General features: G+C 40.3%; 25 protein-coding genes and 1 long non-coding RNA gene across 50 annotated transcripts; 9 read left to right on the top strand and 17 right to left on the bottom strand.

Annotated features, from left to right (window-relative positions):
- Window positions 1–281: 281 nt before the first annotated feature.
- Window positions 282–101,396, bottom strand: LOC121195273 (mediator of RNA polymerase II transcription subunit 13-like). 4 transcript variants are annotated; one of them, XM_041058623.1, is made up of 32 exons: window positions 101,196–101,396; window positions 99,942–101,051; window positions 84,404–84,641; window positions 57,476–57,560; window positions 54,460–54,543; window positions 16,714–16,859; window positions 15,812–16,018; window positions 14,717–14,881; window positions 14,255–14,411; window positions 14,042–14,146; window positions 12,939–13,589; window positions 12,369–12,582; window positions 11,826–11,904; window positions 11,580–11,701; window positions 11,189–11,285; window positions 10,760–10,977; window positions 9,315–9,493; window positions 8,088–9,016; window positions 7,636–7,815; window positions 7,293–7,522; window positions 6,968–7,166; window positions 6,560–6,848; window positions 6,211–6,463; window positions 5,924–6,103; window positions 5,539–5,762; window positions 5,258–5,400; window positions 4,738–4,896; window positions 4,476–4,640; window positions 3,999–4,162; window positions 2,838–3,002; window positions 2,495–2,604; window positions 282–2,124 (listed from the first exon to the last, which is right to left on the bottom strand). In XM_041058623.1, exons 2-32 carry the CDS (start codon window positions 100,011–100,013, stop codon window positions 1,992–1,994), a joined length of 6,342 nt encoding a protein of 2,113 aa, XP_040914557.1. In that variant the 5' UTR covers window positions 100,014–101,051; window positions 101,196–101,396; the 3' UTR covers window positions 282–1,991. The 4 variants fall into 4 exon arrangements, with proteins under 4 accessions (XP_040914557.1, XP_040914559.1, XP_040914558.1 ...); XM_041058625.1 differs by having other exon boundaries at window positions 11,189–11,267; window positions 99,942–101,396; XM_041058624.1 differs by having other exon boundaries at window positions 10,760–10,974; window positions 99,942–101,396.
- A 14,374-nt stretch (window positions 101,397–115,770) lies between these two features.
- mtfp1 (mitochondrial fission process 1) lies at window positions 115,771–128,003 on the bottom strand. The gene is made up of 4 exons (XM_041059544.1): window positions 127,866–128,003; window positions 117,011–117,138; window positions 116,240–116,472; window positions 115,771–115,988 (listed from the first exon to the last, which is right to left on the bottom strand). Exons 1-4 carry the CDS (start codon window positions 127,945–127,947, stop codon window positions 115,922–115,924), a joined length of 510 nt encoding a protein of 169 aa, XP_040915478.1. The 5' UTR covers window positions 127,948–128,003; the 3' UTR covers window positions 115,771–115,921.
- Window positions 128,004–128,767: 764 nt separating this feature from the next.
- Window positions 128,768–134,673, top strand: lman2la (lectin, mannose-binding 2-like a). Its single transcript, XM_041058331.1, has 9 exons — window positions 128,768–128,969; window positions 129,335–129,453; window positions 129,797–129,914; window positions 130,010–130,092; window positions 130,239–130,271; window positions 130,679–130,840; window positions 131,726–131,840; window positions 132,407–132,529; window positions 132,643–134,673. The coding sequence occupies exons 1-9, from the start codon at window positions 128,768–128,770 to the stop codon at window positions 132,783–132,785; spliced, it is 1,098 nt and encodes a 365-aa protein (XP_040914265.1). The 3' UTR covers window positions 132,786–134,673.
- Window positions 134,674–134,739: 66 nt separating this feature from the next.
- Window positions 134,740–144,004, bottom strand: wbp1 (WW domain binding protein 1). The gene is made up of 4 exons (XM_041058332.1): window positions 143,764–144,004; window positions 142,643–142,745; window positions 141,934–142,101; window positions 134,740–140,788 (listed from the first exon to the last, which is right to left on the bottom strand). The coding sequence occupies exons 1-4, from the start codon at window positions 143,824–143,826 to the stop codon at window positions 140,253–140,255; spliced, it is 870 nt and encodes a 289-aa protein (XP_040914266.1). The 5' UTR covers window positions 143,827–144,004; the 3' UTR covers window positions 134,740–140,252.
- Window positions 144,005–145,539: 1,535 nt separating this feature from the next.
- LOC121195492 (ADP-ribosylation factor-like protein 3) lies at window positions 145,540–147,289 on the top strand. The gene is made up of 5 exons (XM_041058992.1): window positions 145,540–145,949; window positions 146,069–146,185; window positions 146,329–146,379; window positions 146,620–146,805; window positions 147,068–147,289. Exons 1-5 carry the CDS (start codon window positions 145,911–145,913, stop codon window positions 147,113–147,115), a joined length of 441 nt encoding a protein of 146 aa, XP_040914926.1. The 5' UTR covers window positions 145,540–145,910; the 3' UTR covers window positions 147,116–147,289.
- A 19,584-nt stretch (window positions 147,290–166,873) lies between these two features.
- pax8 (paired box 8) lies at window positions 166,874–175,364 on the top strand. 3 transcript variants are annotated; one of them, XM_041058958.1, is made up of 11 exons: window positions 166,874–166,901; window positions 169,657–169,822; window positions 170,016–170,213; window positions 170,427–170,503; window positions 170,740–170,865; window positions 171,250–171,425; window positions 171,668–171,788; window positions 172,040–172,279; window positions 172,800–172,901; window positions 174,105–174,194; window positions 175,294–175,364. In XM_041058958.1, the coding sequence occupies exons 1-11, from the start codon at window positions 166,880–166,882 to the stop codon at window positions 175,362–175,364; spliced, it is 1,389 nt and encodes a 462-aa protein (XP_040914892.1). In that variant the 5' UTR covers window positions 166,874–166,879. The 3 variants fall into 3 exon arrangements, with proteins under 3 accessions (XP_040914892.1, XP_040914890.1, XP_040914891.1); XM_041058956.1 differs by having other exon boundaries at window positions 166,880–166,901; window positions 171,644–171,788; XM_041058957.1 differs by having other exon boundaries at window positions 166,880–166,901; window positions 174,108–174,194.
- Window positions 175,365–184,611: 9,247 nt separating this feature from the next.
- LOC121195622 (PH and SEC7 domain-containing protein 2) lies at window positions 184,612–195,042 on the bottom strand. Of its 3 annotated transcripts, none has more exons than XM_041059204.1 (16): window positions 194,648–195,042; window positions 192,085–192,811; window positions 191,664–191,745; window positions 191,175–191,514; window positions 190,015–191,061; window positions 188,469–188,549; window positions 188,231–188,343; window positions 188,073–188,131; window positions 187,869–187,958; window positions 187,725–187,768; window positions 187,427–187,599; window positions 187,221–187,291; window positions 186,977–187,122; window positions 186,740–186,884; window positions 186,071–186,217; window positions 184,612–185,971 (listed from the first exon to the last, which is right to left on the bottom strand). In XM_041059204.1, the coding sequence occupies exons 2-16, from the start codon at window positions 192,610–192,612 to the stop codon at window positions 185,684–185,686; spliced, it is 3,354 nt and encodes a 1,117-aa protein (XP_040915138.1). In that variant the 5' UTR covers window positions 192,613–192,811; window positions 194,648–195,042; the 3' UTR covers window positions 184,612–185,683. The 3 variants fall into 3 exon arrangements, with proteins under 3 accessions (XP_040915138.1, XP_040915140.1, XP_040915139.1); XM_041059206.1 differs by having other exon boundaries at window positions 194,880–195,040; XM_041059205.1 differs by lacking the exon at window positions 194,648–195,042 and adding an exon at window positions 193,208–194,075.
- A 1,190-nt stretch (window positions 195,043–196,232) lies between these two features.
- LOC121195014 (zinc finger protein 436) lies at window positions 196,233–200,150 on the top strand. Its single transcript, XM_041058163.1, has 2 exons — window positions 196,233–196,517; window positions 197,231–200,150. Exons 1-2 carry the CDS (start codon window positions 196,235–196,237, stop codon window positions 198,892–198,894), a joined length of 1,947 nt encoding a protein of 648 aa, XP_040914097.1. The 5' UTR covers window positions 196,233–196,234; the 3' UTR covers window positions 198,895–200,150.
- A 636-nt stretch (window positions 200,151–200,786) lies between these two features.
- LOC121195129 (proteinase-activated receptor 3) lies at window positions 200,787–203,388 on the bottom strand. The gene is made up of 2 exons (XM_041058389.1): window positions 203,372–203,388; window positions 200,787–201,663 (listed from the first exon to the last, which is right to left on the bottom strand). Exons 1-2 carry the CDS (start codon window positions 203,386–203,388, stop codon window positions 200,787–200,789), a joined length of 894 nt encoding a protein of 297 aa, XP_040914323.1.
- Window positions 203,389–206,860: 3,472 nt separating this feature from the next.
- sapcd2 (suppressor APC domain containing 2) lies at window positions 206,861–217,834 on the bottom strand. 3 transcript variants are annotated; one of them, XM_041059753.1, is made up of 7 exons: window positions 217,798–217,828; window positions 216,827–217,640; window positions 212,892–213,025; window positions 209,416–209,562; window positions 208,958–209,059; window positions 208,649–208,768; window positions 206,861–208,554 (listed from the first exon to the last, which is right to left on the bottom strand). In XM_041059753.1, exons 2-7 carry the CDS (start codon window positions 217,614–217,616, stop codon window positions 208,426–208,428), a joined length of 1,422 nt encoding a protein of 473 aa, XP_040915687.1. In that variant the 5' UTR covers window positions 217,617–217,640; window positions 217,798–217,828; the 3' UTR covers window positions 206,861–208,425. The 3 variants fall into 3 exon arrangements, with proteins under 3 accessions (XP_040915687.1, XP_040915688.1, XP_040915686.1); XM_041059754.1 differs by having other exon boundaries at window positions 208,649–208,765; window positions 216,827–217,834; XM_041059752.1 differs by having other exon boundaries at window positions 216,827–217,834.
- Window positions 217,835–222,296: 4,462 nt separating this feature from the next.
- Window positions 222,297–224,129, bottom strand: tmem141 (transmembrane protein 141). Its single transcript, XM_041059117.1, has 5 exons — window positions 223,976–224,129; window positions 223,722–223,788; window positions 222,922–223,005; window positions 222,686–222,796; window positions 222,297–222,375 (listed from the first exon to the last, which is right to left on the bottom strand). Exons 1-5 carry the CDS (start codon window positions 224,027–224,029, stop codon window positions 222,314–222,316), a joined length of 378 nt encoding a protein of 125 aa, XP_040915051.1. The 5' UTR covers window positions 224,030–224,129; the 3' UTR covers window positions 222,297–222,313.
- A 3,445-nt stretch (window positions 224,130–227,574) lies between these two features.
- zmynd19 (zinc finger, MYND-type containing 19) lies at window positions 227,575–233,797 on the bottom strand. The gene is made up of 6 exons (XM_041059523.1): window positions 233,582–233,797; window positions 231,041–231,100; window positions 230,829–230,935; window positions 230,079–230,219; window positions 229,625–229,805; window positions 227,575–229,440 (listed from the first exon to the last, which is right to left on the bottom strand). Exons 1-6 carry the CDS (start codon window positions 233,630–233,632, stop codon window positions 229,297–229,299), a joined length of 684 nt encoding a protein of 227 aa, XP_040915457.1. The 5' UTR covers window positions 233,633–233,797; the 3' UTR covers window positions 227,575–229,296.
- Window positions 233,798–236,627: 2,830 nt separating this feature from the next.
- On the top strand, window positions 236,628–241,584 carry bspry (B-box and SPRY domain containing). The gene is made up of 6 exons (XM_041058637.1): window positions 236,628–237,079; window positions 237,671–237,769; window positions 239,664–239,894; window positions 240,076–240,101; window positions 240,198–240,322; window positions 240,602–241,584. The coding sequence occupies exons 1-6, from the start codon at window positions 236,702–236,704 to the stop codon at window positions 241,135–241,137; spliced, it is 1,395 nt and encodes a 464-aa protein (XP_040914571.1). The 5' UTR covers window positions 236,628–236,701; the 3' UTR covers window positions 241,138–241,584.
- Window positions 241,585–243,190: 1,606 nt separating this feature from the next.
- On the bottom strand, window positions 243,191–257,452 carry coq4 (coenzyme Q4 homolog (S. cerevisiae)). Of its 6 annotated transcripts, none has more exons than XM_041058642.1 (8): window positions 257,331–257,452; window positions 253,044–253,092; window positions 248,117–248,269; window positions 246,201–246,297; window positions 245,979–246,081; window positions 245,705–245,834; window positions 245,165–245,258; window positions 243,191–243,760 (listed from the first exon to the last, which is right to left on the bottom strand). In XM_041058642.1, exons 2-8 carry the CDS (start codon window positions 253,066–253,068, stop codon window positions 243,577–243,579), a joined length of 786 nt encoding a protein of 261 aa, XP_040914576.1. In that variant the 5' UTR covers window positions 253,069–253,092; window positions 257,331–257,452; the 3' UTR covers window positions 243,191–243,576. The 6 variants fall into 6 exon arrangements, with proteins under 6 accessions (XP_040914576.1, XP_040914572.1, XP_040914574.1 ...); XM_041058638.1 differs by lacking the exons at window positions 253,044–253,092; window positions 257,331–257,452 and adding exons at window positions 248,967–249,071; window positions 249,419–250,620 and having other exon boundaries at window positions 248,117–248,272; XM_041058640.1 differs by lacking the exons at window positions 253,044–253,092; window positions 257,331–257,452 and adding exons at window positions 248,967–249,071; window positions 249,419–250,617.
- traf2b (Tnf receptor-associated factor 2b) lies at window positions 247,727–262,349 on the top strand. Of its 3 annotated transcripts, none has more exons than XM_041058636.1 (11): window positions 247,727–247,750; window positions 254,493–254,695; window positions 255,711–255,789; window positions 256,013–256,111; window positions 258,132–258,293; window positions 258,381–258,455; window positions 258,870–258,944; window positions 259,919–260,134; window positions 260,229–260,532; window positions 260,761–260,909; window positions 261,014–262,349. In XM_041058636.1, exons 2-11 carry the CDS (start codon window positions 254,520–254,522, stop codon window positions 261,230–261,232), a joined length of 1,554 nt encoding a protein of 517 aa, XP_040914570.1. In that variant the 5' UTR covers window positions 247,727–247,750; window positions 254,493–254,519; the 3' UTR covers window positions 261,233–262,349. The 3 variants fall into 3 exon arrangements, with proteins under 3 accessions (XP_040914570.1, XP_040914567.1, XP_040914568.1); XM_041058633.1 differs by lacking the exon at window positions 247,727–247,750 and adding an exon at window positions 249,130–249,265; XM_041058634.1 differs by lacking the exon at window positions 247,727–247,750 and adding an exon at window positions 249,617–249,725.
- A 3,887-nt stretch (window positions 262,350–266,236) lies between these two features.
- On the bottom strand, window positions 266,237–273,676 carry fbxw5 (F-box and WD repeat domain containing 5). The gene is made up of 10 exons (XM_041058632.1): window positions 273,584–273,676; window positions 272,414–272,609; window positions 272,124–272,281; window positions 271,291–271,474; window positions 270,535–270,683; window positions 269,885–270,208; window positions 269,604–269,787; window positions 269,319–269,466; window positions 268,686–268,898; window positions 266,237–267,629 (listed from the first exon to the last, which is right to left on the bottom strand). Exons 2-10 carry the CDS (start codon window positions 272,598–272,600, stop codon window positions 267,344–267,346), a joined length of 1,833 nt encoding a protein of 610 aa, XP_040914566.1. The 5' UTR covers window positions 272,601–272,609; window positions 273,584–273,676; the 3' UTR covers window positions 266,237–267,343.
- On the top strand, window positions 273,378–275,409 carry LOC121195281. Its single transcript, XR_005895454.1, has 4 exons — window positions 273,378–273,442; window positions 274,006–274,255; window positions 274,595–274,684; window positions 274,786–275,409. It is a non-coding gene; the product is annotated as an uncharacterized LOC121195281 (long non-coding RNA).
- Window positions 275,410–277,059: 1,650 nt separating this feature from the next.
- On the bottom strand, window positions 277,060–280,324 carry LOC121195700 (PR domain zinc finger protein 12-like). The gene is made up of 5 exons (XM_041059330.1): window positions 280,093–280,324; window positions 278,377–278,567; window positions 278,011–278,166; window positions 277,651–277,765; window positions 277,060–277,493 (listed from the first exon to the last, which is right to left on the bottom strand). Exons 1-5 carry the CDS (start codon window positions 280,322–280,324, stop codon window positions 277,060–277,062), a joined length of 1,128 nt encoding a protein of 375 aa, XP_040915264.1.
- A 5,092-nt stretch (window positions 280,325–285,416) lies between these two features.
- fubp3 (far upstream element (FUSE) binding protein 3) lies at window positions 285,417–304,849 on the bottom strand. Of its 3 annotated transcripts, none has more exons than XM_041058921.1 (19): window positions 304,736–304,849; window positions 300,905–301,016; window positions 298,728–298,758; window positions 298,067–298,116; window positions 297,825–297,896; window positions 296,288–296,345; window positions 295,425–295,587; window positions 294,829–294,927; window positions 294,506–294,610; window positions 294,278–294,380; window positions 293,373–293,473; window positions 292,804–292,933; window positions 289,394–289,554; window positions 289,022–289,095; window positions 288,776–288,852; window positions 288,330–288,386; window positions 288,048–288,098; window positions 287,762–287,889; window positions 285,417–286,865 (listed from the first exon to the last, which is right to left on the bottom strand). In XM_041058921.1, exons 1-19 carry the CDS (start codon window positions 304,829–304,831, stop codon window positions 286,857–286,859), a joined length of 1,677 nt encoding a protein of 558 aa, XP_040914855.1. In that variant the 5' UTR covers window positions 304,832–304,849; the 3' UTR covers window positions 285,417–286,856. The 3 variants fall into 3 exon arrangements, with proteins under 3 accessions (XP_040914855.1, XP_040914854.1, XP_040914856.1); XM_041058920.1 differs by having other exon boundaries at window positions 298,728–298,761; XM_041058922.1 differs by lacking the exon at window positions 288,330–288,386 and having other exon boundaries at window positions 298,728–298,761.
- Window positions 304,850–315,377: 10,528 nt separating this feature from the next.
- ass1 (argininosuccinate synthase 1) lies at window positions 315,378–338,166 on the bottom strand. The gene is made up of 15 exons (XM_041059827.1): window positions 338,025–338,166; window positions 336,876–337,010; window positions 335,670–335,738; window positions 335,268–335,456; window positions 333,935–333,991; window positions 333,752–333,826; window positions 333,042–333,112; window positions 332,905–332,935; window positions 327,553–327,643; window positions 324,225–324,309; window positions 323,683–323,747; window positions 320,820–320,951; window positions 319,032–319,188; window positions 315,972–316,037; window positions 315,378–315,810 (listed from the first exon to the last, which is right to left on the bottom strand). Exons 2-15 carry the CDS (start codon window positions 336,975–336,977, stop codon window positions 315,762–315,764), a joined length of 1,239 nt encoding a protein of 412 aa, XP_040915761.1. The 5' UTR covers window positions 336,978–337,010; window positions 338,025–338,166; the 3' UTR covers window positions 315,378–315,761.
- Window positions 338,167–339,591: 1,425 nt separating this feature from the next.
- Window positions 339,592–346,124, bottom strand: surf4 (surfeit 4). The gene is made up of 6 exons (XM_041059566.1): window positions 345,913–346,124; window positions 343,240–343,426; window positions 342,506–342,582; window positions 342,369–342,412; window positions 341,338–341,524; window positions 339,592–340,915 (listed from the first exon to the last, which is right to left on the bottom strand). Exons 1-6 carry the CDS (start codon window positions 345,958–345,960, stop codon window positions 340,649–340,651), a joined length of 810 nt encoding a protein of 269 aa, XP_040915500.1. The 5' UTR covers window positions 345,961–346,124; the 3' UTR covers window positions 339,592–340,648.
- Window positions 346,125–348,601: 2,477 nt separating this feature from the next.
- On the bottom strand, window positions 348,602–350,978 carry surf2 (surfeit 2). Its single transcript, XM_041059110.1, has 6 exons — window positions 350,708–350,978; window positions 350,325–350,476; window positions 350,037–350,140; window positions 349,494–349,682; window positions 349,049–349,182; window positions 348,602–348,934 (listed from the first exon to the last, which is right to left on the bottom strand). The coding sequence occupies exons 1-6, from the start codon at window positions 350,780–350,782 to the stop codon at window positions 348,845–348,847; spliced, it is 744 nt and encodes a 247-aa protein (XP_040915044.1). The 5' UTR covers window positions 350,783–350,978; the 3' UTR covers window positions 348,602–348,844.
- A 608-nt stretch (window positions 350,979–351,586) lies between these two features.
- bbln (bublin coiled coil protein) lies at window positions 351,587–353,220 on the top strand. Its single transcript, XM_041059295.1, has 2 exons — window positions 351,587–351,918; window positions 352,472–353,220. The coding sequence occupies exons 1-2, from the start codon at window positions 351,840–351,842 to the stop codon at window positions 352,726–352,728; spliced, it is 336 nt and encodes a 111-aa protein (XP_040915229.1). The 5' UTR covers window positions 351,587–351,839; the 3' UTR covers window positions 352,729–353,220.
- A 174-nt stretch (window positions 353,221–353,394) lies between these two features.
- On the bottom strand, window positions 353,395–363,288 carry ciz1a (cdkn1a interacting zinc finger protein 1a). The gene is made up of 16 exons (XM_041059294.1): window positions 363,209–363,288; window positions 362,471–362,723; window positions 361,109–361,236; window positions 360,683–360,909; window positions 359,700–359,817; window positions 359,412–359,499; window positions 359,132–359,217; window positions 358,917–358,996; window positions 358,489–358,695; window positions 358,232–358,362; window positions 358,000–358,093; window positions 357,729–357,842; window positions 357,491–357,640; window positions 357,235–357,313; window positions 357,011–357,132; window positions 353,395–356,685 (listed from the first exon to the last, which is right to left on the bottom strand). Exons 2-16 carry the CDS (start codon window positions 362,629–362,631, stop codon window positions 356,137–356,139), a joined length of 2,334 nt encoding a protein of 777 aa, XP_040915228.1. The 5' UTR covers window positions 362,632–362,723; window positions 363,209–363,288; the 3' UTR covers window positions 353,395–356,136.
- Window positions 363,289–364,178: 890 nt separating this feature from the next.
- Window positions 364,179–412,229, top strand: dnm1a (dynamin 1a). Of its 4 annotated transcripts, none has more exons than XM_041058801.1 (23): window positions 364,179–364,514; window positions 374,667–374,740; window positions 375,315–375,464; window positions 375,704–375,907; window positions 376,085–376,183; window positions 377,275–377,435; window positions 377,569–377,711; window positions 377,793–377,928; window positions 378,951–379,018; window positions 379,724–379,862; window positions 384,810–384,896; window positions 385,162–385,232; window positions 385,365–385,416; window positions 386,520–386,531; window positions 389,098–389,127; window positions 389,474–389,587; window positions 403,838–403,947; window positions 404,181–404,292; window positions 404,576–404,590; window positions 404,978–405,148; window positions 405,276–405,517; window positions 405,757–405,960; window positions 409,030–412,229. In XM_041058801.1, the coding sequence occupies exons 1-23, from the start codon at window positions 364,354–364,356 to the stop codon at window positions 409,058–409,060; spliced, it is 2,586 nt and encodes an 861-aa protein (XP_040914735.1). In that variant the 5' UTR covers window positions 364,179–364,353; the 3' UTR covers window positions 409,061–412,229. The 4 variants fall into 4 exon arrangements, with proteins under 4 accessions (XP_040914735.1, XP_040914736.1, XP_040914737.1 ...); XM_041058802.1 differs by having other exon boundaries at window positions 411,297–412,229; XM_041058803.1 differs by lacking the exons at window positions 386,520–386,531; window positions 389,098–389,127.
- A 451-nt stretch (window positions 412,230–412,680) lies between these two features.
- Window positions 412,681–430,923, bottom strand: golga2 (golgin A2). 4 transcript variants are annotated; one of them, XM_041058731.1, is made up of 27 exons: window positions 430,808–430,923; window positions 429,310–429,462; window positions 426,041–426,190; window positions 425,617–425,663; window positions 425,276–425,339; window positions 424,651–424,710; window positions 423,435–423,515; window positions 422,875–422,913; window positions 422,683–422,745; window positions 422,278–422,371; window positions 422,042–422,148; window positions 421,810–421,868; window positions 421,424–421,565; window positions 421,127–421,216; window positions 420,614–420,721; window positions 420,392–420,479; window positions 419,833–419,975; window positions 419,433–419,651; window positions 419,046–419,159; window positions 418,611–418,835; window positions 418,284–418,383; window positions 417,673–417,764; window positions 417,191–417,419; window positions 416,861–417,019; window positions 416,605–416,711; window positions 416,243–416,435; window positions 412,681–416,088 (listed from the first exon to the last, which is right to left on the bottom strand). In XM_041058731.1, exons 1-27 carry the CDS (start codon window positions 430,853–430,855, stop codon window positions 415,820–415,822), a joined length of 3,243 nt encoding a protein of 1,080 aa, XP_040914665.1. In that variant the 5' UTR covers window positions 430,856–430,923; the 3' UTR covers window positions 412,681–415,819. The 4 variants fall into 4 exon arrangements, with proteins under 4 accessions (XP_040914665.1, XP_040914664.1, XP_040914666.1 ...); XM_041058730.1 differs by having other exon boundaries at window positions 416,861–417,022; XM_041058732.1 differs by lacking the exon at window positions 426,041–426,190 and adding an exon at window positions 427,153–427,221 and having other exon boundaries at window positions 416,861–417,022.
- Between the last annotated feature and the right edge of the window lie 1,153 nt (window positions 430,924–432,076).

Here is a 432,076-nt window from a genome sequence, read left to right on the forward strand (position 1 = left end):
CTCAAAGCAGTAGAAGGAAGAGAAGCATTGTCAGTAACTGAGCAAATTTTCTTATTTTATAGGATCATCACATGCTTTGAATAAAATCTTTAACCTAAGTTAAATCAAGCCTCAAGAACCTAAAAATTGTATTTAAGTGCATTACTTGAGCAAATAATATTTTGCCAATCACTGATAATCAGTATTGTACAACCTAAATAAACTGTGATAAAATAAAATAATATAGTACAGTCTGATGTTTATAGTCTTCCGGATTAAAAGAGGACACCAAACACAACATAATTTTCAAGAGTTTTAATAATTTACTAAAAAAGAGTGTAAAAGTAACAGATCTCTCACACTAAAGTGGATCTGTTTGATATTCAAAGTGATGAGAGATGTAACAATTTTTTTTTGCAAACTTGCCCTTGTCTGTACATTTGTGTACACTTACTTGGCAATTTAACCTCTTGGCTGTAATTAAATGAGTTTTGCGCTGTATACTATATATCAAAAAAGCTCACAGCAAAAAAATACTTTGATATGAATCACTTGAAAGTAAACCAACCACCATGAAATGTACAGCTTTAAGAAATTCCAAAGTGTATATACAAACATGCTAGGAATCTAACAAAGAGCAGACTGAGTGAAGCTGAAGAGACAGGCCTTTCTAATGGTTTGCTTGACATCATTTAGGAGAGCCAATGAAATAAAGCATCATTCTTAAATATTTCATTACCTTGCAATGTTCAAATAACATGGTCTTCTATTGCCTACTTCAAGTTTTTTAGCAGAAGAGGAACACTTTATAAATATACAGTATACTGTATCTCCTGCATCAATTAGTTTAATTTAAACATTTAAATAAAAAGCTAAAATGTTCAGTATCTGTAGAAAATAAAAAAAAGAACAGCTCAAATGCATTTTCTTTGATAAATGTTCATACTGTGTCCATTTCTAAAGAGGTGGTTGTGTCCATCACCCTTATCATTAAGTGCCTGCTTGGAAGAGGTAATATATATTTATGTATATACATATATATCAAATTCTATGACATGATATAATTTGTATAAATATGGCATCTTTACAATTGCATTAAAATGGCAAATTTTATTTCAGATCCCAAGACAATTAACTGTCAATTGGGAAAAAAGGCCTTGTTTAAGTTTCTCATTTTCTTATTTTAAATATTAAAAATAAGTCTCAATCCTTTGCAAATGTATGCATTACATTATAAACAACGCTTAACGTCTTAACTGGTCAAATATTTTCCATTGTGTTCTTATCTACAACACTTTGGAAGGTGAGGAAAAAGTGCCATTATCAAATGCTCCCTCTTTGGAGAAAATGAGGACATTTGCCCCCTTCAAAGTAAAGTTTCATCAATCGACTGCAAATCCCAAGAAGCTCAACAGTGCAGTTCTGTACAAAAATGTAAAAACGTCATTATAACACATGATTGATGTAACAAAGCCATGGGTTTGTGTTGTCATGCCATTTTGCTGGTCGTACAAGATGGAGTTATGTGGCCCTGCACAGACGTCCCTTTTCACAGGTGAGGATGTAATGAGAATCATACGGAGCTTCTGTTATCCACAGATGCTTCAAATGCCACTACGAGTGGGACATAATGCTGTTTTGATCAGGAGAAAGTTAATGTTGCGATATGTCAGTAAAATGGGCATAGTTGGATAGATCCATCTGTTTCTCCCTCATAAAAGCACCATAATGGGCACAGAGCCTGTTTTGAAGGTACAAACTGGATTTGCACGGAGTCGTTGTTGTTAATATTGTTACTGTTATTGTTCAGAGCATTTCACTCTTCTTATTCATTACATTCCAGGCCTGCGAGAGTCCGACTTTGCCCTGTCCTTTATTTGGCCATTAAATCCATGTCTACCCAAACAGAAGAGTTCTGGTGCTCCCTGGTGCCCAGAAGGAGGAAGTGTAGGCACGGAGGAAATGAAGGTAACTGTCAGTCCCCTAAGAGTTGTCCTTGAAGTCTCACATAGCTAAAGCATGTTCAGGATGGCATTGTACATTTGGGTCAGCACAGCCAGGTGGACAGGCAGGCAGGATTGGCGATCTTGGGTGGCAGGGGTACACGTCAGCCAGGAGAGGGCGTTGTACTGCTCCAAAACAAACCTGTGTTTGAGAGACCAAGAGTATACAATTTTATCAGGGACATTTTTCATGAAATTCTGACTTTTCAAAAACATTCAAATTATTTATAGTCTAAAGGTTAAATTCTAAATATTGCAAATGCATAGTACCGACTATTAGATTAGTAATGCTACTTAATGGAAATGAAACATCTTATTAAGAACATATATTTTAAATTTTAATATACATATCTCAGCTACTTGAATAAGTCATCGACTTTTTATACTTTTTTACACTTATATAATAATTTTATCCTCTGTTTTGTACTTACAATCCAGTATCCATTTTCACTGGCAGTCTTGTACAGAAGATGATAAAAGAAATCTTAAAGGAAAACGTGTTAAGTACTTACCTGAGCACATCAGAGGTGGTCTTTGAGTCTAAGGGGTGAGGGGTCCTCTTAGTCTTGTCTGACACCAGCTCATCTGACTGAGCTATGGAGATGTGGTGGTGGAGAGACGCCTGAAATGAAGAAGCAATGGGAGCAATGTTAAATGTTGAAGCATTTAACAAAGAGCAGTTGTGCCCCCTCTTAATGTTTAATAACATAATTAAGGCATTTCTTAGTGAATTCTTGATCTAATAAATATCAGCATCTCTTTTCATCTCTGTATTTTTTGCTCTCAAATCAAATGAACTTTACAGTCAGTTTCTTTCTCTCTCTCTTTCTCACACGCACACAGTTTCTGGAGTACCTTGAGGAACAGTGGACACTGGCTCTCAGCCTGTGGGCAGGAAGCCCAGAACCAGTGAGGAAGTCCATTTGCTTGTGCAGTGGAGACATAGTAACCCAAAGCCAGCGGCTGCTGCTTCAGCTCCTCTGGTGGATTGTCCCTGGACAGCAAGCGCTCTCCCTGGCTCTATACGCACAGGAGAAGGTCAGCAATTAATTACAACCTTTGTTGTGTCTAACAAATCCTGGGCTATGACCTTTTTCATTTATTTATTCATACATCCTTCAGTTCTTTCTTTCCTTCCTTAAACAAGAAATTGTGAATCATTGTAACGCATGAAAGCATGGAAAGACTGCTGCTGAAGCTGGTTATAAAATTGCAAAAATAAATCAAGTTATTTCATCTTAAGAGGAAAAATACTGGTTTTAACAAACAAACAAACAAACAACTTTTATTAGGTGAGAAATTATTCTTTTCCACTACGTAAAAATTTTCCTTTTCCAAGGTTTTTGGAAAAGAACAACATATGTATTTGCATATTCTCCCTGCAGGTCAACGAGGTAATGACACACAAAGTATACGCAGCTGACATATTCAACCTATAACTTGCGGCTGTACAGCTATACCTTGCCTGGGCTGTTCCCACAGTTTGTCAGTATTGCATGAAATGTGGTGCAATGTAGGTTGTCAACACGTCTATTCTCCTGTGCCTCCAAGACAAATTCCACTACATCTATTATACTTGGCAAAACACAAATTCTGATTCTCATTTGATAATATGAAGTGTTGAGTGTCAATACAGACAGCAGAAAAGTGGCTCCAGTGCTTCAAAGTCTAAAATCAAATCTGAACCTGAAGAGGTATGCATTTTTGTTCCACCAAAATACCCCTGTAATAAGCAACAAAAACGCAAAATTTCTATAGGTCATACCAGGAGTTCTGAGTTCCTGTAACAACAGTTTTCTTCAGTGTTATTTGGCTTTCAAGTCAGATCAAGCTGTTGAGTTAGATTAAGTAGATAGATCAATCAGTCCCTGTGATTTTTTTGATTAAATGTGATGTGTAAATACAGTTGCATTTTTTTTTTTCTTACGTAGGGTGTGAGACCATTTTGTTCCTTTGTTTCAGGGTGTCATTTGCTGCAACTGTAGGATGATTCCTTTCCAGTGATCCCTGACTCACCCTGGTGTGCTGGAAATGTGATCCCATTCCCATCCCGGACGGAGAGCCAGGTGAGGGCACAGGAGATGTGTTGGGGGAAGGGTGGAGGGTCCCTGTGATCAGCATCATGTCATGGCCAATGTCGTTCTCCAGTTCATCAGGAAAGGGCAGATCAAACATGTCATCTGAGGGACAAAACAGAGAGAGAACACAGTTCAGAATGTGAGCACAGCCCCAATTAGTTAAAACTTTGGTATTCCTCAAATACACCTATCTTGTCCAGGGTCACTTCTCAACTAAAACAATATTCCTGTCTTGAGTACATGGCAGAATGCAGTACAGAACTGGACATTTTTTGCACAAGCCATTTGTTACTGTGATGTTGGGGGATTTTTTAGTACAAAGATGCCCCCTGTTGGTAAAAAATAATATGGCTCTAAATTCTTTTAAAAACAAGGTTCTCAAATAATTTTGTAACTGTAGTACTGTAGTTGTTACCATTATTGTCCTCCGTAGGGTAGGAGCTGGGTGCCAGCTGGGTGGTGGCAGAAGTAGGGAAGACTAAGATGTGTGTACAGGAAGCGTCCTGAGGCGTGTTCAGCTGCGAGGTCTGCAGGTTCAGAGCAGTGCTGCGTCCAAACACTGAGCCCATGGTCACTGCATCTGGACGCACACGTGCAAAACCACAAACATAAAAACCATGAACATCACCACTGTCATAACCATCATTTATAACAGACGAAGTGGACAGGCTACTAACCAGGCATGATCACAAAGGAGCCCTGTGGCTCCATGGCTACCAGACAGGCACTGAGGATGGTGGGAGAGTCAGCAGCTGAGATCCCACACATACGACAAGCCTCCCTCAGCTGGCGTCCTATTGAATGGAGGGAATGCTCCCCAAGGAGCGAGCTCCAGTCTAGTTGAGGGAGAGGGTGGGCAGAGCATGTGTGAGAGAAGGAGAGAACAAGATAAAAGCAGAGGAATTTAGAGGCAGAGAAAGAGAGATATGAAAAGCCTTTTAGTGAATCGTTTCAAAGTTAATTTTATGCGCAGCTAAAATTCTTGAGGAAAAATAAAAGAGGCCAAAATACATAAAATGAGGATAAAAAAATGAGGATTGAACCTAAAAAGTGATTGAAAAGATTGAGAAGAAGTTTTGCCAAAATTATGTATTAGATTTGTAATGCAAAGGCCAATGATTTATACTTCGAGGTATAGAACTAGGGGAAACAAAGTGATTACACGAGCCTGGTTTCTTCTGAACTTGTGTCACTCACCTTTTAGCTCCCCGTGCCCCAGTCTGCCTAGCCGACCAATCACAATCCTCCATGGCAGTGAGGTCATCTGGATGATGCCAACACACCAGTCCCACAGCTTCTGTAGTCCCATCTTCCTGGCTGAAACCTTGGGACGTCGTGCTCTGAAGCAAAAAAAAAAAAACCATGAAATACATGAAGAGATTAGAGCATTCTATGTCTTGCTGTGAGAACGACAAAAGTGGAAAAGTTAAAAAGAACAGCTCTGCACAGAATTAAGACCATAAATGACCATTTCTCACCTATTGGGTACATCAATGTTGATGACACAGGTTTCCAGAAGCTCCCCCTGCTGGTCAGTGCAGGATACCAGGATCCAGCGCTGGTCATGCGATAGGCAGTATCCTACAAAGAGCACATTGTACTTGGGAGGGTGCTCTGCCCATATCTCTCCTGGTTCTGGTTGCTTGGGACGGGTTGGACCAAGGATGAATGGGGGAGAATACAGCTGCAGTGGGCTTGGATGCTGGGGGAGGAAATTCAGATTTCAAGAGTTAAAAAGTATATTAACTAAGGCACGAGCGGGTATACTACAGTAATGTTTAATGTATATGCATAAAAGAACATGATACAAGTTACAGCTGCAGCAATGTTTGATTTTTCATGCTTGCTTCTGGACATGCTTACCTCAAGTACAGAGCTGACAGTGGACACTGGTCCAAATCCAGTCAGGGACTTGATGTGTGTTTGCTGGGGTAGCAGACGTCTGCACTGGGAGTAACAAGAGAAGGCCAGGGAGCGCAGGTGCTGCAGGTACAAATGGCTCTCCCCACTGGCTGGCTGGAGAAGATACTGGCATGACACCACCTACATAAGATAAAGACAAAAGAAGAAATGAAAAGATGGTGATGATCACAAGAGCAGGACTGAATCCTGTTTAGTCCTACTCAGTGTGAATCTAAGTATCTTTGTACCTGTAGCACCAGAGCAGGTCTCATAGTCTCAGGCAAAGTCTCTAGCATCTCTGTGTAGCAGCGAAGAAGCCCAAGTAGCCAAATGCTACCTGACTCTACCTCGTCGCCCTCTTCTTCCTCTCCTCCTTCGTTTCTCGCTGCACTTGAGCTAAGAAAAGCATCCACTATGTAAATAACAATAGCTGGTGGATTGGTGTGGCTGTCCACTGAGTCAGCCACAGTGGGGATGCCAATTCTAGACTGCTCAGAAATCCTGAAAGAGAGGAAGAGAAGAAAGAAATTGTACTTATTCAAATGTGTGGAACAACATTTGAAATGAGGTTATTTCCCCTGATAAAACGTGTCTTACAGCTCCGGGTTTTCTGCTGGTGTGTTAGCTGGTGGTGTGGCACTAGAAGTCCCCTTAGAATCGTTGGTTCCTCCTTGAGATGTCTCCCCTGTCTGGCCTGAGGTTGCTCCAGTCGGGGTCGGAGCATTTGTTGAACTGACAGTACCTTGAGCTTGTTCTCCATCAGGAGCCCAAGCTTGAGTCTGCCCAGAAGAGGCAGGCTGGGCTGAAGATGTGTTGTTTGCAGGAGGCTGGGCTTTGGGAGGCAGCAGAAGACTGCTGTCCAAAGATAGGACTGACAGCTGGGGTCCTGAAAGATGGGGAAAAAAATGAATTTAAAACTAGACTACAGGGTAATAGAAGTGCCTGGGTGATATTATTTAAAATTATATTATACTAAATTAAATTAGTGTGTTTCGTTATGCTCACCTAGCTGCTGCTTGCATGCATAAGCATAGAGTTTAAGTTTGCTGAGGTTGTCAGTGTGCTGCTGTCCACCCCAGGGTCCCGTCATCCACTGGTCCACATCCAGCTCTTCCAGCTTTTCTGGCTCCACATCTTCACCCACACGCACAAGGCCATCCCTGGACACCTTGGCGAGAGGACGGTGCTTCCCAAGGCGGCTCGTCTGGAAATCAGGTCAGGGCTACTGTTCATTCTCTCTCATTAGAAATACCAATCCCATTTAGGATTCACCATGTTGAATATGTGTTGAAATTCAACTATTCTTCTGAACCAGAATCCAGTGTCCTACCTCGTAAACAGCGCTGAGTTCCTGGAAGAAGGCTCGGGCTGCTGCCAGCAGAGACGGGCTGTTGGGGCACAGTACCACATAGGCCACATCCCGCTGCCCCCCATAAGGCTCCAGTAGCAACTTCTCCCAGAAAGGTAATGCCAAAGGGGACAACGCCAAGAAGTCCCTCTCCCGGTCATAGCCCAGCAACACTGACGGGATGGGCAAAGGCTCTGGTGACTCCTCCGAACCTTGGACAAATACAAATAGAGACATTTTTAGTTTACCACAATCCAATGACAACATGAGTATTACAGGTAACATGCAGTAAAAAACAAAGACAGGAAAGAATGTATTGGCTCACCGTAGGAGCCTCTCCCAGCCATCTTATGGAACTGTTGCCAGGTGAGCGGACCCTGAACATGTTGGATGTTATCCCAGGTCCGTCCTGTCCTCTTCTTCTGGATGGCATCCTGCAGGAAAGGCTGCAGAGACAGCAGCATGCGAACCACATCCTGGGACGACAACATGCTCATGTCCAACACTGTGGAGATTGGCAGAGACACACACACAGGTACACACACACACACACAAAAGTTACATGAACAGATTCACACATGTTAACAGGATTCTATACACAAAAAGAAACAAATAAACACACATAAAACACATCAATACATAGTTTAGATAACACAAAAGCAGCTAAGCATACAATAAAATAATATCAAAGACCTTACAATCTGTAAAGCCGTGTTTATGTGGTTATAGCATGTATCGTTCAGATCCCTTCTTTAGCAGTAAATTTATGTTTCTTACCATTAGTGTGAGGCCAGGAGTGAAGAGCTGTACTTCTGACAACAGCTTGGTCTACTTTTCCTCCTGTGGGATTATCCACATACTGCATCCCCTGTTCCAAGGCATTGTAACACTCCATGCAGGCATCGCTCCCATCTGCCCACTGTTTTTCAGACATCCAGCTTTGGAGCAGTGCCCCCTTGCGGCCATGGCAGGAACAGCTGAGCGGGAGGTGCAGTGATGCAAGGGAAGAAATGGGCTGGGAGCACTGTTCCTGCAGAAGGATCATGACCGACATCGAGGCAGGGGCTGCGTCCTGAGGCCGCTTGGCCCTGGGGTCTCCCATAGTTGGGTCCCGCCGGCAAAGAGCCAGCCTCCTCTCGGCTGCCTGGCCTACCTCAGAAGTCCGACCATAAATATCAAGCTCATCTTCCAGGAAGAGGCCTGTGCCGTGGGCCAACCGCCTGTTCACAATGGCACTGAAGCCACACATACAGCGGTACTGATCCTCACAGGTAGAATCAGGGATATACACCCCAACATCTGCTCCTTTGACATTCATATTGCAGGCACAGATACAGCAGCTGTCAAAGTTGCGATCCTTGAAAATGTTGAGGACGGAGTCTGAGAGCAGGAGGACAGCGTACAGGCTGTGGGCCTCCGGCAGGGAGGGTCCTGGCCGAGCTAGGGGCTCTACAGAGCTGAGAGGCAGGCTAGTAGAGGGGGTGGAGGCTGGTGAGCTGAGCTCAGTACCATCCTGCTTCACTGAACCCTGCCCAGAGCTTGCAGCATTAATGCCCCTTGGTGTACGAGGGGTTCGTGGAGTGGGCACAGAAAAGCGGGGAGTGGCAGGAGATGGGAGGATGCCAGCAGTGGTGCTCACAGAAGCAGTGGTGTTGCTCATCTGGCCATACTCCTGGTCTGTGAGGGTGTTGACACTGGGGATGTTTCTGGAAACCAAAACAAATAGCCAGATAGACAAAAAAAGATTATTCTAACTCTCTGGAGAGCAGCTCTTGAAGGTCATGCTGCTTCTTATACCCAAACAGAACAAAATCCTTTGAACCAACTGGCATTAACATCCCTAGAGCACTGAACTCTTTCTAGTGAGACTAAAAAGTCAACGTCACACATTTATCCTTCAGGAACGACACACAACATTTTTAAAAGCTTTAATAAGCTTTAACAAAAGCTCTAAAAATAATGGCATTATAAAATTTCTAATGCTCATCATAGCTAACTACTCACGTGTATCCATCCCTGATGAGAGTGGGATTCTGGGGATGCATGACTGTAGGGAAATGCTCCATTTTGGGCATGAGGGCCCAAGAGGGACGGTAGTAACATTGCTCAGGAATCTTGAGTGGTAGTAGACTCTGGCTGGGAAGGCAGGACAGTGGAGCAAACATGGAGGAGCCTATTTGCGGCTGGATAGGGAAGAAAAACGTAATTTTGTCATTTAGTAACATAAAGACACATTTCATTGCATTGAGTGAGTGATAGCAGAGTATAGTAACAAGAACAACAACATTATTGGATAGATCTTCCCAGTATCAGGTATGAGTCCCTTTTGATACTAAAACTCTAAGTAAACTGTTGAATGAACTGTTTGTGAGATTTTTGTGAGAACTATTTTCAGCAGCAGATTAATATGCATTTGGTGCTCTAGTGAGTTTTTACAACAGCAGGGCAGTCTATGTGTAATTGTACTACAACAGACTACACTAAAATAAAGTACAGTGCACATGTTCATCGTTATAAAGGATCATATCCCCCAGTGCAACAGTGTGGCTCATTGATGCAATGGAGCTCTATGGCACAGAGCAATAAGCATTTCATGCTTTGGCTGCAATACTTGCTAGTAGGATAAAGTCATTGTTGTTTTTGTTCTTTTCTAGCGATAGTGCTCATCAGTGCTTATCACGTGTTCAGATTTATGTACTTTTAAAATTAAGAAGTCTAATATGCTCCACACACATTATCCAAAGGTGTAAATATTTTATACCAACCTTGCCACAAAAGAAAGCAAGATCTGTTGCACCAAACAAGCTTTATAGACTCATAAAGTGTCCAGTCTTGGTGTTTATGAGCCCACTGGCAACCCTCCTCTGACCACTCTCATTTACATCCTGATATTCCCCAAATCAATCACTGCTGAATTATTTACTGCATCATACTCAATAAATGATAGAGGCAGCAGTACAATACAGTGAAAGTCTTTTACATCTGTAGGCTCAGTTGCCATTAAGTTCCATAGATCCCATCAGCTTTAACGCTGAATTAAACCTTTCAATCCTGTTTGCATGTTCTACATATTGAGTTGCACTACAAATGCTTGTTGTTTGGAGGAGCTTGTTGTTTGTGTTAACAAGCAGATGCACCTAAAAGTGGAAAATAAGTGCATTCTACTATAATTAGCATTTACCCGCTCACAGAGCCCGCAGTCATTACAGATGTCTGACTCAAAACCCAGAGATAGTTAATTAGTGAGCTACAGGTATCAGGGAAACAATTCCAACATGATCTCTGAGACTGACCAGCTGCTCAGTAGCTAGCTGCCAGTCAGTCAACAAGTACTTGCATTGACTTCCCCTTGATGACAGTGTAATTTTCTCTATTCCCACTTTAACATTTGATGCACAAAGCTAAATATGCTGCTATATGTGTGTTGTTATTGGGCATTGATTCCTCACCTTGATATCCTCTTGCCTGGGACTGGCCATGCTCTCATCCATTTCCATTCTGTATTCAGTAAGCTGTGTGGAGGCTAACGACGGCAGGTGGTCAGCTGCTCCACTGGGTGCTGGCGGCTCTTGGCTTGGGGTGTCACGATACGTCATGATGGGAGAGAAGGCTGGGTGCTGCTCGAGGGAAGGTGGGGTGGGAAACATCCGCTGGAGGTCTGCTACTGCTGAAAGGAGACATAAATAGAGAAAGAGATGAAGAGATGGGGAGGAGAGACAAATAATTGCAGTTTACTGATGTATAATGGGATTAAAGAATTATAATTCCCCAAAGAATACTGCCATGCAGTGGCTATACATAAAAAAAACTGTCCTGAGATACCACTAAAATGTATTTAATCAAGATTTTTCAACTAAATACAAATCAAAGTGACTCACTTGATGGATAAGGTACCGCAACTCTCCCTTCTTTCCCAAGAGGGCGATCTTCTGTCGACAGTGGCGGCTTTGCTGAGTGCTGGTTGGGGTAAACAGTCTGCAAATTATTACACATAAGATTAGAGGATCAGTTTTATTCAATGCAATATTCTGTGCTTCCGAATATTGAAACATAAAACACACGGGATAATGGGAAAATTATAGGAGATCTAATATTTGTGCATGTGTTTCCATTAAGTCTTTTAACTGAAAAAAACTAAAAAAAAAGAAAGACAAGAAAAGAAAAAGAAAAAATACTTCTCCTGTGCCTATTACTAGAAATGCAATGTGTGTGTGTGTGTTTAAGAATATAGTACATAAACATTTATAAACATAAACCATGACATCTCACCCCCAATTCCTCCTCATCTTCATCAAATATATTGTCTAAATCAGAGATGTTGACCACAAGATCTTTTTCTCTGGTCAGGGAAGAATTGGCCTTGGCAGCTCCGTCATCCTGACCTGATTCATCTAAAACAGAACAAACTTTAGACCAGTTGCTGAAAAATCTTCATGAAACACTGCGCTCAGAAATATGGATTTCACTCAGTATACTGTATGTGATGTTGATGAAGTGGCAGTGGCTGCGTCCCACCTGATTTTGGAGCCGAGTTAAAGATGGACATAGCATCTTTCCCATCAGGCAGTGCTCCGTTGCTGGTGATTTCTTCTCCCTAGTGGATGAAAAAGAAAATAAGAGTATTCCCCTTTCAGCTCCAGTCTAATACTTCAAAGTAAAAAGTGCCATTTTTTAAAATGTTCTTGCTCTGTACGTGGGCTGCTATTGCCACAAACTTGTCACAAGTTACATTCTGTGCACACATGTGCAGTTTGTGAAATGTGTATTCGCCATAAGAGCATTTGTATTTAAATCTGCAATTTCTGATTTTTTGGCCACCTGAGAGCAACAGAAATCAGTCTGGTTTGTCATTAGAAAGAATCGTTAGAAAAATCAGTAGATTGGAGGAAAAATGCAGGTGTAATTCTCTGTGGATTGATCATTGTGACTATAATACACCACCCCTTCACATACAAGTACTCATGAGACCCACATTGGTATAAAAATTTTGATCACAATCACTTAAAAGTTTTTCAGAATGACTAGACTGCGTTTTCAAAACTGTATGTGTTGTCCTACCTTGACCTTCTTGCTGGGTTCTCGCCCTTGGCCCTTTAATCTCTTTGAAGTGGAAAATGTGTACTCAATGTCTCCTTCCTTAAAGTCGTAGGGATCATCCCCAGGCTCCCGCAGGGCCTCCACACCTGGCTGCTGGAACATTCCCAAAATGTGGATGTGGTCCCTCACCCTCTCCTCTGAGATTTTAAATCTCTTGTGAGTCTGTGTGTAAAGTCTGGGGAAGGAGAGACCAATATCATCAGTTGATCCGTGGCAGTAGTGGTAGGTCATTCACGCTGTCTTGTCTTTTGTGCCCTCATATCTTATCTCATATTTCCAAAATAACTCAGATGCTTTTATTGGATATGACATACATAGTATCTCCAGTGCTACCTGATAAATGTGCTAAATCCCCACAAATCCCCCAGTTTTTATTGTTGATGTTTTGTGTTTAGTATTATTCTGCCTCAGGTAGCACTACTGAATGTTTCCAGAGGCCTAGAATCATTATTTTCTTTGCTACTGCTTGCCGTTCCTCTCCCAACTGAAATTAACAGTTTGCAAAACACTGCTGTTGTGTCTCTCTCCTACCTCTTTAGTGGAGCTCCTTCAATGGCTGTCTCTGTCTTCACGTCCTCTAATTTATCAGTGGGGAGTTCAGGAGGTCTAAAGCCAGTCTTATCGGTTCTGGGAGTCCTGAAGCCTCTCCACCAGCCGGCGCCACTCTCCCTCTGCCTCAGCAGAGCTGTATACACAGCTGTCTCGCTGGTAATCACCCCCATCCCTAAAGCTCCATCTGGACAGACAGGCATATCCACAGGCCCATCCAGAACCTCTGGGTCCTGCACCCGGGGGTGCGGGCTGAGTGTGGGTGGAAGTGGAGACATCGGTGAATGGAGAAGGGACTCAGGGGCTTTCCTGGAGAGCGGTTTGGGATACTTGCAACTTGCCAGAGCAGCCAGAGGCTCCATGGGTGGCTCTAGTGCCACAAGACCCCCGAGTTGGGGCCCTCCTGGTGAGTCCTGTTCCAGAGTGGCTTCCTGTATGACAGATAGACGGTGGTGGAAGGGGATCATGGCTGGCCTCTTGGACTGTTTGTCAGCCTTTTCTGTCTTGTCACTGGTCTTGTGTTTGGTCAGGGAGGGCGGGTATAATGATGGGCCAGAGGACTGAGTAGGGTTGGCATTAGTCTGGGCATTGGCAGTGGATGTGGTGGTCAAATTTAGCTTTTGCTGCCTCAACCTGTAGCAAGTCAAGCAAGACAAAGTTAAAAAAAAAACCAAAAAAAAAAAAAAACGATAACCTAGATTAAAATAACAGCACAACGAAGAATCTTTTTTTCAAGCTTATATATTATTTGTAACAATTGTGTTCTTAAAGAGAGTTTGTTTACTTATTTTTCTCCCTAAGAAGCAAAATTTTTGCTTCATTTATTACAGAATTTTTGCTTCACTATCACAATAGGTGGAGGCCTTGAGTAGGTTATTAAAACTGTATTAATTATATTTCTGTCACAAATGTAACAAATCTTGACTGTATGGTATGTTGACTAAATTTTAAAAATAAAGTTTTAATTTGGCATCCAATTTGCAAGACTCTAAATATTTCTTTTGTGATAAACATGACAAGGCTCAGGTACTGTACATATAAGTACAATACTGACACTGAACAGCTTGGCTGCAGCTCTGTGGTACCTGGAGCAGCTGCAGGGCGCTCTCGCTCCCAGATCGTTGAAGTCCCATGTGATAACTCCATTTGGCACTTCCTTCTTAGGCGTCACATCAGATGGTGGGTTCAGTCTGCAGGGAACAAACAGATCCACGAGGGCACCAGCACTACTGCATCACTGCACTTCATTAATAATCACACCACACAGAGGAACCAAACTCAGTAATGGTTAAACTTACACATGCTGAGGCTGGTTTAGATAGCATTCCCTCCAGGCCTGGTGGACCACCTGACAGGTAAGCTTCTTCCCAGAATGCTTTGGGCTGATGCTTGTGACTCCCATGCTGTTGTCCGGTGTGGGAACACTGGAGACAGAGGTCACGAAGCCACTGTCCGCTGAAAAGATGAAAGGTGGAACAGATGTCATTATACAGCACTGAGCACAAGATTTTCAAGGACAATTAGATTTGGCTTATTTCAGCCATTTATCATCTCCTCCAAACACCAAGCGCCATCTTTATGTTTGTAAGTAAAGAAAATTAAGACAATGTACAAATATCATTTTCAAGTAAATGGATGGTCTCAGATTTTTTAAACCCGCTGTAGTTTTTCTGCAATGTTTCAACATGTATATATGTATATTGTGGTATCTAATGTCCTATGTGTACATGCAGAAAGGCATCTGTGTCCATATTTGCTACCTGAGCAGGGCTGCTCTGGTGACGTCGGCGGTGTGAGCGGCACGCTGCAGTGGTTTGGCTCCCGGTTGAGGCCCTGAGCTGCAGGAACAGGTGGAGGCTGCTCCACTGGAAGGTCCCCCTGGGCAATCAGCACAAAAGCAGCTGGGTAGGTCATTCTCACTCCACCTAGGAAGATAAAAGGAGGTACATTACTTACAATTAGGAAACAAGAGGATGGCTGCTGCTCACTTTTAACTACAAGGTTTATTGAAACTGTAAAAAACAGATACCATTTAAAACAACAGTTAAACAGCCAGTTATTTTTTTATGCAACAACCACATAAGAATGATTGTGCTTAAAGATAATGTTACCCTCACCCACCTCTCTATCCATTGATATTTTGCTGAAGTACATTGTATATGTTCCAGACATTCTCAATAATTGGCAAGTACAGTAGCTTTACGGTCTTTGCGATGCACTTGCTCCTTATCCACTGATGCAATCTCACAGTTTCTTTCACTGCTCATATAAAACATATCATCTTAAATCCCTTTACACTTGTGTATTGACTTTAATTTCAGGCAGCAAAGAATAGACAGGCTTTCCTCTTCAGATGTAAAAGTCACTGGTATCCACAGGAGTTTTGATTATAATCAGGTCAAACCAATGCTGTGGGATCAGACTGATTAGACAAAGCTGTTAGAGTAACTCCCTGCGGCTTTTACCACTACTTTCCTATCTTTCCACTCTGTCTCTTCTTTTCTTCTTCTCTCCTTCCTCCTAGTCACTCCCCCTTTCCACTCTGAGATGTACTAAAAGACTGTGAGGATCACTTCAATAGCACACCATCCACTAATACCTCAGCTCAAATCAATGTGATGTTGATCCTTTTACTTTTTCCTTTAGCAGAGCAACATCACTGTGGTCTAATGTGTTTTTATTGCTCCTCTCTTGCTGAAAGTATATCCAGCAATCTTTGTACAGCTGTGCAATTATATTAATATGCAGAACATATCTACATGCTAGATGAGATTAAAAAATGTCCATAAAGCTGTAAATTCTGCTACCAGAGATGCATTTTTTACCTTCCTTAAACACATTAATTTTTTCCATACCTACGATGACCTCCACTGCCACGTGACAGTTGCGATCATAGGAATGGCTTGCTTCTTCTTTTTCCTTCCCTCCACTTCCCTCTTTCTGTTGGAGTACCATAGGGTAGAAGTAGCTCCAGTCCTCCATCAGTTTCCGTACCGCTGGGTCACTCATCTTGTAAGCCTGACCTGTTAGAGTGCCACTCAGACCGTATGGACTCAGAATCACTACAGAAGGATAAAACAGACGGGAGGGAGAGAGGGTGTAAAGCACGCTGTAACCTTAAATCATTTATTTACTGTATTTTATTAAACTGCACAGTAAAAAGGTAAAAAAAGGTGAGTTTGCAGAGGGCTAGTTTGATTGGCAGTATTTTTTGTTTTAACCAGTTTTCAAGTATGAGAAGCTTATATATTATTTATAAACTCTACTACTGGGAATAGTAATAATAAGTAAGTATATTTACTCAAATACACTTTTGAGGTACTTGTACTCAGTCACAGTCTATTATATAGTTCTATTCCACTACAGCTCAAAAGGAAATATTGTACTTTTTACTTTACACATTAGATTTATCTGACAGCTATTCTCACAAGTTAGTTTGCAGAAAAAGATTTTACACATTAAACATAAAAGCGTATGAAATATCATGTGCAGCTATAGATTAAACAACAGTGTATTTTAACATGTTGATACATAAGTAATAAGGATGACAAGTAATAACGCTTTCAAGACTTTTACTTGTTATGGAGTATTTACATAATGTGGTAATGCTACTTTTACGACAGTAAATGATCTGAACCTGCCCTCCGCTATTGCTAATTCGATAACTGCGCTTTGCGTTTTGTTTTTGCTGAATATCATTTTTGTTTTGTTCAGTGTGCATATGTCACAGAACAAAACAAAGCGTTTATGACAGTACCTTGCACCGGTGTGGTGGAGGTCTGTGCGAGACGGATGTGGTGTTCTGTGATGTGGTATGCTGGCTGGTGCTGTGCGATCTCCACACTGGTGCACACGTTGCTCTCCCCGTGGAGGAAGAAGGAGAAGGAACATGATAGGTGTTCACTGGGGACAGAAGACAGTAAAGGCTTAAGTCATGAGACCACAGACAGAACAGAAACAGTACAGGGATGTGGTGGGGTTTATCTCCTGTGGGTTAGGAAGATGTGAACAGATGTCTGAGCCTCATCAGCTTGATCTCTTCAGCTTGTACACAACATAGAAACAAAACTTTAACGCCAAAATGATTCTGTACTGTAAAACAGACACTGCTCTCTTTATCCATTTTAACTGCATGTGAATTAACCTACACAACTGTTAACATAAGTAAACAGCAGTCTACACTGAACTGAAATTACAATTATTTATGTTCAACTTCAGATTAAATAAACCCATGAATCAAATCTATTGAGAAACAAATGTACAACACAAATATGCCAGTCTTTCAGGCAGCAGCATGACAGATGATGAGTGCTTTTCTCCAAATAGCAATTTAGAGAACATGCTCAGAATGCATCTTTGTAAAAGCCTTGCAGATCTCTACATACATCGATCATCTTCATCATTTCCCACATAGGCCCCTTATTGCAGGTATAAATCCTCATTTGCTTATGACTGATAGTGGTGACTACATGTTTACATATGCAGCGCTCTCTTTATTACACAGTCCAGGCATAGTTCATCATGCACTGCTCTTTCTTTTTTTTAATCACAGAGGAGTAATTGTCTGGGTCTTATTGCAATCTATATACCAGTGGGCGGGCCGGACATCATTAACTACCAAGACGGCTTCACTGATGTATATTTTTAATCTATAAAGCTCCTTACCACCTTGGTTTATATATATCAGACTGACAATAAAGTCAGCAGGTACTGTAATCTCCTTGTGATTACCCTGCTGCCTATGCAATATCTCCTTTGGCCTGAGGGAGCCGGACCTCCATTTGAGCCGTAATGGATCATCAAATTCAATAAAATGGCCAGTTCCACAGTCACTCATGGGCAGAACTAAACAGTCATCAGGGAGCCAAGTATCTTGTCGTTAACCGTGACGGCCTCCAGGTGGCGCCGAGTGCACCCAAAGAGAGCAGAGGCCAATTTTTCTGCTTCATAAACATTCCTGATGCTCCCGGAGAAAACATACCCTCATAACAGCAGGTGGTTTGAACACAGGTCTGTACAATCACAGGAGGAAGAGCAGAGCTGAAGCACATACATATGCATGCAACAAACAGGCACATGTCGCCTTCACACCTAGGTGCGCATCCACACACACACATGCACTGCACTAGTAGATCATTTCTACAGTTCACTTCTCTCCAAAACATGACCCAAAATGCTCTCAATGTCACTTCGCTCCAACCTTGTCCTCAGTGCATCATTACACCAAAAGAAGAGCTACATACAGTATAGCTGCATAGGGCAGATCAGGGGAACAGCTGAAAGTCAAGACGACCTGCCCAACTAATTGCCACTTATTTCACACATATGCAAACAACCACAATTTACATCTAAGGATCTTTAGGATCTCAGTTACTAAATGTTCCAATTATCTTCTCAGTGTAAAAGTCATAAACCTACATGTATAGATACAACTTAAGTAAGTTAGTCTTTAATGTTTTGCTTTGTTTTGTTTTTGCAATTTTCCATTGGCTGACTATTTGTTTGATTGACTCATTGATTTTCTGCATTTCACTATGTTACACTTTCTGTTCTTCCTGCACTTACAGTCCTTACAGCCCTGCGCATATTACATAAGGCTGTGAAATGAAGCATCCATTAGAATTTATTTCCCTCTCGTGTTGATAATTCTGTTTATATTGTTATTATACATTTTTATGAGATGTGTGTGTACTGTTTGGGACTGATGTGTCTACAAAAACACTGTACCCCTATGACCCCTCATAAAACCGCAGCCCTGGCAAAACAGCAGTGAATAGCTGTTGAAAATCATCTAGACTCTCTTTGTATCTTAATCTCTCATTCTCTGTTTTAAATTCAGACAGAGATCCAGCAGAATTAGGGGCTGGATCCTTCAGTATCTCAGCTGAAATGACTGTGCTGATAAAAAATTGTTCACCTTGGTGCTATTAATTTATTTTACATGACACATGTATGTTGTCACAAAACAAAGTCCAACAAAGGCAACTGATTAAAATGACTGAAGTCTTTTAATATGTGTGGAAAGGGAGAGTTCAGTTGGGTAAACAATTGCATTTGATAAACTATACAAGCAATAAGTCAAACCAATAACTAATGTGCAACAATTATGACCTCAGACATATTATGACTGCTATAAAGTGCAATTAAATGTGAGTCAGGGAAAAGCAGAACTAGAAAAAGAGCATCAAACTGTAGGCTGACGCAGCTGGGAGATTGATGCTCCCTGTCCTTTTACAAAGGGCATTTTCCTGCACACTAAGCGGGTGTGAGTGTGTGGACACACTGGGCTTCTTGCATCCTCTGGGACATTTGTGCAGTCGGCAAGCGTGCGAGTGTGTGTGTACGCGTGTGTGAGAACAGCGGACAGAGATGTGAGGCAGCTGTGTGTGCTGGGCTGTATGAGTACAGGTATTAATAAATGAAGAGGAGTGATGGCTGAGACTTGCCTCAGGGCTGACAGTCCTGTTGAGAGATAGAGAGAGGAGAGGAGAGGAGAGAAGGAAGGGGAGAGTGGGGGGTGGTTGAGAAAAAGACATGAGTGAGGGTGAGAGGAGGAAAAAATAGGAGGATGTGCAGAGTAGAAAGAAAGACAGCAATGGAGACAGAGTGAGCACTGGGGGTAGAAAAATGGAGGAAATGCTGGAATAAGACTGAGACAAAAAGGGAAAATAGGATAGAGAGGAAATTAGGAGGACAAGGAAAGAAAGATACAACATAAAATGAGGAGTGAGAGCAAAACGAGTGTGAGAAAAAGAGGAGGAGGTGAATAATTCAGTGCCACGCACTGCAATTGCTGCACACATATTGATGAGATCAGAGTTTTAATGGGTGGCTACTGAGCACAATTTTATGGTGAAATCAATCAGGGAATGTAGAGCCGGAGAACACACAGACACATCACATGTTGTCCTTGTGTGTGTGTGTGTGTGTGTGTGAGACTCTGTCTATTGCATTTGTGTGTTGTGTCTGTGTGTGTGTGAGACTCTGTCTATTGCATTTGGCTTCATATGTACAGTATGTGGCTACGCTCATGTGACACAGTTAAAAGCACAAATTCAGTTAAATTGATTGCATGGAAGTAAAGGGAGACACAATGCGTGCACATAAACCCATACTTTTATAGCAAGTAAACACACATATATACATCATATAAATGTCTGAATGTCACAGAAAAAAAGTGGAAAGTGGAATGTGCGCTGGATTCATGTGACAACATGTGTCTTTTCATCCCATCACAATGCTACCAGCCAACCAGCCAGCAGGGGAGCTGGTTTATGTCCAACTTGCACTATGGACTTGACACACACGCATGTGTCACACACTAACTAACAATGGTTATCTTGGTCATGGCTGCTCTCATGAGTAACCCAGTGAGAAAAAAAGATAAGAAAGATTAGATTAAAGGAGATTAGAAAGAATAAACAGTAAAACAACTGTGTGTAAGACACACAAAGCTTCTGTTTCCACTGTTGCAGACATCTAAAAGCCCATGATCTGACAACTGTGTTTAGAAATTATTAACTACAGTCATATGCACTAAGCAGGCATGATCACATTTTCTTAGTTTCTCTTAGATCTGAGGGATTAATCTGCTTCATTTGCACCTTAAATTCTATATCTGCCACCACAGCAGCACTACAATGAGTTATCTTCATCCTTCTAGCTGCCGAACCCTTCCTACACAATCTGAACACATCTCTTGGAAACACAAGAATGTAGACACTGCTCTGGTGTATGTGGGCCAATGTAGAGGATGTTTATCCTGTTGTAAGCTCTTGTGAGCAGCATGTATACACATGCTCCAAAAGTCCTTCCACTGGTACAATAAGTTTATTCCATACAAACAAATCCTACCAAAGATGCATAATGCGCTCAGGCTTATGCAGGTGTGTGCATATGCTTCTGCGTGCACACATAACACGCAGCCACACACCACTATTAACACGAGCATAAGGGGGATGCAGTCAGCTTGATGTATTATTCAGTGGCCCCCAGTGGGTGGCTTTAGCCAGTGTTGCTATCACAATGTTTGCACTCAAACACTGCTAAATCCAACTGTTTATATGTATTCACAATGAAAAGGTGCCATGCTCAAGGACGCGAACTGTGCACACTCGTTGCCCTTTCTAGGGACACAAGAAGCACAGAAAAATATCAGTCTACTGCAGTTGAAATTAGATTTATTGTTAGTCCTGAAAAATAGCAGAGAATAATTATGAATACTTTGTCACTGGGCTATTTCCACACCAATGCTGGAAAGAGGAAAAGCCGAAGCAGTAAGAGCATCAATGTGTGCTACCACGGGCTTTTACCTTCATATGTGTGGTTCTAATTAAAAAAGAGGAAAAGGATCTGTTGATAGGCTGTTGCTGTGATGTATCACCATCCTCTCTATTGATCTATGTGTTTTTTTTCCTCTTTCTTCTCTCTCTCTGTCTCCCTGCTCACTCTCAGTGTTTTTACCTGGTAATATTAGAAATCTGGGGGATAGCATATCACGTGTTCTCTGCTGTTTGTCTCTAGGGAGGCTTAATACACGTGTAGAACAACACATTTCAAATGCAAATATTTCAATAAACCAAATATTCAGTGAGGGTATTTTGAATGAAAGGGTGGCTGTCCTGAACTTTTATCTTTTTATCTCATTTTCCTGTAGTATGTTAATATTTTTATGACTCACAGTGCATGTAGTCTTATGCAGGCATAAAGTTTAAAACGATCCAAATTACTCAACTGCCCTTGTCTGGTGAGGGGTATTAAATATAAGCGACCATGCATTTAAACTGTGACATAAAAAGGATGAAGCTTAAAGTTGAAACCAAGGATGTCCTTAATGGAGGCGAGGAAGTACTTACTGACTGAAGTACTAAAAAAAAAAACTGAAAAACTCTTTAACTGTTGTTACAGTGTATTTCACAACTGCTCTTCAAGCCAGTCAAAAAGTATTTCAGTCAGTCCACCATTCATTCAGTCAGTAACTCATTTAACCTTCTCCATCTGGTCTGCCAGGTAGTCTGAAAATATCCATTTATCAAACCGCCACTCAAGGGGGGCATTTTTCTTGTCAGTCACTTTTATAATCAATCAAATAATCATCTGGCTCCTAAGTTAATAAGAAAATCTTTGCATCAAAGATGGATGGGACTTTACACCATTCATCCATTACCTACTTAGCGTATTCACTTTAATTTGATGATGTACATTGTATTTCAAGTGAAAGGTTTAAAAAATTTTCACATGATCTTTTTAAAATCTTTTAGCATTAGTGGCATGTTTCACACTGCATATCACATTGTTTTAACAGAAGATGAGAACAAATGCTGAGTTAGGTAGAAGCATGTTTGACTTTCTTTCTTTCACTCATTACAACTGGGAGTTATAGTTTTTCAAAAAATTAGGTCTGTGGGCAATTTTTTAATTAGACGTATTTTTCGCTTCTTACTTATTGGGGTCCAAGCAGCAAAGCTGTGAGGAACCCATAGTGTTTGTTATGATTCTCATTATTATTATTCCTCTTTCTTTTTTAAAAAACAAGTCACAGTTGCAATCCTTGGATAATACCGAGTTCAATGCACCCTTTTTGAACCTTCGCATGCTTCGTGACCACATACCAAGGGGACAGGACGAATTTGGTGTCATTCAGCCACTATTGGGGGCACTGCAATTAGCAAAATTCTACTGCAATTAGCAAAATTCCACATCACTTGATGTGCTTAGATTTAGAACTAAATGATTGATTGTCTGCAGATGCTCTAATGTAGGACTTCTCTTGGCTGATTTTGAAGCCTTACTATACAGTGACATATTTTATGACAGTTTGAGGCGAAACTGAAGCCTTACCATACAATGATGTTTTTTATGACATTTTCAGGTCATACTAAAATATGACTTTTTTTGGCCGATTTTGACGCCTTACCATACGATGATGTTTTTTTTATGACATTTTGAGGTCATACTAAAATATGACTTTTTTTGGACGAATTTGATGCCTTACTATACTATGATGTTTTTTTATGACATTTTGAGGCTAAAAAAATTTTGACTTTTTTTGGCCGCTTTTGACGGCTTACTATACTATGACGTTTTTTATGACATTTTGAGGTCAAAAAAAATTTTGACTTTCTTGGCCGATTTTGACGCCTTACTATGCTATGATGTTTTTATGACATTTTGAGGTCAAAAATTTTTTTGACTTTTTTTGACCGATTTTGACGCCTTACTGTAGTATGACGTTTTTTATGACATTTTGAGGTCAAAAAAATTTTTGACTTTTTTTGACCGATTTTGACGCCTTACTATACTATGACGTTTTTTATGACATTTTGAGGCAGAAATTTTTTTTTGACTTTTTTGGCCGAAAAAAACGCCATACTATACTATGACGTTTTTTATGACATTTTGAGGCCGAAAAAAATTTTGACTTTTTTTGGCCGAAAAAAAAAACGCCATACTATACTATGACGTTTTTTATGACATTCTGAGGTCAAAAAAATTTTTGACTTTTTTTGGCCGATTTATACGCCTTACTATACTATGACGTTTTTCATGACATTTTGAGGTCAAAAAAAATTTTGACTTTTCTTGGCCGATTTTGACGCCTTACTATACTATGCGTTTTTATGACATTTTGAGGCCGAAAAAAATTTTGACTTTTTTTGGCCGAAAAAAACGCCATACTATACTATGACGTTTTTTATGACATTCTGAGGTCAAAAAAATTTTTGACTTTTTTTGGCCGATTTATACGCCTTACTATACTATGACGTTTTTTATGACATTTTGAGGCCGAAAAAAATGTTGACTTTTTTTGGCCGAAAAAAACGGCATAGTATACTATGACGTTTTTCATGACATTTTGAGGTCAAAAAAAATTTTGACTTTTCTTGGCCGATTTTGACGCCTTACTATACTATGCGTTTTTATGACATTTTGAGGCCGAAAAAAATTTTGACTTTTTTTGGCCGAAAAAAACGCCATACTATACTATGACGTTTTTTATGACATTCTGAGGTCAAAAAAATTTTTGACTTTTTTTGGCCGATTTATACGCCTTACTATACTATGACGTTTTTTATGACATTTTGAGGCCGAAAAAAATGTTGACTTTTTTTGGCCGAAAAAAACGGCATAGTATACTATGACGTTTTTTATGACATTTTGAGGTCAAAACAATTTTTGACTTTTTTTGACCGATTTTGACGCCTTACTATACTATGACGTTTTTTATGACATTTTGAGGTCAAAAAAATTTTTGACTTTTCTTGGCCGATTTTGACGCCTTACTATACTATGTGTTTTTATGACATTTTGAAGTCAAAATTTTTTTTGACTTTTTTGACCGATTTTGACGCCTTACTATAGTATGACGTTTTTTATGACATTTTGAGGTCAAAAAAAATTTTGACTTTTTTTGACCGATTTTGACGCCTTACTATACTATGACGTTTTTTATGACATTTTGAGGCCGAAAAAATTTTTGACTTTTTTTGCCCGAAAAAAACGCCATACTATACTATGACGTTTTTTATGACATTTTGAGGTAAAAAAAAATGTTGACTTTTTTTGGCCGATTTTGATGCCTTACTATACTATGACGTTTTTTATGACATTTTGAGGCCGAAAAAAATGTTTACTTTTTTTGCCCGAAAAAAAAACGCCATACTATACTATGATGTTTTTTATGACATTTTGAGCCCGAAAAAATTTTTGACTTTTTTCCCGAAAAGAACACCATGTTATACTATGACGTTTTTTATGACATTCTGAGGTCAAAAAAAAATTTGACTTTTTTTGGCCGATTTATACGCCTTACTATACTATGACATTTTTTATGACATTTTGAGGCCGAAAAAAATGTTGACTTTTTTTGGCCGAAAAAAACGGCATACTATACTATGACGTTTTTTATGACATTTTGAGGTCAAAAAATTTTTTTACTTTTTTTGACCGATTTTGACGCCTTAATATACTATGACGTTTTTTATGACATTTTGAGGCCGAAAATTTTTTTTGACTTTTTTGCCGGAAAAAAACGCCATACTATACTATGACGTTTTTTATGACATTTTAAGGCTGAAAAAAAGTTTGACTTTTTTACCCGAAAAAAAAGCCATACTATATTATGACGTTTTTTATGACATTTTGAGGCCGAAAAATTTTTCGACTTTTTTTGCCCGAAAAAAACGCCATACTATACTATGACGTTTTTTTATGACATTTTGAGGTAAAAAAAAATGTTGACTTTTTTTGGCCGATTTTGATGCCTTACTATACTATGACGTTTTTTATGACATTTTGAGGTCAAAAAAATGTTTGACGTTTTTTGACCGATTTTGATGCCTTACTATACTATGACGTTTTTTATGACATTTTGAGGTCAAAAATTTTTTTTGACTTTCCTTGGCCGATTTTGACGCCTTACTATACTATGCGTTTTTATGACATTTAGAGGTCAAAATTTTTTTTGACTTTTTTTGACCGATTTTGACGCCTTACTATACTATGACGTTTTTTATGACATTTTGAGGCCGAAATTTTTTTTTGACTTTTTTGCCCGAAAAAAACGCCATACTATACTATGACGTTTTTTATGACATTTTGATGTAAAAAAAAATGTTGACTTTTTTTGGCTGATTTTGATGCCTTACTATACTATGATGTTTTTTATGACATTTTGAGGCCGAAAAAAATTTTGACTTTTTTTGCCCGAAAAGAACACCATACTATACTATGACGTTTTTTATGACATTTTGAGGCCGAAAATTTTTTTTGACTTTTTTTGGCCAAAAAAAACGGCATACTATACTATGACGTTTTTTATGACTTTTTGAGGTCAAAAAATTTTTTGACTTTTTTTGGCTGATTTTGATGCCTTACTATATTATGTCGTTTTTTATGACATTTTGAGGCTGAAAAAATTTTTGACTTTTTTTGCCTGAAAAAAACGCCATACTATACTATGACGTTTTTTATGACATTTTGAGGCCGAAAAATTTTTTGACTTTTTTTGCCCGAAAAGAACACCGTACTATACTATGACGTTTTTTTATGACATTTTGAGGTCAAAAAAAATTTTGACTTTTTTTGACCGATTTTGACGCCTTACTATACTATGACGTTTTTTATGACATTCTGAGGTCAAAAAAAATTTTGACTTTTTTTGGCCGATTTATACGCCTTACTATACTATGACGTTTTTCATGACATTTTGAGGTCAAAAAAAATTTTGACTTTTCTTGGCCGATTTTGACGCCTTACTATACTATGCGTTTTTATGACATTTTGAGGTCGAGAAAAATTTTGACTTTTTTTGTCCGAAAAAAACGCCATACTATACTATGACATTTTTTATGACATTTTGAGGTCAAAATTTTTTTTTACTTTTTTTTGGTCGATTTTGACGCCTTACTATACTATGACGTTTTTTATGACTTTTTGAGGTCGAAAAAATTTTTTGACTTTTTTACCCGAAAAAAACGCCATACTATACTATGACGTTTTTATGACATTTTGAGGTCGAAAAAATTTTTGACTTTTTTTGTCCGAAAAAAACGCCATACTATACTATGATGTTTTTTATGACTTTTTGAGGTCAAAAAAAATTTTGACTTTTTTTGGCCGAAAAAAAACGCCTTGCTATACTATGACTTTTTTTATGACTTTTTGAGGTCAAAAAAATTTTTGACTTTTTTTGGCCGAAAAAAACGCCATACTATACTATGATGTTTTTTATGACTTTTTGAGGTCAAAAAAAATTTTGACTTTTTTTGGCCGAAAAAAACGCCTTGCTATACTATGACTTTTTTTATGACTTTTTGAGGTCAAAAAAATTTTTGACTTTTTTTGGCCGAAAAAAACGCCATACTATACTATGACGTTTTTTATGACTTTTTGAGGTCAAAAAATTTTTTGACTTTTTTTGGTCGATTTTGACGCCATACTATACTATGACGTTTTTTATGACTTTTTGAGGTCAAAAATTTTTTTGACTTTTTTTGTCCCAAAAAACGCCATACTATACTATGACATTTTTTATGACTTTTTGAGGTCGAAAAATTTTTTGACTTTTTTTGCCCGAAAAAAAAACGCCATACTATACTATGACGTTTTTTATGACTTTTTGAGGTCGAAAAAATTTTTGACTTTTTTTGTCCGAAAAAAACGCCATACTATACTATGACGTTTTTTATGACTTTTTGAGGTCAAAAAATTTTTTGACTTTTTTTACCCGAAAAAAACGCCATACTATACTATGACGTTTTTTATGACTTTTTGAGGTCGAAAAATTTTTTGACTTTTTTTGTCCGAAAAAAACGCCATACTATACTATGACGTTTTTTATGACTTTTTGAGGTCGAAAAAAATTTTGACGTTTTTTGCCCGAAAAAGACGCCATACTATACTATGACGTTTTTTATGACTTTTTGAGGTCGAAAAATTTTTTGACTTTTTTTGTCCGAAAAAAACGCGATACTATACTATGACGTTTTTTATGACATTTTGAGGTTAAAATTTTTTTTGACTTTTTTTGGTCGATTTTGACGACTTGCTATACTATGACGTTTTTTATGACATTTTGAGGTCAAAAAATTTTTTGACTTTTTGGCCAATTTTGACGCCTTACTATACTATGACGTTTTTTATGACTTTTTGAGGTCGAAAAAATTTTTGACTTTTTTTGTCCGAAAAAAACGCCATACTATACTATGACGTTTTTTATGACTTTTTGAGGTCAAAAAAATTTTTGACTTTTTTTGGTCGATTTTGACGCCTTACTATAATATGACGTTTTTTATGACATTTTGAGGTCAAAATTTTTTTTTACTTTTTTTGGTCGATTTTGACGCCTTACTATACTATGACGTTTTTTATGACTTTTTGAGGTCGAAAAATTTTTTGACTTTTTTTGTCCGAAAAAAACGCCATACTATACTATGACGCTTTTTATGACATTTTGAGGTCAAATTTTTTTTTGACTTTTTTTGGTCGATTTTGACGCCTTACTATACTATGACGTTTTTTATGACATTTTGAGGTCAAAAAATTTTTTGACTTTTTGGCCAATTTTGACGCCTTACTATACTATGACGTTTTTTATGACATTTTGAGGTCGAAAAAAATTTTGACTTTTTTTGTCCGAAAAAAACACCATACTATACTATGACGTTTTTTATGACTTTTTGAGGTCAAAAATTTTTTTGACTTTTTTTACCCGAAAAAAACGCCATACTATACTATGACGTTTTTTATGACATTTTGAGGTCGAAAAAAATTTTGACTTTTTTTGTCCGATTTTGACGCCTTACTATACTATGACGTTTTTTATGACATTCTGAGGTCAAAAAAAATTTTGACTTTTTTTGGCCGATTTATACGCCTTACTATACTATGACGTTTTTCATGACATTTTGAGGTCAAAAAAAATTTTGACTTTTCTTGGCCGATTTTGACGCCTTACTATACTATGCGTTTTTATGACATTTTGAGGCCGAAAAAATTTTTGACTTTTTTTGGCCGAAAAAAACGCCATACTATACTATGACGTTTTTTATGACATTCTGAGGTCAAAAAAATTTTTGACTTTTTTTGGCCGATTTATACGCCTTACTATACTATGACGTTTTTTATGACATTTTGAGGCCGAAAAAAATTTTGACTTTTTTTGACCGAAAAAAACGCCATACTATACTATGACGTTTTTTTTATCACATTTTGAGGTCGAAAAAAATTTTGACTTTTTTTGCCCGAAAAAAACGCCATACTATACTATGACGTTTTTTATGACTTTTTGAGGTCAAAAATTTTTTTTACTTTTTTTGGTTGATTTTGACGCTTTACTATACTATGACGTATTTTATGACATTTTTAGGTCGAAAAAAATTTTGACTTTTTTTGTCCGAAAAAAACGTCATACTATACTATGACGTTTTTTATGACTTTTTGAGGTCAAAACATTTTTTGACTTTTTTTGGTCGATTTTGACGCCTTACTATACTATGACGTTTTTTATGACATTTTGAGGTCAAAATTTTTTTTGACTTTTTTTGGCCGATTTTGACGCCTTACTATACTATGACGTTTTTTATGACATTTTGAGGTCGAGAAAAATTTTGACTTTTTTTGTCCGAAAAAAACGCCATACTATACTATGACATTTTTTATGACATTTTGAGGTCAAAATTTTTTTTAACTTTTTTTTGGTCGATTTTGACGCCTTACTATACTATGACGTTTTTTATGACTTTTTGAGGTCGAAAAAATTTTTTGACTTTTTTACCCGAAAAAAACGCCATACTATACTATGACGTTTTTTATGACATTTTGAGGTCGAAAAAATTTTTGACTTTTTTTGTCCGAAAAAAACGCCATACTATACTATGATGTTTTTTATGACTTTTTGAGGTCAAAAAAAATTTTGACTTTTTTTGGCCGAAAAAAACGCCTTGCTATACTATGACTTTTTTTATGACTTTTTGAGGTCAAAAAAATTTTTGACTTTTTTTGGCCGAAAAAAACGCCATACTATACTATGACGTTTTTTATGACTTTTTGAGGTCAAAAAATTTTTTGACTTTTTTTGTCCCAAAAAACGCCATACTATACTATGATGTTTTTTATGACTTTTTGAGGTCAAAAAAAATTTTGACTTTTTTTGGCCGAAAAAAACGCCTTGCTATACTATGACTTTTTTTATGACTTTTTGAGGTCAAAAAAATTTTTGACTTTTTTTGGCCGAAAAAAACGCCATACTATACTATGACGTTTTTTATGACTTTTTGAGGTCAAAAAATTTTTTGACTTTTTTTGTCCCAAAAAACGCCATACTATACTATGACATTTTTTATGACTTTTGAGGTCAAAAAAAATTTTGACTTTTTTTGGCCGAAAAAAACGCCTTGCTATACTATGACGTTTTTTATGACATTTTGAGGTCGAAAAAAATTTTTTGACTTTTTTTGGTCGATTTTGACGTCTTACTATACTATGACGTTTTTTATGACATTTTGAAGTCAAAATTTTTTTTTACTTTTTTTGGTCGATTTTGACGCCTTACTATACTATGGCGTTTTTTATGACTTTTTGAGGTCGAAAAATTTTTTGACTTTTTTTGTCCCAAAAAACGCCATACTATACTATGACTTTTTTTATGACTTTTTGAGGTCAAAAAAATTTTTGACTTTTTTTGTCCGAAAAAAACGCCATACTATACTATGACGTTTTTTATGACTTTTTGAGGTCGAAAAAAATTTTGACGTTTTTTGCCCGAAAAAGACGCCATACTATACTATGATGTTTTTTATGACTTTTTGAGGTCGAAAAATTTTTTGACTTTTTTTGTCCGAAAAAAACGCGATACTATACTATGACGTTTTTTATGACATTTTGAGGTTAAAATTTTTTTTGACTTTTTTTGGTCGATTTTGACGACTTGCTATACTATGACGTTTTTTATGACATTTTGAGGTCAAAAAATTTTTTGACTTTTTGGCCGATTTTGACGCCTTACTATACTATGACGTTTTTTATGACTTTTTGAGGTCGAAAAAATTTTTGACTTTTTTTGTCCGAAAAAAACGCCATACTATACTATGACGTTTTTTATGACTTTTTGAGGTCAAAAAATTTTTTGACTTTTTTTACCCGAAAAAAACGCCATACTATACTATGACGTTTTTTATGACTTTTTGAGGTCGAAAAAATTTTTGACTTTTTTTGTCCGAAAAAAACGCCATACTATACTATGACGTTTTTTATGACTTTTTGAGGTCGAAAAAAATTTTGACGTTTTTTGCCCGAAAAAGACGCCATACTATACTATGACGTTTTTTATGACTTTTTGAGGTCAAAATTTTTTTTTACTTTTTTTGGTCGATTTTGACGCCTTACTATACTATGACTTTTTTATGACATTTTGAGGTCAAAATTTTTTTTTAACTTTTTTTGGTCGATTTTGACGCCTTACTATACTATGACGTTTTTTATGACTTTTTGAGGTCGAAAAAATTTTTGACTTTTTTTGTCCGAAAAAAACGCCATACTATACTATGACGTTTTTTATGACTTTTTGAGGTCAAAAAAATTTTTGACTTTTTTTGGTCGATTTTGACGCCTTACTATAATATGACGTTTTTTATGACATTTTGAGGTCAAAATTTTTTTTTACTTTTTTTGGTCGATTTTGACGCCTTACTATACTATGACGTTTTTTATGACTTTTTGAGGTCGAAAAATTTTTTGACTTTTTTTGTCCGAAAAAAACGCCATACTATACTATGACGCTTTTTATGACATTTTGAGGTCAAAATTTTTTTTGACTTTTTTTGGTCGATTTTGACGCCTTACTATACTATGACGTTTTTTATGACATTTTGAGGTCAAAATTTTTTTTGACTTTTTGGCCAATTTTGACGCCTTACTATACTATGACGTTTTTTATGACATTTTGAGGTCGAAAAAAATTTTGACTTTTTTTGTCCGAAAAAAACACCATACTATACTATGACGTTTTTTATGACTTTTTGAGGTCAAAAATTTTTTTGACTTTTTTTACCCGAAAAAAACGCCATACTATACTATGACGTTTTTTATGACATTTTGAGGTCGAAAAAAATTTTGACTTTTTTTGTCCGAAAAAAACGCCATACTATACTATGACGTTTTTTATGACTTTTTGAGGTCGAAAAAAATTTTGACTTTTTTTATCCGAAAAAAACGCCATACTATACTATGACGTTTTTTATGACTTTTTGAGGTCAAAAAATTTTTTGACTTTTTTTGGTCGATTTTGAGGCCTTACTATACTATGACGTTTTTTATGACTTGTTGAGGTCGAAAAAATTTTGACTTTTTTTGTCCGAAAAAAACGCCATACTATACTATGACGTTTTTTATGACTTTTTGAGGTCAAAAAATTTTTTGACTTTTTTTACCCGAAAAAAACGCCATACTATACTATGACGTTTTTTATGACTTTTTGAGGTCGAAAAAAATTTTGACTTTTTTTGCCCGAAAAAAACGCCATACTATACTATGACGTTTTTTATGACTTTTTGAGGTCAAAATTTTTTTTTACTTTTTTTGGTCGATTTTGACGCCTTACTATACTATGACTTTTTTATGACATTTTGAGGTCAAAATTTTTTTTTTACTTTTTTTGGTCGATTTTGACGCCTTACTATACTATGACGTTTTTTATGACTTTTTGAGGTCGAAAAAGTTTTTGACTTTTTTTGTCAGAAAAAAACGCCATACTATACTATGACGTTTTTTATGACTTTTTGAGGTCGAAAAAATTTTTGACTTTTTTTGTCCGAAAAAAACGCCATACTATACTATGACGTTTTTTATGACTTTTTGAGGTCAAAAAATTTTTTGACTTTTTTTACCCGAAAAAAACGCCATACTATACTATGACGTTTTCTATGACTTTTTGAGGTCGAAAAAATTTTTGACTTTTTTTGTCCGAAAAAAACGCCATACTATACTATGACGTTTTTTATGACTTTTTGAGGTCAAAAAATTTTTTGACTTTTTTTGGTCGATTTTGACGCCTTACTATACTATGACGTTTTTTGTGACATTTTGAGGTCGAAAAAATTTTTGACTTTTTTTGTCCGAAAAAAACGCCATACTATACTATGACGTTTTTTATGACTTTTTGAGGTCAAAAAATTTTTTGACTTTTTTTACCCGAAAAAAACGCCATACTATACTATGACGTTTTTTATGACATTTTGAGGTCAAAAAAAATTTTGACTTTTTTTGGTCGATTTTGACGCCTTACTATACTATGACGTTTTTTATGACATTTTGAGGTCAAAATTTTTTTTTACTTTTCTTGGTCGATTTTGACGCCTTACTATACTATGACGTTTTTTATGACTTTTTGAGGTCGAAAAATTTTTTGACTTTTTTTGTCCGAAAAAAACGCCATACTATACTATGACGTTTTTTATGACTTTTTGAGGTCAAAAAATTTTTTGACTTTTTTTGGTCGATTTTGACGCCTTACTATACTATGACGTTTTTTATGACATTTTGAGGTCGAAAAAATTTTTGACTTTTTTTGTCCGAAAAAAACACCATACTATACTATGACGTTTTTTATGACTTTTTGAGGTCAAAAAATTTTTTGACTTTTTTTGGTCGATTTTGACGCCTTACTATACTACGACGTTTTTTATGACTTTTTGAGGTCAAAAAATTTTTTGACTTTTTTTACCCGAAAAAAACGCCATACTATACTATGACGTTTTTTATGACTTTTTGAGGTCGAAAAAATTTTTGACTTTTTTTGTGCGAAAAAAACGCCATACTATACTATGACGTTTTTTTATGACATTTTGAGGTCAAAAAAAATTTTGACTTTTTTTGCCCGAAAAAAACGCCATACTATACTATGACGTTTTTTATGACTTTTTGAGGTCAAAAAATTTTTTGACTTTTTTTGGTCGATTTTGACGCCTTACTATACTATGACGTTTTTTATGACTTTTTGAGGTCGAAAAAATTTTTGACTTTTTTTGTCAGAAAAAAACGCCATACTATACTATGACGTTTTTTATGACTTTTTGAGGTCGAAAAAATTTTTGACTTTTTTTGTCCGAAAAAAACGCCATACTATACTATGACGTTTTTTATGACTTTTTGAGGTCAAAAATTTTTTTGACTTTTTTTACCCGAAAAAAACGCCATACTATACTATGACGTTTTTTATGACTTTTTGAGGTCGAAAAAATTTTTGACTTTTTTTGTCCGAAAAAAACGCCATACTATACTATGACGTTTTTTATGACTTTTTGAGGTCAAAAAATTTTTTGACTTTTTTTACCCGAAAAAAACGCCATACTATACTATGACGTTTTTTATGACTTTTTGAGGTCGAAAAAATTTTTGACTTTTTTTGTCCGAAAAAAACGCCATACTATACTATGACGTTTTTTATGACTTTTTGAGGTCAAAAAATTTTTTGACTTTTTTTACCCGAAAAAAACGCCATACTATACTATGACGTTTTTTATGACTTTTTGAGGTCGAAAAAATTTTTGACTTTTTTTGTCCGAAAAAAACGCCATACTATACTATGACGTTTTTTATGACTTTTTGAGGTCAAAAAATTTTTTGACTTTTTTTACCCGAAAAAAACGCCATACTATACTATGACGTTTTTTATGACTTTTTGAGGTCGAAAAAATTTTTGACTTTTTTTGTCCGAAAAAAACGCCATACTATACTATGACGTTTTTTATGACTTTTTGAGGTCAAAAAAATTTTTGACTTTTTTTGGTCGATTTTGACGCCTTACTATACTATGACGTTTTTTATGACTTTTTGAGGTCGAAAAAATTTTTGACTTTTTTTGTCCGAAAAAAACGCCATACTATACTATGACGTTTTTTATGACTTTTTGAGGTCGAAAAAATTTTTGACTTTTTTTGGTCGATTTTGATGCCTTACTATACTATGACGTTTTTTATGACATTTTGAGGTCAAAGAATTTTTTGACTTTTTTTGGTCGATTTTGACGCCTTACTATACTACGACGTTTTTTATGACTTTTTGAGGTCGAAAAAAATTTTGACTTTTTTTGTCCGAAAAAAACGCCATACTATACTATGACGTTTTTTATGACTTTTTGAGGTCGAAAAACTTTTTGACTTTTTTTGGCCGAAAAAAAACGCCATACTATACTATGACGTTTTTTATGAAATTTTGAGGTCGAAAAAAATTTTGACTTTTTTTGGCCGAAAAAAACGCCTTACTATACTATGACGTTTTTTATGACATTTTAAGGTCGAAAAAAATTTTGACTTTTTTTGGTCGATTTTGACGCCTTACTATACTATGACGTTTTTTATGACTTTTTGAGGTCGAAAAAGTTTTTGACTTTTTTTGGCCGAAAAAAACGCGATACTATACTATGACGTTTTTTATGACATTTTGAGGTTAAATTTTTTTTTGACTTTTTTTGGTCGATTTTGACGACTTGCTATACTATGACGTTTTTTATGACATTTTGAGGTCAAAAAATTTTTTGACTTTTTGGCCGATTTTGACGCCTTACTATACTATGACGTTTTTTATGACTTTTTGAGGTCGAAAAAATTTTTGACTTTTTTTGTCCGAAAAAAACGCCATACTATACTATGACGTTTTTTATGACTTTTTGAGGTCAAAAAATTTTTTGACTTTTTTTACCCGAAAAAAACGCCATACTATACTATGACGTTTTTTATGACTTTTTGAGGTCGAAAAAATTTTTGACTTTTTTTGTCCGAAAAAAACGCCATACTATACTATGACGTTTTTTATGACTTTTTGAGGTCGAAAAAAATTTTGACGTTTTTTGCCCGAAAAAGACGCCATACTATACTATGACGTTTTTTATGACTTTTTGAGGTCAAAATTTTTTTTTACTTTTTTTGGTCGATTTTGACGCCTTACTATACTATGACTTTTTTATGACATTTTGAGGTCAAAATTTTTTTTTACTTTTTTTGGTCGATTTTGACGCCTTACTATACTATGACGTTTTTTATGACTTTTTGAGGTCGAAAAATTTTTTGACTTTTTTTGTCCGAAAAAAACGCCATACTATACTATGACGCTTTTTATGACATTTTGAGGTCAAATTTTTTTTTGACTTTTTTTGGTCGATTTTGACGCCTTACTATACTATGACGTTTTTTATGACATTTTGAGGTCAAAAATTTTTTTGACTTTTTGGCCAATTTTGACGCCTTACTATACTATGACGTTTTTTATGACATTTTGAGGTCGAAAAAAATTTTGACTTTTTTTGTCCGAAAAAAACACCATACTATACTATGACGTTTTTTATGACTTTTTGAGGTCAAAAATTTTTTTGACTTTTTTTACCCGAAAAAAACGCCATACTATACTATGACGTTTTTTATGACATTTTGAGGTCGAAAAAAATTTTGACTTTTTTTGTCCGATTTTGACGCCTTACTATACTATGACGTTTTTTATGACATTCTGAGGTCAAAAAAAATTTTGACTTTTTTTGGCCGATTTATACGCCTTACTATACTATGACGTTTTTCATGACATTTTGAGGTCAAAAAAAATTTTGACTTTTCTTGGCCGATTTTGACGCCTTACTATACTATGCGTTTTTATGACATTTTGAGGCCGAAAAAATTTTTGACTTTTTTTGGCCGAAAAAAACGCCATACTATACTATGACGTTTTTTATGACATTCTGAGGTCAAAAAAATTTTTGACTTTTTTTGGCCGATTTATACGCCTTACTATACTATGACGTTTTTTATGACATTTTGAGGCCGAAAAAAATTTTGACTTTTTTTGACCGAAAAAAACGCCATACTATACTATGACGTTTTTTTTATCACATTTTGAGGTCGAAAAAAATTTTGACTTTTTTTGCCCGAAAAAAACGCCATACTATACTATGACGTTTTTTATGACTTTTTGAGGTCAAAAATTTTTTTTACTTTTTTTGGTTGATTTTGACGCTTTACTATACTATGACGTATTTTATGACATTTTTAGGTCGAAAAAAATTTTGACTTTTTTTGTCCGAAAAAAACGTCATACTATACTATGACGTTTTTTATGACTTTTTGAGGTCAAAACATTTTTTGACTTTTTTTGGTCGATTTTGACGCCTTACTATACTATGACGTTTTTTATGACATTTTGAGGTCAAAATTTTTTTTGACTTTTTTTGGCCGATTTTGACGCCTTACTATACTATGACGTTTTTTATGACATTTTGAGGTCGAGAAAAATTTTGACTTTTTTTGTCCGAAAAAAACGCCATACTATACTATGACGTTTTTTATGACATTTTGAGGTCAAAATTTTTTTTAACTTTTTTTTGGTCGATTTTGACGCCTTACTATACTATGACGTTTTTTATGACTTTTTGAGGTCGAAAAAATTTTTTGACTTTTTTACCCGAAAAAAACGCCATACTATACTATGACGTTTTTTATGACATTTTGAGGTCGAAAAAATTTTTGACTTTTTTTGTCCGAAAAAAACGCCATACTATACTATGATGTTTTTTATGACTTTTTGAGGTCAAAAAAAATTTTGACTTTTTTTGGCCGAAAAAAACGCCTTGCTATACTATGACTTTTTTTATGACTTTTTGAGGTCAAAAAAATTTTTGACTTTTTTTGGCCGAAAAAAACGCCATACTATACTATGACGTTTTTTATGACTTTTTGAGGTCAAAAAATTTTTTGACTTTTTTTGTCCCAAAAAACGCCATACTATACTATGATGTTTTTTATGACTTTTTGAGGTCAAAAAAAATTTTGACTTTTTTTGTCCGAAAAAAACGCCTTGCTATACTATGACTTTTTTTATGACTTTTTGAGGTCAAAAAAATTTTTGACTTTTTTTGGCCGAAAAAAACGCCATACTATACTATGACGTTTTTTATGACTTTTTGAGGTCAAAAAATTTTTTGACTTTTTTTGTCCCAAAAAACGCCATACTATACTATGACATTTTTTATGACTTTTGAGGTCAAAAAAAATTTTGACTTTTTTTGGCCGAAAAAAACGCCTTGCTATACTATGACGTTTTTTATGACATTTTGAGGTCGAAAAAAATTTTTTGACTTTTTTTGGTCGATTTTGACGTCTTACTATACTATGACGTTTTTTATGACATTTTGAAGTCAAAATTTTTTTTTACTTTTTTTGGTCGATTTTGACGCCTTACTATACTATGGCGTTTTTTATGACTTTTTGAGGTCGAAAAATTTTTTGACTTTTTTTGTCCCAAAAAACGCCATACTATACTATGACTTTTTTTATGACTTTTTGAGGTCAAAAAAATTTTTGACTTTTTTTGTCCGAAAAAAACGCCATACTATACTATGACGTTTTTTATGACTTTTTGAGGTCGAAAAAAATTTTGACGTTTTTTGCCCGAAAAAGACGCCATACTATACTATGATGTTTTTTATGACTTTTTGAGGTCGAAAAATTTTTTGACTTTTTTTGTCCGAAAAAAACGCGATACTATACTATGACGTTTTTTATGACATTTTGAGGTTAAAATTTTTTTTGACTTTTTTTGGTCGATTTTGACGACTTGCTATACTATGACGTTTTTTATGACATTTTGAGGTCAAAAAATTTTTTGACTTTTTGGCCGATTTTGACGCCTTACTATACTATGACGTTTTTTATGACTTTTTGAGGTCGAAAAATTTTTTGACTTTTTTTGTCCGAAAAAAACGCCATACTATACTATGACGCTTTTTATGACATTTTGAGGTCAAAATTTTTTTTGACTTTTTTTGGTCGATTTTGACGCCTTACTATACTATGACGTTTTTTATGACATTTTGAGGTCAAAATTTTTTTTGACTTTTTGGCCAATTTTGACGCCTTACTATACTATGACGTTTTTTATGACATTTTGAGGTCGAAAAAAATTTTGACTTTTTTTGTCCGAAAAAAACACCATACTATACTATGACGTTTTTTATGACTTTTTGAGGTCAAAAATTTTTTTGACTTTTTTTACCCGAAAAAAACGCCATACTATACTATGACGTTTTTTATGACATTTTGAGGTCGAAAAAAATTTTGACTTTTTTTGTCCGAAAAAAACGCCATACTATACTATGACGTTTTTTATGACTTTTTGAGGTCGAAAAAAATTTTGACTTTTTTTATCCGAAAAAAACGCCATACTATACTATGACGTTTTTTATGACTTTTTGAGGTCAAAAAATTTTTTGACTTTTTTTGGTCGATTTTGAGGCCTTACTATACTATGACGTTTTTTATGACTTGTTGAGGTCGAAAAAATTTTGACTTTTTTTGTCCGAAAAAAACGCCATACTATACTATGACGTTTTTTATGACTTTTTGAGGTCAAAAAATTTTTTGACTTTTTTTACCCGAAAAAAACGCCATACTATACTATGACGTTTTTTATGACTTTTTGAGGTCGAAAAAAATTTTGACTTTTTTTGCCCGAAAAAAACGCCATACTATACTATGACGTTTTTTATGACTTTTTGAGGTCAAAATTTTTTTTTACTTTTTTTGGTCGATTTTGACGCCTTACTATACTATGACTTTTTTATGACATTTTGAGGTCAAAATTTTTTTTTTACTTTTTTTGGTCGATTTTGACGCCTTACTATACTATGACGTTTTTTATGACTTTTTGAGGTCGAAAAAGTTTTTGACTTTTTTTGTCAGAAAAAAACGCCATACTATACTATGACGTTTTTTATGACTTTTTGAGGTCGAAAAAATTTTTGACTTTTTTTGTCCGAAAAAAACGCCATACTATACTATGACGTTTTTTATGACTTTTTGAGGTCAAAAAATTTTTTGACTTTTTTTACCCGAAAAAAACGCCATACTATACTATGACGTTTTCTATGACTTTTTGAGGTCGAAAAAATTTTTGACTTTTTTTGTCCGAAAAAAACGCCATACTATACTATGACGTTTTTTATGACTTTTTGAGGTCAAAAAATTTTTTGACTTTTTTTGGTCGATTTTGACGCCTTACTATACTATGACGTTTTTTGTGACATTTTGAGGTCGAAAAAATTTTTGACTTTTTTTGTCCGAAAAAAACGCCATACTATACTATGACGTTTTTTATGACTTTTTGAGGTCAAAAAATTTTTTGACTTTTTTTACCCGAAAAAAACGCCATACTATACTATGACGTTTTTTATGACATTTTGAGGTCAAAAAAAATTTTGACTTTTTTTGGTCGATTTTGACGCCTTACTATACTATGACGTTTTTTATGACATTTTGAGGTCAAAATTTTTTTTTACTTTTCTTGGTCGATTTTGACGCCTTACTATACTATGACGTTTTTTATGACTTTTTGAGGTCGAAAAATTTTTTGACTTTTTTTGTCCGAAAAAAACGCCATACTATACTATGACGTTTTTTATGACTTTTTGAGGTCAAAAAATTTTTTGACTTTTTTTGGTCGATTTTGACGCCTTACTATACTATGACGTTTTTTATGACATTTTGAGGTCGAAAAAATTTTTGACTTTTTTTGTCCGAAAAAAACACCATACTATACTATGACGTTTTTTATGACTTTTTGAGGTCAAAAAATTTTTTGACTTTTTTTGGTCGATTTTGACGCCTTACTATACTACGACGTTTTTTATGACTTTTTGAGGTCAAAAAATTTTTTGACTTTTTTTACCCGAAAAAAACGCCATACTATACTATGACGTTTTTTATGACTTTTTGAGGTCGAAAAAATTTTTGACTTTTTTTGTGCGAAAAAAACGCCATACTATACTATGACGTTTTTTTATGACATTTTGAGGTCAAAAAAAATTTTGACTTTTTTTGCCCGAAAAAAACGCCATACTATACTATGACGTTTTTTATGACTTTTTGAGGTCAAAAAATTTTTTGACTTTTTTTGGTCGATTTTGACGCCTTACTATACTATGACGTTTTTTATGACTTTTTGAGGTCGAAAAAATTTTTGACTTTTTTTGTCAGAAAAAAACGCCATACTATACTATGACGTTTTTTATGACTTTTTGAGGTCGAAAAAATTTTTGACTTTTTTTGTCCGAAAAAAACGCCATACTATACTATGACGTTTTTTATGACTTTTTGAGGTCAAAAATTTTTTGACTTTTTTTACCCGAAAAAAACGCCATACTATACTATGACGTTTTTTATGACTTTTTGAGGTCGAAAAAATTTTTGACTTTTTTTGTCCGAAAAAAACGCCATACTATACTATGACGTTTTTTATGACTTTTTGAGGTCAAAAAATTTTTTGACTTTTTTTGGTCGATTTTGACGCCTTACTATACTATGACGTTTTTTATGACATTTTGAGGTCGAAAAAATTTTTGACTTTTTTTGTCCGAAAAAAACACCATACTATACTATGACGTTTTTTATGACTTTTTGAGGTCAAAAAATTTTTTGACTTTTTTTGGTCGATTTTGACGCCTTACTATACTACGACGTTTTTTATGACTTTTTGAGGTCAAAAAATTTTTTGACTTTTTTTACCCGAAAAAAACGCCATACTATACTATGACGTTTTTTATGACTTTTTGAGGTCGAAAAAATTTTTGACTTTTTTTGTGCGAAAAAAACGCCATACTATACTATGACGTTTTTTTATGACATTTTGAGGTCAAAAAAAATTTTGACTTTTTTTGCCCGAAAAAAACGCCATACTATACTATGACGTTTTTTATGACTTTTTGAGGTCAAAAAATTTTTTGACTTTTTTTGGTCGATTTTGACGCCTTACTATACTATGACGTTTTTTATGACTTTTTGAGGTCGAAAAAATTTTTGACTTTTTTTGTCAGAAAAAAACGCCATACTATACTATGACGTTTTTTATGACTTTTTGAGGTCGAAAAAATTTTTGACTTTTTTTGTCCGAAAAAAAACGCCATACTATACTATGACGTTTTTTATGACTTTTTGAGGTCAAAAAATTTTTTGACTTTTTTTACCCGAAAAAAACGCCATACTATACTATGACGTTTTTTATGACTTTTTGAGGTCGAAAAAATTTTTGACTTTTTTTGTCCGAAAAAAACGCCATACTATACTATGACGTTTTTTATGACTTTTTGAGGTCAAAAAATTTTTTGACTTTTTTTACCCGAAAAAAACGCCATACTATACTATGACGTTTTTTATGACTTTTTGAGGTCGAAAAAATTTTTGACTTTTTTTGTCCGAAAAAAACGCCATACTATACTATGACGTTTTTTATGACTTTTTGAGGTCAAAAAAATTTTTGACTTTTTTTGGTCGATTTTGACGCCTTACTATACTATGACGTTTTTTATGACTTTTTGAGGTCGAAAAAATTTTTGACTTTTTTTGTCCGAAAAAAACGCCATACTATACTATGACGTTTTTTATGACTTTTTGAGGTCGAAAAAATTTTTGACTTTTTTTGGTCGATTTTGATGCCTTACTATACTATGACGTTTTTTATGACATTTTGAGGTCAAAGAATTTTTTGACTTTTTTTGGTCGATTTTGACGCCTTACTATACTACGACGTTTTTTATGACTTTTTGAGGTCGAAAAAAATTTTGACTTTTTTTGTCCGAAAAAAACGCCATACTATACTATGACGTTTTTTATGACTTTTTGAGGTCGAAAAACTTTTTGACTTTTTTTGGCCGAAAAAAACGCCATACTATACTATGACGTTTTTTATGAAATTTTGAGGTCGAAAAAAATTTTGACTTTTTTTGGCCGAAAAAAACGCCTTACTATACTATGACGTTTTTTATGACATTTTAAGGTCGAAAAAAATTTTGACTTTTTTTGGTCGATTTTGACGCCTTACTATACTATGACGTTTTTTATGACTTTTTGAGGTCGAAAAAGTTTTTGACTTTTTTTGTCCGAAAAAAACGCCATACTATACTATGACGTTTTTTATGACATTTTGAGGTCAAAATTTTTTTTTACTTTTTTTGGTCGATTTTGACGCCTTACTATACTATGACGTTTTTTATGACTTTTTGAGGTCGAAAATTTTTTTGACTTTTTTTGTCCGAAAAAAACGCCATACTATACTATGACGTTTTTTATGACTTTTTGAGGTCAAAAAATTTTTTGACTTTTTTTGTCCGAAAAAAACGCCATACTATACTATGACGTTTTTTATGACTTTTTGAGGTCAAAAAATTTTTTGACTTTTTTTGGTCGATTTTGACGCCTTACTATACTATGACGTTTTTTATGACTTTTTGAGGTCGAAAAAATTTTTGACTTTTTTTATCCGAAAAAAACGCCATACTATACTATGACGTTTTTTATTACATTTTGAGGTCGAAAAAAATTTTGACTTTTTTTGGCCGAAAAAAACGCCATACTATACTATGACGTTTTTTATGACTTTTTGAGGTCGAAAAAATTTTTGACTTTTTTTACCTGAAAAAAAAAACGCCATACTATACTATGACGTTTTTTATGACTTTTTGAGGTCAAAAAATTTTTTGACTTTTTTTGTCCGAAAAAAACGCCATACTATACTATGACGTTTTTTATGACTTTTTGAGGTCAAAAATTTTTTTGACTTTTTTTACCCGAAAAAAACGCCATACTATACTATGACGTTTTTTATGACATTTTGAGGTCGAAAAAATTTTTGACTTTTTTTGTCCGAAAAAAACACCATACTATACTATGACGTTTTTTATGACTTTTTGAGGTCGAAAAAAATTTTGACTTTTTTTGCCCGAAAAAAACGCCATACTATACTATGACGTTTTTTATGACTTTTTGAGGTCAAAAAATTTTTTGACTTTTTTTGGTCGATTTTGACGCCTTACTATACTATGACGTTTTTTATGACTTTTTGAGGTCGAAAAAATTTTTGACTTTTTTTGTCCGAAAAAAACGCCATACTATACTATGACGTTTTTTATGACTTTTTGAGGTCAAAAAATTTTTTGACTTTTTTTGGTCGATTTTGACGCCTTACTATACTATGACGTTTTTTATGACTTTTTGAGGTCGAAAAAATTTTTGACTTTTTTTGTCCGAAAAAAACGCCATACTATACTATGACGTTTTTTATGAGTTTTTGAGGTCAAAAAATTTTTTGACTTTTTTTACCCGAAAAAAACGCCATACTATACTATGACGTTTTTTATGACTTTTTGAGGTCGAAAAAATTTTTGACTTTTTTTGTCCGAAAAAAACGCCATACTATACTATGACGTTTTTTATGACTTTTTGAGGTCGAAAAAAATTTTGACTTTTTTTGCCCGAAAAAAACGCCATACTATACTATGACGTTTTTTATGACTTTTTGAGGTCAAAAAATTTTTTGACTTTTTTTGGTCGATTTTGACGCCTTACTATACTATGACGTTTTTTATGACTTTTTGAGGTCGAAAAAATTTTTGACTTTTTTTGTCCGAAAAAAACGCCATACTATACTATGACGTTTTTTATGACTTTTTGAGGTCAAAAAATTTTTTGACTTTTTTTGGTCGATTTTGACGCCTTACTATACTATGACGTTTTTTATGACTTTTTGAGGTCGAAAAAATTTTTGACTTTTTTTATCCGAAAAAAACGCCATACTATACTATGACGTTTTTTATTACATTTTGAGGTCGAAAAAAATTTTGACTTTTTTTGGCCGAAAAAAACGCCATACTATACTATGACGTTTTTTATGACTTTTTGAGGTCGAAAAAAAATTTGACTTTTTTTGTCCGAAAAAAACGTCATACTATACTATGACGTTTTTTATGACTTTTTGAGGTCGAAAAAAATTTTGACTTTTTTTGGCCGAAAAAAACGCCATACTATACTATGACGTTTTTTATGAAATTTTGAGGTCGAAAAAAATTTTGACTTTTTTTGTCCGAAAAAAACGCCTTACTATACTATGACGTTTTTTATGACATTTTAAGGTCGAAAAAAATTTTGACTTTTTTTGTCCGATTTTGACGCCTTACTATACTATGACGTTTTTTATGACATTTTGAGGTCGAAAAAATTTTTGACTTTTTTTACCCGAAAAAAACGCCATACTATACTATGACGTTTTTTATGACATTTTGAGGCCGAAAAAAATTTTGACTTTTTTTGTCCGAAAAAAACGCCATACTATACTATGACGTTTTTTATGACTTTTTGAGGTCGAAAAAATTTTTGACTTTTTTTGTCCGAAAAAAACGCCATACTATACTATGACTTTTTTATGACATTTTGAGGTCAAAATTTTTTTTTTACTTTTTTTGGTCGATTTTGACGCCTTACTATACTATGACGTTTTTTATGACTTTTTGAGGTCGAAAAAATTTTTGACTTTTTTTGTCCGAAAAAAACGCCATACTATACTATGACGTTTTTTATGACTTTTTGAGGTCAAAAAATTTTTTGACTTTTTTTGGTCGATTTTGACGCCTTATTATAATATGACGTTTTTTATGACATTTTGAGGTCAAAATTTTTTTTTACTTTTTTTGGTCGATTTTGACGCCTTACTATACTATGACGTTTTTTATGACTTTTTGAGGTCGAAAAATTTTTTGACTTTTTTTGTCCGAAAAAAACGCCATACTATACTATGACGTTTTTTATGACATTTTGAGGTCAAAATTTTTTTTGACTTTTTTTGGTCGATTTTGACGCCTTACTATACTATGACGTTTTTTATGACTTTTTGAGGTCAAAAAAATTTTTGACTTTTTTTGTCCGAAAAAAACGCCATACTATACTATGACGTTTGTTATGACTTTTTGAGGTCGAAAAAAATTTTGACTTTTTTTACCCGAAAAAAACGCCATACTATACTATGACGTTTTTTATGACTTTTTGAGGTCAAAATTTTTTTTTACTTTTTTTGGTCGATTTTGACGCCTTACTATACTATGACTTTTTTATGACATTTTGAGGTCAAAATTTTTTTTTTACTTTTTTTGGTCGATTTTGACGCCTTACTATACTATGACGTTTTTTATGACTTTTTGAGGTCGAAAAAATTTTGGACTTTTTTTGTCCGAAAAAAACGCCATACTATACTATGACGTTTTTTATGACTTTTTGAGGTCAAAAAAATTTTTGACTTTTTTTGGTCGATTTTGACGCCTTACTATAATATGACGTTTTTTATGACATTTTGAGGTCAAAATTTTTTTTTACTTTTTTTGGTCGATTTTGACGCCTTACTATACTATGACGTTTTTTATGACTTTTTGAGGTCGAAAAATTTTTTGACTTTTTTTGTCCGAAAAAAACGCCATACTATACTATGACGTTTTTTATGACATTTTGAGGTCAAAAATTTTTTTGACTTTTTGGCCAATTTTGACGCCTTACTATACTATGACGTTTTTTATGACATTTTGAGGTCGAAAAAAATTTTGACTTTTTTTGTCCGAAAAAAACACCATACTATACTATGACGTTTTTTATAACTTTTTGAGGTCAAAAATTTTTTTGACTTTTTTTACCCGAAAAAAACGCCATACTATACTATGACGTTTTTTATGACATTTTGAGGTCGAAAAAAATTTTGACTTTTTTTGTCCGAAAAAAACGCCATACTATACTATGACGTTTTTTATGACTTTTTGAGGTCGAAAAAAATTTTGACTTTTTTTGTCCGAAAAAAACGCCATACTATACTATGACGTTTTTTATGACTTTTTGAGGTCAAAAAATTTTTTGACTTTTTTTGGTCGATTTTGACGCCTTACTATAATATGACGTTTTTTATGACATTTTGAGGTCAAAATTTTTTTTTACTTTTTTTGGTCGATTTTGACGCCTTACTATACTATGACGTTTTTTATGACTTTTTGAGGTCGAAAAATTTTTTGACTTTTTTTGTCCGAAAAAAACGCCATACTATACTATGACGTTTTTTATGACATTTTGAGGTCAAAATTTTTTTTGACTTTTTTTGGTCGATTTTGACGCCTTACTATACTATGACGTTTTTTATGACATTTTGAGGTCAAAAATTTTTTTGACTTTTTGGCCAATTTTGACGCCTTACTATACTATGACGTTTTTTATGACATTTTGAGGTCGAAAAAAATTTTGACTTTTTTTGTCCGAAAAAAACACCATACTATACTATGACGTTTTTTATGACTTTTTGAGGTCAAAAATTTTTTTTGACTTTTTTTACCCGAAAAAAACGCCATACTATACTATGACGTTTTTTATGAAATTTTGAGGTCGAAAAAAATTTTGACTTTTTTTGTCCGAAAAAAACGCCTTACTATACTATGACGTTTTTTATGACATTTTAAGGTCGAAAAAAATTTTGACTTTTTTTGTCCGATTTTGACGCCTTACTATACTATGACGTTTTTTATGACATTTTGAGGTCGAAAAAATTTTTGACTTTTTTTGTCCGAAAAAAACGCCATACTATACTATGACTTTTTTATGACATTTTGAGGTCAAAATTTTTTTTTTACTTTTTTTGGTCGATTTTGACGCCTTACTATACTATGACGTTTTTTATGACTTTTTGAGGTCGAAAAAATTTTTGACTTTTTTTGTCCGAAAAAAACGCCATACTATACTATGACGTTTTTTATGACTTTTTGAGGTCAAAAAATTTTTTGACTTTTTTTGGTCGATTTTGACGCCTTATTATAATATGACGTTTTTTATGACATTTTGAGGTCAAAATTTTTTTTTACTTTTTTTGGTCGATTTTGACGCCTTACTATACTATGACGTTTTTTATGACTTTTTGAGGTCGAAAAATTTTTTGACTTTTTTTGTCCGAAAAAAACGCCATACTATACTATGACGTTTTTTATGACATTTTGAGGTCAAAATTTTTTTTGACTTTTTTTGGTCGATTTTGACGCCTTACTATACTATGACGTTTTTTATGACATTTTGAGGTCGAAAAAAATTTTGACTTTTTTTGTCCGAAAAAAACACCATACTATACTATGACGTTTTTTATGACTTTTTGAGGTCAAAAATTTTTTTGACTTTTTTTACCCGAAAAAAACGCCATACTATACTATGACGTTTTTTATGACATTTTGAGGTCGAAAAAAATTTTGACTTTTTTTGTCCGAAAAAAACGCCATACTATACTATGACGTTTTTTATGACTTTTTGAGGTCGAAAAAAATTTTGACTTTTTTTGTCCGAAAAAAAACGCCATACTATACTATGACGTTTTTTATGACTTTTTGAGGTCAAAAAATTTTTTGACTTGTTTTTGGTCGATTTTGAGGCCTTACTATACTATGACGTTTTTTATGACTTGTTGAGGTCGAAAAAATTTTGACTTTTTTTGTCCGAAAAAAACGCCATACTATACTATGATGTTTGTTATGACTTTTTGAGGTCGAAAAAAATTTTGACTTTTTTTGTCCGAAAAAAACGCCATACTATACTATGACGTTTTTTATGACTTTTTGAGGTCAAAAAATTTTTTGACTTTTTTTGGCCGATTTTGACGCCTTACTATACTATGACGTTTTTTATGACTTTTTGAGGTCGAAAAAATTTTTGACTTTTTTTGTCCGAAAAAAACGCCATACTATACTATGACGTTTTTTATGACTTTTTGAGGTCAAAAAATTTTTTGACTTTTTTTTGGTCGATTTTGACGCCTTACTATAATATGACGTTTTTTATGACATTTTGAGGTCAAAATTTTTTTTTACTTTTTTTGGTCGATTTTGACGCCTTACTATACTATGACGTTTTTTATGACTTTTTGAGGTCGAAAAATTTTTTGACTTTTTTTGTCCGAAAAAAACGCCATACTATACTATGACGTTTTTTATGACATTTTGAGGTCAAAATTTTTTTTGACTTTTTTTGGTCGATTTTGATGCCTTACTATACTATGACGTTTTTTATGACATTTTGAGGTCAAAAATTTTTTTGACTTTTTGGCCAATTTTGACGCCTTACTATACTATGACGTTTTTTATGACATTTTGAGGTCGAAAAAAATTTTGACTTTTTTTGTCCGAAAAAAACACCATACTATACTATGACGTTTTTTATGACTTTTTGAGGTCAAAAATTTTTTTTGACTTTTTTTACCCGAAAAAAACGCCATACTATACTATGACGTTTTTTATGAAATTTTGAGGTCGAAAAAAATTTTGACTTTTTTTGTCCGAAAAAAACGCCTTACTATACTATGACGTTTTTTATGACATTTTAAGGTCGAAAAAAATTTTGACTTTTTTTGTCCGATTTTGACGCCTTACTATACTATGACGTTTTTTATGACATTTTGAGGTCGAAAAAATTTTTGACTTTTTTTGTCCGAAAAAAACGCCATACTATACTATGACTTTTTTATGACATTTTGAGGTCAAAATTTTTTTTTTACTTTTTTTGGTCGATTTTGACGCCTTACTATACTATGACGTTTTTTATGACTTTTTGAGGTCGAAAAAATTTTTGACTTTTTTTGTCCGAAAAAAACGCCATACTATACTATGACGTTTTTTATGACTTTTTGAGGTCAAAAAATTTTTTGACTTTTTTTGGTCGATTTTGACGCCTTATTATAATATGACGTTTTTTATGACATTTTGAGGTCAAAATTTTTTTTTACTTTTTTTGGTCGATTTTGACGCCTTACTATACTATGACGTTTTTTATGACTTTTTGAGGTCGAAAAATTTTTTGACTTTTTTTGTCCGAAAAAAACGCCATACTATACTATGACGTTTTTTATGACATTTTGAGGTCAAAATTTTTTTTTACTTTTTTTGGTCGATTTTGACGCCTTACTATACTATGACGTTTTTTATGACTTTTTGAGGTCAAAAAAATTTTTGACTTTTTTTGTCCGAAAAAAACGCCATACTATACTATGACGTTTGTTATGACTTTTTGAGGTCGAAAAAAATTTTGACTTTTTTTACCCGAAAAAAACGCCATACTATACTATGACGTTTTGAGGTCGAAAAAATTTTTGACTTTTTTTGTCCGAAAAAAACGCCATACTATACTATGACGTTTTTTATGACTTTTTGAGGTCAAAAAAATTTTTGACTTTTTTTGGTCGATTTTGATGCCTTACTATACTATGACGTTTTTTATGACTTTTTGAGGTCGAAAAAATTTTTGACTTTTTTTGTCCGAAAAAAACGCCATACTATACTATGACGCTTTTTATGACTTTTTGAGGTCGAAAAAAATTTTGACGTTTTTTGCCCGAAAAAGACGCCATACTATACTATGACGTTTTTTATGACTTTTTGAGGTCAAAATTTTTTTTTACTTTTTTTGGTCGATTTTGACGCCTTACTATACTATGACTTTTTTATGACATTTTGAGGTCAAAATTTTTTTTTTACTTTTTTTGGTCGATTTTGACGCCTTACTATACTATGACGTTTTTTATGACTTTTTGAGGTCGAAAAAATTTTTGACTTTTTTTGTCCGAAAAAAACGCCATACTATACTATGACGTTTTTTATGACTTTTTGAGGTCGAAAAAAATTTTGACTTTTTTTGCCCGAAAAAAACGCCATACTATACTATGACGTTTTTTATGACATTTTGAGGTCAAAAAATTTTTTGACTTTTTTTTGCCGATTTTGACGCCTTACTATACTATGACGTTTTTTATGACATTTTGAGGTCAAAAAATTTTTTGACGTTTTTTGGCCGATTTTGACGCCTTATTATACTATGACCATTTTTATGACATTTTGATTTAAAAAATTTCTTTTGACTTTTTTTGGCCGATTTTGACGCCTTACTATAGTATGACATTTTTTATGACATTTTGAGGTCTTACTAAAATGACTTTTTTTGGCATATTTTGAAGCCTTACTATATTATGACGTTTTTTATGACATTTTGAGGTCTTTCTAAAACATGAATAAAACATGAAACAAACTTTGGTCACGTGCTTCGTGATCACGTCCCGAGGGGACAGGACAGATTTGGTGTCATTTCGGCCACTATGGTGGTGCTGCAATTAGCAAAATTCTTGTGTTGTCTCATATCACTTGATATATTTGGATTTAGAACTAAATGATTGATGAATTGATGTCTGCAGATACTGTGTGTTATTCCATCGATAGAACTTGCCAAATTTCCTTGACAGCCAATGGAAATCGACGGCGCCGCCGACAAACAAGTCAGCTCATTTTTCTACTAATCTCTCCCCAATTCAGACTTCAGATTTTGCTCATATCTCTGCAACGCAAACCAGTCTTTAAGTCATCCACGCTTTAAGACTTCTTCTGAAGTGTGCAATAAAAATTTGGTGTCATTCGCCCATTAGGAGGTGATGTAATTAGCAAAATTGCGTTTTTGCTTGTAACTTTTGACCCATATGCTCAATATTCAAAAATTACATGGGCTCACAAATCTGCTCAGACACCATATTGCTGATTGCAGCTATATTTGTTCTTGGTTTTAATTATTTTCCGTCTGATGTTTATGATTAAACATGGGTGAATTTTTTCATACTAGAGAGGACTTTGTACCTCTCTAGCTTCCCTCCTCCCCCACACTTATCCATTTAACATGACATTTTAATTGTGAAAACAAATAAAGATAAACAATCATTAGTAAATTTATCACACAGGTCTGATACAGAGGACAGAGGACCAGGGGTGAGAGGGGAGGGAATGCTTTTCATATTTTTTGTTGTTTGTATTTCTGGAGATTCTGTGACCTTGTTCATGTGGCCTAACACCAAATGTCTGTTGCCTAGGAGATGGCTAATATCTCAATGTCACTGGTCCCTGAGGAGAGGAGAGGCAAGGAGAGAACTTGTAGTGTATTAAAAAAGCTATTCTGTCAGGTCAAGTAAGGATTTCTGAGATTTTGAAGTAGTTGTTGTAGGCGGACTTGTTTTTGTTTCACGGTCAAGTACCGGAGGACATCTCTGTTACACTGCAATATATGAGCATTTCTTACGCATATGGCCACGAATGCAGATGAGAGCACGTAGATTAACAAATATACTGTGTGCTGTACTTGGCATGCATAGAATTGACCAAACTAATGAGAGAGACAGACTCTAATACATCCATTCACCCGTCTAAAGTAATGATTAATTTATGACCCCCCACTTTCTCTGATCCCCACCTCCCCACCACACACACCGAGCCTCCTGCCTGCTCTTCCTCTCTCTCATTCCTCCTCTCTCACACTCTCTCTGTATTCCTGTAACTCTCTCTCGCTCCCCCTCACTGTCTGACGCAATCCGTTACCAACCCAGAGTACTTTCCTCCCATTCAGACACAAAGAGAGCAGGGAGTGTTGGGCTGAGGAGGGTGGGGGGGGGGGGGGGGGGGGGGGGGGTGAGCAGAGGAAGAGGTTGGTTTGGGAATCTTCTCCTGGATGTGCCAATCCTCGCCATGCCCTGGGACACATACAAGATAAACACCAGATAAGCCTGACAAAGGCAGCAGCGCCAAGGAGCAGGAATTGGCACGGGTAAGGGGGCATGGCATGGATGAAGCGCCCCCTGTTGGGAATAAAAAGCACAGTGTGGGAGTGAAGAAGAGACAAAGGAGCTGGTTACAGCTGAGGCAGGAGGTCAGTGTATGCCTAACTGAGCAATGTTCCCTCATGGCATGAAAACACTGATGGCCAGGGATCTGCAGGGGTTCTTAGGTCTCACACTGTCAATTGTAGGGCAACACTGGAAACAAGGGATGGTGTGTGTGGGTATTTAGGTCTCTGTGTGTGTCTGCATGTGTGGTGGAAGCAAGCAGTGGAGATATGTCAAAAGAAAAAAATTGTCATGCTTCACTTGCACACTGTGATACATGCAACGGCTGCAGAGCATAACCATGAAAAAAATGGGACTAGTGCAGCCATCCACATAAGATTTATATTTGTTAGTGTCTGCTTGCTCAAGAACATTTCTCTCTGTTTCTCTTTCTCCTTCTGTGTCTTTCCTTCCAGGATGTTCAATAATTCACAGGCAGTACAAGTCGAGACTGGCTCAGCAGGGGGCGTACCAGCTGACAACATATTCATACAGAGTAGTCAAAATGATAAGGAATTACATGATGTATTAAAGAGATACACACGTAAATCACTGCACACACTCTGACACTGAGCGTAATTCCAGATCCGAAACCTTCATACTCAACAAAGGTTTGTATGCATACAGTATGCAAAAGCATACACATATACTCAGGGACTGGTGTCTTCATACAATCCTTCAACCAAACAAAACTTATTCAGTCTCTAATACATGAATTATTCTTCTTCTATGGCTCTCTCTCCTCATTTTAAATCAGCTCTGCCTGTGACTCTCCCATTTGGCAACTTGTGATGCTGTTATATTTGCTTATATTTGCATTTCATATTTTTCTTTATTTTTTTCTTTATAATGAGCAACTTCCACTCGTCAAACAGGACAATATGCCCGATGAAGGCACACAGACTATAGATACACAGAGAATCTGTAAAAGATGTCACAACCTCTGAAATACAAGACAAAAAGAAAATAAAAATATCCATGCTAACTAGAAACTGGGGTCACCTTGTGCGGCTAGTGAGGGTGTGAGATAAAATGTGAGAAGTTTGGTGTAGAATATGAAGTGTTAAGTGTTTATGAGATACAAACTTTATAATCATGTATACACTCACTTTTAGTTACTGTGAGCTAGAGTCCAAGATATTATAGTTTATATTGGATGTGCAGGCAGTTGATAGAGGAAAAAACAACAGCTTCAGTGCTTCTAGTTATAGATTCTACAAGTCTCTAGAACTGGATGAAAGCCTTTCTGCTATAAGATATTCAATCATTTGGTATTTTTATGATGGTGGTGGAGAGCGCTATCTAACACCTCAGTCCACAATCTCCTATAGTTATTTATCTGGGTTGTGATCTGGTGGCTGTTAAGATATGATTCACATCACATTAAATGCACCCTTTAAGAAAGCATCTGCATTTATTATGTTTCTCTACTCATTTATTTAGTTTTTTCCTTTAATTTATTACCTGTGTGCATAGTCTATTTCGCATCAGATTGTTTTTACATACAAAGAATTCAAGCTTCCACACAGAATTTCTCAGAGCGCTATAAGTATGCAATACAAGCGACACACGCTCTCAAAGTGTCACATAGTGTGCCTCACTTAGGGACTTCCACCTGCTCTGAACAGCTAAACCTGAGTTTGCTACAGCACATCACAGCAGACTGCACTTGTGTCAGCAACTTTCTAGAGCAAGCGTTTCCTGTGTGTCGCTTAATTTGCACCACGTTTGAATGACAATGCAATTTACAGCTTTCCAGTTCCGAAACTACAAAGCAAATATAAATACATGGATGACTTTTGTGGTTGCTGCCTCTAAGCAATATTCAAACAGATTTCTAAAATGAGCCATTTGACAGCTAAGTGGTTTCCTCAGAGCCATTTACTGGAATACTTAGCATCTGAGCCTTGCTATGTTATAGATGTAAGGAATGCTCCAACCAGCAGGAGAAGCTGAATTGGGCAGACTGAGCTGTGAGAGGCAACCATTATGGCTGAAGCAACAAGTTGAGCTGCTGTCATCACACCCACCCCTCTTTTTACTCTGTTTCAGTCTCTCTGTCTGTCTCCCACATTGCCTACACAGTTACACAGCATGACACCAACACACACACACACCACATACACACACACACACGCAACCATCCTCTCCTCACCCAGAGAGAGAGAGAGGGAGAGAGAGAGACATGAGAGCTCGACTCAGCTCAGCTCTCACCTCTCACCACCATTCACTGCCCTGCTTTTTAATAGTCTCACACCATGAGCCAGCCGCTGGAACATCAAGGAGTGGAGACACTGCAAATACTGAATCACATGAAAGCTGTTCACACTGCTGAGCCGTGTCACACTTTGGCACGCACCCACGTGGTCACACATTCTGACTACTGTGGTGTATATTTCTCACTGTCTAACATACATGACGCCTCACGGGCACAGAGACACAAAACATGCCGAAGAACCACTGTGGTAACAAGTCAGTGGCACGTGTGTGCTGTACGTTCACTTACCTGTTGCCCAAAGACTTTTCTTCCAGGTTGTGTGGCTTGAAGAACCACTTCCCAATCCGCACAAACCCCTTATCCATCAAACATCTGCAGCAGTAAAGAGAAGTAAAAAGAAAGAAAATCCTTCATTAGACAAAGAAAAAGCTAGAGAGAAATGGTTTAACATCTCTGTCTTCTTCTCTCTCTCATTATGTACAGGAGGATGACTGATTAAAAGCACCACCTGAACAACATCATGTACAAGTACAAGAATTGTGCAACAAGTAGTATTCTTGTGAAGCTCAGAGAGGTTTTGATTCAACTGGTGATTTTTGAAGCCGTAGCTTGTGGCAGAGTGTTGTATTTCATTACACTGCAAATTGTTTCTCAGCAACAGCTTCCATAATATTGTTTTCTGGCCTTGTTATGAATAATTTCAAAGCTTATAAGAAGCAGAAACAGTTTGATGTATTTTTATATTTACTTGACCTTGCACAAGTTGAATCATTTTCTTGTATCCTTTCTATCTAGGGCTAAATTGAGCAGCAAGAAATGAAAAACAGAATAATATTGACTCTAACGTTGGCTTTCTGGCTGTTAGAAGTGTTTTATGATTTCACTTATTACGCATAAACTGCAGCAGGGACTGTCCCTCAGCTGCATCTGGGCAAAGTCTGAAATGTGGAGTTTATGACAAGTGCACAGGAAAAGTAAAGGTAATCTTTTGCTTATCTGCCTGCCCCAAAGTGGAGTGCACGTTTACACATAGCTTCCCAAACCTCTGTTTCCTTTCATCGGGTCAAAATTTGATCACATCAAACAGTTCAGTCATCATGTTCCCTATTTGGCAGTTCCACTATCTGTGCACTTCTTCACCTCATTTCAGCCTCCTTTCACAGACAAAACTCAGTGCCCTCAGAAGTTTGACTTGTCTCTGTGTGCAGTTGCCAGAGAATTCCCGGCTAGATCCTCTGACCCAGGTCAAGGAATTACAAAATGATTTTATGAACCCCTCTCCATTCAACTAGACTCTGGCCAGCCATCCAAATCTTTCAGCCTCCAGCTCTACCATCTTTGGCACGCTTTCTTTTCTATCCACGGCTGCTCACTGCACATATCATCTCTCTCTCTCTCTCTCTCTCTCTCTCTCTCTGAAACAACTTTTTTTAAATGACATTTAAAAAAAAGCTGTATTTAATGTGGAGCAGTCACTTTGTATTTTATTAGTCCCACCCCAGCACTGGGGTGGCACCACCTTCAATTTTCTGGCCACAGTAACTGTCAAACATTGCATGGAGAAGCTGAACCAAACTCAAGCGTTCATCAAGCACTTTTTTATAAACTTGTTGGCGAAGAAGTGCTTCTGTTTTTTCTTTCATATAGTTATATACTATAGTATGGCGCTCTGCATGGTATGGATAATGTATATTATTCAGTGTCTTTTGACTAATGTACATTTTACTACCATTGTATATATCTTTTGTTTTGTCCCACTCTAAGGTTACACGCTGGAACATTACACTTTTAGATGCTAACTTCTGAATTGACTTTGAGGATAATTTATGTCCATTGATAAATCCTAATAAAATGAGGATTCCCTTTGTATTAAAAGCCTGCTGCAGTGGGCTTTTATAAATCTAGCCTTAGCACCAATGGCAGATGTCAGACTTTCTTACCTAAACAAATACCAGTCTGTCTCTGATTACTCTGAGATTTCAACCAACCACAAAACCCTTCACTTCCTTGCTATTATTCCAGTCTTATGCTGAAAAATTCAAAATAAGGAACCAAGACTTTCTAGGACTATGCCATCAGGAGCCTTTGTCTGTGGAGCTTTGACAAAGTCAGCAACACTCAATAAAATCCACACAGTTTATACATTAAATATTTTTCATAATATTTTGTAATTTAGTTTTTGTAACTATTGTCATTCTGTGTGTGTGTGTGTGTGTGTGTGTGTGTGTGTGTGTGTGTGTGTGTGTGTGTTACTGAAATATTCATAACTGCTTTATTTGTCATTAAAATCTACAGTTGTTCTAAATAATCATAACAATAATAAAAACAGCCCCCATGACAGAGGTCAATTTCACCTGTACGATATGAAAGAGAAAGTGGAAGTGATCCCTCCTGTGGTGAAATACTGAGCTATAAAAGGAGTTAGCTTCAAGGTAATAGGAAGGTTAATTCAGCCTGCCCCCTATGATGATCACTGATGCTTAACTTAATAGAGAGCAAATATGTGCTGCTTCATTTAACAGATGGCTCTGACTCAGAAAGGAGAGCTTTGGGTACTTGAGCAAGTGATTCAGCACTCAGGTTATAATTTCATTAAGGTGAAGCTTCTGGAAGAAAACTAAAGCTGTCTATCAATTAGACTTAAAGTTCTTTTGCTCTGTGATTTTTTTGTACAAAATCCAAAACATCATTCTCATTTACTTAGAAGAGACATATTAGATTAGTGATATTTTTAATGATTGTTATTTTTGTTATTAAGCTCTATATAATATATGTAAGGTTAAAACATCAAATACATCATTCTTTTTATTTTTTTTAAGAGTATACGGAAAAGTGCAATATAAATTATGCAGTATTAAATGCATGCAGTAGTAAATGCATGTGGGTGCACATTAACTGGAGCCTGTCTTGTCCAGTAAACCAGAAGATAAAATCTTCATCCATCACAGAAACTCAATTTCTACACACTATCTGCACGCTGTTTATAAACCCTGCTTTCAGCTATTGTAATTTTATTAAATTCATAGAAACAGATTTTTTCTGACTTTCAAGCAGAAGTGGGAGAAATATTCAAATAATTTACTTAGGTAAGAGTAGCAATACCATACTATAAAACTACTCCAGCAAAAGTAACGGTCCTGCACTCAAGATTTTACTTATATAAAAGTGTAGAAGCATTAACAACAAAATGTAGTTAAGTCAGTATTTTATTTTAAGTTAAAAGTTAATCTCAAATTATTATATAATTTCATCATAGGTGTCTTAGTATTTAAGAGGTACTTCTGGAAAATGGCAATGTTTTTACCTTTCCAGCAGGTTGTGTATGGCCTTGAACAGGAGAGTCCTGCACTCGTAGGACAGTCCACACTCCCAGAGTCCCTCCTCAGCCACTGAAAGATGGGGGAGAAAAAAGGACATTGATGAAATTATAAATATTAATATTTTATTATCTCGGTGATTAAAATTTAAATTATATTTTCAGTGATAGCAAAACATCTGCACACACCAGCTTGAGGATAATAAACAACACATGATTCAGCGTCATGTGTTCATAGCTCACTCTGTCAAAAAATGCTGCATGTGCAAATGAGAAAAACCTGCACACATTATATCGGAAATTACACTTAAACCTGTGTGTGCAAGTGCGTGTGTGTGCTTGGCTGTGCAGCTGTCAGGTTGGCTGCAGCGACAGCCCAGTCAAACCCCATGCAGTTGTCAAGCCCAGTTAGCTGGAGAGCGAGAGTGCGCCTGTATCTGCGCAGGCTGACACACATGCTTTGGTACTCAGGTCTGTACATGCACACAGAGTTTCAGCTCAACACTCCTTTCCCTTTGAAATCTACGAAATCAGCTGCACTTTGCCTGAGCCCCTGACATGTCAGCAGCCAGTTCACATGTGTGTCAAATGTGTTGTGAAACAATTTTGCACCCTCCTGATTTCTTTAACCCTCCGATCCTACACCCTGGCACCAACCCCCATTGCCCTCCTCCCAAAAAGACAGAACACACACACACACACACACACACACACACACACACACACACACACACACACACACACACACACACACACACACACACACACACACACACACACACAGCGGCCAGTTAACAGTGTTTCTCTTTGTTCTTTGCCATATACCTGCAGGGCTGCTGGAAGAACTGGAGGATTGTGGGTGGGTGTTGTGTTTGCTTATAGGGTGGTGGCAAACAAACCAAGCATCACAGAAATACACAAGAAAAAAAAAAAAGAAGAACGAGAGACAGAAGCAGAGGCAGATCGCCTGGGGGATGGGTGGCATAAACCCCAGTAGAGGTTTTCTCTTTCCTTCTCTTTCTCCTCCTCCTCTTATTTGTCTTCCTTGATTTTCTTTCTCTTTTTTTGGGGGGGGTATACCTTTCTCCTCCTTGGATTCTTTGTTGATATTTCCCTCCTGTTTTTTTTTTCTTCTTCTTCTTCTTCTTCTTCATACCACAGTGAATGAAATTTCCTTACTCGCCAGAATTACCCTGTAACCATGGAAACGCTGGCGGTGAGAACATGGCGCCCTGGCATTCAATTTCAACACTGGTCCCTCCCGCCCCTCACCCTCCTCCTTCTCCTCCTTCCTCTGTTCTATTGCTTCCAACACCCCTCCACCACCACCCCTTCCTCCCCCCACCCACCCCTCATTTACTCCTGCTTCAGGGCTCAGACAGGAAGCTCGCTCGAGCCAGCTCTTCTACAGAGGAGAGAGATAGAGCGAGCACCATGAGCAGAATGCCAAGTCTCCAGCAAATCCAGCTCATTAGCTCTCACTGTCTCTATATCTCCCTCTCTCTCCAGCTTTTAAAAATACCCCAACTTTTCTTCTTCCCCCACTCTGCCAATCCTCCACAACCCATCTTCATTTACTCCCCTCATGACCAGCTCCACAGTAGGCTCCTGACCCCTATTACACCAAAACTGTGTCACTGACTCACATCCTCCCAAGTCTTCCATCCAAAAGTTGACAAAACGGAACCACACACCCCTGAGAAGACTGAAAGGAAACTTTTCCACATTTCCTCTCCTAAGTCCTGCACATGACTTTGTAGCTCCTAAAAGAGCAGATACAATGTGTTTTACAAATCCCAACAGTGGTAACAGCACATACTTAGATGCCTGGAAACATGCAAACCACATTAGACGCTCCTGTTTATATTGTAGTTGTCAAAGAGCCAGCTCACTGCACCATATCAACACAAGGTGTGACAAATCACTGCTGCAAGCAAACAAGGTCAGGCATCCGCACAGGCATGCACACACAGCTACACACAAACATAATATAGAAAAGGGAGTGTGAAAAAAACAATGATCTCATATACTAAAGCAGTGATATCCCATAGGGATGTGAGAGGCTTATACTTGGAGGAAACACCATGAAACTGTCATTTCAACAACAGTCAGTCAGTAACCACCACGATCTGAGTTTTTACTGCCTGTTAATCAGAGGAAGAACACAGATGGCCCAAGGGAGAAGCGTGCTGGAGACACTAAATGCACAGCTAAGTGCAATAGGGCTTTAAAGCATCATGATCCATCATTCATCACAGGCTGAGCTACAGGGAACTGCATCATGCCTGAAAGATTTTAAAGGAACTGGATGTAATCAACCTCAGTCTCAATTAGATTAAACTGAAGGCTCATCATTTTTGGTTTCTACTGAGTTTCACTGATAAATAGCCAGATTTTTTTTTAAAGAAGCAGATCCATTTAAAATTTATTTTCACCAAGATTTTTTGTCCCATATAGACCCCAGAAGGTATGTTTGATTCCACTGAGAGTAGAAATAAGGAGAGAATGCAAATGGACTGACTGATTAAGCACCAGACTCCCTCTAAGTGAGTAAAAATATTTAGTTTTAGGGCTGCGGCTAATGATTAATCTTGTAGTCTTTAAAATGTTTAAAAGTAGTGGGAAAAAAATTCAATAAACAAATAAAAGTCATTTGCAAGCTCCCCATGCCCACAGTGATCTCTTCAGTTTGCTTGCTGTGTCCAACCAACAGTTCAAAACATACAGATGTTCAGTTTGCTCTCATCTATTTCAAAGAAAAACAGCAAACCCTTTGAGGAGCAGATTTGATTTGGTATTTTTATTGTGTACATTGAAACTGAAAACATCCTAAAATAAAATACCACAGACAAGAATGACCTGGGCTGATGTGGCAAAAATTATATTTGTTCTCCAAATGGTCCAATAAACAGTGTGTGTACAGATGTGCATGAACACAGTGTATTTGTGTATATGCAGTGTGCATGGATGTTTGCAACAGACCTAGCAACATATCAGCATGAGAGGAACATCAGGTATAAAAATTATCATTCACGTGTGTTCGTGTTCACGTATGTGTGAGTAAGTAGTGGTTCCCAAAGTGCCGTTGTGCCAGTGCAAGCCCTGTGCCTGACTTTGCACGTGTGTGCATACTGTGTGTTTCTGAGTGTGCACAGTGAGGTAATGCCCTTACAAATGCATGTTTATTTCACACAACCTTCCTTCCCCCATCCCCGTGCCACAATGCTCTTAACTGCTGCGCCACCCCAAACACAAACAAGCAGTGATGGAACTGGGTCGCCACTACCACTCTCTGCACTTCCACCTCTCCTTCCCATCCTCTGTATCTCACCCTGTCTTTCCATCTCTATCTGTTTCTCTCTGTCTCTTTTCTCTGAGCATTCCTCTTTCTCTGTCTCATTTTCTCATCTGTCTTTCAACTCTTCTCCCACCTCCTTCCCCGACTGTGTTGGTCTCACTCCACTAGGGGGAGTGACCCCTCACCACTACAATACTGTGCTAACAAACACAAAGATGGTATTGATCTGAGAGGGAGAGAAGGCGGGAGCTGAGGTGTGACAACACTCTGTCTCGCACACGATGACCCCTCTCCACACATTTCCTTCCTGCTCTCCCTCTCTCTCTCATTTGTTCATTTGTCCCGGATCAATAGCACCAGCAGACTTGGCGTCCAGTGGTTTCTCTGCAGTGTGCAGGCTATGAGCTCTCACTGGGTAATATGTGTGTATGTAACATTGTGTATATGTGTGTGTGATTTCGCACAGAACCCCAGTGCCACTTTACTAATTAGCTACCCTGCTGCATGTCTGAGCAGAGGTTGGTCTCTGTTTGCGGTATGCGTGTGTGTGTCTGCGCGCGTGTGTGTGTGTGTCTGCGCATGCACGTGTGTGTGTGTGCATGGAAACATGCCTTAGTATACTTAAGTGCTTTTACTAATAAGAGAGAGAGAATGATTACAAGGCTGGACAGATGGATAGAAAGGGTAAGAGACAGAGAGAGGGACACAGGGAAAGAAGAATAAGAATGAAAAGAATAATGATGATGATGAATGTATAATGCAGTGTAACTGCTGTGGGAAAAACTGCAGATGTGACACACATCTGTAAATATGTGAGGGTCATGTAAAGCTCACACTACATTTTTACGACACTACATGACAGCGAAACTGACAAGAAGGTTAGTGGTTTATAAACAGTCTGAAACGCCGAATGAGGTCTAAAGATGTCGCACAAGAAAACTGAAAGCCCATAAAAGCTGACTGTTTTAAAAACATAGAACAGGCCGGGCAGTGAACCTTAGATCAGCACAAAGAAAAGTGATCGTTGAGTCATTGATATTGATCAACAATGCTATCAAACCCCGCAGATATATTATTTTGATTTAGTGCTACAGTTCAGTAAAAATGTTACTCATCAAATATTAAATAAAGGTTCAATTCTTTTTTTAAATTTTATTCATTGATTGGTGCATTTAAACTGTGGTTTGGCACATCTGAAAGCAGGGATTCACACCCTCCACTGTTATTGATAATTCTGACTTTTTGTTTCTCCTGACTCAGTTGCAACCTCCTAACATAAAGAGGGAAATTCCGACCAGGAACAGTGTGATATGAAGCAGTTTGGTTGGATGTAATATGCAAACTTCTAATGGGGCCAATTTCACATTTAAAACTCACACGGACATTAGAATAACAAAAAGAATAGTGTGGAGGGAGACGCAGGAAGCCCAGAAGGGGCTACTTACAGCCTTTACTTATATAATATAGTGCTTCACTCTCTTTGTGCTGGCTGTTAATACGGCAATAATATGCTATATTACCCTGGCACTCAGCCAGAGTTGATGCAGCTAGGCCACAAAACAGGTACTGTATATCCTTAGTTCATTCACGGAAAGAAGGGGAAAAAAAAAACAACTTTACAGTTTGACCCATTTACTGTCAAGATGTTAGAGAAACTTTTATAAAGAGCTTATTATTCAGGAACGTTACTTCCATTTCCACTGGACAAACCTGCTTCCAATTTGGCCTTAGATCGAGTTTGAGGCGTGGCAGGTAAACATGAGCGTATCAGATCCTTTGCGGTTCCTGAACTTTGTCAATCATGAATTTTAAAGTTCATCAGTGATTGAATCTTTTTTGTCAAAGGGGTCTCATTTGTCCCAAGACGAAGCTTTAGAAAGTTTAGCGAGAAAGATCTCAGTACAGTTCCTGTCTTTCACTAATTCTTCCAACAACCACATCTGGGAAACAATGCTCTGTCCACATTCCATTAGCCAAGTGATTGTGGATTTTAGACCTACGATTACTCACTACACTAACACAGATGTCTACACGACGGAGGAGCCTATCTTCGTGAGCCTACTTTTGATGGCAACACTTATGGATGTCTAATTACAAAAGTCTTTCTCTGCTGCCTATTCCATGATCCTATTCCATTCCTAAAGTGGAACTGGATTAGCATCAAGTGCTAATGAAGGTGGAAACACATACCTGTAATGTTATAATAAGACAAAATTCAGGAGATGCCACACTTCGAGAGGCCACAATAATGAAAGACACCTTTAGCATCATCAAAATACAGCTAATCCTGGTTTGAGGGCATGGAAGGGAGAGCGCCCTGACCTGTGCTGATCTGTGCAGCTGATTAATTACATCCATCAGCCATGGCTGAACAAGTTAGGGACTTTTCCCAAGTTTTCCCCACATCTCAACTTCCATTGCTGATTAAATCCAAACTGTAACCACTCAGATTATTATCTTCTGGGGTGAAGTAAGGTTTCATTACTCAGTAATTGCTACCATCACTGAATATGAATGATTCCAACAACTTTGTCGAAAAATAAGCTTGTTTGTCATCAAACATACATTTCCATGGAACTTATTACAGCCTCTGTCTATTAGCCTCGCTAATTCATGAAAGATTAACAGATCAAAGTGGCTTTTTACGTATAGCCATCCCATTTGTTCAACTTTGTCCATTTCTCTAGAGCATCAATTTGAAACAGCATGACTGTCTTATGTAACAGTAGAGAGTTTTGTGCTCTGTAACAGCAGCTAATTCTTTGCCTGATCCCACTCTTTCTGGCTATAGAGGAAACACTGTGCAGCAGCAAGAAAAACTGTATACTATTTGGTCTCTATAGTACATGATGGAAAAGGACTGTTCTACAGGTCCAGGTGGTCTGTTATTACTCCAGAGTTTTTCAGTCATGTGAAAGATTACTTTCATACACAAGAACAAGTTACAGAATCAGTCAACGTCAATTAAACATTTGACACCTGCAGTATAAGGACATGGCATCTGACTTTGCCTTTTATGCAGCAATATGTAAATACTGTGTATTTATACAGCCACTGGCCATACAGTTTACATTGTGAATACTGATGTGTACGTTTGTAATACTCCGTTCAACAAAGTCAGTATTCAGAGTCTTTACTGTCTCACTGTATGCTTTAAACACACAGGGGTGATTAGAATACAATGCATGAGGTTCTGAGAGGGGAAGTAAGAATTATGGTTTACAATTTTCCAGAACAAAATCTCATTTTGCACCAAAGCAAAGAGAACGACGGACTTTCTCACTTTATTTTTATCTGCTCTTTGAATCATTAAACAGCAAACATCCTGCACCCCCTGCCCCTGCCCACGTTCTCATGCTCTAGTGACACCGTTTCCTAAATTTTTCAGCAACGCCTCTCAACTAAACACAACCATGCTTCTAAACACACCACCACCACTTTGCAAAATTCAGAGGGCAGTAAACAGGAAATTCTGTGGGCTTTTGGATTGAACAGATTACAAATTTTTATCACCTTTAAACTGGAAGCACAATGACTTTTGATGCTTTTATTTCAGCCCAGAACAGGTTAGATTTACAGCTTCTGGTTAAAGTCACAAATGCTTCTAGTGTTGCTTATCAAATCCCTCTAGTTCTCTTTCAGCCATAAAGACGGAAGGAATCCAAATGTGAACTTCAGCCTGCTCTACTATCAAGTCATCTCAGCTGATGATGTTAACCGTATTCCAATAAAGACTGAATTTTGTGAAAGGATTAAAGAAAAAACATGACGCTGGAGGAATTAAAATGAGAAAATAACTAAAAGGAACCACTGGACATTCATACTTTCACCTATAAATTCATTCGACAACATCACCAAGCATCCGTACGTATACACATTCTTGAGTACATATATATATAAATAATGGCAAGCAAGCTGAAGCTGAACAGAACGAGGGGCAGCAGTGACAGCAAGGAGGAGGAGGAGGAGGTGCAGAGAGAGTGAAGGGATGAGGGGAAATCTGGAATCAATTAGGTGACTGAGATGGAGTTGCTTGCATAGTTGTGGGAGTGAGTCAGGCAGAAAGGCAAGAGAAGGGTGTGAGTGTTGTGCCATGAGTGTATGTATTTATATAAACACAAGCTCACAAAAGCAACTTCACTATATCCCAGATAAGTATTTGTTAAGTAGCCGTCCACGTGCGTATTCTGTCTATCTACATGTTTTTGTTTGTCTCCTTCCCCTGACAGCACCACTTGGACCAGCGGAGTCGAGTTGCAGCCAGAAAAGCCCCACCTCTCCCGAGCTGAGGTCAAAGTGGAGGGTAAGAATGGGTGGCTGGCACCAACCCAGGCCATGTCCACACAGCAGCTCTCAATATTCCCTTACACAACTTCCCCTTGTTACTTCTTTGCACACTAAATTCACAGCACTTTTGTTTTCTATCGCTGGCTCAGACGATAGGGGAATTTTACTTAAAAGAAAAAAGAAATGAATAAAGCACAAACAGGAACTTTGACAGCGCAAGTTATAGAAAACTGGCTTACATCTTGCTGTGAGTGCAGCAGAGGTTTGCAGAAGAAACCTGAATTTGCAGACACATGCACTGAATATCATCATGTCACAAATTTAAGTCACACAGATTGTGGTTTATTCACATGGGTTCTGCTATTATTGTTCCACAGCATGTCACCCTGCTTCCAGCGGTGACCTGGTGTGAATACTTGGAGCCTGGAGAAGCTCTGCTGGCATGCATGAGGCATACTGAAGAAAAGAAGGAGAGGACAGAGAGGTGCGAATAAGAAGTGAAAACACTTCAGGTCTGAACGTTACTGTATGTGCATTTGTTTGTGTAAAACAGCAGGATTAACAGGGGACAGAGAAGAAAAAGAGCAGAAAGACAGAGGTATAAAGTGACCAGTAGGTGTAATTCTCTAAGGGGTCAGCTTCTCCATGTGCAAACAGGCATCTATTTCACAGACAAAGCTGCACACTTCACACACTCCAGAGGAAGGGGCGTCATCATGACCATGCAGGAAAAACGGAGGAAGATAAATAATTGAACAACAAAGAGGAATCACTACATGCACAATGCTGCACCACTATGTTATCACAAGAAAACACCCAGTCGCTTACAGCTCAAATTTTCTCCTCAAGTCAATCAAACAGGCAGCACATGTCACTCTAGGCCTACACTCAAATTCAATTTGTGGTGTTACACTTTTTAGAGATTAAAAGCATAGCATTTTTCTGTGCATTTCTACATAATATTTTTTTTAATTTATTTTTAATTAGAAAGAAGAAATAATGCATAAGCCCTTTATTTATCATCTCACCAGTCAGACCGGTGCAGATTTGGAGTGATACTCCGTGTGATTCCAGAGATTGTCATTAGTAAGAGCATGTTGACAGTGTAATTTAAAATTTACAGGATATTTACCGTATTAATGCAGAGTCAATGGTGTAATTAGTGACTGGAAAGGATATAGCTAGAGCTGTTATACCAACATCAAGAGCAAAATGAGGTTATTCTCTAATATAACCTGCTATTATGTGTGTGGATGTGTGTTTAGAGGTTTGGGTTGTGTGTTAGTGTAGCAGAAAGTCACAGAGAGCGGAATAAGAGGGGATAGTGTGAAGAAAAAAGAGGAAAAGAGACAGAAAGGTGGCATGAAAGTCATGACAGATAAGGCAGAGAGAAAATCTGTATGATGCTGAAAGTAAAAAAGGAGTGTGTCTATAGGAGTTGGTGTGTACATGTGTGTTCTGTTTTGGCCTCTCGCCAACCCTGACAATCAAAAAAGAGCCAACTGTGCAGAGAAAAGCCAACAGAATTATCCCACACCCTTACGTAATTTGACAGTCACTTAGCTCATTCAACCCAACACACACACACACACACACAAAACAACACCACACACAAATCTTTTGATGTTTGGCACGCTGCGGATGGATGGATGCTAAGTGCTAAGTGCCAAGTGTTTTCCCATAAGTCAGTGGGAAATAAATAAATGAATGGGACATGGTGTCTGAAATGTTTTGCGCACATTGTCATAAAAACACATTTTGTCTCTGTGGTCTCATATAATCACAATTAGCCTCTTGGATTTCAGCACAGAATTAAAAGTTAACAAAAATTAAACTAAAATCTGTCAGCATCCATTCCCCTGCTGAACAAGATTAAATAGATGAAAACTAAGACAAAACACTGAAATATTCCTTTAAATTCTAGTGCTGACTTCAACCTTGTCATCTTGCATTTGGAATTTTACAGCAGTGTTTTACATTAAAATGGGTATTACTATATGATTTTTGCTTTAGCATTTTAATATTATGTCTTTTGGATACCCTCTGTATAAAAAGAGAAACTTGGTGTGTATTTCTCAATGGACTGTGTAGGCACATCTCCATATTATACATTTGTTAGCTGACTATGTGACTTTTTAACCAATAATATAATCATCAGTCTGCTGCATTATTACAATAATTTGTATTCCCTTCACAGTTTGAGTTTTATGGGTCTCAAACTGCAGCTTGAATAAACTATCAAACTATCATCTTTTCCTGAATTTTCTTCAGCAGTCTCTGTCTACCGTTTCATCTTATAATTAATCCTGCTTGTTTAAATACACAGGAATTACCAGCATCTGTTTATTTCTGTTTACATAGCTGAATGTGGTGAGGATGACTTGTATTTATAGTTTGCTATTTATGCAAGCAGATGTTTCAGAGTAACTCCAGTGGGTGGTCTGCATGACGGCATCATCTATGCATCTTGGGAACTTTAATACCTGGATTTTATGCTTTTGTGCTTCATCTGAATAAAATCACGTGACCCTGGATGGTTGTTATTATCAGATATACTGTAAATGGGCCAACATCTAATACTAGCAAAAAAAAGTAGTGGATGGAAACGCATTTTAATTTGCATTTTCTTTTGCCAATTTTCTGCAATTCGTTTAAAATTTGCACTCAATTTGAGTGGAAACCTGGCCAATGAGAGAACAACAACCAGATGATTAAGGCATATAGCAGCAGTGGGAAATGCAGAACATCTTTCTTCATTTAGATGTTGACTAAATACATACTAAGTATCTGGAGATAAATATAGGGATGAATGCACACACATTTACTCAGGCTGTATAGCAGCAAGTATGTGGCACAAAAATCACAGTTAGAAAATATTAAATCACATCAAAAGGGAAATAGACCTTAAGCCTTCACCTCTTCAGAAAAAACACCTCCCCCTCTTTTCTTCTCGCTATTACCTCTTATAAGTTGTTGCTTCTCCTTCTCACCAACCATGACATTAACTTGACACTGAACTCTGCCCATGCCTGTTCACACTGAATCCATGTAATTAAAGGAAGGTGCACTCACTTTGGGCTCACATTATTTTCTCTGGCAGTGTAACTGCACAGCCTCTACTCAGTTCACACTAAAGCACCACATCAGGGAAGGTTATTGACAGACGATCAAAAACAGTGCGTTTGACTCATCGTTCCAGAGGAAGAAACATTTGTGAAGTGGGGGACTAGCGAGAGACTGCGACTAAAGTGGCTTTTGTTTGTTGTCTGCAACTCCGTCTCAAGTGCGTGAGCTCTGTTTTGGGACCTTGATATTTTGAGTGTTGTTCAGGTGGAGTGAAGTGATGCCTCCTTTGATGCCCATTCATTCAGTGTGTACCTGCAGCTGTCAAAATAATGTGTCAAGTGTCAAGCAGCTAGTAGTGCTGGGACATGCACAAAACCAAGTGACCAGAAAATTACAAGACTACATTAAAAGAAAATAGTTTACCTTTTGGATTTTAGAGTCCCCTGAGAATTTGATATATGGAAATATTCTGAATAATGTATATGTAATGTAATCATTGAAACATCATTATAAGCAAGCTACAGAGAAAGACAATTAATATTCATGATGACTTTGTCTGACAAGCATTTTAACTAATGTACAATCAAATGAAACACTAGCAGATTAAAATATAAGAGCATGATATCATTAATCACTTTAGCATTTGCGGGAGCGGCTGGAGCTAGCAGTGTAAAAGGGCCCATTGCTGTGGTGTTGACCCTCATGTTAAGCCACAGACACTTGAGCACCTCATTAGAAGTGAATGGGCCTCGAGGTGGGAGGCAAGGCAGCTATTGAGAGGCTTAGCGGGACTCCACAGGGCTTCCTAACTGCCACTAGAGGGGAGAGGAGAGAGAGTGAGAGAGAGAGATTGACAGTAAAGCTCCCTCTCTCAAGGATGAGGGAGCGATGGAGAGCTCTCCTCTCTTTCCAGGCAGTCCAAGCAGCAGTTCATTCATGGCAGTGCCTGGCGTGTCTGTGTGAGTCCCTATAGTCTGGTCCTTACACTATGAGGACATGTTTTTCAGTCAACTCTTGCATAGCACTGCAAAGATCAATAGTTTAGAAGCAATTTAAAAAAAGAAAAGAGCCAGTCAACAAAGAAAAAAGATCTCTCGCATTACCTATGAGTATATGGTGAATTTAATGTCTCAGAGCAGATTCAAATGATGAGGGAGCAGCAGAAATTTAAAAAGAATAGTTCAACAACAACACTGTAAACAGCAGTGATGCTCATGCATGTTGTGGTCACATTTCACACCAAATCTGCACCACAGTGGAGTCTGGTGTTACTGCACATTTGTTTACTGCTGCAGGAACAAAATGTTCAACTGGCAGCCACCAATCAAATGTAATGAGCACATCAGATAAAGTAGAACTCAATCACAATTCAATTCTCTTCATGTTTTTCTTTCTTATTCAACCACACTCAGATAGTTTGTATGTACACATAACATTTTGTAAATAATATCATTTTGTTTGTATGATTTAAATTTACCTTGAATTGTAGCTAAGGATGAAAATGTTTTCAATCCAAGAGGAGAAACAATCCAGAAGTATAGCTTTTGCAGGGCTGTGTGGGAATCTCTCAGAAACGATCACTTATGCTATTGGCTTCACAAGGTCTCATTATCCCAGTTTTTATGACAAAATCCTCCAGACCTCTGCCATTTGAGCCAGAACTGTGGTTTACAGAAGATTAAGGATAAAAAGATGCAGATGATGAAAGAACAGCCCATTGTAAAAAAGAGTGTGGGAATTTATTTCACTGGCATCACCAAGCAGTGATTTTAATTCCAACTGGTTACAACAGCAGACAGAAATGCAAAGGAAAAAACAGATTTGTGTTTTTTTTATTTTAAAGAAAAGTAAAACTGAATAAACCCAACAACTACAAGTTTATTCACTATTCTAGCCTGTTTTCATTCATTTACAGTCTTTTACTGCTTTAAGTGGAAAAATGTGACTGGACACTGATAGATAGCAGAGGTTACAAGTCAACAGGTGGACGCTTTCAGTATCCAAAAATGTAATTTTCATAATTGCTAATTGTTTTAACAAACAGCTGTAGCCCGTACAGGAGAATAGCTGGCTATTGTGTAGACATTGATTGTGTGGTTACTCCAACAAAATCAGCATTTCTATGCTGGTGATAAAAACGCCAGGGGAAAAAATCAATTTGGCCGTTGTAGTCACTTGATACAGGCTGAGAGGCCTCACAACCTGCAGAAATCAAAGGCTCCTGGCTCGTCTTCAAAAAGGAGGCTGGAAGGAGACAACAACAGTATTTGTTCCATTTAATCCTCCATCATTTATTTAAAAATATATGTGTATATATAGCTTCATTTTTGGCTTGGGTCTGTACATCATATTGCTTATGACCTGAAAATAAACCCACTGTAATAAGATGTAAAAGAGGAATATGTTTTTTTGTTTGTTTGCTTGTTTTTAAGCTTAAACTATTCTTTTGCTACTGGCATTTTTTGTTTCTATGTACTTTAACTGCAAGTCAATTTTATGTTTGTTGCCATAAATACAAAAAAATAAATAGATATAACCCTATATACATACTTAAGTCCTACCAATTTTCTTAGATTATTTCTCTATGATCGCAAAAGACTGTCAGGGTGCTTTGGTGCTCTGAAATCTTGAAATGGAAATGTAAGTTGTAAATGTATTGTAGGTGCCAAAGTGTCAGCCTTAGGCAACATTAACATCAGCCCACAATCACCTGTATTTGTCTATCTCTAACAATAATCCTATATGCATGTAGACCAAATACAGCGCTGAGCGATGTTTGTAAGCAGCACATTTCTGTTTATTGTGCTTCCAGATCATCTGATAAAGGGCTGTTACAGTTCAAGCCTGAGAAACATCCAACTTAAACATGAGAACAGCTGCAAAATACAAAAGAAAAATACATAAACAGAGTCTATCTGTAGTTAGGGAGTCCTGTAAAGCCTTATTCAATGTAAGCACAAGATCGTTAATCTTCTCATACTTTTTCTTTCATTTCCCTTCCCTCCATCTCACAGTTTGCTCCACCCCTCAACTGTGTTTCCCACATTTTCACAGTTGCACCCTTCCTTACTTACACAGATTTAATTCCCTAACAACCTCCCTTCTCTCTGTCCTCATCTTCTGCTCTCTTTCTCTCTCTGTTCCTCATTTCGTCTCTCCATCTCTATCTGTCTCTCCTAAGACACACACACGCACACACACACACACACACACACACACACACACACACACACACACACACACACACACACACACACACACACAAGCTCTCATTCTTTCAGTTTGTGGCTTTTCTTTCAAAACTGAAAGCTTGCGAAGGAAAAACGTACACCCCCACCCCTTCTCCTTGCAGCTGGGAAACTTCACCCCAACCATCTCATCTCTCTCTCTGCTACTAACACTCACACTCACACTCACACTCACACACACACACACACACACACACACACACACACAAACATGGTACAGGGTCAGGAGGTCACAGGCCACGCCCTGCCAGCCCACAAAGGGGTGGAGAGAAGAAGGAGGAGGGAAGGTAATCAGAGATTCTCCGTCCTTCCCCACAAATTTGCAGACAAGTAAACATGACTGAGGCAATTTTTTCCCTCACTTCTCTGTCTGTTTCCTTCATTCCTCGTTTCCTAGCTGACTTTTCCTCCTCCCTCAGTGTGTATCTGCCCCCGTCTGTCAAGGCAAAGTCAGAGGAAAGCCCCCCCCGCCCACCACAAGCAACTTTTTCAACTTTGCACTATGAATTTGACAGTGAATATGTGACAGCATACTCTACATTTGTCCATCCTGTCAGAAACAGTCATAGCTGAAGAACAGACGGATACTTTCTCACAGATATGAGATGAGAAAGATGTGAACAGGAGGTGTGAAGTGACCGATTTTCAAAATAAGTGTTGTTTTTGCTGGCAGGAAGGCAAATAAGAAAATAAAAGAAACATGTGCAGAACACCACACCAACTGAATATCTAAGTGCCCAAAGAGAAATCGCAGATGTTCTTCTTTCCCTCCAAACAAACCACTTCTTTTCTTCTTTTTGAAGCATGAATTCCCATCACACACACTCACACACACACACACACACACACACACACACACACACACACACACACACCCTCCCTCTCCTCCCCGTCTCCCTCTCTCTCTCACTACATGTGTCTCTCCCTTGTCCTTCCCCTCCCTCTTCTTCTTCCCACTCTTCCCGCCCCTCCTCCCATCTTTTTCTTGCTCATGTTTTCTTTCTTTCTTTTTTTTTTTTGCTATCATGGAATCGCCGCTTTCCACATGTGACTCACTTTTTCACCAGCCAAAGCCAGACAGAGAAAAAAAAGTCAAATGCTTGTGTCTTCTCTTTGCCTCTCTGACTCTGTGTCCCTCTCAGTGGGTGAAGCAGCATTCCTTCAGGGGGCTCTTATAACCTCCATAGGTCTCCCTCTTTCAGCGAGGTTGTTCCCTATTGAGACATGTGTCAGCCAGCGACCTAGTTCCAGATTCAAGCAAAAATTGGGAGGCTAATTATTCATTCTCTCTGTTTGAGTTTTGCTTCGGAGAGCTGTTCCTAAGACAAACCCCTGAAGGAATAAAGAGAAGGAGTAGGCCTTGATTGGCAACCGTACACCCCCCACCTTTTATTTGCCAAAGAACCGAGCGTGTTCGCAGGCATTCGCCACCCTAACATCACAGAGAGCAACCCCAAAAACAAGGGAGGAGAGAAAACATAAAGCACAACAAAGCCCGAAAAGAGGAGGAGTAGCAGGAGGAGGGGGAAGGAGAGGATGGAGAGAGGGCTGCAAGAGGCGAGCGTCAGAGGAAAGACTGAATGCCAAGTAAAACTTGTTGACACTGAAAAGGGGCTTGAGAGTCATTTTAGAATAGGGCTACATTTTTTTAAATCTGATTTTCAGAAAAAGCTCTTCTTCTGATTAAAAAAAAAATGCCATCAATGCTCACCTTATTCTATAAGCTCAAACCTCAGTCTTTGTCCTTTCACTTTTTATTTCCCTTTCAAAAAGTAAAGTAACTTATTTTGCTGCCCCTCACATTACAATGATATTATAGCATCTGAGGAGAAGACCAGCTTTGCACTCTATAAATTATCATTTTAAAAAATAGTACTAGGAGGTTGTTGTTCTTAGAGATGAATATTTCTCTTTGAAACGACCCCATGAAAAATACCTTTCTACATTCACAGAGATGCCTCTCACTTTCATCGACTCAATTTTATTCACTTCCTGCCTGCTTTATTTTACCCTAATTGACCTGTGTGGTCCTTGTCTTGTTAATCTTTAATGACTTTCATCTAGTTCCTATTCACCAATTTATGGCTGCATGTCATAACCTTAAAAAGGCTTTCTAACGAAACCCGTGCAGAAAGAAATTACCACTTTCACCCACATTATCAGGTCAGAAACACACTTTCCTGTCTGCGCACTGGCACCTGTTTTCTCTGACAGCATTCAACATGCTTCCTGGGAGGATTGGTTTAATGTATTTGCACACCCCTCATCGCTTCTGCTGTGCATGCAGGCGTCATATTGGCACAGTGCTGAGCAGGGAGAGAGAACTGCTGTGAGCTCTTATAACAGCCTGTGACAACTTCTCCTCTTCACTTGTTAATTTGCCACTGTATGGTATCACTACGATGATATCAGTAACAATGGCTTGGTAGGTGGGGTAGAGACAGAAGAAGAATCGGGTGAAAGAATAACAGAAAGAGAAGTGAAAGGGAGAGCCGAGGGGAAGGAAAGAATATAAAGCACACCCTAACACCCAACTAACTGACACATCTTCAAACTTTACAGATTGTGATGGACTTGAGAATGTGTCCCAATATACCTTTAAAGGTTGGATTTCACAGTACGCAGTATGTTCAGCTGCTCACTCTCATCATCAACATGATCAGGTGGTTACAGCTCACAGTAAATCATGAAGAGCCAGCACTTTAGGATCACCAGTTTGAATCCAGGCTGCCATAATCAGAGGTGAAATGGACACCGGTCTCCATTCACTTAACAACTGCTGCTAAGATGCACTTCACAGCAAAACACTTAATCCGTCACTGATTCAAGGAGGGCCATAAGTAGAAAATTGTGGCTGAGCTGAACAGGATATGATAGTGCTGTTGGGTGGATAGGTGTAAATATCAGTCGTTGCATGGGCGAGTTGCTATGAGTTGTACACCTACTCTGCAAATCTGCACGAGAAAAATAAAGTTTTGAAAAAAAATGGTACATTGAAGGGATAATTACATTATAATTGTAGCATTTTGGGGAAATTACACTTTGTTAAAAATGAAGTTGTAGCTAGCAGCAGGTTAGGTTAGCTTAGCATAAAGACCACAAACAGGGGGAAGCAGCTCACCTGGCTCTGTCCGAAGGTAACCAGTGCCTCTAAAGCTCATCCAGTAACATGTTATATCTATAGCCCTCCCAGTGCTGGATTTTAGAGGGTAATACTGATTTGATCCGAGAAATATTTGAGACTTTTAAAATTTTAATTATAATATACAGAACAATAGTATTTTTCTTTTCAAATAATGAATCCCTTACAATTTTTTAAAGAATTGTGACCAAGATTCATACTGAGCAGAACATTTTACACACTTCACTTGATTATTTTGTAACACAGAGGAGTAACAAGCACAGACATTTTGGCTGATGCCTTCCCCAGTGACTAACACAGTCCAGCCTCTTTTAAATTGTGAAGCAGCGTCAGGTGCGCATAATTTGCAATCAAGCCTCAGCACTTATCTGATGTAACCACAACACTTTCTCAATAAGGTATGTGAAACGCTCCTCATGTCAGGAATTAATACTGCTCTTGCACACAGAGGAAAGTGACCTCAATGACTCCAAGGCTCCAGGTGCCAAATGAAAATGTAAAAATAACACTGGTTTTGATCCTGTTTTAAATAATAAAGAGTCCAGTAGATGCCTAAAATAAACAGGAAATTATGTACAGCACATTAACATCGGTGCATCTTCGCCAGTGGATCCATAACAGTAATAACCTCAATCTAACCTGTATTTCTGAAGCAGGTGGCAAGTGGTGAAGAGGGTTTGTCTCCACAGGCCAGATTATGAGTTCACAGCCAGACGTGGACAGATGGAGGCAGAGGTTAGCCCTCCCTCCTACGCTCTGCTACACACACACACACACACACATTTGGCAACCATTTTTTCACAGGACAATTACCTTGTGCCCTCTGCCAGCTCACACACATACACACACACACACACACACACATACATACACTCTTGGCCAATTAAGGACACACACAAGAAATGATACCAGTCACAGTTGAGCCACACACGAACCTGTCATGGCGTGTACATACACACTCCACAACCCCTCCTAGTTCCACAAAATATGGCAACCAGCTCTGTTTCTGAAGGGCACAGCACCCAGCTGCAGCTTTCTAACACAGAAGACAGACAAACTAAGACTCTCCCTACACATTTGGCAGAGAGGGGTTTTTTTTTCGCCTTGTTTAAACCCAGTGCTTGAAGTCATGTCCAATTCACTCTGTCTCTCTGTTCTGTTAATTCCATTATCTCTGATTATTTTCTCATAAGCATTGCTGCTCTAATCCACTTGTTGGTCACATATCTTTGTTGCACCAGCCAACCAGTGAGCTGATAATGGATATGCACGACCCAGGTTTTTAATTCACTCCTATCTCACTTTGCTCTCAAATCCACTGGTAACTGTGATGACAGCACAAATACTGAATGATGCTGAAAATCGTTTTAAAATTAGATAATGGTAAAAAAAAAAAATTCTTTGCAGGTGAATTTGTTCTGGGAATGTAAAGCAATGCATTCAGGTTTATTTATCTCTCTGCTGCCTTGTTTCACTGCGCTATTTAGTTTGCAGTCTTTAAGATCATCTTCGAATTAAATATGCACATAATTTCTCAGAGACACTGTGGTTAAGACTCCCATCTCTGGAACAACATTCACCCCCAGCTAGGATTGATTCCAGTCAGAACCTTTTTCTGCTGGATTTCCCCTACTTTGTATTCCTCTCAGTTTTACTACAGTTTCAAGAAAGAGAAGGAAAACTCAGGGTGGTGGAAGGCTTGCTCTTAGCTGAAAAAAAAAACATACTGATATTTTGCTTATTAATTCCGATGAAGGCCTTAATATGAGGGTAACACAAATACCTAAAATACCTTAAAAACATTTATGTGGCATGAATCTGATGGGGATGCACAGGATAAATATTTCAGTAACCTGAGATGAAATTATTCTGATCATACAGCATAGATAAATACGCCAACACCTGCTACGCACTGTTAAGTGAATGGCCCTCTAACTCTTCCTCCTGCTCCTGCATTCACCTTGGCCACATGCTGTTTCGGTGGCACACAGGAGCACCGCCTATGGTGTTATCAAAGTCATCAGCCCTTAGTTTTCTGATGTAGAAACTCCTCCAAACTAGAAAACACTACACCCACACACTCATCAGGAAATCCATGATCATTCCTCTTACAGTGCTCTTGTGTCATTGTGAATTGAGAATATTTGTGGGCTGACAAAACAAACTGATGTTTCCATTTTAGTGATCTAGCTCACGCTTTTGTTCAGAATAATTTATGATGAGCGTTAGACCAGAATAACCTGAAATTCTTAAATCACCAACCCACAGTAAGGGCTGCCTTGTTCAGTGGCTGCACCGTATATGTAACACTTCTTACTGAGTCCTCATTTGTGATGAAGTGCATTTGCAAATTTAATGAAAGCTATGTTTGAGATTTTAACAAATTTTTCTGCTGTTGGAATAGAAAACAATATAAAAAGTGCATATTAAATAAACATAAATTGAAACAAATGTGCTTCAATGACAAAACCCCCTGAAAAATTACACACCAAGAAATAGGTCAAACCATTACAACTCCAGAAAGCCTGAAAGAAAGACCAAATGAATGAAGAGACCGAGATATGACTCAGATGTATGTTTTGGAGTTGTTACAGAGGAGTCATGGCTCATCTAACTCAGGTGGGAAAGTCATTCCTCCACAGGGAAGAAAGGAGACTGCAAGGCCAGTGTAGGAAAGGGATAAATAATTGTACAATTGTACCAGAACAGAGATAGCATGGACAGGAGTCTAGGTCATGACATGAAAGTATGAGTTTTGTTTTTAAAGTCGGTGTGTATAGCCATGCGGATAGTGAAGAAGCAGTGTTTAGGGACACTTAGGACAATTCTGGCGGCAGCTTCATGGATGAGATGCAGATGGAGATGTTGGCAGTAATATGTTTGTGGATATAGTCTGATGTCTACGGAAATGGCATATGAAAAGGTCTACAATGAAACAGCACAATGGACGAACACAGGGGGGCTCCCCTACTGGGCTCAACATCATGATGACTGTCAACCATCAGTACAGTATTACTGGTCTCAGAACAGCAGAAAGTAGTAGTGTGAAGACATGGCCAAGGACTAGAGTCTAGAAAGAAAAGAGGAGGAGCCCCGATAGTAAACCCTGGACAACCCCAATGGAGACAATGTGCAGTAAAAACAGAGAACCTCTCTGCCTCTCATCAGATTTTCCTCACTGATTTGTAAATAAACCTGAAGCATAACAGAAGAAAGATAGGAGAGACTGAATAAAATGTATTTTTCATTACAACTTTATCCAACAGTGATTTTTACGTGTTTGTACGTATACTGCTTAATTCTGTCTAAACAAAAATGAAGAAAATGAAGTTATATGAGATGGAAACCAAGCAAAGATAAACACTACAAAGCAAGACAGTAAACTTCAATATTTAAGCATTCATACAATTTTCAATTTACAAGTTTTAATAAAAAACAAAATGTCTCATTTCAACAAGTCCCCTGGGACACCCTCGTGCATCCCAGATGATGACTTATGTACTAGTCCATACTGAGGTATTTTGGGTACTTTCCAAAAGAGTTGTCAGATCTGGTTAAATGATCTGTTGGGAAATTTTCATCAACTCCTTCCTCATTTCAGACTCTCTCTATTATCCTGTGTGATCTGGCAGCAAAAGTGTTACCGCTGTGGCATCAAATTTCCTTTTGATTTAACAGGTCAACTACAAATTATAAACAAACCTAAACATTGTCCATTTGTCTCTGTCTGCACTCCACTATATTTGTTTTCAGAGGGGATAAATTATATCTTCTTACTTATATATCTATTTTGAAGGCTAAATGTGCCATCATTTGGACTTTTTGTGCCTGCCTTTGGTCAGTATGATGTGGCTGCTCACCGTGTCTGTTTGCAGCCAGCTGTGACTAAAGCCTTGTTTATACCGGACACGACTCAGACAAATTTTTTAGTCATTCATCTCTCAGAACAGAAACGCCTTAACTTTAACCAACACTGCCGTCTATAGCAGCCCCTCTCAAGTTCCTGCCGCATCGCCCTCACACATGCACCACACTGACCTGAAGCATCTGTTTACACTTCATGTTTAGATGGGGAGATGTAATAACATTAATAATGGCTGCAGCACCAGAGCTGTGGCATAAGAGTTTACTGGAACAGAGCCATCATTGAAGTTATTGCCTACACCTGTGCTTTTCCTGCTATGACAAGTCAAAATATCTGCCAGGAAAATGATTTACACACCTACTTTAGCAAGCCAATAAATAATTCACCTCCATCTTACATGACAGTTGTCACTGAAACCCGATAAATGAGAATTTGAGTAAAATGTTTTAGTTTCCGTATCAATAATTACATCGAGGCATAATTCTAAAAGGCAGTTACAATGTTAGTAGGTTCAATGACACTGAATACTCCTATTTAAAGTCCTCATGTGTACAGGTCTATCCATAGTTACAAAAATTATTACTGTTCATTTCATTCATTTGAGTTATAAAACTTGGAAACACTTTACTCATCTGTGCATTAACTTTACTCTGTGGGTAATATTTTATTCAATAAACTGAGAATATTGTAGCTATGAGGCTTTTTATAAGAAGTACATTGTGCTATTTAAACACTCAAATAATTGCTGCTATCTTTGAACGTACGCCTTCACAAATGTGACGACACTCATCTTTGTGATGAATCCTCTCATCATCACCCAGTCCCATGCTGTGTGTATACACGCTGTGATGACACTGCACTATGGATGACTACACAGCCTTTATATGTCTCTGTATGTATGTAAATCTGCTCAATGATATGTGGCGCTTCTGTTGGATAATCGCAAGGTTCAGATCCTATTTTCAGTCACACATTAGCCATTGTGTGTGCGCGCGTGCAAATGTGAATGTATTTTACGTGCGTGTGTGTGTCTGTACATGACAGCCTGCATACATGCTTGTTTGCTTTCATATTTATGAGTCATTTCCAAAATATGTCACTTTCTTTCCGACTGTGCTGGCAACATGCTGATGACTCAGCCCATTCACCACATTAATCCTGTTTCCTCGCAAACTGTACTCAACGCATACTCTTGATTTAATGTGCTGCATTATAGGCCAATGCCATTTGATTTTGAGAAAGCACAAGTACATGAACATGATGTTTCAACACTTGTCACTGAACCAAAGACAATATCAGAGAACGCTGGAGTACAGTGAGAGAACAGCACAGAGGTAACACTAGATCATAGCTGCTCATGCTGCTGGCACTATCTCAAAGGCATGATTTATTTAGACTTAACCTCTCGTGCAAAGATTCATCACCTTCAAGCAATATCAAGATATTCACATTCAACAGCTCTACCCTCCAAATCACACTGAAGGATTCACAGCTTCTTCATCACAATCACCATAGATTTTTTTGCACCAGCTTTGTTTTTGTTTTTTTTTTGTTCTTTGCTTGAAAAAGCTTTTGTGATCATTATAGAAAAACAAAGGCCCTTAAGGAAGTCAGCCAAATACGCCCCTTCACCTTAGATCAAATGGTTAACAAATGAGCCACTGGTGCCACTGAAAACTGAGTAGTGAGCGGGACAGTAAGAGCAGGAGAGACACTCCGGTTAAACACTTATCTTCCTCTCTTGTCTAACTGTGTAAGCACATTACTCTGTTTGAATGAATAATAACCAACAAAACATGTTACTGCATCTCATGTTTTCATTTTCTGGCACCACTGATAGCTAGTGCAGTGCTTAAGAGCTACAACACTGTGTACAGTATTATGTAACCTAAATGCAGCTACTTTAAATAATATCTCAAAATTTCAATGACATTCTAATGGGGAAGTTGTTAAAGGTGCTTTTCCAACACTTTGGTTGACTGGCTCTGTAAGTGTCCTGTAAGGTTGTGTGTCATTTCTGAGCAGCTTTTTGTGCAACCCAGGAAAAAAACGTGTAAGAGCACTTTATCGTCATCATTTCCACAGAGCAGCAGAACATAGGAATAAAAGGGTAAACACAGCTGGACTGAGTTTGGGTTTTGTTGACAATAATTCTGCATTAATCATTACTTTATTTAAAAGTTACACATAAGGCATTTGATCATGCAAAGGATCTACTTTTATGTCATTAAATCACTATTATGTTACAATTTCTAATCTATCATTTCTAAATAGCAGTCTCTATTGAGGTACCAATGTGACCCCTGGCACCTCTGCACCCTCCTCATGCAGCTGAACTGTATCTCACCTGTTGCAGTGTAGGCTCTGTGGGACCTGACTCAGTTTCACTGGTCACAACTGTTTTTTTTTTTTTATATATATTTCTAATAGCTGCCAGCGGGTACACTGAAAAATAAATAATGTATTGTAGAATGTATGTAAACATAATTAGGCATTTTTCTACACTGTTTTACTTAAAAAACTTAAACAGCAGTTTAATGAGGTGATTTCCTGAGTGCTTGTATTTATTTACTCCAACTCACCATCTTGATTCCAGTTTGACCTCATTGCCCCTTTTAACGTGCGCTTTTAAAAAAAAAAAAAAAAAAAAAAAAAACGTAACTTTGAAAACTCTGTAAAACTTGTATTGTCAGACTTTTTCTTATTGTTGTGTAAGGGATATTAAGCAACATCCTCTTCTTAACCATTACATTGCAAACGTAACTTTTCATCCATTTACTGCTCTGCCAGCAGACAACACTCTGGGCCAACTAGGCAGCTAATTTAACAACATGCCAATCCACACCACTTTCACATTTTCCATACGACTCCAAACATAATTAACCTGCTGATTATTCACACTTAATGTGGCCGACAAGCCGACAGCTTCAGCTGTTTAGTCAAATGTGTGTAAAGCAGCATTTCTGAACAGATGAGTCTGTCAAAATAAAAACATGTCTATTTATGATATGGATCTGCGATATACTGGCTACTTGGTTTATCAAACCCAAAAACCTTTCAATTCGTTAAACAGCCCAGCACAAAAAAAGCAACTGCTTGTTACAACTATTTATTGTGTAATAGGACCAAGACTCTGACTGTGCATAGTTTTTGTTTTTTAAACAGGAGGTCAGTGTGAAACCTGATGTGTTTAGTTGACTTTTTGAATATAAATGCTGGAAATTTTGAGCAATTTTTAGCCAAAACTGAAGTAAAACTCATTTGTTTCTTCTTCTGATTTATTTTCATGCATAGATCAGAACTGTATGAGCCAACTTTCCACTTATATGCAGTATCTAAGGTTAGGGTAGCTCTTGATGTATTATCACAAGTTCAAAGTCCAGCACATCATGAAACACATTAACAGATTTTTTTTTTTTTTTTTTTTTAATGTAATGACCAGTTCAACCAGAGAACAAGGAGAGACAAACAGGGAGGAACTGAGGGACAAATCTCATGGGGAACACACTGACACAGATGAGAGACAAAAGAGGAGAAGTCATGACAACATGAGGGAGAGAACTGCAGGGGAGAGAAATCTAACACGTAAAACATTCCCACAGAAATTCAGGTGAGAGGCTCTTTAACACTTGGTAAAAACATTGATATTCCCTGTGTTACAACTGATTCTAATTTGGAGTAAATCCACCCTCATTTTAATTAACAATTATCAACTCCTTCTCACACCCTAAGTGCTACTTTTAGTGCTTAATAGGAATTGTACGGGGAGACCTGTGAGATTTTGCAGAAGTAAAGACGCCTTATTATCATAATTGTATGCAGCATGCGTGTGTGAGTGTCTGTACATCTGCTGAGTTGGATAGTAATCCTCCTCAAGAGTCCTTTCACACTAAAACAGGCTCTCTATAACTGGCCAGTATGGCGTTAAATTTGCGATAATACTGATGGCAACAGACATACAGCAAGCAGCCTTTGAAGAAAGTGGACCAAAAATTGATCCCTTTAAGCCCAGTAATGTTTTACTTGTTAACTCAAATTAATTATCCTTCTTAAGCACAAAATATAAAGCCGGAATGAGAGTCCGCTGTTGCAGTAAGGCACTGTCAGTTTGTTTGTAACATGTATCTTGAGATCAAGATTAAATTTAAAAAGTTAAAAGTAAAAAATGTCAAACATTTGACGCTCCCAGCCACTGAAACATGAAAATTTGCTGCTTTTCCTCATCTGAATGTTATAGTAAACTTAATATTGAATAAAACAAGAGAAAAAGGAGAGCAAAGAATGAAAAGGAGACATCACCTTGGACTCAGAGAGAGAGAGAGAGTGTTAATGAGATACATCTCCATGATGTTCATGGACATATAGTGTCGACAAATAATGACAAAGTCTTTACACTGGTGACACAAGCAATCCTAAGTAATCAATAGCTATAATGTGCAATTAAATAGGCTAACATTATTATTAACTTTATTAGACCTCAATGTACTACTCTAAGTGAGTCATAATTGATGGTTTACGCTGCCGTTAGCTTGCAAATAGGTGAAGTAATGTTTAAGTGTCACACTGCTACATACTTGTCTTATCGTTTCAGGTAAGACATTTTTGCTGTGAATGCCACGACATACACACCACACTCACACCCTGTGTTTCTGTGATAGTATTCTAAGTTCATTGAGCACCACAAAATAAAAGCACAATAAATACAGCAAAAGGGCCACGTCATATCAGAGCTGAATCAGGTAAATAAAGCATATATATTTGTAAATTACCATCAGAACACAGACTGCAGAGGAATTTAAAAATGTATAAACTAGAAAAAAATGTGCTGGAGATGCAGTGAAAAAGGTTATCTTCTTCTATCAGCCCATGTTCGTGATGCAAACATGAATCAATTGAACTGTACAGTGGATTTTTCTCTATTACAAATGCTTGCGTAAAGGACTCTCCCCAGCAGCAGTAAGAACATCTGTCAAATATCTACTGCAAAGCCTGAAAGGCCTTTTCACATCAAGTCAGCTTTAATAGGTAACTGAAGACCGAAATTCTCACTATCACTTCAACCTCTCCATCCAATATTCCTGCTTATTTCCTCCTGACTGTTGTTCAGCTAAACCAAACCTGATATAATCCCGCTCCTGTTTCCTCCTCTCCCTGTCTTCCCGAGGCTTAGTCGATATGTTAGACTTCTACACACGTGCGCAGCGAGATAATGCAAATGTTTCTATAAATAGGGACAATAGTGCTGACAGTAGCACTCTCTCAAGTGAGATATCTCAGTGTAATTTTCACTAACAATCACACACACAAACGCGCACGCGCACACAAACACGCGCACGCGCACGCGCACACACACACACACACACACACACACACACACACACAGTAAATACTGGCAAGAAAAATCTACCCTATTGCTGTGTGCTTCATCATAGTGATAGTCCTGAAGCAGCATATAAACACTTGAGCTGCAAAGCAAACACATTTCAGATATGGGCTATATGAGGCTCAAATATAGGACTTCTCCGCACAAAACAAATCAATGTACCCTACACATCTTAAACAAATAGCACACAGCTTGAATCTGCAGCAGACTAAACAGCTTATATCTACATAATAATGAACTCTGCTCTATGTTAGACAATACAGCTTGTGTACAACACAAGCATTATACTTCACCATAAAACACACATTTATTTGCCACTTGTACAACTCAAATTCATGTTGTACATCTAGTTGTAACGCACAACACATATCTCACTACTACTAGTTTTACATAAAATGCACTGCAGCCATGAGAAAACTGTATTCCACATGATCATACCCGCAGTCTATATCATCCAATGCAACATAAAAAGCAGCCATAAAATTATAGTCTGTACAAGCCTCTAATCTGAACTTTCAACACTAGTGAAGTGAAGACAGATGAGATGGAAGAATAACTGCGATGAACAGTGCAGAGAAGCACAGCACTCATCCTTTATCTCTTTTGTTGCCTTTCTCTCTTTCTCACCTTCCAGCTCATGATGAATGACATCGGTGAGGTTGGGCTCTTCACCCCACCAGAAGATCCACAGCTCCTTGGCGTCGGGCTTGATTTTGCGTCGCCATACACACAGAAGGTTGGCCTGCACGCAGCGCATGAAGCTGCGCAGGACCGGGTCGTCCTGGGCCGGGGCCGAGATCACCGGCCCGTACTCCCCGCTGCTGCGGAAGCTGTAGCAACGCCATTTAATGCCTGTCAACTCCGCCTGGGAGAGAAGAGAACAATGATTAAAATGCTGCAGCTGCAAGTAGCCCATTAAGCAAACTAAAAATTAGTAATACAGCATTGTTATTATGTGCACTGACTAATAAACTAATTTCAATGTCTCCGGTTTCAAACATGATTAAATTTAACGTAAATGCTTAAACAATTAGTTGATTCACTGATAAGTCAATCAACAGATTAAGTCATTTATCAAGCAAAAAGCACAAAATATTTTTTAGTTGTAGCTTCTTCAATTTGAGGATTTGCTGCTTTTTTTCTGTTTTATAGCACTGTAAATTGAATATCTTTGTGTTTTGTACTGTTGGTCTGACAAAACAACATGTCTGAAGTCATCATCTTGGACTCTGAGAAACAGTGATGGGCATTTTTATCTGTTTCTGACATTTATAGACCAAACAAATAATCCATTAGTCTTGAAAATAATGGCACAATTATCCACAGTAAACAAATCAATCATCACCATAAAAACCATTTATCGTTGTACATTTCCTGACCAGGACTATTCAGGAAGCATTTGTAATTGTAATTCTGCAGATCATTTAAGTAATAGTTCCTATTGCAACATATCCTTTCTCATTTTCATACCTTTGGTGAAATTAAACAACTATTACACACAAAATCCATAATAAGACTGCAGTGAGCGTAGTGTTAACCATGAGGCACGAAGCTACAGTGTACATAGATATTGTGTTTCAGATGAAAGAGACCATCAGACAATGTTGATTCAATCAATAACTGCACAGACGCTGTCCAATTATGCTATATTTTCACCAGCTCCCTGCTTACTCTGCTTTGATCCTTGTGTAAACATTTAAGTACATTTAATGTCTCCCTGTTGTGTCCTTTTAACCTTATTTAACTGATAGCATCATTCGCTACTGCTGCAAAGATACAATAAAGTGTGTGTAATTATTGCGGAGAGAAGAAGTAGAGAGTGACAGCAAGACATAAAGGATGGTCTTGAATGAAATACTGGGAATGAACTACTACAGGAGAGACAGCATTGAAATATAGAGGGAGCTACAAAGAGCGAGAGAGACATGAGAAGAGGAAATAGTGTCAGGGTCGGTGTTTGGAGCCCGGCCCAGCAAGTGACATCTTCTCCATTTAATCTAATGGGATGATAGGTGTTTATGTTGCCTATACAGACTTGGGAGTGGAGGCTCGGTGCCATGATGCATTAAGTGATGAGCCAGAAAAAGAGGTAAACTTCTACTCCACCAGAGACGGTAAACATTTCAAACTTTGTAAATGAACATACACATGTAAACAAGCAAAAACATCAGTGACCCCATGATGCTCATATATGCTTTGGAAACTTTTTTTTTATGTTTGTTTGTGTCCTTGTGTTTGTATTTATGCATGACTGAGTTGAGTTAACAAAGGCATTGTTGAACAGGATGGAGATTTGGCAGGCAGGTGGGGGTGGGGGGGTCTCTCAGTGTGTCACGCTGCCCTCCTCTCCTGTGTTCACCCAGCTGTGAGGATCATGTTTGGCACAGTGGCCCAGGCACCAGGCCATCCAAGACCAGCTGAGAGAAGAAAAAATACTGACCCATTTTAACACAGAGACAGGTAGAGAGGAGCTGCTCACGGAAAATTAAAGCCTGCGGTGTCTTTGAAAGACGGTTTAACAGCTCTGATGACAGCAGAAAGAGGAGCCAGGGATGCTTGTGTGTTTTCAGCGCATGTATAGAAGCGTAGCAGGGATGTGTCCACATTCAAATCAAGCCAAATGCATTCATCTGAGGGAGTCTGCGTATGGACTAAAAAGATACGAGTGAAGCATAGAATACAGCATCTTATAAGTGAGTGCACACTGAGGTATGAACATGACCCCCAGGTACACCCTGACTTCAGAATGCACCCATAATTACAAGCATGTCCCTCCAGTAATGACAGTGTGTGTAATGGGAGATATAAACATCAGTGCTGTGATAAGCCAAGCCCTAAAATTAGCCATGACAAGGTCAAGGATGCTATTTCTCCCAAAGCAAAGAGGAAGACATCTGCTTGCACTGCCTCGTCACTCCCAGTCAATGTCAAAAGTTCCTTCACTGTCTGACACAGCTGTCTGCCGCTACTGAATCAGGAGCGCAGAGAAGCAGATGAGGAGAAGTAAAATGTCAGAAAATATATTCACAGTAAAAGCACACCAGTTGTTTGTTTTATTAGGCAACACATGCTCTCTGGTGAATTTATTGTCAGAGATCCCCTGCAGAGATGCTTTAAGACATATCATAATACTCTGCTAGGAATAATAATTTGTGTCTGATTTCCACACCAAAAAAAAAAAAGTTAATTACCAGTTAACATGTCTACTGCCATGCTAGTCGCTCTGTGAGGCTGTACTTAGGCACAGCAGCGCTTTAAGCTAACACCAGCATGTTACCATGTTCACAATGACAATGTTAACACCAAATCCCCAAAGTCAGTGGGCTTCATCCTTTGGAGACTATATACTGCATGTTCCAAAAAAAAATTCATAGTGAAATTGTGAAGTCTGGGCCAAAGGCTGAAAATTCTTAGCAATACATCCACACTTTCTCCTTCATTGAAAAATGCTAAATCTATTAATGTGCACAAAAAACACTGCTTGATCATTCTGTTTATTCCCATCTTAAATTCAGATTTAAGATGAGAATAGAGAAACATTTCCCCTTCAACAGATGCGTTTGAAAACAATTTGGGTGCAGGTAAGGTGTGTTGTATTTTCTGGTGAAATATCACACTAAATGACAGTGATGTTTTCCTTGAACCCAAACACAGGTCCGGTGAGTTTTTCGACTATATGAAAAGCACTGACCAAACCCCATGCTGAACTCCTGTGGAGGTTTAGCTGTGGCACAGCTGCAGGAAGAGGAACAGGAGCCACAGTCACATGCTCGCAGAAAGATCCAAGCACATGCCTAAACACAAACACTGACTGACACAAACACACACACATCACAAGTAGCAGTTGTGATGATGTGCAAACCAGAAGTGCTCTAAAACACTGACATGCATCAGCAGGCAGACATATTCTCAGGCTGATATCCAGTTATTTTTCAGTGATGACAGCTAAAATCTGCCTGTCTGGCTGTGTGTATTTTAGTGGTTGTTTCTGCCCTGTATGTGCACACGCATCCATACGTATGCATGTGTTTTACTGTGTGTGCGGGCCTGTATACTGGGGCTACATTGTTACTGATTGTGCCCTAGATGGCTTCAATTTCTTAGCACACTTCACCTTCGCTATCAGCCCTCTAAGGTCAAAGTAATACCAGGGCTAACAAACAGCCAATCCCCATAATCATATGAATAAGTTATCGCTTGTAACAGGTAAGGGGAAGCGAAAAAGAAAACCTGTCAAGCGTGTGAAGCAAGTACAACTTTGGTGACAAATCTTCTGTCACATGAATAAAACCAAGCTAATTATTTCAACTTTAACTCTATCAACGTTAGTCTTAAAAGAATTGAGGGGGACTTTAGACAGATCAGTGCTCAGGTATCAACCAGTCAGAGGATAAATTATTGAATGCACTGACTGTACAAATAGTATTTATTTATTTATATTTATATTTATATATAATTATTTTTTTTAATACAGGTTAGTAAATTGTCATCTTTGATCACTGATCCTAAAAATGTATTTGATAAAAATGTCCTTTTGTGCCATCAGCGGTGGCAACGATGGTGTGTTTGGTGGGATGTGTGTATTTGTCAAGATATCAGAGCAAATATGTATCCCAAGCAGCAAATTCCTCGTCAACCTTTCAGAGTACGAAAGAGCAATTCAGTGATTATTCTAGACAGCAGTCTCTGTCTACCACAGGGGTAAAAAGGCGAAGGGGTCAAGGAAAAGACGGCGGGGTCAATAAAGCCAGCACTCCTCCAAGCTCCTTGTTCTGTAGGTTGGCTGGTTCAATTTCTGATTGAGTGCAGGACCAAAAACAAGAGTTTTTCCTTCCATTGCTAAGACAGACCAAAGCTGTGACCTTACTCTCACCTCTATTATCTTTCTCGTCTCCACTCTCCCTCTCATCTCTCAGCACTCTCTCACTGTCACGGATGCCTATTGAATAGACCCAGGAGTATCTCACGCTCTCTCACTCACTTTTTTTTTTTTAATTCCTCTCTTTATGTCTTTTTGTCTAGTAAACAGAGAAAAGATAACAGCTAACCATATGTTTCCAGAATAGTTTTGTGTCAGCACAGAGGAGGTGGAAGATTGCGCTCTGTTCCTAGTATTCCATGAAAGCCCCTCTTTTCAGCTGGCATGAAAATCTGTGTTTCTCCCACTGGGATTGATTCGTTATTATTTTACATGCTTTTGTGTTTTTGAAAAATGATTTTAAAGAGCAACTTAAACTTAAAACCAAAGAGTTAAAAATCATTTCCTGAATATAAGGTCAACTGAGCCCATGCTTGGAAAACACAGTCTGTATCCCAACTAAAGGTCATGCTCAGTGCACAAAACATGTGCTTATAATCAAAAGAAAATATGGAAGTCAGAACTTTAATCTCTAGCATGCTTTGCTCAAAACAGAAAGTAGTGAATAAAGTCTGAACCATGTGACTTCCACACAAAAGAGGATCCTTTCCCCAGGGACTGAAAAGGTTTGTGATACTGTAAGGCTAACAGGCAGACGCTTACATACAGTATATGCTGTTTATTGTTAAAAGCCCAGGAGCTTTACAATGCAGAGGAAACCTTCATCACTTAGATAGCAGATCACACTTGACATGCACTTTGCAGGAATGCTTCTGCAGACTGAAAATATTTTGCCCCTCCTGTTCTTTCTTAAAAACATATGGGACCTTTTGAATGGACCTCTTGAACTTCCCAACATGCAGCTGAATGTATGTTTGTGTTGTACTTCCATGGAGGAAAACACACGCAGACACACACACTTGCACATATTTTTTCTAAACATAGAGTCAGACGAGGCTTGGCTGCTGCCTGAGACAGAGAATGTATGTATGAACAACATATTCAAACATAATTTAACAGAGTTATGTACTTGCAGAGCACTTCCTTTCACTTTCACGACAAATGAGCAGTCATTAAAAATGTATGCATTTACATAAGAAGAAAAAGAAAAAAACAACATTTAGTCCGGTTATATGCAGATGCTGGAGCTTTATTAAGGACACATTTCCATTAGAATTGCAGCTGATGTGAATGTTTGAGCTTGCATCTAAGTGGATAGGTGCCTGGTGCTCTATCAAAGCTGACAAAAAGCGTATGAAGAGAGTCATCTAAGAGAGATGCCACTTCTTTAGGAATCTCACAACAGCGTAAGAGCCTCGCAGTCTGATAGTCTGACAAAGGAGGCACTTTAGGCAATGGAGAGACAGCTTGTATCAGCAGTTTTACCTACTCTGGCACGAGTGAAACACTTATTCTGTCAGAGTGGCATAGCTTTCTCATCAACGTCAAATCTGTTTAGACACTTGACAAGCTGCCAATATTTGGGGTGTGTTCAGATCGCTTGTGATGCCTGTGAGTCTTTAGATAAGACTTTATCAGACACATGCAACACTATCTATCTTTCTTTGATTCAATGTCAAAGAAGGGGGAAACTTAATTATTTCTAACAGACACTGTGAAAGAATCGACTCTGTACAACTTATTTGAAGTTTCAGCAGAAACACTCTTTATGTACGTTTTAATCCCTAATATTTTCATGAAGTCAAACCCAATTTTTTGCACCATTTGTGGTCAGCATTTTCCACCAACAGCCATTTAATGTATCTATATGCTGTATTTAGAACTCTATATAGTAATTTTCATTGTTGCTGGCAGAGTACACCATTGCCGCATTTAATTGAAATTGCCTACCTACACAAAGGACACAATACACGTATGTCATCCCACATTTTTGAAATTATATCTCATTAATATCGCCTCATTGTTTACTGTTCAGTCTCTCACAGCCGCCTCAGAGCTAGTTCACATTAAAAGCATTCTACTGGCAAAGAACAGGGTGGCTTTGATCATGAAGCAGTGAGAAAAAAATGAAATGTATTTGTCACTGTGGTTGGAACTGACCCCAATAGTTCCTCAAAAACACATCTATAAAACAACAACAGTCATTTTAAACATTTGTAGGCAGCAGATCATTTTTAGATAACCAATTAACTCTTTGGAAACCTACTGCTATTCACAGTGCTCGCCGGTGTTTGTGGCATGATGGAAAAGGCAAAATAATGACTGACTTCTTTCATAAAAGAACATGAGTTTGTTTGGCTGCGCTGTAAACAGATATACCAGTTGCCCTTCTGTTGTATTTCTGACAAAGTAGCTGCTCAGCAAGTGTCTGTTGCAGCATTAAACCCCAACTGATGTTACCACAGTAACCGCAGTCTCACCAAATGAACCAGGACTGAAATCTTAGGACTTCAACTTTAATGACATTTTCCTCAAATGCGTCAGAGCTGCAACGTTGAAGCAACCCGATGAAAAATCAAGTATGAGAAATAAATATGGACAAAGACAATGTAGGTTAGGCGGCTGTGCTACTAAGTCAGCAGTAAAGAGTCACCAGTTAGAGGAGCCGGTGGCAGAAATCAGAAAACACAACGACTCCCCCTTCATCAATTAACCCACTGAAATCAAATTAACCCACAAGGAGTCGCGCTCCCCTCTGGCATTTTACACCACAAATGAAGAGCGATGCACATTACTGCACTTGTGAGGGAGCAAGAGCGACACAAAAGCACCAAACAGGTGTAGAACGAAGGCCTCTGGGGCCGCAGACACTAAACAGATGCTTTTCCTCTGCCTTCTGCCGCCACCTTTACAAGTCCCTGCAAAACAAGGGACCGTCATTTGATCTGTGTTCTGCTGTAGCATCCAGCCCTGGGAGGTGAGCAAGCCAAGCGACCTAATTAGAGCAGTGAGAGTCCCCAGGGCTGAGTGACGGATAGACCTGCCAATCACACTGCAGAAAGCCTCCATCAAGCCATGACTTCTCACCTGACACAAAGAGAGGCGGAAGGGTGGAGGCAACAGCAATGGAAGACAAATAAGGACAGCAAGACATTGTGTACAGTCGCACTGCCGCATCTAAAAGGGCTGACAAGATCCCCGGCCATTTGGCAAATAAAACAACACAAAGCTGCAACGTCAGGCTGCTTTTAAAGCGTTAAGGGACGGGCCGAAGCAGTGGCCCTGCTTAGCCTAAATTATTAACATGCAAATAAATAAACCAGTCTCTGCTTTATTAGTGTCTCTGGTGTAACTTAATTAAACTGTGACAAGCCACAGGGAGGGAGAAATGAGAAAGACAGAGACAAAGACAGAAAAACTGAGACTCACAAAGAAGGAAAAACAGAAAACAGACAGAGAAGTAAAAACAGTTGCTAGGCAACATACAACATCTGTAGGAATTCAGCAAGGTATTCAATTTTTGAGATTTCTGTCTCCAGGGTTACAGTGGAAATATAACATTTCAAGCACTTCTGTATCCCTTACTTTACTCTAAAAAATCACAAAGGAGTGCACTCCATGTCTGTGTAATGTTGTCTCTCCTGTGCAGAAGTACATCTCCATTTGTCCATTCAGCTGAGCTGAAATTTAGCTTAAGATATTATCAAGCATGTCATACATGCGTCACTAAAGTCCTGGGATTACCAAAAGCAAGACATTAACAATGCGGTATAGGATTACACACTGAGTTTCTTTAGTGAGAGAATGATTTGAATTTTATTAAAAAATTATTCAGTGCAGTAATTGTACAATTAGCACTGCATGGAGGCTTCTGAAATGCCTACAAGTAGTTAATAGTCTGATTGTTCCTGAAATTGGGCAAATGGAGCATAAGTGATATGAAAAATATCTCATTTGGCTTGTAATTTCCTGCATTGATTTTTTTTCCATGGGGATGCTATTTCAGATAAAATGACAGGCCCGCATAAGTCAGCATGACTTTTCCTTGTTTCATTACACACCAGATAAACAAAATACAAAGGAGAAAAACTGGAAAGCAGCAAAGCCTCTGTGTGCGTCTGTATATGTGTGTGAGAGTGTGTGCGCGTGCACAAGACGCCAGCAGGGCCGGACAATTATTTACCGTAGGTCACACCTGAACAGGTTTCAACTCGCAACTCACCTGGCTGCTGTCTCTAATCTGTTGTTTGCTTACTAAGTGGGAGTGGCAGCCAATCAGAGCTTCAACACTAGAAGTCCCCTGCACTTCTGCTAACACGTTCCACACATACACTCACACAAACACACACACAGACTTATGTAATCCCACTCAAGTCCTCCTCTCCTGTCTATTCACTCTTTGCAATAGTACCATGGCATGTTCATATCTCTCCTAACACCACCCTGCCTAAACACTTGCACACTCAGTCATGTCTGGTAAATTATCGAACCTTTTGCATCTCACTATTATATTGCAAAGGCCATTTATTCCATGAAGCAAGCCAGGACTGAAATTGAGCTGCACAAATTTTCATTAGCATCTGAAAAATCATGGGTGTCTGCCTAATTCAAGATGAGAGAGAGCGCCGTTTGGCAGCGCAGGGAGAATCAATGCACCGCAAATGGCTGTGAATCAACAGTCTGCACATAATGTGTTTGTTCTCATCAAGTACCCGTCTGATTGGTCACAGATAATCTCTCAATGGAACATGAACACATGATAATTAGAATTTGCAACAGCACAGCAGACAACATTAATGTTTTCCCTCTCTCCCCTTGTTTTGCAGCTCTAAAAGACACCCTTTAACCTAAGTGTGCTCTAACTGCAATTGAATTCCAGCCAACCATGATATTGGCACGACTGTCTGGCTTGCAGAAAATATTTCCCTGGTTACAAGCAGGGCCATATCTCTCTTTAAAGAAATTCTCTTTGTCAAGGTCTCTGCAGTCAGGTGAAGAGACTGCAAAAAGATCTCCCAGAGACAAAGCCGAGGACTCCCGTGTGACGGCACAAAGATCCACAGTAACACCGAACGCAAGTTTTATCTGTTTCTGGAATTTATCTACCAATCAGACAACAGGCCGGGGAATTCTTAATTTGAACCAGAGGATCTGTAGCAACACAGATCCAAAATCTAATAGTTTATAGGAAAGTGGTGTTAATCTGTAGGGGGGAAAAAAACACCAGCGTTTTGGCGGAGTGTCTGTTGAAGATAACAGGAATATCAGCAAAACAACTACACACAGCACATTTGGTTAAGTAATACATTTAGGCACAATTTCAAGACACTTGTACTTCAGCAATTTCACTTCATTTTTCTTGATCCTAGCAGTGATTTCTCTTATTGTGTATCCTTCCAAGATCCTCACAGATTTCTAGAAATTCCTGAAACAAGTTTATTTGTTTTTTTTTTAAGAAAGATTGAAACAGTTAAGTTTTTAATTATTTTGAGAAAAAAAGACTTTTAGGGCTCAATAACTAACAAATATATCCTGTTAAGATGATTTTTTTTTGCAGCAAAAACATTTAAATGATCAGCACTCAACTGTACATGTAGTTACAATTGGCTCCATCTCAACCAGCCAAAACATTAAAATCCTGCTTCCAGGTTAATGCATAGGTAACAATAACCCAAAAATGTGTCATATGTGAAACAAACTTAAAGGAACAATTCTGCATAATGAGTGCTTTAACTTTTGATGAACTTGTTAACTTTTATGTAGGTAGTCCATATGCCAGCTACCTAGCCAACTTTCCAGCTATCACAAGCACTTGATGGCACCAACTACTTGCCCATTCCTGCCAATCCTCCTCCTTTCCCACTCAGCCTTATGTCGCCCTGCACACATGCAGGAACACCAGCGGGCGCTAAGAATAGAACACAGCTGGCACTGCAGGGCTTACATATTTCACACTCAAGCCACCGTGCTCCAAAATACTCCTGCCCATCCCGTCCCATTTCCAGCTCCAGGACCAGCGGTGGTTCCCTCCCTCCTTCCCTCCCTCACTCCCCCCCCCCATCCCCTCCCTGACCGTCTTTGAACTGTTCTTCACCTCTGTGGCAGGGCCCTGACAAGCCTACTGCTCAGATAAGATACATGACTACACACGGGAGAATTTACCAGAAAAGAGATGTGTGGTAAAAACAGAAGCAAAAGTGAGGAGAGCCCTGTCTTCCTGTTCCCAACCAATACACCGCCCTATTTCTGTCAGTGGCTAACCCACGCTTATTCACAAGTCATTTTGTTTTGGCAGAAAACTATTTCAGAAACCTGTATGTGTGTCACTTACATACAGAATGTCGTGTTCACACAGGTGAGCCACTGCCTGGACGAGTCCTATTGCGATGACAAGGGATTCCCACAGCAGTGACAGGGGCAGATTAGAGGGAGGCGCCGCACACAGACTCAAGGTGAAGGCAGTGCTAGCTGTCAAAATTGCAAGCGAGCAGAGCCAAAAGCACAGGTTGGGCGTAGGGGGTGGACTGTTTAGTGAGAAGTAACCAGATGGAGCGGCTCCATAGGGCACGTAGCAGAAGACTGGGGCTGCTGCCTTGGAAACCTGGACTGATCCTCTCCTTGTGTAAGAGGACACTGCCGTGGCTTCAATGTCATCCATAGATATCTCGATATTAGCTACACTTTCACAGCTTTCACAGTGAAACACAGAGTTAAAGTACTGTCAAGTACCAGCAGCTGATATCAATTGCCTGCATTCATAGTCTTGTTTACGCTTTCTTTCATCAGACAGTTCTTGATTTAAAGGATAGGTCCGCTGATAATCTATATTTTTCATGTTGTCAAGAAATCAGCTTGGAAAGACAAATTCCAACAATAAACTAATCCAACTAACAAGACCGGTATGTCCGGCCAAACTCTGATATACCTGTGTGCCATAGCAAACTGTTGAAACTACTGCCCTGGCTGACACGTTCCCTGGCTACAATGAATACAGGCACTATCATTTATTTTGAGTCAACACTACGTGCACCAGTATTTATGGCAACTAAATCCGCACATGAAAATACTCTCCAACAAATTCTCTATTTAGCACTGTTTACATAACATTTGCTATAACTTACAGTGCCTTTCTTTCTGGGAAATTATTTAGTCTCTGTTTTTTTAATGAAAGTTTATAACTGGAGCCTCTTGAAATTTTTCATCTATGGTCTTTTCATTGTTGCTTGTACTTAGACTACAGCCTTACAGATACTGGATTTTAGAGGCCAATATCAATATCAATATTTAAGAGTTTAAAAAGTGAAGACATAACATAACCACTCATTTTTGGTAAGATTCCCTTGAATTTGGTTGGTAAAGAATTGTGACCAAGATATGCACTGAGCAGGATACAGCTGGAAAATAAAGTGTCATGGAGTAAGTTACCTCATACATATTTCTGGTATTTCTGTTCTGTGTTTTATCAACATATAAATCAACCCCAACACATCTGTGATGTATTCGATATATCAGCTCATATTAGCTTACCGCCAAAAACTGACTTCAGAGTAAGGTAAGAAAAATTATATTGTTTTGTAAACGCTACCAACACTCAGATATCATACCAACACTAGCACTGAATAAATTCAAAGGATACACAGCCCTATTAAAGTCCAACTTGACCAATTCCTCAGCTCAGCACATCATGACACACACTTCATCCAACCACTGCCTCTATTTCATCCCTAAGCACCCTTGCAATATCCACTACCATTAATAATGAGGAAATGCAAACAGTCTATATTAAAAAGGCACCATTCTTGATTACCTCCTTCTTCTTACAAGCCTCGGCCACTCACCTGCCATAAATCAAGACACTGCTGTTAATGGTACTCCCTCAGCCACATCCCTTAGCACTTTATTTCCATGCCAGACAGTAGCATCATTATTATACATGCAAGATCTCTATTGGAATACAGTTTGGCTAATGAGCACCTCTTAGTTGATCACATTAGACCTTCACTTGAGGACACTTAATTACCAGTGTTGCACTCCACACGCCTCTGTCGAGGGGACAGGAGAAGTCCTTTAATTAAGGTCTCTGCAATATACCTGTGTTTGTACAAGTCTGCATCCTTGGGATGTATTCAAAGCCTAAATAAAGGCGATAAAACATGTGGTGTGTATGTACATGTGAGCGTGGGTGGAAGATTTAGTGTGTGCATGTGTGTTGCATTTGTGATACATATGTTTGTGTGGGCATGTGGGTGTTTATTTTTTCCCTGTCTCCGTGTCGGTGCTTGTGTTTGTGAATGCATCGGTGTGTGTGTATTTGTCTGTGTGTGTAATATGATGGGTGTTTGAAGTTTGTCTCCTGAGTCTGGATGGTTTACAGAGTGCACAGGACACACACGCGCACACACACACATGCTGAGGCTTCCTGTGTCGTGAGGCTCTTAACTGTCTCCTCCTTGCGTTTCACATTCAGGCTGGGACTCGGTGTTATAAGAACCTGCCCAGTCCACAGAAAGATGACTGTTTTCTCTCTCTCTCTCTCCCTCTCTCTCTCATTGAGTTCTTCCCTCTTTAATTTTCTGTCTTGCTCTGTCTCACTCTTTCACTCTCAGTTTCTCTCTCAAACAGGCTGAGGCTAGCAGTCAGGAAATGCACATCAGTCATAATACTTTCCTAAAATGAAAACAGATTCCGCTGCAGTCCTTCAGCCGCTCCCTCTCTCTCTAACTCACTCCTTCAGCTGAAAACATTCCTCTGTTTCTCCTCTCGTCCTCCACCCTTCCCTCCTCCATCGCCACTTCAACTTAACTCACCAGCCCCCCCCCCCCTCACTTACAGAGGTCTCGTTTGCTTTCTGTCACAGATGGATGATCACCAGCACACAAGACAGTTGTTTTGTGGGTTGTGTGATAGCAGCGATCTCAAGTATCTGACACCGGCCTCACAGAAGGCATGACAGTAATCTGCTGCACCCCCATAAAGTCCCACAGTACGGGCACTTATGCTTTCTAAGTTACTTTTTATTGATGCAGGTTGCAGTAACAGCCAGTAAATCAGTGTGTGGGACGAGGTTAGTGCATGTTGGAATGCTGTTTAACAGGCTGTCAGACCAGAGCGCTCACTAGTCACCCACAAGACCTTTACGTAAGAACAGAGCCAATATGACCTGAAGGAAAAGGTTAAGGAATATCCCACATGAGAGGCTATTTCTTCTTGTTTTTAGTAACCAAGTTAGGCCCACAACTACTGCCTATCACAGTTTCCTAGAAACAAAGGTGACAACTTCCTATTGCTGCATCAACAGTCAAAACGCCAAAAGGTATTCCATTTACAACAAGAAAAGCAGGAAATCCTCCCATTTGACAAGCTGGAACCAGCAAATGTTTGGCATTTTCCCTTGACTAAAGTCTACAATTATTAATAGATCATCAAAACTGTTCATTCTAATTTTCTGTCAGTCAACTAAACTATTAATCAACAAACTGTTTAAGCACTAACTTAAAAAAAAGTGCTAAAATGCAGGAAATCACGACAGTGCAATTATTCATATACATATTTTTTCAAGCTTTTTGCTGGATCAACCGTCACACCTGATTTGATTCATCCACTTCCATTGGTAATAAAAACACTTCAGCCTCTACTTTGTTAAGCTTAAAGCACACATCTGTCTCATTCTCAACATCAGGATGCAATCTGCATCCTTCGGTCTGTCTCCCCTGTCTCTTTGTCTCAGTAGTACCCTCTAACCAGGACACTCGATGTGTCATTAGTGTTTTGTTCTTTCCTGGACTTCCCTGTAGGAGCCCTGCCAGAGAGTAACCGCTGTGGCACCAGCCAGTCATAAATATTCTCAACAAGCCAGCTGATGGATGGTCTCTTTCTCCCTCAGTTTGAAAGGGATGTTCACAGGGCCAGCACGATGGCCAACAACGCCACGGCGGGCAAATGAAAGATTTTTCCATGAGGGAATAACCTGCACCGAGATGCTGACAGAGACATAATCACTGTTTTTGGCTGTTATGTGACAGCCTGAGAGAATATATGATGTCCGATGCTGGAGCCCTGTTGCATTTATTTCAGCGTTGACAGAATTTCAAACAAGACGCTTTTAAATAGCTTGAGATATTATTTCAAATTCCTTTCTCCCTTTACAGTGACAAAACTGACTGAAATACACAAGAAGGAAGAACTTCAAGAGCTTTGTTTGAAATTTTAGCGACTTCTTCAAGCTCTGTGATAACTGCAAAGTTTGTTTCTCTTCTATATCCGGCAAAAAACATCATAAATCCAAACCAGGTTACACTTATTTACTTAGCTTTGGTGTTAAATGTGTAGTGTAACAGGGGCTGGCTCCTGTTGCTGATGGACAACCTGCATGTTCACCTAAAAAGCCCTCAGGACCCCTATGTTGTTGTGGTTCACAGCAGCCTATGCCTGAGTTCAGTCTACTGCATGCCTTTCCACTTGGCTGCCTGTTGTAGTAGGACAGTTAACTCGCTGATTGCAGGATGAAAACTGTGAAAACACACTGCTCAATCTTTTCCATCCTCAAAACCAGAGAGTTCTGCAAAAATGACACTGCCTGTAGAGTCAAAAACACCGTTTTCATATAAACTGAGTGTGAAAGTGCTGTTTCCGCCACATGCTTGTCTGTCAGAATCTTACTAACCTGCTTTTCTCTGTGACATAATTACTTGATTTTTTTTTCCCTGAATAAAACAATTGTTCCTCAGTTCACATTCACACAAAATTTCTCCTCTGCTCATTCAATTTATAACCTAGAGAGCAATTTTTGTAGCTCAACACATCCAAACTAGCATTTGCTGAAAAACAGAAAATCTCTTTTTCTATTCTCTGGCTGCAGAAATATTTGACAGAGGCAGCAGTACGCCTTCTTCCCAAGTTAGTTGCTTGGCAATGCAACAGAGTTCCAGCTAGATTTCCAGTGAAATGATTATTTAAAGGGGAGGGAGACACTGGCCAGAGCACACTGTGTTTTAATGGGAAAAATGAGGTGTTTATCTATTATTTATCAGCTAAACCCACGCCAAAACTGCAAATACATGCCAAAATAATCGGTCAGTTTGTTTTGGGAGCATTTGATTATTGTTTTCTAATCATTATGTGATATGTTTGTGGTTGAAATCAGATAATAAAGTGGAGTTATTCTTTTTAAACCATGTTGATTTAAGCCTCTGGGCTTAAGATATTTTATTATAAACAGACTTAGTGGAGAAATGTGCAGCTTCCCTGGACCACTAACCCGTGTTAATGATTACCTAATAACAACATCAGCAATTGGTTCACCTTTGTACAGCAGACACATTTAAGCGTGCCTCCCATGGTCTTATGACTTGTCGATCACAAACTGGCTGGCGTGTCTGTGGCGAGCATGATTTATAGATACTGTACCAGAGAGAAGATGTTGGAGTGGCAGTCCTCAAGGCTTGCCCCGTTAGCCACCCAATTCGCTGTTGTAGTCATAATCGTCCGCCGTTGGGGTCGTCAGCGCTGGGCATGTCGAAATCCTACATCGGTATCCAAACACCGAGCAGGGCTGACAAATCGGTTCCCTTACGAGTCTGCCAAAACAATCAGGCTTATAACCTCACCATAAGAGGTCCAGATAATAGATTCGGGATGGTCGAGCAGAGGAATGGGCGTATTCAAAAAGAAGTGCAGGACGCATCCATAAAGCCCAAGCAGATCTTATAATGTAATGTTGTAAATCCAAGCGTGTGCGCGGATCAAAACATTGTTACAATCCAGGTCAGGCGATTCCAAATCTGATCATTGTCAAAGGCGGAGAGCACACAAATGTCTCCATTTCAATCCACACACAGAGGAAGATCAGCCTGTTTCCATATCAGGCTTTCCGCTGATAGTTTCATCATTAAATGAGCATAATCCATGAGAAAACGACTCCTTTCTTCCGCGCCGAGGAACAGCCCCCCCAACCCACCCCCCTCCAAAAAAAATTTGTGAAATCAGAGTCAAAACTTATTTAAAAAAAAAAATACACGTTCTTCGCTCTGCAAAACAATTAACTTAGAGCCGAGACATTACACGCAGGATATCTGATTCCGTCTGCTCCACAAGCTGATGCACCACTTGTGATAGTTTTCGAGAATTGCATGAGCTATTTATAGCCTTCTTTCTTACCACAACCGTTCCTCTCACAATGTAGCCCCGTCTGCCTCACACAAACAGGCGCTGCGAGCAGGAATGTTTAATCCCTCTGTTGCTCTTGAATTAAACGGACCGCAGACGAGGGATCTCTAAAAAAGAAAAGCCCCCGGTGCTCCTCCGTGGCAGGGCGGACGAAGTCGAGTGGGTTCCCACTAACCCCGAATCATGAGTCAAAGCGTTCAGACAAGAAAAACTATTCTTACACTCCACCACCAGGAAAACGACAAGCAGGCTTCTGTAGACGGAGGTTTGAAAAAATCCTTCCTTCCTTCCTTTCAGTTTTATATCATTACGAAACGTCCTCTCACGGCCACAGCAGCCTCAGTGTTGCCACTAAACAAATAAACAAACAGAAAATAACATCTCATATGATTTTTTTAAATGCAAAGTTCACGCAAAAGTGACAGTCCTTGTCTGGCGCCGATTACTGACATAAAGAATATGTTGCATGCTGCAGAATCCCTCTTTACAAACCACCTCGACATTTAAAAGCGTGTCCTCCTCCTCCTCGAGAAACGGTTTGATTATTGAATTAAATCCTCAATATGTGCGTGATGTCCCCAGCGGCGAACCCTTCCTCGTTGTTTATATCTCAGAGCGCGGTATTATATTGGTAAATAAGTGGAAGAGTGCGTGTAGCCTGACCGTGTCATCCTCACCCTCCGTGTTCCGTTTGCTTTACGCGAAGCGCCGCTGTAGCATTTTTTCGCGCACGGCACGATCGTCCAGCCCACTACGCATTGTAATGTAATGGCGGTTGGAAACGTACTACCGAGACTCGCCTTCCCATTTGGCCAAGTTTGCGCTCACGTGATCAAAGTCTGGGATTACAGTACTGTTTGGTGTCTTTGATATGAGACTGGATGCGACGCCGGAGACGTCGTGCCAGTCGTGCGCGCTGACAGTCAGCCGTCAGAAGGATTTCTTTATTGTTATTCAGTGTGTCCTCGCTGTTTCTGGTCCTCTGTCTATTGAAGTGCACGAAGGAAGATTATATTTATATGACGTTTTATTTATTTATTTTCATCACTGCAGGGTGTCATTCTGTGATGCATTGGTTACATAATGTAACTGTGTTCTCACAACAGAGGATGTGACAGACTAGAGGTCAGAATGACTTACTGTGCTCATACTGTTTCATAAGAGACATCTATGTAGGTTAGTCTTACACTCATCAAATGTGTCGTAACACTTGGTGGTAGTTATTATTTGAAAAAAAAGCATATATTGGATGAATAAATATTTATCTTATTTAAATCAGGTATTGTTTACAGTTATTCAAATTGAATATATCTAGGGCTGTAGTCACGATTTTAGAGATACTGAGGTCATGACGGTGAAATCCCCTTACAGCCCCTCACCACCAAAAGAAGGTCTCTAATGTTTTATAATGTTTTTTCATATTTTACTCGAGTTGGCTGCATTTATATTTTCTGCAAGTTTTATTTAAAGCTGCACAAATCAATATTTTTTTATATTAACAAATGGAAATAAAAATATATTTAACTCGAAAGGGACCACTCATGGTAACAAACCCACAAAGAATTATGACCCATTCTGGAGCTCTGTGGGGCATTTTCACAGTTTTCAGCTCTTTGTTTTGTTTTCTGGCCCACAGCTTCACTGTTTTGGTTCACTCTCTCAGCTCTCATCAAGCTCGTTTCCCAACAACAACAGCCTGCAGCTGTTTTCAGCAAAACGTTCTGATATACCCCATTGTACAATATACCTGTCCAGCACCAAACAACAGGAACACTACATTAAAGACTGGCTGGTGAACATGCTGATGCATTTAGCAGCCAGACATTTCCCTCAGGAGTTGGTAGAGAGGAAAACATAGGTAAAAAGAGAGTGAATAATGGACTTGCATTGGCCAGGTGGGCACAGACAGGACACCAAATGAATGTTAATGACAGGTGACTTTGTCAGTGTTGTGTTTTAAGATTTATGCCCCCAAGTGGCCAAAAAAAAAAAAAAAATAAAGCAATGTAGGTTTGACCTGAGCAGCTCTTTCATGGAAATTCCTCTCAAAATCAACAACTGCTTACAAATTCAACAAGTCTAGCTCACCTGGCCTGGGACTTTGTTTCAATTTTCCATTTGAATATTATAAGATGACTTAGTTGTTTCCAGGATGATATTAGGAAACTAGAGGCTGTAAAATACACCACTACAGGTATTTTATGATTCTGGTAGAGAAATACTAAATTATTTTAGTATTATAATTTAGAAATACTAAATTATTTTTGGTAAGTAATGAAATGTGTTACTGGAATCAGCTTTTAAAAAGAACTACGTGTGAGGTCGTAACTGTAGAATTTAAACTTCCCACATGGTTTCTAAACCACCCAAATTCTCTGAAAAAAACACTTGAGTCATGACCTCAGTGAACTCTATGGTAGCTGAGAACTTGTGATGCCACAGCTATATTTGATTTAAATTACAATTTGAGTCATCCAATTAGAATAGTGTTTTATTCCTTTCTACTTTCCAGCAAAATAACACTCACCAGATTTGTTATGTTTGCATCATAGGCATACAGTATTGTTGGAGGGCGTGTGCTTGTATTTTCTTTATGTTTGGATCACAAGAGTAACTGGATTTGTTCTCTCTGGCTTTAGCTTCAAAGCTCACTGTACATTTCCTTACATTTGTTAACTATTGAACAATAACAGAATGTATTCCTCTCAGCTGGACTCATCTTGTAAACCAAACAATAATGACGATTATTCTGCAGCTCAGACTGCTTTTTCTCATGTATAATTTTAGTCATGAATAAACAGGAAAATGAATAGTCAATAGCTACAGACCTTTGCACATGGATTCCCCTAGAGGTATTTGAAAAGATTCAATAGTTAGTTTATTGAATCCTTTTAGTTTATATTTATCAGTCAATAAGCTATTTATCCCTAAACCAGATTGTCCCCCACAGAAAAATAAAACATATCACAGTGAACTGAGTAAACCTTTTCATTTGAAGTCATAAAGCGGCAATGATTTTTAAATACCCACAAAATATACCTAACCATTTATCCCATCGTCAGGCTCCCTTTCCAAGGATTTATTTTGTACGTCAGTGTATGTGCATGAAGATTCAGCTGAGACTATGTTTAAAACGTAATTACTAACAGACAGTGACAAATGAAGTTTCCTCTCCCTGCCAGGTTTGCCACTGAGTTCAACCACAGCCTGTACAAATAATAACTGTGATCTCTTGAAGTGAGATGCTGTCTTTAAAGCAGCAGCAGCAGCACAGTGAAGAAGTGTCATCAGTGTGTCTGGGCTCCTGTACAATCTAAGGATGCAGCATAAAAGTTAATCACTGCAATTTACAGGAGAGGAAAGAAAATCTGTTAAAAGAAAAAAAAAGTCCTGGCTAATTCCTGACAACCCAGAAAGAAAGCTATTTGACTGTGTCATTGTTTACCTGGCTAATAATACAATCAAGTCAAGTAAAAAATACATGACACAGGACTTCTATTTTTATGTAGCAGCACTGGAAGTTTTACATTTTCTCACAGAGACTTTTGAATGTCATCCCACCATCATGTGAAGTGTACAAACGGATGCACGATGGCAGTAGTTTGATGTCTATTTTATAATTCATGGGTTGTTCCAGGCTGAATGCAAGATCATTTCTACATGTAAGATACCTCTAAGTGTAAATCTAAAAGTGAACTATTTATAGACAACTGTATATTCGTAGTGATGCAATTTATTCCTCGAAAAAAAACATCATATGCCAACACATCCAATCCATTATGACATAAGTGCAGCTCTCACATTAATCACTTCATACAGGTTTATGTATGTGAGGAAAGAAACAGCTTGCAGCTGATACATATTGCCACAGAGAGGGAGCCTTTGGTATGAAAGGGGGGTATGAATCAGATGGATGAGCAAGGGCTTAGCCTGGCGGTTATTGATCCCTTTGCTCCAGGAATGATCCAGACCTCATTTGAAGACCGTCCCACCCCCACCCCCCTTTTTTTGTTCAATACATCCTTAAAGGCTTTGAAAAGACTCTCGCACACAGTTTGGCACACTCGGTGTGGAGCTGATAGGATGAGATGCTATCAGTTTGAATAAATCTATTTCAATATGCCACGCATTTCCTCTCATCAGGCCCCCACTGACTTGATCTGTGTGTGAGGAGAAAAGATGAATTACTGCTCTGATTAAAGATAATATGTTTGTCTAGACAATGTGTTTAGAATTGTTCAGGATGGAGTGCATAGGCATTTCTGTCTGTCTGTCTGTCTGTGTGTCTGTGTGTGTGTTTAGTGGAGATGTTGTGTGGCTCTGGTTAAAATATTTGTCGACTTTTCATTTAGTCTCCTGTCAAATAAACCGACAAGGTGCTATAAACCATCAGCATATACTCACATAAATATGCAGTCATTTATTCAGGTCTTTTTTCAACACATAAAATATGTTATTCACGGTTTTAAGAGTTGTCTTGTAAACTTTTCAACTTGTTAAAATGGTTTGTCTTAAAGAAAAAATTGTGTCTGTTATGCAATAAACCTACAAGTTAAAATAGGAACCTAAAGGAAGTGTTAGTGAAAAATAGGGTTTTTCATCATTCCTGTTGCACTACACAAATAATTTCTTATATAGACATTTGTTATAAATATTTGCTAACATTAGCATGCTAATATATTACCTGTTTAGAATGAAGAGCAAAGTACACATCAGACCTGACACTTGACTGATATGACTGAAAGTTAAGTTTGATTTAAACATAAAAAAAATAAAGCTTAAAAGTGTTATTTTTAAAAGTCGTGTTACAGCTTGTGATGCCACAGAGGTTTCCCAATTACATAGATGATTGATTTTGATTTGACGGGGCTACAGATGTTTTCCAGCAAGAAGCAGTTTTTTTTACTTGTTAAGGCTCTCTTTAAGTTTTAATGGTGGGACCAGATTTAGTAAATCACTAGTCTGAACTAGCTAGTAGTTGCCAAGAACTTAGGGAGGACTTTACACACAAACTTAGATATATTTTACAAATAGCTGGTACAACCCAGCGCAGGACTCAGAGGTTGAGGTTTCACCAGATTTGGCAAGATGAGCAAACGCCCCCACAACTGTCTCCATTTTGACTCAAATGTTAGTAAACCCTGACTCTTGCGTTATCGTATGGTTCCATCATTCATTGTCAAAATTTGATTTCAGGGCCTTTGAAACATTACAATTAGGCCGTGATGACAAACATACTGTTTCTCTAACTGTTTTCCATACAGGTAACTGTTAGAGTGCTCATTATTAATTTAGGATGTGTATATTGCAAAGGATTATACTTGCACAGGCATCTAAGGATGTTAATCGTTAATACCCAGAGAGTGTTTCTTTTCTGTGTTTCTTTTAAGAACAAGCAGTAGCCTCGCAGTATCTTCATTAGTGATTGATGGATCACCATGCGTTAAGTTAACACACACCTAGCAGCAAATTCTCTCCATAAAATCAGAGTTTCTCCTCTCTTCGCGGCTCCAATACCTCTCTGGCATTTCCTGGAGCGCGGAGAGTCTGGCCGAGAAGAATAGATGGTGTGCATTATAATGAACATGGGCTGACACCGCCTCATCCATCATTCCACCCAGGAAAATTATAGCAGTGCCAGAGAGAGAGGGAGAGAGAGAGACTTTAAATCACAGAAAGTCCGCAGGTCTAACTCCTCTTAGATTGTCATCAGCTCATTGTTGTTTTTTTAACTGCTCGGTCCACTTCTGGTCTTTCTCTCAGAAAGATACTAAGTGTTTGTCTCCCTGTCAGTTTACTGTATCTCTACTGTAACTCTCTTAATGTATGTTACCTTCAATGTGGTTCTGCCTGATTCCACTTATATGCTTGTTTTGTGCCTCTCTCTTTTCCTGAAATTCGAGCTGCAACTAATGATTGTTTTCATTAGTGAGCAATCTATTGATCAGTTTTACATTTAACCAAGTAGTCTTCATGATATAAGAGATAGTAGAAAATTGCGATTACAAGGTCCCAGAGCCTAGGTTGACATCTTTAAAGTGCTGCTTTTGTCCAGCCAGTAGTCCAACAGACAAAAATATTCAATTTACAATGATAAAAACAGCAAATCCTGAGGTTTAAGATGATAGAACTAGAGACCAGGGGATGTTTCTAGCATTGACAGTGCTGGTCTGTTGGTCTTTAAAGCAACGCTGTGCCTGCATCCTTGCAGAGACCTATTGTAGAGTTTTGTTAATCAACAAATAACTTTCAGATAGTTCATTTTCTAAAATATCATCGAATAATTTTTCGTTGATTAACTAATCAAATTCTTTTAACACTAAATTCAGTTTTGCTCAAGTGCTCTACAATACATATATATGTTTTAATATGTTACATTTTGCCTTGTGATGCTAGATTTTACCTCCCTCTCTACTTTCTCTCTATTGGCAAACAATGCACTCCAATGACCACGATTGTCTACCCCCTGTGAGCCCACTACACCCAGCAGAATTTATCCTTATAATGATTTTGTTCTTTTTATGCACATTTCTCAAAGTGCCAGGTTTGTCTCTGGGCACTGAGTCATAATTCAATTACATTGGGTACTCATGTGCTTTTTGGACTGAAGTGTTCTTACAACTAAGGCCATACTAGAGGTTACAGTGTATTTGTGTACCTTTTATGCATGAGTCTCTGCGTGTGTGTGTGTGTACGTTCATCTGTGATTTCGAGTGATTCACTCAAGCACTGTGAAGACTTGTAATCGTGTTTCCACAGCATATTGATTTCACAATGAGCAGACGACGTCTTTGTAAGATGACTTGAGAGGGGAAATTAGATGTTATCTCATAACAACAGAAGATGTGGATATGGTGTGTTATCTGATTTTGGAATTATGTCAAGCTGTCAAACTCACTGATACACAGATGACGTGTGCTGTGAGCCTCCTCTCATGTTGCAGACAAGGATGATTACCACAGATACACTGTGACGAGTAAATCAAGTGCAAGATGGTAAACAAAATATAGATTTTAATTTAAATTGCAAATAGTAGCTTAATGTTATGCAGGGTAGGAGAGAGTCTGAAGGTTAGAGCAAGGCCTTTAATCCCCTGTTGCCCCAGTAAACCTCCTCTGTGGCCACTATAGAAACTCGGTTGTGTTGCATATTTCAGCCTGCAAGTAGGAGAATATAGCTCAAGCAGTGTTCGGCGCTTTCATGTAGAAAGATTACCACAGATAGTGTGCTTTAAGTGACCAGCCAGCATTTCCACTTGGCTGCACCCTCTGATGCCACCTGAACAGAATTTCAGTAGGAGCCTTCAAGCTCCTCATGCATAATGTATTGCTGAAGGTCTGCTCAGTTTTCATGTTCTCCTAATTCATTTCACAAAGAGAGAGAGCTCTGGCGGCATTCAGAGCACACAGCCTATGTGTATCACACTGTATAATGTCAAATCAGGAATCACCACTTCACCACTGACAGTTTATCTATTGAAACAAATGCTGTCATATTGCTTTTTGTTTGGCTTTAATCTTCAGGGAGAAATATTAAGACAATACGTACTGATCCACATGAATCAGAATCTTGCCATTATTTTGCCAATATAAAAGCTCTTATTTCCTGGTATATAACTCTGTGCTTGCATCTTGAAGACACACAGTTGTGATTTTCTATCATATCAGGTAGCTTCTTAGTTATTCTATCAGTCATTTAATTAAACCTAATTGTATTTATCTTTTGAGTTGATTACTATATTGTTTGATTATGCATTTTAACATCAAATATTGTTTTCATCATCCTGTTGTTTTGACAGGTTTTATTTATTTTTGAATGAATAAAACACTTGCTTTTGTTTTCAAAGCTACTATTTCAAACTAAATCACTAACTGCACAATACCACCAATGTGCTAATTTTACCCCCTTCAAGAGTAAAGACCTTGATCAAATCAGCATAACAGCATAATCCAGCAGAATTCTCCATGCTCTTTGTCTTCATGTTTCTCAGACAGAAACTGATATTTATTAGTTTAATGCTCAGTGACATGGCTCTAGCCTTGCCCTTCATTTTTTTTTTTCCTTGCCTTATTTCTTTTGTGGCGTGATTTGATGTGCCGTGATTGTCTTTTGTTTCTCTTTTGCTCACAGCATAAAATCGTTCATGGAAATCAATCCAAACATAGCCCGCTCTTCTGTTTCTCAAAACGTAGCCTTCTGCTGACCTCAATAAATCGACCAGTGAGCGTTAAACATTTCAGTTAGTGCCCTTAAAGTGGCCTTTCCACAAACATAGTCCTTCACTAAAGAGGGGGAAATGAGAGCTCTGTGTGTGTGTGTGTGTGTGTGTGTGTGTGTGTGTGTGTGTGTGTGTGTGAGAGAGAGAGAGAGAGAGAGAGAGAGAGAGAGAGAGAGAGAGAGAGAGAGAGAGAGAGAGAGAGAGAGAGAGAGAGAGAGAGAGAGAGAGAGAGAGAGAGAAGTATAGTAACCACTATTGAAATGTAATAAGATTATGGCCAACTGCCTATTACTAATGATTGTGTCTGATCATTTCAGTTTATGTTATTTTAAGGGGAATGTTCCTGCGCAGTCTGCCCTTTAACCTGTGAGTGAAATTAAAGAACAGGGTCAAAACTGGAATTCACAGGTTTACTGATCGACAGCCAAAACGTCTGTTTTGTCACTGATGTTTCTATTTGTGAGAGTTCTGAATAATGATGGGCCCTATCATAGCATGCACTTCAGGCAAAGGTTCTCCACACCCTGCTCCACATAAGTGTAGTATGCAACTCTTACCTCCAGTGTTCATTCACCAGGGCTGCTGCTTTTTCTCCCGTTCACCTGCAGGCACTTTTCGAAAAGTCGTCTCCAGTGTCCTCTTCTCTCAGACAGCAGGTATTCTCTGGTTAGTGAGTAGATCTGAATTTGTAATCTACACACAGGACACAAAACAGTAAAGAAATCAGAGCTCTGTTTTCTCCTTTGAATCACCTTTTAGCACCTGTTCCTTTAGTGGGTCAGGTGCCTTTGAAGGGGCAGGTGCTTGAGAGAAACAATGAAGACTAAAGATTCAGAAGCAGGAGGGTGTCCCCTCCGATTTATACATTTATCTTCAAACAGCAGTGTCTGTATCGGAAAAGTTGTCATAAAGTGCAGGGGCCCTCATTTTCAACACTGGATTGCATTTTGTTATTATAAGATGTTGAGCAGCATAGAAAGCTTTATATGTTTATCTATGACTGAATACACAGGGGTAATTGAAATGAAATAATATTTGCTAGAATCAAGCCCAAACAAGGCAACTCAAATGAGAGGTCTATTTAAAAGCCAAGCTTCCCTACTTTGTACTTATATGGGCCCTACAGTTAAGGCAAGAAAAGAGGATTAAGGCAGACATTATGAAAATAAATTAAGGGGTTACACGACTTTCTCTGTGTTCTGAGTTCATATGTTAATGTAATAGAGTAATGCACAAAAGCTCAAATCATTTAAATATTACCTTGTAGTAAAACCCAGTATGAACAAGGACAATAAAATATGTACTTTTGACTGCAGCTTCACTGTATTTGACATGGTGTATTAACCAGACTGCACTCTCCATGTTCAATTTATTATTAGTAACAGCTAAAATTCAGTTTTGCCTCATGGAAAGAAAACATAATTATATTTTATTATGTTGTGGCACATATATTACTCATTTTAAAATTACATTATGCTTTATAATTTAATCAAACACCTATTGCAAATTATGAGTTGCACCAGTGTATACAACTTGTAAACCTGCATGCTCTCACATAGACCTAAAACAAGATTTTTGTATTTAAATTCTTTCTGAAATGCAAACACATTGTAAGTTACAATACAGCCCAACAAACTGTATATAAAACAAGGCAAGAGTGCAAGAGTGACAGTTATTTATATTTGCTTGTCCTTACTGAAGGCTTGTTTTTCTGCATCTGGCAGTATGGATATCTGTGAGGGTTGTGGGGGTGGAAGGAATTGAAAGGCTGGGAATTCCTGAAAAAAAAAAAAAGAGAAAAGACAAGTGAGAAGGAGAGAGGGAGGTCTTTTGGCCACTTGTGGCCTTCGCAACCCAGGCACAAATCATAGAGGGACATGGCAATCGGAGTGACAGATGAACAATGCCCCCATTTTCCAACCCCCTGTGAACAGGCCCATCCATCACGAGAGGGGAGATTAATTCAATTCATCAGCTTTTTGTCTCCTTGGGCCCCCTAATGCCACCTGATATTGCTCAAGGGGGACTTATAAATGTTTGTGGATTTGATCTGAGCCTGCTTGCTTGACTCTGAATTAAAACATTACTCTTTACTCTTAGCAGTACACTGGTTTTTCCAACAGCCTGACGGCCAATTCTGCCATAATTCTGATCATGATGAATTCTTATGAAAAGGAAAATGTTTGCCAAAGGCAGCTATCGAGAGCACATGCTTGAGTTTGCAAAGTGAGGGGAGCTTTGATGATAAAGGGGTACTGGTGGTGTCAGAAGAAAATACAGGTCCTGCAAAGGTTACACAGAAAACTTGTTTAATGAAAAAGCTGAATCATCACTGAAGGGATTTAAATTTTATCTAAACATGGTATGCTAGCATTATATAGTCAAAGTCTATTTAGGCAACGAGCGGTCTATTTTACTATGTTCAACAAGTTTGGGCAGTTTTTCTCCAACAGAAGAATGTGCTTTTTCTAAAAATGTACAAAAACATAGCAGCAATGTTACTGATGTGTTGGTTGGCCAGAGATCCACTGATGATCTTAAATAAATACACAAAGGGCATGAAACCAGAGGTTTGAGTCATGACACACATGTGCACAAATCAGTAGCCAGAAGTTAAATCCACTAGTGCCAAATATTATTTTTAAAAAAAAATGTAGAGACTTACTTGATACTGCAATATATGACCCAGAAGGCTGCACAGCTGCAGTTCTGTATAGCTGGACAGGTGGAGCATGGAACAAACACAATGTTAGTAATGACCTCTAGTGGCCATTACAATTACTGACTAGAGGATTTGCTGTGAAGCTGTGAAGAGCAGGTCAAACAACAAAACAACATCCACCTCCGTTTATGTCTCATTTAAAACATGACACATTTGGTTTTGCTGAAAATTGTGTTAGCAGCCTTCAGAGCAGCTTGATTTATGAATACAATGAACCACTGCCTTCGTCCAGATGAGTAACACTCATACAGACTGCACAGCTGTTAAACTGTGTAGACTAGCTCCTTTTCAAATGCGTGTTAAAAAAAAAAACAAAAAAAAAAAAAACAGTGCCACATGGAATACACAGTAATACAGTATCTATTTCAGTTGCCAATAGATAGACAATATTTTTATGCACCCCCCCCCCCCCCCCCAAACCATAAGTAAGATCTTGAGGCTTTGGCAAAAGATTATCTCATCAAGTACATAGTATTTGGCCAATACTCCAATTGATACCCAGGACAACAAGTACCTGCTCTGCCCAGGTCTATATCAGTGACCGCTGAAAATTTGTAGTTCCAATTTGTATGAACTACACATACACATGTTAGGCAAAGGGTCATCACCTTAGGATATGCACATGCAGGTTATGTCAAGCCATTTCAAATGCATATACACAGAAAAAGGAGAGAATGGCTTTGCTGTATTAAACTCACAGGCCCATTGTAACAAGTGACTTTTATGATAATATAAGCAAACAACTGTCCCATTTATTTTCACTTCTGACTTTCTTCTTAGGTTGTTTCCTCACTTCCTCTGATGTACTCCTTTGTCAGATATAAATGGCAGGAAATGAGAACAATATTTTTCCACTTCCCGTAAAACAATTGAAAAACTCTGAAAAACTGAGACATCTTAAAAGTTGGCTTCACCTCAAAGTTCACTTTATTTGTATTTAAACAGAACCTTTCTGAGGCTGATAGTAAATCCTGCCTCCCCTCCAGACACACAGGTAATAGGCCATGCTCAGGGATCCTACTATGGACACCAGCAGGATGGCTGCCACCAGGACAATTTTCCACACTGCAGATTCTTCTTCTTCTTCTTCATCTGATGCTAACAGAAAAACAGCAACAACAACAACATAAAACTCAGTGAAGGAACAAAGAAAACACATTAAGTGCTTTTGATGATCATGTCACAGGCATGATGCTCCAAAGGATAAGTGCACTATTGTTAACATCCTACCTTGTTCCTTCATAACATGTGGCTCTGGAGTAGTCATCAAGTTCTGGTCCTCAACTGCCACCTGTTCAACCACACCCGGAGGCCTGACAGACCATATGCTTTCCTCTACTGCTACAGACTGTCCATCGGTGTCTTCATACTGCAGATTCTCGTCACTGAGAATCCATTGGCCCTGGATGTATCGAGGAATGCCTGTAAATGTTGATATGTCAGGAGGACAATACAGAGGATGGCAGGGGAGCAGGTGCAGTGTTTTCAGCAAACACAATATATTTTTTCTTACCTGACTGACCAGGTGATGCAGCCAGAAGAGCCAAAAACACAAGATTAAGAACAAACATGACTGTACCTACCAATGGTCGGCTTCCCTTAGCTTTTTATGCGGGCACCTCATCTGCAGAATTGGCATCAGCTGTGGTCTCCTGACTCAATCAAGATAAATTACTGCAACTGTGCTCTCAAATCACCTGATGTGCTTTTCACTGCTTCCATTTCATTGGTTGAACCGTCCCTTGAATTACACCACTTTCATCTTAAAGTGCCGGCAGGTTTCTCAGGAAATGGAAACTGTGTCTGCACAAAGAGCAAGTTGTTATTCTGCCCTTCGAAATCACACTGCAGAGAGGTGTTCTTGTGGGAAGCTCTTCATGCAGACTGTGTCAAAAATTTCCCGAAAAGGAGCAGTCAATCATGGTTGCCTGAAACTACAATGTGGTTCTGACTTACTTGTCAGTATTTGTACTGTAAAAGATGAAACAGCAAGAATGTTAAAAAAAAAAAAAAAAAAAAGCAGAGAAAATAGATTTGACAAGAACTGAATAGGCACTTGTTTTACCACTGATTAAGGAAACAGACTGAAAAATCAAGACCTTTCTCACATTACATAATTTATTTAATTAAAGATTTAGGTTTTTTTTCTCCAGTGTTTCAGATGTTATTGCAGAACAAAAGGATTGCTGAATATTCAGTGTCCATTGTAATAAATGGAGCTTCAGCTTTCAACAGTAACTTTCACAAATGAAAAATAATCTCCATCTTGTGAACTTCAGTAAACGAAAGAGAGCTTGAGGTTTGATTTTTTTTTTTTTAAGGCTGAAGATATGACTCATAGAACCCACTTCCGAATACACTGCCACATAAGAAAACATCAAATATGTTCAAAAAAGTAAACCATTCATTTTCTTTTGCAGCATGCAGTGATAAAAATACAGAAAAGCTATGTGTAAAATCTGAAATGTTAAAATTGAACATGAATATCTATAGAGTAGATTTTAACTAGGGATTCACTGATAAGCAAATTCTGTGCTTAGATGGATGAAAATATCCAGTGATGAATACAGTGGAACCCTGAGCACAGGTGTTTCAATCACTTAAACTTACAATTACTGTTTAAGTGGTCTTGTGGCCGATCCGATTATTAAATAGTATTGAACGGGTTGCATCAGTACTTAGTACCAGCATGTAAAAACATGGTAAGTGGTGCGCCACAAGTTTTCACAATCTTCTCTATCACCATGTCTCTCTCCATGACCAAGTGAAGCAATCCTTCATAGCAAAGAGAATATGGTGTGACACATCAAACAAGAGTTATTGCTGAAATGGTAACTGGTGTATACTGGTAGAAAAACTGGAAAGGACCATTCCCAATATATCATGTTCCTCTTTGTCTAAAAGTGACAGCTCATCCAAAAATCCAAGCTACATTTTGTATCAGATTCCACTCTTTTTTTTTTTAATATTTTAACATTACAACTACATACCTTATCCCTGTCATTTGCAAAGCTAATGGTGTATGTACACAATGCCTTATTTCCCTTGCATAGTTCAGCATGAGATAAGGTTTGGCTCCTAAAAGAAAAGCCTTGGCAATAATATAAAAAACAGTATCTGTATATTTCTAAATGAATCCCTTTAACCATTCCCTGCACAGACACTACAGTGACCTCCACAAGTCTCTGAGAAGTACAACACTAAATTTAATGTACTTATACTAGTTGACAGTTCTGCATCACAGGGGAAAAGCTGTGGGTCACGCAGCCTGTTTCTTGATGCAGGGAAGACTAAATCTAGAATAAATTATAGATGTCTAAAACTTCGATATATCTAATATTTTCACACTATAAGAAGTTACAGTATTTTATACTACCAAGTTTTGATACTGGTGAGAAATCATTAAAATACTTGTGAGGTTCACTGCACAAGCACTACCAGTATTCTTAGTATTCATAGTTTAATAGTACACATAATATTTGAATTATTTATTTGTTTAATTATATTTAATAATATATACTGTATATAGAATTATATAGGTTGTAACCATGGTGCAAAAAATGCTCCCTGTGCAAATCTAGAACGAAACAATGGAAAAGTGCATCAGAAGACACTCGTGAAACATCTATTCCAAGTAACAGACATGTTTTCAGAGAGAAGAGGAAAAAAACAGTCACGGATAAACTTTAAGTAATAAATGCATAAGAGGAACATCATGGCAAACTGGCTTTTTGGCCATTACAGTACCATTGTATATGGCTGCTTTGTATTTAATCTCTTGACATCTGGACTTAAGGTGAGGCCCTGCAGGCCAGAGAAAGATCTCATAACTCCTGGAGGCCTTGGAGACCTTGGAGGCCTTCTCTGTGTTCATGATCACGGGAGTGTAACAGTACACTGTACCCCTTCCAAAGAATACAGGATTTCACTGTGTCAAGTGGAAAATTTATACATTTTTCACACTATTACTTTCCTACTTAAACATATTTTGGTGCTGCTACCCAGATTGTCCTGAGAGGTTAAAGTCAAGGATCTCCAGGGTGATTTTTCACAAAGCTGGATTTCACTTTTAACAACTTAACCTACTATTAAACATTTTATAATTCTAGAATAAAATAATTTTATTACACGTGTCTTTGACTAACTTTGCAAAACTTACTCCATGAAATCCTCCTTTAAACATCTTTAGTGCTTCACAGTGATGCACAATCAGCACAGGTCTACGATGACTGGACTGATCTCTAACCGAGAGTGGACAGTCTGTCCAGCATGGTCCCTTCTTTATTTGTGCTTCTCTCCCTCATCGTAGACTTTCCTAAGGCTCGAGTCCAGCAGGAAATCTACCGACCTATAGGGCAGAGAGAGAGTGGAAAAATGGTGATGACACGTAAATGGTGCATGAAACATTTCTGTTCTCTTTGGCTGCACTTGAAATGTATTTAGCCAAAACACTGTTTTAAATCATTTTAATACAGACATCTTCTTGTATGAGCAGCCTAACCCTTAAAATTACAGCTTACATAATGAGCAACTTATATAATCCATGTACAGTATACAGGTACGTATAGAAACACAGATGCAAATACAACTTGTGCCAACCTGTCTATAGGAGTAATGATGAATGGGATGGTGGAGAGGCCGATAGCTGTAGTGGTCCACTTGCGGACAGGCAGAGGCCACTTGGTGGTTCTGCCCAGCAGATAGAGTGACGCGGCGCACACGCGGTTAATGGTGAAGCCCGGGATGATGACAGAGGCGAGGGCCTGCCACACAAACGTGTCCACCACTGCTACAGCTACCCGGGTCGTCTTCCCTGGGTTGTCCCCATGGGCCTTCAGGAACCAGATGGAGGATAAGAAATAATACCCAAAAAAGCAGAGTATGCATAATTTTCATTTTATGAGCATATATAATATCAGTAACTGACAACCCAATGCTATAGAGGGGCACTTCTGAAAGATCAAGTGAGCTCCTTCACAAGGTTCATGCATTTATAACAAATGCTAAAGTGATCTATTACAGAGAGGAGCACTACCATTTATCCTTGACTGACTAACACCAAGGCTCACAGGTATACCATAGCTATGCTTACAAAATTAAAGCCTGAATTCAGATTGTTTAAAGACGAATCCAACTATTTTCTGCAAAATGAAAAGTAGTGGAAATACAAAACAATATATAATATACAATAATTTAATACTAATTTGGAAAACAGCTTCTGCTTTCTTACTTGTTTACTTCAGGACCCGATAATCAAAATAGCTGTCAATTAATTTATTTATAACCCCCCTTGATTATATACTTATGAAAATATGACCATATGGTTAATATGCGTAATGAAGATAACACAAACTAATTGTGACATCTTACCACCGCTGCCTTCTTCCCTTTGTCCACAGCATCAGCAGTGACATAAGCAGTGGCCACAGCATAGCTGCCCCATACCAAACTCACTGGCACCAGTGCACGAAAAGCCTCCCCAACCTCATTGGCGTAGCCTGTGGGCACACATATACAAACATGAAGATAAGACTTTAACTTAGACTCCTCTAAATGAATTACAACCTTATTTAGCCACCCTGCTAATAGGTGATAAGACTTGTGTGCTAGACATGCAGGGTCATAACATTTTTTGATGTGAAATTAAACTGACTGTATTTTTAGAATTAGTTTCCAGTACAAATATACTGAAACATAAAAGAGGCTGTAAATGATTCTAGTTCTTTTCGTATGCTTTTATTCTTGTAAGTCCTACTTTGTTCGAAGACTTTTATTTTGAATGTACTTCCGGTTTAACGTTGTTTTTACCGACCTACGGACACTCATACACTTCGGTAATTTTAGCTCCTTGGCTGGATATGGGAACAAGGTAATTTTATTTTGCAATGTTGTATTATTTTGTTCGTACTCATAAATGTAACGGTGAGAGAATGTTTGTGTAATTTTGTTGTAAATGTTACGCCGAACGTTAGTTTTCGTCTCAAGCTAGCTTTAGCATTTTTTCGGCGCATCTCTGCTAAGTAGTTTACGTTAACGGTTTTGAAATTAGGGTTTATTTGTATTATTAATGTAGCGTATTATTATTTTTGTGCTTGGTTGTGTTTGTAAGAGCTTTTTTGTTATTGTCTGTCTTTTAGCTCTTACGGTGTTCACAGAGGAGAAGGAAAGGGAAAAAGGAAAGGAATTTATTTTTGTTCGATACTAACGGCTAAATTGTGAACCTCAATAAAAATCCTCTGAAGCATCTGTACACGAAACCATTGTCTGGCCGGGGTTTGCTACAGTAAGAGCTTGACCCTCATCGATCTGACGACGTGCTGCCTGGATAACGGACCATAACGGAGGGCCTCCACGGCGCGCCTATTGCTCCCGCTACATCGCCGCTTGCTACACGGAGGACTTCGTCAAGCCGCGGTTCCCGGGCCTGCGCAGGATCCGTCTTTAACGATTCAGCAGCAGTCTTCTCGATTCGGTGCAATGGTCAAGTACAGACTCCTTCACTAACACTGCTAGAGAACTGTGAGTATTACAGCTCCACTACTACACGGTCTGAGAGTGATATACGAACAGTTTCTGAGACTGATCCAGTGACCTACTCACCTGCCTAGCAACAGCAAAGGGAGAAACTGTCATGAACACTAACTGACATTTCACATGATAAATGGACTCTATAACCGAGAGTATTTTTTCATTTTGAGGACTCTGCATTTGAACACTAAAAAAAAAAAAAAAAAAAAAAAAAAAAAAATTGTGATTATTGTGGTGTTTCATGGACATTTATAGTTACTAGACTTGCGTTTATTCTGTACTAATATTTCAACATTTCATATTACCTGGAGTTCTCATTTAAGGTACTTTAAAGAACATTGTCCTTTGAAGGTTCTGTTCTACAGCTGAGTGACTAGGGTTAAAAGCTTCTCCACTAGTCATTTACATGAACGCTCTAATGCTATATGTTTATACTGTTAATTGCTAAGTTTGACTATCTGCTAAAGAGTTTTCTTCTAACTTTGAAGTTTAGAAAATTTTGTTGACAATGTCAGAGTTAGGCAGTGTGAGAGAGTCAGGTGATCTAATAACTGAACATGAACTACAAAGTATGACAGATGTCCAAGGCAAGCTTCAAAGGGACACTGTTCCACCTGAATATGTCAGGCGCTCTGAGCGCACTCGCAACCCCACAGAGAAGATGCGTGCTCTCCAACACGAAGAGGCCAAGAAAAGGGAAAAAAGGCTGCTCTCCATGTATGAAAAATGGAAATTGCAAGTCCGCGAAGCAAGAAATCAGCTGAGATCCTATATGCCTGATACTGAACTCTGGCCTCTTGTAGAAGATCTTAAGAAGAGTAAGGACGATATAATGAATGTATATAGTGAAATTCGAGACCTCATCACATCCTCCACCGACATACGAAGGCGAGTGGACACATGTGAATCAGTAACCAAAGAAATTGTAAGCATTGCTTACAGCAGAGCTATAGATGAAGAAGACGAGTTCGATGAAGCTCAGGAGAGAAGCCGCCTGCATGAGCTGCTCCATCGTGATCATGCAAGGTCTGTTTATGGATCTGCAGCTTCTCTGACAAATCACAGCATGTCTGATCATCAGTCCATGGCTTCGTCAATAGCAGCTAGGCGTGCAGACGCTGCAGCCGAACTAGCAGCAAAGGAGGTGAATTATGAGATGATGCTAAAGGAAGAGAGACAAATGGAATCAATACGGGAATTAGAGGAACAACAAAGGAAAGCTTTAGAGGCACAGAAGCGTGAGTTGGAGCGACTGAGAGCAGAGAAAGAAGTGCGAGCAGCTCAAGTTAAGTTAAAGGTTTACAATAAGGAAACGGAACAGGAAGTTGCAAACTATATTAACTGTGGAAACAAGGAAGAAGTCAACAACATCTCTACAACCTCAGTCCCTCAGTCTCCTGCTGCGACCCTCCCTCATGCAGATATCTCCTCTTTAGCTCAGGTCTTCCAAGACAACATAGCCTTAAATAGGCTCCCTGTTCCAGAACCATTCGTCTTCAGTGGTGATCCCATACGGTTCTTCGAATGGAAAGCAGCATTCACCTCACTCATCGACCAAAGACCGATCACTCCTGCTGAGAAACTCTACTATCTGAAGAAATATGTTGGTGGCCCAGCACGCCAGATTCTTGATGGTACGTTCTACAGGAATGATAATGATGCTTATCAAGATGCCTGGAACAAGCTGAACCGTCGGTTTGGGCAGCCATTTGCTATTCAAAGAGCATTCAGGGAAAAGCTCGCCAGCTGGCCAAGAATTCATTCAAAGGATGCTGAAGGTCTTAGAAACTTCTCAGATTTCCTGAATGCCTGCCAAGATGCTATGCCTCATGTTAAAGGTTTGGAGATACTAAACGACTGTGAAGAGAATCAAAAGTTGATTCATAAACTTCCAGATTGGGCAGCATCACGTTGGAACCGACAAGTGACACAAAGTCTGAACCAGAATCAAGAGTTCCCAAGTTTCAAAGACTTTGCCTTATTCCTGTCAACTGAAGCTGAGATTGCCTGCAATCCAATCACGTCCTTTCATGCTCTCCATTCAACAGACTCTACCTCTGAGAAGAAAGGTCTCAGGGACGCAAGGAGAAACAGGGCCAGTGTCCTTGCCACTCAAATGGTTACAGATGGGGAGAAACAAGGATCAGATCAAAGAAAGGTGAAGGCTCCATGCACTCTTTGTCAAGATAATAGACACCAGCTTCACGCATGTCCCAAGTTTATGAAGATGTCTTTGGCTGAGCGACGTAACTATGTGAAGGACAAAAAACTCTGCTACGGATGCCTAAAACATGGCCACAGTGCTAAGGACTGTCGTCACCGTCACTTCTGTGAGACCTGCAAGGGAAAACATCCTACTGCACTCCATGATGATGACTACGGGAAGGAAAAATCTTCTCCAGTGACGGGGACAAATCAAGGTGTTACTGCAACATCACTCAGTGTCGCAGGTGAAGGCTCATCCTACACATCCATGGTGTTGCCAGTGTGGGTGTCATCTAAGAATGATCCAACTACTGAGAAACTTGTCTACGCTCTCCTCGATACCCAAAGTGACACTACATTCGTTGACCAAGAAGTGAGTGACAGTCTAAATGCTAGCAAGTATCCTGTGAAGCTAAAGTTGACAACCATGAGCGGAAAAGACACAGTTATCACAAGTGAGAGTGTTTCTGGTCTTCGTGTAAGAGGATACAGTTCAACCATTCAAGTTGATCTACCAGTCACCTACACAAAGAACTGCATACCTGTCAACCGTGCTCACATTCCTACATGTGAGACAGCTAAACAGTGGAGTCATCTTGTGGAGATAGCTGATGAGATCCAACCACTAAAGAACTGCGAAGTGGGCCTCCTGATCGGCTACAACTGCTCTAGAGCCATGGCACCAAGGCAGGTCATTCTAGGAGGAGAGGATGAACCATACGCAGTGCGCACAGACTTGGGTTGGAGTATTGTGGGGCGCTCATCACAAGGCCATGATTCTCCAAGTACAAGTCACTTGTGTCACAGGACTTCTGTTAAAGAGCTCCCTCCATCAACCCCCGCTGATGCTATTCGTATTCTGGAATCTGACTTTAAGGATGGCTGTGTCGACGCCAAAACTGTGTCCCAGGATGACATCACCTTCCTCGACAAGTTGCAAAAGGGCATAAGGAAAAACATACAGGGGCACTACGAAATGCCTCTGCCCTTTAAAGACAGACCCAGCTTGCCTGACAATAAAAGCTCTGCTGAAATACGCCTGAATCACCTCAAAAGGAAACTGCAAAGGGATGAAAGGTACAAAAGGCAGTATGTTGAGACCATGGAAGAGGTCATTGAAAGGGGCGATGCAGAGCAGATCGAGGATGGTGGGAGTGAAGGGGAGAGATGGTACATTCCTCATCATGGTGTTCGTCATGCCAAGAAGCCAGATAAACTTCGTGTAGTATTTGACTGTTCAGCCAGATACAAAGGAACCAGCTTAAACGATCACCTTCTCTCTGGTCCTGACATGCTGAACAACTTGTGCGGAGTTCTCATCCGCTTTCGACAGCACCCTGTCGCTTTGATGTGTGACATTGAAAAAATGTTCCATCAGTTTCATGTGGATGAAGCAGATCGCAACTACCTGCGCTTTCTTTGGTGGAAGAAAGGAGACTTCACTGCCCAGCCTAGTGAGTTCCGCATGAAAGTACATCTCTTCGGCGCAGCCTCCTCTCCTGGATGTGCAAGTTACGGGCTTAAGCATCTAGCAAAGGAAAATTGTCACATCTACCCACAAGGCTCACAGTTTGTCATGAGGGACTTTTATGTAGATGATGGAGTCACAAGCGTCCAAAGCACTGAAGATGCTATTCAGCTTGCCAGAGAAGCACGTGAACTCTGTGCCATGGGTGGTCTCCGACTCCACAAGTTTATGTCAAATGACAGGAAGGTTTTAGAGAGCATACCACCATCCGAACGAGCAACCAATGTAAGCAACATCGACCTCTCATTTGAAGATCTGCCACTTGAGAGAGCTCTTGGACTTAAATGGGATGTTGAATCTGACCACTTTCAGATTAATGTCAACCTCAAGGATCAGCCTGCAACGCGGCGTGGCGTTCTGTCTACAGTGGCTTCCCTGTATGATCCCCTTGGGTTTGTAGCACCAGTTCTCCTCAAAGCAAAGGTCATCCTTCAGGAGACATGTAGGCGTGGTACGGACTGGGATGACCCTCTGTCAGACGAACTTCGTCCAAAATGGGAAAGGTGGAGAAGGGATCTAGCCCACTTGGATAAGGTCACTATATCTCGCACTTACGCACCTGCTGGCTTTGGCAAGGTCTTGAAGATGGAGCTGCATCATTTCTCAGATGCAAGTTTGAAAGGTTATGGCCAGTGTTCATACCTGAGACTGCAAAACGAAGAAGGAGATGTTCACTGTGTCCTAATCATAGGGAAATCACGTGTCTCACCAACAAAGGTCACAACTATTCCAAGACTGGAATTGACAGCGGCAGTTGTCTCAGTGAAGATGAGCAACTTGCTCAAGGAGGAACTTGGATTCACTGATGCTGAGGAGTTTTTCTGGACTGACTCCAAAGTGGTCTTAGGTTACATAAGAAATGAAGCACGGCGATTCCACACCTTTGTAGCCAACCGGGTTCAGAAAATTCATCTCAGTTCACTGCCTCAACAATGGAGATATGTTCCAACCAACGAGAATCCTGCTGACCACGCTTCTCGGGGTTTGACTCCCAGTGAGCTTCTCTCATCAACTTGGTTCACTGGACCCGAGTTCTTATGGAACAAGGAGATCACGCTGTCAGCAGAGGAAGTTCCAGAGCTGACTATTGGAGATCCAGAAATCAGACATGCTGCGGTGCTTAGCACAAGAACCACGGAACAAGTAAGCCTCGTTGATCGCTTGTCCAAGCTCTCATCTTGGTCACTGGCTACTCGAGCTGTAGCGCGCCTTCTAAGACGCATCAGCAAGAACAAATCAAATGACCTCACCACAGTGACAGAACGAGAAGAAGCAGAACATCACATAATCAAAGATCTGCAGAAAAGTGCATATCAAGAGGAGCTACATCTGCTCAGCAAAGGGAGTTCTCTAACATCTCGCAGCGAACTGTACTCTCTTGATGCTTTCCTTGACGAAGACGGTGTCCTTCGGGTAGGAGGGAGACTTCGCCATTCTTCTCTCCCAGAATCAATCAAACATCCTGCCATCATACCTAAAGGTCATCACATCACAAGGATGATCATCGCTCATTACCATGAAAGGACAAAACATCAAGGTAAAGGTCTCACCATCAATGAAATCAGGTCCAACGGCTACTGGATTCCAGGAATTAACCGGGCAGTGGCATCCTACATTCATCAGTGTGTCACCTGCAGGCGGCAACGGAAACCAACTGAAGAGCAAAGGATGGCTGATCTACCTCCTGAACGTGTAGAACCATCCCCTCCTTTCACTCACTGTGGTATGGATTGTTTTGGTCCGTTCATCACCAAGCAAGGAAGAAAGGAGAACAAGAGGTACGGTCTTCTCTTCACTTGCCTCAGCTCCCGTGCTATTCATCTGGAAATGCTTGAAGACATGTCAACGGACTCTCTCATAAATGGCCTTCGATGTTTCATCTCCATACGTGGCTCTGTACGTCAGATCAAATCTGACCAAGGCAGCAACTTTGTTGGAGCCAAAAATGAACTCAAAGGGGCTCTAAAGGAACTTGATGCAGACCGGCTGACTGCATTTCTTGCTGAGAAGCAATGTGACTTTAGCATGAATGCACCTTACTCAAGCCACGTTGGAGGAGTGTGGGAAAGGCAAATAAGAACAGTGAGAGGCATCCTGAGGTCCACACTCGCCCTTTCCCCTGGTAGGCTAAATGATGCTTCACTACGTGCGTTCTTCTATGAAGCCATGGCGATTGTTAATGGTCGGCCACTGACTGTTGAGAACCTTAGTGATCCCCATAGTCTCGAGCCACTCACCCCTAATCACCTTTTGACTCTGAAATCCAGCAAGGTCTTACCTCCTCCAGGTGTATTCGTTAAGGAGGACATGTATGGCAAGAAAAGATGGCGTCATGTTCAGTACCTGGCAGAACAGTTCTGGAGTCGATGGCGAAAGGAATACCTTGCCAACATTACTCTCAGACAGCGGTGGCATAAGCCGAGAAGAAATCTGCAAGTAGGAGATATTGTGATCCTGAAGGCAGAAGATGCTCACCGAAATGAATGGAGGCTTGGTAGAGTTTCACAAGCTGTGGCTGGCAAGGATGGACTAGTAAGGAGAGTCAAAGTCTGCCTTGGTGACAAGCAGCTCGGCAAGAAGGGAGAACGTCTTAGCAAACTGTCAGAAGTTGAACGTCCAGTCCAGAAGTTAGTCTTGCTGCTGGAAAGTGACTAAATGTGCTAATTCTCCCTTTAGTTTATGATGCTCTCCCTCTATAGATCGTAAGCTTATGTAGTACATGGTTCATTTATTCCTTTATGGTGCATGAAAAGGGAATCATTTCAGTTAAAAATCATTCGTGCCTAATGTAAATTGTATACTGTTCCATTATTCACTCATGATTGGTGGGAGTGTAAATGATTCTAGTTCTTTTCGTATGCTTTTATTCTTGTAAGTCCTACTTTGTTCGAAGACTTTTATTTTGAATGTACTTCCGGTTTAACGTTGTTTTTACCGACCTACGGACACTCATACACTTCGGTAATTTTAGCTCCTTGGCTGGATATGGGAACAAGGTAATTTTATTTTGCAATGTTGTATTATTTTGTTCGTACTCATAAATGTAACGGTGAGAGAATGTTTGTGTAATTTTGTTGTAAATGTTACGCCGAACGTTAGTTTTCGTCTCAAGCTAGCTTTAGCATTTTTTCGGCGCATCTCTGCTAAGTAGTTTACGTTAACGGTTTTGAAATTAGGGTTTATTTGTATTATTAATGTAGCGTATTATTATTTTTGTGCTTGGTTGTGTTTGTAAGAGCTTTTTTGTTATTGTCTGTCTTTTAGCTCTTACGGTGTTCACAGAGGAGAAGGAAAGGGAAAAAGGAAAGGAATTTATTTTTGTTCGATACTAACGGCTAAATTGTGAACCTCAATAAAAATCCTCTGAAGCATCTGTACACGAAACCATTGTCTGGCCGGGGTTTGCTACAGAGGCCAATAAAACCCCAGCTTAATCTCTGACATTGTCCTTTGTAAAATTATGCAATATCCATCCCACGAGAGTGGAATGACTTAAATGTCCTTGATATCTTATTAAGAAGTCACCTGTGCCATACGCCACAGAACATGTAAATCACTGGTAAAATTAACTCCAGTCACACAGGGAGCATTATCTGTGGTTCAATGACAACAGAAGCAGCAGAGCGTGGTGGAGTCAAATTCTGCTGCTGCTGTGTGTCTCTCTGTTACTGGCACTGCTGGCAAAACAGAGGCTACTATGCAAACACTGCACTTTTCCCTGCTACCTGTGATGGAGAAAATACCTATGTTACAAGCAATAATATCACAGCCAATGAAACACAGCTTGGTGACAATTTATTATATCCCAATAATGTTATCTGGCTAAATAAATACAAGACATCACTGGAAGTCAGTGTAGATCACACTTCTCAGTTCTGAATTTGACTTTGATGATAAACAGGTCACATACATTAGTCTTTACTCTCCCCTTCAGGCAATCAAATCGAGATTTCCTAAATAAACTGATCAGATTCAAATCCAGATTCCTAGGTACATTTGATTAATCCACATAACTATTTAGTGGATTATGAAACTCTGACTACCCGAAGTTCCTCCATTTGGTATTTATAAGAAATATATAAAGACTTAATAAATGGTTTATAACATACTATAATGTAGTTGTAAAAAGATGTGAGTGTTTATTAATGTTCATATCCCTAAATGCTGTTATTTACTGAAAAGCAGGCAAAGGATTCAATACTTCAACAGTGAAATGAACACAGTAAAGTTAACTACTAGATCTGGCGCTGCAGAAGCCCTTGTGAGTACAAGGTGATAAGAGCTCCATTTGTATAATCAAGCATGATAGCAAAGGGAGCCTAGATAAGATTATGTTCCAGCAGGGCATTCAGTTAATAATAAAATATGCCTTGCCACGGAATAATACACCGTTGCTAGTGAGCAGATTACCCTTTGCGATTCACTATTTACCCTGTGCCTGGTGAGGCATGAAGGTGTGTCACAGTGTGTGTGTTCACAAGATGTTGAAAGTAGGAAATACAGAAAGAGCACAGGTTGTGAAGGAAAAGGAGATCAGGATTTAGATGGTGAGGGATCAAAGACAGATTCAGAGAGTTCCAATAACAATGACTGGCAGCCAGAAAAGAAGAAACATAGGGATGAACTGTGCACAACAACTATATCAGGTCTCTGATCTACAGCTCACCACTTCTCCTGTGGTATAGCCAACATGGGATTTTAAAGGTAACCTGGTATACTATATCAACTCAAAGAAATGGCTATCTACAAGGACATCAGGTAATCCTATCTCTGCTCTAATGTCATCCACCTACACTTACCCTGCTGTACACTGCTACCAAAACACTTTGATCTAAAAGCGTTAGGCCCACTAAGCTGGTGGGCCCACTAATATATTATATTAGAGTGCAGAACATGCCTGTGTCAATGAATATATGACCTGTCCTGGCCTAACATGAGAGGTAGTAAACTCGTCAGGGCTAAATTTTACAGAGAGCAAAGCAGCCACATTTCAGGTCAAATCCAGTCTTTGCATAACTACTATTAGAGTAAAAAAAATGTAATCACTAAGACATGCTAGAGAGTTATGGGGAATCCAGTGAAGGCAAGAAATTCATTCTTGGCATAATGTATAAGTAACCATTTTATGAGAACATATAATATGCATACTAATGAAATATTAACATCTAAATATGACATATACGCTGTTCTATAATTTGTGCTCTTTATGCAGTCCCCAGTCACAGATAAACTGGGGTCAGTGGTTTAAAAACATGTCACATATTCACACTAAAACCACACAAGTATTCAAAAACAACTCTAGGAGCATGTTTCACATTTCTGCTTACAGTCCCTTCAGTGCAGAGATACAGACAGTTTAGATGGTCACTGGCGGCTAAAAGAGCAGCAGATTAAGGCATGTACATCAGGCTAGCAGGCTGCACAGTGAGAGCTGCTGCAGTATCAATGCCCTTCAGACAGATCACTGGGTGATCAGCGTCACCAATGACCCTGGTGTTTCAACGAGAGGAGGACAGCTCTGAAAACAGGCACCGATACTAAGATGTCTCATCCTGACAGTCACAGTGTTTCAGTTTTCCGTCCGGTCATGCCTACGGGCGTTTCTTGGTGGTTTTGTGAGTCACTGCCTCGACTTGCTAAACAACTACCTTTGCTGGGACAGTACTTAGCTGCACATACTTCAACTCACTCACTGTCTCACTGATATGTTACGGAAACATAGCGTGAACAAAGACATTGTAGTCCGGTCTTGGACGTCCATTACGTCCTGTGGTAACAAAATGACCTTCAGCTGCCAAGTTTGCTATAAATAGATGTTTAAAAGAGTGGTTAGCTAGCTTTAGCTAGCTAGCTAGCTAGCTAACGCACAGCTCCGGGGTCGCGCCTGTTTGTGTTTGGTCTCTCTGGTCGGTCACAGTCTGTTCAGACTGAACCGCCACAAATGCGGAATGTGACATTACATACCAAGGAAGCGGACCCACGTATCGCGATAAATGTCGACCTCTTTGCTCGGCTTTACTTCGGTGTGATCCATGTTTCCCTTCATTTACTCCATCCCCACGATACTGTTCTGCGTTTACTCAGTGGGGGCGTGTGGGAAATCCGACACGCAGCGGGGACGGTGAAGGGGGCGTGATTTCAACTACAGCATCCAACTGGCAGCAGAAACGTACCCCCACCCCTTCCCACCCCACCCCACCCCGGAATCACCAGAATAAGAGAATATAAGGCACCAAATGCCGCTTTGTTTAAATATAAATTGGTTTTCAAATATGCATCATTATAGTGCATTATAACCTGCCTTTTCCCTGCCTTTCAAGGTCGTTCCTTGTGTCCCTTGTGTCTAGCTTTGATACTGTGCATGTTCCCAAATTAAGTTGCGTTTCACAGAATTACCACAACAACAAACACAGTAAACACAGTAAACAACACACAGTAAATGTGGAATGAGGTGATGGGTATGTTAAAGCAATACAGTGCATACACAATGTTGAAGTTTTCCAGGTAAGCTGTCAGTCTTTCATGCATATAGCGTTGAAAGTGTTTGCGGTATAGATGTTCCAGAAGGAAAAGCTGCACTCACAAATAAGACCTGCTGTGTTACGGTTTTCTAAAAAAAAAAAACCCCAGACTACTGTTAAGATTATTAAAACTTCACAATGGGCTGTAATAGCCTTTACAGCTGTTACAGTTGCACACTTCCAATTTAATTGATTAACTTTCACTGTAGTATTGACTAAAACAACCAATAAAAAGCGCGCATTCTGATTGACAACTAAACGGACCAATGGTGATGAGCCATGCAACACAGCGGCCCAATGAGAAGGAAGCTGATATTTCAGTGGGGGGTTGAGTTTTGCTCTACGATGGCCGCCGCCAGCAGCAGCGATTACTGTAGTGATCCCGATTCACCATTCGGCTTAATTTCCAGAGGGAAGATAATGCCTTTTAAATCATTCTGGATTTTCGCTTTTCTTATTCTTGCTGTAAGCCAGTGTTTTGCCGACGATGATCACGAAATGGAGGAGTTTCTGAAGCGGGAGTATTCCCTCTCTAAACCTTACCAAGGTACCCCACCCGTTATAATACTGTCACAAGCTGAGGGGCGAGGGACAGATGTTTCCAGAATAATGCGTTTACCGATCAGATGACATACATGATCTCTAACTTCTGTGTTCATCTGAATGTTTGCATGCCTCAGATAATTCTTACCGCTGTGATATTCAGCCAAACAAGGTATTATAGTGTCATAGGCCTATACTATATTTAATACTGCACATGGTGCTTCATACTAAAAAGTGTTTTGTTTAATGAAATATTAAACATTCACTTGTTTAATTAATAATAAAGAACGGATGTGTTCACTAGGCTCGCTCACCTGTATTGTGCTGTGTCAGCTTTTGTCATGATGATGGTATTGTTTGTGTGCTCAGGTGTGGGATCCTCAGGCTCCTCCCACTGGGAGCTGATGGGGGATGCCATGGTAACCACCGAACAGGTGCGCCTCACACCTGATATGCAGAGCAGGCAGGGGGCAGTATGGAGTCGCATTGTGAGTATAATGTGTACTGTACATCCACTGGCCCAGGTAAAACTACAGTTCACTGCATCGGGAGTCTTGTGTTTAGGGCTGCAACTAACCATTATTTTCACTGTCCATTAATCTTTTGATTATTTGCACTATTCATCATTCATTGTTTTGTCTATAATATGTCAGAACATTGTGAAAAATGCCCATTTAAAATTTCCAGAGCCTGAGGCGAAGTCTTCATATTACTTGTTCTGTAGCTGAATGTTTGGCATTTTTCTTGAAAAATTATGTATTAATTGATTATCAAAATAGTTGGCGATTTATTTATTTCACTGGCTCTATTATTTTTTGTTTGTGTTTCTAGCCTTGCCATCTGAAGGACTGGGAGATGCAGGTGCACTTTAAGGTTCACGGGCAAGGAAAGAAAAACCTGAATGGAGACGGGCTTGCCATTTGGTACACTAAGGAACGCATGCAGAAAGGTAAAAGCTATATTTACTCAACCTTACTTCTCATCTCAGAAGAAAACCAATTTTTATATATATTATCAACACTCTGTCTTCATATTCTTTTACAGGTCCTGTATTCGGAAATATGGACAATTTCACTGGCTTGGGTGTGTTTGTGGACACGTATCCCAATGAGGAGAAACACATAGAGGTATACTGCAGTAGCACTGCTTAGACCTCACATCTTCTGTAAAAACCTCACCTCTTTTGTAAAAGTAGGGTTAATGGACAAGTGCTCTTGCAGATTTGTGTAAAGGTGCTGTATTTGTGTTCTTTTGTGCAACCATTTGGAGACAGGCGCAGAAGAAGAGATACACTCCTCGCACACAGGTAACCAGTCTTTGAAACATTTCACCCCGGCCCTATGTCTAAGGCTCTGTATGTGTGATTTGTGTTTTTTTTCCATCCCTGCATGGTTGCTATGTGGTTGTTGTTGGGTCTTAATCAGAGTAACATAGATACATACAACATACATTAATATAAATTTAAAAAAGGGCATAGGTGAAACAGTCAAACCAAGTTTCTAAACATGAGTTTTGAAGATGAACGGCATCATTTCTTTATGCAGTCTTTTAGAAAGCCATCACTGTGTTCTGTTTCAATTCAAAATGTTTCAGCATGATTCCAGGTTTTACTGCAAAGTGTGAGCAGCCCACTTGCAGGTGACACCAAATAACCATTTGATAATGGACAAATTGAATTAACTCAGCTCTCTCTTTTTCTGCTGTGACCACAAGAGGATCTTCCCCTTCGTTCTGGCCATGGTGGGGAACGGCAGCATCAGCTATGACCACGAGAGGGATGGTCGGCCCACAGAGCTGGGCGGCTGTAACGCCATGGTGCGCAACCTCAAACATGACACCTTCCTCTTCATCCGATACATCCGCCGCAGGCTCACGGTGAGAGTGACGCACTTTGATCTCTATCTTTAATAATTTACCAAAATAACACTGCTTGGCACATGCAGACACTTCATGTCCTCAACTGCCAAACCTGTTATTATTATACGCTGCCTGAGCTGAGTTTGAGCCACTGGTATTTATTTAATATTCATTTATAAAGGATACGATAGGTTGGCTGAGCACACATGTTGTTCTACCACAACGCCCCACTTGGCTGTTACTGTAAAATAAAGAAAATGTAACAAGAACAAACATGAACAGATCAGAATGACAAACAAGTGGAATGCAGGCCCTGTTAAAGCAGGACCAGTGTAATTATTGAAAATAGTCCTGAAGTTACTCAAAGCAGTAGAAAGGTTTTGATTTATAGGCGGCTTGTCTCACTATTTCTCAAGACAGGATCACAATGAATGCAGTCTTTCCTACATCTTGCCAGAGAAGATAAAATCTGAGCGGGTTATTTTCCAACAAGAGCTTTGCAGCTAGCTAAATACTAGAAGTTATTACCAGGAAAAATTAGGACAAACCAGCTGACTTTGTTATATAAAATTCAGTATTGAAGCATGTGATTTCTTCTGTTAGTGAAACTAAGATTAGAATAAATGGAAACAAAGGAATCAAGAGTGTGGGCAGCAGCATGTTTATACTATAAATTACATCCACACTGTTCAGGGTCTTTTTCAAGAAGCAACTTCACTGAATTATCTACGCAACTTGTTGTGAGTAAAACTCATAATAATTGTTTACACTCAAATCCATTTCTGGGTTTTACTGAGAAAACTATTCAGAGAACTCAGTAAACCTGTTCTTTGGGGAACAGATATTTTTACTCTGTGACCTTCAAACAGTCACCACAGCTTTGTGGTTGCCTCTGTCCTTCAGGTGATGATAGATATCGACGGGCAGCATGAGTGGAGGGACTGCCTGGACATACCTGGGGTGCGGTTGCCCCAAGGCTATTATTTTGGAGCTTCAGCCATCACTGGAGATCTCTCAGGTACACAGCTTTCACCATGTCAAACAGTTCCTGGGTAATGGTGACTGTTGCACCTCAAGCACCACTCAGACTATTTTTAGCCTCATCTCTGTGAACTCGTCACAGACTGATATGCTTATATATAATACTAGTGGTTGGTATACTGTGAATCTGTATTTATTATCGTTTGTAATTTTCTACCCCTAAAGTCAAATTGTTATCTTTCCTACTTTCAAAGCGTAGTTTATCTAAATCTAAAACACAGTTTGGCTCTGTTTGTGTCATTGATTTTGGGGGTGGCAAACAAAGCTTTGCACAAGATACAGACACACTAAGAAAGAAGACAGCTCATTCATGAAAATAAATAATTTTACATGTTACTGTTAATACTTTCATTCAGACAGCGAAAGGTTAGACAGTTGGATGTGGCTAAAAAGGTTTTTTGAGAGAACTCCCTGCCTGAACTAGTGCAATGCTTTCATTTTTCCTCTGTGAACACTTGCTCTGAAAGTGTGAGACGCTTTCATCACATGCAAAAAACTTTGAAATGAAAAAATTGTTGTTTTTTTCTTGTTCTCACGTTACAGATAACCATGATATAATTTCCCTGAAGCTCTACCAGCTGACAGTGTTGCGGAGTCAAAAGGAAGAGGAAGAGGAGGAAGAAGAAATAACCATACCCAGTGTAGATAACATGGAGCTACTCAGATGTGAGACACGCACATGCACACATCCCCGGCCACCTTTAGTCCCTCTTTCCTCCACCCTCTTTATTACCTCACTTCTTTCACTCTACCGTCTCCCTCTGTTTCTTCTCCTCCAGTGGGTGACAACGATGAAGGGATGAGTGGAATAGCTATCTTCTTCACCGTGCTCTTCTCCATGCTGGGTTGCATCTTCCTCATCGTCATCGGCCTGGTGGTGTACAGCCAGTGGAACGAGAGCCGTCGTAAGCGCTTCTACTGAGGACAAGGAAAAAGGAAGATAGTGAATGTGACAACTACTGGGATCCGTAAACCCAACTGCACAAAAGTGAGACACTGCTGTCGGCCAGTAGGAGCACAGTAGCTTGTTTTATCCTGACGGGAGATGGAGTAGATGTATCACCTGCTTCAAAAAGCCGTTCTCCAACTTTGCCATTGGTAGTCATGAAGCAGCAAGAGGACTTTATTTTGTACTTCGTACTTAGCCCCCTACCTGACACACACCAACACAGCCTTACCATCTCCACCTCTGTACTTCTTACACAGTGCGGTACAGTATATTACATGACTTCTTGTGAGCAGCTACATTTTATTCTTTGTTTCCTTGCGCCACATTTGACAAATATGGGGGAAAAAAACACTAATTTTTAGTTCACTGATGTTAATTTTATGGCCTTGAGAAATATAAATATATAAGTATATGATGTGTTCTTACTCAAGATTTGTTAACCATCTGCAGTATGACTTGAAGTCCAAACCAAGGAACATTAGAAACCACCAGTCATCTTTACTCTAGCTCCTTGCTAAATAAAGATGCATCTCTACCTTGCATTTGAATAGTCTCACAGTGCTCTGTACTCAATCATTTTGATGCTATGTAGATTATATAATGTACTGTATATTATTATCTTGTAGTTGCTGTAGTATGCATGACATTTGTTATTTTTTTTATAAAATTGTGTAGCCTACCACAGTTTTTGTCTTTTTGTTGTCACTATCCTTGACATTTTTATGTGTTTGTGTATGGTACATGAAAAATTGAGCTCTGCCTCGCTGGTGCATGTGCTGATGGCAAAGATTTGGGTGTTTCAGGGAAATATTTGATTTCAATTAAATTGCATTTTTATTTTTATTTTTATGAACATTGATTTTCACAAAATGTTTATTTATGTTTTAGCAGCGCTCATTTCCCCATTTTAATATATGTATTTGAGAAAATGGATCAAATTTCTTGATCGGTTTACAGCAAATTCTGCTAAATATATTTAAATATATTTAAAGGTCCATTATAGAAATTGACATTTGCACTGAAGGGAGGTTAAATAGAATTTTAATGAAAACTCATGTTTTTTTTTCCTGCACATTGAATTCTAGAGTGACATTTTGTTTGTGTTTCCTGTGTTAGATGTGAAAACATCACCAGTTTTTTTGAGTGCGTCTTACAGTGCATGTTTTTTTGCAGTGAACACAACAAACATGGTGGTTTGGCCCCAGGCTGCTTCTTAGGAATCTAGGTGTTGGCCAGCTGCTGTTGACTCATCCCCATCTTCTGCTGTATGTTATGGAAATTATACCAAGCCTCGTGTCAGTAGCATATATCTTTTATGTGGTGCTTTGTTTTTGATTTTGAATGTATAAGGATTTCCTCATTTCCTGCAGCCATCCTGACAGCCGCCCTACCTTATTTATGTTCTGTGCTGTTTCGTATTGAAACTGTGTGCCTCATGATTCCATTTACAAAATGCATTTTTTAGCCATGTTATCTTGTTTCTTTGTCCAGAACTGCCTCATTAAAAACCAAGCAGACCTACCCTGTCATTGTGGGTTATGTACATAACACATGACACGTGTATGGTTAGTTCATGTAACCGTACTTGTTCTACATTTATAAGTGACATCCTCATCTTTCTAGCTAGAGCAGACAAACAATTTTGAAGGATAAAACACCATTTTAAAATATATCCTTGAAAAAGTGCACTACAGTAACCTCATGGACTGAACTTTGTATGTTGGGACAACAAGAGGTTGTGTGTTACCCTAATGGATGACATAACATCCCATCAATAATTTAGACAAACTGCCTGAGGTGCCTCTCACACAAGCCGTGTGACGGTCCTCCAGATCAATATCTCAGCTTTGTCACATGCCAACGTGGGGCACCATTTCCATTCTGAAGTCCCAAGTTTCACAAATGTTTATGAGAACATACCAGTAAGTTGAGTGCCAATGTTTGTTTTATTAAAAAAATAAAATACAAATGATGACCCAAAGAGTACACAGCAGACTTCTTACTACAACCAAAACATTTGTATCTGTAATTCAGTGCTTTAAATTTTTTTTTTCTATTTTTCCACTTTACTCATTTTGGCTTGTTTAAAGTTATTAGGAAAACAATGTATAAAGAGTCTGGTCTGTGTTTGTAGATGCCTGCTTCCTTCTCAAACCAGGGTGTTTCTCATTTTGGCAAAAAAAAAAAAAAAAAAAATCCACATAGCTCAACCATGGCACCTCCATCTGTTTGGTATTATCTAAGGTTGAGAAAACAAAGAGTTTCCAGGTTGTCTGACTGAAACAATCACATTGATGATGGGAATCTTTTTTTCTTGCACCAGTTCAAAGTTGAGCGGTTCACAAGTCATTCCTGTTCTGCCTAATGTGTGCTGGTTCTAATGTAAGCTGACTGTGTTCCATGTTGAGGTCTTTCATATGCATAATATATAAAAATGTAAAAACTGATGGTGTCATAACTGTGGATTAAAAGGCAACAGTTAAAAATTCAGTCAGTGAAAAACCATCAAGATGGAAAAAGAAGAAAATTGTTTAAACTGAATAACCCAACACACTGAATTAGTGCAACAAATATGAGGGATGGAAAAGTTTGGAATAGACTAAAGTTATCAAATAAGAATTCATCCAACAAAAACAATATATTCAACTTTTTCCTTCGGCTTATACAACTTAATAACGTGGTTTATTAATAAGTCAGGAGTAGAAAGTGTTAGTGGTTGAGGAGGCAGACAGGAAAAAGCAAATAAGGGAAAAAAGAATATATAAACTAGAACGGCTTTTTAATCCAAAGCCCCTCAGCTGACACCTAAGCATACATACTCACCACATCCTTGTAGTAGCATTACAAATATATATTTTTACGAGTTTTTTTGTTTACATGTACACAGACCAACCAAAGTAGAGTACAGTACAGTGCCGTGCCACAAGTACTGAGAGTTATATTGCTTGTACTGGTGCCCACAGATAAATGACAGAGAAAGTGAGAAAGGGGTCGCAGCATTTAACGGTAGATGTTTTTGCATAGCCTAGTCGAGTAAAGTACAATACACTACAGAGATGTACGATGCAGAAACAAAGACAACAACCATGACACAACTGCTTTGGCTTTATGAGACTGGTGGGTCAAAATGTGTTAATTTAAAACTCTAGCACTGCTTGTTAAAGATGACCCTGAGAGTGGGAAACCAAACAGACCCTCGTCATGCCAACAGCCACACACAGAGCGGTGATCCGCGTAACGGATGAAGATAGAAGCGACTTTGGTAGATTATTCTGTCAACACTTCTGCATGGGTGGATGTGCCCTCCGGTTTCCTAGGGTCCACATGCAGAGAGGTGCAGCTGAGAAAAACAAACAGCTACGGATCTGGCTACAGTTTCTGTTACCAAGACAGAGCCTGGTGGAGGGTGGAGTTACAGTCCACGAAGACCCAATGGAGCAAAGCAAAAACTCCCATCACAACCACACATGCCAACTAGTTACGTAAAGAAAATAATTCTGGTTGAGTAGGGAGAGGGGAGATGGAGGGATGCCGCATCACGCACCTCCACTGAGTTTGACAAAAACAAAAAGGCAAAGTAAGAGCCTATAAAACAAACATACACAGTCATTTACAATCTCCTAAAGTTAAATATGAGTGCTGTCTCAACATTAAAGGACGTCCACATCCAAACACTGACCACGTTCACATTGCAAATTTCGGAAACTGTGGCTTTAAATAAACAGCTCAGAGAAAACAAATCACTCCATGAACTGGATGGATAAATGGATGGATGGATGGATGATGCCTGTCCACAGTTAATGACTGATATAGCCCTTAATCTCGGTAAACGTCAAAACCATGGAGGCATAGTAGTTGTTTGGCAATGGTAAAACTATGGACCTCCAGTTCACTCATGCAAAAGGAACGATCCTTCCCTCATTCCTCATCTCTCCCCTCCCCTGGTATTTTGTCTACATATGTATACAAATAAGTAAAACTGCACCTTAGCAACAATGTTAAAAGCAATCTCTTGTTGGACTTAATTTTTGTCCTCCAACCACAAATGGGATGAATCACAAAGAGACCACACAAAACTGAAATGAGATTTTTTTTTTTTTTTTTAACTTATTTTCCTCATGCTTTCGAGTCAGTTACTTTCAAAAACTAATTGAAACCAGATCCACAGAACAATAACAGAGTGAGCAAAAACTCAACCATCTGGTCTTGACAAATTCCATCAGTGCCACAACTAACTAGACACAGTATTTTAAATTCAACACAACCACCCATCAGATACAAAATCAATGTAGGTAAAATTCTACAGAACATGTGAGAGTTCAAATCTTGTGGCTTTAAAATGTTTATAAACCACATCCTTTTCTCACAATGCGAGCACACTTTCCCGGAACAACCTCAGATAATATTGAAATGTTGATACAAAAGCACTCCCCTTCTCTGAAGCAATCGTGCTTGGAACAACACAAATATTACCATTCAAAAGAAAACCAAAACAAACCCACTGAACTACATCTACTCTAATAAGGCAGTAGCACATCTGTTTCCGCATACAGAGGCTATATTTTCTTGTGCAATTCCATAATCAAGACATTGCAGCAAGGGATGCAGCAAGGCAGCTTGAGGTTTGTTGGTCAAAAAATGTCTTATATTACTTCTGCTAATGGGTGTGCAGTCATGCACACAGTGTAACTGCTCCTCTGAAAAGGTCATTGTCATGCTAGTATGGCTTCATATTTACACACCTGCTCAACTACGCAACACAAGGACTGCAAACCTAACACTTGTGCTGCACAACAGGCTAGCAGCATGTTTGATTAACTAGGCTTATTTAATGAAACAAAACAGTCTTTTAACTTAATCCGTAGGCAGCTGTGCATTCATTTTGTTTCACTCAATATTCACATTTTTGGTGCACTGGCCCTCTTGTATTGTTTCCCCACATTTTAGCTGCAACAGTCAGTACTCTAGGTCAAGTCGTAGAGCACAGAAACAAGGAACACAACCACAACCAGAACTGAGCTTTGGGCTGCGGCTAGTTGGGAGGGAAGAACAAACACTGTGATGGGTCACTGAGTTGCATGGGTCCCGAAATTATACACATTTATGAGAGGAACCCAGTGTCAGATCTTGTTAAGAATTTCCTATATGTGTTCTTGTCAGAGTTCAATCAGTGCTGAAAATAAAGAGACATGTCAAGAAATCTTAATGTGTGAATAAATATGTCCAACAAGCACAGAGTTTGTCTATTTGGGGCATTCTGATGAACATTTTCACGACAGTGATGGAGCAGTGCTTTGTGAGCGTGTGTGCTGGTGAGAAGCAGAATGACTGACCTGAGCCTTTTACACGGTGCCCATTTTGTCACACAGCATCAGAGCAGACAAATTTAAAGTTGCTGAACATTGTTCCAAACTAAATTCTCAATGAAACATTTACTGACTTATCAGTTACTGCTCGTCCTGCACAGACTTTTGTCTTGTAACAAATAACAATTTTGTTTTGCGGTTGTTTTCCTATCTAACAACACCCAGTTCGACTGCTATGCTTTGAATACGTACTATACTGGGCAAGCAGCGTGCAAGGCAGAGCAACATGCTGTTAATCACAATAGATTCTGCAGTTGTGCCACCACTGACCGGACTACGGAGCAGTCTGCATCCTGCCTGCCTGCCTGCATCCACTTCAACGTTCTAATGCACCCACTCTCTGCTGCCAATGGAAAATACCACTGCAAATCCTTCACACTGCCAAAAGCTACAGGGGCCACAGAGAGCCAAGACAGCACCAGCTAACTAATTACCAGCACTGCGTACCACCATAGCATGGCACACACAGTCGGAACAAGACAATGAAACTCGGGGCATCTGAACTTAAACCTCATTCCACTTCTTTTCCCCAACACCTGGGTACGGAGTTGTGTAGCCACTGTAGCCCAACATCATTCTGACAAACAAATGAGCAAAGCAGGTAGCACAACTGCTATAAAATGCTAATTAACTCAAATATAAACACAGAGATTCATGCCTCATGCAAAAACCAGTGCTTTAATTGTTAATCCACCTCCGTGCTGAGTAAGCATTTGAACCAGGTACTACAGCACTTTACAAATATACACACACTAACCTTCCCTACTGCACTAAAACACCAAATCACTATTTCCCAACTCTAGCAGCTCCCCATCAAGAGCTTTGTTGCAATTAACAGTGACACCTGTGGCATTTACTGAAGCACAGCTGGTTATGAAACAAAAAAAACAAAAGCAAGTACATCCTTCGTTATGAACACCCAAACTATATACTGAGAAATACACTCACTCTAACATAACGCTAACAGATAACCACCACAAGGCTTTTTATTGATTTAAAAATTCTGGTGGCATAGCCCTCTTTGAGATAACTATCAATTAAATGCAGCCAGAAACCAAAGTGGGGATATCACATGCACACAATCGATAAATCTTACAAAGAGGATCACTCCTTTTCTACAGTCATTTTAACTGGTGCCCACAGAGCTGTGGAGACCAGAGTACGGATATCACAAAAGGAAAAAGTGCTGGAGGGAGGGTGTATGACGTATGATAAAAAAAAAAAAAAACTCAACTCTTCCATGCCTCTGCCTCTGTTATTTGTGGGTGTTTAGTGTCCCCTCAATCTAGATGCGAAACATCCCACAGACCATAGGACACCAGACGCCGGGTGCCATGACCTCAGAGGTGACATCACCATGCAGCTGTGCCCTAGATTTCACAGCACACACATAAACTCTCACTCACATACAGCTTTTGGGTTGCGGGGGGTGGGGGCGGCACAATGTGTGTGCTCATGTCAATTCATCCAGTATCATCTTAACTTATTCAAGAGGTTGGTTTTGACTCCTCTGCTTAGTCTTAGTGGGAACAGGGGAGAAATGCTGACCGTGTTGGTATGCTCCTAGCTGACCATCCCACCAGAGGTACAGTGTCTGATGGAAGGATGGCCGGAAATATTCTGACCAAGGAGAGCAGCGAGACAGAAACGGAAACATGACGACAGTGCTCCAGGACAGGATAGGAGCAAGGGAAATCGTCAATTCAGATTTCGGTCACAATCAATTGCTGCCTTCTCACTACCCAATGACATTCTCTCACTTAACACTAAGAAAAAACATACCAAATGGTACATCAACATGTATTTGCTGGTTTCCCCACGAAGGAAAAGCAAAGCCCAAAAAAAAAAAAAAAATTAAGCCAGGAGCTTGTCCACATAATGTGTTATTCATCTTTCCTAATCAGGAGCCATTACAGAGTAGTTATCATCATCATCTTAACGTCATGCCTATGTGTTAGTTCAAAGAATTAAAACACAGACAGTGCCCGTGGTGATGATGATGGCAACAGCTATCTCATATCACCATGTGTGAAGCAGAAAGCCGCACTGATTAGCTGGTTAGTTGCGCTTTGGATCACACCATGTGGTCTCCAGTGCTGGTGCTGGCGGTCTGGCTGGGCAGCTCAGAGGTATGCTCCTTCTGTCTGAAGGTTTGCTGCTGATGCCCAGAGCAGCAGTCCCCGCCAGTGACCTTGCACATCCGGTGCTCCTCGTCGCTTTCCTCCTCAAGCCCTGAGCCCTCGTCTACATCCAGCTGGCAAACGCACACCTCAATCCCTGAGTCGCCGGTCACATGCCGACGCCGAGTGACGAGTTCCTCATCCTCCTCTGCTGCCATCAATGACGCCTCCACGTTTTCCTCTTCCAGACACTGTGCTTGGATCGGCATCGACACTGCTTCCTGTTCTGATGATGAGCCTGAGGCCTGACTGTTCATCCTTGGGTCTGCCTCAGCCAGTGGTTGTGAAACTGAGGCAGCGTCTGGCTGGCGCAGTTGTTGAGGGAGTGCTGGAGCAGATTCAGGAGGGTTTTCAGAGTAAGGAGGGGGTGGTGTTGGGGGGTGACCTACCACCTCTTCATAGTCAGGAAGCTTGCAGTCATTCCAGAACCCTGAAAGTCAGCAAATAGACAAGTTAAAGTGTCCCCCACTTGGTTTGCAGATTTAAATTTGCAGTGTTTGAGGGCGTGCCTAAGAAAGCTAAATAAAAAACATAACCACAGAGTATTTGGAAATATCTTATTACTATGTTCCCCATGATATCCTGCAGGAAGAGCTGTAAGTGTACATGCTGCCAGAGTCGCTGTGTGAGTCACTGTCTGTGTACGCTCCCAGTCAGAGCTGTGTTGACATTCTTGACATTGAGTCAAGCATGTTCGCTGTGAGCCTCAGACTCTGACAAGTGTGCACCTTGTCCCACTCCTGTTTGTGATATTAGTGGACACAATATCAAGTTTCAGCAAAGGTCCAGAGTGACCATTGACATTAAGGCGACATCTCCACTGTTTTCTGTCCTTCAAGCAACATCCAACCATGATCTCCAATATACATTCAGGCAATTTGCAGCTGAGTATGACAAGATTTTTGACAGAGATCAGCACCTCAAATTCTAACGTACCAACTCTCTCAGTAAAAAGAGAACAGCTGTTCCAAGGGGAGTTCAGGCATCTTGTGGCTCTGACGACAAATCTTGGGTCACAGTGCTGTGATGCAGATGTTGTGTAGGATCTTGGTAGTGGAGAGGGCAAAGTTCTGACCTTTACCTATGGACGTGAGCTTTGATTACTGCCCCAAAAAATGCTATAAATAAAGGCTGCCAACATGATGGATGGCTAGAATGGCTGGCCTCACTTTGTCTGATGGGTGCAGAATTAAGTTATCAAAGACGACCTAATTAATGAGGGAGAACCTCAGGGCAAAGCAAGCACGAACTCAATCTTTCAGCAGGTCCAGGAGCACAAAAACCCACAGGAAGTGATAGAGGAAGTTACTGTAGAAAAGCTTATCTAGGGTTCTATTATTGCACCACCACAACCCATCTTATAGATCTTAATCTGTATTCAGCATACAGATATCCATCTGAGAGGGCCCCCTCCATCTGATGGAGTAGGCACTAAACAACTGTCAAAGTTTTTAAGAAGCTCACAGCCTGCGTATGAAGCTGCAAGATGACATAGAATATCGAACAGCAAATTAATAGAAAATTGAAATAAAGATAATATTTACTGTAGAATTCTGGTAGAGAAAGACAACTCACTTAGATTGAGTGGTGGAGGGGAAATGAAGGAGCTAGAGGCTCCTTGGTAGGCCATGAGGCTGATCTCACGTTGGCGCTGTTCCTGCTGCAGGCGCATCTTAACCCTCCGGTGACGGTAGGCACAGCAGCAGCTCAGCATGATGATCAAGGTCCATACTAACCAGAACCCTGGGAGGGGGGGTGGCGGTGGGGGGGGGGGACAAACTCGATGTAACCTTTTCATAATTTCATCACAACTGATCTAACTAACCAGCACTTTGGTCGACTCTAAACAAAGAAAACATAGTAACTCCATGATGAGGAGTTAACTGTGCAGTTAGGTGTTAAATTTTACTACAGCAAATTTTATTTGGTGTCATAAGATTAAAATTATTGTAAGCATAAGCTTAACTAACATAGTAATCAATATGAAACTGCACTTAAGCCCGTAATGTGTTTCAAATGTCATAACAAATCGATTCATTTTTAATTTTCAGCACATGGTGTATTTTAATTTGACAACTACACAGTCGTTAACTGAATTTAACAGCGAAAGTACAGTGAAACTGCTTTCAAAATGAAACAACACTCATCAAAGAAAACCAATCTTGAGAGATAAATCTACAAAATAGAGAAATAAAAGGAGAATAGGGAGGGTATACAAACATACACTGTGATTTATCTCAAAGCAGAGTTGGGGAAAAAAAAAGACAAAATCAATTGTACTTACACCAGAGCTCGTAGTAGTAGGTGCAACACTCTGTCTCTCCACAGCAGTACCCCATCTCACAGCGGTACTGTTCATTATTTACCCCAAAACAGAACTCCTTCGCCTTAAATACACACAAGTGGTACACAGTGACTGTCTGAGTCAATACTCAATCACACAAGCAAACAAGAAAATGCATAGCAATCTCTTGACAGACTGACCCATTTCTAGGATCTGTTTAGCCTTTGTCATTTGTCACTTCAGTGTCGCTTGATGTGTCTGCATATTTCTGTGCTCATTTTCTGTACTGTAACACTTTCATTCATAAAGTCCAATACACATAGAAGTTTGAACATGATATCAGGGCAAAACTACAACTTAAACGTTGCCCACGGTTCAGTGCAATTAAAACATGTATCAAAACAATACACACAGCATTTCAAAATGAAATCACAAGGGAAAGGGTTTGTGAAACAGTGGAATGGGGTCCAACCAGTTACAGTAAACCAAGTCAGAGTCCAGTTGTATTTTCAAATGATCAGAAAACCAAACCGTCCCACCTAGAGTCTTAAATTTGAAATCCTTTAGTTACGTTTAAGTCGATTCAAATAGGTTTTGAGAGCAACCTATGTTAAAAGAATGAGGCTACTGTTATCCTGTCAGCGTAAATATGTAAATAAACTGCTGAAGCACCATAGTGAGGGTTCATAACGCTCTCAACTTCCTTTGTCTAAAGTTAAAATAGCGTTTTTATCTGGAAAGCAAACTGGACAAACGGAGGCTGACTGCCGTGTCTGGCTAGCCCCAACATCTACAACTGTGAATAAACACGTCGATTTGCCGGGTTAGCAACGGCTAACGATAATCTTGCTGCCCTTGTTTCAAACTGTAAAACGGTGTTACTAAAACACACCCGTGTAGCTTTTCGAGTTACAACCTAAATCGCCCAGCGGGCTAGCTGTCGAAATATAAATAAAAACTTTGGCCAACTGACGTCATCCTCGGCATACAGTAGCGAACCGTGCCCAGTTTCCTTTGTGGAGGAGACAAAAGGGATCGACAGAAGGCCTTCACCCAGACCAGGAGCCGCGGCCTCGGCTGCAACCGTTCGCCCAGCCCCGGCAGCGCTAGCGGTGGCTTACCTGCACCAGACAGGTCCCGGTAGAGAGAAGACCTACAATGGATCCCAGTGCTTTCTGCGGCATCTTTCTGGGTCGTCGGCCGTTAACACGACGGGAATCATATAGCAGTCGGTCGAATCGACGGCTTGTCGAGGTGACTGCAGGTGGCTGACGCTGGTTAACGGTTCAGCCTCTCGCACTCAGACGTGTTTTTGTTTTTCCTCGACTCAGAAACAGTCCACTGGTGGAAATATGAAACGGAGAGGGCTGCTGGACTGTAGGGGGCGCCGTGTATGCGTGTGTGATGAAAACACACGATTTCACATAATACGGGTTCGAGTTCAATGCGAAATAATACCACTCACAAACGACTGACGGTTGCATAATATTGTTTCCATAGTAAACAATGTCATTAATCGTTAATTAATTTTAGGATAACGTTATCACTCACTTACAGAAGCAGTTCTCACATTTTGGTTTTGCTCAGTGTAGTTTTTAACATTGTGTCAACTCAATTTGGAACAACAGGGAAATGCAGTAGTTGTATTTTAACACACCTCTAGAGATTATTTAGTAAACTGCACCTCATTAAGATTGTGCACCTCATTAAGATTGTGTTGCTTATTATGATAATGTATTATTAATAAAGTTAATTTATCCTGCACAATTCTTGTCACAGTGATAAAGTGCCTTAGAAAAGGCAAATATAATATAATAAATCAAAATTAAAGCTAATGAAACATAAAAAAAAATGTTATAGCGGAAACGATTAGCAGATTAATCGATTAGTGGATCAACGGAAAAATAATAAGCAACAATTTTTTTAATAGTTTAAAACAAGACACGTTTTATATAATTAATGAATAATTGGCCGTTGCAGCCCTGATGTAGATCAGGTAGACAAAGTAAAGAAAGTTTTTTTCTTTATTTGTGTGGGAATCATCCAAATCGTTTTTGGGGGGGGGGTCACATTTTGCATGGTGCATTTTTGGGACCTCCGTTTTTTTCGGTGTCGCGCCGGAGACGCGCAGCTGCCACGTTGTTTACGCTGACGTCACGGTTTCCGTGGCAACGGAACTTGACCGCTGTTCAGCCAAGACCTACGGTCAGGTAGACGTTAATCCACTCAGCCTGACCAACCGCCACAGCACCAACAGAGGAAACATGGTGAGCTACCACGATACCACGAAATGCAGCATGAAACGATAGATAGCGTGTGGATGGATAGATGTGTGTGACACAGCAAGCTGTTAGCTAAGTCTGGTAGATGTAGATGATAACATGCTGCTTTAGGTTTCAGAAAGTTGTTAGACTAACATGGGTTGTCACTGCAAATATCTGTTTGAATTTCTGATTTGGCAAGTTGTAGGAGTAGCAGGAGCTTTTATATAGCCCCTTTTCAAAAGTTACAAAGTCCATTACAGGAGAAAGAAAAGAGAAGGAAAGGTAGACAATACATAAAACAAGAATACAGAGTGTACAAGTATGTGTACAAGGAGTTTAAGTTTTTAAAGATGTGCTGAAAATATTACTGAGTTTGTCTATTGAGAGGGAATCTGTTGAAAATCATTTGGTTCCAGTTTGGACAATGTGCGTATGTTACAGGTCGCAGAGTGCAGTGACAGCATTTTCATCTTAACAGAACACACCGGTAAATAGCTTGAGCCAAAGCCATCCTTACCACCTTCTGGACACAAGCCACTCACTGTGCACATGCCTAATCTTGGCTGACCAATGAGAGCTTTTGGCTCGCTACATGTGTAGGTCACTGCAAGCGGCTAACAGCTAAATCCTCATGCTCAAGATGTTTCTTGCTGTGTTTAACCTCCTTTACATGCTCCTTTTTGTTCATCTGCCAAACCTTGCCACCAGACTGGCCTCTGATGACTGATGCAGACTGCACAGGGTGCTGGCCAGCTGCTTATTCAAGCCTTGACCAGATACAGCTAAGGCCTCTGTGACAATACATTGAGAAAACTCTTGCAGGTTTTCCTGTGTTATGTCATCTTGGAACTTGCTGTTGAAGCTCATTACCTTTAACTTGTGCTCTGATCCACCTGCAGGGCCTGTTGTCCATTCTTCGGAGGCTGAAGCAGTCTCCAGATCAGGAGGTGCGCTTGCTGTTGTTAGGCCTGGACAATGCTGGGAAGACCACCCTGCTGAAACAGATGGCAGCTGAAGATATCAGCCACATCACCCCTACTCAAGTACAAATACATACACACTATTACACATCTAATATCTTTGACACGCATTGTGGAGATTTTTACACTGAAATGTCTTTACATGGCTGTTTCTAGTAACAAAACATGTTATCTTTGAACAGGGCTTCAATATAAAGAGTGTTCAGTCTTCTGGCTTCAAGTTGAATGTTTGGGACATTGGGGGTCAGCGCAAGATCCGCCCCTACTGGAGGAACTATTTTGAGAACACAGATGTGCTGGTAGGTTCGTTTGGTATTTGAGCTGCTTGTTACAATTACCAGAATTAAAGAGATTCAGTATCCACAGATAGTAGTCCTTGCAATGTAGGATTTCAAATATGTGATTATGAGTTTGTTCATATCTATGACTGCATTGTTTGCAGATCTATGTGATTGACAGCTCAGACAGGAAAAGGTTTGAAGAGACAAGTCTGGTGAGATGCAATATATATTTTCTTTTTAGAACTGTGATAATAAACTATTTTTATTGTAATTTCTTTTCATATACAGTCACCGCAGAACATTTTGGAGGTTAGAAAATATTCCCATTGTCAATTACAGTCTATAAATTCTCATTTTAACAGTGTTTCCTGATTATGTTAAAGCCAAAAGTCACTAGAATTATTCAATTTTCTGACTCAGACAGTTGATTATGTTACTGTCTGTTCCTCCAGGAGCTGTCTGAGTTGCTGGAGGAGGAGAAGCTTGCGGCCGTGCCACTGCTAATCTTTGCCAACAAGCAGGACCTGATGACAGCCACCCCAGCCTCGGAGCTGGCAGAGAGTCTCAGTCTGCACACTATCCGGGATCGCATGTGGCAGGTCCAGGCCTGCTCAGCACTCACTGCTGAGGGAGTTCAGGTGAATATAGTGCACACATACATACATACACACATACATACGTAGTGCACAAACATACAACACACATTCACCAGTGGCACCAGCTTTGCAGTCGGCCTCATATGACCATGTCACCACCAGCCACAGCAAGTATTTCGGCAATCATCATTTTTGCCTTAATTTCACACCTAATTTTGGAGTTTAGTATTTATCAGAGGGCAAAGACACTGAGTCCATGCAGCTTATGATGACAGTCATGTTGTCTGCTTTCTGTTTTTTCCAGGATGGCATGACCTGGGTTTGCAGAAATATAACATTTCGGAAGAAATAATTCAGGAAGCAGATCTGTGAAGAATTCCAGTTGCACTTTACATTTGACCTATCCAGTTTTTTTTTCCAGGACAAGAAGGTAACAGTTTGTGTTTGTTTTTTTTTCATGACTATGACAGGAAGTAGAAACTGTACAGTGATTCCACACTAACTTCTTAACCCTGTCAAATCATATCTTGAGATGTAAATACTGTATAAAGGCTGTTTTATTCAAATTGATTTTTCTGCACACATTTTTTGTAATGTGGCATTTTTAATGCACAGGTATGTTGACACTGACTGTCTGAATAAACATTCAGTATTTTGTGTGGTGGGTTTGTGACTTAGGTGTTGCATGCCTGTCAGTCTCTCTAGTCAAAGCTAGAGGGCGACCTTGCACTAGCATTGTCTCTCACAGCCTAATGCACAATCATTAAATTCCCTACTCACCTTCAGCAATGTGGCATCCTGTGCCATATTTGATTTGTTTATTCATAATCACCTACTTTTTCTTTACTCTGTACTGTTGTCAATTGCAAAGTTTTTTTTTCTGACATGCTGTCAAACCAATTCTAAACCATACCCAAAGCCGACATTAACAGTAATCTGTTTAGCGATGCTTCAGTATTTTTCTCATTAATTTTTTTTAATGAGGAACATGTTATATTTCAATTTCTAAGAAAGAAACAATAAAGAAAAATTCCAAGAAAGAAAAAAAAAACACAGCTGCTGAAAACTGAAAATCTGTATCATGCTCAAAATGACCATATAACATTAGCACTTGCACATGCACACAGGAAACACCCTTCACCACGACTCACTTGCATACACAATAAACCATACAGAAACACCTTGGCCATTCAATTACACAACTTCTCACCTTGTTCACCATGATTTACCACAAGGCAATTGCATTTTCTGTCTATTTTTCTGTTTTGTCTTTTGCAGCACATTTGCCACAAACCGCACTAATCTGAACTGGCCGAATGCTCCGCAGTGGTCCTATAGGCCATTTACATACAAACCTTTTCCAGGACTAATAGCTCTCCAATACAATTTGCATTTATATAGCCCTCTTCATACTGACATGATTTGGAGCCTTTGCCCATGATAAAAATAAACCTCCTCCTTTGGCCTTGAGTTACCGCCCTGCTGCTGCTGCTGCTGCTGCCTATGTGTGTGCATGTGTGCGTCCCTCTTCGTATGTAAGGTTGGCTGGTTTTAATATGTCAGAGCTGCTTGATCCTCTGATAGAAGCTGAAACAAGTGCAGAAAGCCTCAAAATGGACCTCATAATGATTCAGCTGTCAGTGTGGGCTTTGGCCTCACGCGGAAGTGTGTTTTCTGCTAAGCAGTACATTTGAATATTGTTGATACAGCAGTGTGGGACACCTGACCAGGGCAAAGAGTCACAAGGTAAATATTAAGCCACAACAAATCTTCTTAAACAAAGTGAAAAGGATACCTACATTTTTCTGTTAAAGCTGCTTTCAATTTGCTTGTGCAAATGCAGTCGATACTTTTACAAGGCCCTACGGAGCATACATCAAAAGAAGAAAAAAGTAATGAATAAAGAAATGAAAGTCTACCATGTGAGACGGACAATAAAAAGGCCTCCTCTCTCCCTCTAGATTGCTTAATCATTAACATCTAATCCACGTGATAATCACCCAACCTGTAAAAAATATACCCAATTACACACTGAAGTAGGCTGATTAATCTTTCCAATTGTATCTACCAATAACATGTGAATCATATGGCAAAGGCTGTGAAGTGCCTTCAAATCCCCAATGAATAAAATTGGATTTACCAAATAGAAGAGTGGATTGGAGCGACCGCTCCTCGTTACCTCTGGCTCTATCATCAGTGAGGTGAAAGGCAGTCAGGCCTGCAAAAGGCCATAAATCATGGGACTTTCCCAGCTACTCAGGCCAGCACACTGGCCTCCCACACAGGGGACACGAAGAGAGTCTGATTGACTCAGAGGGGCAAACAGAGAGAAAAAAAGGGTGGAGAGAGATCCTGTGACTTAATTAAAGTGTTGTGTATCTCATGCACACTAACTACGGTTCACTCACTTTAGTGCAGTGGTGTGGGATGCATCAGTGTTTCAATTCAGATGGTGACTAAGATAAAGAACTTGTTCCAACCTCAACTGTTTCTCAAGAAAAATACATCTGATGTATGTAAATCAACATGTAGAGTGGAAGGTGAGCCATACATCATGATTACTGAGAGAAATCTGTGGGACGATGTGTCAAGTAAATATGCCAGCAGACGGATGTTTTTCATGTTCTAGATGTACAGGTGCTTTTAAGCTCTGTGCAGCCACCTCACAAGCACACATTAAAAATTCTGACAATTTTACACTTCGAAATCTGTTTAGAAGTCATGAACATACAAATAGTTGTGCAACATCTTCTGTGGCTTTATAGGAAGCTTTGTGAGGTCCATACAAATAACCCTGACAAAATTTCTCCAAAAAGTGCAGGAAGAGTTTCTCAGAAACCCTGTGATAGTTTTTATTAGAAAACTACAAGCCTGTGATAAAAACTGGGGACCGGGGAGTTTAGAAGATATGAGATTTTACTGGGCAGAGAGGCTCTAATGCAAAGATGAACAACCCTCCATTTCTTTTTGAATATGATGCAGAATTCATAGTTGAATCAACGACTGCAAGCTGCTCAGTCCCTGAAGCAGTGAAGCAACCCCAAACCATAACATTTCCACCACCGTGCTTCCCAGCTGATATGAGGTTCGTCTCTTGAACAGCTGTCTTTGGTCTGCGTCAAACATGTCTACTTTTACTGAGGCCTGCTGTTACTCTTTGCCTATATGCTCATGCAAACTGTAATCGTGCTCTAATGTTCTTCTGGTGTGAACTTTTCACAAGACTGTATCTGTGTAACTGAGAAATGATTTTTAACAAAGTGCATCAGATCTTCACAATATGCAAGTCATGATTGAAATGAAAAACACTGGAAAAAAAGAGGCAAAAGCTTGAAGTGCCAGAAAACAAAATGGTTCCAGAAATAATGGGGAAAATATTTGGTTCCAGCCCCACAAACATGAGAATTTGCTGCTTTTCTCTCCTTTGTTCCACTGAAAATTTAGTATCTCCAGTTTTATATTTTTTGTCGGACCATACGAGCAATTTGAGAACATCACCCCCAGCCCTGAGAAAGTGTAATGGCCTTATTTCCACTATTTGCCTGTTCATACGCCACACAATTATCTGAGTAATGAATAAAGTTGAAAAAAAACATCTGTGGCCTTAATGTCAACCATATGTTTAATGGAAACCATAATACCTAGTGCTATTGATGATGTATCATAATATTGTTAACTATGAATCATTAATTTATTCCAGGGTAATATACTAACCTGTTATTTCTTACACTAAGCTGTAACCATAAATAGTTCTCACTCAGGTGCATCTTTACAATAACAGCAATGGTCCGTTCTTTGCCGGGACTTAATGTTAAAGTAAACATTGACCTCTCTCTGTTCTTTTCTTCTGTTCTCTCTTCACATAAAACTCCCATGTACCTTGTAAGCTGCTGTAACCACACTGAATCTGGCACATCCCTCTATTACAGTGTTGGGGACAGTTTGTTTGGCCAGCACAGCACAGGGTCCCTCCTGTCTCATTCCCAGGCCAATCCTTTATGATTAAGCAGATAAGTGCTGGTACTGGATGATAAAACAAACAACAAATGTCCACATTCCTCTCATAGCTCCTTTGATGTGTGTGTGTGCCTCTCCAGGGCTCTTACCTCTCCAAGTCCCCTTTGCTATAATCAAACTGCAGAGTCATAAACAGGGAGGGACAGGTACTATAAAAATGATCGGGAGGCTCTATCAGCTGGGGGACAGAAGTTCACACCTTGGAGCGGGTCAGTCTCAAAGCGTGGAGAGGGTCAGCATGGGGGTCGGCCTGGTAGGGGGCCTGAGTCACTGTTTGATGTTCCTGAGACAGAAAGCAGAGAGGGAGAGATGAACTAAGAGAAAATGTGACTGACTTTTCAGGAAGGTATTAGATTTTTAGCTAACTCTGAGAAAGTCTGCAATTTGGAATTGTGTGTGTCCTGTTTCAGACTATGATTCAATTCAAGGAGTTCATAATCTTAAATTAGTTTTGGCCATCATGGTGTCGCAGTATGTGATGGGAACCTCCCAGCATTTCAACTTTGCAACAAATTTGTGAATTTGCCTAAACTGCAGCTCATTGGAAAGACCTTCAACTAGGAACATATCAGCCCATGAAAAACAAGCACAGTGAAGAATTTCACATTTCAAGTTTTTTTGTTGTCATATAAGAACAAAAATTGCATAAATAACAAAAAAAAATGTTTTTACGTGCTTTTTAAATCCTTTTCACTCCTTTGTGTTAAAGTACTTTCACTGCAAATCACTACAATTGGAAACCAATCATGTCCAATAGATAATAACATGGGTAAACTGTGAAGACCATGAATCAATAACTGACTGACTGTTGTCTCACTCTTCACTAGCATGAGGTCAGAGGTTATACTCTTGACCCCTCACCGACCCTTGACTCCAGACTGCACTGGGAGGAAATAACACTTTCCATCGTGCAAAGCGTTCCCAGATTGACTGATTGCCCTTATCATTTGACGGATTTGGTCCAATTCTCTTTTCTCTGTCTCTGCTCCCCCACACTCTTGTCCCTCTCCAGCACTCATAATTTGACTTTTTATCACCTCTTGCCGAAAGAGAGACCCCGCACCATCTGTCATTACACCACACGCTGACAGCTCCTCACACATGCATGGATTTTTACATTTGACTCAATCCAGGGGCTTACTTTACTGTAACCGATTCAATATTCCTCAAATGAGCCAACCAATCTATATACACGCCACAGTGGATGGGATGATCTATAGCATCGCCTTAATAGATTTCCCAGGCCTCAGAGCCTGGCTAGTTTAGGGGAAAGGGGCATAATTTGTGCAATAAAAACATAATTATTCATTTGACTTGCTTGATAATTTATGTTCCTCACGTGTTCTTAGGCATAACAGCTAATGTGTGTGTGAATTTTGTGTGTGTGTGTGTGTGTGTTGTAGCCCATGTAAACCTCGATTTGTGAATCCATTTGTGCATTAAATCCTTCCTGCATTCTTAGTATTTACTAGCTAGTTTCAAACTGGTCACTTACTAAATCTGGTAACTTAATGAGTGACTTAGCTAGTTAAGACTTTAGTGTGTGAAAATAAGTTGCTAGTAATCTTCTATGTATGCGGGCAGTGTAAGGAGCCTATTAAGAGCTGTCACATAACCAAAAAAAATGCTTTTGGCAGCCAAGAGATGTATTTAACTAACATAGTTCTTTATAAATGTAGGCATAAATCCATTTTGGTACATACATGGAGAAGAATGTGTGTTGTTAATAATATTCATGTCGTTAAGAGTGAGAGGAAAAGATCCAATTATGCTAACAGTAACCTAGCTAACTGACCTTTAGGCTAATGTCAGATATGTCTAAACAGGTAATACATTAGCAAGGTAACGTTACCTTGCCAGTCAGCTCCATTAACTATGCAACAGTTACACCTGGCAGTTACTAGGTGTAAATACTTTGTAGAAAACTAGTCCACTTTCTTTTTCATTTATTCATTCGTTTATTTTGGGAGAAACAGATACATGAAGAAATAAAACTGTCATTTGTCTAATTTTATGAAATTGTCAGGCGTTACTCAGGATCTGTGGGTGTAAAGCTGTAGAGCTGGTTTACACAGAAAAAGGTCGGCAAAGTTATTGCAGCACTTATTTATATTAGTTTTATGCTGAACAGTAAAACAGTAAAACACACTGTACCCATCAAACATCTGGAAATGCCAAGTTGTTAACATTTGATGCGAACTGTTGTTGTTTTCTAAAGAAACAGACCAGTACTGTCAACAAAACCTCAGCTCAGGTGATCTTAATTATATGCATTCATTTTGATTTAAAAAAAAAAGATCAATCAAAAAGTCATTGTGAACCAGATTTCTGACAGGTACTGCACGCTTACAAGTCAATTTTGCTTGTAGTTGATAAATGAATTTGAGTTATCTGTTATCTGTTAGGACGTTCACTTCTTGTGATGCAAGGTTTCTTGTGATGCAAATATCCAATTCATAAACACTAACACAATAACTAGGCTAACTTATGAACAGCTGGTGCAATCAGCTCCAGGACTGCATGAAATTTAACAAACCCAGAACAAATTGAGAGAAGTCACAGTAAACAACACAAACAGCTTTAATGTTTCCAAGTACCAAAGATAACTTATCTTTAAATAAAATAATGTATATTTCCTGAAGCGGTATGGATTAAATGTTTATGTTTATGATGCTGGCTTCATATTATAAATACATTTCAGGAGAATGCATGAGAGAGGTGTCTATTTGTGCACAAATCTCTGCACTGTTCTGTCTGACAAAACCGAGTGTGTGCCAGAGAGGGGAAGGGAAATATTGTTTGTGTTTTTATTTTGTTTATATCTCCCTGCCTTTTATGGCCTGCGCTCAAGCTTTGTGAGTGCCAGAGAGTGTAAAAGAGAGGGAGAGAAAGAGAGTATTCTCAATTTCCTTCTAAAAAGAAAATTCATTTGCAGTTGCTAATGTAATGTCATCGTTGTGTTTACTGAGCGTGGATGATGTATAGGGGATGTTGCATTGAGTGAGACTGCTTAATGATGCATAGAATTAAGTCTGTGGCTTTCAGCTGAGCTCCCCTCTCTCTCTCTCATACACTCCTCTCCCTCTTCCTCCCTCCCCTTCTCTCTTTCACACACACACCCTCACTCTCCAACTCCCTGTTCCCTTCCTCTTTCCTCCCCTTCCTTTTACCTCTCTCTTCGTTTAATCCCCACCCTCCTCCTCCCCCTCCTCCTCTCCACACCAACCTCTCTTTTTTCTCTGATGCAGGCTGTCTTGGACTGTTGGCCACACGTTGCTCTGTGCTCTGTTGCCTAACTCCATCAATCACTACGAAGGGAGAGGAGAGAGTGTGGGGGGGTGGAGAGAGGAAGGTGATAAAAAGAATAAAAATAAGATATGGTTGGAAAAAAATGAGCGGGATGAAAACACACACACATTGGGTATAGACATCGTGCGGGATCAGTTTTAGAAACCTGGAGGGAAGATAGCAAATGAGTGGGAAGAACACCTCTTACATTTAATGATCCGCTATGCACGGTGCCAGTCCAAATAACTGCCTGAATACTGTGTGAATATATGGAATGCAGTTGTGTTCTGATTGCAACTGTGCTGGGGCCAGGGACAATGATGATAATGATGATGATTACGATGATGTGATTTTAGTGCTTATCTTAACGGTTATTACCTGAGTGAGATGACTACCTGAGTGGGATAAGAGCTGAGTGGGAGGATTGCAGTTGTGGATGATTTGCAAGAGAAAGAAATAAAGATGATTTTCAGGTTACTAGGAAAACACATCCCTTAATTCATCCAGAGAGAGATTTTGAATTTTACCTGTTGTTTTTATTCTCCTGATACCTTATCTGTGTCTGTTTATTGTTTAAAATCACTGATGTGCATGCTCAAGAAAATGCTGAAATATTAATACTGATTCCTTGGAAATAGCTTTGCTTGATGCAGCATTAGCATTTTTTAACAAGCATTAAAAACCAAACATCTGTGATAAATGTGGATGTTGACTCTTGTATGAAGAACCTGCAGCAAACAAATATGAAGAAAGCAGTATTAATAGTAATAAGTCACCAGTAACTATGCAATTACCTTGAACCTTTTGAGCCTTGTACCAGACCTCATGCTTTCTTTTGTTATGGTAAAGAGTACACAGGATGTTCAAAGCTCTCAAATGGTAAGTGAAGTCCACAGAACCACTCACAAGTTCACTCATTTTACAAACTTTCTACAGACTAAATGCAATATAATTTAGTGGTCCTTCAGTAGAAGGAGTACTCTAAATGACACTGAGAGATTCTTAAAAATCAATTTTATCCGCAAGGCATTAGTTTAACTAGATTGTTTTCATATATATATATATTTGAGGATAAGTTAAGGATAAGATGAGGATAAGCGAAGTATTTCTTTGTTGCATAAAGTATTTTCTGCTTGAGGGACACCAGCTGGACTGCTGCTCTAACCTTCACTCATCACACACTGTCCCCTAGAGGCTGTGGTTATCTTTTCCCCAAAGTTGGAAGCAGTTTTTTGTTTGGTCAGTTTAGTTTTAATTCACAAAACTCTTGGAAAGTTACATTAACATTCAAGAAAATAAAATTAATTAAAATATTAATTATAATTAATGAATATAAAAATGAATTAAAAGCCAAAAGTTTGGACTGACCTGTCCAATAAAGGGAAATCCTAATGTTACAGCATAATGATGTGCTTCCAACATTGTGGCAACAGTTTGGGAAAGTCCTTCTCTGAACACCACATGTCTCCATGCACAGAGCCAGGTCCATGGCAGCATTGTTGTAGCAGCATGTTAATGCCCAAACTTCTGGAGTGAGATGTCCACCACTCACATGTGGGTGTTATGTTCAAGTATCCAAGTTTTGAATTGGCCAATTGAGACTGGGATTAGACATGTCAGTCGAGAGTTGGCCCGTTGAGAAACATACAGTACAAAACCATTTCAGCTGTCTGTTTTGTTTGCGTGTTGATTTTGCAGTTCCTCTCTCACATCCCACTCCTTCCTCTCTCTTTCTCACTCACTCACTCCATTGCTCCATTGTGATCCAGCTGTCCACCCCATTCATCATCCCGCCACTCTTCCCCTCACAGAATTATTATTTCTTTGATGTGTTACTAGTTGAAAACAAATCCATTTTTCTGGCCATCAATTTATCATTTGGAATGGGGGAGTCACACTTGAGTTGTAGGGGCGACCACATTTTCCCAATTCCAACTCGCACTGTGTACTGTGTGTCTGTGTGTGTGTGCTTGCATTTGTGTACGTACTGTATGTGTGAGTGTGTTTCTACAAGAGGGTTTGCATGTGAAATTCATGTATCCTGTTGCGAACAGAATCTAAGATGCAGGATGAGAGAAATCAGAGGTAAATAGAAACAATAGAGGGAGGAGTTTTTTTTTTTTGGGGGGGGGGGGGGGGGGGGTGAGGATGAGAGCACGAAGTGTGTGTGTGTTTGTTTGTGTTTGTGTGTGTGTGTGAGAGAGAGAGAGAGAGAGAGAGAGAGAGAGAGAGAGAGAGAGAGCGTGAGAGAGTGCGAGAGTGAGAGAGAGAGAGAGAGAGAGAGAGAGAGAGAGGGTTTTCCTCTTCTTCCAGTCACCCTCCTTCACCTAACGTCTGTGATAATTTATCACTCCTCCTAGCTTGGCTGACAAACTATTTGCAGGAAAATGAGTTTTTCCGCCACGGATTTGTCCTCTGGGAATAGAAAGGGGAGCTGCCGTGTTTTTATTCCATCACACACACACACACACACACACACACACACACACACACACACACACACACACACACACACACACACACACACACACACACAAACAAACGCACATCCACACATACAGATGTATGGCTGTATACATACACGCAGCACACACTAGCACACACACACACATACGCACATGGACTGAGGTCTCCAGTATTTATTGGGGGGAGGGAGGGGGGAGGTGGTTAAGATAAATGAGGTAAATTAATAGAGTCACTGAGGGAAAAGATCTGCTTCCGCACCAGCAGATCTGCAACTGACACACAAGAGATGAGCACATACACCCCCCCCCCATTCACTTTCTATCCCTCCCTCCTTCACCTGCCAGGACACCCCTCCCTGCCTCCCTCTCTCACTTTGCTCTCCAGTCCTCCTGATCCCTCACTTGCCCTCCCACAGATGACAAATGTAACACTCAGACAAACAGCGATCAGGGCCATACAGCATAATGTCAGCTTAGATCAACACTGGGACAAAAGCAAATATCACAGCAGCAACACTGCATTACAAGCACTCTGCCTGTGCGGGTGTGTGTGTATAAATGTGTGTGTGCGTCGTTATTACGGCGGCTAGCCCGGGTCACTGGATTCCAATCTCACTTTCAACCTCATCAACCAAGATATTGACAATGTGCTTGACGGAGAATTACATGACAGTAAAGGCCTAATTACATTGCTATTACCCAGGGCTATCCATAATCGTCAAACATGACGCATCAGTGGGACATCACAGCAGTAAATCTGCAGGCGCTCTCTCTGTCTCTCTTAATGCCTGTTAGCATTACACTGTTAACATATATTCCCACTTTATTGTCTGCTGACAACGCAGACAGGCAAATAAACTGAAGTCAGTCACACTTAAATTATATCAGTCTAACAAACATAAAAGTGACTATGAAAATATATATTGGCTACAAGAGAAGCTGTATACCTAACTGCTCACTTACACTTACCCACCTCACCATGTGTAGCTTGAAAGTAAAAAATAACTCTCAAAATAAGATGGAGAATTTAGCTATGCTCCTACTGCACTGCTGAACCTCTTATTTTTGCCTTTCATTTGATCCGTTATTGTTTGGGTTATATGTTTATCTTCTTTTTTGTTTGTAAAATAACCCTGTTGACTGACTAAATGGGGTCATCACAGTGTAACAAATGTAAATGTGGCGCTTGAGTTTGAGGTGAGAACTTGTCTAACTTCAAACATCACAGGCCAGAGGTGAACTGCAAACTCTTCCTTTTTTTCCCGTGTGTTAAAGGGCCAGTTCACCCAGGTTATAACAAGACTACTTTAAACTCTGGATAATCCACAGACCACACTGAAGTAAGAGTGGGACAAAATAGATGGAAATTGTTTTTGTAATTTGGTTGAACTGACCCTTTAATTTGACTCAATTATAGATGAAGATCTTTTCTCAAAGACACTTGTGTTACAAAAAATCTTGCTCTTGTGTAAACTGGCCCTGTTCTGAGTCTCTTTAGCAAGTTAATTGGAAACAAGACACTAATCCAGAAGATGACACTAAGTGTTTTCGGTTTTCTCGCTGACGAAACAGAGCTGTGCTTTTATATTTTCCGCATTACAGCTACATACTGCTCTGTGGATAATGAGGCTCCTTTACTAATCATTTGATTAAAGCTGTTGCCCATCTCTCTGCTCGCAAGATGAGCACCTGAGTTCCCATGAGGACACTCAGCTCCACATCCCTCATAACATTACAGCCAATTGCCAACTCTGTGATGCCTGTCTCCGTGGAAACCACTTCTGACTGACAGGCATGAAGACAAGGTTCACCAGTCGCTCTGATCCTCAAAGTCTCTTGCAATTACTAGTGTGTGTCGATGGGGGTGCGTGCGTGTTTGTAGCCTGTATCACCCACACAGAACTCATTCATGTAAATCATTAATATATTGACTGCGCATTTTGGAAAATTCTTCCAGTTTTATGTTCTTTTAGGGGAGAGGATGAAACCAAAAAGGAAGTGAGGAAGAGCTTTGGTGACAGACCAACAGAAACGGAGAGTGAGCAGATCAAAAAATTTGAGGCTGATCAATTGAGCTCACATCAGACCACCAGTCCAAATTGCATGTGGGCTAAACACAACTAAACACTACTCACAGGCCAGGCCCTTCTGTTGCTAATGGCCATTACAGCCTGTATGCCATTGTAGGCCTCACAATAGCAATCACGCTGGGATTTTGTGTGGAGCTTGCTGGCAACAGTTATTAGCCCCCTCCACACCCCCCAAAAAAAACTTAAAGGGAGAGCAGTCAAGAGAAGAACAAGAAGATTTGGAGTCCCAGGCAGGGTGGGGTGCGGCGGGGGGGCATCAGCAGGAGGGACAGAGGGAGGACAGAGTGTGGGGTCAGAGGGCAACACCAAAGCGGAAATGGGAGGCACAGGAGGAACAATGGACGGGGCTGGACTAAGACAGACAAAGCTGGAGGGAGGGTGGACAGTGCACAAAACACAGGAAGATGAGGAGAAAAAGATGAGAGAGCAGAATGGAGGGGAGCCAAAACAGATGGTTAAAGGCTGGTTGGAGAGAAAAGGATGAGGGGGATAAAGCTGAAAAGCTATTGGCAGCACATCCATCGTGACAGTAACAGAGAAGAAGAGGGGTTCAGCACCTAAACATGGCTGGATTGCATATGGCAATGTGTAAATGACGCCGTTATATTCACACATCTACAGCTTTCTGGGAAAACTGTTAAATTAAAGTCCTCATATCAAATATATATGTGCTGTTATGGACTTCACTCTCTCTTAAGGGTGATATGTTGTGTTCCAGTTCCCCCCAGTGATATACTGGGACACCTGAGGACTTTCTGGGGTCCTCAGAAGAGCCTTAACAAAATGTAAAATATTTTTGTTTAACACACAAAGTATAAAGACAGACAAGAGAAATAAACCTAAATTCTGACTCAAATTTTCTTGTGTGTTGCACGAAAAAAAAGTAATTATTTTCCACGTAAATATCAGTGTGGGAAAAACTCTTTTCCGAGATCTGGGAGGAGAATAAACAAAATCATTTCCCTAATGAGCTCATCAATACGGAGGTGTTTCTCCAGCTATCATGACCTAATTATGTGGCTCATCTCGACTGGCTGACCACAAAGAGACGTGCGCTGCTCGGCTACATTTATAAGAGTTGTCATTAAGTGGGTGCTGTACCCCGGGAAGCATTCATCTTTGCGAGAGCGCGCAGAGGAGCTGGAGGCGATGCATCCCTGCGGGAGCGCGCACCGCGAGTCACACCTCTGCTCAGTTTGAGCGAGGAATGAAAGAAGATGGGAGAGGCTGTTGATAAACATATGTTTCTAAGCACCCCCCAAAAAACGCAATGACCCCTAAGAGTCCACAGTCGCTCACTGTGTGCGTATGGGGCTTTGCCTTAAATCCGTCTCACAGTAATATTCCTCAGGTGCGCGCTGCCTGTGGTGTTCCCTTTTAATGGCTTTATTTAGCCCATATTACTCGTGTACTTTTTATATTAATATCCACGTTTTTGTAGTTCCTGTGATGTCCTTATTTTGACCTATATATGTGTGTGTCTGAAGTTTCTTAAGTTTTTTTTGATATAATATTTGACATAATATCCCCGTTCTTAAATTCGTCTTTTACAGAAATCAAAATACAGAGTGAAATGAAGATAGCGGTTTATATGTGACCTGAAACCACTGGAATTTAAATCTGGAAAATCAAATGATTCCTAGTGTGTTGTGTGACATGAGGTACCATAACAAGCTCGTGTTGAAAATATCTCCAAAAACTATAAACAGCAACTATTTATGCATGTTTCCTCTTATCACTGCAGTCGGAAATGTTTGCTCTGACCTTTTACCCTCACCTCTTGTTGTCACCTGTCGCCGTAGGTTAGGCTGCTTTATATGCGGAGACACAAACTTTGCTGGGGGAAGTAAATCCGGAGATACACCCGTCAACAAGACACACCTGGAAAGAAAAACAAAAAGACATAAACATGGTGTATTTTAGTATTCCACCTTCAATTAGTCTGAAGGCCAAAAGGATAAAGGAAAGATAGTCCAAGTGAAGAAGAAGAGGAGGATCATCCGGCACTCTAACCACACAATTTTCACCATTTTCAGTAAAAAAAAAGTTTAGTAAAAAAAAAAAATCAGCAGCTTATACACAAGAAGAAAAGTGATGGGACTGCAGATCCGGGGGGACACACATGAACACTGAAAGTGGGCCAAGGCTTCAAGAAAAGTGTTCAAGCCTACACGAAGTCTGTCAAAAGACTGAGTCACATTTGTCGTGTCGTGTTACTGTATTTGTCTATAATCATGACTCCCACTACTACATCTATTATCTGTTTATACAGCAGCCTCCACCTATGGATGTTTTCAGGTGGAGGAATAGTTATTAAATACATTAGCACTTAGATCGCTTTACTACTACATTGTAGAGTATTAGAAACCAGAAGTATGTGGGGTTATAATAGCTTCAAATTTTAATATTCAATATATTAAATATAACACGTCAGACAGTTTGCGAACCCATTTTTTCTGCTTTATAGGTATTTTTAATTATTTTCCGGATTTTGTTTCCCAAGTTAGTCTTCGTCAGCATTTTATTGGTTATTCTATTCCACTCTATAGCACATCTCTCAGTTTATTTTAAAAAATAATTAATTTAATTAACTATAAAATAAAATAAAATAACAGTTTAATAAGACAAATAGTCTCCAAAGTAGGGTCATAATTACAGTAGAATTGTTGGCCCTTAGCATGTCATTAAATTGTCCATTGTCTTTTCACCACCCACCAGATTTTGTTGGGTGGTATAGACTCTGGGACAGGCTAACATTTTTTTTTATGCATTTTTGTTTTGACAACAGACTTTTTTCAGTGAAAAGATGGATTTTAAGTATTATAAAGTCCAGAATGCGAATAATTTAACGAAAATATATGTTTTTGTATATGTCTTTTTGGATTTCTGCACGTATTTATGTGTGTTCTTCCGTAGTCCAAATTGCAGTGAATCTACACTTAGATAACACTTTATTCCTCTCCTCTCACTGTAGGTGTCAGTAGCGAAGCGATGCATTTATCATCGAGGATTTTGTCTCTCACTTAACTAAAATGAACAACTGCTGTGTAGCCTGAATAAGCTCAAATCATAATTGACAACATCCTTCTCGAAAGCCCATCTGAAAACGAAAAAAAAAGCAGTTTGGGGGTCAATATGGAGCTTGAGGAGGAATCTTACAGTTGCAGTTTCACATCATTACTTTTGGATATTTTCTTAATAACCTGCTTTCTGCGCTATGAGTGGCCGGATTTAGGGCGTGTATGAATTCTGCCCCTTGGCGAGTGGACCCATGTAATTACGCGCTATTTTAATTCACAGTATCATCGTGATAGATACCAATCTATGAGTTTTAATCCCTTGTTAAACTCTCTGTAACCTCTCCCTCCAGGCACTTTGTCATTTTCTCTGCGCTCTGGTCACTTTACAGAGGACCGTCTCTGTTTCCATCTGATGTTATGATTCCCTTTAGTCTCTTGACGCTTTTATTTATTTAAAAACAGGCTCCCCATTGTTCTGCAGTCGCACTGATGTAGAGTCAGAGGGTTTTTTTTAAAGACGAGGAATAAAGGACTTCAGTCACAAAGTGACGAGATAAGGACTGAAGTCACTGAAGTTTTCTGGTTGTAAACCTGTCGCGAAACTGAAAAAAATCATACAAACTATTAATTAATTATGCAAAGCATTTTTTAAATGATCTTTCATGCCAACTAGATCGGTTTCCCTTAAAAAGAAAAAAAAAAGGTGACAAGGACAAGGTGCCATGGGTGCCTGTCATCAGAGGTGTTGGGTTTGTTTTACAGGTTTGTGAGAACAACATTAACAGCGTTTTAACTCAGGGGGATCCTGACACCCCGGTGTGACATCATGCGCTCGCAGGGCCTGTTTCGCGCTGCAGGGTGCAGAAAGCAGAGTCAGCTCACCGCAGTTCACAGAGGCTTCAAGTCGTTTTCATCCATGCACAAACACCGAAGTACAGAAATACCCTCAAGTGCAGCCACTCACATCTCAGACACATCTGTGCTTCCTTTGAATTGCAGCATCCAGAGCATCAAAATGAGGAAAGAAGAGCAGGAAGTTTTACACAATATGAAGAAAAAATAATTTTTCAATCTCTATTTTTTACATATCCCATCGTACCACATGCATGCTCTAAACGAGTTTGTGTTCATTTTATTTTATGATTTTTCATCTGGCCAATAGAGGCAGACAGACTCACCATCTGTCCTGCTTTACAGGAAACTCAATTTTAAAGATGAACTGAAGGAGAAGAGCAAGAGGGGCAACGAAAGATTCTATCAAAAAGGATTTTACATTCTTGTTTTTTAGGCTACACTGCTACAGTCTTATTTGAAAAATTCAAAAAAAAAAAAATAACAGATACCTCTCTGGACTGGAAGAAAGTCACCAGATGTTTTCTTTTGAGAAAACGACAGGGAGAAAATTATTTTACCTGCATTTCTTTTACTGGACAGATGTGAGATAACAAATGAAATATAGAGATTTAAATGGCAAAACAGCTTCTTGGATGGAATTCAATGTCTTAGCTTGAGAAATACAGTTAACTGGGGATAATGATCACATTAATCTCTCATGGATTTATAGGACTGGGTAGGACTGAAACATGTATCAGTTTGACAAACTTGGAAAAGTTTACTGATTAAGTTTGGGAATAAATCTGCTTTTGTTCCTTCAGTGATTTTATTTCATTTTCTTCTAATCTATCGAGTGTTCGGTAAAAAAAAAAAAAAAGTATCGAGACAAACGTGCCAAATTGTCTCTCTGTTCCCGGGTCAGGTGCTACCTGTCAGGGAGAACCTGTGACGGATCGCAGCAAATCAAGCACTAAATTGTGTGTGAAAGCGGCGCTCGGACCGTCGGAAACGGTGCCACATGCCTGTACACAGTCTAATCAAAGCGGAGCTGTCGCTGGAGGTGAATGGAAACAAGCCGTCTCCTTGACAAGCGTTTCCGTACAGTCGCTCAGTGCCACCAAAACACAGGGTCAGTCATCCCGAAGGAGGGGGGGTGCTCCTCTCTTCTCCAAAGAACCACACCTCCTCCTTTCCCTCTCCCCTCCTCCTCCAATGGCTGCAGGGCTCCATCCTCTGCGCAACCCCGGTTGGATAAAACCTGGCTGAGTGTTAGCTGCACACATACACACACACAACACAACAGCTCGGACGGACCTCCGTGTTACACCACCAGAGTCCCACCATTTGGATAATATCAGAGTATATATCTGCTGGGGAACGTTTCTATTTTTGAGCTCCGTCGTGGAAAGGTAAGCTCTCATTGAAATCGCGCTGTGTGATGTGGCGTCTGTGTGAGAATATCGCGAGCAATAACAGTGATCCGCAGTCCTGAAGACACAGCGAGCTGTGTCAGAGGAGACTGATATGATCCAAAAACACGCTGCAAGACGCACCAGGCTGCGCTGTCTGCTGAACGTCGCTCTATTTGGTGTTACACAAAAAAGATTAGGCACAATTAATCAGACAATTAAAAAAAAAAAAATATGGTGTAGAGATGTGACCCAGGTTCAAATAAGAAGAAAGTTTGTTTTAGCACAGGAATAATCATCCACGTTCATCATATGTCCACAGCAATGCAAAAAAAAAAAAAAAAAAAAACAGCACCTGAATATTAAATGATCCTCTGTGGTGAATTTTCAGGAGCGAATCTGAGGCTGTAGATAAAACCATAACCACGCGTGGTGTTTGAGTTTTCTCTGCTGTGTCCTCCAATGCAGTTCTATAAATATACCCGTGTGTTTGGCCCAGTGTGAGAGTTTACGGGCTGTAGTTTTGAGTTTTGATGTGTTAGAGGTTTTATTTCCTCTCATCCAGTGTAGTTCGACTCCTCTGTATATAACTACATCCCTTTAATGCCAAAATCACCACGCGCGAAAAATGCGCGAGGGTCGAAGCAGTAGGCAGCGGGTGAAATAATTCACGTTTACAATAACACATAAACTGTTGGATAGAAAACAGAAAAAGCGCGTTTGGACTTAAACCACAATCTCACTTAAAAAGTCACTTCAGAAGATAAAATGACAGACTGTAAACATAAGATGTCACCTGATGATTCAGTGTTCAACTCTTGATGTTAACCTAGAGAATCTATAGAACATCAGTTATTAATAACTATGACAATTAATAACAGTAAGTAAAAGTTAAAACAGTAGTTATATAACTTTAAAAAATTACAATAACAGTAATAATAGTTATAAAGTTATATTCAGAGCCACATTTATATTTTAAAATCATGGAAATGTGTTTCTTTCTTTTCAATCCTTAGATCAGACCTTAGTGATTAACTGATTCCACTGATTACTGATTTATTAATTACTTTATTTAGTTTATTGTTATGCTATTATAATGATTAGATCATTTTGTTACATTTTTGCAGCCAATTAAGAAGTAAATTCATTTTATTCACATTTAAAATGTTTAATTCTTTAACGTGATCTTCATTATCTATTTACTTATTTACTGCTGTGTCATAGCAATGATTACTACTCATTAAATTATCTGAGTTTTTAGAGATTTTTTCAAATCTCAACTTGCAAAAGGTCATGATTCGCTGAAAAAAAGTTTTTATTTAACAAAACATTGAAATTAAATTTTAAGTTACACTACATTTTCCAAATGTGTATTAGTGCCAAAAAGTTAACCCTCACTCAAACATCAAAAGGCAAAACTTAATTAAACCTGGCAACACACAGCAGGCTTCATTTCTAATCTCGTCACAGTGAAAATGTTATTAGTGACAAACCAAAATAAGTCTGAATCACACCAAACATTCCACCTTAACTTATGTGGTCAATCATCATATCCAACAGTCTGTGGCAGTCTAATGTTAATTATTTGATTTATTTTAAAGTGACACCCAGCAGGACAGGACAACACCTGACACATAAATTTTAGCATGAAGCAATTACACAATTTAAAATGAACCTTGGCTTCAATAGTTTTTTGTGATTCTTTTTCCATTTGTGTTCCTTTTTAAAGCCATCACCTATTAGTCCAACAGTCGTCCTTAATGTGCATTTACAGCACGTCCAGTCTCCAAGCCTGTGCATTAATCAAGTTACTGTCACTGTCTCCTTTTGTTAATACATCATGTTATGTTTTGCTCTTATTACTGTGAGTTTCGTGTAGCTGGATGTCCTTTAAAACGCACAGTTCATTCTGCAGGTTGGAGAGTTGTGCACTAGAAAGAGCTGAGCAGATGGAGCTTGTAAACAAGGCATACATATGGGCAACGAAAACTGCCAGACACCACATTTACAACAGACATCACATCTTTTGGTTAAGAGTCACGATCCGAATCACTTGCCATGTCTCTTAAATCCATCAGTCTTCTTTCTTTTTGTTCATTTTTTGTTTTTTTATGTCCATTCTGTTTAACAAGTCCAAGTGGGAGTAGACTATAGCCACTTGATCTTTAAGAAAAGTCCAGGAAATTATATTCATTTAATACCTGGTAGTTTGGCTCTCATTCTTTTTAAATTAGGGTTAATGTCAGGTTTTGTTCAATAGTAACTTTCTTCAAAAGGTGAATAAGAAATATAAAAACACAGAACAGAGATTCTCTCATTCACTCCAACCATGATTACCTTGCTTTTTCCACTTAGATCAAAACTGTGTTACATCATTATGCATGCATTACTCCCCAGTTTTGCTATTCAAGACCCAAAATGATATACACTGCTGGTTATAATAATTACAAAGTGATTAATGAGACCAGTCAATCCTAATTACAAAGCGCTTAATGAAGGGAAATTTTATGTGTAACAGGAGCAGCCATCTGGGTTGGCCGGGGGAAGAAAGTCTTTCGTGTTTTTCAAATACTGATTATTAAATTATAGTATTTTTACACAAATATAGAGACATTGACTTATTATGGACAGTCTTATTTATTGAAGGAACTAAAAAAATATATTTTATTGCTCTGCCAACTGGGCCTTCTGATAAAGAAACACATGCACAGGTGAATAAGGATGATACCTAGTACCTCTGTGCAGAGATTAATGAAGACACCCAGAGAGCCACAGTGAACGGCAACTGAGTACATGCTCAGAGGCATCACATAAGACAAACAGCCAGTTTCATAAAAACCCCTGTGTCCTCCTGCAGCGTGTGATCGGCAGCGCACTCAGGAGCACACTCATGCCAGACGAGGTAGGACGAGGAGTAAAAACAATTTAACTGGGACAGCGTGGAGCACAGCGTCACATTCAGCTGGTGGAGCAAGGACCAAATACTCAGGGATATGTCCAACAACACTGGAAGAGGTAAATATACAACACGAGCTGAACCGGTCCGCTCAGACTCTTGTTCTGCTGCTGACTGAACAGTTTACATTTAACATTTCTCACATTTCCTGACATTAACAGGATATGAAAAAAAGTCTTTTTTGTTTGTTAAACTTCAGCCTGTTTTTGCCATGAGAATCGTGATCTGTCTTCGTATTAATAACTGCTTCACAGACACTTTTACCCTCTGATTTACCCTTATGCAGCTTGAAGTTTGGAAAAGAATAACACTTTAAGTGCCCCTATTTAGCATTTATGATCTGTATATATAAACATTTAATAAATTACTTATAAGGCACTATAATGTGGTTGCAAGTGGGAATTAACTGTTAACATAATTAGTCATTGTGGGCATCTATAGGTGTAGGCTGGTCCATAAGCAGATAGGGAATGCCAACATAGTACACGGTTGTAACAATATAAAATATGTTGTAGTTGACAAATACTATACATTAATAAACATTTTAAAATGCTGTATTATGTGCTAAGAACTACAATATAGAGCGTAATCAACCACTTATTAAATGTTTGTATTCTGTTTTTGAATGCTAAGTGGGGACTTAAAGTGTTGCCATGTTGGGTACCAGCATGTAAGTTAAAGAATCAAATCCACATCTGAGTCTTGTGCATCATTTTCTACATATTTAAGTTTTGTTGGTTTTGAACAATGTGTAGCGGCTGGCCCAAAGGTGGATCAGTCACATTCAGCCACACTGTGAAACACTTCAAATCTCTATTGGGGATTGAAAAGTGGCATCAGAGAGAGTCATGTCTTGAATTCAGGCTGTAATTCTTGAAGGGGTAAATTGATATTTTCCTCTGGTTGTTGTGCAGGATATTAAGGAAGTTAATTAGATGGCACTTATAGCTCTCAGATAAAAATTTAGAACAAGCCGCTTCAGCTGGGTCAGTCATGGAGCAGCATCTCTCCATCTGTCTCTCACTATCCGTCTATCTGTTTTGTTTTTTGGTGTGCACGCCGTGTCTATGCGCGTGCCTGCGTGCTCATCCCCCCCCGCCCCCGGGTTGCTCCCCTTTAATATCCTGCAGGTTGATGAAGCTTGGCGGGGAGATTTTTTTCCACACTCCGCTGGCAGCGTTAATAGAGGCTGCCCCCTCCTCCCCTCCCCTCCCTCCTTCCCTGCCTCCCTCGGCCTCGTCCGGCCGCTGTTTGATGTGGAAATGAAAGCTGGGAAAAGGCTGAGAGGAAGAAGTGGCTCAATGGGTTAAATTAAAAGCAATGGTGTTCTTGCGGAGTCACCGCCGCGTGCAGTCCACAGAGGCCGCGGGTGCTACGCAGCGCGCGCTCTGTCTGTCGGTGTTTACCGGGAGAAGTTGTGATTCTCCGGTAGCAGCTGAGACAGAGCTGGTTTAGATCAGTGCAGGCGAGCAGATCCTCTTACAACATATTTTACATTTTCGGAGATCACACATGCTGACAGTGTTTTAGCTGTCTGACCTCACATTATTTTCAGCATGTGTTTAAATATTTACACTAATATCAAGACGACACGACATTAGCAATAATAAATTATGAGATTAATATGTAGTTAATGCATGCAAATACGCAAAAGCATATTTACTTTATGTGTACAGACATAAAAATGAGCAATGTGTCATAGTTTTCACAAATATTACTGAGAACAGATTCATGATAATATAAATAAACGCTATTTGTGTATCTTATATAAATCTATGTCTCTGTGTATAGCAGTGTGTTTAAATAAGGAAAAATCCAGAATGACTGTTTTCTTAAGTAAAGGACATGTTTCCATATAATCTCTGAGCACAGTATAACAGTCACCTTCAGTGAAGTCAACTGAGCGTCATGGTTCAACCCTGACAAAAAAATTAATTAGTGGTATGTAGATTAGAATTATGAGAGTAAGCCTGTCCTTTTTATTAATAACAAGTCAGTTAGCCTGTAAGTAATCAAACAATCTCCAGTTTAAAAGTTTGGGCTTTGCTGTTTGTAGGTAAAGTCAAATAGGGCCATAGTACAACAACCTGACAGTTTAATATGACTTAATATCACATTTTTAAGTTATAGCAAGTTCTTCTTTTATTCCTCCATTTCAAATAAATGTAAATATCAGTCTTCTCCATAACCTTCATGTTTGCTCGGTTCATTTAAGGTTTGTTTCTCTTCACTGCTGTCCTCTTGTCTTGTGTCCATCTTTCTTTTTAATGTAAAACTTAATTACCCTCCTGACCACACCTGCACTACTACAGTTTATCAGCCTGTTGAAGGGTTTATGAAGGTAATTTTGAAAGATTCAATTTGGCTTGTTTTAAGGGAAATGTGATGTTCCGTTTGTAAGAAAATGAACACTTCTGCTCTGTACATTTTACTTTTAGCTGGGGTTTTTTTGTTTTGTTTTTTTTTTTTAGGCTCTGTTTTGACAGCTTCTTTTTTTTCTTCCAAAAGCATTTATTATAGTTCACACAAGTTCTGTGCTTGTGTGAATGTCCACACATTTGAATGGGGAAAGCTTGCAGGGAACTAGATTAGAGTCTTTGGTTTAGTTTCACCACAGTTGTTTTTAATCATAGGCTAAAATAGTTTGTCTTCACACAAAGCGACAGGGGCTATGATTAACTTAGTATCCCCAAAAGTATAAACAAACGTGTGTGTGTGTGTGCTACTTTTCATACTGCAGTGCGGTGATGTTGGCATGTCTAGGGTCTCAGGTTCCATGACATTTATGAGTGTTCATCCCCCCTCCTCCCCCAGGTCATGGGGGTCTTAACCAACTAGGTGGAATGTTTGTCAATGGCCGTCCACTTCCGGAGGTGATCCGGCAACGCATTGTGGACATGGCCCACCAGGGGGTTCGGCCCTGTGACATCTCCCGGCAGCTCAGAGTCAGCCACGGCTGCGTCAGCAAGATCCTGGGACGGTAAGTACACCAACGAGCACCTTACTCAACTTCTTGTTACGGTGGAGCAACCTGTTCTTGTTCTTTGACCTCTGAAAGTCTGTTTACTTATCAGGGACACTTTGGTCTCTAATGCCTTAAGCAATAATTAAAATCCTTAACTTCCTTTACTGAAAAAGAAAAAGTCCTTTACAACCTCCTTTTTTTCTCTCAGCTACTACGAGACAGGCAGCATCAAGCCTGGTGTGATTGGTGGCTCCAAGCCCAAGGTGGCCACCCCAAAAGTTGTGGAGAAGATTGCAGAGTACAAAAGGCAAAACCCCACCATGTTCGCTTGGGAAATCAGGGACCGACTGCTGGCAGAGGGAGTGTGTGACGGAGACACAGTGCCCAGCGTGAGCTCAATTAACAGGTGACAAACTGAATTATGAATGAAATCATGTTAGAGCCACTGCAGCTCAGCAGTCAGGGTGTTCGAGGAAAGGTGGATGAGTGCAAACAAGTACAGCATAGGGGTTATGAAAACAGCCACTGGAGAAAACTGATATTCCTGTGCATCTTATTTGACATGTTATCATTACGGCAATACTTACACCCAAACAACTGTTTTTTTTTTTTGTTTCAGAATAATTCGAACAAAGGTCCAACAGCCGTTCAATCTGCCTATGGATGGCAAAGGCCTGAGTCCAGGACAAACCTTAAGTAAGTCTGTACCATTCACAAACACATGCACAGTGAAGGTTACACATCATCATCATCCATATCACCAAGCATTAGCGTGTGATGCTGAAGGATTAAGGTTAAAGATAGAGTGTGTGCTCATTGCTCTGTAGGATTAAAGCTCGTGACCTTGTGGTAACAGGAACACTGAGATGTATAGTATCATTTCCGCTCTCCGTCTCAGAACTGTCTGTTTTTGTTTTTCCTCTCCGTCTCAGTCCCCAGTTCAGCAGTCACCCCTCCCGAATCTCCTCAGTCTGACTCATTGGGCTCCACCTACTCCATCAGCGGTTTGTTGGGTATACCCCATCCCAGCGCCGAGGGCAAGAGGAGCCACGATGACAGTAAGAATTACATCAAACGAATGAGACACCACGCGTCAGTGCAAGTTTGTTTTGTTGTGACGGTGCATGGAACCAAGTCTATCAGATATAAATCAACATGAAAGATGGAAGAGGCCGTTACTATTCCTACCAAAACAGAGAAAACTGAGAAAAATGTGGCTCAAAAGCAATTTTTACATAAGTAATTTCCAAACACAAGCACTTAAACCCAGCTTCTTTTTTCTCTCGTTAATGTTGCAAGCCCTGCTTTGAAACCCTGCATGCAGTCGTTTACTCTAAGATATCACATTTTTGAAAGCTGAAAAACACTCTGCGAAAATAACTCTGTCACAAGTGAAAGGCTGAGGGGCATCAAATTTCTCTGTCCCCCTCGGTGTCTCACAGGTGACCAGGACAGTTGTCGGCACAGTGTGGACTCTCAGGGCAGCGGGGGCGTCCCGAAGAAACAGATGAGAGTGGATCACTTCTCAGCAGCCTCGCAACATCTGGACTGTGGGTTTGAGCGTCACCACTACCCACCAGACTCATTCAGCTCAGCTTCCAGCAGCAAGACAGATCAGGTAGCAGCACACAGCAAATAACTCATGTTCAATATACTGTGAAACATTGGCAACTGGAAACACAAAGTAAATATGGAATTAATACTCAAACACAGCTCTAATGTGGTTTCTCTACTATTTGGAACTGTAAATTACAAAATAATAATAGTCATAATACTGTCTTTGCTTTTTTTAACTTGCACACATGCACATTTACGCCTTCCACTTGCCACCAATAGCTAACCGCTGTTCATCATCCCCAGACTTTGTACCCGCTGTCCCTTCTCAATGGCAGCCTAGACGAGGCCAAGACCAGCCTCTCAACATCCACCTCCACCATTGGACGGAACCTGACAGCGCACCAGAGCTACACCATGGTGACTGGTGAGACTCTTAATGTTAGATGATGATGCCCTTTGACTTCCACCAAGCACATGGCACAAAGTTCTCTTAGCATCAGCATCTTTTAGGCTATTGCACAATTCTGAAACCACCCACTCCTTGTTTGTTTTTGACATGTCACTCTTTTTTTTTTTTTTTGTTGATAAGTTTGCACTTCCACTCATGTGCACCATTCCTTTTCATTTTCTCACCCAACCGCCCTCCTTGCTGCACACTGGCTGTCACCACCTCAGAGCCCCCACAGCCCCTTCCCCTCTGTCTAAAACAGGAAATGTCCCCAGAAGTGACCAGCACAAGCCCGTCCCCAAACATGGCAGTGTCAAACCTGGCATTCATGGAGCTGCAGGCACTGCAGAAACCAGTCTCTGTCGGCAGCAACAGCTGTAGCTCCAACCATTTCACAAATGCATTCAACTCATTCTCCCATCATGCACCAGTGTACGGGCAGTTCAGCGGCCAGTCTGTCATCTCAGGTAATGCAGACGTCCATCTCATTCATGTTCATACTCATAACAAGGGTATTTGCATTTGTGTTTGCATGGAACTTCAGTGTAGGGCTGCAACTAATGATTAATGTCATCACTGATTAATTTGCTGTTTAATGAATTTTTCAGTTAATCGTTTGGTCGATGAATTGTCAGAAAATAGAGAAAAAAATCTCATTTCAAAATCTTATTTTATCTGACCAAGAGTCCAAATCTCTAAATTATTCATAGTACTAGAAGAGACGACAAAGACAACCAACAACTGTTCACATGTGAGGAGCTAAAACCACTGAATTTTAAAAACTCTTCATTGAAATTACAGAAATTGCTGGTCTGACAATCAACCAATCTGTTAATCGACTGATAGTTTCAGCCCTGATTCAGTGTATTTTCTCCACAGCAAAATAAAACCTTAACCTAGAGCATTTCATAGCTGTAACAAACGTAAAATAGTGACTTTAACTTCCATCTTGGCTCTAAAGGTGTGCGTTTCGGTGTGTGTTTTCAGGACGTGACATGGTGAGCTCCACCCTGCCAGGATATCCACCTCACATTCCCTCCCCTGCCCAGACAGGATACTCCTCCTCTGCCATCACAGGCATGGTAGCAGGTAAGGGAACTATGCATGACCAAAAATATAAATAGAATGAAGAATTAAGTATAAAATAGAAATCAGAAATGAATGAATAAGTCAAACAGGTAGAGAGGAAGTGAAGACAGGAAGAAAAGGAATAAAGAGAAAGAAAAGGCTGTGATGGAGGCTTGTAGATTAACAGGGAGACAGGCTGAGTTAATGAGTAGACTTGCCAGGGTGGTGAACTGTGTTGTGTGTGTGCGTGGGTGCACATGGGCCCAGGGGGTACAGGGAACAGGCTGGGGGTTCCGGCCTGCTGCCCATATGATCCACCCCCCCCCCCCCCCCCCACACACACACACACACACACCCACACACCCAGACACCTCTGACCACCCATCGCCATGGGAACCAGGGGGCCCGGGAGGGAGATGCAGGGGTGGGCGGAGGGGGTGTAAAGCCTGGGTATGAACGAAGAGGAGGCAGTCTTTGTGGTGTGTGTGTTGTGTGCATGTACGTGCGCATTTGTGTGGGTTTCTGTCTGTGTGTCTATGTCAAGATGCCTGCATATGACCAGACAGAGAGTGTGTGTGTATATGTGTGTGATGTGCCTTTTTTATTTGAAGTCTGCCCTCCGAAGCGCGAAATGAGAGGGTCTGATTTATTATTTTTCTGGTGGGCTCGCTGTGAGGAAGCGTTGATACACAATTACTGAGTGAAAGGGGGGCGGTGGGGGGGTTAGGACAGGAGGAGGAGGTGGGGAGCTCAGGGATTCATTCCAGCCAACATAATTACCAATTAGATATTGGAATGTTTAAAAAAAAAAAAAAAGATTTAAAAAAAAGAGAAAGGAGTGCCAGAAAGCAGGAAGTGTAGGATGGAGAGGAGGAGGAGGGCATTTCAGAGGGCAGAGGCTGAACGACGCAAGGGGGCCGAGAGCTGAGGAAAGAGGGCGTCGAGGGGCTAGCTGCATGCACGCACCACTGGGCCGAGGGATTTTACCCTCAGCCATCCACCTGCACCACAGATTAATGGTTTACAGGCTGCACTAACTGTTGGTGAATTATGAGCCAAGGCTGGGCAGATGCAGGCACACACACAAACATCCCGACTCTATAGAGCTCTCGGCCATGACTTAGCTTTTCCTTTTAATAACGAATGTCTTCTTTGTTGTTTTGGTGTGTTTTATCTGCCAGATGAGAGTGTTTGATTAAGTGTTTGTTTTTTTTTTTCTTCCAGCAGGCGCAGACTACACTGGTCAGTCCTACAGCCATTCACCCTACACCTCCTACAGTGAAGCCTGGAGGTTCACCAACTCCAGCATACTGGGTGAGTAAGGACACATTGACAGTGTGTGTGTGTGTGTGTGTGTGTGTGTGTGTGTGTGTGTGTACTGCACTTATGTTGTTTGTTTACTGCTGACAACCTCATGCGTCTACCACCTTATCTCTGAATATATTTAGTTTATTTATATGGTAATGAACTTGACCTTCACAGTAAAAGGCAACTCTTTTAGATGGTGAAATGATTTTCAGGAATATCTACATGAACTCATAAAACTTGCCTGAGAATTTAGAAGAACTCACTTCTGCTGACCTTATGATTCACAAATATTTTGTCATGACGAGAATTTAAATGACCAACGAGGTGCATATATTGCTTTGCCCCCCCCTCAATTGACACCATTAGTCACATTACTGACTAGGTATTACTTGAAGCTCTGTGCCCCAGATGACTTTAATATGAGTTTTAGGCAATTATATTTATCCATTTAGCCACACAAGTTCAATTTAAGGTAAGAAACCTCTTTTACAGCATAAAAAGTTGCAGACAAAACAATATAAAATCAGGCAAAAAACAAACCAGTACTACAAAGGCAACATTTACTAAATGCACAATCAAATATCACAGTTTAAAGTCCTTTTACAGACTATTCCAGAAAATTGTTTTCCATCTCTGTTCAAAAATTACATTTAGATTTAAAATTTGTCATTTGTGGCATACTGATCGGGTTCAGTTCACAGCAAACTGAGGAGAAACCTTCAGGTATAAGTCACAACAATCAGTTCCACCTGATATAAGGGACATACAGCAGACCTGGGTCTTGTAGTCTGTCTTATTACCAGAGATACAGAGGTGAAGTTAAAAACTGGGATCCAAAATTTTACAAACAAAAATGATAGTTATGAGGAAAAATCGACTGGTGTATATCAGCTCTTCAGGGAAAATAAAAACGTCCTGCTTATCTTTCTGATTCCTTGTGAGTCACGAGTGAGGTTCAAACTGGGTCCACTCGCAGCACAAACAGTCCAAGCGGCTCAGACATTCAGCTCGACCATCTGCTGTAAAACCTCAGATAAGATGGATAAAGAAAGTCTGATCCACCACCTCCATCGACACCTTCCTCCATCTGTGTCTCCCCCCGCAGGTTCTCCCTATTACTACAGCTCGGCCTCCCGCACAGCTCCTCCGTCTGCAGCCGCCTACGACCACCTCTAGTCCCTGCTGCGTGGGCGAACTCGGTGCTGAAGAACTTCACATCAGCTGATACATCTGATGACGGAACAAGGCATGAAAGTCAAAGCGGGATGTGGACTTGAGACTCTGCTGACGAACCAGCAACACATTTTATTTTTATTTTTTTTTTTTTACATCACCTCATGGTCTACCACACCTATTTCTGGGTTATTTATTTGTCAGTACTGATACCATTTCCCAGGGGTAACTCTGACTCACGCATGTTTACACATTGCTAACACTGAACTCCTCGCAGGGCCTGTTTCCAGAGACTCAGCCTGACGTCTCTCATCAAGGTGCATATTTTCAGTATATAGATCTCTTTAACGCTGTTTTGGCCAAAGACTTTCTTTCTCGCACATCTGCAACTTGACTCCACTGATTCAGTGAGTAGGGATATGCAACTTCTTTATACTGAACTATGCCTGCTTTGGTTTACATTGCTTTTTTTTTTTGCTTGTGAATCCTGTCCTATCACCACAAATTAATTCCTTTTCTTGACCTGTCTGCTTGCAAATTAATATTTGTGATTTGTTTTCACTGTAAATTCAAATTTTAAGAGCTTCCCTGTAGTGAACATAGACTAAAGGGTGACACATTAAATCACAATTAAAAACAAAATGACCACGTAAGCCCCTCAAAGACAATTAACGTATCTGTTTAGCAATATGTACATATTGTAAATGATGAATTACTTATGGGGAAGTGATGCAATTTTACTCAGAGAATGACTGTTGAGGGAGGGGGATGATGGTGATTTGGCTACTAAAACCAACAAGGCTTGAAATACATTTGTTTTGCTTCAGATAAATTTAGTTTGTTGTCATGCTGATGTTCTGATGTTTGGTAAGAACTGTGACTATTTTTTCTTATACTGTTATTAATATTATTGCAGATGTAAATAATGAATTTCTAAAGAATTATTTTAATTAAAGCATGACAAATTTATTACTGGTTTCTCTGTTGTCTTTTGAAAGGTTGCTTCTAAAACTTTTTTTTTCTTTACATAATTACAGTTTAGGTGCACGGTACTGAAATTATGATATATTATGTGTTTAAAATGCACTATTAGTACAGTATAACTTCTTACAACCAGGCAACTAATTTCATGACCTGAAGTTCCTTTTTTAAATAATAAATTTTATTATTATTATTATTATTATTATCATCATTATTATTATTATGTGTAGTTATAGCCAAGTATTTACACATTAGTAGGCAGCTGCTTAACCTGAAATGTTGCATATTTTTTTGCAACTCTCAGCATTTTAAAAGGACGAAATCAATGATCCCGAAAACACGCGCATCTGTTTAATTTCTTTTTTTATTTTCTGCATCATGTAGTTTTATTTGCAATTATTTCGTCCCTCTTTGAGGCCTCATTATTGCAGCGCGTTAACGAGGCTACGGTTCGACGGTGCCGCGGCCCACCTGGTGCCACCGCGCGGGACCCAGCACGCGAGGATGATGGAGAGGAAGGCCGCGCGCTCCCTGAACCACACCTACAGCACGTGAAACCGGGTGCTTAGGCTCCCGCTCAGACAGTTGGATTTACACTGGACACACAGTGTCACTATATATGTAATTAATGCCGCGACGAAAAAAAAATTAAATAATAATCATAATAATTAATGCTCTTGTAGACAAAACACGCCAAAAACGTTTGTTTCTTATCTTTACCTAAATCATCTATTTTTACCCTGTAAAAGATATAGGCTACATAAAATATGATATGACTTTAATATGAATATAGTTAACAAATCAGCTCACGACAGAGGTCATTAAGCAGGTGCTCTGGAACTTTCAATCATAGTACCTGATCTTCCTCAGCAGGAAAATTTGCTATGGAATCACACATATGTGATGTGAGTAATAATGAATGTATAATCAGGCCAATAAATGATATATATAATATTTGTAATGTAGTTTAAATTAATTTTTTAAAATGTGTTTCATAATATACCAACCAAAATGTATGTTATTTTTTGGTTTTGTTTACTTAGCATTTACTCACTGTGTGTCAGTTTTCGACCCAATAAAAACAAACACATTTTTGTTGTATAGGTTTTGTTTTTGTCCCTTTTTTTATTATTTAAAAGAAACCTTGGGATTTCTAGCAGTGGGGAAAACAAATGTGCACTTGAACTTGATTCAATTTTCCTCTGTTATGGAGGCTACTGTTTGGTCTCATTAGACCATTGTAACCTCTGCAGTAATTTTCAGTTCGCAAACTTCTGTGTGGTTCATGGCCTAATTCATCATTAAAGAAACCCTCAAACCTAATTACATAACTGTGGAATCAGACTGTATGAAAGCTTTTGTCTTACTTCTAAGACAGTCACTTAAAGTCCTCAATATCAGTTCAGTCAGACCAGTGTCTGTCTGCTGATGAAAATCAGTTCTGACATCTTGCTGTTTACAGTATGCACGTCTCTTTCTCTCTGTCTCTCCAAGCCTTCACTCTCCTCACATTTCAACATTTTCCTGACTCACCTCTTTACGCCCCTATCCCTCTCCTGCAGCCACACTACTGCAACGTGTACCGCCCTGTAAACTTTAAACAATAACTGCACTTCATCCCATTGTTGTCCAAGTGGCCTGGCCCGCTCCAGACAGCCCATCAACTGACTGGACACTCATTCTTTCCGGTTCCCTGCTCAGGCATGCAGAAACACACACATCCATATACATTCATACATGCAGAGGAGCTTTCAAGTGGATGTGCCTCACAGGGACACACACAGACCTTTTAACTGAACCCAGTTTCAGATTCCTCAGCCAGCTGACGGCTGGCCAGAGACATAACGGCAGCAAACGTTAAACATTACCAGTCTCACAGCCAAAAGAGTAAAAAACAAAACATTATACTGCTACACACAAGGCACAGCAGAAATAACTCCTCTCTGTCTCTCTCTGGGCCTATTAGCGAGGAGGTTTCGGGCCACAGTGCTTCTGGTAATGAGCCCGGCAGCACAATACAGGCACCGGGCCGGAACAGCTGAGGGCAGACAAAGCTGGCAGGACGGGGCGACTGGGGCTTACTACATTTAACACAGAGCCATACTAACACTGTGTGTGTGTGTGATAGAGAGACAGAGCAAGAATGTGTGTTTGAGAATATAACTGTATGTGTGCGTGGAGGAAAAGGCATGTACCCCATTACCATTATGGGGACAGACTCAAAGACAGAATGGGGGGGGCCCTGGAGAAATTGCTGCCAAAAAGGCAGCAGAGGAGTGTGTGGCAATCAGTGGGATGACGGGTCAGGGTTGTCCTGCACCAGTCATCTGGAAAGTTCTCTGCTTATCTCTGGGCCCGTCACACTGGCCAACCAATTCAGTCCAGCAAATAAGTATTATCCAGGCTGACAGAATTTCTCCGTCCAAACGAGCTGCAGAACATGTCGTTGTTTTTAACCGTGAATGGCGGTGCTGATGTGTCAGCCCCACCCAGTTCGGGCTTTTTGTGGCACAGATTGTGCGAGTAAAGCCATCGCAAATATGTTGGAGCTCCTTCACAGTGTGAGCTACTCATTCTGATATGTTGAATTTGCTGTCAGTGTTAACTTGTTCTTCTTTGGCTTCATACACACAACTAAAGGGCTCAGTATGCTACAACTGAGGCACTTGACAGAGCATCTGAAACCTCCTCCCACAACACCTTTCTGATGTTGGAACTCAGGAAGCTCTGTCCAACAATTTTTGTAACTGTGCAAAATCATCCATCCAACAAGTGTTTCAGCTACTGCTGCCAAGCCAGGAGCACAAGGGGAGAGGACCGCAGTTACCACCAGGCAGACTTAAGGAGGGTGATTTTGTTTAATAACTAAAAGTTATTGGTTACAAAGTCTTTTTTTGTAAAGAAAAAAAAAAGGGGGGGGGGGGGCTCCACAGAAGTACTGGGACCAGTGAACCAACCAGGTACAAACACAGAGATGACCACAGGTAGCAAGCACAGGCAAAATCAACATGAGTAAACTGAGGCAAGAACAGGTACAAACTTGAGAAGAACAACAGCTGACAAACACACACACCAGGCCAAGAACAGACAAGCTGACAAAGAGACGGGAGCAACAAGGCGTATATACACTGGGCTAAGTTGGCAAAGTTGGCAAAATCAGGAAATGAACTAAGAACAGAAACACAAGGACCAAGGCTACAAAATAAAACAGGAAAGAACCTACTTACCAGAACAGACGAGAGGAATAGGAGACCTCAGGCGGACAGCCTGGAGGCCCAACCAGGGCTGAGCTGGAGACCTCAGGTGGACAGCCCAGAGGCCAAGCAGACAGGTGAAGATGCTGGGGTGGCCAGCCCGGAGGCCGGACAGACAGACAGGTGAAGCAGACAGGTGGAGCCACTTTGGAGGCAGACAACAGCAAAGGTGAGTCCCCTCCAGAGGTGAAAAGGCAGCTAACAGGTAATCCGGTGCAGGAGTGAATTGGTCCACCATCTTGAGATCAGGTGCAGGCGCAGAGGTCAGCCAGGCTGCCAATGAGAGATGGGGAGCAGGTATTGGTCAAACAGTCGACAGGAGCAGCCTTCTTATGCAGCCTGTGGTACACAGCCTGGAAATATTCCTCACAAATGTCTCTGTATGTCTTTATGTATAGGAGTATGAGATTGCTCTTGAACTAATCCAATTCAGTCTCAAACTTTGGGCATGTTCGGTCCATGGTTGGTCAGTTTTACTGTTACAGCTACTGCTGCCAAGCCAGGAACACAAGAGGAGAGGACCCAAATGCAGACACCATCAGGCAGACTTAAGGAAGATGATTTTCTTTAAGAACTAGAAGTCACTGGTTACAAAGTCTTTAAGCCAGGAAATAAACCTCAGGGATATATCAGTGTCCTCATGGAGGGGGAGTAAAAACAAAACAAAGGCAAAGACTTTAAGGGAGTTCAGGACTCTTACGTGCTTCAAAACAGTTAGAGGAGGGAAGCTCCACAGAAGTACCAGGAACAGGGAAGCAACCAGGTACAAACAGAGATGTCCACAGGTAGCAAGCACAGGCAAAATGAAGACATGAATAAACTGAGGCAAGAACAGGTACAAACTTGGGCAGAACAACAGCAGGACAGACAAAAACAGACTGCAGGCCAAGAACTGACAAACCAGGGACCAGGGAAGCAACAAGCCTTATATACACTGGGGTAAATTAGCAACATGTGACTCACATTAGGGCAGGGCATACAATCAAAAAAGGAGGGAAACAAGACAAAGGCAGGAAGTGAACAAAGAACAGATACACAAAGACCAGGACTACAAAATAAAACAGGAAATGCAGAGCCAAACCAGAAACAGAAACACAAGTAACAGGACTTCCAACAAAACAAGACATACTGAAAAAAAAACACTCAAGAACCAACACAAGAGCAACATGACTTCAACATAAACCAGGAATCACTGAAGAAACCTGGAATGGGAACCTATTAAACAGGAAACTAAACAGGATATATACTCAAGAAACCAAAACAAGAGTCCTATGCTAACGTCTGTATGCAAACTGACTTGCGCTGAGAGTTTTTTTTTTTTTTGTTTTTTTTTTGTAATAGCAGCAGTTGTTTCTGAGGTCACAGAAACCCTTCAAGTTAAAAATACAATATCTGTCAAGACATATCACTATGAGTGTCAACCTCACAGTGGCACTTGAGGAAAAGTTGGAGGATTATCATTGGGATTCATACTCCAAAAATTAGATGCCACATCCAGTAGTTGTCAAGATATTTCAGCCTGGACCAAAGTGGTCTACTGAATGATGGAACCACTTTTAGAGCCATTCCTAGAGTCACTCTGCTAGCACAACTATAAATATAGGTTTCAGAGACACTTTGTCATCATGGGACCAGAACAAAGGTCTCAGAACACCTGAGTGGACTTCAAATGACAACTCCTTCCTCAAATTTCAAGAAGCTACCTAACCCCTTCCACCTGTAACCATAAAGGAACAAATGTGCCAGTCAAACACAGCAAAGTGGTCCAACAGAGGGTGTTTCTGTGTAGGAACAGAGAGGAGGAAACAGGTGCCCTGTGTCAGACCAGCCTATTAAACAACACACAGGCCCTGAAGGCAGGAAGCTACTGTTGACTGGGAGACATCAAGAAAAACACACCTCTCAAAGCACACACAAAGTCAACACTACACACACACACATACTGAGGTGGATAAAATCTGCCAGGTATCAGGTACTGCCCCGAGGGAGAGGGTTGACCTGCGGAGGCCGGGGGAGCCAAGCACACAGCTGACAAATAGCTCATTCAACATCACATTCACATCTCTATTATACCGATTTGTCTCTGTATGGAAGTAGATTAAAAATTACTAAGTAAAGAAATAACTGATTTAAAAATATTCCTAAATTTGGATTAGGTACTGCAGTTAAAACTGATTTCCCTATGAGCTGAAAGATGAACTGAGATTAGATGGAGGAGATTAGTTCACAAACATTCCTTCTCTGCCATATATATCACATTAACCCACAGAGCGCCGACTTTGAGATCCCGGCCGGTGTGTTTGTCCTGCATCTTAAAAGCCGCTGAGTCTGTGCCCGAGGAGTGTTGTCAGAGACTGGAGTGTATGTGGAAGAGGAGAGGGCAAAAAGAGGTCAAGCGTTGAAATGCCCTTAAGCATGGCACTTGCCTTAACTCTTTCAATGAGAGGCTCCTTTGCTACAAAAGCCAGCATTTGTAAAAGGAGTATGAAGGGTTGGTTATGATGAAATCTAAAGAGCGACTCGTGTTTGGACTGGGTCTGATTGGCAAATAAAATGCCAATGTCTGGGTTTGAGTCTGGCCATGAGAAAAGCAACACTAATGAGTGAAGTCTGGGAGAAAAAATAAGGCAGGGAAGATGTTTTTCTTAAGTGCCTCCCATCTCTTTGAAAGCAAGTTACAACAATAAAAAAAAAAAAAAAAAATCACTTCCACTGAAGAGGAAAATGACACTCATATTGAAACTGATCATACTGAGTGTGTGTTTGCAGTCACAAAGTACCGAAGTGGTACAAGTGGACGCTGGATAAGAGCAGGAGAGGACAAGAATTGAGTTGAGTGAAAGAGAGAGGAGGAGGAGAGGAGTCTGGGTGGAAAAACAAAAGCCCTGAAAGGACCACATCGAGATTTCAAGGGCCCTGGATGGAGAGAGCCACATCACAACGGTAGTAGTCAAGAGCAAAAGATGGAGACAGAGAAAGGGAGGAGGGGGGTGGACAAGAGAAAACTGTTTTCCAATAGCCAGAGTGGGAGAAATCAAGTGGTAGTGCGGATAAGAGGTAAAAAAAAAAAAAAAAAAGTAACAAGTAGAGCGTGCGAGGCGTCAGCAGCAGATGGAGAATGTGCGTCAGGAGGAAAATTGAGGGCAGAACAAAAAAAAAATCTCAGGGATGAATGTGAGCATCTACTGTACAGTTTATGTTTGTTGTCAGTATTTGTGGTTTATATCTGCTGAGCATTTCAGAACTTTTGTGGATGTTGATCAACTTTCAGAGCAACAACTGTGTGTGTGAGGGGGAGGAAGAAAGAAGGAAAAAAGGGGGGGGGGCAGAAGTGACCTTAAGTGTCAGGGTCTTCTTTTGGCGTCCATGCTGGACAAGCCCCTAATGATCACAACTTGAGCTCTTGCCTTTTTAATTACCCACCCAGGCCTGACTGAGTCCCACAAAGCTCAAGAATGGGATGGCGCAGATGGAACAAAAACAGGCCAATTCCTTGGGAAGGATGCCCTCTGAACCCAGCAGCTAATGCAGCCCCTGCTGCTCCACTCGGTCATTATTGCTGTTGGAGAGGAGGAGAGAGATGGCACTCCAAAACAAGGCCACCACCACCGCAGAAGTCATGGTCCACAGGCCATGTGAAAAGAGTTTCAGTCGAGAGCTCCTCTGTGACGCCAGCACCAAACGAGCACCTTCGGCACAGACTGTGGCCCCTGAACGTAACACATTATTAAACACTTCAATTTAATCTGAAAAACAAGAGCTGCTCATGGCTGCCTCTTACTGTAACATTTCGTCACAGGCCCGAGAGCATGTAGGTTAGCCGAGGTGGCGTCGCCTTTCAGGGTCCCCTCCCGTCCCCGCTGAAGGTGCTGTGATGGCCCCGGGCCCCTGTCACTCATGTGGCCCATCAGTCACCCTGATCTGCACAATCTGACTTTATCTTAATCAGCCTTTGTGTTATTCTTGTGTATGAAAGGAGACTGCTTCCATTCAGAGGACAAGATGAGCATTATCACATTAACTGAACACCACAGATGATCAGATCCTGAGTTTCCTCTGACGTCTGTCAGTCCAGATGGGAAAATTTTTTGAAGAAGACTAGGAGACTAAGACAAACTAGGAGCTTCAGGACTAACAAAATGTCCGCTTATCCCGGGGCGCCGTGATCCAGTTCGGATATCTCGTCTGTATTGTCTGTGCTCTTCATTGCGTTTCCAATTGTCACATCACATTCCTGTGTGAGGAATGTGTGTGTTTTGAGTGAGTGTGTGTGCGTGGGGGGGCTGAATTCTAGACATCCTGCTCTCATTGTCGACCGCCCCAGGTCGACCGCTGCTCAACATGTCAGGCTGAAAGAGAACAAAATGGGGCCCGTGCCACTGAGAGCGATCACACACACACACACGCAGACAGACAGACACACACAGTTTAGGGTAACTGTGGTATTGTGATACCACATTAAAGGGTCCATATTGTTCAGTTTAATTTTTTGGGACATTCATTTCAAATTTGCTGTGATTAACATTTTAAAAACCTTGAGCTCAGTTTCAGAATTTTGTGGATTTTATGCACAAAAAACACATTTTGAAATTAAAAGACGTTTTGAGAACGAACAGAGAGGTAGCTGTGTGCACATCTCATCCTATATTTAGACAGGTGCACGACAACAGATTCAATGAAGGAAAAATGTTTAGTTCCCAAAACGTTTTTGACTGAAAAAGGCAATGTTTCATTCAGGCAAATGGCCAAAATGAACTACTGTACTCTACCCCTCTTGTTATCTTCTTCCCACATAATGATAAAATTATTAAGATATTTTTTGGTTGTATTTTGCGGGTTTACTATGACCGTTTTTTTTTTTGTGATTCTTTCAGGCACCATTAATGTATTTTCTCTGTCAGGATGGTGAAACAATTTGGCGTCTAAATACACCGTACTGTTTGTCATGTTGACCACTTTTTTCCAGGAAAGCACATTTTCTCATCAAACTAGAAGAAAAGAAAAAAGGCTGCACATTGTAACGCAACGTTGTGTATTTTGAGCCATGGGTTGAAACAAACACGTACATTCAGTGGTAACCATTTCACTGTGTCAGGATGGTAACAGTAAAGCAGATTTTTTTTTAAAGATGTTACAAAAGGTATGTTTTCTAAAGTTTACTGGGCTGAAATTAAGCATCTGCATCATCAATTAAATTAAAACAAACTAAATAAACACATTTTACAGTCAGCAGATACTGTTACTGTCGCAGAAAGATGTTTGTATCTGACATTACAGCTCACAAAACCTGTAACTGTGAAGCAAAAGTTTGAATAACTAGGGTTTGTTATATGTAAATTCCAAAGACCTCAACTGAATTACAGACACTCGAACCAGAAGTCTGAAAATCCATCACCAGCCTCACCGATACTGAATGATAAAGACAAGTAACACTTTATTTTTTTTCCCCAAAGGAGGAAAAAATACGTAGAATTTTGGAAATAAAACCTTCATATGAACCAAATATATAACAGTAGCATGAATGTCACCAAATCAACAATTTATGCAGAATATTAAAAACAACAAAAGTGCAATTAGGATTCCTTAAAACAAGTTTATAACTAAATGACAGCACATCTTACCCCACCTACATTCACTCAGACATGTCCTGTACTACAGCACCCTCTTGTGGTTTACATTTTAAACAGCACAGCTTTTGCCCAAAATACAATAGTAACCAATTTTGCACTGTTCTGAGTAATAATAGACCAAAAATGATAAAAAAAAAACAAAAAACAAAAAAACGAAATAAATTAGGACCCAGCATTTTGAGTCACTCAACAAAAGAGTCAGGTTCTCCCTTCTATCCTGAGAGAGTCTGAGTTAAGGATTCCCTGAGGTTTATGTTTGAAAAAGTGCACAATATAAAAATGCAGAAAAACTCTAACAACTTGTGGAGACAGATTTCATACAAAACGCTGGTGTTTCCCTGCTTCTGTGCTTCCACAAACTAAAAAAACTGAAGTCCAGTCAGCTTGCAGCAGAAATATAAAACCTATTTTTCAAAGGGCCATGAACCAGTTTTATTATCAATGAGTAAAACACCTTTCAGGCCTCTTTATTCCATCGAGGAACAATAGTCCTGCGATAAGTCCGTCTTTCAGAGATATTGCGTCTGACTTTGATCACCGTCGGAGGAGCCATCTCCAGCTCCAGAGAAGGGCTGGAGTGGGACTTCTTCAGACCACCATCCTCCTCATCTTCCTCCCTCACAGAGTCTGCACACATGGCTTTATCAAACAGGGTCAGGTCTGCGGTGCTCAACCCACTGTTGTCTGTCTTCTCCACCTTCTTCCAGCCCTCCAGCACCTGGATGTAGATCTCATAGCGACACATCTGCAGGATTTCAGAAAGACATGCAGGGTTGCACTTGTGGGCCTTTTATAAACTCATATACACACACACACACTCTTGCGTACACCTCCTCTCCTCTACCTCGTGGTGCAGGTACTCCGCCCTGACACGATGCTCGTCCAGCTCCTTGGGTTTGGCTTTCCTGCCCTCTGGAGGGTGTTGATGCAGGTATGACAGGTCCGCCTTGAAGGACTGCAGCATTCCTGCATGAGACTGCAGCTGACGTTCCTGCATAAAAAATTTCATGCAAATGCATGTTACGAAAATCCTGCTGAGGAACAAACAATGAATGGGCAGGAACTACTATCAGGAACAGAGGCTGCAAGTTCATTTCGACACCACATATACATTACACCTGTTGAACTGCTGATCTGTATGTAACAGTATTTACCTGTATTATTCCTGTTGAATAAACAAATAAATTGCCCTTGTCATTTGGTACTTGGTGATTTACACGGTAGAACAATAAGCATTCTTCAAGAAATTCATATAACGGGGTGACTTGGCTTTAATAAAAAAAAAAAGTCTGATATCTCTCAGGTGAACAATAGTGCAAGGATTGCTAGACTCTTAAGCAAATTAACTTGTGACATTTTCAGCTAACGTGCATTGCAACATGTTTAACACTGAAACCACACCCACATGGTATAAAAATAGGTACGGTTCAACAAAAAAAAAAATATGTAAAGTAACTAGTAATTATGAGGAAATGAATGCCTTCAAGAAAGAGAAGTAGGAAGGAGTCTGTACCAGAGTGTGAGCAGACTGCGAGGCGGGGAGGATAGGTCTGAAGAACTTCCTCTGGGAGCCGACAGCAGCAGGGAACGGAGGCGAGGAGTGAAGAGCCGAAACCAGGTTGATGCGGCTGATCCACGAGTTCATCTCCACTTTGGATCTGTGTACAAAACAAACAAGTGCTCTGACACTGACTGTTTGGTGTACTCACATGCACATATAGGTACAGATTACAGCTGTGCTGTGACTTACGAGGCCTGAAAGAGAAAAACCCTCCAATCAGCTGTCTGCAAACGGAAGACGTGCGGCTTCTTGGTGTAATCAGCTGCCTGCTCGGCGAGAGAGTGGTGCACACTGACCACCTCCTCGTTAGTCTGCTGATCCCTCCTGTGATCGTCCTGACACACACATGCAAAACCAGGGGAAATTACAGAAATGTGTTTCTATGCACACAAAATTATTTTCACATAATAAAACCTGGAGCTGAGTTGCTGACCTTCTGTAAGTAAAGGACCATTCCCCTCAGAACTCCATAGAAAGTCTTCCAGCCTCTTTTCCCCCACGGAGCTGCAACACAAAAACATTCAGCAGGTACATGAAGATTAGACATCAACAGCACCAGTGTCAAAGTCCTCCACAATAAAAGACACTCAGCTAAGAAATTTTCAAACTATCCTCAAAAGCAAAATAAGCAAAGCTCACTGCGTTTGCCGTCAATGTCTGCATGGAGCTTCCTCTGGAGGAATCCCTCTTTGACCACTGAGGCCTTCTTGTCATGGGGAACGTCCTGGAACGGGTTGGCTTTTGAGCGCAGCGGTGCATCGTCTCCGACATCTTCGTCCGGCAGAACAGAGTTCTTCAGCTCCTCCTCATCACTTCAGCACACAACAGAAGATTATTATGTGTGAGATTTGACAAGTGAGAGATATGACAAAGGAAGAATCGATGAGAGAGAACAGATTTAAAAAATCAAGTGAAACTGAAATGACTGTTCACTTACACAGCCCACTCCAGCGGCTCACTCTTAATCGAATTATAAAGAATCTAAAATGTAGATGGAGAAGAAAAATTAAAATAACATTTTCATAATCTTGAATTTGCTTTAATAAAATACGTTTTCTGAAAACTTCAATAAAGGCATTACTTTCAGGAGATCCTTGCTGAAGTTTTCGCCTTCATTCATCCCATCGAGGTTGGACACAAACTTAGAGGAGGACATGGATTTTCCTATATGCTGTCAACACACACAAAACGTGTGACTGACTAATTGTCTCACAGAGATCAGCAGGTAAAATAAAAATTTACGATGTCATCAATCATCTCTTTTGCAGTCATAAATGTGTCGTACCTGTCCGTGCAAGTCAGTGTTGAGAAGCATCAAAGCACATGTCAGAGCCAACACGGCCCCTGAGGACATAAAAAACAGTGATAATGAGACACACGCGTCTGTCACATGTGGGTGCTCGCTGCCGTATCTCTGAGCATGAAGCAAAAATACCAACTCACCCGAGGAGGTGAAGGAGCTGGGGTTGCACTGATGGAAGCGGCAGGCGAAATGCTGCAGCACACGCTCCCTCTCCTGGCTCTCTCCTATCAGTACCACAACTTTCAGGAAAGACCTGAGAGAGAGAAACCGAAGGAAAATAAATAAAAAAACAAAACGGATAGCAAGATGTTTTAAGAGCTTGTGTTTTCTAAGAGATGTCACTGCATACAATTAAAGCTCAAACTCTATAATTCTCACCTCAGGGCATGATCCAGAGTTTGCCCAGTGAAGTCAAAGAATTTGAGGTATTCCTCTCCGACAGCATGACTGAAGTCATTACTACAGAGAGAAAAAAAAACATTCTGTATCAGTATTATCACGGCTTTCTTAGAAATTTCTTAGAATTATTTTCACTTAAAGAGGTTTTGCTGAGCCAGCAACACTATATAAAAGAAAACTCAAGTATCTTGATAGCTTGTTTTTACAATTTTAAGCTACTAGAAACTGACTGGACTGGAATCAAAAGAGGACCATGTGGTGTGGACAGATGGATGATGTGGATAAATGTGACCCTTAAGGCTACGAGAGGACTATATTCAAGTGGTATCACACTGTTATGGGAACCATAAACAAATCCCAGATGATGTGCAGTGGTCAAAAATAAGACAATAACTGAACACCCGGTGAACACCCATCTTGTTTTTGTGGACCGGTGTGCCCCAGGACATCACTGAGGTCAGAGATGAAACAGACTTTAAACTTTGAACCAGAGACACTGTGAAATCCTGCTTTTCAGCCTGGTGTTAAATTACTCTTAAAAGGAGTAATTCAGAAATTCAGTACTGCACTTCTAGTTGGGGTAGGTGCGAGAGGTAAATTAGAAAAAGGCAAAAAATCAGGCAGCAGAGGTGGAGAAATCTTGACTTTTTAAAGTACTTTTAAAGTACTCCAAAAGTACTGGATATACTACACATCTTTTCTTAGACTCTCCATGCCTAGAAAATGCACAGGTCTGCCATGTTATATGACAAAGAATGGAATAAACAAGAAGGTGTTCATGTGGAATAAATCACACAGTTGTGCGTGGGCAAAGGAGCGTCACTCAGAGGAGGTGGACATACTGTGTATCTGAATCATTCATTTTGTAATGTTAACATTAATAGACATCCGCTTTTAATGAAGCATAAAGAAAGACAGTTTGAAAATATCTTAGGACATATGTGCGTATAAACTAAACCGTATAAATTATGATCATTTCAGAGGGCTCCACAAAACCCTGAAAATATCCTGGTGTACAGATGACCAAAAATTACAAACTTAAATTTTTATGTCTTTCTTCATTTGGCTAACTTTGTCTCAAAAGCCAGGCAAAGAAGTGAATGCTGACATTTGCTCCTGGTTTTGAATGTTTTGTCAGTGATTTATGAATTTTGTTGTTGACAGTGAAGGTCTGAAGATTTGATTGTGAAAGCTGGTTCTCTGTCTTTGTATCCGCAGCTCTCTGGCTTATCTGAACTTATGTCTTGTAAGCCCATGCTAGCTGGACACCGTTGTCAATCATTCACTGATGTTATATCAATATACAATATTTACAGCCAGCTCTATGACTGCACATTTTTTCAGTGATGCCATGATTGACGTTAACACACACCTGCAACTGGGAGCTCTCTATGGAAGCAGAAAACCATTCCACAGCTACCACTCCCTCTGGCTAGTTTAGCTGCAGTCCTCATAACACCATCACCCTTCAGTTATTAACAAATAAAGATTTTTAAACATATATATAGATAAAACAAGTGCTTACTCTTTATCTAAGTGCTTCACGACGTCCACCCGTTGAATTCCGTCCAACTTATACAGCTGTTCAGCGAGGTGGCGGGCCATCTCTCTGTCCACCTCTCCTCCATTCATATGAACCACGGCAGTGTCAGAGGTCTTAGGTTGCTCTCCATTTGCCACAACTGTTTGTACACCTCCATCCTCAGAACCTCCTTCTTCTTCAGCCTGACGTACCATCTCGGCCTGCGTGCCCACCTGATTTAACTCAGCCTCCGCTTTCTGCTGTGTGACCTCAGTCTCAGCAGACAGCTGCTCTTTTATTTCTGACTCATCTGAATTCACTGGTTGCACAAGCTGCTCGGAAAGTGTTGGCTGAAACGAGTCGTTCGTTTGCAGTGACTGCTCATTCTGCTCTGTCGGCTCCGTCTGTTCTTGCAGCTCTGCAACCTTAGGGTCTGGAGCTTCAACGCAAACTGGATGCTCTGACTCCTCTGTCTGCTCTGCATTTTCAAGTTGGCTTGACTGTTCTGTCAGTTCCATCTGGGGTGACTGCTCCAGATGTTGTGACTGTCCTAAATGGTCTTCAGAGAGTTGCTCCTCTATCGGATCTGACACCTCTGCTTGGGTCTGCTGGAGCTCTTCTGTCATTTCCCGCTGCTCGGATTCAGAGTGTTGGGGCTGCGGTGACGCCTCTCTCTCCTGTGAAGTTGTTCTGTTACTATCTTGTTGCTCTAAACAACTTGTTTCCTCCAGTTGCTCAGGCAGCTCTAGTATCTCCTGTGAGTTTTCTATCCTCTCTGCATTTTCTGCCTCCTGCACTGATGCTTCTTTGTCGTTGTCCACAGCCTCCAACTGTTCAGGGTCTACGTTATGATCTGCATCTTTACACATTTCTGGCTCCTCAGTCTGAGCTATGGGATCTTCATGTAACCGTTTAAGTGTCTCTATGTCCTCCTCAGTTCCCCAGTCCCTATGTTCTTCCAAAAGCTCTGGCTGTTGCAGATCAATTAGCTTATCTGGGTTTAGGGTTAGCCCAGCATCGTCAGTGTGTAGCTGCTCAGCAGAAACCTCCCTGCAAAGTGTAGACGAAATGTTATATTAGCACGCAATACTGTGACATGATTAACAGAATGAAAGCATTCACTGTTAGCACACACTTCCTGTTCCCCTTTCCACAATACTCACACATCACTCAGACAACTGACAGTTTTTGCCTCTTCACTTTCTTCGGCACAAGACACGTTTTTCACACTCTGCACCTCTTCTTCTTCGCCTCCCTCCTCATTCTCTTCTTCAGTCTCTGCACCATTTGCTGATGGTTCCAGTTCCTCTGAGTCTCCCTGTCCAGTCAGCAGAACGCCGGGCTCCTCCTGTTCCTCTTCTAGTTTTACATCTACAAGACTGTTCGCCACATCCTCTGAGCCTTCAGTCTCCTCAAGAGTATCAATTAAGTCCACAGTTTCAACACAATCTGAGGTTACTGAGTGTCCGTCCTCTTCCTCTGAGTCTGTTCTCAGTGGGATTTCTGGGAGATTTTGAAGAGGCAATCACAGTTTTGCAGTAAAACCTACATTTAAATTACTACAATAAACAAGAATCATGAGTGCGTCTTCTTAAACTGAGCAATAAATGAGAAAACATTTTATTAAAGGTGCTGCTCTAAGCAATACGTACCATTACAACAGTCTAACAGCTCGTGTGTTGAATCTTCCTTTTCCTGTGTCGTTGGCTCTTGCACATCTGCAGCATCACATGGCTGGAAATTGCAACACAGGCCATCGATCATGAGCACGAGTTAGACGAGAAAAACTTGTGATCGCCAGCGGGTTCATGAGTACGGAGTTGCTCTATTCCTATCACTTCTGCTCAACCTATTACAGTGACCCAATCATGTGTATTTAAAGACATGAAGACTAAGGTGGTGAGGGAAAAGCCCAGTTTATGCTCAGTGAAGGAAGTGTTAATGACACAGGAAACTGTATCTAAAGGTACACAACACAACAAAACACAAACATAGTAACAGACAAAAATCTAAATAAGGGCAGAATGACGGCATTACACTTATTTAGGTTATCTCTAATCTCGCCATACATACCTGAGAGCCATTTCCTGTCCACTCTATATTTGAGTTCAGAAGCTGTGAATCAAACCCATCTTGTTCCTCTCCCTCCTCCTGTATGAGAGGCTCAGCATTCTCATCTTCAGATTGATGAAGTGACAGGGAAGTGGTTTCTAAATTTATCACGTCACCAGAGTCCAGCTCATTCGCCGAGCTCCTGTCAGTCATGAGCAAGGGCATCTCAGTAAAGGCATCGGGCATGTCCCACTGTACTGTGGCAAAAGACAGTGGAGCACTGGTACGGGTCATAGGGCGTACAGACCAAACTGTTTGCTCCCATTGTTCTGCCTCCTCAGGAGCATCTTCTGCTGCCTTCGAGGAGAGACTGACTTGATCTGTCCCCTGTGCCTGATTAATGTGCACCTCTGTCTCACCCCAAACAATGTCCTCCTGTCCCCCATTGATGTACTGGTGGTCTTTAGAGGTCCACGAGTCTTGTTGGGGCTGCTGAAGGACTGAATCTGAAATATCTGGCAGAGAGGAGCACAAGATTTCCTCCTCCATCAGCGTCGCTCTCAGTGAGTTCTGTTGTTTTTGTTTTCAAGGTTTTCGTGGGTTTAGGTGAAAGACGTTGTCACTGTAAATGTTTCCTTGTTACAAAATGTCCACCTTTGCTATTTGAAGTTCACTTGGATTTTTCTAGGGTTGCGCAAATGGGAAATCCTGAGGCATATTACAACTTCTAGTGCCGCCATTCACAGATCTGTGATAAAAGAAAGAAGCCATTACTTCAAAAATATTTGACCACACCCCCATCGTAAGCAGCACAAGAAATTATGCCCTCGAATTTTAAGTCAAGCACATGTGGCTCGAATACCCTGATGCTGCATAACAAAAACAAAACTGTTTTGTTAAACTGATTCTTCATAAACTTGAATTTGAATACTACATTAAAAAAATGTTTTGGGGAAGCTCCAGGAGGAACATCTGACTGCTGACAGACAAGAAAAGCCATTCATAACACTCTACTAGATTTTGTTGTAAAATGTTCCTGTTGAATCAGACATGGTTTGTAATTACACTGCCTCTACATTTTGCCATTCATCTGTGGGAAAGAGTAAATTTAAAACTACTGAGGACAACATTTTAAATTACATACCTCACTCCGACAAAAATACTGCACACACTCAACACACAATCCAGTCTGGAGAAGCTTTTTTTTAACCCATCCTGATCATTTGTCACATTTCTTAACTTGCTGGCACGGCATTGCAGGTATGCAGTGCAACAGATTTCAAGCGAAATGTCACAAAAGCTCCTTCACACTTCCTGACCACAGACGCAGCTAATCAGGCGAGCAAGTGAGCAAGAGAGACAGAAAGAAAGAGAGGCAGAGACAGAGGTGTATGTGTGTGGATTGAGAGGCAGTGGGTGGGGTTGAGGGGTTGTTTCTGGTGAGCAGTTTAACTGTCTACACCCTCTGTTTATCATTTTATCACTGCACTGCACTGTGACCCTGGTCGATGGATAAAGCTTTGTTGAAAAAGAGTCTAAACTTGTAGTCACTGCCTGTTGATGACATAAACCAAAGGCATCTATCTCTTCCAGCAGCACCAAGGCCAGTGAGGGAACAGTTAAAACATCACTCATCACATGGGTGATGTTTATTCTTTTCTGCCCAATTTAATCTTAGGTTTGATCTATCCCTCCCTCTCTCCTTCTCTCTGTCACACATTCTATACCTATCTGTATGTCTTCATTATTCTATTCACGTCATGCAACCAACATCCGGGACAGACTTTTGACCACATTTCCTGTGTGGGTGCTCATTTCTCAGTTCCTGTCAGGGTGCAACAAATTCTACAGTACATGTATCAGACTTAACAAAGGTTAGCAAAAAGGATATCTTTAAATGAATCACACTGTGTTGGAAATAAAATTAGTGGCGATACAAGATTAAAGTGAGAAACTGGCACTTTAAAAGACTGAATTTCAAAAGAATTTGGAGCATTTCAACATTATACAGTACTGGTTTTAGTCTCTTGTCATTCTTTGATAAAATATTGAGTGTTTCACATGATAACACAGTTAATCTGTCTGTGTGTGACGGTATCTTTGGCAGCACTGTTGATAGTAAAAACTGTTGCAGAAATGCTCAAATGACTGTGGAGATCTCCAGAAAGAAACTTTCTCTTTCATGAGAAAACAAGAATAAATCAGGATACTTTCAGGCAAATTTAAAATTAGTCTGACGAACAGCATTTTGCCCTCAGAGATGGAGATTAGCAAGAGAAGTTGCTTACAATGCATGGGAACTTTATACAGCATGTCAGACTGGAGAGGATGGTTGACACATTTAAGAAGAAGTTAAAAAAAATGCACCAGGGAGGACAAAATGAAAAGAGGAACACGGTCTCTTCTGACAAAGTGAAAGTTGTGAAATTACTAATGTATATGCAAGAACAGAATTTGTCCAGTATTTCATTCATTAGCACCAGTGAACATAGCACAAACACAAATTTGAAAATTCCAGACCTCAAAGAGTTGAAAAAAAAAATCTCATTAGGAGGAATCTTTTGGAGTGCAAAGCATGACTTACCCCCGCCAGGCTCTTTAAAGCAACATCATATGATCAGCCAGCTTGTGAGGTTTTAAGTCAAGTCTTGTGTTAGGGAAAGGCACACTGCTGTGTTATACTGAGTTTATACTGCTGGCAAAGAGCTGTGCCTTCACAGACACACTCATCCACACTCGCACACATACACACAAGCATACAAATACCCCTCAGTTGATAGTGTCTGAACCTGTTTCGTACAACAAACCGGCCTCACATCCGCTCTGTTAAAGCCAGGCAGCTTCTTGGTTTGTGGTGTCGCATAAAGATGCATGCAAGTCACAAGTCCTAGTCTGGGCTGTGTCCACCTCCTTCTTCTTCATGCTTCCTTTCTGGAGAGATCACGATCAGACTTCTGTCTCCCTCCTTCCTGTTCGCGTCGCTGCAGATATGGCTAAAGGGAAAAAAAGGGGTAGAATTTAGAGGAGGGTAAGGAGGGAAAAGCTCCTGAGTTGCAAGAGGAAGAAAAAGGTACACTGTGATTGGCAGATGACTCAAGAGCTCAGAGACACCTGAGAGGCCTGGGTCCACGCCCACTGCCCTGAAGGCATGCAAGCACACAAACCTTTAGGTCAGCTGAAGGGAGTGGCTCAGCTTCATTCTGGCAACGACACCAGGAGCAATGTGGTAAAACAAGGTGTCCAGATTCAGTGTGCACAAGTCATTAGCTGTGCCTTTCTGTTGGTTTATTGGTGTGGCTGTGCACAGAGAAGTCTGTTTAACACAGATATGAGGCTATTTTTTTAAAAAGCTTTACCTATAACAACAAGACTATTCTTTTTCCTATCATCATGAATATTATTACTTGCTTTATTTTATTTAGCCTTTCTTTAGTTTCAGTAGCTAACCACTTTAAAGACAATAGAATAGAATTTTAGCCTTACTTATAGTATTTGCATTATTGACATTATTCACATCAGTTACGAAATTATTTGCTTCGTTAGTAGCAGCATTTAGCATTATTTTAGCTAACCTAGCCTAGCATTTTCATACAAATTATTAGTAATAGCACTCCTGTAAAAGTTGTTGATGTGAGCTATGACCTTCTAACTTGCACATTAGCTGGTTATAGAAACCTTTAGTTAACTTAGCAATATTATGTATCGTCGTTATTCATTGCATGTTTAGCATTAGTAGTATTACTATTGATGCGACTTAACAGTGTCATTAGCATGATTAGCATTCAGATTAGCATTGGTATTAAAACATTGGCATTACCTAGCATTTATGTGAGCGTCCTTGCTAGTGGTTGTAGTAGTTCATTTAGTAGAAGTGGTACTTGTAGTGTTATTAGTAGAAACCTAATAGTGCTGCTGTGTTTTTACATGTTTTCCTTATTGTTATGTAAACACCATTATCACCGCAGTTGTTATTTGTGTTACCGGTGACAAAGTAACCTTAGCCTGGGAACCTCTAACGATCCCGCTCCACACCGCCGGGGGCGCTACAGGCCTGAGCGCTGTCAGCAAAACAAAACGAGCTTCTCCTCGCCGTCACTCTCATGCGCCTGTCGCCGCTTTGTTTGTTCCGCACACGGCAGCACCAGCACGCCCGCACACACCCACCTTTTATATGTGTGTGGGGTTTTTTTTTTTGTTTCCGATACTTTCAACCGTGTCCAGCCGTGCTGAGTTGTCCACTGCCGCTGAGGCTCGGTCTAACATGGCCAACGACCTGAAAATCTTCCTCGAGTCGTCTCTGAATGAGATCTTCAAAGCCACAGTGAGCGACATCCTGGACTCGGTGGACCGGACCCTGTCCGAGTACCAGGGCACGATACAGAGGATCGAGTCTGAAAACGAGGGCCTGAAGCGGCTGCTGCTTGCACACAAGAGCAGGGAGTCTGCAGCGAGAGGTACGGTTATCTGCAGTTGGTAAATACCGGAGCGTGCAGCTCCATGCAGCCACTGACCTTTTGTTTAAGCTTGTCGCGCAGTCAGCAAACTGTGTCAGTTTAGCTAGACATAAATAAAAGGTAACACTACCACAGTAAACAGACAGCAACCAGACGTAAACAATGCAGCATTCGCTTCATTCAAAACGGGGCTTTGCAAATGTTATTAGAACTGCAACAGTTCGTCAATTAATTGGTTGATTGAAAAATAACCGGCAGCTAGTTTGAGAATCGATTCGTTGCTTCAGTGATTTGTCAAGTAACAGTTCCAAACATTTGCTGCTTCCACTTTCTAAAATGTTATATCTGAGAGTAGACTCATTTTTACGTTCAGGGACGCTGTTTTGATAAAACAAGCAATATGAATATATTACCATGGCCTAAAAGAAATTATAACCAAAAATTTTCACTATTTTCTGACATTTTATACACAAATGATTAATCAAATAATGAAAATAATCATTGCTTGCTTCTGCATATTAAAAATGAATCAAATGTTTATGTGCCGCTGTTTTATCAATCAATCAGACTTTATTTGTATTGCACTTATCAGCTGGGAACCGTTTTAAAACACTGCTCTCAGCTGATAAGTTTAGTTATAGTTAGGACACGCATGACTTAAAGTCACAGTGTGCGCTATTTTGTTCATTATTTTTGGCCTTGCGTTTTCACAGATGTACATGAGCAAGATGCCTCGGAAAAGCTTTCGAACTCAGAATGGAACCATCGCCTGATCAGCTCCACCCAGGGCACATTCACAATGTCCATATGCAGCAGTGACAAGAAGAGCTGCAGGAGGAAGCATAATGACAAGATGAGGGAGAGCATATCCTCTGCCTCCCTTTTTCTGCACACAAATCATATGGTAGAACAACCATGTGTGAACACATCAGAGGTAGATATGTCCATGCAAACCTTGGTATCTGTAAAAACAGAGCCTGGTCTGGATGAAAGCGGTGCCATTGACCTATCCCAGCAATCATCCCTTCTCAATCTGACCACGAGGCCAGTAAAAACTGAGAGCACAGAGGTCAGTTGTGACAGTCAAGATGCATACGCACCTTTGCTGCCACCTTCAGGCTTTGAACAAGACTCCAGAAGCAGTGACAGTGAAGTTAAAGTCACCATTGTTCCTGACAGCTATGTGCAGGATGGACAGTTCATTAAGACTGAGGAGGAGGAGCAGAATGGGGTGTTGCAGTATGGCGATAATGAAAGTTTTTCTAAACAGGAGTTGAAGCACGTGTTGAGATATTACCCCGAATCACAAAGAGAGCCCGAGGGAGCGAGCAGTCAGGCTGTGGAGCCAGATGTAGAGACTCGTAAGGAAAATTCGCCTGCTGTTCCTCCAGACGAGTTTTTGGAGATTCACAACAACTTCTTGCGCTGTCCCACCTGTCCCAAGACATTTAGTCGAGCAACCTCACTCAATATTCACATAAAGACTCACAGCGGCGAGAAGGTCCACAGCTGCAGCTACTGTGGTAAACGCTTCGGCCGGGCTGACCTCCTCAAATCCCACAAGCGTACCCACACAGGAGAAAGACCCTATATCTGCAACATCTGCAATAAAACATACGCACATCCCAGTCAGCTCAGGATACACAAACGCATACACACTGGAGAGAAACCATATTCCTGCTCGCACTGCGGGAAGCGTTTCAACGAGCACAACCAGCTCAAAGTCCACTTGCGGACTCATACTGGGGAGAGGCCTTACAGCTGCCAGGAGTGCGGCAAAACGTTCAGCAACGCAGGAAACCTGCGTATACACGAGAGGATTCACACTGGTGAGAAGCCATACTGCTGCTCACAGTGTGGGAAAAGGTTCAACGGCTTGGGGGACCTCAAAACGCATTACAGGATTCATACTGGAGAGAGGCCCTACACCTGTGAGCTGTGTAAGAAGACCTTCAGCCAGACAGGCCACCTCACCATACACATGCGGATGCACACAGGAGAGAGACCATACAGCTGCAATGAGTGTGGCAAGAAGTTTACGGTGGCCAGCAGCCTTAAATTGCACCAGAGGACTCACACGGGAGAGAAGGAGTACAGCTGCACGTACTGCAACAAGAGCTTCAGCAGGTCGGGCCACCTGAAGAGACACGAGCTGGTCCACACCAAAGAGAAGGTCTTCCTCTGCAGCCAGTGTGGAAAGACCTACACGGACCAGTCCTCCCTGAAAAAGCATTTGAAGATGCACGCAGCCAAAGAGCAGAAGGCTCAGAGCGAGGGAAGCACCAGTGAGGCTAAAATGAAACCGGTCCGACCTCCAGTCTCTGAGACACTTTCAGACACTGATAGAAATTTGAACCAAATTGTTGCAGTTGAATAATAATGAAAGCTGGAGACATGAAGCGCACTACAATTGGAGAATCAGCAAGGACACTGAACAAGGGAAAGAACGAACACCAGAGACAGACGCGAGCTTTGTGATGAGTTTGATTCATGAGCTTGAGAGGTTATAAGGCACCAAAACACTACACTGCAGTTTATAATATCCAGGAGTATTGGTCTGAACACAATCGAAGGCTTACTGTGTAACATGAACATTGTATGTCTGCTGTTTATCATGTGATCATTGTGACAAAAGATTAAATATTTGCCTCTGTGACAACTTTGCCACGCTGTAAAATCCTGTCTGAGAGTTTTACAAAGTGTTACAAACTATTGTGCGGTGGTTTGATGTCTGATAAGCCTTTAAACTCATTTATCTGTTACGCAATCTGGACTTCGTGTATCATATTGTTTCCTGTACTTGTAAAAACACACCCCCACCAATGTAGCCCCATGTGCTGTTTCAGCACAGAGCCAAATATTTAGCAGAACTGCTGATTAATCATTTAATTTAGTCAATTAACTCTGATATTCTCCTTGTGGGCCTGTCCCTCATTGGTGTAAGAGACAGGCAGAAAACAGCATCCTAAGATAACTTTAAAACTTGATTTATGTTACCAAAATGTTTAAGTATTAATGAAATGCTTTATAGGAAAAAAAAAATTATTGAACACAGTGTCTGTCAGATTGGAAGGATGTGTTCATCCACCCTGCTGAAAGTTTCCCACAGGGTTGAGTAAAAAATAGTCGAATTCTTTTAGAAGATGCTTCTACACACATTTATACACTTTGTTGCCAGAGAGTTAGAATTGTGTACTGCTCAGTGATTTAAGGTGAAGATGATTAATACAATGCTGTATATAGCTTTAACTATACTGTCAACGATATGACCTGTTGAACTGACAAGAATGTATTTGTGTAATAATGTTACTGAAATTGATGTTACTGCAAATGTTCAGTATCGACCGACCAGCTTTCAGTAGTAAATGAATGTTTTGTAAGCCATGCTGATCTCAAATAATGTTGAGCTTCTAGTGGATTTGTTTTAGGTCTTTCACTGTAGTAACAAGAAACATGTCTCTCACCTTGAATAATGTACAACTGAGTCACACAAGAGTAAAATTTCATGTTTATGATCATAGGGCTACTGTTGATTGTGGCAACTGGTTGATATACCTTAACATCACTGTATATTAAACTGACTGTTTGCTACTAGGAATTTATTGTGATTTGTGTCTAAATTAAAGAGAAACGTTAAACAAATTTTTTTTATGTCTTATTTGCCCTTTACGGATTTGCTTTTGTTTAAATGCATTGTGATTTTTTTTTTTTCAAACATTTGGTGCATCTAGAAAAGCAAATGTAACACAGTAATAATAAAGTGGTTCCAGCCTTTGTTCCTTGAAGTGTAAAGTAAGGAAAACTGAGCACAAAGTTTGTCGCTGAATGAAAACAAAAAAACCTTTCCTTATTACTTTGAATTATCCATAGAAGACACTGTCAGTTGTTTTCATGGGAACTATTTCTTATTTAGAAAGACATCAAGCAAGGACTGTGGATTATCCAGAGTAGAACATTAACTAGAGTTAACCAAGAAAATGTGCTATTTTTTGGGTGGAAAAAAAACTTTTTTTTTTAGAAATACATGCATCTTATCTGAGTGCTGCTACTTTGATTGCTAACAATCAAGGTAGAGTTAGTAAGTAAGTCTTTAGAATCACCCTTTGGGTGACCCACACCCTATGAACCACTGCACGATACACAATTAGCATTTGTCAATATCTGATCAAGCAAGAACATGACCTATTCTCGTTTTTCACTACATCAGTACATTTAAATAACGACCTTAGCAACACATATACAAAAACAATAGAAAACCTGCACGTATCACTACTGGATATGAGTCGTGCTGGTCTGGCAACAGTTAAGGCTCCATGGCAGCTTTTCCTTGGACAGGTAGAGCATAGGCTGAATGGTGCTGCTGAAGTCCATCAAGCCAAAGGCAACATAGTGAATATAGCAACGAAACACATCAGGAGAGAAGTACTCCTGGAAGGGGAACAGTGCGACAGGCGGGAAGTAGTTGAACACTATGATGGCCAGGATGATGAGGACCATTTTGAAGGCTCTCTTCTTCACAGGGTGCATCTCGTCTCTGCCGGGTCCAGACTGCCGCAGCGCCCAGAGAATTGCAATGTTGCAGAAGACCATGAAGGCGAATGCAGTGAGGATCATTGCCGTGAAGACCTTCTCGAAGTTGACGATGTTGCCTACACATTTAGCAGCGGCGTAGGCCAGAGTGATCAGCCAGACCACCATGGCCAGGACTGTTCTGTGCTGGCGGTCCTTGAGCTCGGTGAAGGTGATGGGGTGGACTACAGCTACATACCGGTCCAGGCAGATGCAGGAAAGGAAGAGTGGTGAGGAGTCTTTCATGCCATAGAAGAAGCGCAGGACGTACCACGTGCTGCTGGTGGTGAGGAAGACAATGTTGGCCAACTCCAGAGGAGGGATGAGACAGAAGAGTACATCCAAAACTGCCAGATGAAGGATGAAGATGTCTGAGGTGGAGGAGTCGCCCTTGTTCTTGTGGATGAGCCACAGTACCATGAGATTGGCCGGGATTCCCAGGAACATGTTAATGAACTGCAGGCACAGGTACCAAATGAGAACAGCAGGCATGTCTTTGCAACGCTCGTACACCGTCTTCTCACTGAAGGTGTAGTTGAGCGGTCTGTGAGAGATGAAGAGCACGGAGGAGTTGATGTATAAATTCTCCATGACTCCCAGATCAGAGGGTGCAGTCTTCAGAGGACACCAGCCTGAGGAACAGAGATCTGTCAGACAAACATCAGGTTTCTTTGTTAAAGACAAAAGACAAACTTGCACTTTCTTGTGTTTTGTCCGAAAAAACAATTATAATTTCTGTGTCTTTGTTGAACGCACCCATTAAACATTCACAGTGCCGGCAGAAAAAGTAGGAGAATCCTCAGTGAACCCAAACAGGTTGAGCCTCCTCTGGTGGCAATAACCTAAAATAAGTACTTCTGTGTAACATGTATCTACCAATATACTGTACTGACTGTAGTTATTGTGAAATCATGATTTAATGGACATGTTGCTTTAAGTCTCAAAGGCAACAAAATGTGAGTTTCTAAAGTGAACATATTCTGCATGCTTCATCATCTGTAGACTGCAAATGATTTTTTTAATATCAGAAAGCATATCACCCATCCCCAGTTCAGATGAAACACTATGGAACCAGTTAAAGAAGACGGTTACTTACACTGTTGATGTGGATACACTGAGTCTGCTCTGCTCTCTGAGTCATTGCTTTGGTGGAAGTGAACTTTCATCACACCTCTATTTTGCACTACCCTAAAATACCCTATACTGGAAGTGACTGTGTATTAAGTGCCTATATTAGGCCATATCTATATGGTATATATACATTTCTTTATGCCTATATTAGTGCATCCTTAAACTTCTCAGTATTTAAGTGCATCATCTTGCTTTTCTTTTGTATTATTATTATATCTTTTATATCTTTTATTCCTATTTTATCCTTTAAACTTTTAGTAAGCTTGTAATGCAATGTGTCTGTAAATGGCAAATAAAAATGTATTCTATTATTCTATTCTCACTTAAAAAATATTTCAGTCATAGAGCAAAGTGTCTAAATGAAACAGTACACTACAGCTTACAACAGTACAAATGAAAGTCTGAGAAATGCTTTCTTTGAACGGGTAAATGAAGCCTCTTACCTTTATATGATATTTCGTCTTCTACCGAACTTATCTCCTTTGTCCTCAGGTGTCAAAGTCTCACTGTCACACGGACTCTGCAGACTGCTTAGCCCATTTCCTTTTCGGACACCCGTGAAGAGCTGTGGGGGGCACACAGTGACACAGCAATATGTTGAATGCGACTCCACAGGGCTCGCAAAATTGTTTGCAAATGTTCCCACACGTTTCCAGCAGGTCAACATGCAGCATATCCCACTAACTCTGTATCTGATGGTGACATGTAAATGTGCAAATGTCTCCTGCAGCAATCATAAACTAATAAAGCCTGCAGTGGCAGAACATTGCCACCGTTAAAGACCTGCCTGGATGACTGGGGAACTCAACTAGTACATAAAACATTTATGTAAAATTGCAGCATTTGTATTTAAATAGGGAGATCAGGAGTTTTATGCAAAATGACACTCACCTGTTCATGAGGATACCGCAGCACCTATCTGACCTGACTGGTGTCCCCTCCCACACTCCAACTAATCCTTGTGCTTCCTATGTTCATCTGCTCCACTGTGAACAAATACTGAGCCCTCACCTTAAAATGAACGGAAAACACCTTTTGGAAAAATGACCCAACACTTCAGGGATCCTGCTCCTCCGTCTGATCATCCAATCACAGCATCGACACGAGGGAGTGGAAGCTGAGGATCTCCCCCTGGATGCCATGATGTCTTGTTTGGCCCCTGTACATCCATCACACCTTTAAACTTTTCAAATTAAATAATCATAAAACAATGAGGAGGATAACTTGAATGACATAAAAGACTAAAATGTGATTTGGGGGGAAAAAAGCATTCAAATATAAAACCGGTTTGTGTGGAGGACATGTTGTGGCAAGCCATCATCCATTCACACCGATTGGCAATGATGCAACAAACCAATGGAGCCTGACGGAAAATTGGCAGTAAACAACTGATGCAACAGTCCAGAAAATCACTTCTGATTCAATTCAGTGCAACAATGTGTAATATGTTACGTGAGGCTGACATGTTGCAAGGTGTGATGTCTGATGACGGGTTTGTACTTCAGCCAACATGTGGAACGGGGACTGAAAACTACAAATGTCTTCGTTAAAATCCACAGTAGGTCTGTATTTTACAGTCTTTTTCTTTGTGTCAGGCTGTTTGTGCCACTGACACATCACCTGCTGTTTGCGAGGGTTACAAATAACCTCTCAGGTGGGGCGGGGGCCTTTTGATGGCCACCTGAGCAGGAAGAGTGTATAAAAGCAAAACCCCGACAGAGGGAGGCTTTGGGGCAGGGGCCTCGTGGGCTCTGCAATTTATGAGAGCAAGAGAAACCGTGTCGCTGGAGAGCACGCTGAACATCTCTGCTTTCTGCACCACAATCTGGTGCTGCTCAACTGGGACTACTAATGATTTGATTTGAGAGTCACATTTCTGTGCAAATTTAACTTAACTTTGTTTTATTTACTTTATAAAACTTCAGGAAGCTATTTATTTATTTTTCAGTTAACTTTGTAAGAGATGTTGCTGACTCTGGGAACTCCCTGCACTTTCTGTTAGAATTTAAAACAAAGACGTCTATTGTCTAAAAAAAAAAAAAAAAACTTTAGCGTGTTGCAAATCTGAAAAGCTGTTTAATAAACATATGCTTAAAGGCATTTAAACGAAGTGTTTGAGTTTGTATTATTCAAAATTTTAATGTCAATATTTTCACTTTTACTGCAAATGAATATCGGCCCCAAATATCGGTTATCGGCCTCCTTGACTACTAATAATCGGCCCTGAAAAAACCATATCGGTCTACCTCTACAGAAAAGGGCTGTTAATTATTACATCATTCATCGCTTCATTACAGATTATATTGGCGTTACAGTGAGCTTTGTGTTTGAACAGCTTGATGGGCCGTGTGTTGAAACCTGACTCAGGTCTGTTTACCTTGTGTGTCTCTCTCTCTCAATCTGTTTGTATTGGTGTCAGGTTCACAAGAAATGTTCTTCCCTGCTATGAGGCAGAAGAGTCTCACAGGTTTGCTAAATTCTGTGTCAGAGCAGAAACACACACTGCAGCAGCACACAGCTCCCTTTGTCCTAACAGGCCCATTTCAGAGATCATTTCAGCTTCTTGAAGCTGTAATTTCACATTGCCAGATGTTTTAAGTGAACGTGATAACTGCAGATTAGCTTTATGCATTTCTTTTCTCACCACAAAACATTAGTAATTAAGCTGATAAGAGAGAACATATATATATATATATCTCTGGGACAGATGTTGCCCGGCCCTAATCATTTCCATACAGTAGGAACACTCTTCCAAACTTAACATCTAACAGTCACATTAGAAATTCAACAGCAGTTCAAAAATAACGAAAGAACCTTGTAAAACATGCAAATATCAAATATATGATTACTGCAGTGTAAATAATCCAGCAAAGTGTCAGTGCAGACACGCCAGCATTCAACTTTAATGTTTTCAACCTTTAACTGAATAACAATACCCTCAAAACAATCATTGCTTTATGGTGTGCCACAAAAGTGTAAGTGCAAATGAAAAGTCCTCCAGGATCAACAAGGTCATTTTTAAGATTAAACACTCTGGGCCTCAACTTCCCATCATAAAGACTTTCTGGGTAAAGTCAAATGTGTTGGTCAGCACTTTTGAGTAATTTAATGCAGGACATAAATCAGTGCAAAAAACAAGACAAATGCATCAGTCAATGTGTGGGAATCGACAGCTACATCACCCTCAATCAACCGCAATCCTCTCTGGACAGAAGAACGTGGCATCTGTTGAATTGGCGCTGAACGTGAAGAGCCCGAGTGGTGTGTTATCGATGTGTGGTTCATCAGACAGTGCCATCTGAAGACAAGAACAGAAAACTGTTACCGGTTACAAAACAGCTGGACCGGCATTATGTGAAATATAGCGTGCTCGCCCTGATCCATAGTATAAAACCACCCTAAACAAATGTGTTTGGGTACCAGGGTCTTCAAAATGTATTAATATTTATTTCTCTTTATTGTACAGTTTGCTTTTTGTTAAAAGGTGAAGATCAACACAGAAATGTCTCCACTGGATAACAAGAGCTCAGCAGGTTTGACTTGGCCGAACTACTTAAAACACTTTTTAAATGCAAACTGTCCTCATGCAAAAACATATATGCAAATTTAATATACATTTATCTGCCTCAAATTTTGCATTGCATTGCATTTTGCAACCAAAAAGCTTTTTACTGCATGCACAAATGAGGTAACAAGACCAATGCTGAGCTAACAAATAAATAAATAAATACATACATACAATGAATGAACTGGCGCAAATCTCATTCACCTTTCAAATAAATAAAATATATTAACAACTAAGACACAAAATTCATTTGATGCAGAAAATAATGTAACACGACTGTGAAATATGGGGCTAAATAAACAGCTAACTCACCAGATTAGCGCGTTCAAAGAGAAAACCAACACAGCGGCCCTGCCTGCGGTCCGCACAGGTGCAGAAAGTTTCCTGATAAAGTCCTGAGACTAGCTTCATGTCACAGCGCGTTTCGCCTCAAATGTCTTCACTGGCTGTCCCACAGCGACTTCCAGGGAGGAAAATACCTCCTTTTTTACTGCAACTTTGAAATATAAGCAAGTTGTTTACAGGCTGCAAACTTTTCTCCACATACGTCGTCTGAGGCGAGCGGATCAAACATGGCGAACTACTGGCTAACATGCATGGCGAGCTAACATGGCGCTCGATACGACGAAGAAGAAGCACGTACGGCACACGTACGTGCGTGACGTCGGAGTATTGCTATAGAGTATATGACAAAACTAAATTAGTAAAGTAGTTGAGCACTGTGAACTTAAAATAACTAATTTGTATTCATGACGCAGAAAATTAGAGGCAAATTAACTTTTTTTTTGTGATTACGACCCATTTAATTTATCAAACTTTTACTGTTCAGTCTTACAGTGTAGTGAGTCACTGAAGGGTCCCGTAAAGTGTTACTGAAACTTTCCTCCTTCAGCAGACAAATGTGAAAACGCTAGTGTCAAACGACATATACATCATTCTGTACAGCAGAGCTTAAATATGCATAACTCAAACACAGCACACAACCAGTCTGAGCTGTAAGTTGCTTATCTCAGGCACTGACTTTAGATTAGGTTCAGTGCAGCATTGTAAAGATCGCAATTAAAAAAGACCACAGAACCACAGTCAGCACCATTTGGTCATATTTATTTTTTTAACATATCCGCAGAAGTCTTAGTGCTCTTAATACAAACCAGAAGGAAGAGTTTCACTCACACGTAATGTAGTTTGAGCAGCAAGAAACATACAATCAAATAAGTGGGAAACAGACGTCAACAGTATATAACTATGTTATGTGCAGACATCCCAGCAGTACCGTACAGATCCATTATAAAACTACAATGTTTTTTTTTCTACCACCACCCACTAACTAAATATTTTTATTGTAAACTTGTGGATGGCTAAAAGTTTTTTTTTTTTTCAGTTTAGTCTAAAGTCAACAGTTTCCAGGCTGATCCTGATAAAAGGCGACGCTTACAAGGACAAAATGGGTTTTTACATCTGTGCTAATGTTTAATCTCTAGCTTCCAAACAGATCTCTTCAGAGGATAAATATTTTATAGCTGAAAATATGACCCATGCAAAGAATCCACTGTAAAGACACACAGGGATATAGAACTAGATAGCCAAAGTGATAATTTTTGTTCGTTTTTTTTTTGTTTGTTTGTTTCTGACATGACATCAGAACATCTCCCAACTCCATCACATTCACCGTCTACCATGTTTGTCCTCCTCAGCTCTCTTCTACGTGCAAATGTCCAAACGTCTCTCATCGTCTCTGTCATGACATCTCATTAGCTTGTAAACTGTCCTCCTGCCTCTGTCTGGCTGCAATCTTAAAAAAAAAAACATCTCAAAATTCATGAAAAGTCTCAACATTTAACATGCTATTATAAAATACAGTAAAAACTATTCCTCTCAGCCATTCTTCTTTCTCAGTGTTTAAAATTAAAAACCAGAAAGCAAATGTCAGGTAAACATTATTATTAATTGACATTAAAAGGAAGGAAATACTAAAAGACATGGGTAAAGTGTATCTCATAATGACTGAGATCAAAGTACCAAACTTAAAAGATTTAAACAAAAATGTAATTGATAGGTCACAGCAAGCAGATGCATCTAATTTGTTTTCATTTTAAACTGTAAGAATATGGCATTATTTTCCAACAGAAACCGCCCCCCACCCCCATCGTCCAATTCCTTTTTGGACCACTAAGTTAAAGTTTACGTATTTAAAGCTGCCTGTGCAGTCAAGCAGAAGAAGAAAAACAACAGTCTTTTGGGAATGGGAGTGGAGATCTTGCAGATGCTGCAAGACAAGGAGAGATGGGATCTCACGAGACCTGACTCATTTCTTGATAGAGTTTTCAGTCTTTTCAGCTTGGTGGGACTGCCTATGAATGTGAAGGCAGCAAGTAAAAGAGCTTTTCAACTTAAGTCATGGGGGAGTGTTCACATCTAGGTAGTGCATGGTTTGGTTTGGGGTGGAGTGGTGACATGTTGCAGTCGAGGGTTTTGTCATGGCTAAAGGTGCGTCACTGCCACAAATGGTCAGTTGGGTAAACAAAGAGTCAGCTTCAGTCTTATAAAAGTTTGCTCCAGACCAGCGCAAATATGTCCATGCTACATCATGATGTTTCCTAGAAACACGGTGCTGTTATGGAGTTGGGTGGAGTGTAACTGTTTTCAGATGAAGGTGGAATCCATGGTGCTGGTGTCTTGAGCGCTGCGGGCTCGAGCCTCAAAAAGCTGTTTTATCAAGGCCGATTTCTCCTGTTCCAGCTGGGCGATGCGCTCGCTCTTCTCCGTCACCTCCTTGATGAGAAAAGAGAAATGGGGTGAGTGTCACACATACTGCTAAAGGCTACGGTGACTTCTACCTGGTGGCATTCTGTAGGCTGTGTTGAACCTGTGTGAGAAGTCGGTTCTGGTCCTTCAGTCTCTGGATGGCTTGTGGAGGAGCAGGAGCTGGAGGCTGGGAAGTTGCTGAGAGCACTGCAGTCTGAGCACTGCTTGAAGGAAATGACTGCTGGGAAACAAAGAAGAACTCATGTTACATATCATCTTTTCCAGAAATTGCTTTTGCTTTTTTTTTCATGGTAAAAAAAAGTTTACTTCAGCACACTATTATATAATCCTATGGGTGTTTTTCACCCTGTGTGGATTTGAAAGCCAGCTTTAAAAATTTTATAGCTGTCTGTGAGCAGTTAATACTCACCATCCCTGTGCAGGAAATTAGGTCATTAAGGCACTGGTTGACTTCTTGTAGTTTGGGAATGAGAACATTCATGCGACTCTGATTGGCTTCTGTGAAGAAATCCTATGAGGACAGAACACAGAGACAAAATCAATTCAAAAAAGCCGTTCAAGGTCTGAGAAATGTCATGGACAAGGCTTAGCTAAAAGGAGATCAATTTGAAATAGTAATTAAAGATTTGGAGAGAAAGTTACATGACTCAGACAAAAACATAAATGAACACTAGCTGGTACTTTGCACTGTCAGGTGTACCCAAGCCCCCCTTAACCTGCTTCATCTAGCTATACAGTTAGCAATTTTGTTTTCTGGATTAGCTTAGTGACAATGACAAACTGAACTGACCAAACAACAAACTACAACAGGCTGCATATCCACTAGCCTTTTAGCCTTAACAGTTTTAGACCGATGCTTGAACTGACCGTGCAGTGGGAGCTCTGGCCGACCTGCCGCTGTCTCTCTGTGACATTGTGGATTTGACCCTGGTACCAGTCTCGAGCCCGCTCCACCACTTCCAGGCCTGCCAGCAGGGAGTCTTTCTCCTGCTCCAGCTCTTTCATTTGCTTCAACTGTGTGAGTTGAGGGATGGTATGTTGAAGGAGAGTGAAAAGAGGGGACAGGAAAGGGGTGAAATGGTGGAGGAGGAAACAGAAAGATTCGATTAAGAACAGACAACAACAAACCAGATGTCGCAAAGACCCAAAGAAAAGAAAACATTTAATTTTCATATTTCCCAATCCAATACTAAGGAAGCTTTCAGACTGCTGCCAAGATTAAATCTAATCACTGATTTTGGGCTGCCAGCAGTCTGCATGGTAGATAAACTCCCATGTTTTCACAAGGGCATCTGCAGCAAACTCTTTTGTGTTGGTGGAGACAATGGCGCCATACCAATTGTGCTGGACTCTCTCCCATCCTGAACAATGTTTAGAGGAGCAATCAGTCCGAGCGTCATGGCAACCGAGCAGCAACCTAAGAATGGGGTAAACAGCGGACCCACTTCAACTAAGGCCACCCCCAGTGTGTATGTCTGTGTGAAAAGAAGGAGAGATGTGTGTGTGTGTGAGAGAGAGTGTGTGTGTGTGTGTGTCGGTGTGTGCACCCCAGCAAGGCTGCATTGAGTTGTGCTGACCAGGCTGTCCATGCAGCACACTGCCACAGTGCAGGCCTCATTGCTGGCATTGAGCCACCTGGTGTGTCATCTTTCTATCCACCCATCGCTCCATCCCTCCGTCCCCCCATGTAGCTCAGTACATTCCACTGATCATCAGTCACACACCAGGATACATGACGCGAAATTAAACTAACAGAGGACGACAGATTTAAGAGACCAAAGTTAAATCCTGTTTAACATTCTTCTGCTCTTTTCCCCATAAAGCTGATGACAGAGAGAGTACACAGGGGTGGGGGGTGGGGGTTCAGGGGAAAAGGAGGGTGTATGGGGTCCGGGGTCCGTGTCTAGAATGAAGCCTGACCCAGTGTCAGGCTGCATGAATGTGTGGTGGGCCAGAGGCAGGAAAACCCACCGTAAAAAAAGAAAAAAAAAAAAAGAGAGAGGGAGCAGCGAAGAGAAAACAGAGAGAGGGAGCAGAACAACAAATGGCTGAAAGGTTATGGAAAAGTCTGTGCATGTATGTTCGTGTGCTTTCTGCTGGCTGAATGAGCTGGCACGAATACACGCAGCAACTCACATACAATAACATGACACCCATAGCACAAGCTTTTTAGCTAAAAACACAAAGAACAACATAACAAAACCTTGAAGCTCCACAATACAACAGCTGGTCAGAAGCAACAAAACAACTCCCAAAGTCTGTAAAACAAGGGCAGTTTAGGGCTTCAAATATAGGACTGCAACTAATTTTTACATATTAATCTGTTGACTGTTTTTCTGATGAGTTGTTTGATTGTTTAGTTTATAAAATGTCAGGAAATAGTGAGAAATTCCAAGGTGATGACTTGAAATTGCCTGTTTTCACCAACCAACAGTAAAAAAAAAAAACAATATTTAATTTAGCCTCATATTAAGGAGATAAAAGCAGCAAAGTCAAAACTAAAACTAGGGAATATTTGGTGTTGTTGCTTAAAATCGATTAACTGACTAACCACAATCCACGCCCCAAAGCTCCGACAACACTTCAACAGCTATATGAAATGTTAGAAAACAGTAAATCAAACTCTTCATTTTGCTTGCTTTACCTAACAAACAGTTCATAATCCAAAGATGTTCAATTTCCACTAGTATAGAATAGAAAATGAAGTAAATCCTCATGTTTGAGAAACAGAAACCAGCAAACAATTGGCCGCTTTGTTTGAAAAATAAGTTGAAACATTCTTGTCAATTTTTTGTCAGTCAAATAATTGGCTAATCGACTGCTCATTACAGCACTAGTCCAAACCCAGAGGCTCTACAACATACCCACAAAAAAGTCCCTAAAACAGGCACAGATAAATACGTTTTAATATCCTGAGCAACACACACCAGTTCCCAGCTGCTGTATCTGATCACAGCTTTTTATCTCTTCAATGTGCCTTAACTGTTACACTTAAATATCAAACCAACCTGATGCATATCTTCAAATCCTTAAATACACTCATTACAGAACCAGCTCAAAGGCTAAATTTAATTTCCTCTATCCTCAACAAACATCTCTCCCTCCCTGTCTTTCACTCCCTCTCATCCTACTCACCCAGAGGAAAAAGTGCAGGGCCTTGCTGCTGTAGAGGCTACTGCTGAGAGGGATGAAGACAGTAGTGTAGGCAGCCCACACAGCCGTCCAGGCTGGGCCGGGCCGGCCGAGCGAGTCCTCTACTTCTACCAGGCCCCTGGGCCCGACCCGGCTCACTACCATTAGGGCAGCAGCGGGCCAAGTCGGCCTGGGTGGGAGGGACAGAGGGAAGGGGGAGGAGGAGAGGGGCAGGGAGGGAGGGAGAAGGAGGGGAGTCGGTCAGTCAGCCTCTCCAGACACAGAGGCCAAGGGGAAAAGAGACGGAGACGGCGACACAAACAGGGAGAGAAGGAGGGAGAGGAGGCGAACTGGAGAGAATGAGAAATGGTGAGGCAGGGGGAGAGACAGAGAGTGAGAGGAGGCATGAGCTCGGGAGTGGAGGTGGGAGGGGCAGAGTGAGGGGGGAGACAGGGGGCACAGGGATGGGAGGGGAATGTGGGGCCAATGGAAAGTGAAATGCAGAAGAGCCTGCACTGGAAACTTTTTTTTTTACATTTTCCTAGTATTTTCATGCCTCAACTATTTACTTTTTGACATAAATAAACTATTTTAGGATCTTTAAAAGCCTCTATCCCCATTATATAATCATCAATCATCAAAGTTTCATGTCCAAACCTCTGTCTCAAAGTCTTTACCATTGCTCCTCTGCTTTCACCCAGCTCAACACAACTAGAATGATAATAAACACCTCATCAAAAAACCCTTTGCTCAGTGGTTGTCACATTTCGTCAGTGCAACATCACACAACAGCTGCAACTAAAGACTATTTTTATTAAGGATTACCCTGTCGATCTAAGAAATGTCAGAAAATTCTGAAAAATGTCAGAAATATCTCAGAGCCCAAAGTCACATCTAAATTACAGTTCCGTTTTTTGTCCGACCAACAATCCAAAAACCAAAGTTATTCCAATTCTGGTTATATGAGACAAAGAAAAGCAGCAAATCCTGACCTTTGAGAAGTACATTTGAGGGGATCCACAGCAGACCCACTCATCTTTATGTCATCCCAGAATCTGATTTATTGGTTATTAATGGAAAACTTTATATCTGTAAACATAATCACTGATATACAGTGGAGCGTAAGGCTACAGCGCAGTGTTTATAAAAACACTTGGCAGGGACTGTTTGTGTGTGGCCGTGTGTGTGTTTGTGGGTGTGTGTGCACCAACCATGCCGTAATCCACTCCGTTGGATATGGTATGCCGCCTCTGCTCTTCCCGACTCCGCCCGTGTCGCCTGGAGCCGCCAGTAAATCCTGTTGCTGATTCGCTCTGAGATCTTGGTAAACCTGATTTCACAACACCTAGGCAAATGTCAAACAGACACATTTAATCAGTTTCAACACAACACTGTGGTCTGGAATACATTGTGTAATTACTGCAGTTTTGTTTGTCCCCTGCTGAACATAACTATGATGAACAGTATGGGTAAATAACACAATCGTTCATGAAGACGTTTGAAAATATAATTAGGCAATGAAATTGTTCAAATTTATGTCATGGAATACAACATACTTCTGACCACTATGTACAAGTTTAACAGCAAAGAAGAAACAGTTGTAAAGAAAGTCTTAAAGAGCGGTTTTGCAGGAGGCACGCAATGACACATACATGCTACACATAATAATACAGTATCGCAAATTATGCCTCACTCAAACAGCCAAACTTTCAGTCAAGCAGTCAAGCTGACCCAGCAACAATGCAAATGTATTGCATTTTATTGCTCAAAGTCAGTCATCAACAGAAAAAAAAAAACATTACACACATTTCATATGTTTCTAAATCGCTCCCTCATCTAGCAAACGTGAGATTAAATTTTACCGGGCAAAACACACACATCTATAGACAGACAATAAAATGAAGAAGACTTGATACAGGGAAAAAATATATGATTTGCCCTGAGATGCATTTGGGTTCCTAGTGTGTACCACCGGAGGGAGCTGTACTCTGCAAATCCTCTGGTGTGAACAAGGCAGGATGACTTTTATCACATGGAGCATACTGACTTCAACACAGAGTGATGATAAATGCAGGGAAAACAGCAATACTGAAAAGCCCTCATTAAACTTTAATTTGTTTAAATGTGCAACTAATTACAGTCCCTTGTTTGACTACTTGGATGAATTCAGTGGAGCAGAAGGAAATATGTGAAGCATCTGAGCTCGGGGCTATAAAACACAATGTAGAGATAGTATCTCTGAAATCAACAACACACTGGATTAATGTTGTTTTGCAAAACTCTAAATGCAAGGACCTTGAACAAACTGTCAGGATTTTCAATTCTGAGAAGTGAGATGGACGAACAGCAAACAACAGTGTAATAAGCAAAGTGAGGCATTTAGAAATTTAGTAAATACCACTTTAAGTTTTTTTTGTTGTGATGAGGAGAAGAACAAAGAAAGAGGGAGTGTTTTTATTGAGTCAAACTTGGGTTTGACACTTTTATCCACTTATGGGTGGTCAAAATTTCAAACTATAGCATTTTAAATTCGAACATCTTCGATTCCACGACAAGTGAACACACCCCATCTGCTGATGAAGACCATGTGATATGTCTGTCATATAACAAGGTTTCTCTGCTCACTTCTCACTCAGCTCTTCTTAAATCTCTGCTCTGCTCCTGTATGTGGGGAGTTTGTACATTTATCTGTGTTTATCTGTCTTCCTTAACAGAGTTAAAACACATGCAGGTCTGATGAAGAGCAGCCTGTTTTCAAGCTGTCTGAACTGAGAGTAAAAACCTGTCGCTATTTTTCTATGGTATTTTCCGTAGTGCTTTCCTGGTATCAACTATGCTATTTTATCATTGTCAGATCTTTGATGTAAGTGGATACCATTCCCGTTTCAAAAACAAAAGAGGAGTGTGGGAGAGAGAGGGAGAGCGCCAGAAGTTTGTTGTGCTGTCCAGGGTGTTGGGGAGGTTTTCACTGTTGCAGTGATTCAGTGAGCCCTGGCCTCTCTGCTGTAATCTGGCCTAATCCAGCAGGGTTTGGCTGCATGTGAGATATTACAACATGGACACTGCTGGTCCGTCTGTCAGCCTGTCTGTCTGCACTATGTGGACAAAAGTATGTGGATAACCACACATTACACCCATTAGTGATTACTGACCATTTCATAACAAAACTATGTGCATTAATGCACATGCAGCTATAGCATCAATGCAATCTTCTGTTAAGACTCTCCACAAGATTTTGGAGGCTGCAGGGATTTGCTTCCATTGAGCCATGAGAGCATTAGTGAGGTCGCCACTGATATTGCGTTATAAGACCTGGCTCGCAGTCGTGGCAAATCATCCCAAAAGGTGTTGGAAGGGGGTGAGATCAGGGCTTCGTGCAGGGCATTCAGGCTCTTCCACACGAAACTCAAAAACAAAAACAAACAAAAAACAGATCTTTGAAGACCTCCCTTTGTGCACAAGGGTGCTGCCATGTTCTGATAAAATAAGGGGCTTCCCAAGACTTTTGCCACAAAGTTGGCAGCATAATAAAAAGTGGCCTAAAATAATCACTGCATCATTAAGTGTTCCCCTTAATTGAATTTAGCAGCCCAAATCACAAACAGCTGCTGACCAAAAGAACACGAACTACACGAAGTACATGAACTTTTGTATCTGTCTGTCTATTGCATCTATCTATCCATCCATCTAACTATCTGAAAACACAACATCCTTAGCACAAGTGGTGTAGGCAGTTAATGCCCAGAGGGCTCGACAGAGAGAGAGAGTGAGAGTGTCACTCTTATAGCTCCAGACAGGCCTGCCTGTATAAAGATGAGGCAAACTCGACAGACTCCAATTGTGTGTGTGTGTGTGTGTGTGTGTGTGCAAGAGATAGAGAGGTTGTGAAGGGACTCTCGTATGATTGTGAGAGGAAGAGGAACAAGAGTGAGCCTGTATGAGAGCCTGAAATGTATGAACAAGATAATGAGCAAGCAAACTGGGAGTTTCTCTGCAGCGGCTCCTCCAGCCTACATCCAGCACCCCAGGGAAAAAGTGAACACATGAACACGCACACAACTGACAATCGCCCCTAATTAGAGGGCAATCGCAGGGATGACTATGTCCTCCCTCCACAAGCCAGACCCTCAAGGTGCATAAATCTCTGCAGGAATTTCTGACATGATCTCTGACCTGACCTGGGGTTAACAACAGCAGTTATTCAAGTGGACACCCATCTTTGGAGCTGAGGGCCTTAAAAAAAGACCTGTTTAAGTTGTGACACAATAGTGATACCCGAGAAGCATGCTGTCAAAACAATGAGTGTTGTTCACCTCTTCTGAGATTAAGGCAAAGACTCCCCTTTAAAGTTACCATTTTTAAAACTTTTCCAACTCCTGCTGATTGACAAATACTGATAGGCAAGCACTATACAGACATTGTGCACTTGTGTGTGCTACATGGATCACTGCATCCAATTAAATTATAATATGAGATCGAAACTGGCAAGACTGGAGTGGACATATCAGCTCAGTTATGCATGCAGTCAAATGGCTTGCTCATGGGAATTTAGTCTCAAGTATGTTCTGTTCTGTGGTCTGGTAGGTATTCAAGGATGCAGTAGCTCCATTTCTGACTCACACCCTCACACACATTCTTTCTGTGTCCAGATAAGATTTTGTTATTGTTTCAGATCTGCAGCAACAGGAGCAAATTTGCAAACTGAGACACAAACAGACATAAATTAGAAATCCTTAATGTGGGTTGGGACTACTGAGAGGTAAAAACTAAAGCAAGAATGTTGCATGAATCTTTGACAAAGAGTAGTGCTGAAGTCAGTTATTATAATAATCAGTTATTCAGATAAAAAAAGGATTTGACAATAATTTTTCTGATTATTTAGATTGTAAATGTCGAAACAATGGCTGGTTAACTTTCTCAGATGTGTGAATGTGCTGTTTTTCTGTTTTATATCATTGTAAATTGAATATCTTTAACCTCTGCTGAGACAAAAGCATTGAAAGACAACAACTTGGGCTTCGGGAAATTGTGACGGATATTTTTTACAAATCCCTGACAGTTTATAGCGTTAATACTAATAACTCTCAGCCTCTCATACACTCCCATTCAAACATAATTTTGAACTACTTTAGAAATGGTTACTTACTTGGTCCTTGGAGCTGCGGTGACTCCAGAGCAAGCGACTCAATGGACCTGACACGGCTCTGCTGGGGCTGTGTTGGTTTGGTGGCATGGCCCGGATCGGTCCTGTAACACCCTCCCTCCGGAGCGACAGGAATCCGCTCCAAACTCCGCCCGGACCTCTCAAAGCCCGCGCTGTACCTCGCCGGTCCACACGCGGGGTACCCGGCGCCCTCCTCCAGCCTGACGCGGCTCTGGAGGTTGGACGCCCGATGCTGCTGGGTGTTGGTCACGTTGCTCGGCCCCAGCGGACGGACCTTGTTCTCAACCCGGGTGCCGACGCTACATGTGGACAGAGGGGCGGGTTTCTGGTGCTGCTTTGGAGCCTGTTGCGGATGAACGGCAGCTTGGGCCTTGAAGTGGGAGCTGTTCTCTGGGTTGAGCATGGAGTACCGCAGCCCCGCAACAAACCGCTCAAAGGTGAGGCAGCCATGCGGTGGAGTGACCCTCCTGAGACAGCCTAGCACCCCGCCGGGCAGCTCTCGGGTGTCTGCGCCCTGCCAGCGGCTCTCGATCTCCGAAATGTGGACATAGCCCCGTCCACCATCATCCAAAATGTCAAAGAGCGTCCTCAGGCTGTGTAGGAAGGCTTTGGGCAGGCCATCTGTTGAATACTCCGTCTCTTTTGGCTGCATTTTGACAGTTTTAAAGCGCTCTGCCTTGCCTTGAAACACTTCTTTTCTTGGCTCAACTCTGCCGTAAATCGCCGACGTCCCGTTCAGTTTGCAGCCACGGTCAGTCGCTATCAAAGCCATGGAGGTACTGATAATCTCCACTGACTAATCAATCAAAAACACACCAACACCAAAGTTGGCTAACTTTATATAAACACACAGCTGAACATGCAGAGCAACACAACGAATTGTCGCTCATTGAGTAGCAAAATACATGTCTTTAAAATGATTTTTAGCCTGAAATCAATCTATTTTTTTTTACCGTTTCGGCAGCCTACCTTCCACCGATACTCCACCGCTCTCTGATCCATACTTTCCTTTTTCTACCGAGGACCGCCCTTCAAACGGCTATGCGCGAGCGTCCCGGGACCAGCCATTGGCCGCGGTGTGCACGAGCTCGGCGCTCATTGGTGCAGGCCTGAGGTGGGCTCCAGTTTGAGTTGTGCTTTTGTTATTACTGACGCTGCAGAGACGTTATTCATAATATTATTATACTCCCCTCCTCTTAATCAGAAAGAGCTGGGTAAGCTATCACCTTACAGCCCACCAACCTACAGCCATCTTGGGGAATAGAAACCTTTTGTTTCACCTTAAACTTTTCAAGACTTTCTTAAAACAATACTCAAGTGCCCTTGTGTATGATGAAAGGGATTTTGCTTGCTGTAATCAATCCCCCTGTTCATACTGGTCATTAAGAGATCCCTTGTTGGATTACCAAGTAGGCAAGGTCCAGGGACCTCAAACCCGCAGGTTCACTCCATATCATTTGGGTTTACAAATCTGATAAATCTCAAATTAATCTCAAATTTGCACTGCTTAAGTATAATATCAACAGTGATGGCTCCTCCATCTTGTAGTGCTGCTGCCATAGATCGACCCTGTATCAAAATCTAGTTCAAATACCTTAACTATCTTCGTTTATATTGTGGTGATTTATTGTGAAATGTTTTGTCTGATTCCTGAAAATATTCTGTGTGAAGTTATCAAATTAACTCCAGTATATGATACACAGAACAATCAGTTGATAGTTATAGAAAATAATTACCAGATGTATTGATAATGAAATTAATAGTTAGTTGCAGCCCTAACTCTTGTACATTTCAAAGGGAAATATTGTGCTTGTTCCTCCACATTTGTGGTTTTTGTTATTGTATTCACTCTCTGCAAACAACTTAAGTCTAACTTTCACAGTCAAAACACATGGCAATCATTTCTGTTGCAGCACGTAAGTGACACTTTTTCTGTTTCTGTTTTTTTAGCACTGAGTCACACAGAGAAACTCTGAGACCCATGTTTATCTCTGACCTGCCCAAACATGAACTCTCATCTCTCATCATCATGTGCAAAAACTTAAGCAGTGATGAATGGTGAAGATACTGTCACACTGTCACAAAGGACTCCCTGTAATCTGACTTCCTAATACGCACTATCCAGTTATTTTTCCTGTCAGATCAGATACTGAATCACATACTTCCCCTGTTATGTTTATCAAATGAGCTGCATAGAGCCTGAAACACAGGATACACAATCAATAAATCCCCTCGGTGGATAAGGGTGTCCCTTTAATATTTGTATTCCCCCTCCCTCTGACAATCAACCACACACCAGTTATTCTTGTTAACACATTCATTTGTGGGCATTGATTATGACTATAGGCTAGAGAGCAGGGCCAATAGATCAGATGCTCAAATAGCCAATAATACATTTTCAGAGAATAGATTTTTGCCCAGAAGTTTTTCCACTCTGGGCTGCAGAAATGATGTTGGAAATTGGGTTTATTATGTTTTTTTTTCTTCTATGGACTTTTTTTTTTCAGCAATTCAGACTCGATTGTTATATAACCAATGAAAGACAGACAGTGAAAGAAAGACGAAAAAGAGTCGCACACTATGCAGTTGCAGCTCAGATCAGTGTGTTCTCTCGACTCACAGAGTCAGACAACTGAGTGCTCGCTCGTGCTCTCCACGTCTCTCTTTGTTGTCACGCACATGCACTGTTGCTGCTGTGCACACACACACTTTCCAATCCAAATGGTTGCCAAGTGGCCCAGTAGGCTAGTCCATACCACTGTTTGTTTTAGTTAATGGATAGACCTTCAGCTCCACTGGCCAATCAGTCTTGTCATGTAATGCATACACAGTCTTTTCCCTCATTATCTCCTATTCCCTCTCTGTTTCTAAAAGTCTTTTCCTTCAGCCACATCAATGTGCATGTGACAGAGGATTTGAGAGCTTATTCAATTCATGAAGCCTGTTTTTTTTTGGACGGAGGGAGACAGAGAGAGAGACTTCAAAACCTTCAAATCTTGGAGGTGTTAAATCAGATTTGAATTACAGTCAGTGGGAGGACAAGAGCGAGAGGAAGCAAGAATGGGGGTGGAATCACACTGCACAGAGGTGGAGAGAAGAAAAGAACATTAAACCAAAGCCAAAATTTTCCCTTTTTCAGATTGCCTTTACTATGAGAATCTCCTATCCAGGCCTTTTTTCTTCTCTTTTCTCTTTTTTTTCTGTCTCAGACATATTCTCCACTCCACCAGTGTGAGCTTGTGTTTTCAGCTCTCAGAATTTCTCTGGCTTGTTCTCCATGAATCGAACGCCTGGACTTTGATCGCGTCATTCACTTGAGGTGTTAAAGTATGCTTAAAAGACTCTATTGTTTCCATGGCCTGCACTGCATGGTGCAGAATTTATGTTTTCCTAACACCTTATTGCACAAACTAGTTCAGCTATGCAAATAACAGAATGTAATCACATTCAGTTTTTTTTCTTTTGTGGACATGTTTACCACCACAAAAATGATTCGGCACTGATGGGATCTACATTTTTTTTTTAAGTGATTTTCACACAGTTTCAAAATCTTAAAAATGAAAGATCTCATTTACATGCACTTAGAGCTGTTTTTCAGCACTTGAAAATCTCATACAGTTGACAGAATCTGTCTTTGTGAAGGGGATGAGTGCTGCACCTGGATAGGCTCATCATTTTGCGTGCCTATGTCGCAAAGGTCTCTAGTGCTGGTATATTTTTACAAGGATGGCAGATGTTCAAAGTGGTAATACCTTTGATTCTGGGTACTTGGCAAAGTAGGATCAGCAGTAGTTCCCTCTGTGTCACATGCAGCTGGTTATTGCATGTGTCTATTGAGCAGTGTGCAAATGTGCTCATGCTCATACTTATACATTTGGAACATTGTGGGCTTATATTCGCTCAGTCAAAACTTATTTAGCCCGGGGAGGCATTCAGCATGCTTGTACAAGCCCTCTGCCTCAGATCCCACAGGCATTAAGAATGATGTGGACTTGGATGCATATGAAATATTTGAAGTCGTATAGATGAGGTGTATGTGTCTTTTTAAAGTAGTGACATCTCTAATCCTGACCTAGGAGTTAAGAGATACTTACTGCCTGAAAATACGATAATGATTTTGAGATATACTCAACGATTTGACATTAGGTTTGATACTGATACTGCATATTTAGGTTGGAGCACCTGGTCCACTGTGATAGCTGCTGTTGTCCTATTTTCCCTCTTTGTTTAGTCAAAAGCACAAACATGTAGGTGGCTTTCTGTCTGTGGATGAAGGGAGGATGCATCATTGTGTTATTTCTTTGCACTATATATATTGGAATTATTACTCACAAAACATAAGACATTACGTTCATTCGACACGTGCTTTTGTCCAAAGCAGCTTATATTAAGTGCATTCATACTCAGGCTACATGTTACATAGACATACAGTAGATGTATACAGTATGACCATATTTTTTCTGTTTTTATTTTACTGTATACTTTTTTATAATAAGGTGTTTAAATAATAATTTGATAGAAACATCAGTTTTAGTTCTCTCTATATAACTGTCTCAAATTTGTTCATAAAAAAAAAAACTCCAAATACTGAATTTGCATTGACTTCTACATTTCCCTTCTCACCTCTCTACTTTCCTAATCTATTGCTCATGCTGCCATCCCTTCTAAATTAACCCCTAAATCTCATGGAATTTAGGTTTTGCATTAAACTGTAATAAATCCAAACAGGATTAATGTTTACTCATCCTGAGATAATACATGGTTCATTAAAGCATCGCTGAACTGAAGACGGGTGAATAAACATGCAGTGGCTGAAAGCAGCAGTAAATGATTTCATGTGGATTACGCTGCTGCCCTGAGACTTTTTTTTAACAGCTCAAAATGTTTATTCATTTCAAAAGGATGAATCATTGCACTGTGATTTGCTCACTGTAGACAAAGGCATACATGATTAAAAATATCAATGTGTCATACAGATCATTCGCTTGAAGACAGAAACTGGTCATTTAATGGGTTGGTTGACACACAAGAGTCTGAAATCCACAGCTCTGCAAATCCCATGAGGTATACTGTGGCTGCTAATGTCGGGTTTTGGCAGTGCAGCGTTAATTCTGTTGCATGTCAAACAAACACGTCCAAATAATAATACCGGATCACAAGATTAACATCAGATTCCTCATAAAAACCTAAACTAATTCCTGACCTCTGATTCAGGAAACCCATCTGTGTATCCACACGTTAATTCTGTTATGAAATGTAAAAGCTCCACAAACTGAGACTGAAAAAACTGACACTTCATTTATGTGGTATCTATATTGAAGAAATAAAAATGAAAATAAAACTTTTAAATTAAATACAGCACTCTCTCAGTGGTTAATAAATGCCTCATCTGGACATCTCCAGCATAATATATGTCCTGAAAAGGTGTAGTTATATACAGGAGATACGCATGTTCATTTAAAATCATGTTTAATCCATTTCATCGCCATATTTTGTCTTCCCAGATCCCTTTGATTCCTCTGGTATAGGCACTGAAAGAAACACAGAGAAAAGTAAATACTGAGCATCTACATCTGAAAACAGTCATTAACTACCACTATTCACCATTATCCACTATCATTTGGTTTGCCAAGCCTGAGGAACAGATCTGGCATAGGTAAATCTGTCAAAAATGAAGGGTCAAGGACAAATTGTTGATAAATGTCCTTAGACCACTTTTATTTCACATGATCTAGAACGACCATTACTGCCATTAAAAAAAAAAATCCACGTTTGATCATTTTCCGAGTATGAGCCATGAAGAACAGTGAGCACGGCTGCACACACACACACTGCACTCACCCTGTGGCGGGGATCTGTCGGGGACTTTTCCTGTTTCTAGTAGCAGCCAGAGGTCTGAGCATTTCTGTGTTTCCCAGCGCGTCACTGCGTAACTGCCCACTGATGATGCCACTGAGAGAAGAGAGAGGGGAGCTTATAGAGGCTGCAGAGACAGCATTAATATCTCTTCTATGCTCAAGAGCAAATACATTTTTCTCTTCTCAGTATCCATTTAAAGTCCATGTTTGACCTCTCACCTACTGAAATGAGCAGGCTCCACTGAAGAGGATAAGGCAGCTTCTTCTGCAGAGCCCTCTGAACGGCAACTAAACCAGCAGCACCTACAAACCACAAATTTATTGAATTTTTTTTTTTTTTTAACTGACCTGACAAGATTGGGATATATTCATTGTCTACTGTAGTTTGGAATCTGCAGGCATTACTCTCATCATTGATGCTCATTTTCAGCAGCCATATGGCAGAGAAACCCAAATTGCAGATTTTCAGTGAGAAAACAGGTATAAATTCCTGTATATCTAATAAACATTCCTTTATAAGTCAATATCTGTTTAAGTACAATATGTAAAATCACAGATCAAACGGTCTCATGTATTTTCATACACTGATTACAAATAATGCATATCAAAGCTTATATTATAATAAAACTAAAATAATAATGCAATCATCACACTGTTGAGTTCAGTGTCACGTGAAAACATTGTGCTTTGGGGCATTTGCAGAGCACAGCTCCCTCCTGTGGCACACACTGGTCAAGACAGTGTTTTGTTTGTAGTTTCCTTTAGTCTTTTTTTTTCTTCCATAGTGTTCATCGACAGACATGGAAACATTCACCTTGGTAATATTTAAGTAAAGATTTGTCAGATCGTTGACTGATTTAGAAACAGGGGAAGAAGAAGAGAGCGAATAAAATGTAATCAAATTTAATGTATTATTCTTATATTCTATGATAATAACACACACACAAAAAAAAATAATAACAATACACTGTCATTCCAGAGAGTATTGGACAGTATGGGGGAAATTAAACATCACTTACCAAGTACAAAGCTCCCAGTCCCCTTCATGAAGGCATGAGACTGACAGGCAGCATAACTCTCTAAACCCTGAAACACGAATGGAGACACAAAAACACAAAACGTAAAAACTTTTTTACTACATGACTGTTCCTGCTAAAACATTTATATATTGTTTCCCAGTACATTACAGAAGTGTCACAGTGTGTGTATCAGTGTCCTCCAGAGATCAGCAGACTGCAGGCAACAGGAACAAGGTAAAAACATAAAAACCCACCGGGTGTTTCGCGACCAGCGCATCGTCCACTCTGCTGAGACCGAGGTTCACCATGTTGTCGGCTGCTGTGAAGCTGGAGGTTAAGGTCTTACATGAAAAACAGCATCAGCTCTTCATACTAAGGCTGTATGCACAACTCTGCTGTTATAAAACTTCCGTGGTGTGAACCCAAAAAAACACACTCAGGAAGAGAGACGAACAGCAGGTTGTATAAAACTCTGGCTACACCCAATGGAGAGGAGGAGGTACTGCAACTCCTCGCCTGTGGAAATTAAGTGTTCACAGTTTTAGTTATTTTATTATTAAGCAATAAATTAAACACAATGTTCATACAGATGTGAATAATGAATGCGGGAAAAGAAAATAGACCATAATATTAAAAATTTTAGCAATTTAGCTCAGCAAATGAGCTCAATTTCAACGTTTGAGCTTCTGTGTCAGGGTGCTGGGGTCTCTAGGTTTTTTTTCCTTTTTGAGTATTTTTCTATATGTAACATTTGATAAAGTCACAAGAAAAAAAACCATTAAGATTTAGAGAAAAGTAATGAACTAGAATGGGTATACGGGCCTCAACTCACCATGGTAAACTTAGGTAATAATACTGAGATTTTTATGTGTTTTAGAGGGGTTTGGTTGGAGACAACCTCAGATATCCTCAGATACAAGTTTTAGGACCCAGTAAACAGATAAACACATGAAAGCTGGTGCTTAAATAAAGTCATCATACTGACCTGTATTTGTCTTTTTTAACGTGCCATTTGGAGACCTCAGGCCTGACAGGACAGCCCACCGCCACTGACCTCTGTGACCCCTCTGTTGAACTTTGACACCAAAGAGGCAAAGGGCTCTGCTGAGGACTGGAGTTGTGCGAGAACAGAAAGAAGAAGAGTCTGTCAGAGAGAACCCAACTACCGCTGAGACATGAGTAACAACACAGAGGCTCGAGTTACCAGCTGAACATCTGCTATGTGTTACATATAAGGGAACTTACAGGAAAAGGTGATCAACATGATAAAACATTCCTGATAAATCTGATTTTTGCTTTCTTATTATTAACACAGGGAAAAAGAAGAAAAACATATTAACAAGAAAAACAAATGAACGCTGTAGCTCAGTGGTTAGTACACAGCAAGAAGGTCCCATACAGCCTCCATGCGCCAGTCCACCAACTGACTGGATGGTGCTTCAGTTTATCGGCAGTAATAGCACCATTAACATCTTTGTGGACAACACGCAAGTCACCATCAAATTAGAGGGAGGCAGTGATGGAGGAAATGGTCCGATTGAGCAGCCCGTTAAGTGTGGTGTGAGTGGGAGATCAAATTTCAAGTTTCCTCCAACAGTGTGATGGCCGCAACTTTCATACATGCTATTTTAACAACAAGATGGTTTATTAGTTACTAACATAGTATGTAAGTTAATTTAGTTACTTCTGTATTATCAGAGCTTGAGTTCTGTTTTCATTAAGTTGTATTAATTTTCTTTTTCTTGAGGAATTGTTCTGGTGGTCCATGGATGACTATATGAGAAACAGATATCAGATATCAGCTTACCTTATGTCCGCTCTGAACACACATTCAAAGAGTTTTAGGAAATTATGAGAATGAATCAAAGTTACATGGCTCCATTACACCAGACAACAGATGGGTGAACCTCACTGGTCTAATTTGGTTAACTATTTATCCAAACAAATGGAAGGAAATAGAAAGAAAATTCCCATTAAAATTAGCCAAAGGCAACATCTTCAGATTGCTTGTTTTGTCTGACCAAAAAAATAAAGATATTTAATTTTCAATTATAGAAAAACACAAAAAAGTCGCAAATTTTAAAGTTTAAGTAACTGCAGTTATGAAACGCTTTATGTCTTTGCTTGACAAATGATTGAAATGATGATGAAACTGATGATTAATTCTTTGTTGATTGGCAAAGTGATTTACTAATTATTCCAGCAAGAAACTCTTTAAGTTTATTATAATTTTCAGTAAGTGGAAGGCCAGTGTAAGAATAGATAATACATGGGAAATTAATAAAATCCTGGTGTAATAATAATATAACATGTCTGTATAAGCGAAATTATAACTACTGATAAATACTGTACATTAATACTGTACATTAATAAATCTGCTTATAACTGCATTATTTAATGCTTTTAATAGTGCTTATCAGTGCCAGACAGTGGTTGTTAACAGAGGTTGTGTAGTGATTTTTTGCTTTTATTTTATTATGTTCTTCACTTAAATTGTCACTTTTTTTACTCCTTATATTGACAGACAGGTCCACCTCAATCAACTCTGAGCCACACTGGGACTATTTTGTGCATCAACTTAAGTTAAAACAACCCAAAAAACATTTAGCAGCAAAGTGTCCAATTACATTTGAACCATTGGATTTTGACCATTATATGATAAAATGCTTATAGCTCCTTTTATGACCTTTTCAAATTAAAGCCGAGAATTTGATTGAATGTGCTAAAACAAAGAGCATGAAGAACAAATAAAACATATATCTGTCCAAATACTTAGGATCTGGACTGTAAACTTCCCAACAACTACAACAACTATAGGACCTTCTCCTGACACTGGTTATGTATAGCTGAACTGAGATCATAAGATACTCCTGCCCTCACTGTCTTTCCCAGGACATTTTAGAGTCTTCGGGCTGGTTAATTTTTTGTTTGTTTGTTTTGTTTTTAACCAACATTCATCGTAATTAAGCAGCTTCCATGAGGTCTTCTGCCTGTGACTGAAACATTACCCACAAGTCAACAATTAAACTATTAAAATCTGCCTCTTACTTACAGTATGCTGCATATTCTACCTATAACCAGATCAAAGGTGGTAGCTGCCATGCAAGGTGCAATATTTGAAGCTGTAAGAACATCCTTGAATCAAATTAAGTTTTTTTTTCTACTCTGACACTTATCAGTACTCACTCAACACCAATAAATGAGGTTCATTTTATTTATTATCATTTTACATTGGAAAAGCAACTGTCAGTTATCCCCAACTGTACTTCCATTCACATATTGTAGCTCTTTATTTCTAGGTGATTAATGCGTATATTCTTACAAAACAAAAAAGGTTTCAGACACAATCTGTACACTCTGTCCAAATCACACCCCTCCCTTCAACCCATCTATGACAAATACGCTAACATGGGAGCCAAATTTTAGTGCAGTGTTGAAAACCTGTCCGCGCACACATACGAAAGAAACAATCAACAAGTCGCATGTACGTCTGTGAATTACATGCGTTGGAAGTGTCTGGACTTCTCACCCAAGACACAAGAGGACACGTTTTAGCAGGTGTGCATTGTAGGTAATAAGGTAAAAGGAAGGCAGGTGATTGAGGATAAATCTGACACAGAAGAGTTTTACTTGGACTGCCAAGTCTTAGAAAATAAAAGCAGGAAATGGTTCTGCTCATAAGACCATTCCAAAATAAAGTGTAAGGGGAGGAATTCAAGTTTTACACTCCAAGACGTCTCTCACGTGGAAGATTTTAGTGACAATGATGGTGTGCAGTGTTTTCATGGAAAATCTGGAAGGGCGATAACAATAAGGATTCATTCATTCATTAAGGATCAGGACAAAAAAAAAAAAAAAAAAAAAAAAAAAAAAAAAAAAAAAAAAAATCAAGTAAAAGGGATTGAAATGTTCAGTCCCCCTCCCCGACCAAAGATACGTGACATAAAGGTCCCATATTGTCCATTTTTCACTATTTTTGCCTTCAAATATCACCAGGACAAAACATGTTTCACAATCAAACATTTTAAATAAATATAGCTCCATTGATAGATTTTCTTCAAAAAATAACCCTTAGATCAAACTCTCACACGAGAAACTGAGCCCCCCTCCCCGACCCCTACACACATACCATAACCCTGCAGATGTAAAAATATCGTTGACAGGTGTGTGTGTTAAAAACCAGCAATGTAAGACTGACTGGAGGGACTGATACCAGGTGATAGAAGTGCCAAACCACAGAAGAAGAGCAGACTTTGGTAAAGATAATTTCTTCCATTTTGTTTCATCAGCAGAGAACTTTGACAGAGATACTTTGTCTTGAGAACACAAGATAATTATTTTGTGATCGACAAAAGTTTTTTAATTTTGTGATCATCATGAAAAGAGGTCTACCAAAGTACCAAATAACAGCAGGACCGGTTTTTTTTTTAAGAGAAACTGGAGAACTTTGAACATTCAGATTTTCTAAAAATGTAATAAATCCAGTTCCTTCGGGCAATTAAAAACTTTGTACCACATCTTGAAAAACAAAACAAGTCAAATTGATTAATTAAAAAAGAAAAAATCATGGGTCAAGAAAATTTCTAGAAAAAAATTAAAGCCTTTATTTGGCAGCTAATTTATTATAGAACAGTGAAAATATTTTTTACCGACCAGTTTATCATTAAATATGAAATTTAAAACTGTAATATGGCCCCTTTCAGAAGAGAAAAGACATACATTAGTCCGGCCTGTAACCTATGTTGACCATTTCAATGTCCTTCAGTACATATTGGCAGAACACACGCATACATACACACACAGACATACACACACAGACACTCCCACACTCAATACTGGTAGTGTTACTCAATCAGTGAAATCTATCTGATGTGTGTCGTGGTTGGCTTCGTGGTGACTACAACAGACAGGGAGGCGGCTAAGGTGTCGATGACCATGAAGACGGCAGCCGTGCGCACCAGAGAGGTCAGAAAGGGAGCGATACAGTGAAAAGGTCCATGTCCCATTGTACCGGCTGAACGACGGGTACTGTAGCCCCTGGGTCCCCCGTTTGCACAGACGTCACCACACCCAGCGGTTGGGTGGAGGAACAAAAGTGGATGACGATAACTGTCCATGTTCGACTGTGGTCCAAAGAAGCTTGTCCAGTTCGTCAACAAGACAACTTTTTCCCCCTCACATAAAAAACCATAGCAGCAGGTAGAGCTCGAGGGTCTCCCTCCTCGAGGAAAATAAAGACAAAAAAAAAAAACAAAACGACAAAAAAAAAAAAAAACAACAACAAAAAACAAAAACAATAATACCTTTCCCCGTCATCCACATGGAAAGCAAGCTATGGAGAACTACCAGTTCTGGGAAGTGGCAGATGTCTTTTTGCTTTATTCTTCTTTCCCCTCCTCAATCTTCTTTCCCCCCGAGTCCATTAAACAATCAAGCAACCAACATTGTCCTCTGTCGTTAGTCTCTTGTCAGCAATTCCCCCCATTTTGCACTTCACACCCCTGCTCCCCTCCCACAAGTCAAACCCCGTCCCCCCATTCTCCCTCATCCTCTCCCAGCTGAGGATGAAGGCAGATCACCGTTCGGGCTCCATCTCCAGGGGCAGCCCCCGCTTGCGCTCACGACACTGCTTCTTGTGGGCAGGCCAGTCCCTCTGCTGGCACTGGGAGCCACAGTAGCGAGCCACCTGGCAGCGACCGCAGATGTTGAACTCCCGCAGCTGTGGAAAGACAAGGAACAAGGTCATTTCTGGGTGTGAGGGCCAGACTGTCAAATACTTTGGTACTAAGAATTTCACCAGACAAGTCAACAGGTGGATTGGATCATGTCTAAACTCAAATAAATTAAAAGCCTTTGATTGAAAGTCATGCAGGTTTCACAAGAATGCCAGTTACAGTACACACCCTCCTCTCAATGAGTGAACAAGGAGGATAATGACACTCATAGTAGGTGCAGGAGCACTCCTCTTCCTCCACCAGCTCCCCGTTAGCATTGTAGTAGCGTGTGCGGCTCAGCTCTAGATACTGCTCCTCCACAGGGTCGGCAGGCACCTGCTGGATGGCCAGCCAGTACAGAGACTGCTCTCTGGACAAGGAAGAGAATAAGAGAACAAATATTAGGCACATGTTGGATGTTTAACAACAAAAATGTGTAACATTAAAGTGTCAGCTAACACAGGTTGCAAAATTGCAAATGCACATATCTCTGTTGTTCAGGCATGGGACAGACTGGGGCCTCAGTACATCAGAATGGCTTCGTTTATGGACAAAACTTCATGCCTGTGCAATGCCCTACATTCCTACAGTGCTGCAGAATTCAGCCATTAGTACAGTAGCGCTAGTATAGCTGTGGTCTTGCCTTTGCTTGCTGGAAATCTCCTCCGGCTTGGGGTTCCAGCCCACTGGCACCAGTCGCAGGTTGTCTAGCCGGTTGTCCACTGTCACAGAGTTGATGTGGATGACTTGAAAACTGGGCGCAATGCCGCCTCTGTGCTTCTCCCTGGGTCAAGACATATATCCAGCTCATAGGTCAGCCAATCTGCTACCACTTACAATATAACCACAACTCATTAAAACAACAATACTGCTCATGCTTGTAACTGGCTAACAAGACTGCACAACTTTAAAGATTCCAATGTTGGTTACTTGCTTGTTTCCTCAGTCTTGATAGTTGTAGGGAGGAGAATGACTTCTAAGGACTGTAAGCAGGCCTTTAAAAACTTTCAGCAGCTTGCTCAGTATTTTTTTTTTAAACAGTAAAATGAGAACCATGAGATTTTAGTGGCTGAGAAAAATTAGATACCACTCTCACCACCTGAAAGGCCAATAATAACATTTACACTAACCTATTTGAAACTGAAAAACAACAAATTGTGAGACACACATCGCTGCCAGCTCAACTCTATCGCACTCATCTGGCAGTTGTTTTACTGTTGTTTTAACAGACAACAGAAACAATAATAAGACATCTGGGTTGATTACAATCAGTAGGTCCCATCAAGGACAATTCCACAATAAGGATGTTTGCCAGCACAGACAGTCGACTCCAGATGCTCCAACAGAAAAAAAATGTTTATCCTACACCTGATATAATGAACAAATTACTTACCAGAGCAGCTCATGCAGCGGCCTTCCTGCCCAGCGGCCTTTCCCAATGTCAAAAGCATAGGCAAAGATCTTGGCTCCATTGCCATCCGCATCTACCTCCATGCGCGCCTAGAAATGGAATAGTGTCGTGGCTTCATACTAGCACTATCAGAAAAGCAGTATAAAGCAAAACTTGCGATAAACACGATTTGCAGGGGAATCCTCATCGTTTACCTCAAAGGCATAGTTTTCCACAAGCGGTATGTCCTGCTCATCAATCAGTGTGTATTTTGTCTGAAATGAGAAAGTTGAGAGAAAGACACTTTATTTTCATGTCAACACCTTAATCTGTAACAACCACAACTCTTACAGGAGGAGCTATCTTTTCATGGCCTTTGTTAGCAAAATGTCAGCTCGTTAAAACCAACATTTTGGGGACCTTTACGAGGAGCCCAAAGGGAGAAGAAAAAAATCGATGTGAGAGAAGGACCCTGTAAACTCATCAAACAGCATAATGTGAGCTAAGTGCTAGTCAGCCTTCTCATAAATAATTACATGCATTTAATTCTATCACCTTCGGGCATTACCAAGCAGCTCTCTGATCAGTCGGTAATTTTCTTACTCAAATAATTACTAAATAAATAAACTTACCATAAAATGATTTACGACTTAAAGCAACACTGTGTAACCTTTGCTGAGCAGCGGCCTCTGCAGCCACAAGTGGTAATTCAAAGGACACTTTCGCATTAATTTCTGATGGGCTCTGAGTTCAAGCGGCTAAGGCTACTGGAACCAGCGTACCACTAGATAACAGGTAACAGCTCATGTACAGAAAACAAATCCTCAATCAATTCCTCAGGCAGCAGACACAAAACCATCATCTCAGTACAAACCAGCATTCACGCTGCCCACTCTCGTCAAGTCAGCATTCGCCTAATCTTACTGACCGATAACATCCTAACCCACAGAAGTTGTGTGCTAAAATGCAGAAGCTAGGAGCCAGTCCAGTGGCATACTCCCATGTGCAACCTGAATGACAGGCACACAAAGGCCAGTAAAGAGACAGACATTACCAGTAAAAACTTTGTGGATATTTTGATGATATTTTTTCAGCTTAATGCATAGTGCAAGAATCAGAATGAAAGAGGCATCATTCTCCTACAAACCAATGTACCATTAAAATAATTTTGAAGTTAAATAGTTGCATAACATTGTTTTAAATTAGTGACAATTTTAAAATGAATATTTAATATAAGTCCAGTGGTATGAAAATGTCAGTTTTTCCAGTGGAGGATGCCTCTCTATTGCAGAACCACCTCCTGTTATTTAGCAATGGCCACCTGCAACTTTAAGCTTAGTTACCAAATACCAGGGCAAACTACCACAACACTCTCCTGCAAAATTAGGTTGAAATGTGGCTTTAGCACACATTTGTGCACACTTTAACTTGTCTGTACTGACCTGATAAGTCAAACAACAAGACTTATTAAAAGCAGTATGTTTACAGAGGCCAACAGCTGAGGGTACGCTTAAACTCCCACTTGAGAATTTGCCCTGCACATGACAGCAGCAACACAGAAATGAAGAAGGAATATCTCTTTTTGGAGCATAAATACTCCTTTAATCAAGAGGAAGTTTAACTTATTCTCAACTAATCAAACTGTATGTTCCATCTCGTTTTTTTTTTTTTTTTAGATTAACCACTTTTGGACTCAAGATGCAACACATTTATAAAACAGAGTAACTAGTTTTAATCATGTCAGAGCTACCTGACCTCTCTGTTAGTAGGTGGGACTCACAAATACACGTGACAAGATACCAACATAGTAGCCCCACGCTTCACTGAGCCTGGTGCAAGTCAGGGATGGTGTTGTCCACATACCAAAAGGTCGAAACATGCAATGTGACACTTTGTCCCGACTGCCAGACTATTGTGTTGACCTAAACCAGCGGAGTGACATCATGTAAATTAGTTGTGTGACTTGCTGACTGGAGCCCAGGAGGAGCTCTGTCACTCAGCAGGTGGACAAACGAAACAATCTACACCGTTTATCCCGAGTGTGAGGGTCTTGTGACACCAGCAGCCAAGAGCATTTATTGACCAACATTCAGCCACAGTTTAACGTCGCCATATTCATATTAGTTTATCCCCCGAAAAAAACAAAACAAAAAAACAAACATGCCCGTTTATGGCCCCAGCTGTTGAGTAGCGTGCTATCTTGCCGGCGCTTTGTCACGTTGCACAAAAGAATCAGTTGATGGAGCATGGCGATGGCTTCCTCATTAGCAGACACTTCACCGTGTAATCCAAGTAATACAGCTAGCGTGGCACTGCTAACTGAACCACCGACTGTTAACGTGTCATGACCCACCGCCGACATGAAAACAACCGTCTTCCCTGTCTCTACGCTACCCGACACTGATACTCTGACGAATAAGCACCCCAATGTTTACATCTGTGAGATTATTTCACCGTTTTAACGTTAGCCAACAGCTAACATAACATGCTAGTTAGCGTTAGCTTCCTAGCGAGACTGTGCGGCGGCGAAGGTACGAAAAACGAGTCTGGCTCGGCACGGCCGGCTTTTCTAATCCGTTCAAATGCGGCTAAAATCGGTCCAGCTGAACTACTCCCGCTTCGGCAAAGGCTTAGTAACCATTAACGCGGTAGACTAGCAGCGACTCATTATCGCTAAATATGTTTTTTCCAGCGCCTTTTGTGATCCCCGCGGGCCCTCCCCCGGCCGCACATGGCAGCCCTGGGATCCAGCTCACCTTCCCGGCCACACGGCCGAGTCGTACGATCCCTAGCTTGAAGTCCGACATCAGGAGGACGGGCGGTGGTGACAGAGAGAGGCGCAGGATCCAACCTAAACGTTATTCAGGTTTAAACCTCGCCGGGGCAGCCCCTCAGCCCCGCTGCGATGCCAGTTTGGGTTAACTGGTAGGGTGTTCGCGCTGACTCCAGGTCTCTCCGGCAGCAGCCCAGCCTCGGTGACACACCGCTGCTGGCGCAGGAAAGCCGAGCGAGCTGCTGGGGGCGGGGTAGAACGAGCCGCTAACCATACCGTCCAATCACACTCCGCGTTGTATTTTTTAACGCCGGGCGTCCGATCACGCTGCCCAATAGAAAACGAGTATCTAAAAGAACCGCCTGTTTAGATTGCTACGCCATCACACTCTCGTGACCACTTCCAGCCATTTTCCCGCGAAATGTTTGATAGCTGGGTGGGATTATCGCCATTTATTCAAACCGATTTATTACAGATGTGTTTGACGTCAGGGTTTGTGACGTTTACTGCGAAATTAAGCTTGATGCAGGACTTTGAGTATGCAGTGTACCTACATCAGTAATACTGCCCCGCATCGAGGCTACTGAAGTGCAAAGACAGCAATAATGATAAAAAAAAAATTACAGTTATACACAAAAGATTTATGCACGAAAGGTTTATGTTTATTACTCAACTATGTGCTTACCTTAAAGCACACCACATATTAAATTATAACAAAGGTTTCAAAGTTGAGCGCAGGTCATAAGTATATTAGATGTGGCCTTTTTCTTTACTAATTGTAACTGATGACTTCTGCAAATCACTTAGCAGCAGTGGATAAACTGATAATGCAGAGTAGGATTAATGTTTGAAATATGGAGGATTTAAAAAAAAAAAAAAAGGTTCATCTTCAGGCATCTTATTATGTGCTTTCATCAATCTAAATAATCTCAGCGCCTACTTTCTGTCATGTGGTCACCTGCATCTTGAGTTCAAATCCCTGCACATCTGTTCAGTGATGAAGATGACTTCATGGTTCAGTTAATGAAGTGACTGAGCACCCTCTGGAGATCAGGAGCTGCATTACAGAAAGTAGCAATGGAAACTTAAGTCATTTTTCCAAATGACTTTTCATTAGCATAAAAACACACTACATGTACAAAAACACTTTGTCTTCAGCCTGAACACGGCTCTCTCAGTTTCTCTTTAAGCTAAGTACAACAAATTCTTCGTTCTCCACAGCAAATAGAGAATGAATCAAACATGTATGTAAGGTAAATTAAAATAAGCGGAAAAAATGTCAGGTTTCAGGATGCGACTGTTTACTGTATATTGTCTGTTGAAGAGAAATCCAGCTGAAGTAAAGGGTCTACCTGCATGTAAAAATGTTGAGTGAAACATGAAGAGAGAAACTGATTTGTTTACAGCTATTTTCCTCTTTTTCCTGGAGAATATCAGTAGGATTCACATGCTCAGATGTTCCCTCCAAACACAAACACAGTCTGTTTGAAAGTCTTGTTTGATACATGATCTGAACACCTCTACTGTATGTCTCATGTTTACTGTTTTAGTTAGTTTGACCCTATTGAAAACAGCCTTTTATGCTGATATAACAATGGTATCTCTGTGCCTCTGCCGTTCTCATTTCAAAGTGAAATGCGTGGAAACCCACCCAAGGCATCACACTCTTCTGTCAATCACTCCTATCCAGTTACTTGCAGATGTGGAGCTGGGAGGAATGGGAGGTGTGTCGTTCCTTGTGCCGGTTTGAGTTTTTGGAGATTCGATATGTGTCTTCTCAAACTTACCTGTAACTTCAACAAGTAGTCTTTGATTTTTGCTCAGTTTGAAAAGCCACAGGGACAGAAAAAGAAAACGAAAACAAAGAAGATACAAAGCCTTTTACGTTCCACTGGATATCCCTATTTTTAGTTTTAAACGACATTATCCCACCGTCAGCAGCTCCACTAATTTACAGTTATCAATATGTTAATTTTGTATATTTTATAGTTACGCCTGGTGTTATTTTAGAAATAAAAACATAATTGCTGGGCTGCCCCACCTGATACACCCACACCTCCAGCTTACACAAGACTGAGAGACATTTTCTGTTAATGGGTCTGGCTATTTAATAAAAGCAGACCATCCGACATAATGTACATTTGGTCTTCCTAGAGGCAATTATCTACAGAATCAAGAGCTTTTCCAGACACTGGGTGTTGTTCACTATTGCTAAACAGAGCTGTTTCTGAGGTGTGGCTCTACCTCTGATCCCTGTGCATACTCATATGATGAAACAGAGTATCTTTCACATCGTCTATCCACCCTGGAAAATTTAATAACTCTTCCCACAACTGTATCTAATGAACACAAATTAAACTCCATTTTTGGTTCATATATGAAGAGCTGTGTCTGATGTGAAGATCAGTGGGATGACTTCATGTATCTACTGAAGCCACATGTGATTTTGAATTTAGGTGCCATACATAACACATATCTCACCCTGACTTTTTTCACAGTTAAAGTCCAATGCGCAGCTTTTAATCATATAAATTACAGGTACATTAGTTGGAGTTGCAGAGGAAAAAATTCTGCATTTGCGCAGAACTGCTTGTAACTCAGCATCTAAGCCTGTTTTACTGCTTTAATTTTAGACTGAGCAACAGTTTTAAATTTCTGATGCCTTAATGTTGATGCAGCGTTTTAATATTATAACTGATCCAAGTGGTGTTAAAACAAACTACCTGGTCGCTAATACGCTCAAAACCAAACTTTAACCAAGTTTAAGAGGCTAAAATCAGTTTTTAAAAAAATCTGGGAGAAGTAGGAAGCTACTACTATGAAACTTGTTTTAGCCTGTTATATGACCTATGAATGGATCTACCTGACAAATTCGGCTACAACATGACCGAAAAGACTTAAAAGACGGTTATCAGCTGACGCCCAAATCAAACAACAGAAAACCAGCAAAGCAGAAACCTTTTTTTTTTTTTTTTTTTTTTTAGCTCTGACCTCTGATGTCCGTGTTACTTCCGTGTTCCGCTCACCTGTTACACCTGTGTAACAGCGCCGTTCTGTAGGTGCGACTCCTGCTCAGCCGGTGCACCTGCTGCGCTATTGTGCCATGTCGGGGGAGCTCATAACGTGCGAGTTAACATGCTTACCCACATCGAGTGACCCGGAGGAGATTTTAAAGAGAAGCAGGGAGATGGATTGTGAGCAGCCCATTTTCTCTGTGTTGAGCGGCGGTGGGAAGGAGGCGGGGGGCACCGCGGTGCCTAACTCTTGTGGTGGCGGTGGGGCGGCCTCACCGGCTGCGACCACCTCCGATACCGAGTCCGGGATCTTCTCTGGTGAATGTGAGCTCTGTGTGGAGCATGAGTCTGAGCTGGACTGGTTCTGTGGGACCGAGCAGAAACTCATCTGCTCTCACTGCGCCATCGTGGGCTCCTGCCACGGACATACTGTGACCCCTCTGGCCACCAGAGTTACCGCAGTCAGAGTGAGTATGTGGAGCAGTTCATAGACCATAAAACTATTTACTTCAATGTTGTATTGACTTTTCTGTGGCACAATATTGGTATCGGCGTTGGAAATATAGAAAGTATGATTTGTTTACTGAGGCCATCTGCAGGGTTAAAAATAGCCCAGGAAGTTTACTTTCACTTTATGTTAGTGGTGCTGCCCTCTAACTCCTTTATAAATTACCATTATTGTTACAGATTTTGGCATTTATTTCGCTCTTTATCTCATACATTTGTAAAGCAATCCTTATGGGAGATTTTAAGGTTCAACATGAGAAAATGTGGCTTTGCCTATTTCAGCCAGTCACTGTATCATGGATGGCAGCTGGTGTAAAGCCATGAGGGCTGTCTGATAACATGTAGAAATTGTGTTCCCATATTCAACAGTGTGATTTGCGTGCACTTCATCATTCTTTCTTGGGTGTGTCACATTTTGCATGCGGTTTTCCTCCCGGATTCCTTGGTATGGAATTTGAAAAGACAGGATTTTCTTGTTGCGTCTCCAGCTGATAATGCTAACATTCATGTGTTGTGATGTGCTTGTGTGTTTGTTTTTCTTTTTGTCCTAGAACCAACTGGTGGATGTGTGTGAGAAAATGCAGCTGCAGGCTTTGAGGATTGAAAGGTTTATCGACCAGACGCTGACAGCCAAAGAGCAAAAGCTTCAGGTGAGAAATGCTTCTGTTCCCCACCCACTCAACCGTACACTTAATAATCTCACAGACACAGTGCCAAACTCCACAATGATACACACTGCTCAGTGGAACTCACACTGTCCCACAAGAGTGTTTTCACATTGGTTGGCTTGTCACGTGAGAAAAAGTCACATGTGAGAACCCACGTGTGCTTTGTGTCGGGTTTATGTGTGTGGACACTCCCCTGGAACAGGTCTTTTTGCCTTAGGACTGCAACTAAAGATTGTTTTTTATTATCTTTTAATCTGTTAACTCTTTCCTCTGATGATTCAATTTGTTGTTTAGTGATTAAAACAACAGAAAATAGTGAAAATGCCATCACAGTTTTGCAATCTTCATATTTAAACATTGGAACTAGTGACTGGGAGTTTTGCCTGATAAATAACTTAATCTACTAATTGATTATTGGTCTAATAATTTCAGCACTGCTAGTGCACTAGGAGAGGAAAGCTTTAACATGTGAATACTTAGTAGAACAGCATAAAATATAAGTAGTCTGGGTATAGCTCTTAAGTCTATATTGTCCTGAATATCAGGAGATTGACAGTTAATGTAGTTTAATCCCTAACACGTATAATGAGATTTAGTTATTTACAAGTGATTTTAAATGCATGACATTTTTTATGAGATACTTTGCAATTGTAAATTGATGAATAAGATTTAAAAAAAGAATTTTATTCCCTATTCAAGTATGCCTTGAAAAAAAGATTGTGTTTGCAGTCAATTTATCACCGTTTGCAGAAAAGCTCCTCTTTCACTGCAACTGTATTTATTAAGCTCTCTGAATACAATGGGTCTACAGTGGTCAGAGGTACAGGTCACGCATGTGTAGTTTTCAAGGTAACAGAGAAAACCAGACCTCCGGCAAACAACAAAAGCATTGTAGAAGGAAAACAATTCAAGTCACGAAACCAATATGTGTCTGCAACAATACAAAAGATGTTGTTGTCTTGTCTCAGAAGTCTTGTGAGTGAATCTCTGTAACTTTTAGTGAGTTTGCCTGTGGTCTGTTACATCTGATCATCAACTGTTTGTTTGAGTGTATTGTTTGTTATTTATGAGTAAAGTCTTCCTGTTGGTTGGTCCACAACTTTGGTCCAGATTTTTTTATGGCCTTAGAATTTTGTACAGACATTCATGGTCCCCTGTGGATGAAATCTTTCTCTGGTGTTTGAATGACTTCTCAAATAGCACCGTGGTTAGGTCAAAGTTTTGATTTAGCAGCTTCTCAGTATCTATGAAATGAACTGGCACAAAACCTTTTTACAGACATTCATGCTTCCCAGATGGTGTATCCTCATGACTTTCCCTCTAGCATGTCCATGAAGATGATATTTGTGGGTTTGAGTAAAATATCTCAACGACAATTAGAGGGATTGTTGTGAGGTTTGGAACAGACATTGAGATCTCCCTCAGGATTTCTTGTAATAACTTTGGGGATCCTCTGACTTTTTATCTAGCTCCACCATGTGCCTTTATAGCCTCACAGAGCTGCTTCCATGGCTGTTTAAACTTTCCTCACAGAATAAACTACAAAAGAAAGTCTTTCCTCTGGCCATAAACTTTGAGTCACATGGGTGCTCATAAATTTAGAAAGTGTTTTCGTGACTTAAACGTTACAGATTAACTGTTGACTGCAATGATAATGACACAGTATTTCTTGATTATACAATGAAACTCAAAAGCCTCACAAGGTATAGTATGATGAATCTAAGGCTTTTATCTTTTCAAATGAAACAATCTAATGCAAAGACATGTGCATGGTGCCAGTGGGTCATAAGGAGGTTAGGAAACAGTGCTCTAGTGTTTCCTCTTTCTGTGCCATGAATGAAATATTTCACCCCCTCTCCTGTTTCTTGCTATACAGGCAGCAGCGAGCAATGCGAGGGAGCAGGTGCTGGCTCAGGTCAGCGCAGTGCGTGAAGCCCTGGAGGAGGAGGAGCAGCGGCTCCTGGAGGAGGTGCAGAGAGAAGAGGAGCGTGTGGAGCAGTGTCTCCTCACCCAGAAAGCCCACTGGAGCCAGGCTTTGGCGAGTTTGACGCAAACACGCTCACGTCTGGTGCACACACTGACGCACACTCCTGATGCACAGCTGGTGGTGAGAGACCGGGACAGGTGTAGCAGGAGGGGGGCGGGAGTTCAGGGATGAGTGGGCATCACTGTGGGAAGATTTCTGATGAATAGAGGAACTTGTGCTCAGATACTCAGTGTCCTGATAATGGTCAGAACTATGTTAATGCCCAAGAGAGTAATCACTTGTTTCCTGTCTCATTTTTCAGACTAGTGTCCAGGACATAGCTGAAAGGTAATCTGTTATCACATGACATGCTGAATATAATTTTTTTCTTGCTCAGGACATACCGGAGAGGTCATATCTCTTCTTTCTGTGTTTGTGTGTTAGGGTGGAGGAGGCTGAGGGGGTTGGGGAGCCCTGTGACACAGACCAGCTCAACCTGAACACAGGCTGCAGTGACAGCAAGCTGCTGAGAGGCCTGTGGGCCGCTGCAGTGCTGCTCGGGCCAAACGGTGGGTAGATTTTTATCTGGCTGTAAATCGTCCTGGACCTTCATGCAAACGTACAAGCATGATAAAGGTAACAGGAAGTGTAATGTTAAGACTACAAGCTCAGTGGCCGACCCTGTATCTTGACATCTTTGTGTATGTGGAGGAGTGAGCTGTAACATCACTGTATTCAGGACATTTTATTACAGTGAAGAATTCTCTAAAGGCATCAAAACGTGATCTTTGCTTATAGTAATTTAGCAGTTTGTGACATCCACGGCATCTTTTTCCTTTGTCCCACAGCATATGGATCATCTTATTTAAAGTTTGACGAGCGCACAGTGAGCCCTCTCCTGTCACTGTCTGATGACCTCTGCACTTTGACCTTCCTCCATAAAAAAGCCCGCCAGGCCCTTCCTTACGACCCAGCACGATTCGACTGTTGGCCCAACGCGCTTGGCTCACTGTCTATGTCCTCTGGCACCCACAGCTGGGTGGTGGATGTAGGCCAGAGTGGTGCCTTTAAGGTCGGGGTCTGCTATGCCTCTCTAGAACGCAAAGGCTCCGGGAACGAGGCGCGGCTGGGCTACAACACTCAGTCCTGGGTGTTGTCTCGCTACGATGGGGACTATTCTTTCTGCCACGCTGGCAAGAAGGTGCCCCTGCAGGTGGTGAGGACGCCCCAGAGGATCGGCCTGCTGCTGGACTGGCCGAGTCAGACGCTGCTGTTTTACGAGCCGCACTCCGGTGCCGTGCTGTACTCTGTCACGCAAAACTTCAGTGCCCCACTGCTGCCGGCGTGTGCCGTGACTGACCGCAGTATCACCATACTGCACTGACAAGACTGTCCACACTGGCAACAAACTAATTTACCTTAAACATGTGAAGAAATGGAATGGAGAGAATTTCTCTGATGTTGATATGATCAGCAGTGAAAGATTTTCCATCTGTGCAAAAATGAAAACTTCATAATCAGCATCAGTTTCTATTTATTGTATTTGCTGTGGTAGCTGCTGATTTTTTTTTTACTTTTTTTAATGACTTAATAGGTTTAAAGATATTAATCTGTTGATCCTGTGATACAGTAGTTGTGTTATTTTGACTGACAATAATTGTTTTTATGAGGATTGTTCTTGTTTTTAATATAATAGTTTGTATAATTGGTTTAGTCCACGTAATGAAGCCTCCCAAGACTTGTTATAGAAAATATTAATTACAGTATACTGGTTGATCCAGGGCTATTTTAAATGTTATGTGGCACATGCTCAGTAAACTAATTATTACAAGCTGTTTTATTTCCTGACTCTGTAACAGATATTTCCATGAAAACACAATTATTATTTTGCAGTTTTTCCTCACTGTAATATTTTTCCCTGGGATGAAAAGCCTTGAGTTTATCCTTTGATCCCAGGCACTACACAGTTGTTGACAGAATGATTGTAAATCAAAAATACTAATCATTCTTGTTCAGACTTTCATGTTAAAGAAGTTTGACATTGGGGTTTCCTGTTTCCATTACACAAAACACTAGTTTTAAAAAAAAAAAAAAACTAAAAAAAACAAAACCTGTGGCTGGAAGGTCGCCCGTTCAGTTCAGCAGAGTAAAACAGGGAAGGTGGGCTTTTTACATCCAGCTGCTGCAGTGGGGACAGTTGTAATGGGTAGCTTTTAGACATGAATGAAATTTTTTAAAGAACATTTTGAGTCCAAATCTGACAAAGAGCCAATTTGGGAAATCAAGCTCATATTATGAAATGAAGGAGAACCAGGTGTCAGCACCTCTGCTGCTTCTCAGCAGTTTAAGTGTACAACCACCAGAGGGCAGTACTGCCAAAATTAAGGCTTCACAGCCAACACAAACACCATGAACATCAGGCACGCTTCAGTTATCACGTCAGATCAGCAAATAAGTGAAAAATGAAAATGCCACTACAGGACCACGGACAGTTACAGGTACTGACTGCAATACTCAGCAAAACTCCTGCTGAATGAATGAACGTGAATTTAAATAACAAACTGACATTTTCGTACCATTAATCTTTATTGGATACACATATTTTGTTTTTTAGCACAAGGTCAGGTTAGGCAACTAACAATGAAAGCAACACAACAGTAGTGTTAAGTGACCTGAAACACTGTGTTCCTCTATTATAAGTCATGTTTGTAGCCATTTACCATAAGCTACTGCATTAATCCTGTTATTCCTCCTGTCTTCTTACTAAATGAGCATTTTAAAACAAATGCTGTCATGATGTGAACTGAATTGCTTCAGGTTGGACATGTTTAAGTTACAGATAGACTTTAAGAGGGCGGATATCCCAGTGTGTAGCAATCACTGTGGTGTGGTGTAACACTGTAACGGCCCCCATTCATGGTCTGTTTGCAGCTCTGTTCATAGTCCAGCTGAGTCATGATGTGTCACGTTAAAACTAAAGCCGCCTCATTTCATCATTCATTTGGAACGATATAAGGAAATATAAGGAAAATCAAGCATTATGTGTGTGCATTGTGTCCTAAGAATTTAATGTGAAACAACTGTTTTAAATAGAGAAATTAAAAGGTAGTTTTTAAATTTGCTCATCATATACATCTGCTGACTAATGTACACAGTTTGTGCACCTTATTACGGTAAAAGGGAGAGCCATGATTTATTCACAGTACACTACGTTACAACACAGTGAGTCTAAAGATAAGAGAAGCTGCTGCATCTGCTCCTTTCTCACCGGTTAGTGTTTGTACAGCTGCAGGTGCACATTATACTACTTCTCAATAAATTGACAGCTGTATTAAATTAGAAAATAGTCACAAAAACCACCAGTTTCACATTTGGTATCTTATAATATTCAACCAATACCAATTTCAAAGCTGATTACAGGTGACAGCACAGTTGTATATAGTTACAGATACTATTTAGTTTTTAGATTTATTTTCACCTTTAAAACAAAAACACATTCTCTGTCTCATCTTCAATAACAGATGGCGACTGATCATGACCTGCTGAACCAGACCTGCTGTCTTCCATCATCAGAAGATTACAAAAACATTTCATCCGCTAAAATAACTTCAATCGAAATGATTCAAACTTCAAAGCAAAAGCTGACTTAACACAAAGCCAAATTTAGGCTGTATGAGGGAAAAAGCCAAAGTTTGCCAAATGTGAAATTTCCTCGTTTCCTCTGTAGTTAATGAAAAAAAATTCCGCAGAGTCACACTTGAAATATTTGTGGTTTGTTTTTTAAAAGTCTTTTGTCAGGTGATTCCTGAAACTTTAATCTGTCTCAGGTGCTCCTCTTTTTGGATGCACTGAGTATGGCAGGAGGTGGTTCGATGTTGAGCTCTTGTCGGAGGTCTTCGAGGCTCTGCTCCCATCGTCTCTCGTAGAAAATGCTAAGGACACAGCGGGCCTGCCGCCCGTTCTGCAGAGCCCATGGCCCCAAAGAGGTGAGCAGTGACTGTAAACGGCTACGAGAAGGGGACGCAAAAGCGGAAAATTTGATCATGACACAAAAGTGAAGAGGAAACTTGCAACAATTAATCTCGTCTACTCTTCCCTGAAAGTACAAGGAAGTTCAGGAATGAGGAAGGATGAATGATTTACAAGTAAAGAAACGGTTTATACGCATTTGTTCATCATTAAGGAAGTAATGATTTATACGGTTGCAGGAGTTGAGACAACTGTGTTGTAAACTCGTCATTCGCAGTCACTCACTGTCTCACTGGAAATGCTTGGTGGACAGCGTGAGAGCCACAGTGCGAGCTAAAGCTCCAGAGTTTTCATACTCTGTTCACAGTGTCTTTATTGACAATGAATAATTCTTTCTTCTTCTATTCTTCTTTCCACACACTGGCTATCACAATATCACTCCATGATATCACACACTAGAGCTGGAAAAAGGCGTATTGTGATTGTTCACAATATGCTTGTAAGCTTTTGTTTAAGTGCATCTGTTCCACAGAAAAAGAAAGCTGTTACAGTGCAGTGCACCACAAAGATATTTAGAAAGCTCTGTAGGTAGCCTGAGAGGTCAAACTCAGGACATAAAAGACCTCAAAGTAGAGCTGAAACACTTTTCTGCTTTTTTTTTTTTTTAATGCAAATACTTGACTGGTTCCAGTGTTTCAGATTCTCCAAACAGCAGCACAAATCATAGTTAAATCAACAATATGAAATATTATATAAGAAGAACATTGGGGTGGTGGAAGGAGTGCTGACGTGAGCAGTAACAGTGAGAAAGTCATGTTGTGTCAAGTTATAATGTCTGTGATGCACACCTGAAAGGCTGATGAATGAATGAATGAAGATGGCAGACTAATCGCTGATGGAAATAATTGCTGGTTACAGCCCTACCCCAAAGCCCTGAGCTGTGAGTGTACAGTTACAGCTGAGTGTCCTTTCATGTGTGTCATGACACCTGGAAAGCAAAACTATCAGCCTGATTCAACAGAAGTCATATCACTGGATGGCTGAATGGCTCTGGAAACCCCCTTCACCAACACCTGTCCAGCTGTGCGTAGGTGGGACAAGGACCAGGGATTGAACTTCTCAAGCCAACTCTTTCTTTATTTCTGTCGCTCTTCATGTGAACAAAAGAGTGCAACTCTATGAATGTGCGTTGTTTTCCCCATTTTCAGGTATCAGGTTTCCCCAGTTATAATGGCCAGCTTTTCACTCCGCCTTTGAGTGTGGTCATATTTCTGACGCGCTTGCACAAACACTCATGCTTCATATGAAGCAGCTGTGTTCAAACATAACCTGACCCTAAGCACACACCCTTTAAATAACTCTATCTCTGATCATACTGCTACAGAACTTACTACCCATCTTCCGCTAAAGTCTGCACTGTGGTAAACACTTAGGTGTAGTACCTTGCATTTAGCCGAAGTGGCCCCAACACAGCCCCAAGAGCACACATGGGAAGCCCTGTTTGAGCAGCTTCGAACCATTTTACCGCCACTTCACCTGAAAGCAGCAGAAAGAGATAAGGATAGAAACCAACATGCAAATTATTTAAGACGAAAAGGAGAAGAAAGAGCAAGAAATCAGTTAACAGCACGGTGTGTCAAACTATTTTTGTGAAATCCGACCGCAAAAATCTTTTTCTTTTTAGCTGTAACAGTGACTCAATTCACTAGCATTTTGTCAGCAAAACACAAAGCTCAGATCAACATCATTAAAGGAAAGGGCTTTCAAAAGCAGGACATTGGTAGAGACAGCTGGACAGGAAAACATGTGCGACACAGTTAAGGTCTGGAGATAGGTTAATTGTTCCAGCTGTGTCCTTCTACTCGCAATGTTTTGTCTGCCATGCACACAATAATTTTTACTGACTCTTAACCAAGTCATCAGTAGATGCCAGGACAGCGATGGTTGGACATATATTCAGGATTACATGAAGGCTGACTCACCCAGCATGTTGGTGGGCATGCCCAGTAAAGTGTGCAACAAATCATGGACCTCTCTGTATCTCTGCATGACGTAAGCCAGCTCCTCATTGTCCACAAACTTCACGTCTGCCCTTGAGTCAGGGGTCACATGCTGAGAGAACAGGGACGTGAATAGGTAAGTGACGATGACAGAGAAATGTAAAAGGCGAGGGAGTGTATTTATTTAACCTGATGAAATCAGTGTTATGAAATGTGAAACAAGAATCTAATTTTCAGCACCTCAGCAGACACTCACATTGTCATCCAGAAAACGGAGGTATTCTCTCCCAAAAGTGCCATCAGGCAGTGAGGCCATCTTGCTCAGATCAAGTGTAGACAGCCGGATCCTGGGCCTCTCTCTGCAATAACCAGTCAATACCCAGCGAGACAAAATGAAACAATTCCAACCACAGAAGAGAAAAGGCTATTTAAAAGGGTCTAAATCAGAAAGTTTCCAAATAATGCTAAAGTGCCTCACGTTAGGATAGTGTAGCCCTCAGGGTCATTTCTCATCCTGTCCCTTAGATTTATCAATGCTAGGTGTCCTGTCGTCTCTCCGAGCACTGCAACCATGTCTGCAAAGTCCACAGAGAGCCCCGTGCAATTAAATGAACAACAGATACAAACAAGTAACAAAACAGATTTGCCAAGATGTGACCTTATGTTACTGCCAAACCCATCCATCCATTTTCTATACCGCTTGATCCGTCAGGGTCGCGGGGGAGCTGGAGCCTATCCCAGCTGACTACAGGTGAGAGGCGGGGTACTGCTGCCAAACCCTCTATCTAATAATTGACTTTCTCAAAAGATTCTCAAACCTGTGCAGTTTGTCTTAAAACAGAGCTTGTTAAATCTAGCTACAGAGTTTTTCACGTATCACAGTTTAGTCATTATGGAGAGTACCACTAAGTTAGTGAAAACAGCTGGTTGATGTTATATGTGCATCTGGAGGAGATTCTCTAAGCCTGAGAAAATGTCTGAAAATGTCAAGTCTAGTGACATCATCAGAGCCATCTCGGCCTGATAACAAATATTCATCAGACAGCCTGCATTAGAAACAGGGGGTGTGGAGTCAGAATGATGTGGGTTTACCAGGCAGACAGTGTCCACTGTTACAGGCATTGTAATCATAGGATCCAGCTTTTTGACTGACCGATACTATATGCTAGGAGTCAGGAGTAGCTCTTAAAAGGAACCTGTGACCTCCAAACTAAATGTCAGATGACAGGTGTTAGTCCTCTCTTCCTCCATGAGAGTTTCGGGGGTTACTGAAGTATAGTGTCTTTGTATTTATTCTCATTTCTGTTTCCAAGACATTTTGAAACATGTACTGTGACAGCGGTCTCAAGAGAATAAAACCTTGACATTGAACAATAAATGACAGTGCATGAGAACAGAACTGAGTACAGTCCCTGATGGTATCACTTTACTGAAAAATGACAAATAATGAAATGTTATTTCAAGTTCCTGTGAACTGCTGGGGACATACCAGGGATACAAATTTTCCAATACATATCCTCTAGCCAGTTAGCCAGATATAGACTGGCTAACTGAGGTTTGACCAACATATTTGGTGTTGTAGAGCAGCAACATGCCAAAAATGTCCCTCGCTTCATTTTCATACCCTCATGTCCTGTTCTATTTTGTTCTTAATTAAAAGTGTATCCTAGAAATCTGTGATGAAAGTTTTTGTGTAAGAAAATACATCGATGCAGCAATAGGCTGACCAAAGTCCTGACCTGTAATTTAGTCATGAAAGCAAGAAACTGGACTTTTAGTGATTCACTGCTAGAGAGAGGAAACTGAAAGAACTAATCACAGCCAGAGCCACTGAGTTTCCAAACCAAACAACAGAATTACCTGTCAAGGTTTGAAAACATTCTACAGCGGTTTTGTTAAACTGAGCTTGGGGGTTCATTGTTGACCTTCCACTTGCTTTTTCAGAATTTTAAGCCACATTTTGTGGCCTTCATCAGCGAGCTCCATCTACTAATAAGGCTGAAAAAGAACAAGCTGGTGGATCTTAAGGTAAGAGTTTTTTGTTTGTTTTTTCTAATGAACAATCTATAGAAGAGGTGAACATTTAAACAGCTTTTTGAAACTGATGATAGACTAGAGCTGTTTGACTGTACAGTCTGCTATCTGTGACTGGGGTTGGTTTTTAAGAAGGCGTTTTTCCTTTTAAAGATATTTTCTTTATTTGATAGAGAAACAAACAAGAAATGAAGGAAGGGGGAGAGGGATTTGATGCGACATGCAAAAAAAAGTCCTCAACTGGACTGAGATGTATGGGAAGAATTTTTAATAAAAACAAAGAAAGGGAGAAGAAAAACGAGTGAAAACAATAACAGAGAATGGAGCCTGAACCCTAAGCTGATGATGTGAGAGTCTCACCATGTCTGTAGGGGTCCTGTAGTGCAGCCACACCTGACCCAACAGCCAGCAGGGCTTTCTGGATGGGGGTGGTGGAGATGTGTCCGGGATACAGCCCATCATAGCAGCTGTCTGTAAACTCACTGCTGCTACTGTGCAGCTGCTGGACACACGCTGCTGAGGCAAAGGAGGAGCAACCTTAAGAGACAAGCGTAGCTGAGGAACGTGTTGTGGAGCTAGTATTTCAGTTCAGGTCATGTTGTCTGGTCATCCTTGTTTCTACTTCCTGTGCTGTGTGTGTCCAGATATTGTCGTTCGCAGATTCGCCATTTTCACGAATAGTAGTAATACTCGTAGTTCATGTTAAATGGATTGCGTACGCTGAAATACTGCATAGTTTTAGCTATGCTCAAAATGCATCTGATAAATTTGTTCACCACACCTTGGCCCAAGCAACATTGTCATGGCAACAGGGTCATTTACGTGCTCAACACCAGAAATACCTGTTCACCTTCACATGCTGTTGCTGTGCTGTTGGTTCGGTTTATGTAGTCTATTGGGGTCATATATGACGAAGTAAACGTGGCAACCACGATTTTCATGTATATGACGAAAGCTGCATCTATAAACATCTGAAGTTTGTTCAGACAGGCTAAACCGTAAACAAAAATCACCAGACCACACGGGCACCAGTTAAACTGCAACACCGGTTGCAGCCAGTCTCTGGTACGTTATGCTAGCAGCTAGGCTTTGACATTTTTGCGTTAAAACAGTTCGTACATCTAGGTTTACAAAACATATACATATATATTAAAATATATTTTTCGGCGCCTCTTTAAATAAGAGAGATCGCGTTGAAGGAAACTCGTACCTTTGGAGATCAAAACGCGGTGTCGCTGTAACAGTTTGAAAGGATTGGCGACGCACGGCCACATTGCGTCAGATAGGTACACTGGTTTTCAACTCCGAGGCGGCCCTAGTAAATGGGGCGGAGTAAAGCAACGTAGAGTTCACAGACGTTAGTGACTCCGTTTCCTCCGGCTGCCTTACGACGAAGAAGTAAGCGAAAGAAGCGAAAATTGTAAACAGCCTACTAAAGGTTGAGTTGCCCTTCTCGTACGGACAGTTTCGTTTTCTCCCTGTCGCTAGAGGCACAACCAAGACGGCAAGGTTAGTTAGCTGAGCTGATGTTTCTTCTTCTAAAATAAGCAGGTTAGCAGTTAGCTAACGGAGTGGTTAATTCGCTAAACCAAGAGTTATAGTCAAGCACTGCCCAACTTAGCATTAACCTAGCTGCATAAAGTTACAGCTAAACATACAAACCTGTAAAGAGTAAGTTAAGATGCGAAGGTAGGTTATATCATCGCTTGCTATCAATCAAGAACACAAAAATCTTAAAAAAAATAAATAAATAACTGCAGAAGTTGTTCAGGAGCACATAGGCTCATATAATGACACATGCATTACGGTACCCTGTCCTTGTACATGCGTAATGACAATAAATTGAATCTAATCTCACCGAAGGACGCGTGGGAAGGGGAAGGGGGAGGGAAGTGACATACCTACTCTGACACTGTGAAATAGTGAGTTAGGGTGGCGTACCATTATAAGACGAACAGGAACAAGCTCGGTGAGTAAGACAGTCTAGAGATCTTTGGCTGGAGTAACAGACGAATACAGAGCAAGAACATGGCGGAGAGAAAGACCTAGTGTACAAGGAACGGGCAGATCAGAGAGGGCATTTTGGTTTCAACTAGTTTTGTGCTAGATTCAAGAAGTAGTCAGGGACATTTGTTTGAGACACACACACACACAAAGAAATGGCTGTGCAAACTGACTGTGTACTTTACACAACTGTAACTTACAGTCCAGATCACTGTGTGTTTAAGGTAGTTGGTTGTTGGCTTTTTTTTGTGTCACAGCTCAGTTTTCAGAGTTTGGTCTTGTTTGTACTTAGTGTTTAGCTGCTTTCATCTCACTTAACTCTTTGTTTCAAAGGTTCTTGTTTATTAGTCTTTTCAGCTTGTTGGAGTGTGGTGTATGGAACAGAGAATTCAGCATGTTTTCTACATGAGATTGCCTGCTTTAATGATTGTTTGCAATGGATTTGTGATTGCTACCCTCTCTATGTTTCTATGGCCACATATACTGAACAACACCATGGGTGTTGCTAATGAAGGCTTGGCTCATTTCTGTCAGCAGGGATGTTTTTTTATGACAACAGTGTTATGTGACTTCTAATTCATACTCTTTCTGATTGAGTTGGACCGGTTTGAGCAAGCGAAACTTAAGTTATTGTGAAATAACAAAAGTTGGGTCATAACAGAGAAGAAATATCAGTCATCACTGAATCTAATTATAATGATCTGTCATGTGAATGATACCAGGAACAAGGTTTTCAGTGTAAAGCATCAGTGGGTTTTTCTTAGATTTGTAATGTAAAACATTTAATGCCCCTGCAGGGGTTCATGTTGAGACTGATAAGTAATCTAGCATGGGGCAAGACAACTGAATAATTACTAATCATTAATCTACATTATATTATTCTGTTTCATTCTCCATGTAATGGGACTGAAGTTTAAATACATTTAACAAACATTTTAAAGTAACATTACTGTACTAAATGTAAGTAATATTAATTTAAAATTAAAAAAATCTTTATTTAACATTTTTAGAAAGGATAACAACATGTCAGTAATAGTTTGCCAATATATTATGTTTCAGATGCTATTAAAATACTTGATATTGATGATACACAGTTATTACCACTGGTCATATGCTCACTTGGGACTCCTGATGTCCATGTCTCATGGTAAGCATGAGAAGTTTGTCAAGTGCTCTTGCTTGTAGTCTTATGAACATGAGATTTTCATTGTAACTTGCGCTGTAAGGATCAGTATGAAAATGAGATGTGATGATGCTGAGTTGGCTGCTGTTTTGTGGGTTCAGACTGCTAATGACATAATTCGTGGGGCGTAGTAACTTTTTAATTTTCCTAGTTTCATTTGTCATTTTTTCTTGTAATCTCACTTCCCCTTGAAGTTTTAGGAGATTTCCTATTTCTCAGAAACAGCTTAAATGGATTTGTGGAGGAGTTTACCAAAACAAGAAGATTTTGATCTTTTCTACTTTGAAGCCATGTCAACAAAAAGTTCACAAGCACTCATAAACAGCAATGAGTAGGCCTAACTCTGCCCTATTCCAAACTGTTGAAAGATTGTTTGGCTGTGTTTCTACAGAGGCACAACATTTCCATAAAATTTGCCCAGTAGGTTGTGTAGGATAAGTAGTGGGTTTGTTTTTGAGTGCATTGAAAATATGGTATTTACCTCTGCTAGTGTGCTACAAAGGTCAGTGGCATTTTGATTGAGACTGAACTCTAATTTATGGGTGAATTGTTCTTTTAAAACATGATTTGACTCAAGAAAATGAATAGGTACAGATGCACTGCTTTCAAATCGTATAAACTCCAAATTATCATGCAACCTTTAGCCTCCTGCCAACAAGCCAAAAGAATTCAGAGGTTACATTCTCATGTCATGACACATAAAACTAAGAGAATTATAAAACTGCAGTCTGTTCATATTCTTTGCAGAGACACTTGCATGAACCTTAAGTCATGTATATATACAGTTTTTTTGCAGATATGGAACCAAGTGTGGGTATGTGGGAATATATCGGTATATGATGACATCTGCTGGTTTAGGGGAAAAACATTCCCCACTTTTTTTCCATAAGGGATTTTTCTATAATAAATTATGTATCACTAAAGGAATAAACATTTTATAGCAGACATTTCTAAAAGAAGCTATTTTTTTGGAGGTGTAAAATTGTACAAAAGTAGTTCTCCTCTGCCTTGGTGCTGCGCTTAATGCAGGAGACAGTGGAGGTGTAATTATTGCCACAGCAGGTATTTTATTTTGATGTGGGTAATTATAGCAATGACTATAATACACCACAGACGAAATTCACTGTAAAACATCATACAGAAACTTAGTGGAATCAACTAGTCTTTTGTCATTAACATAAATATAAGTTAATTCAACTTCAAATTTCTAGTTTATATTTTCAGGTCAACATGAGTTCTTCTGACTTGAAATCATTAAGGTTTTCAAAGAAACATCATTAGCCTATAATCAACAGCGTACATTATTGGATTACTTAAAACTCCTCAGAGATCCTTTTTTTGTGATTTGAACTAAATATGAACTAGACATGATGGAAACTTGGTGCATGTTTTCACTACATGTCACGATAAGGCCTGGATTTTTTATTTTTTTAAATAATGAAAACAACGCAAACCACGGCAAAGTTTGGTAAAACATTCAGTCCCTAGCACCTTCCCGCTGTAATTTAACAACTGTCACTGTTAGCAAGTATTCTCGTAAAAGAGCCGCTGAGTCGTGTCATGTCAAATGAAGAAATGACTCTTAAAACTGTAAAATGTGAAGAGAAAGCAAATCGGTCTCTAACACTTGCATCAGGAGAAAGGTTGCTGATTCAACGTGATATTGTAGGTTTATTCAACTAATCTTGACAGTGTTTCGTCAGTGAACTTAAAACCCTACATACGACAAGTTTGACCTCATTATTCAACCTGTTTGAATCACCTAAGGTGTGGGAGGAACACCTCTAACCTAAGCAACTGAGCACTGCTGACATTTAAGAGTAGGTGTTGCTTCTGCATTTTACTTTGCTGAATTTTGACTGGTGTGGTTTGCTGTGCAATAAAGAAAACCTTTTGCACCAGTTTTTGAAACTTTCAGTAACTTTCCCGTAGAGGTCAGTGTAAGAATGATTCTCTGCCATAAAAGACTGGAGCTCCTCTAGAGCACCACCATGGCACCACACTTTTATAAATCAAAGGAAAACATGCACTCTCCGCATTTAAACTGTTCACAAATTCAAAAAAATTATTATTATGAAAAAATGATTAGTGACCGTTTACCATCTTCAGTTTCCCACAGTGTCATTCTTGATATTTCCACCAGGTGGCACTAAAGGAAGGAATATTAAAATAGTGGCTCAGTGTTTTATCATTTAAAATTTTGCTTTATATAAGATAAACAGATATTATATGAACAAATTATAAATATTGTGACCGCGCCCGACCATTGTACATTATGTCATACTTGTGAGCAGAACATACAGTGGTAGCACAAGCACAATTATTAGCGGGATTTGTCATGAATAAATTCCACTTTATTAGTAACAAATACCAAATCACGCACATATTTAAAACTTCAGTGTGCGCAAATAGAACATGTAGTTTGATGTCACATTGTTGGATAGCCCAGTTCTCAAACAGCGTTTGGAAGACTGACGATACCCGAGAAAAAAAATTATAACGCACAGACAGACCGAACACATGGTGGTGCTATAACAAGCAAAATTTTTAATATTGTTTTGACTTTTATCTCCAAAACTGTTGCAGAGGAAGCTATGATCTGTTGCGTTTACATAGTTTAAGAGTAGGACTAGGCTTGTGCCAGGCATTGCCTGATTCGTTTAACAGTTAACAGTTAAACCTTTTCTCCATGGTGAGGTTTTGTAAGTGTGCATAAGTTTAAAGGAAACAAAATGTCAGAAAAACTATGAAATGCACTAAGTGTTATGTAAGGCTACACTAAGTCCTGTGAAGTAACACGGGTAATGGCTCTTGTTGCATCATTATCTTTAATCTTCTTCAGTTCTGCCTGTCATGCTCGCATTTCCTACAAACTCGTCAGCTATCTCTGTCACCAGTATAACAGATTTCTCAGACACCAGATGCCATAGATCGCAGAGATGACCCCAAATTATTTGCATGCACATCATATAGACTTTGCAGACAAGTCATTTTACCATGGTGCACAATATGTTAATATGAAATCAGTTATTGGTAACGTGATAACATTTTTATTGAAAAAAAAAATGTTTTCCTCACGTTATGTCTCAGCAAATGTTATTTGCACACAGGTTGCACTGTAGCCTCAGTTTTACATATTTTTGAATTTATGTAAACCATTAGATTGCAATGCAATGACAATAAAGGCAGTCTATTCTATTCCATTTTATTTTAACATGCCTGCATCGTTTGGCTGTGACATACAAAACATGTTTGACCTATAGCTATCGTAGCTGAACTTAACACTGTTAAGAATCATCTCCCCACAATTTCACAATGATGAATCAGCCTCGTATTTTCACTATAAAATGATGGGCATGAGGACTTGGAAGCCTCCGTACTGCACTTTCGATACAGCAGCTGCATTCCCTATGTGCTGACACTTCCAAAATGACATACCAGTAATTACTGGTACATCAGTCAAAAAGCATTGTGATTGAATTGCTGTCTGTTTCTATTACACAAGAGTTTTGGCTGCTAACTGCTGTTATGTGTGGTATTCCTCCACAGGAAATAGCACCAGGTTGATGGAGAAGAATGGCCCGAATCTCGTTGGACTGTCCCTACTCTTTACCAGGGATCCCCCTCAGTGTGCTGTCGGTGCCCATGGAGAATAAATACAAATGTCAGCAGTGTCTCCAGGTCCTGAGGAGGCCTGTCCAGGCTCAGTGCGGCCACCGCTTCTGTCTATGCTGCTTCAAGCAGCTCACCAGGTAGACTGGAGGTCCTCAGACCACCTACAACCGTGTGAAATGCAAACCCTTTCCACCCACTAATGCTTACCCTCTTACTGGACATGCTTCAGTACAACCTGTGTTCTTGTCTCTGCTCACCTCTGGGGATTTTTTTTTTTACCCAAGATGAGTTAGTTTATGGTCATCCCTCACATGACTGGACTGACTGATGCCAGTGAATCACAAGGATCTGGCTTAGGATGCTGACTCATTCTAAAGATGTTCATTGTTTTTTTTTTCCTTACTGCTGACTCAGTGGCTGTTCAATAATGCACTAATGCATTGTGAAATCATTAACAATACAAATGGCTTATCACCTTATGTCTAACGATACTTTGACAGTATCAGTATTTAGTCATGAGGTGACAGAAACTGTTGAACTTCACTGAACATTAAATTATTAACAGGTATACATACAAAACAAATATAACAAAATATATTAAAGCCTTGAAAATACAAATGTACCAGAGTCTCATTTTGCAAATGTTCCAACATTCACAGCACAGCAAAAAGCACATGTGAAATATGTTTTCATGTGTCAAAAAACATGACAAGTGACGTGCAGTTTCATGCAATAAACCTGATCCTTTACACAAAACCATATTTGAAATGGATGTTTTAAGTGTGGTTTCACGTTACCTGTTACACGTGAATTCATCTGGTTATAATGACGATTTCACATGTTCTTTTTGCTTGGGTTTTGTGTGCACGCGTGTGTGTGTGTCTGTGCGTGTAATATTTATATATAATCATTTATTTGTCCTCAACCTTGCCAAAGCTAAATTCCCACACCTTGTCAAGGATGCACATTGCAGCATTTGTACAGCTCTTATTTCACTGCTCTTGCATTAATTAATTGATTCATCTACTTGAGCTCGTGATCCATACTGATCAGCAGTTGTTCCAGTAAAGAATCAGCAGGAAACTGTTGCTGATTGTTAGCAACAATCAGCTGTTTTTCACTATAAAGTCACAAACTTGTTTTGTTTGTTAGTTCTGGCCCAAAACCTTGTGAAGCCTGCCGCCAAGAAGAAATATATGAGGAGCCTATTTCCATTCTGAATAGTAATGAGGTAAGCTATGAAGTATGCAGCTTTCAGCCAAAATTGTTGTTATATGAGACATCCTCCTTTTCCTCAGACCCCCATCCCTCACTCCCACTCAGTTTCAAAGGAAGAAATGTGACTACAGTCTGAGTGGCAAACTAATTGGGAGTTTCCCTCAGCCTACTCTGTCTGCTGTTGAAATGTGTGACTTTAAGAGTCACTGATCTTTTTACTCTTTGTTCTTTATTAGGCATTTCCAGACAATGCAGCAGGTCGAGAAATTGCAAGTCTGCCAGCCAGGTGTTTGAACCAAGGCTGCAACTGGACAGGCTCAATAAAAGAGTATGAGGTGAAGTAAAAGGTTTTACTTTTTTGGTACTGTGGTGTCTTCACTGCTTTTTGTTTGTTTGCCTCTGCCTGTCCTGCATTATGCAAGTTGTGGCTTGTTTATTTATCACACCCAAACCAGTACTGCGAGTACTGTCTGTTCTTTTTAATCTTCCTGTTCTTGTCACGTTGCATGTTCCCGTGTCATTTTTGTTTTCCCTAAAGCTTTTGATTTACATTACACTTATCATGCTGAATGTGGTCACACTGCATGCTCTGAAGGGAAACAGGAAGTGAAACAGAGTTGGAAAGTCCCTAACGTATCCAGCTTACTTATCAAAAACAGCTCAGTGGGAAAGTACCAGGCAGCTTTATAAAAGGCAGCTTTACACTAGCTTGTCTCTTGTGAACAGATTAACTGACATTTACTTGATAATGAAACTTGTGGATTTAGAGGTCATAAGGGAACCACTGAATTTATACGTGCTGCAAAATACAAAACAGAAACTGGTTGAGGCAGTAAGCTGTGTCCTTCACACAGACTGTTTGTATTGAAAAGTACCAGCGTGTCATCTGTCTACAGTTTTGTTTCTACTGAAAATATCTCTGTGTTGGGCACGGTAGTCAGCTTGTTTATTGAAGGGATGGCTTCCTGATGCTAATTCCATGTGCAGGATGTTTGTCGTGTTTGTTGTCTGTTTGTGGTTTTTATTAACCGTGCTCTATGGCCTAATCTTGATAAGGTTCTACAGAGGAAAGGTTAAAATAATGTGATGACAGGAAATACATTCAAAGTGAGAACAGATTATTTTGCATGCTTTGCAAATGTGGCTCTGATTGGTTAGCTTGTTGACGAACCTTCCTCTTATTTATTTATGAAACATGTGCTTGCTTCCTACGGCCATGGGATCAAAGTGTGCTATCGTTGTATTGCAGCTCACAACAAATCACTATGCTGTGTGATACGCCCATGTTTTTATGAGTACTTGTGGGCTGCTGTCTTAGTCAGTGTTGTGTGGAAAGATCCGAACTGTCACCGGCTAGCCACACACACCCAAGACTAGGTTTTACAAAGAAGGAAAAATAGACTAAATGTGGTTTCTGGGTGGCGTAGTACGGACAGGGATTTGACCGAAAAGCTGTTAAAGATGAATCATATTTTGTTTGATTATTCGATTCGAGGTTTGTTAGTGTCGGATGTCTGAGTGTGAGCAGTCAAAGCGAAAAACAGGCTAGCCTACCTGTGGCTCTTGCTCTGTGGCTTCAGCATGGTGTTGGTAGTCATTCTGAAAGAAACAGACTTCTCGTTAGTAAACTCCACCTCACAATCAAGCTCCACCCCTTTCATTTCCCGGTATTTTTTAAAAAGATGTTTTTATTATTCTAAATCAAAAAGAGCATTAATTTTCTTATTTATTTTTGTACTTCTACTTTTTGTTTCTGTGCTTGTTTCTTTTTTTTTCATACTAAGTACACTTTATACTAGTTCCACATTTTCGAATGACCAGTTCCTATTTTTCTTTATTTTGGTTTCTTTTTTCGTGTTTTCTAAGGTCAGATGTTTGAAGAAGATCCTGTGTTTTAACAATAAGATTGTACAAATAATTAAATATTAAGTTATATTAATATTCCTATTAATTGGGTCACATAAAAAAAAACACCACAGACTGATTATTACAGCCATAATTACTTAATATCTCATAATTAAATCATTGCACTGTTCTGTTGTCATTGACATTTTTTTATGCACTGGAGATAATAAATGGTTGTGTAAAACAGAACAGCTTGTTTTTCTACATTGCAGCTGTCAGCACACCCATACCTGCTTATATACTGTATATGGGCTTGTTTGTCAGTTAGAACTCTTGGTAAATTGCCAGGTTCGATTACCTACCACCCATTTAACCTTGAACACCATAAAGTACAACTGTCATTGTTTGATAACACCATTGAAAGATAATGAACCCAGACACATCTGGCTTGTGTGAGAAGCATAAACCCGAGGAACAAGGTGCTAACAACAGATCTGTCCTGTTTTTCAGGCTCAGCATGAAGATCGCTGTAAATTCGAGCGGATTCAGTGCGAGGCCTGCAAAACCATGGTCCTTCGTACAGAGAAGGACCGCCATAATGAAAGAGAATGTGAGGCAAGAACGCTCAACTGCAAATACTGCAAAATGACCTTCAACTTTAAAGACATCAAGGTGGGAAATGGAGAATATCTAGAGTAAATAAGCCGCTGGTTGTGTCTCCATAAATAGACTCAATATAATGGTAATGGTGTATTTTAGGCCCATGATGAAATCTGCCTGAAGTTTCCATTACAATGCAAGGACTGTGGCAAGAAGAAGATCCCAAGAGAAAAGGTTTGAGCAATTACTCAAATTGCCCTTATCCTATTTTATAATTAACTTTAAATTTCTGTATGAAGTTAAGTGGTTATAAATGACTTCGCATGGAAGACAACTTCCTCTCTAAACAAAAGCCATTAAAATACATGGAATTATACAAAACTCAAGCAGTAGACAGAACATCCAAGATAAATGTACCATTAAACTACTACTACAATCACCCCTGACTTCCAGATATTGATCATCTGAATTATTGAAAATCTGAAGTCTTCTTTCTAATGGAGGTTTCAGAAAAATGGTGCTTCAGAATTCACTTTATAGCCACGTAGTTTCTTTCTTACTAAGAGCCTCGTGCTCACTTTCAGTTTGAGTTGATTCATTGTCTGGGGCCGGTCCTTTTAACATTTGCTTTGTCCTGTCTACTTTCAGTTCAACGACCACAGCAAGACCTGTGCCAAGTCAAAGAGCGCCTGTCCATTCAGTGAAGTGGGCTGCAAATCTGTGGTACATATGTTAATCTAATAAAATATAATGCTTTTATTGTGGGTTTTTTTTTTTTTATGGAAACAGGGTAGCAACAATTGACGTAAATACAGTGTTGTAGGACACCTTTTTGGTCAAAGTATTTTAAAGGAGTAGTTCAACATTTTGGGAAATATGTTTGTCTTCATTGTACAGTATATGACTAAGAAGTATCTTTAGGTTTCGGACTTTGGGGTCTGACCCCAAGGCATGATCATGGGCTTAGAGAAACTGTAAATAGCATTTTTTTCACAATTCTTTCAACATGCTATAGACTAAACAACTAATCAAATCCTATATTATAGAAGACATGATTTAACATGTTAATTATTGAGCCTTAGAGATGTTTCCCTCTGCTTCCAGTCTATATACTAAACTAAGCTAAATGCCCTTATGCGTTAGCTTCATATTTAGTATGCAGATATGATAGGAGTATTGATCTTCTCGTCTGTCAACACAAAAGCAGTAAGCATATTTCTCCGAATGTTGAAGTAGCACTAAAACATATTTTCTCAAACTGCTTCTTATCAATTATCACTGAGTTTGTACATGAACATACTTTCCTGAGGACTGTAGTGGTTATCTGTCAAAACACACCCACACGGTCCTGAGAGAGCAGGTTAGATGGGTTTTTTGAGTTTTAAAATTTCAGATTTTGAACTCTCTTAAATCTTTTAAATATTACTTATATTTATGTAAATAATTAAGCTTTGAAACCAGATTTTTCATGTAAACACGATATCTGTATCTATTATAAATACTATACTTTCAGGGAAACCAGTATTATATTTACTTGTATTATTTTTATCTCTTTGACTTAAAAACCAGGTGGTGGTTTTCACTTTTGACACCTAGCATTACAGCAGGACAACTGCTCACCACAGCCCTGCAGTTTTCGAAATTTCAGTTTGGCCCCAATTGCAGTAGCAGCTAAACAGTTCGGTTGCATTTCTCAGGTAGAGAACGGGAAGCTCAGCGACCATGAGCACAGCAACAACATGGAGCACTTGCGTTTACTGCTGTCCATGGTGCTGTCAGTGAGTCGGACACGTGCAGAGGCTTCTGGTCCCGGGGAGTGGCAGGATGACTATGGTCTGGGCCTGTACCGGGGTCCTGGCGAGGGACTCATTTCAGAGGCCGGAGCTGAGGTCTCTGTGGACCTGGAAACAAAGGTGAGTTGCAATGGATTTAATGCTCTTAGTTAACCACTATGGTTTATAGGTTTTGAATGAGGATCTAAATGTATCTGTTGCTGCCTCTCAACAGGTGAAAGCTTTAGAAAACATCGTGTGCGTCCTGAACCGGGAAGTGGAGCGCAGTTCAGTTACATTGGAGGCTTTCTCACATCAACATCGTTTAGACCAAGAAAAGATTGAAAATCTGTCCAACAAAGTACGACAGCTTGAAAGGATGCTGAGTGCGAGAGACTTACAGCTGTCTGAGACAGAGCAGCTGGTGCGAGAACTCCAGTTCTGCACGTACGACGGGATATTTGTCTGGAAAATCTCAGACTTCTCACGCCGCAGGCAGGATGCCGTGGCCGGTCGAACACCAGCAATGTTCTCACCTGGTAAGATGAAATTTCAGAGCTCTTCTGCACATGTGTATTTAATGTCCCAGCCTAAAGGTTATTTTAGATGAGTAGACAAGGAAAATTCCACTGAACTACGCCCTTGTTGTCCTTTTGGGAGTGTTGCATGCCAATCATATTATCAAATGACACAGTTTTTATGCTTGGTTTACATTCTGGCTCGGTTTACATTCTAGATTCTTCTTTTCCTTCCTCTTCCTCTCACAGCATTTTACTCCAGCAAATATGGATACAAAATGTGTCTGAGGCTGTATCTGAACGGCGATGGGACGGGTCGAGGGACACACCTTTCACTGTTCTTTGTTGTCATGAGGGGCAAGTGTGATGCTCTGCTCAAATGGCCATTCAGTCAGAAGGTAGGAGAAACCCTAACTGATCTGTCCACTCATTTTAATCCATTAATCTATACAAGAAATGGCACAGATTAAGCTCCTGCTCTTCTCTCCTCCTCTTTCCACAGGTGACTCTGATGCTCTTGGATCAGAACAACAGGGAGCACATTATCGATGCTTTCCGCCCTGACGTCACCTCCACCTCCTTCCAGCGGCCGATCAGTGAGATGAACATCGCCAGTGGCTGCCCGCTCTTCTGTCCACTGGCTAAACTGGCTGGCAAGAGCCCCTATCTGAGAGATGACACAATTTTCATTAAAGCCATTGTAGACCTCACAGGTTTATAAAGTGTAGACTGTGGAAGCTGCACCAAAAATATATAGAAAACATAACAATAATGATAATATATAGCTATATAATATTTTTTAAACTAAAACACATTATAATATAAAATATGTGAGAATGATATTACATTATATCATATTTACACTATACATTATAATATAATCATTTATAAGAGTCACATTATGTTGGAGCTAGTGCAGCATCATGGTGGTAGATCCTTAATGGGTTTAAGAGCAAGCGAGAAAGTGAAATGGTTCTTTGATGATAAAAGAGGTCTGCAATCATCTGTCATCCGAATGTGACCCTCTAATTATTCAAATGAACTCTTATATCTATCTAAAACTAAATATTATTAAAAATATCTGTATTAAATGTATTATTATATATATACTGCAATAATCCAGACTATATTTTGCATTGTGTGGTTATGACGGGTTAGGGTTACGGTTAGCTTAACCCTAACCCGTGTGTAATTTTTTTTCCCAAATGAGTGGTTGCCGTAACCCTGGGAGACCAAACTTAGACACACAATCCTAAAGCAAACAGTTTGATACGTCAGTATTAACTAAGTAAATGACAGACATAAACAAACAAGTCATAATGAAAGTCTGTTTCACTGTACCTGTAAAATGTTGTCTCCCACTGAAAAAAAAATGGCCTAACATAGACTAATACAAGCCTGGAGTGTAATCTGTAGCAAATAAAATCAATTTACACATATAAGAAAAACATTTATAACTACTGTTTAGCCAAAATACCTGTTTAACTCAGTTGTCCTACTTACTAGAAAGCGTTCTCGCTTATATTCCTTATATATAAAATACCCACGTTACTATACTCTACACTATATGTTTCCTTTGCACTAATGATGCTTTGGTGTATTTTTTGATTATACATTTATACCAAGCCTAATAATCAGCTTAAATTTTGTGTGGAATGTAGAAATAAATTTTACAATCATATGTAAATGCGTTACTATATAATATACAGTGTATCACTTTAAATGGATATAGGTGCATGAAATTTCCTTTTTTTACTCCACGTGGATGAAGTGATACCAATCCCCTGTGTGTATCTGTGTGTTTTTGTCCTACACATAATAAACTTCTTTGGCATGTTTGATGCATTTAACACTTGTTGCCTTTTGTCCAAATGTGGATAAACATTATATACAAATTCTTTTTTTAAATCAGCACGTTGTGCCATGTTCACTGCTTTTTAGGAGCACAGAATATGTCCATTATAAAGGAATACATAAACCAGCAAGAAGGAATACATAGACATAAAATTAATTGATTACTATTTTGATAATCGCTCGATCCTCAATGAGCAAATAAACATTTCCAAGGATTTGCTGCTTTCTTTAGTGTTACGTGATGGTGAAATCTTGGTTCTGAACTACTGCTCAAACAGAACAAGACACTTTTCAGGCCAAACAATTAATCAATCAAACAAACAAGAAAATAATCAGCATAAAAACTGACAATGAAAACAACTGTGGGACAAAAATAAATCCACTTTTGAATATAACCTGTAGGCATTTGATCAGACAGCAGAATAAACTGCACTAACATAACTAAGATTAATGTTATAACACAGAAGAACTTTATTGCCAACATGAAACAACTATGATGTCATGTCTATACTGTTTGACCTCAAGTAAGGATGAGTTTTATCTGTGGGTTTAAGTCAAAAATATCCTGAGAGCTCACTGGAGTCCCCTGATAACTTTCCCCTGTGGGCCACCGTAGGCGATTTATTCAGTTTTAAAACCTGAGATACTTTCAGGTGTTTTCTGTCAGTGAATAAGAGACGAGTCCGTAAAAAAACAACTTAGCTCAGACAACGCCTACCAAAAGTATCACCTCTCTACACCAGGGAGCTGATGGAAATAACACCCAGCCTACTGGTGTGTGGTTAACAAGAGTTTGTTAACCCGGTTGCTGGTGTAGTTTACTTGTTGGCTTTATGCTGTTGAGATGAATGTGGACAGGATGTACTGTTCATTTCCTTCATACTTTAACCGAATGTGCTGGCTTAAGTAATTTCCGTAAAACAATACATATTTTAAAGATATGAAGGGGAACTCCACGAACTTCACTAATAAAGGTCAGTCTGGTTATGTAGCTCAGCCTGTGACGTTACACTTCACCATTTGTGTGATGTCTGTGGCTCTAAAGGGAGATTTGTCAGGTCTGAGAAAACATAGTATCTTGTCTCGAGGTCTGTGTTTTAATCTGTGGCTTGGCGTTTAAAGATATGGGCATTTACAGCATTAGCCTGGGTGGAGGGAGGGGGTGGGGCGTGAAACACTGCAACAATTGTTTGATGGATTTCTGTGAATACACACATTCATGTTCCCCCAAAGACTGATGTAATAACTTTGGTGCTTTTAACTTTTTAAAAGCAGATCTAGTGTCAGGTTCTATCAGGTTTTTAAATTGTCCAATTTCGATTTAAACCAAATACCTGCAAAATTCTCCCATCAGCCCCGGCTGTTTTTTTTTTTTTTTTTTGAGTTTAGAGCTACTTAGCAAATGTTAGTATGCTACACTAAGAAAGTGAACATGGTAAACATTATACCTGTTTAACATCAGTATGCTCACATTGTGAGCATGTTAGTGTTAGTGTGGCTTTAGGTCATGCTAACCTGGTTGTTTAGATTAAATTTGAAGTGCTTCTCAAATAGACGTAAAAGCAAATAAAACCTGAACTATTTGCGTTGTTAGTCAATAATGTAAAGAGTGAAAATGTGTTTATAGTTTCAGTTAAGATGGCCAGTTTAAAGTGACAGCTGTTATCTTTACGCACTGCATTGTCACCAGTTTGACTTCTCAGAAGAATAAAGGAATCACAAAATTGCCACTGAATATTTACAGGAAAATTAAACTCCACCTTTTTAACTAGAAATTCTGACTAAATACAGAAGTGCTGCAAAGAAGAGATGGTGTTGCTGAACACAGGTTTTTTTTTTTTTTACTTTCTGTGGTCACCACAAATACATCTGACAAAGACAGATGATCTAGCACAGCTATGTCATGGCACGGCATGGTTTAGCTTTGCTCGCTTAAAGCTGACGGACCCAGGCTGGTGGAAAAGCACCACGATGAGTGGCATTTAGCAAACTCTCTTGACAGCTATTGTTGGTTCAACAAGAGTGTTGTTGGTTCAACAAAACTCAACCTGATGATGATGTCTTTCTCAGCTTTGGAAACTGTGATGGGCATTTTCCTTGTTGCTAAATGCAATTTCCCCACTGAGGGACTAATAAAGGATTTTCTTACCCCACACACACAAAATCAACATAAGTGCAATTTTGCTCTAGTTTTCTAGCCTATATTTCTTCATATATTTGGCACTATTAAAAGTAGGCCAAATGAGGTATTAGCAGTTACTGTCTGATGTTTGCCCACTGACTTACAGACAACTATCACTAGATCACTTTGATATATTAGAAAACTTAAAAACACGATGGTTCTCTAGCAGGTTCTGGAGATTTAAGAAGTATCATCTCTTCCGTGATGCCTAGGTAGATTTATGGGCATTTAGTTGGGATGACATCTGAGATAATGATATCCACGGAAAGCGTAAGTCACACAGAATCTGAAAATACATGTTCAGATGTGACTAAGAAAAAGGAAGAGTTATGATTCAGAAAAGGAGTGTCATTTTGATGCATATTTCCACAACCGGGCATCAGTTTGCCCCACATGACAACAAATTAGCTTCCAATACTCAGTAGTCCTACAATTCAGTAGTTATTAATCACTACCAATATCTACAGCAACAGTAACTAGAAGGACTGCAGGTGGGACTGTTTACTGTAGGAAACCCATAGTAACCCTGTAGTTCCTATGGTAACCTTTGTTGACCCTTTCATATGCCCAACAGGTTTCTTGCGTCATTGTTTCAGTCTGAAAAGGCCATTGTTGACTGGCTTTCTGTTTGCATTTGGTTGGTTTCCAATTTGAGTGTCAACAAGATGAAAAGGCTTTTGTTAAAATAACCTTTTTAGAAATCCTTTGATAAGTAAACTGATAAAAGGTGGCAATTACGCAAAAGTTGTTTTTGGAATTAAACAATATTAATCTGAGACTTGACATTGAGACTTGTGGCCTTTCAGGACATGCTTTTTTTTTTATTTAAGGGGGGAATGCAGCAAACATGGAAAAAAAATGGAGCTACAGAAAAAACAACACTTAAAGTTGTCAAAGGGAACTGAGGAGAGAGTTCATGACTTATTATACACATTTCAAAACAAGGAACATACTGCACACTACACAATCGGTGGAAGAGTTAGCTAATGAAGTGTTGAATTCATGTTTTTTAAAGGGCTTTTAAGCAGTTACAGGAAAACCTCCTACACCAGGGAATCTCCAGGAAAACACAAACAAACACGGGGTAAAGTACCTGAACTGATTCAACTAACTGAAAAACAAAGTATCAAGCTTCACTTGTTATGTGTTAGTTTTTGTTTTGCTTCTCTTAGAGCGGTCTTTGAGCGCCAAACGGACGTTGAAGAGGACTACCAGTATGATGGGAAGTCAAGGGATAACCCAAGTTCTAGACTTTTAGGCTGAATAGAGGTGGCAGGAGGTTAACTCTACTTAGACTAAGACAATAAAGTACGATCTGTTCTTTTAACAGAATTACAGCTATAACAAAACTGACAATTTAATGCAGTGGTTCTCAACCTGGGAGTTCTGACGCCCAAGGGGGTCATGAGCTAACTGCCAGGGGTCGCCAAATGGTTGTGACTCAAAAATACAGAGAACCACTGACTTAATGAATGTTTTCATTGAATATTATATAATTTTTTTAATGTTAATAAATTTCACAATTGAATTTGTGCCATGTTAATATGATTATCTCCCCAATTTGGATCCTGAAGAGGATATTTTATATATATATATATATATATATATATATATATATATATATATATATACACACACACACACACACACACACACACACACACACACACACACACACACACACACACACACACACACACACACACACACCCCTCCAAAGTTTCCTATATATCTACATCCCCCATACTCTATGTTGTGCTTATGGGCATGAAGCGAGAAAGTTCTTCTTGGAAACAAAACAAATTGTCTGTCACGTGTAGTTATGAGGAAAGAAAATACATTTTTTAATGAAAAGAAAGTCCAGAAGACATCCATTTCTGAGTTTTATCCTGATGTGTCAGACAGTTGTGACAAAATTAAAAGGTGTCTATTTGTTACTGATGAATGAAGGTGTTTAAATACAGTTCTATATAATATAGGCTCAACAAACATTAGCTACACAAACAACTTTTGCTCACAGTCATGCTTAACGCTAACTGTTCCTCAACAAATCTTCTAGATTAAATTACTCAATAATTCTACGTTTAATAGAACAGTGATGGATCATTTCTGGGGTACAAGAAAATAATAGGATGGGAAGTCATTAAAAACCAAGGCAGACTGCAACGTATGCAGCTCACTGTCTTTTTCCCTTTTGGTTTTAAACGGTTTTATAATTCTCTAAAAACTGGGTTTATATGGTGTTTATACTCAAGACATCAACTGGATATATCCATTAAGAAGGAAAACAAATGTTCTGAAATAAATTTCAGGTACAGCACTTCATCTCTGATGAGCAGGACATGACAACCTCGATCATAACGTGCCACCTCTGCAGTACATTTACACCTCAGGTCCAGGTGTCCTGTTCACACGCAACATTACAGATAAAAAGAGACACAAACCATGTCTTGGAACAGGTCTAAACATCTGTCTTGTGCATGTAGGTGTGAGCAGCATGCTATCTCTAGCTGTGAGAGCATTTCATTGCAACACAGAATCTGTCCTCTGTTGGCGCAACGGCGCCACCTTTGTGTCTAAGCCTGAGTCACACCTGGAAACACAGGAGACACGTCTCCTGTCAGCTGAAGACACAGGGCACTGCTGTGGGTCACAACACCGTGAGCTCAAGCAAAACCACTGACTGTAACCACGCTGTACATATACATGGAGTGTATATATATTCACACCACAGAGGAAAAAGATCAAACTTTCCTCTCCCCGCTCCCGCCCACTCTGAGTGTTTTCCAACCTGACTCATGGTTTTCCATTGACACTGCTGGCAGACGTGGAGCTCTTGCTGCGGCTCAGCCAGGAAGACAGAAAGTTGCGGGACCTCGGTGGCCGGGCAGGGGCCTGCGCTAGGCGGACCATGCGCGGTGACCGCCACACCTTAATGGTAGAGTCATCGCTGGCGGACAGCAGTAGCTCCTGGTCAGCGGGGCTGAACGCCACAGAGTTCACCACGTCGTCGTGTGCCAGACGTGCCAGACAGATGTTGTAGTGTCGGTCCCAAATGTAGCCGTGCTTGTCTTCAGCTCCGCTACAGGTAGGACAGTGAAGGCGTAAGTCAGTAAATTATTATTTCATCACTGCTGTCAAAGGATGTGCTTCAGTCTGTCATTACCAGGGCTACAACAGAAGATTACTTTCATTATCGACTGACCTTTTAAAATAGACCGCCCCACCCTTGGGGAAACTTTTAGCCTTGGTAGTGCTACTTTTGGCGTGTTTTGGTCTGTACCACACTCAGTCTTCACACAACCTTGACAAATGGTACATTCTTTGAAAGCTTAATGTCTTCTGATTATATCAGTGCAAAGCATTTTAGGATCCCCATATCACCACAGGCGAAAAATTGGTTTAGATAAAATATTTTACACAGAAAATGTGCTACTACAAGGCTTACATTCCCTATTTCATGAAAAAAAAATGTATGCGGCTTTGACCAGCAGTGTAAAAACCACATACATTTCCATAATAAGACAATGAAAAGCTGCAAATCCTCTCATATATGAGACCGGAAACAAGTGATTTTTAGAATTTCTGCTAAAAAAAATGTTTAAATAATTAACCAGTTATCAAATTGCTAATTCCTATTAATTTTCTCTCACTATTTGATTAATTGCTTCTAAACATTAAGAACTATCTTGGCTAATAAACACAACAACAATGTGCAATATAATCATATCAAAACCAATACAGAACTTGACTAAAAGCTAAAAAGTGTGGTTGTTAAACTGTAAATAAATGCTATAAATGAATACTGTGTTTCCCAGATTCAGATTTTCATTTTTTAAAAATTATCTCAATATCATGATTATATGCAGTATAAACAATCTGTACAAATCAAATAATAATAAAGCAATGGCTACATGACCATTCACACACAAATACACAAAAGCTTAAGTTCTCTGTGGCTAAAAATAAGAGACATCATGATATGATCAGTGAAATTGTGGTGACAGATTTCCCACCATTTCAGTATCACTTGCCTACTCGTACATGACCACTTAGTGGAGAGATACAGGCAAATTAATGGTAAATGGTATCTGAGAGATAAAACATTTTTGTAAAAAGTACACAGTCTGTCACGCACCTGGCAACAAAGTCTCTGCTGACATCGAGGAAGATAAAGAAGCACTCGTCATTAGGCGTGAAGGCTCGGTGAGCGCGCAGACTCCTTCTCTCCTCCCTCAAGCTCTTAAGATCGATGACATGCAGGTCTATCTCCTCGGCAATGGGAGGCGGAGACATGGGGTCAGAGATCACGCATCCCGCTGGCCAAGCCCGGCTGTTCACATAGAGGTACCTGATCAATGAAAAGAGTAAGGTTAGAGTTCCACAAAAACACAGATACATGCTGTCTTTTTGGTACTAAGCCAGTGCCAAAATCGATTTACTTTGACTTTTTAGGTTAGGTTTGGCTCACAGACAGTGTTCCAAATTCACCCCAAAGGTGTTTATGGGTTTGAGGCAAGCCAGGCAAGTTCTTCCAGGCCTAACTCGGAAAATCTTTTTTTTTTCGGACCTAGCTTTGTGCACGAGGCCTTCGTCATATTGAAATGTTGAAAGGGCCTTCCCCAAACTGTTGCTGCCGAGTTAGACAATAACTGTTGTCTAAAATATCACTGTATGCAGTGGCAAATGGAATTTAAGGTAAAAAAAAAAATGTGACGAACCAGAATCTACAAAAGTATGCGGGCAGAGTTGTAAATATGTGGCCATACACCTGTGGTCTGGAGAAAGGCCCATGCCAATAATGTGTCCATGGATATCAATGACGTGGTCCAGGGAATCAAAAAACTCATCCGGACTCCGCTCTTCACCCAGGACGGGACCACAAGTCGTCATCTGGTCAGGCTTGATCCTCTTAATACCTGGAAAAGAAAAGCAAATGCCACATGAGAGGAGAAGTCTGACAGCACTGTGTCTGATTTGTCTTATACATCAACAATGTATTTACATCATATCTGCAATGTTTGGTTTAGTCCTCACAGCTTGGACACAATAATACCTATCTGGTGAGGGGAGTACGTAAGGCTGCCGGTGGTGAAGAGTAAGTAAGTTTTGTCTTCCCCTTCCCCGGACTCAGAGGGCTCAATGAGGCTGGAGTCAGGTGCTTTTGTATGTGCTCTGCCCATCATCTGGGCCACCTGAGTCTCAATCTCCAGTTCCCTGGGCCCTACTTTTTTACGACTCTGACATTGATGATGAAAGAGAGAGACAAGAACAAAAATAAAGATTTTAGCTTAAAAAACAGGGAAAAAATGCCTGAGAGTGTTACACCTAGCTCACCTGTATGACATGCTCCAAGGTCGGCTGGGGGTGGCGGGCAGTGGGGAGGCCGTGACACCTCGCTTCCCTCCGACACTCGTCCTCGTCCTCTTCCTCGTCTTCCTCCTCACTGCCGGAGGTTCCCAGGTCAAAGAGGAGGGGCTGGTGATGCTGCTGCTGCCCTTTCTGCCTTTGAGCCTGAGACTGGGCCTCGTAGTCCAGCACCAAGTCCGGGTTGTCATGGCGACGGCAGTGGGCCACCATCACTGTGCGGATGGTGCTGGCATTGATGTTCTGGATCTGGAAAAGGCGCTTGACCACGTTGACATTTTCTGATTCAATATCCTGTCGCAGAAAAGTGTGTGGAGGAGAGGACACATTGTGGGTGACATATTCATTTTAATTTTACATTTACTGCTGTAATTACATTTACACACTGTCTTGTTCCACGTATTCACACCTTGGAGTTGCCAACTCAACTGAACAGTTAAATACTTAAAAAAAGAAAATCTTCAAATACAAAGATTTTTAAATTTTTGAAGAAGGAAAAAGTAGCTCTGAGATTTTCCACAATAATATATAGAGTGTTAATAACTTCTTCCTGTAGGTGCCGTATCTACAGAGAGACTTTGATGGACTAACTAAGCATTAGCGGGTGCGGTGGGTCTCACCTGGAAGGCTTTATTGAGCCAGAGCACAGAACAGGACGTCATGTTGCCTATCCAGTGAAGGTTCCCAGAGATCAGGTGGGTCTCATTTAGCCAGCAGCCGAATACATCGTATGGTTTGTTCCTCACACGTGACAACAGGGTGTAATTTTCTGTGATGGTGCAAAGAATGGGGAGCGTGAGAGAGATAGCAAAAGGTAAATTAAAACATAGCTGCTATGAAACAGAGCTGCATTTTTACTTTATCACAGATGGTTCTGCTTTCTGTCAGATCAGTTCTTGGACAGTCTACAGCTGTTTTTACATATAACTGACACACATTTATGCATGCATGCAATAAGTAAAGACTTCGTGACACTGACCACACTATTTTCATTTCAGTCATCTATATGAGCTAATGAAGCTGGAGGCATTTCACAATACTGTGACTCGACACGGAGTAATTTAAGAGTATGTTTTTAGCAAAGAAAGATGTCTGGTGTATTTTAGAACAGATTCACACATATCACTGAGGCCATTATTACTGTGTCAAAGCAGGATTATACTATGAGTGACCTATCACTTACATGAGCTACATGTACATGCTGTTTCTTACATACTTCATTTATATTAACCAACACCTGCCTTATTCACACACAACTGTGTCAGGTCAAATAAAGGTCTAATAAAGTCAAATAAAGTCTTTTGCTGTGGGAGCAAAAACTCTGGCATGATATAATTTAGAGCAAAAATCAAAAATTAACTTCCCCTACTCCCTACCCAGACTGATGACGGCAATTTCCCCAGAAGAGGAGTGGTGTGGGCCCAAGTAAACACCAGACACAAGCAGCAGGCTGTCGTCAGCATTGAACTGGGAGAACTGGGTGTAGCCCCAGTTGAACTGCCGCATGCTGGAGCTGTGCACCAATGAGATATTACCATCTGGCCGCTCCGTGTCCCACAGCTGATGACAAGAAGGCAGAAGACAGGTTTGGAAATAAGTGAGTGGACGATAAAAACGATGACTGCTGCTGCCGGTGGTGGTTACACATTCATCAGATCAGACAACAATCTGAAAACTAAACACTGCAGTGATATCTCATCTCTTGGATGTTTCCAAGTCACCAGTCGAGCTGCTCCCCCAGTAGTCAAGCACCAAAACACACTCCAACATTTAAAATCACAAATATGATAGAAAGATCATTTTAGTCAATAATAAAAACAAAAGATGTTTGAAAGAATTAAAGGATGGGAAAACAAATAATGTTACTACAAAAAAACAAAGTAAAAAAAAGTGTGTGAGCAACGACTATTATAACTGAAACACTTTGAGTTATTTAATCAAAGTTATTAACTATATTTAACATTAGCTGCAACATGACTGGCACTGTGTTGAAATGAAATCTTTTAATCTATGTTTCACATTCGCTTGTTGTAACTTGCTTTGGCCCTGGATTGTGTACTTTAGAGGAGGACTATCAGTGAACCACAGAAGAAAAGCCCTACTGTTAGGTAAATAACCAAATAATGAACACAATCACTTATAATGCTGGCAGAAAGCAAATAAACAAGATTCAGGATGAAAATAACATCAATAATACTTGAATCCCTACCTTGACAGTGCAGTCTTTGGAGCAGGAGGAGAACCGGTGACCCCTGTGAGAGAAAGCCAAGTGGAGGACTTGGTCACTGTGCTCTCTCAGTGTCTGAACCTCCACACAGGGGATACAGTCAAACAGACGCTTGAACTCCCTGTGCCACGACACAGCCGCTGCATAAAGGCAGATTATAAGTTATTTAAAACTTCATCAAGACTAATGTCTGCAAAAGAATGCCTACTTTTGGAATAAATAATTGTAGTCTTTTAATTTCCCTGTGAAATAATATGGTTTTAAGCATTTACATGGGTGTCGTGGGACAGAGCGGGGGATGCGGTAGTAGCTGTAGAACAGCTCCCTCCACAGGAACTCATCTCTGGAGACAGCCAGCCACTGTCTGCAGGTCAGACCAGCTCTCAGCACGGCATCGTGGGGCAGACGCAGGAAGATCTCCAACACCAGGCTGTCTGGCAGGACTGGGCCACACTCCATGATAACATCCTGTGCAACACACACACACATTATGTTCTATGATGTGACTCGTGAAAAACTAAATAAATACATTCAATCAAAAAGAAATAAAAAAACAAACAAACTGTGTAGCATTTCCATACACATTTCCCCTAAATTCCCATATTTGGCATGTTTGGGATCTCCAAGAGGATATATATTATAGTTTCTTTGGGTTTAAACAAAACTTAGCTGCACAGCATGAGTTTCTAGTAAATGACTACATATCTACCACAAAACAAAGACACAGTTTGCGTAGTATAGGGCTGCAACTAATGACTATTTGCAGTATTTATTAATTTGCTGATTTTCTTCCCAATTAATTGATTAATCATCTGCTCTATAACAGATCAGTGCATGAACACCGAACTTAAAGCCTCTACATGTTTCTCAGTGTCATAAATCCTGCAAGAGTCGCTGCTGGAACAGTGCCATGTTAGCGTGGCATTTCCTCAACTACAACCTGAAACAACCGTATAAAATTATGAATTTAATACGAGCTCAACTTCAAATAAATGTGTATAAATTAACCCGTCGTGATATCAATTTGATATCATTTACTCGGCTCTTCTTTGCGAAACCAAACCGCTGTGTGAAGATGACCTAACATGGAAATCTTTGTCGCCGAGCGTAAAAACTAATAACAAGTTACCATGTTTACACTGTGAACAAACTGTACCGCCTCGCTGCTGACCTATGAAACATTAGCAAGATAAAAAATCTGATACCAAGCGGACGTTTGAGTGTTTGTCGATCATAATTGAATTTACAGCTAAGCTAGTCGGAGATATCTACCAAGCTAACGTTAAGCTAGCCGTTAGCAGGTATTTGTTTTCAACTTTTAGCGACATCCAACGATTTAATTTTGACGACAAGCGTTTACTTTCATATATCAACGCTTTGCTTGCATGAGATAATCGGCCTGGTTCAGTACACAGTTGCTGACACCATAAACTGAGACCCACCTGCTGGATCAAAGTACGTTAGACGAGAAACTCGAACGGCTAGCTAGCGCTAAAGGCTAGCCACAGAGAAATGACAACAATCCTCCGGTGTCGTGCCAAAAAGTGGTCGTCTGCCAAAAAGTGATCGTCGGTGTCGTGCAAAAAAAGTGGTCGTTTAAAACGTTTAAAGTTGAGGAGATCATTTATTTACCGACATGAAGTATGAAACAAATCTAATGCATGTTTTTAATCTAATTTTCTGTCATTCATCTGTAAATATTAAAGCACATCATCACCTTAATGATTAAGAGGAAGGTATTATTTGAGCATTAAAAAATGTAATCAGTTCTCTAATGAACTATTTTCTCACAAAAACGAATATTCAGAGACACAGAATGAAAAGATCCCTGGTAAGTAATTTATACACTGTTCTGCTCTTACAGCTTACACACATAACCAGTAATACTATACTTCCAGCATCTATGCGGTGGCTCCCAGTTCACTGACACCACAGGGAGCATCAGTCAGTGGAGTATTAGAGGCTCTGTGACTGAAAAATGCTCTGTCATTGTCTTGTGTGAGTGGACACACACACTATAACCCTGACTGCACAGGAACAGCAGAGCTGCACTTCAAGACAAACGCGTGAAGAAAAAAATTAAAGTGGAGCGATGCTGTGACGAATATTTTCTGGTAAGTGTTGCAACTTTTTTGAGATAAGAGAAAATTATAGCAAGTTTTTATACTGACAGTTTAGTGGCAAACAGGTTTTATAAACGTGGTGAACTATCACATATATTTTGCTGTAGACGGTTTTATTCTTTTCACTGCATTTAGAAACAAATTTTCATGAAGTAAAGTCTTAAAACAAGAAAATGCATTGCAGGACAACAGAGTGTGTTAAACACGATAGGGGCAGGATCAAGTTACCTGACACAGCATTACCTCAGCAGAAAACACTTGGCAGCAGCGTGGCTGATACTACACAGATAAAATAATAATTCCTGCCTGTTTCACACTGTTTCCCCACAGTACTGCGCAATGTGGCTGACTGGATAGTTTCTTGCTGTGGCTCCTCAAAGAAGGGCAAGACTGCAGCAGGATGACGATACCAGTGCAAAGGTGCTGATCATTATGTCAGATGGTGATGATGACCATTTTGAAATAATGATCTGCGTAACTAGTTTAGATGGTTAAACTGTCTTCATTTCCTCACTGTGCAGGGCAGAGAGTGCGGACGGTCTGTAGAGATGAAACAGCATCAAGTCAGAATCCTCCCTAACTCCTCCCAGCAGAATGGATAGAAGAGATGCCCACATTTCTCTGCCTGGTCCTTTATCTGTGAAGTTTGTTTACGTGCAGTATGTCAGTCTGTGTTGCTCTGCAGTTGTTATAATGATGACTAATCTGAAAACTCCTTGCTGGGAAGCTGGATTATGTCTGACAGCTGACAAGTGCAGCAGCAGCTCAGAAGTGTCTTACATTTACTGTGTGAACAAAATACTTTTATAGTAAAATAGGAATCCAATAATTTAAAAAATATATTATTATTTGACTGTCTCTCTAAAGGATGTTAATTTTTCTCTTGTGAGTCTCTCTTCTCCTGAGTATCTGGCGCCATCATGTGGAATGGAAAAACAACTGCAGCAGCCTATCACTTGACTAATAAAGACAGATAACTGGCTTATTAATTACTAAGAAGAAACAGTATTGATCTATACAATATTAAAGCTGATTTATTGCAACTGTTTTGCTCAGTAGCTAATCATAATTAACATTATATAACCAAATGAAAGAACAAATTACAGATGATCAGCTGTTAATAAAAATAAATTCCACTTTCTTTACCTGCATAAAGTGCTTGTCAGTTTCTTTATTTATTAACTTTAAATAGTTTCTTGCTTCTTACATTAACACACACCATATTGGCACTGACAGTATGAATACACCAACTAATAAAATACACAAAGTATTAAAATTGAATCTCTTTTTCATCATTGTGAGTCCACTTATAGTCCTTTCATTGACTTCCCAATAATGATTGTGGACAGCCACTTCAAACAGAGGCTCTGGTTGAGGGTGCCCCCTGACCCCCCTGGGGGATAATGGGCCCCTGGGCCTGTGCCCAATGTCCCTGTTCACTAATTTGTCCAAGTGCAGGCCCGTCTATACATAGACAGAAAGACACATTGTCACCTGCGACATTTCAGAGTCCCCAATGCACTTACTATACCTTTCCTACGCACCTTCTGTCTTTGGACTCTGTGAGGAAATCAGAGCAGACACAGGGGAAACATGCAAACTCCTCATGGAGTCTTCAAACTCCACCCAGACTGGCAGGTTCAAACCTAGGGCCTCCCAGCTCTGGGGCAACTGTCCAGTGTTCTTAACCCGCCACTTGCGTAAGGTGTGCTGGTATACTGGGACTCCAGCCACTGAGACACTGAACAGGATACTCAGTTTAGAAAATAGATGGAAGTTTTATTATCAGACTCACCGCTCTGTGCTCACAAGACCAACAAAAACAAATTGTCTGATTGTTAGCAAGAATGAGGCAAAAGAAGTGTTTCTCAGTAAAATAAGTGTTTTAAGTGAGGGTTTTTTGTTTTTAATTAAAATTTGGTGTTCCATCTTTGAGTAACGATTTCTTCAGCTCTCAGGTACAATTAAGTGAACTAGACCAGATGTTCAGATTAAATCAGCCTGGAGCTGCACAGTCCTATGAAGCTGTGAACATCAGTCTGCTCTCAGTCTTTGGTCTGGATTTGACTCTAAAAAGATCAGGTTGAAATGCATTCTCTGACCTTTACTGATGAAAAACTGGCTTTTTTCTTACTTGCAGTGATCAACTATCACAAAATTGAAATCACATTGTATGTAACATCATATCATATCATTTATTTAGAATAGAAGAAAGCACAAATGTATTTACATTCACATATACAGTAGCATACAATACAATTTTACAATTACACAGTTCTCCAAAGTATACAGTCTGTACAAGGTTAAAGTGACAATTTCAGTTTACAGTGTGGAACAATGCAGCTGAAACGATGTACACTGGAGGCCACATCCCCTAGTTTCTACTGACTACAAATCTCTGACCGGAGGTACTTTTCACCTGAGCTGGTGAGGATGTGATGCAAAAATAAAACATGATGTGAAAATGCAGGAAAATATCTGTCTTGTCTCACATTTGTAGTGATGTTTGACACGTTCAGTTTTTTTAAGATTACACTGAGAAGCACTGGTGATTTTTTTTCAGTATATTTCAGCTTCTAAAATACAAACATTAAAACATCCTTCTGCTTTGATCACATGAGAGCCAAAGAAACAAGCAAATAAAAATGTCTTTGTGAGATGCTTCACTATCACATCACCTCATTTATTTCCACAATAAAGGCCTGTCTCATCAGGAGCTTCCTTTACTTCTCCACTACAGCCCTAATCTAAAGTGCAACGTTGTTCTGCGTGACTGTCCCTCCACGTCTCTGTCATCATAGCACCATGGTGGGGATGTGATGCACCAGCGGCATCTGGTGCTGGTGTGGCATGGTGGTAATCTGTGGGGGAGGAGGGGACACCTGGGAGGGCACGTCTGCGCCGGACGTCACCGGCTTGTGCCGTGCGCTCTTCTGGTGCGCCCTAAGGCCCGCCAGCTGGGAGTAGGCGCTCTGACAGACGTGGCACTTGTAGGGCCGCTCGCCGGTGTGCAGGCGGACGTGGTTGCGGAGCGTGGACGATTGGCTGAAGCGACGGTTGCAGAAGCGGCACACAAACGGCTTGTCCAACGTGTGGATGCGCATGTGGGAGCGCAGGTTGCTGCGGGAGTTGAAGCCACGGTGGCAGATGACGCAGCGCATGCGACCGGCAGTGGTGGAGGAGGAGGGAGGGGAGCATGATGAAGCGCCTTCACAGGAGTGGGACTCATCTGGATGAGGAAACAAGAAGAGGGGAGATGATTTAAATCCGTCTCAGTTTACGTTTGTCACAGATGGGCGCTGCAGCCCAGAGGAAGTTTTGTATATTAAAACTAACCAAAACCTTTACACTGTCTCAAACATGATCCCTGGTATTGATCCACTCACCATTCCTGCTTTTCTTTTGGTGCTCTTCATCTGTTCCAGGAACTCCAGGGATTCCCAGGAATGTGTTGTGAGTGTTACCATACCAGACAAGAAGCTCCTGGTCTGGTGGGATGGTCTGAGGGAGGAAGAGAAGAGGGCAAAGGCCAGTTTATCAACTGTGTTTATTAACTGTGCTGCTCTGTGAGTATATGCAACCTGAAAATCAACTTCTCCAAGTTACGACTCACAGATTCAATTCTCTTTCTGACCAGCAGGTGACGCTGTTCTAAAGGATATTTACATTTTTTGCTGGCCTCAAATAAAATCCCAGAAGAGCCACCCAAGGCCCGGTGCTGGAAACATGTTTGAACTTGTTCTCACCTCCACAGCCTTGTAGAAGATGCTGCTGCCGATCTGCACCACTTCCAGATTTTGCTCCTGCTCATTCCGGGCGCATTTAATGTAGGTCATCCAGCTGCGCTGATCCTCCTGACTGGCATCGATGAAGTAACGCACTGTGCCGTCTTCATTAAACACCTGAGCGCACAAAGAAAACCGGTTTAATGTGCGGAAAAATGTGACTTAAGTTAAGTTAATTAAATGAAGTTATAAAACACTCAGTCAGAAAAGTTTCTGGGGAACACAGGGCGCATGTGATGTGACACCTTGTCACATTCATCGCGTCTTACAGGCCTTTCCCAACAGACTGCACACACCCCATCACTAACGTTTGAAGTCTGAGCTCACCTCCCACATGAGGTTGTTATTCTTAAGCAGGTCCACGTGTTCGGGGGACAGGACTCTCCCCGTGAAAGGGCCCATCTCGGTCCCCGCTTTGATCCAGGTCTTTGAGAAGATGCCCAGACCTTCTCCAGGGATCGAGCTTTGGGCGATGATCACTTCAGTGGGCAGCACCAGGCTGGACAGTTTCTGCACCTCTGCAAATGTAAAGAAGAGATGTGAGCCTAAGACATGGAGAAGGACTGCGCAGTTTCGATATCAGCACTATATTAAATCTGTTTTTTTTTTTGTTTTGTTTTTGTTATTGTCTTTTTTTTTTTTTTTGTTTTTATTGCATGAGTAAAACTGCGCTTAAATGTTATTTAGATAAAACAGAGACTAAATTTTGTGGTCAAATTGTTCTTCAGCAGCGTGAGTGGATGCAAAAAAAAAGTCCTGAAAGCAGCAAATGGACTGAATCTTATTTTAGTCACGAAATATTAAGCTACACCTTATCCTCCGTTTAATTCGATTATCTGGATGAATTGAAAGTTTTTGTTGCGCAGAGAAACCCCCTTGGAAAGCATTTTCATCCGCATCAGAAAGGAGGGAAAAAAGAAAGAAAAAAAAAAAGATCGTGCGATTCTTTAATGTCAAAATCAAAGATTTTTTTTTTTCATTTGAGGCTGCGAAAAAGCCCGGCTGAATAGGGGTTAAATGGTCCTCTATTGCCCAGGGTCCAGCAATTTGTCATGCTTCAGATGTGATATTCATTAAAGTTTACTGGAAAAGAAACGGCTAATTCCAAATTCATTATCCTTTTAAGAACTTTGTAGCAATAAATTTGCGCTGAATGAAACGAGGACTTGTTTAAAAGACTGAGGAATTTCTGCAACAAAAAAATGGAAAGGCGATTAAATGGTTGACATGCAATGAATAGCATTAGATTTAGCCTTCACGGTGCATTATGCGAGGAACAGCAAATCTTTTAAGGGGAGAGAAAGAGAAAAGCTCCGGAGCCCCATAGCTGCCAAGAGAGGAAAAGAGACTGTCCGGAGATTGATGAATGCGGGATAAAAACCCGGGACATCTCAAAGAAAGGGAACCTTTCTCTCCTCGAGGTTTAAGTGGAAACTTTCCCAGGTCAAGCACAAAGTTAACCAAATGAATTTAATGCCCCGCGTCTTTCAATCAGCGGCAGTTACACGACTAACAAGCCTCCAAACGCGAGGTCTGGAGGCTCTGAAGGGGTTAATGCGCTAAATGGGTAGAAATAAAGCAGAAAATAGCAACAAATGAGTCAGAGAAAGTTTGCGAAATAGATGTTCGAGACAGTTCGTCTGGTTCCCGTGACAGGATGAAGGACCTTTGGATGTTATGTGTGATGGTGTCATTAGGACAAACTGCGCAAAATGTAGCTGTCACATTGGAAAAGTGAAAAAAATGCAGTGACAGGTTTGTGGGAAATCTCACAAACCTGTGAGATTTAATGTAAGAAAATTATTTATAAATACATATATATATATATTTATTTTATTAAACCCAATCAAACCACGTTTTTATGCCCATAAAGCACCATAAAGACGCATTTTTAGACACAGGTTTGGATAAAACACTAAACGCTAAAATTAGGCCACATAAAGCACAATAAAATAACTTCCAAAGGTGCACAACAACAGGCTGAAACAGTCAAGACACAAACGAAATTAAATTGTCCAACAGTAAAGCAGCAGGTCAGCCTACCTCCAGCGAAGGACTGAGCCAGCACCTCGGCGGTGAAGGCGGTCTTGGGGCTGATGCCGCTGCCGCTGCCGCTCTGCCGCTCCTCCGCCAGGTGTTCGCCCAGCACGTTCCTCCACCTGCCGTACAGGAAACTGTGCAGGATGTCCGAGGTGATCACGTCCGACAGCGAGCGGCTCGGACACTTAAATCCAGACTTGAGAGCCAAAGCGTCGGCGGGTAGCACGGAGCCCATGTTGTTGCACAAAATAAAACAACAACAACAACAAAAAAGACGAAAACCCTGAAGTGAGAACAGCGGCGCAGCTGCAAGCAGAGCGAAGAAGAAGAAGAAGAAGAAGAAAGAGTGGACCCACGGAGCTGCTCCTCAGTGCGTCCTTCTGCTCCAAACTGTCTGTGCGTAAAGCTGCCTCGCCAGGCTGTGAGGGTCTCTTTATATAAGTGGCTAGGGTGACCCCTGTCTAATTACTTATTAATGACACACCCCTCACCGTGTGGACCTGCCTGCTGCACCGCAACAAACCAGCAGAGACATTAAAACACACAGCAGAGAAAGAGAGAGACAGAGAGAGACAGAGAGTGAGGCCGAAACTTTATTTTTGACAATTATCTGCAGTTAAAGCTGAACGTTAATCTCGTGCAATATTTTTGTGCAAAGCTTCTAAATGCACGCTGAGTAGTTTAAAAGACAATAAAACATGTTTTGAAATATTTATTAAGATCGAAAACCTGTAAAATAGAAAGTTTAAAGTGCTTAATAAACTTTGAAGACAAAAACAAAAACACGATTAGATCGCAAATAGTGAACAGGCTGCGCACTGTGGCCCATATGAATATAAATCAACTCTGATTGTGCACAGCAAAAAAAAAAAAAAAAAAAAAAACAGACAGAAAAAGGACATTGCAGCTAGTTTAAGTGATGAGTTGAGTTTTCTGTCCACAGAAGTGGGTCATTGAGTCTGGGAGCTGCTCGCCCTTTTTTTTCTCAGGCATTTCGCATTCATGCGGTGGTAATATTAATTTTTGCTTGTGTGTGTGTGTGTGTATGTGTGTGAGGAGTTAGCGCGGGAATAACAAGAATGGAAACAAACTCGAAGTGGTTTTTTTGGTACAGCATTGTTCGCATGGCAAAAAATGCAAAGCTGCTTTGACGTGGTTCACTTTTTCAAGCCCTTGTTGAGGTAAGCGGTTTAATATTCATGGATGTTCGGAGCCCCCCTCGGTATTGTGACAACGTTTAGATGAGTATATACGACCCCTTTCTTCTCTATAGTCACAGTCCTCTGTGTTTTTTCCTCTCCTGCCTATTTTTCGGGCTTGATGGACTGGGGCTAAATGGGCAGTTTTCCTTCTTTTCCAGCAGAGAGGACATCTTTATTCCATCCCCGGCTCACAGGTTTCCTATTCAGCTCCCCTCCAAGTAATGTCAGGGCCCTGAAAAGTGCTGCAAATCAATCTTTCATGGTGTTTTGAGGGCAATTTGACATCCATGCACTCCTCTTTTCACTCCAACAACTACAAGGGGATTGTCCGAAAAAAAAAATGGGCAAGTTGTGCTCTCTCTTTCTCCCTGTCTTTCTCTGGACGAATATGGACTATGGCAGTGTAATGGGAAAGAAGATATGGCAACTAAATACAATAGCGGAGAGTTTTTGTTTTTTGGGTTTTTTTTTCTGAGCAGCAGAGATAGTGAAAAGGCAAGGTGAGTGACAGGGCACGAAAAAAGATTACTGTGAAACAGCTGCTTTTTATGAGCGGGCCCCTCCTACATTTGTCTCCTTTTCCCAGATGAAATTTCTCTGCTCTTTCAATGGGATTCTTTCTCATCTAGATTGATTTACATTTATAGCATTCATCGCACAAATCCGAGGTAAATGGCGGGGACAGGAGGGTGGGGCCGCTTCTTTATTAAAGAGGAATTAAATGAATTGAATGTGGGGTAACGCATGGATTTGATTTGCTTATTTATGCATTAACCTATGGCATTATTTGGAGCTGGTAAAGCCGCGGGCATGTCAGCAATAGCAAATCATCCTGCTTAGCTGTTCCATTGTAAAACAATTTAAGCTATTATTCTGTCCATTTAAAGCTTATCAATTTAATGTGGATGATTGACAATTATTGCACAAAGAATGCGGTAATTGTTTTATTTCAAAGGGCTGGTGGGAAACCTATCAAAGAAAAGCGTTTGTTTGTGGATAAATAGCGGAGTTTACGCTCATCAACAGCCGGAGAGAGAGAGAGAGCTGGAGAGAATGGACTCGATCAAGTTAAAATAATAGATGGGGACATTTAAACTTTAATGACAAAATAACAAGTAAAAGACAAATTATAAGAAATTAAGATTTTTTTTAGATTTTGCTTGAAATTTCGCTTTTCTTTCACGTGTAATGCTCGTTAAAAAAAAAAAAAATATTGTTCGAATTTTTAAAAGAAAAGAACGAAAGAAAAGTGACTGCTCCTGCTGAAACATAATTTGCATTGAAACACTCGTTGCTAAAATATTCCCAGTCACATCAAGAGCCACAGGCCTGCAGGGGAAACACACACACACACACACACACACACACTTCTGCAAACTGCTGCCGTCCAACCAGCAGGGAGGAAAGAGTGTCGAGTCTCCCGGGATGCTCCGCAGGGTCATTAAAAACAGATTAAGGTAGCTGCCACAGTGTGGAGGATACTGAAGATCGGCTTATCTGTTGCAAAGGTGAGAGGGGTGCAGTCCCTCCTCCTCCTAAAAGAGCTTTTTTTTCCCTCCCCCCTTTCTCTTGGTGGACAGGACAGGGAGGAGACAGGACACCTGCTTGACGCAGTGGAGGCGTATGTGTGTGTACGTTAAGTTACGCAGCAAGGAAAACTGTTTTAAATTGTTTGGGCCAGACTTTGACAAAAAAATATTACATTTGAAAACTTGAGACAGTAAATCTGAGAACTTTTAGACAATAATTCAAACGTTGTGACCTAGAAAAAAGAAATCACATCAATCTGTTTTGCGCTTTAGTTTCAGTGGTGGAAAGTAATTAAGTACTTTTTTGAGGTACTTTTAAGATACTATATTTCTGCTCCGCTGCATTTCTGAGGCACATTTTGTACTTCTCCACTGCATTTATCTGACAGCGGTAGTTACACTAAAGATTTAATTAGTTATTAATAATAATCAATTAATTGATATGTTATAGATTAAGCGACTCAGTCGTACATAAAGGAGTTACAGTTATTCTCACCTTTAAGAGCTGCAACATTAAAATTTCGCTTACACATGAATTCATCTGTTATAATCTAATAATATGCAAACTGTTATTCTGAAATGGATCATTCTGCATAAGGAGCACTTATTTTTATTTTGGTACATACTAAGTATATTTGATATCAATACTTTTACACTTCTGACTTCTACTTGTAAGAGAGTTTTCCTACACTTTGGTATTTGCTACTTTTACTAAAGTAAAAGACCTGTTCAGCACAGGCATGCTGAGTTATTGTGAACATGTATAATCAATCAAACAGATCAATAAAACTCAATGAGAGAACTATTCTCTGCTATAGAGAAGAGAAACTGCATGGTGCAGTGATTGAGCCTCAGTTTTTCAAAGTAGTCAGATCTCTTACTTGTGTAAAATTAGTAGGAATATCTCTATGTAAAAGTCTACTGCAGCTTATTTAGTCCTGTAGTTAAAGTACAGAACTATTATCAGATAAAAGTACTTTCAGTACAAAAGTGGAAATACTCAATATGCAAAATAAGTGCTCTTGTTTTACTGCTGAGACAATGTCAGAAAACAGTTTGATGTAAACCTGAACCTGAGTATCTTTAAATCAGTCTTTGGAGCAGCACTGCCCCAAACTGTATCCTCCTCTAAATGCCAGTTGGTAAAGATGAGGATTCAGTCACTGCAGCATTAAATAGCCCCTGCAAGAGGAAAGGTGTCCACCAACGGCTGATATTAATAACAATCTTGCCTCTCAACCTCCGTGTGTGAACAATCCTAGAACAACCGAATCATTAGACAGCCACAGTCGACCACCAGGTCAGAAGTGTCCGCGGGGACGGCACGTTAAAAAGGAAGAGGATCAAAATCAAGGGCTGGATTTGGAAACAGCTGCACAGCATCAATGCAGGGGCTGGTATGGGGCCGTGCAGGGTCCACTGTGGCAGGAGGCTCCCTGCTGAGAGCAAAGATGTGCAATGACAAAAGCTGGAAAGGCTCTGGAGGGGGTGGAGAGGAATATGTCACCGGACAGGAGCCTGAGGGATGAGATGCTGAGGCTGCTGCTGCTGCTGCTGGACAGTTTACATGTGAAAGGGGGGAAAGGATGGAAATATTAAACAGATTGTTTAGGTAGCAAAGAGACGCGGAAATGTAGGGAATCTGCTAATACGGACTGAAATTTGTGAGGGAAAAATCCTAATCTTGTACTTTCCAAACCACTAGCAGTATGTTTGAACGAATCAGCATCACCTGAAACCACACCTGATTGTTTTAACATTTTAAAGGATCAGACAGATGTGCGTGTTGAAACAGATTTTAAAGTCTGTGATATTAAAGACTTAGGTCATTAAGTCAGGCATTTAAAAAAAGAAAAAAAAAAAAGAAAATGTCATTTGGAGCAGTTGACCAACTTTAACAACTTTCTGAGGACAGATACAACTTTTTCATTCCTTCTTTTGCGTCATATAAAAGAAAAAAAACCCAAACAAAACATTTCAGCCATTTTTTTTGGTCCATATATTGCAAATGGCTGATTGAAATTTAAAAAAGGGTTAGGGGTGAGGGTTAGTAAGAAGCAGTGAGCAGATCTTCTTTACCAATTTTAATCTAAAAACCAGAAAACATTTGAGGACATGTACAGCAGGCGATAGATTTATAATCACACATCTCTAAAGATGTGGAAACAATTCGTTTGCCGTTATCCTGCCAGATGTGTGATGATGTGATGCGGTGCATTACTCCCAAGTGTTAACAACAGTTAGAATTGCATTCAATTAACTGTCAATTAACAGTGGAGTGTTGCAATTAACATTAAGCAATTGTAATGATAGTATAACTCAAGAGAGGCTTGCGGAAAATTTATTTGAATTTGAGAACTGGCAATAGACTATAGAAAATATATATTTTCTGCTTATAAAACATGAAAACATACACTTTGCCTACATATCCCCTATGTATCATTTGTTAGTATATACACACACACAATAGAGCTCTCAGAAAGTTTCCAACGTGAAACTCAGAATATTCAACACTTCGATTCAGAATACAACAGAAGACATTCAGATGTTTATAATATTCATCAAACAGAAAATCAGCTTAACAGTACACAATAAAGGTAGTCTGGATGTTTTTAATACATGGTTAACTGTACACATAAGGAAAAAAAACACCATAATTAGACATTTTGAAATTATATCCCTTTTCATTAAGAAATGACGTTAATACCAGAATCATTTTTTTCCATATTGATGCATCATTTATATCATTTATATTAGATCACACAAAGAAATAAAAAATTAATTAAAAAGTTATTAGCATTGGACTGAGTCCAACACCCCACTGAGTCCACAGCGAGGGCTCAGTGCGGCGTTAGTGAACTGGGAGGTACCAAATAAGAGTTTTTGATCATAATACTTAAAACATAAAAATACTACATTAATTATTACACAGGTAGAAGTACAGAGGCTTAGCAGTCTTGAATAGTTCAGGTACACAACATACACAAAAATCTACCACTTCTTACTTTTTCTTCATAACAAGATGCAACATCAAATTTCAAATCACACATTCACAATCTTTGAACATTTTCAGTATGAAAACAGAACAGAAAAAGAGGGACAATTTTCCTGCAACACTGATCACAGGAAAAAAAAATTATATAAGTATATATGAAACATATATATTTTAAATTAACAGTCAAATATGTGAGCATATATACATAGTTTTACAAGATAGCAAAGGCAAAAAAGCTATTTGCAACATCCCCCTAAATTCTATCAGATCATTGTAATAAATTATCCATGACATTTCCATTTGAAAAAAGAAAAAAAGAAAACATCTTAAAACTACAAGTTAAAAGTCTGTCAAAATATTAGAGAACCCATCTTTGTTTCAAAAATGAAATAAGATATTGCACCTTTTTTTTTTTTTTTAAACCAGAGTACAATAAAATGACAATGAAAAACAGCATACAATGCACATCAGGAATTAAATTAGAACTATTGCCACTGCCTGACATTAATCCTTTTTTTTTTTTAAACCTTGTAACAAAAATACATTTCCTGTAACAAAACATCACAGTTTCATTTCACTGAATTATGTAAAAGGAAAAAAAAAAACATTTTAACACACTCTTTTAAACATCTTATGACATACGACAAACGGTATTCAAGACTGCTAAGCGCATAATCATGGTTTCAGTTCAACATAACTAGAAAAAATAGATCATATTGCCTTTTGAAATGTTGGGTTCATTTTGGCGGTACAATCTGAGTCAAAGACAAGAAAATATAGAAAAACAAAACAGCTCTCTCAAGTCCAAAAAGGGATCCCAGATACTGTCTATCCAAAATAACAGTGTACATAAGCATTTAGTAACAAATAAATGTTCCTGATTTTAGAAATATTACTATATCATATAAGTCATTCTACAGCTAGTGTTTCTCACTAAGAAAAAAAAGTCTTCAAGGCGTTGCAAATCTTGAACCCCCCTCTGTTAAAAAAGGGTTGTTTTCATCCTCTCAGTGATTCAAGTCTTTAACCTGGGCGTCGTCTCTAATGATCCTGTGGAATAAAACCAGTTTGTTGATCAATGCTCGCAATATTTACCCGCACCGCAGCTGATTCCAGCGGTGACAAATACTAAAACAAAACCTCTGGCATTTGTTTGGAGTATAAAAGGAAAAGTTTGTCGATATTCCAGATTTGACTTATCGTCGACAAATCCCGATCGAAAAGACCAAAACCGATAGTGAATTTATGCCACAAACAAGTCTTGTACCACAGACTTTCACTGTTTTGCAAAAACTATTCAAAACACGCGTGTCTGCAGCAGGAGGATGTATGTGGGAGGGACAAAACACAGAACCATATGTTTATTGATACGCTGCTAAAAATAGTCCCCAACAAATACACTATTTACTCATATTTATAGCTGTGAACAACTTGTTTTGTCTATAAAATGTCAGAAAACATCTCAAAATACATGTTAGAAAAGGCAGCTAACAGAAAAACGATTAGCTGATTATGTGACCATCCAGAGAGTTTAAGATTCATTTTCGGTTTATTAACTAATCGATTCATCGACTAATCATTTCAGCTCGACTCCCATTTCATTAAGAAACTTATTAATAATTATGGTTCTTTGTGTTTTTAGATTGAGGTGATTGAGACTAGTCTAAACATATTTACACTCAGTGGCGAGTTGTGCAGTAAGTTTATAATGCTGAGTCTTTTTCTTTTTTTTAAAGATGATGGATTTTGTCCTCTAAAATGACTGAAAAGTTGAATCTATACCTCTTTAAAACCTTTTTATTAGAACATCTATGAAGGGAGGATTTATTTGCTGTTGCATATTGTTGTATATTTTGGGCTTTTCACACGATTTCTATATCCTTTAACATCTGTATTGTGAAGCTGTGAGAGACGTGTTGAGGCGGGTGCTGGGAGTCGGTTCTCACCTGAAGGCCCGGGGCTTGTGTCTGCTGTGCACCCTGGTTGAAGTAGGCCATCGGCTGTCTGTAGAAGTCAACCCAGGCGTTGTAGTCAGGATTAGAGGTTTGCTGAGATCCAGGACCGGCTGTCTGGCCTGAAGGGGAGAAAAAAAACAGCAGTGAGGAAGAATCGAGAGGAGCAGGAATCAAGGATATGAAGTCACATTTGCAGGTTTGGTGGTGTTTCAGAAGAGCTCAAACTTGTCACACTTAATCTGTGTTTGGCTCATAATGAAATAAAACAAGGACTCACCCCAAGCTTTGTTGTATTCAGGAGCAGTGCTCTGGGCTTGGTTTTGCTGACCTGTGAACAAGCACAAGAAAAGTCTGAATTTTGTTTAAACAAATCTTGAAAACAGTTTTTCCACGTCTGTGACTTTTTGACGCCTAATTTCATCAGGCTGGTGTGAACAAAGTTTAAGTGCATGTTAGCAACAGAGATTTTAAATTTAAACTAAACAGGAGAGTAAAATAAAGCGGCCCTTGAGCTGGCTGTTAAAGCAAAAATATTCTTTTCTCTCTGAGTGACACTTGCCTAGCTTTTTATAATACTGCTCCCAGTCCATCTGGCCCGTCTGGGATCCATTGTGACCTGAAACCAGACACAGATAACACCCACCAGAGTTACTGAGAGAGAGCTTAGCTTTTCCCTTTTTCACCTTCTGCCCTCATCTGCGATTATGCTTCCTAATGATTTCCATCGACGGCAAATTTAAAATCTGTGCGTGCGGGAAAGACGAGGTTAGCCACAGGGAACGCGACGGTCTCATGGACTTTGAATACACAGCAAAGATACAAAACTCAGTGATAAAACTCGCCTTGGCTGTGCTCTGAGTGAAAATGAAACAACTTAAGAGATGAAAACTGTTTATGTGCTGTTTGTTCCCTTATTGAGTCATTGATCTTCATTTGTTGTGCTTTAATACTGGAATTTTGTCTAGAAGACATAGATCCAGTAAAGTTCTCAGCGCACTGACTTACTGTGGTCCTGTTGGCCTTGAGGCTGCCATATTTGAAAGGTTGTACCCCATCCTCCAGTCATGAACGTCTGAGGCCCACTTCAGGCAAAAACAAACAGATAATTCAAAGTGAGGAGAAAAAAAAAAAAAAAAAAACTTGACGCTCATAGGGAAGACACTGTGTCACACTCTCCGCACATGTTTGACCAGTAATACATGAACAAATACATCAGAATGTGACATGATGAGGAGAGACACTGATCCTTACTGTTGAGGAGGAGTGGTTGGTCCTTGGTTGTAGAGATTCATACCGAAGCTGCTGTTGCTCCCCATTCCTGGGCCCTGGAGCAGAGAAAGGGAAGAGGAGGCGAGTGAGAGACCACACTTGTGTTTAAAGGGAGCCAACAGGCAAGGTCAGAGGGCAGGGCCGGCCGCTGATGCACTCCATTAAGTCCATTTGATGGATTCTTCATGTTTAACCTCTGGTGACATCCTGCTGGCCACCAGGACCACAGCCACAGCCTAGCTCACCCCAGCAGCTCCCCGCATTGACATGTGTGCTCATGAATATCAGGCCAGACAATAGTGTTTTGGGGGGAGTACCCGGGAGGGAGGAGGGGGCTGGAGCCAGACCACCTACCCCAATTCTATCATCGATCAGCTGGCGGGCCTTTTCCAACTGCTGAGGGGTGCCTCGGATGGAGAAGATGCGCACGTTGGGGTCGGTGTTGGGCGGCGGGTTTCTCTGCAGCTCCACGTGGGCACGAGACTGCTCTTTGATGTTCTTGATGGTTTCTCCACCTGGAAAAGCATCAAACAATTTTGAGTTTTTAACGTTTTTCTATTTGGCTGACGTAATACTTTTACAACAGAAGTGTTAGAGAAGTCTTGGAATTAGCTATAATTGATATTTTTATAACAATCTATGAAATGACAAAAGAAAAACAGTGTGACAGCGTGAACAGTGATGAACGTATAGAGACTTTTCACCTGAATCTGCTGCTCCTCTCGACTTTAAAGAGCTTTAGAGTGAGGTTTGGCTCAGTGTTTCGCTCTCAAGGCCCCACAACTTTACTGTTTAAGTTCACGCTCACTTGTTTTCAAACCCATTCGCCCTGTGTGTGTCTTGGGGGTAGGGGGACAACATGTCATACAGAATAGTTCATTTCGAGCATTGTCCCACCTTTATGCCATGTTCATGCAGTATCAGATTTATCGTAATCTGGCGTTTATGACTTGTACATGACGTTAAGGTCAATATCCGAGTTATAACTATGACTGGGAAGTGTCTGAAAATCAAATTAATGTGGACACCTCACGTCAGCCAGTCTGTTTTCTGATGTAATTAAACTGAATCTCACTCATCTCTACCACGAACGCAACTTAAAGCCGGACTCCTCTTCACGAGAATCACGTCGACTCACTTGACTAAACTGATGTGATAGTGCTACCTTATGAAGACCCTGGCATGTGTCCCACCACTTATCTACCATTCTGTGGTAACATCCATGCAAATCGGTAAACAAAAGGAGACATCTCCTGCACGCCACCCCCTCCGCTGCATCAGATGCCAGCTTCCCGACGTGTGGGGAGAGCAATTACACCAGCGGGGAGAAATGAAACGGAGCTGGCAGGAGAAAAGGGCCAAAATTGAAGCGTATCCTCCTTCTGGGATATCATTTGTCTCTTTTACCCTTTTCATTCTTGACTCTGTGTTGTCCTCTGTGATGAGAGGAGGGAGTGAACGGGGTGCATACAGCCGCCGCTGCATCCAACACCCCCCCTCGCCCCACGCCACCCCTCCACAATGCCCATCTGAACGAAAAAGGCTGAGGGTGCTTCCCGGGGGGACACCAGGGCTGTCCCAACATCAATTACACATTTGTTCACTTGTGGCTGACACTCGGATGACCCTAGCTGACCTCCGAATGAAAACGCTCATCAAAAACCTCTCCTCCTCCCGTTGCCTATTCCTTGCTGCCAACAGACTGCACATGGGCCATTAACCCATTGTCAACCAAATGAAACTTCTGCCTTAATGAAGCCATTATGAGCTCTTCTAGTCAGACAGCAGAGAGCAATGAAGACCCTGACTATTCATTTCATGGACTGGGCTGTAGTGAGGACAGATAATACGGGCCTTATTAATGAGACTGGTTTAGTGAGCTGGAGAAAAGGAGGGGATACAAAAGTGCAACTGGTGACGGCATTCAGGGCAAAGCCAGGGGACTGGTTAGCTGCTGGTGGTGGGGAAAAACCCTGAGGCCTCAAGGGAAAAATAACAGTACCAGAATGTGTGATACGGAAACGACTATTGCAAAAGAAGCTTTACAAGAAACCAGGGCTGGGCAATATGATTGGAATATATATGGAATTTATGCAATACCCATTTATATCACTGTTTGGAAAATATTTGGAAAATCGTTAAACTACAAGTGAGCACTCTCCTGCACTGGATTTTCTTTACCTTTTTTCTGTTCTTGGACTGAAATTAACTCAAGTTTGATAACACAAAACAGAAGATGATCAATGATAAAGACATGAAAATCAAATGAGAGTGTCTTCACACTAAATCCAAGTTTCTGTTTAACATTATAGGCCCTTTATTTCTCATTTTTGTGGGGGAGCGACAAAAGAAATTATTTTAGGAATACTTGGATATTAAACTGAAATGAAAGTAAGTCAGCGACAGATTTTGAATGGGTATCGTGTGAAAGTTCATTCTTGACCTTAGAAACAGCTGTTTGACAAAGAAATCTTGACTTGAGGTCTGCTCTCTAGCTTTTTGAAATTTCAGTTTTCAACTGAGCAAACTCCACCTGCTGAGGACGACTGTGAGACGCAACAGAAAGCCCTGGAAAACATAGTGCCTGAACCTTGAGTTTAGATGTTTTTAGGTCAAAACTCATGAGTAAAGCTGTAGGGTCCTTGCTACGGCTCTTGCACTTTTGAGTTTGAGCTGGTAATAAAGTCTGAGCAGGTTGGTGGGTGGCTTGATTCATCACGAGCTGTGTGTGTGTGTGTGTGTGTGTGTGTGTGTGTGTGTGTGTGTGTGTGTGTGTGTGTGTAGGGGGTCAGAACAGAGGGGCAATGGGCTGCATATGGCATCGTAAAGATATTAATCACCGCACCCTTTAAGGGACGGCTGACAGCACCCAGACCCACCGCCATCTCCACCATATTGGCCCACTTCATATGCTAATGCATAGAGAGGGGGGACGCAACGCCCAGGTTTATTTGTTTCCCTCGCCCCACTACATGCACAAAAGCCACTTGACATTTCTATTGCCATGTTTTTATCTTAGGTAAAGAGGCCCCCCCCCTGACCCCGCCCACCAGTGCACACACAGACACACACACCAAAGCAACATGCATGCACACATACTCACACACACACACACACACACTCACAGCTCCTTCCAATGCAATGGTCAATGACTTTTAAATAGCTGGCAATAGAGTGGGCATGAATAGCCAATAAGCTAATTCCTCCTATTCATTCCCTCGCTGCACTCTATTGGGCTGAAAGACCCTCATTAGATGCCAGGCAGCCTTCCACATGATTGAGGGCTGTTATTATGCACCTTTAACAATTAATGTCACATTACACGCATTATCCCCGTCATTAAGCCCTTAGTCAAGCCAATGAATGCCACTTGTGCTGTATACATGAGCCCTGGAGGGAGAATAGGAGGGTGGTCACTCACCCCCCACCCCCTCATCAGTTTCACGCAGTGGCAGAACACCAAACAGCGTTTACTTATTAAAGGAAAAAGGCAATCTGGTGAGTCGGGTACACTCTTATTATACTCCTACAGTTTGTATTAGTGAACTGCGTATTATTTCTCTAAGTTGTTGTCAGAATGTAGCGCACGTGGGAGAAAAGACCAAACAGCCGGAAACCGACTACACAAAAGCACACTCAGCCTTCCCGGGAACTTCTATATACAAGCTAATAATAAAATAATCTTAGCTTTACATACAAACATAATAAAAAAACAAAAAACAAAATGACGTAATTAAAAAAACAAAACAAAACTAATTCCTTACCTTTGCCAATCACTAGGCCACACTTGTCAGCAGGTACTGCATATGTCACCTCCTGCAGTCCTCCAGGCCCTCCCATGTTACTGTCGCCTCGCCCTCGACGTCCCATTATTCCCCCAAATCCATCTCGCTCCTGTGGGGAATGAACCAGGGGGAAAAGAGAAGAAAAACTCAATAATAGAAAGAGATATGGTAATTTTGTGGTTTGCCATTGACACAACACAAATGCTCAGCTAACATCTGCTGGAAAGGTCAAAGGAAAACAAGAAAGTACTAAAATTTTGCCCAAGGCGACATTTGTTCCTTAAATTGCTTCTTACAGAATTGCTACTGATGTTTCACTCAACATAGCTTTTATCTTATTACTAGTTATAATAAGATAAAAGCTATGTTTCACTCAACATAGCTTTTATCTTATTATAACTAGTTTAAGAAACTTTTACAAGTCCTCAAAAATGATCAAGACAATAAGCCTCAGCAATAATCAGATTAGTCAAAAACATTTACAGTTTATGATCTGATAAATCTGCTATCTGGTAGTGAAAGGTGTTTTTTATTTGCTGGCCACATACCTGAGCTGTCTGAACCAGTTCATTGATGAGGTGGACCGCATGGTGGCAGTGGTCGGGCTGGCCCATCACCTGAGCAACTCGGTCAGGGCTGACTCCATCGTCTGGACAAGTACAAGAGGACAAAAAGGTCTATAACTGCTCTTTTTTTTCCCACATACATCTTTACTTTCTACTAGTGAGCAAAAGCCCTGTATTTTGATATTTTTCTAATTTTAACACCGTGCAGATTTGGATTTTGAAGCTCAAGTGAGAAAGTGAACAATTTGAGAGAAAGCTGAACTTGTGGTAGATGATGCTGGAGTAAACGTCACTGCCCATAAACTGTGACGACTGTGAAGCTTCGCCTGGAGTTCAGTCACTCGCCATTTTATATCAGCTGTCAGGTGCTCAGACTCCCACCAAGACAGGCCAGGTATTTCACTGGAAGCAAGGGGTTAACTGGAGTCCTGCTGTAAATACCTATGGTGTACATTTTGATTTATAGATCTGCACCTGATTTCACCCACTCATGTCACGACTGCACCACTAGGTGGATTTACCATATGTGATCAGGCCATTTCAGGCTTTAATTGGTGCTGCTGAAACTGTTTGGATTCTTTCACTCCTTTTGTGATATGAGCGACAGAGGGCTACACACATATGTGCAGAACTGGATTTACAACAAGGTATTTCAACGTCTCTCGTTACTGAATTGGACATTACTTTGTCCTTTCACAACTTCTTTAATATTATGTTGATTATCAACAATCTCCACCGGCATCAGTCACTCGCAGGACTAAACACAAGCAGCCTGACCTGTGACCTATCACACTTCTTGCTGCACCTTCATGTCATATCTCCATAACGGTCAAAGTATAGTTATATATTTGTGGAGGCGCACGTCAACCATCCTGTTGTCTTCTTACCTTGTTTGAACTGGATCCTGACCCCGGCATCATTCTGAATCTTCTTGATCATCTCTCCGTTCCTACCGATGATGATGCCGACAGCAAATCTTGGAACAACCACCTGGAAGATGAGGACAGAAAAAAGAATTCAGAAAAGATAAAACTTCTCCTCTTTTTGAATAAATAAATAGCATTAACATCAACTTGGCTGTCAAGTATTTGAAAAGCAGAGAGGCAAGCTCCTACATCCAGACTGCTTCCCCCCATTTTGGATCCAAAGTCTGCTCGGCCAGCCCTGAAGTCTCCCTGGTCCTTGTCCCGGATGAGCTTCACCACAAGTTCACGGGCTTGCTACAGAGAGGGTTTAAAAACACAGCAAACTCTTTATAAAAAAAATATATATATATATTGTAGAATGCTGGGTGCGAAGCAAAAGTCCAGCTGAAAACCTCTCAATAAAAACAAAAAGGTTTTCAAATGTTTGAGCGGAAAACTGAAGGCATAAAATGTGTAAAATTGAGTGTAAACTGGAAAGAAAGTGGCACACACTGAGTTCTTCTGACACCAACCTGCACTTTGTGGGGATCCCCAGTGATTCTCAGGGGCTTGTCTGCTCCAGTGGGCATGGGGTCATCCTGAATCATTATCATCTGCACTCCTGTTCTCTCCTGCAGGGGTACAATCAGACAGAAGCAGAAACAAGAGTTATCTGGGGCCCAAAACACTATTCACTCTGAAGGCTGGAAATTATGCCAGGTCTCAAAAAACTGGTTTTTATTTTGACCCAGAGCAGAAGGTTAATACTCACAGAGGATGTGAAAAGATATTTCAACTAATCTGAAAGCTTTATTTTTCAAATCAAAATCTAGTAAAAACGAGTAGTCTTTAGTGTTTGCAGATGTGCTGTTTTAGTTGGTACTGACAGCGCAGTCTGGTGTATGTGGGATCAACTACAAATAGACCCCAGTGCCCATGTTCATGCCAGTGAAGATCATGTCACCCAGTGCAATGAAGGGGCTCAAATATGGGATTTTAATAGCTGCAATAATAACAACAATGGAGCTCCATGACACAAACGAATGAAAAATATCAGGCCTTGGCCACACAGACAGCACTTTTTAGTAGGATCAGCTGCTAAACTGTTCAGCGTGACCCGCTACCAGACCTGCAGCTGTTTGATGGTTTCTCCTCCTTTGCCGATGACCAGGCCGACTTTGTTGGCAGGGATAAGGATCTGTTGGATGGAGCTGTTGCCGTCCATCTCACTGTGGAAGCCTGGACCATACCGACACTGCTCCACAATCTCACTCAGCAGCCTCTTGGCCTGCCTGTGGGGGCGGAGCGAGGACCGAGAAACACATTTGTCACCACAGCTACAGCTCCTGCACAAAAACTGATCTGAGCCACGTTTCTCCTTGTCAAACGATGAAAGAGGTGCTCAGGTAATTCAGTGGTTAAGAGGAGATGTGAAAAGAGATCTGAGTTCGTGCCCTCTTTGTCACAACAATAGGACACACTTTTTTAATGCTCTGCACTGTTTCAGTACATCTGTCAAAGTTTACTGAAAGCCAGAGCCTGTCTGCCACTGTCAATGCAAGATACAAACTGGTCCGTTACAATTTGTGCAGAGGATTTATCTTTGCACTGGGTCCAGAACTTTGTTTATTATTACATTTATAAGCACACATGTAAGGATCTTACAAAAAAAAATCAGAGAAATAGCTTTATGCACACTACAATGTGTATTGCAGTGAGACATAAGTCAGATTTCCATCTCCTCATGGCCAGATAGTTTTAGGAAATGGCACATTCCACTCGAAAAGATCACATTGTCTCTCAGAAAGGGATAAAACATATTGCAAAAGATTTGACAGTCTCATTTGAAATATATGGACACACTGCCAACACTGATTTCAGATTTGACTTAAAAATACAGGGAGGAAATTGGAGCAGCATTTGTATGTCTGTGTATATTTTGTTAAATTTAAAGCTTAAAAATAAAATATCCCAAAAAATAAGTTGACTCACTCAATGTTCTCTGGGCTGCCAGTCAGCGTGCAGGGTCTGTCCAACATGCCTCCGCTGTCTGTAACCAAATAAGAAAATTAGAGAAACTGCGTATTCTCACATACAAAAGAATGAGTAGTCGACTGTACAGTCAAGTCATTCATATTTATACAGCCCAGTGTCACAAATTGGCAACAGAGGAGTGATCCCTCTTCCAGAAATAGACAGACATGCAACAAAGAGGTTGTGTGTGCTGATACACTAAACGGAAATAGAAACTGAAACCACTAAAATTACAATATGGAAAATCAGTATCACAATATTATAAACTGCAAACATATGAAGAATGTGGCTCCAGGAGAAAACCAAGCAACTTCCAGCTGTTTGATATACGAAATGCTTTCACTGTTGCTGTTCACATGTTGCCTTAGCTGTTAGCATTAAAAGGAAAATGTCCGTTTCAAGTGAAACTGAAACAAAGGTACAAATTGCATCAATGACAAATTTGAAAATTGCCACTAACACTTCCAAATATTACCATCTCCGGGCCATAGTTTTCATAAAAACAGACTAACCTAGTAAATTTAGTAAAGTAACAGGAGTAGTTATACTAGTGTGTCAAGCCCCACAAACCAGACATCTGATGCTCTGTCAAACACCAGATGGCTACAGTGACAATGGCAGGAAATAGTTCAATAAACCAAAGAAATGCTCAAAACAAAGACTCAAACAGTTAATTTGACTTAAAAAAAAAAAAAAAAAGAGGAGTGATGCTCTTTCAAAGCCAAAGTGGAAGTTATTCAAAACTAAAACTGATGATGCTCTGACACCAGATGTATCTGACACTGATGGCAAGACTAAAACCTTTTAACGTCACTGCAAGAAACATGCTGTGTTCAGGTGTCCAGATTGAAAACATTTTAGTTTAAAAAAAAAAAAAAAAATTAAATATTGTTTTCAAGATGTGTTTCTTTCAAAAAGGCACTGACTGTACAGGACATATTCTTTAACCAGACACATTCAACTGTTGCCAAACTTCCTCGCTTGTGAAATCTTACAGCAAACAACAGCGTTAACAGACTGGCTCACAGCACTGTCTCTTATCTACAGCTCTGTAGATTTAAGTATGTCAACACTCACCAAAACGCTAAACCTTCAAGGTCAAACCCTTTCCACTTTGGTTATTTCTTCTTTATTCTGCTCTTCTGTATATACGATTTAAATATTTGGAAAATACATACAAGTTTACATACAAGTAACAACAGAAGAGCTGAGGGTTTAGACCAGAATGAAGTGATGACCCAAAATCAAGTGCGGAAGAGGTGAAAGGGTCCGAACACTTTCTGAAGCCACTGTATGTAACTTAGGAATTTAATTAGTGAGATATGAGAGAGCTTTGTAAATTTGAATATAATGTATGTGCTTACATGTATTCCGTTTGAAAGGGAAAATTCACCGTATCACTGTGTTTTCAACTTGTGTTTCAATTTAAGCCTGTAAGTTTCCTACCAGCTGCAGAAAGAGATGGCGTTAGCTAACGTGTTTAGTTATAACTTACCTGAAGCAATCTGGATCTTACAACCTGATTCCAGTTGAATTCTTGAGATCTGCTCTCCTCCTTTTCCAATGACTGAGGAGGAGGAGGAGGAGGAGGAGGAAAAAAAAAGACCAGGTTTAAGCCTTTGTGAATTCAGACCCGAGGCCCCAAGCAGTGACCCAGAAACTGAGCAGAATGTCAATACTGATGATTACATGATAAACATTAGTACTGACTATATAATGAACTCATGGGCTACTTACTGAATCCCACCATCTTATCAGGCACTTTGAAGTCTTCTGTTGTGAGAGCCCTGTGACCAATTAGGACATGATTAATAACTCTGGCTCACCAAAGAAAATAAAATCAAGACCCATCTAAAACTTTTTTTCTGACCTAACTTGTGCATATAAAAAAAACAGACATGTCAGAGATATTCAGTCAACTACCACAAAAGACTATGAAAACTAGAAAATAGTGATATTAGAGAAGCTGCAACCAGCTATATTTTTGCCTTTTTTCTTAAAAATATGATTCAAACGATTAAGTAGTTCTCAAAAGGTTTTGCTGATTAATCATAATAAATCGTAATAAAATACTGTAGTGGACTTTTTTCACTGTTTCAAATATTTCAAAGATCTGATAATTAGCTGATTAAGAGAGAAAATAAGCAGTAAATGAAAACAACTAATTAAAGCCTTATCTAAAAAAAACACTGAATATGTAATTGTATGATATGACAATGGAGACCAACAATCTGACTTTGAACACAGCAAACACCTATGATGCTGAAGAGATTTATGATTAGTGAAAGTAAAGAATATTTGATCTCAATACTACGTAACTGAGGCAGATTAAACACTATGAACGCATCCAAGGTGCATTAAAAAGAACAGAAACAAAAACTGAGTTTGCTCTGCTCACCTTTGATGTACCATTGCACCGAGGTGGTTCCCTACTGAGGGAAGAAAGGAAAGGAAAGCAAACCAACATTAACATATGAGAAACAATGTGACATCATGGTATTTTAATAATAATATTTTAGATATCTGATAAAGTGACAGCCAACGAAGCAGCAAAATGAGAATGAATGACTCTGTGCTGGGGGGGGCGGGAGCAGATGGATATGGTCCTGCCAATCCTTCGTGTTCGTGTCTGACCCACCGCGGGGGGCTTTCACCAGCATGGAAATCAGGCCTGAGAGTGTATGAGTGAGTGTTTCAATCAGAGCCGTTGAGAAAGAGAGAGGCCGCAGCTGGGTCAGTGGCTGCTGGTCCTGAATTGAATTCTGACAGGTAGCACCAAGCAAGGGTCCTGCGGGGTCACTGGAGGATGTGCTGCCATGGATGTGAACACCTGAGTTGATATCTAGCAGGTTCAATCAATTTTATGGTCGTTTGCACTGATTTCACTTCTTCTGGAAATGCACTGGGGTTAACGCTCGAGGACAGAACAGCTATGAATATAAAAAAGGAGGTGCACTGAAATCATACAAGGACAACACTGCAAGATAAAGCGTGAGGACAGTGGGTGTGTTTGTATTCTTGTACGTTTGATAATTAAATGCTGAGAGCTAAATGCAGTGCTACACAGATACCATTCCTGTTATTTACCCCTCAGACTGTGGGACAACCTTGACTGAGAAAAAAAAAAAAAAAAAACTGAGGACAAGTTGTTGCAAACAATAACAGCGCGTCAAACAAACCTAAACCAGAATTGAATACAATTTATCTATCCATGCATTCAGGGCTGAAATATCATACAAACAACTGTGACAAGATAAGAGGAGGACGGGATAAATGACTAGTGTTCCCACTTCACAGATATGAAATGGATCAAATCTTTGTTTTGTGTGCAAGGCACAAAAAGATAGGATGACATTTTTCGCACTACACTGTGGTGTCAGACACTTAATACTCCACACGAACATGAAAATATAAAACCACAGCTCTCACTTCACCGATTGCGGTGTTTCCCCTACATGGCTCCATCTGTGGTGCACTGCATCAATTTTCAAACACACAAAATCACAGACGCGGTAACAAAGTCCACTTATGGAATTGCTAATCAGCTCATAATGCTGCTTAAGTGGCACAAAAGTGGAGAGATTGAGCTGGTGTCACCTATGTCAGTGAAGGACAGTGTGATGGGTGAAAACTAAAAAAAAAATGTGGATTATTACACCTTACACACTGCCTTTCACAATCTTCAGAAGTCTCTGCAAAACCTCAAACATGTACTGAATGCTGATGAGACAAAATGTAGTTTATTCTCAATAACCCATTATTCAATATTACATTCAGTCCACAAACATAATGGTACTGGAGTTTAAGTTCAGTCCTATAAACATCTGGCAATTTGGTGAGAAAGCAGTCTTACTTTTAAAGATAAAATTGATTTCTAAAGTTGGAATATTTTGGAATGGCAAGAGCAATAAATAAGAAAATAAATTCTGATATTTTGGTTTTATGTTTTTTGACCCTGTCTGTTGAAATCTGGGGTTTCATAAATAAATAGACGCTACAGCTCAAATAAATGTTTGAACGGTCATTTCCAGTGAGACATAAGGAACAAGCTTTGTTCAAACATCGTTTGGGCATCTCCACAACTTTCTTTGCTTCCTGCATGTTCATTCAAACAGGCTCATTGTTGGTTTCCCTGGTTGGAAAAACAAACAATCAATCAGAGCTTTTGAGGCAAATGAGAGAATATGATGTACAGGTTGTTGTGCGCTGATTTACAGAAAGAACTTTTAAATTGGCACATTTCTGTGATCGACAAGAAAAACAACCCCAAGCAACCACTGCTGCAGCTTTTGTGTTGACTAAAAATGACTTGGGCTAACACGTCACTTGCTATTCACTGGTTTGAGCAAAATAACCGCTTCCAAAAAGAAATGGCAACATGTCAAATTAGATAATGAAGCGAAACACAATGGTGACTTGGTGGTCTAATTTTTAGGTTTAACTTTTTAGGGAGGATGGAGCAAAAACCTGCAAAGCTACACAAACATGTGGAAGACGGCCACGGAGCATCTCATCTGCAGGAAGAAGTTTTTATGAAGACATCCACATACTTATGTCTGTGTGATGAAGGCTTACCTCCATTGTCTAGGGAACGTTTTTGGCCTCCAAAGCCGTAGAGGGAGGGGTCTATGACTGGAGAGGAACTGTTCATGTTGGGCATCTGGTCTCCTCCCATCTTGGCTGCCATCTGGGGACACATGACAGTCGGCGTATGATGGAATAAAGGTTAGAAGTGGATAAGCGATGATATTATTTGACCATACATTTCCCTTTCCAAGACAACAAGATGGACAGCCCTTCATAATAAGTGCAACACGTTAGGTTCAACAATATCACAGTAGCTTGAAGCAGCGGGTTTTGTTGAGACTACCGATACAGGTGTTTCCCATGAAATATTTGTCATATGCTGGCTCTCGCTGACTAAACTAACATTTTCATCCTTTCACTGACAAATGACACAAATCATCACAGCACAGGGTGATATCTCAACTGACTGGATTTGCCAGTAGATGCAGTAAATGCCTGAAAGTTACGACAGGTACGGCAGCTGCCTGAAGCACTAACACAAAAAATAAGTCTAAGAACGTTGACCATAGTAAATAAAATAGTCTAAAGGGGCAAAAAAAATTGTCATTTAAACCGAGAACTATCTGATGAAAAAAAACAAACAAAATTATACATTTCATGCCAGCTTTTAGTACTACAATTTCTTCTTTCAGTACCAACGTGCTCAAAAGACAAGTATATATATATATATATATATATATATATATATATATATATATATATATAAATATATATATATATATATATATATATATATTTTTTTTTTTTTTTTTTTTTTTTTTTTTAATCCACCCCAGATCAAAATCAGTGACCAGCCCAAGGAACGATCACTGGTCTGTAAATTTCGGGCCTATCAGGCATACCTACGTGGCCTACGTGTTTTTCGATTGGATAGTGTACAACTGCTTCCACACAACTTCGAAAGAGGGCACTTATTTGCATTACAGCTTAGCTAAAAACCAATCTATGTCTATTTTCAAAATCATCCACTTGCGGACCTAAAGCTGATGCTCATGTTCTGCGGTGATGGACATTAAAATCTTCAGTTTCGCTGCATGAGAGTGTCAACAGCATTTTCCACTCCCCGTTAATCTGCCACCTCTCCTTCCATACAAAAGTATAGCATTTCAGAAAATTATACTAAATTGACATCTGTGCCTGACTGGAATTTTTTCACAATATGAAAATATAGTGGCAGCAATTAGAGTCTTCCATCACCTTCAGGGATGATTATGTACTTCAGAGCCCACCAGTGGAAGCGAGAGGGGTGCAATGGAAATAAGGAGGCAGAAAAGGAAGCAGGTGTGGGGTGGCTCACATGACATTACTGTAGCTACGTGTATGTCAAGCAACGCGAAAAGCTTTGCGGCTGAAATCAGCACTCAAGTAAACGGTTCCACTTTGTGAAACCAGTGTTTCTGCTTCACTCTGCTTCACTAGAGCTGGACAGATAGCTGAGACATATCTTGTCAAACACCTGCCTGTTTTATCAACTGTGTCTGTAACAGTTTCAGGTTACAGATATTTTTGACAGTATTTCTGTTGACATTTTGAGTTAAGTATCCTATATCTGCTCAGAAAATAATTTATCTTGTTTAATTTATTACAGGGGAAAAAGGTGCATTGATCACTGGAACGGTGAGGCAAACACAGTGAGCCACTTTCTTGGGCGGTCTGGTGGTTTTTGCAGCAAACCTTCTGGTACAAACGTGTCTACCCTGCAGTGGAAGCCGCTCGATGTCCCCTGAGGCCTGTGAGTAAACACCACTGTGTACTGGACAGGCCTCCATACTAAACTCACTTCTTGAATGCAATCTTTGCTAAATGAATTTGTTTAAAAAACAACAACAACAAAAAACTTAAATAGTAGTGAAGTTTCATACTTTAAGTCTTAAAATATGTAGTCAAAGGTCTGCTTTGACAAATAAAATGACATGCAGTCACATGGGAGGCAAAGTAGTTATATTTAGGATCCAAGAACACTTTGTCCATTTGCCACTGTGGGACAACTGTTTCGTCAGTAATCTACACTATTCTTGACTCTGACTTCCACTCAATGACGTTTTTATGTTTTACATGACCTGGTGTTTACAAACGGGTTCATGTTATTGGTTATGTTGAGCATTAAGACAGGTACGTTTAGTAACAGTGAGACTCAAAACTGCCAAACACAGAAGTGAGAAGCAGGTAACTTCTACTACTGAATCCATGGGAACCAACACTACACTCTAAACACCAGTGCAGAGAAGCATCAGAACAAGGCCTTTATTTCCCTTCTCACCACTTGCTTTGTTATTGTATGCATTACGATGTTTTATGACAACACGCAAAATGATGCAATGACTTTTCTGTAAAGTACATAGTGTACTCCAAGTTAATGCTCTACAGCACCCAAACCCACAATCCAACAATAGCCATAAACAAAATGTGGCAAATACAAATAGTTTTCCGCAATGGTTAACATGTAATTCATTCTAATGTTTGTTGTTGTATATTAAGGTCAAAAGTGGGGTTGATGCCCACACTCAGATCCTTCATATTCAATCAGCTGTTACTGCTACCGTTACTGTTTTAGCAAATCCTAGACCTTGTGAACAAGGTGTGAGCACAGATAAGAAAGGAGAAGGCAGAGTCGGGGGGGTGGGGGGGTGGGTGCATTTGTGGACAGTGAAATGCAAAAACTGTCAATGCTGTGACTCTTCTGACATATATGTGTGCACATCTTTTTACAATCATGCAAATTAGGATTAAAAATATCCAAAGATGCACTGCGTGTTTGTAATCTACACTGGGGAAGTTAAACTAGCAGCTATATGACTAAAGTCCAATTTGCACACTATTAACTGCGGTCAGTAGTTTACTAATCTTCTATTACAGCTCTACTTTTGACCAGTTCAATGGTAGTCCAACTACAGTGACCATCTCTGCTTCAGTCACTATCTGATATTAAAAGATACCAGTTATAGGGGTTTGCAGTGAAATGCTGGTTGTGTTGTAAGTGATACTTTTCAAGTATTTACCAGGCAGCAATGGAAAAATCCCAGTGTGGCGACCAGGAGGAGTGGAGGGAGGCTTATTTGAACAGATGACGTTACATTACATGGCCTATCTGTTGGGACACACACACACGCTAGCAAGCTATCGCCAGCTACACTAGCCTACTCAGTTTCGGTATTGTGTGCAACATCTGCTTCCAACTTTTAAACACAGTCTTCACGTTAGGTTAAAGAAGGGGAAATAAGACGGGGGTTTAAACGCCAGTGCTGCATGTGGTTCCTGACCAAGCTCTCAGTGTGTCTCTTTAACTGGGGCAACAACCAGTTTAGTAAAAAGCTAACTTCAAAACCAGAAGCGTGGCAGACTGGTGGGTTGTTCAGGTTTCGTGTCTGAGCTTAACGTTTAGGTTTAATCACGTTGTGGGTCAAGATCCGGGGTCTCAAACTTGTTAACTGTTGGTGAGTTAGCAAGCTAAGCTAAGTGCAACTTCTGACTTGACAACAGGTTGCAGTGTGTCGACTTAACTTACTAAAGTTGCACAAAGTTCGACGTTACAAAGGGCCTTCGTGTCTTCAGTCAAACATGACTTGTGTGGTCGTTTCTGACAGTTCTGACACTGTTAACGGACGTGTCTTCCGCCCCGAGTAAACTCTAATCTGTCCGCTCAGCTATCTCTGCTACTTAACGTTAGCCTGCTAGCTCGCTCGTTGGCTGGCTGGCTGCATGAGGAGTGTTTGTAGTAGGGGGTCCGGACTGCCCCGTCCTGCCCTGCTCCGACACGCAGACCCGCTGCTTTTGGTCCGAAAGCATCACACTTGCTGTGTTCGCTGGAGAGCGTTTTACCTGTCGGACCCGGCGTATCGTGTCTGCGAAGTCATCTTTCGTTCCGGGCTGAGCCACCGAGGCCTGTCCCTGAACCAGCTCCGCCATCATCATCATCCGCCTCGGCAGCTGAGAGCCACACTACAGAAAAAAAAAAAAAAAAAAAAAAAAACAGCACACGTGCCAAGCCAAAGCCCCGCGAGCCGCGTGATCTCGCGAGTTGATCGACCATGATGCACGTTTACTTTTCACATTTCATAGACAAGGACATTTCAGAACCTTCTATAGAAAATTAAAAAGACAAAAAAAAAAAGAAAAAAAAGAAAAAGAAAAAGGAATCAAAGGCAGAGCAGAACATAAAAGTGGAACCTGGATTTGAAGGTGGTCAAAGTCGTTTATATAATACTCTCTGGAAGTGTTGCGATATGTTGAAAACTCTTTCTATTCATATAGAATATACATTAAATATATTTATAATCATTTATATAATATATTTCTATTATGTCCACCCTACGTGGGGGTGGGTTTACTTAATAAACTACCAGCTGAGTGTATATACACTTTTGCAGTGAAGTATAATACAATCAAGTCCATCAAGGCCTGTGCTATATTTGTGAAACTTCTCATGTATTGAAATATAGTCACTGAAACACTGTGAAAACAAGACTTATGAAACAAAACAAAACAAAACAAATCACAATATCATGATCAGGATGTGATACATTATTGACTGTGATGCTGAAGCTGTACTTTCACAGAACAATAGCATGCTTTGCTAAAGAACTCTACAGCAGAGAAAGCACTATGGTGAATTGTTATACAGCTGCCAGAGATGTCTGCACTGTGCTACCTTGTGCTTAATGTCTGGGGGTAATGGTTAGTTGATCCATCACACAATAAGTGTTTTTTAATCAGGCAAAAGCACAATGAGTACTAAGCTACATCTTAAAGCCCTCTCTACAGAGCTACATAGATGTTTTGAACTGACATTTGCTATTTATAGTTCAAACATTTCAATCTGTCATGTCGGAATCAAAAAATTCCCATCTGACACAATAAAATGAAAACTGAGGAATATTGGTTTTTCTCCCCCGCTGCACATGTGGAAACATCTATTGTTGCACATCTGGAAAATGCCAAGAGCCAGAAAGAAGAAAGTAAAATTGCTGCAAATTTCCAAACTGTTTATGCAAAACAGTTCCTGCTCCATAAATTGCATCCAAACCTCATTGAACAAAGTGGACGAGAAAGGGCTTTAAATGAATGTGTGGTCCAGCAGAGTTAGATACAGTTCAGGTTGATTTTAGCTTTTTGTTTCTGAGTGTCTAATGAAGCCTTTCTTTAGGACAAATGCATTAGAATAATTTTCTTAACAATGCATAGTAGTGTCTTGTGCCTTGTGACATTAAAAGCTCAATTCTGTCAGATATATTAAGGTCTAAAATGTGGTTTTAGGACATGATAGTTAACAGCATAAGAGGAAATGCGCTAGCCTGAAGCTTATAGCAAATCTCCTAAGATATGGGCTATTTTTAAACACTTAAATCACAGTTGCACTCACTTATGTGCAACATATTCATGCAGTTGCTTGAACAGAGATGAGTGACCTCGGGCTTGACACAAGCAGACTGGCGTGCTGCGTCTTTCAGACATCTGTACATATATCAATTTCCTTTTCTCGTCAGCCCCCGGGCATGTTATCACCTCCAAAAGAGAAGCAGAGAAATTAAGTGGGCGCTGAGGGCTGTTCCCAGACCAGCACCTCTAAATGAAGACCTCCAAGACTAAAGTATGATCCTGGCCCTGAGAGCATATTGCTACCATGTGCTGTCCAATGTATTCAAACCTGGAGGTGGCTGGGAAATGATTTCAGAGCTCTGGTATCAAAGGGTAAGTCAGGTGGTGGTCATCATATACAGCCAGATGATGCATGTATAAGAATACACAAACACACAGACTCACACACACACCTACACAAACACACACAATTATTATGAATTCAGTCCCCATCTGGTCAAACAGTCTTGAAAGTAAAGGTAGTTAAAGCAGGTGTGGGTCTCTGGAGTCCTGCCAATCAAGCAGTGGGAACGGGGTTACGTGTGTGTGTGTGTGTGTGTGTGTGTGTGTGTGTGTGTGTGTGTGTGTGTGTGTGTGTGTGTGTGTGGAGCTGTGGTTACCGTAGCAGGCTGATCAAGTGTCTCACACACACACACACAGCTTCCTCTTTGTCATTGTCTTGCAGAGAATAGACTCTTGTTCCCAGGGTTCACTGTGGTAAAACTGAAGGGCATCTCATCATCTGAGTGCACGAGTTCAGCAAAGCTTTGGGTCTCTCAAGAATGTTCAAGAAATCATAAGCGTGTGCTGATTAATTGATCCATTTTCCTTTCTTAATTTTCATTTCAGTGCAGAGAAAATGTGATGTTTTTGTGGTCAGCTAAGTGGAATTCATGTCCTGCTAGAAAACAGGGCATTTAGAAAAAAGGAACATCAATATTGGCACACTTACTCTTTTTTTTTTTAACTGCTGAGCTTTTACCTCCTCCTCCTCCTTTCTCCTCCTCAATCTGAAAAGAACAGGCCATATGAAACTGTAATTGCTTTATAATTGCCACGGTTCTGCTATGGGCGTAAATTTCTAAAGGCAGGATACAAGAAACGGATAGTGTTTCATCCAGAGACCTCTGAGGTATCCCAGCACAGCAGCTTTCATTCAGGAACACATTGTTCGTAAAGAGGGAAGCACCGAATAAAAGCTAGTGGCTCGAACATATTTTCATATTTGGAAAGATGCAAGGCACAAATTATGAGCCAAATCTGTAGCTTGTTTTAAAATGGTTTTTAAAAACTCACTTTTATCTAAAAGCCTTTCCTTACATTTGAACTTTAAGCTGTTTGAATGATGATCATGGATTTACTGATTTATTGTTTTAATCTATAGTCATTTTTTCTGTTGTTCCTGCAGTATGAGCATATTTTATAATTTACAGCATTTATTTTACTATTAGAAGAGAAATCCTACAACATTGTTGGACAGTTTTTAAAAAAGATGATTGTCTTTTTTAATTCCACGCACCCTTGTCAAAACCTGGTGTCTACATTACCCACAGTGCAACTCGATTGCTGACAGTTCATCCATAGATTCAAATGTTTTAGTTGTGCTAGTGTGCTAGCTGTGGGTAATGTAGCCTTGAGCTTCAAGCTTCGAGCAGATACGAGGAGTGGGCTACAGAAGTCTGGTAGCCTGACGTCTAACTCCACACTCCACACCTTCATGTTTTTTGTTTTTTTTTTTACTCTCAGACTTGCAGTTTTCAGTGAGCTGATGCCGCCTTGAATGACATCACTTGAGGAAATTTATCAGGCCAACTGTAGCTTCCTCTGGAGCCACAAAAGGTTTTATACAACTTGTTTGTGCAGTAGTACTCCCCAAAAGCTGTAAGAACAAGCCTAAACAAAGTGTACATTTACAAATTATAAGTATATCATCAACGTCAGAAAAAAAACACTGACTTGAAAAACAAAAAGAGGAAAAGGAAGAGGAAGACCAAAAAAGGAGAAATAAGAAGTGCATCATTTCCTGAAAAATAAAGTTTTTGAGGTGGTAAACACAGAGAACAAGAAGCAGGGGTATCATGGAGGATGTAAGAGTAGCATCACAAACAAACAAAAAAAAAAATCTCTGACAGGTAACATCCTGTCTTGAAAGAGAAGATTGACAGATGAAAAGGATAAACAGACCAGCTTTGTACAATAATAGGAGACACACACATCTACCTCCTTGTTTTTACCTCTCTTCCATTTTACTTTGCAACCTCCTCCTCCTCCACAAGCCACTTTGCTTTGATTCAGCTCTGTATCTGTATTTTAAATGACTCAATTACATGGGATCCCGCAGTGAAAATTACGGATGTTTTCCACTATTTTTCTCCACTGGGACACCATGACCCCTCCCTGGCTCCAATAACCCCCCTCCTCCTCTTTTCTCCATCCCTCTCTCCTGGCCTCTCTCTCCACCTGTCCTATTTGCCTCCTCTCCCACAGTTGCCCATTTTTCTTGATAAACGTTGGCTTTGCTGCGCATATCTGCGACTGAGAGGAAATAATAGCTCAATGGTCTTGTTTGTGAGCTCTCTGCACGGCGAGCTGACAAAGAGTGTTTTGCAGGTAATTCTTCTGCTGTCACCACACGACGAGCCACCGAAAAGAGTTTCTTAAGGATGACACGAGGCGCTGTTCGAATCCAAACACCAGGCATGACAGAAATAAAAGCACATCAGCAGGCAGAGTTTCAAAGATGGACAGAATGTTTTTTTTTTATTCATCCAAAGCAAAGCAGTGTTGTGATTCTTTTCAGCACTTTAAGCCCACAGCGTATGGGGGCCTGAGGCATTTTAAAAGTGGAATCTATCTTTGATGTACTCTGTTGGTGTTGAATCTACTTTCAAGATAAAACCCTCACCTACTGCTGTGTCGCTCATACTCACTGAGGTGCAAAGCGGCAAGTAATGCTCAACCACAGAGTACGGCTGGATCAGCTTTAAGGTGGCAATACATTCACATGTCCCATGAAGCACAACATGTTTTCCTCATTTCATGCATACAAAGGAGCACAGATATTCTAGGGCTATACGACAGACTTTTAGGATCAAAACTAAAATCAGTGCCACTGTTAGTGTGGTATTATATTAAAATGAATTCAAATGACTGAAACCAAAATTAATTTATCTGTTATTACAAACTTATGGTGTACCATGGGCTACACCACTTCCCTTTGAACTGCTCCATGACCTCTGCATAAGAGGGTTGGTTTCTAAACTACACATTTTTTTCCCTTTTTTTTTTTAATTAAAATTAAAATCCACTTATAGACCTCATAATATTTACCAGATATGGATGGTTATATCTGTGGTGATATTAACTTGCAAACCATGTGGATCAACTGGAACACGTTTGGCACCACTGTGAATCTTTGTGCATGTATCTCTATTAAGCAGTGGGGGGATATGGGTTCAGAGCTGTCTTTCATTTATCCATTCATCTGAGGTTAAAGGTTGGGGGGTGGCAGTGATAGTGAAGTAAGGTGGTTAGGGGTTGAGAAAAGTGGGGGGTAGACCAGTGTGGGGACACACAATTTATTTGTTGTCCCCTCTATTCTTTGTGTATGTTTATCAAATAAGATTTTTACTGGAAAAATAAAAAATCTTAAAAAATAAAAAAAATTGAAGGCCAGTTAAACACCCAAACCAAACAGCCTGTATACCCTGTGGTGTAATTCAGGCACTATCAGCAAACACTGCATTACCATCCATCATAACACACGCCATAACAACCAAATAACCAGCGCCATTAAACATTTAGATCGTCCAAGGGATTCACTGAGAGTGGGGCAGACGAAGCTACCAGCATACCCACCTTGAACCGGATAGGCCCCTCATCCATTCAGCACCTCACAGAGAAACAGATCGAAGAACATAAAGCATGTGTGCCAGCAAACAAACCCCACCAGCAGACCCCCCGGGAGAGGAGGGGAAGGGAAGAGGCACGAGCCAAGTCCCTGGCAAATGAGGGAGATAAATCTATTGATTTGAGATCAACATGCTGCATTACTGCTGCTGCACCATGGGACCTGGGAAGTGGAGGAGGGTGTAATAGTGAAGGAAGGTTTTTAATAGCATCAAACAAAATTTGATACAAAAAATTTGACAGACTTTATATTTTTAGTCAAGATTCAAAGATGAATATGGATGCAGGACTTTCAGCAGGTCGAAGGGCTTACGATACGTTGGAAAAGACTCCCTGCACACTGAAATCTAACTTTACTTTAATTCGTGATTTGCAGGTGGGTTTCTGACCGGAAGTTGGTCTGTATGTATGAAGAAGGAACAGGTAGTTCAGTGTCATGCTCAACAGGTTTGAACAGCGACCAAAACAGGCAAGCAGCAGACTGCATGGATCTGGATTACAGCCAGCTACATAATATATACTGAAGCTCACAGACTCACTGCTGACTTAGACCAGATAATGAAAAGCACTTTCATTACATTAGTGTCAGTACTATGTGGTGAGTCTGCAAAAAGAAACTTCCTTTCAGAAGAGTGTGTAGGGGTTGTGCAAGGATAAGAAATTTAGAAAAACAAGATGAAGTCATTGTAAATGTTCCACATTTAGCTGGTTCTATGAGATGATATAGAACTAATAACAGCTTAATGAATGTGTTTGACAGACAAGTGAAGATAGACAGAGATTTGTAACTGGTCTGTCCAGAACCCTGATCTCTGTTTGGATGCGAACTTGGTGAACAAGCACTCTGTTGTCCAGATGTGACTCAGTGACCCTCTCCATGACCCAACACATTCTTGGAGCAGAGTCATCCAGCAGCAGAACAATGTCCCCAGGAGTGAAGTTTCTGGATGCTCCTGACCATCTTAGCCGTTCGTGGAGCTGTGGCTAAAGGTAATCTGTGATGCATTGGCATTGTCTCCACTTCTGTCGAGTGTAGAGGTCAACCAGGTCTAACAAATCAGGTGAAAATGCTGGTTTGACCTTCAGCAGTCAGGGTTGTTGGATTCTCTAGTGATTGGTCAACTGTTTATTGTCACAACTTCACAAAGTACAGTCCAAAGACTTTCTTCTTCTAGAACGTGTTCCCTCACTGTAGAATTGAAGGTTTTCCTCACTGATCTGATGTCCATTTGTCCTTCTGAATCTTGTGCAGTAGAATACTAGTGACATGGTAGTCTTTGGGCAGTATGGCGGGCTGCTTACATTCATCTGGCTCTTTTTGAATTTCTTCATAGTTGTTGTCATACTTGTTGAACCAGCTGATTGCCATCCAAGTCAGACTGACTTTCGTGAGAGGTTTACTGGTCAAGCTTTGAGCTTCAAGAACCATGTGACTGTATATTTTAGTTTTGCCCTAGAAGAAAAGTGCTTCATCAGCGGATTGACTGTATTCCAGTTCCTATTAGAGATGGGAAATGTCAAAAGGTTAGCAACCTACAACCCAACGCAGCCGTGAATTCAGCTACTAGATCAATTATAACAGAGTAACTTAATCTGGCATTGAAAAAGGTTATTGATTCTTGTTAGCCCCACAGAGCCTGCAGACTCCAGTCTAGTCAGCTTTAGTGGGTAGTTGAGCTACATTTTGTTGTAACAGGAGACAAGGAAGTCCTCACACTCATTAACCCTTTTAGATGAGCAACATTGAGTAGCAGGCAAAATATTTCTATTTTTCCATCAATATTTCATCACCGGCTCAGGCCAAACAAAGCCAGGGGCTTTGACCGTAATGGTCCCATCTGTCTATAGATCTTCAGGACATCACCATATGGATGTCCTTTGACACCAGAAAATAGGCTTCGACATCAAGGAAACACACACAGGATCCATGGATGTTAGCCAGCCTCGAAGGCAAAGTGTATCCTGCTTTATTTTGATGGTTACTCACAGATGGTCTTTTGATGTTGTAGCAGGAGATCAAATTTCAAGAGTATGGGTGAAGTGGACATCTCAGCTATTAGGACAAATCAGTGCTGTTTGGGTACATCTGTGGCATTTATACCCAACAAGTGATCTGACACATAGTATTGATTAACAAATTAATACAACTAACAAGTGTTGGTAAAGTAATCAGCCTGTTTCCTCAGCATTACTTTCACAATCCTAATTTAGTCAATCTCAAGCACCACATAAAGGAAAGTTTGTTTAAACAGCCTTTACACTATTTTAGAATAGAAAACAGGAGCCAGACATCTAGTGCTACCAGTGAATATAAAAGATATAAATATAAATAATATATTAATAGTAAGCCGACAGTATTGGCATGATATCCTGGCCTGTAAATTGCTCATTGTTTCTTAGCAGTAAGAGAGTGACCTCATCATCTTTGCCAGGCCCATTAGCTTTCTGCACAAACCTCAGGGGATCAGTCCATTAACCCTTACCTGCTAAGTAAAGCAGCATTAAGTGAAATGTTCAGAAACAAGAAGCAATTGACAGTTTATTGAGATTTCATTTAGATCTCTTAATACGAGCAGGAATAAAATATGATGAGTTTATAAAAGTAGAAAAGAAAGGACACGCACTAATGAAAGAGGGAAAGAAATATCCAGGTGATTAAGTGAAATTCAGAATAACTAAAAGCAGCAAATTTTCAAAGAAGTTCCTACGTACAAGTTGAATTAAATGCAGAAATCTCTGAAGGATCAATCCTGGTACCTGGAGGCAGGTGAACGACAGGCTCGGCTCCCAGTGAGGACCAGAAACAGTGGGACAGAAATTACAACAGAGCCCCCATATGGCTCCCTGGGCTTGAGTTACACACAACCCATAGTGAAGGAGAACCACTTCAACCTCTAATTGGAGGTAATTAGTCCTCCATGGTCATTGTTCCCGCTTCATAGTGTTTTAAGAGGAGGGGGTCGGTGAACATGGGAGCCCTCTAAACACAGACAGGTAGATGAAGAGCACAGATTAAATGACCACAAAATATTCTGATGGGTAAAAGACAGCGAACATTCTCATCTGCTTTGTTCAGTAAATTATCCTCTCATAAAAGGCCTGTGGAGAACGCACATCAAAATCCCCTTGTTTTTTTTAAAATAACATTTGCAGCTAAAGAGTTGATGAAAGTGTCACTTTGTGAGACTTAATGAACAGCGCAAACGTTTATTTGCACTTTAAAATCAAGTGTCTCTACGTTCTCTTTTTCCTCCTAACACCTTGAATCATCCACCTCCAGCATGGCTGCCCTCTCATCGCCAGCGGCCCTCTGCACTTCATCTCAAGAGGTCATGGACCCTGATCCTGAACAATAGCCTCCTTTGTACGTGTGCTGTTGGAGAGTGACAAGGATTTGAAGGTTAGTCGACCTGGACTCCTGAGGAGACACGGTCACACAGGAGTGTCCATTAGGGCTCGGTCCTGTGACGCCGCTGACTTTCATGTTGTGCTATTGTTACAGCGCTCTCCCCTGAGAGGTAGACACAGAGTGGGTAATGAGGGGTAATTGGTCCAGGGTTAAGGATGATTAATTCCCTTGGTCAGGTGTCAGCCAGTTTTCATACCTGGCTGGCTAGACGGATAGGAGGGAGGGGAAGGTGGATGGAATATGAGACATGGTAAATGCGCACACAGACACACGTACACGCACACGCATGCACAGCCAGGGTTGTCTGTGCTTAAATAAAACTGAACCCAGAGTTCAGCTCACATGCGGAAGCCATTTTTCTATTCTTAAAACAAATACAGAGATTGCATACAATCTCTGTCGCATCAGGAAAAATTTCCCAGGATCATATCTTTCCAGAAACAAAGTTGAAAGGTCACCATGACCCTCCCCCTCCAACCACTGAAGCCAGATTGAGATTGATAGCTGTCCCCATCCCTCCTACCTCCCCTTCAGCTTGACTGACTAATCTGAATACCTCTCCATCCATCCCTTCATTCTAACGGGGCAATTTTGGACACTGATTATCCTGCAACCTGTGTGTGCACGACAGTAAATGCAGGGGCTGGCTGGTAATTGACCAGGCAAAGACTGAGACGCCTGCCGTGTAATTGAGCGGGGGCTGAGGGGCTCTCTCAGGACTGAAAGGGTCCGAGGAGCCCTCATTGCCCATTAGACCTGGCGGGGGGTCTCCTGTGCCTGTGGACTCCACCGTGAGGCCCGCACCGTACTGAGCACTTCAATGCAAGGCTGACACCTTTCAGTGGTGGGGACCTGGGGAAGAGGTTTTCACAGAAACAGCTGCTGTGTCCTGCAGACTGTGAAGGGTGATATAATATGGATCTTTCTAAAATATATAGGGGGCAGGCATATCATCTAAACACTTAACAGACATCTCTCAAACACATCCTCAGTCTCTCTCTCTGAAACTACTGTGGTAGATACCCTGAGCTCTGTAAGGGGAGTTAAAGACAAGCCTCCATATGTTTGAGGGATTAAAAAGGTGTGAATCAGGTCTTCAAAACTTTCCAAGAAGGTCTGACGTTTTTTGTGTTCAGAAAAACTACTTAAATTGTTGTTTCATTCATCTTTGAATGTAATGTTGACTTTTATGACGAAGTACAGTTTGCACCACTGAGAGAATGAAAAATCAGAAGAGTGAGAAAACAGAGCACCGGGTTTATCTGTTTCTCAAAAAAAGGTAATAATGAACCACACAATACTCTGTCTTTGTCTTCAAACTGCTTCTGCCACTTTCCTCTGTTCTCAAAGCCTGGGGACCCCATGCCGAGCAGTGAAATATACATATGTGGCCAATTGGTTTTCCTTCCATCTGACTTGTGCCATTTGAGCTCAGAAATGGCCTCATCACTTCCGCTCCAGTGGCTATCGGTTCACTTTCGCCTGTACTGAACTCCTGCACTGCTCCTGCTTCATCTGCATATTGTAAATATGATACAGTGTCCGCGCTGCCCCAAGATCTTCATGGGGCAGTGACTGTACGGCCCCAAGAGTTAAACAGGCAGACATTAATAAATAGGCTGTCAGCAAAAGACATGAACTATTAATCACTAACACATTCATACTGACGGGGGCTGATGTGAGTCACCATGTGTCTGCATGGAAACTGATGATAAATGATCATTATTTTCTGTAATGGATTAAGAAAAGAGCAGAGGAAGAAAAAAAAACACAATTCACTCTATTTTATTTCTGTCACAAAGAATTCCTATATATTGAAGTTTAAGTACTGACCTAGTGATACTAAAAACCAGACAAATTCAGGAAATAAAACACTAAGAAATACATTGTCTTAAAATGATCCTCCACAATATATTTCATGATGATCTATACACCAGATTCAAAAACTTTTTCATGCCACAAAGTCAGTTGATGGATTTTCTTCCTCTACTCTTCACCACCTAAGAAACTTACAGCAAGATTCTTGTGTGCTGATGCTAATGTAGCTAACAACAGACAATAAGGCAAGAGGTAGAAGATGGAGGCACAAGGTCTAAACCTACTACTACTACCACTTAAGACATGGTGGAGAGAGGAGGACAGAGAGAAAGAGGGTTCACAGGACTGCAACAGTTACTGCTTGGTGCTGGAGACACCCTGCAAACGGTGGTGTTCCCTTAACCTGTGGAGAAGAACAAGAAAGAAAAAATAAGAAGTGAGAATAAGGAGTGTTAATATGTAGATATGCGGAATATCCTGTAAAGCTATGTTTACATACAATATTTACATAACTCATGGATTCCTGCTTTTTAGACTTAACACTGAGGTGCAAAGAGTGCTAACCTGACAGCGTTGATCCTGATGAATCCAGAGGCATCACATGGGTCGTAGTCTCCTTGCACGTCCATGCTGGAGGAAAAAAGATCAGGAGGTCAATAGAGACCAATCTTCAAATATGAAGATGGAAGAAAACAGAGCTCAAGACCAGCTAGGAATTGAGGGAAAAGTTACAGGATGTTCTGGTAACAAAATGATTGAAATGTTTGGAGTAAACAGTAAAGTGAGAGACATGGAGCCTGATCAACTACAGGAATAACTGGATCATTGATAATCTGCTCTTTTGAAAAATAATGTTCCCGTCGATTTTCCTTTGAATGCTCTTCTTTAGCATTGTTTGTCCTGAAAATAACGAAGAATCAATACTGGGGAATGAAAACACAGCCATCTACAAAAGCACACAAAAGACGCTCATAACCCATTTTAAAACAATCCCATCATATCAAGTGTGAGCTAAGTGTCGAGATGATTTTGTAATCTGGCATTGCTGTCTTCCAGTTTATCCACTTCTTCTAAAAAAGAAGTAAATCTATAACTTGTGCCAGTGCCTGCTGTATGTTGTTTAGGCTGCTTGTTGTAGACATCTCTTCTTAGTGTGCGCGGGTGTCTCACAAAGAGTGTCTGTGTGATGTGTAATTACAGCAGTTTCTACCTGCAGTGCTTAATACACTCCCTCACAGAGTCCTCTCCTCCCTGCGACACCCCCAACACCCAATGTACAGCTTGCACTCATTCTTCAAAAGCACTTAGCAAAAGAGGAAATTGCCAACAAATGATAGGATAAACACTATAAAAAGAAAGACCGACAACTAAATCATCAACTCTCAATACAAGGCTCCCTACCCGGCACCTGAACACGATTATGAGTGAGTGGTTTCAAAGAATAAAATACAGCACTCTGTGTGTGTGTGTGTGTGCAAGCATGTGATATTTTGTGTATTCCTTTAAGAAACCCTGCAGTCTAATTGAGAGTCGAGCCAGTGGACAGCGAGGAGGGTGACATTTCTGTCTCAGATGGGTGCGGTGACGGGCTGTATTACCACTGTGTTAATGACGCCGTTTACTGTTGCCCGTGGAGAGACAACAGGATGCCAGCAGGGTTTCATGCCTGGTCTGTTCTGTGTGTATGTGTGTGACTGTGGCAGGCTTTCATGTAGCGGCAAGAAAGTGTGTGTGTGTGTGTGTGTGTGTGTGTGTGTGTGTGTGTGTGTGTGTGTGTGTGTATGTGTGTGTGAGATACTGCTGCTTCCAGGTGTATCACTGTCAGGTACATGTATATGTCTATGGCACTGTAAACATGACAATCCCTGATCACCCTAATAAAACATTATAATATATAACTGGTCCGATTTGATTGGATTTCAATTCGATTCTTAATCATTCAGTTACATCAGATAAATACCAATGCTGCATGAAGCACTTCTCAGAATTCATCCTGGGAATGAAAATGTCTTCTATATTCAACAAGTGAGCAACTCAGTTGTTGCCTTGAATATGAAAATGTATAAAGGGCAGATTTTAGGCTAAATTGTGAACACATTTCAGGGTTATAAAACTGGATTTTGGATTTATTTTCCTTGGCAAATGCAAAACAGCTAAAACATGACACATCTATATTTTTTTAGGTCTACATGCGCAAAACAGTTGAGCAAGAATAATAAACGCCTGCACCACTTACCAGAGAATCATCAACAGAAACTGAAAATCTGCTCACTAATTCATCTGTACTGTTTGTGCTGACACCACATCAGCCTGATGTCCGTAGACAGCTGTTAGACAGTGTTAGCTCCCTGACAAGGACAGACTGAAAAAATGTGCAAATGCAAAGATCAATCTTGGGTTTTTAAGAATTGATATTAGGTCATTCATATTTTTTTAATGTAGCCCCAATAGTTTTTCATGTTCAATATATTTCTGGTTTATTTGTTTTTTCCTTATTGCTCTTATTTATAAAAAAAAAAAGGTCCCTGTTGAAAAATGGGATTTTATATTTACAGTTACTTTGTTCGTTTTTTACATCAGTTAAGCATGGAGCAAAGTTTTGTGTCACAGTGTGTGTGAGTCCATTTGAGGCTGGTGGTTTTTGTTTGGACCGTCTGTAATGTGGGAACCACTGAGCCCATCTGTCAGTGGCCCCGAGGACTTTGCAATGTTGCAACACTACACCTCTGTCACACTCATGTATTGTCTGAGCCAAGACATGTGTCTCAGAAAGGTGAAGTGTTGAAATGAGAACATCAGCCTTCATCAGTGAGAGTTTTCTAAGCAGCTGAAAGTTCAATGAGTCGTAATTTATCTCACTGAAGATAGTTGTTAAATGTTTCACTGGAAACAGAATACTCAGAAACACTAAGAAAAAGTAGCAGGCTAATACAATATGGGTTAAAGGGGCAGAATGAAAGCACAGTCTGAGTACAGTATCATCCCCATTAATCTCTCCCTCTTCAAAACCAGCCTAAGGAACTGAATGGCTGACTGTGTGAGGCATGTGTCCTTGTCTCTGTCTTTCTGACCTGCTTAACTAGCATGACACCCTGGTACTTTCCTCTTACAAGCCCAGTGAAATCACCTCTCTCCTCTGGATGAAAATGCCATCAGCTCTCTGACTCTAGGGTACAGCTGGAGTGTGTGTGACTGAAGTGGAGATGGAGAGGCATATGGAGGGGTTTTACTTTGGTCAGTGCTGAGCCTGCCCAGAGGGCATGAGGGGTCAGCCTCCCGAACAAACCCACTGTTATCACAGCCAAGAGGGCATGGGGGGTGCAGTAAGAGGGGTTAGGGTTGGGGGCTGCCCTCCAGGAACTGAGCTTGACACTCCTCTGATGTCTTTGTGAGGCAGGGTCGGTTTAATATGTTGATTTGGAGGTCAGAAGAGAACTTGGGCAAGCTGACCTAACAACAGGCTGACTGGTGAACATGTGGGATAGCTGCAACTGTGCCCAGAGCAGCCAAACACAGCTGTCAAGTAAGAACAAGCACACACTTTGATTCACTGACACATGGCTGCTTCTGTTTTACAAGCACGTGTGCACACATATACACACACACACACACACTTTACCTTACCTGACCAGCTCTTCATTGTAAAGAGACTTGGGTGACTCGCGTCCCTGGATGTAGACTTGACCCTTGAAGACAGACAGCTGTACTTTGCCCTCAACATTCTCCTGGGACTTGACGATGCAGTTTCGCACAAAATCACACTCTGGACTGTACCAGAAACCTGAGGCGAGGAAGGAAAGAGGAACATGTAACATGTCACAAAAAGCACAGCTGTAAAGGTTTCTATTCTTTTTAATTTTAGTTTATTTAAACACAAAGAAGAGACAGTATGATGAGCCTAATGATGCCTAGAAGGCCATTGAAATAAATAAAAAAAAACAAAAAAAAAACAAAAAAAACAAATACGGCAAATAAATTTTCATTTATTATTGTAAACGTTATGAATTGGACAACGGCTAAACACAATACACAGCATTGAGCAGGTGAAGAAAGAAGCCCCTCCCATTTGCAGCAGGCTCTGCAGTCGTCTGTGTGACAAACCCTCTCATGAGATACGACTCTGTCTGTTCTTTGGTCTCATTTCTGTTCCAGGTGAAGTTCAAAAACCCCTTTCTTTTCTCCCATTTTGCAGACCTGTCCCATCAGTCTCTGAGACAGATGGGCGAAGGATATGTCTGTATATGTTCAGAGGTCAGGCACACCCCACTCAGCAGGGGTCCGCCTCTCATCAGCAGCTGACCTCCACCTCATCGTCTGGCCATGTTCAAAGACACACTCCTTGCCTGCTTGTATTACCTCCGATTTGGCAGTCACGCACAAGCCCCATTTTAGTTTAGAGTCAATTGGATTTTGTGTTAGTCTTCATGTTAGTTCCGCCTCTGTGTCACTGTAAGATTTGGGCTTTTACTAATTATTATTTTTTATTCTTGATTAATCAATTTACAAAGTTATGAAAAATATCTTTCCCATTACCAGTTCCAAAAGTGATGTTTTGAAAATATTTATTTTAAATAATCAGAAGTCCAAAATTTATAATTATATTAACATATGTGCATTTGATTAGTGGAGCAAATGTTTGGTGCCTATATTTATAAATGACTATTACGATTTACACTTCTAATTCTTTTTCTTTTAAACAACTAAGCAATTAATTGACAACAGGGGTGGCTGTTTTTTTACTTTACTGCACTACCTCCAACCGCTGCAACCTCTCTATTGAAGGGTTGTTTGGATAAATAGAGTTGTATTAATGCAAAACAGATGCAGGACAGGTGGATTGTTAACAGAAGCCCCACCACCATCTGTCTGTTATCTATCTGCAAAATTATTAATGACTTAAACCTACAATGGGTTTAATCTCTGCCCTGCTTCTGAAGGTAGCACCATTATGTGAGTGTGTGTGTGTGTGTGTTTGCTTCCTGTCTCTGGAGGGTATAACTGAAGTGGCCTAGTAGTCGGTCTCTAATGGCACTGATCCTATTATGTGGATGAAGGTGCAGGGGACTGGAGACCGAGCAGAAGGGAGGATTAAGACACCTGAGCCAAGAAAAGCTCATGCACACACATGCAAACATACTTAACATACAGGAACATACGTAGACACGTTCACTTCGCTCTTATATAAGGTGCACAGTGACGTTTCTGACACAAATAACTAACAGTGATCACCCAAGCAATTTTGGAAACTGTACTTTTTAACATTGCAAAGGAGAATAATACTTAAATACTTGTAACTACATATATACTTATATACTACAACATATTATATCTGGCTGAGCAATGTCATAAAAAGGGTGTGAATGACAATCTATACAACAGATCAAATTAAAATGATGTATCTTAGGGACTTACCATTGTAGACGAGGTCAGAGAACTTGATACCCAGCCCCTGTTTGATCCGCCGCACCTCTTTGTCCATGGTAAAGGTCTCGATGTCTAAATGGGCCTGTAAAAGGATGGTGCCTCCTGGGGTTTCATAAATCCCTGACAAAAGTTCAACAAAATGAATGAATAGTTGCACAAAACACAAAAGCAGAACAGGTTTTTTGAACATGTGTTAACAGATTGGTAAGGAAATGTATGCACCTTTATCAGCCTGTATAATGTTCTCATATGTTCAACACAATCTCATCATAATCATGATTTTATACAGTTTACCACATTTTTTAGATCTGATTGAACTTTAATCAAGAAAACTAAAAATAATAAAACTCCTGATTCTAAATCATACATCAAGATACACCCCCTTTTTATCACAACCCCTGGTACTGTCATCATCATCATCATCATCAGAGGCCATCCACAGGAACATAAACTACAAGCCCTGTTTATCTGAGCTAACTACAAGCGAACAGCTCTATTAGCCATCAGCCATCTGACAGACAGGTCCTCACAGTGCTCACAAAACACGGATGAGCCTGTCCTGGGTAAATGACAGGGTAGGAGGCCCCTGCCAGCCTGGAGCCTGGACCAGGGCTCTGCCTAACCTGCAATTTACCCCCTCTGGACAGGGAGGGAGGGGGTGAGGGGAGAAAAGATGAGGTAGATGACAGGAGAAATGAAGCTGTCACTCAAATGTCAGTTAAAACAAAGGAGGACAGGGAAAATGCTACAAGACAGATCGGACGACAGAAATAGGAGCTTTATCAATGACATTCATTTTTTGTGTGAGTTGAAATTTTGAGTGAAACTGTCAGTGCCAGTTCCCCATTCATCACTGTCAATCTGAATGATAGTCACAATTTTTTTGGTTAGAGCTGTGCTGCCATGCTGCTAAACAGATATTCTCTCACCAGACTACCATATTTCATAATTTGTGTGGTGTTCTCCTGACTCCAAAACCATTTTCTGAGATTTAACAGATGAACACTATCTAATCCCTTCCAATCATGTGAGCAGCAGAGCTCAAATCTGTATGACCCCCAAATAGTCCAGCACCGGTCCTGATCTGAAAATGGAGAAGCACTTACTGTGTGCTGGTGGCCAAAAACAGAGCTTAGCAATGCTGCTAATTGTCTAAAGCCTCAAAAGACTGCCACCTGAGCCAGTATGACTTGTGGCATTTAGGTGATCCAGGGCCACAGAGGGCACGTCGGGACATTTCCGTTGGCTCTATCAGATAAATAAGTTAAAACTGCCCTGCAACACAACTTGGCTTAAGTGCTCCAAAAGAGAGCAAGCTTAAAGGAGACGAGCAAACAATGAAATGCTATCTGGGTAAGCTCCAACAGTGGCAGTTTAGTTAAGCTTAAAGAGACAACGCCCCCTGCGGTTTTTGAGGTTTTAATCTTTTATACGCTTACTGCAGGTATGCTAACCATGCTGCAGGCCGGCAGGGGTTCAGGTCAGGAATTAAGTCATCCTGAGCTGATCCCCTCAAACCCTTTGGGCAAACTGTTAGTCCAGCATAAACAGGCAATAGATGTAAATTAATGGAGATAAATATCTTGAGATGCAGGAATGGATAGAAAATAATTTTACTTGAATAAACAAGTAAATATATTAAAAATGTTTGTATTAGTTAGTGCCACAGTCCTGGAGTTTGACAGCACCATGGACTGGACATGAGGCAGCCTGATCATCATCAAAAGATAAAGCCATTTCCGACGGCTTTTGATAGGTGCACCCCTGCTGACACCATCACCTGTGTGCAGGTCAAAGATGTGACAGCGCTGTGACAGATGGGAAATGTTAGTCTGGCACACAGACTGCTGAATGTTTTGTAGCACAGTGACAACATTCTTGACAAACCATTTCAATCCCCTCCGCCTCCCTGACCCCATACAAATAAATATGACCCAACACAAATAAGTATGACATGTCCCCATTCAATCCCTCCCATCATCTATTGTGCTAACACGACTGCCATTCCAAAGGAGACCAACACGTACACTCAATGGTAGTTATTCAACCACTTGGACACCTTGTGCTCCACCTCTTCCTATTGCTTCAGTGGAGGAAAAAGCTTTGATCTTTTGTTCAGCCGAGGGGAGAGAAAAGTGGGCTTCCCATTTTCCAATTTCTACCTGCCAAGTTGCGCCACAGCCACAGTCTGTTGGCCAGTCAATTTGCCAATCATGTCATGGGGGAAGAGTGTGTGTGTCCATGCGAGTGTGTGTGCATCATACACAGCCAGGACAGCTTACTGGCCTTGCATACTGGCTGTGGTAACACATGTAGAAAGCTAACAAAGGAGCTTTTCAAGTTGCCTGTTGATACCAAAAAGGAGAGAAAAACATCCCTGTGCAACTCCATGTGCACATATGTGATCGACTGTGTATTTGCATTTATCCAGTGAAGCGTGTGCGCCGTTATCGTGTTCGCAGTGTGCGTGTTTTCTGTACACGTGTGTGCATGCATAAGTGAATGGAAGTAACTTCAGTGTCCATGATTCCAGGTGAAGCAGAGGAAAACATTTCCTTTGAGGAGAGTGTTTGCCATCCAGCCCACTTTTATGGAAGGAATGGAACAGCAAGTGTGACACTTAAAGCACTCAAGTAAAATAACTGCAAATTGCATGAAAGCCCTGGACACTGAAAGGAAAGGTTTTTGAAAAGATGCAGAATTAAAATATTGCAAATATGTCCATCTCACTGCACTTACAGTGTGTATCATTGGTTGTGTAAGTGAATAAGCCTGTCAGACTAATTTGGCATGAATTAGAAATGTCATAACCAAGACAGATAAAAATCAAATATAATTTTTAATTCCTTACCTCTGGACTTCATTCCAATGAAACGGTTCTCAACGATGTCAATCCGGCCCACACCATGCTTTCCTCTAAGAGAAAGACAGGGAGAGTCAGACGACTGTCAGTGGACACCACACTAATTTCACCTTGAATTAGTTTAGAATAAGTAAGAAACTGTCAAGATCAAATAAAGTCTTAATTGGTCTGCCAGCCAAAGACATTATAATCTATAAATGAACAACAACGCAATATTAAAAATTACAATTAATAAGAAGCAAAAAAAAAATTGACATAGGCACCCAACACACCACCAGGAAAGAAATCACTTCTCTGTTAAAATATTTCTCCTCATAATTACACAGGATGGCCAACAACGCTGGTAAATTCAGCATTAGAATTTATTCGGACAGTTGGAGAGATTAACCGCTGTTGCACCCCAGGGGACACTTACACACTAATCTGATACAATCTGTCAACATCCAACAAACCATACATGAAAAGTTTGTGTTTTATTTTTAAATAAATGCTTTATAAAAAATTAGAACATGCCACAGGAAAATGCTTACCCAATCTCATTAAGGTATGAGAAGATATCAAGTGGTGAGTCCTTGGATTTGCCTTCCTTCACATTGGTCACCTTGATAGGCACTCCTAAAGGGGAAAATATATTGATTTCTTTAACAATATCACACTAACACAGGAATAACCTTTACTTTATCTTTGACTTCTATCATGTATAATGTACTTCATCCGGTAATAGTAGAAGAAAATCATCACTACTCGCATAGCTGTCAGTGGCATGCATTACTAAAGTGAAAATCACCTGATGTGAGGAACAAATACCTTCCAGTAGCTAATTCCTGTTGCCAAACAATTATATTTTTCTAATATTACATAAATACAGGCCGTAAACCCAAAGCTGAATTGCAAAAATGTTGTATTTCTAATGGTCCGTGTAATGGTCTGGTCTGACATTACCTGCCAGACTGATATTTGCTCTCTGAGGAGGTGATCACTGAGTTCACTGAGATCACAGAAGCAATCAGCACAGAGCCCACAAAGAACAATGAGTGAAAAATGTAACCTTTACACAGTGTAGTTAATCAGCAGTTTGGGGACTAATGGAAAAATTAATTTCATCTGACTCAATTGTCCCCAAAAACAGCAAAGAGTTGGTAGAAGTGCTCATTACCTCTGTCACTGAAATCAATAGTAGTCAGCTAAAAGTGAAAACCCTTACAAAAGGAGGTGGTGAGAAGGGCTAATAAATTCAAAGGCCCTGCTCATTTGAAAGCTGTGAAATTGTGGGCAGGCCTTTACCTAATTCAATTACACACGCAGCTTTGTTACCCATACTCTCTTTAGCGCTGAGAGTTTTTTTGCGCCACTGAGCGAGTGTGTGTTCATGCGCATGTGCAGGAGACACTTGCAGATTCATCAACCATGTTCCAGTTACTATGTTTCTAACACACACACACACACAGAGTTTTTCTTTATAAGACACCCACATTCATTCCACACACTTCCTCTCCAAAGCCACTTAAATCGAGTGCAGATCAATCACTGTCACGGACCTGCTCATTTATGGCCTTCAATGAGCAACACGGGCCAAAGGTGGAGGCGAGGACACAAACAGAGTCATAGGTGAAAAGGAGTGTGTGCGTCCGTGTGTGTTGGGAAGGGAATATAAACATTTCAGGACTTCAAGAGGAGGAGGAGAGGAAATGAGAAAAAAATCAGCTGATATTCACTCTGCATCCGTCCACCATTCAGTCCTGTACATACTTTCGCATGTCTGCAGTTATCAGTCAAATAGCTTTGAAGAGAAGAGCAGCGCTTGTATTCGCCTTTCAGCCAGCGTTTACAAAGCACTGATAGGAATGACACGTGAAGCTCTTGACAAATTTTTTTAGACAAGGGCTTTGTTGATGGCCCATTCTCATATCGCGGGAATCGTGGTGGCTCCCATGGAAGCAGAAAAAGTACCTCCCAGTGCAGGAGAGGGAAGCATGGATGGTGCATTATTAAAACTGTGCCCCCTCCCAGATACCTAATAATTAGATTAAAAGTTCAAATAAATTACGTGAGTGTCTGAACGTGGGAGTGAAGGGGCCGTCCTTTCGTCCCTGCACTCTCTCTTTTTCCTCGCTCTCTCCATCATGCGGGTTCTATCATTCACTGAGGGGTCTTTTTCTCCCCGTGATCCTTTTCTTCAGTTTTTCGCAGCCTAACAGTGCAGACAATGGGAGCGCAGACACAGTTGTAGGAAAAATTACTGCTTTACATTTTTCCTCTCTGTCTCTTTTTCCTCTCCACTCCTCTGGCATGAAAGGAGGGAGGGATGATTTTTTTTTTCCTTAAAAAGGGAGAGGAATGGGGAATGGAGTGTTTGACGGGGGAAAAGGTTCCTGTCGTTAAATATTCTTTTTTAATCAGTGAGAAAACTTTGGTGAGAAAGGCAGGGATGAAAAGGTGGGAGGGGGAATGAAATGAAACATTCTTGTGCTGATCTTGTGCTCAGAGGGAGGAGTAGGCTCAGGCCTTTGTGTGGACAACTAAAACAGCTTTTGTCATAGGGTGCTCAATAAAGGCAGAGAGAATATGTGTGAAAACGGAGCGCAGGCCTGCAAAGAACGCGCGAAACCAGGCTACGCTTTACTACTGCATCACTGTTTTACAAAAGCACATCTCATCTCTAGCTGAACTGACAGCTACCTACTTGTTTTACAGTTAAACATTTTCCTTGGGAAACTGGTAAAGTCTGATCTGGACAGCACTTCAATGCAGATACATGTTGGGTGCGAAATGGCACTTTATTTGCACTTTAAAAAAAGCACTTTTGGCAGCTTCAGTTTTAATGATCTCAAGTACCTCCACCAAATCTTCTACCAACTTTCTGCACTTCTCTCAAATTACTATTACAGCTCATAAAGCTGTCCATCAAGTCCATGCGATCAGAGGAGCTAGTGTCTCTCAGGCAATTGATGTTTGTGATCTTCAGCCACCACTAGTGACCAGGGATGAAGGGACATCTGTGCCATTTGCCCCAGGCTTGGATGTTTCTTGCCATTTTCACTTTGTGCAAACACGTGACACTTTCCGCTATTCAGCCTGGCCCTTGTGGCAATATATCTAATGAGCGTTTCTCTGGCCCCTCAGGGCTTGGTGTATAAGCTGGACTTAATGCTTCCGGCCTGTGTGTGTGCCCCCGGGCTAAACATGGCAGCTTTGGACCAAGTAATGCTGTGAGAGGTTAAGAATAAGTCTGGGTGGTCAGGAATGGTGATAAAGTGCAGCCGGGTCAACGTTAGAGCTGTAGCCCTGTGGCTATAACCATCAATGTTAAGTAACACGAAGAGGTGTAGACTAGAGTGGACACAGAGTGAGGGTGGACACTAACTGTAACAGATAGATTACAGATATCATTCAATAAAAATCATGTAAAGTAACAGAAACTTCTTTTCCAGACTAGTTTTGATTTCAGAAATCAGGTCCAGGGGTTTTCCAAATGAAAGTGTAAATTCAGTTTGAATTTAACCTTGGCATAACTCAAGCTCAAACAAAAAAGACTGTTCTTCATCCTCAAGTTTGCTCATTTCAAAAGAGCAATGCAAAATCCATTTCACAAATATGACAGAATTGACAAACTATAAATCAGATGTTTTCACTTTCATTTTAGTTTCAACTGAAGTGAAAACGGATTGTTTAACTTCATTAAACATTTAAGGAAAATGAAAAGTACGAACAATAATTATCATTCATTTGAATAATGAGGTCAAATGAACTTTGTGAACAGCCATAAAAAATATTTCACATTTTTCGGAAAATTACACGTTTTTATATCTACATCAGGGATTAGCAGAGGAATCAACAGGTGACAACAAGCACACTAACCGTTTCTAAACTCTATCTCCAGTACATCAGGGGTGTTGGGAGAATCTTCTGGATTTGTGGTCATCAGGTACAGGTCACCCGGAGCATGGCTCTGAAAGAAAAACACACACTCACTTTCTCTATTTCACACACTTTTATTCCCCTTGATGAATAACCAGGACCTTCTGAGACCTCATCAAAGAGTGGCAGCGCGAATGTGGGAGACTATTGTGTAAGGTGATAACAGACAACTCGAGACACGGCGGGCAGAAGAAAAGAGAGGATGATGCGTGAAAAAGGAGAAACCTGAAAATGCCATCAGGAGTTGAGTGAAGACAAAAAAAAATCAATGTTCCATTTTTCTCCTCTATTTGGTTTCATTTTCCCTGCAAGGCCCTTCACCACGGGGGGAGGCGGGGAAAAGTGGGATGCAGCAAGGACGAGAGTGGGAAAGGGCAAAAGAAAGAAATGACTCACATCCCCGAGAACAGTGAACATTTGACAAGTCAAAACACACTTGATGCTGTGACAGAACCAGAATCTGAGCAACATTAAGTCCTCAATAATATTCTGCCTGTCTGCAAAAATCTCTGATTTGCCAATTCTATCATGCATCTGGGATTCTTCTCTACCTGTGTTCACCTCCTATAATCTTCTAGTTTCACAGCTTTGATTTCCTGAGCGACGTTCCTCTTCTATTTTATTTCCAAGAAGAATGTAGAATTTTGCTAAATGGGCATCACACACCGAAGACTTAAAGTCAACACCTTAAATTCACTAAAGTCGTCCTGGGTGACAGACATTTGGCGTTTTTCCAGCTGGTGGGAGCCAGGAGCGATTTCAGAAAGTCACGGTTGGGACCTAAAAGAGCGTGGCCGTCTGACGTGTCCGCCCAGTGATGTGCCCCTCCAACAATTACAAAGCATTAGGACAAGACGATGGCCAATGTCTCCTGAGCTGAGGCAAATTGCAGGGGGACTATGCAAAATAACTACTGGGTGCATTTAAATGGAAAGCTTTACCAGACACTAAATCATCATACAATAACTAATCGGCATCCGCTCGCCGCCTGTCAGAGAGGAGAAAACGAGCAGCGCAATCACTTTCCTTCCTTTTAACTAAACACCAAAATTGACTGAGAAGGCACCCGTCTCCCTCTCCTTTATTTTCTGCCTCAGAGCCCTGAAAGATGCCAAATGAGAGTGAACAGGAGAGGGGTAAAATGACTACCCTAAAAAGCCTTTTGATGCATACTCTTTGAGGGGGGAAAGATGGACTGAATTTTAAATACTGGAGATGAAAGAGACTACATTTCCTGTGGTATTATGTGCTGGTTGTAAAGAAAATAAAAAAATCAAATCAAATAGAACACGGTAAAGAACATAAGAGTCATTATCTTTAACAGTATTTGTAGGAGGTGGCTTTCTAACTCACAGGAAAATTTTACACAGTGTTCATATACTACCTATGATTTTTGATATGTTAAGCATTAATTAAAAAGCCAGCTCCAGATTTTGTCTTTTTTTTCCTACGAGTATTCATTTTAGTCTAGCTTTGCAGAATTTTTTTATGCTCAAAAAAGGCCTCACATCAGAACAATTTTTACCTCCTCAATTAAAAATAAATTTTTAAAACGTACACAAATTCATGCCTCTGACTAAGTAATAAACAAAAACTCATGCATGCTCCAAAAACAAGAGCTCAAACTTGCAGGCTGTTGGACACAAAGCAGAAAAAAAGGAAAAGTAAGGGAATAGGCCTGTTTCCAGTGAGCAAGAGATCAATGCATTTCAATTCAAACCCCCTGCAGGTGGACCTGTCCCAAAGCCATGGCCCTGAAAGAGAGGAAAAGGTAGAGATAGAGAAGGGGATGGAGGGGGGGGGGGCGGGGGGTATTGGTGGGAAATGGGGCGTGAAGCGCACCATCATGTAGCACAGAGCAGCTCCTTTGGCAGTCTTTGCTTCTTCCATATTGTTGTGCTAAACATGGCCCATACAGCAAAGAGGGCTGACGCATGAACTTAAAGCAAGTAAATTTCTATCTTTCCACATATTAGTTGCCTCATTGGTTTTCAATCGAAGCCAACAGGGCCAAAAGAAGCAGAGGTGGCAGGAGGGAGAGGGGGGGGCGGGGGAGGGAAGGGAGAGTTGAGAGGGAGATAGAAGAGAAAAGGATGGTAAAAACATCTTTGGCGCAATGGGTTGGAAATGACGCTCAAATCACCATGTTTCAAGTCTGTCCTTCTCTTTAAAATGCAAACACGGCAAATTGAGAAAAGAATAAAACAATATACACATGTGACGTGCTGGAGAAATATTTATACTCTTAACACCCAAGGTGTTTTGGTTAATGTTAAACCCTCAGCTAAACTGAACGAGGACAAGAGGCATTTCTACATGGAGGCAAGGCTGGAGCGATGTCAAGATGGACACAGGGAGCACCCGCTAAGTATTACAGGTCAGACCAATCAGACCTGAGGGCAGCGAAGGCACATGACAAACACTGACCTTTTTGCTTCAAAGCACACATTCTCATGCATACATACACCTACAACACCACTTCCTTCCCCTACAGGCAGTCTGTCCATCCATCTTTCCAGGCAGCCATGCGACCAGCAGAAAACAAGTTTTCATTTCCTGTAGGTGAGCAGAGGCTTGGCATTACGCTCCTTTACTTCTGGTCAACATGAGCAGTGGCCCATCAGCTCCCTGATCAAAGAACAGAGTGGGCCTGGGGAAGCTCACTGACAGAGGCTATAATTAAGACTGAGGTGATGTTTTAATGACACAGGACGAGTGTCAGGCTGCCTCAGGGTGGGTCCTGACTGCTCATGTGTGGAGGGACGAAGAGAGAGGAGGCCGTGAGGAAACTGGAGGGTGCAGAGACATCTAACAATTGTCATATTGCCTACTCAATTCAGTGAATGCTACAAAATGATAACTATGGCATACAGTAAGAAAAATATGCACTTTAAAAGCCAACTAGCTGTGGGCAAGATGGTTAAAATCTTTTATGACAGTATATAAAATATTACATCGCCATTCCAGTACATAGCAGGATGCAAAACTTTTTTCTGGGAATTCAATTGAGCAACACTTATAAATAAAAAGATCAAAAATACAAAATCAAATCAAAATCCGATAAAGCCACAAAGCAGTCCTGCTTGAAATACAAGCAAAGACATAAAAGGGACAGCTTTTAGAATCTGTAGAAGAATCTCTGTCGGCTGATGGTAAATGTCTTCATATTGCCCAACCCTGATGCCAACAAAACCACAATTTAATGTGGGATTTAATTAGTTAAACTTCATGACAGCCATTAACGCAGTCATCAGGTGCATGCTAATACTATTAAACATGACTGCACAGACATGATAACAGCGTGCTGAAGTTGCCCTGGGTGCATGTCTTCACATAGGTTAACGCCACCAAATGGAGGTGAGTAAATAAAAAAAGTCACCAGGCCATTGTGCTACAGGCAACATGGTTTGAGGTTATCAGGAAGGATATAGTGTTAATCATAGAGTAACCTGAACTCTACTGACTCTTATCTATAAGAGAACATATGAGCGACCATTTGGACATTTCCTAATCTGACTGTGTTGAGCAGAGAGGGGCCATTGTACCACAGGTGGGGGAGCTGAGGAGTTTGAATAGTCCAGGTCCGCCCTGAGCCTTTAGGGCTGTAACTGGAGGAGAGAAAGAGGCTGATACAGAGAGGAGATACTTAGAACAAGATGACCTCTTTCAGATGACCTTCTAGATGGATAAGAATCTGACATGCTGGTTTGAGAATTTGGGTAAGAAATTAATTTTGTTGTTGCTTTATTGGTTATATCTAGAGTTCAATTTGTATTTATATTAATTTCTAGTTTTAAGTAGCATTTAAATTGGCGTTTAATCTAAAAATTATTCTGGGGTACTGTGATGCTGTTATTGTGATGTTTACCCTGACCCCAATTAACAAACATACTTGGAAAAAGGCCAATTGCCAGAAGGGCTAGAGGTTGTGGCTACTGAAAATTACTCAATTATTGCAGCCCATTCAAAGTTCAGAATATCATTTTGTGCCTGGGGTAATGTATTCAAATCCTTTCACCGCTATGGACCCCTGCACCCATAAATATTTCATTGTATTTAATGCCATTAATCGATTCAATATTGGAGTAAATGGTCCAACACAAAACCCCTGAATGAAATCAGTTACACAATTCAGTCATCATACATCGCTGTGGCTATTGAGCCGGTTCGTCTCATTCTTTTCAAAACATTTCTCCACAGACCGGCCACTGAAGAGGCAGCGTAGGGTGGGAAAGGGACACAGAAAGAGAGAGAGAGAGAGATAGAGGTCTGTGAGTTACAGTGGCCCTGCCCCTGCATCTCCACTCCAGCAGCGCGGGACCCCTCGCCTCCCTGTGATACCCGTCCATTGGGGACTCATCTGTCTGGCGCGCTGTCTTTGTACTTTACTGTTACTGGTGACATTTTGGTGTCACGGTGTCACGATGAAATGGCTCCCCTCCCACGTCGCAGCCCGCGGCGGCGCAACCAGTGGAACAATAAGGTCCCGAGGAGTTGGGGCTGGAACCAAGGAGGCCCCAGCTGGGCGCAACGCCCTAACCCTTCCCCCTCCCCGGCTCCCATGAAATTGGGAATTAGTCGAAGCGTTGCTGACGACAAGTCAGTGTCTGTGTGTCCCAGGCTATTCCCAGGGCCCGGCGAAGACCCGGGGTATGGAGAGGCAGAGACACAGACACAGCGACCAAGTGATGGGAGCTTTGGAGGTCACTAGGGGCAACCTGTGTGTACTGCTTTGACCTCTGACCTAAGCAAAGATCAAACTGTGTTTCACCCATGGCACTGTGGGAGAGTGAGTTGTCTCTGCTGAGGCTGGCATGGGTCAGCAGAGGGGACAGAAGGCTTACTGCCATGTTATTTTTACAGTCACTCCAAGTAGACGATACATTTTTTACTGTACAAAAAAGTATGCAGTATTTTGTCTGTCTGCTCATGTACTGTATACAATAGTTAACTGTGGCCATATTAAAATTAATATATATCTGTGTAGGTTGACAAATGTTCTGTGTAATTTTGGCTCTGATTGTTCATCTTAGGATGACATCGACCGTCAGTTTTTACAGGTTCTTAAATAATGGTGGCAGTAATCAAGGGTATTAATAACCTAATTTGCTTAAAATCTGTATTATTAACATAACACTCAGTGAAAGAAGTCACATTTTATTCAAGACACGTGACTGCATTTAAACAGTGACTATTTGTAACTATTTTAATTGTATGTGCTGCACAAAGAAAAAAGTAGAGCTCTTATGTTTGTGAAGAATTTGTGGACAAACCATTAAGAACTGGTCTTACCTTGGGATTCTCAAGGATGCCAGACTCATAGCTGTTTAGAAACATAGTTTAGAGAATACCAATCAATACCATTATTTTGAATTCTGATGGAGAAACATAAGATATTGAACAAGGTGAGTCTCACCAGTCCTACCCACCTTATATGCATGAGGTTGGCGTCCATACTCCAGGGTGCCCGAGGAGTGACGGGCACAGGGATGCCATGTTTCTACAGTTTGACAAAGAGGTTTTAAATCAGAGCTAAACTTAAGAGCTAAACACAGTCCTGAACACAGGGAAACCAAAATGAAGCTGCTTCTGCCACTCTGGTTTTCTCTTTACATTTTCACAATGACAAGAGCTACAACAATCAAAAAGAAAGACATTTTTGATTTGATCAAAGGAAAGATCAGCAATTCAGTGTTTTAAGATCGCATGCTTTCGCAAATTCTCTATAAGTCAGCTAGAGAGAGATGTTGAATAAAACACCATGGCCACCCTCTAGTGGGCAAAACTAGTCTAGACCACCATCTGAGGGGACCAAGTGAACAAACAACAGGAGAATGTGTGTGGTCAAAGTAAAATAAATCAGTAAATGGTAAATTAAATGTTAATGTAATCATGTTTGCCAGAGTGTGAAATTCAATTACAGGTTGAGAGTAGGGATGTAATACTACAATACAAAATAAGAAAACTATATACAATATAAAACAATGACCTAGGCAGATGTCTGTGGATGTACGTGTCATTATTTTGGACATTTTATAGATCGAATGATGAATCGGTAATTCGGTTTGACAGACTTCGGCACCAACAAAGTGAATTTTACATAAAATTTTGTGGCTCATTACTCCACTGTTGGAGTTACCTGTGCATATTCCATCAGGTCTGATCTCCCCTTGAAGCGGTTGTAGAACTCAGGGATCCTCCACGGTGCAATGATCTGAACGGCCCAAACAGGGAGTGAGTGAGTATGTCGTGCTTGCTACAGCAACATCAACAGCTGTTGTGTCGAACAGCACAGGTCAGTAAGGTCAAAGAGCCAACTCACCTTAATCTCAGGGTACAGGGAGTAGTATGTGAGCTCAAAACGTATCTGGTCATTGCCCTGAAAAACAGTGGTGTAAGAGTTAATGGATAAAAATGAACAGAAGCTTAAAGCGTACACGGTGGTGGCTGAGTGGAGATGTTTCCCATGTCTGAATGACAGGTGACAGATGCCAAAATCCCATCCCATCTGTGTTTTTTTTTTTATAATTCCTTGTACAGTTCTCTGTCTCTTTCTTTATCATCAGTGTCAAACAAAAGACAAATGTTCACACACAGCTGGAGATGGTTACTATTACTAGAGGTCTCTATTGTAACTTTATAATCTGGTGTTTGTCTCCATCTACAGGCAAAATGTGGACACTGCATTTCAACTAATGGCCAGAGTCTTGGTTCCATAAATTCAAAGAGAAAATATGGACAAAATTTGAACAATTATAACTAAAGTATACATCGCAGTGTTACATTTTTATTTCACAAGATCACATATGTAAAACTGTTTGTAACACTTGTCTTTTCAATCCTTTTCCAGCTTTGTAAAAGTCCATTAGAATAGTTTGTCTGCCTTTTTTAATTCCAAGATAAATGTTAAAATAGAGAACATAATGCTGTTAAGCTGCTATAACTGGGCAGTAAAATATGACAAATTGCCCCAAGAAAACAACACAGTACGTCTGGCGGGGGAAAAAAAGGCCAACATGTCATGAGGGAAAATAGATATTAGAATCACATAATCCAGGCTAATTTTTTACTCTTTGTTGGCACATGCTAATCAGACAGGCACCTGGGAGGATTTCACAGAGCAAAAACATTTCTGCTGTTGAACTCCAGTGACTCCTTTAATTTAACTGATGATTCATGCTGTGTGTAGACAAGTAGAGATGATGACATATTTCAGAGCCACAGGATCCTTTTTTTTTTCAATGAATAGATGACGAACTAGAGTCTTAGAATAAAGGACTGAAATGGCTCCATGGAGGGTAGATTTCTGAATAACTGATTCAGTTTGGTTACAAAAGGTTGATGTTAAAACCTGAAAATGCATGGCCTAAATGCCAGTGTTCAGACTTTGAACAGTGGCCTTGTGAACTAACTGGTTTAGAAAACATTATTTGGAGCGTCCTTTTGGATTGGGTACATAGCACGCAAACCACAATGCCAAGGGCTCAATTCAGGCAGACAAAACTGGACTGAAGTTGTATGGAAATCCCCCACCTCAAAAAATTTAAATAATCTTTAAATATATATGAACAAAAGACAGAAAAATACATAATATATGAAATATATGAAGGCTGTGTTATGATTTGTGTAGTCTTATAGTCCTGTGTCTGGTTTACCTTTCCTGTGGCACCATGGGAAACAAACTGGGCACCCTCCCTGCGTGCAATTTCAACCTGATGACGTGCAATGCAGGGTCGTGCTACCGCAGTACCCAGCAGGTACCGGTCCTCATACACAGCATTGGCTTGAACAGCGGGCCAGATGAAGTCCTCCACAAACTCTGCACGCAGGTCCTCAATGAAAACCTACACAGGCACAGAAGTCAGGACACAGAACAGAGCTCTGATTCACTGCATCTGTGGGCCATTTTCATGTGAGAAATATTTAATGAATTATTTATGAAATCTTTTTCCCGTCTAGGAAAAGAGCTAACTGATGATTGTTTGCCTCAAAAGGCCTCATGATATGCTATGACGTTAAACTTGAAGAGACTAGAAACCATTCATTCTGTCTCTCACCTTCTTTGCACCGAGGCTTTCTGCCTTTTTCCGGGCAGCTTCAAAATCTTCATCTTGCCCAATGTTGGCCTAGAAAGAAACACATTTAATTGCACACCAGAGTGAGGCAATTGTACAAATTTGCATTAATATCTGCCACAGAAACTATATAAACACGATGAAAAACCAAGAGCTGTGTAGCTGCTTTGGTTTAAAGCTTCTGTGGAAGAGAATATGAGCCCTACATAAATAAAGACAAGGGCACATGCCTGTGAAATGTTCATTCTGACAAACCCCCATCTTGTAATTCAGATCACGTCTGTTGAGGAGATGTAACGACCACCTCACAGCTGATACCAACCATGAACACCACTTAAAGGCTTGAAGAGCTGCCTGAGCCCCTGAGCTGAACACAAAATGAGAGAATATTCTAATAAAAACACAAAACTGCAGCTCACATACTTTAGAATGCCTTTAATATTTCTGTACTTTTCTGCAGCTTGTGAAAGAGTCATATTCAATGCAATATACAGATAACAAAACCTGTCATGTGATACATTGCATCTGCTTTTTATCAAGGTTTTTTCTATTGAATGTGAATTACACTTTCAAACAGGATGCAATACTGAAGTTACACACATACAGATATCAGCACACCAAATAAATAAGTAAAAACAATCATTGCAGTAAGCGACCATATGCAGTTATGTCAGTGGAATTATCCCTCTCTGTCTGACTCTGTTGATGCATCGTCCTTTGACAAGTACAAACAAGTGCACAGGTTTGTAGTTTCATAATGAACAGTAAATTATGTCATGGATCAATGCCCACTGTTCCCGTTCTTCTGCTCCCCTGTTGAGCCACAGCCAAAAAGATTCAGAGGGCTACACCTCACGTGCCATTGCAGTGAACTATAGGCCATCACCCATCCCCCCACAAAACCACTGAATGAAAAGTTGGACAATAAGAAAATCCGCCTGCTGTGCAGTTCTCTGCCCCAGGGCAAAAAGTAAATCCAGTTAGATCTGTGCAGGCATTATGAAGCCAAATCCTGTGGTTGGGATTTAACCGGACAGGAGAACTCTCACATTGCCTGTATGACAAATTGCATCAGCTGTCTGAAAACAGTGAATTGTAAAACTTTGGGGATATGTGACATGCAAAAGCAGCTGCTTGTCAACACAAACTAAGACACCTGTTGCACACATGGGGCTCCTGAAACCTTACCAAGTATGTAATGACATCGTAGCCCTGCTCCTTAAGCCAAACCAGAATACAGGACGTATCCAGTCCACCGCTGTAGGCCAGAACCACTGTACCTTTAGACATGATGATGTCTGTTCAGTCCAACAGGCAGAAAAACTGCAGAGAAGAGACAGCACAGAGTCAGTTAAATAAGTTACTATAACCCAGCTAGATTTAGTACATTATAACCCAAGAGTACTTTGGGGTTAAAACAACATCCTGTTATATAATACAAAGTCTGATCTATGTCTATAGTTTAACAGGTTCATCTTAAAAGCAGCACAGCTCAGGGACAGGGCATAAGGCAGGCGATCATTATTGATTAGTTGATCAAGAGAAGGTACACTGACAATTTCGATAATCTATTTAATGTTTAAGTAATTTATCAAGAAACATTTCCTGCAACTTCTTACATGTAAACATTTGCTTTAACTTTAACATGCGACCCCTGAATGGACAAAACAAGAAATTTGTTGATGTTAACATGTGATGGCCATTTTTCACAGTATTCTGATATTTTAGAGGCTAAATGATTAGATCACTGGGCAATATTTTAATCAATGAAGCATATATTCATCAGTTAGAGCCCCCACTGAGATAAGGTGATCTCTCTAGTAGTGCTTTACAGGGTGGTAGCACATATTTTTCAAAAATTAAGTTGCTCATGTTGCTCACTTTGTCTTACTTTTTAAATGCTACTGGCAGCCGACTGCAGTAACTTTTCCCAGCCTAACAAACTCAGCTATACAATTATCATTATGCTGTTAAGCCAAACAAAAATTACATTTAGCAAACCTGTCATTTCTTGTTAATTGTCCCATGACAGAAAAAGCTTCACCTTTTATTTCAGAGGGAAAAAAAAAAGAAAAATCCATCATGGTTTGAGGAGGATGATGACATCTTCACGTGAGCTTTCCTCACATCCCGAATCAGCAGGAAGTTGTGGTAAAATAAAATCGTCACATACAAAACACATACATACATACATACATTTTTTAACAGCAACGATCCCGCTCACAGCTGAAACCCCTGGCGACAACCGCAGAAACCCTCCACCTTAAATCAATCGATCCGACTGATTTATGAAGCCTTAACTAGAAACACAGAAACATGAAAATAGGTGACACTTACCAAAGTGTGTTTTACGTTTAAAGGTGGAGACGAATACAGTTTTTTTTTTTTCGGTCGCTCGGTCACTCGGTGAACTGCGGAGGAGGGCCAGCAGCAGCGTGCTCGGTTTAGCGGCTGTCGGACTCGCGACACCCGAGCGTTCTGACTGGTTCAGCTCACGTTGCGTCATCACATCGTGCTCCTGAAACACGTTATCATGTTGGCAGCAGTTCATCCAAATGCCGTCCTGTAGGTCCATAATGTACATGAACTTCAATCACAGTCAGTTCTACCGAGACGGAAAAACATTAAATGATAATTAAAGATGTAGAAATCTTGTGGAAATCTGTCTCTTTATGGAACTTTATGGAAGTGCACAGTCAGTGGCGGTTCTACATTGAATTACTCCCTGGGCGACACCCCCTCCGAGCGCCCCCCCCCAAAAAAAGAAAAGACGTTTAACAAAAACAGCCATGTTTTAACAATATTTATATTATAACAATGTCCAACTCCAACATTTTTTTGTTAAGAAATAACAGTTTTTCTACAGTTAGTCAGTCGGTTTCTTCCCTTACAAACTATTTCCTCAGCCTTGGAAAAAACCCGTTCAGACGACACAGATGAGGCTGGTGTGTGTGTGTTTATATGTAATGAATCTATATGTCTTATCTATATCTAATGTTATTTAGGACTATATATATATATATATATATATATATATATATATATATATATATATACCTATCTATATAATTCTATATCTAATTTCTATATTATATATCTATTGCTCTATCTGCACCGATTCTCCAAAAATACACTATCAACACGACTAACTCTCAAAACAACCGCAACAAACCGGCATACTCTGCAAAGAAAAATTCAAATGACCGCCACTAGACAGAGCTATCCTATCTCTGAACACACTCGATGCCGCCACGTAATTCACATGACAAACCGAACCAATCAGCTGATTCGTATGACATCTGAATTCATTTAAACAGACTGAGCAGTAATGCATTACTTTGTAACATGTTACAGTAAAACAGATAATTACAGATAAATTCAAAAATTACCTTTCTGTTACTTTGACATTTGAGGGTCAGCTTGTTTGCTGTCAGATTGGAAGTTGATGGAGGGTTGATACCTTTTTGGCCTTTCTTCAGACTGATATAACACATTACTCCCCCTGCTGGGTAATTAGTAAAGTGATGTAATTACTTTTTCAATTAATAATTGACCACAGTTTTCAAGGAACAAGCCCAGCACTGTGTACAAATGACTGAATTGAATCCTCCAACCCAAATGACCATTTAGGTCCCTGATAGGACAGACCCATATTAGCACTTCTTGGAATAGTGCCCCAATGGCAACAGACATACTGGCCAAATCATTGATACAACGAGAAACCTCAGGCAGGGTAGTAATAATTTCTATTTTCTGAGAAGGCTGCAATACGTAACGTGTCCTCACAAAGCTGAAACATGTATCATACTCTGCATTTGTGCTCCCATTGGTTGAGAATTTACATGTATTTGATTTTCTGGTCCACCAACATCCCTCAACCTCTGAGAGCATCTTCAGAGCTAAAGACCTTGAATGAGACAGTGACTTTATATTTTTGATACTTTTATTTCTTCGCCATGAACTTCCAAAATCAAAAAAACAAATGATCAAAAATACAATATAAAGTTCTGAAAATCAATACACTGAATATTTTTTTTCTTACACAGGGCAAAAAACACTGAGCAAAGACAAAGTCCAGGTGGCTAGTGACTCTGCTTAGTCCTCTTTGCTTTTCTAGATCGCAGAATATGGTGTTTCACAAATGCTGAGCCTCCCCCCCTATTATCCCCGATCATATACAGTTCACTAGTTAGGCATTGGCCAAAGACATACAGTACGAAGTGCCCAATAACAAGTCCTGGAGCTAACAACTGTGTTGAAATTTTCAATCAAGCACGACTGCAATCCACCACTATACAATGTACACGTCCCTCCCCCCCGCCCCAGATTCAGCTCCCCATGAACAAGAGTCAGTTGAGATTGAAGGTGTACAGATGTACTGAAAAGGGAAGTTATTAGAGAGAAAAGAAAATAAGAGGGGAGATGAAATCTGAAGAGTCGAGGCGAGTTGCTGTCAAATCAGTGCCCAAGGTCTCAAGATCAATATGGTGAGTAAGTCTCAGACACTCCAAGATCCGACGACAGAAAAAGATCAGCATCCATGGGGGACGGGGGCCCAAACTGCTGCACTCTTTCCACTTTGCCAGTTTCATTTTGAAAATGTGAAAATCAATCAATAATAATGTATGGATTAACCATAAAATACAATAAATTCTTTTCATTCATCCTCTCAACAAATAAATCTTTATTTCCACTTATCATCCATTAACTGTTTTACTTTGAAATAAACTGGCTTTTATTTTTAAGGGTTTAGAAAAAATCTGGCATTTTCATATTAAACAAAAAAACCCTCTAAGATGGTGTCTGTGAATTTGGCCAAATAAAAAAATAAGCTACAAAAAAACAAAAAACTGTGTACCCTGGTGAGGGGGCGGGGGCTGAAGGAGAGGGAGGGTCTTTGTGTCCCAGTCGTGGGGGGTGTTAGTGGTGCTGGGCAATCCTCTTATCTTATGCCCCTTTGCCTACCACTCTTTCTTCTTCTCATCCATGGACACTCCGCCAGGCCCGAGTGCCACCACCAACAACAGGCCGCCGATGACTGAGGTGGTCTGGAAGAAGTCATACTTGAGGAAGTCATGCATGGGCTTGTAGGCGGGGATGGTCCAGAAAGCGTTGAAGTAGACATTGATCGCCAGAAGCCACAAGACGAGGGTCAACGCTGCCAGTTTGGTTTTGAAGCCAATGGCCACCAGGATGATGAGGGCAGTCCCCACCATGTTCTGAAGGATCTGTAGATGAACACAAAAGTTCAAGGGTGAAGGATTTGAGCTTGTGCTTCAAGTTTACCAAGATGAACTAACAGCATGTGATTATCACTACTGCATGATTTAGTCCATTATTAAGTAAGTCAAACTTAATTCATAAAGGCAGTCTCATTGAGATCATCTTGTTTGTTTTAAAAGTATTTTAAATCATTTCCTACCTTACAGTCAGGGACTACAAGCCCATGGTAGGCTTTGGAAAATACTTGGCAGTAATGCAGGAAAAACCACCTGCATGGTCCTTTAAGTAAAGTCTTGCTATCCTAGATTTTGTGTGCGTCCACACCACTGTGGTTGCGTAGCACTGGCCTTGACTGAATGATAGGAAAATCCCATCTGTGTGAACAAGCTGCAGAATGTAGGAGGTGTTTGGTGTTGTCAGTACTCACAGAGAAGAAGCTGGAGTCAAAGTGTAGCAGAGTCATGAACATGAGCACTAGCAGTACTCGACCGCCCAGCTGCATGTACTGCTTTGGTGAACTCTCTCCCATGGAGGGGACTCCAGCAAACATGCTCTTTCCTTCCGAACGAGACTCAGCCAGCAGCAGGAGTAGACCGCCTCCGAGGGCAAGGTTTCTGGGAGAGGATAGAGGGGATGGTTATTTTTGGACAGTGCGTGTCAGACTGGCAGACAGAAAACCAGAAATATATCCGGACTGAATACAATACAATCAGGTTTGTTGAGGCTGACTTCAGTTACCAATTCAGCTGATTATAAGCTCATTATTGGCTGAAATGAGTGATAGTTCCAACTATTATTTCTATTTTTTTTAAACAGGAAACAACATAAATGTTTAATTAGTTTTCCAAACTGACAACCTGGTTATTATGCAAATGTTGTACTACATTATACGCTAACTGTAAACTAACAGCCAACAGGACATGAATTAAAAGCACACTGGATGCAACACAGCTCTGCATTAAACAGATTTCTCTGATGGCTGATGACTCATCTGGCCCGTCGATGTTTAAATAAATCACAGGTCTCAGGTCCATAGTAATTACAGTAATTGTAACTGTTGCTTGACAACTGAGATGCTTTCTCGTTTACTACCACTACAAGCAAATGAAGGTCTCCACTGCCGCAGCAAAAGCACTGCATTCTCTCTAATTCATTAAGATAGCTCTCATCTATGATCCTAAGCAATTAAATTCAAAAGTCAACATCAGAAATCACCAGTCAGTGTGACCAGTCTGCTTCCGACTTCAGCAAACGACCTCAGCGCCTTTTATGTCACAAGTTTGTATGTATACCTGAATCTGGGAATTTAGACAATGATTTCATAATCACTGGTGGGCTATAATGTTTGAGAGTTGATCACTTGGTGCAACCTGATATATTACATTCCAATAAACAAAGAACTGCTCTTAATTTCTTTGCAGAGGTTTACTAACTAAAACTTCACTGAGTGACACCTACCTCATCAAAAATTTAAGGTCCCATAAAATGCTGTATGCGACAGTCTGGTTGGAAAAAGAAAATATTCCAGATTAGACACAATGGCAAATTGTTGCACGAGTATGTTTAAAAGGCAGTGACAGTGTCATTATTCTCACCTGTAGCGCTATGATGCCAAATAATCCAAAGCAGGCATACTGTACAAAATTTCTACTGAGGATGAGGACACAACCACCTGTTAGGACACACAACAAGACAGGTAGGTTAAACATGTGGCAGGATATGTCCGTGGATGTACGCATACTGTTTACGCCAAACTCAAACATGACAAGTATGGAACCGTAAAAGGCCATCATGCGCAACAAAGAGCATGTTTGTATTTTGCCCCTGACATAAAGTTACAACAGTTTCAGAAGCACAACTAGATATAAATGTTGTTTTCAGTTTTTCTGCACATGCAAGCAAAACATTTTGGCTGATGCCTTCATCAGTGTGCAGTCAGCAAATTTCTGCTCTTACAGTCAGTTTACCTCAAAGTACAAGGAGCTCAGGGAACCATTTTTGCATCCACTGGGATACTTAACGGATCTGCGGACAAGTGGGGTTTGTTCCATAAGTCTCATCAGTCTCCCCTGACCTCTTAACTCAGCAAGATGATTTATATCCCTGAAGTAAAATTCACTGAGTTTGTGTTTATCACACAACTTTCTGTTAACTGTAAACACAATGGGGCGGAAATGCGTCTGGCACACATTTAAACTCTTCATATATTTAACCTGTTTGCCATGAATGGGCTTGTCACACACCACCCAGTGTCGTAAGTAGCTACAACACTGAAATCTTAGGTGACTCATCTCTTGTCCTGACCTGAACCTGCCTCCCGTTCACTCACCCAGCTGTCCTACGAGGTTAAGCAGCACAAAGCATGTAGCCAGAAAGTAGCCACAGCTCCAGGTAGCCTCGATGTAGTCTCTCTGCTCATTCCACTGGAACCACATGCGGATGCCATCTTCCAGGAAGGTGCTGATGAGACACAGACGCGCCAGGTGGGGCAGGTACTGTTTGGTTACCCGCAAGAACTGAAAAACAGAAGAAAACAGAGAGGATGAGCGACTGATGAGAAAAAAAGATGACGTGAGTTCTAAAGAAGTACAATGAAAGGATGTGGTTCCTGAGGTGCTCCTGAGACTGCTTACAACAGCAAAACTGTGAAACAACATTATACTGGGTCATCAAGCAGTGACACATCATATACCTGCTTTTCAACAACCGTCCCCTTAGGACTCCTTTTTAAAAAATCCAATCATATTTTGAGTCAGGGGAGGCTGCTACTAATTATTATTTACACTGTCAGTTAAAGGGACGGTAATTAACCCACGAGTCATTTGAGTGCAACTGCCATGCTAAGTGAATGTCGAAACAATAGTAATTTAAAACAGAATTGCTGTCTTGGGCAGGCTTTGCTTAGATTAAAATCCCAAAGAAGCCAAGTTGACAAACAGTGTAGATCCCCTGCTTGACAGTACCTGAAGTTATGGTTGTTATGCATGCGACCTGTGGAGCAGGCTATTTACTGCTTTCGTAAGTAACTGCAATAAAGTAAGTGCAAAATGTAGATTAGTTCTGGTCTCTCGTTAGACTAGTCAAGTCTTATATGACTCCCTTTTATACATCAGTTATATTACATGATTGTTGTACTGATAATTTCAATAATTAATCACATACATCAATTGCTTTTCAAAATCTAAAATCACTTAATTGTACAAATTTTAATTACATGTGGTTCACCCACTCAGCTACTGATACTGAAATATTAAACCAATACACAAAAGCCACAGAGGCGTCTGTATTGATAATTCTAACTAGAACTTAACATAATAACCTGATTTCAAAAGAGTAAGAAGGTAAAACATGCAGGGTAGCAGATTTGTTGTGGTCTACAAATCCTAGGACAATCACAGGTCTGTGTCTCCATGTTACAAACCCTGAGGGCCCCTTTGTATTAGCTGGAGTTTGCTTAATGTTTAAACATACAAATAAAAAAAGGAACTACCCTATCTTATCTTCTTCTGTCATTCAGAATTCACAGAATTCATGACTAGATTTTCTGATACACCAGTGACACATTCGAGGAGAAAAGTCTTGCCCATTTCCCCGCCTACTCAGCAGTCCACATCAGCACTGTCAGACCTCGGTAGCCTATCAGCATCCACCAACTCCCACTATGACATGCTGAATGGGACATGAATGGACAGACTGGGAACCAATCCGAACAAGCCCAAGGTTGCCGCAACAGTCTAGAAATAGACCATTCTGTAGAGTAACGTGTAAGTAACATGTTCGCTCAGGACGCATTAATGAGGGATGTGCCCTTAAAAAGGGCTTAGCAAAGTTTTGTACAGAGCAAACAAACCAAGTGTTGCAGACGTTAATAGTTTCCTTTTTCTTGTCATTTTTACAATGCACAGCACACAGCACTCGTGATAGGAGTGTATAAATCAGTCAGGTGCACTTTTAGTTGGGATGCGGAGCATTTTGTGGCATCTGAGTTGAGAACTGACTCCAAGACTTTGCATTTGAACTGACAGGTGTCCTCCAAGGAGATAGTTGACATTAAGTCTGGCCTGTCCTGCACAAACATAAGGCCATGAATCTGGAACACAGAACTACAGCCTCTGTGTGTATTATGACCCAGACTATAGTAACTTTAGAAAGCACAGAGGGTACAATGCACAAAACCAAATCTCTGGGGTTTATCCCAGTCTACATGGGTCACAGGCTGACCTGAAATCTGATCTTGACATCTATGCTCACTTCTTATACACCAGTGCATTGCTGCTGCTGCACCAGTACAAGAAAAAAAAGCACTAAGAAATACTAAATCAGATACAAAAAGAGCAGCTCTAGTATGCGTAATAAAGTGAAAGCAAGATTCACATTCTTCTTTTTTTGGGAAGGGGGTAACCTGGGTGGTGGAGCAGATCTGTCAAGGCCACATGAAGATGCTCAGTTTAGGAAAGTCCAACTTAGAGTTTGTTTATCAGTCATACAAAGCAGTTACACGCAAATACACAACATGACTAACGAGTGTTAGTCAATAACTTGGTAGAGAGGCTAAGTGATTTCACAACTACGGGCTGGCACTGTCTCGTCTGTGATACTGTTAAATAAACCGGGAGGCTACAGATCACAAGCTAACTAGCTGCCATATGAATACCTGTTAACTGACAAGTAAAATCAACTAAAGCATAGTTTCCCTTTGCCTTTGTGGAATAAATAAATGCTATCAAATCCATCCGGAGACACATGACAGAACCAGACACATCAACCATTTGTCATGCCATTTAAAACACGAGTTAATAAGCTGCTGCGTTGATGCAATGTGACGCTAATGCCACCGGCAAGCTACTGTGGACTTGTAGAAACGATGATTAAAGGCGTCAAAACGTAGGAAGGAAGCACTCAGAAAGAGCCTAACGTTACTTCATTCTCAGACAAACTAGTTAGCGGCTAACATGCTAGCAGCGGCTAGCGTTAACTACTGTCGTGCTAAGGTTGAAGTTACCTGGTCCGCCACGTCTTCGGCTGTGTTCATGAGATCCTCCTGCCCCATGTTCGTGTAATATCACGGTTTTTAATAATTAAGACTCAACTCCACACAGTTCTGGTGTGTTGGATTCTCCGCACGGACTGTTCCTCCCCCCCGATAACGTTATTTACTTGAAGATTTCCCGTTCGCCTGGACTCAGAGAAAGGCCGCCTCCGCCCCACAATGCCCCGCGATTTGCCGAGAGTAGACAGAGCCCCCCTACATGGTACTGCAACCGCTGTATGCCACGTATACTGATCCGTACGGGGGGCCTGACGCCGCTGCCCGGCGTTGTTTACGGCTTTTACACATGTAAACAAACGCAGATTTATGTTCTCCACACCACCTGAATTCATTTATTACCATAAACTTTAAGGAACGGTAATGTTCATCCCTCCAAACGTGCACACTTCATTGTAACCCATACAGGTTTCAATGGTCGTTACACCTTTTTGGACAGATGTGCATTTATCTTGTCAATTAAAAAGTCTTCTTTGGTCAGTGGTGCAAGTATCATACTTTTATAATAGTACAGAAAAATTATAAACTAAATTTACATGAAATAGAGTAAAACTACGTTTTGTAGAAAATCTGCCCATGTGATTGCTATAAGAGACAATATTAGATTCTTACTGATGCATCAGTCCAAGTGGAGCTACTTTTACTTGCTATGCAGTAGATTAGTTTAGTCTAGTGGTTCCCATGTTTAGTCTAATCTTCCATGTGTGTTCAACTGGGCTGAAATCTGATGACTGCAAAGGCCACAACATATGATTCACATGAGTTTCATCAAATCGTTAAGTGAACAGTGAACGAACTGTGAATGGGTGGATTGTCGTTCTGATAGAGAACACTCCTTTCAGGTTTTCCTATGTCACCCACAGTGGTGGAAAGTAACTGAGTACATTCACTCAATTACTGGAAAACTTTTTTTTTTTTTTAATCAATATGATTGCTCTGTATGAGGCCATTTTGCATGACCAGTGCTTTGACTTTTGGTACTTAAAGTATATCATGTACTTTGGCTGAAGTATAACTTAGAATGCAGGATTTCACTTGTACATAAGTACTTTTATGTTATAGTATTACTACTTTTATATAAGTAAAGTATCTAAATACCTCTTCCTAAACTTGTCACCTATATTTCAATGAGACTAAAAGTAGGCCCAAACAGGCCCTAAAAATACAGAGCGTCAGTCCCAACTTTAAGACTGTTTGGGTCTTGATCTAAGAGTAATTCACAAAGCCTTTTAGCGCAAAAAGTAGGTCCTAAGTCCAGAGGACTCCTAAATCACAAACACCTGCTCACAGACAGTAATGTCCTGGAGGTAATGCATCTCATCATGTCAGTGTTTTGTATAAACAAAACGATAATGACCTCTTAAAACCACATTTTGATGGCAGAGATTGAGTAGTGATTCACTCAGCTCACAAATAAATCAAACCAATCCAGCACTGGAAATGATACAATACACTTCATCAGAGCTGGACTGGCTGCTGCTGCCAGGCCTCTTGTTTCTGTTGAACAACTTTTACCACCTCCACATGTCCCCTAGCTGCCTTGGCCCCTCATCAAAATTCTCCAAGGTTCTCTCCCAACATGACTCCATCTGTAGCCTGGAGGAACACTGTGTAATAAAATACGGTTTGTGGGAGCTAGTTGTCAATACATGTGACTAGCTCATAGTGGTGTTGGTGTTTGCAGAATGAAAAACAGCCGGCTGAGACAGAAAGGAGACAGATGTTTGGCTGCTCATAACTGAGATGAAGTTGGTGGGAGGATGATGAACATATTTGCCATGAGAGGGCAGAGCTACATTTGAGGGAAAATGGGATGGAGGTGTAAAAGGGGCCGTAGCTGTAAAAGGGGCCGTAGCTTACAGATGGCTTGTTAACTAAGACTTGGAGAAAGTCAGCCACTCAAGGACATGAACATTTTTTGTTTGCCAAGCAGAAAGAAAAACTGTTTTTTCCCCAAGCAGGGACCCAGCGTACAGCACCTCAGATAAAAGCACAGCAACAACTGCATGGCTTGCCCTCAACATCTACATAGAGGCAAAAGGAAAGGGAAACTGATGAAGCGATAGCACAAAACACTGCGAAGCCGCAGTAACACAAGATATTTCTGAAGCATAAACCACACATTATACAAGAACTATTAATCAGCCATAACTCCTTACAGCGACTGGTCAGAACATTCTCCCACAGAATCTCAACAGTCCTCGACTTGGTGTTTTTGTGCAGCAGCATGGTGATGCTGTGCAAGATCTGTCCATTATTAGTGAAAACACTAACTGAGGCACTGGGAGAACTGTTATCTACAGCATAAAAGCTCGTTGATAGATACACAAAAAACTTTTTGCCACTTACACCAGCAATTACCTGCTACTGGAAAGTAAGGAGATGATTTTCATGCTGTAACTGTTGCTGCAAATCTTAAAGTGAGAGATGTGTGTACTGTATCTGCTTATGAAACATTAAAATCTACATTTTTAAATGGCATTATTCTGTTAAATGATCACTGATATGCGGCTTGCAACGGTCGATGTCTGTCTCTCCCTAAGTTGGAACTTTAACATCTGCATTTCAAATGTCCCTTTTCTTGCTCTGGAGCTGCTTTACAGGCAATGACTGGTAGAAGAACCAAACATAGACAATCTTTGCAAGTCCAAACAGAGTTGTATTTTATGTCTTTGCTCTTGCTCGTGAAACAGAAAACACAACCTATCCAGTCCAAAACATGTGTTAACTGCCACTAACACAGTATTTTTAGTATCTAGTAATGCAATGCTCACTTATACAAAAGTCAGGCTGGCTCAGACACATGAATATTATACCCAGTGCTGTGAGTCCTGATCCCTGACAAAACACTAGGTATAAAAATACTATACAGACATGGTTTTATATTTTATTTTCCACTTCGCAATTTTCCATGTTTCTTTCGCCCTGATTTCCAGTGATTATTTCTGAATTTCTTCTGAAAACCACCGCCCTGGACCTGAAAGACAAAATACACAGGACTGTCTGTCAAAGAAAAAGTGATAATAATTTTGAGAAAGTACATCACACACGCACAAATGCTACTTCAGATACACATTTTACACAAACATACCTTTTTGCGTTTCTGCACCACCTGCTTGTCCACCTCCATTTCCTCGTCTTCATCTGTTTGGAAGTCATCTTCCTCCTCGTCCCCCTCACCCTCCACACTTTCTTCTGCCGGGTTTTTTAAGGTGAACATAGACGCTGAGGGAAAATATGATACAGTGTTACAGCAAAGTAAAACTCCAACCCGACAAGTCTGTGTGACCACTTTGAATCTGCATATCTGGGTTCAGGTGCACAGGAGGGCCGAATTCTGTAACTTTCACAGTCCAACAAAATTCCAAATTGAATCATATAGCTGATTATTATCCTTTCCTCTGATAAACAGCATGTTAGTTTATCTGTAAATTCACTATGTTTTGCCTGGAATGAACACCTTTTGGGCTTTTGTCATCCATTACATAATAAAAGTGGACAAAGATGTCAACAATTTGTGCACTTGGGATACTAACGAGGATATAGGTCACTCATGCTGTCTTCCGAGTCGCTGTGATCCTCGTCACTGGATGAGGGTTCCCACATGCTGTTCCCGTGTTTTGAGGCCCTCCCCCGACTGACCTTCTCCTCTCCAGTGTCTTTGGGTCTTTTCTGTGTGAGTCTGGCAGGAACAAATTCAATCCCTTGCTGCACACACTCTTCATCTAGAGCAAGAATGAGACAGCTATGTCAGTAATCACATTACAGCGTGAACTGTCTAACAGCTCATATCTGCAGTGCAGTACAGGCGCCTTTTTTGAGCACATTTCTGAACACAACTCAGAACAAAATCCCAAATTATGTGTAATAAATTGTGGTCAGGGAAGATTTAGAACCATTATGCTCAGCAGAAAAGTGATGACTTTAGTCTTTGTTTTTAATCGACAGATACATCAGATAGGTTTGATTTCCTTCCAAAAGTCTGGGCTGCACAACCAAACGTGTAATATTAGTAACCCACAAGTTAATAACTTGTATTTAAAGAAAGTGCCATGCATGTGGATCAGTGACATACTGACATTTGGAGAGGGCCTTCTTGAAGCGTTTCCCGTTGACATGTCTCAGAACATGGTGCGGCTGCCGGTTGAGATGTCTGAGCGTCAGCTTGCAGAAGAGCTGATTGCTGGAAAACACCGGTAAACATCAGAAAACACACACTGCAAAGTGCAGATTAGGTCACCAGATTCAGTAACAAACTGTTGCATTTTACTGGCAGTTACACCACTGCAAGGACAATCAAGGTTTTGGTACTTCCTCTTACAAAATGACAAACAGAAGCATGTGTGGGAAAACAAGAGCATCCTTACGGCTGTTTGGTGCTTGGCACAATGTGTGGTTCATACTGGCTGTAGTTAAACTCTGCTGTAGCACTCAGTTTCTCATATTTCTTCCCTTGAGTGAACTTCTGCAGCTCTGTCAGGTTGCATGGAAACTCGTGGCCATTCAGTGTGCATTTGATCTAAGACAACAAACAGGTGACAGATGTGGTACATTAGGCGGTGTTGATCATGGCGTTTAGAATGGTACAGCAATAAACGTGGTAATGATTTACAGGTTTTTTTTTAGCCTTGGTCAACACACGGTAGCCATCACAACACTTCAGTACATGAATCATAAGGTACATTAGCAATACGGCTAGCATCACGTTGAAAATGTTTCTCGTATGATGTGAAGTAGTTTGCTCTCTAACCTTTTTGCCATCTGTAAGCTGAAGAAAAGGGTGGTTAAGAAGAAATGCTCTCAGGTCCGAAGGCAGCTCATCCATAGCATAAGAACACTTCTAAACAGATATTTTAGTGTGTTGATCAGACCACCCCCCTTACAGGAAATGGCTACACGTGGGTTGGCCGCACAGACTCTGTAGCGTGATATCTTGGCGCCACCCGCTGATCAAAGTGAGGAAGGTCAGCTCAGAGGAAAAGATAAATAAGCTTCCCATTCATCTATTATCTCGGTATTATTAAAAAAACGACCCTTAATCACTGACTATGATCAGATCACTGGAGCTAATTCTGCATTCTGAGCTAACCGGAAGGTGTCCTTCTTAACATTTCCCCCTCGTTACTTGTGTGATTCGTTTTTAGAGTAACCGTTTTTTTTTGTGTTGTGACAGAAAACTAATTTATATTTATTTATTCATTTTATTTATTTATTGTTAGCTTGGCGTGTCCGGTGTTGAATTAGAACCCAGTTTTTAGTTGCATATTTGTTAGCTGTGGGTCCAGTCAGCTGACTGACAGCATGTGACAGGTCAGAGACAAAGAGGACAAAAAGAAGCGAAGGCTCACTCTGTTCGTATTTACAGAAACCATGAGTGTAGTCGACAAGTAAGCTGCAGTGAGACGGAAGAAACTTGAAAAACATTACCCTTGCTCAAAGGAACCGGTGATAGCAACGCAGAAACATCTTCCAGATTGTCTGTGATGTAGGCTAGAAGATGTTCGTACTCAACTACCTATCAGATTATCTGTACAAAGTGAGCCGTCGTTCTTACAACAGTCTACACAAATCTTTGCAGAAAACACCAAGCCCCGCCCACATTTAAACCCATAATCCATTGGTTCCGTAAACAAAAATCTGACGTCTGGATGTGATGAGAGGTTAAACTAGCTAAGTACTCCCTTGGAAATTTCCCCCTGGGATTCGTGGATTAACTGAAACCGTCTGAAAATAAAGTTATAGTAAATGTACTATTTCATTTGTTGTCATCTTTGCCGAGTCTGATTTGTCGCTCCCAGGCTCCTTAGCTAATACTAGTTAGCCGGTAGCCTTGTTAGCTTGACGGTAAAAAAAAAAAAGTAATAAACGTGAATATTTGAATAATGTCCGGACCAAATGGAGACCCAGACATTTCTATCGACGATGGCATTATAAACGACGAAGACGAATTCGGCGAAGAAGGTAAAGAGCTAATGTGTTCTTTTATTGTAACCGAGGCTGGTACCGTTAATGTAGTAAACTGGAGAGTCCACGCCAAAGTTACATACAATGTGTTATATCAGTGACTTTGGTCGATAAAGTCAATGTTCACAAGCTTATAAAACTGTCCCTAAGCAGTAACGTTAAATTTAGAGCATTAAATCAAAACTCAGTGTCAGGTGACACTGACTTCCTCCTAGCTTAGCGGGTCCATCGGATTTGTGGTTACGGACACGTTAACATTCATTCATCATAATGTAGGAGCTGATTTACTGTACATCTGCTCCAGTAATATCATTAGTTGTGCTCACCTCAGTTGTGCTGTTCTCTGTCTATGGAGCAGATTCAAGATTTATTCAAGATGATCTGTCACTGCTTTTTTTTTTTTACAGCTCTAGATAGTTGTTCATGTCCGTGTGTATAACATTGATCTGTTCAGTGCATCTTTTATTTTTAAAACCCACAACTCTTTACTGAGAGAAGTGCTTGACTCTCCATGACAGAAAAGACTAACCTCTCTGCTGCTAATCCACAGAGTACGCTGCCATCAACTCCATGCTGGATCAGATAAACTCCTACCTTGATGATCTGGAGGAGCGCAATGATGCACTCAATGGCAAATTGCATGAACTGATGGAGTCCAATCGGCAAGCCCGGCTGGAGTTCAGGGCTCAACTGTTCGGCTCCCCAAACCAGGAGGAGCATCATCCTGCAGACGGGGACTCCTCATCCAAGAAGGAGGAACTGAACGAGGACAGTGGGGTCTCGCAAATGAGTGACAAGAGCGAGTAGACGAAGGGGACTGAGCTCAGCAAAATTCAAAGATAGGAGCATTTATGAAAGCTGAATCAACTTCTGACCTCTGTTTTAGGACTGGTGACCCCTGATCTGCGTAGCCTTGCCTGTCTGATTCTTCTGTAAATTTACACCCTCATCAGCAGACATGTACGACTGTGATGTTTTGCATCTGCTCTGTCACTGAACTCAATGCACTTTCTCTCCATTGTTGAACTATGGCGTGCTAATGTTTGGTTTCTGAGCAGAGTGGAGTGTACGGGTCTCTAACAGCTTCTCATACAAGTTGGACATCACAGGTACTTTGCACTCAGCTGCAGGCTTGCTGAAGTCAAATGTGTTGCCATGTAAAAAGAGTTGTGTTCAGGGTCATGTGAGACATCATGAAGACAATTCCTGGGTTAAGAGAAAGCATCCACTGAGTGTCGATGTCAGCTTTGTAATAGCTGTATAATTTGTGTAATTATTGTATCACCCCCCCCCCCCCCCCAAAAAAAAAACATTCCAGATGTCTACCAGTGTCTATGTTTGATCTACAGCATGACTGTAAATCTGTCTGTCCTGTTCATTTTCATTTATCTGTTTGAAATGGTTGATGCAGTCTAAAAAGCGTGTTGTATATGTTAAGTGCTGGTCAAAAAAGTCAAAAATTAAGTCAAAATGTGGGAATTGTCAGACATTTTAATATAAATTAAAATGACCCCCAAACAGGAAACAAACATTCAAAAATACATTAAACTTCCAGCAATTAGAAAACATCAACTGTTTGTTCATCTCAGTTTGTCAGTAGCTGAATAAAAATACAATAAGAAACATACAGCTTTGTTTGAAATCATCCTCTACACGTCCATTTCTCTCTCCTGCTTCATTCTGTTTCAGAGCTACAGATCACGTCTCGTTCCTTCAGACAGAACATGACACTTATCATGTGACAGTTGTCACCATGACCACGAGAGTTGCTACATGTGTCAGCCAGCCGTTTGTGGTTTAAAATATCCTTCTCTGATATTGGAGGACAAAATATTTCCAGAACAACACACTAGTCATGAAGAAGGAATTAATACATCCTTTTGTGTGTGTGTATATATCTATATATAGATATAGATACATGCACATACCTTGTCGTGGCATGTGACTGCTGAAATGCTGGAACCAAAGTTAGACATTTGTATGATCTGTAACTGTTACTGGTGCATCACATCAGAGCTGAAGGTTCACAAGGATACTTTGCTACATTTAATACCTAGAGACACTTCATGGTTTTTCCCTTGCAAATAAAACTGGGACCTTTAACTGAAGTGTGATTCCAAATGTCCAGTGCAACATCGCCAATGAGAGAAAAAACAAAAAACATTGGCAAAGTGGAGGCAAATAAACACCAACAGCAACTTGCAATATTTTTGTGCTGTGAATGCTCATAGAAGCATTTTAAAACGATGGAAATATGAAAGAAACAATAATTTTATTCTAAATGTAGGCACACTTGATAAACATCCATGGGAATATGACACCCAGTGTGATCAATCTTTATCTTTATTCTGAGCTGAAAGACTGATTTGTGGGTCTTCTGAAGACGGGTGAGTGTTATGATGGGCTGCATGGAGTTCAGGTCTGGGGGGGGCAACTTTCCAGTCTTTTAAGCTTCCAGCAGCATATGTTTCAACTGACAAGCTTTCACATTTCAAAATAAACAATATGGTGACAGCCTTCTGTGAATGTGAGGAGTCCCACAGGCGCCGGAGACAGCTCATAATTTGAATTCAGTGCCTGGTTGTTAGCAGAAACCTTTCATTTCTTGCTTCTGACATGTTGATGAAGCCGTCTGCTGCTGCAGATGCTCATTTAAGAGCTGTCTTAACATTTCAAGAATACAGGGAGGTCTTCACCATATGTATGTGTGCAGATGCAAAAAGGTGTTTTAGACATTTTCTTGACAGGTTTTCACCGTGACACTCAACTCCTACAGATTGTGTTGAGATTTTTTTTAAACGCGTCAAAAAAAAAAAAACAAACAAAAAAAAAAACAAGCTTCCTATTGCTGAGAATAAGCCAGTAAGAATCTGTGCAGTACTGTTTCAGCGAAAAGGCAACAGCTACTGATAATGTTTTGGCCCAAACATGACATCAACCTCAAACTTAAATGTCTCAAAAAACAAAAAAAAAATCATGAAACGCCCTGAACAAATATATTATCAGTTTCAAGATTCAGCGTTTCTCAACACTCAAGCCAAAGTACCATTTTAACACTTTAAAAAAAAAAAAAAAAAAATCAAAAGCTGTCACCTGCTCAAACACTTATTTTGGTTACATTCTACATTTCAGCTTGCTAAAAGCGTGTGCTACGTGGTTAGCAATGTGGAAAACATCTCCACTTCGCCATCAGTACAGTCTTCTACGATTGTAAGTTATTATAAGTTAACAATAATTCATCTAGCTAGCTAGAGAATTTGAAAGAAGTTACAGTCAGCCCTCGTCCACCTCCTGATCCTCAAGAACAGCAGGGTGGGAAATTAACATTTTGGTGAGCCAGCCAGAGAGGCTGCTGGGTAGAAAATCTACATGTCACTTGTTTCTTTTCTTAAATACAGCCACATGCCATGTCATTAGGCTTTCAAATATATTGTCAAAAACAAATAATTGAACAAATTTAAAGTTTGAACTGATGAAAATAAGGCATTACCTAAGTTACTATGTTATTTACTGAGGGGATCATTAATGTGTGTGACATTTCAAGGGAAATCCATCTTAAAGTGGTTGAGACATTTTCATGTGTCCAACAAAAGTATGCAAAAAAAAAAAAATCAAGCATTTTTTTGGTCAGCATACAGACTTTTTTTTAAAAAAAAAAGAATACTGTCAGTTTTCAGTGTGAATACACCCCATTCTCAACACCTGCTACAATATTAGTATGTAGTACAAAACTACGACACAACGTTTTGTGTTCATGTACTGGGGTTTTGTAGTGGGTCTCCAAAATAAGGAACTTCTCCTTATTTAAAAATGTAGTTATTTTCAATTCAGACAACATATTTGCAGTTTCGTTTTGGACCAGTTGTTCATACTTTATAATGATCTCATTCTTATCGCTGTTGTTTAATGGTATGGATGGGGGCCTACTCATGAACCTAATTTTCTGACTGGGAGTCAGTGTTAAGAGACTTACCCATCATCATTGCACTTGATAACTGTCAGGCATTAATTTCCCACCCTGGGAGAGCAATTCACGAGTCATGTTCCACCACTTCCCATATGTCAGTGTGTGTTTAATTCAGACTTTCCAACACGGAGAGAGACTGGGCTGTTCATTTCTTGGTCGCTGTTTCATGAAAGCACCTCTTCATTCACTGACACATTGTGTTTTAAGGTTGTACCAGGTTTCCTGTCTTTCCACATCACATCTTTGACTCAGCGTCTGTTTGTGGCCCTCCCTGACCTGCGTTTGGGCGTGGTTTTTGCTTTCCCTGTGCCATTCTTTCTCCCTGGGACAGCAGGAGCTTCCTTCTCCTCCTCCTCCTCCTCCTCATTAGCAGCCTCAACAGCAGCTGCTGGCTCAGAGTCTGGCTCCTCTCTGCTGCCAGCAGGCAGCTCAGCAGGGCTCTCCTGAACTACAGACGCCTGGGATGGGGTCTCTTCCTCTTTGCTGTGGAGGCTGAGGTCTTGGTCTGTGCTGCCAGTGCAAGTTGCTGAGGTGGTGCTGAAGTCCTGTAAGGTTGGGCTGGGTTCTGACTCTTTCTCTCGTTGCTGGTTTTCTGTCTGCATTTTCAGTCGGGTGAGTGTTATGATGGGCTGCATGGAGTTCAGGTCTGTCACTAAACCAGTGTCATCGGTAAGGGGATTTTCATCTGACCAGTCTGTGGTGGCTTCTGTTACAGGTCTGAGGCTGTCTGTAGCTAACAGAGATCCTCTGGAAGATTCAACATCTTCACTCTTTTGACTGAGCAACGCTCTGTAACTCTGAGAAAAGAAAGCAAAAAGAAAGTTTTAACTCTTTGATGCATGTCAGCAACAGTTACTGCACAGTAGAACTTTAAGAGCTTAAATGTGCTTGAATTGAGGCTTGGGTTATATAGACAATAAAACAAAATACATACATATCTAATATTCTAGACACAAAGGGCCACAAATAGTAATAATGCAGTTAGCTTTGAGAGGAATTCCTTGGAAAAGTAAAACTTGTAGAGCAACAACAATTATCATTTGGCCCACAGATAACTGGTTGTACCAGCTACGACCTAATTAGCAGTGGAAACAAGATTGATGAAGTCATTAAAAAACCAACCTTGAGGTTCTCAAAGTGCGTCAGTGATTTGCAGTGGGTGTGTAGGGCAGAAGATTCAAAGTGGTAAAACTTGTTGCAGAGTCTGCAAATAAAACCTGCGACTGGAACAAAGAAACTGGACCCTGTGGTAAAGGAAGTCAGAGACTAAACTTCACACGAACAAGAAAAGGCAGGAAAACAAAATGAATTAATCTGTGAGGAATCGGGAGTTAGAGAGCACTCACCGTAGACTGTGTCAGGGTCATACTGCTCATCACTGGCCATATTCTTTAGAGATACTTCTTTAATAGAGGGCCAGACATCCTGTACCAGATCACCACAGACACAGTAAACAACTAGGTGACGGTGAATGCGCTGATTGTGATGTACTAACTGTGTTATTTCAGAACTTATCTCAAAGGGATGTTGAATCTTGGGAAGTAAAGCTCACTGGCCATTTAAGTGCAGATACTGAACAACAACAAATTCCATACAAATCACCTGTTTCTCAGAGCAGTCTTGGTCTCCTTCACTGCTCTGTCTTTCCTCTCCCTCCTCCACCTCACTTCCTTCCTCCTCTTCCAAAGAAACGCCGTCTGTGTCCATGGCAGTCAGCTTGGCCAAGGCCTCACAGCCCTCCTTTTCCTGGAGCTGATAAAAACAGAAACAAATACACTGATGGTGATGTCTACTTTCGTCACAATCTCTGGGAAAACATTTGCACCGAAACCACAGATACCTTCTCCACTTTTTGTCTGTGCTCCTGGGACTGCAAGTGCTCCACAAAAATCTGGGAGGTCCTGAAATGTTTTTTGCAGACCGTGCAGGAGGAAATAGCTGATCTACTGGCAAGCTGAGGAAAAACGGATGGACACCAGGTCAGTTACTCTCACTGAAATCAATCAAACAACTGACTGAACTGTCATTATTAATAATATTTTGTAATATTTCTTGAACTCAGCAATTACATCATGTAAATGTGCTTATCTATAAAGTGAGCAGCTGATTACTTTATGCTCCTCAGTGCGACGGTGGTCCATGATGCTACTGGTGAAGTGGGTGTGACAGGTGGCACACCAACGCTTCAAGTCTGCTTTTTTCTCTCTGCAAGGAACACAGACAAATATTACAGATCACTTTCTCGTTTTAAAAAATACTGTCCAATGTTAAACTCAAAATGGCTGCTGAAAATCAGAACACAAAACACAAGTCAAATGCATGCTTGTGTATTTGAAAACTGACCCATCTTTGTTTGCTCCCTGTAGAGACTCCTGCACTCGTGGCAGCAGCGTGACCAGACAGGCGTTGCTCATGTGTTGGATCTCCATCATCCTTTGCTGGTGGGAAACGCTGTTCATGTGACTCCTGAAGTTCTATAAAAAAAACACAAAAGACAGAAAATTGTAAAATGTAAAATTGATGTGACTTCAAACAAACGGGAGCAACAACTTTCTCTTATGGTCTATGTATTTCATTGTGTGAGTGAACGATCAACCCACTTGCTGGTTGTGGCAGGTAATGCTGCAGAGGTAGCAGTAGAACTTGTTGGCGCCCTCCGCTATACACTCCTCCCCTTCGTCCTGGTTGCCTGGTGAACCCATGGAGGCATCTTTTCCCTGTGGCGTCTCCTCTGTGGATAAATTAACCTGCTGGTCATCTTCACTCAGCCTGCCAGAGGGTGACGGAGCAGACAAACGGCTATGCACCTACAGAGAAGTTTCACATACCAGATGGCGACCGATTGTCAGCGTCATGCATTTATTTAACCAACATATGATAGACATGATATGGCAAACACTCCTAAATGGCATGCAGACTAATATGACTCATCTTTGTAGCAGTGTTTGCAATGGTTACATCAAAATCATTGTTCTTTAGGTATTTACATTATTTTGTCTATGGCCCAAAAATGAAAGGCTCCTCTGACCTCATCAGCTCTGCTCTCCTCCAGCGCCTCGACAACATCTGATTCCCCTTTGGAACGTCCTCCTTCCAACATGATGCAATCTTGCAAAAGATTGGAGGCAAAGAGAATCATACAGTAAGTGTTCATCTCGACTGAAGTGAGTGCTAATCTAGGTGCTGAAGTATCTGAAACCGCCTCCTCTCAGAATCTTAGGTTTAAGTGTGCCTTAAACATACCTTCAGGCTGGCTCTCCTCCGTGTTGCTGTTACAATCTGAGGAAAGAACCTCCCCATCTGCATCTGTAATAGTGATGGTCTCTGACCTGAGAGAAAGAAGAAACAAGGATTAAACACTGAAGGTTATTAATGAAGGAGAAGACATTTCTGGTTTTTGTTAAAAAAAAAAAAAAGGTCAGGTACTTTTCTTCCTTCTATAGATAAAAAACTAAACATTGCTGATTTTCTAAGATTTTCTGGAACCTCTTCAATCGTACCAATAAAAAAACGACTTCCATACCCCTCTGTCCTCTGCTTTTTCACTGCAGGTTCTTCAAGTTGCTCCTCCAAGATCTGTGTGTGTCCATCCACTCCTCCCACTGCACTATCTGTGGGCAGAAAATGCAAACCCAAAGTCAGAAGCAAATAATTAAAACATTATCTACAAACAACTTTCCACCATCAGTATTCTCTAAATACCATTTTTGTTGTTTACGGAAGCGTAGACATAAGTTTAAGCTTGCATCTGATATTCAACTCATGCTGTATCTCTTAACATCTTTCAGTGCTGACTAGATTGCAGTCCTACCTGTTTCAGACTTATCATCAGGTTCATTGGTACTGCTAGCTGCTGGCTGGTTGTTTGTGCTCCCTGCTGCCATCTGCTCGCTGTCTCGCTTCCTGTCTGGCTGGCGAGCTGTGGTGTCCTACGCACAGAGACAGATAACAGGGTTTCAAATATACTGTATATAAAGAGTCTTGGTTGTTTATTAAAGGTAGCATCAACAATGGCCTCAAATGACATGGCTGTACCTTCTGAGGCTGAGGCAGAGATGCAACTGAGAGACATTAAAGTACAAATAGGACAAGATTTTAATCGAACAGGATACAACTGATTTTTGACAGTGCATCTAAAAGCAAAGTTAAACTTGATTTGTTTGTTTAAAGCAGAGATCTGACTCCTTTTTCTATCAACAACTGTCCTGAAGAAGCCAAAACCAACACCGAACTTGTCCTGCTATCAAGCAGAACTGCAATTAACCATTTCTTTCATTGATCATTAATATGCTATTTCCTTTTTTGGTTAAACAGTCAGTTCTGTTCAGTATAATATCATACTACACTGGAAATTCAGCAAATATTCACATTTGTGTTTTAGAAATTACTTAAATTAATAATTGATTAGAATGATCCATTATTAGATCAGAATTATATCTCTTAATTCTTTGTCCATCAACTCACTGATTGAGTAATTGTTTCAGCCCTAAAATCAGGAATCGGGAGGGTGCCTAAACCCTGATGTTACTTCATCTTCCCTCCACTGTTGTCCAAAAACTATTAAAAATTAAAAAGACATCCAAGAGTCGTGTTGTTACTTTTGAGTGATCTGTTCTTTCATTATAATGACAGCATTAACTAAACATCACGGTAAAAACATTTCCAGTGCCTCTGATTAAGTCAGTCATGAAATCTTTATGCGTTTGAGATTCACTCAACCCTAATGGAGTGTATTAGCTCGGCTGAAATCCTACACAGTAATTACAATCATTATAATGGTGCTGTTGTAATTACCGTGGCGGTGGATGAAGATGGGGCGGAGGAAGGGGCTGTGGTCGTGGTGATGGCGTTGTTGCTGTAGAAGCGAGCATGCGGGTGGAAGGGTCGTGCAGCTGGGAAACCCATGATGGGGGACTTGATGGCCATGCCCATGGGAACCGGCCCAAGTAGAGACGACCTGGTCCCAGCTGCAAAGAACTGACGGAACTGCTGCCCACCCATCCCAAAGCCCCGCATGTTACCTTAACAAAAAGAAAGGATGAAAGGAACTTCAGTTTTCAGCCTTTCAGGCTTTTAAACACATAATTTATGAAAATCAAATAAAACTAAATTAAAATTAAATCTAAAAAAAATTCTAATGCTGTTTCTGATTATTAGCTGACATAAGCAGGGACAAGGGCTGTCCTGTCCAGATACTGCTATCTTTAATCCCTTATGTACCCTGCATCTGCTGCATCAGTATGGCCCCCTGCAGCATGGGATTGGGGGCGATGATGGTTGTCTGGGTCGTCTGGCACAGGTTGACCATCCTGGGAGGAGGGGCTGTCTGGGGAGGCACAGGAATGGCTCTGTATAACAAATACACAAAAGAAAATGAACATGCAGAACTATTTCAACTGACACAACCTTACAGAAATCTGTAGCAATGCAGAGTCTCAGCCAAAATATCTATTCCTGTCCACAGCCAGAGCAGAGTAGTCTGTCTTCTGACTAATCTGGAAATCTATTTTACACACAGCCATATTATTTGAAAATTGGCAGTTTGTTGACAATAACACCTGCACACAAATATTCTCTCCGAATGCAAGCTGTCAGTATAATTATTTCACAGTTATTTATTTATTTATGCAGTCTTTGTTCTCCCTTCAAACTACGCTCTGAAGCAGTCAAGAGTGCAATGGCTCTGAAATGGACCAGCATTTATCTCAAGTCATCTTCCTTCCATATCAGCTTTAGCTCAGAGTGAAGTTTTGATTTTTTTTTTTATTGCACATAATTGCAGCGCATTACTCAACAAGCATTGCAAAACAAGTGTTTAAAAACAGGAGTCGTATGGGGTACTGGTGTGTGCTGGACCTGTACTGGCTACTGCTTTTGCTCATCCTCAGAATAAAAAGAGGCCTGCACCCTGAGTCTCAGTATGAGGGTTTAAGATACGGAAACAAAAGCTGACAAGTAAGATAGCACAAGTCCACAGGATACTTTATAGTACAAAACAGGTTTTGTGCTGGTGCCAGGAGGCCATAACAGCGGTGACATGATCATACTTTTTTCTCTGGGGCCAGTAATCTTGCAACAGTGTCTTCTGTAATCTGCAGTTTACCTTTGGGCAAGCCAGATAACAGAGCATGGCAACGGTCCAACTTTAACTGTATATATATGTAACACTGTTTGACAGCTTAGTAAGTATGCCATCCAAAAAGACTATGTAGTTGTGGCTGTATTTAGCAGCTCTCTTTGGTCTTCATTTCAAAAAAGCAATATAATGTAAGCCAGTGGTGCTACGTTGGGACAGACAGACGATTTACTGTATATCCCACGTTTAATTCAAAGACATAATTATAACAAACCCTCAGAGCTCTGGGCTAGATGCCCCATAACCAAACGGACTAAAGCACAGCCAAGCGGTACAAACAGTCAATCTAAATTTAAAATACTGCAAGCTGATAAATGTCCAGCCACCGCAAAATCGCACAGTCTGGCATGTGTTGTGACAGGGCTTCCAGCTCAGCCACCGCCGGTAGCCCCACATATCACCCGGGAGGCCATGCCTAATCCCCGGTCTCGAGTTAAAGTGCTTACCGCGGTGTCTGGTGGTGGTGATGGGCGACATGATGCCCGGGAGGTGGCTGCGGCGGAGGAGGCGGAGGCTGCTGCTGGAAAAGTTGCTGTAGCTGTCGCAGGTGCTGGTGAAACTGTTGCTGTTGCTGCTGTTGCTGCTGATGAATGTGTGGATTAAACATCACGGGCTTTAATCTCCGCAGTTACACTGCGAGTTGACAGACCCGCAGCTGCGAGGTGCCAATGTTTTGACACCTCTCAAAATATGAGATCCCTGGATCGGAGGAGGAAAAGCTGATGTGAATGTGTGCCCTGCTGTCAGACCAACTCTTTGTTGTAAAGACACATTCAACAACAGTGCCCCCCAGACAACAGGTCGCTCTCATATTTCGTGATGACAACTAGCCAGTGTTAGCAAGTAAGCTAACAACAATTTGCGTGTTTTGGTTTACTCATATTACTTATTTACTCAGTTAGCAAACTTTATGAAGAGAGCAGCACGTTAACTGTTTGGTTTTGTGTGAAGGCGACATGCTACTCCAAAACTAACACAAAGCAGAAATTTTGAGCCACTAAATGAATAAGCTACACCTGCCATGAAATGAACGAAGCTACATTAGCCACCGCTGTGTAACTGAACCCAACCAGCTAGCTTAGCATAGCTCTGAACAAGCAGGCTAACGCACAGATAAACCAGGTGCGCCTCCTCGGCTACTTCCTACATTTTAGCTGAGGCTTCCTACAGCTGTTACGACTTACTTCTCAGAGAGGAGAGCGGCGGTGACTGTTGATTATCCAGCTTAAAGCAGTTGCTCTCAGCCCCGGTGCAACTCGCATAAAGCCTCTCTGGTGTAGTAAACTTACAGTAACCTGTCGCCTTCTGGTGGCTGTCTGGAGAAAATGCTTCACCGCTGCATTATTCATGGAGCTGTAGATAATGTTCTTTCATCTACTAAAACTGACAGTGTCTCACTCTCAAACCAAATACCAATGAAAGTTTGTATATTCTTCTTCTTCTTCTTATTACTTTATGTTTGTTTGTTTGTTTGTTTGTATTTATTTATTTGTATGTTCGACATTTTACACTTGTACCGCCTACTAGATCATATAAATAAAGTGTTACACTAACCGTGCATCTTGTACTGATATCAAATATTTGAACAGAAATTCAGAGCCATAGATAGATAGATAGATAGACAGATAGATAGATAGATAGATAGATAGATTTATCAGCTAATGGTTGCAGCTCTATTTGCCATCAACAGGAAAGTTGGACAATTGGATTCTGGCCTGGATAAAAATTCAAGGAATCATCAAAATAATCAGGAGTCAGTTTACTGGACCCCAACCACGGGCTGAAACTGAGTCCGGCCTCTGTCCATGGTGCTAACAGATTCAGCACCATTCACAGATCTGTGCATCACACAAAAAATGTTTGTTTGGGTAATAACATTAAAAGCTGGATGCCAGATTTTCCACCTTTCTAAGAGCACTCTAATTACATTCAACTTTACAGTTTCTTAAAAATAAGAACTTCCTGTACTGTAAACTGTGCAAATTGACAGGCAGCACAGTGAAAGTATACCAGTGTCACCACCGAGCGGTGTGTGTGGAGAACTACAGGGATCTCTCCTGAGGAAAATACAAGAGATCATCCTCCTCCTCCTCCCTGCGGTGCTTGGTGGAGAGGAGTGTTCGGTGGTGGAGAGAGTCCAAGCTGAGGTGATCTGACTCTCTGAGGAGGCGCAGTCAATGAGGGAGCACACCGAAAAGTGAACTGGTGTGAGAGCAGTCCAGGACGCCCTCTGAACGCGAGGGTGGCGAAGGAGGGACGACGAGGAAAACAAGAAATAAATCCCTCCCTTCTCCGACGAGGTAGATAGACTGCCTATTGCATCGCAAAGATGGGGAACCGGGGAATGGAGGATTTGATTCCTCTGGTGAACCGCATGCAGGATGCCTTCTCCGCCATCGGTCAAAACGCAAACCTGGACCTGCCGCAGATCGCCGTGGTGGGCGGCCAGAGTGCAGGGAAGAGCTCGGTGCTGGAGAACTTCGTCGGGAAGTAAGTAGCTTTTCCAGGCTGCGATGCATGTTGGTGCGCCTCCGCTGCATCACGCAAGCGGCCGCAGTAGCTTTACACATCTCGAACCCCCATCCCCCTTCTCAGGCAGGTTTAAATCCAGGCTTCACTGAGAGCCTGTGAGTGTTGGTGAACGGTCCACATATTTCACATTTCACCTGTCGTATCGTCTTATCTCCCTGCCTCCATGCAGACAACACCGAGGCAAGAAGATTATTTTGTTAGGCCTACATAAATCCCTAGTGAAGTTCATCTGTTAATTACTACATGATGCGTTCACGGAATTACAAATTGTTAAATAACGTGGTGTTTTATAAAATGAACCACCTCTAGTTATGAGGAATATAAAGAAAAATAAGCGAGTCTCTAAATTTCCTGCTTTCAGGTTGTGTATGTTTATCGTGATAAATCCTGTAACATCTATCACAGACGCAGGGTCAGTTTGGATGCTGACTTCCTGTAAAGCAGATACAGTTACAGGCAGCTTGCTGCATGTTGTTGTTTCTGTGGCAGGGCTACTGTTTTTTTTTTTTATGCTTACAGCCTATTTAAGCCTGACCAGGCAAGAGTGCAAAATGTGTGTGCGTGTGTGTGTGTGAAAAGGTTTCAGTCTTGCAAACATGCATAGGTTTCTGTCTGTCAGAGCTGATGATGATACAAAACAAACTGATCTGTTAGGCTGCAGTATGACCTTGCAGAGAGAGAGGGAAAGAGAGAGAGTCCACCTGAGCTTTGAGCCCTTCCAGCTCAGCTCATCCATCTGTCTGCCAGTGCTTATGCTGTAAGCGAAGCTTACCTCATACAGGCAACAACATGGGTGCCACTTGCTAACTGTCTAACGGCCCTGTTTGCTTGTATTCCAGTTTATCAGAAGATTCTTTTTTTTTCTTTTTTGTGGTTTCAGACTTTTATTCCCTTGGACGCTCTGTGCACAGAGTGTGTGATTCAGCAGTATTTCCTGCTTAAGCAAGGTCAGAGTGTATGCATACTGTGGCTCCAGGCCAGCTCCCACCCCCACCCCCACACACTGAACACGGACAGGGTATTCCATGACAAAATGGCATTCATCCCAATGGACACAGAGAGGGATCCATCAGTGCAACAACTGATTGGAGATTTTTAATTGCTCCTGTGATTGTTTGCTGGCAGATGTAATAGGTGTGAACATAGCTGATATTGTTATATCTTTTGGTTGACACCCTCTCATTGTCTTTTCTTAGATTTCTTTCACACTAGAGACACATAGTTCACCACATGGCCCAGAGCGGTTAATCCCCATCTTAACAGGTAGTAGGTGAGGCAAATCTACTGTTTACATGTCAGGCTAATCTACGCATAAATCTACTGGTGGAAGGAATATCAGTTTTGTGGTGAAAGATGCAGCCTACAAGTGCCAATTAGAGGATTTAAAATAAAACCAATTTAGCATTGCACTCCTGTTACATTGTCATACACACAATCACAATCGACAGCTTAAAAAAAGATTTAAAAGTCAATGCAAGAAATACACTCTGAAACATAAAAAGCAAATTCATTTTTATGACCATTTGTAATCATTGTATGGTACTTTATTTTATACCTCTAATAGAGGTATAAAATAGAAATTTTTATGAGCATAATTTTCTCAGCAGTGTTTTGATGGCAGCTTATTGCGTTTGCGCTTGTTTTACAGCTCTCTGTGGAAGGGCTTGTTCTAGTATGGGTTAGCTAAAACCTCAAGAGTTTTTTTTTCTGTAATCTGTACTATTACAACCATCTCTTTACACTCATTAAGTGGGGGCCACGCTATACTTGCCCTCACTCAGCAGTAGTCATAGCAACAGCTTGGGCCTAATTACACTGCCTTTACCCGAGGGACCAGCGGTTTGGGCGAAGGAAAATTGAAACAGAGCAAGGAAATGTTGTGTTGCAATGACGCCTGCCTTTAACTGTAAAGTAGATTCGCTACATCTTGTTTGCACGTGTCAGTAAGGCCTGCGGTCTTTGGCATCTCGCAGCAGTGAACAAATTGCAGACACTGTCATGTGTTAATGTATGCACTAGTCCAGCTGCAGTGACATCACTCAGGTCCTCCCATCCTCCTCCTCCTCCTCCTCCTCCAGTCTTCCACCACCCTCCATCCCCACCCCCTCCAGTGGCCAATTGTGTTTGTATTATCAGCCTAAAGCAACACACACTTACAATACACTGTGTGTTTACATGTCACGACTCTTCTTTTCTCCATGTCTGTCTCGATCCCTCTCTCTTACTGAGACATTACGGCCTCTCAGCAAGTCACTGAACCATTTTATTTTAATCTGGTAATATTTTTGGCTGTTATTAAGCTGCTTGCTATTTCATCCTTTTTTTTATTTTTGCTTTTAATAGAAACTAACAGCATCATGGTTGATTTAGGGCTGATTATTTCTCTCTCACAGCCCTGGTCCTGGGTTTGCTCTTCCTCTGTCTGGTTTTGCAGTTTACAGTTAGCACAGACAATCAATACCAAAGTATAGGAGGCTTATAAACAGCAGACAGACATTTACATCAATTATTTCTCAAGGGATGTAAGCCTTGTGTTTGAAACTCTCAAAAACTCTACTAAATTTGGGTATACCTGTCAATCAAACATGGTATTGGGCAGGTCAAAGTGTGCCAAATGGAGACATCTAAGTTCTTTCTTTCTCTTAAGTCTTGTGATAATTATCAATCCACTCTTTCTACATAAGGTGAGATGGAATGCCGTTGTTTTCCTGGCAGGTGTGACTCAGGCACAAGGACGGCCAACCTCTACGTGATGAACAAGCTGTTGAGACATGCCGTGCTAATGGCACAAGAGAGCATCTGAGGACACTAATCAAATTGATCTCTTCCTCCTCATCGTTCGTGTTTTTTTTATCCTGTTTTCACAGTGTGTCCTTCTGTGGCTCTCTTTTTTTTTTTCACCGTTCAGTCCATTGTTCATCAGCTCAGCTCAGCCTTTATTCCCCAGCCTTTTCTGCCTCTCAATTCAACTTCAGCTCAGGTGCTGCTTTATTGCTCTAAAATTTCAAAGTGCTGGACTACAAAGTAAAGACTGCGAGGCTAAATTAAAGTGACAGGGATCCACCAAATGTATTAAATGTACAATATCCACTGCATGTCATCAGAGGACACCTTTAGCAATCAAGATCCTCGCTTGTCATGAAACATATCAGTATTTTTCTTTATTCATGGTTTTCAGTGGTTCGGTTTCTCTTGTCTGAGACTATGACAAGCTGAGATGTATGTGGCTGCATTTGTGGACTGGCCCATTTTCTTTCCCTCTTGAACAAGTAGCAAGATTTTCATTTAAAGAAGAATAAAAAATATTAGTCTATAGAATGTCATTTAATAGTAAAAGAAACACAGCAAATCCTTATAGTTTAGAAGCTGAGACCAGTGAATGTTTGGCCTTAAATTGTTTGTTGATAGACTTATCAGCACCGCGCCCGCTTCCCACCTGTGTCTGTCAGCCAGTCTTTGTTTTCTTTCCCATGAGTCTCATTAGCACAGACAAAGCAGGGAGCTTTACTGGTCTCAGTGCCCAACACATGCAGTGCCAGCTGCGTGAAACCTGTTAGGAGTTTAGGTGGAGGCGGGGATGTTTGGTCACGTGTGGATATCTGATTAAATTTAACGTTACTGTGTGCAAAGTGTGACATCTTATCTCGAAAAGAGGCAGAAAAGTCAGGTGAATGTCTTGATGAAAAGGAAAATATGCATTACATTAAAAGTTGCAACAAAAAAGGAGTAGTTGTTCAGAAATTACAGCAGTTAAGGCAGCAGCGTGTGGCACGTTCTGTCTTCTTTAGGGCTGAAATGATTAGTCAATTAATCAGTTAATCAGTATATAGAATAATTTGGAAACTATTTTGACAATTCCTCATTTAAAGTCATTCTTCAAGTAGAAAGTTTCAAAAGCAAAACCAAAAATTCTCCACGTCCATCTTCTCAAATGTGGAGAATTTTCCAGTTTTAGTTGTCTTATGTGAACATCTATGGGTTTTGAACATTTTAAGACGTCATGTTGGGCTTAAATAATATATATTTAAATCATATTACTACATTGAGCAGTTTACCAACATGTTCAACATGTTCCACTATCATGACTCTGAACATGGATCAGAAGAATATAAGTTAGAATATTTTTTACATAGTCATACTGAAATTGTACAAGAAAAAAAATACTGAATTCATTTGAATGAGTACACAATAGAAACAAAAGCTTTTCATATGAGGCTTTGTGAAAGGCTGACAGAAACAGAAACATTGCTGATGCTCTCATCTGCATGTTTTTTTTTTTTTTTGCCCACCCCATATCTGGACAATTGTAGTCAATATTACTTTCCTGGAAAATACCTGATACAATTCATTCATGAGAAATAAAAATAAAAATAAAATTACTACTGTTAATTGTTCTGGCATTACTTTAGCATTTGTGCAGACAGTATGCTCCCAGGTGACAGTTGCGTGACCAATAATATGAATACTAAACAGCTTTTTCTTGCAACAAAGTGTGTAAGGCTTCAAAATACACTCTGAAATATGAATGGTTTGTAAGTGAAGTTCTCGTACTGTGAGGTCTAGTTGTGTGAAAATGTCGTCTTAATGTGTCTTCTTGTATTTGTGTGTTTTTCATGTACACCACTGAATGTGTACGGTTTACAACCTCGAATGAGTCACTACCCCACAGCAGGCGCCCACTATAGACTTGTATGTGTGTGTGAAATGTTTACAGAAACATTGCTGATGCTCTCAGCTGCATGTTTTTTTTTTTTTGGTCCAGAAACTAGTTTCAGTACCACGGACAGCTCTTTCAAAAACAACCAGATCAGCACCACAACTGCTTCTCCCCGAAAACACAACACGCACTGAAACATGCTGTATCACTGCCACTGAAAATAGCTTTTTATGTATAATATCCATATCATCACAGAAGATTAAAGGGCACCTCAGCTCACTGTCACTATGGTGGATTATGGAAACAATAGCATAAGTTGTTCGACTCTGGGAATTTCTGAGATGCATTTTGTATTACTATGGGGCCTATAAGGTCAGTTTTACAGCTGATAGTGACATGTAAAAAAGAGACATGAGAAGAAAGGTCACATACTGTGTGACGTTTTCCTGGGTTGTGCTCAAACCCGGGAGGATGTTGTAGCTGCGTGGTACGCAGCTCAGCCGACTGAAACACTTTGTCACCAGTGAAGGTTTGCTGGCACTAGTGCAACTCAGGAACATAAAAATACAACGCAGATGCCCGTCCCCATCCCCCCCACCCCTCCTTCTGCCATCACTATGCTGACCCCACGGCACACCCTCCACCAACCGCCCCCCCCCCCCAACACAGATTAAATTTATGATATATGGCTGGCTTCGTGTATTACATAACACAGTGAAGGCCGGAAGCGTTCTGATGAGTAGCAGCAGCTTCACTCATGTGAAAGACAAGGACAGTATACTGTAGCTCCATTAAAGCCTTTATTCTCCTTTATTCAAATCAAACCCTGAAGAGGAGGGAGTGAATAGAAACATAAAGAAGGGCTGTACTTCAGTGACTTATACAAGATGATATATTAAGGAGATGCTACAGTAAGACAAAACATATAAATGAAATTAATAATGTGGTATGTTATGAGGGATTTCCTAATAGTTTCCCAGTGTCCAATTTAATTATTATTTCTTGGGAAGATTTCTGGAAAGGATCAAAGAATTTCTTACTGAATATAGGGAAAATAATAGTGTTCTTTTGATACTCCTCCAGTTTAGTCCAATGATTTGCATGTTCAAGAGAGTAGCAGGTCAGCTGAACATCAGTAGTGTGAAATTTGTCTACAGAAGAGCATACAGTTCAACAAATATGGAGAGTAATTTCCAATAATTTTTAATAATCAATCATTTATCTTGCCTTTGTCTTAGTTTGAATGGATCTTTGACATTGTGCCTGATTTTTTTTTTTTTTACTTTTATTTTTATTTTTATTAATCTGCTGATGAATGACAGTGAGAGTGAGAAAGTAGCCAGTGGGAAACAGAGGAAGAGAGGACATCATTTGTTCTGATACTGCTACAGAGGATTACAACTAATCTGTGTTTGGACCACAGCTCACCAACAATACATTCTCCTATTGGCTCTGGTCTAATCTGGAATCCACCATCCAGCTTTCAGCTATTTCATTGGCTTCATCTACCACTGAGGCTAACAGTAACTTTAGTATGTGTGTGTGTGTGTGTGTGGGGGGGACACCATTCATTTCATCACCAAAAAGCAGTCCTTCTAAGACCCAAACGATGCTGGGAAAGGGAAATTGCCTGGTCGTGGTGGTTCACTGCTGTCAGGGCTGTTATTGCTGCTCGCATTAGAGCAGGATTAGACACGGCTCAGTGTCTTGACTGTGTCTGGGAAGAGGAAGTGATGTGACGCACATGAAGAGACCAACAGCGCAGAACGTATAAACATACTGTACTACATGAAGAGAATCTGATCTTACATTTCTGTATGAAAACATACCCGTGAGACAAGAGATTTGTCTTTCATCAACCTTTCAGAGCAAACAATTTACCAAAGAAGAGATAAGTCCAAACAACAGGCACACGACACAAAGAAAACAACAACAAAAAGGGAGAGAAAGCTCATCCCGCCCACCCCACATCTGGACAATTGTAGTCAATGAAGTATTGAATGGAAACAGAGTTTTTAGAAAACAGACTTTATGACTTTTAGACATTTAGACTTGTATGTATGTGTGCACTACAGTGGACGATGAAGAATCAATGAATCAGTGAATCAGTGGTCGAAAGTTTATCCTATTAAACCATCTTGTTTGAAAGTGATTTGAACTGATTAATCAGCTGTGACTCTTCAACAGTGATGCTCAGTGTATCTGTGACCTTCCCCCAACCCATCTACACACCCACACACACAGACTCGCACACCTTCTTCCTCGGATTATCCATTAGTTTTGCAGGTTTTTTTTTTTGATATCATAGGTAGATTAAATATCTAACAAATCAAGATGTCTCATCACATTGATGCTGTAATCCTAAACAAAAAAATACTGGATTGCCATAAAGTAGTTGTGGTTATTGATTTGCAACAAAAACATACATTCAGAAATATTAAAGGACTGCCCTGAACAATATGGCAGAATCTCTGAATGCTGACAAATTTATATAATGTCATTGTTCATATCACCATACGGCCCAGTCCTATCATTGATAGACAGATAGATTTTACATAATGATAAAGTGGGTAAATATTTTTTGCCAGTTACACTGTTAGAACTGAAAGTGCTTTCAGACAGACACTGACTCCTGAGTGCACTTATAGGTAAGTGCTTGTAGATGGTATCTTGATTTTAGGCTTACAATCTCCCCTCGAGTCTCCGTCACTGTCTTCCTGTTGCAAAAATACCCCCGTCTCTCTGTGCCATCCTTGTTTGGCCCTTTTCATTTTTTAAAATTTCAGCCCGGTTGTCTGCATCTCTGCTGCCAGGGGATCGTGTCAGTGCTTTTGGCAGTCACATGAGTGTGAGTGTTTTCAGCCCCTTGCCTCACTGTGGGGGATGAACACGCAGGAGGTTGCGGGTGGAGGGGACTGTCACCCTCTCAGCAGGATTAGGTAAAGGGAGAGTGATTGGAGAGACAGGGAGAGGAGAGTCACACTACTGTCACATCGTCCTACCTCTCTTGGCTCAGAGACTATAGGGTATTGTCTATATGAGTGTGTGTGTGTGCGTGTGAATCTGTCTGTGGCTTCTCATTGTGGTGGCAGTTTGAGGTGAGGACGTGGAGAAGCGGAGTGAAGGGAAGACCTGCAGTTAAGGCCACCTGTCCCTCTCAAAAAACACATCAAAGTGGGACAAAGGGACAGCCACACACACACACAAACGTGCAGTCACACACTGGCAGGGAGGCAGGTCGACCAGCAGATGGACAGACAAACATAAAGGTCAGCAGAGAGCAGGGTTTCCTTTGTTGTGCAAGGCTGCAGCAAACACTGAAACAATCCTCCCAAATGAAGCTTCCTATTGCTGCTGTATCCAGAGAAGCAGGTGCTGGTGATAAGCAAACATTAGCTACAGAATGATGTACATGTATTTTTAGGCTTACGTTGACAATCACACAGTCTGCTTGCAGTTTATTTACAAAGAAACTATACAGATTAGTCATGTCATAGCCGACACCCAATCACTTAATAAGATAAGAACTGGGGCCGATACCGATCTAGTGCTTCTTCACATGATCGAAACTTGCAACTCAAACTACCGTTACCCACAACTATTTAGTTTGGAAACAGCAAACAACAATTACAAAAATAACTAATGAAAAATTCTTTACACATTAACGAGCTCTCTCTGTGGCAGCAGTGTAATTGTCAGAAAGCAGCTGGCAAAGTTGAACTGCTCCATTAAAGCTAGAGCTTAATGTACACATTCAGTCCTGCAACCCCTGAATGTTCAACACAAGACTAAATGAGTAACATTAGTATGTGGTATAGGGAAATAGTGGTGGTTAATCATGATCCCTGTGTTTAACACAGGAAATTAGCTTTTTCCTTGTTAGGTCAAGATTTTGAGCAGAAGCAGCTCAGCCCTGATTAACTCTCAGCTCGAGACTCATGTATCCAACCTGCCTCGGGCTTTGCTTCAGGTTCAAACAGATTCTTCAGCTATTTCTTATTCATGTCACTCGGCTGATTTCTGTTCTCTCACCAGACACTGAATAATTTATCTTTGTGTTGTGTTGTTTAGAAACACTTTTAACCTTCTCAGTCTTTAGATTACAATTTATTACTGAAGCATTTATGAAAACTTTTTCTAGTTCTTCATCTGCCTGCTTGAATTACAGATATATCACCAAGCTTTAAGAACACAAATCAGCTTGAATTGTATTTTGTTTTTTTTTTCTTTAAACTGAAAGCAAGACTCTTACACAATGTTAGATGGAAAACTGCAGTGTGTGTGTCCAACCCTTGTTATTGTTGCTATAAATGCAGACACAGACAGAGACACACACATAGACACACACCATGCATCACTGTATGAGAACTGCCGTGTCAGCTGGTTGAGGAGCACACAGTGCCAGTGGCGAGCTGACGCTGATGTTGCATAAGCAGCTGAACACCCCCAAAGAAATCAGAGTCTTTGTACATAAGGAAGCATGAAACACATGCTGGCAGGGAGTCGTCTGCACAAACGCCTGCTCTCCAGAACACACACTTCACACCTCAGATGCACCCGGATTATATCTTATTTGAAACACATGAATTTGCATGGACGCACAAATCCTCTCTCACTCTTAACAAACTAAGAAAATTCAAGAGAGAAGATCCATTGTTTTCTGTCATGCAGTTACCAGAAATGGTGAAAATTGCTGAGAGGACACTGTAAATGATACAACACTGGCACACATCAGAAGTTTTGAAGGAGAAACTGCTGAACACGCTCATGCAAATGACCATGAGCTCAGTTTTGTATCTTTTTACAGTCCCCTTTTTTATTTGCCTGTGAACCATTAGTGTTACTGAGCTGTGAAAATGTCTTGCTGCAGCTGATGAAATGTTGATTATTTCATCATATTATAATGATATATCACTTGAAAATAAAGGTCGTTATCTAATTTCCAGAGTTTGTTTGAGACAGAAAAATCTTTAGAAAAACCACTTAGCTTTTTTAAATTCATTTTCTTAATGCACTGTCTTCACCCACAAAGAGGATTCCTGTGGAAACAGCACTGTAGCAAATAAAACAGACATTTAGCCTGGTGGGACCGCAGCTGTTGTGTGAAGATTTGTTGTTATTCAGCACTGCGCGACACACACAAACTCACGCACACATACACTCAAACTTGCTCTTGGCACAGATTTCCCGAGGGAATGATACTTAAATCTTCACAAAGCCTCAGGATGCTGATTCATAATCACTGACACTTGCTCTTTTGTCTTTTTGTCATTTGATGATTCATATCGTGTTTCTGTCATTTCTTCAGTGGGCTTTATTTGTATTTAGTAACTGTTCTTCAGATAGAGTTTTGGAGACTATCATTTAGTTTTTTCTTTCATTTTTATTTTACTCTCTTCATTGTTTTTTATCTCACCATTCACCTTGTTGTCTGTCTGTCTGTCGTGTTACAGGGATTTCCTTCCTCGTGGTTCTGGCATTGTGACTCGTCGTCCTTTGGTTCTCCAGCTGATGAACTGTCCCACAGGTAAAAACATGTTACCCAAAGATCTCATGAGTTGATGCAACCCCAGGAGCCGTCAAAGTGTGAAAACAGACCATGGAAAATGTACACAAATGTGACCCAGAGGTTTTTGAAGGAATATTTATATTTTGAAGCCTGTATTTTAGCTTCACACTTTGTAAGCAAGTAAAAAATTAACTGGCTTTCTTTTTCAAGAGAGAAATTTCTTCTGTTCTCTTAATTTCTGTGGGAGTTTGGTTGAAGCCTAAAGTCAGCATCTAGTGGCCATTAACAGAATTGCAACATCTTTATGTCTATATAGCAAGTGCAGTACATTTAATTTACTGCTACTAGACCTGACTCTTCCATCTTATTAGCTAAAGAGCTACATCCATCCTTTATCGTGTCCTTCAGACATGTATCTTTCTTGTTTAATTTGAAATGTGAATGGGGTAACAGCCCCAGCAGAAGGAGGCAGACAGAAGTTAAGAAACTGACACAACTTTTTGAAGTTTCACACCTTTTTGGTTTATCATCTTCTAAACTCTTTCCTTTTCTCTGCATTCAGTAATGTGTTTCCTCTTACTGTCTCTTGTAGAGTATGCAGAGTTTCTCCACTGTAAGGGCAAAAAGTTCACAGATTTTGATGAGGTCCGGCAGGAGATTGAGGCGGAGACTGACCGCATCACCGGGGCCAACAAGGGCATCTCTCCTGTGCCCATCAACTTGCGTGTCTATTCCCCTCATGGTGAGGCTGACGCAACTCTGTTTCCACACAGACACTAGTTTGGTGTGACTTGATGTAGATTTTTGTAGGTCTTCAATGGCACCCTCTGATTTTAATCCAGTCTCTAAATTCGGCATGTCTCATATCAGTGGATTATATACATCCAAGCCTGTTGTTTGGCAGCAGTGCGTCTGAAGAAGCTCTCTTAGTTTGTTTAGCTTTCTCTTAGTCCGCGTGTTCCTTTTTCTTCCCTCTCACAGTCCTGAACCTGACCCTGGTGGACCTGCCAGGGATGACCAAGGTGCCGGTGGGCGACCAGCCCGCAGACATCGAGTTCCAGATCAGAGACATGCTGATGCAGTTTGTCACTAAGGAGAACTGCCTGATGCTGGCCGTCTCCCCGGCCAACTCTGATCTGGCCAACTCTGACGCTTTGAAGATTGCCAAAGAGGTCGACCCTCAGGGTAAGTTATTTTATATTTGTATTCCTCTATATTGCAGAGGGAAATTTTATGATTTTTACTCCAAAAACAGTTACTTATTACTTTTCAGGTCCAAATCTGCATCCAAAAGATATGACGAGCTTTGCAAATATGTCTTTTTACACCTGATAAATCATTTTGGTGTGCGTATGTGTATAGGTTCGAGGACCATCGGTGTGATCACCAAGCTGGACCTGATGGACGACGGGACAGATGCTAAAGAAATCCTGGAGAACAAACTGCTTCCACTCAGGAGAGGTGAGCCCACACACTTACAGACTCACACACACAAACGCTACATCTTTTTTTGCTTCGGGGTTTGCAGTGACACACTGTTTCCCTCTTGTGGTAATACGGCGGTCGTACTCTGAACACAGTTCAACTCTCCAACCACTAAGAAAAAAAATAATAAACAGAAGGTGAAGGGTGTGGGGGGTATGAAAAATAGTAGTCTCTGAGTGAGAAATCAAAAGAGAGGCAGAAAGGTAGAAGAGAAGAAGAGCTGGAAAGAGAAGCAGGGAAGGGGGCAAAGAGAAAAAACACTGTCTTGGAAAAGACCTTGCATGTATCTTGCGGGCTGCCCTTTATTGCAGCTTGCTGATGTGGTGCTTTTCTTTTCCATTTGCACTTGGTCAGGACCCAGGCATGTGTTTTTGAATATTTTCCATGTCCTTTGTTTTTTCTGCCCCCCCCTTCTTCTTCTCCCCGTCTCTCTCTTTCCAATGCTGTGGATGTTCACATTTACAAGGCTGCTGGCTCGCAGTTGCATTAGTTATAGAGCATGAAACGGCCTTTAACTGAGTGATGCATGAGAACACTTAACTGGAGGTGAAATGGGATCCGCGTGACCTGAACTTTGCTAGGTTGTTTCTCCTTTTTCTTTTTCTCTCTGTCTTAAGAACTTGGACACACACACACAGACATTTATTTGTGTAATTCCTCCTTCTTTCCTGCATTCATTCCCTCCATTCATCCTTCATCTAAATTTTTTTCCTACAGTCCCATGTCTCTTAAAATGTGGTTTTACTCAGCTAAACATTATTAAACAACTGTTTTTAAGTGGTCGACTGCCAGAGGGGCTTTTCATTCTGGGTTTGGCTGTTCAAACTCAGATCATATGTAGCAAATAAGAGTCCAGAACAATCCTGTTTTGCTCTAATACAAGACTGTGCCATCTTCCAGTCAAATTACTAGTCAGACCGCAAGCATTGAGTGCTCTCTGAACAAAAATTCCAGGAAGTGAATAAAAGAGATGGATTTTTGGATGAAAATGGATGGTTTTCTGCAAATTTCACTATGGTTCGGACTCTATTGTAAATGTCCGTGCGACTCTCGACTGTGGTGTCCAGGTTACATCGGTGTGGTGAACAGGAGCCAGAAGGACATAGATGGAAAGAAGGACATAAATGCTGCTATGGCTGCCGAGAGGAAGTTCTTTCTCTCCCATCCAGCGTATAGACACCTGGCAGACCGTATGGGCACTCCCTACCTCCAGAAAGTCCTCAATCAGGTGTGTAAAAAAAAACATTAAAGACAGTGTGAGAATGTCTGTAATACATCCATTCATAGGTCCGGTCTCTTTCCTGCAACACAAGGTCTAATTCTGACTAATTCTGTCAAACTCTGAACTTTGACCTGCACAGCAACTGACCAACCACATCCGGGACACCCTGCCAGGCCTGCGAGCCAAGCTGCAGAGTCAGCTTCTCTCCATAGAGAAGGAGGTGGAGGAGTACAAGAACTTCAGGCCCGACGATCCGTCTCGCAAGACCAAGGCTCTGCTCCAGTGAGTAGACAGATGCACAGACGGATAGGTAGATGCAAGTTAATGGATTCATTGATATCTGTGTTTCTGTGTTCCCTGCAGGATGGTGCAGCAGTTCTCTGTGGATTTTGAGAAGTGTATAGAGGGCTCCGGGGACCAGATTGACACGGCGGAGCTGTCAGGTGGTGCAAGGATCAATCGCATCTTCCATGAACGCTTCCCCTTTGAACTGGTCAAGGTGTGTGTATGCCAGATTTTGTTTTTATGTGTGTGATTTGGTTTAATTGTTTCATTATCTCCCACTGAAATTAGATGAAGAGTTTGAATGGTATAATAATCAGGAAAACCATAGATTAGAGTCTCATCGTCTTCACTTTATCTCACTCCATCACCATCCTTGTTTCATCCCTGCCAACACATCCTTTCTGTCCACCATTCACACTGTCTTTACCCAGAGCCCATCCTCCCTTCATCCACCTTCTCCGACCTCTGTCTCTCTAAGCCTTTTATCTCACTCCACCCCCCGTTTACATATTTGATTTTCTTTTTTTTTCCTCTCTGTCAGCCATTACCCTTCCCTTCCTTCCTCTTCCTCCTTTCATACATCCTTCTCTTTTGTCCTCCCTCGCCCTCCCTCTGAGGATATAAAACTTACTGTCTGTGACTGAGGCCGCAGAAAAATTCCCTGTCGGTTTCCCACCGAGAAGACAGAGCAGGTTGCTTCCTAACCAGAAGCTTGGCTCATAACACAGAAAATCCCAGTGTCTGCGAGATGCATTAAAAGTCTGTTCATCACCATGTTTTACGATTTTATAATGCATATGTCAAAGAAAATATGAAAAAGAATGGCGCATTGCTGTAAATAAAAGTGACAGGCTTTAAATTAAAAACAGATAAACTTACTTTCTTTGTCATACCACTCTCAAATGGAGCCATACAGTATGAAGCTGCAACAAGAAAAAGGTTTGCCTGGACTGGAAACAGAGGGAAACAAATAGCTTTGCTGTGTCCAAAGTAAAAAAAAACTCCAACTACCAGCATCTCTAAATGTTAACAGTTAACATGCTGTATCTAGTTTGTTTAATCCCTGCCCCCCCTCACAGCCTCTAGTTTTTGCATTTTAGTTTTCACCGATTGAATAAATGAGATATAATAAGATGTTGGTAGGCAGACTGCTAATCATAAAGATGATTATAAAGAATCGTACTAATTTAATCCTCCCTGTTGTCTCTGTGTTGTTGTTTTTTTGTTTTTTTTCAGATGGAGTTTGATGAGAAGGAACTCCGCAAAGAGATCAGCTACGCCATCAAGAACATTCACGGCATCAGGCACGTCCGCCTTCCATCCTTAATACCTTTCCTCTTTACTTCACCTTCCTCTGTCTCCCCATCTCAGTCACCTCTGCTGCGTCTAACTGATTTTGCTTATCTAATCACCAAGACCTCTAGACTTAGCTCGAGTGCTCTGTTGAATATTAATGGCATGTGTGATGTGGTGATGGACACTGGTTAAAGGAACGCATTCTTTTAATTTGTGGTCAGTTTGAACCATGTTTAGCTTAGTTTTACATCTGACTGAATGGATCAGAATGAACCAACAGAACCTTATTTTACAGACATTAATTTTCGACTTTAGTGATATTTTGGGTACTTGAGTACTTGTACCTGCACTGCGGTTACACTGATGATAAATCTTAGACAAGACAGAAATTCATATATGGATTATTATTATTAACTTTTGAGGGAAATGACTGGATATTTGCTGCAGAAGTTTCCAAAATTAAGTAGAGATAAACTGATATTACACAAGATTAATTGTTTTCTGACCGTTTTCATAACTCCATTCCCTTTCCCAGTCTCTGTCTAATTTGTGTTTGTTTATGTTTGGGGCAAAAGGTCAGAAATGGAGGGTAATTCTTTACAATTAACACTCTTCTCTTTACCCAACCCTCCTCCCTCCCTCCTTCTTTCTTTCTCTCCACCATGTTCATTTTTTTTTTTTGCCCTGTGGCTGGTTCTCTCTCTGCTGGGCAGAACGGGCCTCTTCACCCCGGACATGGCCTTTGAGACCATTGTGAAAAGGCAGATTGGGAAGATTAAAGAGCCTTGCACCAAATGTGTGGACATGGTCATTTCTGAGCTAGTCAATACGGTTAGGCAGTGTACCAAGAAGGTAAAAAAAAATTAAAAGTAAACAGTGGATAGCACTTTTTAAAATATATATTCAACCCTCATCTGCAAAGTCCCTCTGCTGTTCACTCCCTTTTACTGTAACCACCTGGCTTTCTCCAGCCCTTGCTGTTGTTGACAGCGAGGGGGGCACCTGGAGTGGCAGGGTGGGCTGCGGTATACCCCCCTGCCTGCCTACTGTACCGCTTTGTACAGGTTTGGCTGGACAAGCTGGCTGTGGTAGAAAGCTGTGCTGAAGAAAACCAGTGTGGAGGCTGAGCTGTCATCAAAATATGGCTGCCAAATAAGAGTCAGTGACTCTATGTGCTTATTTAATAAATCTGATTTAAGACAAATTTAAATCAGATTTAAAATAACTTTTCATGTCAGTTTCAAGTTTCAAGTCAAATAATTGCCGCTATCATTTTACTTAATTTGAGCATCTTTTTCATGCTCTTGTCCCTTTTTGAGTTCCTTTGAAAAAACACATTTCTAATGAAGCAATCGCTCTCATACACTTTGAAAAACAAGAATTACAGAGTAGCTGTCACAGCTGAGCTGAAGACTGAACCCAAAAGCACGACTCCTTGAAACAGGATCACAAATAAAGTTTTATTAACTAAGTATCAAATAATAATCACCCAAACAGGAAAAAAACGCAAGGAAACAAAAATAGAGTCACTCGTAACGAGGAAAAACACAAAATCACTCTTAAAGAGGAAAACTAACAAACTAAACCAAAAGACCAAAACAGACAAGGCAGCAAAGGCGCAGTAAAAGAGCAAAGGAACAAAGTGCAAAACAATACAAGACCTGACTAGATAAACTAAGACGTGAGATATAACGCTGGTTCACTTGACAACAGACAAGACAAACTGGCACAGAACAAAGGGAGACACAGACAATATATAGACACAGGGTAATGGGAAACAGGTGAAAACAATCAGGGCGGGGAAAACAATCAGACAGGCGGGAAACACAGCTTATGTTTGCTTTGAACCTATTTCCCTCTTCAGCTTTTTTCTATTTCTCTGCAGATTATTTTTATAAAGAAAAGTTAACCACCAGCTTAGAGAGCATCACTGAATTGGAGATGAATTGGTTTTGTTCTTTTGATTATGAGTATTTTTCTACTTAACTAGTCTTACTGTAGTTCTGCTTCGGAAATAGCTGATCTAATGATGTTAAGAACCTCAAGAAGGATATTCTTTCCACCTATTGCTTGTACACTAAGACATACACGTGTTTAGAAATCATGTGTCAATCATTTAGAATACCTGGCAGCCATATTGGATGATCTCAGACTTTCTTGTGTGTGAAACTGCAGCTGTGCACCTGTGGCAGACAGGAGCCATGATGATTGTGTTTTAACTGCTCTTCAACAGGCCTCTCTGGGGCCATGCTTTCAGCAACAGAGGGCCTGTGAGTGTGGCCAAAGAGAAAGAGCAGTAGTCTTTATCCAAATTGATCCACTGTGACCAAACAATTTCAACAGCGGTTGGACTGCAACAACCTGGAGGCCCTGGGATAATAAATGTTATGATTAGAGTCCTGCTGGAAAGCAGAGGAGAAGGAAGGATGGGTGGAGGAAAGGTCAACATCAGGAGGGATCAGGGTGTCCTGGCTGAGCGTCGGGGTGCACAGCTGTGGTTTTGCGGTGCGTTGCTTGGAGTTTTTGGCTGGTGGAGTTGTGCGGGCTGGGAGCTCTCTCTATTTCTTTCTCTTTCTCTCATCTTTCCTCTCTGTTTGCTCTTTTTTGATAGAGAGAGACTCTAGCGCTGCCCTGTTTTAGAATGGCTTCAGGGGAAACCAAATGTCTCACTTGCATTTTCTTCCTTCTGTGCTGTCTGTCCCCCCCTTCCCCAAATCCCACACCTCTCCTTGTCCTTTTAATCTTCAATCTGTTGTTTCTTCTGTTCCATCTCCCAATTTTTACCTTCCTCATCTGTGTATTGTCCCTTTCCTCCGCCATCTGTTTTCACTCCTTTTGTTTTTATCTTTTTCACCCTGTCACTTTCCTCCATCTGTCTTTTCCTTTATCTCCTCAACTCTTCATGTGGTGATTCTACTTCTCCTCTTTCTCCACTTTTTTTTCTCTTCCTTCTTTTTAATTTACTCCTCTCTCCCATGCCGCCTGCCTATCCCTACAGGACGGGGCTGTTCACCCCTGACCTGGCCTTTGAGGCCATAGTGAAAAAGCAGATCCAAAAGCTGAAGGAGCCCACACTGAAGTGTATAGATATGGTAGTGAGCGAACTCACCTTCACCATTCAAAAGTGTAGTCAAAAGGTAAAATGCCATAGAGAACCAAGCCACTTTCACTATCTCTGTTAATCGCACAGGTAGGGGTAGACCGATGGCTGGATATTTTTTCTACAGTACAGTAGAGAAAATGATTCCCTTTTTAGTTTGTTTTGTGCTGCATAAATTAGATATGACTGACATCCAGATGTGAACTACCTATCCTCAAAGCAGCAATAAGCAACAAGATATTATTTTCTTATAGAGCCAAATTTAATCTTTAAGTTTCTACAAGTACGATCAGATTTTAAAATAGTGCTAACGTTTGGTGAAGACTGTACCTAAAACCTGTAAACTAAACCATAAATGTTGACTTTAATACATAATATAATTAGGATTTTTTTTTCTTTATTTTTATACATCCCTCAAATAAACTACTAAACCAAGTCAGTGAAGCCAAGTTTCAACTTCAAATGATGGCGCTAAAGGGCATCATGAAAATCAATAAACTGCACAATTAAATGGTTGGACGTTTCAGTTTGGACCAAACTGCTGAGCTGAAAAACCGACATCACCATCCCAGGACCCACACAGCTAGAGGTTAAAAACCATCATCCATCCCATAACATTCTTATGTTTCTGGAAACTGACACAGAATAAATGTCCAACATTTGTGTAACAAAATAGGATAAAATACAGTTAGAAACTACTGTAGGTTTTGTGCAGGACTAAAAGCAGAAAAGAGCAAATACATTATATGTCCTCATAACTATGTCATCAAAGACCTGAGCCAGCAGATATCGGTCTGTCCTTACTCGAGATCCTACAAGTGTAACTATATAACATACATTTTAATTCAACTTTATTTGTTATTTGTCTTCTGTCAATTATTGGCCTTATATTTATATTTAACAAACTGCATGTTAGATTCTTTTTTTTTCATATTTGACCTCATGATGTCAAAAAAATCCTTTGATTTAATTTGGTTTCAAGAAAATTATTTTATTTCTGTCTTTGTCAGTATGGTTTAATTTAGTGGAGTGACTGATTGTGTGGTTCCACTCACCGACTAATTGACGTACTTCGTGCATTTCTTTATTCCTCTTTTTATTTTTCTTTCACCCTCTCCATCCTGTCGTCCTCTAACCCTTTGAACCAGCTGCTTCCTCCCAAAGCAAATGACCAAAAGAGAGCGTGACCTCCTTTGGATTTCTCTTCTCTGTTACACTTTTATCTCAATTTCACTTTCAGAGACGTAAAGTTTTTAAAGATACTGTATGGTAATATACAGTGTTTGGGAAAATCCACAAAGGGGTCAGTTTGAAGTCTTCCTCCCTCCCCTTCCTCTCTCATCCATCCTTATTTCCCTGTTCGTTTGCATTGCATGTAAGTCTGAAGCAATGTGTCTCTGCCTGTTGCCCTTTTTGTAAAAAAGAAAAAAAAAATTTCTCACTCCTGTCAGTGTTGTGTTTCTGTGTCAGTTTTTAAGACACTGAGCACAGATCTTCACAGCCTTCGTCTGCCTTCAAGTTGCAATGCACTTTTCCCGTTTCACAAATTATGTTGCTTTGACACTGAATACATCCACTTTTCTGTTTTATTTTCATGGATTTCACAATTTTCCAGTATTGATTTGATTTGATTTCACAAAGTGTGAAAACCATGACGTGCTCCTCATCAAATCAGTTAACGGTGTTTCTATTGACAATGGCGACATTGTTATTCACAGCTGCCATCTGTGAATCTTTCCTCACTGCTTACCAAGTTGAAACCAAAATTCAAAAGAGCTATTTGAACCAAGTTGAACCAAGTGTTTTTGGTTTTATAAAGGTGATTTAAAAAAAAAAAATCCAAACTCTTTTATATTGACTACCACGCATGCAGCTCAGCACGTGGAGAAATTAAAAGCTTGTTAGTCAATTATCATAATCTGTTTCAAACACTTACACAGACAGTACAAGTTTTAATGCCGGTATTTGGACTGGAATGACCCATTATTACAAAGCATCTATTCTTTATGGGTGTCTTCTCCTCTGTAATTGGACCAAACTAGAAGGCAGTAAATCAACTTGGGGACCAGAATGAGGCCCGATGGCGTCCACTCACACCCAAAACCATCTGACAGACATGAAAGATGCATTGTAACTTGCAAGAAAACTGTGTATATTTTTCTTTCTTGAGCTGTGATCTTGGTTTTGATTTTTCTTCTTTCCTCACACTTCTCCAAATGTGTTTGTGTCACATTGGAGGCCCACCAATGTCTGCATTCGTGGGTTTGCAATGAGCTCATGGAAAAAGAGACCCACAGTGTGCTGGGAAAAGGAATCTTTTCTGCCAGGAACATTGTTTATTCTGTGTTTGTGTGGTAATATCACAGACTTTGCACTATTCCTTTGCATTTGTTCGATGTTGGCAACAAATGGATGTTTTACATAAAATCCAGTCTAACACAAATTCACCCGCTGGTCGGGATGTGCAGAGACTAGAGCTGAGTCTGGGATAAACTCCTCACAACATAACATATTTAATTGTGTTTCTGTAATGTATTTTGTTGTATTGGTGGAACTGTGTGTTGTGGTTCAGCGAGATGAGTAATTTTGTGGTTTTAGTGAAGTTTGTATGTAGATTTGTGACAGCGTGTGTGTGTTGGCATGTTTGTTTGGGTTTCTTTTTTTTTTTGCCACCTACCTACTATTCTCTGTGGTCACAGCTGGCTCAGTATCCCATGCTGAGAGAGGAGATGGAGAGAATCGTCACCCAGCACATCAGGGACCGAGAAAGTCGCACTAAGAACCAGGTAACACACAGAAACTACATACACAGGAAGAAAAATGATTAATTTTGCGGTTGTGCAGAGGGGATGCTGCTATAGCGCAGTAGATTTCAATGACAGCATTACAACAATACAGACAGATGACTGTCAGCTTAGCACACACATTGAATTTAAAACAAAAAAACGCTGCTTGGCAAGAATTTCTCAAGAAGGATCTCTAAAAAATTATTAATAAATTGAAAACATATGGGCACTTGCTGATATTGCCGTTCTCTCTCTCTCTGTTCAGGTGTTGCTGTTGATTGACATTGAGTTGTCCTACATGAACACCAACCATGAGGACTTTATTGGATTTGCCAAGTGAGTTACTATATTTCTGTATAAATACAGGAAAACTGTATTTATATAATATATATTATTATTTACACATTCTGTAGTTCATGTGCTGGCGGAGGTCAAACCACGTTTTGTCTTGATGTATTTTTTATGCAGCGCTCAGCAGAGGATCAACCAAATGAACAAGAAGAAGGCCCCTGGCAACCAGGTACTTTGATCGCTAACATGCAGACACGTTCACTGTGGTCTATCGCTGTTATTTCACAGGTTACAGTCATTTTCTTCAGGTTCCTTTAATCTGCAGGAACACGATTCCACACTGAATTCATCCAAGTGTGTTTCGTCTGTTGGCCAGAAACACGACATCCGAGCTTCATGCACTCTTTCCCCCCAAGGCTTTATTCTGGTAGCACTTAGCTCTCTGTTATGTCCACGCTAAATGTAGCACAGCTATACAGTATCGTGTTACCCTGGGCAACAGTCCATATCCTACGCAATGCAGCTCTTACAGTATACGTGTTCAAACACTAATGGACAACAGTTGTCGAATCTCGAGACAACTTGTCCTTTTGGTGGAAGTCGTAATGGTGTTAGCACAAACTGAGGTCTGTTGCGAAACATCGTGCATGATTGTTTTCATGCTGTAAAGCTTTAGAAACAACAATCATAATTTTAATATCAATAGAAAGGAAAGTGTTTAGAGAGAAAATACCCCTGCCACGTTTGCACCATCCTCAAAATCTGTCGTTTTAATTCTAGAAAATGGTTTCGAATTTTCAGTCTCCATCTGGGTCTCAATCTGTACCAGAATACGCACAGTGATAGATTATCATGCAAAACGCTACCATTTTTTATTCAAGGAAGTGATGTATTTCATGAAAAAATAGCAAAAATGTTTATAAAAAATTCTCACAATATGATGACGTCCTTTGAAAGACTTTTGGATTTGCAAACAGTCACCTGTCATATCGTCTGACTTTCCAGTAAACGTCTAATAAACAATGTCTAATAAACAGAAAAAAGAGAAAAAAACAATAAGATAAAAGTTAGCCAATAACCAAAAATAGATTAACTGGATACAGTAGATGCATCATAACATAACAACATTTGATATGATTTGTATTCTGCATTTGAAAGCATTTTGAAACTTTTTACTGTAGATCCGCTTCTACTTTTCATGCTGTATTTTCTTCTGCTCTTGTTTTCTGGTGTCTCTTTCATTTTTTTTATCATCTTGTTTCTTCCTAGTGATTTCTCTTTTTGCTGTTTCTTCCCTTTTTCCTTCTTCTCTCTGTGGCTTTTCTGCTTCAGGATGAAATCATGGTGAGTAGTGTGTGTGTGTGTGTGCGTGTGTGAGTGTGTGTGAATATGTGTGAGATTCTGTGCATGTCTGCAGGTAGGCTTTCTTGCGTATGTGCTCATGTTTTTTCACTTTGCTTATGACAAGATTACATATGTTTTATATGTCTTTTATGTGTGTTATGCTATAGTTATGGTTATGGAAATTCTTAAATAGGAATAACAAGATAATTAAAATGTGATGAAAAAAACAAACAAAAAACTTTCCAGGCAGGCACATAGAGTTTCTTCATTTGATTTCCTGGCATGACATAATTTTCCAGGCAGAGTATTTAAATGGATCATTTGTTCAGAGATTAAAGAAAAGTATTACTCAGTGACAGCATTAGGTAATAAGGTTATAAAACATAGTTACAGATGTGACAGATGATATGGACAGAATATTTACAGGTAGATTATCAGTCAGAAAGAGCTTTAAACATAAAGGCTTTCTTAGCTACTAAGTTAGAGGCTGCAGGAAAAGAAAAAAGCTGTATAGAGCATCTCACTTATATTATACTTATATTATTATTATACAAGAAAGGTCGCATAAACTGTTTTGAACAGTGAAGGTAATTCAAATGTATACATCTGAAAATTAATTGCAGCCAATGTCACGGGAGTGAAAATGAAGAGTTTTATACCTCGTACAATGATGAGATGTTAAAGGACAAATCTGTAGAGTCTATTATAAACTCGGTTGAGAGGTAGAAGGTTAGTTTTAGGTGCAGCTGATATAATCCATTATTGTTAAAATTCACAAAAACTTCATAATATAATTAATATGGCATTTAAATGAGAGTTCAGAGTCAGGGTATTTGGTGTGTTCATTTCCCGGCAGTGGCGTAGCATCAATATAGGCAATAACACAAGAATAAGTGGGAATAGTTTATAGTGGATTCATGAATGTGAATGTGTGGTTGTGTGTGTGTGTATGAAATGAGCTTCAAATACCAGCAGATGGGCAAGTGGCTGTGGTGGGGATGCTTGGCTGCTTCCCTTTCCTCTCTTTTTCAGCTGTGTCCTCCCTGCAGACACACACACACACATACACACTCTCAAGCTACAGGATGGCAAATGTACTGTAAAACTCTATCCTACATTGTTCAACCTTCAGAGGAGATGAAAGAGCTAAATCAAGATTCACGTCATTGTTATATAATGTTCCTGTGTGCTGCTACGCTCACAGGCGTCTTTCAGTGTTCAGTGTTCAGAAAAGTTCAGTTTTGAGATGGCTTCAACAGTGAGGCCGCCTCCCCCCAGCAGTGGTTTGAACTAGATAAAGACATAGACACTTGTGAAGACGGGGAGAGGTTCTTTTCTTCTTTTAATGAAGACAGCAGCATCCAACATTTTTCTTTGCATGTCACTGGACTTCGTCTCTTTCCCTCCCTCTGCCCAGTTGATCCATAGTCGTAGCAGAAGGCCAGGGAAGATGAGGACCTGCAGTGCGGCACACATATGTCACCTCTATAGTTATCAGTTCCCATAACAACCACCCAGATTGGGGTCAAAGGTTAGGGGCACATTGTAAACATAGCGATCATCTTCACTTCCTGTTTATAGATGGCTGTAGTTGACCCTTTAAGACCCCACAGCTTCTGTTCTCCACTGAGCTGATTTAACACTCACATGACCTCTGTACGGAAAACTGTAGGATTCTTTAGAAATACAAATTATGGACTTAGCAACAAATATGCTGATAGAAAGCTCCACTGCTTCTCAATCAATCCTTTCAATCACGTTGGATCCGCTGGTGGGTCTATGATGCCAAGTTTTGGTCAAACCCACAAAACTTTGTTTTCGATTCGAGTCCAGATCTCAAACTTTCCAGGCGTGCACACAAAGAGTTTCTCCATTTGATATAAGTTTTTTATTTATCCTTATTGTTTTTCCATATCCCAACTAAGGGTCTAAATATAGAGCGTGTCAAATGTTGTTCACACTGAAAAGCTTTCTGAGACAGATTTGCAGTATTGGACATAAATAAAATCAACTTGACTTGTAATGGTGCCACTATAAATACATGGTGATCCTTCGCTTGATTTGAATATTTCTCTCAGTATAACAGGGAAAATCCTAATTAATCTGAATCCACAGCAGGAAGAAGTGAGCCTTACTTGAAACCATACTATATATTTTTAAGCTGTACATCAATTGTTGAAGCAACTTCTATTACGTGGAAATTTTGTATCAGGGTTTGTTAAAAACAAAGTATTCTGAGTCTCGAGCTGCAGCAACTATGAATTAACTTGAACCGAAAGTTAATAAACCAAACCTCCTCGCCCACGTATAATCACTCCACCACTTCTATTCAGAAAAGCACACACAGTACAGGCTCATGTAAATCACTGCATGGTTTTAAAAAGGTTTGACATTAGCTGTTCTTCCTGTAGCCCCCTTATGTCCCTCGCCCCCCGCCCCTGCTTGCTGACCCCTTGCTGCCGTCCCAGCAGCCCAGCTGCAATGTGCTGCTACTTGACCAAACTTGTGTATTAAACGCCCGTGCGCTGGCGTAGCTTTGTAACATTCTCTCCACATTCTCATTCAGCCTGAGAGAGGAGTTAACGATCGGTTCAAGGTAAATAACTCGCACACCACGTACTGTCTGTGTCTGTAGTTTCTATTTGGTGGAGAGAATTAAATACAAGAGTTAAAAAGAGTGGGAGGGATGTGTTTAGATGTGTAGGAGAGAGCCACCCTACTGTTAGAAGCAGTGTCATTACATTTAACTGTGCTGCTGCGTACATGTTAGTGTAGGTACGAGTATGTGTGATACAAGCTGACAAATGTCATGTTGAGTTTGTAAAATGTACGTGGGACATAGATGGAGGACGACCTTTGTCTGCTGGATGTTATTTATAATCTTTTTCCTTTGTCTGTTTGTCTGTTGTGTGTCTCTCTCTCAACCATCATCTTCCTCACAGGTGATCAGGAAGGGCTGGCTCACCATCAACAACATCGGCATCATGAAGGGCGGAGCCAAGGAGTACTGGTTTGTCCTCACTGCAGAGTCTCTGTCCTGGTACAAGGATGATGAGGTGAGATGGATTTTACACATAGTCCACACATGGATGTATACGAAGCAGAATACGAAGCAGCGTGTGACTGATACTGACTTTTTGAGGCTGATGCCAATATTTGAAAATCTGATAACAAAAGCCTTTTTTTTTCCCCTTTCTTTACATACATAATGTAAATTATGGTTATTAAAGAGATGTGACTGAGTTTGAGACAGAGTGAGACATTTTTATCTTAAAAAAACAGTCTTGTTGAGTTTTAGTTTTTTATTTGAAAAATCATTTGTGTTGGTGAATTTAGGGTTTTCTGGATAGAGTAGCAAAAATTTCAAAATTTTCAGCAGCTGAATTGTCATATTGAAGTGCCAGGAAACCCCACTGACTGTTGTGTAACCTTGTAATCTGACTAATACTTTGCGGTTCGCCGGGACATTACATTTTACTGCAAGAGCGATGTGTCTGCATCTGCACTGCACAACCTGAGACATCATCACCTGCATCTGCTTCACCCAAAAACTATGCATCTAATTAGAATAACAGCACTTGTGTCATATTTTCCAACAAACTACAGGACCAGGAGGATTATTTCTGTTGGATCTGGTTTGTTCTCCACGAGCTTCCCCGAGTTTCTTTTCCACTTTCTGGTCCAAAATTCATTCCAGCTCATCCCACTGGCAAATATGACTGTTGGTCAATTTCGGTGGTTGTCCTCTGCACGCTCAGATGATTTGACCCGACATGCTTTGTTACTGGGCCGACTGGTCAGAGCGGTGTCCCATGATGCTTTGCAGAACTATTAGGAGGTAGCCACAGTCTCACTGTCTCCAGGCCTTAGCCACAGCCGCGCTGCTTGCTGACATGAGGCTATGTGTGTGTGTGTGTCCATGTGTGTGTGTGTGCTAGCATTGAGAAGGCCCTTTCCAAAGAGTCAGGACCCCCCAGCCTGTCAGACACCGAAGCTGGCATACACATGTGCATACCAGAACCCCCTGCCCTGCCCTGTTCTCAATTACACACACACACACACACACACACACACACACACACACACACACACACACACACACACACACACACACACACACACACACACACACACACACACACACACACGTACACACAAGCTGCTTCTAATAAACTTACTTCATTTCAAAGAAGGGGCACAGAGCAAGAGCGGGACTGGATTGTAGGGGAGGAGAGGGGAGGAGACAGGAGTGTCTTTTGTTAGCTGGTTAGCAGCAGGAGTAACAAGGACCATGTGAAGGGAGAGAAAGTGGGGTGAAGAGGGGGAAGACAAGGAGGTGGAGGCTTTTATATCCTCCCCTCTTACCTTTTTCCACCCCACTTTTCCCATCGCTCTATTATACATTCTAAAAAGTTCATCCCAGAACCAAATGAAACTCCTCTTCATCCCTCTTTCCCCACATCCATCGGTCCACTTTCTTTCTGTCTCAATCTTTCCTTGTCACCCTTGTTTTCCTCTGTCCCCTCCCTCCATCTCCCCCTCCCTGCTTGTACTGTATATTTATTTGAACATGGAAAAACGAGGGCGCATGGAGACGTAAAACCAACACACAGTGCTGGCGTTAAAGCTCAACACCAAGGCTGAAGGGTACAGGAGCACTGCGAAAAGAAAAGCGCAGAAAAACGAGAAAAAAGAGAAAGAAACTTTCCATTATTTTTTCTATCCAAGCTGAACATTTTTAAATAGTCTGCACACACACACACACACACACTAGAGGTTAGAGTACTCATGAGGTCTTAGACTCACATGTGCACCTGGGCTGATACTTGCCAAAATATACACAGTTGATAAAAAGCTGGAAAGAATTTTATATTTAGATTAATGACACAAAAATGTTAAAAAAAAAAAAAAAAAAGAAACAGAGAAAAACTGCTTTTGTGCATCTTTTTGTGCAGTTTCATACTAACTCAAACGAGCGCAGCACTGTTTTATTGGCGGCCGCTTGTCATGGGGAAAACCCTTGCTGTAGTCTGGCAACATACACACACACACACACACACATGCACGCACACACACCCACCCCCAGACACTAATAATAACTTTCAACCCAAGTAGTGGTGCCAGGATGTTTTGGTTAGTGTGCCTGTGTGTGTGTACGTGTGTAAATGTGTGTGTGTTTCTAGAAACCTTCTGGTCTGTATTACCACAGGACATGCCAATTCTTTGAATCAGGCTAAAAGCTTCCCCAAAGCGGGGAGAAAGAGAGAGGGAGCGAGAATGTCAATGGAGAAAAAAATGGTTGAAAAGAAAACAAAGATGTACTTAAAAAGGACACAGACACGACTGTGATGTTACAGATTCTCAGCACATGTGATATTCATATATTCTTATGATCAGATTTATAAATGTGTGCATGCATGTGCACATGGACATTTTTCCCGTTGACAATGGCGCGCAGGCACACAATAATGAATAAATGGCACATATGATTTTTCTGTCGTTTAGTGGCTGTAGGATGTGTTTTCTTTGGATGCCCTTTTGGCTCTTAGTGTGTGTGCGTGTGTGTGTGTGTCTGCCTGGGTGTGTGTATGTATGTGAGTGTGCGTCTGCCCGGGTTTCCCTGCTCCTGCTGTAAAGCTGCCAGAAAGCCAGACTCGCCTGGTGATCCCAGCTGTAAACATCCTGGGGGGAAACAGCAGACTGCTGCTTTAAACACACTCACCAGAAACATGCCTGCTATACAGAGTGTGTGTGTGTGTGTGCCTTTCTGCTTTGTATTTATGTGCACTCTTATATGGGTGTGTACTTGTGTGCATGTTCCTGGGGCAGCGACTAAATAAAAAAAAACTTGTGTGCATGGTGGCAGGGCTCTAAATGGAAACAGGTTGGTTTGCGGTTTTCATTCCTGCAGACGATGCTCTGTGATGGGACACCGTGTGAATGTTTCTGCCCTCTACTTTGCTTTTTGTTTATCTGAGACAGATAAGGAGTTAGAAGTGGCACAAGCGGTGGGTTTCGCTTTATTAAAAGACATGCAGGCTGGAAGACAAACTGCGGCTCCGGCGGAGAGGTCGGCAGGAAAACATAATGGAGTACGAGACGGGGGGTCTAGCTAAACTTGTAACGTTTCACATGACGTCACCTACAAACACTGAAGCCACAAACAATTTTCTGTCTTTTTTTGGGAGAGCTATTCAAAGACTGGCGAACAGACAATGACAGAGTGGCTGCTCTTTCAACATTTTTGTATGGTGGCTTCCTGCCTCTTTGCACATTACATGGTCATTTGAGGTAAAGCAGCCACGAGTGGATGCAGGGAAGGCAGAGACGTAATTGTACATTTTGGTCAAGAGTGCAGTGTGATGCTGGGGGTTTACTGTGTGTTTTAGTTATCTTTTTGGGTAAGTGTTCATTTTTTTCTGTGTGGTTGAGCTTTTTCTGGTTTCAGTTCACAGTTAGATCTTTTGGTTTTGTAGAAAAATAAACAACAATATGTTGAGAATGCCATGCAACCACTACCTATATTTATATGATTTATTTATAATCTTTACATGATTCTGTAGTACAATAAGGTATTCCCCATAATGTGGACTATTATTTGTGTCTTTTCTGTGACTGTTAAATCACTATGTAACCTGTTTTAGAAGAAAAAAAAAAACAGAAACAACATCAAATACATATCCAAGCATCTTTATTTCAGTTATTTACAATTTTATCTTCATCAGATTTCACTCATAGTTACCTATATAAAGCAAGATGAACTATAACCTCATGTATCTTCATAGGTAACAGTTAAAACAAAACAAACTATGGGACTTTTATATCCGTCTTTCATAAATCCATGCCAGGCGAGGGCCAGGCCTCTGTGGTGGGGCCTCTGGGTGCTTTATTTAGGCTTGTGCCTGGGCTTGTCCAGATGGACGAGGGGTGGTGCTGCGTGTTCCCACAGCCTGATATGCTCGTGCCTGCCGGATGCCCTTTGGAGCGCTGTGTTTCTCTGGCTTTGAGTCGTCCCGTGCTTCCCCGGCCAGCCTAACCAATGTGCAGACTACTGTACAACCACTACTTCCTGAACAGGTAGTCTGAACACTGGGCAGGCGGGCTGGGCGGCTGAAGGATGCTGTGGAGAAGTTTTTACCCATGCAGCATCTCGGCCACATTCATCATTCATTCACACACACGCTAAACTGTACTCACTGTGACTCCAGTATGAGACTCTTGAGTCCAGCTTCTACTCCTCTCACAGTCTGACTGCTGCAAAGTGCTGATAAGCCTGATCGAGCGGGCTGGAGGAGAAACAGCATGGGAAGGATGGATGAGGGGGATGGCAGGGAGGTGAAGGAGGAGGAGGTGGAGAGGTTAGACAGAGGTGATGGCCATTGATTGGCAGATTCAACGACATCCCCTCCTGTTTCCCGCTGTGAGAAGCAGCATTCCACACCGAGCTCTGGAAGTCAAATACAAGATGTGGAAACTTATTCTGGATATAACAAACATCAATGACAAAACATTTTGAAGAGTAATAATTCAGTAATAATTCATTTCATAAATTAAATGATTTGTTCATTCTGTGTATTTGTAGGGATATTATTGGTCAAACTCAATTATTCATGTTTTTTAAACTCACAGATTATTTTAGCAAGAAAAAGTGCCATTTACTTAAAAATCATTTCTAGGTTTGTTTTACTGAAAGTGAATTAAAGCAGACAACATACAAAGATATGAAGTGACAAGCATTAATATATACACACAAGGTCATACCCCATTTAGCTCAAATTTATACAACCTAAACTATGCCCCCCCCTGCCAGGCCCGCAGGCCAAAAACTAAATAAATAAAAGCCAGGACATTTTGCGAAATGTTGAGCAGTTTAAAAAATAAACTGATAAGATGAAGCATTGATTAGAAGTTAAAAATATCAGTAAGTCAGTTTTCTTGGTTCCTGGTTTGTAACTTATCAGTGAATAGCTGTGGTCAGCTGAGCTCATGCTAAGTCTCAGCCAAGTCTGACCCAACACATCCCACTAAAACGCTGTAACCTTTCGTCTCCTTGACACATGCCATACAAAAAGACATTTCTCCCAGCGGAAGGAATACCTGTGATTGAATGAACTCCTTTCTCTTCTTCACATCTTACTGTCTTGAATGATGTCTCTTCTTCTTGGCTGACATTTGTTTTGTCTCCTTCTCGGTTAGTTAGCGCTAGTTCATCTCCCGAGGTCCTTTCGTTCAAGACCGCTGCGCTGTAGAGGCAAAGATCTGGCCAACTGTGTACAAATGCTACTTCTGTGTCTTTTGGATTTTTCGTCCAAAGCTTTCCAAAAAAAGCGAAAAAAAAAAAAAAAAAAGGAAGGAAAAGGAAAGGGAAAGAAAAGGCCACTCCGGTCCGCAAGCAAGGTGGACCGGCTGGAGGCTCAACGTGGCAAAGAACTGGCCACCAAGTTTCCCCTTTGAGAGACAGAAGGAGAAAAAGGAATGAGAGAGAGAGAGGAGATATGGAGGGAGAAGGAGGAGGAGCTCGCCGGCCCCCCATTTTTCCTTTCCTCTCTCCTCTCTTCTTCTTCCTTTCTCCCCTCCCTCTGTCTGGCTTCTTTTTTTTCTTCTTTCTCTCTCTCTTTCTTTCTTTTTTCTCTGATTTTTTTGGGAGAAAGTGGAAGGTCAAAGGTGAACAGGAAGTGAGACACATTCATTTGGCATGTGTGCTGTAAAGTTTGGAAAGGGAGTGAGGGATTGGCTGCTGAGGGAGGGAGCTTTTTAGTGGAAGCGTATGTGGGCAGATGGGAGGATGTCTGCATTTGTGCGCTCACGTGGAGGCACAGAAGTGTTTTTCGTAAAGCGTCTGCATGTTCTTCCCTTCCATCCAGTGTATGTGTGTCTCTACTTATGGTACATATGAGTGCATATGTGGTTTTCGAATGATGGATATGTGTGTAGGAGTGGGGCTGGATGAGAGCAGAGGCTCCATGGTCTTTGTAGCGAGGGCAGGAATGTCGGCGTTTTCTTGGCAAGCAGGAGAAAGCCTTGTAATAACTCCAGATGTGCAGCCCTGTGGTCTCCATCTCTCTCTTGCTCCCTCTGTTTTTACTTCTAAAGCTGATTTCCTCTCCCTGTCCGACTCGAATAAAGAGCCCTTTATGCAGCTCTGCAGCCTTCCCAACACACGCACACACACACACACACACACACACACACACACACACACACACACACACACACACACACACACACACACACACACACACACACACACACGCACACACACGTAAAGTGTGTGTGTCGGGGGGGGCTTTGCTGGTTGGAGGGGTGACATAATACTGGTAAATCAGAACCAGAGCAGTGTGTGTGTGTGTGTGTGTGTGTGTGTGTGTTTCACAGTTTAGACGTACTGTAGTCAAAGTTTGCCTCCTTCACCTTCATTTCACACACCCACACTGCCTTCCCTTGTGTTTAAGTTTCATTCTTCTGGCAGACAGGAGTAATCAATGCTAGTGTTTCCAGGTGTGTGCGCCTGTGTCTCTGAATATGTGTGTGTGTGTGTGTGTGTGTGTGTGTGTGTGTGTGTGTGTGTGTGTGTGTGTGTGTGTGTGTGTGTGTGTGTGCAGAGGTGGCCAAGGCCCTGTGTTTGTTTTAGGTATGGTTTCTGAGCTCCGACCTGAGCTCCAAATCAAAGCAGGCATGATCTCAGGAGAGACGAGTCAGCAGTACTGGCAGAGATGGAGGGTACGTGGACAGAAAGTGAGAGAAGCGGAGATGAAAATGGAGATGAAAGAGGGAAGAAGCACTTAAAGACGTGGGGCAAAGAGGAGGCAAAATGATGCCCAGCGAGCAGGGAGTTACAAGAAAAATGTCAAACGTATCTGAGAAACAAGCCAGAGAACAGAATGACATAAATCAAACCTCACTGGATTATTGTTGCAGTTAAGTTTAGGGTTCAGGGACTGGAAGGAGCGAATTTTAATGGGTGGGTGGGGGAAGCGCTGCGGTTGCACCAACATTGTTTCCACTGTTTGGATGACCAGGCAGGCTTCCTTTTCAGACTCTTACTCAGTAAAGCCAGAAATACTGAGAAAGAATGCACACACACACAGACATACACACACATCATGTGTAATCTGCTATCTTCCACGTTATTCTGTCTTGTCTCGTGAAATACGACTGGTAAATACCGTCAGGAAAAACCTCAAGTTTCGGACTTTGTTTTTCCTGTCTCTGTGTTTTGATATTGCATTAAAACGAGCGACTCTGTCAGTTTATGTGGGTGTAATTGAATCTTTTGTGTGTTTGCAACAGTGTGGCGAGGCTAAGCTTGTGAACACCATACTGTAGATTTATGTGAGAGTGTGTATAAGACACTAGCCAAACCCATAAAGCCTGCTCCAAAATGTGATCCCTTGTATTTCATATGCGAGTGTCATCAGTCAGCTGTGTTTCTGAGAAATCTCACAACTAGCTTTCTAAATAGCTCATGAGATAGCATGTCAAATCTCTATTATTCTTGTTGGAGGACACGAATACCATATAATAGCTTGTTTTTATTTTCTTTCTCTCTTATAATATCATGTCATTATTGTTTCTTTCCTGAAATGAGAAACCAAGAAACTGCCAATCATATTTCAGCTATTGTTCAAAAAGATAGTGGTGTGGTCAAAACAGGGGGAAACAGTTAGTCTGGCTCTGTCTAATAGTATCAAAAGCCACCAAGCAGCATCTCTAAACCTCAGTAATTACCTGTAATTATCCTGGAGCCCCAGGAGAAAATGTGCTTAATTTTATGACAATTTACTATAATTATCTGCATTGTTCCTAATCCAGAAGCTTGTTTTTTATGTATATTTTTGAGTAGTTAAAATACAAGTTCAGATTATGTATCATTTATGTATAGACATCTGTACTATTCGTTACCACAAAAAAAAGTGAGAAAAACAGATGGAAAAATGCTAAAAATTGTACCACAGCCAGTAACGAATAATTCATTGCCTTTCATTGTAAAAGAAAACATTAGAAAAGATTGTAAAAGCGACGCTCGAGCTGAGTGATGACCACAGCCTGTCAGAGCGAGCTGAGGTGGTACACAGGCTGGTTTGAGGATAACGCAGTTTATCTTGCCTGACTGATGAGATAAATTACTAATGTATGGTTTTTTTTTTCCTGTAAATTATCATCTCCCCCCCGATTGTTTCCTGCATATCCAGAGCACAGTGTCAATACTAAAATTATTAGAGACACAAAGTCTGGGATTAGACCCAAACAGACACAGGACAGATGAAAAGAAACCACAGTGGTGTGCACTTAATGTCTTTTGGCATCTTGTATACTGTGTGTGTGTGTGTGTGCGTGTGTGTGTGTGCGCGCGTGCGTGTCACTCTCTCTTGAAGGAGGAGAGACAAACATTTGAAGATTAAAGGTTATATTTTAATATACTGTGGTTATTTTATAGTTTTTAAGGAAAATATTCCCATGTTGCATCTATCTACATTTACAGCAACTTTATACTTTTCGTTATATATTATATTTTTTCAATATTGTGTCTGACTTTTCCATGATTTCATGAATGAAATACAACTGAATTTTGATGTTCAAAACTTGAGCTTGATGTTGTAAATATCAAGTTTTACAAGTTCAATACAAGACTGAAGTTACTGTAGATGTGTAATGTAACAAAAATCATTTCCCAAAAATCACTCTGTTCAAACACACCCTCTGTGTAATAAGTGCAGATTTTATGTTCTGGCAGTTTATTTCACTATAAAAAGTACTGTACGGTTAATTTAGTTCTCACTGTATTTGGATTATTCAGTGCTGATGATCAGGAGACTGTTACGTATCAGGAAAACTGGATTTGGTGAAGATTAGAAAAGGATAAAAACATTATTTGGCTTACCAGAGTCTTCAGACATGCAGCAAATAGTCACTTCATGTCATCTGATAGTTAAGTATTTTTTTGTCTAAACAAAGATTGTCCTTTTTTTATTAAACAGGGGTTTAGTTCTTCTCTTGTTTTGGCTTTGTTAATGCCACAAATACAAGTTAGGACTCAGATAATGTGCGGTTACTGTAACCAAGAAGTCACACATGCTTCCCCATGTGTGACTTCAAAGCATGTTTGCATTTTGGACTCATATGTGAACGTTTTGTCTCAGTGTATTCTGACGTCACGTGTTTACCTCAGATGTTAAACGTTTCAGTTTGAAGGTGCGTAATACTGCATATTCTTTGTGCCTGTCATCGGATAATATTTGCTTCACATGTGAAAACTAAGAGACGACTCACAGGCCTCATTTGTCATTTTGACGTGGATTTTGAGAAACTTCACATGCTCACACATGACTATAAATATATAAATTTAGAATTGTAAGTTCACGACTTTTTGTAATAAAATATTCCTCAGGTTTCCTGCCAACAGGTTTCCTAGCTGTTATTGTGTTTTACTGAGAGCTTTGTGCCAAGTATGCACAGACACCAAACACACGGGTTGAACAGGACATTTGCCCTCTGTCAGACAAGAGTCACTAGACGTGTGGGGATTTTCACATGTGTTTATGTGGTTAGTGGAATGGGGTCTGCCACCCCCCTCCTCCTTTTACTCTTTGGTGGTCACCGATGATTGATCACATGTCCGGGCCAGCCCCACGGTTGTTACACTGACCCTCTGCAGAAGTAAACCCAGAGCAGATAATTAACTGCTTAGTAATTAGCTGCTAAACAGGAAGGTACCGCTGACCTGCCAGCCTGTGTTCAGCTGGATTGCTGACTCAATGTGTCATTGTCATGTAGACACCATGTTTCCTTTCTCCGTGAAGAAGTTTATTTTTGTTTGTGCTCGTTCCCACAGGAAGAGCCAAGCAGAGCACAAAGGCTGTCACTTTTTTAAGGAGAAATGAGGAGACAGACTCAGCTGAGACTTGGAAAAAAAAGACAAGTTTCCACCGACCAAATAAAACAAAATAATACATTAAATTCTGAATTTGTGATAAGAAGAGATTGTGAGGATTTATGTTTTTATCCCTGTGAAACTGGACACTTCAGTTTAGATTTGTTATCTAGAAGCACTTTGCATGACAAATGAAGTATTAGAAAGTGTGGACGCTGGCTTGCTGCCCAAGGTGATTTGTTATGAGCATTATTGCACAGCCTTGAAGGTCAATGAGTCATAAACAGCTGTGTGTTTTTACACATTGTCCCAGAATAGCTCCAGTCTAGCTGTTCCCGATTGTAATTCTCTGCTAAATTGTTTGCTGTTGCTGATTTGAATGTTGGCAACATGTGGCCTTACGAAGTCAAGTGAAGTTTCTTCAGATGCTGTTTCTCAGAGACATATTACTCACAGACCAAACTCAGATTTTGCAAGCGTTAGTGGAATTTTTGATTAAATGAAGGCCCAGTAATATCTGTAAAGTTTTCTTCTGAAAAAAAGTTGATTATGTTCAGAAAAATTATTTTCTGTGAAGCATTTTGTAACATGTTTGACAAAAAGCTCTAACATCTATAACTGGACCGAACTATTCTAATTTGGTGTTGAGTACCAGATGCCAAACAAGCTTTTCCACAAGCGCTTTCAAACCCAGCGGGTCTCATTCTTTTGACGTCTTTCCACATCCCCATCGTGTAAGACTTACAGAACCGCTTTCTGTGTTTAATTTTTAATTTTTTAAATTTTTTTTTAAGTCAGAACTCAATAGGGGAATGGCAGAGGAATGGAGGGAAAGAAAAACGGAGGGAGGTGAGGAGGAGGGTTGTGAAAATTGCCATTGGCTGCCACCCAGGGCCCAGTCTTTGTGGTAATGAAGGGTTAGAAGCAGCGTTATTGCTCCCAGATGCCGTGCGGGCTCTCCGCAGCCCTTTGATGCATGGCCCAAGTCACCAGACTCCCATCAGCATACACACTACCACACACACATACACACACACTAAGGCATGCAGCCTCTTAAAACAACATGGATGCCGTTAACGACTATCTTCTTGGTTTTACCCACCAAACTACTCATATTTGTTTCAAAGTGTTAATTGGATACGGTTTATGCAAGGTCCCCGTGAGCGTGTGAGTTTTTTGGTGTTCAGTGTGTGTGTGTGTGATGGGCGTGCGTGAGTGTGAGGCCATATTTCGTCCACATTTTGAAATCGTGCTTAAGTCTTTGAGACGTTTTTTTGGACGGTGTGCAGGTTGGTAAAGTGCCTTCATGTATCCAGAGGTGAACTTCCTCTGGCTTTTCATAATTAGCCTGCTATTACTCACTAGCAAAACAAAACCATGGAAAGTACTTTGCTCACACACTGCTCCAAACACCACAGGTTAACTACCAAGTGCACTGCCTCATCTGAAGCATGTGTGTGTGTGTGTGTCAGAGAGAGAGAAAAAAAAAATTATGCATGTGTAGCGGCTGAGACAAAAAGGACGGATATCAAACATCATGGCTCAGGTGTAAATGAAAATAATTTATAAAATTAAAAAAACCCAATCATCAGTGAAGTTAGTAATGAAGATGGGTGAGTTTCAAACCCAGAATCCCAGGTTAAAGGGTTAGTTCACCAAAATTATTAAAGATATATTTTCTCTACAAGCTCTGCTAATTGCTAACGCAGATTTTATATATCTGCAGTATCACTGTGTTACTTTAGTGCACAGGGTCTCCCTGTGACAGTAGAATAAAACAATTTAATTTAAAGCACAACAACAAATGAGTTAACCACAATATATGAATTACATAATGAATTTAAGTAAATTAAACATGGGTTTAGTTAGAATTACTAAGGAAATCAGAGTAGCAAATACTCAGAATTTTTGTGCTGAAACTGCTTATATAATTTATTTGAAATTACTCAAAAATATTAAGTACAGTCAACTTAAAAAATATGTCTAGATTTAGATGAGTGTATTACGTGCAATACAGGTGTATTGCAATACACCTACAGAACAGGTCATAATACTTTACCTTAAACCTAACAATGACAATGGAAACACCACATTTTGTGTTACACTTAAGCTGTTTCCATGGTGATTCATAGAAATGGACTGGAAGTCTCCTGACAAGCCCAGCAGTGTTTTAGCCATTACAAATCCAAACATCACTGGCCATGTTTGTGTGTGTGCATTTCTGATTAACAGAAGTTCGGTTTCACGTAAAATGTTACAGACAAAAGTCAAATAAGTGTGTGTGTGTGTGTATACTTTATATGTATCTCACACAGGCATGTCATCTGTACATTTGTATTTGCGCATGCATGACTTTGTTTTCTCATGAGTCCCCTTGTGTGCTCGGTGTCTGAGACCTGCACTTTTGCCTGCTCATGCTGACTGGCTTTTATGGGAGCATATGGGAAAGCGCTCAGTCCTCAGCTTCCCCAAACACGTAAAAAGCACACACATGCAAGATCTGTCTGACAGAGAGAAAAACCTGATAATCTGTCTAAAGTGTGTGTCAGACGTCTGTATGATGTACAGTTATAGTCATATACGCACACTTTCTGCCTGTTGTGTTTCTCTCGTTTGCAAACTGTATTCTTCATCCATCCTCACACTCAGATAGTGTCCGTTATTGCTTTAATACAATATGATAATATAACTTATTATATCAAGCTTCTTTTATCATACACTTATCCTTCCTGCCACTGCTTTAGGAGTTGAGTTTCTCTGTACTTCCCCCACATCATGCACATACTCACACACTAGCTCCCCCCACCACCCACCCAACTCTCCTGACTGGATTTACTGGCCAGAGGAGAGGAAAATGTATGAATCAGTCCAAGGTTGCTCACTCCCAGGGAGAGGGAAAGCCAGAGACCGAGGGGGAACAAGGGAAAAGAGGAGGGGAAAAAAAGATGAGGAGAGAGGGAGAAAAGGAGGAAGGCAAATATTGAGAAATATTGAATGGACCAGAGACGGAGGACGGGGACCTCGTTGCCCTCATCGCCACTGTAAATGTTGATGTCAGCATTCAGCAGTCTGGGAGACGGCTTGTTTAGTTTTTTTTCCCCCTCTTATTATTTGTATATCAAACACCTGGGTGCACTGGCGTGGCCAAATGTGCATGTGTTTATATGTATGTGTGTGTGTGTGTGTATGTGTGTGTGTGTGTGTGTGTGTGTGAGAGAGAGAGAGAGAGAGAGAGAGAGAGAGAGAGAGAGAGTGAGAGTTTTTACATGCATTTAAGGGATATGACCATTTGGCTGCACAGGTCATAAATCCTTTGATGAAGGGGTTTGGTCACACACACAACCCCCCCCCCCCCCCCCCGTCACTTTCTTTGACACACACTCTCTCTCTCACACACACACACACACACACACACACTCTGGGTTGGGCAGGGCAGGCCCATGGTTAGCTATCCAGATGGTTTTAAGGTTAGTTAGAGACTACGCTCAAAGGTGCTGTTTGCGACCAGAGCAATGTGTGTGTGTGTGTGTGTGTGTGTGCACATTTTTAAGCTATGTTTATAGAAACTCACTCACCCTGTGCTATTTTTGGCTTCTCATTTTGTGAATTCTAAATTTTACTGTCGATAGTAAAACGTTCTCACACGTATGCACATTCACCCTCAGCAAAGAAACTTCATTTTGTAACAATAGACTTTGAAGAGCTTTACTGCAGCATGTGCGTGTTTTATGTACGTGTGTGTGTGTGTGTGTGTGTGTGTGTGTGAATGAGGGACACTGAGAGAGAGATGGAGAGAGAGTGTGACCATGTATCAGACTGAGATGACTAACTTTGAGGTTCCCTTATTCAGAAATAGTTGGATGTCTGGATATCATATGTTGTTTGCAGATTTACAAGTACAAGAGATTTCTACACTGGAAGGCGGTTTCTCTCTCTCTCTCTCTCTCTCTCTCTGTATGTGTTTCTCATTTGTTGCTCGCCCTTTTTTTTCACAACCGTAATCAAAACCACAGACTCGAGGACTGTGCACGACTTTCCCATCCGTTTCTCTTGACTTTTTCTTCTCTTTTTTTTCCCTCTGCTGTTACATTTAGTATGTGAGTGCGTTTTCTTTCATCTGCCCTCATTGTGCCTCTTTTAATCTTGTGTCTGTCACTGATTATGATTGCATCTCAAGCTGATGCTGAAAAATCTTTTTTTAAGTACAGTATATGAAGGAGTAAATTGATCAGCCCACAATGATTTTATAGCAGCATCGACTTTTTCAGTGGCTTTCTAAGCTATTTTTGTCTCCCATACAATGTCAGTGCAAGTACTGTAAATCTCTATGACCATTTTTACTTGTGAGCCAAATTCCTCACCGATGGAGCAACGCTGTCTCTCTTTCTCTCACATGCGCTGAATGACAACTGTGCTTCTCTTTCGCCCCCTGCAGGAGAAAGAGAAGAAGTACATGCTGCAGGTGGACAACCTGAAGCTGCGCGATGTGGAGAAAGGTTTCATGTCCAGCAAGCACATCTTTGCCCTCTTCAACACTGAACAGAGGTGTTATTACCTGACTTCCATTCTTTATTCAAATGCATCATTATACACTTGAGAGATTTCAAGTCTGAATGCAGCTAAAGCTTAAAGTATAAGGCAGTGGTGGATTCAGAGATTTTACCTAAGTAGCAGTACCACATTATGAAAAAAATTCAGACACATTTTGGATGTAAAAAAAATAGTGTATGAAAGCATGAGACAAAATATTAAGCAACCTTGTTATTGCCCATCCACAGAAATGTTTATAAGGACTACCGTCAGCTGGAGCTGGCCTGTGAGAGTCAGGAGGATGTTGATGCATGGAAGGCCTCCTTCCTCAGAGCTGGGGTTTATCCTGAACGGGTCACGGTGAGGTTTATTTAGAAGTACATATACATGCACTGAATTTTTCTCACGCAAAGTGAAAGTATATGTTCTCAAAACCACATGCACAGTAAAACACATTCTTTACCCTCACTTTGTCAAAACCGTATAGACAAAGACTAAATTTTTTTTACATAAGTTGCCTAGACTGTTGCTGTTGTTGATTTGTGTATTTGGAGTCTATTTTTAATGTTGTAGTATCTCTCATATGATTGTGTATCTGTCCTTTTCAATGTCTTTCATCATCCATCCCTATTTGACCTTGTAGGAGAAGGAAGGAAAGGTATGTAACTTTGGTCTACATCGTGCCTTTTCATCATCATTGTGTTTTCTTAAGACAATTAATTAGAAATAATCTCACTGGAGTCCCACTTATTTGTTGACCTTCACATTTGATTTGATCTGCTGACAATAATCAGTTGTCAATAAACATATGCTTAAAGGCATTTAAACAGTGTTTGAGATGGTAGTATTCAAAATTTTGAAGCCAATATTTTCACTTTTACTGCAAATGAATATCGGCTCCAAATATCGGTTATTGGCCTCCTTGACTACTAATAATCGGTATCGGTATCGGCTCTACAAAAAACCTGATCGTTCTATCTCTAGTTTTGAAGCATTAAGATAGAGATGCATAGTGTGACCAAATTCTCTAAATTTGTCTCCGCAGAGTGACGGTGGTGATGATAGCAGCTCTGACAACTTCATGCACAGCATGGACCCTCAGCTGGAGCGGCAGGTGGAGACCATTCGTAACTTGGTCGACTCCTACATGGCCATCGTCAACAAGACCGTCCGTGACCTGATGCCGAAGACCATCATGCACCTCATGATTAACAATGTCAGTGAACAGGGGTGGGATGCAGCAGTGTTACTCTTGAATGTGGCAAACCATTTTTCAACTGTCTTCATCACAAAACATGTCTCTCTCTCTCTCTCTCTCTCTCTCTCTCTCTCTCTGTTCCCAGACTAAGGAGTTCATCAACGCCGAGCTGCTGGCCCAGCTGTACTCGTGTGGCGACCAGAACACGCTGATGGAGGAGTCTCAGGAGCAGGCCCAGCACCGTGACGAGATGCTGCGGATGTACTACGCCCTGAAAGAGGCCCTCAGCATCATTGGCGACATCAGCACATCCACTGTAACCACGGCCATGCCACCACCTGTGGATGACTCCTGGCTGCAGGTGCAGCGGGGTGGCTCCGGAGGAAGGTAAGGCATGATGTCAGACATCTTTACGATTAGATTAACAGATCGAGGAATCAAAGGGTTCATGCATTTCTGTGGACGAGATGAAAGCATATTTAGCAACCTTGATGAAAAATGTGATGAAAAAAACTGGGTGTGTATCATGGAGTAATTCAGGGGATAATTGTTGCTGCTCCTGATGTGTTTCAGACCTGACTCAAGTTTAAATTGTCTCTCTTCCTCTCGTTCTCCTTCCCCTCCAGGTCTCCAGCCACCAGTCCCACTCCAAACCGCAGAGCTCCGCCAGGACCTCCTGCGCGCCCGGGCTCTCGTGGGCCTCCACCTGGGCCTCCTCCTGCTGGGGGACCGCCTGTCCCATCTCGCCCCGGAGCTTCTCCTGACCCTTACAGTGGGCCGCCACCCACCGTGCCCTCACGGCCTAACCGTGCACCCCCAAGTGTGCCAAGGTGAGTGAAAAAATGAAAAGAGTTTCAAACTCAGTAACCCTTTCTCGCAGCGACGTAGAGCTTTTTCAAGGACATTAACATCGAACCCATATCTTATAAGATTATGACAAGCTATCCAAGCTGAAGTGTGGATACTCTCTGTTACTAAGGGGGATGTGAAGACACCTGGATGAGGGGATGAAGGAGGTAAATGAAAGTGGAGAGCTCTGGTTGTGATAGAGGATAGATGAATAGATGACTAGAGATCCCCAAATAGATGGATAGACAGTGATATAATGAGATGAGATGATTTTCCGGCTCTTTTCTCTCGGTTTCTCTTGGCTTCACGTAGACTTGTTGGCATCTCTTTGCCACCACTTCGAACTTTCAACACGCTGTCAAGCCTCACCATCAACTGCTAACGCTCCACTGTTCATCGCTAACACACACCTCATCACTGCCCCCACCTGTACAGTCAAACTTTAAAGCCACTCAGTGACTGGAATGAGGGTTAAAGTGTGGGTTCTCTTTCTGTTCTCCATTAACCATATCTGTGGTTGCACCTGTAGAGTTTGACTTGTGCTTTCCTGTGTTTGTGACCTAGCTAGTGTTTATTTAACCTGGATCGATTCAATGTCAGAGTAGCAGCTTGCCTCTTTTACCCCAGGAGACACTAACGTTGCTGAGCGTGAAGCTCTCACCTGCAAATTCAGCCTCAAAATCAGACCTGAGTATCTCAAAATGATTTCCCCATCAAAAACATTTCCCTGTGTACTGATCTGTCCTAAGCGAGAGCTGAGCTCATGTGACGTTGGTCATTTCCTGGCTCTATAACTGTTTGCACTCCTTTTCTCTTTTCTTCATCCCTCTCTCCCTCACCACACCTCTGTCCCCACACATGACTATGGTTCCCTCTACAGAATCACTATCACTGACCAGTGAGGAATAACGTTTCTGGTACGTTGGGTACTGTCCACCATTGTTATCGCCATTATCATCATCACCATCACCACCATCACTTTCCTTCTTCCTCCTCCTCTCAGAACGCATCCTTTAACTGCATGCCATTTCCCTTTTCTTACTTTTTTTGTTTCTCTTCTCAAAGCGCTTGCATGGGCAAACACACACCAAGGGTGGGTTGTGTGTTTGCGTCAGTGTGTGAGCTGAGTTTGGTCACCGCCTTGTTGGCGTTGATGCTAATTTGTTTCTATCAGTATGTCAGGATGGGAAAGAGGCATTTTACAGCAACAACGAGTGGAACAGTATTCAACTCAAACGTCCAAAGATTATTGATTATTGTACAGATTATTGTTGGTTTTGTGTCGGTGTTGTATGTGATGTAGAAATGCCGCGACATCCCACCCATCCCTAACTTTATCCGTGTGTGTCTGATGTCCTTCACAGTCATGTTATCTGTCAACATCACCGTTCAGGACAGAGTTTAGCAAGTGTGCAGGTAAAGCTGTGGCACTGCTGAGTCATTTTTTCCTTGGGAAATACTGGGCAGGTTTACCAGTTTTGGCCTTTAAAAATTTAAATGAAACAAACTGAAAGGGACACATCAGTCTTTAGTTGCACTGCTTGCAGACGTGCAGACCTGGGAAAGAGGCTGCCAGTGGACACCATTTCATTTAAAGGCTTACAATCTAAAAAAGAGAAACACCAGAAGAAAAAAGTGATTTTTTTTAAAAGAATAATTTGCTCATTTTGGGAAATATTCACATTTGTACAGCAAACATTTCCCTACTGCCAGCAGCCACTTAGCTTAGCAGAACGACTAGAAACAATGGGAAACAGTTAGCCTGATATCTCTGTGATGTTGGTCATGTTTTCGGGTTTCATCCTTGTGTTATCCCATGATATATAGTCAAGCCCGAAATTATTCATACCCCTGCCATATTTTGGCTTAAAGTTACTTTTATTCGACCAGCAAGAGTTTTCTTGATTGGAAATGACACAGGCGTCTCCCAAAAGATAGTAAGACGATGTACAAGATCCATTGGCTGAAAAACACCTCCAAAGCATTAGGTTCCCACCACCATGTTTGACAGTGGGGATAGTGTTCTTAGGGTTGAAGGCTTCTCCTTTGTTACGCCGAATGAAGGCTACATCATTGTGGCCAAACAATTAAATTTTTGTTTCATCTGACCATAAAACAGAAGACCAGAAGTCTTCTTCTTTGTCCAAATGAGCATTTGCGAAGGTCAAGCGGGCTTTTGTGTCTGCGTTCATGGAACCCAGCAGTGTGCAGTGTCCATTGGACTATCTGCCTTGAGATGTTGCCACCAGCAGAGCCCAGATTCACCAGGATGGCCTTGGTGGTGATCCTTGGATTCTTTTTCACCTCTCTCACTATCCTCCTGGCCAGCACAGGTGTCCTCTGAGATTTAACACAGTGCGGAATGTCTTGTATTTTTTAATAATACTTTGCACTGTGGCCACTGGAACTTGAAAACATTTAGATATGACTTTATTGCCCTTTCCTGACTTGTGAGCAGCCACAATGCGCAGCCGCAGGTCCTCAGTGAGCTCCTTTGTCTTAGCCATGACTTTCTACAAACCAACTGCAGAGAGCTGCTGCTTCACCTGTTGAGTTGATTAAAACAGCTGTTCCCAATGAATCAGGGCAATTAGGATGCTTTAGAACAGCTTGGACTATTTGGAATGGTATAGAACTTTGGATTTTCCCATAGACTGTGACAGTTTGCAAAGGGTATGAATAATTTTGGACATGCCACTTTTTGTTCAAATGTAAATAAAAGCTGAGAAATAATTTTTTCCACAATGATGCCTCTTGTACATCATCTTATTATCTTCTGGGAGACGCCTGTGTCATTTCCAATCAAGAAAAACCTTGCTGGTTGAATAAAAGTAACTTTAAGTCAAAATTTGCCAGGGGTATGAATAATTTCGGGCTTGACTGTAAGTGGTCGTCCGTGTGAACGATGGTGCAGAATTTCTGTCTGCGCACATGAATTTACACATGGGGGTGTAGAAACAAGCAAGCAGCTCGAAAACACTAATCCAACCTGTTCCTGTACTTAATTCTTTGTATCTCTCCCTGTGTGTCTGTGTGTCCATCCTTGGCAGTCGGAGACCCCCACCGTCTCCAACCCACTAGGCCTCTGAGCTCCTCCCTCCCTCCTCCGTCTGTCCCTCCTCTGGAAGAGAGAATATGGACAACACCGTTACCCTCCTGTCGTTTTCTGCCTCACCTGACCTGAGCTGGCTCCCTGCTCCTGCTCCTACTCCTCCCTTACAACAAGCCATGTCTCTCTTTCTCTCCCCCACACCCCTCTGTTTCACACAGAGGTGCAGAATACTTGAAACACACCTGCATGACTGACATACAAACATGCTGAACCCTCAGAATTTAATAAACTATGTAGAGAACATGAAATAATTGATAAGAAACAAACTGGTGAGTGTATGCGCACATATGCATGCACACCTGCTTACATAAACACACACACATATAAATATAAATACACAAAACAAACACACAAATACTATATTTTTTCCTCCTTTTAAACGTATGGGAGGAGACTTTTGCAAAGTTAGCATGACACTTTGCCTGAGTATTACATTATACTCCAGCATTTCAAATGGGTATTCTGGCTGCTGACTGACTTCTTTTTCTCTTATTAACATTTGTTTTATCTTATGTGTATTTTATGTTTTTTTCAGACTTTTCTTTTTTTTCTTCTTTCCTTTTTTAATAAAGGAATACTTCACCAAAGCATGTTAAGCTTTGTGTCATAAAGTCACTCTGTATTGCCTGTTGTGCTGGAGGAAAAACATTTTCAGACTGAGTTTTCCAAAGTGGTTGCTAATTTTGGTTAAAATGACCCTGAACACTAAAACAATATCATAAGGTCTGTAACAAATTCCTTGGTCCAGTTATTTTGGTGACAGTACAGTTTTTAAAGATGCACTAAGCAGCTACACACCAGAGACTTGGATTATACTGCACGATGCATGTTTGAAAATGGCTTTTGTAAAAAACTACAGCACATGCTATGAGGTGAAAGCAACAGACTCAACATTTTGGTGGAGTGTTCCTTTAAGGGAGGGGTGTCCAAACTGTTCCACAAAGGGCCGGTGTGGCTGTAAGTTTTTGTTGCAACCAAGCAGCAGCACACCAGACTTGACTCATTTAATCAACTGATCTCAGTCTTCAGACAGTTGATTGCTCACACTGTGTGCTCTTCATTGATTGGAACAAAAACCTGCAGCCACACCGGCCCTTTGTGGAACAGTTTGGACACCTCTGCTTTAAGGGAGGTGATGCAAACTGAACTGGACTGGATGTTGCATCTTTGAAACAGTAATAGTTGTCACCCCCCCCCCCCCTAGAAATCACAGGTGAAGACACACTTCAATCACATTACGTTAAGTCAACTTGTTCTTGAGGACTAAACATCCAAAGAGAAGAACTGTGCCATTCATACATTCAGTATTTTCATTAATACCATGATTCTGAGCTGCAGATAAACATGATGACTTCCTTGGTGTCTCCTCACCTTTACGATTTCGGGGTTTCTCTTCTCAACTTGTTCATCCTGCCATGTAAGGTCTCGTGTTTTCTCTCTTTTTCTACTCTTTTCACTGAAACAGCCGTCCAAGCAAGGGTGGGCCCTCTCGCCCTGAAAGCCCCCTGCCGCCATTCAACTCTTAGAAGAACCCCCCCCACCCCCCACCCACACACCTCCTCTCTTTTACCTCCTATCTTCTCAAACTCCATTGCCCATCATCTATGAAACAGACTGCACCATCACTCAGTCAGCTTAAACGAAATAAGGAGGGGAAAGGATCGGCTACAGAGTCCTCACCCTCCCCACCCTCAGATATCTGGACAGACAGGGGGCTGATGCTCTTCATCCTTGCTTTCCCTCCCCCTCCTCCTCTTCCTCCGTTTTCTATAGGACAGGAGGAGCGATCATGTGAGGATCTGTCTGCCTGTTGTAGCCTCTAGAAAGCCGCTTCCCAAAATCTTTGGTACTGCATTATCTTATGGAGAAGGGATCTAAATAGAAAGTGCAATATACAGGACAGACAGACAGCTGCATGCCACCAGTTAAACAAGAGCCAGAGTACAGTTATAACTGAGAGGGAGAGAATCTGTGGTCTGGGTTTTCATCTGAGCTACTTGTACATCCTTTTTTATTCAGATGGAAATAAGGTCCTTAATGGGAGCAGTTTTAAATATCTGGAGTTTGTTTTTATGTCACCTTTGATCACATTATGCATCAAATCTCCTGGTATACTGACAGGAAATTCTTCAGGTTGATAATCCTCCATTTCTTTTCTGTTTTTTCCTCCTTTTTTCTTTTCTTTTCTTTTCTTCCCTCTCTCAGTGGTCACGGGGGTGAGTGAGAACATGAAAACATCAACAGTCTATGCATAAAACTATCAAACGCTCCTTCTGTTTCACCCTCACTTCGCTGTGTGAGAGCCTGTGAGTTGAACCCATCTTTTAACCCCTGCTTTTCTACCACTGCACTCTACTGTCAGTGTGATGTGTTGTATTTTGACCCCAAACAAAAAAAAAGACGACAAACCCACCAGCCAGTAAACAAACCCATCTTTGTACCTCAATTGATGTCATTTACTTGAAACACTTCAGTGACCCCTTGTGCATCTTACTTCCTACTCCACAACTGCAAAGCAAACACAACAAAGCATATTCTACTTATTATTTAACAGTAATTAGTTTATTATGGACATATCTTAATGCGTTATTCTGTATATGTGTGGTGCATCTTATGGAACTTGTACTTCCACTGTCTAGAGAATTTAGTCTGCAACGTATGAAATTGCTAAATATTTAAATTATCATGAATAAATGAATCTGTGTATAAGGAAATATTATTTGAAAAACTTACAAAAAATGTGTAATGCAGTGATATATATGGATGTCTGCAGATTATTTGGATACTTTAGCGTGTAGCAGAGAGGTTTTTTTTTTTTTTGTTGCTGTTGTTTTTCTTGTCTCTCTCTGTGTAGAAGAGCAGGGAGATACAGTGTGAATGGGTGAACCCCCGCAGCAACTGGGTCCTGCCTCTTGTTCAAACTGATGTGGATAAAAGGATGACTTTACTCTGCAGGACTGCTGTGCTTTGCAAACACATTAAAACCTCAGTGTACTGAAAGGAGCTTCCTCTTTGTCTTCTTTTTCTCTTTATGGTGGGAAACACTAGCATCACGGGGACACTGTATCTGTTCAGAGAGCTCATTTGGAGAAAAAGAGATTAATTTTGAAGTAACTTTCGAGTAAGTTTGTGTCTTTAGCAGAAATATGGGTTTGAAATTCAGATGTCTTTAAGAGGTATTTGGACTGATCTGCTCACAAGCTCTCTGGGCATTTGGTATCTACTGTATCTGTGATCATAATTGGACAAAAAAATGTTTTTTGTTTTTTTTAATTAAAGACATTTTATAGGAACAATGATAAAATGAATGATGGGTGAGTTTCATTAAGCTACTTCAGTTTCAGAGGCCTAGTATTCTCTGCTGTGTCTATATAGTCTGATTCATGCGTATACCACAGCATAACAGTTTGGAGTAATTATAAAATGAAAAAGAAATCCAGACACAGTGTGTTTCATTGCTCAATCAGTTTTACTCAGGAGAAGGGGAGAAAATATTACTCAAGGAAACAAAAAAAAAAAAAAAAAAAAAATCAGAAAGCTTCTGTCAGAAGCAGCCCTCGAACAAATCAGTTCTCTGAACAATCCTTCATTTCCATCCAACTGTCACTTCTATTTTACATTAAAACTGATTAGTTGAGATACTAACTTACTTCAAATAAATATATTTTCTTTTTTTTTTATTCAATCTTTGTATTAAATCACAGCCAGTCAGTAACCACCAACACCCCGACTCTGCTTACAGACGCACAACCTACGCTGCCAGCCAACACAGCAGAGCAGCTCCCCCTCCCCCACACACCAGGCATAATGAATATACAATATGTTACACAGTTACAGTATGTACACTGCCTCTTTTACAGTAAAGACAATAAATGCTTCCTCATTGCTATTTGTTTCAATCACACAGAGCATATTTAACAGTGAATTAGAAAGTGTGGGAAATCATTTTATCCTCATTGTTTTATTTGTTACTATACAAGTCCCCGAAACAACACTAAAAGGATTTTATTGTATATCTACCTCTTGGCCTGACCACTCCCAAAGCAAAAACAAAACAAAAAAAAACAAACAAAAAAAAAACAAAAACGTATTTATGGCATGTTTCAAAGGAAACTAAAAAGAGACAGAATGCTAAGAAGCGAGGAATTTTAAAACCAAGAATGATGAAGTAAATTTATTCAAAAACCACAGTGCTGTGGTTTAGGGTAGAAACACTGCTGTTCACTTTCCCTGTAAACAGCACCATGTACATACAGCCTCCATTCACCTTACACTTTAATTACATTTTGCTTTCAATAATACGCTTAAAATACCACAATCTGCACTTATGCTTTCTGTCCTGTTACTTTTAGCGATAAATATCAAGTTTGCAATTTAATCATTTCACAAATATGCCCTCTACCTCTCAACAATCAAGAGAATCTCAAATTTATGTATGAGGGCCCAAAAGTAATTCGGCATGACTGAGGCCCTCATGTCGCTCCATATTAAAATCATGAAAAGACTCACAAAACAGAGTCCTACTCTGAAGAAATCAATGCACCCATCCTCCAATCTACATTTGTGAACATGAGGACCTGTCTCTCTTACAGCTAAACACCTCTCACGTCTTCAGGTAAAGAGAGAGTAATTTCTCATTTATTTTATTCCAAAAGGAGTTTTACTCAAATTTTGTTAGACAATACGAGAATAACAAAATGCGAACATAAAACATTGACTAGTTTAATTCTCTGCTTTTGGAAAAAATAAAGACAGCTGTTCGTTTCCTCAAATTCTGATTGGTCCAACACTTTTGGGAATAACCTCATGACTTCTTGAAGTGAGCAGTCTCATTAATTTAACCTTCTACTCGTATGTACACACCTTGGTCATCCTCCGAGTGCAACACCGCATACACACACGCACACACACCCGAACACACTTTCAATTAAATTCACTTGCTTCAACTGGAACCCTCAGCTTAACAATGAGGCATCATAGGATTCCCCTTTTTTTCTCCAGAGAGGCTCAATGGTAGAAACAGAGCTGAATGAGAAGCTTTGTACAGTTTTAGTGCAATCATACTTATATAATTTGATAGAACTCTACACAAAAGTACAACAGATGCTGCAGAGGAAACAGCTTGGATTACAGACACACACACACACCACTCACACTCACACAGTCCAGTTGTAAAGGATGTGCATTAATTCATCTTTGATATGTAGAACTACAAGCCAAACGTAACAGAAAAGAACAGGCTCTTAGTAATAGTGTCAGTTATTTTAGAAACTTAAAGACCCCATGAAAGAGAAGTTTGTGCTGAGGAAGAAAGAAAGAAAGAAATGAATAAATGACTGAGGGATGGAAGTATGGACTGAGTTTGAGATGCCTCAGAGCACCAGATTACAGACTATTCCAAGCACAAAGATGAATTATGACTGCAGATATAGAGATTATTAAGTTATATTTCCTATAACTTCTTTAAATAGTGCACCATAACATCTAACATGCTAATGGCCAAGCTGCAGTGGAAGGACTTGAAACAGTAATATGGAAAGCAGCCCGCAGCACAGCATCCAAGCTCTACGACGCAACTGAATCACACTTTGAAGAAAATGCCCTTCTCCAGTGTTGTTTTCAGCAACAATGGAGGAAATAATGCCTCAACAGCATCTCAACTAAAATTAGTTTTTTCTTCATGGGGTCTTTAAATTGCATCTATCCTCTCACTGAATCAGAAACAGTAACAATGGTGACTTCTCTCGGTCTAAGAAGAGGTCTGACATCATTACAACACAAATGGTTCACATATATTAACATGTCACTCTGTACAAACATATGACTTATTTTCAGTGTTTGGAGGGGAAAAAAAAAAGTCAAAGTAGAGAAAAGGTAGTTTCAGGGGACAGTACCAATCTGCAACACCTGCCTCCATCTTCCTGAATCTCACTGTGTAACTAGTGAGCTTTTGACTTTGAAGCAGCGCCTACAGTTTAAAAGCTATTATGTGCCCTAAGTTCATTAACTGACTTAACTTTAACTTCCATCTCACTCTGCCACCCATCCTGATATCATCTTGCTGTACCCTTCTGCTCACTTCTCTTCATGTTACACAAACATACAAGTAAATATTCAGGTTATTACATTCATTCAAACGTGATGCTCTTTTTTTGGCATGTGAATTGTGTAAAACTGAGATCTGCAGTTAAATAAAGCTGAACACGAACAGGCTGCTATTTTTTAATTGTGTACTGTATCAGCAAGGGGACTGAATATACGGCCCCTTTATTGCACTTATGTGTACGATGGAGATGAGAGAGAGGATGGGAACTGAAAATTGTGGTAAGGAGAGCAATTGGATTGTGTTTAGGAATACTGATTATCTCCTCTCTGGGAAGAGCATCATGGACAAAAAACAAAACAAAAACAAAAACAAAAAAAACAAACAAACATAAAAACAACTGATAAAAAATTCTCTCTTTTTAACCAGGCACACATTTGTGCCAGCACACAGGACAAAGAGGGGGCGTTTTAATGTAACTGGGTCAAAGACATTCTTCTATCTGTGACTGGTTTTGTAGGGTATCAAATTTTTGAATTTCTGTGTGAATATGATCTATAAGCTATAAACACAGTAAACTGTGGTGTTTTATATTCCCCAGACTTCAAGACATGTCCAATATCTCATACACTCACACACACACACACACACGCACACACCCACCACCCTTTGCCACACCCACACCTCACACCACCAAGATCTTCACTTCGTCCTGTTCGTCAGGCCGGTAGAAGAAGGGGATGCACGGGTTCTCCCCGAGGAAAGGGGGCGATCTTAGAGCTCCCTGGGGGTTCTGGATCTCCTGGAGCAGCTGCATGATCTGCTGGGCTGTGCCATCCTCTTTGGGCACCATGGGCTTGGAGTCCATCTGGGCTGACCCCATCGAAAATGTCTGGGACGAGGGGGCCTCCAGCCCTGTGGTGGGTTCGGAGAGAGGAATGACCTCCATGGCTTCTGCAAATAAATAAATAAAGAGAGAGGGGGGGGGTGGGACTGACTTCATATTCATTATGATTGTTTATATTCTTGTCTTTTATTATTAGCGTACAATGAAATAATAGAAAGCAGCAGAGAAAGCAGAATGCTGCATACTCCTGGTTGTGCCTACCTGCGCCACCGACAGCATTAAGCTCAGTGTCTGTGTGCGCCTGGTGCTCTGGGTGAGTGTGATCCTCCCCGACAGGAAGGAGGTCGGGGTTCACTGTGCTTGTGCCGCCTACAGCTCCGGTGTAGCGGCTGTACCAGTCATTCCTCTCAGCCACCAGCCTCATCACCAGATCCTGCAGCTCCGCCAGTTTCGCCTGGTGCACAGTAGAGTCAGACAAAATGGTTAGTTGGGAGGAGAACTCTAACCTGCTGTAGCTTCTATCGAACATGATTACTGATGAGAGTATGAAATTATTTTATCTTAAACACCATATGCATCTACTTTGTATTGCACGGTTATTTTTTATTAAAAGGCTTATGTACCTTCATCTCCTCCTTGTCTTGGGCCAACATGCTGATGTACTGCTCCTTCTCCTGGTGTTTCTGCTTCATGATGGCCCGCTGATTCTGGTACAGGGCTATGTACTCCCCTGGACAGACATACAGAAATCATTACACCTGAAACATGTTTCTGACAAAGTACTGAGCTATAAAACACAACCAAAACTCATATACAATTAACATAATCAGAAATATAACAAAATATAAGTATATATACATTGTGCTGTTGTTCACTCACCTATGGTGTCGGTCTCTCCAGACAGCTGGATGCAGCGGTGCTCCAGCTCCTCCACCCTCTCCTTCAGGTCAGCTTTCTCTTGCATGAGGGAGGTGAAACGCTGCTGAAGCTTCTCCATGGCAGCTTGCAGGGCCTGATGGACTTCCACTGGCACTCCTCCTTCTGGGCAAGAGACAGCACAGAGTATGCATTAGGATTACATACATACATACAGAGTATAAACAGACTCAAATGTATTCATAATAACACTCACTATCCTATTTCAGCAGAAACATAATCTGGGCTTTTCATTTAAGAAGAATAACGTTCTTACTTCCACACAGATCTCACCTGAATGCTCATGACTGTGTTCACAGTGACTGTGTTGGCCCTGAGTGTGATCGTGCTCATGGTGATGGTCCTGAGCAGATTTGTGGCTGTGGTGTTGGTGTTCGAGGCTGAGGGCCACAGCAGCCTGGTGTCGAGCTGCCATGTGAAGCCTGTGCTCCTCCTCAAGTTGCCTTCTGGCCTCATCCCTCTCTGCCTCCAACTGAGCCAAAGCCCCACGGATAAACTCCTCCTGTAGGGAGGGACAGGAGGTGGTGATGAGGATGGAGGGAGGAAGCAGGTGAACAGGGTGGAATAAGTGTAAATGCCAAAATTAAAAATAGCTCATTCACACTGTAATACTAGCACTGGCAATGGACTTTACCAGCTTCAAACTTTGCCTTCCAAATGTGTATTAGCAGTCAAAGCAAAAGAAATCGACAAATCCTTGAAGCATATTTGCTTCAGTAGGACTTTGAAGGATGAACATTCATCACCCTCCTCACCATCTCTTTCTGGCTTTCAAAGTCTTCTGGGATAACTATGGAGGAAGACTTCTTAGGACTCTCTTGCAGGGACTGGCTTTCCACTCCATCTCCTAAAATTACACAATGACATGTTAAAGCTCTTAGACTTTTATAGATATCGTTTCCAGTTTGCGTGATCCCAACCTGTAACACTAACTCGTCACATTTCAGATTTGAGAATGAGGTAATCACTCTCCTTGCATGTAGCCTGTGCACAACATGTCTACATTATTTAAACTGCTGCTCTTACTTTCCCTGCCTGTAGGTGGTGCATGTTAAAAACAAGAACTGTTAGGTCTGAAACTGCTGGTGCTGCAGCTCCACCAGTGGAAAGTGTCAGGTGCTTTGCATCAATGACGTCGTGTCCTTGTTTCATTTTCAATTCTTTCAAGTTAAACAATATGAAAAAAGAAAGCCTATATGCTCCTGAAAATGTGGGTCACATCCACGAGTCCTGTGATGGTAACTTTTTTTGGGCTCTTAATTTTAAATGGAGGGTAAACAAATAAATATATATCAGAAAAGGATATGACAATAAATAAACAATAGTGGGAAAACTACAAATATACTAGTAAAAAGATAAATCTTACCTTGGTCTCTGGACGATGTGGCAACAACTGAGCTGTTGAGAAGCTCCTTTACCTCAGTCTTCAGCTGCTCATTGTCTCTGACTAACTGCTCCAAATGTTCCTGCAGGGGGAGACAGAGTGATTCAAAACAGTGAAGAAGGACTGTAAAAGGAAGTAAGGTTTTATAGCAGTTACCTGATGGATTAGTTCCTATACTATCAAAGTATCATGGCCTGACACTAAACCCTTTGAAGCAGTCTATCCTGGTGAATGATGTTTACTTTGGTCTTTGATACATCATGAACGGTCAAATGAAAAAAAAAAAGTTCTTATTCCTGAAACACACACCTGCGCTTGTTTGAGCTGATTGTAACTGATCTCCAGCTGCGCACGGTTGTGGCTTTCATCGTGCTGCAGCCGGTCCATGAGCTGGCTCTGCTGCAGATACTGTTGGTGGAGCTGTTCTCTCTCTGAGGCCAGGGCCTGGTAGCCAGCACAGTACTGCTGCAGGTGGGCCACTACCTGGTCCCTCTGCTCCAACAGACCCTGAGACTCCTGATTTTTCAGTTCCAGCTGGAGGCAGGGGAATGAAGATGGAAATTATGTCAAGAGAAGAAAATGATTGTTTAATGATTGTTTAATCTTCTGGATGCTAGTATCAAATGTTGTGTTCATGCACTATTTTGTTTATGACAAAAAAGAAGTATAGAAAAAAACAACTAAAAACATAATAGAAGAAGTGCAAAAACTGAAAGTGATGTGTCTGTGTGTGTGTGTCCATACCTGCTCCTTGACGTTGTGCAGCTCCTCTTGCAGTTCACCCATCCTGCGAGCAAGCTCCTTCTTCACATGCTGCTCAGACTGGATGGCAGTGGTCAGCTCCATGTTCTCATTAGTCTGTCCGAATGAAGTAGTAACAGGAATTTTGGCTTAAAGGCAGTAGTCTCCCACCCTCTGAGGTAATACTTGTTATGAAGGTACTTTCCAAATTCATGAACATCTAGTAACTCTTTGTTACGCAGACACTGATCAAAATAAATGCCAAATGGATATGATAAATGTAATATCAAAAGAAGTTAGGACAGACACAATGTAATATGTACATATATGTAGTAAAAGTGAAAACGTCATTGAAAAAGGACAGATGGAAAGTGAGATTTTCAGCCTCACCAGTTTGACAAAACCATTCTGTAGCTCAGCCAGCTGGTCCTTCAGTGTACGGTTCTGGGTGAGAGCACGGCTAATAGTGGCCTTATCTGACTGAACATCCTCCAACATGCGCCGACGGTCCTCAGCCTCCTGGCCTTGGCTCTCCACCTGCCGCTCCAGCTCCCCCAGACGTGTCTCCTGCTCTGCACACAGGCGGCTCAGCTGCTCATTATCTCGCAGCTGGGGGAAATATTACAGAGGCTATGAGGTACAATAGTAGTACAAATGGTCTTTGAAACATTGAGTAAAGCACAAATAAACAACTGACCCTTATATTACAGTATATTATAATATATGGATCACATGAAATTCCTTTATGTATCAAGATGTTTCTGATTGGAGAAAACAACGTAATGCATACCTGTGCCTGGTACTGTGCAGTAAGGGCTTCTTTCTCCTGTTGTAGTCTGTCGAGGCTCTCTTGCAGAGCCACCTCACTCTCTGATGGCCCTGAGGACTGAGGCTCTGCATTATCCTGAGCCTCTCTCTCCTGGGACAATAACGCTGGAGGAACAGAAGAAGAAGGATGACAGAACGTTACGGCTCATACTCAAACTGCTTGTGTAAATACCTGACAGTAAGTATAACCTAGCACTGATGTTAATTCTGCTGTGGAGGGAAACAGACCGGAGCACACTGACTGATTTACAACATTAAAGAAACAATCGTTATAAATAATTCACTTAAAGGCTGCTGATGAATCCATGTGCTCTGCCCTCTGAAATTTCCTCTCCTTGATCTGACAAGCTCCTTAATCAGGTGTGTATTGCTCAAAGATCTTTGGAGAACAAATTCCATTAATCCTACTGCCAGGTAATCTGTAACTTTATTTGGAAGAAGTGTTTTTCACATTGAGGAGGGGATGAAAAGTAGTGACAAAAAAACGGAGAAGCAGTAGATGAAGGATGTGCATCTGCTACCTGCAGCATTTTTTAGCTCTGCGATGCTGGCCTCTAGTTCTTGGACTCGGTTGATGTTTCTGTCCCTCTCCTCTGCAACCAATGACACCTGCAAAGACAATGACATAATGTACATCAGTCATTTGTCTCACACCAAAATAAAAAAGAAGAACATACCACTCTCTTTATCCTCAAAGCTACAGTTGACCAGACTGTCTATGCTGATGTTACTGCACATTTTACCTGTGTTAGCAGCTGCTCTGTTTTGTCCTTCCATACACGGCCCTCTTCCTGGATCTGTTCTGCATAACAGTCCCTCTCCGTCTTCAGCTGGGCCACTGACTCCATCAGCTACAACATCATAAACACAAAGAGGACAATTGTGATGAGAGATAAACAGGCAGGACGCACATTTCATTTCAGTCTTGGGTGGTTCACTTTTAAGTGGGGAAATAAACTGCCAGTTTGTAACCTTTATGTGTCAAATAATCAAATATGGGAAGGAAGACAAAGAGTAGGAAAGGTAGAGAACATCACATGGGTCATTTGATACAAATACTAACAGGAAAGTTATGATGACTGTGGCTGAGGCATATGCTTCTGTGCATCCACTCAGAACACTGATATCCACACGACATCCAAGTAGAATGACACACAGTGCAGAGGTATAGTGCAATAAAAGAGGTAAAGGGAGTGAATACTTTTTATAGGTCGTGTATGTTGATAACTGAAAGAGAAACGTCCTTGTACACAGACCTGGTGATTGTGTGCCTCCAGCTGCTGCTTCTCTTCCAGCAGTAACTGGACCTGCTGGTTGACACTGGTGGGATCTGACTGACTAGAGCACTGGAGAAAAATACAAAAGGACAGACACTGGAGTAAAATGCAGATTAATACATGAAAAAAAATTTACATCTGGCGGCAATGACGGCAAACAGACTAACTGAAACTAATTCCAGACATTGACTTTTGTACGTACAGTAGATTGACTGCAGAGAAAGATGAGTTTCAACTTGCTAATCTAGTGTAACATGTGCTCGTGCTTTAACACACCTGCTGCAACACGAGGTCAGCAATCTCGAGCCTCTTGCGAAGATCTTCCACCTCCAGCTTCAATGCTCCATTCTCCTGTGTATTCAGTTTCAACTGCTCGGACAGCTCTGAGCTCTGCTGCTTCGACTCCTCATTCACATTGCTGCAAACACAAACACATACACGGAGATCTTTCATCATTTCTAACCGACCGGATTCTAATAGGAGTTGAGATACTTTCTCATGCCATCTGTTGCTTTATGTACAACCTGAGGGATCTGAATTACCCTCTTTAACATCAAAGCAATTCTTTTGCTTTTATGTAAAAAGAACTGCATAGCAAATTTTCTGCTGTGGAAATCTTATAAAATACACCTCTTTGTGTATGCTAGGATAAAGTGACTTACTTTACTCTGAACACCTCTAGTCTCAGGTTGTCTCTCTCTTTTTCAAGCTCTTTATTGTGCTGGAGAAAAAGAAAAAAATGTATTAAAAACAACAGACACTTTGCCAGCATGACAAAAACTCAGAAAATACAACTGAAACGAAGGTTGTGGGTAAGGCTTTTGTGTGTGTATTGTATCTGATGGTCTTATCGCCTCCAGTAAATTTTGCTTAAAGGGAGTAATGACTGCAAACCTTTTCAAACTGTTTCTGCTGTGTTGAGACAGAAGAGAGAGTTCTCTCCAGCTCTGACACTCTCTGCTTTGTTGCCTGCAGACGGTTGTTCAATTCCTCTGCCTCAGCTACACACACAGACACAAACGGAGACACGCACACAAACTGTTAACTAACCGCTGTAGGGGTGAAGTCTTGCCAAGATGAAAAATTCTCATTCAAGTGTATGCACCACTGATTACAAAACACACACACACCTGTTTTCTGCCGTGCAGCCTGTTGTGTGTATTGTAGTGCTGTTTGTAGCTCGGATTTCTCTGATACCAGTATACCAATGGTCTGGATGTGAACCTAAGAAGAGGAGAGGCAAACAGAGCTCTGTGTGAGTCTAGATAATGTCAACTGATTTTACATAAAGCCCCTCATTATATCACAAATTTTCTCTATACAGACTGCGCAGTTTGAATAAATGTTTGTCAGAGTGAGCAGTCTGGGGAGGGAGGGTCTGAAGGGGCGAGGGAGCAGGGTGACATCAGGAACTCTGACAATATACATTCATGATATGATACATTACACTGCAATGCAATGAGGCATTTTACTTCACAGCTTTAGAATGCACCACCAGACAAATTGAGTTTATGTGTTAGGGCACGAGAAGTTACCTGTAATTGCTCCCGCATGGCTCCCTGCTCTTTTGAAAATCTCTGCTCAAATTCTTTTCGCTCCTGAAAGAAGAAAAATACAAAGTTCATGAATGACCAGGGAGGATGTGAAAATTCAGTAGGCCGGAAAAAGGACGGAGAATAGAAATGAACAGACAGTCAAGCAGACAGAGAGGAAAAAAAAAAGTTTACCTTTTGTAGCTGATCTGTGAGCTCCTGAGATTGCTGTGCCTGCCAAATCAACAGGATATCATTTCTTTTTAAAGTTTGAAACATCAACATGTTTTTCATAACCCCAGCAGTGTTACACAATCCTACTAAACATAACTAAAATTCTGGCACAAAAGACCTCATCTGCATGCCAGACAGGACAGGGACAGAGCAAAGTATTGAAATAATGAACCTGTTTTGTTGGTTATTTATGTTCTGATAATCTTTTGAGTTTATTGTTGTTAGTGTGTTAAACTGGCATGAAAAAAAGCATCTACCATCAGGTTATTGCAGTTCTACACCTAAACACCTCTGTATGCTGTGGTTATACTTTGTAGAAATGTATTTAAATCAACCTAAGTGAAAGATAAATAAATATCATGAAAACCATGCATGACCTCTTTTAGTGTTTGGTTACTCAAGATAGCGTGCAGAATGCATACAGTACATACAGTTATGTGGTAATTGTGGGAGGGTTGGAAAGGGTTTACACCAGTCACACAGAGGTGTGCACACGTATACGCACACACACAGCGTCTTACCAGCTGGTCTAGCTGGGTATTGAGCTGAGAGTTTGTTAGGTTGCTGGACTCCAGGGCGGCTGCCAGCTCCTGGTTCCGACTCTATCACGTGCACACATGCATCCGGGAAAGGAAAAAAAAAAAAAGAAAAAAAAAAAACAAAACAAAACAAAACAAAACAAAACAAAACAAAACAAAACAAAACAAGAGAGGGATAAAGTGCAGTGGCAGAAGTCAAATAAAGAACACATGGAGGGAGGAGAAAAATTCAAATGTGGATCATTAACATGAAGGCAAACAATAGCACCTTTACAAGTGATGTAAAAATGTGTTTTTAATAATGAAACGTGAAACAAATAATTAAAATATATGATGGATGTTAAATCAGTTGAACACTAGTGGAGCCTTCATAACCACCTTTTTAAGTATCATCTGCATATATGGACACAGTCCACGTGACCTAAGTTTGAAATAACATTACATGTTGTAAAGGGGCAAAACACAGATTTCTGGGTGACAGTGTGTTTCTGTACCTCTCCTACAGGCCTCACCAGAATGACCACTTACCACGGACTTGGAAATTCCATCTAATTTGCAAGAGTTTAGTGGTATGTGATTTTTTTCCAGCTGTCCAATCACCATACGCTCAAATATCAAATCATCCAGCAAGACATTACCTCCTCCTACAAGTTTTAGCAGTAACTGAAACTTCACTTCCAGAGGAGACCTTGTAGTAGGAGGCAATTACGATACATTTTTAAAACACCTCCACTGTTGACTTGCACTGTCTTATTAAGTTATAATAAACTGAAGCCCGAGGCTCACTTGGAGGAGTGCATGTGATGTACTCTGTGTAGTTAATTAAATCACAAAAAGCCAGAAAGTTCACCCTCACATAAACAGTCACAGTGATTTTGCTGAAAACATGAGGATTACCATTTCAGACAGCTAGCACGTATTCTATCCTGTAACTAATACTAAAGTGCTGCAACAGAAAATCCAATCTGGGGACAGTATGTTGATACAGAACTGAGTTTCACTTTATGTTCAAGCATACTGTGATAAATAATGCTTAAAAGAAGTTCTGATTATACCATGAATCTACAGAGATCAGTAGAGAATAATGTCTCATATTATGTGACTGTGGACTATTGTACGACTTGGCAGACTTTTAGTTTGGGTTTTAAATTTCAAAACAAGTCATTAGTTCACAGAAAACAATAGATTTCCATCTTACCTCCAGTTCTCTCTCAGTGACAGAAGGTGGACTGTCTCCATTCACATAAGCAGCAGATGACTGAAATGACACAGACCCTCACACTGATACACCTCCAACACAGAAAATTCGTCATGTTTTTTAAGTAAAGTTTATGTCAGACTATAGAGTCATCAACAGTTAATGACCCAAATGACCAACAATACTTTAACATATTTTCTTAAGTGTAACATAATACAGTTTGCCTATTATATTTATGTATGACCTGCTATTTGATCAGCCAGATGCACGTCTCTACCCATCTTATTAATCCTTTTAGACGGTAAAAGGTCAATCGCAACTGTGTCTCAAAAACCAGACAAAAAGCACAGCTTTACTGCTGACATTGCAAACTGAAGTTCAGAGGAAATATATCAAGCTTTTCTGGTGAACCAGTTGATGCTGTCAGTGTGCTTGAGGCCACTGGGAACAACTGGCAAATCTGAAAATGCTTCCAGTGCATTCCTGCCAAGAATAGATGCAACACACCCTCGCTGAAAGTGCACATCAGTGGTGGTGTGTTATTGTTAAAAGCACACCGCTGTATGACAAAGAAGTGTGCGTGTGAGAGAGAAATGGGATGACACTGGCGGGTCTGAAATCGTACCTCAGAGACCAGGCCATTCAGTTGCTGTGAGAGCTGTCGCAGGCTCTCTGTGGAAGACAGGGGTCTGCAGGATAACACACATAAACATACAAATAAATACACATGCACAGACGGGTTCAACATTATTATGATTGCATATCAGCAATAAATCTACAAATCCAAACTTATAGCAATGGATAGCAAAAACTAATTTTTTAATGAAGCAATTAATTCTAAGATGTATTAGGAAAAAAAACGACATATAAAATGCACACCTAGTGCACATTTATATATGTGTCTCTGTATTATGACTGTGAAAAAATGCCAGGGTGTGGCTGGAAGTGAGGAGTCAAGAAACCCACCTGTTTTCCTCTGTTAGACTCTCATTGCCATTGGTATCAGGGTAGTCCTGTGGAGAGAGAGAGAGAGAGAGAGAGAGAGAGAGAGAGAGAGAGAGAGAGAGAGAGAGTTAGAGAAAGAGAGAGACAGGTCGAAAGAGGAAGAGTGAGAGAGTGATAGCATATGAGAAAAAGGGAAACTGATGACAAAGCATATTAAGCATAACAAAACACCACAAACAACAAAAGCAGAGTTGTGTTGAATTGGTTGTCTTCATCACACACATTTAGTAGTAACAACGAAGCAACTGGCAAAAGACTTTTAAGCCTTATAATCTTAGATTAGTGTGATGCACAGACAAGAGTAGGAATAACAGGAACAAGACAGGATGTGAGAGGCAGAGAAGGAAAGAGAAAGAGAGAAAATGACTGAAAGTGAGACACACACCTGCAGGTCAGTGTGACCGATAGACTCAGGGTTATTAGTAGTGTTAGCACTAGCAGGGTTAGACAAAGGTGAGTCGTGATCAGGCTCAACCCTCGGGTCTTCCAGCAGCTGAGGAACTGAAGACCCCATGGGCTCCACGTCAGCAAAGGTCTGAGGTGACACACACACACACACACACAAAAAATGCACACGCAGGTTTAATGCCAAGAAAAAGAGCAGTCATGATGAGAAAGCAACAGCAAGGCCACAATGATGTTGCAAACTTTAAGTGAATTCAGGTGACATAAGAGGACATAAAAAAATAAGTAGATGGTGAGAACTTGGTTGGTATTTATTTTTTAGTTAACTAGCTTACAGAGCACTTTAATGTAAGCTCTGTTACTTGAAGTGGTAGCTGTTTTGCCGATGATGCCCCAGTTTTACCTACTACTGCTACCCATGAAGCTCTGAAACATTTACAGAGTGAAAGCACTGAAAGAAATGAGACTATACAGTATGAACGCTAACAGTAACATGAACGATAATTAACCTTCCTCTGTGACATGAGTTACGCTTAGTCTGACTTTTACCTTGATGCCAGCAAGACATTTGCAATAAAAATAGCATCTTTAGAAGCGCATGTAACTAAGGCAAAGAAAACCAACAACAAACACAAATGAAGCGATGAGAATGCCTGCATGATGCACCCAGGTGCAGATAACACAGCCATGCAACTACTGAGCCTCATGCCATCCACTGTGCATACCCCGCCCATCCACACTGCACTTCTACATTAGACTATGAAGTCCAGGACATCGCCAACAATACTTGGATGAACCCATAGAAATAACTGAGCACCCTCCACGTTTCCTCACCATTAATGCACTCTTGACATGGACTTAAAAAAGCACAGCACCAATGCAAGAATTTGCACTCAAATTCGTCACATGCTTTCTGGTCTATGTGACACAAAGAACAAGTGCACTTCACGTAAGAGGGAGATAAGAATGGGGAAGCAAGGTACAATATTAAATACCACATGAGGAGCAACTATTTACAGCGGAGGGATGCAGACAGAAAAAAAAACAGGCAGGAAGGAAATGAGAGACAGACAGAGAGAGACAGAGGCTCACCTGACTGTTGCCATAAGGAGGTAGGACTACTCCATTGCTTTGACTAAGTACTTTCAGAATACTGTCAAACTACAGGAAAGAAGAAACAAGGGCGGAAAGTGAAAGAGATGTGAACGAGAAGAGAACGATTTAGGAAGTGACACTGATACAGACAAACAGGCACAGAGAAGCTGCTACGAGAAATCTTAGGAGGAGGAGGTCTAGAAGAGAGGGGTGTGTAATGAGGAGAAACATGTGGCATGTATGCTTGGTCCAAGAGGTCAGTAAATACTGGCTGGACTTTATGGAGCCTTCTTCTACCACTGAAAATCAGAATAACACTATTCAAATATAAAGTACTCATGTAAACATTTAAATCAGAATAAGAGCCTTAGGCTAGCATGTTAGATAGATAAATAGATAGATACTTTATTAACACCCTGAGGGAAATTCACAATTATTTTTCCAAATGTTGCCTTTGTGGAGGGGCTTAATTCCTGACTGCAAATCTCTTGCTGCTTCAGCTTCCTCTACAATCAGCTCTACAAACTAACATACTGTGAACTTGAAGACATTTTTTTCTATCACAATGTGATAGACAAAGTGCCTATTCTTATTCACAATTACCAGCTTCTCTTTCTTAAATGCTTAAGAACTAAAACACAATTGAGTTAACAGGAAATATGTTAATTAGCAGTCTTTGTTGTAAAATCTTCTGACTTCTACAACTGAACTCCTGTTGGTTATTGCCAACACTCAGATTTTTGTTGTTTGTTTTGTTGGCCCTCCAAAAATCAAACCATTCCAATTCCAATTAGGCTTAGAAAACCACTGACCGAAATGGTCTGTGGAAAACTGAACTGAAAGTCAACCTGTGCGTGAAGGGTTCTGTGCTGGAGTCACATGCATAACTGTATGTCCTCAGTGGCGCTCTCAATTTGATTATAAGAGCTTAACAACAAACCACAGAGGAAGACAGGCCAGATATTAAAATGTAATAGCTGTGATGATTAGCAAATAGGCACATTACGTTAAACTAAGAGTGTCATTTATAGGCATGTGACTCTGTTATTAGCTGGCTTTTTTTCCCCTATATCTCACCCATAGTAAAAAACAACTGAGTAATCAGTCACTGCTTCCAACATTACAGTTAATTAATTATTATTAATCAGACAGACACTGCTGTTTTGATAGGGATGATCTGTCAACATTCAGTCCCTTGAATCTGAGCAGAATATAAAACCAAAGTCTATTAATAGAGAGAGAACATAGAGAGGCGACCACTACTCTTGATGGCAACACTTAATAAGCTTAATAAATGTATATATGAAGGTGTTTATGTGATTATAACGATTAAAATGTTAAAACGATAAACATTTCTCAAAATACACATTAGAAATACACAGATTTGACATATCTAAACCATTGGTTTCCTACGCTGTGTGCCGGAAATTCTCAGCATGTTTATGAAAATGCCTCACCTTCTTCTTTTGCTTTATAACCTTGCAATGGCCATTGTTAAGGTCAGGGGCTATACTAGCACTGTCTCTTGTCCAGTGTCCTTATCATTCTTGAATAAACATTACTTTCAATCTATCCCCTGGCCAGCAGATATTGTAGGTGTTAATGCTGATACTGCGTTGTTGGCACTGTGTGTGTCTGATAGCCTGGAGGAAAGCATTTGCCAACTTGACAGTAATTCAGCCATATCAGTTCACAACCGGCAAAATATTTTGTGATCAATGGCCAAGCAGGCCGTTATAAATCATCTGAGTTGGAGAAAACAAACAATAAAGCAAATTATCTAAAAGCATGTGGATGTCTTTTATAAAGTATTCTGCATATGTGTATCAGTGAGCCTACAGTCACTGCGCTGGACTGTTGGAAACTGCTGGACTACTGAAGCAATGCAGGCTGTAACATGTACTCACATGTACTTACAGAAAACAATTTAGACTAATCTTTTGCCTGTCTGCTGTAAACAGCCAACATAACAATGAGCTTGAAGGTTTTTTTAACAGTATAACAGTGATTAACATACATGGTCACACTAGGTTTGACAAACCAGATATAACAAGGACACAGACAGACCATCAAGCACAAAGAGAGGTTGTTATTTGACCAAGAATGGCAGAATGACAAACAGGCAAACAAATGGAAAGACAAGGACTGACTTACATTGATTGGAGAGTTTCTATCTGTTGACGGTGCATCGAGTTGACTCAGTCCCTTCACCTTTCTCTTCTTTTTGGCCCCTGCTCCGCCACCTCCTCCTCCGCCCTTTTCTCCTCCTACACTAGCAGGGGAGCTCTTCTGCTGAAACTCCTTCAGCTGAGCAGCACATGAGAGAAGGAAACAATGGATGTGGGAACGGGAATGCAGCAAGTATTTAGTCACTGTTGCAAAGAAAGTTCCTCTGCTACCTGTTTTACAAAAGCCATAAACTTTTCTTTCATTACTCTGTACAAATGCAGTAGTGAATTTGAATTAAGAGATGTGAATTTGGTCAGACGTGAAGCCGGGGATGCACTGCTGCCATTCCCTGACAATACACCAGTTACTCAAAAGATTTGGTTTCATTTGTTGACTGGAATGCATAGGCACTGCCAACAAGTTACTGACTGTCTCTATGACTTACTTGTTCAAAGGTTCACTGATCTAAACCAAATACAATGAAGCTGATAACTTGCGGAAACATAAGATCATCTATTTGTAGTTTACTCATGTGACAGTGCAACCATTCTTTCTCGTGCCTGAGTGTGTTTGGGCATGAGGCCTCTGACAGCTGTCGTAGGGGACCAGGGGGAATCATAGGGAAACTACGGGAGCTGCCATTTCTTAAACATTGGGGTTGAATCGCAGCAAAATGTCAAGTGCCATCACCACGACCACTCACTCGCGAAGATTGTAGGGCAGCAAAAAAATGCTGACGAGTCACTTCCCGAAGCTAACATTTCACTGCTGATAAGGCCATCTTTCTGACTAGCCTCACAGAACACCTAGCTAAAGCTCACAGCAGGACAGGGAAGAGGGGTGTCAGCTGTCAAAACAGTCCCCGTCATTCTATCCGGCTAACTGTGCTACAATGCTAGGCCAGTATTTCTTTTATTTTGAAATAGTTGTTTGTTAGCCATTTTCTTGGATTACTGTGGCATCCTGCAAAACAAGACAGAAAGCTGCTCTTCTGCTCGTGTGGCAATCTTTACACTCACCAACAATCAACTATTCATAGGTTAGCCAGGTTGCTAACGTTCATTTGCTTTAGTTAGCACGTTATGGTTTGCTAATAACTACATTTAACGTTAGCTAGAAAGACACATGAAATCAATAGGGAAAGAGAGTAAGTTACATTAATCACTGACTAACTAGACGGCGTGGGATGCTGTAAATGCCTCTACGAACTAAAAATAGTCTACATAATCTGGGAAAGTTAATGCTATCAGTAGAGGCCCATGAGAAGCACCGCTCTCTCCTGCGCACTGAAGCCTCGGGGTGAGCGAGTAAGGTGGGACGAGCGACCGCTCAGAGGTCGGACGACGTGTAATGACAACACCCTTGGTCCGTAAATAAATGACCAACAAACCGAAAACCCCCGCCAGCAACGCAAACCCGCAAACGAGAGGCAGGACCAGTGCTTCCCCGTGGTTTTAGCCGGGTTGGCTGTAAAATATTTTACCTTTTTCTTAGCTGCAGCGAGTTTTGTTTGCCTGCTCTGGTCGGCCATCCTGCTGCTCTGCTCAACAGACCGGACCACGTCATCAGTTTGGTGCCTGGTGGTGTCTCTACCGGTGGGGGGCGCAGAACTGAGGCCGGGATCCTCACTTAAAAAACGTCTCCAGAAATTAGTTTGACACAAACCTATCCCATTTATTGTCTTATGACACATTTACATTACAAATCCCCGTTTCATTTATTTAGTTGATATTAGCTGATGTGTCTTAACAGGAAATCTAAGGTGTTAGATGTAAATGTAATGTGTTTGTAACACAGTTTACAAACACTTGACTTGATTGTCATAGAATACCATTAGAATCTATGTGATTAGTGTTAAGTCTCATGTTGCATATCAAAATCCTTATCAAGTCAGTCAAAATGAGGGCCTTATTGAAATTAAACAAATTATCTGTATAGTGATAAGAATAATCAACCAGAAAAGAATGTTAAATATCAAAAGCTGTGGTTGTGCTGAAGCTGCTCTCTGAAGTATGTCCTCTTGAGTGCTCCAGACCCAGCTGTGCTGTAAGCTGGGCATAACCCCTCATTTTTGTAGCTCATCAAAAACCTCTTTTTTTCCCACGGGTAGCTCATGTGCACAAAGGGGAAGGAGAAAGTAATTAGTAGTATCAGAGGTGAACAGGCTCTTATTCACACAATAAAAAAAAAAAAAATCACTTTTCTAGTCATTTCTAGAAAAGTCTTAAAACAAAACAAAACAAAACACAAAAAACCCAAACAAACAGTCTCTGAGGAAATGGGAGTGTAGACCATTATTCAAGATATAATAAACCAGTCTGCTGTGATAGTATCAGTTAAATGATTCTTGATTCTAGAAAATTCTTGAAACAAGCTAGTTTGTGTTGAAAATAAGTGAGTGAATTAATCTCACTCCATAACCCATGCTTGTTATAAGAGAATAAATCACTGTGTTCCTTAGCTTACCTCATACAAGTAATGACAAAGAGTAGGCCTGAAAGTACAACAGCAGAGGACTATGTGTTTGTTGAAAAATACACACAACAGGTAGACACTGTAATGAAGACAAACACAAGTAAAATCTGACCCTGTACACCTTAAATATCTTATTTACAGTCATATGTTAGCTGGTGTAAGTCTACACATTAGAAAGGGATCATATGGGGCTAGACTAGAGTGTGGATTTGGCAACCAGTTACCTAACCTTGACCTATTTAGACTTTTGAGATAGGAGACTGTTCAGCAGAATACA

The sequence above is a fragment of the Toxotes jaculatrix genome, chromosome 16 (assembly GCF_017976425.1).
Source record: "Toxotes jaculatrix isolate fToxJac2 chromosome 16, fToxJac2.pri, whole genome shotgun sequence".
Lineage (NCBI taxonomy): Eukaryota > Metazoa > Chordata > Actinopteri > Toxotidae > Toxotes > Toxotes jaculatrix.

Coding starts and splice junctions, on each gene's coding strand:
- LOC121195273 (XM_041058623.1), bottom strand. CDS start 100,013: ATGACTACAACAGCGAATTGGGTGGCTAACGGGGCAAGCCTTGAGGAC. Junction 54,544..57,475: donor ATACACAACCTGCTGGAAAG/GTAAAAACATTG, acceptor TTACTGCTGCAG/ATGTTTGATGGATAAGGGGT. Junction 7,523..7,635: donor GGCTGGGAGAGGCTCCTACG/GTGAGCCAATAC, acceptor TATTTGTCCAAG/GTTCGGAGGAGTCACCAGAG.
- mtfp1 (XM_041059544.1), bottom strand. CDS start 127,947: ATGAAGGGAAACATGGATCACACCGAAGTAAAGCCGAGCAAAGAGGTC. Junction 117,139..127,865: donor TACGTGGGTCCGCTTCCTTG/GTATGTAATGTC, acceptor GTGTGCCCACAG/GCTACGCCAATGAGGTTGGG. Junction 115,989..116,239: donor ATCATTACTCCTATAGACAG/GTTGGCACAAGT, acceptor TCTGCCCTATAG/GTCGGTAGATTTCCTGCTGG.
- lman2la (XM_041058331.1), top strand. CDS start 128,768: ATGGCCGCCGCCAGCAGCAGCGATTACTGTAGTGATCCCGATTCACCA. Junction 128,970..129,334: donor CCTCTCTAAACCTTACCAAG/GTACCCCACCCG, acceptor TTGTGTGCTCAG/GTGTGGGATCCTCAGGCTCC. Junction 130,093..130,238: donor ATGAGGAGAAACACATAGAG/GTATACTGCAGT, acceptor ATTTGGAGACAG/GCGCAGAAGAAGAGATACAC.
- wbp1 (XM_041058332.1), bottom strand. CDS start 143,826: ATGCCGCAGAAAGCACTGGGATCCATTGTAGGTCTTCTCTCTACCGGG. Junction 142,746..143,763: donor CCGGGACCTGTCTGGTGCAG/GTAAGCCACCGC, acceptor TGTGTATTTAAG/GCGAAGGAGTTCTGTTTTGG. Junction 142,102..142,642: donor CTACTACTACGAGCTCTGGT/GTAAGTACAATT, acceptor CCCCCCTCCCAG/GGTTCTGGTTAGTATGGACC.
- LOC121195492 (XM_041058992.1), top strand. CDS start 145,911: ATGGCAGCTGAAGATATCAGCCACATCACCCCTACTCAA. Junction 145,950..146,068: donor GCCACATCACCCCTACTCAA/GTACAAATACAT, acceptor ATCTTTGAACAG/GGCTTCAATATAAAGAGTGT. Junction 146,806..147,067: donor TCACTGCTGAGGGAGTTCAG/GTGAATATAGTG, acceptor TGTTTTTTCCAG/GATGGCATGACCTGGGTTTG.
- pax8 (XM_041058956.1), top strand. CDS start 166,880: ATGTCCAACAACACTGGAAGAG. Junction 170,866..171,249: donor CAAGAGGAGCCACGATGACA/GTAAGAATTACA, acceptor GGTGTCTCACAG/GTGACCAGGACAGTTGTCGG. Junction 171,789..172,039: donor GAGCTACACCATGGTGACTG/GTGAGACTCTTA, acceptor TCACCACCTCAG/AGCCCCCACAGCCCCTTCCC.
- LOC121195622 (XM_041059204.1), bottom strand. CDS start 192,612: ATGGAGGAGGAAATCTTGTGCTCCTCTCTGCCAGATATTTCAGATTCA. Junction 187,769..187,868: donor TCAGCAAGGATCTCCTGAAA/GTAATGCCTTTA, acceptor TCTACATTTTAG/ATTCTTTATAATTCGATTAA. Junction 187,292..187,426: donor AGACATTGACGGCAAACGCA/GTGAGCTTTGCT, acceptor TTTGTGTTGCAG/CTCCGTGGGGGAAAAGAGGC.
- LOC121195014 (XM_041058163.1), top strand. CDS start 196,235: ATGTGTGTGGGGTTTTTTTTTTTGTTTCCGATACTTTCAACCGTGTCC. Junction 196,518..197,230: donor CAGGGAGTCTGCAGCGAGAG/GTACGGTTATCT, acceptor GCGTTTTCACAG/ATGTACATGAGCAAGATGCC.
- sapcd2 (XM_041059752.1), bottom strand. CDS start 217,616: ATGGCTTTGATAGCGACTGACCGTGGCTGCAAACTGAACGGGACGTCG. Junction 209,060..209,415: donor GCCAGAGCTCCCACTGCACG/GTCAGTTCAAGC, acceptor CTGTCCTCATAG/GATTTCTTCACAGAAGCCAA. Junction 208,555..208,648: donor AGAACCGACTTCTCACACAG/GTTCAACACAGC, acceptor TTTCTCATCAAG/GAGGTGACGGAGAAGAGCGA.
- tmem141 (XM_041059117.1), bottom strand. CDS start 224,029: ATGGTGAACCTCGGTCTCAGCAGAGTGGACGATGCGCTGGTCGCGAAA. Junction 223,789..223,975: donor CGCTGGTCGCGAAACACCCG/GTGGGTTTTTAT, acceptor TTCGTGTTTCAG/GGTTTAGAGAGTTATGCTGC. Junction 223,006..223,721: donor GACTGGGAGCTTTGTACTTG/GTAAGTGATGTT, acceptor TGTGGTTTGTAG/GTGCTGCTGGTTTAGTTGCC.
- zmynd19 (XM_041059523.1), bottom strand. CDS start 233,632: ATGTCGGACTTCAAGCTAGGGATCGTACGACTCGGCCGTGTGGCCGGG. Junction 231,101..233,581: donor TCGGCCGTGTGGCCGGGAAG/GTGAGCTGGATC, acceptor TTCTCATTTCAG/ACAAAATACACACTGATTGA. Junction 230,936..231,040: donor TGGAAAACTATGCCTTTGAG/GTAAACGATGAG, acceptor TTCCATTTCTAG/GCGCGCATGGAGGTAGATGC.
- bspry (XM_041058637.1), top strand. CDS start 236,702: ATGTCGGGGGAGCTCATAACGTGCGAGTTAACATGCTTACCCACATCG. Junction 237,770..239,663: donor CCAAAGAGCAAAAGCTTCAG/GTGAGAAATGCT, acceptor CTTGCTATACAG/GCAGCAGCGAGCAATGCGAG. Junction 240,102..240,197: donor GTCCAGGACATAGCTGAAAG/GTAATCTGTTAT, acceptor TTTGTGTGTTAG/GGTGGAGGAGGCTGAGGGGG.
- coq4 (XM_041058638.1), bottom strand. CDS start 249,030: ATGTGGCCGTGCGTCGCCAATCCTTTCAAACTGTTACAGCGACACCGC. Junction 246,082..246,200: donor GAGGGCTACACTATCCTAAC/GTGAGGCACTTT, acceptor TGGTTATTGCAG/AGAGAGGCCCAGGATCCGGC. Junction 245,835..245,978: donor TCCGTTTTCTGGATGACAAT/GTGAGTGTCTGC, acceptor CTGTTCTCTCAG/CATGTGACCCCTGACTCAAG.
- traf2b (XM_041058636.1), top strand. CDS start 254,520: ATGGCCCGAATCTCGTTGGACTGTCCCTACTCTTTACCAGGGATCCCC. Junction 254,696..255,710: donor TGCTTCAAGCAGCTCACCAG/GTAGACTGGAGG, acceptor TTTGTTTGTTAG/TTCTGGCCCAAAACCTTGTG. Junction 258,456..258,869: donor AGAAGATCCCAAGAGAAAAG/GTTTGAGCAATT, acceptor GTCTACTTTCAG/TTCAACGACCACAGCAAGAC.
- fbxw5 (XM_041058632.1), bottom strand. CDS start 272,600: ATGGAGTGTGGCCCAGTCCTGCCAGACAGCCTGGTGTTGGAGATCTTC. Junction 270,209..270,534: donor GGCTCAATAAAGCCTTCCAG/GTGAGACCCACC, acceptor TTTCTGCGACAG/GATATTGAATCAGAAAATGT. Junction 269,788..269,884: donor CCTTGGAGCATGTCATACAG/GTGAGCTAGGTG, acceptor CATCAATGTCAG/AGTCGTAAAAAAGTAGGGCC.
- LOC121195700 (XM_041059330.1), bottom strand. CDS start 280,324: ATGGGCTCCGTGCTACCCGCCGACGCTTTGGCTCTCAAGTCTGGATTT. Junction 278,167..278,376: donor ATAACAACCTCATGTGGGAG/GTGAGCTCAGAC, acceptor TTGTGCGCTCAG/GTGTTTAATGAAGACGGCAC. Junction 277,494..277,650: donor CCAAAAGAAAAGCAGGAATG/GTGAGTGGATCA, acceptor TTCCTCATCCAG/ATGAGTCCCACTCCTGTGAA.
- fubp3 (XM_041058920.1), bottom strand. CDS start 304,831: ATGATGATGATGGCGGAGCTGGTTCAGGGACAGGCCTCGGTGGCTCAG. Junction 301,017..304,735: donor CGATACGCCGGGTCCGACAG/GTAAAACGCTCT, acceptor ATGTGTCCCCAG/ATGGCAGCCAAGATGGGAGG. Junction 296,346..297,824: donor TAAGATCCAGATTGCTTCAG/GTAAGTTATAAC, acceptor ATTTGGTTACAG/ACAGCGGAGGCATGTTGGAC.
- ass1 (XM_041059827.1), bottom strand. CDS start 336,977: ATGTCTAAAGGTACAGTGGTTCTGGCCTACAGCGGTGGACTGGATACG. Junction 335,739..336,875: donor ACGATGTCATTACATACTTG/GTAAGGTTTCAG, acceptor GTTTCTTTCTAG/GCCAACATTGGGCAAGATGA. Junction 327,644..332,904: donor GCATCCTTGAGAATCCCAAG/GTAAGACCAGTT, acceptor TTTTTCTTTCAG/AGCCATGCTCCGGGTGACCT.
- surf4 (XM_041059566.1), bottom strand. CDS start 345,960: ATGGGGCAGGAGGATCTCATGAACACAGCCGAAGACGTGGCGGACCAG. Junction 343,427..345,912: donor CCGAAGACGTGGCGGACCAG/GTAACTTCAACC, acceptor TCTGTTTTTCAG/TTCTTGCGGGTAACCAAACA. Junction 341,525..342,368: donor GACCTTAAATTTTTGATGAG/GTAGGTGTCACT, acceptor ATCCTCTCCCAG/AAACCTTGCCCTCGGAGGCG.
- surf2 (XM_041059110.1), bottom strand. CDS start 350,782: ATGGATGAGCTGCCTTCGGACCTGAGAGCATTTCTTCTTAACCACCCT. Junction 350,477..350,707: donor AGCTTACAGATGGCAAAAAG/GTTAGAGAGCAA, acceptor TTGTTGTCTTAG/ATCAAATGCACACTGAATGG. Junction 349,683..350,036: donor CAAGAAGGCCCTCTCCAAAT/GTCAGTATGTCA, acceptor TTCTTGCTCTAG/ATGAAGAGTGTGTGCAGCAA.
- bbln (XM_041059295.1), top strand. CDS start 351,840: ATGTCCGGACCAAATGGAGACCCAGACATTTCTATCGACGATGGCATT. Junction 351,919..352,471: donor AGACGAATTCGGCGAAGAAG/GTAAAGAGCTAA, acceptor GCTAATCCACAG/AGTACGCTGCCATCAACTCC.
- ciz1a (XM_041059294.1), bottom strand. CDS start 362,631: ATGTTTAATCCACACATTCATCAGCAGCAACAGCAGCAACAGCAACAG. Junction 361,237..362,470: donor CACCACCACCAGACACCGCG/GTAAGCACTTTA, acceptor TTTGTTATACAG/AGCCATTCCTGTGCCTCCCC. Junction 356,686..357,010: donor CGCACTTTGAGAACCTCAAG/GTTGGTTTTTTA, acceptor TTCTTTTCTCAG/AGTTACAGAGCGTTGCTCAG.
- dnm1a (XM_041058801.1), top strand. CDS start 364,354: ATGGGGAACCGGGGAATGGAGGATTTGATTCCTCTGGTGAACCGCATG. Junction 379,019..379,723: donor AAGAACATTCACGGCATCAG/GCACGTCCGCCT, acceptor TCTGCTGGGCAG/AACGGGCCTCTTCACCCCGG. Junction 405,518..405,756: donor CGGGGTGGCTCCGGAGGAAG/GTAAGGCATGAT, acceptor CTTCCCCTCCAG/GTCTCCAGCCACCAGTCCCA.
- golga2 (XM_041058730.1), bottom strand. CDS start 430,855: ATGGCCGACCAGAGCAGGCAAACAAAACTCGCTGCAGCTAAGAAAAAG. Junction 422,372..422,682: donor CCATGCGGGAGCAATTACAG/GTAACTTCTCGT, acceptor TCCTCTTCTTAG/GTTCACATCCAGACCATTGG. Junction 416,712..416,860: donor TGGAGAGACCGACACCATAG/GTGAGTGAACAA, acceptor ATGTCTGTCCAG/GGGAGTACATAGCCCTGTAC.